The sequence below is a fragment of the Rhinolophus sinicus genome, chromosome 16 (genome assembly GCF_057876585.1).
Source record: "Rhinolophus sinicus isolate RSI-liver-muscle chromosome 16, RSI-T2T, whole genome shotgun sequence".
Taxonomy (NCBI): Eukaryota; Metazoa; Chordata; class Mammalia; order Chiroptera; family Rhinolophidae; genus Rhinolophus; species Rhinolophus sinicus.
Genome location: NC_142516.1, coordinates 131785503 through 132352623, shown reverse-complemented (window position 1 = coordinate 132352623; position 567121 = coordinate 131785503). Strand labels below are relative to the sequence as shown.

Here is a 567121-nt window from a genome sequence, read left to right as displayed (position 1 = left end):
ACTGGGAGTGTGGGTGATGGCCACTTGGAAGACTGTCACACGTTTCCCTTCACAGATTAATTCTTCGTCTGTCTTCAGGAAGTCTTCTAAAATTCAAATACTTCTGGGTCCCACCTTTTTACCTTAAAATCATAGAATTTCAAGGCTAGAAAGGAGTTTAGTAGATAATAATATCTCAGTTATCCTAGCAAAATCTTGAGGGATAGCTGATGGACAACTAGAATGGGACAGGCTCTAAAGGGCACCTGGGTAGTGAGGCCCAGTGACACCTGCAAGCTGTTGACAGGAACGGAAGAAGGTAAGTACGAAGAAATTTCTCCTACCTTGTTAGTTTGTCCTCTAGCCATTATCAGTAGTGCAAGCACTTTTACAAAAGCAGAACTTCTGTTCCAAATACAAGGTATTCTCCACTTCCCCATTCTGTTCTCTAGGCTTCCTTCCACCACACACAGTTGCTCAAACCAAAGACCTAGAAATTATTCTCTGTTTTCTCCACCTCTGACACTCAATCCATCAGTGCATCCCATCATCTTTTCATTCAAATATATCCCCAGTCTGACCACTTCTCACCACCTCCACTGCTGAAATCCAAGTTAAAATCACTGTCATCTTGCCAGAACTAATGCAACAGCCTTCTAATCGGGCCCTTGTCTCTATTCTTGTTCCCCTAGACGTCATTCTCTATATGGCAGCCAGAACCATTTTCTCAAGCTTAACACAGCCCAATGGCCTCCCATTGCTAGTATAGGAAGATCCAAAATGCTTATCATGTCACATGGCCCCTGCCCACCTCTCCAACCTCACCTTCCAGGCTGCAGCACACTGGCCTTTCTGTCTCTTCACATACTAAACATTTTGCTGCTGCAGGGTCTATTTCTTCCCCCCCAGATCTTCATACATAGGCCCACTCCTAACATTAACAGGGCTAAGGAAAAGTGTACAAACGGAGGCCCACATACTACTAAAAACTGTTATATAAAATATGATCTATTCTCTTACCATGACAAATGCCTTCATAATAGCAACATTGAAAAATATGGGTAAATGTATGGTTTTTATGACTTTAAGTTAGCAAAATAAAAAGGATAATTGAATTTAATTATTATTGTGCATATTTGAGTGTTCTGTTGGTTGGTTCTGTTCTAAATGAGTAACAGAGATATACAACATTCATAACATATATGTCTATTTCACAAAAATTTATTTTTGGTTTTTACTTAAGTGAAATTATAATCATTTTCAAATAATTGTGCTCTATTGAGATGAATGATATAAAAGATTTTTAAATATTATTGTGCTCAGTATACAAAATTTAAGTATATTACCATGAAAAATATAACTGAAAGTAAATGTAAAAGATAAAAAACAAAATGTTTTCACATATACTTTCAAAAAATTCATTTTTCTCAATCAAAATTATTTAAAATTAAATAAATGCATATTATAATGAATGGATATGAAAATTTTAACTTAGAATTATTTAAATAAAGCTAAAGAACATTTTTGGAAAATTTAGCTAAATTATATTAAATATTTTTATTTAAAAAATGATTCTCAATATTAGTATCTGATGTCCACGTGGTTGTCAAGATAAAGAATTGGTATTTTTCGGGCATTTTATAGCTAGATCAACATGCATACAGATTTAAGAGAAATATGGATTATTTAACAGTGCAAATGTTCCTCACACACCATGTGCCAATGTTGCAAATACTGCTCTAATCCACGAGCATCTCCAAAACACAAAGAAGAACCAAAAAAAGAAAAGAAAAAAGGTATGCTTAGAACTCTGGGAAACAATTCTTTATGCAATAATCTATAGCGTCGATGCTATCTGAAAAGAAGGACTTAACAAATTAATTTGTTCTTTCTCTTACCTAAGCATTTGTGCCAAGCTCATCCTCTCCATACTAGTTTGCATTTGGATGCAGAGGTGGAAAAGCATTTCTCTGGAGCCCAAACAATATTAAGTAATGAGGATGCTCAGGCTCTTCTTAAACAGGGCCCAGGGCAGGGGCCTCGATGCCTTAATCCAAGGGTAGTTGTGTTTATAAGGTAACTTCCTTCCCTGTCTCACAGACATAAAAAGGCCTTCCCTGACCACCCTGATTAACTGAAGGGTGCTCCCTTCCTCCCCAGTCATTCTTTATCCATTGTCCTACTTGCTTTTCTTCATAGCAATTAACGTTCTCTGGAATTACATCATTATCTTATTTGGTGATTGTTTATTATCTTCCCCACCATCACCACCATCAATTTTGTCATGTCTACTTTATATACTCAGCCCTTACAAGAGAGTGTGACACATGATAGGCCTCAATAACTATTTATTAATAATCAAACATCTCCAATTTCATACTTCTAGAGGTACTATAGCAATGTACATTTATTTACGCGATGCTTCTACCCGTACACAGTGCCCGCTCATCCATGCCCGCAACCGGTGAAGTACCAAGAAGTGACTGGGGCTAAGAGAGAGTAGGAGGTTTGTCAGTGTAAGCAAGTGGTAGAGCTGGGACTTGAAACTATGCTGCTAACCATAAAACTAGGGTTCTTTGCCTCATTCTGCTGGAGTGAAGAAGGGGCCTTGAGGGTTTGTCACACTGTGGTGAAACATACACCCACGGTGAGCAGCCTGGTGCATTTCTTCCCCTAGAGGGCAGTGGCTGCACACACATGGACATCTGACAGCTACTATTATAGAAGGGAGTGATGGGTGCCCACATCTTCACCCAGATTTTAGGAGACCCTCAGGACATTCTGATCACACAAAGACTGTAGTACTAGTTCCCTAGATCTTATTAGCTCAGGGTGCTTCTAAAAAGTTGGGAACCCCCTGCCTTTACACCATCTTTTTCCAAGTAGAAAATTACAATGTAAAGCCAAAACATCTCTGTTCTGCTTTCAGATACCTAATATTATCAGTGTTTCTCAATCTTCACACAACCGACATTTGGGGCTGGAAAACTTTTTGTTTTGGGGGGACTGTCTTGTGCATTTTAGGATGTTTAACAGCATCCCTGGCCTCTAAACACTAGTTGCCAATAGCACTCACTACCCACTCCCCTGCCAACACACACACACACACACACACACACACACACACACACACACACAGTTGTGACAACCAAAATGTCTACAGATGTAGCCAAATGTCCGTAGAAGAGACGGGTGAAATCACCCTATCACCCTGGTTTGAGAACCATTACCTCATTGTTGTAAAAAACAAAAAGCAAACTGCCCATGGAATAGATGTCATAGGAGTCTAGTTGTAATTTGTGCTTCAGGAGACTGCTGAGGAGGAATTCACAAATGCTCTCAAAACAGGATCTCACAATTTCCATGTAAACTTTTCTTCTAGCGACATTTATTTTTTAACATCTCCAAATGGCAATCATTTGCAAATTAAATGGTGTTTATCCTCCTGGCTATGACTCTAAAAGGAGTGCAGGGATTTTTTTTTTTTTTTTTTGGTCTGCACAGTTCTTAGTCCCTGGGAGTCATTTATCTCCCTTTTATTATTGTTCCTCACTTGGCTTCTTCCTCCACCAGACAGGCTTAATAACTGGCAATCATCACATCGCAGGGCAAAGTGGTGGGCAGCCACCCCCGCACGGGGGGGATCAGATGATCCACAGATCCTGAGCTCGCTGGAGCCATTGCTTCTTTTGTTTTCTCGGTCAGACTGCAGTTTTGTCTCTTGGCTCTCCCTGAATGAAGAGAATCTTAAAACATCATATGGCCGCAAATGGCTTCTTATAAGCTGGAAGGAGCAGTAAACAGGAAGTCAACAGCAAAGGAGAAATAAAAGTGATCCGCCAATGAGGAGGTTCAATCCCCCCTCGGCATCTTGGGGAAAAGCGGGGCTGCGTTAATCAGGCCTGGGCACACAGGCCCAGAGCAGAGCCGCAGGGAGCCAGCCAGGGGAGTGAGTGCCAAACCCCTCCGACAGCCAAAGATCTGCCAGGAGAGGCAGAACAATGTGGCCCACATGCGCGCATGGAAATCATCACAGCCAAGTTGCAGAACTTACATGACAATTTTTTCTCCTTTCCTGGACTCGGATGAAAGGCCGCACTGTGAGTGGAGAGTACAATTGCCCTGGCGTTCCCATCCCACATCTGGCTGCTCTTGTTGTACCCTAGACTTTCACATTCAGAGAGAGACAACCCACAATGTTGTCTCTCACGCAGGGCACTCAGATTCCAACTGTGCCTTGGAGTTCACTTCTTGGGGCCCTGACTGCCCTTCTTGGGCCACCACCCAGCAGCTATGGCTTCCTTGCCCAGTATCCTGACCCATAGGTGCCCCTCCACAACAGGAATCACTGCCACACTGGTCCATCCTGCCTACAGTCTTTCCTGAAAGGAGCATCACAAGAATTTGAGGGATGATATGGTGACTTCTTTGATGTCATTCTTAAAGGGGCGGGATGCCTCCCAAAGCTAAGAGAGAAAAAGAGATGGAGAGACACCAGGCTCTTGGTGTCTCATTTCACAAGGAAGGTCAGATTGTACAGACAGGGATTTTTTTTGTTTTCTTAAAAAGAAAAAAAGAAAAGGATGTAGGAGGTGGCAAACTAGTTTGAGTTCAGAAAGATAAGAAACATATCTTTAGGCCAGTGTCTAAGCCTACCTGGAGGAAGCAGGGTTTGCAACCTATAGTACACTATGATTAAAAAATAACCCCCTCTCCAATCAAAATTCCTCTGGTCCATTTATTTTGTCACAGACTGTACTTCAAACATGGAAGTGGCCAGGGTTATGTTCCATACCAGAGGCTCAACCATGGAGAATGGGGACATTTTGAAGGAAGCTCTGGAGAAGACTCAGATTACGTATGATGTAAAACAATAGGATGATGGCGGAGCTCTGACCTCAATGCTCTTGAACTAGAGTCATAAGCAAGTTGTTTTCTAACACTTGACACCCTTGTGAATAGAGGGAAGAGCAGAGATCCCGACCAGGTGTGTGCAGGTGGCTGGTCTCCAGCTTCTGTTTAAGCAAAGGCTCACCTTCCTGGAAACACTCTTGCTGCCTGGCCCTGGGCCGATGTAGCAGAAACACTTGCAGGAAGCAGCCATGGCTGCCCTCCCCGACTCACTGTATAGGGAGGGAGCCCCAAGGAGGAGGTCACAAAACCTCCAGCCCAGGCTCAGACTTCTCAGTTTTATCACCTTCTGCATGATTCTCCATCTTCTCCATAAGCAGTCTTAGCAGGAATTGAGCAATCACAAAGACATGACTTCGGACAACAAGTTGGACGATTCTGTGGTAAGCACAGATACACATCTGCTGAATGGGGAGTGTCTCTCAGTATAACTTCCATTTTCCAAGTAAGCTAAGTGCTAAGACTTGACACAGCTGGTCATAATGGACAGTAAGTGAATCAATGAGCTTCTGCCATGTATCTGGGCTGTGTTTTGTACTGTGAGTCATATTACAGAAGCCAAAACACGGTCCCTCCTTCTGTGAGGTTACATTCTAGTTCAACTCACAAGACTAACAAACATGCAAGGCTGAGAACATGATATAAGGACACATGACCATTTTGGCCCTCAGTGAGCTCAAGCCTGAACATTTATGTAGAGCTTTGGCACTTTGTTCAATAATACCTCCCATTGTTATTTAACTTTTCTTTTATGTCCTATATCACCCATTAAGTTACAAACTCCTCCAGAGTCGGAAACACAAATTACCCTTCTTGGGGGTCACACCGCACACACACACACACACACACACACACACACACACACACATACACAGCTTCTCATGCTATACACACAGTTAGGTACTTGTTATGCTGTTACTGAATGCTTCAGTACATTAATTGCGTGGAACAGAATATAATTGCAGTAGGAGTTTATGTCAGGGAACAATCTGGGTGGGCAGGAGTGATTGGAGCACGGAGACTCAATGGAGATGCAAGAGGCAATTGACAGTAAACAACTGTGGTTCTTTTTTTTTCCTTTGAAAGCAGTGATTAAACATAACATTTAAAAATTGTAAAAATGCACATATTCATTATAGAAAATTTATAAAATAAAGAGAAATGCAAAGAAGAAAATTCAAACCACAGGTAATTTGACTCACAGACATTTGTAAACACACAGAATATATAATTATAAACTGTAGTAAGTGTTATGAAGGAGCAGATAAGTAAGAGAATAAATAATGGAAGACCTGATCTATGAACAAAGGAAGCCTCTCTGAGGGCGAGACATTTAAGCTGGGACCTGAAGGGTGAGCAGAGGAGGTTAGACAGGTAAAGGAAGGGAGAAAGAACATAACAGGAAGGTGTGTGTGTTACAGAACATATTTTTTCAAAGGTAAATCATAACTCTCATACAAATATAAAATGAACATGTGCCAAAAACTTTATTTAACTCAGTAATTAATGAGGAAACCAGTAAGATGTTACAACTGGTTCAAATGAGAATTCAAAGTACCATACTTAACAATCAAAAATGCTGAAATAAAATGTAAATAGATGCCAAATTGGATGGAGGAAAATCAGCTGTCCTTCCCCTGAACACAATTCACTGGCATATGAAAAAAATTATAATTTGCATTACTCAGTTATCCATAGCTTATAGAACTGTAAACTAGCTCGGATAAAATGAAAGATAGAGATAACCAGGATGGGTAAGCTGGTCAGGACACCTATGATTTTTTTTATCCTTATTTCGAAGTATTTCACAGTTTTTCCTGACATGTGCAAATGCCCTGGGGAAGGAAAGAGCTTAATAAAACTGAAAGAAGAGGAATGTTGCTGGAATGTAATGAGCAAGGAGGAGAGTGGGTTGAGATAGGGGTCATGGTGTACCTTCCTGTTTGCAGTCTGCTCTTTTCATTTAACAATATGGGATGAACATTTCCCCATATCATCAAATATCCTTGTGAAGCATGATTCTTTTTAATGGCCGCACCATGTCCCCTTGTAGTGGACTCACTATAATGTATTTATTAACACCCCCTCCCACTTGTCCATTTAAGTTGTTCTCTATATTCTTGTACATGAATTTTTGTTCTCACATATCCCTGATTATTTCCTGGGGATAGATTTTTCTAAGTAGAATCTCTATATCAAAAATTATTTTGAAGGTGTTGATTAACAAAAACTGCTTTCAAATGAAATGTTTTAGGAAAATATTGTATGTGGAGAAATGGAAGCTCTAAGATTACCTAGAAGGCCAATGTACCAAGGAGGTGTGAGGTGGGCAAGGTCTAACCTAGGAGAGAACAGTGGGGTGGAGAGGAGGGTCAAAAGTGAGAGTTTAGTAGCAGCAGCAGTTTGGGGGCTGGGTGTACAGAGTGAAAGGGGGAGGAGGAGATGATTTCAAAGATTTAGATTTGTATTTGCCTTAGACACACTTTGGGAATGGGGATGTTTAGAAAAGAAACTAACTTGAGGGAAGAAGACATTTATTTTTGGATGTGGAAGGTGTGGGAAAATCATAGAGCATCTAGGAGCACAGGGGCAGCGTCTGGTCCGGAGAGGTCAATTTGGGAGTCGTACAGAGATCTGCTGGTTCAAACCAGGAGAGAGGGGATGCCTAAGGGAGAGGAGCCCTGTCAGAAACCCCACACGCACGGGAGCTTGGAGGACCCAGCAAATAACCACGCAGGAGAGAGGAAGGTAGGGAAGTGTGTACACAGGGCAGGTAACTAACAATGTCAAATATTGCCTTGAGGTCAGAAAGGATAAGGACTAAGGGAAAAAGTCATTGTATTTAATTAAAGAAAGTCATGGTGACCTTAATGAGAGAAGTTTCAATAAAATTGTGGAGGTGGAAGTCAGTGGTTAAGGGAATAAGAGATGGAGGCATTGAGTGTCGGCCACAATGTAGAGGATTTTGGCAGCAAAAGGAAGACGAAAGTCTGGAAATTAGCTAGAAAGGAGGAGAGTCCAACAGAAATTAGCTAGAAAGGAGGAGAGTCCAGCATTATTTTGTGAGAGGATGTGTCTTGTTCATATTCCAACCCAGCATCTTCCATCTGCCTTTCCACATCCCCTACCACAGTTTCCTCCTCTTAGTTTTCAATCCCAAGTATGTTTTAACCTCAGAGGATATATGTGGCTTCATATGATGAGCACTTAACACAGGGTTGGGCACACATTAAGTGCTCAATAAGTGTTAGCTATTGTAATTCTTTTTATTACGAGTCCTTAGGAACAAAACATGCAAACAAAAAAGAAGAAAAGTATGCCAGGGAGGGTAGAGGAAGATTGGGGATGAGGTGAAGGAGGAGGCGCTGTCGTTAGAAGGAAAACGTTAGAAACAAAATAGGACATTTTTCTTTTATTGGCCTTAATTCCAGATCTATTGTTGACTTAATTCTAGGTATACTGTTTCTACGTAAGATGTCCCAAGAAGTCTGCATTTTGTTAGTTGGCATGTAGCTTTGAGACTTTCCTCAAGGATTTCTTTCTGCATTCTCCTTCAGTGCTTTAGGGTCAGTCTGAATCTGAGGTCTAGCCCTGCCACCCCCTGGAACTGTGGAAGAGAACAGAGGAGAACTCCCAAAGGGACAGGATTTGGGAAGAGAATGCACAGAGGAGAGATAAGCAAACACCAAACATGTGAGCCACTTTCAGCAATTGTAAGCATGGGACAGAGGAGCCATGCATTCAGGAGTGGAGGGAGTACAATGACAGCCAGTCATCAGCAGGGAGGGCATGGGCAAAAGCAAAAGCCCAGAGGGTTCTGTGTGCAGGTCAAGGTGTAGGAACAGTGTGTATTAAGGAGCAAAGCAATCAGGTCCTACTTTTCCTGACGCAAGATGACAGACTAGCCCATACTATAGTGGAGCTGTGCAAAGAAGATACAATTAGTTTATTGTGTCTATAACTTCGCTGGCCTTCCCCTGAGCCCTCCTCACCCAAAGATTAGAAGACAAAAAGCAACTAACTGTCCAACCTAGTTGAGAGCTTCAGTAATTTAAACAGTCCCTTTAAGTAAAGTTCGATGTCTCGTGGATAAAAATGTTCTTCCTTTGTGTCACCCTAAGATAGCATCTGGGATACAGACGAAAAGCTGTGTGTGGCTTACATGTGAGGGCTGCAGACGCGTCTTCAGCATCCTTGGAGGTCCAGCAAGCTTTCCTGTATCTTCTTGGTTGCTATTTTCCCTGATGGCCTTCTCAGGTGAAGCAGAGGCTGTTTATACGTGATCTGACCTCTCTTGGCTTGACCAGAGCTCAGAGCACTCCCCAATGAATTGAGTTGGGTCTCCTGTGGCTGCATGTCTCTCTGAGGTCGATCTGTGACTGCCATTTAGGTCCCCACTGCCTGGATTCCACTCTGCAGCCCTGGCTACTGAGCCATCTTTCCTAATGATAACTCTTGTCTTCCTCTCAGGGACAGCACTGGTTGCATTTCTTTTCAGTAGCAGAAGCCTTACTATTACAAAAGCTGACTGTCTCATTGCTTGATTTTATAACTGGGTTAAATGTCAACCTGGGGGAGAAAATCTGTTATTAAGGCTACCCATATAATGAGAATGGAGCTGCCTGAATTCCTCTGCATTAACTGATGCTTCAGACCTAATTAGTTGAACTGATCAGTTGTCTTGGCATCTGGTAGAGATGGCTGTTTTTGGCCAGCCCTGAAAACCTGAGAGGTCTTTTATTTCAAACCCTCTAAACGTTGTGCTCAATGAGGATGGAAAGTGTTGCATGTGGAAATCGCCTGGGTGACTGGGATAAATGTTGCCAAAAGAGAAACTTTCCAGTTCTTGCCTTTCAAAGTGTGCACTGTGCCATATGTCATGAGGTAATACAGATTCCTTGAATGGGTGCACCACAGCCAATGAAAGCAGTGACTTGACAGTCAGCAAATACAGTTCTAGTCACTAATCACAGGCAAAAGAAGAATTGGGAAGAAAGAGCAAAAGAAGAATTGGGAAGAAGAAGCGAAAGAACAGGCGACCAAGAATCTCAGCAGCACAAAATGGAGGGAAGCTGCCCTCGGGGCCAGAACTTCATTTTGTTTAGGAGAAGAAAATAAGCTTGAAAGTGTTCCTGAAGCAGCAGTGCTAACGTTAACAGATACCATCTGGAAATCAAGAAAACTCAGATTTTGTTTTTATAGATTTGTACTGAAAACCAGTTCCAACCAGGGAACCTCAAATCTCAGAAATTTCCAACAGGGCACTAAGATATAAACAATCATTTAGCAAAATCCGCAGTCAAAATGACAGATGAAGGCTGTTGTCTTCTCCTCTGTATTTAAATCAAGAGATGAGGTCAGACATGACCAAGTGCCTGGAGATGGGATGGTCTGTGGAGATGCATTTTAAGTAATTTTTCACATATAGAGACCAGCCTCCGAGACAGGCAAAATTTATCTTCAAGACTGCATCCCCCTCCAGTATCTGGTGTCCTCACTTTGGCCCCTACTTAATTGCCCTCTCTGCTCCCACCCTCCCCCACAGATTACAGTTCTTGGAGGATAATGATTTAATGGGTTTGTTAGCCTTTTTCCTCAACTACCCTACCCTCTCCTAATATGTGCATTTTAACAGGTCTTTTTGGAGATAATACCTCTTGAAGAATTGTCTAAGTTGTGGGAATTTTAGGCAGCAACATGGTGGGATTGACTGGAGGGAGGGGATTGCATTTGGGGAGCTGGTACATCTCTCAAACCACCATCTGCAGACAGTGGCCGCATTCCCCGGTTTCAGGCTGGCTGTAACTTCCTTTGGTAGGGCTCTCATCTCCATCCATACCCTGGCAGGTGTGAGCAGGGATACCTGTGAAAGTCGTGCCCTCATGTGTAATGCAGAGCATGAACTCTTCTATGTTGTTGGCTGAGAACAATTAGTATGGATTTCCCTGGGTAAGTGGGCAAGCATGAGGCCTCATGCATAATTCCTTGCCTGCCTGCTTGTGGCTTTTTCCAAAGAAATTTTCCAACCAGAAGACTTCAGCCTCTCAGAAAGCCCCACTGCCTGGCTTCTTTCTTTGGCCCTGTCCTGAGCTAGGATTCAGCAGCAACGCAATTCCGGAGCTGCCCAGGTGCACTTGGGTGCTTCCTGCTACTTCACACTGAACTGTGGGCCATTCCGGTGCTAGGGAAGGTTAGAGGTTTATTAATTAAATGGAAAGCAAAGACAGACAGGATACAAATTTTCCTAGAAAGACACTAGCATGGTGTGACGTCAATACTATTTCCAAATTTTAGTGGTGATTATGGTCACTACCCTTTCCTGCTTCCTGAGGACAACAGTTCAACATGACTTCCAGCACAATAAAAATGAACTACTTTAAACAGAGTCAGTGTTAAGGGGGATGTAGCCCTTAGAGCCACAATGCATTGATTTTTTTCATTTGACTTCTCAAGGGAGTGTTCATGCAAAACTACAATTGGGAATATACAGAATTTACCGGTTTTAGTTTTATTTGTATGCAGCATATATTTACGTGATACAGTGTTTTCGGCAAGCACTTTCAAATTCATAATCTCATTTGAGCCTCACCAGAATCATTTGAGGTAGGTAGGAAGGGGATTAATCTTTCCCTTTGATAAATGAGATATCTCAAACTCAGAGAGCTCCTGCAAGTGCTAGTGAAAAGATAGGACTCACTAACGCCAGGTTTCCTGGCTCCTGCCATGTTTCTATTGTATCAAATCGCATTTCATTAAGACCCAGAGAGAGCTGTGGGTTGGTCAAACCCCATCACATCAGCTCAAGTGGACATGTGCTCTTTCTCTGCTCAGCATCCCTCTTTTGGGTATCACCCAAGCCCCCAATTCTATAATATTCATTTAGTTTGGCTGTAACAGAAACCACCATGTCCCTAACTGAAGAGCTAGACTAACGCCTGGCCAATCAGAGTTTTCTATTATCCTGGCCACAGTGATTGGCTAGGGCACGGGCACATGATCTAAGCTGGCCAATCAGTCTTCTCTGGGCCTTTTTTGTTAAGGCTCTTTGGAAGGATGTACTCTTTCTCTGGGTCCTTGCTGACATAAAGCAAGAGTATGACTGGAAATGAAAGTAAGCAAAGGCAACCAGAGCTGAGAGATGGAGAGAGTTCCGATGTTATTATTTGAACCATTGAGTCCAGCTGTGCCTGAAACTTCACTGAGCCCATAAATTTCTTTTTTGCTTAAGCCAATTGGAGTTCTGTTTATGACACTTGCAAATGAAAGGAGTTATTGACTAGTAAAACTGCCATTTCTCTCTCTTCCAGAATTAAGAAATTACCTCTTTAAAACTGTTTATTTGTAGTATGCTTTATCCTTCCCCACACAAAAAAATCTGAGGCAGTTTATAAAAATAAATAGGAAAAATAGGCAAAAAGCCAAAAATCAAAGGGTAAATTTAATACATAAAATAGTTATCATATGTATAGCACAATCTTTATATTAAATTGACAAAATTACTCTTTAAATTATAATACCAAGTATTATTGAGGGTGCTAGGAAATGAACACTGTTGGAGAAATTATATATTGGTGCAAACTTTCTGGACAGAAACTTGACATTGCTTATTTAAATCCCGTTCTTGTTCGTAACCAACAATTCTAGTTTTAGGAATGCATCTGAAGGAAATATTAAATGAAAAGGGATATATGCAAAGATTTATCTATAAGAATGACTGTTATAATCACCAAAAATTGGGAAACAGCCTGAGTATCCAATGATAAGTTATAGGTCAAAAAAAGATGTCTATCCATTGCACTATTATTTAATTAATTTAATAAATATGCTAATGCATGTATTAAAATAATGATGTGGACCTTTATTTACTCACCTGGAATAATATTCATATTTTGTAGAATGGCTTTGGACTAGCATGTCTAAATTCTCCCTATGCCACAGCAAGATTCAAGTAAATGGTTCACTCTTAACCCCATATTTTTTCTTAAACAAGACAAAACAAGAAAACCTTTTTTAAATTTGTCGGTTGTGGTAATTGAAAATGGAAAACTCTAGAAATGGCAAAAATTGTTATTCTATTCTTATAGTTTGGGTATTCTTGTTTGGGTCAAATTAGGCTCTCCATAGATGTGTGGTTAATTATCTCTTCTTGCATCATGTGCTATCTATACACTCTCCATTTTTAAACACTTGACTAGTATTGCGAGATTATTTATGGACAGTGAATTCCAACTCAAGCATCATGTATTCTAGACCAATGGTTACCAAAGTGTGTGTATGTTCAAAACAAACCACTGGGCTATAAGAAGAAAATTTTAGAATTTCTATTTATAAATAACCCTTTTGTATTTTCTATTTCTGATATGTTTTATAATGTATATAACTGGACAGTATACAACAAGTAAACATACAGAGATTGCTAAAATGTTTTTGATGATAAAGGTGTATTCTGGTTATCTATGGCTGTGTAACAACCCCAAAACCGAGTGGCTTAAAATACCCCTTTGTTTTGTTCACAATCTTGAAGATCAGAAATCTGTGAAGCACTCACCTGTGCAATTTATCTTTGCCCCAAACAGCATCAGTTGGAGCAACTCAACTAGATCTAGCAGATTCACTTCCAAGATGGCTTACTCACGCGTTGGCAAGTTGGTGCTGGTGAGTTGGGACCTCACCCTGGGTTGTTGGATGTCGGGGAAGGGGGAGGTCTCAGTTCTTTTCTGTATCGCTTCTCTGTTGGGGTGCTTGGGCTTCCTCATGAAACGGAGGCTGGCTTCCAAGAGGGAATGTTCCAAAAGATGAAATAGAATTTGTCAGTCTTTTAAGGTCTAGAGCAAGAAAATAGTGTCACTTCCATCATATTGTATTGGTCAAAGCAATCTAAGAGTCCATCCAAGATTCAAGGGGTGGAGGCATAAATCCCATCTCTCATTGAGTGGTCTATCAAAGAATTTGTGGCCATCTTTAATCTGTCACAGTATGAGACCACTAATTTAAATAAACAGAGTGTGTACTAGCAGCTCAACCATGACTGGGGCTCAATTGTCTTACAAGAAATTCTTGGCCATCAAAAGCAGATCTGTTCCCACTGGTGCACATCCCTGAAGCTGTTTCATCAGAAATGAGGCTCAGTTTTTTCTCTTAATGGCTTTTTCACTCCACAGCCATCCGAAGAATATATGCAGGATAATGCAGGGAGAATAGAGTCTAACTCTTATGGGTGCCACTGCTTTATCTTGCTTAACAAAACAGTTTGGTTAATAGTAGAAATAAAACATTTATCTGGTCAGGTCTTGGTGACTTGTACAAAAATTTCTTTTATATATTATACTTTAAAACAAAATATGTTGAATACTAACCTAAATATAATCAGAATGACTCTTATGACTCAAAAGGATATGATTGTAACGACATTCTTACCAGAAATTTCACAGTGCATAGGCTGATACCTGCTTTTCTTTTCTCACCAATCAAGTAAAATAAACACAGAGCTTAAAAACTTTTCCTATATATTAATACCATAATATATTCTTGAGGAAAATAAAGTGGGTTACTGAACAGTATAAACCCATTTTTGTACAAAAATGTGCAAGAGAGACAAGAATAAATTTTTCATTATTTGCTATCCTAACTTCTGCCATTAAGAAAAGAGGATACTGAGAAGAACCTGTTTTCCTGAGCAGAGTGGTGGGTGAGGGTACAAATTAGAAAAATCGAGGTAATGAAAAATTGGTTTACATGAGAAAAGGAAGAGATGGCTCAATAAGGCACAAGCAGAGAGGATGAGTTGTTTAAACAGGTGGGTGGGAGATAATTTTGTTATATCAGCCGCAGGAAATCTCTAGGTTGCCACAAACTGTTCGGTAAAATCTGCATTATTCAGTAATTCTTTCTGGTGTTGGATTGTGTTCTTTCAGAGATGATTCTGAGTGATATTTGTTGATGTGCACTGAAGGCTGACCCAGGCCAAGAACAAGGGTAGCCTAAGGAAGTTCAAGTCACTTGTACGTAATATCTGAATAGAAAAAGTTCAAGATATACATACATCAAATTGTGACAGCAAGTATCTCTGGATAGTGAATTACAAATGGTATTTATTGCATTCCCTCTTCATTTTTGTATTTTTAATTTTTTTCTATCAGTTGTGTTGTTAAAAGGAAATTATTTTAGCAACATATAAAGACTTTGCAATCAGACAGAACTATGTTAAGACCCCAGCTCCACTACTTCTTAAATTTGTGATTTTGGATAATTTCCTTAAATTGTTTAAGGTTCAGTTTCCTCATTTGTATAGGATGGATAATAATAGTACCTTCCTTATAGGTAGGTGTGAGGATTAAATGAAATAATCTGTGTAAAGTTCTTCAAACAGTACCTTAGAGCTAAGTAGGCATACAACAAATGTGCAAGTTATTACTGTTGTTGCTGATAACTAAAGCTTGTTTGTGGTCCTCAGATCCTGAAAATGACCAGCGTTTTCTACTCACTGCCAAGAAGTTAAAGCAGCAACTGGCTATGTTTATATCCTCTAAAGAACCAACAGAGTAAAATTAACCAAGTTTTATCCCTATCACCATAAATCACATAATATACAAGGTCAGACAATTAAGTTTGAGAACTCATCCTAGAAAAAGTGCTACATACCTCATTGCTGAATATCACTATGGTAACCTTCGAAGTACTCCCCTTGGGAAGTTATGCACTGATGTCAGTGCTTAGTCCACCTTCAAAGCAATTTTGGAACTCTTTTCCTGGAATGGCCATCAGAGCTGTCATCGTATTATTCTTGATGTCCTGAATGTCATCAAAATATCTTCCTTTCAATATTTCCTTTATTTTGGGTAAAGAAAGAAGTCATTGGGGGCCAGATCAGACGAGTAGGGATGGTGTTCCAATACAGTGATTTTTTTACTGGCTAAAAACTCCCTCACAGGCAGTGCCGTGTGAGCTGGTGCATTGTCGTGATGCAAGAGCCATGAATTGTTGGCGAAAAGTTCAGGTCATCTAACTTTTTCATGCAGCCTTTTCAGCACTTCCAAATAGTAAACTTGGTTAACTGTTTGTCCAGTTGGTACAAATTCATAATGAATAATCCCTCTGATATCAAAACAGGTTAGCAACGTCGGTGCAACAAGTTCGCGAACTTAATTGTCAGACCTCATAACATTATCATAAAGAAAAATCTTCCTCAGTACCTCTTGTGTGCGGGTCATTTAAGTTCTCTAGAAGTTAGATGCAATAAACATGGTCTCTATCTCACAGCCAGGTCAATTCTGGCCACTAAAGCCCAAGTGTCTCCATTCCTAATTCAAAACACTGTAAGGATAGGCTGTACTTAGGCCTGGGCCCACATGTTCTTAATTCCCAGTGCAGAACACACATTACTTTTTAGGACTTCTACACTAGCCAAAGCGTTCTGATGTGGGGTTTGAGTTCCTTGGCACTGTCATGTGACTGGCTTTTTGATGTGGTTTCTGTTCCAGTAAGTTAAATTCTGGCATCTCAGAGCTGGCGTAGCCTGCCATGCTAAAGATGAATTTTAAGTGCAGACTAAGGCTGAATCTGCATGCCTGCGGGTGGACGGGACCACAAACTGCCATGGGGTCAATTAGCTAGAGGCTGTTTCAATGTGGCATGGCCCCACTATTCAGGGTTCCCTAGTTGCTGCCATGTAGCTTGGCTATCTAAGATAGTGCTACTCGACACATTTTTGGTTTTTGATCTCTTCGGTGAGAGAAAAAGAAAAACTTCTGAACCCCACATGTTCAGAGGACTACAGACTACAGAGGACTGGACTATAGAGGAAAACTTACTGAGATTCATGAAGCATCTCGCCGCTCCAAGTGAGATCTTCCCTGTGGTGCCTGGTGTTTATTCATTCTATGAAATAAATGAATAATCCATGCCTGAAACAAAAGCATAAGCATTACAGTTAATATTACTAGTACTCACCAGTACCTGGTTTTTCTCTTTGCAGGCACCCAGAAGACTAAACTGCCCAGCCCTCTGTGGTTGGGTGGGGCCATATGACGTATAGGCCAATGGGGTGTGAGCTGAAATGACACCTATCACTCCTTGGCTGAAGTGTTGACGCCCTGAAGAGCAGGGGAGACATCCAGTCTCTCTGTTTCCTGCCAAGATAACCAAAGGAGTCATGTGTTCTAGATGTTACAGCTATAGATGGTAGAGCATGCATCAGCCTGGATCCTTGAGTGACTGACAGAGCAGAATTTCCCCCAACACACACACCCCTACCCTTGACTTGCAATGGACACGTAGCGTATGCAGGAAATAAATCTTTCTTGTGATCCCAAATAAATCAACTTTGGGATCTGGGGGTTAATTTGTATCAGAGTCCCACCCAATGTAACTAATAAAATTATCCCATAAATATTAGTAATACCGTGTTTCCCCGAAAATAAGACTTAGCCAGAACATCAGTTCTTATGCGTCTTTTGGAGCAAAAATTAATATAAGACCTGGTATTATATTACATTATATTATATTATATTATATTATATTATATTATATTATATTATATAAGACCCAGTCTTATAGTAAAATAATTATAGTAAAATAAGACTGGGTCTTATATTAATTTTTGCTCCAAAAGACGCATTCGAGCTGATGGTCTGGCTAGGTCTTTTTTTTCGGGGAAACACGTTATAGAGACTGGTCTGCAGGGCCCCTGTAGGACCTGCCACTGGGGTTAAGCCAAGGCTGTCGACAACGAAAGATAGAGGACAAAAGGAATGTTTTCAAGGAGCAGCAGTAGTCCAAATTACTAAGTTCAAGGGGCGTGGAATACTGCGGTCTGCTCTGGGATGGTCGGAGCCAGGAAAGAAGTTCCAGGTGATACTGTCTCTGGAGGTGCTTATCCCAGACACACCACCCTCCAGAAGCAGGTCAGCCACATAGAACAGCCCATCCCTCAAGGAGGGAAAGCATTCCAGGAGACTGTCTACCATGGCCTCATTGGTTAAGAGCCTATCAGTTGGTAGCATGTCTTAAGAAAGTGAACAATGTTTCATAGGTCATTTTAGATGCATAGGGTGTTAGACCATGATGAGAATCTATTAACTGGTCTGTATTTGTTTCCTTTGTATAGACCCTGAGTGCCAATGATCCAAATGGGAGTTAAGATATACTCACAGTCCTCACCTAAGTTTCTCCGAAATGCACCGTAAGGGATAAACTAGCAACCACAACGTAAGGGATGTCAGTGCTGCACTTCCCATTTCTAAACCTGAAATGGCTCAGCTGCCTTATCTAAAATCATGAGTGTTTCAGTGAGCTGGCCAGGAAGGAACCTGGAAAGAAAATGAGGAGAACCTTTTCATCTTGTTATCAGTGACAACAAGTTTATAGTAACGGAAAGTCAGTCTTAGCACTGATCTTCTGCTTGATCAGCCTGAAATAAGGTGATATTCAGTTGATAGCAGCCGCATGAGGCACACACACAAATCAATCATGATGCCAAACTGCCTTCTTACTAAAGCTAGAAGAAAGCAGAAAGGGTGATTGGTTAATCTTCTCATGATTCCTTGGGCTGGAATTGTTGAAGAGTTTATACTTCTGTATAAAATTCTTTGTAGGAATCTACTCTGAATTTGTTGGGAATCAGGCAACATTGAGATGAAAGAGTTTACAGGGACCAAATGCATTTTTGCTACTTAGCAGAACTTTTATGCCAAAATGTCTCAGGGTTTTTAATTTTTACAAGGTAATTATTTCTCAAAGTCAGAAAGGCGCAGTTTCTCTTACTGAAAACCTCCTGCTGCAAGAGAAATGGGACCTTGTTACAGATTACTTAAGACACTCTGCTTCCACTGTCTGAATCCACTTTGCTGGGCAGGCTAGCTGGAAGACTGAAAACCACAGCTTCATTCCCAGGTACACTGCTGCAGAATAATTACATCAGAAGTTAATATAGTGAGTCCATTTAAACAGAGATAAATTCCAAATGCAAATATATCTTTACTTTGAATGTCATGCACTTGAAAAGAAAATGCCTGTGCTTTCATAATAGAAGGCAGATTTCTGACCGCCCCCACCACCCCGATTAAATAAAGGATTCAGAGAGGGTGAATACTTTCAGTTAAAAAATAGTAGCAAGAACCTATCTAGTGGTTCCCTACCTTTTAAATCCACGTCAACAGCACTGAAAGTATATGTGTATTTTAAATACGATTTCCAAGTTACATGTTGATACTCTGTGAAGTGAAAGAAAAATCCCCACCTTCTGTAATATACCATAGGTACATTTCATTTTTCAGGTGCTCCAAAAGTGCCTTATTCCCCAAGGTTGCTGGTATGAGGATTCCTGGGAGCCAGAGTGACAGACAAAGCCCTTGCTCAGAACCCCAAGGCCTGCGCCAGAACTGGAGCCAGTTCCATCTACTGTGATTGTCACAGACCAGGAGGAGTGGGGCCAAGGGCACACCTTGGTTTATGGAGCTATACATTGCACCTTGCAGGTGGAAAACTTACCCCTGACTTCAGACTTGTCCTGTGACTGAGGTATATATAGCACAATGGCTACACCAAGTGGATATTCAGAGCAAAAGTTAGGAGGCTTGTGCCACTTTTCAAGCAACAATTCCAATTTCCAATACCTAAATTGAACTTTTAAGTAAATGAATGTAATCTCCAAAAAATGAAAAGCACACAAATGACCAATGGAAGGAGAGGGAACAGGGTGTGGGGATGCGAGAGCTATCTTTCTGATATGCCAGGTGAAGGTAATGTTGACTTAAAGTCCTTGTTTCACTTGGGTCCAAATAGAACTAAGTTCTGTAAAGGAACACAAAGAGCCTAAAGAAACAGATGTAATGAGCTCACGTAACAGATGGCGCGTCCTTGCAGCCCAACGCAGCACACCTGATTGAAGGGTGCAGCGAACTCTGCTCCCATCTTGCCAGCCCGGGAAGCTGAGACTGACGTGCAGAGTGGGAACAGGAACCCTGGGCTTCAGGAGCAGTTTGAGGTCAAGTTAGAATTTGTTTCTGTCCTGCCTTTCAAAGCTTTGTTTTTTTATGAACCATCCATACGAATGACTGAGATTTGTGGACCGAGGAAGGCTGGGGTGGGCACCTTTGAGGAGATGCAGTCCAAGGGGGACATTTATTAGAAATGAGGAGGGCTGGGGCTTTTCCTTAAAGAATTCATTAGAGCTGGAAATTCGTAGTTTAACCACTGACCTGGCTACTCTACCTCCACCCCTCCAAAGCCCACCGTCACCCAGCCGTTGTCCTAACCAAAATAAATAGTGAATGTGTAAAGCTCCATAGTGATTCCATTCAGTTACTGCCACCCATTTCCAAAGCCCAGGCCAATGTAAAGTAACCCAGGACTTCGCTTCTCTTCAGGGGGCTACTCAGCATCCTCTGAGGCAATTAAATTCTGGAACCTGTGCAAATAAGGTTTTGACGGAATGAATCGAGTATTCATACTGACCAGCACACATAAATGAAGTATGGTTCTTTAATCTACTAATGATAACAACTAATTAATACCTTTCCTTTTTTGTAAAGCATTATACTTTACAAAATAGTTTCACACGAATCATTCCTTTTATTTTCAGAACACTATGATAGGTAACACATGCATTATTAAAGTAAAAGGAAACCAAGACTTCTTGGCGGTTAAGAGGCTTGCTTTGAGTAACAGAACTAATTGGTATTGGATGTAAGAGGGAAACAGAGGCTCCAAGTCCAATACTTTTTCCAATCCACCCTACTGTCTCTACGAAAAAAAAATCTTTCCCATTCTCGAAAGCTTTGAAATTTATAAATTGTTTTAGAACTTATTATTTTATTTGATGAAAATGAAAAATAGTAAACATTTGCTAAGTCATTACTAAATTGAGTCTTTGTAATGAATGTCAAATTCTCAACACAAACTTTCTCATTTATGGGTTGGAATTATTATCCCCATTGTGGTAGATGAGGAATGAGCACAGAGACGTGTTTGTAATTTGCCCAATCCACACAGCTAGTAAGTAGTTGAGCAGAGATTTGAAAACAGTCAGCACAACTCCTTAACTGCAATGCTACGCGACCCCCCCATCCTCACATCTACCTGTGAGGTAGGCTAGCTTGTGACTTCTTTCATGGACAATTGAAGAACCATAGGTCCAGTTGCTAGTAGACAGGACCATTCACATTGCTAAGCTGTTTGGCATCATTTGGGTCCATGTTGGTTGTTCCAGCTGGGAAGCCAAACTGGAACCAATCAAAATGACCAATAACCGAGAATCAATAGAAATAAACCAAATAACCAATAGAAATCAATCACTCTGCTTTTTGATGGGGTTCTTCCCCTGCTCCTTTCCCACCCATGATAGACCTTTCCCATCAGCCAGTTTTTTCTTCACAATGTACCACTATTACTCCTATTTCTGACAGTAAAAACCATTAAGTTTGCTCTCCCTCACTTCCCATATCCAGTCAATTATCAGAAATTCCTATTTCTTTGTTGTGTATGTCTCTAGAACCTGCTTTTACCTTTTCTCTCCTACTACTGCTACCACAGTGCAGTTGAATAACTACTAGACAATAACCTCTCCAGCTCCAGACACTTCCCATTGTATGACCACTCTTGTCCCCATTCATCCAAAAGCACAGCGGTCCTCATCACATTGCATGATATTAATCTAAAAATGGGACCCTATTGTCTCTATCACAAGCCCTGTTTTTTCATATCCTCCATTGTCTGTTCTACTTTTTCTACCAATCCATTCTCTCTTCCTTCTCTTCTGGTCAAATCTGTCTCCTCACAGTCCCCAACGATGTTCATCTCCTCATCTCTGTACCTTCATTGTTATTTTCCCAATCTAGACATCTCGCCACTCTTCTTAGACTAGTCTTTCTTCTTGGTTTCCTATTGTTCCTACAGAAGGTGCCACAGAATTTAGTGTTTAATCTTGCTTTCTAATTGTCTCACTATTAATTTTATGTCCTCTCTAGACTGTAAGTTTGTCATGCGGGGTCTCAGCTCCCGCTCCCCATACAAGAACGCAGGACATGGTGAGGCCAAAAGGAACATCAACGGAGCCATAGATCGGGGAGTCATACCACTATAGTCTCACTGGCGGCTGGGCGTGACACGGGACATAGGATTCACACGATCCGCAAGCCGCCGTCTGCGCTTCTCTGCCTGCCAACCAACCAACCTACCCTCTAGCGTGGCCACGGCAGTTATATTAGTGACTAATGGCTAACTGGTAACAGCTGATGGCCACCCAGCCACAGCGGATAGCCGTCTGATTACAGCTAATGGCGATCTAATAACCGAGCCAGCACCTTTCCACGTGAGGCTGACAGCCTCGAAACTGCTCTCTGGGACTCTGTCCCCATGAAGTTTCCCAGGTCAAGAATATTCTCTGATTTTTTCGTGATCCTCACTGGGCATAACAGAGTACTGAACTCAGAGATGGAACCTATTTGGTTGACCGATTTCACTTGGTGGAGGTAATTTGCATCAGACCAGAAGGCAAACTAGCAAAGGTTGATTTCATAGCTCTGATAAACAACCGAGGGCCTTGCTCTGGGAGGGTTATTTCTCTAATACTTGATACCACCATCAAATTCATTTGAAGGTCAGGAAATTACAAAAAGGCCAATTCACTTTCTGTAGTAGAGTTGTCTGTTTGTCCACCTTCTTGAGCAGCTAAGGAATCCATCTTCTCTGCTTCCTTTCCCAGGTCACAGTAGCTGTTCTCTAAGGAGGCATGGTAATGGAGGGGTGAGGGTAGGGATAAAGTGCGTTATTCAAGTGAAAGACCACAGCAAGTAGAATCTGATTTATAATCTCCAAAGTAATGCATTAGAGAGTGGAAAGTAGCTCAAGGCAGATGTTTTAGAATAATTCATGAAACAGTTTTTACCAGAAGAGAAGTTGTTGGATGCTGCTAAGCATTGTTCAGAATCAGCATGTTAAATGGCCATTCATCAAAGTTTGAAGATGCCCCAGGCAGATTTCTGAGGCTAGCGCTTTGGAAATATAATATTGATAATAATAAAGTTAGTACACATGTACACATTTGAAAAATGTGTCACACTTTCCAAACTGCACTGTCGAGCACCATCTTAGGAATTCTTTTGTGTTGGAAGGAGTTCTGAAGGTTATCTAGGTGAAATAGGGATAATAGTTTTTTAATACTATTAGTATATTTTTATCTTTTGTATTTCACTAATTGACCCTATTCCTTTACCTTCCCATTTTCTCAGAGACAGAGGCCTCCATTTAGATTTGTACAGAATGAATGCAAAAAAAGGAAAGTTAATGTTTAGGTGTTCACAATAAAAAATGAAATGTTGTAGGAATAATAGTTGCAAAAGTAGGCTTTGTGGAGAGAGAAATAGGATTTTCTAAATGTCTTTAGCTGCCATTTAGCATAACAAGAACCAAGACTATAGGTAGAACTCAGATCGTAGAACTGTTTCTGAGCAGGCAAGTACTGGTTCCGTCTGTGATGACTGGGCCATGAGGCTAGGTGCTTTAGGGTAAGATGAGCACGATGAATTGCAGAGGCAGGAAGCCTGCCCTTTCTGGTCCTAAATGACCATGAGAAGGAAAAGGGAGACAGATGCTACGAACACATTGACCTTGATTTTCTGCCTCTGGGCTGCCCAGAGAGGAAGATGTGTTACATAAGGTAAAATCAACACAAGGCCTTTCCCCATTTAAGACTGCAGGGAAACAGACTCCCCACATTGATCAGGAGTGGCCACATCAGAATAAACTCAGCAGTACAACATGGTTAGGCACTGGAAGGGCTAGAGTTTAACTTTCCCAAGCCACCCTCAGTTCCTGTGTGGTGTGGAAGGAACTCAGAATTTCCTGCATGCCCCTGGAATGGGTGGGGCACAGATGCTAGCTGGAGTCTGGCTAGGGGATATACCAGAGAGGGATGACCGTGGTGGGCACTGTGGCCAAGGATGCAAAATGAACTGCCTGGGCCCTGACCTCACAACCAGACCCAGGGGCCCATAGCACCACGGGAGAGTCAAGAAGGGCTAAATCAGGAAAAAGGAAGACTGGGCTCTGATTCAGCCAAGACAGAAAATGAACCACAAGCTACCCGACCCATAGTCTTCAGCCACAAACACCGGCGGCATGCCAAGGAATGGGACAAGCTGCACATCAGCAGTCACCAGTCTGGGGAGCAGCCCAGACCAGCCCCCCTACAGCAGACACAGTGAGCATCCAGAAAACACCGTATGGACTCAGGCTCTTCCCTCTATCTATGAGAATATAGTAAGAGCCGGTCACGAACCCAGATGCCATCTCGGGGAGGGAGGAAAGGAGAGAGACGTCTGAAACTCTGGGCATTTTTCAAAAAAGAAAAGAAAGAAAGAAAAAGAAAGACTGAGTTATCCAAAGAACGTTGTTCCAGAGCATGGGATTGGACTGATAATAGAGGGTTAAAGTAAATTTAGTTTCTTACATCACAGTGCAATGGGGGCTCATTGAAAAAAATCAGAGCGTTTCTACAAGTCCTCTGTACACTAACTCTGAGAGTAGGGTGAGCGCTTTGTGACTCGGCTCCCTGGCCTGACTGTCTCCTTTCTGTGCAGGAAAAGGCTCATACGGACCATGAGACCAGGTAAGGCAGAGATGTTACTATTTCCATTTCACATGTGCAGAAACCAAGGTCCAGCAATGAAATGTCTCATCCATGGTCAAAAGGCAACTGGGTGGCTAAACCACCACAGGAGTTAGACCTCCTGTTCCCAGCCCCACGCTCCTTCTGCAGGGCTGTGACCCTGTAAGAGATGCCCTAGTACATGGGCCCATGGAACAATGGTAGAAGGTGTTTATACTCGGAAGCACACCTTCTGTTTCCTGTGCTCAGGCCCCAGTCATATCTTCTAGACTTCTCTCAGGAGAATCCCATGGCTGAAGATGTTCCTTTGGCATATTTACCCCTGGGGGCGGCATGGGGATGCCTTTCATTACACCAAATGCTCGAAATGGCCCAGAGCTGATAGGACAGTCATTGAACAAAGTGTTTCTTTTTCTTTTCTCCCTAGTATCACCTAAAATTGAAACCTTTATTGGCTGCAGTTTTTATCCATCTGCAAAAACACATGAGAAAGAGAAAGAGGTTGGCAACTGACTTCAGGCTTTTCCCCTAGAGTGTTACTTACCTGACTTTAACCAGATGCTGTGTATCAGCCTGTCTCTCGCCTCGATGCTCAGCATGGAGAAGACAGAAGAAATACAAGGAATGCTTGTTCTGCTATGGACGCTCTCCCCCTCTCTTTCTCTTTCTTTCCTTTTTTTTTTTCCTCTTTTAATTCCAGGACCGGATATACAAGTTCCAGAAGAGGAATATACATCCCCAGAGTCTGAAATCAAATCTGGAATTCATATCCTCTGTAAATGTACTTTATTAAAAGCAGGGATCAAGAAAGGTTTTGGAATTATTATATTGGAGAAGTTGATTGTGTAGAATGGACTTGGAATTAGGGATAATTTTAGACATGTTTTGCAGGCAGCCAACTCCATGGATGAATGGAAAAACTGGGCACTTTGGCATGAGGCCTATCCCCAAGGCTTTGAAAGCCAGCCCTCACCCTGTGTTACCAAGTCGGAAAAGAAAGCAGGAGACTACCATAAGACAAATTCATCTATAATTGTCACAATCAGGTGAATTGAAAACTTTATAGGAACACATACTAGGCATCCAACTGTCGTTTTGGGGTTAATCTGTGTAAAATCCATTTGCTCACACTGAATGATGTGTAGTGCAACCCCAGACCGCTGCCAAGGGTGGGAGATATGAGAGCTGTGTGTGTGCATAGTGCATGCATATGTGTGACGCAGCTGAAAGTGTTGGTTGAAGTCCAGAATTGGAACTGATTGAGGCTGTAAGAGAAGGAAGAGGGGCAAGTCCCAAGAACTGCAGTGGGGAAACGCCTGCAGCCTTACTACTGTCTGTTCTCATTGTGGGGAACGAGGAACCTGTCCATTGTTCCCATTAGGCCCAGATGGCTTTATATTAGTAAACTGACTCTGAACAGTATTTTCCCCTCGATTTGGCAACCTTCTGCATACCACTACATCTCACGGTATTTCTGTGATGAAAACGATCATTTTACAAGGGTCGACCAACTCAACAGTGGGAGCAAAGTGATTATGGGATTCACATTCTGGTGATAAAAGAAGAGCTGAGCCCTTTATGTCGTCAGAGAGAGGTGGGAGCCCCTTGTGACCAAGAAGAAGCACCTGGACCCTGAGTGGTCCCTGAGCAGGGGCATCAGTGTTCCTGAGCTAATTTAAAGGAGAGCAATTTGCTGTGTTTGATAGAAGAATCAGAGGGAAAAGGTTGGAATGCTGAATGTGATGCTTTTCATGGGGCCACCAGCTGGCTTTCCGCTGCTCTCTAATTCAGGCCCCATCACCCACACCTCCCCTACTCTTCATTCACATCTAATGTCTCTCCTGTTGCTTTATTTGGAAAGTTCCCCTTTTCAGAACAGGGGGAGATAATGTAAATATTTAGATGGCTAAGGTCCTTGACTTTTCATGTCAACTGCCTTTCTAAAACTTCTGGGTTATTGTCTTAGTTATAGCAACCATGAGGAGAATTTGAAATTACCCCTATAGTGGCTCCCAGGAAAAATAGCAACAGGATTATTTTCCCATGTTCCTGTCTTGTGGAGGGAGCTGGATTCCCCACCCCTTTTTTTTCTTTCCCCCTCCGCAGGGTTCTGGCCTCCGGAGATGAGCGTGGGCCTGGAGTCTCTGCCCCCAGGGTTCTTTGCAGGAAGGGTGGCTGCTCAGATTCCAAGCTTCCTGCCTGGACCAGTGACGACTCTAACACCCCCTCAGGGAGGTGGTTTGTAATGTTTGTCCTGTAAACTCTTAAGTAACTGTGTTCTGTTCCACCAGCGGAGGTCACATGGCTTAGAGAGAAAAGCTGTGTTTTTCTATGGGTAGTTAAGGACACTGAGATAAGGCCAGGCAGCCACGCTGACAGAATCCATGTGCTGAACAGAGAGCACTGTTCAGGGAGCCAAAGGGAAATGACATCCGTTGTCAAGTGCAAATTACTGTGCTACAAAACAGCCCTGGGCACTAGGCTTATAAACACATCTGCTATAGAAGCGTCTCCTTTTGGAAGGCACAAATCAGTGAACTGATACATGTCTCATGAAGAACAACTTTTCACAATTCTCAGGCCCCTCCGCTAGAGGTTTCCAGGGCATTTGTTCTTCCACTTGTTCACTTATGGCTGCATTTTTCATTAGAACGTTAGCTCTATTTCTGAGTTACCCACCCCCCCGTTTGCCTCTAAAAGCCAAAATCTTTCCCAAAATGCATTGAGACAGCAGGTTCTGAGTGACTAGAAAGAGCTTGGCTGGCTCCTGCTGAGCGATGTAAGAAGGGCTCTGGCCCAGAACTCCTGTGGGCCTCAGGCTTGGCTCTGCCAAGTGGCTTTTCCCTGTGGCCTTGTCTGCTGCCGCGCCAACTACTCTCTACTTAGATGTTTTTGTCTTCCTCTCGGTTTCCTTAAGTGGAGGGATAATTTACATATAGCAAAATGCACCAATCCTAAGCATACAGCTCAATGAATTTTGACAAATAAATATATGAAAATACTCCTCGTTTAACTTCCACCCAAATCAAGAATATAGACCTTTCCCAAGATCCCAGGAAATCTCCTTGTGCCCATCCTGTTCCTGAACGTTTAAAACCACCACACGAATGTCTTACAGTGTTATTGAACTCTCTCCTCACTTGGAGCTTCTTGCCCTCATTGTCACTCTGACTGTCCACCAACTGGAGCGGCAGTCTTTCCCTCCCCTCAGCCACTCTCCGCACAGCCAGATGAGGGAGCTTGGGCAGACTCCATTGCCTTCTTTTTAAAATTTATAAACTTGAAGCTCAGAGAAGTCAAGTGATTCGCTCCTGGCCACACAGTAAGGAATGGTACAATGGCCAGAATCCAGTTCCTCCAGGTTTGCCCTTGGCTTTCTTTCCTCTGCCTGGGCTTGCAGAAGAACACAAAACTATGCCTACTGGACTGAGAAGTGATCAGGATGTAGACTGTACACATGCCACAGGACCAGACTCCTGGAGCCCACTTTTGTCTGGGTTAGACAATGTCCAGCCTCTGTATTGCTGGCTGTGTCTCACCTGGGGGTCACCTCTGCCTAACAAGCTGGTGATGTGTATTCTCTTCTCATTCCTCCTTCCTCCTCCTTTGCACCCCAAGCACAAATAAGTTTTACACTAATCTAATATGCCTGAGAATCATCTACAGAGTGAGTTGTACATGCTGATTCTCAGGCTTGGGGTAGGGGCCCAAGAGTCTGCATTTTTCCCAGGCTTGCTCTCCCCTGCCCCCCACCCACCCTAGGGGATCTGTGGGACGCACTGCACTTTGATAAACCCTGTGTAGATGAGCTCTCCCTATCTCCTCCACTGAAGAAATAACATTCAACAGTTTCTACCCCTATCATACTTGATCCCACCCTTCCTGAAAGATTTCCCCTTCCTTAACTTCCTTCTTTATCTTTGCTATCTGTCTAGTCTCAAGATTATTGGGTTCCTTTCTATTATTCAACCTGTGCATCTAATCTCTAGTCCTTTCCTGAATTGTCCCTTAATCTCTAGATAGCCTTAATGTTTGTAGTGATTTAACATAATCCACACGCACTAAATACACCCTCTGCTGGAAACCCTTCCATAGCTCCACGGAGTAAAGTCCAAACTCCTTAAAGTCATACTCAAGACTCTCCAGTATCTACTGCTTATCTCCAAGTTTCATCATTTGTCCTGCTTCCTTGCAACATACCCTTTCCTCCCACCACTATTTTCCAACTATTTCCATACCTTTGTGCATAGGCAAGCTCTGCTCCCTTGGCCTGGAAAAGTTCTCCCCTTGTGCCCATCTCGTGAATACCTACTCATTTTTCAGGACTCAGAATAAAGGTCCATCCTTCAGGAAACATCTCAGCCTCTCCAAACACCCCCTAACAATGGATTGTTCCTTCTTTCTAGGCTATGTCTTCTCTCCCTCACCAAACCAGGAGCCATATATCCTCAGAACCTGCATGGGGTCTGGGCCCACAAAATAGGGACTGACGGCAGAGCCATAATCCAACATTTTCCTAGACAAAGGGTTGTGGCCATTTTTATATGGCGGTCATGTGCTAAAATAATATACCATAAAAATGTTTATTGAGCGTTTTCTCTGTGCCAGGTACTGTTTTAAGGGAACAGTACCTTTTTTTTTCCTTCCCGTTTAGGCTTATTTGTATGAGATGTGTTTTTCTGTAATGTTGGTTACTTAGAGTGACCTCATGTCTGTATAGTCTTAGGTTTCAGAGGATGCGATGTAACTTTTCATTGTCACAGCTATTAGAGTCAATCAAGGCAATTGTCTCCAATTGATGTAAGGGTTCCACTTCTATGGCAGGCAAGCTGTAAGCTGGACATCTCTGATTCATTCACCTGAGTGGGACTTTTTTCCCTTGTTTTCTTTTTCTAGTAAGCTTTAAAAATGCTAATGGAATAATTTGAAGGGTGATTTTATTAAGTCCATCTCAATATATCTAAACATTTGAATAAAAGTCCATGGGGGAAAAGCAATTCAAAATATACAAAAGATTTAAAATATAGAAAATTATTTTAAAAGTATCATCGCCATACCTGTGTCTTCCTTTCTAGACATTTAAAATGTTACGAGGAAGAGTGCCATTTCTTTAGATAGAGGCTTCGCGCTCCCCTAGATTTATGATGCAGGATAGCGTTGAGGTGTCTCAGTACAGAAAGGAGAAACCAGCAACTGAACCCTCCAGACTCCTAGTGATCACTGGAATGTACTGGCATTTCCCAGGAGACGGGCAGTTTAAAGCCACCAAGATGTACTTCTTGATTCATTAATCTCTTAGTTAGGGTGGGAGTGGAGACAGGGAAATCTGCTCAAGATAAGCATGAAGTACAATATGACTTTGCCTTCTTATAAAGAGCCATCATTCACATAAATTGCATCCTTCAACCTTTCAAGGGATTAAATGCTACAAGACAGACAGCATCTGGTTCAAACAGCAGCAAATCAAAGCGGGTAACAATACACCGCATGGTGAATAACAGGCAGGCTCCTGTATCCATAGGAGGCCAACAGCAGAGGGAAAAAGAAACCTGCGAGAGGCACAGTAAGAAAGGGTACACCTGTAGATGTGTCAGGGAAGATAGTGATGACTGTGGGGATAATAACGCCATTCTTCTGAGGTGACCCAAAGCGGCAGGCAGTGGGTGGAACACAGCTTTCCTTGACCCAGGGACCAGAAAACAGAATAGGGGACAGAGACTCTCCCTTCTGAAAGCCACCAGCCAAGGCCATTCATTAACGTGCAGACTCAAATTGGCTTTGTAAAGCATTTCTTAAGAGAGCAGAGGAAGAAGCTATTTGTCTGGAATTAGATAAAAAGTAGTTGAAGTTTGACTTCTTTGTCTCAGCCGCCTCTTTCTTATCCTTCCCCACCTCAAATCTTCTCCTCCCCTTCATCTTCACCTCAGGCTCTCATTACTTTCAGGACCTCTGCCTTTTGACCCTTCCAGGGAAGGATCAGATGCCTGCCATTCACACCTCCATGTAAAGTTAATCCTCTGGCAGCTCCCAGGTATTCTGTTTTAGCCATAACCCCAAATGAAAGGCTCTCCTCCGTTAATGGAATTGCAGGTTGACCATGAGCTGTGTTTTTGTGGCTGGTAAGAATCAAATTGGGAAGGTTTTGAGTGAGGACTGCCTCAAGCATCTGAGGTCACCCTTTTCTGGAACTTTCCTGACTCCCATGGGAGTATTAATATTTAAGAATAGAGGGCCCAGAACCATCCTATGCATTTATTTATATATAATCTCTTTTAAAGTTAGTTTAATTTCTATCAAAGTTATACATGCAACTTTTATCAGTGGTTCTCAAACGTGGCTGAAATTTAGACTCATCTGGGGAAATGTTTTAAAATCCTGAAGACTTGGTCCGGCCCAGTGGCTCAGGCAGTTAGAGCTCCATGCTCCTAACTCCGGAGGCTGCCGGTTCAATTCCCACATGGGCCAGTGGGCTCTCAACCACAAGGTTTCCAGTTCAATTCCTCACGTCCCCCAAGGGATGGTGGGCTCCGCCCCCTGCAACTAAGATTGAACATGGCACCTTGAGCTGAGCTGCCTCCCGGATGACTCAGTTGGTTGGAGCGCAGGCTCTCAACCACAAGGTTGTCAGTTCAATTCCTCGAGTCCCGCAAGGGATGGTGCGCAGCGCCCCCTGCAACTAAAATTGAACAAGGCACCTTGAGCTGAGCTGCTGCTGAGGCCCTGGATCACTCAGTTGGTTGGAGCGCATCCTCTCAACCACAAGGTTGCCGATTCGACTCCCACAAGGGATGGTGGGCTGTGCCCCCGCAACTAGAAAACGGCTACTGTATCTGGAGCTGAGCTGCGCCCTCCACAACTAAGATCGAAAGGACAACAACTTGACTTGGAAAAAAAGGTCTGGAAGTACACACTGTTCCCCAATAAAGTCCTGTTCCCCTTACCCAATAAAATCTTAAAACAAAAAAAAAAAATCCTGAAGCCTAGACTTCACTCCAGCCCAATTAAATAAAAATCTTGGAAGTATGACCTCGGTTCTGGAGAGTCTGAAGAGCCCCAGGTGCATCAGGGATGTGAGCCAATCACACACATTTGAGGGAGATCATTCTACAAGGCATATTTAAAACCAGGTTAAACCAAACAGCAATATCCAAGCCTTACCCCCCCTTATTTCTCACTTCCAAGAAACAATAAATTTAACTAGCTGAGCTGATTCATATGATATTTACACTCATATTTCTAAATTACATAATTATATTGCTGCTTCTTGATTTTGGGGCTTTAATCATTTATTGACTTCTCATAATGGAAAATTAGATTTAACTCTCTTAAACCGTCCCCACCTGTAATTCAAAATCTCATGCTTCTCAGCCCCCACATCATCTCAACACTGTTATTATTTGGTTAAATCAACATTCATACTATGACTATCTTCTCTGTTTGCTTAGTTTTTCTCTGTACTCATCACTGATTAAACCCCAAATTGTCCTTCTCACAATTAGTTTAAATCTCTTGAGGAAATCACTGTCACTGCCTTGGGACCTCCAATCTGGTCTGGCCCCTCATCAGGCTGCTGCCACGTAAACCCCCTCACCAACACCCTGGGGATTCCCACCTTTCCTTGTGATGGATCCCTTGTCTTCTTTTTTGGTTTTCTTCCTGGTTTTTTGTGGAGTCTATCCTCCAGGAGCTTCTGGGGAAAGAGTACATGGGAGTAAGTTTTTTGAGACCTTGACTGCCTTAAAATTTATTAGTCTCTCCTGGAGTTTGGCTGGAGACAGAATTTTAGGTTGGAAATGCTTTTCCCTCAGAATTTCAAAGCAATTGCTCTATTGTCTTCTAACTTTCTGGGTTGCTATTGAGAAACCCAATGCCATTTCAATAGCTTGATAACCCTATCTTACTTTAAATTTCTAAGGTTTCCTGTTTTCAGAGCATCCCTTGTGTCGAATATTCTGTTGTCCCAAGAGAGCAATATCTTATCTTGAAGACTTTGGAAATCACACAGTGAGGAGGGCAATGTATGGCTCTGCCGCCTACGTGTAAAACCACATCTGGGACTCACACTGTTACGCACCTGGGTAAAATGACTAGAGGATCATTTCCAAGAGACAGAGGAGAGTTTTTACCAGCATAACACATGGACAAAAAGAAATAATACACAAACCCAGAAAGACGTTGTCTCTTTCTAACTATGCAGGAAGCCTCTCATGCATTACTAATTGACCTTGAGCATTGGAGAATAAAAAATAAATCTTTTCTTGATAGTTTTAGAATACTACAGAAACATTTGTTCTAATTTATAATCCATTTGTTAAAGATGAAAATTGTGTAGTGAACAATATAGATCAATAATAATGCCTTGTCTCTATATGCAAAGTCACATTTTTCGAAGCGTGATCACAATCATTGTTCCATTTGGTCCTCATAAAGACTGAGTAAATAAACAGGATTGTTCTTTGATTTAACAAATGAGGAAGATGATCTTTCTTCCATATGTGCTGCCTTGCTAAGATAACTTGTAGCTGTGTAATCACAACTTGACATGTCCATCAATACAGTGAAATGGGAAAACACTGGAGTAGGAATCAAGAGAGTGGGATTTCAGTCTAGACTCTGCCACTAATTAGTTAAGAGAACTTGGGCAGTTTAGTTCCATTTCACTAACATTTTTAAAGTGCCTCTTAAGTACCAGCTATTGTGCTAGGTGCTAGAGGTACTAAGTTGGATAAGACACAGTTCCTGTTTTTAAATTGCTTACAATTTGACTGAGAAGACATACATAAACAAACAATAAACAGAGAGTTTTCTAGAATCATTTATGAAAATAATATATAAACACGCCTTGAAAGACCATCAGAGGGCATAATTAATTCCATCTGGGGAGGACAGGTATTAAAGTTTTCAAAGAGAAGGTGAGAAACTGTTGTTTTTGAAAAGTGTAGCAGTAAGATATTGTTTCAAGAAAATTCAAACAAAATATAATACATAGAAAGTAAAAAATCACCATAACTCACTTCCCATGAAGAGATGAGTGATTTTAATATGATATTTATTAGGAGATATACTTGATGTATGTTTTAAAGGACTAGTGGAGGTTTGCCTGACATGAAAGTAACAGAGGTTGGTGTCGTGCGGGGAGGCCTGCGGGGTCTCTGGTCCCGCTCCCCATACAAGAACGCAGGATATGGTGAGGCCAAAAAGGAACACCCACGGAGCCATAGGTAGGGGAGTCATACCACTACGGTCTCACTGGAGGCTGGGTTCACTGGACGTGCGACCTGCTGTTCGTTTTGTCTGCAACCCACCGACGACTCTCTTTCACTCTCTTCCACTCTCCTCGGCTATCCTTCGTAGCCGCAGCAGTTATATTAGTGGCTAATGGCTCAATGGCTACAGCTGACGGCCAATCAGCCACAGCTGATGGCCATCCACTACCCGAGCCAGCACCCCTCCATGTGAGGCCGAGAGCCTGTAAACTACTTTCTGGGGCTCTGCCCCCACAGTTGGAAAGGCAAAGGAAATACATGAAAGAAGGAAGATAAAAGGGCATGGCAAGTTTGGGGCACAAGCGCTGGTAACTTATTGGGGGAATGGCAAGAAATAAAGCAGGAGAGCAAAGCATCTATCAGAACATGAAGGATTTCCACCATGCTAAGAATTTTGGACTACATGCTAGAGGAATTAGAGATGCATTGAAGTATTTTAAATTGGGAAGTAGATAAAGTCAAGTCTGCATTTTATATACCATTCAGTGTATTGCAGAAGGGGCATTCAGGATGGGATGAGGCAAGACTGAAGTCAGAGATACCAGTAAGGAAATCTAGGTGATATGATGATTCTGAACGAAGGCAGTAGAGTGAAGATAGAAAGGGAAGGACAGATTTGATTGACTTTAATAAGAAACAAATTAACTGGAAGTAAAGATAAAGGAAAAAGGGAGTCTAGGATGGTTCTTTGAATTCTGGCTTGAATAATTGAGTGACTAGTGGTATTGTTAACAAAGACAAAGAATATAGGACAAGAAGAAGGTTCGGAGAAGTGACTAATGCCTAAAAGACTTTGTGGGGAAGCTATTCAGGAAGCGCTGGTTATGTGGGGTTGGTAATGTCCCATTCTTCAACCCCAGTGACTCTCAGGAAGGGTACTGGCCAAGGTAGGGTCAGCTGGACCAGGAGAAATGTTTACCTGTTAGAGCAGAGAACAATAGAGGGAGTGAGCAGTGTTAGTACTAGAGGAATAGTATTAGGCTTCTGGTCCAAGAAGTGAATATGAAACCATAAAAGGAAATAAGCCCAGGGGTCAGGAAATTTGGGGATGAGAAATAGCGTGGGAGGCAGAGTGCAGTATGTGGGCTACAAGAAGGACAACTAGCACAGGTCCCTTTTTCATTATTGGTTCTGACTGAGGAACTGGAAGCCCACCTATTGACTTAGAGTGCCCTCCCTGGGTCCAGGCACGGCAGGGCCATGGGGTGCTCAGCTTTGCCCAATTGAAACTCCAAGCCAGTCTGTGAGAGTGGAGGGTCCTTTGAGTCATCCTCTCTCTGTTTCTTCCCTTCCTCTACATCAAGTTCTAGAGCTAACTTCAGTTTCAGCTTGCAAGGCGAAAGGAATGGGGAAGCTAGAAACAGGAGGTGAAAGGATATGAGTTGGTCAATGGAAAGACCTAAGAAATGAATTGGGGTTTGCCTCAGGGTTATACCTCATTTTCACTGGATGCTGGACCCTCCTTGAGATGGTGTTTCCAGGCTTCAAAGGCAGTCATTTCTCACTTCCAAACCAAGTGGATGGCTTCAATAAGTGCATGGCTAGACCTGAACCTTCACCATAGTCTTTTTTTGGCCAGAGAAATGGCCAGGAGTACTTAAGCTTGGTTGGGGTGGGCTAGGACAGGGGCAGATGTAAAAGGGTCTTGAGCCCTTAAAAGGTAATACATTTCCAAAAGAATTGAAAGCAGAATCTTAAGAAACATCTGCACGTTCATGTTCATAGCAGCATTATTCACAATAGTCAAAAGGCAGAGGGAACTCAAGTGTCCATCAATGGATGAATGGATAAACAAAATCTGGTAGATACATACAACAGAATATTATTCAGCCTTAAATGGAAATTCTAACACATGCTACAATATGGAAATTCTAACACATGCTACAATATGATGAACCTTGAAGAGTTGCATTAAATGAAATAAGCCACTCACAAAAAGACAAATATTATATGATTTCACTTATATGAGGCAAATTCATACAGACAGAAAGTAGAATGGTGGTTGAGGGGAATGGGGGAATGAGGAGCTATATTGTCTAAGGGGAACAGAGTTTCAGTTTTGTAAGACACAGAGTTCTGTGGATTGCTGGCGGTGATGGTTGCATAATAATGTGAGTGTCCTTACTACTACTGAACTGTAGTATGCTTGAAAATGGTTAAGATGCTAAATTTTATGTGACGTGTATTTTACCACAATTTTAAAAATATAAATAAATAAATAAAGTATGGATGAGTTTCAAAGGTAGAAAAGGAAATCTCCCGGTGCTAAAGTGAAGAGAAAGCTGAGTTTGAACAGCAGACAGGAACTTATGCTGTAGTGGTTCTAGGGACCACTGATCCATTAATGGCTAAGGACTTGGATTTTAACACCCATGCAGACACAGGAGATGAGGATTCAAGCCTGGGTGAAATTAGGCGTTGGTATTGAGTCCCCTACATAAAGCCCAATTGCTCTAAGAAAAGCTAAACATCAACCCAGAAGGACACCCAGGAAGTTCATCTCTGCCCTGACTCTAAATGGAAAAAAACAGTCCCCTGTGAAAAATCAAAACCCCAGTCATCTGCCTAGGACAAGTTTAGAGTCCAAATATTTATTACCTGCTTCAGAAGGAAACCCCAAGCCAAAAAATTTAACATAATATTGGTCTTTAGACAGTGATACCCATATGATAACTGTCAGAAACAAATATAAAACCACTCTGAAATTAAACTTCAACACTCTAGGCCACAGAGCATTCCCACAGGAACAATAAAGCCCTGTTTACAATAAAAAATTGTAAATACAGAGAGAAATTTTCTACCATATGTAAGAGTCAGCAGTCAAAATAAACAGCAGGATTAAACTCCTCAGAAATTTAGATAGTAGATAAACTACTAAATAGAGACTATAAAATTAGTATTTTTAAATGATTTTTAAAATAAAAAAGGATATTTCCAAGAATAAAACAAGACACTGTGTTTAAAAGAATAGAAAGATCTAAAATGAGCCAGAGGGAACTTCTAAAAATGAAAAATATAGTCACTGTAATTAAAAGTGCAAGGGATGCGTTAAGCATCAGATTAGACACACAGATGAGAGAATTAGTGAAATGGAGAAGAGACCTGAGGAAATATTCCAGAATGTTACATAGAGAGACAGAGTGATTAAATATGTAAAAGACAGGTTAAAAGACAAGAGTGAATGAAAACAGCCAACATATGTCTCATAGGCGAACCAGAAGAAGACAATAAAAAGAAGAAATAATATTCAAATTTTAATATCTAAGTTAAAAAAAATAGCCTTGCCAATTACTGTCTTACCTTGGGCAAATAATTAAACCTCTCTGTGACCTTGATTTCCTTGATTGTAAAATGGTTATAGGACTCTGTTATGAAAATTAAATGAATTAACATATGTAAAGCACAAAAGAAACATATAATATATGTGGTTATTATTGTTCTTAATGGGAATTATCCCATTTTGGAAAAGATTCAAACCACTATTTAAAGAATCACATGGAAGATAAATAAAAATAAATCCATATACACATTATACTAAGCTGCAGAACATCAAAGACAGAGAGAAAAATCTTAAAGCAACCAGAAAGGAAAGACAGATTTCCTACAAGGGACAATAATTAGCAATAATCCTTCTTAGTAACAACAGAAGAGGGAGAAAAATGTCTTCAATGTGCTGAGGGAGAATAGCTGTCAACCTGAAATTCAACACCCAGATAAATTGCCATTTACCATTGAGGGTGAAATAAAGGTATTTTTCAAAGTGAAACTGACATTTTTGTTTTTTAACTACTCACAAATCCTTACTGAAAGAACTACTAAATGATGTATTTCAAGAAGGAAATTGATTCCAGAAGGAAGATACGGTATGCAAGAAGCAGTAGAGAAAAAGAAAAGGATATAGTTGGGGTGGGGAGAGAGAGGAGGGCCAGGAGAAGAGTGAGGGAAGGGATAGCTGAATTGGGTGGAAACAGACTGGTGGGAGAGAAAAGGCATCCAGAGGAGCTTATGTTATGGGTGAGCATTATGATCCACAGGGAAGACAGAAATAAGGGTTTTGGAATTATGGAGGAGAGATATAAATGGAAGTTTGGAGAGCACATGAGAATTTTGGTGAGGGAGACATAAGGTCAGAGATTTTGAAAGAACTGAGTCACTTTCTGGGCCTGAATTTCTTTGTCTGTGGTATTGGATTTAATGATCTTTAATGGCTCTCCTAGCTCTGACATTCTACAATGTTGGATAACAAAAGGGAGCTGTGAGACCAGAATAGCTGGACTAAGTGTATGGAGGCTTCTGAAACTTTGAAAGATGAGCTCAATCCATTTCTGAAAACAAGGCAACAACTGATATTGGACATCTAAAAGTCCCTCCAATAAGAAACGGATGTAGTGTTGAGGCAACCAGAGCTGAGAATGGCCTGAGCATGGCACAGACATAAATGGAAGAGGCAGAGACCAGGGGAAGTCCTAAAAAGCCACATCCTGGCTTCCAAACTACTTTCCAAAGGCTCTGAGTTTGACAGAAATCCAAACATGTCTTGTCTCAGGCACTTTCCCCTTTAATTTTCAAATTGATGTATATTTTAAGGGAAATTTAATCTATGTGGCTCTGAATCATGTACAACAAACTCCTCAAACAGACACTTGATGCTGGGAGCTTTTCCTGAACTTGGAACAACTTGTTATAAGAGGCTTTTTTATTTTTTTTTAACTGATTCTGTTTCTAGTCTCTCTTTATCTCTCTACCCAAGATCCAAGATTTTGGTCAGATGCTAAAAACCTGCTGGATGAGGACTGCACTTTTCTTCCTCTTCTCCCTTGGCAGTCAAAGGGAACTCATTCAAGCCATGGGAGTGTAGGGCTTGGCTCTGTCAAAGAAACAGTGTGGTCCTTGATGCTAGCATGAACTTGATGCTAGCCTTAATTTGGTCCTCAGCACAATGGCTGCATTTGAGGCAGGGCTGGCAAACAGGACTCCAGTTTCCAAGCCTTGTTTCCTTAGGTTGCAGTAAGCGCTCCACCCAACCTCATTATACAGTGGCAAACCTCACAGCAGCATGTTGGTGGTTCATACTCTTCTGCGAACCAGAGCCCAGGTCCCACAGGGCTCCAGGAGAGGAAGGTATTCAGCCAGGATGGGCTGCACAGTATTTTCCTTCAATCGTTCTGCTGGCCAAGAGCGCATGGTCCCAGCTGGCCCTGTTGTTTCAGCAGTCCTGTGGTGTACCTCACTTCCAGGAATCTTACCCAGCCCAGGGCGGAGAGCCTCGTCACTTATTTACCCACAGACCAGTTCCAAGATGTAGAATCATACCACTTGGAAAGAATTTCCAGTCTGTGACTTTGGGTCCCACAGTTTCTACATTTCCTTTATAGTTGATAATGATATAGGTGCCCCTTTAAAACACATATTCTCTCGTACTCTCACATTCTTATTTGATTTTTTAGCTGACTTTGAGCTGGGCTGCAAACACCAAATGGAAGAGTCAGATCTTGCCACTTAAAAAGCATTATAAGAGCTGAAAACTACTTCAGGACTGGTTTTCTATATTGTTCCTCACCCCCTACTCCCCTACCCCCATTTAGGGTTGGAGTTACTCAAAGAAACTGCTTATGTGGCATAATTTTAGAGGTAACCTTTCCTCAATAATATTCCCCAGTGACATCTGCTATTCCATTACTAACTGTTACTAGCCATCCCATCTGTGTTGAGATTGTTGGGGGAGGAAAAGAGGGGAATTTGGAATACACACGTAAAATACATATACTCTTGGAAATTAGAGCACACCAAGTCCAAAACAGCTTCATGTAAATGAGTTAGTTAGAGGAGGAAGCCCAGCGAGACAATGTGGTTTAGGCAAAAAGAACGTTGGGGTTGGAGTCCAAAAAATAGAGAATGAATTCTGGCTCTACTTTCTTTCTCTGCCTTAATTCCCTCATCTGTAAATTGGTGATAACCATCCCTGTCTCATTATACGCTGTGATCTAGATTTAAATGTGTGTGTGTGTGTGTGTGTGTGTGTGTGTGTGTGTGTGTGTGAGAGAGAGAGAGAGAGAGAGAGAGAGAGAAAGAGAGAGAGAGAGAAAGAGAGAGAGAGAATCCATGAACATGTTCTGTAATGACGCTATGACTGTCAGCACCTCGTGACAGCAGGGACTATGGGAAAGGAAGGAGGAAGCTGGACAGGGTTCGAGGCTGCCACAGGCTGATATAATACAGAGTCCTAGTGAACTCCCAGAGGGCTCGCCTCTGAGAGCGCCAGGCAGCTTTCTGCTGGGTCAGCCTTCCTTATGATGATGATGGGGAATTGAAAAAGGACTGAGCGTTTGTTAGGGCTCCACATCAACACACTCCAGAGTCAGCCCCAGGTTCCCTCCACCTGCAAGTACGGGTCTGCTCTCTACTTTGGCCTGTGGGTGAAAGGCTTGGAGAGTGAGCGGGACACTTGGAAGTTCCCTGGTGGCATTTTAATGAATACTGTTAGACCTCAAGTGTAACTTTTACTGACTCCTAGGGAAGCCTGCTCACCTCTGCTTGAGGCACCTTTACTCTGGCTTCATAAAAAATTGTTTATAAGGCTAGGCTTAAATAAAGTTAAAATAGTCCAACAGGGTGGTGGGATGAGCTACGGACGGCTGTAGCCCATTACACAAGACTCCCTGTAACCCAGAGTCTATAGGCTGGTGGATAACTCCCAAGAGTTGTTTTTCTACTTACTTTTGCAGATTTTTCCCCAAAGCAGGCCGCTGGAGCTGCCTGGCCACGGTTACGGGAGAAACGTGAGCCCCAACCTGCAGTGGCAGGGGGGTTGTTTCACGTTCAGGCTTGGAAATAAATGCAGCCTGACTTTTGGGAGGGAGCCTAACTGATTCTACTGGCGGCAGCACAGTGGTGGAGACCCCTTGAAAGAATGATGTGTGGGGCCAGGGTACCAGTGCCCAAGGCACACACACTTCCTTTAATTAACAGGCGCAAGGTGCCAACAAACACACCGGTGGATGGGAAGTGAGGGCGACTAACAGGCAGGCCTCATGACTTCCTCAGGGAGTGCCCTGCCAGCCAGGATTATTCCCTGTTCCTGTTTCCTCACAAAAAAGCCCCTGTGCTCAGTTGAGAGGCTGGCCCCAGGTGCTGGCAGACCCTCAGCCTGGCGGGACTGCCTGAGCTTGTCTTCCTGCCTCTCTGCCAGGGACGGTTTTGTTTGTTTCTTTCTTTCTTTTCTTTTTCTTTTTTTTTTTAGTAATTTGAAGCATTCAGAAAAGCCAGAGGACCTTTCTGGGTACACCCTGACCTTAAATGGTCATCTTCTGCCTCCCTTTTTTTCTCGTTTGGCATTTCAGGATTTTAGTTATCTCTACTAAAAAACTTCATCTCCTTTTCTCTCCAGGACTCCCACAATCACTACCTACCTTCACCCCCTACAGGGTCTGAAATTGTCTCCAGCACCCTGGAAGCCCATCCAAAAGAGAAGTGGGGCTACACTGTCTGTGGCTTTTCCCACAGACAAGGTCAGTGCCTCTCATTTCTAGAGCAGCCTTTTGTATTCTTTATGACCCTCTTTTGACTATTCACCATTGCAAATATAGCTCGAGAGACAATGATATATTCAATAAGCATATACAAGTATCTGTTACGTGCCAGGCACTGTACTGGGCGTGGAGGATTCCAGGCACCTGAGGTGGGACCCCTTTCCAAGTAAGGAGCCAGAGGTAGAACAGAAGCAACAGGACACGGTGAGGGCTCTAATAGCTACATGCACAGGCTACAGGGACACAGTGGAGGGACTAGTCTGACTGCACAGACCATCTGAATCAGGTCAGACTTATTAATAGCGTAGATTCCCATGCCTCATCCTAGAACTTCCAGATTGTAGTTTCAGGGAGAAAGGCCCAGGAAGATGTATTTAAAGAGTTTCTCAGGTGATTCTTACTCCCACTAAATTTTGATAACCACTATCCAATTTGAGCGCCACTGTCCTAGCATATTAAAATTATGCTTTGAGCACCTCTTGTAATTGCAAAAGTCAAATGCGACTTGTATTCATCTTTTGTTATCGATATATATTGAGTATTACCATTTTAATATAATTTTTTCCTTTCTTAAAATGTGTATATATTTTTTGGCACCCTCTGTAGTTTTAAAAATTGTAATAAAATACACATAACATAAAATTTCCCATATTGACCATTTTTAAGCATACCACAGCTCAGTGGTATTAAGGACATTCATATTCAATATTATGCAACCATCACCACCATCAATCCACAGAACTGTTTTCATCTTGCAAAACTGAAACTCTGTTCCGCTCCTCATTCTCTCCCTCCCCTCAACCCCTGGCAACCACCATTCTATTTTCTGTCTCTATGAATTTGCCTCATGTAAGTGAAATAATACAATATTTGTCCTTCTGTGACTGGCTTATTTCACCCATGCTGTAGTGTGTGTTAGAAAGATAACTCTGATCACCAGGTATAAGGCAACTATAATAACCCAGGCAAAGAAATCACAAAGGCCCTAACGAAGGCAACAGGAGTGGGAATGGAGAATAGGAAAAGAGCTGGAAAAATCTAAGGTCCTCTATAAGTCATGATGACTGGCTAAGTGAATGGAGATTGATGGATGCTCCAATACAGTTTTCACCCGTGACTTTAGAAGACTGAGTGGATGGTCCTGCTACTCATCAAGGCAGAGAACACCAGAAGAAGACAACTGTGACTGCCATGGAGCCAAAGTATCCACAATAATAAGCCATTGCTCCTCTCTCTCCCCATGGGGCACTGGGGTCTCCCAACCTGGGTTTTTACTATCCTCCCAGTGTATGACAAGCCTGACACAGTCCAGCCACTTTGAGGACATCAACTCTCAGCTTTGGCCAAGAGAAAACAGGGAGTTCATCTGTGCTTTGTCATCGGCAGGATTTCACCACAATGTCTGTGGGCAGCTTCATGATTCCTGATTCAGGCCATTCTCTCAACCACAAAAGCCACTGAAAGGTCTCTGGATAAGCATCTCATGCTGTCATGTCCACTACTGTGGGGAAGTAGGGGATGCCATTCCTTTGCAGATGTTTTCCTCAGCTGTGGCTTTCACAAACCACATGGAAGACTGCAAGTCACATAGGACCAGCAGGCTGTAGACCCAAGCTTATACAGTACTCAGTGGAACTGTTTGGTGCACCCACAGCCAGGGCAATGGCTACTCCTGAAAATCCAGAGCAGTAGCAGAGGCCAATTCAATTACTGAGAGGAGTTTTTACAGCATTGAAATGGAAAGATCTGGGACTAATTTGCTTCCAGGAAGAAGAGCGTTGCACTCAGATATGCTGGTTCTACTGAGCTTGGACAAAGCACAGCCTGAGCAGAAAACTGGAGTACAGAGTTGGAGTTGACCTAGAAGGGAATAGTGCGCAATGATAGTGGCTTAAAACAACAAATATGTGCTTCTTCATATAGTTCCTGCGGGTCAGGAATCCAAGAGCAGCTTAGCTGGGTGGTTCTAGTTCAATGTCTTTCAGGAGGTTGCAGCCAAGCTGTCATCTGAAGACTTGAATGGGGTTGGAATATCCACTTCCAAGCTCATTCACATGACTGTAGAAAGTCTCAATGTCTTGCCATGTGAGCTTCTCCATAGGGCTGCTCACGACATGGAAGCTGGCTTTACTCAGGGCATGGGGGGTCCAGGTGGGGGGGGGGGGCGGGAAAGAGAGAGAGAGAGAGAGAGAGAGAGAGAGAGAGAGAGAGAAGCTGCAGTGTCTTTTAAAATCTAATCTCAGAAGAGGCATATTATTATTTCTGCCATATTCTATCGGTCACACAGACCAACTCTGGTACACTGTGAGAGAGAACCACGCAAGACTGTGAACACCAGGAGACAGGGATCGTGGGGCCATCTTGGAGGACGGCCACTACACTGAAAGTCCTGGTGAGCACTCCACCCCACAGTGCACCACTGTTACAGCTAAAAGGAAAGATGATGTGATGCACGATACTTTCTCTTCATTTGTTTTTCTAACATTACACTTTAGGAAACTTTGTGAACTTTATGTTGCCTGCATTTTTTTTTTTTTTTTTTGGAAGATCTAATTGACTTTATTAAGTGATTCATAAATCTCATTAATTGGGCAGCATCCCACCTAGCAACTAGAAAGGTGCTCCCCCACCTGCATTTTGACCTCCAGCTTTTCCATCCCATTGCCACTCATGAACTCTTAACGTACAATCCAGCCCTTTAAACTTCAACTGTGTTTAGACTCAACGCTATACAATTCAGCACTTTTATCATTTTCTTATTGTCTTACACGGTTTCCCCAAGTAAACTGTATGCTTCTTATGAAAAGGAACTGTATGTCTTTTTATTTATAAGGGGCCATAGCAGCAAGCCCGATGCTAGACACATGGTAGTTGTTTAATCAAGCATTACTCACTGACTGATTGATTTAGAGGACCTCTGGGAAGTTGAGGAGTCAGCAAGGAAGAAACTTGGTCAGATGAATCATCAGTCAAGTCCAGAGCAAAACTCCACAGACAGCTGCTTATCCCAGCTGGAGGAAGAAGACTGGCTCTTAGTCTGAGGCTCAGAGGCCGCCCGCTGTATTTAAATTGGGTTAATGATCAAGCATCTCTCACACCGAGCTGCCCAATAACTCATGAGGCTGTTGGAAGCCTCATTTCTGTACATCCTGGGCTGGTTGGATGCAGTCTGCCAGGCAAACACTAATGCTTCAAGAGGAAATGGTTCCTAATAAGCAGGCCTTCCTTTAAAATGTCTCCATGATTTGTGACATGCTCTGAAATGGGAAGCATGTCTGTTCTGCAGAGCTGAAGGGCCATTTGCCTTGCACAATATCATCAGCACACACCAGTGAGCCCTACAGCTCTGACTCCGGCCTGCTCCTTAGCATTGGATTATACCACAGTTGGTGATTTGGGAAGGAAGCTGTATTCAGCCCAATGCTGGGGAAATACAGGCAGTGGTACTAACCAATTGCACTCTGCAGTTGATGTCTATCTAAGTGGCAGCACTAATATCTCAGGTTGAAATCCTAGGGAGGAGATTCCCCCCCCCCATACACACACACACACACACACACACACACACACACACACACACAGCCTTTCACTTGGCTTGGGGTTATCTGGGGTTAATGGGTCCCTACTAAATATTTGATTTTTCAACATGGCTTTTGGAAACCTGTGCCTTTTGTTCTCTCAGTGAATTTACCTTCATTCCTATTCCTGTGTTGTCTGCACCTCAGCTTTTCCTATTAGTGATTTTGCATTTGTGGTAACGGGAGAAAGCCTGTGAAAAATGCTTTGTTATATTACAATGCCCCCTGGCTCCAATGAATTGTCCATAAATCATGTTATTGTTAAAGTGTGCTAGCAAAACTAAACCACTTTCAGGGTCTTAGTAAGCACAAGGATATTAATCAGAGGCAACCATTGCAGAAGGAACATTAAAAAAAAAAAAGTTAAAAAACACCACAGTTTTTAATGTGAGGAGCCTGGAGAACAGCATTGGGATTGGGCCAAACCAGAGTATCTTTCCTCTTTCATAAATACTCTGATATAGAACACGTTATCTCTGAACACTTTAAGCCTATTTAGTTTATAGCAAAACAATATTGAACACCTGCTGCATTTTCATGATCTAGTTCAAGCAGCGCAGGGTGAGAATGGGGGTGGTGGGGTGAGAGCACCATAAATTAGGAAAGACTTTTCATCAGATTCAGCTGGGACCTGCAGTGTTTGCTGAGCGGATGACAGGTACAAGCACCTCACAGATATTCCTGATGGCGTCTGTCTTTGACTATCACACAACAGAGGCAATGAACTTTGCTCCCTGAGTCCTGGGCTCTATGTGCAAACCTTAGGGAGGGGAAGTGGTAACAGAGCACTGGTTTCTCAGATTATTGTTTAGAACTAGTCAGCAGGCCAACAACCTTTATTGAGAGCCTATAAACCACTCTGCACTAGGTATGATAGGAAAACACAAGTAAAAAAAGACCAAATTCTACTATAACAAACTCTAAATTCTGGAAATGTAGTCAACAGAATATTGCTCAAAATAAGAGGTGTTTGTTTGTCTTTTCGTTGCTCAGATTCTTTGTTACAGGGTTTGGTTTCTCTTTTTTCTTTTTCCTGCTATATTGAGATATAAATGACATATAACATTGTGTAAATTTAAGGTGGACGATGTGATCATTTGAAACACATACCTATAAATTGCAAAATGTTTAACGTAATAAGGTTAGCTAGCACATATTTCACCTGACATAATTACCATTTTGTTATTGTTTCTGTGGTGGGGAGAACATTCAAAATCTACTCTCTTAGTAACCTCAAGTATACATGTAGTATGGTACTGTTAACTATAGTCACTGTGCTGTACACAAGAGCCCCAGAACTATTTATTCCTCTTATAATTGGAGGTTTGTGCCCTTGAACAGCATTGCCCCATTTCCCTCACCCCCAGCCCCTGGTAGCCACCATTTTAGTCTCTGATTCTATAAGTTTGGCTTTTTAGATTCTACATATATATAAAATCATACAGTATTTCTCTTTCTCTGTCTTTTTTCATTTAGCATAATGTCCTCAAAGCCCATCCATGTTGTTGCAAATGTTAGGATTTCCTTCTTTTTATGGCTGAATGATATTCGTGTGTGTGTGTGTGTGTGTGGATCACATTTTCTTTATCCATTCATCTGTCCATGGACACTTGTTTCTATGTCTTGGCTGTCGTGAATAATACTGAAATAAACATGGAGAGTACAGATAGCTCTTCAAGATAGCGATTTCATTTCCTTCAGATACAAAATCCTTTGGACTATACCCAGAAGTGGGAGTGCTTGATCATATGGTAGTTCTATTTTGAATTTTCCATAGTGTTTTCCATAGTAGCTGTACCAATTTAATTCCCACCAACAGTACACAGGGTTCTCTTTTCTCCACATCCTCACCAGCACTTATCTCTTGTCTTTTTTAATATTATAATAGCCATCCTAACAGGTGTGAGGTGATATGTTATTGTGGTTTTGAATTGCATTTCAGGGTTTGGTATCTAATGGAATCTGACTTAAAGTAGATGGCTTGTGCCATCAAATGATTTAGCATCTAATTATGTGTGACAAGCTCAAAAAAGTACTATTTCTAAACATATGTTAGATACAAACTGTTTAAGTCCCAGACCTCCAAAACAAAATCTTTCCACTGATTAGTTGCAACAAAAACATTGCAACTAAGATCAACCTTTTCAAATACCTACTTATTTCTTTACCTTCTTCCTCACTTCCCAAAGAAAATAAAGGTCCCTTGAAATGCCACCAAACTTTTAAGAAATTGGTATATAATGATTATGACTAAGCAGACAAACTTTGGGGTCAACAGGCCTACATGTGAATCATGGTTCTATGTGACCCTGGTCAATTATATTATCTCTCTAGACCTCAGCTTCTTCATCTTTAAAATGGAAATAATAATAGCATTAACCTCATGTAATTGTTGTGAGAATGAACTAAGACAATCCACATAAAGGGCTCAGAACATTACCAGGCAAGTACTAAGTGGCCAGCAATGTATTACTATAAGCATTATTATATATACATATACCATTGCTATGTTATTTATGTATACATACATTTACACACATTCTTTTTTTATAAAGGGACCATACATTACATACTGTTTTGGTAATCTTTTTAAAATTTACAATGTATTATGAACAATTTTACACATCATTAATCTCCAACATCACCATTTTTAATGGCTGCTGAGTATGCCATGACATGAATTTATCCTAAAGTATTTAACCAATCACCTATTGTTGGACAATTTGGTTGTTTCTAATATTTGGTATTATAAATACCCTGTGAATAACTGCCTTGTAGAGGTTTCTTGTGCACATTTTTGGTGGTTGCCTTAGGATAAATTCCCAGAACTAGAACCACTCAATCAAAAGAAATACAATTAAAATATTCTAAAACACATGTAAACACATTACAGAAAATAGGGGAAAAATACAATTCCACCACACTAATATAATCACTAATATAATTTGGGTGATTAAGATAGTCTGATGTTTTCATTTTTACTTAGAAGAATAGAAGCTTCAACTAAAAGATGGGCAGATGTTTATGATTTCTGCTCCCTTCTGAAGCTCACTAAAATAACAATAAAAAAACTTTTTTAAAAAAAGGAAAAAAGGAGATCCAAGATGGTGGAGTAAACACTGTGCCTGCTTCCTCCCATGAACACATTAAAATTACAACTAAATAATAGAACAATCAACCTGGAGAACCATCTGAAGTCTGGTTGAACAGAAGTTTTATAACTAAGGATATGAAGAAGAAGCCATGTCAAGGCTGGTAGGAGGGGTGAAGACAGCAAACTGGGCTGGTCCCAAACCTCCGTGTGGTGGCTGAAAATAGGGAGGGATACCTCAGCTGCTGAGGTTTCCCCTGGAGGAGCAAGGTAACCCAGCCTTACTCCAGGCTCCTCTGCCTAGAGTACTGGTGCCAGGAACATCTGGCTGTGAAAAACGGTGCAGATTCCAACCATCCGGGTAGAACAGGAAGCCATGGGAAACTGAAACGTCCTCTTAAACGGCCTGCACATGGACTCTCTCTTTCACAGGCACTCACCTTGGGCTCCAGCAGAGGGACAGTGTCTTGGGGGGCTTCAGAAGTGTACAGGGAACAGATTACAGTGTGTGGCTTCAAGGCCAGAACTGGAGGACAGTCACCATTTTCCCTGTGTGAGGTCTTTCTTCTGGGCAGCCAGCAAGTAAGGGCCATCTTTCCTGTGTTAAACCCACCCCCTACACTTATGGCCAAATCCAAATCTGATTGGTCTGGTGAGCTCCACTGCTATGGTACATCCTGCTGACCCACCCCACCCAACTCCCCCAACATCGGAGGCACTTTCTCAGAGAGCAGTCATCCCCATCCGCATTGCACTCTTTCTTGGAAAACTATCAGAGCTTATAGGCCCCAGGCAGGCAGCGACTGACCTCAGGTGTGCTCTGAGATGTTTGCTGAGTAGCTCCAGGCTCAGCACTGGCACTGGTGACCACAACTCTTCCCACTCTAGTGAGTCCCTGAGACCCTGCCTCTCCCAATTTGCATACTGCGTGAGGCTTTATCAGTGGCTGAACCTTAAGGGAGCTGGCAGGTGGCAGCAGGCCTCAGGGTGTCCTGGATTTTTGTGGAGCTACTCTAGGCCCAGGACTAGTGTCAGCCATCCATGGTTCTCAGCGTGGCCTCTCCCACCCACATCCAGAATTAGCACAGGAAGCGAACAACTGCAGATTGCTTTGTAGCTCCTACCAAGTAGTCCCCAGCTGGTCACAGGAAGTGGGTGACCTGGGCCTGAACCAGAGACCATTGCAAGAGGTCCCAGAATCAACATACTTGAAGACTGGCTTCAGACTACAGCAGAGCACCACCCAATTAGTCCCACAAGAGGCACACACAAAGGGTGGTCTCAACAGGCACCAGAGCCCACTGTAGCAAATCCCATTCTGTGGGGTAAGCCCCCCACATAGCAGCCTGTAAGCTGTGGATGTGGCCAGACCCCACAGCCAATCAGCCTGAGGGGCAGTCCTACCCACAACATGCCAATAGCAATCAAAGCTCAACTATAACAGGAGGGGGCACACACAATCCATACAAGGGACACATCTGGAGTAGCTGGAGCAGGTGATCAGGAAGACTGTGCCAGGGCCCCATAGTGCACCTTACATAAGGACACCCAGACAAGACTGGCAGACATAGTAGATGTACCTAATACATAGAAAGAGAGGGGCAGCAAAAGTGAAGAAACAAAGAAATGTGTCCCAAATGAAACAATAGGAGAAAACTCCAGAAACAGAACTAAACAAAATGGAGGCAAACAACCTACCAGATATACAGTTCAAACAATGGTTATAAGGATACTCAAGGAACTTAGTGAGAACTACAACAAAGAGATAGCAAGCATGAAAGAGGACATAGAAACCATAAAAGAGAGCTAGTCAGAAGTGAAAAATACAATAACTGAAATGAAATGCACTAGGAATCATCAGCAGACTAGATGAAGCAGAGGATCAAATCAATGATTTGGAAAACAAGGTAGCAGAAAACAATCAGAGCAGCAAAAAGAGAGAAGAATCCAAAAATATGAGGATAGTTTAAGAGACCTCTAGGACAACATCAAGCATAATGACACTCACATCATAGGGGTACTAGAAGGAGAAGAGAGAAAGCAAGGGGTTAAAAACCTATTTGAAGAAATAATGACTGAATACTTTCCTAATGTGGCAAAGGAAATAGACATACAAGTCTAGGAAGCACAGAGAGTTCCAAACAAAATAAACCCAAACAGATCCACACCAAGACACATTATAATTAGAATGGCAAAGGTTAAAAACAAAGAGAGAATCTTAAAAGCAGCACAAGAAAGGCAACTAGTAACTTATAAGGGAGCTCCCATAAGATTGTCAGCTGATTTCTCAACGGAAACTTTGCAGGCCAGAAGGGAGCGGCACAAAATATTCAACATGATGTAAAGCAAGGACCTACAACAAAGATGACTCTACCCAGCAAAGCTATCATTTAGAATCAAAGGACAGATAAAGAGCTTCCCAGACAAGAAAAAGCTAAAGGAGTTCATCACCACCAAACCAGTATTACAAGGAATGTTAGAGGGCCTTCTTTAAGATGAAAAAAACAAACAAACAAAAAGATCAAAATTATGAATAATTAAATGGCAATAGCTATATATCTATCAATAATTACTTTCAATATAAATTGATTAAATGCTCCAATCAAAAGATATAGGAAGGCTGAATAGATAAGAAAACAAAACCCTTCATATGCTGCATACAAGAGAATCACTCCAGATTAAAAGACACACAGATGGACAGTAAAGGGATGGAAAAAGATATTTCATGAAAATTAAAAAAAAATTTTAAAAAGCTGGGGTAGCAATACTTATACCAGACAAAATAAACTTTAAAACAAAGACTGTAACAAGAGACAAAGAAGGACCCTATAATCCCACTTCTGGGTATTTATCTGAAGAAACCCAAAATGCTACTTCGAGGGGATGGGTGTATCCATATGTTCATTGCAGCATTTATTACAATGGCCAAAATGTAGAGGCTACCTGGTTGACCATTGATGGATGGATGAATAAAGAGTAGGTGATAGATATATAAAATGAAATAATGCTTGACCATTGAAGGGAATGGGTTCTTGCCATCTGTGGTGGCATGGATGGACCTGGAGGGTACAGTGCTTAATGGACTGTAAGACAAAAAAAGACAGATGCAATGTGATTTCACTTATATGTGGACTCCAAAGAACAAAATAAACAAACAAAACAGAAATAAACTCATATATACAGAGAACAGGTTGATGGTTGCCATATGGGAGGAGGGTTGGGGTGTGAATGAAAAAGGGATAGAGATTAAGAAGTACAAATTGGCCATTACACAGTAATCATGTGGCTGTAGCATAAGGAATATAGTCAATAATATTGTAATAACTATGTGTGGTGTCAGATGGGTACTAGATTTGTTGGGGTGATAGATGGGAGGGGATTTGGGGGACAGGGTTAAAAGGTGAAGGGATAAGAAGTACAAACTGGTAGTTACAAAATAGTCATGGGGATGTGAAGTAAAGCATAGGGAATATAGTCAATAATATGGTAATAACTATGTGTAATGCCAGGTGAGTACTAGGCTAGTCAGAGGTATCATTTCTTAAATTATAGAAATGTCAAACCACTATGCTGTACACCTGCAATTAATATAAAATAATATTGAATGTCAACTGTAATTGAAAACTTTTTAAAGGAGGGGAAAAGGGAAGGGGAATAAGAGGTCCAAATTTCCAGGTATAAAACAAATAAGTCATGGGGATGTAATGTACAACATAGGGAATATAGTCAATAATATTGTGATAGCTTGATATGGTATAAGATAGATGCTGGACTTATCATGGTGATCACTTCTTTAGGTATATAAATGTTGAATACCTATGGTGTACACCTGAAACTAATATATAATATTGTATGTTAGCTATATTTAATTTAAAAATTTTAATGCCATGGAAGAAGAGATAACGAGAGCCAAAAGACGTGATCAAAATTTTGAGAGCTGAAAAGCAGACCAGATGATTGATAACTGACTTAGTGGATCAGAGGAAACTAAAATCCATGCCATGACTTAAAAACCCATGACTGGCTTTAAAAGAAGCCACTAGACCCTCCTGAGCCCCTCCTTGACCTTGGAAAAAGACAGAACGTTTACCCTCTAAAGAGGCTGAACCAGAGAGGTTCTGGATCAGGAACATCAGGCACTGCTGAGGGTAGGATGAGACATCCTAATGAAAAAGCATTTAAGTGAAAATTGACACACCTACTGAAATGTAAGATTCCTAGCTCCTTTCCCTAGCTCACTTCCTAGAATGCTGGCAACCAGGATCACACACACTCCTTTCTCTGCCACCCCCAAGACAGGAAGGAGATTGCAGAATTCTTCCACTACCAACTTATAGATCCAAGAAAAAAGACCAAGAAGTTCCCCCAAGGAAATGTCACTTCTCTGCATAAGCTATGGTGAAGTTCAGTAACTAATAAGCACTCCCTGTCCATGCAGAAAAGGATCACTAGACATTTGAGAAAAGCCCCTAACATGAAACACACCAAAACAAAACAAACTAATCAAAAAGAGGAACTCAGAAAAAATAGGCCAGGAAGTAGAAGAAAATCTCTAAAACTAAGAAGATATTTCACTGATGAAATAAGAATAGAGGCAATAAAAATTTAGAAAGCAAGAAAATGCTCTTAGTAGTTAAAAATACGATTAAAAAATATCAAATTTTATTTTGAAAGATAAAGTTAAGGAAATCTCCCAGAAACTGGAATTAAAAGAAAAAGTTGCAGAAGATGTAAAGGATAGGAAATTTTGAGACAGATGTTCTAGAAAGAGAGAACCAAGAAAAATGATAGGAAGAAATCATTCAGGAATTGATATTGCCTCTAAACTGAAGGAGAGTAATGCACAGTATAGTGAATGAGAAAAGGCATAACCAGGACATATCATTCTGAAATTTCATATCACCAGGAATAAAGATCATAAAAGTTTCTAAAAAGAATTTTTTTAAAAGTCACTTTAAAAAAAACTGGGAATCACAATAGCAACTGAAGACAGTGGAGAAATTCTGAGGGAAATTATTTTAACTCAGAATTCTATACCCAGCCAAACTATAAATCAAATGTACTTATATAAAAAGTTTCAGACATGCAAAGTCTCAAGAAATTTCTTTTCTTTTCTCAGGAAGCTAATGATGGATATGCTTTGCTAAGAAAAGGGAGTAAGAAAAGAAGAAGAAGAAATGGTGAGTGAAAGCTAACTACTGTAATTTAGAGATCCCAAAATAAGTTAGTGGCTTAATGAAGACATAAGCTTTTTTTTTTTTCTCTCACATAACACTCTAAGGTAACTATTGCAGGCCAGCAGGGCAATTCTGCTCCATTTAGTCATTCAAAGAACCATATTCTTTTTATTTTGTTTCTCTGTCACCCCTTAGACCAGTGATTCTCAAAGTGTGGTCTCCACCCGACAACATCAGCGTCACTTGAGAACTTGTTAGAACTGCAAATTCTCAAAGCACCACATCAGATAGAATGAATCAAAATCTCTAGGGGTAGAGTCCAGAAATGTGTGTCTTAGCAAGCCTTCCAGGTAATTCTGATACATGCTAAAGTTTGAGAACAAATATTTTAGGGCAGTATTCTTTTCTGTATGATCAAAGTTTGACTGCAGGCATTTTCATGTTCCAGCTGACCAGAGGAAAAAAGTGTGGAGGTTTCTATGGTAAGGCCAGGATGTGGCTTACATTGCTTCCACTGACATACACTTGGCAAAATCTAGTCTAGTGGTAACCCCTAACTTCAAAGGTGAATTGGGAAATGTAGTCTTCAGCTGGGCAGTCACATGTTAGCTACAATTCTATTACTATAGAAGAAAGAAAGAACAGATTTGAAAGGATAACCAGCAGTTTCCACCACATATATAATCCAGGCAACAGGGGCCCCAATACTGGAGAGCAGCAAAGATGAATCTGAAGGGACATCCCAGAATGCCCCACTCATAAACTGCAGCTGTGAATCAGGCCACAGAGCAACCAGTCCAGATGGGAACAGAAGTGCTGCAAAAGCTCCAGGAGGGTTGTCAAGGAAAATAATGAAACCAAGAGAATACTTGTATCTGAATGTCTTGACAGGATATTTTGTAGATGAATTAATAATAGTTACATAGAAAACTAAACAGAATACAAAAAAAAAAAGAAATGTATTAATTCTAGGGAAAACGAAAGGTTGAATGAGAAAGGATTAGCTGGGAATAATATTTATAGTCATACTGTAAATACTTAATATTGATTTAACTAAAAAATGGTGATATAATATCAACTATAATTTTACATACTGGGGGTGCCAAAAAATGTATACAAGTGGATACTTTGGTCAGTGTTGCTCAAGCAGTAGTTCGCCATAATCAGAAGTGTCTGGACACCGATGGTAACCACTTTGAGCACCTCTTGTAATTGCAGAAGTCAAATGTGACTTGTTTCATCTTTTGTTATCGGTATATATTGAGTATTACAATTTTAATATAGTTATTTCCTTTCTTAAAATGTGTATACATTTTTTGTATATATATATATATATATATATATATATATATATATATATATTCACAGATTGTAAAGTACAGCATACGGAATAGAGTCAATGGTATTGTAATAGCTCTATGTGATGTCAGATGAATAGACTTAGGGAGATTATCATTTTGTGAGGGTTGTAAATGTCTAATCGTTATATTGTTTTGTACACCTGAAACTGAAAAAAAAGAAAATTTAAAAAATGATGATATAACTTTCTGGGGAGAATGAGTGGAGGGAAAGTGTGTGCAGGCCAGTTTCATAATGATAAACAACATTTATATAGTTGTGTATATTACACTGTGTGCCATAAATTATTCTAAGTTTATTATAATCATTCAATTTTTAATCTCCGTAATCACTCTATGAGTTAAATACTATGATCATCTGTCTTACACATAAGAAAACTGAGGAACATAACAGTTAAGCAGCTTGAATATGTCACACAATTAGTAAGTATTGAACCTGGGACCTAAATCCAGGTCATTTCTCTCCAAAGTCTATGCTCTTAGTTACTATGCAACATAGTCTCACTTTATGTGGTAGAAAGTCAGATGACAATACCTAAAAATCAACAAAGCAAGAAATATAGGATGTGTGTTATTTGTAAATAAGGACATACCAAGAAGAAACAGATAAGAGTTTAAAGTGATTGTTCGGGGGTGACTGGGAGTGGTCAAGGAATTGCTTGGGTTTTTTGTTTGACTTTTTAAATCTTTTAAACATCACTTTGATCAACATGAATTTTTTAAAAAGAGAGATGACAGAAGGAATGTGCCTGGCTAAGTTAATGGAGAGACAGTGACCCAGAATAGAAGGTCAAAAAGACCCTAATGCGTAAATTATGCAAGGGAACAACTGGGAAAGTTAAAGAAAAAGAGAAAGAAGTTTCCACAGAAAAGTGGAAACAAAAGGATGGTATTCTCGGAGAAATGACAAGCAGAAAGTAAGAGAGCCAAAGAGAATGAGAAGGGAAGAGATTGAGTAAGATAGGGCAGAAACATTGTCCTGGGCTGTAGATGGAGAAAGGGAGCAATAAACTTCATGGAAATCCTGTGGGTTGAGTCCAGGGCAGCTACTGTGTTAGCACTCCACTGGCTTTAGGCAGAGTGGTTTTCATCTGGGCCTCTGACATGAGACGCCTTCCTCAGCTGAAATAAACAGCTCTGGCCTTAAAACTGAAGGTAGAAAGAAGGACAGATGCAAAGCCATACTGAGGTGACTGATTAAGACCTAATTATGTGTCAACCTAAGCCAATCCAAAGTAAGTAATAAAACTTTACTTGTCTATCTATTATGTGGCCTTGGGGCAAATCACTTCATTTCTCTGAGTCTCAAGTTTTGTCTGTTTAAAAAAAAAAAAAAAAAGATATACAACAAATCCTGCATATGTAAAGTACAGCATACCTCTCAGAGCCACTTTTTATTTTAAATTTCCCCAAGCCAGTTTTTCAGGTAATAAAACTGAGCCTCAGGGAAATTAAGTGAGTGGCATAAAATTACACAGCTAGTTAATGGTGGAACCCAAATTCTAGTCCCACACTTAGTTTACTTTTCTTTGTAAACACTGTCTCAATTAAGAGTCAGAGAAACTCTATTAAGTAAAAAATATATATTTATAGATGAGGCAATGTATAGAGGAGGAACCCAAGATATACTCCACATCACTTGGCTGGTTGACACCATAACCGGGACCTGAATCCAAACCTTTTGGTACTAAATTAAGGACTTTTTCAAATATACAGCATGTTATAAATATATAAGAAGACATGGGTAGAGAGAAACACCGTGTTTCCCCAAAAATAAGACCCAGCCGGACAATCAGCTCTAATGAGTCTTTTGGAGCAAAAATTAATATAAGACCCGGTATTATATTATATTATACACAGTCTTATATAAGACCCGGAGTTATAGTAAAATAAGACCAGGTCTTATATTAATTTTTGCTCCAAAAGACGCATTACACCTGATGGTCCGGCTAGGTCTTATTTTCAGGGAAACACGGCAGTAGCTCTCAAAACTTTAGTGCCAGCTCCTCCTGACTGCTTGTGAACATGAAGTGTATGGTTACCATCTTTTCTAGGAAGTCCAGATTTCAAACTGTCTTCTAACAGAACATCCATTTGACTGATTTTTTATTTTTTTTTTTAGAAAATACTGTCATAGAAATAATAACAGCTAAGATTTACCCATGCGCCATTACTGTGGTGAGTCCAGTTCATTAATTCAGAAGTTGGGGAAAGGGAAGCTACGGGGGACAAAGCTGAGTAGAGCCAGGCCCTGTGGCTGGAGGGTGGAACCTTCGCCTCCTCCTGCGCTGGGGCAGAGCCCTGCCGTGTCTGCCCAGCGAAACACTGAGGCTGGGGCTTGGTGCGAGGGCGCCGGGAGGTGAGCCGGGCCTACGAGGGCGCCGCATCAGGCCCAGTGCGGCTCACTTTGGACGTCTTCAAACTCGCGCGAAGTTTTTCCAAACACCTCCCTGCAGGTCCTCGTCGGGCCTCCCGTCCGAGTCCACAGCAAAGGCTCGAGGAAGCAGTCTCTCGGGGCTGAGGCGGCCGCGAGCCGGGAAGCCTGCGTGGCCTGCCCTGCCCCGCTCCGGCCCAGGAGGCTCGGGAGGCCACGTCGCGGCCACGGCGGGGTAGGCCCCGCGCGAGGCAGCTCCTGGTGCCGCAAGCGGAGAGGCGAGCCGCGCAGCCCACATTCCCGGAGGCCGCCAGCCCGAGACCCTCCTCGAGGGGAGGGAAAGCCACGCGGCCATGGCCCTGTCTTCCGGTGGACGCCGGGGCTCCTCATCCAAGGCCGGCAAGGCTCACACTCGTCCCGGCTGCCCCGAGGCGCGGAGCTCGGCCCGGCCTGCGGCCCGCACCCCCTCCCAGGCCCGGCCTTGCCACGTCGCTCCCCGAGCCCCGTGTGTCCCCGCCCCCACCGCCTTTTAACGGGGAATGCTGACAAGTTGAATACAGCGGGAATAACAGCCATTTGTTCTGGTTATCGCTGCCGGTATTGAAGCCAGATGTGTGTGTTGCTGACACTGACATGGTACATCTGGCTGGGTTTTTGGTTTCCATCGTGGAGTTTACCACATCCACCCTTGTCTGCTAGAAGAGAGGAGGTGAACATCTGGAAGTCATTGCAGCTGTCACGCTTCAAGGGGATCCTGTACCACAGAGAAGAGAATTCAATACGTAACTGAGCAAAATTATCCAGCTCGTCTTGTCAGTCCAGATTTCAAACACATGCAGGAAAATGGCAACCCAGTTATGGCGCCCTCCCTCCCTCCCTCGGTGATGCCCGCGGACACCGAGAGCCCGAGGGTCCTTTACCACCCCAGGCGCCCCAGTTGTCTCTAAAAAGACCCTGGCTGCAAGGTCACATTCATCATTGTGTGCCAGAATCTGTCGTTGATCTGGGGTAGGCTAAGCTAAAAAGGTTTTCTTTTTCCTTTTGATCTCAGTTTGCTGGAAGTTTTAAATTAAACATTGCTTAGTCTTTTCCCCAACTTCCACTCATAACCCCTTCTCGCAGCATTCAATGCTCTAGCCCTACCCTAAATGTTCAATTCTATCTCCATTCTTTCCCCAAGGCTGAAATAAATTATACCTATTCTAACCACAATCTTGTCTTTTGCCTGGAATCCTCTTTCCTTATTCTCTTCATGCCAATCCAAATCTTTTCAACCCTTCAACGTCCACCTCAAGTTTATTTTCATCTGTGAAGTCCTTCCTGACCACTCAAGCCTCCCCTGACCTTTACTTCTGTGTTTTGTAATTAATTATAAGCCCATGGAGAGGAAATACTGGTTTACATTTTTCTTATATTTCATCTACTTCAGCAGGCAGCATTGCGTGCTGAAGTAGAGCAAACCATCTATAAACACTTGTCAAATAAAAGCATGAATTAGTGTTTTCTTATCACCTGTTCTTTCCACATAATTTTCTTTTGTCTTCTACTTTACCTTTCAAGACAATACTCAATGTCTATGTCTAATATGTCTTGAACTTTCTGGAAAGATAGCTGTAAAAATCCAGTAAATGAGTGATGATAATACTTGAAGAATTCTATCAATTGAAGATTCCATTCCTTTGGAATCCTATCTACTGTAGTGCATTGATATGCAATCTTTAAAAAGTGAAGTGCAGTGGAATAAGAACAAGATTACAAGTCAAGGAGTCTAATATTATTCCTAAGACTGCACTTCTTGCTTGACAACCTTGGACAGTCACTTACCTTCTTTATGCCTCTAATCTCCCTCTGTAAAAGGGTAAGTTGTAGCTAGTGTCCTCTTCCTGGTAAAGGACAGAATGGGGTTGCTTTCCTGAGATGAGGTAGATTTTATCAGAACAGCTTTTCTTTACCACTATTCTGGAGTTTAAAGTCAGTAGTCTCCATCCTTCAGTGTGTCACCTGTCCAGCACTGAAACAACATGGATATGTAAATGATATGGAGAAAGAACAGAGTAAGAAAGGAAGCATGAGTAGGAGCAGGATTTAGCCTTTGTGAGTATCCAGTATTTCTGAAATCAAGACAAGCCATTGTAGCAAGTCTTGGGAAAGACTAGGCATCCCAGCCATAGATGGCGTCTCTTGGGTTTTGTCCTTCTTTGTGCACTGATAAGGATGCAAAGTACCCAGCTCTAGCCTTGCTATATGGGATAGATAAGAATGTAGAAGGATAGAATCTAAAAATAAAGGGGAGGAAATGAAAGGAGGGAACTACCAAAAGAGAAAGAAAGTGTGCCTCCTAGGTGGGATTGCCCAGCCAAAAAGGATGTCTAACTTCAATGGGAGGAAGACCGTATTACAAGATAAGAAGGGAATGGGAGTCAGCAGACCCAGAGTTCCAGTGAGTTTCTGCTGCTCTTCTCTGTGGTGGGCAGGTATCTTTCCCTCTCTAACCTTTATCTGTAAAATGAGGTACTTAGATGAATTGATCTCTAAGGTCTGTTAGTTCTTACATTATATAATTCATTTAGAAACCACCTTTGAGCTCAAATAAGCATATAATTTCTGATTAAACCCCAAATTCCAACCCTAGTCTGTCCTGAATTCATGGAGCTCTAAGACATCCTCATAGCAAAGAACTTTGGACAATAAATTCCTAAAATCCCTTTGCTTCACTCATTCAAATGAAAAAGGAAACTTTCTCCCCTTCTCCCAGAGAGGAATCAGTTGCAATAGGAAGATTGCAGATTAATGACCTAGAAAATCTTCTTCAAATGGAAATAATAATTAAGCTCCATTAAATCATAACTCCTGGCTTCTGCTTTTGGCCTCTTGCTTACTGAGACCAGAATTGAGTAATTCCTCCATCCTTGGAGCTGTTGAATTAAAAGTGCATAAGCTCTGGGGAACAATCTGCTCACCTCTACTATATCCACAGCCACCCTCCTTCCTGTGCAAACACTCTAAAAAACAATCATCACTAGACATGCCTGACTCCTTCAGAAGAGAGGATGGTCATTTCTAATTTGTCTTGGTTTATGAGCAACTTGACAATTTGACTAACTACTAAAGAGTCAGGACTATATCATCTTCTCATAAAAAGCTAATTTAAAAAAGGCTCTTCATGTAGCCCATTAGTTGGCTGAAAATGAGAGGTTATGCAATCATTGTCTTAGCTGAGAGGAACTAAGCTCTCCATGAAGATTTCCCTCTAAACCCAGAGAGGCATCTAGGGGGAAGTTCATGTCTCTTCACTACCATTTTCGAGCTTTGATATTTAAGCATCGTGCCTCTTTCTTCCCTCCTTGAATCAATCTTCTGTCTCAAGTGGACCTCTTGCTTTCCCTATAAAATGCCTCTCTCCAAATTCACTCTCCCTCCATGGACTGTGCTCGCCTATGGGTGAAGCTTCCCATGTCATGGAAACAAAGTACTTGAACTGCAGACTAAGTACTCAGGCCGGCCTTACATCATCAAGCAATCTGAGGGGATCCAGGAAGGCCTTCCCTTCTCAAAATAATCTGTTCTCCTCAATTCTGCCATTAGATTCCTTGGGGGTCTTGAAAGACACCTGAATGGGATTGTGGGTGCCATGTCCTCTTATCCTGTGCAAAGAACTCTCTCCCTTCTCTGAAGTCCTAGTATTCTGCATGATTTCTCTAGCATTTTTCATCCAATGACTTGCTCTGTGAGCTTAGGCAGATCACCTTTCTTCTCTGGACCAGAGCTTCCTTCTCGGTAGAATGACTAAGAGAAGAGAAACACTAACTTGCAGCAGGAAAACATGGCTAGGCCCATGGACAAGCTCTGACCGGAAGGACAGTAAAAGAGCAAAGTCTGAACTATCTTTCATTCAATTCCAGCCCTGACCATATAGGGCCAAACCACCTTGAGAGGCAGCTCTCTTCTTTGTGTGCATCTTGTCTCCCTACTTGTGTGTTTTGAAGGGATGATGCACCATGTTTTGTGTATTTTTTGGTGTGTGTGTGTGTGGGGGTCTCAATCACTTGCTTAGCATTGTCCAGAACATGAAATTTAATGTGTAATTGATTTCATCTTGTGCTCAACTTACTTTCAATGTGATTCAAGGTGCCTCTAAAGAAGAATATAGTTCAGGATCAGTTTAAATGGAGTCCATCTGAAGGAATCAGAAGGAATTGATGGTTTCTGCCACCGAGAATGTTCTGTTTCAGATATTTTAGCAACAAATTTGGTCTGTGCTTTTCTGGCAGCCAAGGCATAAGGGAGTCACATGATGGACAGTTCATGCTTGCTGGACAAATAGGGCTCAATAAATGTTTTTCTCATTGCCTCTCAACCACCCCTTAGTTGGGAAGACAAAACATTGATAGAAAAGACCCAGAAGAATGGAAAAAAGGGTAGGTGGCTAGAAAGATATTGGGTGAAGAGAGAAACCTAAAAACAAACTTCGAAATCCCCTGTTGCCAAGGCAGGGCCCTTCAGAGAAATTCCCATGATGCACGCAGGCCAGCAGCATGGCTCCAGGATGCGAAGCATGCCCATGACTCCTCAGGCTACTGGGCACATTACCAGTTGTTCCCCGTAGAGTTTCATTCCTAAAGGGAAGCTCCATCTTGATCTGTAGGCTGGACATGTCTCTGAGGGAAATGTAGCATTTTCTCTTTTATCCAATCACACACATTTGGAAGGAAAAAAAAAAAAGGCAACTCTCTACATGTAGATCTTTAGGCCTGAGCACTAACCAGTTGTAGAGCTGTCCCAGAGAACTGCTCGAAAAGCTTCTGTCACCTCCCCACCAGCAGTCAGTGGTTGCCACTCAGATTCCTAAAGCTTATCGTTGGGATCCATTGTCAGGCCCAAGTTCAGCCCCAATTGCCCTCATGTGAAAGATTACTCAGTATGATCTTTGCAATTCTCTGGGTTTCCCAATGCATGGGGAAGTTCTTTTTATCCTTACCCCTCCTCAGCTTTTTCTCTGCTGCTCCTTTCCCAGATTCAGGCTTTTTCAACAAGGTGTTCAAAGTTATTTCCGCTTGCTTTAATAGGGGTACTAGGCAGGTACATGCCCCAACCCTGTAGCTGTCATCCTTACTGGAACCTCCACCAATTCAGTCCCATTTGGAGACCTAATTTGCCTTGCTCCAGGATGGCCCAAACAAAGGCTCTTAAAAAAACAAAAAGAATGGGAAATTACCTTATGCAGTCATTAGGTCCAGCCTCTTGCTCCTGGACAGGTAAATATCCAGATCTTACTGTGACAATTATTCTACCCTGTCTGTTGATAGTCCTGCTACTATGTAATCACTCTTGTAGGTGAGGAGTGCTTCCTTAGATTAAACCTGACTTTTTCCTGCCCTAATTGAGGCCCCAATTCTCATCTCATCCATTGTATCCGTGACAAATGACTGATGCGCGTTTTCTTTCTGTCCTTAGCCTTTACTTCAGCAGAGAAAGTTTCTTCCGAAATAAAACTCTGATTGTTCTACTGCTTCCTTCCCTCTTGTCTCATCTAAGCACCCTCTAAATCAGACCCAAGGCTCCAGAGGGAGTAATATCCTTTCTCTTGCAGCTGGTCTGAGTTTTGCCTTCTGGGAGACTGGGCTTAGAACAGCTTGAAGTTAGCACAGAGGCGAATGAAGCTTTAAATCTCCAGCACTTAACAGCTTCTCTGCAGCCTCAGAGGTAACCGTATTTTCTTGCTTGCTTCCTCTCAACTCTATATATCTATGTAATCTCTGATCACTGGAGCCTGACTCCAACCCTCTGTCTGCACTGCTCTGGTCGTGCTGAAAGAGGGAAGGTTGGGGAAGAAAAATTAATAGACACAGACCCATAAAAATAACAGGCTCTCTAGAGCCCACATGAAGAAATAATTAAACAGATTAAACTTGGCGGTGGGAAGACAGGGGTAGGGGCTTATCAGGTTGAGACTGATGCCTCTAACCTTCCACTTGCAAAGGGGCACTGGCTCAGCGCGGAGGGATTTGGGTGCTTTTTTCTTCGTTCTGGTGGGTTCAATTTATAACTGAGTATGGTAAAGTCGCTAAGCAATTTAAGGCTGGGACAGTGCCTTATATTTCTTTATATTTCCCCATAGGATGCTCAACAGTGCTGCACCCTAGTGAGAAAAGGAAATTTGGTATTTATTGAGGGTTCTTTGTTTGCCAGGTACAATGTCAGATACTTTGTATGTCCTGGCTGATTATCAATTGAGTGTGTTTCAAACTTCAGAAATGAGTGCAGTGACTTTCCTATGACCGGGATCAATCCCAAATAACTATTACCTCAACAGCTTGTGATTCTGAGGCCAAAAATAGCTTCGCACACCTTACCCTGACTGCCTCCTTTCTTTCCTCCCTTCCATCTGCAGAGGTTTTTGCTATGATGGTGGGGGAAGAAGGGAGACTATTTAGAGATCACTAAATATCTAAAAATGTGTAGGTCTGCCAGCTTCTAGTAATGCCCTAGGATAGTGTGACGACTAAGGGGACGGGGGTTGCTGGCGTAGGCTTCCTCCTTTTCTCACAAGTATGTCCCTCTTCCTGCCTCATTCCTTTGGGCTCAAATGAAAATACCCTGAAGAGAAACAATTCTTAACTGCTATTACTTTTCGTTAGTACGGTGTTATCATTACTTTCTAATTTTCAACAATTTGAGGATAAATATTTGTGATGTTGTGATTTCTAATAAGAAATATATATTTGGTCTTTGTCCCATTTCCTGGCATAGAGTTCTTAGACCCTTGAATTATTTAAGTGGTGAGAGTAGGTAAAGGTGTCTTTTGCTATGTTCATGAGGTGACTGGCGGAATGTCAGTAGGTCACCTAAGGATGGGAGTTGGTCAACAGAAGAAGCAACCAGGTGATTAGAGGCTGGAACTTTAAGTACCCACCACCACCTTCAGGGAGGGGAGGGGGCCTGGAGATTGAGTTCAATCACCAATGGCCATGATTTACTCAATCATGCCTATGTAATGAAGCCTCCATAAAAATCCCAAAAGGACAGGGTTCAGAGAGCTTCTGAGTTGGTGAACACATGGAGATGTGGGGAAAATGAGAGGGCATGGAAGCTCCACGCCCTTTCCTATATACCTTGCTCTATATGTCTCTTATATATGGCTGTTCCTGAGTTATATACTTTTATAATAAACCAGTAATCTAGTAAGTAAAATGTGTCTCTGAGTTCTGTGGGCCACTCTGGTAAATTAATTAAACCCAAGGAGGGGATCATGGGACCCTCTAATGCCGTGTTTCCCTGAAAATAAGACTTAGCCAGACAATTAGCGATAATGCGTCTTTTGGAGCAAAAATTAATATAAGACCCAGTATTATATTATATTATATTATATTATATTATATTATATTATATTATATTATATTATATTATATTATAGACCCGGTCTTATATTATAGTAAAATAAGACTAAGTCTTATATTAATTTTTGCTCCAAAAGACACATTAGAGCTGATTGTCCGGCTAGGTCTTATTTTTGGGAAAACACTGTATGTATATTGGTGGTCTGTCAGAAGCAAAGGTGACAACCTTGACTTGTGATTGGCATCTGAAGTGGGGGTTGGGGGCAGTCTTGTAGGAATTAGCCCATAGCCTGTGGGATCTGACGCTATTTCTAGGAAGTGTCAGAATTAAGTTGAAGTCTTGGACACCCAGCTGGTGTCCAAGAATTGCTCAGTGTGGAGAAAAAACCCACACAATGGAACTGGGTGCAGAATCATCATATTAAAAGAAGGTTCAGGATACAGAGAAGGCAGACCTAAGAGAGCACCCAAAATAGTGACTGGCAGAAAGAACACAGCATGGGAATAAGACAGACTAGATTCACATCCTAATTCTACCTTTTCCTGGGTATCAGTGGAGATTTGAGTATGTTACTTCACTTCTCTGGGCCTCTCTATTTTTGTTTTTGTTTAGTTTTGCTTTTAAGTTAATAAGCTCTATTTATTTTTGAGCTGTTTTAAGTTTATAGAAAAGTTGAGCAGAAAGTGCAGCGTTCCCTTATACCCTTTCATCCACCACCCCAGTTCCCCTGTTATTAATATATTCACTCTTGGTATTGTGCATTCTATGGGTTTTAACGAATGCATATGACATGTATCCACCATTGCAGCTTCATACAGAGTAGTTTCACTGCCCTGAAAATCCTCTGTTTCACCTATTTATCTATTCTCTCACCCCAACTGCTGGCCACAAATGATTTTTTATATCTCTATAGTTTTGCCTTTTCCAAAATGTCATATAATTGGAATCATACAGCATGCAGGCTTGTCAGACTGGCTTCTTCTATTTAGCAATAAGCATTTAAGGTTCTTTTGTGTCTTTTCATGACTTGATAGCTAATTTCTCTTTATCACTGAATCTCTCTAATTGAAGCATAACACATATATATTAAAGCCAAATGAATTTTACAAAGTGAGCACCTAAATAAATTATGAAAATTACCAGCACGCCAGCATCCTAGCTCCCCTAGGGCCCCCTCCCAGTTATTACCACCCTCCCTAAAAGTTACCACTCTGCTGACTCCTAGCATCGTAAATTAATTTAGCCAATCTTTGACGTTTGCATAAACAGAATCATATCATTGGTCCTCTTTTGTGTCTGGCTTCTTGTCTCTGATACTTAGGTTCATCTGATTTCATAGCAATTTGTTCTTTTTTATTACATTGTATAAATATACCACAATTCATTTATCAATTCTACTGTTGATGAGCATTTGTGTTATTTCCATTTGGGAGCTATTGCAAATATTGCTGCTATGAATATTCTTATACAGGTCTTTTAGTGAACATATGCTCACATTTCAGTTGGGTATATACCCAAGAGTGGAATTTCTGAGCCATAGCGTATCTGTATTTTTAACTCTAGTAGATAATGCCAGTTTAACAAAGTACTTGTATCAGTTTACACCTTCACAGCTTCTCATCCTCACCTACACTTTTTATTGTCAATATTTTAATTTTAGCCACATGGTGGTTTGAATTTCCATTTTCCTGATGACCAGTTCAAAAGTTGAGTTCTGTCTCAGGTCAGGTTCCTGAGACTGAAAGAGCCTGAGGTGGAGATTCACACGCAGGGGCTTTATTAGAGAACGCCCCGTGGGAGAGGGAAGGCAGCTGGATTGACCGCCCACCGCCATAGACTTCAGCTGATCCCAAGGGCAGCTCTGGAACCTGCATAAGCCTGCAAAGTTGTCCTGCCTTCAGGCCAAGGGGCCAGCCAGGCCTTCGTACCCAGGACTGGCCAATCACTGGATGTGAGCACTCCCTGGGGAGGAATATGACTTTGGGTAAAAACTCTCTGCCAAAGGCAATTCCCAAAGAGAGACACAGCTGAGAGCAGCACTCCCAGGAGTTAGGGGAATGAGTGCTTTCGTCCTGAAAGGGGATCCGAGCTGCATCCTGTAGCCTCATCGATAAACACCTTATCATTTGCTCTTTGTCTATTCAGAGATCAGCTCTTCTGAAGTACCTGTCCCAGTCATTTGCCAAGTTCTTTTTTTATTGGTGTCTTTCTTTATCTTATTGAGTTGTAGGAATTCTTTGTATGTTATGAAGATGAGTCCTTTGTCAGATGTCTTCTCCATTTCTGACTCATAAAATAGTCCTGGTGGCTAGACCTGATTAAAGATTTTATGAGCCCCTCCCCATGACTAATTTTGAACTTCACCCACAATTTATAATTTCCTTATTTATTGATTCCTTATTTATAAAGCACTTTTATTCATATGATCTCATTAAATCACAACAATCTCTATATAAAGATGAGATACTGAGGTTCAGAAAGGCCAACTGGCCATCCTAAGGTCACACTTCTAGTAAACAGCCAGAACAGGACATCTGATCTAAATGTCGAGTTCTTTATAATGGGAAGGTGGGAAGACGGGCAGATAAACCTGACAGGCGTGTTTGCTAACGGCAAGACTTCTGGCCCCATGAAGATCTCCTTCAGTTATGAATACAGTCATTTTCGAAGGCTTTTATTCTTGTCTGAAGGGACAGGATCTCAACCTCCAGCCAGGGCTCCTCCCCTTTCTATTTCTTCTGCTTTTCCACTGGGTAGTTGGAAGCTAAGAGTGTGAAAACTGGAGGCATTTCAGTGCCGAGGTGCCTGTCGTCCAGATGAATGGCTGTCTACTTCGTCTCCTAGGCTGGTTGAGAAGCCAGCTGCCAAGACAAGCTCATCTGTAGGCATTCCTTCCCAGCTGGCAGCAGAAATCGGGGCACCCTCTGCCCAGGGTGTGAGGCTATCCGTCTACACTGCAGCATCAGGCTTGAGCTAATGAGCTATTGGCGTAGATGGCCTATTATTTTAGCTCTTTAAAAACCTGCCAAACTCTTTTTTTTCTCCATGGCATTCCCTTAATGGCTCAGACCTGAAATTAAATCCTCTGTGTAAAAGGCAGTGGCCCTGCCCTCGGACACTCCCACCCCTTTCACTGCCTCAGTCTATGGGCCTAAGGGTAGAGTAGAATCAGGTTGTTTTCCCCTAGGGCTTAATTTAAACAAGCCTTGGCTACTTCAACTCCCCACACCTCAGAGACCAGAGTGCTAAGGAGGGGCTCACTCAGGAGGCCTGCTCCATTCCAGGAGGCCCCAGAGTATTCCTGGACCAGAACCAAGGCCACGCCCTCTCACCTGAGTCCTGAGTATGCTGACGAAGCTCTTGCCTCTAGAGCAGCCCGAGCTGTCCAAAGGGCCTTGGAGTCTTCAGATTTGGGTGTGTTCTGGAGCTGGGCTGTGGTTCCTGGCACAACTCCTGCTCCTTCTGGCCTCACATTCTGTACTGTTCTCCCACTCCCCCTTACCGCCCCCCCCCACACACACAATTTGGTGCCTTACTGGCTCTTTCCCCAGCTGCAAGGTGCTCTCCAGTGACAGCTTGAGAAGCCCATGTATTAAAGTACTTCTATCAAAACACACCCTCATTGGAGTGTCTGCCAGGGGGGAAAGCGTGTTCCACATGAGCACATTCTCCAAAATGGCATCATTTCACGACTTTTAAAGACGTGATGGCTGTTAAGACTACACTGAGCACATACTGGATGAAGCCGTGTGAAAGCAGGACTGTGTGAGGCAGTGATAACTTTGGCCAAGGCTAGCCCCCTCTGAGGAGCTCGCTCCCCACAGGCCAGATGCATGGGCTCTGCCCCTGCCTGGCTCCATTCAACTTGCTGGCCTGCGCACAGCACGACCTTTGCAGGATGGAGAGGTGCCCTTTCTGCTTGCCAGGAAAAGTCATCATGCCCCTTTTTTTTAGAACAGGACATAGATTTGAGAAATGGAGGCTCTCACTCCTGTAAGAGTGAATGCCTCGTGGAGCAGCCCACGGGCTTGTAAACACAATCACAGCCCACCCAGAGCACACAAGCTGAGGGCCCAAGGAACTGTCTTTCCCCTCCCCCCATTTGCCAGCTCCTTCCACATTCCATACCCCACTTTCCCTTGTTGTCCTCGTCTCCTTTCTCTCCTCCTCCCTTTTTCTTCTTTTTCTCCTTTTTTTTCCTCATTCTCCTCTTCCTTCCTGTAGCCCTCCTCCCCCACCCCTTTTCCTCCTGCTCCCCCTCCTCTTCCTCAGAGAGCGTTTCTCTGGTAGTTTTCTTCTTCATGGGGAGCATTTATTGGTGAACCAGGCGGGGTCCCTGCTTCTCTTCAGCTTTGTGCCTCCCACTCCTTGCGTACAGCGGGGTCCACGGTTTCCACAGCAGGCCAGGCTGTGGTATGTTGTTCTTTCCCTGCTTTAAAGAAAGGGTTCAGCCAACAGGCAGAATAAGTCACAGGTCGGGAGCCATCCATCCTGGCACAGTCTTTATTTATTTCTCACGGTCTATCTGTATATCGAGGGAGGAAGGGTTTGTCACCATCGCTCTGAGCCAGGTCCTGAGCAGCAGAAATGAGTGACGAGTGCAGAGGCAGTATCAGCCACGGTCACACACATCCCCCCTATGAATCACTTCTGTCTCTGTGATTCCGTTATTCCAGGTCTCTGTTTGCTCCTTTGTAAACTTAAACTTCAATCTCGTTAAATGAAACAGGGCACTTAGCCTAGCGCTGCTCTCAATAGCATCAGCAAGATGATGGTGGTGATGAAGCAGCAGGTGTGAATCCCTCCCTTGGGAACTTTCCACCTAGAAAGGGAGATAAGACAGCAATTCGAGGTAGAAAAGGAGACCAGGAAGTCGTGAAGACCTCCCTCTCCTTGGAGTGGTGATGGGAAGCCTTTGAGAAGAAGGTAGCAGTTCGCAGACCTTTTGAGGGCATGAGTTAGATGTGCCACAGTGAGGCAACGATACTCCCAGTGGAGGAAACAATGTAAGCAAAGGTCCAGAAGCTGGTAAGTTGGTGGCTCATTTAGGGAAGCGGACAAAGTGTCTCTCAAATGTGAGTGAAACGAAGCAGTGAGAATGAATCTGGAAAGGCAGTTTAGGATTACGAGAAGCGTTGGAACCACAGGGTAGAGGGGTATTCCTCTCCATCGGTGCCCTAGACTGCATCCCCTCTTGCCTGTTCAACCATCCCTCTAGCAACTTCCCCTTCCCCTCCTGCACCATTAACGTTTCTCCTTTGCTATCTCATTCCCATCACCATACAAACATACTGTTATTTCACCTATCTTACAACAAAACAGAACAAAACAGATAAATCTCTTTGACCCCACCTCTGTGCTCCCCCTTAGAACAAAACTCCTAGAAAGTTAGCTATACTCAGTGTCTGCAATTCTTTTCTCAGTCTCTCTCCAACCATTCATTCCAGCTTTCGTCCCTAGCTCTCCACTGAGACTATTGTTGCCAAGGTCGTCAATGGCCCCCACATTGTTCAATCCAGTGTTTCCCATTCTTGACCCTCAAAAGCATTTAATGTAGTCAGTCACCCCCTTCACCTTAATGTACTTTCTTCACTTGGCGTCCAGACACCACACTCTCCTGGTTTTCCTCCTTCCTCATTCCATGCACCCTGTCATCACCTTTCCTGCTTCCTCCCCAGCTCCCTGCCCTCCGCCCAGTGCAGGTCCCCAGGGCTCTGACTTGGACCTCTTCACTTTTTTTTAAAAAACAGTGTTTGTTTATTTTAACCTAAAAAATATTTCTAGCTGTGGTAAAATATATACCACATAAAATTTACCATCTTAACAATTTTTAAGTGTTCAGTAGTGTTAAGTACATTCACATTGTGGTGTAAGCAATCTCCAAAACACTTTTCATCTTGCAAGACTGAAACTCTATATCCATCAAACAACAACTCCCCATTGCCCCTTCCCCCTGCTCCTGGCAGCTACCATTCTACTTGCTGTTTCTATGACTAAGACTCCTCTAGGTGCCTCATATAAGTGAAATCATACAGTATTTATCTTTTTGTAACTGGCCTATTTCGTTTCACTTAATGCCCTCTAAGTTCATCTGTGTTGTAGTGTGTGACAGGATTTCCTTCCTTTTTAAGGCTGAATAATATTCCATTGTATGGATAGACCACATTTTGTGTATCCATTCATCCATCAATGGACACTTGGGTTGCTTGCACCTTTTGGCAATTGTGAATAATGCTACTATGAACATGGATTTGCAAATATCTCTTTGAGACCCTGCTTTCAATTCTTTTGGGTATGTGGCTGGAAGTAGAATTGCTGGATCATATGGTGAACCTTTTCACTTTTCTGTCTGCACCACTGTGATCTCATCCAGTCTTATGGCTTGAAACATATTTGCTGATGACTTCCAAATTTACATCTCTAGCTCAGACCTTTCTCCTGAACTCTTGACTTGTATATCCACCAGTCCACTTATATCTCCATTCGGATACCAAATAGGCATCTAGAACTTGATATATCCCCAAACTTATCATATAATTTCCCCCCCAAACCTGATCTTCCCACAGTCTTCTCCATCTCATTTAATGGCAACTTCATCCTTCTGTCTCTCCCATCAAAAAACTTGGAGTCATCCTCGGCTTCCTCTTTCTCTCACATCTCACATCCAATACATCAGGAAATCCTGTTGGCTCTACTTCACAATAAATTCAGATTCTGACTACTTCCCATCACCTCTACTGTGACGCCCATGGTCCAAGCCACCATCATCTCTCACCTGGGTTATTGCCATAGCCTGCTAACAGGCCTCCCGCTTCCATACTTGCCCCCTTTTCTAAATCTATTCTGCAGGCAACAGCCAAAACAATCTTTGGGGATGTTTGTCTATTTGTTTTACTGCTATATGCCCAGTACCTAGAACAATATCTGTACACAGCAAGTTTCAATAAATAAATGAATCCTGCAAGCCAGTGATTTTCAACTTTTCAGTGTGTGGCTCTTTCTTCAAAAAGTATTGTAAGAGACTCCAATGCATAAGACAGATAAAAGCGAAGTGTCTCTGCTGGAACTAGAGGGGACACACAGCCCTGCTCCATCTGCACTCCACCCGCCCCCTCCCCCATCACTCCCATCTGGTGGTGTTTGAGGAGGCTCACAGATCCCCAGGCTTCCCTCAGAACCCGGGGAGAAGTTCTGTTCGAAGCTAAGAGGGAAAGAGCTTACTGCGCTAGCCCTTGTGTGCTTACTGGGTCCTGCTGGAAACCATCCTGGTTTTTTGGGGCCAGAGGAAGGAGCCCTGCAGCTCTACTTCCTAGCACGGCCACCAATGAGCTCCATGTGTGGACCTACCTCTCTTCCATTCAAAACTTTGTTCTATTCCTGGCCTCTGACAAGTGAGAAAACATTCAGAGACTCCCATAGTCATTGTTGCAAAAGACCTTAGACATCACTTGACACAACCTGCTGTCCTCTGCTTTTCAATCATTAATTCATTCAACAAACATTGAGTACCTGCTATGTACGTGCCAGGCACTGTGTATAGACATTGAAAAGTAGAGTACCTACCTTCCAGAAGGACATGAGGAAGACACTGAATACGTGAAGCTCCTCTCCAAATTCCCTCTGTATGAACACTTTCAGTGCTGGGGAGCTCACTACCTCCCAAGCCACATATTACACTGCCCAATGACACCATCGGCAATACTTTTCTTCTTTTTATTGAGCTCTAAATCTGTTTTCTTATAACTTCCACCTTTGGTCTTAATTTTCTCCTCTGGCTCCACACCAAATAAATCTCTGTCTTCCAAATGATAGCCTTTTAAGTATTTGAAAACAGTAATCAAGTCCCACAGAGTTCTCCCTAGACTTGTGGCCACTTTGGAGGGGCCTATGTTTTGTGGCTACCCCTAACTGGTTGAGATTTTGGAGCCAGGCAAAGCTGGGTTGCTCCTGGTCACGTAGCTGGGCTACAGCGCTGGGAACTCCCTCTCAGAGTCTGCAGTCCACATACACAGCGCCCCGCCCGAGCGCAAGGGAATTCCAAAATGCTTTCACTGGAGGGGTGAAGGGTTCAAGCAAAAGTCAAGCTCCGGGCTGCAGGTTTTCTCTGCCTCCCTATGCCCCTTCCTAAAGGGGCAGCCTCTCCTCCGGGTGCAGGATTTGGGCTTCTCGGTTGATTTCAAAGCAGCCCCATCATAGTTCTCTGGGGTGAGTGGGACACAGGAAGGAAGAACATCAGCAACTCAGAATGCAAGCTGTGCTGGGCAGGCAGCAACAAGGAATTAAACGACTTTTTTTTTTTTTTTTTGGAGTGTTCTTTGTTTCAACAAAATGTAGTTTTCCAAGTAATTGTTTGCCTGATGCAATAGAGCCCGCTGGGCCTCTGGGTATAAATCTTCCCGACAAGGGGTAGTTTTCTGCATTTTCCTGCAAGGCCAGAGCCCAGCTTTTTCTCTGGGCCAGCCCAGCAGGTCTTGAATTCATTAGTTTGGGCCACTTGACTGAGCTGTCTCTAGTACTTCTGCCAGCGCTGTGGGCTGCTAGGCACAATCCAGTCTGCATTTTAACGCAGAAGACCAGGCTTGCCCAGGAGAGGAGAAGAGAGAGGTGGGGGGAGGGGGTAGAGGAGTGGGGGGGAGTGAGGAGGGGTAGAGAGAAGAGGGAAGGGAAGGGAGGGGAAAGAAAGGAATAGAGGAGGGGAGAGGGGAGTACAGGGGAATAGAAGGGAGGGGAGGGGAGGGGAGGGGAGGGGAGGGGAGGGGAGGGGAGGGGAGGGGAGGGGAGGGGAGGAGAGGAGAGGAGAGGAGAGGAGAGGAGAGGAGAGGAGAGGAGAGGAGAGGAGAGGAGAGGAGAGGAGAGGAGGGGCCTTAACTATTTTCTGGCTAGCTGGGAAGCCTCAGAAAGAAGAAAAAAAAAGTCTCATAAAAGTTTCTCAGTCTCAGAAGCAGGGCCAGGCTATGGGAGTAGCATGTGGGATCTACCCTGCATAGCTGTACAAGGAAGCATGTTCCTGAAAAACATCTTCATTCCTGACTGCAGGGAGAGTAAAGGGAATAAAAGGTCCATTTTACAGTGTCTGAAAAGTCTCTGTATTGCATTGCCCTTGCCTCTCTCCCATTTCCTTCTCTTTTTTCTTCCATGCAAGCATTTCCATTTAAAATGTAAAGAAAGAAATAAAAGCATTCTTGTGCTTCCTTTCCCCCTCCTACTTCCTTCACGCCTCACCCCAATTCCCTACCTGTCTCAAATTCCACCCCAACTCCACTTGTTTGACACACGCAAGTGCCTGAATAAATCCGACTCTTCATTTCCTCCAGACAGCATCTCTCTCTCCTTCAGTGCTGCCTCCTCCTTCCCCATAAGTCTCCTGTGATTAAGTGAAGTAGAGAGCTGGCATCCTCGGGGATATCTGGGCACCTTAAATGAGCAGAGGAAACAAAAGGTCTGTCCTTCAAAGTTCATTAGACTGTCAGCCCGTTGAGGACAGGAATACATCAGGCTCTGTATTAAGTGCCCAACACATGGCATCACCCAGACTCGGCCCATCAATCCACCTCTACCCCTTATTGATTTCCAATAGGCCATTCTGGTCCACACAAGCCTTTTATCCACAACCCTAAGTAAAGGCTTTGAACAGAACTGTTCAATAGGTATGGGCTTCCATTCCCACTCCCATCAGGTTTGTCAAACCTAGTACCCTCACCATCTCTTGCCTGCCTTGCAAAACATGTCCTTAGGAAAAGTCTTTGGGCTCAATCATTTATACTTATGTGTGTTAGGTTCACCTAGAGATATTTTCCTTTCAATCTGTGGAGTTAAAAGATTTAAAATCGCTGCAGGCAACACCTACCAGAGGAAAGTGCTTTTCCATATTCCCCATGGAGACTGTATAGGTAGCCGAATACTCAATTCCCTCTGAGGCCAGCAGCCTACAGTCCAGACCCATGAAGCTGAGTCAATAGACTTCTGGTCTTCACTTCTGGAGTGAAGAAAAAGGGCTATGAAATGTCACCAGTGCGAAACGAGGGCACTTGTGAAATCTTACCCCCACCTCCGAGGGTCTGGAGGGACAGAACTCAATATATTCGTTACAATTGGATAACTTGGACATACTCCTGTCCAGACCCAGAATCCCGGGCTGGTGGTCCTGGGAGCCCTCTGACTGTGGGTTTCTCTGCAGGCCCAGTCCATGGATTCTACCAGTGCTGGAAACAATAGGAAAAAGGCCCACCCCTTCACTCTAGGGCTCAGATCAAACCCACGGCACCGCCTGGTTTGTGGTTAGTACACCAGGAGGACTTCGGTCTTAGACTTTGATTTACATCTCCCCCAAGAGTTCTTCAGGGAGTGAGGTATCCCACCAATATCATCATCAATTGGCATTTCTTTCAAAGCGTCCAGCTGCGTTTGACACTGTGACAGGCCAGTGAAGCTGGGTCCTTCTGCAGTGCCTGAAGCTGTCTCTTCAGCTTTGAGAGCTGTTGCTCTTTAGATACTCATGCAATTGTGTTCTTTGCCCAGCCTCGCTTTGTTGTGTTAGGTCTAAAAGTGGAGAAGCAAACTCATCTTCTCCAAAAAAAGCTGCAGAGGTCTTTGGGGATCTTGCGGAGGCTAAACCAGAACCCTTATTTCATTTGGTTGGTGGTCTCTGCCACAGAGCTAATGAGCTGCAAATACTCCCCTTCAAAAGGAAGGGCTGAGCCTTTGAAGCCTGCAAGGGATCCGCCCAGAATACCACAGCCTCCAGCCACAGGCAGTGCTTCCCGGCAGGGCCTTGGAGAGCAGCTCAGGGTGGGAATGAGAGCGTGCGTCCCACCAGCCACCCCTCTAGGGTACAACCAGCCTGGGCCTCCCCTTTGGAAATGGGGAACAGTATTGCTTTGCCCCCTGCGTTTTGGGCATGACAGGAAGAGCGTAACAAGTACCATTTGTTGAGTAATTGATTATATGCCAGCCCCTGTGCTAAGCACTGTACATGCATCATTTTCGCTGTTTCTCTCACAGACCTTATTTTAAAGATCCAGCAACTGGGGCACAGAGGTTCTGTAATTAGACCAAGGTCACACAGCTAGTAGGTGGCAGATCCAGGACTTGACCCTAAGTCTAGCTTACTTCCAAGACCACACATGTCAACATGTGGCAATTTGGTTTTATTTCTATAATACCCTGGAAATAAGCCTTGATCTACATGTGTCTGGGATCCATGTGCCTACAGCCAAATAGAAAGCAGTTTATATTGAAAAGAAATTACGCTATCAGGCCAATGATTATCTCTGAGAGAACATAGGGAAAAAAAGGCCTCTCGTTTAGATCTCTTTTCCCCATTTTCAGCCAAGCATCTGTTTGGTGGGAAGATTTCTGAGTATACATACTGTCAACTTCTAGTGAAATTTAGGAACAATAAGGACAGTGGGTGGCATTTTGGGCAGCTAAGGAGGATTTCAACTTCCTAGTGATTTCTGAGAACTAGTTGCACATCCCCTGCTACATCCCTGAGCAAGAGCAGCCAGTGTTAGGACAAGGAGGCAGGGGGTGAAGCAGAATTAAAGAAGCAGAACCAGCGTGACAATAATCTAACAAGACTGTATTGAGTGTGTACCTAATGCTCAAAACTCACAGCAGTGTGTACGAAGGGGGTGGGCCGGGAGGCTGAAGAAAGGGAGAACCTGAGAAGTATAAGTCCCTCAAGGTACTTGCAAACTGGTGGAAGAGAAAAGGCCAATATTATATATAAAATAGCCCAAAGTGGTTTGTGTTACACTGTAAGTGCTAAATTATTCAGGACAGACTATAATTGCAATAGGAGACCAGGTCACCGGGACTTAACATAGTAAAAAGGGGCTTCATGGAGTATGAAGAGGACTTTAGCTGGCCCTTGAAGGGTGAATAAGATGCAATCAGGTGCTGAGGCAGAGAGGGGATTCCTGCTGAGGAGCATGCATATGAATGCTATAAATAAAAACTCTAATCAAATCTGCATTATACACAAAAGCACACGCTGTTAGGGCTCAAAGCGTTCTTAGAGACAATGTAGTTCAGCCTTTCGCTTTGCAGACAAGAAAACAGAGACCTAGAGAAATCAAGTTGCAATGGATGAGCCGCTTAGCCTCCTTTGGCTTAGTGGGTATTGGTCTCCATGGAAGTGGGATTGCTTTGTAGACAAGATCTCGGTTAACGCAATCACATCCTTGGGAACTAGCCAGAGATGAGATAGTGACCAGAGCAGCAGTGCTGAGTTGATCCTTGGTATTATGGTGACTTGGAAAAGAACAAGGTTTCCCCAATTCTGCTCTGTCAGACTCCCCAGCTGCAAAGCAATGGAAAGTGGGTGCTGTATGAAAGGTGGGGGATAAGGAGCGGTCTTAGCCTCCCAGCTGACCAACACACCCTCCTGTTTATGTATAACTATACATAGCATACAATAGTAGCTATTGAATTGTATGTTGCCAATTAAGTAACAAATAGCCTAGTAAAAAAATGTTTTAAAAAATAAATAAAATCAAGTAATATAAGTGATCTTAGTTTTTCTTTTTCAAAATTATTCTGGCTAGTCTCTGTATTTTGTCTTTTCATATAAATTTTAGCATCAGCTTGTCAGTTTCTTCAAAATTACCTACTAGAGTTTTTAACAGGATTACATTGAATCTATAGGTCAATTTGGGGAGAATTCTTTTTTTTTTTATATTAAAAAAATTCTTAATCATACTGAATCTTCTAATACATTAACATGGAATCCATTAACTTGAAACCCATTTAATTAAGTCTTCCTATGCAATGTTTTCTAGTTTTCAGTGTACAGATCTTACTCACATACATCTTTTGTTAAATTTATTCCTAAGTATTTTTTGATGCTATTACAAATGAAGATTTTTTAAAATTATTTTCTAAGTGTTCATTGCTAGTATATATAAATAAGATTAATTTCTGTATTGATCTTTCATCCTGATACCTTGCTAAATTCATTCATTAGTTCTAGTAGCTATTTTGCAGAATCTTTGAGATTTCCCTCATACACAACCTTGTCTGCAAATAAAGACAGTTTTATCCTTTCCTGCCCAATACTTATGCATTTGTTTCTTTTTATTGACATGGTTTGCACTATCTAAAACATCTTTAACAATGTTGAGTAGAAGGGGTGAGAGCAGACATCTTTGTCTTGTTCCTAATCTAAGGGAAAAATCATTGGGCTTTTCATCTTAGAGTAAAATGTAGGTTTTTAAAAGATGCCCTTGGGCCGGCCGGGTGGCTCAGGCGGTTAGAGCTCCATGCTCCTAACTCTGAAGGTTGCTGGTTCGATTTACACATGGGCCAGAGGGCTCTCAAACACAAGGTTGCCAGTTCACTTCCTCGAGTCCCACAAGGGATGGTGGGCAGCACCCTCTGCACTAGCAACGGCAACTGGACTTGGAACTGAGCTGTGCCCTTCACAACTAAGACTGAAAAGACAACAACTTGAAGCTGAACAGCACCCTCCACAACTAAGATTGAAAGGACAACTTGACTTGGGGGAAAAAAAAAAAAAAAGAAAAGAACATATTTGAAAAAAAGAAAAAGATGCCCTTAATCAGGTTGAGGAAGTTCCCTTCTATTCCTAGTGTGCTGAGTGTTTTTTTTAATCATAAAAGGGTATCTAATTTTGACAAATGCTTTTCTGCATTTATTGAAATGACCATATTGCTTTCCTTCCTTATTCTATAAATGTGTTGAGTTACACTAGTTGATTTTCAAACATTAAACCAATCTTGCATTTCTGGAATAAGCCCCACATGGTCATGATGTAGTATCTTTTTAATATGTCATTGGATTCTATTTGCTAACAATTTTGTTAAAGATTTTTATGTCTATATTCATGAGGGATATTGTTCTGTAGTTCTCTTTTCGTGTGATATATTTATCTGGTTTTGGAATCAGGGTTATACTAGCCTCATAAAAAAAAAGTTGGGAAGTGTTCCCTCCTCTTTTTCTTAAAACATTTTTGTGGGGTTGGTATTTTTTTTCTTAGATATTTAATAGAATTTACCAGTGAAGCCATTTATAACTGAAATTATCTTTGTGGAAAGAGTTTTAACTATGAATTCAATTTTTTATTTTATATAGGCCTGTTAAAATTTTTTATTTCTTTTTAAATCAGTTTTGGCAATTTGGGTCTTTCATAGAATGTGTCCATTTCATCTAGATAGTCAAATCTATGGGCATAAATTTGTCCACAGTATTCCCTTATTATCCTTTCAGTGTCTGTAGGATCTATAGTGGTGTCTTCTCTTATTGTTAACGTGTGTCTTTTCTTTTTCTGTCTAGACCAGTCTGATGAGAGCCTTACAAATTTTATTGATCATTTCAAAGAACCAGCTATTTCATTTTGATTTGCTTCATTGTTTGTTCATTTGCTCTTTCATTGAGTTCTGGTCTTTATTATTTCCTTCCTTCTATTTACATTGGGTTTAATTTCTTTGTTTCCAATATTTAAAGTTGTAAACCCAGGTCATTGATTTTGTTCTTTTTTTCTTTTCTGATATGAGCATTAAAGCTATAAATTTTCCTCTAAGCACTGCCCATAATTTTTTTAATAAACTTTTTATTTATTTTAGAATATTTTTAGATTTACAAAAAAGTTGGACAGTAGAGTTCCCATGTACCCCTCACCCCATTTCCCCTATTTTGGGCATCTTACATTGCTACATTACATGTCACACCTAAGGTGCCAACATTAGTACGTTACTATTAACTAAACTCCCCATTTTTTAGTTTTTCCCTAATGTCCTTTCTATTTTCCTGAATCCCTTTCAGGATATTCCATTATGTTTAGTCATCATGTCTCCTTAGTGCCCTTTTGGCTGTGATAGTTTCTCAGACTCTGTTTTTTGGTAGCCTTGACTATTTTGAGGAGTACTAGCAAATTATTTTATAGACTAGCTCTTAGTTTGCTTTTCTCATGGTGAGACTTGGGGTTATGGGTTTTGGGGAGGAAAACCAAAAAGGTGAAGTGCCATTCTCATCCCATCGCATCATGTATCAGCATGGCTTATCAATGACAACATTAGTCTTAATCATTTCACTAAGGTTGTGTTTGTCAGGTTTCTCTGCCAAAAAGTTACTCCCTATTCCCCCAACACCTTTCCATATTTTACTTTTTGGAAGAAAATCACTTTTTTCTTGAGAATGTGTTCCATTTTTATGGCTCCTTGTATGTCGGATAAATTTGGGTTGCATCCTGGTCATTATAAATGTTAAATGTGGAAAATCTTGATTCTGCTTTGTTTTTTGTTTTTTTCCTCTGATGAGAACTATAAATTCTGTCTCTGAGAGGAAGTTCCTATGTCCAAATATTTTCTCTTTAACTGAATCACTTCAGTCTGTTCTGTATATGTATGGTTCAGGGGTCACTGAGATATATATATAGTCAGACTCTGGGATCCTGTCTTTGGCTCTTTCCCTTCCATGATTCCTTCACTCCCTTCAGCAGCCACAATTGCTCTAGCTTCAGTTTTCTGTTTTCCCAACCCACAAAGATTCCAGCTTTGCCACCACCAACCTGCCACCTCCAGCATCATGTCACTGCACTTGGCCCCAGGAAAAAAAGCCACAAAAATGAGAGCTCACTTGGGTAAAACTCCCATCCTCTGATGGTATATATCCCTGAAGAGTCTGTCAGCTTCTCTTCACTCGCCAATTTCTCACGTAGCTGCTTTTTCGCTACTTATCCAGATTTTTAGTTTACTTTTACAGGAGAGTCAGTCTTGTCAGATCTTACTCTGTCATTACTAGAAGCAGAAACCCCAGGATATTTTTAAAGGCAAATATTATGTCACTCCCCTGCTAACATCTCATAAACATCTTATCATTGCGCTTAGAATAAAGTCCAAAATTCTTAGTGGGACCTTCAGTTAGACTCCTGAGCACGAAACAAAAGGCACCCTGAACTGAGATTTTGAAGACAGTTCAATAAAGAGACTGTTTATAGAGGTTAATGGAAACGAAAAGGGAGGTGAAGGCACTCTGAGACGAGTAAAGTGGGAAGTCACTGTGACTGCTAGGCCTTAATGGACAGAGGGAGCAACAGGTATTACCAGAAACAAGAAAGCTGGGGTCATGAAAATGGGGCACTCAACAGGAGACAACCACTGCCAGAACCCAAGCACCCAAGCAGGGACAGAGCAGGAGAAACGCCATGCCTTCTCTCCCCTGTGTCCTCTGATATCCTGCTCATGTCTCCATTGCCCAGACGCAACTGGAAGCCAGAGGGCAAAGGAGCCCAGGTGATAGTTTTTAGTTCAGCCTCTTGGGGTGCAGAGCAGACAATGACCTACTCTAGCCCAGTTTTACCCCTATTTTTCTTTCCAACACAGTCATACTAGACATCTTTCAGTTCCTCAAAAACTCTCTTTCTCCCTTTGCCACACGATGTTCCCTCTAGGAATGTTCTTTCCCCATCCTTTTTTTTTTTTTTTGCCAACCTCACCACTCTTCAGCTTCCGGTTGTTAGACTAAATTCCTCTGGGAAGTCCTTTATGATTCCCCACACTAGACAATTACTCCTTTTTAATATATTCCTAAAGGTCCTTGTACTTCTCCTTTACAACATATGCTCACTAGTGACTAACTAATCATGTGTTCAGATTCAGTTATTTCTTTAACATCTGCCTTCTCTAAGAAACTGAGACAAGCAAGGCAAGAGCTATTTCTGATTTGTTCAGCACTCTGCTTGCAGCATTAGCACAGGACCTGGCATCTATAGTGCTCAATCAGCATAGGTTGAGTGCTCACCATGTCTGTCTCTCCTGCGGGAATATGAGTGAGCTGACTGTGCGCTATTAATATCTGAATTCCTCTCGCCTAGCATATAATAGGTCCTTGATAAATGTGATTGGATATATTAATAAATAAAACTATATTTTAAACCTATAAACCTAGACCACACTTGAAAATAATGAGTACTAGTAATTGAATGCCCACTGTGAAAAGCATCCTTTTACTTGTCCTACAATTGCCTCTTTCAAGCTTTGGAGGCTGTCTTCCTGCTCTCCAGTTTTGTGATTTTCAGATTTCATAGCCATGTCTGTGTCCAACTTTTGACCATGTTTTTGCAGCCTTCACTTCTCCTAACTCACATACATTTGACTTTCTAATCCAAAGGGGTATCATCTCTATAGTCTCTTTATACTTGCCAGACTTCAGCCCTAGAATACTTTATTCTTCTCTTCTAGAATTTCTCAAACTCTATCATGTATCATTGATCAGCCAAGATCAGAAATGCCCATAACACTGTATTCAACTGCTAGGTTCCTGCATCAAAGAAGGACAGAACTTTCTCTTTCTTTCCAGGCCTTGTCCTGATGAGCAAGTCAATAAAATCCTTGGAGAGTCCATTTCTTCATCTATAAAATAGCAGCAATATTTGCTATGCCAACTATGTATTGCTGAGTAACACACCACCCCAAAACTTAGTGGTATAAAACAACCATTTTATTTGCTCATGATTCTGTGAATCAGCCATTTGGGTTGAGTTGAGTTGGCAGTTCTTCTGGTCTTGCTTGGGGTCACTCATACTCTTGTAGTCTGCTGGCAGATCAGCTGGAGGCTGGTTAGTTTAGGGGGCCTCAACTGGGACAGTCTGTCTCTGCTCCATGAAGTCTCATCCTCTGTAGGCTAGTCCAGGCTTCTTCACATGATAGCACAAGAGTTCCCAGCAACAAGAGAAGACAAAAGTCCAATATGCAAGCACTTTTCAAGCCTATGCTTGCATGATATTTACTTATATTCCAATGGCCAAAGCAAGTCACAAGGCCAAGCCCAGAATCATTGTCACAAAGGCTACACAAAGACATAGATACAGGAAGAATGATTCATTGGGGACCATTACTGTAACAACCTACCACACCTGTTTGCTTCAGAGAGCTATGGTATCAAATGAGTGCTTATGAGTATATACCAGAGTGTACAATGCAAGTTATTATTTTATCAATGTATGTAATTCTATCATTTTAATTTTATTTATGATGTATCTGGGGTCTTTCAACATCCCCTATAAAATTCAAGTCCCTTTGTGATGGTGTTATGGGTTAAATTGTATTCCCCCAAAAAGACATATCGACGTTCTAACCCCCAGTACCTCAGAATGTGACCTTATTTGGAAATAAGGTCATTGCAGATGTAATTACTTCAGATGAGGCATACTGGAGTATACAACTGATGTCCTTATAAGAAGATGACAATGTAAAACAGAGAAATACACAGGGAGAACAACATGTAAAGATGAAGATGGAGATTGGAGTTATGCTGCCACAAACCAAGGAATATCTGAAATTACCAAAAATTGGAAGACACAAGGAAGGATCCTGCCCCTGGAGGGTTTGGAGGGAGTACAGCTCCATCAACAACTTGACTTTGGACTTAAAGCCTCCACAACCGTAAGACAAAATTTTTTTGTTGTTTTAAGGCACTCAGTTTGTGGTACATAGCTACTGCAGACCTAGGAAACCTACAGAGATGGTAAATTCTTTAATCCCCATTGGTTTCATCTAAAGAGGCATAAGATAGAATGAATCAAGATTCTCTGATTGGAAGTCAAGAGTCCAAGCCACTCACCATTTGTGAAAACTGAGCAAGTCACTGAACCTCTCTCTAGGCCACAGTTTCCATATCTATTCATAAAGAGGGTTGCAGTAGATCCATGTTTCCAAAAGTACAGTATAGCAACACTTTTAATTTTATGGGCAAACACTTTTAATTTTTTAATTTTAATGGTTAATATTAATCACGGTTATCTGAAATACATGGCAAGTAAGGCTGATTTTCCATTTATGTTGGTAATATAAAAACATGCAGGTTTTTGAAAAGTCTCAATTTCAACAAAGCAATGAGTAAATAATAGAACAGTTGGCATGTGTATGTGACAAAAACTGAAAGTGGTGTGCCAAAGACTGACATTTGGGGAAATATTGAATTATTAATAGATATTCTCAAAGAATCCTTCCAGATAAGAAATGTTAGGATTCTGTGGATCCAAAAAGATGTCCAGTGGAATAGAACACAGGCGAAGCTCTAAAGGAAGACAGGTAGGCAGTTAATGGAGAGATGAGAGAGGCTTGGGCAGCTCTGCAAGAACCCAAGAGGGGCAGTGAACCCCTTATCACTCAGGAAGTGCCCTCTGATTCAGTACCTGTTTGCTCCATTCCATCATATATCCTTATCCCCAAAGCTACCATCTCACTAGATCTCTTTGCCAGTCTATGTCTTACACTATTTAAGCTTCCATGACTGGAATTCTCAGGTCCTGAGACATAAACCACCTCCCCACCCAAGGGGTAAATGGTAATAACTATCAAGATGGGAAGCTGGAGAACCTTATGGTAGAACTTGGTTCTGTGCTGTGTTCTGGTTTTCATACTAGGGTATAATGTGGGGTCACATTTGACCAAAGTAGCTAGTGGTGGCTGAAGAAGGTCAAGGAGCATAAAGAGGCATTAATCATAGCCTCATGGAAGACCTTAGTGCCAGAAGAGACCTTGGAAGTCATCTCGCCTCTAGTGCGTGCCCGTTGGATGTTCCCCAGCTCCTGCTGAAACACACCCACTGACAAGATAATCCTTCCATTGTCAAAGGGCACTGAGGCTGAGAAATGTTCTTCTCTTTGATGGGCTGTAGTCTCCCTTTTTGTAGCTCAGATTAGTGGGTCTTTGAGCTGGAAGGACCCTCAAGCAATCATCTGGTTGGCCCCTGCCTTTGAACAGGACAGGTGTTGTCATCCACATTTTTTCACAGCAGACAGCTGAGTCCCGGAGAGATTCATTGGCAGAGAGGAGGCTCCCCACTTCCAGTTCACTAAGTTCTCATTATGCCACAGTGCTTCATGCACATTCTGATTGACCTCTTAGAGTTGACTGGGGCAAAAGGCCACCCGTTCTTCTCTCCTCCCATTGCAGGAATCTCTTCTACAGCATGTTTGGTACGTGACCATGCTTATCACGTTCCCTCCAACTCCTGTGTTGGCTTTCATGATCCTCCTCCAATCCTACGAGAAACTCTAAAGCCTAGTTACAAATATACCTGTCTGGTTTCTGTTGCATTGTTGGCACTGACTAATTGGTTTTGGAATTATCACCCACTGGTCCTTGTTCTGCATTCAGTATCTCCATGCAATAAGCCCTTCTTCTAGCTAGTAACTCTCCACATACTTGAACAGATCCTTCTCAAGCCGTATAAATATTTTCTTCTGTAGACTAAACATTGCCAGTTTCCCCAAATGTTCTCAAGGACACAGTTTCCAAATCTCTTAACACCTTGGTTGCAGTCCTCTGGGGTGCTCTAATAATGTGATGCTAAGAACTAAACACAATAGTCTAGATACAGCAACAGTTGTAGAATCACCGCCCTTATCTAGCCACTATACCTATATTAATGCAACATTAACTTTTTGCGCAGCCACAAGACACTCAGGACGCTTGGCAAACTTGCAGTCAACTAAATCCCTAAATTATGAACTGTTGTTAAACTACAGTTTCCATACCTTTCACTTGTGTAATGACTATTTTTAACTTAATTTTTTTAAATCTCAGATATTCATGTGGGTAACTCACTTCAGGTCTTTGTCTAAATGTCATCTTCTTGGTGAGATCTTCTGAACAAGCCCACCAGGAGCTCAGGCCTTTGCCTAAACATACTTCTCTAGTGTTTCCTATCCTCTGTCTGCTTTATTTTTCTCTATGGCACTTATTGCCAGTTGACATACTACTGTATTTATGGTATTTATGTATCCTTTTTAAATCTGTCTTCCCCCATTACAATGTAAGCTCCATGAGGAGAGGGCTCTTTCTCTATTTTTTCACTACAACCACCGCAGTACAGACAATAGTTCCTGGCACACAGTAAGCACTCAATAAATATTGGTTGTATCAATAAGTGAATAAAATGTAAGTGTATTTGTCAGCATGGGCTGCCATAACAAATACCATAGACCAGGTAGCTTAAGCAACAGAAATTTATATATCACAGTTCTGGAAGCTGGAAAGTCTAAGATCAATGTCCAGAAGCATTCAACTTCTGGCCAGGGCTCTGCAGACAGCTGTCCTCTTGCTGTGTCCTCACATGGCCTTTACATGGTGCATGCATGTGGAGATCTCTCTCTCGCTTTCTCTCCTTTTGGATTATGGCACTTAGGCTTAGAAATATTCTCCTCCATCATGGGCTGCAGACCCCACCCTTATGACCTCAGTTAACCTTAATTCCCTCTCAAAAGCCCTATCTCCAAATACAGTCCACATTGGGGGTTAAGACTTCAATATATGAACGGCGGGGGCAGGGGGCAGAAACAACACACAATTCAGCCATAGCAGTAGAACATTGGAAATGACCTATTCAAACCATCCATACAGATAAGCAAACTGTGACCCTGAAATGCTGAGGCAATATCTTGCCCACTCACCCCTGACAAGCCCTCACATAAGGGCTACCAATGGCACCTTGGGATCAATGTATGCTCCATACAACAAGTACACATTGAGCAGCTCAGTTCTCCTTCCTGTTGGACGCTTATCTCCAAATTTCAGGACCAAAGACCCTCCCTTCAGTTTATGGTGTGGTTTGGTAGGCCCTGGAAGATAGGCACAGTGGCCAATCCTTGAATACTGGAAGAACTTACCATCTTTCCAGGAATCCATCCATCAATCTGCACCTACTGAGCCCATCCCAGTATGCAACTGGGCTGTGTTCTCTAGGTGATGACAACAAACTGGTAAGATAGAGCTAATTTGCATGAAACTATTAGAGAAAAATTAGGTGCTAACAATGTGTGTGGGACAGACTTTGGGATGACAAGGTTGCCAAGAGAGGAAAATCAGAGTGAGTGGGAAAAAGCTTCACAGAAGTCACGGGACTAAATCTGGTCTAGAAGGATGGGTGGGACCTAGATAAGCAGAGGGGAGGAAGGAGGGCATTGCTGACAGTGGTCAGGGTGGGGTGGTGACAGGACATTATGAACAAAGGACTGAGATAGGGTCAACCCCAGGGATGGGTTGGGTCCAGCACTCATGTGGAGAATGGATGAGAAAAGCTGGGAAAGAGAAACTCTTTTACCAAATGGAATGATTTTGTTCTTTCTTCTTTCCTTCTACCCCACCCCCCTCCCCACGGCCCCCAGCCAAGGGACACAGGCCCAGAGCTTCCCTGACAGAGTTTATAGGGAGCTTCCCAGGAAAGTTTATTAACAACAAACCTTTTATTTTTTTCGTTAGAACAGCAGCCTCTGAGATTTGCTTACTGTCCTACAACCCAGGTTTTTCTTCCACCAACAGCCAGTTTTGGGGACTGGGGAGCTCTGACTTACTACCTTGAGCAGAATCCAAGTTCCTTGGATTCTGAGGTGTAGTGGGGTATAACATTTGGCCAGTAGGTCCCTTCCTTCTTGGATTTGACAAGAAGTGGGCAGGTCAGAGGCAGCTGTGCTGAGTATTTATGTTACGCAAAAGGCCGACTCAGCCCTCCTTCCTGCCAAGGTCAGCAGGCTGCATTCCTGGTGGTTTGGGTGTGTGGGTGTCTTCTGGACTAGCAGGAAACTCAGCCAGGAGCCCAAGCCTTAGCCTGTGCAGACCCACAGAGGCTACGGTGCTTCTGTTCTCAAAAGGCAGCATCAGGTACCCCTGGGATCTCTTCTATCACCCCAGACCTTCCACCCTTTCTTCACTGAGCACTTTGTTCACCAATGAACAAGACTTAGGGGAGCACACAGAAATGGGGACCCAGGCCCAGGTTCAGTTGGGGTGGTGGGGGTTGTAAAGTGGACAGGAGGCCTTGGGGAAAGTTGGGGGAAGGCAGAGAGACCAAGGTAATACATTTGCTGACACAACTTCAGGCAAAGCCCTGGGGATATGTCACCTCCCCTCCCCCCCCGCCCCGCCCCATCATGGCCATCATCAGCCACATCTACACATTCTCATTTTACACTGATGACATGAAATCAGACTAAATGGACAGCATTTAAAGGGGGAAGTAAGTAGTAACAGAACAATCCGAATGTCGAATATAGAAGGGGAGCTTGGTTGCCCCAGCTCTTCACTTTAGGAATTAACAAAAACAGATGAATTTGGGAATTAAGGATTTCTAATGTGCAGGTAAACCTCCAATTTTATTTAAAATGTGAAAGGCAGCTATTTCCCTGTCCCTTGGGCTTCCTATCTGCCTACACAACTGCTACCAATCCCTTAGGGTCCAGCTTCTCCAGAAAGCCCTCAGCTCCTCATCCATCTCTCACGAGCCAGGGACTTTGATGCTCACAGTTCATGGTTAGCCTGGTATTCAGCTGGGTACCACTAAATGAAACCTCACCCTGAATTTCCCTGGACTCCTGAATACCTAAACCAACCCAATTCATTGTGAAGAAAAGGGATGCATGTAACAAATACAAAAGAGTGGCACAAATATCAAGAACAGTGCCTGGCAAGAGAAGTACCAGGATGACCCAAGAGGCTATCAAGTGTTTCCTCTAAAGATGTGTTTGAATCAAAGCTCAGGGCCCGCCACAAGACTCAGCATTGGGTCCTGGCCCTCCACAGCCCACGACGGAGGCAAGCAGGGCCTCCCTGAGCTGGGCGTGTCTACAGGTGGCATTCACGAGTCTGACCAGCTGGGTGGGGCCTGGAAGGCAGAGTCTGGTGCTAAGCCCTTTGTAAGTGAGACCCAGGAGCCCCAGCTTAATTAGAATTCCTGCCCAGGATGAAGGCTTACTACGGCTGCCAGCCCGGGCCTTGAACCATTGGTCACGGCCCATAAAGGCCACACACGAGTCATAGAGCCAGGGCGGGACCTGCTTTTTTTTGGTGGGGGAACCTCAGCGATCTCTGTGATCCCTGCCTGCAACTCTTCTCCCACCCCCCTCCAGATTCCATCAAAAGGACCCTGCTCTGCAGGCTCCATGTATAATGACACCTGATGAGGACCTGGACCTCTGTCGTCCACTAAGTGGGGCCTCTGTTCTCTCCCCATGTCTTCCAAGTGGTCATTCTTGTCGCCAGATGCCCCCACCCCTGCCTTTGTTTCCAGCTGCAGGGACTGCCATTCAAAGTTCCCATGTCCAGGATGGCTGCAGGGTTGTACAAAGACCAAAACAACCTGCCCCATGGGGGCGAGTAGTTTGAGAAGATTTACATTGAACATGCACTTTTAAAACTGTGAAATGTGCTGTAAACTTTGTACCAGATCTTCTAACGATGGAGTTGGTGGTGGCTGGTAGCTGTGATGCTCTTGGAAGCCGGTCAATGGCTCAAGCAGAGACCACAAATGTGGGCCTGCAGCCTTAGAGGGGCAAGGCTGAGGCCACCCAGCTCAGGCCCCTCGCCTCTTGGTGGCCTTGTCCCCAAATGAAAAAGCATTTGCCAGCCCACCAGTCTGCAGAGTGTGACCCTGACGCATCCAAATACCCACCCACAACACACATTCCCGAAATTGCTTCAGATTCCACCTTTAAAGCTTCATCCCTTCAGTTTAACATTCTGGATCCTGATAAAATGTTTTCCCAGAAAGGGGTAGCACTAAGAGATTCTCAGCCATTGACACTTTAATGCAAATGAAGGATGTAAGACCAGCTTAATTTAGAAAATTAGGAGGCAGAAGGAGAAGGAAAGTACTGAATTGAACCAAAGACAAACTAAGTCATTTTAAGTCGAGGGGAAGTTCTGCTCCTTCATCAATGACACAGTGGTTGAGGGCAAGTTATTGAGACCAGATGACTGAGATTTGAATCCTAGAGCTGCCACTTCCTAGCCACTAACTAGCTTGGGCAAGTTACTTAACCACTGTGTGCCTCAGTTTCCTCAGCTATAAAAGAAGGAAACTTTTAGCACCATCCTCCATTGTTGTCGTGAGGATTAAATAGTCAGTGTATGTGTAAAGCATTTTTAGAACAGGGCCTGGCACATATGCTGAAAGAAAGCACCGTGTAAGTATTGCTATTATTGTCTACAAAATGAAGGAGGGAGACAGGAGAGTCTCGGCATTCTGTTGATAAAGCATGTCGCACTCCTGAAGGCAGTCTTTGAGAAGGTCTTCTGCTTGGAATGTAGATGTCTCTTTGCTCCCCCAACAAAGGCTCCTGGAGTGGGTGGGCAGGGAAAAGTTCAAAGAAATCCCTGGAGAGGCCACCCCAGTGGCCCTGAACCCTCCATCCCTCTGCCTGCAAAACCCCACTCCAGGTTATTACCAACTTTGTTTTGCATGCAAATGTGGTGCCTTGTTAATAAATCAATTTCCAACCAGTAGGACCCGGTAACAATCCCTTTCACTAGGCTCTCCCAGCCCGTTTTACACAGCACCTAATTAACTAAGAGCTGAGATGTGGGGATGATTCCTCACTGAATCCCTTTCCCCAGGTGCTTCCCCTTGGTTGTCTTGCTGATAGCACCCATCTCACGTGGTGGATAAGCCTGGCCAGGAGCTGGTCAAGCAATTCGACTGTGGGACTGGGGGCCTCTATGCTAATGGAGATGAGGGATAAACAAATACATTTAATTTAATTAACGAAACAATCAATCATTACTCAAACTTAATGTCCTCTGAAAGGTCTAATCTTAATGTTTCTATTAAGAAAGGTCAATAAATCATAACGTTAGTCTAAGAGGGAGGCTCTCAGCTTGCTCCCCCTTCCAACTTACATATTTTCAAAATATTCATATTCTTCACAATGTAGCTCTAATTCATTCGTTAGTCATCTATCCCACAAAATTGTTTATTGAACACCTACTGCACGCCAGGCCCTGAGCTAGGCATAGGGGTAGAAATATGAGGTGAGAGCAGTAGTCTCCAAAATGGGAGGGGCACCAGATGAGTTAGGGGTCAGTAAGAAATTATTGGAAGTTGTATTTCTATTTATTTTTAAGCTTGCCCTCTGTTAATTTCTATTTTTGTGTTTTTTATAATGACTATATTATATGAATACGTACATGGGCATTATTGTTAAATAAATATGCAAATATTGAGGGTACATAGTTTAAAAGTTTTATCCATGGGGTACCTATTCGGTTGGTGCAAAAGTAATTGTGGTCTAAAAGGTTAAAAATAATTGCAAGAAACGGCAACTACTTTTGCACCAACCTAATAAAAGGTTTAGAGACAACAGATATAGAGCAATTGTTCTCCAAGAGAGTTGTGGAAAGTGGGTGAGAGAATTAGAAAGCCCTGGAGAAAATCTTTTCAAAGTACATTTGCCATCCCCCTGACGGACCATCAGAATCTCAAGAGGAGAGACAGAAATTATTGTTAGTTTAAAACTCCAGGCCTTTCTGATACTGATCCTACTCCTCCCAATCCCCAGTGACAAGTACCCATTCACTGACTTCTTCCAGGAAGCTCTCTGTAAGCCCGTTCCCCAGCCTGCACTGTAATGTCCTGGGGTCCACAGAGTAGGATCGATATCAGATCTGGCACTGTAGGATTTTTCTACCTAGCACCTCCTCTCAGAAGGGTGAGAGAAGGGGAAGACCGGAGTGCTGGCATCCATACATCACCTTTGGTACACAGTGTTAAGTTATCCGTGGGGTGTGGGTGGAAGGGGGATTTCTGCGACTTTGTCACCCTTGGAAGTGCCCGAGGTCTCACCCCTCCAGGCAGGACAAAAAGCTAGGTTATCACCACAAGGACCTCGCTGCCCTTCCTGAAGATGTTTGCTCCCAACTTTCAGCAAAACTCCGTCTCCCACCAGCACCTATTGCCCTCCCGTTGCCTCTCTTGTCCCACAGGAATTTACACTGAGGAAAATCACAACCTTAGCCTGTCTAAGGGCTGATTTGGGAAGGGAAGGAGGAGGTAGGGAGGGCCAGATGGATTATTGTGAAGCAAAACCTAAAACTGGAGGTGTCAGTCACAGAGCTGCCAAGTCCCCTTTAGCCTGTTAGCTCTTTCTGCCCCTCCCACAGCCTCGGTTCCCAAGTGGAGCTAAGCTGCTCTTTGCGCAGGGTTGGCCTATAGTTGGACCAGAGTGGGGCACCTGACCCAAGGGCAGCCCACCCATAGGCCAGCTGGCAACCCTTGAGGTGGCCTGAAATTCGTCCCATCTGACTAGCTTCCTCCATGTGTGATATAGACAAAAAGAGAAGATTGGGAAGCTAGTCAGAAATGAGACTCAGTGACAGGGAGACCTTGTAGCCCAAGAGAGCCCTGCAGGGAGAAAAATCCCAAAGCCGCTTTAGCAACTAGCAACTCTCTGGTTCTAGTTCTGAGGCAGCACAAGCCCGTTGTTCTCCAGGTGGCCTGAGAAGCATTGGTTCTTTGCAAACAAGAGAGTCACATAAAGCCAAACCTTACCTTACTTAACTGCTTCCCAGACAGGGCCTCCAGATATGAAATGGGGTGCAGACATGTGGGTAAGGCCACCCACATCCCATCACGTCAAAGCAGCCAAATTGGCCAGCTCTGGCCTCTACAGGAAGTCAGTATCTGGCCCCATGGGCTTCAGGGTAAACCAGACAAGAGAGCTATTTGGGGTTCAGCAAACCATTAGCCTTACTCTATGAAAAACAAGCAGCCCCTCAGCGAGGAATCTAGGGAAGGCATAGGTGGAAATCTGATTCCACTAAGAACATTTCCCTCCCTCTTTCACTAGAACCAAGGCAACGGTCAGGCCTGACTCTCCCTATCTCCACACTGGTCTCCAGCTTCATGCTGAGCAGTGAACCTTTTCACTTTCCGCTCTGCCGTGGATGTTCACAGCAGTGGGATTTCCCCACTAAAAATATTGATTCAGGGAGAGAAATATAATGAGATTCCCATTATCCCTTAAGAATTATCAGAGCCCCAGCCCTCCCTGGAGGCACCCTGAAGCCTAGGAGAGCATCATTCTGAGGCAACCTGTATCTTGGGAACTTGTCTCTCTTCACGCAGTCTCTTCTTACAAGGATATCAGTCAAATTAGATTAGGGGTCCGTCCTACTCCAATATGACCTAGAAGAGGAAGCTGGTTCTGCCTGCCACCCTCTGACATCTGCTCTCTCTCCTTGGAGAATCAGAAAAAGTCTGCCCATTCAGGCTCCTTTGGTGAAGTGGAGGATCTGGTCTAAATAAGGAAATAAGATGTTGAATGGGCTCTTCCAGGATTAGGGCCAGGACCCAAAGTGAGGGCAAGAAAGGCAAACTACAGTTAGGACTTCAGAGTTACCAACTCGGTCACACAGGACAGGCTAAGAGGAGCTGGAACCAGCCTGCCAACCACCAACCCAGCCCATATTAGGAGGACAAGAAACAGGGTCACTGGTCTTAAGAACACTGCCGTGATCATGAGGGTGCTAACTGTGCCCTAAAGACTAGTGAGGGGACCTAAAGAGAAGCACTAGGAAAGGGAGAGATGCCGGAAAAAAGGAAGGACTGAACCCTCTACTAGGTAATGACTGAGCTGCAGAACCCATTAGAGGTGAGGGTGATGAGAAACTTTTCAGCGAAGCTTCTGGAAGCCTACCCGCACGGTTCAATGGCATTTTAGTCTGCCTTCGCCACCTATGGAGACCAAAAAGGGCATGCTTGGCATGTATTCCTGTACATTTGGAAACATTTGTTAGCAGATACAGTACGAGTTTCCTAGGGCTGCCGTAACAAAGAACCACAAACAAGATAGCTTAAAACAACACATGTTTACTGCCTCAGTTCTGGAGATCGGAAGTCTGAAATCAAGGTGTCAGATGGGCCATGCTTCCTCTGAAACCTGTAGCGGATAGTCCTTCCTTACCTCTCTTTAGCTTCTGGTGGTTTGCTAGCAACCCTTGCTGTTCTTTGACGTGTAGCAATATTACTTCAGTTCCTCCCTCTGTCATCATATAGCATTCTCCCTGTGTGTCTGCTTCACCTGGTCATCTTTTTGTAAGGACATCAGTCGTATCAGATTAGGAGTTCACTCTACTCTAGTGTGACCTCATCTTAACTAAGTATGTCTACAATGACCCTATTTCCAAAAAAGGTCACATTCTGAAGCACTGGAGGTTAGGAGTCAACATATCTTTTGGGGGGACACCATTCAACCCATAACAAATATTGTTGTGGACTGTTCAGAACCAGATTTCTGAAGGTGGGAGGCTCACTGGACCGACCAATGTCAGCTGGACTTGAAGGGACTGTAGCATAGAGCGCCTAAAAGGAAGACGGGCAACTCCAATCCATCCCAGTTCCACATGGCTTCTGGAGGATATAAAGAGAATCCAGGGATTCCTGTGGTTGTGCATGAAAACGCGTGTGGTTGGCAGAGGGACAGGAACCAAGAGCTCTGGGGCACCCACAGAGCTGGATGATAGGACATCCAAACCAGAAGTGGGGTGTGCCCCACTGGTGAACCCAAAGGGAGACTCTGCTTCTCCCCTGAAGGATGTTCCTCACCTCAAAGGAGCACAGACAGAGTGAAGCTTCACATTACCCCCCAAGGAAGTCAGGCCTGGAACTCTTCCCCTCACTGACCTGGGGCTGGTGAGGTAAGGAAGTCTCTGCCTCTTCTACCCCTACTTCCTGCCCCCCAATCCCTTCTAGGAGATAGAAAAGGAGGGAGGGTCCCAGGAACAGAGTACACACCTCCTCCTGCTCGCTAAGCAGCTGTGAGTTGGCTCTCTCACCAGCCCAGGAGAACGGAGGAGATAAGCATGGAATTATGCTTAAGACTGAAGTGTTTTAAAGCAGGCAGGGTTGAGTCTTAAATGCTGGCGTGAGACTGTGCAAATGACTCAAAGTGACAGGAAATTCCATAACCAGCCAAGAAGTCATTAAAGAATGCACTAACCAGTGGGACAGAGGGTCTATACTGTATAAACAAAAGCAATTGGGAAAAATTGACAAAAGCCATTTAAAGATCACTCTCCAACAAATTGAGATTCCTCCATCTACCAGCCACAGTGAATTTCTCTGAACCCAAATTGTAAAAGTGTCGCATGCAGGCTGCTCTTCCCACCAGAGAGGCTGGGTCCTTCATCATGCACTTGGGACCTGATCTCAGACAGCTATTTTCCTGCAACAGACATGTGCCCGGGTAAAAGCAGGTCCCAGCCCTCATCACTCCAAGGCCAGACACCAAACAACACTGTGAGCAGCACAAAGAGGTCTTTGTCAGCATCCATCCTCAAAGGCTCTCAGTTCTCCTCCCCTCGCATTGCAAGTGTCAGAAAGCAGGCAAATTTCTCCAAGGAGGTATAGCTAAGTAAGGGCTGTCAAGCTAAGAAGCCAACCCCACCATGTACTTCACAGAACCAAGATTTTTAGAGTGACACAGACCAGAATGAAAAATGCTACGGGCAAACAATTCCTTCTTGAACTTGTTACTCCTTCAGAACAAGGTGTAAAGAAAACATTCTGATAGATTCTGCACTATGAAAATGTATTAGAAAAAGGAGTAAGAGGAGCTTGCTCACTACTAGAAGTCAACAACAGCAAAATAAAAAATTGCAGGAGTATGTGGTCAAACAATTCAATTAGAATTAATTATCAAATACTTATTAGGAACCCAATGGTGTAAGGTACAGTGTGAGGCACACTTGGGAATACAAAGATGGGTAGGACACGGCCCGTGCTCTCAAACTCGAAATCCAGGAGGAAGGACCTAAAAAACATCTACAAGTAACTATAAAACAAGACAGAATATTATATTTGCCCTAAAAGATAAAAATTAATGGCATAGGACTTTCAAGGGAAGGAGAAATCATCTGCTTGAAGTATCAGGCCATGCTTTTGGGAGGAGGTAGTATTTGGACAATGGATAACAAAATGTATTTTTTTAATTGATGATACATGCACAGGATTTTTTTTTATTATTTCAAAAGAATCATACCTAATGATGAGAAACTTAAAATTTTCCCTCTCAGATCAGGTAGAAGGCCAGGATGTCCCCTCTCACCACTCCTTTTCAACATCACACTGGAATTTCTAGCTAATGCAATAAGACAAGAAAAGGAAATAAAAGGCATAATACATTGGAAGGAAGAAATAAAGCTGCCTTTGTTCACATATGACAAGATTATCTATGTAGAAAATCAGAAAGCATCAACAGAAAAGCTCCTGGAACTAAGAAGTAAGTACAGTAAGGTTGCAGGATACAAGGTTATACAAAAGTAAATATACAAAAGTAAATTGCTTGCCTATATACCAGCAATGAACAAGTGGAATTTAAAATTAAAAACAGAATACCATTGACTATGAACATACATAGTCACCCCCAAAATGAAATACTTAAGCATAAATCTAACAAAATTTGTACAGGATCTATATAAGGAAAACTACAAAACTGATGAACAAAATCAAAGAAGAGCTAAATAAATGAATACATATTCCATGTTCATTGAAAGTAAGACTCAATATTGTCAAGATATCAGTTGTTCCCAACTTGACCTATAAATTCACTGCAATCCCAATCAAAATCCAAGCAAGCCATTTTATAGATATTGACAAATTAATTCTAAAGTTGATACAGAGACACGAAAGACCCACACAATTTGGCTGACACAATTTTGAAGGGGAAGAACAAGATTGGAAGACTGACACTACTCGAGTTCAAGACTTACTATAAAGCCACAGTAATCAAGACAGTATGGTATTAGTGAAAGAATAGATAAATAGATCAATGGAACAGAACAGAGAACTCAAAATAGACCCATAAAATATAGTCAATTGATCTTTGAAAAGGCAATACAACAGTCTTTTCAACAAATGGTAGTGGAACAACTGAACACCCACATGCCAAAAAAAAAAAAAAAAAAAGTGAATCTAGACCCAGACGTTAACACCCTTCATGAAATTAATTCAAAATGAATCACCGACCCAAATGTAAAACGTCAAACTATAAAACACCTAGAAAATAATACAGGAGAAAATCTGGATGATATTGGGTGTGCAGGTGACTTTTTGACATAACACCAAAGACATGATCCATGAAAGAAATAATTAATAAACTGGACTTGTTAAAATTAAAATGTTCTGCTCTACAAAAGACACTGTCAAAAGAATAAGACAAGCCACAGACTGGGAGAAAAATTTTGCAAAGGACACATCCGATAAAAGACTGTTATCCAGAATATATGAAGAACTCTTTAAAACTCAACAATAAGACAAACAACCCAATTAAGAAATCAGATGGCAAATAAGCATTTGAAAAAAATGTTCCACATCATATGTTATTAGGGAAATTAAAATGTAAAAACAATGATATACACACCTATAAGAATGCCCTAAATCCAGAACACTGACAACACTAAATGCTGGTGAGGATGTGGAGCAACAGGAACTCTCATAATTGCTGGTGAGAATGCAAAACGGTACAGCCACTTGGGGACACAGTTTGGCAGTTTCTTACAAAACTAAACATATTCTTACCATACGATCCAGTAACAGCACAGCTTGGTATTTTCCAAAAGGAGTTGAAAATGTATATCTACACACAAAACAACTACACACAGATGTTTATAACACCTTTACTTACAATTGTCAAAACTTGGAAGCCACCAAGATGTCCTTCAGTAGGTGAATAAATGAACTGTGGTCCATCTAGACAATGGAATAATATGCAGCACTAAGAAGAAATGAGCTATCATGCCATGAAATGACATGCAGGAGCCTTAAATGCATATTATTAAATAAAAGAAGCTAATCTGTAAAGGCTACATACTATGTGATTCCAACTATATGGAACATTCCAGCATTTTGGGAAAGGCAACACTACGGAGATAGTAAAAAGATGAGTGGTTGCCCAGGGTTTGGGATTGGAGAGATAAATAGGTAGAGCAGAGAATTTTTAGGAAAGTGGAAATGCTATCTGATACTACAAAGGTGGCTACGTATCATTACACGTTTACCCAAACCCATAGAACGTATAACACCAACAGTGAACCTTAATGTAAACTAGAGATTTTGCATGATTGTGATGATGTATCATTTAAGTTTATCAATTGTAACAAATATTCTACTCTGGTGGGTGGTGTGGACAATGAGGGAGCGTATGCACGAGTTGGGGCAGGGAGTATATGGGGAAATCTCCGTTCCTGCCCTTCAATTTTGCTGTGAACCTAAAACTTCTCTTTAAAAAAATAAAATATTGTTTTTTTAATTCCAAAAGAACAAAAATCAAAGTGAAAAGACAAAACCATAGTGACGGAAAACAGATCCGTGGGTGGCAGGCAGCAGTGTTGGAACTAGAGGGGAGAACTGCATGGATCAGATGTCTGGTCAGTACAAGGCCTTAGTCTTTCAACTAATGTGTCTGGGAACTTACTATATGCAAGGTGATCGGTTCTTTGGACAATCCAAAGGAAGGATTTCCAAATGGGAATAATTTCATCCAGCTATAGTGTTGGAGGGTAATCCCTGACCTCTTATCAGGCATACTGCAGAGTTGGCTCCAGCGTTGGAGAAGGGGGCTAGAGTTGGACCTATAAGGCCAGATCTGATGGCAAAATTCTGTTTATTTAATACTATCTTCAAGCCAGGTCAACTCTCATAAAAGCACTGACAAGATGTAATCCTTTTGAATGCAAAAAAGGTGACAGAACACAACTTGTCATCCCAAAGGGATCAAAATGACCTGCAAAAACACCTGCAAATACGTCTCTACCTCACCACTTTGTCTCTGCCCCTTTACGCTAGCCCAACCCACCCACAGGCTGCACCTGCAGAAGATAAAGGCTAGCTGAAAATAGCCACGGGTATTCAGAGTAATTTCCCAGAAACTCCATTCTCTGATTTGGCTCAGAGTCCATCTTACCCTCTTCCAATCTCTTGGCTCTGACTTCACCTCAGTCATTTTAACTTTGGCTTTACTTACCCTATACACCAGAAAGGTTTTCAAACTTTAGCATCAGAGTCACCAAGAGGACTTGTTAAATCACAGATTGCTGGGCTCCATTCCCAGAGCTTCTAATTAAATAGGTCTGGGATGGGCCCAAGAATTTACACTTCTAACAAGTTCCCAGGTGACACCGATGCTGCTGGTCAAAGGACCACGCTTTGAGAACCACGGCTCCAGATTGTGGCACAGCTCTTTCCTCTGCAGGAACTCCCAGTCTACTTCAGCCTCACAAAATCCTACCACTGTCTCCTGAGCTATTGCAGCCCCAGCCATCTCTCTAGCACCAGTGTCATCTTCGATACTAGCAACAGAGGGATGTCTGTTCCCCAGCATTCATTGCTAAAACCCAGGCTTTCTTGACCTGTCAAAATGTAAGTGCCTCAGAAGGTATTTTGCCATGGTTTTATAGAAATAATTAATTACAAGTCTTATGGGAATGGTGTGCTATCCTTGAAAGAGAGCATGGAAAGAAAGGGAGGGAGGGAGGGAGGGAGGGAGGGAGACAGAGAGACAGAGAGACAGAGAGAGAGAGAGAGAGAGAGAGAGAGAGAGAGAGAGAGAGAGAGAGAGAAAAGAGGCGGCCGGATGGCTCAGTTGGTTGGAGCACGAGCCCTTGACAACAGGGTTGCCGGTTCAATTCCCCATGGGATGGTGGGCTGCGCCCCCTGCAACTAAGATTGAAAACAGCGACTGGACTTGGAGCTGAGCTGCGCCCTCCACAATTAGATTGAAGGACAATGACTTGGAGCTGATAGGCCCTGGAGAAATACACTGTTCCCCAATATTCCCCAATAAAAAATAAAATAAAAACAGTCATAAAATGCATGCTTTCAAAAAAAAGAAAGAAAGATGGGCCGGCCCGGTGGCTCAGGTGGTTAGAGCTCCGTGCTCCTAACTCCGAAGGCTGCCGGTTCGATTCCCACATGGGCCAGTGGGCTCTCAACCACAAGATTGCCAGTTCAATTCCTCGACTCCCGTAAGGGATGGTGGAGGCTGTGCCCCCTGCAACTAAAATTGAACATGGCACCTTGAGTTGAGCTGCCGCTGAGCTCCCGGATGGCTCAGTTGGTTGGAGCATGTCCTCTCAACCACAAGGTTGCGGGTTCGACTCCCGCAAGGGATGGTGGGCTGTGCCCCCTGCAACTAGCAACTGGCAACTGGACCTGGAGCTGAGCTGCGCCCTCCACAACTAAGACTGAAAGAACAACAACTTGAAGCTTAACTGAACCCTCCACAACTAAGATTGAAAGGACAACAGCTTGACTTGGAGAAAAGTCCTGGAAGTGCACACTGTTCCCCAATAAAGTCCTGTTCCCCTTCCCCAATAAAATCTTGAAAGAAAGAAAGAAAGAAAGAAAGAAAGAAAGAAAGAAAGAAAGAAAGAAAGAAAGAAAGAAAGAAAGAAAGAAAGAAAGAAAAACAATTCCCCCAAATCTTCCTAAAAAAGGTGAGACCCAGCTGTTAGCCTTGTAACTACAGGACTGGACTGCTTGAACAAACAGGTAAGGTGAACAGTGGAGGCCAAATATTAATAGCTAAGACAACTCTTATTTTGTGGCAGGCTCTTTCACAAGTACTTTGCATATCTTTGTTATTTCATTTCTCATAAAAAAAAAATAGAAAAGATACTATTGTCCTCATTTCACTAAGGAGAGAACTAGAGCACAGAGAGGTCAGGTAATTTGCTTTAGGTCACACAGCTAGAACATGACAGAGCCATGATCAACCCCTGGAGTGGGGCTCTAGAGTCTGCACTCCCTTCTGTACTGCATGTCTGGAGTGACTTATACAGACTCTGAAATCTGTGTTTTGGGTTCAGCCTCCTTCTTCTGCTGAAACTTTTATCCCCATTTGGATGCCATTTTTTAGGTCTTCCACCCTCTCCTCAACACCCCCATTCACCTTGAGACTTGTTCCCTTGTCTAAGAACATAAATTCAAGCATTGGCAAGCAGAGAGATTTGGGGGAGTTGTGGGACAGGCCTAGGACCGGTCCAGGTTCACCCAGTTGGCCATGAACGTAAACCTGACTTTAATGAGTCTTGACTATTTTTCAGTGACTCAGGTGGGAAAGCTGGGAGCACAGGGTTCTCAAAGGCTGTCCCTTAAATGGTAGGACTTCCTGGAAGTCAAGGTAGGCCTGGGCTACTTTCAGGTTTTGAAGATATCTCCAAAAGAGGGGCTTATTTTAAAGGGTTACATTAAGCAAACAGATACATTTAACCAAATAAATATGTCAGTGCAATATAACTGACATTCACAAAATGATTGATTATAGGATTTATTGACACTCCTGTGAATTCAGTGTGCTCCAGCCATGTGGTGGGTTAATGGTCCACCATCTGAGGGATGTGGGAGGAATCTATGTCCATGCCTGTTGGGTAGCTCTGTGCTCATACATGAAACCTGCCCTGCAGAGAACTTCCACCATCTAACGGTGGGGCCCTATCTCTGGCCCAAATGCCCATCTCTCCCACCTGTGACCGGCCTTGCTGGAGGCTCCCAGCTCCCGGGAGATGCTGGCTGAAGCTCCCGCAGCAGAAGACCTTCCTCTCTGGTGTCTCCCAGTGCCGGGACCAGCCTGCCCCAGCACCTTCTGTCCGCTCCCATCTCCTCTCTTCACAGCTTCTCCCTTCCTAAATCTCCCCCGAATTTCTCCCAGCCCCGTTCCCTGCTTCCCTAAAACTTAAAATTCATGCTGTGCTGCCCAGTGACCAATATTTTAATTGGCATCTAATGCTTCTTTTGCTTGTAAAGATTCCTTTGCCTCACATCCAGGAACACATCTCTAAGCCTCCATATTATTTCCACCTCTGGTTGTGAAATTTGACCAAATAAACAGAGTGCTTGGCCTGCCTCTTATGAACAGAAGGGGCACTGTTTTGTTTTGAGTTTGCCTGTCTAGTCTTTCAGAGGGGCTGCACTTCCACGTGGACTCTGTTGTCATATCAGCTTACAAGAAAACTGTGGTAGCCACATTTGGTTCCTTCAGCTCCATTCAACTCCTGGGCCAACTACTCACGTTTTCGCAGGAGTGGGTGCATCTCAGTGCACTGATAGAGTTGGCAGATAAAATATAGGATGCCCGGTTTAAATTTGACTTTCAGATAAGCAATGAATACTTTTGTAGTATAAGTATGTCCCATACAATATTGAGGACATACTTTAAAAGTATTGGTTGTTTATATGAAATTCAAATTTAATTGAGTATGCTATATTTTTACCTGCTAAATGGGGCAACACTAAGAATATATCAAACAATCCAGTTAAATAAGAGTTCTAGGAAAATTTCAAATATATTACCAACAAGTACAAGCATCCAGCTAGCCTAGCAAGGCCCATGTGCCTGTCCCTTGGCCAGGGGAAGGCGGGCATCTCATTAACCATCACAACTGATCCAGTGGAGGAGAGTTAATTCTGCCAAAGGAAATGAAGGGGAGGAAAGGAGAAAAGAGGGGAAAGGAGAGGAGGGGAGAAGAGGGGAGGGGAGGGGAAAGGAGGGGAGTGGAGGGAAGGGAAAAGAAGGGATAGAATGAAACGTACTGCTAAGTCAAAAGTTAACAAGGTCTACCAATTACCAAACATTCATTTAAAAGGATGGTAGGGGGTGGGTGAGAAGAAAAATTTTAGAACAGGGGAGGTGAGACTGATAAAGATAAATCACTCTTCCATCATCATTGTTCCAAAGGCACTTTTCTAAAAAGCAAAGGGAGATTCAAGAGAAGTAGTTCCCTTCCTCTGTGCCAGGACTGACCACAGTATGCTCTGGAACAAAGTACTTTACAGCAACTTCCATCCTCAGTGCCTCAATTTCATCCTAGATGCAAAGCAAGATTCTCCTGGATACGGAAATCATCTTTAGGCCCTCACAAGAAAAAGCGTGGGACATAGTAAAAAAGTTTTCTACCATTTAAATGACCTGCAACAGTAGAGTACCTCTGTCTCTTAGATGAAAAAGGAAGACAACAGCCTCATTAGAAAACATTTTTAATTAAAAAATAAATTCTATCAGAAACATTCACAAAAGGATTTTAGTCGAATGATGTAACAATTTTAGGCAATAATAACCATACTTTTGAAAGCCAGTGCTGATTACCAGGTGTATGAAAAATGGCCTTGGGAGAAATCTCTGTGCAAATATTTCTTTTTTAGCTTAATTTCAAAGACTAAAGGAAAAAGGGAGGACGTCTGAAGTTGTAAAGTAGCAATCATTTGCACCTGGACAGACTATGTTTCATCCCAGAATCTGGAGCATTTTCTGCACAGATGGGAGAGCCCATGTGTGCACAGGATGCTGTGGGGGCCAGGAAGGGGCATGGCAGAGAGACAAGGTGACTCTGCCAAGGTCGCATGGAAACCCAGGTGGACTTGAGAGCACCACTCCCACCTGATAATGATCACGCAGCCTCTCTGCTCTGAAGGGAGCATGAGTCACACTATGGAGGTCCCGCAGAGCTTCAGGCGGCCTCTGCAGCTAAAGGGAAGCCAGCGAGGCTCTGGCTGAGTTTCTAAACACCTGCTACACACACAGCACCTTAGGCTCCAGAGGGGAGAATGAAGATGGACACGCCCCAGATCCCACCAACAAGCATGAGACTAACTCACAAGACAGGGCTCTGCAAAGAGATGGGGTCTGTCAGTGAGGGGGGCTGTGAGGGAGTATATAGGCTTTTTCCTCAGGGATAGTGTCTTATCTCTCTGAGGGTAGGAGGGATTTAGATAGCAACTTGCAGCATTTCATAATGTGTCAGGACGCCCTATGTTCTACCCACTTTCTTTCTCCATCAATTGCCCAACTTCTTTCTCCATCAGAGGACTAGAGAACCCCTGACTTTCCCCCCATGAAATGAATACAAAGTAGGTTTTAATGCTGGCCTCTGGGCTGTTTGCTGAAAACCAGACATTTCCGTCTCCTCCAAGAGGTTCAGAAGGGATTTGGTTAGTGTATTCCCATTCTCTTTGTGTTTTGCTGGTTTCTCGTCCCACCCAGTCCTTTTTTTCCACTCCCTCTTTTCTTCTTTGCCTCCCCACTGAAGAATAACTCATGATTAGACCTCAAGACAAGGAGAGCAGAGAAGCTTTTGGATTCTCACCCATTTTGCTGAACCCTTGGGGCAACAATGGTTTTTGTTTGGGCTGAGCCAGACAGAGCCTGTGCCAGGAGGAAGGTTCTGACTGACCAGGAGGGAACCTCAGGGCAGGCACATTTATTCTCTAACCTTTAAATACTTATGGAATAAAGGATTAGACAAAGGTCAGCAGATGGCGGTTGCCAGTGGGACCCACCATCACTCACTGCTACAATGACGGCCATTGAGCAGCCTAGATTTTCTAGGACAGTTCCAGTTTCAAATGACCCCATAAGCCATCCAAACGGCCTGGAAATGATAACATTTCAGTGTCCAAACTACAATTTCAAAATTGCTTCCTCATATGTGGAATAGGTACAAAAATCTTTCATTGGCTCAAATATCCCAACTGGGTTTCGGAAAGTATGATCATTGCTCACAGCTGACTGGAAAGTAGGTGTATTTGGTCTTCATAACATCCCCACATCCCCTGTCAGCTACTGCTCTCCCCTCACGTAGTGCTGCTCGCTTCCCACCCCACTCCATCCTCCCTCTGCCCCCACTCCCACCCCCTGCCCTGGCAAGCACTCACAGGAGCTAAGTTACTGAAGAGGATGTTAGGCTATTTGCGTCCTCACAAGAGATAGTGTCTTAAGCCCAAGGGGTGAAATGCTAATAAGGAATTAGGGCGTAGAAACAAAGTATAAGAGAATATGGAGGAAAGGAGAGTGGGGGGTCTCTGTGCAGCCCCTTGAAGCTGAGTGACTGCTACCTGCTTGGCCTATTTGTCACACTAAGTCTCCTGCCTCTGAATTGGATGCAGGAAGCTGCAGCTGCCACGGTTGAAGGAAAGAGTAGGTATCAAGAAGGTATGACTAGATATCAAGTAGATATGAGCTCGATACTCTGCCCAGTGGCTGTATGTGCTTCTGAAGGAAGGAGCCACATGGCAGGAATAAACACCTTGATGACCTGGCCCAAAGATCACTGGGCCCTGGCTGCAAGTCTGAAGGTGAATCCTATCTATTTCAGCACTTCTGCACCAGGGAAATCGTGAACCCTGCCTGCCAGCAAACTGCACAGTGGCTGATAGCACAAGAAGTACCCAGTCCCTTAGGACACCGAGCTACCCACTGGTGATGGTCTCCATGTCACAGGAGTCAGAGACTCTGGGCACACAGCTCACATCTCAGCCTGAGACTGTGGAAGCAGAGGTCTGCTGTGACTTGTCTGCAGATTGTGAGCCCCATTCCTGCCCAGAACACAGTCTCGCCCACCGAGCTGAGTCCGGGGCCCACCTACCTAAAAGGCACACCCCAGGCTGCCCAGTGTTAGTGGTCTAGGTCATGACCACCCTTCTTTACACTCTGCACTCTGATGACAATTGTCTTACTTCTGCACTGCCTCCAACACTCTCCCATTGGGATCTGACTGGTGCCTTCCTGTTCTCATGTTTTGATTCTCATTTCATGCCTTTTTCTCTGTTACTTCCATGGACAGATCTAATTGTCATGACCCACACCTTCTGCAAACCCTAGGACACACTGTGTCAATGTAGAATCCCCATAGGGAGGTATGTGGGGTGAGCCAAGAGAGCAACCAAGATTGAAAAATATCTCCTCTCAAAAAACTGAGGGTTGCTGGATGGGAAGGGGATGGGGATGAGGGAGAAGGTGAGGGGATCAGAAAGCACAGTTGGTAACCACAAGATTGCCACAGGGATACGAAAGACGGTTTTGGGAAAGTAATCAATAATGTTGTAAAGATTTTGTAGGGTATCCGATGGACACTTGTCTTATTAGGGAGACCACTTCATGGACCACGTAGATCACTGTGTACAGATCAGGTGATCACTGCGCTGTACACCTGAAGCTGAAGCTGAATAATAATGAGTGTCAACTATAATTTAATATACATATAGTCACAGGATGTGGAGTACAGCATAGGGAATAGAGTCAGTGGAACTATAACAGCTGTATACGATGTCAGAGGGGTAGTAGATTGGGGGAGGGCGATTATCACTTTGTGAGGGGTATAAAGCTCTATTACATTGTTTTGTACACCTGAAACTAATAATAATAATGATAATAATAATAATAATAAAAAGAAAAATATCTCCTCTTCTTTGTTCTTCTTTCTGCCTCCAAAGATGGGTAAACTGCGCCCTCTTCCAATCCATATTCCGATAAAAGAGAATCCATGACAGTCTTTGAAGAAAGTGCCTGTAGAAGGCTATCTCACCCTCAGTTTTTGTCTCTGTCTTCTCCTTCCATGGCCAGATATTTCCACAGTTAGAAATTAATTCTTTCGCCTTATTTTCTGTTAAAATACTAATAAGCAGGAGAAAGGTGACCGCAGTTATTTGTGTTTTAGAGCAATGTACTTATTCTGAAAGCATACTTAGATAGGGAGAGAGAATTTGAGAATGAAGGAGTTGGGAACAGTTAAGAGAAACCTCAAAGAAACGAGAAACAATGACAGAATAGAAAGATGGAAGGGGGCCCAAGCCACACTTTCCCTGTCTCAGAGTTTTGCAGAGGCCATGTGAATCTGAGCCAGGTCTCAAGTCAGCCAGAGGGGAAAGAGGAGGGTTATACTGGAGCAAGTTCAGGCATTGAACACAAAGGCGTCCTTTAGTCCAGGGACCACGCAGTCACCAAAAATGCAAAGAAAAAAAGACACAGCTCCTGCCCCCAAGGAGTTCACCATCTAGTGGGGAGAAACACAAGGACAGAGTGTTCACGATACAGTTGAAAGTGCTTCCCCTGAGTGAAACACACGGAGCAGAGGCGTGGTGAACAGGCATGTGGTATGGCCTGCGGACAGGAGAGGATCAGACTGACTATTAAAAGGCAAGTGAGACAGAGTCTAACAGAAGAGGGAAGGGAATATGGGCAGAAGGAACAGCCAAGCAAAGGCTCATGACAAAGCAAAGGTATATGTGGTTGGAGTGTAGGGTCCTTAAGGTGATGTGATGGGAGATGAGGCAGGGAAGGTGATTGACAATCGGAATACTGAAGGCCACGCCAAGACATTTACGTTTCATTAGGAAAGCAACCAGGAGCTACTGGTGAGGTTTAAGGAGACGACTACATGGGCGGCTTGTATCTGGATTGCTCGCTCAGAAGTCAGGCAGACGATGGAGCAGAAAGGAATGAGATTAGAGACAGGGAGGCCAGTTAAGAGGTGATGGTAATAGATAGGAGATGAAGGACTGACCCAAAGCAGAGCCAGAGGGCATCAAGACAGATTGGGAAGTAGCATCTATGAGACCTGGGGACCCATGCAGGGGCTGCGGGAATGGAAGAGGATGAAGATGATGCCTGAATTTCCAGCCGGGCCACTGGTGCATGGTTAACTACCCACTGCGGGAGGGAATGTAGGGGAGTCATACGGGGTTCAGGTTTGAAAGCCTGGATGTAAGTAAAATCTACTTGATCAACATTCTACTTGAAAATCCCTTAGATTACCATTAAGTCCAGCTGCTGTGGTCTGGTTAGTGAAGTTCCAGCATGGAGACAGCACTCATCGCATGAGAAACACAGAGAACCATGTCTCCCGTGAGAAGAGTCGTGTCCTCACTCTAGGGCTTTCAGTCTTGGGTAGAATGGCTGGCAGAAACTACAAGTGCCATTTAAGTCAGAGAGTCTCAGCCTAGGTTGCATGTTAGAATCACCTGAGGAGTTTTTAAAATACAGATATCTGAGTGCCACCCCCAGAGATTCTGATTTAACCCTCTGGACTGCAGCCTGGGCGTCTGGATTTGTACAAGTTCTTTGGTGATTCTAAGGTGCAGACAAGGTTCAGAATCTCTGATTTAAATTGTTCTCTCCCCTTCCCCATGCGTCATTTGAATTCCTACGAGTTAAGTGGCAATGAGTGATTTCAGATTTGGACTTACAGTGACTGTCGGAGATTCAAACAGAGACATCCTCTGCCCTTGGCTAATAATCCCTCCGGATCTTGTAAATGTTTATCCCGGCAGCTCTGGGCTGGGCAATGCCTCCTGATTGTTGGGTACACTGGCTGGGATGGCGAAGAGGCCCTTCCAGACAGCAGTTCCAGACAGCTTGGCTCTGAAACACAAACAAAGAGAAAATAGTCACTCTGCCTCCCAACCTGTTCAGCACTGGGGAGGTGGTGGGGTGGGGATGAGGAAGATTTCAAACAAGGGCAACATTTACTAGGCTTTTCCAACCTGTGCTAGAATAGTTATTACTGCAAATAGCCGTTTGGGCTGCTACAAGTCTATAATTTGAACTTCTGAAGTACCATCTTCTCAGAGCTCCTGGTATCTCATTTTGTTGATGTAATCAGGAAAATCCAAGGCCGGGATTTAAGGCAACTTCTCACTCCTCAGTTGCTGGTGCCCTAGTGATTTGATTACCAGGCTCTTCAAAATCAGGCTCCAAGATTTTACAAGAAGGATCCCTCAGAGTCCAAGTGAGGGCTTAATTTTTCTTTTTCTTGTCATACTTGTAATCAGCACACCTTCCCCTTAAAATGCTCATTGTCTCTCCAAGCATCTTCCCTGGAGCATCTTTGAAAATCTAACCCTAGTGAAAATTTAACCTAGTGAAAATCTAACCCTCAGACGCCAATGGAGACCAAGTCAGTTTATCTATGATTCCATAGGATGGCCTTCTAGCTTAGCAACCAAAGCAGAAGTGACTCACATGTCCAGAATGGAGGCCTCCAAGCATAGCAGAGACGCCCTCAGCCACTCCATTCTGCCCTGACCCTTTGGATATCAGTAGATCTTCCCCATGATCAAGGGAAGACAAGGCATACAGCAGTCTCAGCATTTGGAGAGAAGAACGGTATATACCAGTCCCAGCTTTTTGGGCATTCAAATCCAATCAGTGTCTTCAAGTCCAGGGTAAAGGAGCCCCCTCCCTCATGCCAAATGGAAACCTGAACCCTGAGGGGAGACCCCAGGTTGACCCCTGACTTCCTAGAGCCTCAGGTTTTCCAGGGCGGCTTTCAAGCCCTTATAAAGGCAGCTATTTTGTGGAAGTCCAGCCCAGCCAGCGCACCAGTGACCAAGGGCAGGAGATTCTGTGAGGAACAGGTCACCCAAGGCACTCAGAGGACCAGCTTCTGTGTTCCTTTGCTGTGTTGCTTGGGTTACCTCCACCTGCGGACAGTCGGTAACCCAGAGACAAGTGTCATCTAACACTTGTTGAAGGATAGAGATTTTCATCCTCGATTTTGGATTTCTCAGGTCTCCAATGGCTTCAGTGAGTGGCTGTGAAATTCTTGAAACAAAAGCAATTTGAATTCATTTTTATTAAAAAAAAAATAATAATTGGAGAGTACTTCGTGGGAACCAAGAGGAAGGAAAGATGTCACAAAACTGACAAAGTCATATCATTCATTCATTCATCCAACAAACACCCATCCCGTGCCAAGTACTGTGAAATGTCCAGGAGCTGTAAACAAGAACCAAACAGGGCCCTGGCTTCAGCAAGGTCTTGGTTTGGTTTAAGAAGTGGAGGATTATCATAGTGTGTGTTAATAATGTGTGTCTGAAAGTCTGTAACAGAGAGGCTATGTCAACCCCAATGGGGTGCCTAACACTGCTTGGGGTGTCAGGAAAAGGTGTGCAAATACTGGTAGGAATTCACCAGACTAAGAACAAGAGGGACGGTGTATGCAAATCTACAGAGCTGTGTGAAAAGGTGGCACCTTCAAGAATAAACTTCCAAAGGCTGGGACCTCAACCTGCATTCCTGGCTAGGGCAAACTACAGAATGCTTCTGCTCTTCCCGGTCCCACAGGAGGCCCCTTTCCTGGTGCTATCCTATTGAAATTTCCTCTTTATGTACACTGGCTCTCTGTGCATATGTCTGATAAGCACCAATATAGGTATGTGACCTTAAAGTCACATACGTCGTCCTATGCAGGATGCTAAAAATAACTTCCCTATCTGCTGCCTGCCATCTCACCTGCCCAGACAGAAGTTAACCAGCTGGGCCTTGTCAAAAGCAGGAGTTGGCAGAGAAGGATTCTGGCAGCTTTGTAGTTTGAATAACTATCCACTTGTTTCCAAGCATATCAGAGAGTTTTTGCCCCATGAAGACACTGGCCTCAGAGGACCTTCAAAAGAGTAGGAGAGAGAGCACTTATTGAGTATCCACTCTCAGTCAAAGCACGACAGGTCAGTTGCTCCATGTATGGTACTGTCATCTCGATTTAAAGAGGAAACCGAGGCTCACAGTCCCACACTTGGAAGGGGTGAGGTCAAGCTCTACACCGCATCCCATACCTGCCTGTGTACACACACACCCTCCCTTCTCCTTCCCGGAGGCAGCCAACCTCCTCCACCCAAACCAAGGGCTCAAGCTGCCCTTTCACCAGCTCCACTACTTCCTCGCTGCTGAGTATAGAAGGGCCTCTTTCCTGTGCTGTGGCCCTCCCTTTCACACAACTGCTCCAGCGGAGTTATCACCCCAGCACACGGAGGCCAGCTTCAGAGCAGGTGTTTGCAACTTTCCTGAACAACCCTTCTTTAATGAAAATAATGTATGGATTCTTGAACAGGCAGCACATTTGTGTATTCTTTTCCTAAAGAGGTCCTCACTTGCATAATATCAGAGAAAACGGCTATGTGACAGAAGACACAGAAGAAAATAAAAGAATCAGTTTGGAAAATTAAATCCTTATAAGTTTAAAAAGTGAAAATAATAAATTCATAACCCCTTATTCCATGCACAAATATCCCCATGTAACACTAGAGTTTGAGATCCCACAATGATAGGGACATGATGTCATTAGACTCTGGCCTTGTCCCCTTACTTCAATGCCTCTGTCCTTCTGTCTATTGACTACGCCCCTTCTCAGCGCATGGTTCTCTCATCTGCATGGTTCTAGGTGCCTGACTTCCGTTCTCTACTTCCGGCTCACCCACTCTCTCTCAAGTCAAGGCAACAGGAAGTTCTCCAGGTTCCTGGCCCATTCAGAAAACATTGCCTTTGGCCCCATTTCTGGGACTGAACATTCAGTCCTAGAAATGCTATTGTTCCTCTGCTTTTTAGAAGTTATTGATTCTGAGTCATCTCTTCATTCTCAGCCTTCTTTTCTGACTCCTCCCAACTCTTCTCTCTAAACTCATAATTTTGTCCCCTTCAAGGACATGAGAATTCAATCTTGTCTTTCACACAAAATATGAAAGAAGGGTGAATGAGACAAGACCATGTATAATTATGTCCAGAGGAAAGAGGAATAGGATTGAAGAAGAGTTCAGGAAGGCTAGAGGTGTCAGGGTAAATGTAATGAGGAGGTTGGGAAGGAGGCTGATAAGGAAGCAAGAGCTTAAGCTTTGGAGCTAGACTTCACTTTTTTTCCTAAGCTTCAGTTTTCTTTTCTGTAAAATGGGTATGAAAATACCTAACTGGAAAAGTTGTTAAAAGAACTAACTTCATGCATACTGCTTTACTTATATGATCTCACACTGTTATTATTCCTTTTTTTTTTTTTCTCAACAAGTGAAGATATTCAAGCTTAGAGATTAATTATCTTGCCCAGAGCCACACAGTTGGTAAAGAGCAGAGCCAGGATCCAAACCCAAGTTGGTCTGCGTCCACCACCCCTGCTTTTAGTCACCACACGACGCTGCCTCACACCTTACCTCAGACATTCTAATTCTCGGAGCACCACATCCTTGCCTCAGAAATTAGAGTTACTGCATCTCAAGCAAGGAGTTTATTCCTCCCAATCTTAATCCCCTCCAGGGTAGATATTCTTGCCCACTCCACCATTCCCTCCCTTTTACCCACTCCCCTTGGTTCCTTAATGTATGTGTTGGTCAAAAACCTGCTAGGAGAATTGTTGCTCTAATATTGCCAGCTATTGATGATGCCCTAGAAGGGGATACAGTCTCCTTGAGAGTGACAACCTTTTTTTCCCTTCAGCTCAATCTCTACATCTCAGTGGAGCATGTACTAAGTGCTTAGTCAAATATTTGTTGATGTATGGCCAAGACCAGGTCTACTAAAGGAGTGAGGTAACCACACTTCACTTGACCCCATTTTGTTCACGGTGGGATCCGGCCCTCTTGAAATTTGTCACTGGCAGACAGGACCACTGACTACCACCTGAGTCCCAGACCCCATTCACCTCTGACTTCTCAGGAGACCCTGGGAGCGTAAGTCAGATAGAGGGAGGAGCAACATACACTATTCTCATAAAATTCATGTGAATTTTAAGTGTTTGGCTTTAATCACAACTTGTTGGTTGACAGAAACAATCTTCGAAAGTAGTTTACAATGAACACAATTATTTTCTTACAACTGATATTGACTTTAATTATGCCAACCATCAAGACATCTTCTCTTTTTCACATTGTTTACTCTCAAATCAACTACTTTGCAAGGCATTGACTGATTTTTTTTCTTTCAAGCCCACAAAAAAGACAGAAGGATTTTCTTTCAAATTAGAGATACATTTTTTTCTTATGAGGAAAGGGATAGATTCTTAAAAATTCATATAATATGAAAATATTATAGTAAACATTGAACATCTACTCGTAAACCCTTTCCCAAAGATTGCCACTATCATAGGTTGGTTTACAGCCTTCCTAACGTTTAATGCATATGTTAATATAAATGTAATTTGCATGAACTTGATCATCCAAATATACTCCTCAAACACTGCTTTTTTCTTTGACCTTCTATTATAAATAGCTTTCAATGACCATACATATAGATATACACCATAATTTTTAATAACTGCTTAATATTCTATTGAATAGATAAATCTCCAAATTTACTAGTGAACTCCATGTTAATGGATATTTAAGCTGTTTTTATGTTTTTACTATTCTAAACAAAACTACAATGGACATTCCTTGAAATAAATTCCCAGAAATGGAAATGCTGGGCCAAAGGAGTTGCATATTTTACATTTTGATGTATATTCTTAGATAACATTCCGGAAAGGAGGTTAATTATGAAGAACTTACATAAAGAAGTTCTTCTTCCTGATTCCTGGAAAAAAAAAAATTCTTTCCCATCTGAGTATCGCAAGCAAGGAGAATGGCGAAGCGCTCCATGTGGCTGTCCATCACTTCCCACCCGGAGGCAGAGGTGGGAACATCATATCTTTTCATGACTCCCAGGCAGAAACCAGGAAAATCCTTGAATTATGACTAATTTTTTAATTCTAAGATTCCAAGGATTTTCTCTTTCAATTTCTAATAACCTCTTTGCTTTTACAGTCCAAAGATTCCACGGTTATTTCCACTTTCAGACAAAATGTATTATGTCTGAAACTAATTGGAAGAAAGAGTCCAACACACACATGGAGTACACAATATGTTAGTACCAACGCCAGAACAACTTGACAGAACTAGTTAGAGCAAAAGAAGTAATTCTCCAAGACCCCCAAAGATCACTTAATTTTTGTTATCTTCTCCAAAAGAGCTTATTTTCTGAACCTGGTATTCAAGACCCTAGAGAATCTAGCCCCATCATAAAAATTTAGAGACTTATATCCCCTAAACAAACCCCATTTTTCTCTAGTGAAACAGAAGTTGTTGCCTCTCACTCAAACATGTTGTGCTTTCCTGCTTTGTGCTTTTGTGGTTAATGATAAAAAGCTGCCACCATTTCCTGAGTATCTGTTATATTCCACGCACCCTGCTAAATGCTTTTGGGGGGATATTTTAGGTACTCCTGACAACAATTCTATGAGGCAGGTACTATTTCTCCCCATAAACATATGAAAACATGAAGCTCAGAAAAGTTAACTGACTTACCCAAAGCCACACAACTGTTCAAAATTGAGCCAGCATTGGAAGCCATGTTGTTCTAATTCCAACACTTCTGTTCTTAATCTCTGCCCTGCATTGCCTGACACCCCCAACAATCTAAATCTTTCAAGATGCAGCTCAAATCCCCACCTCAACCCAAAGGAAGTTGTCGTGGGGGGCGTCCGGCGGGGTCTCTGCTCCCGCTCCCCACAAGAGAACGCACGGTATGGTGAGGCCACAAAGGAACACCCACGGAGCCATAGGTAGGGGAGTCATACCACTATATTCTTGCTGGCGGCATCCACCTCTCTGCAGTCCGCTCTTGTTAGCTCAGCCACCATCTGCTTGCTAGCCCCCATTTTCTTGCTAGCGTAGCCACAGCAGTTATATTAGGGGCCAATGGCTCACTGGTTACAGCTGACGGCCAACTAGCCACAGCTGATGGCCATCCAATCACAGTTGATGGCCATTTACTACCTGAGCCAGCACCCTTCTATGTGAGGCTGAGAGCCTGGAAACTGCTTTCTGGGGCTCTGTCCCCACAGAAGTTATCTTTCATCATTCTGAATTCTTGTTGTGCGAACTTTGAAGAGTTTATTGTCCTAGCTACAGTTCACCACCACTCTTTCTATTTAATTCAGTCAGCCTTTCTTCAGCACCTTCCTCGTGCCAGGCCCTGCCAAACACCCAGCCCACAGCCCCAGCCCCCAAGGAGGTGAGGCCAGTGCTATATCTCCAACTAGGTTATAAACTCATCGAAGGTAGGTAGAATGGATACCCCTTTGTATCCTCCCCAGCACTGGCAGCCCAGTAGACCTGCATCAAATACTTATGGATTAATGGGCTAGTTGAATGGTTGACAATAGGGGCAGGAGTGCTGCTTTTCTCCTCCCAAGGCAGTGCCACTGAGTCTTTACCTGTACTCTGTGACCCACCTAGTCTGTAAATTCACCTTTTCCTGCTTTGGGGCCTTTCTCTTCCCACCAGGAAGGCAGCTCTGGCCAGGTAATTGATCTCTGTGTGCTATCTTCTTGGGAGAGGGACGTGCAGCACAGCAGGTACATGATAAGAAGCCCATTAAACCTCCATGCTGCTCTCAGCACGAGCTCCCAGGCACTCTGCAGTGTTTACCTTCCCTGCTGAGCAGCTAGGTGAATGACAAGGGTCTGCCTCAGCATGGGGAAAGCAGGGAAAAGACTGTACCTGGAGCCTCCAATCACCTGAACAACAGGAACTGCACCCAGGGCCTCATCCCCCCTCCCAAGGAACAAGGTTAGGGCAGAGGTTAATAGAAAACCAAACCCTGATTGTATACTGCATTCCTTCTTCAGATCGCTCCTCTGCCTCCAACGCGCGCGCGCACACACACACACACCCCTACACACACCCCTACACATATCCATATCCCCCCTCCTTCCCTGACCCCAAGACATGAAAATTCAAAAGAGAACACAGGTGAGAGGAAAAGCCAAGGAAACTACCTTTTGGGAGGGAACTGGAGTAGGTGGTCTCTGATCCCCATGGTGCAATTTGAGACTATCAGGCAGGACTAACTCCTCTGCCACCCCTCACCAGGGCCCAAAAGTTCTCATTTAGAGTCATTTTCTGAGGCAGCCCAAAAGTCTGCCTTTGAGAAGCAAATATTGGACAGCTCGCTCTGGCTTCACGGCTCTCAGAAGGGACCCGCACTTGGTTTAATGCTCTGCTGTTGCCATCTTGAGATTCTTAATAACACCTTTAAGGAGACACCCTGCATTGTCATCGTGTGCTAGGCCCTGCAAGATCTGTGGCCAGCACGATTCTTCAGGAACAGGATGCAGGGCAGGACAGGCTCTTGGTAAGGAAGGTATGGGTGAGGGCTGGTCAGGGCCGGCAGGGCCAGCCCACTCAGGCTATGGAACACAGGATGCCACAGCCCACAGCAACTCAGAGAACCTGCCTGAGGCTGGGCCAAACTGTTTCTCGCCCCTCCCCAACTAGCCTTTCCAACTTACCAAAGCCAAGAGAGCACTGAGCTGAGAGTTTCTAGGTCCCTGCGTCCCTGCTCTGGGTGTGCACAGGGAGTGAAATGGTGGTCCGTCCCCACATTTACGAGCTCTGACCATCCACAGGCCCTGGGCTTGGCCTCCAGCTGCAAATCGTTTCACCGGCACTAGAGTCATAACACCATCAACATTGAGAAAACTGCTGCCGTTTCCTGGGTGTCTTCAGCCCCAGCAAACTGGGCCTGTGAGAACCCAGTTCACAAGCGCTTAGCCACCCCAGAGGGAGCCCATTTAAGTCTCTGTGTGATCCAGGGCCCATCTCAGGAGCAGACTTCATTCCCAACCTCATACCCAGCAGAAGCCAGCTCTCTCCTCTGGGAAGACCAGCTCTTAACTATTAAAGCAAGGAGCTGGGCATAAAGTGAGAGAGAGGGCTTCTTTAAGGGAAGAGCAAGGTCTGTATCCCAGTGGCAAGCTCAGGGCCTAAACCAAAGTATGCCCCAGGAGGGAGGGAGGGAGGGAGGAAGGAAGGTAGGAAAGAAGGAAGGAAAGATGGAGGAAGGGAGGGAGGGAGGAAGAGAGGGAAGGAAGAGTGGCAGAAGTGGGAGACTCTTGTCTTTTAATCTCCTCCAAAATAGCCTGTCAGATTCCGCCAATATTACTGCATTTCTTAAAGACCTTCTGGCCTTGAAAAGCCCTAATAAAATTCAAATATCCGTGGAAACAGTAATTCTGTGAGCTTTCTTCCAGGGATATAAAGGGTGGTGCTTGGAGTCTGGTGAAAGCAGAAGGAAGGCAGGGAGGAGGGGGAATGGCAGAGATGACAAACACAATCGCTGTGCAATGCTACGGAGGGTGTGCCCTGGGCGGGATCACACCACAGCCACAGTGGGGAGAGGCCCCACGCGGTCACTTGTGACTACAGAGCAGACTGACACTGCTCCAAGTGGCTTCTGAGCTGCCTCTTGCTGAGTTCTGCTTGTCCTAAGCTCCTTCCTGCCCACCTCCCCACTGTCCTGAGCCCCGAATCCCCCTCACTTCTCCTGCCACCAAAGAGCAGGGCCTCGCTTCCTGGAGGGGACATGCCAGAATCACACACTGGGTGGGAACATGAATGAAGGGTGGTGCTACTGCAGGGTCAGAGCCCTGCTTTCCAGCCTCCTCTCTGCACTTGGCCCGTGTTGATGTCAGTCCTACCAGGGCCCACTGAGCACCCTGCCGAGCTGTGCTAAAGCATGTCTCCTGCTACATCCCACCGCAGAAGGGAGCAAGCGGGGGAGCGGAGGGCCTGCAAATCCCATCCTGCTCCACAGACTGCGACCTCATTCAGAGAGCCTGCTGGAAAGGGGATTAGGCCTCACGGTGAGTTCCCATCATGTGGTTGTTATTATCAGTAGTTTTCATCGTAATTCAGAACGCATCCCTCAGAACTGGTGCCTCCACCAGCTGCAGATGCCCTGGGATCAGCGGATCAGATCAGGCTCCCCCTTAACCACGTTCAATCTTTGAATCCGCAAGCGTATGGATTCATCCAGTGCTCCTGCCTCTAGGCCTGCCTAAAAGTGAAATGGCGCCTCCTTCCCCCAGAAGGGAAGGATCCTGGTCTCGTGACCCAGGAAGGCCGCGTGAGGGAGGCAGGGCTAGAGCTGGGCCTCGCAGAATGGGGGTAGGGACACGGGAAGGTGGGGGTCAGAGACACACGGGGAAGAGCAGCAAAGGCAGCCAAAGTGTCTTTCTACCTTCAGCACAAGTCTCTGCTCCCTGCCTGATATTCCCTAATAGCCTGGAAGTTTCCTTGTTATCTGCCCCCCAAAGCAGCAAAAAGCATTGTCCTGGGAATGCTAGGGATCAAAGTGGTCTTAACTGCCCCCAGACTTCCCCTGTAGACCTGGGCTGAGGAAAATGCAGCTCAGTTCCTCTTCACTCCTGCTGTTGCTATCCATCAGAAGGCCATGGGGGACCATTCGGCCCCCTTAGATATGTCACAATGTCCTCCCCTACAGGAGAAGCTCATCTCGGGGCTGGAAGGGGCTGCTTTTCTCACAAATAAGGAGGGTGCTGCAGATACTGAGCTCCTGAGAATAAGCTCCCAAGTCCCATCATTCACTTGTTCGTCCCTTGGTTTGGCTGGACATCCACTGAGCACTTGCTAAAGGCCAAGGGCTTGTCGGGGACTGAGGATACCAGGCACGTTCATCCTGTCTGAGCTCATAGCCTAAGGCGGGAGACAAGGAGCAGACGCTGGGATTAGGTCCTGCACTGTGTGTAAGGCACTGCGAGAAGGATCGGGGGTTATGTCCTTGCCCTCCAGGAGCTTAGTCTCAAAGTTGACACAATGTGATAAGGTTGAGAGAGGGGTCAGCATGGAAGGCTGCTGGAAGCAGAGGTGAGCAGCTAAGCTGGGGGCGCATCTAAGCATTTGATGAAAGGGGTGTGGAGAGGGTGAATGCTAAACATAGGGGAAGGGGCTTAGGCAAGGGCCTGGATGACCTAGAACCTTCCAGAAGATTGGAAGGCCTAGAACAGCAATAGTTCTGGGAGCTGGAGCTTAGATAGGAAAGGAGAACCCCTCTGCTTTAGGCAGAGTCCAGGTGTGGTCAGATTTCCATTTTAGAAAGTGGCTGGCTAGAGCTGGAAAACACTGTCCTGGAGGACGCTGCCTTTGCCTGGTGTGAGACGATGGACAACTGCACTAAAGCAATGGGGTGAGCACAGGACAGAGGGCCAGATTGGATGGAGTGAAGGAGGGAGAATGGACAGGATGTGGTGACTGACTGGATGTGGGGGTGGTATGCAAGAAGGAAGATGACATCCAGCTTCTGGCTTGATCAGCAGGGATAGTTGTGTTATTAACAAAGGTAGGGAATGTGGACAAGGAACAAGATTGTTGGGAATGATAAAAAGTTCAGGTTTGCGCTGAGTCTGAGGGGTTTGTGAGACAAAGAAGAGATGCTAGAAAGCTGTGAGACAGTCCTTTCTGGACCTCAGATGTTATAGATTTGGAAGGCAATGACAAACTGAAGTTATACAAGTAACTTAGGTCATCCAGTTTGTAAATGACAACAAAGATAAACCTCTGAGGAAGAGTATCATATAATAGAAAGGGAAAGGAAGAGGAACCTGGGCTACAGCTAAAGAGTGATAGAATCAAAAAAGCCAATTCAAACTGGCCTAAATAATAAAAGTAATTTAAAGGTGCATGTAATTGGAAATCCAGGGTAAATATTGGCTTCAGGTTCAGTTTGATCCAGCTGCTCAACAGTGAGATCAAGGATCCAGCTTCTTTCTTTTTGTTTCTTGCCTCTGCCTTGCACAGGATTACCTTTCTTCTTATGACAACAACCAAAACTCCTGGGGTTCATACTGCCCCCTCCAAGTCCAGGGAAGAGATCAACACAGCCAGACATCTCCCAGAGAAGCAGGGAAACTTCTTAGCTGGAAACTACCGACAAAATTTTCCCCAAGTTCAGGGCCAGCCCGATGGCTCAGGTGGTTGGAGCTCCGTGCTCCTAACTCTGAAGGCTGCCAGTTCGATCCCCACATGGGCCAGTGGGCTCTCAACCACAAGGTTGCCAGTTCAATTCCTCAACTCCCGCAAGGGATGGTGGGCTCCGCCCCCTGCAACTAAGATTGAACACGGCACCCTGAGCTGAGCTGCCGCTGAGCTGCCGCTGAGCTGCCGCTGAGCTGCCGCTGAGCTGCCGCTGAGCTGCCGCTGAGCTCCCGGATGGCTCAGTTGGTTGGAGCACATCCTCTCAACCACAAGGTTGCCAGTTCAACTCCCGCAAGGGATGGTGGGCTGTGGCCCCTGCAAAAAAAATTTTCCCCAAGCTTATTGGCTTGACTTGGTCACATCCCCATTCCTGAACCAATTTCTGTGGCTCTGATTAGTTTATGCCAAAACCATTTTCCCCAGACTCAGAGAACAAGATGCCGTTGATTTTCCACAAAGCACATAGACAAAAGAGTAGATTCCTTAAAGAAAAACAGGGTAATTACCATATTACCCAAAATAGAAAGAATGGGTGTTAGGGAAGCTCACAACGGAAACCATCACAGATGAGCGTTCTCAAGGAGGAAACGGTCATCTTCAAGAAAAACAGAGAGCTCAAAGGACACCTAAATCGAATGGGTGTGTTTTGTATGAGGTAGGATGGTAGGGGCTTGGGGGCGGGGGTCTGGAAAGTCTTCCTGGAAACTGTAGTCCCTGAAGGGAATCAGACCATGCATAGGCATTAGATAGCATGCATGCATCCACGTGTGTGCACCACGCACATGGGGAGGAGTGTGCCCGAGGTCTAGCAGCAAGGCTGAGAGCACCCTCTGAACAAGCAGGAATCCAGTGCAAGTGTCAAGAGATGAGGATCTGTGAGCCAAGGCCAAATCCTAGCAGTTTTCACAGGGGCCACGCTGAACCACTTGGATGTCATCGTTAAGGCTGTGGGAACAGCTGGAGGGCTCCAAGCAGGGGATGGCAAGGCCACACTGAAGTTTAGGAAAATCACTCTGGCCTCAATGTGAGGAGGTAGTGAAGGAGCAAGATAGGGGGTCCGGGGAGGCTGCTGTAGGTATCTGGGCAGCCTCAGCCAAGGTCGGGGTGGCAGGGTGGAGAAAAGAGGACAAGATAGCAGGACTGATGGGGGGGCGAGGGCGGTGGAAGTAGGGGGTGGTGGTGAGAAGGGAGGGCACCCTGGCTGTGAGTGCAGGGCTGGCCATCTCAAGAATTAGGGCCCTGCCAGAACTCTCCCCCCCTCCCCAGCCCATTCATCCACTGCTGAGATGCCAGTGAAGTCACACGTGCTGCCACGGTCAGGATGATTAACTATTAATTGTGGAAAGGAAATTGCATATACACATGCGGGAAACGCTTCAGAACACTTCAGGCTCCAGCTGGCTCCACAGGTGCCATGGGAGGAGAGGGAAAGGGTGAGTTCAAGGAGGAAGGAACGAAAGGGGGGAGATGCTCCCAATGAAATGGAGATTTCTGTTTTATAAAAATGCAAGTGCAAGAAAATTTTGCCCCAAGGAGCAGCTGGAGAAAAAGAACAGGATCCTAAGTCTTCATTTTGGAGGCAGCTTCCTGAGTGGCTGGTAATTTTTCTTCTTGAAGGTGAAGTGTTTGCAGTCCCTGCTCTAAGAGTTGGACCCCATGTTCTATTTCTTGTAGACTTTGGCTTTTGTCAAATGGGAGATGCTGGAATCCTTTGCACAGGAGACCAGACCAAGTTGCACTCTTGGCCATACTTCCTAGGCCCTGGTTCCAGTTTGGGGGGAAGAGGAGAGGGTTGGGGGACTGATGGAGGGGAGAACACACAGGGGGCGAGGTAGGAGGAATGAACTGCTCTTCCCAACAGCCCCTGAAAGAGAGGACGGGAAGGGGAATGCTGGCAAAACAGCTAATTCTCCGCCTCTGCTTTCTCACTCAGCATCCCAGGCCTGGAGTTCCTGCTCTTGTCTGACTCCAGGGGAAAAGGAAGAGGAGGAGCTACTGATGCAGCATGTTTCCAAGACCTGCTCAGCCAAAGCAGAGGTCACCAATCTGGAAAACAGAAGTCCTTGGCTGACCACAGCCACACCTGTCTCCGCCCACCCAAGTGGGGCGACTGCATTTGTCTCTCCAGGATACTGTGCACAGTGAACCTGACATCCAAGGAAAGAGGGCCAGGGAGCCGGAGTTAGCTGGAGAATTCCAGGGCTACACACTTTGGCCTTCTCTCTGCCAAAGTGGCAGGAGAATCTGGAAAGAGTCAAACTAGATGTCCTTGTCACTCTTTTCAGAAGATGCTCAAGGAACTCTCTTCTTCAATCTAAAAACCTCTCCACACAATCACCAGGAAGGCCACAAGGTCAAAAGCAGAGTTTTTGCTCACATTCTGCCCCTTCTTCCCCCTTACTGAACACCAAGAATAACTTCCTGCTGGGGGTGAGGGTGAGTAAAAAAAGATTTAATTACAGTTTCTGTTTCTGACCTCACTCCCCCTCCCCCAGGAGCCATCATGTTGCCGTACCTGGCTGTGGTGTCAATGAAAGGGCACAGGCCTGGTTGACACTACCACAGGCCAAGGTGCCACCGAGAAAGCCTTGGGGCTGGAGGGTCCTCTCCACTGCCCAGCTCACTCATTCTCACAGCAATCCCTGAGCAATCTCTGGGACCACCAGAAAATTTGGTCTTGGGATATCTTCTTAAGGCAGGATGGAAGAGGATTCTAAATCTTTGAAAGAGAGGGTAACCCCAGCTATCTCCAGGCCAGCAGTGTCTCCTCCTCCAATTTCCAAATTTCACCCTTTACCTCCCACCCTGCCCCCCATTCTTGCTGCTCCCACCCATTCTTGCTGCTCTGCAGCTGTCCACCAGGATTATTTCATGCTTTGTGCTTTTCCCGTACAATTCTCAACAGCATCAAATAGGGCTTCATATTGTGTGGTCTGTCCTCATTGTTGATAAGTCTTAGGCACACAACTTCTCTGGGTCCTCCATCACTCTGACCCACCCCCCTTACCTCAAGCTTTCAGAGGAAAATTTTTTAAAACCCAGGATTCACCAAGCAAACATTCTGCAAGCCTATCTCTGCTCTCAGCCAGCCCTTAGCTATCCTCTTCAACTCTGATAAGCAGGTGAGGAGGGCCCTTCTCCCCATAAAGCCCCCCAAACTCATCAGAGACCCCTTTCAATCTGGTTATCAGATGCTTCTGAAAACCAGTGCTGAGCCAGGAGGGGCATCTATAGAGCTATGTGAAAACTGTTTTTCTGGTTTGGGACCTCACCCACCAGGATTCCGTTAGCTGCCTTTGTTGTCCAAGAATTTGAGTTAGGAATCCCTCCAGGAGGTAGGAGGGGTGATTAAAACGAAGAAGAGAATAAAAGCTTTTAGACATGGTCCGTCCGTGCCAAAAACCGCTTTGGAGGCTTACAAGTGCTCACAGGACCATCAAAGGGAAGCCGGCGCCGATAACTCTGTTTGTTGACTCGGTGAAATCCTCCATCTCAGGGTTATTGCCATTGAAAACATCTCCTCTATCTGGAATCTTTTCTACACCAAGTACACAATTGCTTCATTCATCTCCTCGGAGGAATCTGTCACCAAATCCACAAGCTGCCTCCGCCAGCAGGCGCGGCAGGATCCCAACGTGCTCGGGCCTCCACCCACTGGATGAGCCAAGGATGCGGTTCCCGTGTTAATAAAGACCCAGATGCCTCACCCGCCTTGTGACAGCATCCTCTGCCTGCCCCCCAACCTGATCCCCGCCCCCCTCACCCTCATAAAGAATCAAGGCAAGAGGAGAGGCCTGGAAGCAAGAATTTCCATCTCAATCAATGTTCAGGGAGATTCACATAAACACACAACAGGCTCCTGCACTGGAGAAAGGAAAACCGACCTGATTGTGTGCCTTCTATGTGCCAGACGTATGTTCTGTCACACATTTGATCTTCAGAACAACCCAGTGAGGTCGGGCTTTTATGGAGTAGGACTCGACAGCAAGTTCCACCGGCTGATGGCGAGAATGTGGGCAAAGGGCTAAGAATCTGAGCTTTGTGTCACCTGTCTCCACTGGGAGTAGTCAAGGTCCAGCCCCGCCTGACCTCCCAGTCCTGTGGAGAGGGAAGCCAAGGGCAGAAGTAAGGCTGAGTGCTTTGTAACCAGAAAGCACTATCCAAATGTTAATGGGCTGTGACGTCCTCAAGGGTAGCAGGATATTCTACTTCGTCATTATGTCCCCGGCACCCAGATGAGTGGCTGGAACACAATCAACTCTCTATTGACGAGGGAGTAGAATGAAGCAGTGCCCACACCCCTCCTCATGCGGGGCAGAGGGGAGAGCTCCCCGTGGTCTAGATGGGGTAGGGGCTGGGAGAGGTGGGGGAAAGCCAGGAATCCTGTGGCAGACCACCCTGAGCAAAGAATAAGCACACAGGGCTGGGAGTGGGAAGCAGATAAGCCCTCCCCGCCTAAGTCTAGTCGGTGAGATCAGCCGAATCCATTGAAGTCTTGCAGGAAGAGCCTTGTGACCCTCTCACAAGAGGTGAGAGTTGAACTGATGCCCAAAGCACTCCTCACTTGAAAGGGAGAGCTGCGCCCATGCATGTCTGGAATGGGGCAGGCAGAGGGCTGATGTCTGCCTGGTGCCAGCCTTGAGAAACCCAGTGGCTCCTGACAGAAGGGAAGACCTTGACACCTGGGTTTGATTAATCTAAGAGTAAAAAGGAGCAGGTGCTCTGGGCAGGCTTTAGTTGAGGGAGGGAGAAAGCAGAAAGGGAAGTTGTAGGGGCTCCCTAGGGAAATCTTCATACACCCACATTGGCCTTGTAAGGAGGGCGTCTGTCTCCCACTCCAGGCACAAACATTACTGTCACCTCCCTGGAAGCCTCCTCTGTCCCTTGCCAAGCAGGATCTTTGAATCCCCAGGGTACCTATCTGTGACCATGTTATGTCACTATCTGCATTCTGCCTTTTGTTGCAGGCATTTGCGTTCCCATCCCCTGTTCCTTATGGAACTAGGCCTTATTATTCTTGTGTCCCTCTTGGCAGCTACCACAGTGCCCAGAGCCTGGCAAGTGTTCCACAGACACACATGAAGAAACAAAGGTGGGTGCAGGTCAGGAAGGGAACAAAAGGAAAAAGGACGATCAGAATAACCAGCTTAGCCAATTACCCCCTGACCTGCTGTCCATCGCTGATCCCAGGCCCCAACATGGTCCCCTGGGGTGCCAGACACACTGGGTGAGGGCAGGCAGTGGGCAGTGGTTCAGATTGGATGGAGGCTCCCCCTCCTCAAGGCTGGCTGTCTGCTGTCCGGGCAGGAAGTGCTCCTGCCGACACTGCATCTGCACAGCCATCATTGAGCCTCCCTCTCTAGAGTGATTTGTGTGTCAAAAATGCGCCAAGACTGTAAATCAGGTGGTAGGAAGTGCTGTCTCCTGTTTTCCTCCTCAACCAGAGGGAGACAGACTGTACTGCCACGGGGCTCCCAAATCTGGAAAACTGCCTCTGATGGAAGAGATTTTCACAGACACTAACATGGACCTATGCTGGGGAGCTGGGCTCCTGGCTCAGCCACCTCAACCCAGGCTGGGGGGCTTAGCTGGCGGGGGACCTGAAAGCCAGGTGCCTAGCAAGCCTTGGTGCTCAATAGCAGCTGCTGGAACAGTTCCTCCCAGGAGGGACCCAGGGGAATTTTCCACCCGCTTAGATTTAGCTCTCCCTGCCGGCACTGCTGCCTTGACTGTTCACAGTGAGAAGAGCAGGAAGGTGGGGGCCCACACAGAGGCCCTCCAAGAGGGCTGCAGCTGGCCTAGAGGCGTCTGGGGGGGGGGGGGGGCGGACAGACAGGCTGGCCGGGCTTGAGAAGTAGGTTTTGTTTGTTTTCACTGTGCCCCAGCTCGACCTCACTATTCCCTGAGCCTGGAATGCTGGGGTGTGCGGAGGCGCTGTGGGTGGAACCAAGGCCTCCTTTGGGGTTGGGAGGAGAGGATCAGGGCACTAGTTACCGGGAGCGGGGACAAAAGCCAATGAGTCGCCTCCCTCCCTGGGTCCCTCCTTTTCTCGGGAGGTCTGAGAGATGCCCAGCGTGGGTGAGTGCTCCCTTCCTCCTTCCCTCCCTGTCTCTGCTCCTCCCTTCCCCGGAACCACCGCCCCCTCAGCCCTGAGCGGCTGATGCCCTCTGGGTTCTGTTTTCATTCCAGGCTGTGGATCCGGTCGTGGGAAGCAGGTAGGAAACCATGATTCTGGGGGTTAAATGAAGAATTATATTTAGTGCTCACAGAAAGCCAAATATTGGGTTAGCCGCCAGGAATTGAGAGGGAAAAAACCCAAAGCAAACAGCAGAGGGAAGAAATTCCTACCAAACAAGGTCCCTATTCATTCTTCCAATCCCAGGTGCAGGGGCCTGCAGGGCTGAGACCGCTGAACATGAGCAGCCTGCCCTGTGTTCATGGCTGTGGAGAAACATGTGGACCCAAGACTTTGACGAGACCCCAAACTGAGAGCTTACACTATCTATCCCCATGGGACCAAGGGGCACGCAGCCCTCCCCACAAAGGTTGTCACTATCTCTACTCAAAATAGTACCCAGGGTTGGCCATAACTCCCCGTGGGAGCCAGCGATGGGCTGCGAGGGAGAGCACAGTGAAATGTGCCTGGTTTGACCTTGAATAAGTGATTTAACTGCCCTGGGCCTCCTATATGGAATGCCAGGGTTGGATTATGATTTCACAGGTCCTAACATCCTATTATTTTGTTTCTGCCTAAAATAAACAACGAGAAAAAGAGTGTGAGCAAGACTATGACAGCAGGACCCATCTGTTTCCGAAAGAGCTTAGGGCGAGGTCTAGAGAGAGAAAGTGATGTTTCAGCTTGTTCCCCATGCTCAGCTTCCTGCGCCTTGGCCATCCACCAAGCTAACTTCTAGGATCTGAGCTGACTCCTCTGGAGACCCCAGACTCCAGTGGTGGGCTTCTGGAATCTGCTCTGGCTGCTACAAAGTCAGATAACAGCCTGGGCGTGGGAAGGGCTGCAACACCCAGCCTGGCTAACGGGGAAGCTGAGGAAACTGGAAGTTCGTGAGGGAGAGCTTGAGAGTAAGTGGAGGGAGAGAACAGAGGGAAGAAACGTGGCTGACCTCCCAAATATCTTCTGCGTGATCGCAGAGAAGACAGAGTTTATCCACCTGACTCCGAGACTCATTTGTATCCAGCCACTGGATTCTCTAATTATCTGCCCTTCCTACAGGGAGATCTATAGTGGGAGGCTGGATCCCAGGGAATAAAGGACCTCTAGAAGCAGAAGTTGCTAGTCACAGGGGTAAAGGGCTGAGATCTGACCAACCAGAAGAAAAGAAAGACTGGAATGCCTTGCTACTGGGTCTGTCTGTCTTTCTCCATGGGTCTCTATTTATTTCTCATACACTTGGCACTCTCTGCTTCCCACCTCCTAGTTTTCTCAAAAAGACCCAAGCTGGTAGAATCTGGGCACCCACACACTCTGTGGACTAGCATTTCCTGCACACTGATGAATGCCCACTCCAAAGAGCCCCAGCCTGAGGTTGACCTGTCTACCAGCTCATTCCCTGCCCATCCCTATCTCCCTAGGCACTAGCCCTCATCAGCAGGGACTCAAAAACATGCCTATGTAAGTGAGTCATGGGACCAGAACCTTGGGAGAGGACATGCAGAGCCAGCCATTTCACAAAAAAATTGTGAAATAAAATGAATTCCCACAAACCTGCTCCTTCCCTTTGATTCCTTAAGCTCAGCAGATTGCACCACCTTCCACCAGTTTTCCAGAAACTGAAAACCATCCTTGACATCCATCCAATCTGCCACTTCCTATTTATCTCCTAAATTTATCCCTATAATCTCACCACCCCCACTATCACTTGCCTTCATGGGCTTTTGGCATATCTCACCTAGATTACTGAAATTTCCTCCCAGCTGGTAATTCTGGCTTTGTATGGCTCTTCTTCATTCCATGCTCTCCAGTTTAGCCAGAGATATATTTCTAAAATGCATATGTGCGAAATCATTTCACTTGCCTGCATGCAGTTTTTCATTATCCATTCACTACCTAGAAGACGAAGTCTGAGTTCATGAGTGAGCATGCAAAGCGCTCTGTAAGGTCAACCCAGCCTGTCTACCACCATTTCCCTGGTCTCCAGCCAGAACTAGTGACAGTTCCCTAAACAGGTCCTGCTGGACTTACAGTCAGGGTGGAGTGGTGAAATTGGTGAAGCCACTATAGAAAAATGTATGGTGGTTCCTCAAAAAATTAAAAATAGACCTACCGTATGACCCAATAATTCCACTTCAGGGTATGTATCTTAAGGAAACAAAATCACTATCTCAAAAAGATAATCTGTGCCCCCATGTTCATTGCAGCATTATTTACAATAGCCAAGATATGGAAACAAGCAAAGTGTCCACCAAAGGATGAATGGATAAAGAAGCTGTGAGATATATACAGAGGGTGCTAAAAAAATGTATACACATTTTAAGAAAGGAAAAAACTGTATTAAAATTGTAACACTCAATATATACCAATAACAAAAGATGAATACAAGTCATAGGTATACACCCGGTATGTATATTTATATTCATTGGAATATTATTCACCCATAAAAAAGAAGGAAATTCAGCCATTTGCAACAACTAAGTATGGAGATATGATTAAATTCTCATTTTTAATTATGAGCAGAACTGGTGTACTACTTTTCCATCACTTGTTGTAATAGTTCCCTAGGGTCCCTGTAACAAACTACCACAAAACTGGGTGACTTAAGCAACAGAAATTTATTCTCTCACAGTTCTGGAGGCTAGAAGTCTGAGATCAAGGTGTCATCAAGATTGGTTCCTTTTGAAGATTATGAGGGAAACTTTGCTCCATCCCTTTCTCCTGGCTTCCGATAGCTGCTGCCAATCTGTGGTATTCCTTGGCTGCTCTCTGTCTTTCTGTTCATGTGGCATTCTCCCTACATATGTCTGTGTCCAAATTTCCCCATTTTATAAGGACAATTGTCACACTGGATTAGGGGCCCACCATATTCCAGTATCACTTCATGTTGACTAATTACATCCACAATGACACTATTTCCAAATAAGGTCACATTCTGAAGTACTGGGGATAGGACTTATATGAATTTGGGGAAAATTATGTTTGCTTAAAAGGTAATTGCTTGCCCTCCACTTTCTGAATTTCCCCCTTCCCATGGGCTGGAACACAGACATAGAGCTGAGCCACCTTTGGCCATGTAGATGAAGATCTTAGGGACACAAAATGGAAAAATCCTGGGTTTCCAAATGACTATGTGGAGGAGATCTGCCCCACCCGCCGGGACCACTCATTTCCAGACTATGTGTGAGAAACACACTTCCATCTTATTCAAGCAACTGTATTGAGGTAGGTTTTTTATTATAGGAGCTTACCTTCTACCCTAACAAACACAGCTACTCAACTCACTTTATAAGAATCTTAACTTTAATACCAAAACCCAAAAGAACAAGAAAAAAAAAACTACAGAACAATACCATTTATGATCATAGATATAGAACTTCTAAATAAAATACTACCAAATTAAATTTAGGAAAATGTATATATAAACTAAAACATGACCTAGTTGGCCCATCAATAGATGCCTGGATAAAAAAAGATGTGTACATATGTGCAATGGAACATTACTCAGCCATAAAAAAGAATGAAATCTTACCATTTGCTACAATATGAATTGACCTAGAGAACATTATTCAAGTGAAATAAGTCAGACAGAGAAAGACAATACCATATGATTTCATTTATATGTGGAATCTAAAGAACAAAATAAATGAACAAACAAAACAGACACAAACTCATAGACACAGAGAACAAACAGATGGTTGCCAGATGGGAGGGGTTTGGGGAGCTGGATGGAAAAGGTGAAGGGATTATGAACTACAAATTGATAGTTACAAAATAGTCATGGGGATGTAAAGTACAGCATAAGGAATATAATCAATAATATTGTAATAACTATATATGGTGCCAGGTGGGGGGAATCACTTTATAAATTATGTAAATGTCTAACCACTATGCTGTACACCTGAAACTAATATAAAATAATATTGAATGTCAATGGTAATTGAAAAATTAAAAAAAATAAAACTTATGTTCTCTGTAAAAAAAAAAACACAACAAAATTATTTTTTTTTTTTAATTGAGGGTTGGGGTAGAGAAAAGAAAACAATCCTTATTTGCAGATAACATGAGAGTATATATACTTTTAAAAACTGGCAAACTATTAAAACTAATAGTAAAGTTCAGCAAGAAAATCTAGTAGGAAAGAAAAACATGATGTTTATAGTCACAACAAAAATAATCCAGTACCCAGGAATAAATCTAATGAAAGATGTGCTTTCTGAAGAAAATTACAAAACATTATTATTAAAGAACCTAGGTGATGACTTGAATAAATGGATAGATATAATATATTTATGGATAAGAATATTCAATCTTGTAAAAACATCAATTGTACCAAAATGAATATATTAATTTAATGCAATTCCAATCAAAATCCCAACTAGTTTTTTCCTTGATACTTGACAAGCTTATGCTAAAATTCACATGAAAGGTCAAGTGTCAAGAAAAGCTAGGACAATTTTGAAGAAAAGGGGACAGAACTTGCCCTACCAGATGTCAAAACTTTTTCTAAATCTTTAATAGTTAATTCAATAAGATAACTGAAGAGGAATAGACAACAGACCAATGAAATAGAATAAAGATCCCAGAAACCCACATATCTTTGGAAATTTGATATATGACAGAGGAGCTATCCCTAAACATCAGTAGAGAAAGAATAAATTATTTTGTAAATTGTACTAGGATATTCACTGGGGGGAAAATCAGATGTTTATTTCACACCATGTAGAAAACATAAATTCCAGGTGTTCAAAAGACATAAATATAAAAATGAAAACTTTAAAACTTTCAGAAGAAAATGTAAAAGGAAAAAATGTATGGAAGATATCTTTATGACCTCAGTATTGAAAAGGAGTACTTAAATAAAACACAAAAGCCTAATCCATAAAGAAAAAGATTGCTAAACTTGAGTATAATAAAATGTAAAACTTCAGTTTAAATAAGATATAACTTCTAAAAATTTAAAGACAAGGACCAGGAGAAAATATGTGGAACATATGTAATAACAAAGCGATTAGTATCCATATTTTATAAGGACTTCTTAAATATCAATTTGAGAGAGTTTTCTGTTCCAGCAAGATGAAGTGAGCATGACTCTTTGTCTCTCCCATGAAATGCACCTATAAATCCCACACAGACTGTACAGAGCAGCTAGCCATCTGAGGACACTGAAAAGTAAATGGTAATCGGTGGACTCGGGAAAGATACCAGAATTCAAAGTTCTATCCAACCAGTGGTGAGGTTACCATTTTTTTCCCTTCAATATTATCTGGCCTGAAGGAAGCCAGAAAACCAGAAGTACATACAAGATGAGGACAGAAAGATCTCCAAGAGAAACATTCTTTTTCTGAGGAAGGGAAAAGGGGACTAATAGGGTCAGAAAGAGGGAAAAGAAGACTAATACGGTCAGAAAGAGTGCCCTATTTTGTGTTTTAGTTTTTTCTCTTTTTTTGCTCTCTCCTGTAGGCAATAACGAATTTGGAGGCATGATATTGGCAGGTGCCAAAACTCAGAAAGACACAGAGGAGCTGTGGTCTCCAGAGTGTGGGGCAAAGTCCCATTGTTTGTAACTCTCTGATTTGAATGACTGCAGACTTCTCATCAGAAACCCTGGAAGCCAGAAGGAGGAGGGACAACATTTTTAAAGTGCTAAAAGGAAAAACCTGTGAACCAGAATCAATGCCTATCTGTATCTAATTAATACAATCAAAACACCAACTGTGTTTTCTGGCAGCAGTGGACAAACTGATCCTGAAATTGATGTAGAATAGCAAGGGACTCCTAATAGCCAAATCAATTTTGAAAAAGAGGAACAAATTTGGAGGACTCACACTTTCTGATTTTAAACTTACTACAAAGCCACAAATCAAAACAGTGTGGTACTGGCATAAGAATAAACATATAGATCAAAGGAATAGAACTGGCAGTCCAGAAATACATCCATATATCTATAATGAATTGATTTTTGACAAGGGTGACAAGACCATTCAATAGGGAAAAACAGTCTTCAACAAGTGGTACTGGAACAACTAGATAACCGGATGCAAAAAAAAAAAAAAAAAAAAAATGAAGTATTGATAGAATTGAAAGGAAAATTAGACAAATCCACAATTATAGTTAGAGACTGCAACACTCCTCTCTCAGTAATTGATAGAACAAAACAACAGAAAATCAACAAATATACAGAAGAATTGAACTATTCCATCTATATTCAATCTAGATACAATTGACATTTATGGAACACTCCACCCAACAAGAACATAATATGCATTCTTCTCAAATATACATAGAACATTCACCGTGATAGATTATACCCAGTCATAAAAAAAAACTTAATAAATTTAATAGACTTGAAGTCATACAAAATATGTTCTCTGACCATAATGGAATTAAACTAGCAATCGATAACTGGAAAACCTCCAAACACTTGGAAATTAAATGAAATAATAATCCATGGGTCAAAGAGGAACTCTCGAGGGAAATTAGAAAATACTTTGACCTGAATAAAAACACAACAATTTGTGGGATGCAGCTAAAGCCGTGTTTAGAGGGAAATATATACTATTCAATGCTTATATCTGAAATTCTAAAGGAAGATCTCAAGTCAGTATTCTAAGCTCCCACCTTAAGCTAGAAAAAAGAAGAGCAAAATACCCAAAACAATCAGAGGGAAGACAAGAATAAAGACAAGAAAGAAACCACTGAAATTTAAAACAATAGTAGAGAACATCAATGATGAAATGAAAAGTTGATTCTTTGAAAATTTCAATAAAATTGATAAATTTCTAGCCAGACAAATTAAAAGGTGAGGGGAATGAGAGAGGGGACACAAATTACCAATATCTGGAGTGAAGGAGAGGATATCACTACAGACCACAGACATTAAAAGAATAATAACAGAACACGATGAACAACTCTATGCAAATAAATTTGACAGTTTAGATAAAATGAATCAATTCCTTGAAAACCACAAATTACCAAAGCTGACCTAAAAAGACATAGATAACCCAAAGAGTCACATATATATTACAGAAATTGAATTCATAGTTTAAAGTATTCAATAGTTTCTTAGGGTCATGAAACTTTTCTGTATCCCACTTGCTATGGAGGTTACATGAATCTACACATGTCTTGAAACTCAAAACTGCACATGACCATCCTCAGAAAAGTCAATTTTACTCTCTTAAATCTTAAAACTTAAAAAAAAAATCAATTTAGGAAAAGCCAAATGAATCAATATCAAAGTAGACAAAAGTAAATAGAAAATACACAGAAGGAAAAACAGAAAACTGTAAAGATGTTCAGCTTCCTTGGTAATCAGATAACACCATTAAAATAACAGTAAGAAGTCATTTGGTACCCAAAGTGTGATCATAGCAAATACTGGGAGGATGCAGATCAACTGGACTCTGACTGCAGATAGGAGTACAGCTGGCTGATCCCCTAAAAGTGGAATTTCACAAGATGAAGCTAAAAATGGGCCTGTCCTTCCCCCCAGCAACGCCGCTTCTAAAATTCTCATAGGAGCACAATAAAGGACATGCTCGAGAAATTTCGTTGCGGCGTTGTCTATAATAACAAAACATTTTTAAAAGCTAAAGAATTAACACAGGGTATATTATTTATACTGAAATATTATACAATATTTTTAATGATATTTCATGATATGCTATTTCAAATAAATGAACTTAGAACTACGTGGATTCAACTTAGATAAAATCTGAATATTAGGTTGGTGCAAAAGTGATTGCGGTGCTGGCAATTATTTTTAACCTTTTAAACCGCAATTACTTTTGCACCAACAATACATTGTTGACTGCAAAAGCAAGTTGTAAAATGATACTGTTTACATAAAGTTTAAAAACATGAAGAACAATTTTATATGTTGTTGATGGTTATACACAAATGCTTTAATAGTATGAAAACATGCTTAGGAAACAAACACGAATTCAGGTTAAGTACTACCTCAGGGAAAGGAGGAATGTGTTCAGGGTAGAATACATAAGGCAACATTAACTGTATCTGTAGAATTCAATGGAGATGGATGGTGGATTCATGGGACTTCATTATGTTATTCTTTGTATTTTTTCTAAATATTTGAAGTAGTTCATAATCAAAATAATAACTACCGCTGCATGTAACAATACATCCGAGTGGTTAGAGGCCTTAGTCGTGAGCACTGCAGCGTGGCTGCCAAGCCTCTTGTCCCATTCCCACTGCTCTCTAGCTATGTGACTTGGAAAAATTACTTGACTTTTCTGAGTCTCAGTCACCTTATCTATAAAATAAGGATAATAACATTACTTCCCTTATAGTATTTTTGGGAAGGTTACATGATTTAAAATATAAGACACTTAGTATAATACTGGGCACATAGCAAATACAATAAGTGTTAACATTTCTTTAAAATTATAATAGTAACAATTATTATTATTACTACTATTATTACTGTTGCTCATCTTTTGAAACTCAACTGTCATCTCTGAAACTTTCCCCAACATTGTTCCCATGTCTAATCCATCTATCAATCCTAGGCCAAGGAGAATTGGACACTCCATCCTGACTTGTCACTTTGCTTAACCGTAACTTAACTATTTCTCTGTCTTCCTGACTATTATTTTCTTATTTATCTTTGTATCCCAAATGTCTGGCAATGGTAGGAATATAAGAATCACTATGAATGACTAAAAGAACAAAAAACAAATGAACAGGTGACTATCCCTCCTGATGCCAACAAACCCACTAGTGTTTTTCTCCCCCTCTTGCCTCCTCTTCCCAGGGGCGCTGGACTTATTAGACTGGCTTAAGGCCCTCTGATGACAGAAGAAATGCTTAACAAAGAGTCATTACTCTGAACATAAACTATTCTTGCTTAAAACAAAGGAAAGAGTCTCTAATGGCAAGATTTCGGACCCTAAGGCCACACACAATTTCTCTCTGTTAGGAGGACAATTTCAACAAGGGAGAAATACTGGAAGATAATGTGGGAACAGAGTCCTCAGAAGAAAGTTGTGAATATTCTCTTGAAAAGCTGTGTGTGAGTCACATGTTTTAGAAACATAAATCATATTCTTAGTGAATAAAAGAATGTTTTTAATTTACTGGAGAAGCTGGCTAGTTAAATCTCATTGTGAATTCTTTATTTAAAGACTGAAGTAAGGAATTCTTTTGTTAAGTAAATATCCAGGCCTTTCCTTGCCAAAAGAGCTTTTGAAATCTTTGCTGTAATTATGCTGATGTTTTCTGTGTTTATATGTTAAATACCTAGAGCTTAATCGTTAATGGGTAAATAAGAGGAGCCCCACGAGTCTTGCCAAAAGAGGCCCTCGGGCTGAGGCCGGGAGGACGATGGCTGCGCAGGACTCCCATGGAGCCGGTTGGAGGCAGTTAGAGAAGAGCAGCAGCTCCAGCTCTATTCTCTCTTGACGCTGCTCCCTCGGAGCCAGGGCGGGGACAGTCCTCCAGCTAAGACAAAGGCGACTCGTCAGGTCGTGGACCTGGGCATAAACAGAGGTGCCTGTGTTTCATTTCTTCTCACCACCAATAGGTCAAGCATTCCAGCTGCCCTCAAGAAAACCAACCAGAGAATTACGAAGCTGTCGGACTGTCAACCAGACAGTGGGCGGAGAGCTGGGGTCACAGGCTGATTTCCCAAGGCGGGTGGCCTGGGCCCACCACTCACGAGCCATGCACGCCATTTAAGCTCAAGCACATTGTTTAGCTTCTTTCCTTGGGGTCCTCATCAACGTAATGTGGATAAGGGTACTTACTACTTCATAAGGGCTTTATGAAAATTAAATGAGTTAATATTGTGGAAAACTGCTTAGAGCTATGTCTGGCACATAGTAAGTGCTATGCAAGTTAAATATTTAACTGAGAGTTAAATAAACATTGTGTTAGGTTTCCATATATCACATTTCCCTGGAACAGAGGCACAAACACCTTATGGTTGTAGATAGTTTGCTGTGTTACAGTGAATTGGCATACGTACATATTTGATTGGTCCTCCTTCACATCAATGCATATTTAAATATCATGTAGTTTTCCGAGTCTCTGTAATACACCCTCTGGAAGATGATATGCAAGGGGATAAGGATTCATAAGGAAACTTCCGTCTACTTCTATTGAAAGCCCAACATGGCGTGTATAGAACAACCCTGTCATCTTCATTTCAGAGCTTCTGTTAGGGACTGGGGTCTTGGCAGAAGCAGGCGGGGACCTGCTGAGCCTGCCAGATAGCTCCGAGATAATCTTAGCTATTCTAACCTTAAATCCCAAGTCAGAAGTTGTAAGAAAGGAGTTAATGGGAAATCTCTCCAAGTATGTTTGCTGAGGAAGCGTCTTCCAATGCTGAAGTGAGGAGGGGAGGGGAGGATACTCAGAGGGTACAGGCTTGAGGCAGAGACTCCACCGGCTAAGGCAAGAGAGTTAGGTCCTTCAGATGAATAGAACGTGGTCAGAGATAAGGTTCTCAGCCAAGTAGCAGGGGGACATGCTCTCAAGGCTTACTGGACTCTTAAAATTTCAGAATTGAACGGAGGCCTCAGTTATAAGAGCTAGTGAAGAGCCAAGGGCTTCCATGTCTCTAGGCACAGAAGGCCCCTTGGGCCTCAGCATCGCTGAACCAGCACCTGCTTAGGTGTGAACTCGGTGGAAGCACAATGTGGAAGAAAATCCAGGCAGAAGGCACCACTGGCCTCTCTATTGGAGAGAGGAATTTGTCAAAACACAGTCACACCTGTAATCTCACTGGATCCCCACAGTCACATCTGACAGCCGAGGAAGCAGACACTTCCAGTGGCTAATGATAAACCCAGGGCCACAGAGCTATTAACAACTTAGACAAGTGCCTAAGCATTGTGACACTGGCCTTCACTCTTCATTGGACTCTATTACATTCGCTTGTCTTTGAGGGACCCCCAAGGGAAAGAGGAAAAACAGTGATCTGCTCCTCCCGTGAGCACCAGGACTTGGTCGCCTACGTCCCCATTAGAACCACGGCCAGCGGCCACATGCAGGGGACGTGGATGCCAAGCACACAGAGACCTTGGCGCTCGGTGCGCCCCTCCTTCCTCTGCAGTCTCCCCCCAGCCCTAACTTGTCCCCACTCTGGGGAAGGTGCCTCAAAAGAGCCAAGGCCCACAACCCATTATCTGCCTTTGGACGTACAGCACCTCCTTTTCTCAGCACCTTCGCAAACAGCTAATCCTGCTCAAATCCCAGAGATGGGTTGTCTAGATGCCCTAACACCTCTATCTCCCCAGAGTGCTGAGAAGAAAAGGCATGCTCCCAGAGACACTGAAGACCACACTCCAGAAGTTGCCAGCACATTCTATCACATGACCATCCCCCGGTGTCCCTCCTTTTGTGAGGGTACAACTACTGGAGACCCTCACACCAAGACCCTCTAAGGAAGCCAGGAAAAGCTACCCGGGTCAGGGAGGGGATGAGAGCTGGGAGGGAAGGGACTCCTCACAGCTATGGAGTTTTTTAGAAACAAAGAGCCTCAGACATGGAAAGGGCCTTGGAGATTGCGGGGTTCAGTCCATGAAACTGGCTGAGGAGCACTGCAGCAAGAGACCAAAACCAGCCAAGTCGGGGACAAGGGAAGGAAAGGGTTGAACAGTGAACAGAAAGACAAAGAGCAGGCAGTTCCAACGAGCCAGGAATGCAAATCGTTTGCAGACGCCGGTACGATCTCAACCAAGGCTCCCGTGGGAAGGCCCGTCACTGTGGGCTCAGGCACGTCTCCACGTCACAGTGAGTGTGAGCCTGTGTGTGTAAATGTCCCAATGAGTCATCCTGCTGTGTGTGTAATGATCCTGTCAGTGTGAGTCATGGAGTGTGTGTCAGAGCTGGGGTGTGTGCGTGTGCATGTGCGTGTGGGTTCTAGTGCACCACCTTCCAGGGCTGCCCAAGCCCAGAGTGACGCTGGAATGTGAATGAAAGCCAGACAGCACAGCGGAGGGCAGAGCACTCCCAGGGTGAAGCTGTGTTTAAAGGGCACCACGCTTCATTCACACCGTACATCACACACCACATTTCTGAACCCATTCCAGAGAAAGCCATCTGTCCCCCCTTCCTGCTGAAACCCCACTATGGAGCAGGAATGTTAAATTCTTCAGGCTTAAGGGGTTGTTTTCAGAATCAAAGATGGCCACAATCTTAGAATTCTAAATTTCAACCCCTTCATTTAAAAAAGACAGGAACTGTGGCCGAGAAATCTGACACCGTTGTCCCAGAGTCACAGAGCTGGCTCTTAGCAAAGCCAGGTATAGACCCAGATGTCCTGACCCCCACCCCTGCTGCCAGGTCCTCAGTCTACCTGCGCAGAATGGGTCCTTTCTCCTTTTTCTTCAGGGATGTGATGAGATCACTTTTTTTTTTTTTTTTTTTTTAAACTAAAATGCACCCAGACCCTCCCATGGAATGAAACACTGATGTCACATTCTAAAGGCTGGAGTCCAGGAATAACCTCAAAGGCAGAGCTGGGACATCTCCGGTCAGATGGCTACAGATAGAGTCATCTCACTTCTTCTCTTAGGGCCTCACTCTCACCCCACCCAGGTCAGGAGGAGCCCCCAAGGAGACCTAGTCTTAGGTCTCTGTGTCCATGTTTTGGCCAGGCCCTCTGGCAGACTCGACATTTTGTGATTCACAAATTGCTTATGAGACATCTACGCCTCAGAACTTCTCATTCTTTCTCTTCCACCTTCCTGGTGGCTCTGTTTCACTGCTCAATTTCACTTGACCCACAAAAATGAAAAAAATAAATACAGTAGGGGATTTATTTTAGCAGTTCTGAGGAAGGATTTAATAGGTAAAAAGACTGAACCTAGAACTATAAAGAGGAGGTTTGGTATTATCTGTGGAATTCACATTCCATTTATTCTTCTCAGATGGCTCAGAGTTGAGCTGAACTTTAAAAGGAGCACTGGAGCAAGAGACCAAACCCAGCCAAGTCGGGGGGATCACTTCAGCCACTGGATTTATTGTTCTTATTTCATATCAATTAAGTATTTACTGTACACACAGCACTGCTGAGGCCTCTCAGTAGCATGGACTCTGCCCTACATCCCTGGAGGGCAGAAACTGATAATCTCCTTTTGTGAATTTCAAAACCCTTTCATACTAATCGTCTTGTCACTGAGTGTGGAGGTTGTCGGGATGCTGAGGGTACAACAGAGCAAGGTGAATAGAAGGGACAGAGAAGTCACTGCTCTAGGTCAGGTCTGGAGGAAGGCTGGTCTTACGTCTGAGACCAGGTTCTGCGTTCACAAAATGATGGTTTTCGAACGGCTCTGCTAAACACCTACCTTGGGAAAGGGAATTAGGATGTCCTCTTGTGTGTTGGACAGACTGACAGACCGAGTAAATGTCGGCATAGTAAGTGTCCTTCATATGTAGCACACGGGCCAAAAGAAAATAACCAAATGTTTCCTTGTAAATAAATAAATACATTTATAAGGGTGTTTATTTCATTATATGTAATAACAAAAAGGTCTAAACAACCTGAAAAATCTTTTAATAGGTTAGTTAAATACATTCATCCATACGATGAAAAACAATGCAGTTGTGAAGAAAAATGAGTTATATCTACATACATTGACTTGAAAAGAGATCAGTGATTATTAGGTTTTATTAAAAAGCAAGTTACAATGGGATGTGGAGTACAGCATAGGGAATAGAGTCAATGGACGTGTAACAGCTATGTACGAGAATAGAAGGGTAGTAGTATAGATTGGGGGAGGGGGTATCACTTTGTGAGGGGTGTAAATGTCTATTACATTGTTTTATACACCTGAAAAACAAAAAAGCAAGTTACAGAATATAATCTTATTTTGTATTAAAAAAGTAAAAGGGGCAGTCTGTAAGTAGATGTATATATGTTTGTATATGTAAAAAACAGTGGGGAAAATGAGTATGTGTAGAAAATTGTGGAAAACTGTATATATAGAAAAATGTGGAAGGATACATATGAATCTAGTTACCTTGTTTACTTCAGAGGGTTGGGGTTGGAATGGTTAAGAAAATTAATTTTTCATAAATTTTGTATTGTTTGACTTGTGAACATGGATTATTTTTATAACTTTAAAAGAAGAATAAAACGTATTATAAAAGTAATGAGAATAAAAATGGGCCTGAAGATGTTCACTGGCCACATATCCCATTGAAATGCTTCACCTATTATGACATTTGGAGAGCTGGCAGCCATCACTTGAGAAAACATGGCACATTTGGCCTCTGCTGCAGCATCATGGAACAAAACAAGGACTTCAGCTGTCAGCTCAAAAGAAAAATACTGATTTGCATAAACATATGTGACATAAATGTATTCAATGACTTTCAGATATCCCACTCTAAACAGATAAAATTAATTAAAACTAGTGCAAGTTTCTGGCAACTATACTCCAATTCCCCATTATTTATCCAGGGCATTGAAAATTGGACCACATCACAGATTCTTAAATACATTCTGAATCAGGAGGACGGAAGGAAAAGGGAAAGAGGGTTTGCTGTATGTGCCAGGCACGGGACTGGACACTGTGCCTCCCTCATTCCATCTGATCTTTATAATAATCCAGCAAGGTAGGAGGAAAGCAGATGGACACACACACAGACTCAAACATGCAATGGAAACTACAGAACAAGGCAAGAGGAGACCAACAGAGGGAGAGCCTCAGGTTCAGGAAAGCTACACCCCTATGGTCTTAGAGTGGGCACCAGCTAGGCTACTCATTAGGTCGAGGTAGTAGGAGTAATTCTGGGGTCCCTTGGACACCTTGGCTAGGGGACTGGCTAGCTTGACACTGCCTGGCTCTACTTCATCCCCCTTGAGGGTCTGAATCCCTGGGGGATGGGGGTCTATGCATGAAAGAAAGCTATAGTAGTCAGGACTCTTTTCACTGCAAGTGACTGAAACCAGCTTAGGCAAAACATTGGATTATTTGACTGTCCTAATTAAAAATGTCCATGAGTAGATAGCTCACTCGGACCAGGATTCACCTTATGTCAATCAGGACTCATTTTGATTCTGTATTTCTTAGCTCTGCTTTCCTCTGTGTTAGCTTCATTTTTCAGGCAAGTCCTTTTGACGTCAGAGCAAAACGGTCCTAGAAATACCATGTTCCTTGTTTCTTTGCAACTTCTTATTCCAATGAAAAGAAAACACTTGTTTCCTAGTAGTTTCAGCAAAAGTACCAAGGATGACTCTTATGGGCCCATCTGGGTTCACATGACCATTCCTCAGTTACCATAGCAATCTGATTGACCAGGCTTAGTCAGCCCAGACTAGGAATGCAGGAGTGGTCTCCAGTCCAAAATTGGAGGAATAGTACCAAAGGAAGAAAGAAGGAATGCTGGGAAAGCAGACTACATAGATAGCCATCACAATGTCACATAAAAACCTACCAGCAAATTGTAAACTGTGTGAAACTGATAAGTGTTGGTTAGTTATGGCCCCTTGGCAACCATAACACCCTTGGAAATTGTTCTATATAATGACAGAAGTTCTGAAGACTCTACAGACCCTCTTCTCCCATTGCCAAGGTTAATGCTTCAGGGAAATGCCTAAGAACCGACTGAGAACTCTTGTCAGTAAACACTGGAACTATCAGTTCCAGACTTGGGGGAATTCCAGTTCCCTAAACAGCTGTCATGACAGAAAGTCCTTGATGACTTGGAGGCTGGAAAGGTCCTGGGAAGAACTCTGGACTAAGAGCCAGGTATCTGCATTCCAGCTCAAGCTCTGCCTCTAACAAGCCACTTGACCTTGAAAAAATGCCCTAAGTTCTCTAGGGACAGACAGAATTCTCACATATAAAAATAAAGGGACCAGGGCAAAGCGTAATGACATCTAAAGTTATCTCCAGCTTTAAAATTTTGATTCTGGGTCAGGAAAAGTTGGAGGTTTACAAGTTAGAAAAGGTTTATGGGTGTCTCTGTGAATAAATAAGTGAGATAATAGTAGGCTGAAAAACCATACCACACCCATTAGTCAAATCTGTGGCAATTTGAACAACAAATAAATGATGGAATATAACCCATGAATAAAATAAGAATCCATAAAATCATACTGATATACTGATATACATACATACATACATGAGAAGGGAAAGGAAAAGCTCTTCTTTACAGTAAAATGTAAACTAGAAGAAATAATGAGGTTAGAAAACCATCAATGGATGCTAAAACTAGTGGGTGAAAATTTGATGAGAAATGGCACATTTATAATTTCCAGGTATGTCCCCATAAATAATTTATTAATTACAAAGGCGAAAACTACTAGCTTTATGATGATGAAACGTGGAGGCCATCATCTTAACCAATGATCAAAGGTAACATCACCCATGTTGGAACAAATCAACCTCATGTTTTTCTGATGTGGTGTATTGAGAAGGGATGCTATTGAGCATCCCTTCAGTGTTTTTCTGCCCATAATACATAACTGAATCCAATCACAAGACTATGTCAGAAAAAAACTGAATTGAAGGAAATTTTCCTTAATAACTGACTTGCACAATTTTTAAATGACAAAGTCTAATTTGAACTTCAATTAAAAAAAAAGTCAAGGTCATGAAACACAAAGAAAGGCTAAGGAATTGTCCTAAAGAGACCATGACAATTAAATGCAGTGTGTGATCCTGGATTGGATCCTGAACCAGGAAAAAAATAGTTACAGACATAGGACCTTATCAGGATAATTGATGAAATTAAACATGGATGATGACGTGTGCATACACAGCAACGGGCTGGAGGAATCACAGGATTATCCTAACGACGCCCACGTTACACCTGAGGAAGCCAAGGCTCAGAGATTTAAAGACTTCTCCATACCTCACACTATTTTTAAAAATAAAATTCAGTGGGTATACAATTCAAATGCATTTTTTAAATGAAGAAATGTAGACTATTTGTATAACCTCAGGACATTGAAGACCTGCACAGATTCCGTACTAGAAGACAAAAAGAAAAGATAGATTTTATTATGTAAAATATGGTAAAAGATAACTTCAATAAAATTAGAAAATGAAACATTGGAAGAAAATTTTTACAACACATATAACAGAAGAATGAATAGCCCGAATATGCAATGATTGCCTACAAATTGATCAGAAAAAGACTATAAGAAAAAGGAGGACGGACATAAAGGCAATTCATCAAAGAGGAAATACAAATAGAAAATTGTATGAAAACACAATCAATCTTCCTTGTTGACTATTGCTAGAGAAATGCAATATGAACCAAAGATGACATATAATTATTTAACACATTAAATTGGCAACATAGCAAAAAGATTGATATTTTCCAGTGCTGGTGAGGGTGTGGGGGAATGGACATTTATATACAAGGCAGGTAGAAATGCGAATGCTAACACATTTTTGGAGTATTATCTGGAAAAATCTATTAAAATTAAAGTTACACATTGACCCAAAAATCACACTTTAAGGAATTTAGTTATAGAAATAAAGTACCAGTACATAACGAAATATGTAAAAATATGCTTATTGTAGCTTTGTTTGAAGTAGCCCCCCAAAAAACAAAAGGAAGCAACTTTAATGTTCATTAACTGAGAAATGACTGAATAATTTCATAGTAAAACTATACTATGGATCATGCAGTTATCAAAAATATTAATAAATGGATCCCTATATATTGGCCTAGACTCAGGAATTCCATGATACACGATATAGTCTTAACTTTAAAAAAAATGTATCTATAGTATGATTTCATTGTTAAAATACTTGTTAAAAATATATATATATACATATATATGTATACATACACACACACACACACACACATGTTTTCTTGTATTTCCCTTAGCATTCATAAAGTAGTGGAAATATGCAAGCAAACTCAACACTAGTTACTCAGCAGTAGACGCAAGCAAATGATAGAGAGGGTGATTGTTCGATTTGCTTTTATACCCTTTTATTTTATAAAAGGGCATGCAACTTTTGTAACTTTCCAAATAAGAAAGAATTGAGGTACTTCTTTAAGTTCAAGGGGCACTATACACAGTTGTTCAGACTGCGCACTGTACAAGGATCTGGTAAGGGGAGGTATTCACGTTGTAGACACGATAGAGTGAAAGGAAGGGAGCAGATACCAGCCCCCAAGTCCTGAAGCTGCAGGGAAGAGTCCTCTCCTACTTGACACCCACACCGGTGCACTGGAGTATCCCATACGTTGCTGGCACACCCTCATAAGCATCTGTCCCAGCCACACTCTAGGGGTCCCCTACGGTTAAATCTCTCGGTTGCCCCACTCTGAGACCCAATTCCCTACCCCACCCTACTTTGAATCTGGTATAACCCCTCTACTTAATCAAAGGATGAAAGTGGAAACAGATGGGCTACCAGGGACGTGTGTCCTGGCGTTAGGGGAAGGGATAGGCAGGGAGTATAAGCAAGTGAGGGTGTGCTGCAGTCAGGACCTCTGTGTGCTGAGGTTCAGGAAAGCTCTCTACTGGGTACAGCCAGAGTAGGGCTGCCTGGTACATTGTTCAAGCTATGACATAATATACTACATTTAACCAAACGTTACTTGAGGAACGGGCACCTTTCTCCAAGCTGCAGAGATGCCATACGGGCAACAGAAGCCCTGCTAATAAGTGACAAAAACAGAATGCGATCCCAGGCCCCATTCCATTATAAGCCATGAGACTTTGGGGATAAAAATATGATTGTGGATGTGACAGCCCTTTTTGAAATGTCATAAATATAAAGTATCATTCTGAATAATTCTCCAGTCCTCCAACTAGCAGAGTGCTGGAGGGTATCTAATCTGTTCCCAGTCTCTAGGAATATAAGCACACAGGGAGAGACTGATGTCTGTGGCTCCCTTAAAGACACCACGCCCACAGTGACCTCGCATTTTTCCATTTCTTTTCCCTTTATGGCTGTATTCGGTATTTAAAAATTAATGTGTTTTATATATGGTGATGGAAAGAGAACTGACTCTGGGTGGTGAACAATGGGAGATACAGATAATGTATTACAGAATTGTACACCTGAAATCTATGTAACTTGACTAACAATTGTCACCCCAATAAACTTTAATTTAAAAAAAGAAAGAAAGAAAACAAGAAATGTGTTTTACAATGTTGACAGTCTTTCTTTGAGAGAATGTGGTTTAGGTGGTGTGCATGTCTGTCTGTCTGTGTGTGTGTCTGTGTCTATGTGGGCATGCACACGTGTGTATGTTTGTGTCCATCCTCAGTAAGATTTGAAACTCCTAGAGAAAAGACAGTCCTTTGCATCTCCCAACAGTCAACTGTATTCCTTTGGTCACTGCATTAAGATTTAAACAAACAAAAACATTTCTAATGGAGATAAAATTAAATAACGTATAAATGATGCCCAGATAGTATTTGGATTATGATAAATACTTATACATATTTCTTTCCCTTCATTCCTCTTCAGAAAGAATAAGAACATTCATTCAATAAGATTAATTTGAGGTCATTTGTTAAATGCCAGGCATTGTGCGGGGTATTTGGAATACAATGATACATAAGAAATAATCTCTTCTCCTCAAGTTCTGTGGTCCATCCAGCCAGAAAAACATCCTTGGCTGTAATCTCTCACATGTTATATGGAGTTGTGAACAGGCACTCTTGGAGGACACTGAAAGGGTAAATTGAGGGTTTTAATGATTTTCTGGGGTTGGAAGGGAACTGGTTGGAGGTGCCAGTTTGCAAGGTGGTGTTTGTATAGGGTCTTGAAGGATGAACAGGAGTTCACAGAGCCAAAAATCAGCAAGAGTGTTATAAGCAGAGGAAATAGAACAAGTTTCAATACTAAAAGTTAGCTTGAAAATAACCACCTTCTTGAAAAGAACTGTGATCTATTGCAACTGCCAGGGAAAGGAATCCAAATCAAAAGCAGTTGATTAGAAGAAAGAAAAGTGCTTCAGAGCTGGCCACTCCATCAATCATCTCACACTTAGGGCTGGCTGTTCAGGGCCTGGCACTAAGCTTTACATACTTTTAGTTTAAGGATGTTTGGAGCTTTTTAAATTATGCATGTTATGATTTTCCATTATCTAGAAAGGAACTGTTTTTGAAGCCAAAGACCAAAAGCTATAACACCCAGGAATTTATTTTAAACCTAGGAATTTCCCCAAGGCCGGGAATTTGGTTTCTGGGTTCCAGATTTGGGGGTAATTGCGGGGCTCTTCTCTCAGACCTGCCTATATTTCTGTCTACGGCCTTCCCCCACCCCCAACTGCACCATCTGTTCAGCAGGGCATAGCTTTCCAAAGCCCTAGGTCAGCCTCTCCTGGTAACTCTACCTAGGGAGAAAAGCGGCTCTGATGACCCACCAGATCAAAGATAAAACCCAAAGTGTTTACAGTATCAACTTTCACTCCCTGGAGAGAAGGGCTGTATCTTTCTCTATGGCTGCAAAACCCAACTGTAGCTTTTTGAATGACTGGCCCCTTTGGCACCTCCAGGCCCAGGAGCCCAGCTGCTGCCCTAGCCCAGCCCAGGGAGGGAGGGAAGAGAGAGGCCTCCGACAGGCCGCCCAACATGAGAACAAAACTATCAGCCCCATCTCTGAAGGGTACCAGCCTCGTCCTCACACCTGCCAGGCGGGGCCTTCTCTTTCTTGGTAAACTTCTTTGTTCACTTAGTTCAGCACTGAGCACATGGGAGACTCTCAAATGGGGCTGTGGTTTATTAGCAGCTCAGTTTTGTGACAAGACCTTGCTGTCTGAAGTCAGGAGATCTAGGTCGATACTCTTCTTCTACCTGTGACCAGGTGCCTCTCTGAGCCTCATTTTCCTCATCTTTAAAATGGAGATGAAATTCATGTCTGACCTAGTTGCTTCTTAAGGTTGTTCATTCATTTATAAGGATGGCAACATGTAGTAGAAGAGGCAGTGTGGGGTGAAGACTAAAGGCTCAGCTCCTGTATTACACTGTCTGTGTCCACATAGCAGTCTGTTATTTCCTAGTTTTGTAACCCTGGGCAAGTTACATGCCTCAGTGTTTCTCATCTGTAAAATGGGATTATAATAGTTCCTACTTCACAGGGTCATTAGGAGGATTAAATAAATTAATACTTACAAAGAGCCTAGTGCAGTATCTGGTACATAATAAATTTTATCCAGTATCTACTCAGTTCTCGGTGCTGCGGAAGGTGCTAAGGTTCTAGCAATCAAAGACGCAGCACTCACAGTGTGGTAACTGTGAAGATAATCAAATAAATGCCAAAGCAAATCAGGTCATTAACTTTCCCCACGCGCACCGCACTTCAAAAATGTTGTGCTCGTGTGCAAACACACACGCGCGTGTATCCTCGTTACATGTTATGGCCCCTGTCTACCAATCCAGTCCCTTCCTCTTTACCCTCCAGCCATGCCAGACTCTTTTCTAATCCTTGAACCCACCAAGCTCTTTCCTGCCTAGTGGCCTTTGCTGTCGGACACTGTTCTGCCTTGAAAAGTGGTTCCTGGACTGGAAGCAACTGTGTCTTCTGAGAACTTGTTGGAAATGAAAATTCTCCAGCTCAATTGTAATAGTCAATATATACCAATAACAAAAGATGAATACAAGTCACGTTTGACTTCTGCAATTACAAGAGATGCTCAAAGTGGTTACCATCAGCGTCCAGACACTTCTGATTGCAGGGAACTACTGCTTGAGCAACACTGACCAAAGTGTCCACTTGTATATATTTATTTGGCACCCCCAGTATTTGTGTGTATATATATATATATATATATATATATATATATATATATATATACAGATAAGTATATTCTTGACATATCTGGGGTCTGCATTACCCAGGCAGACATACCCACACTCAATGACAATTAGCATCCTTCCAGTGAAAGCAGAGAGAGAATCTGGAAGGACCGAAGGCTCCTCAACGTACCATTTTAGTGACGAGAATGTAACAAGGTCATGGAGAGGGAGAGCAGCCCAGGCCGCGGGCACACTGGAGAGCCTAGGCCGCTGACGTGCACAAACAGACCTCATCCGGTGCTCTTCTGAAGAAATAACGCAATTGTGAGGGGCCAGAGACGCTACAAATAGAACAAAGGAAGGAAAGGAAAAATCAATATGCAGTCAAGAGGAGGAAGGGAGCCAGGCATGATGTCTGAATTTTGCTGGCAGGAAAGAAAGGGAAACAGGTGGCAGTCTCAGTCAATGGCCCTTTACCACACATCATGGGGCCTGGGCATGGACAGTGTTCCCAGATCAATTCCTGGGCAATGTGGACAAAACCCCTTCATGACACTAATATCCATCTTCCACACCTGGGGGATTGAGAGTCAGAAAGATTATATAACTTGTTCCAATTCCCATAAAAAATAAAAGCACTGAGATTTGAACCCAGAGTCCCAAACCCTCAGGCCAAGTTCTTTCTCAGCCATCACATCTGTCTGGTCCATGAGGACGCACGGAATATGAGCCACGGCAAGTAGGGAAATAGAGAGGACCACTTTACCTGTGTTTATGGAGTTGGGTCCCCAAGGCCGATTCACCTGGGAAACAGCCTCTGGGGAAACTTGACTCCCTACCTCTCCCTGAGTTGCACAAACTGATGTCTATCTCTGAAAGCTGTCGGTGTGAGACCAGCTAGCGGCTTTCACCATGGCCTCAGAAGAGGCACACCTTGCTCCTTGTGATTCGTTCCTTATCCCCTCAACTTCTTGGAGGCAAGCGAAAAAGAGAGGGACCCTCAGAGACGCAGGACATGGCAGGCATGGGGCTCCCCACACTGAACTCAGCATTCTTTCCTAGTTGGGCTCTGCCCTGGGAGGTCAGGGGGAAGCAGGGACTCCCCTTCATAGATCCACATCCTGAGCCTCTGAGACCCCATATCGCCCATCTCCCCTCCTCCCCCCCACTCTGTAGTGTTTTAGTTAGAGAGTAAGACAGAACTCGCTAAATCAAAGTGGTTTCCCCAGCAACAGTGGGAGAAGCAGGTTTACTTACGCCAGGTAAATAATGCATGAGCTCAGGCTGGGAAATACGGCAACCAAGTTCATGTTACTAACGGGTTCACTGAACCTCGCAGCTCGGCTTCTGAGCCGGAGTCCCAGGGGATAAGGTTGCAATTCCCCGCCCGCCTCTCCCCTCCAAAGGAATCCTTTCTGTATTCAGGTTGCATTTTTGTGTGTGTGTTGTTGTTGTTTTATGGGTGTGTTTTTTTCCTGGCTATTTCCTATTCCCTAAATCAAACTGCCTCTGCCTTCAAGAGCAGGAGCCTAAGCACCCATCCTTCATGTGGCTTTTCCCATCCTTAAACGGTGCTGGGAAAGGCTCTATTTTGCAAAGTCCAAGGCAGCATCGACTGGCACCAGGCTCCCCAGTCTGCCAGACGATGGTTCGTTTCCAAATCCAGTAGGTATACCTGACAGGTTGGCCAGGTCCCCACGCTCTCGGGTGCAGATGGGCTCTGCCAAGAAGAAATGTAAACTGAACCAAATTGTGAAAGAACAACTCGTGATAAAGACCGTGTGCCCCTCCCTCCCCCTGAGAATAACTGATACTGAATCTACATCTCTCTCTACCCTCCCAGAAGATGTTGTGCTTTCTCTGACTGGTACTCTGAAAGTAGGGAGTTCTTTTTTAATTTTATAAATGTGAAATTATAGAATCACATAGAAGAAAAAGCTTTTTCAAATTACACAGCACCTTCCCAATTTGACATCTCCCCCCTACCCCCAATCCAAAGAGAATCACTCAGTTTGATGACTGAAAATTCAATACAAGGAAAAATGTTACACCAGCAATCAAAAATCAACAGGAAGATTTTACTGGGGGAAAAGGGTGAAGATTCAATCCCTTCCCAGAATGACTTGCTACTTTTTTGGGTTCCTTTATGAAGGTAGCTCAGCCTCCAGGGTTGGGTAAGATGAAGTGCTCACAGATGTGTATAGCACCTGATTTGTCTTGTCCATCTGTCCCTGCAGATGTGCAGAGAGTAGCTGGGCCTCTATTTACCTGATATCCCCAGCACTTGGCCCACTACCTTGCACATAGTACATACCATCTAGATTAATAAGGAAGAAAAGCTGATAGTTCCCATGGAAAAAAAAAAAATTAAGAGCTTGCCTCAACACAAGCAATGAGATTTAGGTAACGCTTGCCATTTGCTGTGTCTGTTCGAACGTATTCATGGTATTATAAAATGGTCTGACGCAGACCTTGTATAAAACATCAGAGTGTTAATGAGTAACTTTCTGTGGAAATGCTCCTATTGAAAGCCTCCCCCTTTCTTGGGTGGAAAGGAAGTAATTCACATTGACAATAGATACCGCTCTATGATTACAAAATGAGGCAAGTCTTCAGTGAGTATCATAGCAACCTAGTTGGTCTGTGAAAATTATGGCAGTTTTGCATTAAAACCTGAAAACTGAACAGCCAAATCTGTTAGAAAACTATTTTTTAAAACGATCCAGGAGGAAGGAAACTCTGACACATGCTACAAACATGGATGAACCTTGAGGACATTATGCTAAGTGAAACAAGCCAGCCACAAAAAGACAACCACTTACATAAGGAACTTAGAGCAGTCAAATTAATAGAGACAGAAAGGAGAATGGTGGTTACCAGGGCTGGGGACATAGAAGAGAATGGGGAGTTATTGTTTAATGGGTATAGAGTTTCAGTTTTGCAGGATGAAAAGAGTTATGAAGATGGATGGTGGTGATGGTTGTACAACATTACGAATGTATTTAATACCACTGGGCTGTACACTTAAAAATGAGTAAGATCGTAAATTTTATGTTATGTGTATTTGACCACAGTAAAATATGGGTGGGGGGAAGACCCCATAACAAATGTAAACAGGACAACAACAAAAAACTTGTAGGTACCTAAGAAAGCAGCTTAGGCACAACCATACAGACAAAGCAATGTCTGACTTGTGACTGAAATAAAGTGAGATGTTTAGTTGAAACTGAAAATTTGTTTAGTTGATCCAGGATCATGCATTCACCACTAAACATTGTGACAGGAACATAAGAAGTAAAAAGTTGCTCAGTAACAACCAACTGAGGGGATGATTGAAGGTATAATTGGAGGGCATGCACCCCGTCTGCCACAGATCATGCAACAGGTATATAACGATTACAGAGCAGCAGTCAGCCCTCACATGTGGGCTGATAAGTGAATTGTGCAACACAATAGCACACACTGAAGAACACTTTGGAAAATAACCACCACAAAATGTACTGGAATTGAGCTGTAACAGCACATCAACAAATCCTGTCCAAGTGAGCAAACAGTCTGTCTGTTGGAGAAAATGAATAATTACTGTGGATATTATTGACAGAAGCACAAAAGTCTTGGTAGAAACATCACAAAACCTATTTAGAAAAAGGAAACACAGTGTGTCCCTGGCAGAACCGCTCCAGAGTAACTATGAACCTAAGAAACTTGTTGAGTGAAATCTGCTGTCCCTTTGGAAACTGGAGAGGTACCCAGACACTCACTGCCCATATTTCAGGTATCAGGACCTAACACGCTTTGGCGTCAATTCAAAAAGCAGTACATCTAGATGATGACCATATCAGTACAACATTCCTGTCCCAGCAACAGATTATTCTCACATTCTTGGCTAATACGGCAGAGACTGTTATAAGTTATATAAACACAATAATCTTCTACCTTAACATTTCATTTATATAGTACTTTCGAAGCACTGTTGGAACTTTTATGAAATTTATACTTTTGTTTCTGTGTTTTTTTCCCCTCCTATTTTACTACTCCAAGAAAGCTATGGGACTAGTTGAAGTGGCATTTCAAAGGAGAGAAAACTAAAGCCCAGCTGGGCCTTCCAGGCCTGTCTTTGTGGCCTGCTCCATCACTGTAGCGACACTGGGACATTTATCCCTCATGGTCACGCTCCTACAGGTCAGGATATATTATCCAAATGATGCTCTCCAACACTTTACATGCTTCTCCCTGTTACCGGAATAACTGAGAGGAAAATCAGAAGTTTGGGGGAACTTAAGTTGCTAGACAATTTCCAAATCTCCTTCTCACTTAGTGCCATGTAACCCGAGAGATCTGTATGGCTCTGAGAGTTGGTAGAATGGGCACTCCCTCCTGCCCCATACCCTACCCTGCCACATCACCAGTGGCACACACACACCCCCAGGATGACCTTGTCCTGGGCTGACTCACCTAATCACAGCCCTGTGCGTCTCTGTGAACTACAGGGAGTAATTTAGGAGCGTGAGCCTGTAGAGTGCCAATCAACTGGGCCACAGGGAAGGAAGGCCCCACAGAACCTCTGCGGCCTCGGGTCAGGGCAGCAGTGGGCTGTGCAGAAGAGGAAAGGCCAGGGCTCGGCCAGGCAGACGGCCAAGGAGGAACTGGGTACTGCTCACAGAAGGACTCTATCCTGCCCACAAGCACACCCCTGTCCCAGTTCAAAACCAGGCAGAGATCTCTTTAGAGGGCAACAGGTGAGGCCTGTATCCTGAGCCTCTGATGTGTTCTGAGGGGGGTCCGGGGAGTCCCCAGTTACCATCAGAAAGAATTACCCACTCTGCTGTCCAGCCACAGAGCTTGGGCCTTTCTCTACTGGACCAGATGGCACTCCACCCATCTCCGAGCCTGGCTCCTCTCCAGTTTTTCCAGAATTCTTTTCTGCTCTTAAAATACCGAGAGCTCCAGTTTAACTGCATTGACCCTGCACGTCATGCTCCTGCTCTGCCCCTGAAAGGAAAACCAAACTACAGTCTCAGATTAAGCCCCCACCTTTCAGATCCCCACTGCCATGTGCCTTATCTGCCTGACATTTTCTCCCCCTCCCCACTACCCCTAACCCCCGCCTTCAGAGGAAGTGTGATGGTTGATGGAAGGAGGAGGCATCAGAAAACTGAGGTTTCTGGGCTCCAGAATCAGGAATTATATTCTATTATATTCTATCTCCCCATCGCCATACCTACGCAGTCTCACACGTACCCCTAACACGCAGTCTCACACATACCCCCACCACATTTGGGGTCCGGAGAGCTTCCCCAGTCCTACAGCCCCATAACATCTCTTAAGTGTACTTTCCTACACTCACAAAAGCCCTGAAGGGCAGGTGATATTACCTCTTCCACAGATAAGGAAACTGAGGCTCAGAGGGGTCAAGGGCATAGCATAGGAAGTGGTTGGAGCAGTGCATGGCAGAGCAGGAACTGAGCCCAGCACACAGGTCCCCAGCTCAGAGCTCTCTGCAGTGTCCTCTAACTCTCCACGCTCTTCTCACTGCCCCTACAGCACCTGCCCTTGCCAGGAGGGACCCTGCTCTTCTTCAAGCCTCCTTTACCTCTTTGGAAACTGGGGCACACATTACTTTCCTCTGTATCCTTGACCTACAGCAGGGCAGTAAATATAAATTATAGAAACGCCAGGAAGCCAGGTTCTCCTTTGATCTTGCTCATGAGGACCTTGTGGAGGCACAGAACTTGAGAAACAATGCCTGGAGTCAGGCCCACGACAGCACCAAGGGACAGCATGCAGGAGAGCTCATCCCTCCCGCGGCCCCTCCTGTGACGTCAGGTTCTATTGTTGCAGCTGCCCCTGGCAGGTCGGCCTCTGCTGGCACAGGCATCCTGTGCTCTGGGTTCCTTCTGACGGAAGGCCTGAGAGCCACTACTGGGCCTCTGAGACTTCAGTGGCCTAATGGGATGCAAATTGGAATTTGCTCCCATAAAGATATATTATGCATGGACTTTCTATTAGATTTCACTTGGAAACTCATCATCCATCACCCCAGCAGGGCCTGCACAACCTCGGGCCTGTGTCAGCAGTTTCTTGTCATCTAGCGTTTGATGCCAAATTCATCTCCTTCGCTGGGGGACCTGGGGGACTCCAAAGACTTGGAACGTGGCCTGGGTGCAGCGGGAAACCACTTCCTGGCATCCTCCGAGGTTGTCCTGCCCTTGCTAGAAGAGGGCAGTCCCGGATAGGAAGGAGGGGACTGGCCTGCACAGCTAGGACTGTCTCCAGTGGGGGCAGATGACTTGAGTGAGAGGTTTGGTCTGGGAGGGGAAGAGGCAGTGAAGACTGTCCGAGGGTCCAGACTCCAGTCAAGGAGGCTCAGGACCACACAGTCTTTTACCCGTGGGGGTAAATAAAGGCCTGAATCATCTAATAGGATCAATCTGGCAGGTTTTCCTCCCTTACACACTGTCATGTGGGGCGTCAGGCGGGGTCTCTGGTCCCGCTCCCCACATAAGATCGGAGGATATGGTGAGGCCCAGAAGGAACACCCACGGAGCCATGAATAGGGGAGTCACACCACTATATTCTCGCTGGCGGCTGGGTTGGAGACACAGGAAGCAGGATCCACACGATCCGCAATCTGCCATCTGCTTCTCTGCCAACCGATCCCACTTGCTAACTGCAATCCGCGCTTGCTAGCTCAGCCACAGCAGTTATATCAGTGGCTAATGGCTAACTGGTTACAGGTGACGGCCATCTGATCACAGCTGATGGCCATCTACTACCCGAGCCAGCACCTTTGCACGTGAGGCCGAGAGCCTGGAAACTGCTCTCTGGGACTCTGTCCGCACATATACACAGACTCACACACACACACATACAACCCATATCCCTGTACCACACACATACAACCCATCCACACCCCCACATTCACACATATACCTACAATACATGCAACATACACCCAAATTCAACACATGCGCACTCTCACATACATATAATATACACATATACTGTCATGCACACCATGCTCATACATGTACATGCTCACATATACCCACATGCCCCACACACTTAACAAACACATGCAACCCTGCAACACACATTCACACTCCCATACTCACACAGTACACATGTGCTTGTATACATACACACTCACAGTTACATACATACACACACCAACAATCACATAATACTACATGCAACCCCATACCCTACTACACACACACACACACACACACACACACACACACACATCCAGTATTACCTCTGAGGCCACCGAAGAGAGATTTTCTTCATTCATGAAAGGCTGAGGATACAATTTTCCAGAGTCCCTAGGATATAGACTCCATGAACATCATTGGAGCGATGGCAGATAATTTCCCAGGCTCCTTGGGAGCACTGGTTGGTGAAGTGGGAATCATGTTCCCATCTGCAGTGTCTTCCCACCACTGGAAGGGCAAATGGGCAATGAGGCACAAGAAACCGGACAGGAGGAATCAATTGAGCATTAGAGGTAACTTGCCAGGTGAGAAAGAGAAGATTCAGCCCCTGAAGACTGTAAAACCAATAAACTCGTCAGCCACTGTTGACTAAGCATCTACAGTGTGTCAGGGCTGAGCTAGGGAGCCTATGAGACTCAGAATCTGTTTGCCAGAGGATAAGAGGACAATTCACAAAAGATAACCCACAGTTCAGAGCAGTATATGATATGCCAAACAAGGGCTTTCAAGCTATACGTGCTAGTCCAGGCAGTCAGAGAGGGGCAAAACCACCATGGGCGGGAGTGATCAGGGAAGGAGAAGGTAAGGACATGACAGGTAGAGAGACAGGATGAGCTAAGACTTAAAGGTAGGACTATGGAAGGTGTAGGGTGAGAAGCCAGCCTGGAAGAATTGGGGGTTAAGAGTCTGGTCCCTGGGTTGCACTGAGGTTAAGAGCCTCGTTTTAAACTCACCTTTGCTTCATCTGAGGAAGAAGAAAGGCCTCTGTTTATCCTTCAGCCATGCTTTCAGACTCACCTCCTCCAGGAAGCCACCCAAGATCTCTTCTCCTCAGAGCCCAGCACATTTGTTGCCTCTAAAACTAATTTCTTGTGGTCTCAGATTTAGACCAATTCAGCACATAGTGAGTTTTGATCTATCAGGGGAAGTCATATAAATTAAGAGCTAACTGGCAATCTCAATGAGGCAAGTGCCATTTCTTAACACAGTATTATAAGGGTTCAGAGGAAGGAAAAAAAACATCCGGATAGAACAATCAGAAAAGGTTTCATAGAGCAGCTGGTGTTCAAGGATAGGCCGGATGTGTTCTTTCACTGTTCATCAGCTTACATCTTCTCACCCGCACTAAATTGTGTTTATGTCTTATACCTCTTCATCCTCTAGAACACCTAACACAGAACGAGGCATTAGTAAGTTCTCAATAAATTTATTATCTTGTTCATTCAGTCAACATCGATTTGCTTGCTTACTCACTGGTAGAGCTTCTAGGATGTTTCTTCATCCTCAGAAAAGTGGGAGACCACATCCAGCCTGCTCCCAGCCATGTGAGGGTGGCATTTCTAAGGACGGTTGGCATAGTACCCTGGACAGTCCTGTGGCTGCCACCTCTGTAGGTCCGCGTGTAGTAAGGGAGTGCAATTTAGAATCTTAGAACTAGAAACTCCGAGATGTTCTATGTTTTCCTTTTACAGCCAGAGGCTAGAGGTATAAAGTGGCGATGCAAAGTCCCGAAGATGATTGGATGAGATCAAAGGAAATCATACATTAAAAAGTGTGTTTTGAAGTAACTTTACAGTGCATAATCCTAACAAATACTATCTCAATCAAGTAAGATCAGCATCAACAGTGATAAATCATGCTGATAGTATGTACCCTTGATATGATGCACCGAAAATGGCACTTTACTTCTGTGGTCTTCCTCCCCAAACATAACTCCAGCCTAATCATGAGAAAAACATCAGAACAATCACAACTGAGGGACATTTTATAAAATACCTGACCATATTCCTCAAACTGCCAAGATCATCAAAAACAAGGGAATTCTGAGAAAACTGTCATAGCCAAGAGGAGACTAAGGAGACATGACAACTAAATGTAATGTGAGATCCTAGAACAGAAAAAGAACTTTAAAGAAATCTGAATAAAGTTTGGACTTTAGTTAATAATGATATGTCAACACTGGTTCATTAATTGTCACAAGTATACCATACTAATGTAAGATGTTAATAATAGGAGAAAGTGGGTGTGGGTATATGGGAACTCTCTATATTATCTTTGCTTTTTTTCCTGTAAATCTAAAACTGTTCTAAAAGAAAATTTTTCATTTTAAAAAATTGTGCTTTGAAACAGTGAAATCACTCTGCCATCTTGATTGTTACTAGTGTTATAATAGACTCTCAGTCCAGTGCTCAACCTGTCCTATCACGTGGTTGCTGGACATATTAACGTCTCTTTAAGCTCCCCTCGGTTGTGACAGTTTTTCAGACTTTCCTGGTTTTGATGACTTGGTCAGTTTTGAGGAATACCAGTCAGGTATTTTGTAAAAGGTCGCACAATTGAGGTTTGTCTGATGTTTTTCTCTCAACTTGATTTCAAGTCACTGAGAATCACAGTAGGGCCCATAAAGCTGAAACCATTTCTTTCCCCCTGGCAGGTAAGAGAGGGAGGCACCTCCACTTCCCTCTATTATGAAGACTGTGTCCAGGGTACTTAGGAGCCAGGGAAGCTGGGTAAAGCCATGCTGCCAGGGAGCACGTGGGCTATTCAGAAACCAGCCGTGGCATCCTTGCTCCCGTAGTACTGGGCCTGGTGTTTCTCCTCCCAGCTTCATCATATGTGAGAGGTTCAACCTTCAGCCAGGATGGGTCCAAGAGAGAGAGAGTCTTGGCTTGGGACTGGCTATTCCAGAGGACGCATCTCTGCTCACATCTCTCCAGAGGCGATCTGAGGGCAGACTTCCCCACAGGAAGTCTGGTGGGTCCACAGGAACCGATAAGACTGTGGATACTGGGGCTTATGAGAAGTTGCCTTGACAACCCATCCTTCCAGGTGTGTGGGAGAGAAGGAGAGTGCCTGGGTGAGTTCTGAAAAGGATTCTAGAATGTGGAGCTGCCTATAAGGGTGTTGTCATCTTTATCCTCTCCTTGGTCCCTTCATTTTACAATTTCTTAGCCTCAATCCTCCAGGTCTCAGTCCTGGTGAGGGGGAGGCAACCACTGGGCACTGAACTGCGTGGGTTTGACAGAACTGGCAGGCAAACTCAGCATGCGAAATCCAGTGGACCATTCGAGATGTCTAGACAGGAAGCCAGGCTGAGAGAAAAGCAAGGACACTCCCCTCACACTGGAGCCCAGCGGCTGCCAAGCAGGCTGCTGTCACTGTTTCAGGAGCCCAGACGATCGGTTCTCTGGGGTGCCAGCTCAGAGCACATCCTCATGAAAGCAGAGAAAGTAGAGGGCGTGCTGGCCCCAGACCCAGTGCAGCAGCGGTGTGCCAGGTAGAGCAGACACACGGCCCGTGGGTGGTAGGCAGGTGAAAGTGGCCCAGAATGACCTTGAAGTTAAGGCTGGGAGAGTGGGCCTGCCATCAGGGCTTCAGGCCCCCATTCAGAGCCAGTATTGGACATGCTCTGAAAATCACTCAACATCCAACTGGGGGTAGTGGAGGGAGTGAACTGTGGAGAGCTTTGGGGGTCTAGCTCCACTCAGCCCGTGCCAGCCTTTGTCTAGCACTGGGACCTCGAACAAGTTAGTCTGTGTCTCTGTTTCCCCATTTGTAAAATGGGGCTAATTCTATGCCTACCCTACTTGCCTCATAGAGCATTATGAGGTGCAGGTGAAATGATATATGGAAAGGACCTGTGTAAAGTGCGAGGCAAGCATGACCATTACAAATGATGTTTGTATTGTAAGCTTTGAGGTTGTTGAGATAATTCAGTTCCATTGAACTAGGAGACTTGGTTTCTTCTGGCTGTCAATCCCTGAGTTGCTTAGATTGAAAAGAGTCTTACAGGTCATTTAGCCCAACACACCTATCTTGTCCTTGAGAAAAACTAGACCATGTGCTTCTGTGACCTCTGGAGATTTCAGAACAAGTTTGTATCTGAACCAAGCCTATAACCCAGGGCTGCTGATTCCCACACAGGACTCATGAATCATGCCACAGTGTTCTGTCTCTGCCAGGGCTGATTCTTCTCACACTAGCCATCCACATTTCACCTCCTGCATCCAGACCTGCTCGCAACAGCCTTCATTTGCATTTTAGTGCGCACCCACTCTCCACAGCTTTTCATATAACCAAACACCCATGCCAGATTCTGGGATCTTTAAGAAAATACAAAACAGTGAAAGACACAACAGAAAGATGATAAGCAAGTCTTCCTTTGGAGTTTCGCCAGCATGGATCGACAGTACGCCTGAAGCTCCCGCCCTCAATCTGTTCACCAACCTGTTTCTCTCATTCAAGCTGCTCCTGGAAGCCTCTCCTCTGGGACGTCTTCCCAGATCAACTAAGCTACTGGCAGCTACGGGGGGTTGGCCCTGTCTGAACCTAGTACTTCCTTGGGTGTTCCTCACCCACCTTCCCCCTCAGTGGGCACTTAGCCTCATCCGCCCTCCACTACCAAGGGGGTAGGCTAAGCTTTCGCCTCTTCTCCTGGCTTCTGTGCAAGAACACTTTCCAGCCTCTCCTGCTTACCAGTCTACCCTAATTCCAGTCACGCGCTTGACATATATTTGATTTTGATACTTTATTGTATCTTGATGTATTTGCCTCCTGCTTTTATTTGGTCACGAGCCTGCCCTCTCCTTATTTCCTCACGTCTGTGTTGTTTGTCTGAGACACATATAACTCAGGGGGGTCTCATTATCAAGAAAGGAGAATTACTTGCCTCTGACCTTTTGTTGATTTAATCAGGACTCCATTCTCTATGCTTTAAACAGGTCCAAATTCCATGTCTCATCAGCCTTAGCTACAAAGCTGAATTCCTCCCATTCGGATAGTCCCTTTACTGATAAGTGACAATTCTCTCTTTGATTTTTTTTATCCAAACTACTAGATAGATGGACAAGTCTGTCTTTTTCTTCTCAGACTTTCTATTTACCCTGACCTTTTATGATCTAATCATAGTGTTGTTTAAAAAGAGCCTGCAGAAATGCTACCATTGTGTAAAAAAGGGGAGAGGGAACACACACACACACACATATGTATGCATGTATATTTTTCTGTCGACTATAATTTGTCTCTGAATGATGCACAAAAATCTGAAATATCAGTTGCCTTCCTAGCAAGATTTTCATTGTATACCTTTTTCTACTTTTTAAGACTTTTTTATAATGAATTATTTCATATATACAAAGAATATCTGAAATGGATGTATGCGCTGAGCTAGAATAATAATTAATTCTGCCTTGTCATAAGAAACAGAACATTCCCAATAGTGTTGAAACTCCCTGCATTTCCCCCATGACTCCACAGTGGTAACCACAATTCTCTTATTCTCAATTTTGCTTGCCGTTAGAGTTCTATCACAAATATATATATATATATATATATATATATATATATATATATATATATATATATATATTCCTAAGTAATACATTATTATTTCATTTTACTTGCTTTGAACTTTGTATAAATGGTATCACACTGTTTGTATTTTTCTGTGACAAGCTAATTTCTCTCACCACAGTGCTAAGATTCATTCATGCTGATGCTTGCAAATTTAATTCACGTATTTCTATTTTACCTAACATTTCATTGAATAAATATACCCACTTTATCTATTTTCCTGTTGTCACACATTGGGTTGTTCCCCATTTTTGCTGCTGTGAACTTTCCTATGCCCATCTCTTTGATGCACAAGTTCAAGAATTCTCTAAGTTTTGATCATGGCAGCGGTATGCCTGTGCCAGCGCTGGACCTTCAGCTCAGTGACCACATGCCAAATGGTTTCCAAAATAGCTGTGCCAATTTACATTCCAACCAGCAGCTTGGAGGGGTTTTTGTTCCTCTGCATGCTTACCAATACTTAATATTAACAGACTGTTTTTTGCCACTCTCTAGGTGCAAAATAGTACAGTATTATTACATTACATTAATTTACATTTCTCTGGTTACTAGTGACATTAACATCCTCTTCTTATGTTTATTGTCCATTCATGCTTCTTCCATGACTTTTTGAATTTTGAATCACGTGAAAATATTACCTATTCAAAAATATATATTTATTATTATAAACCTGTAATATCTCAGTTCTCATATGCAAAGGGCTCCATCACTCTCCCCCAAAACACACAAATACCAATCCTGAACAGTGTCACAGTAAATAGAATTGCTAATAATACATTGGAGAGAGTTATGGGCTGAATTGTGCCCCTCCCCACCCCATTCATGTATTGAAACCATAGCTCCCAATACCTCAGGATGTAACTATATTCGGAGATAAGGTCTTTAAAGAAGTAATTAAGTTAAAATGAATTCTATGGGATAGGTACTAATCCAAAATGACTGGTGTCCTTATAAGAAGAGATTAGGACACAACATAGACCAAGAGATAACCAACTGAGGATACAGTGAGAAGGTGACCATCTGCAAGCCAAAGAGAGAGGCCTCAGAGGAAACCAAACTTGCCAACAGCTTGACCTTGGATTTCCAGCCTCCAGAGCTGTGAGAAAATAAATTAGTGTTATTGAAGCCACCCAGCCTGGGTAGTTTTTATGGCAGCCGAAGCAGACTAAAACAGTGAGCACATTACTGTTTACACAGTGTTTCCACGTACTGCTTCATCGACTCATTCATCATCAAATATTAATCAAGCACATCCTGGGTCTAAGGGCACATTTCATTGTTAAATCCTCACTGCAGTCTTTTAAGTCAGGAATATCTACTCCTTTTAAATGAGGGACGCATTTTGGTGAGTTCAGAGGAGGACCGCTGGGGTGGCAACGAAGCTGAAGACAGCATGTGAGGGGCAGAGAAGAGAATTCAGGCAGACACCATCATCATCTTTAAATAGTGTATGACTGTTCTGTGGGAGAGGGAGTCCATTTTTCTTTATAGCCCGAAGGGATAGAATTATGATGAATAGGAAGAAACATCAGGAAGACAAATTTCACTTGAACAGAAAGGAAAACATTTTCACAATCAGAATTGTCTAAAGATGCAGCAAGATGTTTTGAGTTGTCCCTACAGAAGCTGGACAACCACTTTATGAGGGTTGGTGTGTGTGTGTGTGTATGTGTGTGTGTCTGTGTGTTTGTGTGTGTGTTTGTGTAGGGAGTGAGGGTCAAGCTTCAGCTATGTGTTTGGAGGACGTGACATTGAAGTTCCCTCCATATCCAGAGAGTCAATGATGTCTCTGAGACCAGGTGACTAGTAAGCAGTGGGCCAGGAACGAGCCTGTCTTCTGGATTTTGATTCTCTAGTCTTTACACCACGCCAAGTTGTCTCTAAACAGATTAGTAGTAGGACAAATGAGTTTAATGATGATAGCATTCATTCAGCTGCCTGGGGTCAGGACACAGTGAGAGGGACATACATACACCTTTTGAAATGAGAGGATTTATTATTCCCTTTTCCCTTTTCAGAAGGCTGATGATAACCATGTAGGTAGCAAAAAGCAGGAGGGAACAAGCAATTTTGAGATGGTCTTTCATATGCCATAGCATTATTTAATATTTTGCATTCACTCCAGCTATAATGTTATTCCATAGCTCCACTTTACAGATATAGAAGCTGAGTCTCCAAAGAGCCTAGGCTCCTGGCCAAGCTCCTAAGCTAAATCACAGCAATGACCTTGACCAAGCTCCCTAACCTTAGTACTTGAGCCAAAGCTTGATTGATTCCCAAATCCACCTCTTGTCACTTAATGGGCATCAAAATGTAAAAAAATTGGTTTCCAGTTTTGTAAATCCAGACAAACAAGTCATTGGTGAATAGCATTTATACGCCAGGAGGGCCTGGAGGGCAGGAGCACTTCCTTCATATTCCTTGATTAGGAAAATGACACTTCCCCAGCCTCAAGTAAAGTATGAAGCTTCAAGCCCTAGCTTCTTGACCAGATTGCTGCATTTAAACTCCTCCATAATGAAACTCTCTACTAATACATATAACTAACGCTTCCCTCTACGGGGAGTGTTCTCTCCTCCTCCCTCTCTGAACACTTATTCCAGAAGACAGTAGGGCTACTTTTAGCACAGTGTCTCAGCAAAGAAGGGCCTTCCACTGGCCACTGCACAAAAGCCTGAATGGGCCCCATTTCAACTGAATGTAGTCAGTCCTCATTGATCTGCAAACTGGGCTGAGAGCCCTTTAAGCTGGCCGGGAATGAGGCCTCAGAATGGGAAATGCTCTGTGCTCTTCTTTTCTACTTTTTTTGTTGTTGTTGTTGCCCCAAGCCAAAATGTAACTTCTGTTTTAGTCTGAGCCCCACCCTCCTTGGTTAGGACACATAAACATAAAGCAGGCAGCGGTTCCCTCAGACTGTAACAATGCCAAGGGGAGGAACTGGATCGTTGTTTTTGCTTCAAAGCTGGAGGGCTGGATGAATCTATTCCCCAATTCAGTACCCTGCCAGAGAGAGGAAGCTGGGAAGGTTCCACAATAGGAAAGAGGCTTCCCTACTCCCTATCAGCCTTTCTCTGACTTCTGGGGTCTTCACACTCCTCCTCCTTGCTCAGAAGTGTTAGAATCTAGGTCCTTCCCAATGCAATCTTGTCCTGGGACTAAGATTGAGTCTCTTGAAGCTTTGGGGTTTGCTAGGACTAGGCTTTCCTCTCATTTCAAGCTTTGCTTCCAGAATCCTTCCCTCCACCTTCCATTTCTCCTATCCTCCCCCACTTCCCAGTTCCAGTCTGCCATATTACTCAACCCATCCGACCTTTGTGGAACTCATAAGAGAGTGCATTGCATTGTTATAGATAATAGGCCCGAGGGGGTGGAGAGTTACAGAACAAAGAGAAGAAACAGTTTTTGTCCCTCAGGAAGTTTAATTTAGATTAGGTGAGCACAAAGTCGAGCCTGTTAAATACAGAATTTATAAGGCAGTGTGTGGCACAAAGCACATACGGTATCATGCAGGTCGGGCCTGGGAGCACTGCTCAGTTTGCGTTTCGTTCCTGCCTTTTAGGGATGACTGTGGAGGAGGCCAGCTCTGAGGTGACATGAAGGTGAGTGCGGGATGCTATCTGGTTTGTACAGGGAGACGCGAGGTGCACCATGCAAAGGAGCAAATACAGAGAGAGCTGTTTACAAGAGAGAGACTGAGGCCCTAATACCGGCCCCAAAGAGAGAGGAGAGAGATTTAACAGAGGGAAGTCATCTCACTTTCAGGGACTATGCAGTGTTTGTCACACATTCCACAGACCCCATTGCACAAAATCCCCTGAATGGGGAACACAGTGAAAATACGCACAGCAAGGCAGAGTTTGCTTACCCACCATGTGACCTTGGACAAGTCCCTTGACCCTGCTCAGCTTCTATTTTCTCACCCACATTAGGAAGAAGTTGGATTTGATCAATGATTCCTAAATTTTGAACCAGTCTAACTTACTAAAAGTTTACTAAAACTTTTTATATCACCAAATAAGAATATATACTTTTTTTTTCATTTATTTTTTGTAAGATTTTATTGGGGAAGGGGAACAGGCCTTTATTGGGGAACAGTGTGTACTTCCAGGCCTTTTTTCCAAGTCAAGTTGTTGTCCTTTCAATCTTAGTTGTGGAGGGTGCCGTTCAGCTTCAAGTTGTTGTCCTTTCAGTCTTAGTTGTGGAGGGTGCAGCTCAGCTCCAGATCCAGTTGCCATTGCTAGTTGCAGGGGGCACAGCTCACCATCCCTTGTGGGACTCGAGGAATCAAACTGGCAACCTTGTGGTTGAGAGGATGTGCTCCAACCAACTGAGCCATCCGGGAGCTCAGTGGCAGCTCAGCTCAAGGTGCTGTGTTCAATCTTAGTTGCAGGGGGCGGAGCCCACCATCCCTTGCGGGACTTGAGGAGTTGAACTGGCAACCTTGTGGTTGAGAGCCCACTGGCCCATGTGGGAATCAAACTGGCAGCCTTCGGAGTTAGGAGCACGGAGCTCCAACTACCTGAGCCACCGGGCTGACCCAAGAATATATTTTAAATATCACCACCTACTCTCACTATTAGTTTAAAAAGAGAAAGCACATTTTAGTACACTAAAAAAGGAGCAGAGTCGTAATCTTAGAATACTAAGGAGAGTCCTTTAAAGAAATATGGAAAAATTCACTATCTATGATCTTATCTCATTTATTGCAGACTATTGAAAGTTTCATCACAAAGGAAAACCAACTCAAGAATGTGGGAACTATTGATGACTCCAGGGGAGCTTCCTAGTTCTGAGAATTAGGAATCCCTAATGAGTGGAATCCCATATAGGCAATTACCCAACCTGCCTTGACCCACACTTGGTGCTTTCCAAAGCCTGAAGCATAATGATGGTCAATGAACAGTGGCTGCTATGCTCGGTGCGAGTGACCCCTGAGGCCTGGAATGCTTGTTATCATTCCCCTTGCTTATACATCATTTTTCTTTGTCCTCCTGAAGTGCAAAGGATGTTTCTCCCTGAGGTTCTGTCACTGTGACTTGTCCTGGTGGGGAGCCACAAGCAAAAAGTCAAAAGATGCCTCCTTTCTTCTTCTATGTAGGCAGTAAATCAGTCAGAAGAAAGGCTGGGTCTCACTCATCCTGGACACCATTGCAGCACTTGTATGAAAGTCTTTCCATTAATAGATACTGGATTTAATTTCTGTGTTCTGAGGTCCAGAGATTCTAGAGTCTATACAAATGAAAGCTGTTGTTGGTGCAGTTTTAATAGACCGACCCCAGGGAGGCTACAGGCTCTGGAATTCAGCACCAGTTAATCCAGGGGTAAGGGAGGTGCTCTTCCCTGGAACTGTCATTTGGGTCACAGAAACAGCTTGGGGAGCAGCTCCCCACACAGCCCCAGGAACCTGGGCCCAGCTGCCCTGGCTGGACAAACTGCGGTGGGTCTGTCTGGCAGAACTGTTGTCTGGAGACAATGCAGCCCACATGACAGGCACTAATGAGCCCTTTCTGGAATCCCACAATGGCCAAACAGCATAGGCTCCCTGTGAATAGGTCTCTCTCTTCTCAGCAGCGACTGCTCTGTGAGGCAACCTCTATCCTCATTCTCCTACATTTCTCCCCTTCTTTTCCCTTCATTCTTATCATCTTAGTCTTTTAGCGACTTTAATTCTCACGTTCCCTTTTGACCTCCCCCTTCTCCTCCACACCCCCTATTTCTGTTCTGTCTTCTGTCACGCCTTCTTAGACACAAAATCACCCTTCCCTGTGCCATGTGGCCAGCCTACTCCTGGATCTTCTAGCCCGATGGCTATTCTGCATGTGCATACTCCTATCCCAAGGAGGCTGCTTTTAAATCATGCTTTCCCTGCTGCTGGAACTGTGGGGGTGTCAGCAAGTTTTAGTGATTGAAAATAAAAAGGATCTGTAATGTAAGTTAATTGTAAGTGTTGCCATTTCCCCAAGGTATTTTATAGTTCCCAGGAATAAGCAGGACTTTTTTTCCTGCCAAGGTTTGGGGGCAGCCAGTTAACTCAGTTTGGCTAGAGTGCGGTGCTCTTAACAGTAAGGTTGCTGGTTCGATCTCCACATGGGCCACTGTGAGCTGCGCCCTCCACAACTAGATTGAAACAACTACTTGACTTGGAGCTGATGGGTCCTGGAAAAACACTCTCAAATAAATAACAAGTTTAAAAACAAAAGAATTGGAAAGGTTTGATCCAGGAGGTGCACCGTGAGGTACATCTGCCTTCCTGCTCTTACTACTTCGATTTGACGTGAAGGGGGCCACGTGCAATTGTGGCTGACCCCAGCATGAGCACAAGGTCACATTTAGGGCATCTCCTGGCTCCCTTCCCTATAGACTGGCTGGCTGGCTTGGAGCTGCCAATCCATCTGTAAGAAGCCTCACTCCTGGGGAGGGTCAGCTTCTGCCACTGCAGCTTTTCTTCACTATTCATCCTTCAGCCCACACTCCCCACCCCCATAGTACTTCTTAGGAACCAGAGCTGTAAAAAAATCAGCCTTGATGAATGGGGATTATGGGGCTCTGTGTTTTACAAAATGTGGTGAGGAAATACTGAGGGGTCCTCCTTAGTTCACTAGTGGATTCCCTAGAGAAGAATAATGCAATTGAAGAGGGATTGAAAGGGGCAAGAAGGGCAGCAGGTCTGTGCAGAAGAGAAGTAAGGCAGAGGGCAGAAGCCAGGGCCAGGAACATTGTGGACACTCCATAAATCTTTAGCTTTGCATCATTCTTTTAAAACCTGGCTGTGAAGCATGAAGAGAAGGAGAATCTGAGGCCAAGGAGAGAGATGAGAGAGAGAGAGAGAGAGAGAGAGAGAGAGAGAGATTGCCAAGGTGGTTATTGAGAAAAAGGAATTTGAGAATCACCAATCTGTTTCATGCTTCTTGATTGCTTACCATTTTTTCTCTATCTCAATCACCTTTTCTTTGATATGTCTTTATGAAACCAGGGTGCTGTGGTGCGTTTCAGAATAAAACACTGAGTGGGGGTGGGGGCAGATGACACCATTGATGGTGGTAAACCAGAATAAGGAAGGTAAAGGAAGCGGGAAGACCCCTGCCTCTTTAGACCCAAACTGGGATAACTTTGGGTGGTAGAATTGCTCATTGGGTTGGCGAACCTGATACCCATCCCCCCCAAATGTCTGAATTTTAGGCTAGCGCATTGTTCGGGGCTTCCTGCCCTCTCTGATTGTTTACTGCATTTAAAACCTTGGTTTGGAGTCAGAATATTAAGCATAGCTCTAATTTGGGCAATTAGTGTCCCAAGTTATACCAGGTGACTCCTGGTACACTGGACGGTCACTTAGGTAAAGTCAGTCCACATTTAATGAGCACCTACTAAGTGTCAGACATCATGCGCAGGGCTTTAGATAGTTTTTTTACATCCGTATGACCCTATATATCCATTTTACAGTCGAGGAAATTGAGGCGCAGAGAGGCTGATAACTTGCCCAGGTAACAAAAGAAAAAATTCATATGCTGGACAGACCAGTGCTTACCTAGCCCCAGGGGAATATTGGAAAAGCAGTGAAGCAAAAGGCTAAGAAGGGCTGTGGTTATTCTGTATTTTTGATCAAGGCTAGAGAAAGTCTCATTGAGATCCTCCAATGGGCTTTAGAGTTTAAATAAAAGGCCACCTGAAGCAGAAACAGGAAAAGGAGGGCAGGAAGAGGGCATGACTGCTCACCAATCCCAAAACAAAGCACCTTCAAGCAGGGACAGGGCAACACAACCTACCATCTGGAGAAAGTCGGGTATGCACTCATTGTCCGGTGTGTTTCCAGCAATACCTTACCTGTCAGCAATACTCTGCTTTTTTGCTGCCACCAACACACGATCATCTGATCTGGAAGGAAAAAAAGGGAGTGGAGTATCTGTAGAAACAAATATCGTCAAATATCCTGGCTCCCTTCCTGGAGCTTCAGTAAAAATCCAGGAAGAAAGAAGCCACAGAGCTGAGCCCTCATCAGCACTTCCCCATTTAGTAATTAAGAGAGAACTTTGTACCTTCAGTGCTAATTGCAGAGTACTGCTGCGGAGGGTGGCCGTCCTGTTGGAGGGACAGGTTTAGTGACAGACAGGGACACAAAACAAGAGTTGGATACTTGTCTTGCTGGATTGTGTTCCTTCATGCTTATATTCAACTTTTTGCCTTTACAAACTTTTTGATTGTTTACTGCATTTAAAACCTTGGTTTGGAATCACAGTATTAAGCACAACTCTAATTTGGGCAACTAGTGTCCCAAGTTATACTCGTGGGAAGGTGGGAGGTGGGAGCAAGGGGTCTGCTTCTGGGATCTTTCATGGAGGTGAGGAAACACTACAGCCAAACAAGGGTTTTTGGCAAAGCTAAGCTGGCAGTGAAGTAAAAAAACCAAACCTTGTCTCCAATCAGAATACTGCCTCTTGCTTCTCTCCTCGAAACTTTGAAAGACAGAAGGAGATGAAATTATAAGCGAGTGGGGGTAGGAGGTATGGAATAAGATTAAAATGAAAAATAAACTTGAAACATACCTAGCAGAAAGCACATTCGATTTGAAAGATTCTTTCCATCTCAATTCTCTGTGGGCCTATTCATAACAGAGATATGGTTACTTAAAATACAGTTTCTGCACAGGCTGGTTGAGTCTCGGTAAAAATGCCTTCCACATTTTCACTAACTCCTGCTTCAGCATTAACTCGTAATTCCTGAACAACACCTCCAACAGAACCAGTTGAACTTGAGAGGACAGAGTGATTCTAAAACCTACCAACACTACTAAGTGACACTAAGACTTGGGCCCACAGAGGTCAGATTTCAGCTCTTTTTTCCTACAACTGCACGCCTTACCCCCAGCGCGTGCGCACACCACACACACACACACACACACACACACACACACACAGTCACAAAATCCTACAAGACAGCTGTTTCAGAAAAATGGCACCGGTGTTGATTCAAGCAGATTAGTAACAAGTTCTCTTTAAAGCACACACTCAAACTGTTACAATTCTGTTTGGTGTGGTTTCAACTTTTTTTTAAATAATTGAATTTGTAAAGAAAGAGTGGTTTTAAATTCCCTTCTATAGACACTGCTAATCAAGAGCAGCCTTTTTCCCCAAGGTGAAATGGCTGCATGAAGGCTCTGGAGTTAGACTGTCTGGATTTGTAGCCTTCCTTCGTCACCTATCTACTTGTGGGTCTTTTGAGCTTCTCTTAGCCTCAATTTTCTCACCTGTGAATTGGGAGCTAAAATAGTACAGGCATATCTCACTGTATTGTACTTCACGGATGTTGCATTTTTTTTACAAACTGAAGACAAGTCCCTCCACCAGCAAAAAAATTATGACTCGCTTTATTGCAATATTCACTTTATTATGGCGGTCTGGAATTGAACCTGCAATATCTCTGAGGTATGCCTGTATCTATCTCATTGTGAGGTTTAAATGAGTTGACCTAGGTACAAGCGTTTAGCAAGGTGCCTGCTCATAATAAGCATTCATTAAATATTAGCCATTATGGCCTCAAAACAAAACATTTTTTTTAAAGTCTCAAGCAGAGAGATCAAATCTACCACAGTTATTTGTATTTTCTTTGCACTTCTTAAAAAAATAAGCTCACATGCTTGGAAACCTATCAAACAAGTGGCTTTAGGAACACCAAAGTGAATTATTAGCCTCTATCTAGGCTTAGTAAGAAACTTCCTGGAAGATCTAAAAGGACCCAACACCCATCCAGATTGCTTTCTAGACAGGCATCAAAAATCTACTGCAGCTGACTCAGCAAAGAAATGCCTAAAGACACCCCCCGCCCCCTTCAGTTGCTGATCAAAGCCACCTATGGGCAGCAGAGCACTAGGGGAAAGGCAGGCTTCATAGAGGTGCCTTGAGAGGGTTCTGCACTGGTTGGCATGGAGGAAAGCCGGTTTCAGGAAACACTAGTGGTCAGAGGGGTCTCCAGCCATTGCTGAACCCAAAGCATTGTTCAGTCAACTGAGATTCCAGAAGATTAGCTTTCATGTTCTCTCTCTCTTTCTCTTCAGATGAGGGGCCATTTTGCAGGGTGGTCAGGGTTGTGGTCACTATGAGTGAGGGCTTAAGAGTGTCTTGTGAAGGCTTGAGAGTGGCCACTTAAATGTTGTCCAAATGGACTTGCATCTGACAGGACATTTCTTTATGATGTCTCTTCTTGCCTAAAGATGAAATCATATCACTCTGTGTATGTTTGCTTTTTGTAAATATGCAATTAATTATTATGATGATGATGATTATTACTATTTTGTTGATCATAAAAGTAGTACATGGTCGGGCCAGGGTGACTTTGAACAAGTTGGGAAAGGTGCCACTTCCTCTGGGCAGATGTAACTCTGCAGCAGCACACAGAATTTCGGCCCCTGAAACAACCTCCTCAACCATACAGATGACCCTGTAAACACCCTCCTTGCAAAAATTTAAAATGATACATAGGCAGGTAAAAAAGAAAGTGGAAGCCTTTTATAATCACATCCCCCCCAAAAAAAAACCACTATTGTGGTAACAGTTTGGTTAATAGACCTTTGTTTTGTTTAAAACAAAAGAATGAAATTCAATTAAGGGGGCAAAAATGTAGGAACATAGTGAAAATTTTAAATAGTGCCAAAGGGCATAGTCTAAAGTCCCCTTCCCTCCCCCAAACCCCTAGTCATTCAGTTCACCAGTTGTGTATGCGAATTTTCTTCCAGGTAATCTACATATAGATAAGCACCCATGTATTAGGTATTTGAATGTGTGAGTGTGTGCGTGCCCCTGTTTTTTTTTTTCACAAAAGTGATCCCTTATGTAACACTGTACAAAGCTTCTTGCTCTTCCCTCTCCGTATTAGTACATATAGCTTCATCTTATTCCTTTTACCAGATGCACAGATTTGCATTTACACGCATTTACCGTGATTTATTTCACCAAGTCTCCTGTGGACCAGTCAGATGGTGGGCATGTACGTTGTTTTTAGTGTTTTTCAGCCAAAAAGAATGCTGTAATAATTATCATTGTATATAGATTATATATACAGTCTTTGTATACATATACAAGGACATCTGTATATTACATTCCTAGAAGAAGAATTATTGGGTCAAAAAGTATGTAAAATATATACCTAATAAATATTGAGAAATGTTATCAAATGGCCCTCAGTGAGGCTACCCAATCAGCACTCCCACCAACAATGGTTTTGCGTGCTTGTTTTCTCACAACTTCACTAACACTTTTATCTTCCAGTCTCTGAAAATGCCTATCTGTCTTTTTTAACTTATCTGGGAGAACACTGTCTATTTTTAAATTGTCTTCCTCCTTGACCCCGCCCATCCCCATATCACCAAAAGTTCTTAACAACCCAGGAGATGTCATCTGCAACTCTGTTAGCATATCCTTGGTTGGAATCCACTTCAAAGTTGAATCCTCAAGTATCCCAGTCTAACCTGAAACTTTGATCTTTGTCCCTAAGTAGGGCAGAAGCCTAAGGAACAGGGTCCTCGACTCCTGGGGAGTCCTCAGAAATGCAAATTGTCCACTGTTCTGCTACTGCCACCTCTGTCACCTCTCTAGGACCCAGCCCAGTGCTTTGGATGAGCAGCTTTTACTGGGAGAGGGTTTGTAAGTTGGGGTCAGAAAGAAGGGAGAGTTGAAGGAGCCCTGAAAGAAAGCAGAAGACAAAAGGCCAGTTGGTTTGCAGTGAGCATTCTTAGGGGAGTCTGAAACTTACACCAGGCACCATGACTGTAAGGATCGTTGAGATTTATAAAGCTTGTTAGTTTCTCCATATGTGATCTTGTTTCCTTGTTGTTTCACAGGGAAACCTATAACAAAAGGGGCTGCTTATTTAGGGAGATCGGCAAGGAAGGGGGAGGTTAGTGGGAAAAATAAATCCTTTTCTGCGTGGGTCTTGGGGGAAAGAGAATCTCGGGGTGGTGGCAGTTAATGGATTGTAACACCACAAAGATACCTGGAAATTAAGTTCTAAAAGATGTGTCTTGGGCCAAAGGAAAGATCCTGTGCTGACATAGAGCAACAATGGCTACCATTTATTGAGCACTTACTATGTGAGTTCATTCTTTCAGAGCAAAAGACTACAGAAGCTTCAACACTCCCACCCTTTAGTCTTGTCTTCCTCGATTATCCCAGATGAGTGCGTGGATTGTCACATGCTGTTTGTCATCTTTAAAGATTCAGGCATCACTTCCCCTGAGTTGTCTCCTTTCCTGATGTCTCCTCCCCAAACACCCTGCAAGTGCCCCTGGTGTGGCATGATTTGCAATGTTTCATCTCTCCCACAAGACTGTGAGCTCCCCGAGGAAGCGCCCTTGTCTCTTTCATCTTAGGTCCACTATGCCTAGCACAGTGCCTGACACACGAGTGGAATGTGTCACCCTCCTCCCCAATGCGCAGTGAATAAATGTTAGGGCCAGACAAGCTTAGCTGCCACTGCTGCGGAGCTCCCTTTCCCACTTCCAGTTGGTAGGAGAGAGTGAAATGTTATTTACAAAAACACCAAGCCAAACAAGATCCTCCCTTCCCTGATACGCTGAAACTGTGCTGGGAACAGCCAGGGGTCACCAAATGGCAGCCAGATGGTAACTGACTGCCGCTCCTTAACTCCAGGGGCCTGGGGCAAAAGGCTCGGCTGCCCACCTGTTCCTAGGAACCTGTGAACATCCACTTTGTAGGGAAAAACCCAGACGGTTCCCTCCTCCTGAATCCCTTCCTGCAACCAGGCCTCAAAACTGAGCCCCTGCCGGTTCCCACCAGTCTCAGGGACTCCCGAAGCCCGAAGCCAGCCTGAGCAGCTCTATGGCCCAGACTCACCGCAGTGTAGATGTTGCTTGCCTCCTGCCACTTCTGTAACAGGCAGGTGTTAACTGCGCAGTACCAACCCAGTGTAGGGGGTGGGAACCGCTGGGCCCTGAAATAGCTAAACTCGGTTGGAGCAGGGGAACACTAGGAGAGAGGAGGAGCTCCCTTCTCTGTGGAAGAACTCTGAGGACGCAAGTAGCTGAAGGAAAAGGGAAAAGTTTTTGTGCAGTGTTCCCAAACAAAGAGAACTGATCGGGCTTTGGGGAGAGCTCTGTTTACTCTGTTTCATTCAGCACCGGTCCCCTCCTTCCACAGATCTAGGAGGCAACAGGTTCCCAACTGGTTATCAGGTCCTCCAGCGTGAGGGCCTTTGTCTCCCCCTCAGACGTCTAGCTGGCAGGGCAAGGGGCCTACAAATCCTCCCTGACCCTCCCAGCTCTTTGTTATCTCAGAGGGAAGATTACGTTTCTGTGTGCGGAGGCAAGGTGCCAGGAGGCCTCAGAGCAGGACAGAGGCAGGCAGAGAGCAATTGTCTGACCTCCTTTGCCTGGAGCTGGTCAGGGCCACCCTGGGGATACTCTCTCCCCACTGGCCTAGAGCCTATCCCGAAGTGAAGGGTCTGCATTTCAGAAAGAGGAGGGGGAGGAGCAGCATGGAAGGAGAGCAGAGCTGGAAGGATAAAAGCAGGCAGTTCTCAATTATTCAGGAGCCATGTCTGTGGTCTGTGTGAATGGCCCATACGTTCTCGGGGTTTCTCACCTTTTCCATTCCACTGTCTTTGGGTGTTTCCCTGAGAGCTGGGGGAGGGAGAGCTACCAAGCTGGCCACTTGCTTTCATTTCGGTTTCTTGCTAAATCTATAGAGAAATTTGTTCAGCATCGGATCTAGGCCCCTGAACACCAAACAGACAGGCATTTAGATCATTCTCTTTCTGTTTAAATCAAGGGCACATTCTTCAGCCTCCTCTTTTGTCTTCAAGATACTCCTAAAATGCTTCCAAATCAAAAGAAAAAAAGGGCTAGATTAAAAACCCCTGGTTTATGGGGTGGCCAGTTAGCTCAGTTGGTTAGAGCGTGGTGCTGATAACACCAACATTGCCAGTTTGATCCCCGCATGGGCCACTGTGAGCTTCGCCCTCCTTAAAAAACAAAAACAAAAACAAAACCCTGGCTTAGAAGAATCTTAGAGAGGAATGGTGATATAATGTCTTTTAGTAATAAAGTAGGAAAATAGCGGTTGGGTATTAACATAAATGCTGGGTTTTCCATAGCTTGTGTTCCCAACTCACATTCCCTTAAATTGTATTTCCTCCTCTGGTCACCCTCATGAAGTCTGCCAACAACAAAAATATGTAAAACACCTCCTGAGTAGTCCTGAGCTAGGTCACATACGGAGATGGAATCCTTGCCCTGATACAGTTTAGGAGCTAGCTAGAGAGAAAGAGTAAAAAAGACAACTAACAAAGTTAAGTATCATACCAGAGGTCAGTAGGGGTTCCAGGGATGAACAGGGCTGGGATTTACAGGGAAGGCCTCTCCAAAGGAGATGGGCTTGAGTTCTGCTTCGTAAAGGCCTGGAATGAGAATTATTTAAAATGAAGGAGGCTGAATGGGTGGGCAGCTTATATGGGAGGATTTAAAAAGAGCCTGAAAAGGGGTGGCTGGATGGCCCAGTTGGTTAGAACGTGAGCTCTCAACAACAAGGTTGCCTGTTCAATTCCTCCATGGGATGATGGGCTGTGCCCCCTGCAACTAAAGATTGACAAAAACGGTGACTGGACTTGGAGCTGAGCGGCACCCTCCACAACTAGATTGAAGGACAATGACTTGGAGCTGATGCGCCCTGGAGAAACACACTGTTCCCCAATAAAATTTATTTTTTATAAAGAGGCTGATGAGGAGCTGAAGGGTGGAAGGGTGGGGAGATAGCTTCTAGCCTATAAACAATGGCAGAAGTTCATCTAGTCCACAAATATGAGTTCCTGCTTTTTATTTAGTTTTAAATGTATTCACTTTTTCAATAAATATTTACTGAATATTTACTCTTTGGTCAGTCAAAAAATATTTACTGGGCTCCTACTATGTGAATGACACTGTGTTGGTGACAGTAAAGGAGTCCCAACCAACTGGGGATAATATGTAAATAAGTCTTGATGTCTTTGCAGATGCACGACTTGTCCAAAATTAAACAGCCCATAAGTAGGGGACAGAATGAAGGTATCTTTCATACCTAATGTGACATATTTCTCACCCTACCAGTGTTCTCCAATCTGGCACCATGGGATCTGTAGAAAAAATACAAACTCTTTGCTCCTTCCTGGGATGACCTAATTCCTCAAGTCTGAGCAGGTGCAACAATTTGTATTTTTCAAAAGTTCCCCAGAGGACTCAAGTCCATTTGGATTAGGGAACCATTAAATTCTACCACTCTGTGGAAGGATCCAGAGGAAAGGGCATTTTAGCCACTTTCCCTCTGGTTCCATAGAGTACTGGAGTGTACTCTGGGTGGGCTCTGATTAATTTCCAAACCAACACCACCCCTCAACTCCCCCCATTCACTCTTTGCTTCAGAAACATTCATGGCAGCCTGGAGACTTCTGGAGGCCAAGAATGGCGCTGTAAAATTGACAGGACCCAGCTTCCCATGGACCACAAAACCTAAACTATTTGGCTGGGGAAAGTGGGCTGGGAGGAAAGGATCTGAGGTGGGGACCCTTTTATTCTCATGAATAAAAATAGCTTGCATTTATTGAGTATGCCAGGCCCTCGTCTAGTCCATTTAATCCTCAACTCTACAGGGAAAGTACTATTATCCCCCTTTGACAGATGAGAAAACTGAGATGTAGAGCAAGAAAATCATTTCCCTCAGGCATACAGTTAGTCAGACTTCAAAGCTCTCGCCTCCACGTAGAACCTCAGGGCGACAGCGTCTTCTCACCTCACTCCCCAAAACTACTCATCTGCCCAGGGTCTGCATGTGGGCGCCCTCCAGGCGATGCTCAGATGGGGGCGGGGGACACGCACTCAGATGCAGACCAGGCTGCAAGCGAAGAGCAGCAGAGTGCCAGGTAGCTCAGCCCGCTCCCCGCTTCTCGGGGGCCAAGGCTCAGGAACTACAAGGCCCAGCAGGCAGCTGCATGGGGGAGGAGGAGGAGGTGGGACTAGCGCGGGGTGGGAGTGGGAGAGGGAGCCCTCGCGCCTCGCCGGCGCACAGCGCTCGGAGCGCTCCTGCGGGCACTGGTGTGACGGCCTAGCAGCGGGCAGCAACGAGCGGCAGCCCGAACTCCGGTCCAGCCGCAGCGCGCGGAGGAGCCCGGGCTGTGCCCGGAGCTGGGCGGCAACGTCCGGACAGGACCGAGACTCTGCTTAGCGCATTGCGGCGACCTCGCCTTCCCCCGCCGCGATCGCTCGCCACAGCTGGAAAAGCAGAGGAGACCGCGGACTTTTCTCCGGTCCGAGGGGCGCTCCGCAGAGCGCACGGTACCAGGACTGCAGTCGGACACGCCGCGGCGCCGGGGCCGCCGCAGGGCGATGGAGCCCGGGCTGCAAGAAGCGTGAGGCGCCGCCGCCGGATCTGGAGAGGGGGGCCACAGGGTCTGGAGACCCCGGGCGGCGGACGGGAGCCCTCCCCCCCGCCCCGCCTCTGGGGCACCAGCTTCGGCTCCATTGTTCCCGCCCGGACTGAAGGCGCCGGGCGCCGAGCGCCCCCGGGAGTCGAGGGCCGGCCGCGGGGCTCTCGCGGCCCCGCCAGGAGCCCGGCGGCGGGGGGTCGGAGCCGGGAACGCGGGCGCCTGCCCGCACAAGCCACGGCTGACTCTCCACAGGCGGAACCGCAGCGCCCAGTGAGGTAAGAGCCGCGGCGCCCCCAGATCCGGGGCGGACTTGGCGTCCCGAGCGGCCCCCGGCGCTGGAGCCTCCTGGCTGCGCGCTTACCCCGCGGCAGCCGGGTCGGGTCCGGCGCCTCCCTCCGCCCGTTACCCGCCCCCCTCCACCTCCCAACTCCCTCCCCAGCGCTCTGCGCCCCCCTTTTGTCTCCCCTCCCTCCGCTCGCATCGCCTTCTGCGCCCCCTGCCCGCGCTCGTCCCGCCGCTCCTCCTGCCGACCAACTTTTCCGCCAAGTCGCGCTGGGGAGCTGGCGAGGCGGCGGCGACCCCGTGGTGAGTCCGGGGAGGGGGGACATGGCCGGGGCGAAGGCGGCGGCGGCCCTCGGTGTCCTAATACTGGGGAGGAGGGCGGGAGTGGGCAGCGAGCTGGGGTGTGTGTGTGTTGCGTTACACTCCATCTCTTTTTAGTCCACTCGCAGGGATTCACCCCAATTCAGCAGGTAGCTTTGGGTGGAACGCTGAAAATCCGGGGTATTTCTAAGTCTTTTTCCACCTGAGGAAAGTCTGGGGTCGTGTTGGGGGTGGGTCGGGGCATGAAGAGGGAAGGGAGTGGAGGGGTAGGTTAGCTTCTCTCGGAATAGGTTTTAACTCGTATGTCGTCACCAAATGGCTGAATCCGCTTTAGCTGAGAGCGAGAAAGGAATTCCAATTTCCAGAGGGGCTTATCTTCTTAGTTCATCTCCGAAAGGGTCGGAAGTTTGGAGATGGTGAGGGCGCCCAGTGGGTGATGTTAAGGCCCGCGAAGGGGTCGGGGGAGGGGAACGTTCCGTTTCAGTCTTTTTCTAGGAGGTGGGGGAAGGGATGAGGGTTTTGTCCGGTGCGGTGTACTCGGCAGCGATGCATGTTGCTTCTCTGGCCCAGACCCCTCTGCCCCTCGCCCCCTCCTTCCGTCATGTTTGAGGTTGGGAGAAGAGGGGCTAGAACACTCATTTGCGGAGAAATTTATTGACGTTGTAGATGGAGTTCATTTAACACGTAGCCTGTGAAGGCAGCCCAGACACCTTTGGTGGTGGTGGTGGTATATGTGTGTGTGTGTGTGGGGAGGGTGAATCCTGCTTCTTTCTGGGCCCAGAAGCTATTAGCCTATTGAAAAATTTCTGCGGTGTCTTTCTCCCCCAACACGTCCCCCCACCCCCCCATTTTCCACATGTAGCAGCCGCATCTGGTTCCGTTTCACCCCACACGGGTATACCGCAGCCACGTTATTAACATCATTCTTCCTCCCTTCCCCCTTCCCCGAATTAAAACTGGACTTCTTCAACTTGTCCTTTCCATCTCCTTAAAATTTCTGAAGATTTGGAGATGTGGAGTTGGGGTTTGTGGAGAAAAAAGTTACCCTGGATCGCAAGTTATTTAGAATCTGGTGGTGGTGGTGGTGCTTTCTCGATTGTGTGGAAGGTTTTAGGGGGTGGCACTTGGGAACGGTTCATCTGCAGGAGGTGGATTTTTTGGTCAAGGGTCTGACCCAGAACTGGCCCTGACGGAAGTTTCTGGAATCCAAGTATTGCTTCTTGTCTCTTCAGTTGTAGTTGGAGCACTGGAAAAGTCTGACCCTGTCCAGAGCCAGCCGTCGGGTCTCGGGCAATCCGGCGGTGGCGTTGCGCGTCCCTGTTCCACCCTCCCGGGAGCCAGCCCCCGGCGCAGCGGCCCGGGACGGGGCGGGGGCGGGCGGCGAGGGCTGTTGCTGCCAGAGGCGCTCCTTGTGCGTTTTTAAGGAGTTAAATGGGCTGCAGCCCCCGGAAACTAAAGTGAGACATTTTGCCATTTAAATAACGGCGACAGTTTTGAAAGCGGGGGTTGGATTGTTGAGGGTTTTTTGTTTTTGTTTTTTAAGTTGTTTTTTTTTTGTAATGTCCTTTGAGGTAGGAGAGCACCTTGTGGTCCAAAGTCGCGGGAGGGTGGGGAGAGTTGGTCTCTCTCACCCGCTCCTTTCCAGTCTCTTTCAAATTGAAAACACTTCTCTGGTTTCCTCTTTTGGGCGGTAGTTTTGGAGGCTGTAATGAAATCGCACTTTCTCTAGACATGGTAATTAAGGTGACTGTTTCCTCCGCAGATGTGCCCTGCCCTTTGCACCTCCGGACCAGAGCTTTTTTTGGAATACCATCTAAATTGTAGAACCTTAGCCTTGAGACTGTTTAGCAGAAAGTGGCCATTTTCCCCCGTTGGCCCAGGCTCCCTGAGGCTTGTTGAAAAGCTAAGTAGCAGGGCCTCGTGGGACGTGCCTCGGTCTGGCTAATTACCTCGAAGCTTGGGTCATCTCCTTTCCCTTCAGTGACCGAGGGCAAGAGGGAGAGCCCTTGCCGACCGTCTGCCCTGTTGGCCTGCTTCCCTAATGACTTGTTTACATATTTGCCCCCACTTGATTGGGAGAAGCTCCAGGGCTGCCGCTGACCTGGGTGGAGCGCCGTGTGTTTGGGGACAGGGAGGCTGCTCCGGCCTGGCTCCAGCTGGGATGGTTGTGTACTGCATCAGTGACGAGCTTCTTGAAATATCTGTTGCCTTTACTCTTAGTCATAGCTGAGTGTCAGCTTTTTAATAAGGGCCATCCATCCGGATGGATAGCCACCTGGACATGTGTGCTTTCTCTGCCTGCGTTTATCATGCTTGTGGAAATGCCCATCTTGGAGGCATTTTCACAAATGGGATTTGGGCCAGAGGGGGCGCTACTTCCTTTAGTTCTCAAGCAGACAGTCTTGGGTGCTTCTTTATCTTGGCCTTTGGCCATGGAGGATGTTAGAAAGTTCCGTTATGCGCGCCCTTAGAAAGAATAGCACGTGAAGCAAAAGCACTGGTAGAAAGAAGGAACCTCTCAGATGCTATTGTCCCATCCCTCCTGAGGGAGAGGATTAAAGTACCTCCAGGCATGGTAAGCCTTGGCTGGCTTTCTTCCTGGTAGACTCCAGAGGGCAGGAAGATTGAGTTGAGTATTGAGTAGGGAGACTCCAGCAATTGAGACCAAGGAAAGTCCATGGGTTTTTGCTTTGAGTTGTGTGCTTTTTGTTTGTTTTGGGTGTTGGCCTGAAACAAGACTCCTAAAATAGGCAATTTGCTCCTATGAGCTTGGGGTTTTAGCAGGCAGCTCTTCTGAACGCTTTTTCCTTGCCTCCATTTTTAAATCTCTTTCATCAAAATGGCTGTTAGTTAAGATCTTCCTAGGAAAGTTGGAGCCTATTGCTGCTGGAGGAAAAGGAGGTAGAGAGAATTGATTCAGACATCTTGTTCTGAAAAGGCCTCACAGGGCTTGAATTTAATTTCCTCCTGGGAAATTTGTCTTGCATTTGTCTTCCCAAGAGCTTTGTAAAAGGTCTGAATTTGCCAGGGACTGGTGGGAGCCCAGATATAGAGCTTTAGAGAAGATTCTGGTGCTTCCAGAGAGGATTAAATACCAGACTCAGGCTAGGATATTTGCTTTTCCCCCTAAGGTTGCATCTATCTTAAAAAGAAATTCTCTCCTTACCACCACTCCCCCTTGCAATTAAAGAAGCTATGCTTCCTCCCCAAGTAAATAGCCCTCACCTGAGTGAATAACTCCAAGACTGTGATGGTAGTCCACTAGTCCATCCTGTCTGCAATAGCAAGGTTTCCCGGATTTTGCTGGAGCAGATAGTGTATCACTTATTATTTTTTCACTAATTTTGTATATACCTCACTCCCAAGGACATTTGGACACTTTCTTTACAGGGACTCAAAAATTTTAAATTAGCATTTCCCTTGGACCAACTAAAATTCTGCAAACTGAGCTGCATAACTTTTTTCAGATGTTTAGTAAGTACTTGCCGTGCCACTCAACAGTGAGCAGAGAATGCTCACTTTTGGGAAAAGTGACCATTTCTTTTAAATCTTGTTCACCTCTAAAGGAATTAATATGTTGGTGTTACTTCCTCATTTCTGAGGAATTGAGATGTTTAGAAAACGTCTCAATTGGTATGTTCTGAAATAGAGCTTGGCTGGCTAACAAGGAGTACTTTCCTATTGCTTTTCTCTGGCATTCTCCACCTCTTTTCTGCAAGAGTATCTATATCAGTTTCTTTTCAGCCTTTCTTTCATTCATTTATTCATCCAGTTAACAAATGAGTCAGCATCTGCTTTGTACATATTAGGTGCTAAGGGTATTAACAAAGGTTAGTCAGGTACAGACCCTGCTCTTAAGGAGCTTGCTATCCCATGGTGTTTTGGAAATTCAGAGGAATGAGATCCTCAGTTAGAAGGCCCAAGAAAGGTGGCTTTTTAAAGTGGGGCTCAGAGAACAGGAAAGCTTGGTCCGTTGAAGATGGAGGAAGGGCAAAGAAGAAACACTTGGGCAGGGTATGGAGATTGCCTGGAGCTGTGCTCCCCCTTAGAAATATAACACGAGTCTCATGTAATCTTAGATTTTCTAGTAGCCATGTTTGAAATTAAGTAAAAAGAAACAGGCAGAATTTATTTTTATTAATTAATTTGTTTAGATTTTGATAATATATTTGATTTAGCCTAATACACCCAAAACATTATAATTTGAACATGTAATCAATACAAAAAATTATTAATGAGATGCTTTACATTCTTTTTTCATACAAAGTTTTCAAAATTTGTTTTTGTTTTTTCATTTCTAGCACATCCCAATTCACAGTACCCACATTTCACGTGCTCAATAGCCACAAATGGTGGTGGTCATTGTATGGGACAGCTAGGTCTACAGCATAGGGTTTGAAGATGGACAGTGAGAAATACCTTTGTAAGGTAGGAAGTTTATGTCTTCCTGCTGCCAATTACCAAAATCTCCTGAAAGTGCTATCAAGAAGTGACTCAAAGCACAATGTTTATAATTCCTTCCATTCGATTAGGGCCTTAGAAAGGAGAGAGCAGCCACTTTTACCCAAGCTGCCCATTTGAGCCTCATAATCTGTGATGTATGCAGGGCAAATACTTTAGCCTCTGAGAAGTGGGAAACTGAGGCTCAGAGAGGTTCAGTGACTCTCCCAGGGTGGGAGGGTCATAAATGGAAGGGCAAGAATTAATTTGTTACTTTTGCCAGAGAACAAAAAGAAAAAGACTTGGCCCTGAATTCATCAGCTAGTTTTCCTTACGTATTTTTGGACAAGGAGATCTGACAGTCACAGAATCTTTACTCTTAGAATTCAGGAGAAATGCAAGGTCGTATATTCCAGTCCCTGCTTTCTCCCCAGCCACTATCCCATCTTACTTTGAATTACTACTTAGAGAGGAGAGAGCATGTACTTTCACCCATGCTCCAGTTTTGATCTTCATAACCTGTGATGTAGGCAGGGCAAACATAGTTTAGCCCTCTGATAAGTGGGAAAACTGAGATGTGCATGGCCCCTACCCTCACCCCACATTCCCCAGTGAGGACCTCTGCACCCAGGTGGAGTTGGCTGCCAGTCCCAGGAGACCTGATCTGGGAGAGGCTGATGGTGGAGCCAGCTGCAGAGTCTCTGAGGAAGCTTCTGTGTACACCTGCAAGGCTACAGGGTCACATCTGGTCAGAAGTGAAGGAAGGAGACTGTTTCTAAAAATCCTAAGGGATTTTAAGAATTCATTAATTAGTAGAATGAGAAGAAGATGTGGTGAAGGAAGAGGTGGCAATCGCTAGAGTCCCATCGGGTGTGTGGACTAGTGGGTTGCATCACCGACTTTTCTGCAGTAGGGTCTGTGCCCACTTACCTTGTCATTCCAGAAGTTGGTGTTGGGAGGGTGCTGGGAGCCTGGTTTTTTCCTTAACATCCGTTGTTTTATAGACGTGGGACCTGAGGCCCAGAGGGGAAGGAGAGAGGAAGAGGCTTGCAGGGAAGCTGACAGATTAGTTTGAAGTGCATGGATCTCAAAGCTGAAAGAGAACAGTCTGCAGCCAGCCCACACCCGTGAGGAGGCGGGCAGGCTTTTCCAGAGTGTCCAAGTGGGGTGGAAGCTACCTGTCTGCTACATTTGAAAACAAGCTTAATCATCTCAAGAAGATACCACCAATACCACCGTTTCCAACTGGACACTAAAAATTCATTTATTACTCTGGCGGTTCCTGTGGGACTTATGTTCTTAGTTGAATGTACCTTTCTGCGTGACAGGCCTGCGTCAGTTTGGTGTATCTTTGGGATGTAATGAGATGTGGAATGTGGTTTAGAGATGTCCTCTGGTAAGCATCACTTCTATCCCAGGCCAGACATTGTGCCCCTTCCTGTCCTAGATGGCGCATGTGTGAGCTGTTTGCGAGGGTCTTTCAACCAGTGGAATTGAGAATTGAGGCTCTCCCATTTCCAGAGTTACCTCGGATCTGCTCTTGTATACTTGGTTTCTCTATGGCACAGGGATGCCCCTTGGAGAAAATGAGTTTGCATCAAATAGAGCCAGGTTTGATCAACCCCGAATTTGCTTCCTCCCACCCTGTTCTCCAGCGTCTGAAAACCCGGTGAAGAGTCTTACCAGGTGCCTGTTCTAGGACAAAGTACTTAACCTCTTTGGGTCTCAGTTTCCCCGTGGCTTAAACGGGAATATTAATAATTCCTACACCCCCCCCCCCCATTAGTTTATAGTGAGGAAGAAATGAAGTGTTTTACTTAAATATTTTACCTAGTACATGCTTGGCACACAGTGGGTATTCAGTACCCATTTGTTATAGTCTGTCTCTCCAGTCCCTTCCCTAAATTTAGAAAAATAAAAGAGAAGTGTTTACTTCTCCTTTGATTTAAAATCATTAAAACATTTTAGGAAAACCTTGGGAGGGAGCTAGTGGTTGTGTATTCTACTCTCACTGGCAGGCGCATGTGAACGAAGCCAAGAATCTGGGGGTTTCTGCCAGCAAGAATCTGGGGGTTTCTGCCAGCGGGGACTGACTCACTCTCAGGGGCCCTGTCTGGCTCAGGGGAGGCAGGGCTGAAGCACCACATTAGGGCATGTTCCGGTGAAGTGGATTCTCTGAATAACTTGGATGGTTCCCTGGAGTATTTAGGACAAAAGCCACCTGGAAGACGAGATGGTCACCCCCACATCGCCCAAACAGTGCCCAGAAAGTCTTATCACTTGGTAAATGTTTAGCAGCAACAATCCCTTGTTCCTTAAGACCCTAGAGAGTTGTCTTAAATCATCCACTCTGGACTTGAGAAGGGTAAAGGGCTGCAGCCTGTGCTTTTGACCAGGGCTGGCATGAGCCTTCGAGTCAGCCCTTACAAAAGCTCTTTGACTCTTCAGCACAATGTTTCCCCCCACTTCTGGATTCATTTCTGTTGGACATCAGCTGTCACCTTTCAGCACTGGGGAGGAGAACTGGGTACACCGCATGGGTCCACACTCAGGCTCTTTTTAAGGAGTTGGTGAGAGTTGTGTTCTCTCTGAGGGAAGCTGGTAAAACCAGAGATCCCTGTGATGCATACGGTTTTTGAGACAAAAAACAAAAGGACCCTGGAGATCACTCTTATCAGCTTCCTCATCACAGGTCCAAAGAGGGTCAGTATCTTACTTGCCTCCCATCTCCTGGTCTTTGGCTTGTTCCGTAATTCCTCTCTCTTGGTTTGCCTGGAGGGAGTGAACCCCTAGACTAGAGTCATTAGCGGACTGAAGGCTGCCACAGTCGCACCACACGCTGCAAACCCTTGCTCATGAAGTGGCAGAACTATTTGGGACTCTCATAGGGCTGTTTGCTTTCCCAGTACAAATGATCTTGACGTTTTTGCATTGGAGAACTTTATGACGATTTCCCAGCAAGACTCGCACTTAGTCCACGCTCAGTAAATAGTTGCAGCACTGAATTAAAGCACTCCTTTGTCTAATGAAGGCCTATAACATCGAATTCAACAGTGGGGCAGGACCACAGTTCTCTTTGTGCCTTAAGGAGTAAGTTACTGCTTTAAGCATCTTCTGGACAGGGTGACCATGCTTCACCTTCTTTTCTCCTTGCCTCTCCACCCCTCACCCCGACCCCAAGCAGCCCTTCCTAATTGTTTGTTTTTTTCTTTCCCCAGAGTCAGCTTGAAAAGGAGGATTAAGCTGAAGGCCGAGTCTCCATGGAGGTGTGGAGCCTTGTCACCAACCTCTAACTGCAGAACTGGGATGTGGAGCTGGAAGTGCCTCCTCTTCTGGGCTGTGCTGGTCACAGCCACACTCTGCACTGCCAGGCCGGCTCCGACCTTGCCTGAACAAGGTAAGGGACGAGGTGAGGGGCAGCCTGGACATCTGGCCCCCGGAAACAGGGCGGGCTGGGGCGGAGGGGATGTGTTTGAGGTGATGTGGTCCACTGGGAAGGCGCCACCCCAGGGGGAGCAGAGGGCTCCTTTCCTGTAGGGGAGACTCCCAACATACAGCTGGTTAGCACCTGGTTATAAACGTAACTGACTTTATCTGAGACTGGGTCGTGATGGTTGGTGACATCCATTTGCCAGAGGTTACATGCTCAGGGTAGGTTTATGCTTTTCTCTTCTGAAAAAAGAAGTTTTGATTGGTACCCTCGATGATGTATAAAATGGGGTTGGGTGATACAGTGGCATGTGAGTGACCTATGAATTTGGGTTTAGAACTTGGATCAGGCTACAGGGGATGTCGAGGGATATGGGACCTTGATAAAGACCTCTGGCTTCTAAAAAGTTGTTCCAAAGACTTGTCTTCTGTGAGGGCCGGCAGTCATGGCCACATGCCTGCTGTTTTGCCTCCCTTAGCAACATCTCACAGGCCCTGTTTGGAGGCCTGCTGAGCGGTGTGCTTTGGTTATGTGCTGCTGGAGAGATTGAGAACCAGGGAGCATAATGGGACATGGGAGCTCGGAGAGCTGTAGCTTGTTGGAAATGCAGAGAGATTATTAATAACAGGAAGAACTTGCCCTGCTGCTCATGAGATTTGCTGGAGTTGTGAGAACACTTCATGGAGATGACGGGTACAGCATACCTGGTGGCTTCCAAGGGTCTTTAAGAATTAATATTTGGGTTTTTCTGCCCCCAAAGGGTATATGGCTTGTGACTCAGTGGCTGATCACATAAATAGAGAAGGTGAGCAGGTAGTGGCTGAAAGGCTCAGCTGTCCACATGACATGGTGGCTGTCAGTCTCAGCTGTCAGGACCTATTTGAATAATGAATGATGAGTGAGAATATTTGTCCACTTATATGGTAATGAGGAAGGAGGAGAGAAGGATGTGTGAGACTTTTTTAGAAGGAGAACTGGCTGGAGCAGAAAGATTAATGTTGCATGAAGTAACAGAACTGAAGGCAAGGCCTGAGCTGAACATGCTGGAGACCCAAAGTGGGAGAGACCATCTCTGCCCACAAGGAGTTCACCATCTGGTAGGAGGTAGACAAGTACAGAGGTAACTAAAGAGAAGGTAGACCATGTTTAAAGCGCACAGGAGAGTTATGACTAAATGTAGTGGGCATGCAGCTAGGGGAACAGAGCACATCAACATGCGTCTGGATGGAGGGGTAAGGGCTTGGAAAGGGGAAGCGGAGGACATTCCAGGTAGAACAGCATGAGTGACGAAGGTGCTGAGACAGGATGTATAAGGTGTACAGAGAGTGATTTACCTGGGGAGCAGGTAGTTGTGGGAACTAACGCCTGGAAAAAGTAGATTGAGTTATGAGCACCTGGAAGGTCTTAATGCCCCGCTAAGGAAACTATAATTAAATGGGTAGATACTGGGAATCTTGAAAAGTTTTGGGTGGGTAGTGATGCGATTCAGCTTTCAGAAAATCAATCTGATAGCTGAATTTGGATGGATGGGAGGAAGAAGATGGACCTATGTTTGAATTCTGCTCCGCCACTTAATGGCTGCATTACTTGCTTTGACAAATTACTCAAACATGCTAAGTCTTAATTTGCTCTTCTTTGACGTGGAGACAATAATAAAGGAGTAAGAGACCTAATCCAGACAAAACACTTACTATGTAAATGTTAGTAGCTGCCGCCACTTCCACCAGAAAAAGAGTTAGACGTTTGTTTTGAATGTCTAGCTAGAGGAAGTGAAGGTATAAACTAGGGTGGGAGCCCTGAAATTGTAAAAGAAGGAAAAAAAATAGTATAGACACTATAGAAATAGAATCTGGGGGTTTAATTAGGTTGAATGTCAACTCCAAGTGACTAGAGACAGACAAGACGAGATGAGAGTAAGTTGGGGTGGGAGGTTTGGGAGGAGTACAGAAGGTTTGCATCAGCCGTAGTGTAGATGGTGATAAGGGAGTCCAAAAGCAAGGCGGTTTGAGAACATGAATTTATGATGTACTTTTTTTAAAAAATAAGAAAACTTCCTCCAACAAACTCTTTTGCAGCCCAAAAAGGGAAGGTGGAGAAAGTGAATAGTATGGCTCTCAGGTTTGAGAATATGAATTTATGATAGACCCTAAAGTTTTGGTGTTTTTTTTTAAACTTTCTCTGACAAATTCTTGCAGCCCAAAAATGGAGGGTAGAGAAAGTGAAGAGTATGGCTCTCAAGCCTTGTAAACAGGAAAGGGATGTCTGAGAGTACAAGCATTGGAATTTTAGGGTGGTGATAGAAGTGGTGGAGGGGGTATTGGAGCTGCTGGTTGTGGATCCAAACAGGGAAAGGAAGCCAAGGCCGAGGTGGAGGATGGAGCCAGGGCACTGAGGGCCTCGATGAGGACAACGCACAGGCCCCATGAGCAGAAGGGACGGAATACAAGAGGTGGAGGGGGCAGTAGGAGGCTATGTCGCAGCGAAGGCTGAAGTCAGACTGCCATTTTAGAAAAATCAACTTAATTGAAGTATAGTTTACATTCTGTAAAACACACCAATTTTAAGTGTACAGTTCACTGTGTTTTGATAAGTGTTAACTACCAGCCCCAACAAGGTATGGAACATTTTTATATCCCCCAAAACTTGCCTCAGGCCCCTTTGCAGTCAGACCCCTTGGCAGCACTGACCCCAGGCAACCACTGATCCACTTTCTGTCACTACAGATTAGTTTTGCCTATTCTAGAGTTTCATATAATGGAATTCTATGGTGAATGTGTGTCCATTCACCTGTTGACGGCCTCTTTTTTTTTTTCTTTTTTTTTAAAGAGGGCGCAGCTCACAGTGGCCCATGCAGGGATCGAATGTTGATGGCCTTTTGGGTTGGTAACAATTCTGGCTATTACCAAAACTCCTGCGAGTGTTTGTGTACAAGTCTTTGTGTGGGCATAATATTTCCCTGGACTGCCTTGGTTTTGGCTCCACATCTTCCTGTTGGCTCTTGGGAAATTTCCTCTCTGTGCCTCTGTAATGCATCTTGATAATGAATATCTGCTCCTAAGGTCATAGTGAATATCAAATAAGAATGTGTGCAACGCTCCTAGAACAGTGCATGGTACACAGTCAAGGAGCCCTGAATGGCAGTTGTGGGTACTGTTTCCTGGCACCTCACAGGCGACCGCACATGGTAAGGGGCTTGTTTCATGGGTGGACTTTAAAGCCTGAGGACACAGAAGTGAAGTTCACTGGACCTGGAGAAGAAGTCCCCGTTCTCTGGTTGGTTGAGTAAGTCCCTCTCTTAGCGTGGCCCTTTTGCGTAGCTTGTCCTCCTGAGCTTTGTGGTCGTAGCTTGTCCCTCCTGAGCCTTGTGGTCGCAGAACACTGCCCTTCTGTCTTCAGAGAACTGCTGTGTGAAGATACAACGGACATCTATCTCCATGCTTTGCACACTATGTGGTATCTCACAAATGTAAAGTATTGTTTTGTAGTCTTGGCCCTGCGGTTTGTTAAATAATAATGCTGCTGTTCTCCTCAGAAAAGACTATATAACCTGTGTAAAAAAGGTTTGTCCAAAAGTTTAAAGCAAACTACCCAAACCCCGTTCACACTGAGAGTGTTTCCCTTTTAGAAAGGCTTTGCTGTGAGTGTGTGTTGGGAACCCCTCCCCCAGTCTGCAAATGCTCCTGAGGGAGTGGGGAGGGCCTGGAGTTTCTGGCTGTCTTTGGAAAGTTGATTTAATAAGGGTTCCAGGAAAACCTGCCTGCCTCCCTCCCTCCCTCTCCTTTCCCTTCTCTAGTTTGGGATCTTTAAGAGGCTCAGCTTGTTTCAGACCAGGCTTTGAGGGAGGAGGGCACCGTGTTGATAGACTGAAGCTGGGAGAATGTCCCTTTAAAAAGATAAGCACCAACGTGAAAGACATTTTGCGCTTAAGGGAGGGTTGTGGCTATGTATTTTTCTCTTTTTTAGAGTAAGACGGGGAGAAGCAAGTGTGTGAATCCAAAACTGCTGACAAGGCCACTTCTCACAGCTGGGGGTGGGGGTCCTGCCCCCTTTTCGGCATAAGGTGGTTAAATACCCCAGACCCTGTGATTGAGGGGACAGTATGAGACTTGCAGTCACAAAATACTTGCCTACATGCTTGGAAATCTGCAACTAATAAGCAATTTAATGGGCTGGGGTTTTACAGCTCCTCCCACCTACCCAGATTTGAAGGAGTCTGGTGGCCAGTTGAAGGGGGAGAGGTTACACTTAATGGAAAAGCCGCACGTTTCCATTTCTGGCTGCAAGTCCCCTGGATGCCGGCGCCACAAAGCAAGGCTTTGTCTTTGTGTTCCACAGAAACCTGCGCCCATGGGGGAAAGGCTGCAAGTGGTGCCAGAGACATTGCTCCAGCCTCAAGTTATAGGACCCTGGCCACCCCAGGGAAACCTCCCCCCACCACGGGTCCCACAGCTGCCTTTGGCCCAAAGGGATGTGCATTTCAGCCTTGCTGCAGGGAGATCCTCAAATAGGTGCTAGGGTATCCCGCTGCCAGCCTAGGACAGGCTGCGCTCCCACTGGCTGCAGCCCATTGGGGTGGCCAGTGGACCAGTGTCCAGTGGCAGCCCTGGGACACATGCAGGCATGCTCCTCTGCCCTACCCCATCCCCAACCTAATTTCTCCTTGTGAAAAGAACCTGTTTACTTCTAATTCACACTGGATGTTTAAGAGGAGTTTCTTCCCTCTGCTAGAAGGCTAGTGGGGTTACATGGAGCAAAAGGTGATGTTGCATGACCCACTCGAGAACAAGGATGGTGGATTTAGGACTGTCTAAATCAGGGTGCTTCGTTACCAGACTTCCCCGGAGGATCTGCTCTGGCCCACATCATTCTCCCCTGGGACGGGTGGCTACAGTGCCTTTGAAAGGGAGTGTTTGCAAGTGTTTTGCTGAGCTGAGCAGGGTTGGGGGAGGGAGGCCCCAGCGCTCAGCATGTGAGAGAATGTGAGGGAGGAGTGCTTGACCACGCCGGGCAAGTGCAGCAAAGCCACTCCAGAGCTGTGTTCTTGGCTCTGGCTTCTGCATTGCTACACCATTAGCTCCACTGATTTTCCACTCTGCCTTTGCCAGCCAGCTCCCCAAAGTCAGAGAGGAGGAATTTCTCAGGGAAGAACAAATGGCTGTCCAGAGCCCTTGAGGTGGGGGAGGGGAGGAGCCCAAACAAAGAATCAGGCCTGGATTCTGTCACCTGGTTTTTTGACTACCTGGAGTCTGAGGTGGGCAGGAACTGGAGAGAGAGTGTCATTCTTTTGGAGCCTGTGGCCCCAGCACAGAGGTGGGTCAGCCAGGCTGGCCAGGGTGCTTGCTCCTCCTGGTCAGGCAGAAGCAGTGAGTGATAGCTTGTGTCTGGGGTGCTGATGGATGGCCTTGGGAGAAGTGAGTCCTAGGGAGTCATTATCCGGGAGGGCGAGGTCCAGGGTCAGAGAGCCTGACCAGCAGCTGCGCCCTGTTGTTACAGTGCCTCATTCCTATGGGGCTGCTGGGCGCTCCAGCTCACCCTGTAGACACCACCTTTGCCTTTTCCTTCCTTCCCCAAAGCCTGGAAATGAGACAACTGTTTCCCTCCTGACCGGGAAAGTCCAGCTGCTCTGGCGCTGCTGGTCTCCCAAGTCCCCCAAGCTGCCCAGGCCTCCCTGTTCTTTCTGGAGAGGTGGCTCATTCACAGACTCTGGCAAATGTTCTCTTCTCTCTGCCCTCCTACCCTCACCTCAGGCCCCAAATCTTAAGGACCTGGAGTAAATCCCAAACTGTTTCCTCTTAGGAAAAGGCTTAGGCTTCTCCTGAACCTGGGGGTCTGCTCTGACTTCCAGCTGGTGACCGCCAAGTAGTGGGGCAAGTGCCTGAAGCTCCCCAAAGTAGGCTTGTTGCCTCTTAGCAATTCTGCAGTATGGCACCAAAACGTTGCACTCCTGCCTTCAAGAGTTCCCCTCTCCTAATCTTGGTTCACGTGGACTCTCACCTTTCCGCTGGCCAAATGCGAGATGTCCACTGCCTTCATTTAAAGAGTTTGTGGGGCTGGCCCGGTGGCTCAGGTGGTTGGAGCACGCGTACCTTAACTCCGAGGTGGCTGATTAGATTCCCACATGGGCCAGTGAGCTGCGCCCTCTACAGCTAAGATTGTGAACAACGGCTCTCCCTGGAGCTGGGCTGCCGTGAGCAGCCCGAGGTCGGCGTGGGCTGCCGTGGGCTGCCATGAGCGGCTGGCGACCAGCGTGAGCGGCCGGCAGCCATTGTGAGTGGCCGGCAGCCGGTGAGAGCTGCTGTGAGCGGCCGACCAACAACTGGCGACCTACTGCCTCAGCCCCGGGGAGCGCAAGGCTCATAATACCAGCGTGGGTCAGGGAGCTGTGTCCTACACAACTAGACTGAGAAACAATGGCTTGAACCAGAGATGTGGGTGGGGGGAGGCGGAAGAAGGGGAGAAAAAAAGAGTTTGTGGCTTGTAGACTGGAGAATGCTGACGTGAGGGGTCTGTCCAGTGAGATCCAGGCATAGAGAAAGATTGGCTCCTGTGGAGCTTGAAACTCGATGCTCCTTCCTTATCCCACATGTGTCGTCGCTGAGCCTCCTGGGATAGGTTGTGTAAAAGGAGGTGAATGTTGGGGCAAGCGGGCCCTGCCATCTGAGTGAATGTGGCTGTGTTTCCCAGGCCCTGGATGTGTAGGCGCATTGAGCCTCAAGTGGGTGAGAGGGTCAAGGAATCTGGCAAAGAGTGGACCTTAGTGGTTATTAGCTTGGGCCGGGAAAAAGGTTAAAAACCAGCAACACTAAAGTTTCAATTCTTAATCAACAAAGTTGAGTTTAGAGCCTAGCCTTTCCTCAGTTTTCTCCAGAATAGAAACCTAGCCCCTGGCTAATGGTCCCTTCACCATTCATTCACCGGTTTTTCCTTCCTTTCTTCCTTCTTCCCTTTCTCCCTCCCCCCTCTCTCTACCCTCTTCATCCATTCATCCATCTATCCCTCCATGCATCCATTCATCCATCTGGCCAAACAAGACTCTTCCTTTTTCCTTTTTGAATACAACATATGCATTTGTATGTAACGGTTATTTATCCTGGTCCATAGCCAGAAATGTCCTTCTCTGTCCTTTTACCTTTCACTTTTTGTAATTCCTACTCTTAGCTTAGGTTTAACTTGAGTTTAGTTTAAGACACAGCTTAGGACCACCTCCCTCTTGGAAGTCTTCCTTTGTCTCCAAATTAATCATTCCTTTTTTCCTCTTTCTATTTAAGTTTTCGGTCTAGCACTTGCTTCACTCTGCCTTACATTACATGGAGTTTTTACATATGGGTGTTTCCTCCGCTAGAGCAAAGTTCTATGCAATCAGAAAGAATATTTGTATTGCTCTTTTAAAACATGGACATTTTGATATGTAATCTGGGTTCATCGTAGAAATTTTAGAAAATACAGATTTGTAAAGAAAAATAAAGAAAAACTATATTCCCATCATACAAAAATAATCACTGGTAAGCTATAAATCTGTTCCTTTAGGCTGTTTTTCTTGCATTTATATAAATGTGACTTGTCAAAAATGGATTTATACAGTATATACTTGTTTGTAACTTAAGCATGTATTTATTGCAGAGAAAAGTTTTCATCATGCTTAATAACCACATAGTATTCCATTGTATGGGTGTGCAAAGTTTATTTATTTACCCCGTGCTCTACTGTTGGGCATTTGTGTTATTTTCAATAATTTGCATGTAAGTAAACAGACTTTTACAAATAAAATTTGTCCATGTATCCAAGGATATTTATATTCTAAGAGTCTTGATTATATAGTACCAAATTGCCCCAGAACAGTTATACCAGCAAAGATCTTTTACAGTAATAAGTAATAAATACTGTTTATTACACTTTTACATCTTTACACTGATCTCATGGCCACAGGTTTATTCCCATTATCAGAAGAGGAAACTGAGGTTCAAGAAGTTAAGTAACTTGTCTAAGGTCATAAAGTCATATAGTCATTTAGTTGGTGAGAAGGTAGAACGGGGATTCAGACTCAGGTAGGTCTGACTCGAATGGTTTTTTTCCGCTGAATAATACTACATCCCTTTGTCAAGTTGGGTTTCCCCACAAAATTCAGGCAGACCAACGTTTGAATTTAAACATTGCTGGGTTGTTCCCTTTTATATCCCAGGAATCAGGCTTCACCTCTCTTTCTGGGGTGACATGTTTATGTGGTGATTGGGGTAAGGTTGGCTGGAGATGCTTGCCTTATGCCATTTCTCTTTTGATATTCCACTCTTCATTGCAAGGTGATGCATCCGTCATTGGGCTGTGAGCTGCCCTAATTAAAGTGGTTCCCTAGCCTAGAATAAGCAACAGAACAAAACACCCATTGAAGCTGCCTTTTCCACTGTAGCTGAGACCTTCTACCCTCCCTAAGTGTCACATGCCACACCTGAGTTTTCTTGGTAGGTCACAGTTATTCTACAATATAGTGGGGTTGTCAGGACACATAAACCACCTAGATTGCTTCTAAAATGGTTGTGGTCCAACAATGTCTGATGGGTGGAAATAAACATGTTAGACAATTCAGAGAGGCTGCAGTATTACTGTTGTTTTCAGGCTACCAGTATATATTTTTTAAAAACACAAATAAGTTTAAAATAAAGGGGGGGAGGAGGTCCTGAATTTTTTTTCTTACTGTTTACGTTGAACAAATTAATGTTTTAAACAAAAATATATATTATAATGTAGTTGGGCTAGTCACAGAATAATTACAGGATTTAAGAAATATATATTAATTTCTGGGATACTATCTGAAGTATGTCCCAGGAATAGAGCACAGATATACTGAAAGTTTGGTAAATGCCTTCTTCCAGTTCTGTCTGTAACTATCTGTGTAACTTTTTGGAGAAAAAAACATCAAAAGTCTTGGAGGCCCCTCTTGAATGGGAGGCCCTGAACAAATGCCATCCCTATACCTAGTGTCACCGTGGGTTAGGGCCAGCCCTGGCCAGCGTTCCCCTGACTAGACATATGCAAATACAATAAGTGACTCATTTAAGAGGTGCTATCCAAAGACTACATCAAATAAGGACATAAACCCCAGTTATGAGGACATCTGAAACCACAGAAGAGGGCCTCTTCCCTAAAGCGAAAGGACAAATTGACTGTCATTTCTGGCCTAAGATTGTGTGTGTGTGTGTGTGTGTGTGTGTGTGTGTGTGTGCGCGCGCGTGTATGCGCGCGCACATATATCATGCAGGCAGAGGTTTTGTTTTTGTCTTTTGTTCACTCCAGCACCTTAGAATAATTTATTGTCTGATACATATTAGGTGATCAGTTCATGTTTTTTGAATAAAGGAAGGTATGTATGAATGCACAGGTAAGTGATAATTCATTTTCTTTTTTAAAAAAGATACCTAAACTTTCTAGTTTTAAAAAGAAGATAGGAATAAAATCCTTTTCAATAAGAAGGTAAGGAAAATAGGTGAGAACTAGTTATTGCTACCACGCATTGAGCTCCTGTGTCATCTAATGCAGTGGTTCAAAGCTTTTCACAGCATAGACATCACCAGGCGGGCGTGTTAAAGCCCATTGCTGCGTTCCCTCCCAGAGCTCTTGCTTCTGAAGCAGGACCCCGGAGCTTGGTGGTTCTCACAAGTTCCCAGAGGCCTGTTGATGCTGCCCATCCAGGAACCACACTTTGAGAATCTCTCATATCAATTAATTCTAACCCCAAAATGTATAAGGTAGATGTTATTTCCACTTAACAGTTTAGGAAGCTGACTCTGTCATGCAAAAACTTGCCAAGTATAAACAGCACATAAATGGAGTTCAGACTCAGGTCTATCTGATACCAATGCCTTCAGCTCAGACGCCTGTGCTGGGTAAGGGTGAGAGGTGCAGAACGTGGAATATCTGAGAGTCTAGGAAGAGAAAACCAAAACAGGCAGGAAGGGAGGTGGGAAAGGTGGAATCATTTTGCCTGGGGGGTATTGAGGGAGGGAGGAAGGACTGGGAATAGGAAGGTGGTCTAAAAGCTTTCCTGGAAAGGTAGGAGACCCTCCTCTTGGAACGCCCGCCTTCTGCTTTGCTGGGGCTGTAAGTCAATTATCACCGCCTTGCCTTTGGAATGCCAATCAGCTCTCCATCAGCCCTCTAGCCGATTAGAAGAGTCCGTTTGCATTCAGAAATCTCTGCTCATTTATTGTCAAGCTTCAGAGTTTACTTTTGGAATTAAGGTTTATTTTCCTTAGGTTTTAGGAATTAGCTTTTGAACCTTAGAAGAGTCAGGTTCCTTGACTAACTGCAGAGTGAAGTTCTCCCTTTGGCATTCAAAACTTTTATCGATGTTATTTGAGCAACCAAGACTATATTACTGCCTGAAGGGTACATAAGCTGGAAGCGGCATTTATTTTATGTCTGTCCTTCTCCACTACCCTTAGACTCCCAATCCATTTTTTAAATGTATTTGCCTTGCTAACTCTCACAGTGAAATGAATCCTTCTAGAATACCTGGGCCCCCAGCTTTCTGCCAGTCAGCCTCTCGGCGGCTCCATGTCCTCCGTTCTGAGGCTTCCTCCGGCAAGAACAGCATGGGCCGGGGAGAAGAGATGAAGAGAAGCATCTATTGAAGATGCTGGTGGCTGGAGCTCTGCCCCAAACAGAATCCCTTTTTCCTATGGAAAATTAACTTTAGGTCTCTTGCCTTCCCTCACACCAGAGGGAGCTTTGTGCTAGTGGGGGCAGGAGGGAATGGCAGCCATGTATGCTCAACTCAGAAACGCCCAGTTGAAATTTAGAACATTGGTTAGGACTGGCGAGGGCCTCAGGCTTGTCAAGTTAGTCAGCCTTCACATTTCACAGTTGAAGAAACTGAGGCCTGGTTACGGAGGTGCTTGCGCAGGGTCACAGTTAGTGGTAGTGCTAGTCATCTGAGTGATTTCTACTCAGATGTTCTTTCTGCTGCACCCAGCCAGTTACAACCACCTGTGCCACAGACAGACTTAGGGACTAAGTGGCTTTTACAAAGATTTCAGACTAGGCTCTCATTCTCATGTCTTAGGACATCTGGAATGTTGTTGAGAGTAGGATTCTCTCCCCTAAGATTCTAATTATTCACGATCCCCCAGGTTGTCTGAGTAAAGGAGTCCCCAGTGTAGATATTGGCCCTTACCTTCCCCCAAGCCTTTGGTCCTGCTTCTTCCACCTGCTGTCTACCAGACAGACGTATCTCAGGTAGAAAGAGCCCCAAACCATGTTCTTTTCATTTCTTAAAATAGACAGTACTAAATGTTCAACTTTCGTGGTGTGTGTGAAGGAGCGAGAAGAATGAATATGTGGTATATCCATGGGTCCTCTAGCTCCTTGCCATCCTGTAAATCTGTGAAACAGACCAGTGGTCCCACATTTTTAGATTTCATGGGCCAGTCAAATTTTCCCCTAATATTTTGGAACTTACATGGGGTCAACAACTTAATTTGCCAAATAAGAACCTTTTTACAAAGCCAATACTGCCCACTACTACCATTACCATTTTTTTATTGTGGTAAAATATACATAGCATAAAATTGAGCATTTTCACCATTTTTAAGTGTACATTAAGCACATCACATTGTGTGCAACCATCGCTACCATCCATCTCCAGAACTTTTTCACCCTCCTGGCTGAAATTCTGTATACTAACCCCCCCTCCCCCGTTCTTCCCACCACCATTCAACATCATTTCAAAAGGGTCTTTATCACCTTTACTCGCCGAGTGTAAAAATAAGGGTCATTTCTGTAACATTGAAAAGAAAACTGTAACTTTATGCAGAGCCCATTCCATTTCCCCACTTCAGTGGGTGGTGACCCTCCTTATATAGCACTCTGTGACCAGAGTGGGATTGGTCCCATCAATGGGATTGGACAGGGAGGGAAGATGACAGCCGCCTTGGGGTGGTGAGAACCCTGGTGAATTGTGTGCTCAAGCACCCATTTTGGTTCTGGGGGGCCAAAAGGCAGATTCTGAAACAGCTGAGGCCTCCATTTATTCATCAGCAAGTTTAGGGAGCAGCAGCTTTTTCCTGCCCAGCTGTTAGTGGTGTTTCCTTCCCCAAACAAGCTCTGCTGGGTGTGGGGGAGGGGAGGCCCTCCGAGAGGCTCTAGTAGGGGGTGGGGTGGGAGGAGGGCAATACATTCCTTTTCTTTAAGGAACCTGACCGGACTTTAAGGTTAGAGCACAGTGGAGTGGGAGCTGTAGGGTTGATTACCTCTTCGTCATTGATTCATCTCACTCTGCCCCCTCCCCCAAGCTTAATGATCTTTCCATTACAGAACCCAGACCAGGAAGTGCATGACAGGTCGCAGCTGCAGACACATGGCTGGGAGGCCTGGGCTCTGGGCCAGTGGTGGGAGGGTCTGCACTCCTCTTCTAGCAGCGGGACCCCTAGAAGGGCGCGCGCGCGCGCACACACGCTCAGCTAGTTGTCCAGCTTTCCCCCTACAATTTAGTGGAAGATGGAAGATGTTCTTACTTCTGTGTTGTAACAGTTGATGGCCAGTGTACTTTTGCTTTGAGTTAAGGACGTGATTATTAATAAAGGCAGGAGAATTCTCTCCCCACCCCCTGAGCATCTAGATCCCTTAAACTTCAGCCCATAGATGTGGTCCTTACTAGGTTTAGGGTTCTTCTGGGGGAATTTTTCATCGTTGAGTAGAGGCACCCTAGCTCCTTTTCCCAAAACAGGACCCGCCATGGCTTTAGAAGCTTCCTAGGTGCCCTCAGGAGTTGTTGGGCAGAACAGTTTTAATGCCTCCGAAACCATCAGTTTTTCTCTTTATGATTCTACGAGAACGCCAGGTTCAAACATATTTTCGGGGACATCTAGATGCAAGAGCATGGGCGTTCCAAATATAAAGACCTGGGTTCAAATCATACTGAATGCGTAGAGCTGCCTTCATTTTTCTGTTTTGATTGGGGATAGCTCCTTCCACATACAAGTGTGCTTAGGAAATGTTAATTTGCCCCAAACTGTGTCCTAGGGGGGCAGTTGTCACACAGGAGTTTCTGTCTCCACCACCAGCTGTGGTGTTGGCTTTCTTCCCTGAATCTGCCAAGGCTGGATTCCTCTGGTGCCAAATGTGAAATGGTGACACAAACTTCTAGGAACTGTGAGCTTCGACTGCTCTTCCCTGACTGTAGGGTATCCACCTTTTCTGAGTGGGGTCTGCACGTCCTCTATGTCTTAAGTGAACTTTCCTCTTCCCAAAGCAACTCTTTCTTGCTGGTACGGGGAGAAGCAAAGTGTACTGGGAATCCTTCAGGGACATGGGTGTAGAAGAGTTTTCTTTTCGGCTCGCTACATAGTGGAGTGTGTCAGTAAACAGTTGGGGTGAGGGAGTTTGGTGGGGAGAAAGGAAGAAGGGAAATTTCTCTTAAAACAACTCCTGGGCACATTCCTTTGTTAGTCACTTAATTACAGCCTTGTCCCCAGCCTGAGTGCGCTTCCCCGAGGTGGGAGGTAGGGGGAGGTGAGGGACATGACCCCTAGGAGGGAAAAAAGGATGGTATGAAGGTATGAAGAAGGTGGAGGCATCAGGTAGAACCCCAGACTCCATTCTGATGCTGTGCTACCCCCTAGCAACATCTGTTTGAAGGTTTATACAGAACTCTCTGGGCCCTGGATGCTTTCGGCCTGGGTCTCCCGAGTAGGGTTCTGCGTGCCTGGGCCTCCTCCTGCCCAACTACTGGGACCTGTTTTTGGGGGGTCGTGGGGCGGGCGCAGGACCCTGGCTGCAGCTTTGGCGTGCGCAGGCAGCTCTGCACTAAATTACAGTGATGAAGTGGGACACACAAAAGACCGAAATCTTTTTTTAATAAAAAAACAAAACTCCGGCCCCAAGCCCCTGGGCTGCTGAATGGTGATGGCTTCCTGTCAGGATTAGCCGGGCTGCCTGGGCATGTGTGCACTGCCTTTCTCCTCAGGAAATACCTTTAGTAAGCCCCGGTGGGGTCCCCATGGCAACGCGCAAGGGGACCTGCTGACAGAGGCCATTCAGCCCACCATTGTTCCTTGGCCCCTTTGTCGGTAGCTGTATTGCTGCCCCTCTGGCAAACACAGCAGTTTGCACAGTTTTGTCAGGCTGAATGTGGAGTTTTTACATTTTAATGGGCTCTTCTGGCTGTGGCCCATTTGCATGCAAAATGGTCCTTCTTACTTTTTTTCCCTTTTTCTATCAAAAAAAAAACACAAAAAAAACCCTACAGTCCAAATCCCCTGGGTCGGGGGACTGGTGACTGCTTCTGGATCAGGGTGTTAGATCCCACTAATTGATTTGGTGTTCCCAAATCAATTTGGGAATGGAATTTGTTGCCACCCATTCCCGTGCTCCCCATTTCCACAGCTTTCCTTGTATCTTGGGGACATTGTGAGTTTAGGGCATCAGGAAGCTTGAGGGCTTCCTCTCTGTACCCCAAGCCTTGTAGAATGATAGTTTTTCCCCAGGATTTCAGTGAGATTTCCCCCTCTGGCCTGGCCTTGCCAGACTAAAGTAAGTTTTCAGTTCCATTTCAAAGCCAAAGTAACGTAATAAAAAACCTTTGCAGAGGGCTCCCAGAGCCCCGCTGGGCTGTTCTGTGTTCCTTTTAAGTTTGCTTTCAAAGCCACCCCGAGTTCCTCCCCCACCCACAATTGCCCCCTTATTTATCTCTGGGGAGTTTGTGCCAAGACTGTAAACATTCCTGGACCACCAGTTCCCCCACGTTACTGAAGAGGATGGTGTTCTTCCCTAATTTTCTTAACTCCGAAATTCAAAATCCAAAGGATTTCATAGGGATGACAGAACTCCTGGCCCTGAGACATCGTGCCTGGGTTTTGCTGGGGGCTGGTTCTTCGAGCCCTGTACACTCCGGAGTGTAGAGTGTTGATGACACGCCCCTGACTTAGAGGGTAGGTAAGACACACTGTATATGGACCAACCCGCAGCCAAGCAACGTGAATAAGTATGACATAAAGCCATGAAAATTTGTAAGTCACATTAAAAAAGAGATGAAGAACGTAATTGAGGAAGTCTTAGGAAGTGATGGAGTGATAGGAGGAGAAAGGCATTTTAGGAGAAGCACAGTCCTTTTGGTAGGAGAAAGCAAAATAAAAGGGGCAGTGAGGGCATTGGCTTGGCTAAAGAGGCGGAACCTGGAGATTGGACAGCTGAGGTGGGGGAGGGGAGATAGTCGAGAGGCTCCAGATTCTGGAGGAGATTGAAACAGGCTCTCAGGAGTGTGAGGGGATGGGATGCAGAGTGCCCATATAGAGGGGTCAGGGTTTGAGAGTTGGGACAGCCTGAGGATGTGTGATCAGAAGAGCTGGCCCAACAGTACGGCTGATGAGCCCCTTTGCCTAACGTTCTTAATCTTCTCGGTGGAGTAAGGCAGAGGTCATCAGAGGTCATCAGCTCAGCTGTAAGCTGTAATCAAGGGTGAGGGGCTTGGGACATGGTGAGGTATCCGGTGACTGATCCAGGATTGAGCCAGGGACACAGGGTGGGAAGGAGGGGCTGTGCTGTCTACTTGTGGCCGAGGCAGAGCTGTAAGTACCTGAGTGGGTCATCACTCTCCCACGTGCTTTGTGAGAAGGAAGATGCTGTGGAGTGGCCCAGGACCCAGCATCTAGAGCCAATGCTGATCCCTGTTTTGTGACTTTGAGAGGAATCCCTCAGCCTCCATTTTCTCATATTTAAATGGAAATGAACAGGAATAAAATGAACATGAGTTGACATGCCTTGTGGAGTATCAAGTGCCATACCAAATAGGGCATTATTATCAGCCCCAAGTCCGCCCTCCCTCTCCTCCCAATTTCCTCACCTGCCAAATGTGCACACTCACACCTGCTCAACTTTAAAGGGTAGATGAACATGAACAGGAAGGTGCATTTATAAGTTAAAAGCACTAAGTTATAAGGTAGTACTTGTGGGGCTGAGGAAATTGAGGGAATGAGACAGGGAGGATAGGGCCAAAGCAACCAACTTGAGAATCCCATGGGCGAAGGTAGGAGATATTGGTGCCGTTTGACAGGATCAGTGGGCTGAACAGAAAGGGTTTCAGTCACTTTTCTGAAGTCAAGGAGTGCAAAGACACAGTAAAGGTAGAGGCTACCTCTCCAAGCGGTGGACCTGGGATCTGGATGTGTATGAATTCTGGAGAGCCGGGCCACCTGGGTTTAAATGGTGGCCAAGCGAGGTGGGCCATCTTGGGCACACACACAAACTCTTTGTGCCCCAGTGTCCACTCTGTAAAAAATGAGGAAAATAATAGTGTGTACTTCACAGGGTGGTTGTGAGGATTAGATGAGAACTGTGCTTGGCACACAGTAAGCTCCTGTATCCGCAGAGGAGAGATAATAATGGTATCACTGTCATGGGGTTGCTGTGTGTATTAAATGATAGTCTGTGTTAAAAGCCATTGCAGTATGCGGGATATATTGTAGTAAACATGCTGTAAATTATTGGCCAGCATTAGTATTACCATTTTCAGAGTTGTTTAATGATCCCAAGAAAATATATGGGAAGGCACATGGTAAATTGCAAAGTGCTGTGCAAATATGTTGTTTTTCGTCACTGGGTTCATGTTAAGTCATGGGGTTTTGGGGATGGATAACTTCCAGACCGAAGTGGCTGTGATGGGACCAGGGCTGGAGAAGTGGTGTTTCGAAATACATTTTCAGGTATATTTTTGTCTATGTGGCATGAATGGCCTGCATTCATAGTCTCTGCAGAGAAATGTGTTCCTGGGACTTTGTTAGTGGTTCTGTTCTGTTCCCCACCTTACAAGGTGAAATCATTATTTTTCTACTATTTTCGTGAACCTTCTGTTCCACACAGGCCATAGAGTGTGATCTCGTTTCCCAGTCCCCCTCATCCCAAGGCACACTCCTGCTCATAAGCACCTTACCTTTTCTGCTTCTCCCAAAGTTTTCACTTCCAATCTAAATCCTTATTTGTTTCCCCTCTTCCTTCACCCTTACGTCCCGCCTCTGCTGTGAACACTGCTGTCTGCTCTGACCACTGATACTTTTAAGTTCTGTAACTACTCAGAGCCTGTGTCGGGTCTCCTGTACTGGGATCTTACATTCTTCTCCAGTTGTCTCGTGTTGCGATACAAAGTGCTTCATACGTACCAAGGTGTTAGGTAAATCTGATCACCCGCATTAGGACCAGGCCCAGGTTTGCTGTTTCTTTGCTGTTTCTGGTACAGTAGCAAGGGCTCACAGAGGCACCTAATGATAGCTATTTTGAAGAAAGTTCCCCATTTTCTTGAATTTGGGGGAACTGGGGTCTCATCTTCTCATAAGAATAGCAAGGTTTTTATGGGTTTGGGCCTCCTCAGCGCGTCATGCCCCCTCCCCTCATGATGCCCGTGCCTAGCAAGAGACGCAGAGACTTAGAACTTGGATCGACCTGCGAGGTGACTGTGGCAGGGGTCTGGCTAGTCCTGCCATAAGCAAAATGTTGCATCCTGTGGACTTCTGGGGAATGACAAAGCTGTGGTATTTTGGAGGAAAGTAGGAAGGGAGAGGGACTCCGCGGGGCTCCATTAACTCTCCTGTGCCTCGACTTGAGAACACCATGGGAAACACAGCCCCCACCGCTCTGTCTTTCTAGCTGGTCCTTGATTACTAGCTGGTCCCCAGCTACTCCTTGTTTCCCCTGAAGGGATGGAGAGGCTCCATTAGAGAAGAGGCGTAGGACTGGTGATCAGCGTGTGAACCCCTTTCACTCCCACGAAAGGGGTACCCGTCTAGCCTGCGCAGCCTTCCACTTGCCATCTATTCTGTCCCAGGAAACTGCTTCAGTACCAGAGGCTTCCTCAGTCTCCGATTCCGGCTGCTAAACAGAGCCTTTGTTCTATCCTATTTTCTGGAGAGTTCTCTGAGGCATTGATGGCCTTCATCCTCTAAGCATGTTTAAATCAAACCTAACTCTAACCTTCCCTCTCCCGGTGATGATAATAGTAACTCTGTACTGTGGACCTTGAAGCACAATGCACCTTTTTCCCACAATGCACTTGGAACACATTGCATCTAGCGCCTGTGAGAGTGAATGAACATTGTAATTTGACTCATGCCAAACATTTTCAGCCTCCGACTAAGTCACCATGGAATCCGGATACCAAATGTCCTCTGGCCTCCATTCCCCACGTCGTCTCTCAGGAAACAAGACACATAAAGCGAGTGTTGTGGTTGCTGCTTCCCTCACAGCACCCTCATTCCGGTGAATAAGTTCTCCAAGAGTTGGAACGTTGATTTCAAGTGGCTGAGCAATACACTGGCTTTCTTTCCTTTGTCTTTCATGGCCAGTCCAGTAAAGGGATCAGTTAGCTCCTTTCTTGCTAACTGACACCTAACAAGTGTAGCCCTGGCCCACTGGTCTTGACCAGAGAAAGGCCAGCTCAGGAAAGATGGAGCCACAGATGCAGGGGCCTTTCCTTGCTTGAGCACATACATGAGGACACTGGAAAGACCGAAAGAGAATGGAGTGTAGTGACTTGATTGCTGCAGGCTACCAGTGAGCGGTGATTGTCTCCCATCAGCTGCCTTCCATAGGACTCCACAGGTCAGGGCCATTCTTCAGGTTGCTGACACAGATGGTCAGCACCAGTAAAACCAGTAAGTGCTTGGTTATCTTTCCATCACCTCCTGGAAGAAAGTGGCATTATCCCCTCTCTGTAAATGGAGACTTCGGCATACAGGAGCCCTATTAGCCATGAAAAACCCCTGTAACTCAAGAACCAGTGGCTGATTTGGGGTTCCTCTAAAATTAGTCTTTGCCAGGTGCTAAGTTCAATTCATGACCCAATGAGTATTTTCTTTGTTTCTGACATTGTTAGGCACTGTGGGAAAATTATAACAGTCCATCCTGCTCTGAGTTGCTTGCTATTTCTTAGGAGCAGTGAGACATGGACACTTTTGACAGGAAACAATCCACCCAACTGTTCATCAACCAATGAATGGATAAGTAAAATGTGGTATATCCATACAATGGAATATTATTTAGCCATTAAACAGAATGAAGTCCTGAGATATGCTATAGCATGGAAGAACCCTGAGAGTATGCTAAATGAAAGACGCTGGTCACAGAAGACCACATATGATATGATTTCATTGACATGAAATATCCAACATAGGCAAATCTGTAGAGACAGAAAGCAATTCAGTGGTTGCCTAGACAGAGGAGAGGGGGAAGAGATGATAAGTGACTGCTAACACGTACAAGGTTTCTTTTTGGGGTGGTAAAAATGTTCTAAAGTTAATTGTGATGGTTGCATAACTGTGAATATACAAAAAAACATTTAATTATATGCTCTCAATGGGTGAATTTTATGGTATGTGAATTATATTTCAATAAAGGTGTTTTTAAAAAAAGAAACATACAAGATGATGTGTAATTGAATGCAAATTTGTGTGATTCAGACAGTAGCTGTTGTACAGAAAATTAGGGTAGACATACTAGTGCCAACAGGAGGCTTCTGCATATCTCTGATGGTGCACTTTGAGCAGCGTGGGGTCCGGGGACGCTAGAGAGATGGCTGACAGCCATGAGCAGAAGTTAGTTCTGTTGTGAAAGGAGGATGCAGTCAATGCAGAGAACAGCCAGACTTGGAGTGGAAGGTAGGAAGCAGAAGCTGCATGGAGAGGTGGGAACGGATGGTGAGAGGCCGTGGATGCCAGGCAGGGGTTTCGGTTTTATCCTGTACAGTGTAGGGTCTTGATCAGGAGAATAATGGGACACAGCGCATCAAGGCGGAGCATCAGGGTGAGTTTGAACATCAGGGGCAGGGACAAGAAAGCAGGCTTTGAAGCTTTTTACAGATCATGGAGAAGAGTTTTGTTTGCACAACCTGGTTAGGATGAACGGGAAGTTAGGGCTCCAAGCCACAGTTGGCCAGAGCTGGTGTCAGCAGAGCTAGTGTCCCTTTGCTGCTTTGTCCTGGGGAAATGCCCGTGTTCTACTTGCCGCCTTTTGGTCTCTGGGACCTGTCAAAACAGGCTGTGATACCCGAAGCTAAGAATTTGAGTTTACTAACTTTACTGTTTGACCAACGGCTGGTACAGATCACGAGCTACAAAATATTTAATCTGTGAGGTCATTGAAGGGAAATGAGATTGGATCAATAGGAGTGTCTGCTGTTTCCTGAAGGGTTGAGGCTGAACTGCTTTTCTTCTTCTTTTGGCAAAACCACAAGCCATTAAAAATGGAAAGAATACCTTCTTTTTAAGACCCACAAAAGGTTATTTTTAATCAGTTGTGCGGTCTGCTCACCTTTGTGGTCGGAGCTCCTCTTGACCTGATTCACTAAAATAAATGAGCACTAACCTAGTGGTTTCCAAACCCTTTTAAAGCAGCAACCCCCCTTTTTTGATGATTCAGTATTTACCCAATATTTAAGACAGAGCCCTTGGGTTGCAGCCTTAGCCCCTCAGCCTCATTCGGGGCCCCACTGAGGAAAACTCCCTAGTACCATCTGCCGTCCAGGATGCCCACTTCTTCATTTGTAAGGTTTCTAGCTGAAACCCCTTTAGCAATTCTGAATGCGTTCTTTGAAAATGACGGTAATGAAGGAGGAAAGGGAGTTTAGAAAGGAAGACAAGCAAGAACCGTGTGACTGCAGGGGTCATTATTGCATTATCCAGCAGGCATTTATTGGGCAACTCTGGTGTGCCAGGCACCGTAGTAGGCGCTGGGGATTTAAAGGTAAATACAATACATTCCCACCCTCGCAAGTGAATTGAGAAAGGGGACTTTCCTTCAGTGTGACAAGTGTAGTGGGAGTTCACCTGACTTAGAGACTTAGACTGGGAGTGGGCAAAGGCTTCAGGCAGAGTTACTAGCTGGGCTGAGAATCAGAGGGTGAGTGGAGAGAGCCAGGCAGACACAAGTCCTGCAGGGCCACGGGGTGGGGTTGCATGAGGAGGTGAGCCTCTGATGGTGGACCGGTGGTGAGAAATAAGGCTTCCTTTACCTCCTGAAGGGAAATAGAAACTGGATTTTGCCCCTTGTTAGTGAAGAGGGGGATGCTCAGGAGATGGGTAACAGCCCTGCATGGTGGACTCTGAGGTGTGTCTGGCTTCAGCCCTTCTTGTTAGCCTGAGTGTGGAGTTTGCTGATCGTGAGAGGGATGGATGTATGGATGGGGTCTCATCAGACCTTGTGAGCTGTGGACCTCCCTGGCTCTGGGGAAAGAGAGTTAAGGGGAACTGGACATGCATGACAGTGTGTTGGGGGAGAGGAGAGGGAGAGGAAGGTGGGAGGCTTGGGAGAGGGAGCCGTGCAGTGGGATGAGGAGAAAGGAGCTTTGTGTGCACTGGCTTAGGCTGCCAGCACAAGTGTGGGTTTGGTGGCAGCTGCAGGCCTCCGTTCCTAATATAGGCAAAAGCTCTGAATCCTCTGGCCTGACACCTGTTAGCTAGAGGCTCCCCTGAGCTGACCTCTCCTTGGGCTGTCGCTCCCCGAAATGCATCTTATGCATCTGACTCATTGGGGCGCCAGAACCCCCTGCTGAATCACTTGAACCCAGAGCCACCGGTTGAGAAATTGCCTTCTCTCAATTTGGGGTGGGCTGCTGGATTTTTGAGGGGTGGGGTTTCTTTACCTGTTAGTAGGGAAAGAGGTGAGGCTGACGTAGCCAAAAGGAAATGGGGTGTTCCTCTGGGAAGTGGCCATTTTTGGCAAAGAACTAAATGTGTGGGGAGGGGGCACTCTGGATACAGAAGTCCTGGAGAGAGTTGGCCTTGTCCCCTAGGATGGAGGGAAATGAAATGTGAACCGCTTAATGCTGCTGCAGCTGCTTCCTAACTTTGCCTCTTTCTTCCTTTGAACCTCTGGAGGAGGTGGGTAGAGAAGAAGAGATGGGGGTTCCCAGGTAGCCATCCTTTTCCTCACTGACCCATGTTCCAGTCCCCACCTCCCCAGCTTTGTGGCCCCGGGATATGGCAGCTCAGTGCAGCTAGCGTAATTCCCTTTGTCTCTCCCCTCCTTCCCTCTCCCTCTCTTCCTCTCCGGTCCCTTGGTTCCTCTTCCTGGTCCCTGTGGGTGGCTGCAGCCCAGCCCTGGGGAGCCCCTGTGGAAGTGGAGTCCTTCCTGGTCCACCCTGGTGACCTGCTGCAGCTTCGCTGTCGGCTGCGGGACGATGTCCAGAGCATCAACTGGCTGCGGGACGGGGTGCAGCTGGTGGAAAGCAACCGTACCCGCATCACAGGGGAGGAGGTGGAGGTGCGGGATTCTGTGCCCACCGACTCTGGCCTCTACGCTTGCGTGACCAGCAGCCCCTCAGGCAGTGACACCACCTACTTCTCCGTCAATGTCTCAGGTTGGTAGCAAAGCCCTGCCCTCACCCTCTCCTTGGATCCACCCCTCCCACCTTCTTTGCTAGTTTCAGGGGGAGGCGAACCTCCTCCCCTTCCATGATCTGCCCCCACTCTGCTTCAGAAACTGCTGCCCACTAACATTGCTCCCTGCCCGCCGCGCGGCTTAGCTCTCAGGGGGGTGACCAGGTCGTGCTTCCAGATCGACCTTGGAGGTGATTGCTGATACTCTGGGGGCAGTAAGACCCGGATTGTTCCAGCACCACTTGCCCACATCTCCAGGGTGCTATGTGGGGGCTCAGCCAGCTTCTATCTTCTCATTCCCTTGCCATTTGGACTTGGTACTCGGCTTAGTGATTAGAGCCCCCGAATACATTGTGAGGTCCCTACTGTGATGGGGAAGGATCCAGGTGCACCGCCATGTCCACAGGCTTTATGGAAAACATCTGTCCTCCAGCTTCTAGAGCTGTGTTAGGGCAGCCAGGGAACCCTAGAGCTCTGCGACTTTGGGAATCTGCCATTTTTAGAATGCGACTTTCACAAAAGCAGGATGAAATGAAGTAGAACTGAAATTTCCTTTATGCTATTTGTGCACCCGTAGGGTGCGGGCTTGGCACCTCCTCCACTTAGACATCCTTTATAACCTGCCCCTAACGGGGACTTACCTCCTTTATTTCCCTCCCGACCCCCAAAAGCACTAGCCAGGACTGGAGAAGGATCTGGCATGAGCCCTGATTGGTGACCACATATGTGTCAAGCCTCTTAAAAGGAATGGCTACGAGGGGAGAAGTGTTGGCAGCTGCGGACTGTGTAGTGGCCTTCCTCTCTGCTCTGGTTAAGAAGGGCAGCTTCCAAACCTTAGCAGATGCATGCTAGAAAAAGTCTGACTGTAGGTTGTTCAGTCCATGGCTTTGGAAATAGTTTCTGGCCTCAGTGTGCCTGGATCTGTCTGGGTTTCCCAGTGGTTAGCAGGGCAAAGGAGGAGACAGGCTCCCTGGGTGCTAGTCCTGAGACCCAGCACACTGGGTGGCTCCATCAGGGGGGCGAGCCTCTGAATGCAGGGTGCAATTCAATTACAGAGGACCCGCTGCCCCTGCTGGAACTGCCCGGTGTAATGGCTCTGGGCAGAAAGGGGCAGTGCATTGGTTTGGGGGAAGAAAGGGGACAAGCATCAAGCGTTTGGCTCTTAATGAACTGTTTCTATCCCTCTGAGAGACAGTCACTAAGGGAAGTCACTAAGGGCCTGGGAGTCAGTATGGGGAGGGTGTCTGCTCAGCTATAAGTGGGTTGGCCTTTATGTTTAGGGGGTGGCTGTTGATATGGGTGGAAATCTAGAGAGCCCCTCTTCCCTTGGAGGGCCCTCAGTACCCCCTTCTCCTTCCCGTAGATGCTCTCCCCTCCTCGGAGGATGATGATGACGATGATGACTCCTCCTCAGAGGAGAAAGAGACAGATAACACCAAACCAAACCGTATGCGTGAGACACTGTTTCCTACCTTACTGCCCTGCGGGCCTGGCACTTGGGTTTGGGCGGGAAGTGGGAGGCTCGGTTGGCTGTTTGGAGGTCGGGAGGAGAAGCGGGCATGTGGGGTCATCATGCTTGACAGCGGGATCCTCCGGGCATCCCGGGCAGTGTGGGCATGGGTCACAGTTGTTGGGCAGGGGGTGGGGTGCCTCCAGGTCCTGGCCTGGGCCCTTGCTCCTGAGCCTCACCAGCCCCTGCCTATCTCCTGGCTTTCCCTGAGCAGCCGTGGCTCCGTACTGGACGTCCCCAGAAAAGATGGAAAAGAAATTGCATGCAGTGCCAGCCGCCAAGACAGTGAAGTTCAAATGCCCTTCCAGTGGGACTCCTAACCCAACATTGCGCTGGTTGAAAAATGGCAAAGAATTCAAACCTGACCACAGGATTGGAGGCTACAAGGTATGTGTATATATGACAGTTAGAGGAAAAGGAACGGGCAAAGTTGATTTAGAAAATCCTTATCATATGCCTTTAATTATTTCAAATAGGGCTTTGTCACTATAAAAGTAATGCATTTTAGAAAACTTTCAAATACAAACAAGTGAAAATAAAGTTGAAATTTTTTTGGTCTTTTTCCCCATGTATATGGTTTTTAGATAGTTGATTACAGCGTATATGTAACTTCTTATCTTGTCACTTGTTGACATTATAACATGAATCTTTTGCCATGGGTTTGAAGGATAATTTTTCATCACTGAATAATATTCCATTACTAAATTGTCCCATAATTTGATGAATTATTTGTGCTATTAGTTGTTTCCTAGTTTTTCAATATTATAATTAATGTTACCATGAATGTAGTTGCACTTAAATATTTGTCATCATTTTTAAATGTTCTTCCTTAGGACAGATTGTTAGAAGTGAGGTTACTAGATCAATGCACAAGCATTTGTAAGGCCTTGATACATATTACCCGGTTACTTTTTTCCCCTGCTAATTAGGTAATTTTATTTATTCATTCGCTTATTCATTTATTACATGAACACTGCTTGAACACATGTCTTTCCAGAAAGTATACTAGGCAAGAGAGAGTTCAGAGTACGATGGGAAGACATAAAATTTTATTGTGATATTTGCTCTAATGGAGGATGACGCCGATAATGAGTTTGGGTGTGGTTTTATTTTTAAATTTTATTTTATTATGGTAACAATTACTCTCTTAAAAAGGAAAATTAATTCTCCCTCCCATACCAGAGTATAAGAATGATAAGCTCATGATAACTTTCGCCAACAAATTTGATAGATGATAGTGTCCCATTGTTCTCTTGCGCGTTATTTTGCTTACGAACAGACTTAGAATTTTCACTGTTAAGAAACGATTTCCATTTCCTGTTGCATAAATTGCCTGTTCATGTCCTCTGCCCATTTACACTGTAGGAGGAACATGTCCATTGTAATCCCTTTAGAGTCTCTGATCAACCTTGTAGTCCCTGTTTCTCTCCCATCTCATCCAGCTGCTCTTTTCTCAATCTTGTATGAGACAAGCAGAGGAGATGAGAAAAATCGGGAACCACTGTACACTAATTCACCAAACGCTGTGAGCACAGCAGCGTGCTGGGAGTGGTAACAGGGAGCCCTCCTGCCCATACAGAATTTCCAGCCTCGTAGGAGGGCAGATGTCCCTGAGTACTGTCATGAAAAGCAGGCTGTGCTCAGTGCTTCATTAGAGGTACAGTGAGAACAGTTCTGATCACAGATTGGGCTGGAGGAGATGATTTTTGAAATGAGACATTAAGGGCAGACAGGGCCAGACTCGTCGCCGGGAGCCGATCCAGCACAGGCACAGTGTGGATAGAGCGCAGAGTGGGGAAAGTTCCCTGAGTATTTGGGAGCGTGCGGAAGGCACCTTTGTCCAGATCACCATGGCCTTAGCTGCTGGGGTCAGACGTCCAGAGTTCCTCACACTCGGTTTGCCTAAAGTGTTCTTTCAGAGTGTGCATGGGCTGGGGGCGGGCTGGCCATGCCTCGCGGTGCCACACGGGCGGGCCGTGTGCTCTGGACTCAGATTGGAGGGTAAGTGCCACAGGGCACCAACGCTGCCAGGTGGCTTCCGCCTGTGTTGTCCCGCAGACCCTCACTGGAGCCCTTCGGCATGTTTCCCCTCAGGTCCGGTATGCCACCTGGAGTATCATAATGGACTCTGTGGTGCCTTCTGACAAGGGCAACTACACCTGCATTGTGGAGAATGAGTATGGCAGCATTAACCACACCTACCAGCTCGATGTCGTGGGTAAGAATGCAAATGGCGACAGGAGCTTAGAGGGAAGAGAGCAGGGGCGCCGAGACACAGCCATGGGGTCCAGGTTTAGTTCGGGATAAAGTCCGCCTGGCTTTGGCACTGAAGAGCTGTCAGTTTATGCACGTCACTTTCCTCTTTTGTGCCATGCTTTTCTTATCTGTAAATAAGAGCTGAGGGGATCAGATAGTGCTATGACTCATTGTTAAAGTGAAAGGTGCTGCTGTTGATAGTCTCAGGAGGGGATTGCAGTAGTGATGTTAAATTTAGCCTAATAGTAGCTATTGCTTCATGAACGCCAACAGTGTGCTGGGCACTTGAAACACATCAGCTGCGCTTCTCATGGCACCCCTGCAGGGTTGGCACAGAGGAGCCCGCTGAGGCTCAGGGAGTCAGGCTGTTAGTTCATGCAGACTCCAGGCCTGTGCTGACTCCAGGGCACCGCATGAGAAACTGGGTGCTCCAACTGCATCCTGTTCGTTCCTTCTACACGTTCTGAATCTCATTCTCTAGAGCTCTTAAGGTAAAGAGTTATAGCCAGCATTCTGTCTTGGTTTTGAGGAGATGGCCTTAAAAGAAACTTCTGGTCTGTTAGGTGTGGGGCAGGGTCTGCAGTTCGGCATTTCTAACAAGCTCCTAGGTGACGCTGGGCTGTGCTCTCGGAACATGCTTTGAACAGCAGGAGTCTAAGTGACTATAATTTTAGTTAAGGAAATGTCGGTCTGAGGGTGGGATCAGATAGGGTTCTCCATGAAGGCAACGGAGACTTCTTTTGCCTGTAAACGTGGAGTTGTTTGCCTTAGGGAGGAGGTTCCTCATAGCCTAGGGTCTGAGGAGAGGATGTCCCTTCTCCCAACTCAGGTTCGAGGGGCTTAGCAGAGGGGCTGGGCAGTGCACCACCCATCGCAGGGAAAGCTGAGGGGTGGTGACCTTGTCTTTGTGGTCTTTGAGATGCTCTCTGTTGGCCAGGAGGAGACCGTTGTAGGGCCTGACAAGCCTCTCCTCTCCCTTCCTCCGTAGAGCGGTCCCCTCACCGGCCCATCCTGCAGGCAGGGTTGCCTGCCAACAAGACAGTGGCCCTGGGCAGCAATGTGGAGTTCATGTGTAAGGTGTACAGTGACCCCCAGCCACACATCCAGTGGCTAAAGCACATCGAGGTGAATGGGAGTAAGATTGGTCCGGACAACCTGCCTTATGTCCAGATCTTGAAGGTAATCTTGGCCCCAATCTCTGTGGGCTGGGTGCTGGGAAGGAGACCAATATCTCCCGGGGCCCAAGTGCTGTGTTCAGCCACAGTTCCCATGATTGGGACTCATCCTTTACCCTTCAGGCACATGTTCCATCTTAAATAGGGACAAGCCACATTCCCCAGGACTAGAGACAGGTCACAGAGTGGAGGCGCGATGGGAGGTAGGTGGGGCATTACGGGTTTTTAAAGAGCTTTGAGAGTGGCTCAGGCTTTTGGGTCAGCTACTGAAGGAAGGCATTTGGACTCCTGCTTTTTCCATTGCCCAGGACCGAAGCCCTTCCAGCAAGCGTTTCCCTGTTTCCACGCTGTTTCCTAAGTCACATTCTTTCTGGCAAGTGGGGTGAATGATAAGGGCACAGCTTACGTAGAGGTAGAAAAGCAAATGCCATAGGTAAATTCTAAGCAGTATCAGGAGTAATGGCATTTTCTTCCTTTTTCCTCTCACTCCCAGACATTTGATTGTCCCTGGATGCTCCATTAATCCAGGGAAGGTAATTGCCTAATTCTCCAGTGGATCTTGCAACAGGAAATAACCAGAAGCTGGGAAAGTGGTTTACCTCCTGGTCCCAGAGTTAGACCTCATCCTCCCCTGGCTTGGCTGTCCCAAAGATTTACTGGCTATCCCTTCTCTTCACTACTGGTGCTGAAACTGCCGTGTAGGAAATGGGGCCATGGCTTTGGACCTTGGCCACTGTCTCTGGCCATTCGCAATTTCTGCCCAAGTCCTGGAGCCGTGGGTTCAATACAAACAGAATGTTTGATTGGGGGCAGTGACTTTTTTTTTTCTGGTTTATTTTGCTGTCAAATGTTTTGGACTTTTGAACTCAACTTGTCTTCTTACAAAGGGAAAGATGATAAATCACACTTAACGTCTTCCTTGCCTTCACTCCCTGCCTTCACCTCACATGGGAGCAAGGTATAGGCACATCTCAGTTTGCCCCACTGACTGGCATGTCATTGGTTTGTTCCAGCATTCGGGGATTAATAGCTCGGATGCGGAAGTGCTGACCCTGTTCAATGTGACAGAGGCCCAGAGCGGGGAGTATGTGTGTAAGGTTTCCAATTATATTGGTGAAGCTAACCAGTCTGCGTGGCTCACTGTCACCAGACCTGTGGCAAAAGGTAATGGGGAGACGGATGGGGCCCTGTGCTGGGAGTTTGATTTTGGCCCCAAGCTGCTGGGGCAGGTGGGGAAGCCAGCGCCCAACTCTCCCTGTTATCCTGCTGTATTTCTAGTGCCCAGAGCCATGGAAAAATACCCGGCCTGGGAGGCTGGTTTGGTTTGGTACTGTGTTGGTATCTGCCCCCTCTGTGCCTTCTGTGTGTTCCCTGGCTGTATGTGCACTCATGAGGACAGCCTGGCTCTGTTGCGAATGATGTGCAGACTGAAGATTTGAGCAATGGCTCTGAGAAGGGACCAGGCGTTCCCGTGTAAGCCCCCATCCTCATGCCGTGTGTGTGTGTGTGTGTGTGTGTGTGTGTGTGTGTGTGTGTGACAGAGAGAGAGACAGAGAGAGAGAGAGGCGCTGCAGTACCCGTCCATCCCTCCTGTGTGTGCCCTCTGACTCTCTTTACCTGAAACCAAACAGCCCCCCGACTCGCTGGGCCCCATTTCTCCATGCTGCCCACTGCCCGCATGCTTAGATGGGCCAGGGGCTGCCAGCGTCTGGTGAAGGGTCATAACAGCCCCCGTCGTCTCAGGTCTGCCGGAGTTCCTCCCTCAGGGTCTCACGCTCTTTCTCTAACAGGTCTCGCTGCCTGGTGGTTTTTGTTTGTTCATTGTTGCAAAGGAGACGCTGGGGAGCATCTCTTCTCTGGTTTTTTCGCCCCCTTATCTTTCTCCCTCCCTTTCTCTGTGTCTTGTAGAGGTCTCATGTCCTGTGCTTGTCCATTTTGCTTCCATTGTCTCTTCTAGACTGCCGGAGTTAATACCACCGACAAAGAGATGGAAGTGCTCCACTTAAGGAATGTCTCCTTTGAGGACGCGGGGGAGTATACGTGCTTGGCGGGTAACTCTATCGGACTCTCCCATCACTCTGCATGGTTGACCGTTCTGGAAGGTATACACTGGACTTCTCCTCTCGATGTCCTGCCCTTGCCACGGGCACGGGGGGAGCATGCATTGCGGGGCTGGGGGGAGACACAGAGCCGGGAGCCGTAGAGGAGCGGCTCCAGCAATTTCTCCAACCTGGAGGGTTGATTCCTCTCGGCTCACACAGGAGCTTTCCTCGTTTTGCAGGAACACGGAGGCCTCCCACCTATACACCTGCATCTGGCTCTCCCCTTGGCCAATGTAATGCATGCATGGGATCTGGACTTCACTTGCAGCCGGGCTCTCTTCCAGGGCAGGCTCCTTCCATCCTTGGGTCTAGCAGCCATCCCTGATTTGTCTGATCCTTTTTGCCAGCCCCAAAAGTCTCAGAAAGGGCCCCACTCCTCCTTTCACTGAAGGTAGGACTCTGTAAATACAGAGAGGCTTGCTAGCAATGCTAGCCCACCCTGCTGTGCGGCCGACCTCTGATGTCAGAGGATCCATGCTGCCAAGCCCCGTGCACTGGAGTTGCCTCAGGCAGCCGTGGGGCGCGGGAGGGTGCCCGTTCAGCCTCCCTGGCTGCTGACGTTTCTCCTCTTCCGAGAGGGGACGTCTGTGTGTTGGGCTGGGAAGGAAGGAGCCTGCAGCTTGCTCGGGGTGCTGGGCCGGTGACTGCAGGGCCGGAGCTGGTTGTCACTACTTCTTTGAGGTCCTGCATGTGGGTTGGGCACTGCGCTGTTCTTGTTACTGCTGCAGCTTCTCCTCTCTCCTCTTCTGCCCTGCTTGCCCAATAGGGTCTGATAACACCCCTGCTGAGGCAGAGAAGCGTTCTGTTTTTGTCATCGTCACTGTCTTTGTCCCATGTGTACTCCCACTCAGTTGTCTTTGTTTCTCAACACTGGGGAAGGAGAAAAACAAACACTTCTTGTTATCAGCTCTGCTGTCTCCTTGCCAGGCCCCGGAAGTTCTCTTGGGGTTCAGTTGGGGTCATACCCGGTGCCTCTTGGGGGAGGCCCCCCAGGTGCCTGCCTCTGTGACTGGCTGGGGTTTTTTAAAGGGGAGGGTTGGGAGGAGGGCTGTGGAGGGAAGAGGGATGTTCACGCTGGTGGAGGGGGGAGGGTTCCACGCAGCCAGTGCTGTGATGCTGGATGTACACCCTCCCGGTCTTCCGTGGACGGGAATGGTGGTGGATCGAATGGATGGGCTTCTGTGGGAATGGAGTAAATTTAAATTCTAAGTGGAAGATGAGAGAAAAGAGTAAAACACGCCCCCCGACCATTTCCTTCTACTGTTTTAGGAGTCAGGGCCAGTGAGTAGCATTCTTAAGAACTGCAGAAAAGTTTGCATTTTTCATCTCAAGCAGTCTAAGACATGTTTGGAAATTAAGTCAGTTTTGCCTGTGGTTTGGCTAGGTGAAAATGTTTACACATCTGACTTGACAAAGATGACATAGGTGAAAGGTGAGATATTTAAGTCAGGACACAGACACACCCTTCCTTCCTGCCCTCGTTTGTCCTCATTCTGCGAATGCCACTATATGCCAGGTGCTGTGGCCTACAGAAATGAACCAGGTGCCATCCCAACTCTCAGGGACAATCAGAGACAAAAGACTCTCAGAAAGCAGTTCAGCTGTCCCCATGTGATTATGTGTGTGCCCACAGTGCGAAGGCACTGCAGAAAAGGACCGTGTTTCCATGAGGAGGCTGAGAAAGGCATCCAGACGAAGGGACTTCTCAGCTATCCCTTGCAGGGTACCTGGTAGCCCAGCAGTCCAGCTGAGCAAGGAGGGCTCCTGAATTAATGACGATGGGACTCGTGAGCAAGATGGGTCCAGTCCATCCCTCTTGAGGGATTCAAGTCAGGATCAGGAAGCCTCAAAGATCCTAAGATGTCCGATCTGCTTAGTGCCAGAACCCCAGTCCTAGCGAGGACCTCGCTTGATTCTTCTCTGCCCTACAGATTCCCAGAGGAAAGGAGATGGGTGGAGCTAGGAGCTAGGGACCCTAGTGGGCTGGGCCCCCAGAGCCTACTAACACCCTGTTCACACTGACTCAGCCCTGGAGGAAAGACCGGCGGTGATGACCTCGCCCCTATACCTGGAGATCATCATCTACTGCACGGGGGCCTTCCTCATCTCCTGCATGGTGGGCTCTGTCATCATCTACAAGATGAAGAGTGGCACCAAGAAGAGTGACTTCCACAGCCAGATGGCCGTGCACAAGCTGGCCAAGAGCATCCCTTTGCGCAGACAGGTAACAGAAAGTAGATAGGGGATTTGCACGCTCTGCATCACCTTCTCTCCCTGTGCCCCAGGGGCTCCTCCAGGACCCACTAACACCCACCCTGTCCATTGTCCCCAGCCTGCCGCTTTGGGGTTGCTTTCTGGCTTCTGGGCCAGGGGCAGTGGACTGTCCTGACCCACATAGAGTTGGGTTCCCATATGCCCAGCATAATCTGGCACGCGGATTGGGAGAAAGTCCTAGGTGGGCCAAATGTGCAATGGATATTACAAGTTTGAACTGTGCCCGAGGGCTGGTTAGAGATGGAAGACAGAGAGGAGGGCCTAAGTCAGGTCCCAAAAATGCCCTCTCTCTCCTGTGTGCCCTCCCTCCCATTCTCCAAGGCAATGGAACAAAAGGTAAAGGCATGTGAGAGGAGGGAATGTTCATGTAGATCTGGGTTCATTCCGGGAGGTGCTTTGGGAGTTAGGAATCCGTAATCAGAGGCAGGATTTTCACAAAGAATCTGGATGAGATAGGGCTGTTATTGCAGTGATAAGTTATAAAATTCAGCATGGAAGACGTAGCTATGGTCTGTTCATGTTAAAGGTGAGTAAAGTGAAACCAAGAAAGGCTAGTTGGTGGCAAAAACAAGTCCAAAGACCTTCTGTGGTCTTTCTGCCACTTGGTGCTGGAGAAGGAACATCAGGTAACAGATACATTCATCTGTCATTGGTGGAAAGTCCTGACTAGGAATTGCAGGACTCTGCGCCGCCCCCCCCACCTCCCTCGCTAGAAGGGTGACCCCACGCTTCTCTGTAGGTGTCGGCTGACTCCAGTGCGTCCATGAACTCTGGGGTTCTGTTGGTTCGGCCCTCACGTCTCTCCTCCAGTGGAACCCCCATGCTGGCTGGGGTCTCTGAATATGAGCTCCCTGAAGACCCTCGCTGGGAGCTGCCTCGAGACAGGTAATGTTCTAAGTTCACCTTGTGAGGCAGTCCTCTGCTTGTTATTCTCATGGTGGGAGGTGCTGTACTGAGACCTTCTAGGGGCTGGAGGTGCACCAGATGTGTCCGGGAAGCATCATTTCCACTTCCCACTCACAACTGGGTCAAATGGGGCCAGGTGGAAATGGGGTGCCCTTCTAAAATTTGAACTTTACCAGCCTCAACTTACTCCACCCTTTGTTTCCTCAAAAGACTGGTTTTAGGCAAACCCCTGGGAGAGGGCTGCTTTGGGCAGGTGGTGTTGGCGGAGGCCATTGGGCTGGACAAGGACAAACCCAACCGTGTGACCAAGGTGGCTGTGAAGATGTTGAAGTGTAAGTGATGTTTCTGTCCTTGCAGAAATGATCCCTTCCCTTGCCGAGCAGTCTGTGGGCCTCGGGCCAAGTGGAACACCCTCGGTGGTGCACTTTCCTTGCCCACACCTGCTACACGGTCTGCCTAGGGTTGCCGGGGAGTGGAGGAGGCATCCTGCACCCCGAGATTGCCGTGATCTCACTTTGTGCCTTGGGGTCAGCCTGGGTCATGGTTGGGTGTTTATTCTAGATTCCATCGCTAGCTGATTTTCCCCACCATGTCCTCTGCTCCACTCATTACCACATGTTGCAACAACAGCTGTCATGAGAGGGAAGGGAAAATAAATGTGGACATGAAAAGGGGAGGAGACAAGCCACTTCCGGAGAAAAGGGACTCCTCGGGCATACACCTCATCCCCTGCCCCTTAGCTTTTCTCCTATCACCCTCCCTTCCCAAGTAAACAAGTCTCATCCCCTTCTCTGGTTTGTGTGCAAAGCGGATGCAACAGAGAAAGACCTGTCAGACCTGATCTCAGAAATGGAGATGATGAAGATGATTGGGAAGCACAAGAACATCATCAACCTGCTGGGGGCCTGCACGCAGGATGGTAGGTGCTGAGCCAGGCCGGGCTTTCCCACCCCGTTTGGTGTAGGGCCTCAGATGGGAACGTGGGCCTGCCACTCAAAGTACAGTATCTGTCAAGGAAAAGATACTGAGCTGGGCTATCAGTGAGCAGGCATCTCAGCCATGCTACGGAAGTGGAGTAAGGAGAGCGGCAGGGTTAGCAGTAGTTTCAGTATATTTCTTGGGGTCTGGGCTGATGCCCATTGGTGTTCATCTGAGAAGACAGATACCTAGAGTCACAAACACAGTGTGTGGATAGAAACAGATGAGTAATTGTGGTCTAGATTAGGGCTCTTAACCCCCAACTCTGCGTGGGAACTTTCTGGACTATACTGGGAAGAATTATTTCCCTGACTCTCTTTGGGTGGTGGGATGATTTTTCCTAAACGGGGGGTTAGGTTAGGGTGTGCCCTTGATGGTGGGGTTTCCTCGAGGTGAGGTGAAACCTGCTTACCAGCCTGCCTACCCTGATGGCCTCTTCATCCTCACGTTTCAGGTCCTTTGTACGTCATCGTGGAGTATGCCTCCAAGGGCAACCTCCGGGAGTACTTGCAGGCCCGGAGGCCTCCTGGGCTGGAATACTGTTACAACCCCAGCCACAACCCCGAAGAGCAGTTGTCCTCCAAGGACCTGGTATCCTGTGCTTATCAGGTGGCCCGAGGCATGGAGTATCTCGCCTCTAAGAAGGTGCGGCACCTGACAGCTCTCCCGGGTGAAGTTGGGGTGGGAACGGCCCTCCTTGTACCCCAGCTTATGACTTTCTATCCCTTGGCATCGTAGACACATTGAGCACTGACTATATGTGTTGTCTTAGGCTCTCAGGGAATGTCGGCATCAGGAGAGCCAGTGTAGCCTTGTGGCCTTGGGGGTCAGACTAAGTGGGGTTCAGATCTGTACACTGCCACTTTCTGCACAGGCTTGGGCAGCTGTGTAATATTTTGTTTCTTCAAATACAAAATCAGAATGGTTATGGGAGTAAAATGAAGTTGTGTGAGAGTGTTAAGTACAGTTTTTAGTGCTCAGTAAATGCTTCTTTTGTTTGGGCTCTAACCCAGCATGGATATGCTATGGCTGGAGAGACAGCTTGAGAGCACATACCTATACAGACTGGACATAAGCGTGAAGGTTCAGCCTTTGCCAGTACAAATCCAGAGCTAAAAGAGTTGGAAAGACCAGGAAAAGAGGCAGATACAGAGAGTTTGCTAATGACTGAGAGTTCTGGAGCTGTTCAAATGGCTGGGTTTGAAGTGGAAATGAGGAACATTCTACCAGGGAACTAGAATATTCGGGTGAGTGGTGTGGCAGGAGAAGGCCTGCCTGCCAGCTGCAGAGTGAGTGCTGTAGCACACAAGGTCTCAGACAGCTGGACCCCGATACGTGCTGACAGCCGTCGACCCCTAGAGCCTATACCCGCCCTCACCTGCATTCCATCTCTCCCTCCCCTGGCTTCCTCCACAGTGCATACACCGAGACCTGGCCGCCAGGAATGTTCTGGTGACAGAGGACAACGTGATGAAGATCGCAGACTTTGGCCTAGCTCGGGACATTCACCACATCGACTACTATAAGAAGACAACCAATGTAAGTGCTGACATGGCCACTCGGTGCATGTCGTCTGTCCACAGCTCTGCAGCGCTAGGCTCTCTCCCATTTAGATTTCTCTGCTGTAACCCCATGCAGGTTGCGTTGCCTGAAAATCAGTGTGGTGGGATGAGCTGAACATGCCCATTCCTTCCTAAGTCCAATCCCACATGCACCCTCCTTATTCCCTGATCACCCTGCCCTGGGCCACCCCCAACCTCCCCATGCTGCTTGCAGGGGCGACTGCCTGTGAAGTGGATGGCACCTGAGGCATTGTTTGACCGGATCTACACCCACCAGAGTGATGTGTGAGTTTGAAATAGGCCATTGCCAGGGATACTTGGGTTAGAAAATGTCCAGTACAATAGGGTCCTGTCCTCCCCTCTGGATTGATGAGGGTCTCCTTCCATCTCAGAAAACAGAAAAAAACATTGTATATCTATTCACTTTGTTCTTGGGGACTGAAAAACCAATCTATTCTCTGCAATGTCTCCTAGTATTCCCCTTGGAATTCAGGATTTGTGTTGGGGGTAGGGTGGGTTCAGGATGAGTATCTGACACGCTGGTGAAAGAGAGAGGGAAAGGACTCTAGGTACCTAGCTTTGTGCCCGTAACACCCAGAGGCTCTGTGCTTATCCACAGGTGGTCTTTTGGGGTGCTCTTGTGGGAAATCTTCACTCTGGGCGGCTCCCCATATCCTGGCGTGCCTGTGGAGGAGCTTTTCAAGCTGCTGAAGGAGGGTCATCGTATGGACAAGCCCAGTAACTGCACCAATGAGCTGTAAGCATGAGAAGATGCCTGAGGTCCTGAGCTAGGCCCTGGGAGCATAATGGGTTTGATGGGAAGAGGAAGGAAGAGGTGTTAACTAGATACAGCAGCCCTTCCTTCCTGCTCATTCCCACAGTCACTCCCCCGTGAGCTTCTTAATCTCTGCTTCCGCCCTTCCTCCCCTGGCCTTACAATCCGGCCACAGGTACATGATGATGCGGGATTGTTGGCACGCTGTCCCCTCTCAGAGACCGACCTTCAAGCAGCTGGTAGAAGACCTGGACCGCATTGTGGCCTTGACCTCCAACCAGGTGAGGCTGCCCCGTCTTAGACCTCCAGTCATCACCAGTTAGGTACATCTCTGTGAATTAATACTGCCACAGGGAGGTGAGTGCTGGCTCCATTGTTGCTTTCTCTCTCCTATCACAGGAGTATCTGGACCTGTCAATGCCCCTGGACCAATACTCTCCCAGCTTTCCCGACACCCGAAGCTCTACCTGCTCCTCAGGGGAGGATTCCGTCTTCTCACATGAGCCGTTGCCTGAGGAGCCCTGTCTGCCCCGACACCCAGCCCAGCTTGCCAATGGCGGACTCAAACGACGCTGACTAGCACCCCAGCACTGCCCCTCCCCGGACTCCATCCTCAGCTGTAACCCTCAGCCACCACGCTGCGCTGGACTCACTGCCTTCCCCTTTGCCCCTTTCCTGCTGGCAGGAGCCAGCCGCCTACCTGAGGCCTTCATCCCACTGAGCTCACCTCTCTCCTTCCTCCTCCTCTCAACCTGCTTGTGAGAGAGAGGAACAGAGAGGCAGGTACTTGCTGATGGCCACTCTGTTCCCTCCCAAATGTTGGACCAACACCCCTCCCTGCCACCTGGCATTGTCTTGGAGGCCTAGGAGTGGGAGGTGAGCAGACATGCAAGCGAGCTGACGGAGCTTCCTTGTGTTGGTTTTGTCTGCTTCACCGTAACCCGCAAGCCCGTGTTCTGGTGGCAGGTGCCTCGTCCTCAGGGCTACAGTATAGTGAGGGGAGGTCAGTGCTTCGGGCCTCAGTTGACGGTGACCTCTGCTCCAGATAGATGGTGCCAGTGGCTTACTAATTCCGATACTAATTTGCTTTGCTGACCAAATACCTGGTACCAGAGGACAGGGAGGCAGAGGCTGGGAGCAGTGTCGTGGCCCTGGGGCCCAGCCCCGAACTGGGGACTTTGTATATAGCTATGAAGAAAACACAAAGTGTATAAATCTGAGTATATATTTACATGTCTTTTTAAAAGGGTCGTTACCAGAGATTTACCCATTGGGTAAGATGCTCCTGGTGGCTGGGAGGCATCAGTTGCTATATATTAAAAACAAAGAAAAAAGAAAAAAAGGAAAATGTTTTTAAAAAGGTCATATATTTTTTGCTACTTTTGCTGTTTTATTTTTTTAAATTATGTTCTAAACCTATTTTCAGTTTAGGTCCCTCAAATAAAAATTGCTGCTGCTTCATTTTTATATGGGCTGTGTGACAAGGGAGAGAATGTCAGCCGGAAAGGAACAAGACGAATGGGCCCTAGGGCTGTCTGTCCAGAGGGCACTGCGCGTTCCCAGCAGTTTCATCCTAACCTCTTCCTCATAGGTCCTGCGCCGAGACCACGGGACAAACCTCTTACCTCTCCGATGCTTTTGGAAAGGCAGGAGAAGATGTCGTCTGCGTAATGGGCAGGAACCTCGTATCAGTGCACCAGAGCCCCTGGGCCAAGAGCCAAGGCTCTGCAGCCCTCAACCACTGATTGTTTCCTCAGGGGAAACTGGTGGGGTCGGGTAGGTCAGAGGGTCAGAGAGGGAGCTGGGACCTTGCCTCGGAATAGCCAAGGGGAGCTAAAGAGGTGGAGGAAAGCTAAGGATTATTCAACAAGGGCCTGCAGAAACTCAAACCCAGATATGTGTCTACCCCCTCTGTGTGGGTGTGGTTTTGCCTGTGCTTCTATGTGAGGGAAAACTTGTCACCTACGACTAGTTTTACATTCAGGTCCCTTACTTCATGTTTCCCAGCCGGCTCGTGTTCACCATCTCCCCACCACCACCACCAGGCTTCCTGTATCCATGTGACCAGGCTGCATGTGTTGGGATTATCACAGATCTTGGCATCCTATAGTTATTGTACAAACTCCACCCCATCCCTCAGGAAAAGGAAAAAATTTTCTGAATGTTTGTTTTTTGGCTGCTTGGAAATTTACTTCCTCTGCCACCTGCTGGTTATCCCTGCGCTCACCAGGTGTGTCCTGGCTCCTTAGAACTTAGTGCTCAGCTTCTATAAGGAAAGCTTGCTTTTTTTGCTGGATTACTGCTGAACACAAAAAAGAGTTCAATCCACTTTCATTTCTGTAGGGAAAATGGGATTGCTGCTTTTAAGTTTCCTTTCTGAGCTAGCTATTTTTTGGCAGCTGCAATGTTGGCCACTATTGTAAATTAGTTCTCTTATCCTTGTGTCTGTAAATATACAAATGTTAACATATTACAGTTTCTGTTTATTAACAGAGGTATTATTTGGTAAACAGAGCCAGGAAATGAATTTTAGCTCTTGAAACCAGGTCCTTTGTACGTCATCGTGGAGTATGCCTCCAAGGGCAACCTCCGGGAGTACTTGCAGGCCCGGAGGCCTCCTGGGCTGGAATACTGTTACAACCCCAGCCACAAGCCCGAAGAGCAGCTGTCCTCCAAGGACCTGGTATCCTGCGCCTGTCAGGTGGCCCGAGGCATGGAGTATCTCGCCTCTAAGAAGGTGCGGCACCTGACAGCTCTCCCGGGTGAAGTTGGGGTGGGACCTTATTGTGGTGTCTTTCCTTATAAAATAGTAATGATAATTTCCGCCTTGGCCCTTGAATCTATAAAGGGCTTTCTATGCCTTCAGGAGAGGTGCTGGAGAAATATAAGGCACCATTACAACAGTGATGTCTTTGGTGTTACCACTCAAATCACCCACGAATGTCCCCAGAGACTAAGCTGGCTGTCTAATAAAAGATAGTGAAATTGACCTGAGAGAAAATGAAATGACCATTTCACTTAGATGACCATATTGGGTCTCCTGAGGAAAGAAATCCAGTTTATCTAATGAAGATGACGTGCTGTCACGGCACTGAATCTCTGGTTTCCTGAGGGTAAAAGATGAGGGCCTGGGATCACCACAGCATTAATCAATACTGCCTTCCTGCCTTTTCTCATCATGATAGGCTAGGGGTCATCAGCCCCTTGGTACCGTTAATGTAATGTATTGATCTCAGGTAAGTAAGATTGAACCTCAGATGAAACAAGAAATCTATCTCAATGACAGTGAAGTCACTGTGTTTATCAGCGGCCACTGGGAGGAGCCAGCAGGCCAAAATCTCAGTCAACATGAGGTAATGTGCCAGTCGGCTTGGAAGTTCCATTAGCAGGTGTGTACTGTGGTGACTGGCAGCTTTAGCCTGCTTTTGGCATCACAGCATGTATTCAGTATCACCAAAGTGACTCACATTGTAATGAAGCACAGAATTAGACACAGCAGAAGTGCAGGGCCATGAATATCAAGTGCCACCAACACCTCTCTATTGTAGCAGAATTCTCAATGTCTAAGATACAGGCCAAGTCTGACATCACCAGTGAGGTTGCGTTTTAGGAAATGCCTACAATTCTACTCTGAGATTATCAGCAGCTGGCACAGCTGAGGCACATCCATCTGCAGGGATGAGTAGAGAGCAGGGAAAAGAGAAAACTTCATAGCAACCGGGCAGAGTCTTCCATTCCTTCAGATGAGAGCCAGCGAGAGGGAAGGTCAGCAAGAAGCCAAGTGTTCAGGAAGACTCAACCTTGGGCGAGTTCTCGCTAGGTTGGCTGGCACGCAACACGGTTTAGAACTCCTTGTACTGTACTGCCTTCAAGATATTCCTGCTGGTGCATAGAAGTTATACACTTAATGAACCCAACAACTGGAGGTTTAATGGTCTCGTTACTCCAGTAGGGAGTAGGATAGGTGAGCCATGTACACCCTTCCCCAACTCGGTTGAGCATTGATCTTGTCGGTAGCTTGAAGTCAGCCATGTGGGGGTATTTACATCACTGGAATCTGCAAATGCTACAAATCAGCCCCCCTCCCACACCAGAGTTAGTTGTTAATCATTTACCAGAACACCACTAGCTCAGTTTCAACATGGAGCTGGATGTAACAATCATGGAACCCAAAAGCCAAGCACTGTAAGTGATGAGAAGAAAGAAACAACCTTGACTGCTCCGTAAGAATGGGAAGAGAGATGGGTATCAAGTGTCTCTGATGCCTGTTTACGAAGCAAAAACAGGTGAAAGCCAAGTGGGGTCAAAAGTGACCAGGGGCCCCGTGACCTAACCATTCCTACCCGGCTCGCAGGGAAAGCCAGAACTAGCCCAGCAGTACCTGTGAATCATTTGGCTTAAACAGGATTGAACAAGTTAAGTAGCTAATCCCTTTCCCACAGTCAACACCTGAAATGTGAACTAATTAAACACCTATCATTTTAAAAGTGGGGAAGTTTATTGTGAATCACCTTGCTCAGCCAATGGCGAGACCCATGAAATGCTGCATAGGAGGGATTCATCATTCTCAAGGAACTGGAGTTCATTAGCAGGACGTGGTGGGGCTTGTCCTCTGTTGGAGAGGAGGGTTAGGAAGCTCGTAAAAACACATGTCCTTGCTATGAAATGCTGATGACAGTCCTCATTTAGGTGATCCCAGACAAGGAGATTTGAGTTTTACTTGGTTTAATTGATTCCTATTAAAGTGCTTTCAATTTCATAGAAAGTAATCTAATTTTGTCACCCACAGGTGGAGATACCTATTCCCTGCTAAGCACTCCCCAAGGGAAGAAAGCTGGTCAGCTGCATGGCAATTTATTAGGTTGTTTTTTCAGTATGGACGATACTGAAAACACCGAACATAAATATCTGACTGTAATATTTGTTACTGGGTAGCACAGGGATTATATCAGGCTTGAATAATCCCTATGACTAACATATAGTCTTGTTTGTGAAAGACAAACATCCCAGAAAAACACACCCAGCCCAAACAAATGGTTAAGTCTTAAACCCTTAATTATGTTTCCTAGCAAAATGGTGGCTAATGAAAGCCATATGTGCTAGAATTGTGGCCGCCTTCCAGGTTCCTGCAGGCCCAGAGGGGGATGTCTCAAAACAGCCAAGCAGCAGTCAAACCTTTTTGATTGCCAGTCTGTTTAACTCCCCATTTTATTTTCCAAGAAGCTTTTTCTTTATAGCCAGAATGATCTTACTGGGGGAATACACTCATTCCATCTCATAAGGTACTTGGTTTTCAGGGTACTATTCCTCCTGATGGATCGATCACTCTTAAAAAGTTGGTCAGGTTTTTGGAGTTTCCAAGTTCTTACTCAGGTTACCAAGCCATAGGAGGCAGAGGTTTCTAAGGCGCTAAGCTGATTCCATTATGGAAAAAGTTTCCTCCCTTAAAGGACGTGGGCACAAATATGAAGGTGTTAAAAACAGTATGGGGGGGAACTTTACACAAAGTTTAGTGGGATGACATAATGGTATAGAGGAAATGGGCTTTGCAGTTATATTTTTCTAAATGGTCTGAACTTGGTCTCACTGCTGACGTCATCTGGAATGGTTACAAGGCCTCAAAGGACTGCCCCAAGGACTAAATGGTTGATCCTCTACTCAAACCAGACACAGAGTTAACCGGGAGGCCCTGTATGGATGCCATTGCTGAAGGCGGGAAGCTGGAGAGTGAGCATCCTCTTCCAGTAGTCCTTACGCTCCTTTCGAACTAGCCTTGTTGTTCTGGGTTGTCTCTTGTGACTTGGCCTGGAGTGTCTAGATACAAAACATAAGGACTTTAGGTACCAGTCACAATTAGATGTGTAAGTTCTTTAGGAGTCACTTTTTGGCTTCCTTAATCAAAATAATGACAGACCACAAAGTCAAATCAGAATTTGTAATTTACCTTGGTAATAAAAATAAAGACATGCAAACCAGGCCAGGCCCCTGGATGTCTACCCCGCCTATTTGTCCACTGGTGCTCTTTGGTCCTCAGGAGCCAGCTGAGCTGCTCACTCCACAATTCAACTCTCCCATTACCCCCACACTGTTTACTGGTGCCACGCCTTTTGCTCTTGCCCCAAATTCCTTTACCCAAATGGGAAAAATGGATAGATAAGTAATTTCTTATTTACACACATTTCTCTTAAGATTTAAATTGCTTTCCTGCTAGTATTTCCTGACATATGAATCCTGTGTGAAATACACAACATATGGGAACTATTTCCATCTGGCACAAAAGAAAATAAGAATGCCTATATTATAATTAGCTTCTAGACTTAACATATTTAGATCTGATTCACGACTGCATTGGTTGATTTTTATTTTTTTTTTTTGCTTTTGGATAATTGAGTTTTAAAAATGTAGTGGTTATAAGATGACTAAAGTTCAGCCTACAACTTCCTGTTTGGATGACAAGAAGAACTATGCAGTGTTTTACAATAGTTACAATAGTTAACAATAGTTACAAAACAACTAGAGGGAAATGGATTTTCTTTTTCTAGATAATACTTACAGCTTCTTTGGCAGAAGTGATGGCTCCTTTAGGTAATGAAATAGGTGTTGATGGTGGTATGGGTGATGATGTAACTGATGGCAGTTGCATACATTTTTCATCCTTAAACATCAGAACTGAGAATTGGGTACTGATTTAAAACAATGTGCATTGACTACCATGACTACCAGGAAACTGTAACAACTACTTCATATTCTGGCACAGATTCAAAAGGCAAAATATAGGACATAATTATATACAGCCAAATGCTGAACTTTCTTAGAAACAGATCAAACTGCACAAAAAATGTGCTTTATTAAAGAACACCACTGAAGTTCAGTTTAATTAAGGGGGTTAAAAATAGAGAAATTAACTTGTTATTTTCATTTTAATGTAATTAATCATGAAAAGTAATGGTCTAACCTTAGTACCCTTCAGTTGAGGTGCTAAATCCACCATGTTCTCTTTAGATTCAGGGGAAGTTGGTGATTCCATAGGAACATCTGTCTTTGGAGCCTAGGGAAGGAGAAAATATTTTATATAAGCATAAGCTTTCTGCTCTTCCTGAATCTCAGAAGCACTTCTACAGTAGTCAATGCCTTCTAGCACAATTTGCTTTCCACTAAATCCCTAACTTCCTCCAAGTATACCCTTTATGAGTAACATGACATATGTCCCTGAAATAGCAATTTAATATTATTTATCTTTGAGTTTTGAGCACCCAATATACCAAAGTTGCACTTTAATTAGATTCTAGCATTTAAAATCCTCAGTCATTAACAAGCTACTGGGTTGCCAATTCTGGTCCTATTCTTGGTCTCAAAAACCAAAAGGTGCCATTTCTCAATTATTAGTTTCTAATAGCATTGATGTAACTTGGTCAAAATTGACATCTTGATCATTTTTGGTGTCTAATAATAAAGTTGCCTGATTTATTAAAATGGTAGGTGCTGCTTAATAGAAGCTGCAACATGAGGAAAATGGAAGGAAGGGGTGGTATTTCGGAATAGCCACCCTGTCTTTAATAATTATATTAATTAGATTTGAAAACAAATATATTACTGCTCTTTGGAAATAAGTAATTTCTTTATATTCTTTGGAGGGAAAAAGATTACATAGCTCCAAAATTACAGGTATTCAATTTGATGTCTAAATTTTTACAGAATCTAGCATGCTACTTGTTCTCATTTTTTATATATGGAAAATAGAAGTTTAAAACCATGGATTTAAAAAAAAACAACCAATAAAATACCTAGGAGCTTGTCGTTTTGTCCTTAATTCTTAGGTCTTTCTCAACCATTCCAGAAAGCAACATCTGGATAACGAGTTTATGCCCATCTACAATAATTCTGAGAACCCAAATTTAGCTCTGAGACATTGTGCTATTCCAAGATTTCCTTGTTCCTGACAGCAGTCTAAAATGACAAATAACTTTGGTCTGTCTTAAAGACCAAAGATAGAGTAAGAACCCAGTAGCCTACCTTTTAGAATATGGTCTGTGCTCCAAAGTTGTTCCAAGTCTCCCTAGAATCCTTCCTAGACAAAGCTCAAAGCCAGATTACTTTCTGGAACTATGAAAAGGGAAAGCAAGATAGTGTCTCATGAAGCGCATTTTTATGCTGGGCTTCATATAATTTCCCTTGGCTTGTCCAAGGAGTCAACAACATAACCAAAATTAAAAATGGTTGGTCCTCACTCCAGAGTACTAAATCTAATCTACTAAACCACATGTGTAGCATCTTATGTAATGGTCTTTCCTTTCTCATCCACGCAGTTTCTGAGGTAGACATGAAACTACATAGTAGAAAAGTAAGAGGCCCTTTCTGATGGATCCTGAGCAAGATGCTCTAGTGGTTAGGCCAATCCTGGGTTCTTCAGTAAAATACCAGGAGAAAAAATGCTGCTGAGTTAAAGGCAACAAAAAAATGATTAAGAAAATGAGTTAATGAGTTAAAGGAAAACAAAAAGTTTACATTCTAGATTGGCCATTCACTGCTTAAAAATGAATAGGTATCTGGACAAATGAAATAGACATGACGGAATGGAACCAGTCAGTCTCAGAAGAGAAAGAGTGGAGGGAAAAAAATCAAGTCTACTAATGAAGACTAAATAGTGAAGAAGAAAGAATAAACTGGACTCCTGTTAGTAAAACTAAATCAAGCTGGGATTAAAGGACGTAACAGCCCTAATAGCTAGAGGTAGTTTCAGTGATTTGCTTTGATTTTTTTCAGGAATTTAAAAAAGATTTTTAAAGCCATTTGGGCCAAATTCCAACACATATACCAAAAGAAATGCCAAATCTGACTACAGTAGGAAATAAGACATTTGTGGAGAGGCCCTAGTTATGGAAATCCAGATTCTCCATGCTCCCAGTTACTTACCTGCCCACTTAATGGGATCTCGATTGGCTTTGGCTTCATATCTATCAGGTAGAAGGTTCGTGACAGGAGCAAAAGAGAAGGAGGGACATTCTCCTTCAGGTGGAGGTCCTGCCACTGGAGAATGAGACAGAAATAAAACACGATAGAATCACAGAATGTTATAACTGGATGTGACCCGCAATCATTTGCTTCCCTGGTTTTACAGCTTCCACAGGTGCATGCTGATAACTACTGGCATAAAGAGGATAAAGACACTCGCCCCACAGTGTCGGCACCAGTGGTTGTACCCTGCAAGCCCCCTCACTCCAGTGGGATCCCTCTCAGAGTCGGAGAATGTTCAATTAAACTCTCAAACTGATTGTGGATCAAAGAAGCTAAGTATCTTCTCTTACACACAAAGTAGATAATGTTAGAGCATAAATCAGCCTCATTCATAACCAAAGAAATAAACATTAAAGTACAAATGAGATGTAAGTTTTCAAGTACCAAATTGGCCAAGCTTTAAAAAAAGATTTTTTTTAGACCAATAATACATGCAGAAGAGACAAAATCCAAAAGGTAAAATGTAATCAATAAAAATAAGCCTGTTCTACCCCTCTTCGCTAGCTACCTTATTTTCCTCCTTAGGAGCAATCACTGGTACCAGTCCTTTATATGAGCTTCCAGAGAAATCCCATGCATATACAAATATACACATTTGTATGTTTTTTATCTTTACACAAAAAGTGACATATACACACTCTTTTGTCTTTGCTTTTTTTCACTGAAATGAGGTGTGATAAAAAAAAATAGGGTGAATGCTGCTGCCAAGTGCCATCCAATGGAAAGGCAGGAATCTTTAATATGGGAAGTGGCACGTTGAACCTTAGTAACAGTGTGTGACAAGTTTCAACTTACTTGGTGCAGTCAGTCAGGTGTGAGCTACGGTTGAGAAAAAGTGGGGTTTTTTTGTTGTTGTTGTTTGGTTTTTTTAATTGGGGAATATTGGGGAACAGTGTGTTTTTCCAGGGCCCATCAACTCCAAGCTGTTGTCCTTCAGTCTAGTTGTGGAGGGCGCAGCTCAGCTCCAAGTCCAGCTACCCTTTTCAATCTTAGTTGCAGGGGGCGCAGCCCACCATCCCATGCGGGAATTGAACCGGCAAACTTGTTATTAAGAGCTCGCACTCTAACCAACTGAGCCATCTGGCTGCCCAGAGAAGGTGTGTTTTAAAGTATGCCATAAGTCATCCATGGCCACACTTCATGTCACCTTGTATGTCATCTTGCAGATTGAGTTATATCAGTAGATATAGAGCTGCCTCCTTTTTAAACATCTGTAAAGGATTCCACTGTATGAAAATGCGATGATTTATTTGATTATACTCCTATTAATGAACGTTATGCTGTTTGTAATCTTTTGCTATTATAAACAATGCTTCAATGGATAATCTTGTATATATGTCATTTTGCACATGTGCAAGAACATAGACTAAATCCCTAGAAGTGAAATTGCTAGGTCAAAGTAAATGCATTTAAATTTTTTTAAAGATACCTCTATGGAGGTTTTTACCAGTAATACACAAGAGCCCTCTCCCTCCAGCCTCGCCAACATGGTGTGTTATCAAATCTGATCTTTGCCAACATAATAGGTAAATGTGGTATCTCATAGTTTTAATTTATGTTAAGATGTTTCACGTTTACCATTTTTAGATTTTCCCCTTCCATGACATATCTGCCCGTATCCTAACAGAATTTTCTGAATACATACCACTTGCATATCGTATGGTTGGATTAGTATCTTCACACCCTTGTAGTGGGGATTGTAAAGTGGGACACCCTTTCAAGAAAGCAATTTGACAGTATGAACCCACATAATACTCTACATTCAAAAAAATAAATTATTTGAATGCCTCTCTACAATGTTAATCTTCCAACTAGAGCAGGTGCAACAAATAAGAGAAAATAGCTACCTCCATGGTTTCAAAGTCACAACGATGGCTCCTATCCCCAAATAATTCATGTATACTTTATGGCACTTTTTACTGTTATAGGAATGAGAATTTTAATAGGAGTTACTCCTTTAAGGTTTTAAAACATTAACACTCATAGTTAGAATATGTTGCCTGAGGAAACAATATTAAACATTTGTTACCAAAGCTAACACTTTACACTGGTTTGGGACACTAATTGGGAAAGCAATCGGGTGAGCCACCAGGCAAGATTAGAGCTCCAGATGGATCCACACAGATAATAGGCCTTGTATTACAGATTTTGCCCAGGCCCTTACAATACCTGGAGTAGGCAAAATTCTACGGTGTCCTTGAGATTCCCTTATGTACCCATGCCTTCTCCCAATTATTCAATCAAATGCTAAGCTAGGTGTGCTGCTTTTGCAGATGTAATTAGGGTCCCAAGTCAGCTGACCTTAGGGTAGGAGGATTACCCAGATGGGTCTCATGTAATCACATGAGACCTTTAAATCTGGAGCTAGAGATCAAAAACAAGGGAAGTCTGAGATTTGCAGCACGGAGGAGGTGGTCTGGCATGTGAGAAGTTCTCCACTGCTAGCTTTGCAGATGCAGGTGGCCTCCAGGACAGAGAGCAGCCCAGGGCTGACAGCCAGGGAGGAAACAAGGACCACAGTCCTGCAGCTGCAAGGAACTAAATTCAGCCAACAAACTGAACGAGCTTGGAAGTAATCTTTCCTCACAGCCTCCAGAAAGAAACATAGTCTGCAGTTCTGACCTACAGGACCCTGAGCTAATTAATGGGTGTTGTTTTAAGCCAATAAGTTTGTGATCACTTGTTATGCATCAATAGAAAACTAATACAGTACCCAGTCTCAGTCAAAAATAAAACGAGTTCTTCCAGCATCCCACTGCTCAATTTAAATAAGGCAAACTAGGTACGATGTTTCACTTGCCAAGAAGAAATCACAAAATGAGGTCTGCAAATTGTAGGGGCAAGGGTTCAAGTGAAAAGGGCCCAGGAAAGCTGCTACTTGCCTCTCTGAGCTGTTGTCTCAGTTGTTCCTCAGTGAGACCCAGTGATCTCATCCCTCGGGCCCTACAAGCAGCTTGTAGCTCTGATACACTCAAAGCATTCACCCCTTCTTTGGCAATTACCTGAAAGAAATATAAGGAATGGTAGTGGATCTTCTGGTTCTGATTTTACCTAATCCCTAAATTCCAACAAATCGGGGGAGACAGAGGATCTGATGCTTTCACATTTTATCCCCTGCACTGACTACTGCAAAGGCCCAGAGCCTAAAACAACAAGGTGACTTAGGAAGGTGCAGCAGCTGAGATAGAGGGAATCCTGCCAACAGGTATTAATAATATTAGAGCTATTTACATAACCTCTCTCCAACATTCTGTCACCAAAGTAATTATTTCCCCTCTTGATTTGCAGTTCACCTGCTTGTGACATCTCTACTCTTCTCTTTCATGGCAGTGTCAGGATTCATTTAAAAAACATTTCACTTGAAAAGCTTTCAATGCACCATTTGCTGCATGTCCCAGTAGTATTCTTTCCCCACTATCCCCCTACCACCAACCTCAGAATGGCCCTAACTCTCTGGTTCACAAAACTCCATCAATAAACAAAAATTTCTGCTTAGCGTGACCCAAAACAGTGGTACTTCTGGAACCAGCATTGTTTGTTCCAAAGTTCTAAATGGGTCCGATGGGACTATGCTTCCCAGTTCTGGGAATCCTGCTCCCTCAGGCAGAATGCTTGCGAGCAGCTGATTCAGATTCAAGAAAGATTCTTTCCTTTCTTTAAAGAAGTCCAATTAGCAGTTATAGGCCAAACGGAGCCTTTCTTCCATGTCTAGGCTCTGCTTTCCCTCCCTGCATTATGCGTTGCCACCCCTTCTTACCAGGCAAACTCACCCAGCAGCATATTTACTTTGGCAGCAGCTCCATGGGAGGGGAGCAGAGGTGTGGGGGTACAGCACTGTCCTTGCCAGTAGCAGACTCAGGAATCTACTGAGCTGCTGTTCCTTCCCAGGGGGTCCTAACTGCTTTAGATTAGTCCCAGCTAAATCATCCAAATTACTAACTGCTTATGATGGCCTTCTCAAGAAAATGGGTCAGCGTACGACAAACAACTCCTAAAATGAGTAAGCAAGGTTCAGGTTGTCATGGTAACAGTTGTTTAAACGACTCATTTTGCCAGAACGGGTCCATGAGCAGACCTACTAACAGAAGATACTGCACTTCATCTCTGAGCCACCCAAGGCATATCTCCCAATGTCTCGCTAATTCTCTACAGCTATAGTTAAGCTCTTACTTCATCATCTGCTTTTATAGACTTCAGTCTCATCAGGAGCTGAAAGCGGAGCAAATTGTTGGTTCCAAAGGACTGCAATTCCAGCAGTTTGCAAAGGGCAACCAGCTGAGGTCGATCTAAGTGCTCCAGGGTGAGCTGATCCTCAAATAGTTTGGAAAAACGAACTATCTCCTTTGTGCTGGGCTTGTGGCCTGTCTGAACCTAGGCAGTGGGACAAAAAGGCTAATTAAAATGTGTTTCCTACTTCATTTAGCCTTCCCAGTCAGTAGACTATTTGAAAGACACATCAAAGCATTTATGGATTCTATCTTATGTTTGGAAATGGGCCCTGTAGTACAAAGAAGAGGAAAGAAATCTGTTTGAAGTCAGACTGAAGCAATCAGAAGTAGTTCAAAAGTTTAATTTTACTGTTTTTTCCAAGAAATTATCAATGTCTTTAGCACAATGGTTGCTTTAAGATAGATATTTCTGCAAACTACTATCAATGCTTGCAATATTGTATGTATATAACTTAGATTTTCAAATTCAGAGATTGTGAACAATTTGGAAGACCCATGGTGACATGCATTTTTCATGTAACTCCCAGCCCAGAAGTTGTTTGGTATTATATGAAAGACTGACACCTGTTTGACATAGGCTGAGAACTGGGTAGAGGCATCTCCCAGGTTGGCCCTGTTCCTCCTTGCCATTTCTGTGATCGTTTCTTGAAGAAATTTTGCTAGTTCCAACTTTGCAGCCATTTTCATTTTCTGTTTTTCTTCCTTAATAATAGAAGAGGAAAAAGTTAATCAATCCTTCATGATTACAACTTGGTAGACAAAGATGAGAGAAAAATCACTGTCACTTTGTTATTGTTCATCCCTATTTCATATGTTAATATTACTTTCATACTTAGTTGAATGGGTTTTGTGAGAACCAGAGCAAATAAAAAGTGCCTCTATTCGCAACTTGTCTCCTTAATCTTACCTTTTCTCACTAATACAATGACCATAAATATTTGATAGAACCAAAATGTCCCCTGAATGGGAGGCTGTATCATTAATTAGAATGAGATACTAATTTCTTAACCTGATGCAAACCTTCTAGGCTGCTAGTTAAGCCCTGGATTTTGCTTGGGTCACAAATAAGGATAACTAGGAAATTAACTCTATGCAAAGTAGCTACAGTTTAAGTAATGTAAAACAACACAACTTATTACAATACAATGAGTTAAGGGCTACAACATATGAACAAAGTACTACACAGAAGACAATTAAGTGTATACTCTTAAGACACTATGTTGCCCATAATTTCTAAATCCTTGTTCATCATCAGAAATGCAGTACGGAACCATTTTCAAAATAACTACAGTCAGGACTCGGGGATGGAGTGAAACAGTAATAGATATAGATATCTATAGTGATATAGATACATATTTTTTAAGCTGCCCAAAAGACTCTAATGATCACCCAATGATAGCAATCATTAGTTTTTAGAGAGATTTTAAAAGACTCAACCAGGGGCTGGGTAGGTGGCTCAGGGGGTTGTAGCGCCCACAGGGAAGGCTGCTGGTTCGATTTCCACATAGGGGCAGTGAGCTGCGCCCTCTACAGCTAAGATTGTGAACAACAGTTCTCCCTGGAGCTGTGCTGCGGTGAGCAGCTTGGAGGTTGGCATGAGCTGCGGGCTGCTGTGGGCTGCCCGTGGGCTACTGTGTGCATAATACAGGGAGCTGTGTCCTGCACAACTAGACTGAGAAATAACGGCTTCAACTGGAGGGGGTGGGTGAGGTGGAAGAAAGGGGTGGGGGAGACTCAGCCAAAAAAAAAATCGCACAATGGAAATGCCGCGATTAGAACCCATTTAATCATCCATTTCATTCATCTATATCCATATCCATCCATTTACAGAGCATCTACCACGAGCTAGGAGCTGGAGATAAAGTGAGCAAAAACAGATATGAATTCCTGCCCTCATGGAACTTCTAGGCTAACGGGAGAAACAAACATTAGTGACTAATGATAATCCACTGATCCCACAAATTAACGTAAGAGTATAATGGAGGTGCAATGAAAGAGAAATGCATAGTACTGCGATCTGATGTAGACAGAAAGCTAGCACTGTCGTTGGCTTGCTCTCTCTCTTTTCATGGAACAAAGAAACAAGAAAGTATTTTCCAGGCCCATGGCCACGATGTGTGTGTACATATGTATGTTCAGGGAATGAGTAGTGTCGAGGAAAGAGGAATATTTAGATAAAACACCTCCTCTATTCCCCCATCTTCCTGCATTCACTAACACTTTCCTTGGAATGCCATTGTATTAATTCTAGATACTGATTACTGTTAATGTAAGGAAATTAAACCACTGCCAGGCAGTTAAATATTGCAGTTTGATTCTACCCCTTAAGTGTATCTCAAATCTGTATTCAAGTTTTTATTTCTAATGCCATGTTCTTAATTTAGGCTTCGTCATTTCTCTCATGCTAATGCAACAGCATTCGGCTGATTTCCCTCCCTTGTCTCTATCCTCTTCAATCCTTCCTGCCAGCAAAATTATTTTTCTAAAACACAGATCTAATCATGCTACCCACCCTCTGCTGAAATTTACCTTCCATTATTTACCACTGTCAAAGGTAAAGTCTAAATTCTTAGGGTGGTAGATGCTTTCCAACTTGACCCAACACATCAACATAAGATGAGAAGATCTTATCTTCTGCCATTGATGCCCTCGTATCCCAAATATAAAGAACCAATCAGTGGTCCCTGGTTATATCATACTGTTTTATACCATTAAGCCATTCTAAGTGTAATTCTTTCCATCCAGAACACCTTTCAAATACTGTGTCAAAATTCTACCACTCTTTAAATCTCAGTTTCATAGTTACATCTTCTGTGAAACATTTCCCAATCTGATTTAAAAGTTACCCTCTTTGTCCTCTTGTAATATTGTGTTCATATCTTCACACCACTGTCTAGTAGAGCATGGTATGAAGATATAAACAGAATAAAGGCGCTACCTTGGTTTTCTAGCCTGTCACCTCCACAGTAACTATCAAATGAGCACCCCTCTTCGCAGGAACTACTCATAAGCATTAAACAGTCCATCTGGCTGAATAAATCATGCCTAGTGTTCAACTAGGCACTGCAGTAACAGTTGATTTATGTTTGCTTTATTTTTCATCACTTAAAAACGAGTTGAAGTTCAATGGAGAAGAGAGAGTTTTTTTTCAACAAATGGTGATGGAAAAACTGGATATCCACATGCAAAAATAAAAAATTCTTGACACTCATGTTAAACCTTTCTTAAAAGTTAATTCAAAATGGATCATGCTTAAATGTAAAACTCAAAACTCTAAAACACCTAGGAGAAAATCTAGGTGACTTTGAGTTTGACAATGAGTTTTTAGATATAACATCAAAAGCATGATCCAAGAAAGAAAAAAATCAGTAAGTTGTACTTCATTAAAATTAAAAACACTTGCTCTATGAAAGACACAGTTAAGAGAACGAAAAGACAAGCCACAGTCTGGGAGAAAATACAGAGGGTGCCAAAAAAAATGTATACACGTTTTAAGATAACACCTTTAAAAATATGTATACATTTTTTGGCACCCCCAGTATTTGTAAAACACATATCTGATAAAGGATTTGTATCCAAAAATATACAAATAACTCTTAAATCTCAACAGTAAGAAAATGAACCCCATTAAAAAGTGAGCAAAATAAAGCCTCACAATAATAATCAGTAATTAAAATGCACATTGATGCTTGATGACAAAAGGTAAGATATACAAGGTGTTACTGAATGAAAAAGAACTTGAAAAGCAATTGAGAGTTAAGTTACATTATTTGCAAAAACATACATAAAGAGAACACTGGCAGGAGAGATATCAAAATGTTAACTGTGATTGTTGATGTGTGATGGGATTGTGAGTAAATTTTGTTTTCCATTTTGCTTATATGCGTACTCAAATTTATTTTACAATGAATTGTATTGCTTTAAAATGAATAAAATTGTTTTTAAATTTTAAAAAAAGTGAGCAAAAGATTTGAACACACCTCCGCAAAGAATATAGACAGATGACACATAAGCATATGAAAAGGTGCTCAGCGTCCTGTGTCATAACAGAATAAAGAGAGCACTGCATACCTCCTAAAATGGCTCATATTCATAGCACTAACACCACCAAATGCTGATGAAGATGTGGAGCAACAGGCACCCTCATTCATTGCTGGTGGGGATGCAAAATGGTACAGCCACTTTGGAAGACAGTTTACCAATTTCTTACAGAACTAAACATAGTCTTACCATACAAACCCGCAATTGCTCTCTTAGGTATTTACCCAAATGACTTGAAAGGTTATGTCCACACAAAAACCTGCACGTGGATATTTTTAGCAGCTTTATCCATAATTGTCTTCAAATAGGCAAATGGATAAACTGTGGTGCAGCCATACAATGCAATATTATGCAGTGACAGAAAGAAATGAACCAGGAAAAGACACGAAGGAAACTTAAACGCATATTGCTAAGTAAAAGAAGTCAGTCTGAAAAGACTACATACTGTATGATTCCAACTATATGACATTCTGGAAAAGGCAAAACTATAGAGACAGTAAAAAGATCAACAGTTGCCACAGGTTGAGGGAAGAGGGAGGAGGGACAAACAGGTGAAGCTCAGTGAATTTTTAGGGCAGTAGCACACTGTGATGATAGATACATGACATTACACATTTGTCAAGACCCATAAAACTATATAACACAAAGAGTGAACCCTAATGTAAAGTATGAGCTTTACTTAATAATAACATATAGATATTGGTTTTTCAGTTGTAACAAATGAACCACACTAATGCAAGAGGTTAGTAATAGGGGTAATGGGGGGAAGGGATATCTGGAGATTCTCTGTACTTCCTGCTTAATTTTTCTGTAAACGTAAAAAATGCTCTAAAAAAATACGTCGACTAATTTTTATTTTTTTTTAAGTTTTAAAAATCTGGGAGCATTTGAGATCTTGTTCCCTGGCATATTTTGTCAGTTTTTGCTCAAATAAACTCTCATAAACATTCTGAAAAAAAAGTTAAGAAATCCTACATACCTTTTTGGATTCACTTTCAAAAGTTGATGGCAACATCTCTGGGAGGAGTTTCACAAACACTGGTAATAAGAATTCCATGAAGGGTACAATTATGAATACCGCAAATGGAACCAGGCGGAAGAAGTCAGCACAAGTCCTCAATAGCTAAAGAATTAAATGCATATGCAATATTCATTATTTTAGGACACACCCCAAACAAAAAAACTAAAAACCCTACTTTGGTTCTTAAAGTATTAAAAACACAAGTAAGGGGCCGGCCTGGTGGCTCAGGCTGTTAGAGCTCCATGCTCCTAACTCTGAAGGCTGCCAGTTCAATTCCCACATGGGCCAGTGGGCTCTCAACCATAAGGTTGCCGGTTCAACTCCTCGAGTCCCGCAAGGGATGGTGGGCAGCGCCCCCTGCAACTAATATTGAACACAGCACCTTGAGCTGAGCTGCCTCCTGGATGGCTCAGTTGGTTGGAGCACGTCCTCTCAACCACAAGGTTGCCGGTTCAACTCCTCGAGTCCCGCAAGGGATAGTGGGCTGCGCCCCCTGCAACTAGGAACCTGGAGCTGAGCTGCGCCCTCCACAACTAAGACTGAAAGGACAACAACTTGAAGCTGAACGGCAACCTCCACAACTAAGATTGAAAGGACAACAACTTGACTTGGAAAAAAGGCCTGAAAGTACACACTGTCCCCCAATAAAGTTCTGTTTCCCTTCCCCAATAAAATCTTAAAAAAAAACACCACAAGACATTCTCTGCACCTGTTTATAAAATGGAAAGGGGGGGTTTCCTCTTTTTTCCATATTTCTGAAGTAATATTTATGGGATATCCTCAAGGAAATCTACGGCTTTCAAAACATATTACTGGTATCTCTTACCTTTCATGTAACTTAGGGGTCCGTACTTTAACAACTTAGCATCTGTTAAAGTTGGTTTTTAAAATGTATATACTTAATATATTAACAATAGTCTGTACTTCATGTGTACAGATCAAACCTGCAGCCTCCTAACTCCTTGGAGAAATTAGAAAACACTATTATAACCATTCTATAGGCAAATATATACAAATTTTAAGAATTTTGCCTAAAGTGGTACAGCAAGTCAGTTGCAGACAAGTATGAAACTCAGTAAGAAATCCTGGTTCATTATATCAGCTAGTATTCCTACTTTGGGATTTTTAAAATGAATTTTAAGTTGAGTTTAAAATTTCATTTCTAAATAGTTCATTTTAACTTTACATTTCCTTTCTCAAACGTGATTCTTGCCTACCCTTCGTCTCTCTCGTCTGGTCAGCACCTGTCCATGCAACAGCCTCCAAACCATTCTGGCAGCAACTTTGGTGTCAATCCAAAGCAAATAGAATCCATTGTAATAATATTTAAGTTCATCCATAATTTTTTGTGTATAAGATTGCTTTTCTTCCTTAGTCTTCGTGCCCGTTTCTTTTGTGGGCTGAGGGCTTGTCACCTGTGGCTTTTTGGGGGTTTGCTCCAGCGGAGGTTTACCAGGGACCTCTTGTAGCCAGCAAGCTGATGTGTGCAGCTTTTGTATTATCCTAGTTCGTAAGTGAAGTACTTTATTGCCTGACTGACTAGGAAAGCAGTACTTCTTGCTTCCACAGTTCTTCATATATGTTAAGTAGGAATCTGGCAAGTGAAGAAATGCAAGTGATGGGGAATAAGAAGAGCAGGTAGGATGGACAAAATGGCTAGGGAATCTGGAATAAAGAGCAACATCCTCTGAGTTGAGCACAAATTATTACAAACTTAAAAGTTAAAGAAATAGATACTATATCTGGTTAAAATAAAACAATCAGGTGGTATTCATTAGTGAATGAAAGATAACTTTTTACCCCAGTTGAACAGTATGCTTTATGGTTGAATAATATACTCTAGGAGAAATAGTAATAAATTAATTGCTAAGAAGCATTATATTAGAAGTTATAAACTTCTAATATGAGAAGTTAGAAACTCTGCAACTATTCATTTAAAAAAATCTAACAGCAAACATTTTCCTGCCAGGGATTATGTTTGAAAGTTCTGTCTCTATTATCATAAAACAGGTAGAAGACTTGTGTTTTCAGCTACTCAACAGGAATATTGTTTGAAGAAACTTCATGGTCTCTTGGGGGTTAACCAATCACATAATACTGCCTTGTCCATGCTGTGCCCATGGACTCCCTCAAATGAGAGGCACTTACAGCCAAAACGCACCTTTATCTAAGATTCTCAAAGAACATTAGGAATAAGAACTAGAATTGGGAACCCCAGCCAGGGATCTCTACATTCTAGTTTTGCAACAGCTCACAATCTTCAGTTAACTAGCACATCAGATTGTTTGAAAATAAAAATAAGATCACGTAGGCAAAGAAATTCCTGGCAAAGAGCTTTTGGCAAAGAGATGGCCTTGTCCAGTCTTTGTTTTTCAAGCACGACAAGATAAAACACTTTTTGAATGGCCAAAAGGGAAAATGTACAATGTATCTGGCACATAGTAAGTTCTCAGTGAATATTCTTTGGAATAAATGATAATAGACTTTGCAGGTACAGGCCCTAGGACTGACGTGTTTGCCAGCCATTTTACTCCTTGCTATATCTAAGAGCCTCTTGTCACATTCATCAATTACAGAGGTGTCACTCTAACACCATTCTATCTTCTGTCTTACCTGTACTACACATCTACAAAATTACTCAGCCTGAGTTCTAAAGCATACAGAAAATTTGGGATGTTTAAATACATTAAAATGTCAGCTTCCTAAAAACCAACAGAGTTAAAACCAACAAAGCTTTAATTGTGTACTAAGCCTATCCATTTACATATATCTTTTCCATCTAGAAGCATAAGGTTCATACAAATATTGGGAAGAGGGAAGAAATTCCAAGGCTTACCTCGTTCGGGCAATAGCTAAAAATGTAGTATAATTGTAGAAGGCCATATTTATATTTGTCTCAACTAGCCAACATAGGGACCTAGGCAGAAGGAAGAAGTAAACAATTCAGTATTTTAAAAACACATCATTATAAAGATATCAGGATTTAAGTGTTTTTAACAATTGCAAGGGTAAAATATTTGCATATTCTATTCAAGGTGTGAAATCTCTGTCAAGTTCATTTCCAACAATCATGAATAGATTGGATTCATGGATTTGAGAATGGTACTTTGGGATCCCAACAGATAGAAATGACCTATAAATATGATGATGTTCATGATGGTGATATGGTCTTCAAAGACATTTTGATTTCTGGTCAATAGTACCTAGTAATCTACTTGAGTGGTTGCCAAAGTACTCAAGAAGCTGAGCCAGACACACCTATTAGTAACCTAAAAATATAGGTAGAAAATAAATATCCTCGATTTGTTTTCAATTAGCTTTTTTTCCATACTTAGCCAAGTTGCCCTAAACTTTAAAGATTGAAATTACTCACTAATCTCATTACATAGCAGTGAGGATACACGCGGTACCTATTGTCAAGTCGAGGTAAACCGCTTTTGTGCTAGTCATTCTCCAAAACGTCCAAACTCAGCTTTATAACTTCAAGTAATTTACCAAAACCTTTCTCCATCCGGTGGCGCTTTTCAGCCAAGGACAGGAACGAGCTTAGTATCTTAAAGTGTCAACTCTGCTTTCCTGCAGCTGGGAGGGAAGTACCAGGGTCTCTCCTGAACGGAAACCTCAACCACAGAGCTGACATTCTGATCAAGAGTTCAAATAATACTTTGGAACATCTGAACCTAAACTAAGGGCGGGTGGTCTCATGTTGGAGGGAGACCTGACCCCTTCCCGCGGTCAAGCCGTTCTCTTGCCCGCCTGACACTCTAGCCAGGCCCGCGGTCAACCGTTCCCAGGCGGGCGGGGCCGGCGACGTGCTCCGCCTGCGCTTACGCACCGCCCACGCCCACACGTGCGGGGGCTGCAGGCTCCCCGGATACCTTCACTTCCGGCACTTGACGGCACCCGGGGAAAACGCGCCCTCGGCTTCCTCTGCCTGTGGCTTTTGTGCGCGCTGTGTTTATGGACTGTGTTTACCGTGGTCGGGCCTGGGGGTGGGGCGTGGGGCTGTTTCTTTGTATTTCGGTGCGGGGGTGGTGTAGGCACTGGGACGACGCACCTTGTTGGTGATCCGAGTTTATGGAAGGTAGGCCAGAAGCAGGGCGCGGGGTACGGAAGAAAAAGGAGGAAGCAAAGCACGGAAGGAGGGTGAATGGAGGCTGAGCTCCAAAGTTGTTGGGCGGGCGAGGGAACGAGGTCAAGGGCTGAGGAGAGCGCTGTGGGCAACTGGAAGATGTTGGGAAAACTGAGCGCTGATGGGAGGAGCAAGATGCTGAGGAAGCGCGCTCCGCTCCGCAGGAAAACAGGCAGGCACGGTCCCTCCAGGCACAGCCTGAGGATTTGACCCGCCCACCCCTACCTCCTGTGGCCGGCTCCCCGGAACGGCTGCCTTAGTCCTCCGGTTCCTTCCCGATCTCCCCCATCCCCAAGCTAGAAGGGCCCGAGGCCTAGTCTCTATGGCTCCACTTCTTTCCTCACTGGTGACGTCACTCTGAGTGACGACACCACCCACCAATGGGCTGTCAAATGCTGGGGAACGAGGGCAGCCTTCGCGCTGGCGGCCCTGGGGGCAGCAAGGTCCTGGTTCCCACCAGCGAAATGATTTATTTCCCTACTGGGTTTAGTTTAAGGAGAGTCTGTGCTGGAGAGCCCAAGACTGACCTTTTTCTGCTTGTTCAACACTGTATGTAGGTTATGGACTAACCCTCTCCGAAAACCCTTCATTGAAAGCTACATTAAAGAAGCTCTTACCCTACCGATAGCGTAATATGCCAGATAGTAGCTATGGTAACCCTCTAGGAGTCACGAATTACATCACTTTCATGTATTTCCCTCCTCCGCCCCTTCCAACTGCGCAACTGCGTGGGGGGAGCAGTGGGAGAGAGAGTGGCAGAAAGGGCGGGAATGAAAAGGAAAACATTCCTCTCCCTTCTTCAGGGCCCAAGACTGGAATGCTGTGAAATCTTCAGATGGCAATCTGAATTCTACTAAAGAAATGGCTTTATAAATGTTCTCTTAACAGGTATTGTTTATGACCAGTACTTTCTGTAGAAATCTCAACATTTAAAATGTATTATTGTAGCTGTGCGGTGACATAGGCGGTGACACAGGTCTGGGGGACACTTCGATTCCTAGGATGGGGAACTGAGCCATTTTGGGGAAGTGAAAGATCTAGAAATGTTCTCGCTCCCCAGTCATCTCTATCCGTCCATTTTATCTGGCTGGCTCTAGAAGGAAGACAAAATTTTTAGTAGCTCTACTTGAACACCAGATACCAAGGGAATAGCTTTCTCACGGAGAACACTTCTTTTAACATGTGTGCTGCCCGCGGACTTGACCCATCTGGGCCGCACATTTGTAAGAATGAAAGATGGCGGGTATTAAAATTCAAGTTTTTTTTAAATGAAGGCTGCTTTTAATTCGCAAAGTATTTTTCAGCTAATAACTAAATGAATCAACTGTTGTTTAATTTTCAATTTGGCCACTAGAGGGCCCTTTGTGCATGTCTGATGCCCAACTTTGCACAAAAAGGTTTCACTTCACAGTCTACGTTTACTAGAATTAACAAAATCTACAAAGGTTTTGGTCTTTTTACCTTTCCTTCCCTGGAAATTCCTGATGGTCAATTTTGAGCTCTAAAAGGATAGGTAGTATAATTTTTACATTACTATCATAAATTAATCACTGCACTACCATGTACCTGTACTTTTCTGGAAAAGATCATAAAGGATGCAAAAATACTCCTTTCAATTCCCTGGGAGACATTTTATACCGAGAAATATTCTTATTCATGCATTGTATTCACTTACAACCAGGCACAGTTGAAACCATTAAGTATTCATAAACCAGATGAACAATTCCAAGACCAGTATTTGAAAGATGAGCTAGATTTTTCTACCACGGCCATGTCAGCAATCCTATCCTGAAGAGAGAAGGGTTAAGAATCTTTCTTATTGAAATCCGTTTGTTCAAAGCAGTGTCTGCCTTCTGTTATTAGGACGGTGATTTTTTGACTTTCAGGATAAACGATTTATCACGTAAGGAGGTTTTAGATATAATCTACAAAAAGAAACAAAACAAATTTCTTCATAACTCTGGCCCTGAGAATTGTGTTAGATTGCTGTCTTAATGACTTGTTTGCTCATTTTCTGTGAAGAAGAGAAAGCATGTTCTGAACCTCAGAAGATATTAGATGCTAAAAAGGTAAATTATTGTTTTTAATGGCCACTTCTCTAAATATGGCTCCAGATCAAATATTATTAACAATGTATTTTGTAATGTTTTGCAGGAAGAGACAATGCATCTACTTCACATTAGTTTTAAACTCTTGTCAGCATAGTTTTAGAAGCAAATTAAAATAAAATCTCAGGGGACAATTTACCAGATTCTCCTCAAGAGGAAAATCCAGGTGTCAGGTGAAGGCAACAGTTTATCCACAAAACAAGGTAAACATGGGAAGGTTGGAAAAGAAGGATGGAGGTAGAAAGGATCACAGGAGGGAAAAAAGACTAATTTAACCTCTCTTCCCAGGAGATAGAATCAAACTTAAATAAGCTCAAGACCTGCCCTTTGGAGGTCTGTGTTCCAAGAAGACGTATAAAACAAACAAAAACGCGCTTATATTAATTCCTTTACCTTTTGCTATTTCACAAAGCATAGGTACTACACAAACAGATTTAGAAATGTTTAATGAATAGTACTGGGAATGCTAATTCTGAATTATCATCCTTAATATTAACAGGGTTGTGTTTTTAAAAACTAATCATTACAATAATTGATCTGTAAGAATCTTTTATTTGTCTTTAAAGATAAAGATACCAGAAATTTCTTGTAACAGTACCAAATAGATCCAGCACTATAAACGTCCATGGAGAGTATAATGCCTAGTAGTGATACGGCTTTTTATTCCCAGAACAGAGAGCAGAGTTTTGGTTTCCTCATTTGATTGCTGCTTGTTTGTACATTCTCTGTACTGCAACGTTTTAGTTATTAACAATACCCAGGAAATACCACCAAATCTGCACCCTCCTGCAAGACCAATTTACTGTGTCACATCTCCAAGACCTTCTATTGTTTAACATAAATTTCCTTGGATGTGGAGGGTTAGAGGGTTACAGAGAATTTTGACTCCCTTTTCTTCCGCTCGTTCTTGCGTGAACTGTCTAGGACAAATGACCTCACATCCCTCGGAGGGAAAATCTGGCAGCGAGCAGTAGAGGGCCCAGGCACGTGACGGGCACCGAGCCCTCTGGGTCCCTCGGGGTGCAGGGTACAGTCAGCTCTGACGTCCTCGTGGTTACCCACAAGCCTCCGGGCCCGCAGATCGAGCAGGAAGAAGGCATGCGGGGCCGGTGCCCATTAGGGAGGTCAGTGCTTCCTCACAGTGAACGAGATGCCTCCAAGGCCTTCTAATGTTTGCAATGGGGAGCGTGTGTGTTTGGGGGGGGGGGGGCATCATGCTGAAACATATATGTCTGAAAGGGAGACTGCCCCCATGGCTCAAGTCTGAAATTCCTGCCATGGTGTCCAGACGCAGACCCATGTGGAATAGGCAGCTCTTCTCTGACAGCTGGCGGACAGAAGACAGACAAGGAGGCACATAAACTGTTATACTCTTTCCCGGTCGTCTTAACCAAACATTCGTTTGTAGGTTATTTGTAACACTTAGGTATTGTATAGCAATGTCACTGAGGAGTCCCATGTGGTGTTTAATATGTGCTGTTATTTAATAAGTAACACACACGAGCACAATTTTACCTCACAGGCCCTACCTTTAACTTGTTTTCTCTGTTTGCTGGTTTTGTTTCATTTTTTTGCTCTCATCATTCCCTCCTGTCCTTCTGCCTTTATCGCCTGCAGTCTCATTTCTTGTCTAGACTCCTCCGGGCTGCTCACTTTTCTGGTTCTCTTTCCGGCCCCTCCTCCTCGCCCAGCCGACGAGCCTCTTCCTCCTTTTGCCCCTCGTGCCCCAAATCCGGACTGCATTTCCCGGCAGGCGCCGCGGCCAGTAGCCAATAAGGGACTGAAGATTTGGCGGCGGCTGCGCTCAGAGAGTCGGGGTGGGGGTGGGGCTTTGTGTCGGTGGTGGCAGCGGCGGGAGCGGGCGGCGGCGATAGCTAGCTACTGCCAGGACCGCGGCGGAGGCCGAAGGGAACTGTCCACTGGTCGCCGCGGAGAGGCGTGCGAAGGCCGGCTCGAGTCCCGAGGACCCTGCTGCCCCGACCCGGCCGCCAGCCACAGGCCCCTCTCTGATAGCAGCGGCTGCGCGGCGACCCCCCCATCCCTCCACCTTCCCTGCCTACCCCACCTCCCGCAGCCTTCCTCCTCTCCTTTCGTCGCCCGGCCTGGCCCGGCCGTGGCCCTCTTCCGTGCCCGCCGCCATGGCAGAGGCATCCGGTGCCGGGGAAATCTAGCCCGGGGATTTCATGCGGCCTAGTTTGGTTCCGTCTCCTTCCTCCGCGGCCCCGGCGGCTGCCCGCACCCGAGCCCCACTCCGGGCCTCCGTGTCTCTCCTGTGATCGTACTGACACGGCCGGGGGGTTAGAATGGAACAAACTGAAGGTAAAGTGAATGCGTATGCGTGTGTGTGTGTGTGTGTGTGTGTGTGTGTGCGCGTATTGGAAGGAAAGGCCGAGGAGAGAACGAGAAGGCGGCAATCTAGGGATGGGACCCGGGTTGGGAGAGAGACCCTAGCCGGGATGGGAGGGCCAGCGGGTGGCCTGCAAGGGTTCGAGGGTAGTCTAGAAGGAGGAGCAGGTAATAAAGAGGGGATGTGTAGCAGGGGAGGTATGATTGGGGTAAGAGATGGAGTGGCGCTGGGAATTGGGAGTAGAGGTGGGATGGGGGCGGGGATAAAGATGGAACGGGGGAGGGGCAGGGGAAGGGGAGCAGAGTTAGGTTTGGAGACGGTTAGAGAGACCTGGGAGGACTGAGAGATAGGGAGGTTTGGGGGTGGAGGGTGGAACTAGGAGTCTGGAGGAAGGAGATAGAATTGGGTGGAGAAATGGGCATCAAGGGAGAAACGAGGGAATGGAAGTGAAGGAAAAGGTGGATTAGGAAAAGGGATGATAAATGATTGAGACAGGATGCAAAAGGAAGATAGGAAATAGACTCAGGAAACTGGAAGGAAATGAACTGAATGTTGAGAAGGATGAGAACTACCGACCAAGCATTACAGAGTGGGAGGAAGAGAAGGCAAGGGGTTGTTAAAATGTTAGGAAAGGAAAGGAAAGCCTTTTGTTCCTATATTTGTGTGTATTTTGTGCCTTTTCTTTCAAGGCTGGAGAATAGAGAAGCTAGTAGTTATGGTGTTATGATTGTTGTGAAATGGGGAGGTGTGGGTTTTACTGTTTTGAGGGAAGAGATGTATTAGTGTTATGGTAGCAAGACAGGGAGAGACATGGCCATAATTTGATGGTTTTGGTGAGGGAGTGAAGACAATTCAGATTTAAAGGGGGCAGGGGCAGCCATGTTTGCTGCCAGACACTGCAGTGTAAATAAATTCCTTCTTTCCGACATCAGTATGAATCTGAAAGGGGCCAGTTCATATGGTTAACCCTTTCTTTCTATTCATGAACTCTTCCCTTCCATCTTGAGGTCATTTAAAATTATTCATAACCACCAAAGGAGGTAGTGATGTTTTCCATCTTGTGTGTTTTGCTGCTCAACCCCCCTCCCCACACCCCCACACACACCTCTTTTTCCTCTTCCTTCTGGTTGCAAACAAGGCATGCTAATGAACTGCAATGTAAAATTTAACCCTTTTTGTAAAGTTAAGACTATATTTTTACTAGCTGAAGGACTCATCACTCTTTTATTTCAAAAATGACCATCAAAAGTCGTTTAAATATTCGTTTGTTTCAGAGGACTCGGAAGCAGTCAACATGTTTTTTGCAATTCTTTAAGTAAACAAGGAAATTGCATCGGTTATTTTACTTGGGCTTGTGCTCTTGGCAAAGCACTGTGTGGGGGTGAGAAGGGATAGGAAGATATGCTTGCGGTAGATTATCTGTTTGACTGTTAGAAAATTAGAAACGTGTGTAGTATTTTAAAACGGTGTTTATGATAGCTCTTGCTTATAGGCGATGGGTGTGTTAAGAAGTGTTTTATTTTTTTTTTATAAACTCTGTCTCCTCCATCCCTTCCCTTTGCTTTCATGTAGCTAGCTCAATACAATCTCCAGATGCTAATTCAGCACACTGCAATGATCTATGAAGTAGGCATGCAGTTTTTAGAGCCTCATTGAGGTGCCAATTTTTTTTTTTTTGTGTGTGTGTGTGTGTGTGAATTTCAGGTCACTCTCAGGAAAGCTACAGTGACTCTTTAATGTCAAATGTAACTACTTGTGTGATTTGAAATAGTTACTATTCTAAAGTTTTGTGGGGGCAAATGTTTAAATCCTGACAAGTTTACAGTGGATAAATTATGTGGAGCTTCTTTTATTTTCATATTGAAAAGGATTAAATATGTATGTGACCTCTTGTTTTGTCTTATAATTGTAATTGGGGTGATCTAAACTTTAATCCATCATATTGATATTGAAACTTCTCTAATACATGGAAGGCTTGTTAAAATTGTAATACGGACTCAAACCAGTTGTACTAGATATTGATTTAATCTACCTTAATGCAGCATCTTTTCAGTTTGTATATAGAAGTTTAGGATATGTTCATAGTCTTTTGGAAAAAGTAAATAAACTATTGTTAGAGTGGTACTTTGTGAGAGTACTTTTAGTATAAAGGCCAAATTTACAACTTGGAGTATTTTGATTTGATAATGTTCAGCCTGAATTTTTAAAAATTTTGTGAGGAAAAATTCCATTTAAAAAGCCATTCAGTAAGCGTTCTTGGAATTTATTTTCATGGAGATTTCATTTTATGGAGATTTTCATTTTATATCTCCATTCATTTGACCTATTATTTATAATTAAATTGTAAATTATGTGCATAAACTATCAGTGCCATAAATTTTTAGGAAAATGAGAAATTGTATGTTAAAATAAACTGACGTTGGAAGCTTGAATAACTAAAAAAAGTATTTCTGTGTATTCAGTTAGATTGGTGCAAAAGAAATTGTGGTTTTTGCAATTATTTTTAACCTTTTAAACCGCAATTACTTTTGCACCAACCTAATAGGTAGATGATATTTAATTAAAACCCAGACATTGTTCTGATTACCATATCCATAAGCCCACCTGTTACCTGTGATTCGTTTTTTAAAACCTTAATATGTTCTTGTACTGATCTAATTGAATTAGTTTTGGACAAAGGAAATTGGTTTCTTTAGACGTTGGTCATCCTTGAGTGAATTGTCAAATCTGAATTTAAATACACTCGGTTTCGGGAGTTTATAATAACATTAATAATAATCATAGTTGTAGCTGCCTGTAGTTGTCCTCTTACAATGTGTTATGCCGAGTGTCTTGCATGCTTTTATCCTTCCAACGTTTGTATGAGGTTAGTACTATTAAGTCATTTTTACAGATGGAGAAATTGAGGTTAAGTGTTTAATGACAGTGTTTGAACCCGGGTCTTTTCTAATTATAGAACCTGGATCAGCAAAACTTTACTTTTAGGTTTTTTTTAATTCATTAAAATAATATGTATTCATTATTAGTTTTTTTTCAAATATTATAAAAGGCTAAGAGGTTTTAAAAAAAGTTAACACCCCTGATGACCATTGGAAGTTTCTTGTGTGTCCTAGAACATTTCTATACATACCGTGTTTCCCTGAAAATAAGACCCAGCCGGACCATCAGCTCTAATGCATCTTTTGGAGCAAAAATTAGTATAAGACCCGGTCTTATTTTACTATAATGTAAGACCAGGACTTATACAAGACCAGGTCTTTTATTAATTTTTGCTCCAAAAGATGCATTAGAACTGATGGTCCGGCTAGGTCTTATTTTCGGGGAAACACGGTATATGTATTTCTGGGTTTTTTTTCCCCCACTTTCTGCCTCCCCGCACCCTCACTCTGGTTCAGGTTGTTGTTTCTCAGTCTAGTTGTGTAGGACACAGCTCCCTGGCCCATGCTGGTGTTATGAGCCTTGCGCTCCCCCCAGTTGAGGCAGTTGGTCGCCTATAGTCAGTCAGTCGCTCACGGCAGCTCTCACCGGCTGCTCCTGACAGCACAGGGTAGCCCACAGCAAGCGGCCGGTGGCGCCCTCCTGGCTGCTCATGGCAGCCCAGCTCTAGGGAGAGTCGTTGTTCACAATCTTAGCTGCAGGGGATGCAGCTCACTGTCCCATGTGGGAATCGAACCAGTGATCTCGGCGTTAGGAGCACAGTGCTCTAACCACCTGAGCCACTGGGCTGGCCCGTTTATCTCTTTTAAAATGCATATAAATTGGGCCGTACGATCTGCATTTTTGTTTTAACAAGCTATCTGGGACATCCTTTTTAATGGGTATATATGGATCTACAGCATTTTTAAGGGTCATATAGTATTCTACTCTTTGGAATATTGATTCATATTAGGTTGTTAACAGGTTTTTACTATTATAATAATAGAGCACGACCTGAATTAAGTCCCTAAAAGCCTATTTAAATAGAAGAAGTATAGTCCAACTTTTTTACGAGAGAGAAAACTGAGGCCTAGAGAAGTTAAGTTCAAGGCTTTAGTGAGAAACCTGTTACCTGGCTCTTTACACATTGCATTACTTCATTGTTATGAAAGTATTTGAGCTTTCTGTGAAAGCTCAAGGTGAGGGGGAATACTCAAGGTTAGGCACGTTTAGTATAATGACTGCAAGGAAATTTAGCTGCAGTGAAGCAAAGGATTTTCTATTTTTTCATACTTTGTTCAGTATGTACCTATAGCATATGCACAGAATATTTTTGCATGCATAAATGAATCATGTCCAAGTATCTTGAAGTTTCTGTTTTCTATAATAAAGAGGTTTGGAGCAGAATTTTCCTATTTTAATAAAGTTATCAATGAAATAAGATAACAATGAAATGAAAAAATAAGAGGTCTATCATGATCCTGGAAAACAACTTGGAAAAAAAATTGAGACATTGGTAAGTTTTTTAAAATGAGCTAAAAAATACCTAATTGAAAACAAGTTTTAAAAAAATTTTAGCAGGCACTGTTATTTTTGTCTATCAAGAATAAGTTACAATGGATATTTATACATGGTTTCTTTTGAAACAAAAAGATAGTCTGTATTAGACCATTAGAAAGTTAAAATCATTAAAGCTTTAAAAAGGTTTAGAATTTGGTATCTATCCATAAAATCTGCCTCTTGATGCAATCTGCCCTGTTTTTAGTTTTACTTAAAAGTAGAGTCTATTTGAAAGAGCAACTAAGATTATTTATTCCTTTGTTATTAAACATGTCCAGCATTTGAGTTTTCAATGAATGGTGAGCTTCATTTCTGCAAGCTAATCTTTTTATAAATGTTAATAATGGTAAATTTAAGAAATTGATCATACTATGACTACGTAACACGTTTTTTAAAGCTTACAGAGTTTGGGTTTTTATTGTTGACCTTAACTACCGTGTTTCCCTGAAACTAAGATGTAGCCGGCCCATCAGCTCTAATGCGTCATTTGGAGCAAAAATTAATATAAGACCCAGTCTTGTTTTACTCTAACATAATATAAGACTGGGTCTTATATTAATTTTTGCTCCAAAAGACGCATTAGGGCTCATGGTCTGGCTAAGTCTTATTTTCGGGGAAACAGGGTAAGTATTTAATGAGTACTTTTAAACACTTATGTATTATGTTATGCCTCTGCTCTATGTCATGAAAAGGTAAAAGGTGGGCCGGCCCGGTGGCTCAGGTGGTTGGAGCGCCATGGTTGTAATGCCGAGGTTGCCGGTTGGTGCCAGCTGGCCGGCCAGCGGCGAGACCAATGACCGGCAACCGACTGCTTCAGCTGTGGGGAGCGCAAGGCTCATCATAATACCAGCATGGGTCAGGGAGCTGTTGTCCTACACAACTAGACTGAGAAACGATGGCTTGAACTGGAGTGGGTGGGTGGGTGGGATGGGGGAGGCAGAAAAAGGAGAAAAAATAAAGTAATAAGAAAATGTGTCCCAATAAAACTTTGTTTATTAAAAAAAGAGAAAAGAAGGTAAAAGGCATATTTTAAATTTTATGAATTTAGAGAATGTTCAGTTTTTTATTGGATGTGTGTTGTTACTCCTAAAGTACGTCTGTTTATTGACAAGGTTTTGAATTTGAAAAGCTCTTTGAAAAAGGATTCTTGGCTTATTTGAAAATTTTAGATGTATCTGTGTCATTGACTCCTCTACAGTGATAACTTTTCCTACTAGTTCCCTTTTTCATCTAGATTTAAGGCTATATTGAGGAGAAAGTGAACAGGAAAATGACAAATTTTTATATACGTATAGTTTCCATTTTAACCATAGATATGTATGAATATTATTATCTAATAATACCTTGCATTTATATTACACCTTCTGTGATGTTGAATAGAATCCTCACACAATAACTCAACATTTTTCTTTTTTAATGTGAAGTTGAAAAGCACAAGAATTATTTAACGTAATTTAAAGATGGAAAATGAGATTTCAGGAACTCAGGCCAAATAGCCTACCATGTTAAGTAGAATAATATTTTCAGATTTCCGTCTGATTACTTTTTAGAAAACTAAAACTATATGTATGGGTGTGTGTTTCTTGACCTTTTCTTCGTAGCCTACATTACCTTTATTTTAATAGACAATTAAACATTAATTTTTAACGTAACGGTAAAATATTGTTTTACCCATAGGACATGCTTTTTCTTATTTTGGTGTAACTTGTATACAAGCTTCCTGACATATGTAAGTACGGTACCTATTTTAAAATTAGGAAATGTGTGGCTTCACGGGATTTTTGTGGGTAAGACAAAATTTAGTTTTTCAAATTGATTTGGGATTAAGAAGGAAATTAAGAAGTGTCATATAGAGACTTGCCCAGTGGCATTTTGGCCATAGCAAGACAGTATTTTATCTATTGAGTTTTGTGTTTATTAACATCTCTTAGCTGTGGAGTCTTAAGAAAGCCGTACATTCAACAACAACAAGGAAAAAAAAACCAAAACTTAAAAAATAAGCATTTTAAACAACTTTTAAGTTGTGAAACATGACATAAAGAGCATAAAACTTAAATGTACAATATAAACAAATAATTAGAAAATGAGCATCATGTAGTACCCACGTAGGTAATAAGCCCTTTAAGAAAAGCTGCAGAGATAGCACCATTGGTTTAGCTGGTGTTGCCTTGTTGGTATTTGAACTTTAGGGATAAAAGTATGCTGAAAAGTAGCCTGAGAAATTAATAACCACGAAGGGTCAGCAAATGTAAAAATTGAATGACCAATTTTTGTTATCATCAAAAGGGTTATCTAGACAAAAAATAATACCTTCCTAACATTTAGTCATTTAGTGATTTTAAATCTTGGTGCTTTATTAATGAATGTGAAACCAAAAAAAATACCGAATTCTACAAGAATCACGCCATTTTATACAAAATGTTTTTTCAGAGTTCATCTCTCGCACTTTTTGATAGGATTCAGTGACTACTGGTTTTAGATTAATGTGCAGACTCTAAACTTTTAGATTTTTGCTTAGAAAATGTCAAATTTGCCATACTACTAATCTAACGTAAATATCTTATTTTACAAAAACTAGTTGGACTCTCTTGCTTTCACATTAATGTAACCATTCAAAAAGCATTAACTTGAGAAATAATCAGTAATGACAATCTATGTTTGACTCTTCCTTGTCGGTGCCCCTTGATTCTTACTTTTTCTGTATTTTGGCTAGGTTTCAGACTTCCTTTGAAACTGAAGAAACTTACTTACTTGACTGTGCTTCCCTGGCTTTCTAGCCTATTTTCATGTGTGCTTGGAAAGATTTAATGTTGACTTTCGAGAATTTTGATGGCAGAAAAGTTGAATTCCCCCCCCCCATCTGCTGAATAGTTTATTTGCATAAAACTGCAGTGTGGGCTTGAAGACATTTTTATAACATCTCTACATACATAGATTAAATAAAGCCTTTATGTGGTTATTATAATTTTGTAACTTTAAGCTGTCTCCATTGTGATCTCTGTAGGATCCAAATATATTAGTATTTGGATATAGTGTTTATAAATATAGTATTTCATGTTTGATTGTGATGACAAATTTCTTGCTGTGCTTGACTGTATCCTTGAATTCCCATCTGTAATGCAGTAGAATGGTGTTATTTTTTTATTCTGGCTGAAGGTTAAATGTATTCCTTGTTAATTTATCCGCTGCAAGGATGTTGAGTTTTCCAATGTGGAAGCAAACATATTTGATAGAATTAATTTTAAAATCTAAAATCAGTAGTTTGGGTTTGTGTATGGAGTAGTGTTAATATGCTTTTGGTCATCTCATGGTTTCTGTGTTGCTATCACCTGTACAATTAAGCTTTAATCATTAGAATTTATTGTATTGGGTGACTATTAGTAGTTAAGGCACTGAGGTACTGAGGTTAAGGTATTAGTTAAGGTATTGTGTACACACACACACACACACACACAACTCCTAAGAAATGCTGATAGCCCTGTTAGTTTTTACTTTTTAATGGAAAATTTGTGCTTTCCAAAGTGGCCATTAGTTTAAAAATAACATTTATTATGTTTAAATTATGAAAGGATTGTTTATTGTAGGGAAATTGAAAACCAGTAAGATGATAAAGATTAAAAATCACCTGAAAGCCTACCAACTTGAAGTAACTATTATTAACATTTTGTTCTATATCCTTCCAGTGTTTTTTTCTTACGCATATAGGTGTTGTTGTTTTTTCAAATTGGAATTGTACATTAATATTATTTTGTAATGCACTCTATTGTGAAATAATTTGCTTTTTGAGGATGTGATTTTAAAAATTGACATAATTTTCATTGTTAGGGTGTGCTATGTCTCCTTACCATTCTTCTATTGGTGGTATTTTAAGCAGTTTGCAATTTTGGGATATTATAATTTGATTAACATCTTTACACATTAAAACAACTGTGATTATTTTATTACAATAAATTCCTGGAAGTGGAATTTCTTAAAAGATTTGAACATTTCAGAAGCTTGTGACACATATTTCCCATTTGTCCTCCAGAAAGCTTTTTTATAACAGTTTTATTGAGAAATAATTCATATACCTACAAGTCACCCATTTAAAGTGTACAAATGCAGTGGTTTTTAGTATATTCACAGAATTGTGCAACCATCATCACAATCAATTTTAGAATTTTTCCAGAAAGGTTTGAACCAGTTTAAACTCCCAGCAATATCCGAAAGGCTTTGTTTTTAAAGATTGCATTTTACTTGTGGTTTTTAAAGTGTAGTACAAAATGCAAGAACACAACAGCTTGTGTGATATATACGTGTGTGATATCTACTTTTTTATAGTCATTATCATTTTTAAAATTTTATTTTTAGCTTTATTGGGGTGTAATTGACTGAGATATACTTTATATCTATTTGTGAGTGAAATTTTAGAAAGCTATTCCTGAAAAGATGCTCATATTTGTTATGCTAAGAAAACCTGACATTTAAAGTTTAATTTTATGAAACAAAGTATGAAGTGGATTTTTTGAATTACAAAAGCATTTTGTCTAGTCAAGATGCCTTTATTGAGAGAGTATTGTATGTGGTTTAAATTACATTTCTTTTCATCCAAATTTTATTTAGAAATACTTTATTTTAGAAAATAATTATAAATTAGTAATAGAGATTATGCTATACCTATATAATTAACTGTAGCACACTTGTCACCCTATAGAAAGTATGGTTTGAATTTTAAGAGAGGTTTGCTTTGCTCTAACTGACCTTCACCCTGACAGTTGTTCTGTTTGCTTTAAGCCCTTTAACAAAACATCTTTTTTTTTTTAAACTGAGTGGGCAGTGGAATGTAGGGCAAGAGTCTAGTCAGACCTGAGTTCCTATGCCCACTGTCTCTCTTTCCACTGAGGCTCAGTGTTCTCTCTGAAGTGAAGATGAAAATGACTACTCTTTGGAGTTATGGGGATCCAAATTAAAAGTGCTAGAGTGTTTCTAGAACTGTGCCAGGCATTTGGCTGATAATAAATGATTTTTTTTTAATATAAGAAAAATAGCACATGCAAAATGAACTAATCTTAGTTGCATGTATAATAGATGAAGAAATAAACTCAGTTGGCCTAAACTCACTTTCATAGTTAAAAGTTGAATGTTAACTAATGCTTGATCAGAATCTTTGCATGGGTTATTATGTGGCATTTCTCAGTTGGTAAGAGAATTCATGCTGGTACAAGTATGAACACGAAGTTAACTTTCCAGTCCAAATTTACTTCCACTGCTGTTATAACAGCATGATGGCTACAGCTTCACCAACACTTAGTGTTCTGATTAAGCAAATAGGTGATAGTGTAAATTTTGAATATGTGGTATGAAGTTCCTTATGTTCTAACTTTTATTGCTTATTTTGAAAACATAATGTTGAATACAATTGAACCTAAATTATTAGTGTTAAACCTGATGAACCAAAAATACCCTGGTCTTTATAAGAAAGATGAACTTAATAAATTATTTTAAATTGCTTAGTACTTTAAAAACTACTCATACTACTCATTTCTGTAATTCATTCTCTTTATATCATACTATGGGGAATGGAAAATACAAGGGAAAAGAAAGTATTTTCCATTCTTAAAATTTTGCAGTGTTTTAAGAACCAATCTTAGAAACCATTTAAAAGTTTGTTGGGGACAAAGGTAGGAAAATACATGGATAAACTTGTTAGTTTACTAGATTTCATAGTAAATGGAACAAGATGACTGGTAGGTTACTTAGTTTGTAGTAGTTTTCAGTGTGATCCAGTACCCTTGATGTGTAAGGGATTGGAAAATAATGTAAGTTTTCAGGGGCGGCCGGATTGCTCAATTGGTTAGAGTGGGCGCTCTGAACAGCAGGGTTGCGTTTCGATTCCCACGTGGGCCAGTGAGCTGTGCCCTCCACAACTAGCCTGAAGACAACAAGCTGCCGCTGACCTTCCGGAGGGGCGGCCGGATGGTTCAGTTGGTTAGAGCAATTACAATTAAAACAAATAAATAAATAAATATTAAAAAAATAATAATGTTAGTTTTTTTCAAGTGGTAACACTATGTCTGTTACTGATGGGTGTGGTTAAGAACAAAGTGAAGACAGTTGAGGTTAAACCAAATACATAAGGGAAATACCATGTCTTACTAGTAAGTTTTGTATTGATACAAGGCAGTTCAATAGTAATGTGGTTTAGTCAGGAAAAAATAAGAACTACAAAGCAACCAAAAAATGTGTAACTTAATGGAATCATCGTCAAGTAAAAATTGTGTGATTGTATTATGTTTAGTGACAGGGTTTCTGGTTAAATGAAATAAGACATTCCTTTTTTGTATTTCATAATTGTGTTTCATTGCATGCAGATCACTTCCTAACATAGGGTATTTTAATGTCCTTGACCATACCCTTCTCAACACATTTCTAGTAGAAAATTTTTAAGTGAAAGTTTCAGGAAAATATTTGGGGTGACAACACTAGACTTAAACAGATTCTGGAGTAGTACAGGTATGCTTTGAAAAATGGTGTTGTTCTATTAGTATGAACTCGAAAAATTTACAATACAAATTAGAAGACAACATGCCTAATCTTTAATATACCTTGGTTATTTACTTAGAGATTATTTATTTACTTAGAGAATTTTATAGAAAGAAATACGATGGTCATGCTGATTTGATCCCCTAAAATCTTAGTTATGTAAATAGGTCTATTGGCTGTGAATTTCATATAATTGTTTGCTACTGCAAATAGCGAACATCTAAATAATGTTAATATGGTAGGTAAGACATTCAAGTTAATTTTTTTTAATTAAAGTTTATTGGGGTGACAAAAGTTAGTAAAGTTACATAGATTTCAGGTGTACAATTCTGTATTACATCATCTGTAAATCCCACTGTGTGTTCACCACCCAGAGTCAGTTCTTCTTCCATCACCATATATTTGTTAATTTTTTAAACCACATGTATTCTTGTCAGAATGAAAATCCAAGCTATATGAGGTCTGATAATTAAGTTCGCGAACTTGTTGCAGTGCTGTTGCTAACCTTTTTTTATATTGGAGGAATTATTCATTATGAATTTGTACCAACTGGACAAACAGTTAACCAAGTTAACTATTTGGAAGTGCTGAAAAGGCTGCATGAAAAAGTTAGACGATCTGAACTTTTCGCCAACAATTCATGGCTCTTGCATCACGACAATGCACCAGCTCACACAGCACTGTTTGTGAGGGAGTTTTTAGCCAGTAAACAAATAACTGTATTGGAACACCCTTCCTACTCACCTGATCTGGCCCCCAGTGACTTCTTTCTTGATCCAAAAAGAAAGGAAATATTGAAAGGAAGACATTTTGATGACATTCAGGACATCAATGGTAATATGACGACAGCTGTGATGACCATTCCACAAAAAGAGTCCCAGATTGCTTTGAAGGGTGGACTAGGCACTGGCGTCGGTGCATAGCTTCCCAAGGGGAGTACTTCCAAGGTGACCATAGTGATATTCAGCAGTGAGGTATGTAGCACTTTTCCTGGGATGAGTTCGCAAACTTAGTTGTCCCATCTCGTACATTTATAAGAGGAATCACAGCCGATTTTCCTATTGTTTGGGGTCATTTCGGGTTATCTGGATCACCTAATTTAACCTTCATTGTGGACTTTAAAGAAAAGCCCAAAGATGTTGTATCTCTTCAAGATTCATGCAGCTCAGTTAGCGGTAGAATCAGAACTAACTCAAACCTCATTACTGCAAGACCAGTGTCAGAGTACATTTTTATTTGTCTCCAGATTTATCTTATTCTAGCCTATCAAGTCTGTCTTATTGTAGCATGTAGATCTGATTGCTAAACTTCCTCTTATGTGACTTCTTTCTAGCTTCACAGTACTATTCTCCAATTTCTTTAAAAAGTTTTTGATCTTATTTTTATAAGCTTTTTTGGGATGTTTTTGTTTAGGTCTTATCTGAAAAATAATTTATTTTTTCAGATCTGTGGCTTTGAAAATAGAGGAATGAATCTTAAGTCAACAAATGTTGGCGGCTCTTGCAGCTGGAAAAGGCAAGGAAACAGATTTTCCCCGAGGGCCTCCAGAAGGAATGCAGCCCTAACACCTTGATTTTAGCCCAGTGAGACCCATGTTAGACTTCTGACATCCAAAACTGCAAGATAATGAATTTGTGTTGTTTTAAATTTTGCTGTGTTTAAACCACTAAATCTGACATTTGTTAGAGAGGCAACAGAACTAATACAGAGACTTCTCTAAAAGCATTTCCAAACACTCTGTCTTCTTTAGTTTCACTAACATCCCTATAAAGCATATAATGGGGGAGGGCGAGGAGGGTGGGGAAGGAATCTCTTAGATTAGTTAAACTAAGATTTGGGGCATCTGAAATAGAAATACCACTTTAAAAAGTCTTACCCCATCACAACATAAATAGTCCTATCTATGGATATAAACATGCTAGTATGATCTAAAATTTTCCCCTGGACAGCCAGAAAAAGCCATTAGATTTTTGTTGGTAGAATGTTACTGTCACCTTTTACATATGTTCTTGGAAAATGTTAGTACGTAATTTTAGAGGTTAGTATAGCGCAGCGGTTTGATGAGGTTTCAAAGCCAGCAGCATAGCATTTTCAAATCTCTCTCGACTGTTGACTCTTCTCTCTTCCCTTTTCACTTAAAAGGATCTTTGTGATTACATTGGGCCCACCTGGATAATCTAGGCTGCTCTCTCTCATACTCTTAACGATTAAGATCCTTAATCACGCCTGCAAAGTCTCTTGCCACATAAGGTAACATATTCACGAGGTTCTAGGGGTTAGGATGTGGATATTTGGTGGGGGAACATTATTCTGTGTATCACAGCCTCTATACAAGTTGAAGATGTTGGCTTTGTTAATTATAGTAATAGGAATGTTTTCTGAAGCAGTGAGCATTGCCTTTCTAGATTAGTACAGACATGACAGAAAAGTGGTCCAATTGTCAGTGACAATATGTGGTAAAGAATTCAGATCATGAAACAAGATTGCTGGGTTTGACTCCTGGCTGTACCACTTATTATATGTGTGACCTCGGACAGCCACCTAACCTGTCTGTTCTTCAGTTTTCTTATCTGTAAAATAGAGATACTAGTACCCACTTTACCAGTTTTTTTCTGACGATTAAATGAGATAATACTTGTAGAGCACTCGGAATGTCACATAAGTGTGTTCAATAAATAATATTGTTTTACTTGAAGCATCTTTAAAATATTTCTTATTTGAAATTGCAGAGAGATTTGTTATATAGATTAAAATCTGGATCTATTCTGAGTTTTTGTGTGTTTTTTTTAGTTGCTTAATAACTTTATTTATGTCTATATGAAAAATCTTCATAGAAAACTGTTTGGCTTATTAGCTCTCAGCAGCCCGTTCCTGAGCTCTGAGGAAACTTGCCTTTTTCTGTGCTACCCGATCTTTCTTCTGGGCAAGCGACATTTTGGGACAGTTCCACCTCTTCTTTTTAACTTCTTTCTTAGGCTTCTTCTCATAAACCGGATTCTCCCGTATACCAGCCTGAGCTTTCTTATACATCTCCTCCATCGTGTCTGGAGTTACGTTGTTCTTTATGTATTGAGAGAACTGTTTCTTAGAAGCGTCTTCACCTTCTTCCATTAGATAACGCATATAGTCTGCAACGTTCTGGCCCATGATGTGTTTCCGATGTACTCCTGCATTGAATTCCTTGCTTTCTGAATCATAACTAGGGAATCGTTTGGTACTGTGAGGGATAGATAAGCCTCCATCCACAGCTCCCTTCAGGGCCCCAAAAACTTTATTTCCAGTAGTAGTTCTGGCAAGTCCTGCATCCAAATAGCAGGTGAAGGCACCAGGTTGACCATCAATGCTTTCCACATTGTATTCATCTCCAGTCACCTCCACTTGACCTTCATAGATCTTGTCCATGCCAAACCTATTGAGAAGCTTGCGGGCCAGCAGCAGGCCAGTACAATATGCTGCAGCATAATTTGTGAGGCCAACCTTCACACCGTACTTGGGGAGTTCATGAGCATAAATGCTGCCCAAACTATCATATCTCCTTCTATACGGGCATAAGCAATCTGACAAATGATGTCTCTGTTGGTTACCTGTACAATCATCCTATATTTGGGTGTGTGGTATTTATTTTTATCCTGGATTACCAAGCGTTTCTGGGCATACTAATCAGTTTTACCCTCATGGCGTCTTCTAAATGTCACTTGGTATCTCTTGAAGTAGGCCTTACTCTTGACGTCTTTAACAAATCCCATCCTGGTGAACAGAGCCCCGCATCCGCGGCTCACCACGGCCCACCTGCAGACCCAGCTCGGCTCCGGGGAAGAAAAGCCCGTAGACTGTGCTTGTGTTTTTTTTTTTTTAACATTTTGAATACTCAAAAATATTTCATTCAGGAGAACATCTGTGAATATTAGTCATTAAGAACAGGATACAAGCTGGATAAATATGACTATTTCCTTGGCTTATAATTAATGAGTTATATTTTTCTTTTAAAAAATATTAAAAATTTCATATGTTCATAGAATCTACAGAGATGAGAAAGGAAAGGCAAAGCAAAAAGAATAGAACTCATTCATAAATCCATTCAGAGATAGTAAGCATTTACATTTTAGCGAACATCCTTTTATGGCAGTGGTTTTCAACCCTGGGGCAATTTTGCCCTCCAAGGGGATGTTTGGCAATGCCTGGAAACATTTTTCATTGTTACTACTGGCAGGTAGCACCACTGGCATCTAGTGTGCAGAGGCCAGGATGCTGTTAAACACCTAAACAGCACACATGACAGCCCCCCTGCAACACATTATCTGGCCCAAAATGTTAGTAGTTCTGAGGTTGAAAAACCTGTTTTATAGTGTGAACTCATCTATAAATGTATTGCCTTTTGAGTCTAATTCTCAGTCATATGTTTGAATTTTGCATCACTTCTTCATTAGTGGGTTATATAAAGTCTAGGTACTGAAGACCAAATTTGACTTGGTAACTCATATTATGCTCTTGGAAAATGTTAGTAATTTTAGAGGTTAGGATAGCACAGTGGTTTGATGAGGTTTCCAAAAAAAATTAAACACTGAAATTATCTGCATAATTTTAGATTGTGAAGTTGAAGTCCTGTTATGGCAAATACTATGCTGTGATTGGGGGGCGTGCTTTTGCCAGCAGAGTGTATATTTTTCTGTCTTCATTACTTGATTGGAAATGAAAATTTAGTAAAACAGCAGTTAAATTTCCTTTTGTCTTTTCTGCTATCCCTTTGTTCATTTAGCAGCCTTTTTCATTCACTTACTGTACTAGGGGATAGGGATACAGCAATGAGCAAAACATTAAAGTACCCACTACCTTTGCTAGAAATTAACTAGGTTGGTTGGTTGGTTGGTTGGTTTTTCCATGACTGAAGAAGGCATTGCTGTCCTTTGCTTTGGAAATTAAAGATAAATATGAACTTCCGATAGCTGAACATATTTGGGTGTTCTCTGAACTCTGAAGTTACTCAAAAATGCCTTTTACTCGAAGAAGCTTGGCATTCTAATATAAATTGATTTTGTGTTTAGTACAGGTTTTGTATTAATCTATAAATGATTCAAAAAAAGAAATGTCATTTTATTAGAGTTCCAGATTTTCTTTATCATGCGTTATGGTAATGTGACAGTTTCTCTTAATCCCACTAGTAGTGACTGTAGTTTTTATACACTGAAACAGAAGACAAAGCTTCACTTCATAATATACCTACTGCTTTGGAAAATACGAACCTTTGTATATTAATAGTTTATATACATGCCTGTAGAATTATTAGATTCATGGTAATGAACTTCGTATTAAATGTGATTATGTAAATGTTTAAGTTTCCTGGGGAAAACATTCTTTTCAACCAGTAATTTTTTTGTGTGACGGGTTTATACTCTTATTTCCAGCACTTCGTTAAATATCTTAAATTTAGTTCTGATGAAAAGATTACTTGATAAAATATAATAAGATTACATACTAAATTTTGAAGAAGTTTAAAGATAATGGGGCAAATTTTGTTTTGTTGTGTTTTCCTCTGCTAGTTTGGTTTTGTGTTGGACATATAAATAATCATAGTGCAGGTGCTTTCTAGCTTTATTCATGACCTTTCTTAGGAAGGAAAAGGCAAATCTGTACAGTCTGTTCTAAATGCGTGCTGTTAACACACAGCCCGTGGCTTTTCAATAATACTAATTACTTAATGGTTATTAGTTCATATTAAACTATTTCAATTTTTAATCTAATTCTGTAGCCCCTTAACTGTAATACTCCCTTCTGTTTATGATTGATTTGTTTATTGATAATGTACCAGGCACTGTGGTTGGCCTGGGGATTTAGAGATGAAGTAGTCCCATGTCCTTGACATAAATTTCCAGTCTTTCCGTATTCTCTGGCATCTAAGTTGTTTTTACGTTCCTGAATTATGTAGTGTGCTTTCATTAAATGCTTGTAACTTGGTTTTGTAACATATCAAGAAAGGCCCTTCTAATAATCTAGATCATTTGGAAGCTGTGATGTTAAGCCAAGAAAGTTCGTAACTGAAACCCTTTTAGGTTAATGATTAATGTAGCGAAGCAGCTCCTCTCCCTTCGCACAGGTTAGGACTTTTTGTTTCCTAAACCTGGAAATGTCTGAACTCCCGTGCATCCTCTGTCTGTTCTCACATCCCCTTGCTTCTCAACTCGGGTGTTTTCCTTTGTCATCCAGGGCACTTACTTGTTTCTGTCAGCAGGGACTCTGTATTGCTCATCTCTTCTCTCTAGTCCTCATAACACAGGTATTCGATATAAAATGAATAAATTAACCAAAGCAGGAGTAATTTCTGAGCCTCTTCTCTTGCGCTTTTCCTGTATTGTTTTTCTGTCTCCAAAAATAATGTAACTGTATGACTGCAGGAACCATGTCTAAATTTTCATCCCTATAACTAGTGCTTAGCCCAGTGTCTGGTAAATAGTAAGTGCTCAATAAATATTTGTTTTATTAGAGAAGCCTGTACAGGTTGAGGCGGGGACAACCTGGCTGTAACTTTTGGTCTCCTTCCCATTATAGCAGCAGCAGAATGGGAAGGAAGGAGGAGCTGGCATGAACTTCGTCCCAACGTTGTCTCAGCCTACAGAGGGCAATTAACAGCAGCTGGTATCCAGAATTGATGTAATAAAGTATTTTACTATTATTTCTTACACAAATGTTTTGAGATCATGTTCCTTCGCCCCCCCCCCCACCCTTTTAGGTCAAGACAGCCATCTATAATGTATTAAGTACTGTGGTAGAGTATAGGTAGAATGCTATGCCAGCAGCAGAGGGTACATGCATGACCTGGCTTCAAAGGGTGTGTGAGGGGTGGTCTGGAAAAGCTTCTTCACACCTGAATAGAATCTTAAGGATGAGTGGTTGATGAGAGAAAATGCTAGAGTACCATGTTTCCCCGAAAATAAGACCTAGCCGGACCATCAGCTCTAATGCAGTTTTTGGAAAAATTAATATAAGACCCGGTCTTATAGTAAAATAAGACCGGGTCTTATATAATATACTATACTATAATATAATACAATACTGGGAATATAATATATAATATAATACAATATAAATTGGGTCCATAATATAATACCGGGTCTTACATAAGACTGGGTCTTATTTATTTATTTTTTAAAATGTTTATTGGGGAACAGTGTGTTTCTCCAGGACCCATCAGCTCCAAGTCGTTGTCTTCAATTTAGTTGTAGAGGGCCCATGTGGGAATTGAACTGGCAACCCTGTTGTTCAAAGCCCGCGCTCTAACCTGCTGAGCCATACGGCGCCCCAAAACTGCGTTTTATATTAATTTTTGCTCCAAAAAACACATTAGAGCTGATCGTCCGGCTAGGTCTTATTTTCGGGGAAACACGATAGTAGAGGGCAAGTTGGGAAAGCTGAGGCAGCAGGAGAGGCGGCTGAACAAGTAGGCAGCAGCCAAATCAAGAGAGGTCTTCTGGTTTTTGGATTTTATCCTAAGGCCTGGGGAACTGCGGGAGGTTGTTAAATTTAAGGATTTTTTTTTTTTTTTTTTAAGTACTACCAGTGCTCTAGAGAACAGATTAGAGGTGGACAACTTTGGAAGCAGGAAGAACAGTTTGGAAAGAACTGTTGCTCTTACCCAGATGAGAAATGATAAGACAGAACCCAGGAATATAGCAAGAACTGGGAATATTTGGAAGAAAGTTGAAGGCAGGACCAGCTTTGTTTTATGCATTGCATTTATCTTCTCCCAGCCTGGAGGTTTGTGTTTTCACTTGTTTGTGTTGTCTTTTGGCATACCATTTTGAAAATTAATATTGCTGATTTTATTATTTCCTTTATGTGTTGTACTTTTTATGTAATTGTTTTAAGAAGTCCTTCCCCGCTTTGAGTTCATAAAGATTTGCTACTGTTTTATATTTTTGTTTTTTCTTTAAAGTTTTTAAGTTTTGCTTTCTATTTTTGGCCTTTAATCCACCTGGGGTTGGTATATTATATGGTGAGGGTCTAATTTTCTTTTTCTATATGGATAAGCCGTTTTCCCAGTACCGTTCTTTGAATCTTTTTTCCTTCTCTAATCTGCAGTGCTGCTCCTATTATATGTCAAATTCCCATATACACTTGGGTCTGTGTCTAGGATCTTATTCTGTTTCATTGTCTATCCCTTTGCTAGTACCTCATATTTTAATTACTGTAACTTAATAAGTGTAAAAGTTTTTGTTTTAAGCACATTTAATGTGTGTGTACAAACCAGTAATTGTTTGAATGGATATTGTAGACTTTATTATTAAGAAGCATGTGTAAATGCTTTCTTGATTTCTTTTGGAGCATTTTTTAAAGATATAATTCACATGCCATACAATTCTCCCTTTTAAAGTGTACACTTCTGTGTTTTTTAGTGTATACACAAGGCTGTGCAACTGTCACCACTACTTCCAGAACATTTTTATCACCCCAAAGAGATCCCATACCGATTAGCAATCACCCTCCGTTCCTCCCTTTTCCCAGCCCCTGGCAACCTCTAATTATCTTTCTGTCTCTACAGATGTTCAGACCTGAACCTGTCATATAAATGAAATCATATAATATGCAGCATTTTGTAAGAGCATTCTTATTTAAATTTAGTAAAATTGATAGATTAGCAGGGCATTTTGTTGGAATATTACCGTGCACTTAAGGAAGTATGACAAAAATACTGTGCCTTAGCAGAGAGAAAGAAGAGCAGATATCACCAGTATTTATTTCTGTTTTGTTTTTATTGTTTAAGCATCAAATTCACATTTTAGTTCTCCTTCATTTATGAAGAGAGTGGCCAATCTTACCCTTTTGCTTAGTTGCTTAATGAGCAAATGTCATGTAGCAAATCCTGTTCTGGAAGGGTGTCGTCTGTTGATAGATCTTGGGTTTATTATATATAGAGTGAGAACACTTTGATTTGGATAGACATTGTCTGTAATTGTATAAAAATGACATGCTTTTAAAATAATATCAAGTGTCAGTTGTAACTGGAAAATTTTTTTTAAAAAAAAGATATTTGCTTCGTGTCTTAATGGATAAGTGAGTAAAATCATGTGAAAATATAAAGGGAATATGTTCTCTCCTGAATTATTTTTTAAAGCAAGCAGATTTTCCAGTTTAACCTAGAAATTAGTCAGCAGCTTAAGAGTTGTTTTTAAAAGGCTACCTCGGAAAGTACCTTTAAGTCAAGATACCCAGATAAGGTTTACTAATATAGAACATTTATTTAACATGTTAAAATACTGTAAGCCCTTTGTGTCATTTGGAGAATTGATATCTTTTTAGTATAATTGCTTAAAAATAATTTGGAAAAGAAAATGTTTTCCCCTAAGTCATAGCAACCTTTCAAAGAGGTGCCTCAACCAGAATGTAATAGTAAACCTGTTGTCCAGTAGTCTTTTCAAACCTCATAATTTTGACATCCTCAAATTTTCATTTAAAAAGTCAAAAGGAAACTAAAAATTACTTAAGTACCTCAAGAATGAATGTTATTATATAATGGCCTCAAAATCTCAGAAGTCCAAGGATTTACATTACTATGGGAATTTAACAACTTGTTTGGGAGTAAATGCCAAATTTTAGTCAGAAATAATTAGCTTCTCTACCATTGTGGTTAAAATTTTTATGGATAGCTATAACTACCAACTGAATAATACTTGGATGCTGTTAAAAGTACTTGCTTTTGTTTGTGGATAAAATAGTAAATCTTGTAATCTGATATGGTTTTTGTTCCCTCAAAGGATAAGATCATCTAAAGACAAATGGAACAACTGCCTCCATTTGTGATTTTGTTTGTATTTCCTTGACGAAAATTTCCAAGCAGGATCCATTTTGTCTGAAAGGTTGACATCTAGTTGTGTAGTCACTGTACCGAATTCAGTTATTGCTTTCTGTCTGTAACAGAGCTAGATTAGATGCTATCAGCTTTGGCTCTTTTTAGTGAATAAAAGGTAAACATTATTCATTTCCTTTTTAGTGCTATAGTGGTGTGGTCAAATTCTTAGAACCTAGTGGTTGATTTTTTTCCATAACCTCCACCCTCAACCCCCAATTATTTTGTGTGTGTGTGAAGTTAAAATGTAGAGAGGCTGTGATGGAAGAATATTGATTTTTAGTGTAATTTGTGTCCTGTTCATACTTAAAAGAAGTTTGTGTTTGCTGATTTTTAAAGATGTGTGTTTGGGCTCTTTAAAAATACTCGTCTCCTGTGTGTGTGTTACTGCATCGTTGAGTCAGCCCCGACTTCTGGTGACCCAGTGAATGAGTGACGTCCACCACGCCCTGTCCTGAACAGCCCAGCTCAGCTCTTGTAGACTCATGCCTGTGGCTTCTTTTATGAAGTCACTCCATCTCAGAGTTGGTCTTCCTTTTTTCCTGCTGCCTTCTCTTTTTCCCAGCTACTGTCTTTTGCAAGAACCCTACCCTCTCATGATATGCCTGAAATAGGCCTCCAGGGATCTTTCAGGCTTAATCTGCTCTAGGACCCACTTGTTTGTCTTTCTGGTGGTTCGGGGTATCCGTGGAGCTCTCCTCCAACACCGTATTTCAATTTTTTTCCTATCAGCCTTCTTTACTGCCCAGCTTTTGTATTTGTACATAGTAATTGGGAATGCGAGGGTGTGGGTGATCTTAGCCTTGGTCTCTAAAGACATATCATTGCTCTTGGTGATGTTTCCTAATTCTTTCAAAGCTGCCCTTCCGAGTCTCAGCCTTTTCTTGATTTCTTGGGTACTTATTTCCATAAAGGATAAATGTCTTACATTTTTAAAATAGATATAATGAAAGTAGAATAACATATCTCTATTCTTTTTTTAGCAATGCACTGTTGTTATTACATTACTAACAATTAAATAATTTTTAAATTATGAAAGCCAAAATGGGCAATACAGATCACTCTGATCTGTATTGTGAATAGAATTAAAATGTGAATAGAACACAGAACCAAAAAGAAAGGAGTCTCTTTTAAAACCCTGGCATTAGGGCATTTTAGCATTCTTCCTATAAATTAAGCATGTTTTTTTCAAGTTTCTACTTTATAAAGACTCTCTGGTTTCACTTGTCAACCTATGTACTAAAAATAATGGACTATATTTCTTAAAAAATTAACTCTCCTCTCCCGTTTTTTTCTCTGTAGATTTGGGGGCAGGGGGAAAGTAAAACAGAAATCTCTCTTGATGCCGTCATCGAAAAATTTTCATATTCTATCATTAAATGAATCATAGTTGAAGGTTTTTTTGGGGGGTAGCGTATATATATTAGATTGACTTCAATATAAGATCTGATTTTCAAGCATAAAGTGATCATTCAGTTAGATACTAGTGTATATTTGATAGCTTTATCTTGTTACGCTTCAAAGAGTGTATAGTGAAGCTTGCTTTTATATACTGAATTTAGATTGTTTTTTGCTTTAAAACAAAATGACTCTCTAAATTTTCAACATTATGTGTCAATTTTTAAAACAAAATAGTGTTTTGCCACAGAAATCTCCAAACAGTAAAAACGTCAGGTTTTCAAGAACCAGTATAGCTGGTTCATTATTGCAGACTTTGTGCATGTACTCTATTCCTGTTACCATAGAAACGCATAGGCTGTGGATTTATCATAAACCTTGAGAAGTATTCCTTGCAACAGTTCACGTAAACATCTGGATCCCTTTTTTATCCTGGGGTAAAGGAAGACCACCCTCTTCCTCTGTATTGTGGAAATTACATATTCTACCATTTTTCTTCAGCTGTAAAAATTCTCATGTTGATATGTCAAGCATGCTTGGCATTTTAGTATGATAGATCATAATTACTAGAATAGGTTTGGAAAACAAAGATTGATGTTTATGCCAATTCAATGAACAGTGACTATAAAAATTGTATTTTGAGAGCTTTCACATTCTGAATTTGAGATTTATGGTATTAATAACACTACGATTGTAAATAGGTATGCTTATATAGGAGGTTTTTGTTTTTTGTTTTTATATCTTTTCGTCTTTTGTTGGGAAGATTAGCCCAGAACTAAGGAGAATCTCAGTAGTGGCTAGGTAAACAGTTGTCAGTTTTTGCCAAGGCTGTTACCTGAGGAGACTGTAACTGTGTATATTCTCTTGCATTCTCCCTGGAAAGATTCTCAACAACTCTTTAAAGCATTTCATTTGTATGTAATAGCTCCCTTAAGTTTACATATTTCAGTTTAAAAGATTCTTTAAGCCCCTCCGAGCCTTTGCTTTGGTTTCTTGGAGTAAGCACATGGATGAAAAAAATTACTTCCTGCTCTTAAGAAAATCATGTAAACAGATTGTTTCACAATTAATTCTAAGAGTAATGCATAGTGTATCTTCAGAAAAGAGGAAAGTTACTCAGACTGTCCTATAGCTTAAGTCCTACTTCTTGGAGATGACTTTTTGAGCTCACAAGATGGTTAAAATCAAGCTCCCCCCCAAACTATGTAAAAGGACATATGAGGCATAGGAGATCACATTAGTAAAGGCGCAGTGGTGTGAAATCATAGTGTGTACAATAATCCCCAGTAGTGTAACGTTACTAGTGTACAGAAGTGACTTGAGGTTGGAAATGTAGACCTTGCTTGAGGGCCTTAGGTGCTATGTTGGCCAAGATTCTTCGACTTTCTCTAGGAATAATTGAAGGATTTTTAATAAGGAAAGTAATGTGGTTAGCTTTACAAATTAACCTAGGAATGTGGTTAAGAGGTAGATGGGTCTGAAAACAGAAACAGGCAATTTATATCATAGAACCATTTCTGATTCTAAAAAGTTTAAATAATGATAATCAATATGAGGAATTTTGATGTATAATAAAATATAAAGTTTTCTTTTATTGAGAAAAGACTCGTTTAAACATAGAAAAATAATACAGCACAGCATATAATTCTGTAAAATAGAATTCAGCAATATATATGAGGTACCAAAGAATTGTTCATTTTAAGAATTTGTTAGTGACTTAAACTATACATTTAACACATCATGAATACTTAATTGATATTTATAACCTTGAGCTGTTCATCTGAACCACGTGACATACTTCTTTTTTTAAAATTTCGTGTCTAAGATTTGACTTAAGGATTCTATAAACTTTTCTATTATCGTTCCCTTCATGAAAAAGTCAGTAAATAAATAAATAAGAGCCTTAAAACTTAAGTTGATAGTTTTCAGCTTTTTTCCGTTTAAAACTGTTTGTAGACAGCTCCAACAAAATTAAGAAACAAGTATTGATTGATAAATTTTTGTCTTAAAAAAAAGCCTAGAAACATTGATTGATCAGAGGAAGAATTTGTCATAAGTTGTTTGCCTGTGGGGTTTTCATTTACTTGGAAGTATGTATTACAATGGGTGGAAGACTAGTATCCTTATTTAGTCTCCCACCACATTGTTCACTCTGAGGAGTGAGACTGGGGGGAAGTGTGAAGTATAAGTGTGAATGTTTGTTTTTGTTGCTATTTGCATACTTAGGGGTTGTAGGCAGTGAGCTTACTTTTTAAGAGCCAGTGCTATGGAACAGAAAGCGTAACCTGTGTTTGAATCCTCCGTTTACAAGGTGTCTGACTATGGGCAAGTTACTTAATCATTCTGGCTTTCATCTTTCATTTATAAAATGGGGGTCGTAATAGTATTTCCTCAAAGGTGTGTTAGGAGGAGTAAAACAATATAACAAATGTGAAGCATTTAGGATAGTATTGACACATAGTAAGTCCTCAAGTGTTAGTTATTATTATTACTTTAGTAGAAAATTATAATATATCATCTTTATCAGGGATTTATTAAGTACGAAGGTGTGAGAATTTTTGGTGGCCTGTACTGTGTGGTTTTAAAGTCAGTGGGTTAAAAACACCTAACTTCCACATCCTGCCTGTCTTTCGTGGTCTAAATGCCTCCTTGCCTAGTGAATTATTCTTCTCAAATGTCTGTTATAATGGTAACACAGTTTAATTCTGTCACCTTCTGTTTTACAATGTTCACTACTATTCTGTCAATCTTGCCCATAAAATCTTATCTAGTCTAGTACACTACTATAAATGCCGTTAGGTCAGAGATCAAGTTTTTCACAAATTCTGGTGCCCAACATTACACTGAATAATAATAATAGCCAACAAGTAGTTAGTTGAACTCTAACTGTATTCCATACACTGTCCGAAATACTACTTATGGATTAATTTAATTCTTACAACAACACAAGGTAAACAGACAATTATAAATATGTACAGTTTCTTGATAAGGCAATTGAGATTTAGGGAGATTAAGTTGCCTAAAATCGCATAGCTAATAAGCCTTGGATCTGGGTTTTGAACCTAGCAGTTTAATTCTGAGCCTGTGCTTTTAACCACAGTGCTCACTAGAGAGCCTCCTATCTGTAAGGTCTTAACTATTATGTCAATCGGTACGTCTGCTATTTGGAAGCTGGCTGCCAGACTCCAGCACTTACAAGAAATCATTATTAAAGGAATTTAGTTATAGTCCTAAAATATCTTTTAAATTATCAAAACTGCTTTCTTGATTGCATTATTGTATTATTTGGAAAGATAATATGAAAAAGTGTGGCTCTGTTCATGCTTAGACTTTCTAGAAAATGTGTAACAATGTGGACCATTTGGCTTGGTTGGTCAGAATATGCTGTCAAGGTTTAATGCAGGTTTTACCACTTTAAAAAGCTGTAGCTTTTTCTTTTCAAGACTTCTTCTGAAACCTAGCCAAATTATTTATTTCCCAACTTTTTACTTTTAAAGTTTTCAAGCCTTTAGGAAAGTTGAATGAATATTACATGAACACCTGTATTAACCCATTGTTAATATGTTGCCTTTATTTTCACTCTAGATACATGTACTTTTAAAATCCTAAACCATTTGAGAGTTGTGGATCTTGTGATACTTTAAATGTGTCACCATGGCTCTCCTAAGAATAAGGACATTCTCTTACATAAACAGAACACTGTTATCATACCCTTGAAAATTAAATAGCTCCATTGTTTAATAGCCAGTTCACATTTAAAATTCTGTTTTCGCCAAAATGCATATTTTTTTTACCCATGGGTGTATGTTTAAATCCTGAATTTAATAGAAGTTCATGCATTGAATTAGGTTGTCTAAATCTTGTCTTTTAAAATGTCAAATAGTCTTTCCACCTTTGGTTTGTTTAATAACCTTAGCTTTGAAGAGCTCAGGTCAGTGTCTGTGAGAATGTTTCACATTTTGGATTTGCCTGATTGTTTCCTCATTTTGAGATTTACTTTACCTCTGTAGACTATAATTTGAGAGACTAATCTGGAAGCTGATCTTGTATATGACAGGTATGCGAACCAAAAACACAGGTTGCATCTTGTCAAATGTCCGTATTTAACTTGCCTTCAAATTGGAAGTTTGAAGAACTTTTGAATTCCACTTATACTGTGTTTCCCCAAAAATAAGACCTAGCCAGACCATCAGCTCTAATGCGTCTTTTGGAGCAAAAATTAATATAACACCCGGCTTTATATAAGATCGGGTCTTATATAATATAATATAATCTTTTATAAGACCCGGTCTTATATTAATTTTTGCTCCAAAAGTCGCATTAGAGCTGATGATCCAGCTAGGTCTTATTTTCGGGGAAACACGGTATAGGTGCCCCATGTGTATTTACAGGATTTTAGAGCACACCCTTCTTGTGTCTGTGACCTATATACATTTTTGTCAAGAGTTAAATTAGGGTAATGGGTAATGTTTCAATTAAACTATATATAAAGAAATGATTTCTAACATCAGCATTATCGGTGTGGTATGCTGGTTAGGATCACAGATGCTGAAACCTTGATCGAATTCCAGCTGTCAATTAAAGGGCGAGCATTGTGCATTTGAGCAAGTCGTTTAACCTCTCTGTGCCTCTACTTTTCTATCTACAATGGGAACTGAATATCTATGTGAAGGTTGTTGGGAGGATTAAATGTAATAGTGTATGTAAAGTATTTAGAATGGTTCCTGGCATATACTAAGCACGATTTAAATGTTAGTGGTGGTTATTAATAAAACAGTTACTATTTTGGCAGTGACCAAGGCATAAAGTACATGAACAGAAGAAAATGAATCCTCTCAGAACTTGTAACTTAGGGAAGTGGAAGTGGTGTAGTGGTAAAAATCATGGGCTTTAGAGTCAAACATGCTTAGATTCAAATCCTAATTCTGCCCCCTTTGCTTTGTGGCTTAAGCACGCTGCCTAATCCCTCTGAAGCCGTTTCTTTTACCTATGAACCAGGGAGTCACAATACTGATCTTACAAAGTTGTTATGAGTATTAAATGAAATAATGTATAAAGTGCGTGACCTAGAGTAGATGCTAAAAAAATGAGAGCACTCTCTGATACCTCCTACCCGCCACTCCAATGTAGAGCAGTATGAGCAGTTTGATTTCCTGTATGCTCATATGCATTTGTTTGCAATTTTAGAACTTCCAAAATTCTTTCCATTTGCTAAAAGCAGAATAAACAGCAGCTGCTTAATTGGATATACCTTGAAAAGTGTATAGTCAGCATTTTGTCTCTCTCTTCTCTTTGCTGTTTTGTGTTACTTGCCTTATCGTTTTGGTAAATCCTACTAGAACCAAGATGGTAGACATTATTAAACAGTCATAGAATTGAACCAGCTGTAGCTTCAGAATCCTTCTGCACAATATTCCACAAGCTATAATCAGTTCATCAGACCTCATATAGTGTTGAAATCCGCTCTGCCTTAGAGCCTTTTAGAATAAATGTTTCTGGGGTTATCAAAATAGTATCTGGACCGTCCATTAATCCTCTGTCTCGAGATACAGGCTTGTCAAACCTTATGACAAAGCAGAATGGTCTTAGAGCATTTCCTAACAGATGCTTATCTATATTATAACATTCTAACATAGGCATCTTTAATACCTTCTAGAGGAGGTGCAATAATTGTAGGAGTACAGTGCAGTGAGTATAATGCAAAGATTATAATGCAAAGACTCAAATAAGTATGCATCAGAATGAGCTGGATTGTGGTCTTAAAATACTCCTGCTCTAGGCCTTACCCCAAATTTATTGAATCAGATTTATCCGTAAATAGACCTGGACATACGTGTTTTGTAAAAGTACCCCAGATGATTCTGCTGTTTATACCACTGGTTACAAACATCTAGATACTGGCAAGAGTATAGAGAATCACACATCCTTACACACTATTGGTATGAATGTAAATTGCTATAGTACAGCCTATTGAACAGTTTTGCAGTATCTGTCAAAATTTCAAATGTGTTCCATAGGAAAGCATATGTGCACAAAGGTATATAGTTTCAGGAAAGTTTCCTGTAGACTTGTTTATAATATCAAACAATTGTGAACAACTAAATGATTATCAGTACGCAAATGGTTACATACATTATGTTAGATACCACAGTTGTTTACTGTGTAACCATTTAAAGAATGAAATATATATGAAAATTGTCTATGCATGCTGATGTAGAAAGATATCTAGATATGTTAAGTTGAATAAGTAAGACACTGAATAAACTCTATTTTTAAATTTTTATATGTAAATATATAAAGATTTGGAAGAATACCCAGCAAAGTGTTTACATTGGTTACTCATGACACAGAAAAGTGGGAATGATGGAGAGAGAGAACAATAGGCATTTTTACTTTTGTATTTAAAATACTTGCAATAAGATTTTATTTTTGCAATAACAAAAAGAACTGGACAGAACGTGAATGATTTAAAGGAAGCTCTATGGGACCTAATTTACATGTGTCAGGACACTGCTTATATTGCAAATTACCAGGTTTAACCTGAGAATTATAATCTCTAACTTGAGAAACAAAAGAATGTCAAAACTATTTCACATGTTTGCAAAAAGGATAAAATTTGTTACTAAAGTTATTGTGAAAGTAATTGAGAGTTTCAAACGTGAGCATTTAAGATAAAAAGTATTTGCCCTTTGTCAGAATTGGCTGTTTTAAAAATATTTAGTAATCTGTGCATATCTGGACATGAAAATTGGGTTCAGAATATTTTAGCTTAATCCTTTTTCAATTGACTAGCTTCTAGCCAGTGAGGATATTAACACTTTATATCTCCTCTTTTAAAACTAGGCCCGATGAGAGAAAGGGAAAGTTAAGGATGCTGGAGCAGAACAATGGATTTCTCCTTCTCTTTCATGCAAGGGATCATGGGAAACACAATTCAGCAACCACCTCAACTCATTGACTCAGCCAACATTCGTCAGGAGGATGCCTTTGATAACAACAGTGACATTGTTGAAGATGGTGGCCATACACCATATGAAGCTACCTTGCAGCAAGGCTTTCAGTACCCACCTACAACGGAAGATCTTCCTCCACTCACAAATGGCTATCCATCATCAATCAGCATGTATGAAACTCAAACCAAATACCAGTCATATAATCAGTATCCCAATGGGTCTGCCAATGGCTTTGGTGCAGTTAGAAACTTTAGCCCCACTGACTATTACCATTCAGAAATTCCAAACACAAGACCACATGAAATTCTGGAAAAACCGTCTCCTCCACAGCTACCACCTCCTCCTTCGGTACCACAAACTGTGATTCCAAAGAAGACTGGCTCACCTGAAATTAAACTGAAAATAACCAAAACTATCCAGAATGGCAGGGAATTGTTTGAGTCTTCCCTTTGTGGAGACCTTTTAAATGAAGTACAGGCAAGTGAGTACACAAAGTCAAAGCATGAAAGCAGAAAAGAAAAGAGGAAAAAAAGCAACAAGCATGACTCATCTAGATCTGAAGAACGCAAGTCACACAAAATCCCCAAATTAGAACCAGAGGAACAAAGTGTAAGTTGAAACATCTTTTTGAAAAATTTTATAATATTTCACATTTATTGGAAGTCCTAGAGGTATTTTTCAGTTTTTATCTCTTCAAATATAAATGTTTCTGATAACTTCTTTCTTCTAATCCCTAGCAAGGAGCTTAGGATATTCTAATAGATGCTAAATAAATATTTGTTGAATAAATGAATGAACATCATTAGAGTGAAGCAATATTCTAAAAACGTGGCACTAAGAATCTTGCTTCTTACGTTTCTCACTTTTTTTATATATATATCATAGGTTGATACAACCAAATTTGGTTGATGCAACCAAGTTTTTTATTTTTTTTTTAAAGATTTTATTGGGGAAGGGGAACAGGACTTTATTGGGGAACAGTGTGTATTTCCAGGCCTTTTTTCCAAGTCAAGTTGTTGTCCTTTCAGTCTTAGTTGTGGAGGGCACAGCTCAGCTCCAGGTCCAGTTGCCGTTTCTAGTTGCAGGGGGCACAGCCCACCATCCCTTGCCAGAGTCAAACTGGCAACCTTGTGGTTGAGAGCCCACTGGCCCATGTGGGAATCAAGCCAGCAGCCTTCGGAGTTAGGAGCATGGAGCTCTAACCACCTGAGCCACCGGGCCGGCCCCAATGTTTCTCACTTATTTTTATTTGCTTCTAATAAACTTGTTTCTGAAGGTGAAGAGGAAAGGCATAGAGAAGATGGTTAATTATCTTTTTTTTATTATTTTAGACCAACTTTTGCTGATGGAGCTTAAATTTAACACTCACTACTAATATGTTTGCTAAAAAATAACCTGAAGTAATAGAGGAACTCTTGCTATTAAAATCAGAGTCAGTATTCACATAGATTGATTAAAACTTCAGGTGGAGTTTTTATAAAAGTTACCTTTCATAGGTAATTTAAGATATATGCTGTTGAAAACATTTGTTTTTAATTTTGCTTTTCAGTTGATTCGTTTAAATCAGGATCCAGACAAAGACCACATGTTGCATCTGGTAGATATGTTTCTTAGGACTTCTTAAATCTGCAGGTTCACCCTACCCTTTTTTTTCTTGTGATGTATTTATTAAAGAAACTGAGCATTTGTCCTTCAGAGGATCCTATATTCTGGATTTTGTTGATCATGTCCCTGTGGCATCATTTAACAAGTTCTTCTGTCCCCTGCATTTCCTATAAACTGGTAGTTAGGTCTAGAGACTTGTTTAGGTTTAAGTTTTCAGTTCATATTTATTCACTCTTTGTTTTAGTAATGGGTGTCACATGGCAGTGGAAAGAACCAAAGTAACACCTAATCTTAAGCTCCCTCATATGGCTTGGGCACAATTTTTTTTTTTAACATTTTTTTTATCCCCATTCTTCCACCTCCTCCCCTTTGGCAACCATCTGCTTGTTCTCTGTATTTATGGGTCTGTTTTGTTTTGTTTATACATTTATTTTGGTTTTTTAAGATTCTACATGTAAGTGAGATCATATAATATTTGTCTTTGTCTAACTTATCTCACTTAGCCTAATACTCTTTAGGTTCATCCATGTTGTCACAAATGGCAAGATTTCATTTTTTATTGCTGAATAATATTCCTGTGTGTGTGTGTGTGTGTGTGTGTAATCCCATCTTTATCCATTCACCTATTGATGGACATCTAGGTTGCTTCCATATCTTGGCTATTAATAGTAATGCTGCAATAAACATAGGGATGTATGCATCTTTTTAAATTAGTGCCTTTGTTTTCTTAGGATAAATGCCCAGAAGTGGAATTGCTGGATTGCATGGCCATTCCATTTTTAATTTTTGGAGGAATCGCCATACATTTTCCATAATGGCTGCACTGATGCACCAGCAGTGCACAAGGGTTCCTTTTTCTCCACATCCTCATCTCAGCACTTGTTTGTTGATTTATTGATGGTAGCCATTCTGACAGGCGTAAGGTGATATCTCACTGTGGTTTTTATTTGCATTTCTCCGATGATTAGTGACATTGAGAATCTATTCATATGTCTATTGGCCATCTGTATGTCCTCTTTGGAGAAATGTCGATTCAGATCCTCTGCCTGTTTTTTAATTGGATTGATTGGGTTTTTTTTTATGTGTTACGTTATATGAGTTCTTTATATGTTTTGGATATTAACCCCTTATATATCATTTGTAAATATCTTCTCCCATTCAGTAGGTTGTCTTTTCATGTTGTTGATAGTTTCCTTCACTGTGCAAAAACTTTTTAGTTTGTTATAGTCCCATTTGTTTATTTTTTTCTCATTTCCCTTTCTTCAGGAGATATATCCAAAAATGTATTACTAAGAGTGATGTCAAAGAGTTTACTGCCTATGTTTTCTTCTAGGAGTTTTTAATATCTCTGAGGTTTTAGTATGAATTTTCTTAATAAAAATAATATGTATGTAAAAATCTATCCCAGCTTGAATGAAGAGAGTTTAGTTAATATTCTAATGCATGATATGAATTGAAGATGTTTTAATTTGGGAAGAAATGAATATCTGTTTTTTGACAGTTGTCTGCTTGTATATCTGGTATGCCTGCATAAGTTAATTTGTTACCTTCTGTTCAAAGAAATATTTACTTCTTACCAACTCCCTTTTCCTTGGTAGCTGGGTTCCAGTACTTCAGACAACTCAAATTGATCTTTTTCTGGAATAAATGTCACACTGGTTCTACACTCTCACAAGTCCTGGTGTGATATTTCAATGTTTTTCTCATTTTTTATACTTTATTCATTTAACAGATTATTAGTTGAGTACCTACTATATGCTGGACACTTTTCTCAGAATTGAAAGTAGGGCACTGAATGCAATGTAAAGATGCCTGCTTTCAGGCTGCTTCTATTCTAGTAAGTGGAGCCAGAAAATACACATGTACGTACATATGAGCTTACACAGATGTATATGTGTAAGTTCAGACAGTGAACTTGTACTATGAAGAAAAGAAAACTGGGTGATGATAATAAAGAGTAACCGGGGCACTTTAGCTATTACGGTGTCTCAGTTCTGTAAGAACTGTAAAATGAAGGCTTTGGAACCAAACGATTTCTGCAATATTTTTAAATTTCTTACATCATTTATTAAATGCCCCCCGCAGAACTTAGCTCACATAATAACTTACACTGATTGTCTATTAAGTAAATGAATAAATAGGAGAGAAGTTAATTTTTTTCATTCCAGATACATTCACTGTAGCATTTCTTTCCTAGACCTGAAGTGAAGAGATACTGTGTTTCCCCAAAAATAAGACCTAGCTGGACCATCAGGTCTAATGCATCTTTTGGAGCAAAAATTAATATAAGACCCGGTCTTATATTAAAATAAGACCGGGTCTTATATAATATAATATGTTAATGTAATATAATACTGGGTCTTATATTAATTTTTGCTCTAAAAGATGCATTAGAGCTGATGGTCAGGATAGGTCTTATTTTCGGGAAAACACGGTAAATGATGCACTGTGACTCTTGGGAATCACAAAACTGCACAAAACTTGAATATGGTTTTAGCTTATTACCTGAGAACTGCCTTGCTGGTCTGTCTTGCTTTTATGCTAGAGAAATCTGGCAAGTAAGAGAATATCCAGCTTTACTTATTAGGCTAGACTTTTTGCCTTTATTGATAAAATGAGTTAAAAATATATCTCAAAATAGAAATAGGGCTGGAAGCAATTAGAGGCAGGATAAGACAGTCTATTTTTCATATATACTTTGCTTTATGTGAATCTAGGAGAAAATTCAGTGTAATGATATTTCTAGAAGTTACTTTCAATGAGAGTTTAAAGCCAGCTTGTCTTTGTTGGATGTCTCCTGTGCCTGGCTCTTTATATCACTTAAACCTTCAGTTAACTGTTATATCCAGGTATTAGAATGGTTAGATATAATTTAAGAGTTTTAGTTCATTTTTTTCTTTAGTAAATCATGTGAGGCATAATTTAATACTTCATTATTTAGGATCTTACAATATCTTTAGGTAAAAGAATGTCAATTTGACTGAAGGTATAGATGTATAGAGTGACATTGATTGCACTAAATATTACCAAGACCACTCCCTGGTAGTTGAGTTTGGAGGGAAAAATCCAGATTTTTTGTTTGTTTGTTTACCTCTCCCTCTCTCCCTGTGTCCCTCTCTCCCTCTCTTCCTCTTCTTCCTCCCTGCCTCCCTTCCTGCCTTCTTTCTCCCTGCCTTCTTTCTCCTTACCCCCATTCATCTCTCCCTTTCTCTTTCCCTCTCTTTCTCCCTTCCCTCCTCCCTTTTCTATCAAAGAAGTAAAGTGAAGAATTAAGTTCTTGTTAGTTGAATTTTGATTCATTAAAAATTATCATATGGGGAGCAGTTAGAAGCTTGAGAGATGGGTGCCATAAGTGTACTTTATTCTCACAAGAGAACTTGAAAGCTAGAGCTCCCGAGGTTCTTGCTTGTTGTTAATATCATGCTTTTGCTAAGCTGTACAGTGATGTGCACTAATTAATCTGTTATCTTACATATGTAATGTGTAATCTCATTTTTTTATGCATTTCCTTAACCTGAATAACCTATTTTGCTTCTTTCAGGACAGTTTTTTGTTTTTTAATGTTTAAATTTTTGATACCTTTGTGCCTCCTGGGTGTCATTAAGGTCCAAGCCCTTGGTGTGTAGCATTATAGATGGCTTAGAAGTGAAAGAGAAGCCCAAGAGTGACAGTCTGACACCACTGGACAGTTCCCCTCCCCCAGTACCTGCCTAGGGAAGCGTAACAAGAGCTATGTGCTTGGAAGTGTGGAATGATTGTCCTCAAGCTGGGGGTGTGTATGTGTGTTTCCCCACGCATAGGTTTTTTTGAGCAAACAAAATCTCACTTAAAGATTTCACTCATCACTGTTTCTTTTCTTTTTTCTTGGTATTTGATTGACAAGTATTTCCTCCCATTTCTGAACTGTTTGGCCTTCTAAAGAGTGGCTGTTATTTGGAACAACCTAAGTATATCTTCTCAACAATGAAAATGTGTCCAAACATCTAGGCAGCAGGAGACCTGAGATCACTACTGAAATTGTATATTTTTAAAGTTGCTTTAGCTGTTTTTCCTCCCACCAAATTAAAAACATGTGGAAATATTTCTGCATTTCTTCCTCATTGGCAGGTGTAATGCCTCAGGCATGTGAGGCCTGGTTGAAACATTGGTCTTCCACCAGCATCTCTGGGCTTATACACGAAGGCTAGTCTCATTAACTCTTAACTTGCCATTTTCACTTATAAAAGCCACATAGGTGGCTGAATCCCATTAGCACTAAGTCAGAGGTTATATTTGGTTCTCTAGCTTCAGAGTATTGGGTCTTCAAATTCTTAGAAAACTATTCACATGTAATATGTTCTTTTTGTACAGATTTTTTTAGTTTTTAAGATTACAAACTTAAGCAGTTATTCAGAAAGTAAAAGAAAAATGTACAATTTATTGCCTGTAACAATTTCTTTTCACGTTAAATGTTGACATAAGTTTTTGGTCTTTTAGAGAATATGATTTTGCTTAATGTTTTGAAAATTATTAAAGATTTGGAATTCTGCCAGATTTGATGCATATTATTCATCTTAATAAATCTCTTGGGTTTGAAAGAAAGTACTGGACCAAATTTTTTTAAAGGAGTATTTAGGATTATGTAATTTTATTTCAGCTGCTCTCTTAACGTATTTTTCTTCCTGTTTAAGAAACTTCCTGTGTTTCTTTCCTGGAATATAGGTATTTCCATGTGGAGTCAACTAAAAATGTGAAAAAGTGGTATATACCCATAAAATCATAAGTTTAAAGTTAAGATGATGTAAACACTAAGGAGAGCTAACTCACTGTCATCTTTTTCTCTGATGTTTTTTTCTCTTCCTAAAGCAACATTATTAGTACCAAAATAGATGTTTTCTGTCCCTACTTGATTTTAATCTCTTAAGCTTATCTATCCTTTGAACAAGCAAAGGACAATGGATTTTGTATCTAGATGCATTTAATTTATCTAGATGTATTTATATCTAGATGTATTTAATTTAGCATTTTCTGGCTCCTTGTTTTTCTTGACTTCTAAGCATTTGACTTCTGTTCACCATTTCATCTTAAAAGCTCTCCTTCTTAATTGGTGTTTATGATTATGCTATCTCTTGGTTTATCCTCTTACTTTTTTTGAGCTCAAGTCATAGATCTCTAGATGCCTACTAGATACCATATTTTGTTGTATGTAATGCCCACGTGCCACTTTCTTTTTTTTTTTGCTGTGTATAATGCAATCAGTGCCACTTTTTTGCCCAAATTTGTGAAGGAAAAATAAGGATGTGCATTATACATGGGTAGTACTAATTCTGCACCTGTGTTAATGTTTTTAATTATTTTATTTATGCTTATGAGTTAAAAGTATAACTTTAGAAATCAATAATGGTATCTATATGCAAACTAATACCTTGGAATACGAAATCGGTTTTGTTGAACTTATGATGAACTTGCAGAGCGGAAGAGTTCTTAACCTTCTATGTAAATATCATAAATTTGTTACCGATACATAAAATTTCTTGTACCTTGTATCTGTTCTTGTGTTTCGTAATTATTTGTTACATAAAATTTCTTGTACTATGCATAATATGTTAAAAAATAAATGATGACATTCCTTTATAGTACAAAAAACAAGTACCTAAATGTAAATAAAAATTTGAATTAAAAAAATAAAAAGAAAAACTTTTTTCCCTGAAAGTATGGGCCAAAAATGTGGGTGCGCATTATACACGGGAGCACATTATTCTTGGCAAACTACAGTAATTCTACTTTGCTCACGCATTAGCACATTTTATAATGTATATTCCCTTTCTTTCATTGCAGCATCCTTGTTTGACTTCTTTTTTCCCTCCTTTATTTATACAGTCTTGAAAGCTTAAAATAAATTTCTTGGGTCTCTTTTCTCTCCCTTGCCATTTCTATCCTTTTAAAATGACTGAAAAATTTCACTTGTATGAAAGTGATTTTAAGTGTTTCAAGCCAGCCTGAAGGAAACCCGAACAATCTGGAACAAACAAAAATATCAAAAAAAGATAAGACATTTGAATAATAAAAACATTTTAAAGGAAATTCTGTCTGTAATCCAGAAAGGGAAAAATGTTAAAGGGCTTCAGACCAGTTCTTAACAATAGTAGGATTCTGTTGTTTGGCAAAGATTAGTTACTCCTTATCTATCTGCCCTTCGAAAGAGTTAGATCATAGACACAGACAATAGTTTAGTGGTTACCAGAGGGTAAGGGGGGGTGGGGATGGGAGATGAGGGTAAGGGAGATCGAATATATGGTGATGGAAGGAGAACTGACTCTGGGTGTGAACACACAATGGGATTTATAGATGATGTAATACAGAATTGTACACCTGAAATCTATGTAATTTTACTAACAATTGTCACCCCAATAAATTTAAATAAATAAATAGATAGATAGATAAAGAGTTAGATCTCATACACCCAGACATCATGAAGATTAAATGTGCAGAGGATGGCTCACTTTCTTGGTCACATACATACTTTCTCAAGTGGCCCTGTCTTCCTGCTGTAGCTTCAGAGTAAGATGCTGAGGTGAAGATGTAAGCTACATATATAGACTGAAATGAAGCTACTGAAAGGGTCTGTCCAAATGTGAACAGTATTTCTAAATGGCTTCGTTATTACACTAGTGATCAGGGGGGAAAATTTTCCTTTTGAACATTGATTTTTTTTTTTCCTTGCTCAGTGAGTATGTCCTATTAGATTAGATATTTGTGGTACCACCACAGATGCATCTGACAGAGCCAATTTTGTGCCCGTCAACAAGTTGACACTACCTTTTTTCACCTGGGCCATTTCCACTAGGTTTCCTATTAAATATTCTGCTTCCCTTCATTTTTTTTTTAAGACATTTTATTTTTAGTTTTTTAAGAAGGGCGCAGCTCACAGTGGCCCATGCAGGGATCGAACCGGGCAGCTTTTGTGTTATCACCATCCCGCTCTAACCAACTGAGCTAACCGCCCACCCCTCTGTTTCCCTTCTTGTTCCCTTCCAAAATATTCTCCACATAACATGACCTTTTAAAAACAAATGATCAAATATATGGTGATGGAAGGAGAACTGACTCTGGGTGGTGAACACACAATGGGATTTATAGATGATGTAATACAGAATTGTACACCTGAAATCTATGTAATTTTACTAACAATTGTCACCCCAATAAATTTAAAAAAAAAACCAACAAACAAATTGGCGAATGTTACTTCTCTACCTAATCCTCTTCAGTGGTTTTTCATTGCACTTAAGCTACAACACTTGAATGTGGCTTATAAGGCCCCTCATAATGTAGCCTGCCTCTTCATTCTCATCTTGTAACCTCTTTCTTATTTGGAGCTAAGTCAGTTGTAATAGCCTTCTTGAAATTTCAACTTTTTTTTTTTTTTACCTCAAGGACCTCGCACATGCCACTCCTTTCTGGAGTATTCTTTCCTCTACTTTTAGTACACTAACTCCTCTTCCTTTGATTTTCAGATTATAATTTACTTTCCCAGAGAGGCCTTTCCCAAACTCCATATCTAAAGATACACACATACACCATTATTTCTCTTCATACATTTACTTTGTGTTAGTATATGTTTGTGTTTTTATTTGTTTAATGTCTATCTGTCCTATCCAACTCTAATCTCTTTGAGTCAGGGATCACATCTGTTTGTTTCACCATTGTATACTCATTTTCTGGAACAGTGCCTAGAAAGTTATAGGCACTGTTGAATGAATGATTGATGCTTGAGGTTTCGGATATTATATTAATCTGGCTTACCATTTGCTAACAGTTCAAAAAACTTTTTATAGTTTATTTAATAAAACTATGTTTTTACAACGGTGTTTTAAATGTCTTTAATTAAATGAGAATTTTAAGTAGCTTCTAGAATTAGCCATATTTTTTAGTGGAGTTAAGACCTAATTTAATGGACATACCCCACTTTTTAAGCCATCTGAAGTAAATTCTGTTGTTTGACAAGTGAGAGATTTTAAAAGATCTTTTAAATTACAAAAGCAATTTGCTTTTTACAGAAAATGGACGTAACACAAAAGTATAGATCTTACCTCATGGTTTCCCTGATCTTGTTCCCCGAAGATAACTACCCTTATCAATTTTGTGTAGAATGTATCAAATAAAAAGTAAGATGTTGATAGACATGTAGATTTATAACATGAAATAGTGCTGTAGTTATCATCCCTCTGTTTAAATTTCCTCATTTTGTGTATTTTGTACAATAGGTCCCTAAAATATAAATACAAGATTAAAGAGTGTACGTATTTTGAATTTTGATAGGTACTTCCAAATTGCCTCCTTAGAGGGTTGTAGAAATTAATTTTTAAATAACATATTTGTGTATTTTATGATTAGAAAAATAGTGTGTTTATTATAGCCAACTTGACAAATATAGAACAACACACACACATACAAATCACGTATTCCATCCCATTGTGACATCCTTCTCGTCTTTTTTCTATGCACATAAAGAAAATTGTTTTCCAAGATTGGAATCATACTGTACAAAGTGCTTTGCAATTTGCTGTTTTTAAGTAATATTATATTATTATTTTCCCATGTCATTTAAAAATTTATATTATTTAACTATCTAGTTATATTACAATTTAACAAATTCTACATTTTTTAACATCTAGGCGGTTTCTAATACTTGCTCTTACAAATAGTACTGGTGTACATATTTTCGTACTTACATATATATTTTTATACCTCAGTGCTTTTTCAGTGTACATTTTTATATGTGTATTTGCTGGGTCAGAGTCTGAAAATTTAAGACTTTTCATACATTTTGCCAAATTGCTCTCCAGAAAAATTCCAAATTACATCTTACTAGCAATTTCAGAGTGCCCATTTTTCTGTATTCTGAAAGGTTTTTTAAAAAAAAATTAAGAAATTAAGTTTTAAAAGTAATAAAATAAGAAATGGGAAATATGGTGTGGAGTAGAAAATGACTGTTAAGACATAGCGTCATGTACTGCCTAAGTTGTAACATCCTTTATTCTCTTTGCTATTTAGTTTTCTTTGATTCTTTTTGTGTGAGTCATTATTCTTTGGTTTGCCATTTTGTTCTTTTCACCTAGATACCAAATGAGAGGGTTGATCCTGTTTCAGAAAAACCAAGAGAAGATCTAGTACTGAAAGAGGAAACCCCGGTGAGTTGCTTTATTGAATACTGTCTAATCAAATATGTCATAAGAAGGTGAAAGCACAGTGATTAGGTTACAACATATTTAACACATATTATTACAGTTCCATACTTCTTTATTTCAGAAGTTATACTGAAATAAATCTTGGAGCTGGTTTAGGAGGTAGATATTTTCAGTGAATTATTATCCTATTCAAAACTTCAACCACTTTTTAATAGTTATGCGAATTCTCCAGGTACCTTATCAATAATTTGGCAACAGAAACCATCAATTCTATTTTTAGTATTTGGATTGGGGCTTTTTAACTATTTTCCTCCTGTCTTCTACCCTTTTGCTAGTTTTGAGTAGCAGGTATCAGAGAAAAGTGTAACTGAAGATAAAGTTTACATGGGTAGCATGTTTAATATACTTTGTACATATTTTCTTTTAAATTTCTCTGCTGATGACCTTTATGACCTTTTCCTATAGGTTCAGCCAATATTATCTTCTGTTCCAACAATGGAAGTGTCTGCTGGTGTTAAGTTCCATGTTGGCGATCTTGTTTGGTCAAAGGTGGGAACCTATCCTTGGTGGCCTTGTATGGTTTCAAGCGATCCCCAACTCGAGGTTCATACCAAAATTAACACAAGAGGTAAGAGAAGGTATATATAGATACTAAGTTAAAGGTTAGAAAGAAAAAAGTGAAATCTTAAATGTTGTATATGGACACAAGAATACATACATGATATATAATCTAACACCAAAATATGCATATCTATATCAGTTTTTAATAACCAGTGAAATAATCGTGATCATCTTAACTGACGGAGTCTCTTCAACTGATACAGTCCTTGTTTTCCCCTTAAACACCTTGCATTTGTTTTATAAATTCTTTCATACTTCTTTTTTTAAAAGACCTTAATCTGACTGACCTCTCATATGAATTTAAAAGAAAGGAGATGGATAAATAATAAGATGTATTGTATGAGCTTAATAGGCATTTGGGCCAAGTTTTTTTTGAACATCTTAATTTCAGCATTGACTCCTATGGGGAGAAATTTTTTTTAGCCAGACAAGTGCTTTTCTTCCTGAAAAATTTTGCAGGATGCTTGTTTTCCTCCTCCACTCCATTTTTAAATCTGTACATTTACTGGGACAGTCTTATAAATTCAGTATGACATAGAAGTATAGCTTTAATCTAGCTAGATAGCATAGATCCTACCTTAGAAATGTTGGTATTATAAGTATTTTAGAAAGGTGTGTTCTAACTTTTTTCTGGTCTTTTTCCTGGGTTTGACCAAAATATGTAGATTAGATTCTGAGGTTCTGTCATTTAGAATGGACTTGCCTATTAGCCAGAGGAAGGTTTGAATTTGGAATTTATTTCTGGATATTTGCTTTGCAACTCACTCTTGTTACATGTTGAGTCCCTTATTGTCTGTGACAACTTTGCACCTATTTCTTTTTTTCTCACTTTAAACTTTCTATCTTGGTCCCTGTTCACTGTTATGAGAAGAAAAAGTGTCCCTGAGTCTGGCCAGGTAGATGTGTGACAGGATCAGCCATATCTATAACTCTTGTGCTGCATAGCTAGGAATCTGCCCTGGTGCAGAAGGCAGTCATCTTGTCGGTATAACCTGCTGATGAAAGGCAGGGGTAATTGGAAGCAGCAGTGGGGCAGAAGTGAAAGAAAAATCTTTGAATGTTTGCTTTTGAGCAAGGCACTGTATTAAGCAATTCTCTTACGTATTATACAGTCCTCATAGCAGCAACACTATGAAGTAGGTACTATTATTATGTTTCAGGTAAGAAAATAGAGTCTCAAAGAAATCTTTTTTCTTACCTTAAGGAGGGCACAGCTCACAGTGGCCCATGTGGGGATCGAACCAGCAACCTTGGTGCTACTAGCACCATGCTCTAACCAACTGAGCTAACGGGCCACCCCCAAGAAATCTTATTCCATAACCTCTACTCTTAAACACTACTATATATTAAAGGAAAAGTAATTAAATTCACCTAGTCATAATTTGTGTAGGTTTGAGGGAGGCAGTTCTAGTTCTTCCCTTTATATAATAAGAGTGTTGGACGAGTATCTCTGAAGTACCTTGCAGGTTTAATAATCTATGATTCTATGAATGGGAGAAAAAAGGGTCAAGGATTTCCCAAGAGGTCTAAGCCTTCTTAAATAAAACAATTCATGTCTATATCTGTGCCTCTAGAGCACCCTAAGTTATTATATCAGGTGAGAATTGTCACTCTTGAGTTCTCTTCCCTTAGAAAAGCATCCTTTTGAGATGATACAAAGAGTTTCATATTTAATTCCTTTATGAAAACCTGCTAATTTCTGCATTTTAAAAAATGGAATACAAATGAAAGCACATTTATGCCTCATCTGTATTTCAAAGGAAATATTTAAATTTAGTATTCTGAATTAATCTAATCTGGTCTGGTACCCCTTAGTCTCCTACTTTAGTGTAGGAAAAACTGATTTTGTCTGTATTATTGAGGAAACCCAAAATCTAAGAATTTAGGTTTTAATAAAATGTATATTCTGATTATTTTTAAAATTTCTTTTTCTGCAGTAGTTTTTAAAATAATAGTTTTCTTGAGATATGATTTATATACCATAAAATGCACCCCTTTAAATTGTGCAATTCAGTGATTTTTGAGTACATTTACAGTGTTGTGTGGCCATCACTACAATCTAATTTTAGAACATTTTCATCAACCCAAAAAAGAAATTTAATATCTGTTAGTAGTCACTCCTCATTCTTCCCCTGTTCCGCCAGCCCTAAGCAGCCACTAACTACTTTCTGTCTCTATAAACTTGTCTTTTCTGGACATGATAAATGTAATCTTTTCTGAAAGATAAATGTAATCCTACAGTATGTGGCCTTTTGTGTCTGGTTTCTTTCACTTAGCATAGTCTTTTAGAGGTTCATCTGTGTTGCAGCATGTATCAGTAACTTCATCTCTTTTTATTGCCAAATAATATTCCATTGTCTGACTGTGGTGTGATTTTAAATGAAGTAGTTTTCTAACAGTTTTTCTGAAAACCAAAAAACACAACATAAAATTTAATTTTGTTGATTGTTCCACACATGATGCCTGTGAAGTCCTTTGTGTTGCTTATTTAAGCTACTTTAAAATTTATCTTGATTATATAAAGTACTCATGGATTTCCATATTGTTATTAGTAAGATTCTTAGCTTTGGAAAATGTATTTAACAGTTTTCACACATAAAGATATTTGAAAGAGCATGTTGAAAGATGTTTGGATCACATGTCTATTTTAAATTGTATCTCATTGTTTAGGTCTCATTTTACATTTAAAAGGTAAAATTGAAATACTTTTTCTGTTTATAACAATACAAAAATATGTATGGTCAGAAGCGAAAGGTGCCATAGTTTCTTCCTCCAGATATGTAAATACTATTAAGAGTTTGAGAGTAATTCTTTTTCTTTATACATAGTGTGATTAATAGATATGAAAGTAAAGATTTTTACTGAGAGTTTTAAGTGATATCACATACTTACTGTAACCTTTACTCCTAATTTTTTTTTTCATTTTGTGGGGTTTTGTTTGTTTTTTTGTTTTTAAGATTTTATTGGGGAAGGGGAACAGGACTTTATTGGGGAACAGTGTGTACTTCCAGGACTTTTTTCCAAGTCAAGTTGTTGTCCTTTCAATCTTAGTTGTGGAGGGTGCTGTTCAGCTTCAAGTTGTCCTTTCAGTCTTATTTGTCATGGGCGCAGCTCAGCTCCAGGTCCAGTTGCCATTGCTAGTTGCAGGGCGCGCAGCCCACCATCCCTTGCGGGACTCGAGGAATTGAACTGGCAACCTTGTGGTTGAGAGCCCACTGGCCCATGTGGGAATCGAACCGGCAGGCTTCGGAGTTAGGAGCATGGAGCTCCAACTGCCTGAGCCACCGGGCCGGCCCCCTAATATATTTTTTTTAGTTTAAAACTGGATGGTTTTACCTTTATATTATTTTTGTTAATATAAAAACATTTCCTCAACATTTTTCTATTGGAAATATAGCCCATTATTCAAAGACAGATGTGCTTATTTCTCAATCTTTCAGGTCTTTAGGGTTTTCCTCTTATTTTAAGGTTTTCCAGCCAGCAGGAAACAAAGTGCTAGCAAAAAGGCAAGTTGTTTGATTTGTTTTGTCTGTAGCAAATGATTTTAATGGTGGAAGAAGTTGAAAATAAAGATGAAAGTGAGATTATGTTATCTATTAGTTTTAGTTTTTGTGTTTTTAACTGTCAAGTCCTTTGGGATTATCTGTTTACTTCTGAATAAGTAACTCTTGACATTTTGAAACAGATTATATCCTATGTTCTTTCAACCCTGCTATCCACAACCCTATCCTCCAAACTCACCTATTTCTGTTTTTTGTCCCTCAAAATGATTGGACTTCTGATAAACTTCTTTGATTAATTGTAATTGAATTTCTACTTGGGTCTTCTCAGGTTAGATGATATGGAAATCTGAGTTGTGTGTGTGTGTTTCTTATAGGCTATTTTCCATATGAAATTTTAATTAGATTTCCAAATAATCCGTTAGATAATTTCCTGTTAATGTCTAATAAAATTAAAACTTTTCAAATCCAAGATATAATCAATTTCAGATAACTAAATTAATTCAATTTAAGCCTAATATCCACATTTTTCTACTTAGGATCTGCTTATTGTCTTCTTCTCCCTTCATTTAAAACTGCACCGTACAGTCAAATTATCTTGGATTCCCCCAAGAAGACCAGTTTCTACATTGCTCTATGTAGAAATTGACCTGAGACTTTTTCTTGAAGCAGTGTTTTTCAAACTATGTTTGGTAAAGAACTAGTTTTTGTTCTTTTAAAAAAAAGTTTCAGTCCACCATGGATCAATATTTCTGTCAAACACAATAAAATTATCAGAAAAATGAAAGGCCTCCACCTCCGAAAAAATACAGAGTACAGTATCCCTGATCACATGTCTGGTTGTCACGGCAATGTCAAATTATCATAGGTTCTAAATGTTCACTCTTAACTTGTGTGATTATTTTGTCTCAGACTGACTTACACTTTCAGAGTAGCTCTACTCTAGAGCAACTGGTCTCAGATGTTTTGATCCCAGAACCCCTTTTACTCTCAAAAATTGAGGACTCTTAAGAAACTTTTGTTTACATGGGTTATATCTATTACTATTTAATTTAGAAATTAAAGCTGAGAAAATTTTAAAATATTTACTAGTTCGTTTTAAAAGAACCCACTATATATGTTATTAATTCTTCTGAAAAATGACTATTTTCACAAACAGAAAATTTAATGAGAAGAATGATACTGTTTTACGTTTCTGTAAATCTCTTTAATGTCTGGCTTAAGTGAAGACTAGGTTTCTCGTATCTGCTTCTAGATTTCAATCCGTTATGGTTTGTTGTTTTGGTTATAGTATGTTAAATTAATCTGGCCTCACACAAATATGTAGTTGGAAAAGGGAAGAGTATTTTAATAGCCTTTTCAGATAATTGTGGATCTATTTTCTGTTTTTACACCAAAACTCAAGAAGTGGTGGCGTCATTGTATTCTGGAATCTGAAATTATATCAACAAACTTTTTATACTTTGTTACATTAAAATCCATTGGTTCTGTTTTGCACTTTCAATGGATCTTTTACCTTTCATGATTGTTTTTAACATCATACATTGGGCACTTAAAAAATATTGGTTTACCAAGTCATGCATAGCTTTCCAAATGTTGACCCATTTCTTATAGATAATTTTTTTTTTTTTTTTTTTTAAAGATTTTATTGGGGAAGGGGAACAGGACTTTATTGGGGAACAGTGTGTACTTCCAGGATTTTTTCCCAAGTCAAGTGGTTGTCCTTTCAATCTTAGTTGTGGAGGGTGCCGTTCAGCTTCAAGTTGTTGTCCTTTTCAGTCTTAGTTGTGGAGGGTGCAGCTCAGCTCCAGGTCCAGTTGCCGTTTCTAGTTGCAGGGGCAGGACGCGCTCCAACCAACTGAGCCATCCGGGAGCTCAGCGGCAGCTCAGCTCAAGGTGCATGTTCAATTTTAGTTGCAGGGGGCGCTGCCCACCATCCCTTGTGGGACTCGAGGAATTGAACTGGCAACCTTGTGGTTGAGAGCCCACTGGCCCATGTGGGGATCAAACCGGCAGCCTTCGGAATTAGGAGCATGGAGCTCTAACCGCCTGAGCCACCGGGCCGGCCCATAGATAATTTTTTAAATCACATTAGTTAATACCACTTAATTTCATCAGAAAATTCTTTGGTTATTGGGAAGTTAGAAGGCTAATAGGGGCAACCACAAGTTTTTTAAATTCTAATATTTTTGCTTGAAAGATCAAATTTTATTATTGGCAACAAATATTGTCAATTGTTTCTCTTAAAGTGACAAACTTGCTTTATTCGTTTTTTGAGGACATAATCTACCAGATGCTCAGGTTCAAATAACCAGTTTTTTTGTCAGTCATCCTTTGAAGTGAAAAGGGTGTTCCATAAAAGTGTCCAGTTCACTTTGCAGCAATTCAGGCAGTCACACAAGTACTTTTCCTCAAGATAACCATCATACTTCTACATGCAAAAGTCCTGTATGCATAATTCCCATTTTGTCACACAGAATATTAAAAAGACGTCTATTCCAGGGTTGAGATTTAGTAAAATTAATTGTTTTTACTGCTTCATCAAGAACATTAAGTAAAATTGGGTGTTTTGTTTTTTTTTGGTTTGTTTTTTTTAACTGCCAGTGTATCGCTGTGAAGAATACAGCACTAGTTTGGTGTCACTCATTGCTTTTATTTATGCTAAGATGCCAGCACTCTATCCACCATTGCTCTTGCAATATTAAATGCAAATGTCAACATAGTGAAAAAGACAAATAACATCTTAGTATTATTATGAAAACAGTTTTGATCTCACAAGATCCCTGAAAGAGTCTCAGTGGCCTCTCCTCCACCACCCCCGGTCTGTAAAGCACACTTTATGCAGCTGGAAAAGCGTATTTATACCCATAATTGTTTGTAAAAAGGTCTGAGGCATATAAAAATAAGTGTAACCAAGGTAACAAATCTGATAATCAGCAGAATTTCTGATTTTCTTTCTCTTAAAATTTGCTGAACTAATTTTAATCATTTGGGGTGAATTTTTTACTGTAACTATTAGTTGTGTAATTGATAGGTGTTGGATTATATCTTTGGACAATCCAAAACACACAAATTCTAATAGGAGTAATACTAGGGAACCTGGCTTAGGTTTGCATTTTTGGCAAAGTATATGTGGATGTTTATGTTCTGAAATGGTTAATAAGGATTTTTACTTGCAGGTGCCCGAGAATATCACGTCCAGTTTTTCAGCAACCAGCCAGAGAGGGCATGGGTTCATGAAAAGCGGGTCCGAGAGTATAAAGGTCATAAACAGTATGAAGAATTACTCGCTGAGGCAACCAAACAAGCCAGTAATCACTCTGAGAAACAAAAGGTAACTGGCAGTATGTTCACATTATTAATCAAATATGGTTTTTAAAGGACTTCATAATTTAGTAGAATTCAGACTTTATATTTGAATTCAGACCATTGTTAGAATGATTTATTATTTTAACTCCTTTGAGTCTAATGTTTTTCATTTATTGTAAGTATATCAACAAGTTTTATATGTCATAAACAACATAATACTATTAAAAACTGCTTAATACAATGTTGGATTCTGTTATGAATTGAATTAATGTATGTTAAGTCTAGTAGAGGCTAGTGAAATGTGGATTTTTCCCCCCTATTTCAGTGTTCTTTCCATAATTCCCTTTTACTTTTTTTTTTTTTTTTTTAAAGATTTTATTGGGGAAGGGGAACAGGACTTTTATTGGGGAACAGTGTGCACTTTCAGGACTTTTCTCCAAGTCAAGTTGTTGTCCTTTTCAATCTTAGTTGTGGAGGGTTCTGTTCAGCTTCAAGTTGTTCTTTCAGTCTTAGTTGTGGAGGGCGCAGCTCAGCTCCAGGTCCAGTTGCCGTTGCTAGTTGCAGGGGGCACAGCCCACCATCCCTTGCGGGAGTCGAGGAATTGAACTGGCAACCTTGTGGTTGAGAGTCTGCGCTCCAACCAACAACTGAGCCATCGGGAGGCAGCTCAGCTCAAGGTGCCATGTTCAATCTTAGTTGCAGGGGCCAGAGCCCACCATCCCTTGCGGGACTCGAGGAATTGAACTGGCAACCTTGTGGTTGGGAGCCCACTGGCCCATGTGGGAATCGAACCGGCAGCCTTCGGAGTTAGGAGCACGGAGCTCTAACCGCCTGAGCCACCGGGCCGGTCCCCCTTTACTTTTATTTAGCAAAATTTTTTAAAACTTTTACTTATTTAAGTGTGTTTTTGTAGGATGCGTCGACTCCAAGTCAAGTAGTTGTTTCAATATAGTTGTGGAGGGCGCAGCTCACAGTGGCCCATGTGGGGATCGAACCGGCAACCTTGTTGTTAAGAGCTTGTGCTCTAACCAACTGAGCCATCCAGCCGCCCCTATTTAGCAAAATTTTTTATGAAAGTAAAGTTTGAAAAATATTTGGCTAGCACCTACTGTGAGACAGGCACTGTTTTAAGTGTTTTATATATATTACTTCATTTAATCTTCATAACAAATGAGGTAGATACCATTCCTGTTTCTGCAGATGAAGCAATTGAGGCACAGAAAGCTTAACTGGTTCAATCAAGGTCACACAAGTGATGGAACTAAGAAATATGTTTGGTGTGGTGGTGGACATTTTAGAATTTTGCCATGAACTCTTGATACTCTGGTTGAGATTTTTAAATTTAACTAATTTCAGTGAGGGTCTCTTGTGATTCAGAAATTTGTCATATTTTTACACTTTCAAAGTTAAATGTAATCAGGGGATTTTGATTAATTTTGTCAGATTTAACATTTTACAGATTTATACGTCAGAGTTTGATGTATACTATACAATCTCAGAGTTTAATTCCCCAATTTCTGGTTACCTCAGTCTAACCTGGATAATTCCCAATTACTTGGGTCATCTCACATACCTTTATTTAAAGTTTTCTTATCTGCCTTGCCAATCCAAAGTCTTGTGATCAAGCCTGGACACAGAGACCTGTGGAAACTGATTCAGGTTTATTTTTTCTTTCATACGTTCCTACTTTGCTATGTCTTGTCAACTTACATTTGTTCCTCGGGGCGCTGTCCTTCCTCTTCATTCTGTTGTGAGCTCTGTAGCACCCTGGACCCTTAGGGTGTCATTCCTTTCTTTTTTTTAAATTTTATTGGGGAATATTGGGGAACAGTGTGTTTCTCCAGGGCCCTTCAGATCCAAATCTTTATCCCTCAATCTAGTTGTGGAGGGTGCAGCTCAGCCCCAAGTCTAGTCGCCTTTTTCAATCTTTAGTTGCAAGGGGGCGCAGCCCACCATCCCATGCAGGAATCGAACCGGCAACCCTGTTGTTCAGAGCTCGCGCTCTTACCAACTGAGCCATCCAGTCGTCCCTACGGTGTCATTCTTAATGTTAGTGTTTTATTGGCCACTGAAAACAATCATTTCTGTAATCTTTGTTTTCTTTGTCCTTATTACTGCTACTTTTTTATGAATATGATGTGAGAAGGATGACTACTTCTTTGAGGGACTTGTCCAGTAGAGTCAGCAAAGGATATATAAAACCATAGACCTGCATGTCATCTGATAGTAATACCGGTTTATCAGAGTTAAGGAGTTAGCACATTTCATTGATTTGACTGAAGAATCTGAAGATATTTATGAATACCTAGAAAGATGACAGGCTCATATGGGAATACTATTGTTTTAAGTGTACATGATAGATTAAAGTGCGTCCCATAAAGCCTGTATCTCTTTTCAAAGATTCGGAAGCCGCGACCACAGAGAGAACGTGCTCAGTGGGATATTGGCATTGCCCATGCAGAGAAAGCATTGAAAATGACCCGAGAGGAAAGAATAGAACAGTATACTTTTATCTATATTGATAAACAGCCTGAGGAGGCTTTATCCCAAGCAAAAAAGAATGTCACCTGCAAAGCTGAAGTTAAAAAAACCCGGAGACCAAGATCAGTGCTGAATACTCAGCCGGAACAGACCAATGCAGGTGAGGTGGCCTCCTCACTATCAAGTACTGAAATTCGGAGACATAGCCAGAGGCGGCATACAAGTGTGGAAGAGGACGAACCACCCCCTGTTAAAATTGCCTGGAAGACAGCAGCAGCAAGGAAATCCTTACCAGCTTCCATTACAATGCACAAAGGGAGCCTGGATTTGCAGAAGTGTAACATGTCTCCAGTTGTGAAAATTGAACAAGTGTTTGCTCTTCAGAATGCTACAGGAGATGGGAAATTTATCGATCAATTTGTTTATTCAACAAAGGTACCTCCTTTTTTCATGGTTTTTTTGGGAAACAGTATTTAATAAGTGTCAACCTTGGCATTTAAAAGATAACACAGTCATAACTTAAATACCCGTTTTATCCACTGCATTTGAAATGTATGGCCAGTTTGCTCAGGAGGGGGCAAAAAAGACATTGGCAAAAAGGCTGCTTTTCTTCTCCCTCCCCCATTTTGTAATAGCCCCATCTGTACTAGATTAGTCTTGAGCTGTGCAGCCAAAATTGAGGCTAGCTCCCTAAAGTCATGGGGAAAAAATAGGCACTTTGCCTATTTCTAGTTTGTATAGTTTTTCTTAGTAGAAAAGTGTGTTTCTTTTTAAACCATTTTTGTTATTTATCTGAATTAACCATTGTAATAATTGTACCTGCTGATGTGTTTGGTTGCACCAGCAATTTTGTTAGGCTCATGTTGCTTTGGGATATCTAATGCATTTTAGAGAAATACCAGAACGATGTTAGTTATTTAACAATTAACTGTGGTGATAGCTTGGGTCTGAGGTAAATCTGAATGTCTCCATCAGCCAGCCCTGGGCCTCCATTTAGGGCACTTATACTTTAGTTTTAAGACTTTAAAACTCTTCATAAGATTTGTAATATTTATTCACTCATGGACCTCTTCACTACCTGTGCCCCCAACCAATACCACAATTGTGGGCTTGTGAGTTCAATTTAGTGGCACCTCATGCATGTGCACTCTTAAAGAATTCTGTATTTCTGCAATGTTTTGTCATATGCACATTAAAATAATTAAATATAGGCATGCCTTATTAGTGATATATTTTCCGAGAGAAGTGTAATGGTCCTCTCTTAACCTCTTCCTGCCTATAGGTTCAACCGATTGCATTAAGGCTAAGCTGCTCGGAAAAACTTGTTCCAGTCCCCCCTTGGTTCTGCTGATAGCTTTGAATAGCAAATGAATATTCTGCATCTTTTTTGAATACAAATTGGCTCCATTCTTGGAGCTAGTTTTTTTAGATGCACAAATCAAACTTTTGTCATCCCCCTCCAAAGAGTGCTATTTAAATGGAAATTCGAGATAAAACCAACCTTTTATAAATGAAGGTTTTAAAAATGCATATATATTTATAAATAATTCCTTTATTTCATTGAAATACCTAAAATGAGACAGAACTGTAATTGTATCTGCTTTCTGTCTGCTCCAAGTTGCTTATTGGATGCACATTTTGGTCACCATGAGTGACATACTGCTGCGCCTGTGGATGTTTTTGTCTTTCAAGATTTGTTGACGTTTTTATCTGTGCATAGGGTATTTTACCAAATGAAAATGACTAGTGTTCTCTTACTATGATATGGGTAAAGTGAGGGACTATTCAGACCAGGAAATACGTGGTTTTTGACAGAAAATTATGTGATACATATTCATTTTTTCAGTGACATTCATCATCTGGACTTAGACAGAGGTTTTTACCCCCCATAATCTCATTGCACATTTTGGAATAATCCTGATAACTTAATAAAATTGTTCTGATAATGGTAAGATAATAAATTGCTGCAATCAAGACCATATAAAATTCAAGCAAATTTTAGTCTTAAACTATCTTTATAAGCCAATGATGCCATTGCCTGGTAATCACCTAATTTTAAATTTGCCTTATTTTGAAGGGAATTGGTAACAAAACGGAGATAAGTGTCAGGGGACAAGACAGACTTATAATTTCTACACCAAACCAGAGAAATGAAAAGGCAACTCAGAATATATCTGAAGCAACATCTGGTTCTACAGGTAGGTATGAATGAAAAGTAGACAGATGCATTTTGAGGTCATAGTTCTGTTCTGCTATAGCATGATAGGTATGTTCCTAAGAAACCTTTAGGTATCAAAATCAAGTTATATTTTAAAAAATCAAACTATAAAAGCAATTATTTGAATAAGAAAGAGTTGTTTAGGGGCTTGAGAGCCATTCATGGTAATAGTTGTTTTTCCTACAGGAATTTACATAATAGGAGTGTTTTATAATTAAAAGAGTATAGTTATAAAATCTGCACATACCTGAGTAAATGGACCTTTTGGTTATCTCTCTTTGCATGAGAATAACAGCTTTACTTTTCCATTATTAACACATTCTTGCCATTTCCTCCTTTATTCCCTATTAGAAACAACTTGGCAGATGCCCACCTCTTTTCATTAGTCTTAGTTGTGCTTTATGTTAGTAGCTAAGGGGCCTAGGGCGCAACCCTCCTACTATAATCTGTTCTCTGATGAACAGATACCATGCATTGAAAATCAAGCTATATTGCTTATAGTAGAAATGCCTATATTCAGTAAGATTGTGCCTTTGGAATAGTCAAAGTAATTTTTATTAAGAGACTGACTTTCTAAGGACCTTATGGTTTAACTGAGTATCCGGTAGGTTTGGTTTATATAACAGTATTACTGCTTCATACAGCCATCAAGAAAAGAGTTACATATCAAACTAGCTTAGTTTAGGAGAAAGATGTTTGTTTCACTTTGTTCTTTTAAAATTTTTTTGTGATCTAACAAGTGACCAAATACCTCTCTAGAAGGATTAAAGTCTTAAGACCTGAAGTAGTAATCCTGAATCATTAGTAACTCAGGCAAACCTGTGATTGAGTGACACTAAGGAAAGGAGTAAATATTTTTGTAAGGGAAATTTTGAGTTAAGATTCTCATTATAAAATCTAAATAAAAACATCATTGTTCAGGAAACAACTGGGGATAGCTTTCTTTAAAAAAAAAAGGATCAAATATATGGTGATGGAAGGAGAACTGACTCGGTGGTTGAACGCACAATGTAATTTATAGTTGATGTACTACAGAATTGTACACCTGAAATCTATGTAACTTTACTAACAATTGTCACCCCAATAAACTAATTTTTTTTAAAAGAAAGAAAAAAAAAGGAATGAGGCTGCAGGACAAGGAAAGGTGGTGGCAGAGGAGATGGGGCATATATTGGAGGGGGCATATTAAACAGTATGCCTTTATCCAAAATTGAGTTGAGAAAGGAAGCTTAATTAAAGTCAGGGGGGAGTAGCAAAGTCCAGAATCAGACTTGCAACTTTTATCATTTCAAAATATATATAAAAAAGTGACATTGTGAGGGTGTCTAGTACATTATTTTGTACACCTGAAACTAATAATAAAAAAGAAAAAATATTCAAATTAATAAAGCTACATTCATAAAATAATAATATTAAAAAGTGAAATTACAGTGTTGAAGGAGTGAATAAATAGACTTAGGATATTTTGCATTTATTAGTGATAATTGAATATATTTGTTCCCTTCTTTGAATATTGAATGAATCTTTTGGCTTCAGTTCTCCATAGTTAGCTGTATCAGTTTTATTATTTTTCCTTACACTAAACTATTGATAATTTATCTGAATTTAAATGTGATACTTAGAATAGGAGGATCTTTATTTAAACATCTATATTCTCCTAACTAGAGAGAAAGTAAATTCTTCATATAATATGACTGATCTTAAATATTATACTTTTATTTTGAATGGAGTTGGTTATTTCCTTCCCCTCAGCTATTGAACATTTTATTTTCATGTAGTCTTTTCATTGTAAGATTTAAGTTCTATGAATTTTTTTTTACTGTTGTTTTAAGTGGAAGGTTATAATTCTTTATATCTGGAAAAAGCACACAGTTCCTTAAGCAGGCACATGTGATTAGGTTGTAAATTAATGTTGGAATCTTAATATAGGCATGAGTGTTCTAAAGCTTTGACCTTGGTTTAAATTTGGTTACCAGCTGTAGTTGATAAACATATTTTGTCACTTTAAATGACCATTTTGCTTCTTGTGAAAATAACTTTAGTATGGGCATATCTTCATTTTATTGCGCTTCACAGAGGTTTGTGTTTTTTCCAAATTAATGGTAAGACCCCCACCTCCAGCAAAAAGATTACAACTTGCTTTATTGCAGTACTCACTTTATTGCATTGGTCTGGAACTGAACCCACAATATCTCCTAGGTATGTCTGTAGTTGAAAAGTCAGAAAAGAGATTTGATCTCCCTTCAGAAATGAATTACATCGTCATCTCAGTTGGTTTTAACTACTCAGAGAGAATTCTTGAGCCTTTTCGTAGTAAATTTAGGAGCTACATAGACTGTGACACTGCTACATTTCTATGGTTTGCAGAATTGTGTTTGTATTTATACCAGATTTCTAAGCTGTTTTCCAAATCCAGAGATGCTCACTTCCTCCTCTTTTAGACCATAAACAATACTTTTTAGTGGTTTTAGATGTAGTAGCATTTATGTTCTTCAGGTAACTTTCAGAATAATTTTAAGAGGTCATGTTGCCTTATCTTCTGTAAGACAATAGATCAAATATCATCTGTACTTGATGGAACAATTATGTTGTCATCCTCAAAACAAGTAAAGATTTTTTGTTTGTTTTAAGCAGTTCTATCTCTATGTTGTTCTTCCCTGGTAGGTACTTGAATACTGATGATCACACTAAAGTATGGATCTCTGGGATACTCGGGTGCCTCTGAGGGTAGATATCTGTTGTTTTGATAAATATTTTCATCAGTGTAAGAAGAGTGAGAGTAAAGGAAGTAGCTAGCAACTTCATTTGTGACTTCTCTGCTAGAAATCAATTAACCACAATTCAGAAACAATATATTATGAAACTACCTACTCCTTCCCCAGAACAAAAGTAGTTGGAGTCTTCTTTGTTTTGGCCTTGAACTAAGGTGAGGGAAGCCTTTTACATATAGACAAAAACAATAAAACCAAATAATACACAGGTGATCTGAAGGCTTTATTGAAGTAGCTTCTGCCAGATTTTACAGGAGGTCTAATCAGCTTTCTGCTACGGCAAGCAAAAGGTGTTTATTATCTAGGAAGGATTGTTTAGGTGGTCCAAGCACTGAAAAGATGTAGAATAGCTGCACTGAAGGTATTCTTCTCAGGGTTACAGAATGGAATCATTCCTGACTTAGTGTTCTTTCAAGTTGTGGTCTTCAATCTGTTTTATCCTGTGCAAATTGGGGTCCATGTGAGTTTTCTTTAGTTTACCTTCCAAGAATTTTACTGTTTAAAAATCTTAATAGTTTCTTATTTTACCATTTAATATGAAAAAGCGTGATAATTTGTTTCAGCTAGTTTTCCATGACTAATTATTTCTAAAGTATAACAAGTCCCTTGATAGCCAAAGTAATGATTTAGTTTTGGTCAGCATTTTTGTGCCTTTCCTGCTTTTTTCCTTTTCGTTGTTAATAATATAACAGTAGGAAAACTTGTATAAGTGCACTGTTAAGTATTTGATACATAGAATTAATTTAATTCATTTGTTAAAATGCAAAATATGTAGTACTGATTGAATTTTGAACCAAAAATTCCTAATGTGAACTATGAGAATAAAGTCATTTTCCTCCATGCCTTCAGTCCCTTTATCCCTTGAATTATAATTACCTAAATGTGTTTATCTGCCTTAAAACTAAACTATGTCTCTGCTATTTTAGTTTGACTATAATTTTAAAAGCTCTAGTCTCCTAATTTATATAGAGTCTTTTATGAATCCCAGTCTCAGCCTATGAGCCTTTATAATTTGATCTATAAAAATTTTTATGTGCTCCCAAATATTTAATACCTTTTTAGTGATTTACAATTAAAAGACCAAAAGTAATGGATAAGGAAAGTAGGGAATTTGGGCAAATCTTAATTACATGAATGTCGAGGCATCCTTAAATGAGTTTTCAATTTGTTTATTTCTTTAAATCATCTCTTAGGCTCAGTAGAAAAAAAGCAACAGAGAAGATCAATTAGAACTCGTTCTGAATCAGAGAAATCCACTGAGGTTGTGCCAAAGAAGAAGATCAAAAAGGAGCAGGTTGGCTTCCTACATGTAGAGAGTTAAAACATTGTATTTGTAAATGTTGTGGCTTATATTGGTATCTTAAAAGAAAGAAACTTTCCCCACACTGGGTTTCCTTTCTGGACTATCTTATGCTTCTGCCCTGGTGAATTCCAGTACCCAATTCTAATACAACCATCCTGTGATTCTGCTTCAAGCATTTTCACAGAAAACAATCAGGCTTCAGGAGATGGGAAGCCAGTGGTGCAAGACTCTTAAAGAATTCCTCACATTTATTTTGAAGTTTCTGTTATGAGCAAAATGATTTCATGTTTTCATGATTTTTATTTGGAACCATCATTGAGTTCCCTTTTTTTTTTTTTAATTTTGATTTTTGGTTTAAGCTGCTGGTATGTATTGTTTTTATTTTTTAAACAAATCAAATTAATTTAAGTGCTAGAATTATATTTAAGAAACATAATCATAGATGATCTGGTTTTTCTGTTGGTATCACAGATTTTTTGGAATGTTATTTTCCCAGTGGAATGATACTCATCTCTTACTAGGTTATCAGATAAACACTATTTAAGTAAAAAAAAGAAAAAAAAGAGGAGGGGCATTTTGACTAAAGGGTCTTAAACCAATCTAATCAGTGTGTTATATTCATATTAAATTACCTTTTCAAAGAAATTTTTAGAAACCATACTCCCTTTAATTAAACTCACAGTCAGAATTTTTCTTAATTTTTTTAAAGTGAAAGAATATCCATTTTTACAGCCCAGGCAGCTGTTATTAAACAAAAAGGATTCTGAATGGTATTAGTTCCAATAAGTTTTATATTTTTAAAACCAATTAATATGGAAGAGTGTGAACTTCTATTATTTCCTTCATAATTTTAAACTTACAAAACTTAAAAGATGACTTTGTTGGTGCTCTATGGTATCATCAAGCATGTGAAACAATTTTCCCAGAAATATTTAAGTAAAATTTAGATAATATACTAATTTGTCATTCATTTATCATAATTAACTTTCATACTTAGGAAATTATATTCCAAAAAATCTTTCTCAGGTCTTGCAAGTCTACAGTATTCATCACCCAAATTAAGTTGTGATTTTGCCAGCTGATTCCCAAATTCAGTCTGTGACCAGTCAGTTTAAAATTAATAAGCAGAATGAGTACAAAAATGGGACAAATTGTTAATGCCACTGTGTTATAGTTAGTAGTAGAACAATACCAGTGATTGTTTAGAAGATTTTATATTTGTATTACTAATTGTATCTTATAAAAGCGCTTCTGTTGTATGTTTTTTTACCTGTTGTAAAAAAAATAAAATTTTTTTTAAAAAGCTTAGAACAATCCTTAAATATTTACAAAATGTGTTTGAACATGCATATTTCACCACATCTTAAAGAAACATAAAATTCAGTTCATAGCTTAAACAGGAACTCCTCCAAACAGCATCCTTTCTTTAATTCCAATGGTTAATCCTCAAATTACCACGTGTTTTACATATACATTGGCAGAATAACTTCTGATCTCGCTCTCCTAATGTAGGATCAAGACACTGTTCATAAGACACTCAAGAAAGTGCTTTTGCAATATCACAAACTTACTAAGTTTGTACTAGCAGCAAAAGTATTGAGCTTCCAGCTGTATGGAGCCCTGTAGCACTCTCTACAGAGAGGGTCCTGATTCCCAGCAACTTAGCTGTGAGTGCAGGCGCGGAAGGGTCTTAAAGTGGCGTGAGTTACATTAACCTGAGTATCATAGTAAGTAAAAATTTATCCTAACGTCTTTGGGGCGGGAGGGGTTTTATAGCAACATCGGGGCTGGTTGCAGAAACAACCCCTCTCTTGCCTCCCAGACACTGAGGAAAGTAATCTTCATCTACCAAGGGAATGGTGGGAAAAGTTTGCTAGCAAGCATGTGGCTGTGCGTTGTCACCTGGTATTCAGCACAGGCAGCTAGGATTTAAACCTTCCCTGACCTTGAGACAGAGAACTTTACCCAGAAGATGGGACTGAGTTCAGATTCAGATACATTAATTCACTCATCATTACTTAGATTGATGGAAGTATTATTTTTTTCCCTCTATTAATCAAAAGTGGAAAAAAACTCCTTGTTAATGCCATATTTTTCTGTCCAAACAGGTTGAAACAGTTCCTCAGGCTACAGTGAAGACCGGATTACAGAAAGGTGAGTCACTATAATGTTGCTTTGCATTTCCTTGATTAAAACCAATTTTAAAGAATTATTTGTACCTCATGTATTTTTGTTTGTCTCTGTAAATCATTGTTGTTGCTCTTCAGTCAATAATTTGTGTGAAATTTAAGTATTCTCTGAGGGGGGTGTATGTGTGTGGTGTGTGTGTGTGTCTGTGTGACTTTTAGAGTGATCTTATTCTGTACCTCCATGTGAAAAGTCTCATTTGTTTTAGTAAATTGGAGAACACCACATAGACTTGGTACTGTTTCCAACTTTTCTCCATAAATTCTGGGGTTTCACTGGTTTATAAACTAGGGATGTGACGAATCCACTTTTTTTGGTATTCGACTGAATACCGAATAGTAGCTGTTAATGTTTGTCAAACATGGACTATGACAAATCAGACAAGACAACATGATTGAAAAAAATCTTTCCACGTTTATTTTTACAGTGCTGTAAAATCTTTTCGTAAATTAAAGTGATTCATAGCATATTTATGGCCATTATTAGATGACCTTATGCAAGTCTATTTGAGATATGCACAAAGTTTAAGAAACCTTAAACTTATATCTGTATTTTCTGTGTGCAATTTGACTACAGTACAAACTCCATAGCATGATTCGTGCGTTTTTGATGAGATCATTCAGACTGTATTTAATACCTGTAGTTTACTCTGGGCAAATTGCATTATTTATTTAAAAAAAAAAAAACCAAAACACCAGCCTCTCTGCATTCTCGGGGAGAAGTCTGCAGCGATGGTCTCCGTGGAGATCCTCAGCAGAACTGAACAGCCTCTCGGAGGGAACACTGCTTGGCGGAGCTCCAAGAAAAGACATCGCGATCGCTGCGAGATTAGGAGGCCTGATTGCGTTGTGTTTCCACCATTCCACAGGGTCGGCGGACCGGGGAGTGCAGGGCTCTGTCAGATTCAGTGACAGCTCCGTCTCCGCAGCGATTGAGGAAACTGTGGACTGAGATTCCTGTACAATTTCATCCCAGAAACTCCAGACTTGTAGTCTCCATGCAAGATTTCTTTCTCGGCGGCTCGATAAACAGTTTCTTTGTTTTCAATTTTGATTTTGCCAATCATCATTATTGGCATTTTCCTGCCTGGTTTCTTCTTCAAGACTCTGAACAATTGCTTTAACATTCAAATGATTTTTTTTTTTTTTTTTTTTTGGTCTGAGCTGGATGGGTACAGCTTAAATCATGGGTCCAGCCTAAAAACCACCGTTTAACTTACACTGATCAATTTCAACATGGACTGTTTTTGTTTTTTTGTTTTTAAATAAAGCATCATTAATGCACATCTGCAGGGTTTTGCCAAACAGCCCAAACTGTATACATTACAATCATTAAAAGCTCTTATTTTTTTTTAATATTAGTGCCGTTATCATGGAGAACAGCATGGCAGCTGTCTTTGGCAGTCTGTCATTTTTCTAACATTTTCAGAAACTCATCGGAAATGGCGGTACCTGTGTTTCCCTTCGAAAGCCTCTCAGTACAGCACTCCTGTTCCTCTGTTAAAACTCCTTGTTAATCCAGTGATCTTTTAGGCCAAGGAAATATTTTGTGGTGGTGTTCTGGGTCCATACACCAGCAATGAAGGAGCTAGATTTGTGTACTTGTGTTTTTTAATCAGCGTTAACGTGGGCAGGCACCCTCATTTATAGATGTAAGGAAACATTCAGTGAAAAACTTGTAGAATGGGATGTGATAACGAGGTTCCAGTAATCTGAGCAGTCTAAAGAGACCCACATCCTCCACCACAGAACATGGCTATACACCAAGTGCTACTCCCACTCAGCCTGTTGCGGATCTCCATGGCCTCAGGAGACTTGTGTCTCCATGGTCTCTTCTGGACTGCACACTTCCACCATAGCTTGCTGGGCTGGTCTAGATGTCTGTCTGTTGTATGGAAATTTGGGGGGAAAAATCCAAAACACAAACTGTGGGTTGAAATATTAACCGTCTCCTTGGTTCCTTGGTATTCACTGTGCCTGATCTGCACATTTCATCGTGGCTGTTTCTGTATAGCCTATACTGCATTAGCCCAAGAGATTGTTGCTTTGTAACTTTTTGCACTATTGTTTTGGCTGGATTTGTATTACACACAGTTTTAAAAAAAAATTCCACACTATTCTCTGCCTTTTTTTTTTTCTAAATATATATATATATATTTATTCCGCAAATTCCACTTAGAGGCCTCTCATCCAGCTCTTCGTGATTTGGCTGCACTTGAACATTGATTGTCTGTTTACAACCCTCAGCAATGTGCCTCCTAAATGGCATGACATATGTAGATGTGCTGCAGCACTTGTTAATGGTCACAATAAATGACACTTCACCAAGGAAATCTCTGAACAATTAAGAACATCCAAAATTTATTTGGGGGATAATAATCAACTAAATTGCAAAATTCCGGGGAAAATGGCACTATCCGTGTACGAATCGAATACAAATCAAAGATTTGTCACATCCCTAATAAAAACAAGATGGAGATGTCTCTGCAACCATATTTGTAAGCTGCACAGTGTGTTGGGTTTTATGTCTTCCCCTCCAAATCGAGTGTTTCTTTTGGATTGCTCCAAATAAATCAGCTATCCTACAGTTTTGATAGAATTGGTTTTTAGGTTCGAACTTGGGCTCTGTTGACTGAAAATACCTTTAGAGCAGGAGCACTGAATTAAATGCTTTGATAGAGCGGTTGTAAATTAAATCACTATCAGGAAGGTCAGAAGCTTACGAAGTTTTTTGACTCGTGACTTCAGTGTTACAAAGAGAGCTGTGCTTTTTTCACACTACAAATGAGTTTGGGGAAAGAAATATTCTCCCACAAAAATAAAACAAACTTTAAGCACTATTTTAGGATTAATTTCGGTGTATTGTATTAAGGTGCCAGCGAGATTTCAGATTCCTGTAAACCTCTAAAGAAAAGGAGTCGCGCCTCAACTGATGTAGAAATGACTAGTTCAGCATACAGAGACACATCTGACTCCGATTCTAGAGGCCTGAGTGACCTACAGGTAAATATGTTCAGGGGTCTGAGAACAGGGCTCTTTTTTGCTTTGCCAAACCAAGTAACATACATATTGCTTTGCCCGACTTATTTGGGGAGAATGGGCATTTTAAAAAATATCCATAGTAAAGAAATCATTTTGATTATTTTGTAACTATGAGTGTCTTAATTTTGCTGATCTCTTACATAAGAGAAGCATAGTATGTTTTTTAATTTTAACTGGGGTTTCTCTCAAAACACCAGACATATGGTATCCAGGTGGTATAGAAAGAAAGAAAAAAAAATGTGTCAAAGTTTATTTAAACAACTCTTACTAGGGTTTTCATAGCACTTAACTTTGAGGAAGTTTTTGTTTTGTTTTTCTTAAAAATGTGCTATGTTTTCCGTGTAGGTAGGCTTTGGAAAGCAAGTAGATAGCCCTTCAGCTACTGCAGATGCAGACGTTTCTGATGTTCAGTCTGTGGATTCAAGTTTGTCAAGAAGAGGCTTTGGAATGAATAAGAAGGACACTGTGTGTCAGGTAAGCAAATGACCTATAGCTTGAAGCAATTACTATCATATTCTGCCAATAATATACTTACCCCTGGTTGGAGAGGGTAGTATCTTTCTAAATTACAATATTACTTTAAAGTTGCGGATCTAAAATCCATTTCTGGCTCTTCCCTTTTCTGAGTTGGAATACTTATTCACATGTAAATGTCAGTCTTCATTGTGATACTGTATTATGAATTGGAAGTAAATGGCAGATGACTGATTGAAAAAATGTTTTCTTAAAATTAAGTTAGTATTAAGTTTTAATGTATATGTACCCTTTTTTCAAAAAACTCCTTTGCCCTGTGAAGAAAAGTTAGAGTATGCAGATTCCAAAGGAGGACTTGTAAAAGATCAAATATGACTCTTAAACTTTATACCATATGGATATAGAAGTAGTTATCTGATTCAGTGGTTCTCACAGTTCGGGCCAAGGACCAGCAGCAGCAGGATTGGCAGGGTACTTGTTGGAAATGCAAATTCTTGGGCCCCACCCAGACCTACTGAATCAAACTCTAGGAAAGGGACCCCTTAATCTGTGTCTTAACAGACCTCTGGTGATTCTGATGCCTGCTGAAGTTTGAGAACCACTGCTTTTTGCCATTTTCTAGATATGTGAAAGCTCTGGTGATGCGCTGATTCCTTGTGAGGGAGAGTGCTGCAAACACTTTCACCTGGAGTGCCTGGGATTGACATCACTCCCTGATGGAAAGTTCATCTGCATGGAATGTAAAACTGGTACGCTTACTTACTTTGATAGATACCAAAAAATAGATAGAGAGGAATGTGCAATGCCAGCATCTCCTATGATATCTAATTTTTTCACTTCTTTTGCGTAGCTCTTAACTTCCTGTCCCACGGGTATTTCAATAAATTAAGACTATTCGGTGATTAGGCTTCCTAGGATCAAAAGAGTAGTTAGCAATATTGTCAAATTTCGTCCTATCATTGCCTTACTCATAAAAATCTATGAAATCATTGAGATGTATCTAAAGAGCTATACAAAATTTGTAGAGTGAATTATTTTTCAGATGGCTTTGAAATTTATATGCTCAATAAATTGGTTTAAAGTCCTTGACTTTAATAGACGAATGTGTCAATCACAAACTGTAACCATGGTGATGGTATTTTTTTAGTGAAAAGATGGAGCTGCTGGAAATTGTTTTTTAAACCTGCGGGTTTTGGATTCACCATTTATTTCTTATACCCTACCCCAAATAGACTACCACCTATCAAAATAATTTGTAGAGAAAGAAATATGGAAGTTTGTATTTCTTCTCTATGTAACCATGATTCTAGTTAAAGTAATGGAAAGCAGGAAGTAGAATTGTTTAATCTGTAACAAGGCAAGTGAAAAGTCAACTGGAGATAGCATGGTAGTGCTTCTATGAACCATGTTCGTATGCTTTTTGTTTGTTTTTGCTATGAGGAAGGAACTGTGTATGAGTCCACTGGATAGCAAGTATTTATGATATGCTGATCCTACTCTTGATACTTTATTATTTTCCTGCTCCTTTCCCCTCTTTATTTGGATGCTCATATATTGATTTTATCCTTTTTTATTTGATAGTATGCCTCCTAAAATCGTTTAGATACTCTGAAATCCACTGGAATGGTAATTGTTTTCTGAACACTTAATACAAGCCAGGTGCTGTTAGTACTAATCATTTTTTCCTATTATCTTATTTGGTTCTCATAATACAATGAGGAGCATACTATTATTTTTATTTCACAGAGGGTGGAAATGAGGATTAGAGAATTTAGTTTAGTATCTTGCCCAAAGTCACAAAAACAGCATATGTTGAAATGGGATTTAAACCCAGGAGGCAGCTTGAGCCCAGAATCCTTGCCCTTTCCCATTGCCTTCTACCCCTTGACTAGGTAGGATGAAGAACATGTATCATATATTTTAACACACACTCTCTCTCATACATACACATGTAAAAATTAAGCTATAGAAGCTGTTTTGAACATATAACTTACATTTTTCCCTATATAAGATACCGTTTTATTCATCACATTTAGACTCTAGTAAAACTTTTGAACAGTTTGCCAACTGGCAGTCTCAGGGTCAAATTATCTGCACATTGTTTTATTTGGCCCTCAAAATGTGTTTTGAATGTGTGAACATGGGTCAGGCACGTACTCCTGGTTCCTCACATTCTCTAGCATTCCTCTTTTTCTAAAACCGTCGCTCTAGTCATTTATGTGCCCCTTGAAGCACATAAGTTTGCAATCTCTGATTTAGACTACTGATAGAAAGGACCATGTAGCTCAGTATTAAAACACTCTTTTAAGGCTTCTCCTAACTCTAAAATCCAGCAGGATTCTGCCAACATAGGTTAGATATAATCTAATTTGGTACACATCTATTAAGAAATTTAAGAGGGAAATTTGCTTTAAAAACAATTAAGTAGAACAAAGTTGGAGGACTCATACTTCCCTGATTTCAAAAATTAATACAAAGCTACAGTAATTAATTAAAGCTACAGTGCGATACTTGCATAAAGACACATATAAACCAATGGAATAGAATAGGGAGTCCAGAAATAAACATTCACATATATGGTTAAATGATTTCTTGAGAAGGGTGTAAAGACCATTCAGTGGGTAAAGGATAGTCTTTTCAACAAATGGTACTGGGAAAACTGGATATCGACATGCGAAAAAAACCGAAATTGGACCCTTACCTAATACCATACTCAAAAACAATTCAAAATGGATCGGAGATCAAACATAAGAGCTAAAACTGTAAAACTCTTAGAAAAAAACAGGGAAAAGCTTCATGACATTGGATCTGGCAGTGATTTCCTGGGTATGCTAGCAAAGGCAACAAAAGAAAGGCAAATTGAAAACTGTGTACCCTAAATGACGCTATCAACAGAGTGAAAAAGCAGCCCACAAAATGAGAGAAAATATTTGCAAATAGCATATCGTACAAAGGATTAATATTCGAAATATATAAAGAATTCCTACAACTCAACAAAAAATAAACAACTCAATTCAAAATTGGGCAAAGGACTTGAATAGACATTTCTCCAGAGAAGATACACAAATGGCCAATAAGCACATGAAGAGATGTTCAATATCATTAGTAATCAGGCATATGCAAATTAAAACTACAATTAAATGCCACTTCACACCCATTAGAATAGCTATTATGAAAAAAAGAACAAGTATTGGCTAGGATATGGAGAAATTGGAACACTGTGCACTGTTGGTGGGAATGTAAAATGGTATAACTGCTATGAAAAACAGTGTGGCGGTTCCTCAAAAAAATTAAACATAGAATTACTATGTAATCCAGCAGTTCCACTTCTGATAGATACCCAAAAGAATTGAAAGCAGGGACTCAGACAGGTATTTGTACACCCATCTTTACTGCAGCATTATTCACAGTAGTCGAAAGGTTGAAACAACCCAAATGTCCATCAGTGGATGAATGGATACATAAAATGTGGTATGTACATATACAATGGAATATTATTCAGCTTTAAAAAGAAATGAAATAAATACTGATACATGATACAACGTGGATGAGCCTTCAAGATGTTATGCTGAGTGAAATAACCCAGTCACAAGGACAAATATATGATTCCACTTACATGAGTTACCTAGAGGGATGAAACTCATAGAGACAGTAAAGTAGAACAGTTGTTACCAGGGGTTGGGTGAGGAGAGAGGAATGGGAAGTTATTGTTTAATGGGTACAGAGTTTCAATATGGGCTGATGAAAAAATTATGGCAGTGGATAGTGGTGATGGTTGTAAATTAATGTGAATGTACTTAATGTCACTGAACTGTATACTTAAAAATAGTTAAAATGGTAAATTTCATGTATATTTTAACCACAATTTAAAATACAATTATAGTTCACCCTTGAACAACACAGGTTTGAACTGCTTGAGTCCATGGATTTTTTCCAATAAATACTGTATATTGGAAAATTTGGGGGAAATTTCCTTACAACCATGAAGTAAAGCGTATCAATTACCCATGCTAGGCTACCATGAAGCAATCATTGCTGCTGCTTCTATATCAATGCATGAATCATTGCATCTGTAAATAAATACAAATTTATTTTTCACATTATCTTTCCATTTTTGATGTCTAGAGTTAGTAATATAACATCTACAGTGTTTTGTATCATTTAAGGCAATATTGATGTAGGTACTGACAGACAATTCCTCTTGCAAACAGATGACAAACTTACAGTGTCGATCAATACAGTGCAGTACTAGAGGCATATTTTCTTTTATGATTTTCTTAACATTTTATTTTCTCTAGCTTACTTTATTGTAAGGATACAGTAAATAATGCATATAACATACAAAATATGTGTTAACCGACTGTTTATGTTATTGGTAAGACTTCCAGTCAACAGTAGACTATTAGTAGTTAAGTTTTTGGGGGGTCAAAAGTTAGATGCGGATTTTTGACTGCACGGGGTGGGGAGTCAGTACCCCTAACCCCTGTGTTGTTTAAGGGTCAACTATACTTTTTACTTGTTTTTTTAAATTGCTTTTGATTTATTTATTACATGAAAATTAGTTTAATACCAATTTGGTACACTTCCAACATATTAGGAGTGAAAACAAATTCTTTAAACCATTATTAAGGTCAATTAGGAAACTTTGTTTATCAAAAGTTAAGCACTTTACATATAAAAAATATTACAAGATACATGCCTAATAAGTTCTTATACTACCTATTTCTATCATTTAAGACAAATGTGATTTCTGGAAAGAAAGCATTTTCATTTGCCCTTTCGAATAAAGTGTGTAACCTGCCGTTTTACTTATTACGTACTTAATCTAAATGAAGACCATGTCCTAGTGAGAAGAGGGCATTGGAAGCATTCACATGCTAGATCTCTAAGCATAAATCTTAAAGGGGTCTGATAGTTCAGCTCTCTATTAGTATAACAGTATCACTAGTTATAACAATTTTCATTTCTGTTAAACTTATTTTGATCAATTTGCAAATGAAACCTTAACTATTTCATTTTTACATAGAGCAGTCAGTTTATGCATTAGGCAAAGCTGGAAAGTCAAACCTCTTAACCTTTAAAATAATTTTCTTTTAATATTTTAAATTTCTGAAAGTTAATTCAAAAACAATACTATTGCTTTCATGTCTACATGAATATAATTTGAAATTATATATATGCAACAGGACAACAAAAACCCTGCTGTACTGTGTTTTATTTCTACAACAGAACTAGTAAATAAAAAACAAAACCCACAAATACTTGAACGTCACAGTTGTAAGTACTAATTTTAAAGAACTTCTATAATTCAACCAATTTGTACAGGTTAGGTCCTTCCAAAATCAAATCTAATTTTCCATAAAAACATCAAAACAAAAAACTGTTCCTTCCATTTTTTCCTTCAGATTTTTTATAGCATTGTAAGGAAAATGGGCAGAAGACTTGAACACTTCCCAAAAAATGATATCCAAATGGCCAATAAATAATCACTTATAATTTCCATATGTAAAACACAACCCTAATAATAAAGAAAATTAATTACAACTAGACATTCAGACATCAAGGACAAAGAAAATATTAGAATTACCCACAGAAAAGATAATTACTTTCAAAGAATAGCAAAACAATAAAAACATTGTTATAATTTGCAGTTCTTTGATTACAACTAAACATTTTTTTCTGTATCTTTATGGACTCTTGTGAATGATCTGTTCATGTGTCTTGTCCATTTATGTATTGCAGTGTTAAAGGTGTTATTATTTGTTAGTATTTTAAATTTATATATAATTACACAAGTAATGCATAAATACAGTGTTATGAAAATATAATTATAGCTCAAGCTGCAGTCCCCCTAGATCACTACTCTTAATCCTAGGCTCCTACTTAATTCTAACCCTCATCAGAAGTAACCATTGTTATCAGTTTGGTGTGTAGCCCAGTAAACCTCTGTGTGTGTGTGTGTGTGTGTGTGTGTGTGTGTGTGTGTGAAACATTTTTGTGTGTGTTGTAATAAAAATGAATTTTACCATTGTTCTACGACCTGCTTTTTTCACAAGAAGAATTTCTAGGTCACAGAAAGTGAATGTACTTTTTAAAAAATGGATACTGTCTCGTTTATGTCTAAGTCAGTTTCTTCCAATTTAAACTCCTACCAGCAGTATGTAAGAGTTACCTGTTTCCCTATACCTTGATCAATAATTGATATTATCAGACTTTTAATGTTTTTTCCTATTTGATGAGTTTTTTAAATGTTACTTCTGGTTTTAATTAGCATTTATCTGATTACTAGTGAAGTTGAGTATTTTTTCCTGTTTATTGGCTTTCTGCTCTCTGTAAATTGTCTGTCCATACCCTTTGCCCACTTTTTGTTAGGCTGTTTTATTTCTATATTGATTTATAGTTCTTTTTAAGTCTTGTTTAGTTACCTTGGCTATATATGTTGCATATATTTTCTCTATATTTGAACTCCTTATGTTACAAAGCATAATCCTTTGTCATCTTTTTTGCATGTATTTTTCCACACCTGTTTGTCTTTTACTTGTTCCTTCTTTGTTTTCTATTCTAATTGGCACTCTTTCTTCCTTTAAATATTTGGCAGATTGACCAGTGGAGCCATAGGGGCTTAAAGTTTTCTTTGTTCGAAGTTTTTTAATTATAGTTTCAATTTCTTTAATAGTTTATATAACTAATTATATTTTCTATTTTTGTGCCAGTGTTGGTAAATTTTGTGTTTCTAGGAATCCATTCAACTAAATTTTCAAATTTATTGGCAAAAATGTAGTGATCTCCATTTTATTATCTTTTTAACTTTGTAGGATTTGTAGTGATGTATCATTTTTAATTTCTGGTATTGTTAATATGTATTGCTGATTTTTCTCCCTTTCTTAAATTAGTGACTCTTACCAGGGATATCAGTTTTATTAATCTTTTTCAAAGAACCAACTTTTGGTTTTCTTAATCCTCCCCAATGTATATTGATTTCACTTCATTCTTAAAGAGTGCTTTCACTATGTATAGAACTCTGGCTTGGTAACAATTTTCTTTTAGCCCTTTGAAGATAACAATCCATTATTTTCTGGCTTCCATTTTTCTCTTTCAGTCAGCTCTCAGTCTTACTGTTGATTCTTTGAAGGTAATTGTTTTTTCTGTGGGTAATTTTAATATCTTTTCTTTGTCCTTAATTTTCTACAGTTTGAATAAGATGTCTAGCTGTAATTTTCTGCATTTTTATATTAGGATCATGAGTTTTCATCTTAACCCCTGTACATATGGAAATTATAAGTGATTAATGGAATCTATCTTTTCTGTGGTAGTTTTTTTTTTTACATTTGTTCTGTGTCGGGAAGACCTTGACACACTCAGCTCTCAGGTATTAAAAAATTCTGTTCTGGGTTTTTAATGGAAATAATTTTAGTATAGAGTAAGAAGTGGAGTTCTAAATTATTTTTAGTGCTGTATCTCTAAATTTGTTATCAATTATTATAGCAAATCAATTCTAGAAAAATTTGTTAAGTAGTATTTTAATTTAACCATTTATTTTCAATGCCTTTTTTTGTGTATTAAAATCTTACACATAATAGAATCTCTTTTGGGAGGGTAACTCTTAGATGCCAGTAGCTGCTTCTATTTAAAAGGAATATGCTTTAATCAGATTTTATTTAATCTGTGTTCCTTATCAATTTTCCAGGACAACATCCATGTTTTTCATGTAAGGTGTCTGGTACAGATGTGAAGCGTTGCTCTGTCGGTGCTTGTGGTAAATTTTATCATGAAGCCTGTGTCCGCAAGTTCCCCACTGCCATTTTTGAATCAAAAGGATTCCGCTGTCCCCAGCACTGCTGCTCTGCCTGCTCTATGGAGAAAGATATCCACAAAGCAAGTAAAGGTAAAACAGAACTAAGGAGGGGGACAAAGTTTTTTCTAAGCTCAGTCGCAAATAATCAGCATATCATTATAAAGAATATCAAGCATTCTCTCTGTTTATCTGTAGATATAAGAGCTCAGCCACAAGAGATAGCATGATAAGTAAAGATTAGGTTCTTATTCAGACCATGAGAAGAAAATTCCGTATGTTCAAAATTACCCTCGGAAATCTCTTAAACAGGTGCCATATTGGAGACTACCATCTCTCCAGCATTGGAGCAGACAAATTTTTCTTTGTTCTCTAGATGGGCACTGTATTACGGGCCATATAGCATAGGAATAACAGAACCAAACTATGGAGAAAAACATTTTTATCTTACTATAACCAACATTACATGGGAACCCAAAAGAGCTCACCTCCAAAAATCTCATTTTACATATCCAGCTGATATCTTAGTATATAGATTCCCTTTTGACTTGTCTTTAAATAGGTCGCATGATGAGATGTTTGAGATGTCCAGTAGCCTATCACTCTGGAGACGCTTGCATTGCTGCCGGAAGCATATTTGTGTCCTCCTACATTCTCATCTGTAGTAATCATTCCAAACGGAGCAGTAATTCGTCCTCTGCTGTAAATGTGGGCTTTTGTTTCGTTTGTGCAAGAGGTGAGTGTCCATCCTTTTTATGTCTTTCTGAGTTCATTGGCATATTTCCCCATTAAAATAGTTTCAGTAATATCCCTAAGAGAGATTAACATTTCCAGTAACAAGTCTCTTTTATAACATTAGACATTCAAATTGTTAGAATATTAATTCTTCCATAAATTAAGCTAAAGTCTTCATTTTTTAATAACTTCAAATTACAGATAAGTTCTTAATATTCCTACTTGGAGCACCAAAGATTAATCTGTGTCCTTCTGCAAACAATTCTATTTTAAGTAGACTCTTCCCATGTCATTTCTTTAATCCAGAGCTTGCAACTAATTGAGATTTCACTTGGAAGGCAAGACGAACACATTTATCTTTTAATCGTTATGTTGTATTTTATCGTGTTTTGGTCTGGCATTGAGGAACGCCTGATGGGATACAGCCACGGCACCATACGTGGTGGTGTTAGTTCAGAGCCAGCAATGCAGGCTCTCTTACTTGCCAGCTGTTGGTGTCAAGTGTGCCAAGAGATTGGTCAACTAAAAACATTATTGGGTCCCTGAGGGGATCAGTAAACTTGAGTTTGCGATAAATATAAAATAGAACTTCTTTAGTTGAATATGACACAGAGTATCCAACTTTACAGAATATCTCAGCTGTATTATAATAAAATAATTTTCAGTATTTTAGAAACCAACTAATATTCCCAGATGCAGTTTTGTTTGTTTGTTTGTTTGTTTGTTTTAAAATACAAATGCTAAGTTTTCTAAATTTCCCTTAGTATGAAATATGTGAAAGGACTCTGGCATATCAGGCCTATTCGATTACATTTAGAGTAGACGGAAAATGAGGTTTTTGTTTTGTTTGTTTTTTTCTTTAGGAGACAGTTCTTTTAATTTGGTGAAAGTGCTATAAAGTATTTTTTAATAGAATGTAGACAGCATGCTAGATCTGGAGTTATTTTGCTTTTGTATCTCTAGTTAAAAAAATAACTAGAGGAGGTGGGCAATAAAAGATTAAATAAACAGTAGTCCTTTCTGTAGCAGCCAGCTGGGTCCCTTGTATTATTGCTTTGAGTTTGCCAGAGTTTTGTAAGCATGTGGGGCTGTATGCCTTTAGAGGAAAGTATTGTGTCCTTCTTTACTAGAGCAATTATACAACTGTAGTGTGCTGTGAAACATGGCTGATACATGGAAAAGTAGGTCTGAAAGGTTTTATGCCAAATTGTAACAGGTAACCGAAAGGATTCAAATTGTCAAAAGAAATAAAAGATCACCACTAGTGTCTCTTTCGTCTCCCCATCCCTAAGAAAGCAATGATAGGGTGGAAATACTGAATTATCAATTGAATGTCTGTCTTTAGAGACTTTTAAACAGATGAGTGCAAGTGATAACAAAGTTTCTATCGCTTTGTAAGTACTTTTTCTACCATTCTGGGCACTTACTTTTACTGGTGTGTGTGTGTGTGTGTGTCTGTGTGTGTGTGCGTCTCTGTGTGTGTGCGCTCTCACGTGCACACACATATAACTGAGCCAGCATTGTAAATACCAAGTTTATAACTCGCATGTTGCCTTACTTTGGAGTACATTCTGAATCAAGTACCTTTAGTATATTGACCAATATTTTCTTTTGCTCTATTTCATTCAATAATTGGGAGACTTTTAAAACAGGTATTTTTAATTTAGACAGGTAGAAAATGGCCCATTGTTAAGGAACCTATTTTTTAGAAACTCAAGCCATTTTGTTAAGTTTAATTTATATGTATTGAATAAAAGCTTGAGATAATGAAAATGAAGGGAAAACCCATGTTTTAACAACAGAATCTGTATTTGCATCTTATCCATTTGGCAATTATTCTAAAGATGTACTGTATTTAAATGCTTATTTAAGCAAGATTATACAATTCCCAAATAATTTAACTGAAACTCTGTCTAGTAAACAGAAGCTTTCACTTTCCTTTCCAGCATTCTATAGAAACTTATTCTAAATAGATCAGATGTTGGGATTTGGGAAGACTTCAGTTTTTCAGAAGTAAATAATGTGTTCTCTTACCAGTATTTATAGAAGTATCTTTTATTTTTCTTAGAGCCCTAATTGTAATAAATCTGCACATGAGAAGGAATACTTTAATCACTTATGTTTTGGTATTACGAAACTTAAGCTTGTTTTGTTTTGTTTCTTGCCCCATATAGTTTTTCTCTCCTCATAGAGGAATTTGTCTTAGTTCTTGGTTGTTAAAAATCATTAAGCTATTACAATTCCTTTTTTTAAAGATTTTTATTTAAAATATAGCTAACATACAACATTACGTTAGTTTCAGGTATACACCATAGTTATTCAACATTTATATACCTAAAGAAGTGATCACTGTGATAAGTCCAGCAGCCATCTGACACCGTACCAGGTCATTCAGCTAATTCTTAAGGACCAGAAATATTTTTAGAAATATTTCAAGATTTAGGGAAACATTGCTCCTCCCTTGCCCTCCTTGTGGTGCCGTAGGAAATGTTCAGTCATATTTCACTGTAGTATATGTTCTTTAGTATTTCCTTTCATTTGCAGGGTGGTATAAAATAAAAATTACTTAACATTCTATGCCTTTCTTTGTAATGGTAATTTTAAATAGAGAAGTTACATTAGGGTTTTGGGGTTTTTTTTTTTCATTTTAATAATAATAATAGCAATTTATTTTGTATCTGTAAATCAAACTCTCTCTACCAGACACTATCGGAATGAATTGCCACAATTACACTAAGAAGTTATTTTCCCGTTTCATATGATGAGAGCACTGAAGCCCAGATTAAATGATTTATCTGGAGGGTACAAAGTTCTTAAATAAAAGACCAGCATTTGTACCTAATCTTTTCTTATTTCAAAATCCATGTTTTTTACACTATACCGCTTCTATTAAATATATGAAATTCATTCGACATTATATAACTTTTATTTGAAGATTCTTGTGCTATTACCAATTAGCAACTTCAAGTTCCATTCTTTCATCTGGATCAGAGATATTTCTTGAATCTGTCTCAGTAGGGTAGCACCAAATGAAGATAACATTCACAGAAAAAAGTACATGGTTACCCCTTTAAAAATACAGCTCTTCCTCTTTTCAAAATGATCTCTATGAAACTGCTGTCATGATTTGTATTGTAAAATTCTAGATCATTATAAGCTGACCAGTAACCAAATAGAGAAGTTTTCCCTGGTCTCGCAGTTCCCTAGTTTTGGGAGTAGCCTATAGCCTATTATGAATTTAACTAGGGGATGGGGGATGGGAAGGAGAGGAGAAGTAGATGTCACAGGTGAATTATAGCACATCTTAATGTTTTCCTCCAAATAGAATAGCTATATTGGTAGATCCAAAGGACTTTTTATGAACCCTTAAGTTGGTAATCACTTTATATAATGGCAAAGAAATTTAAATGGTTTGCATTGCCTCAGTAAAGTTCAACAAATTGTGGCCCCTTTAAAATCATGTATCATCTTGGTAGAAAAAAGTTTCATTATCTGGCAGAGAAAGAATCTATTTTGAGTATATCAAGATATGAATAGGGAAGAGGAGAGACTAAATTCTGCCTTTAAGCGCTACTTCATACATTGAAGGTAGATCAGGGTCTCTACTATGTTATGTAAATCTTATTTCTAACAATTAAGTGATACATTATTTTGTTTTCTGGGTTGTCATCATAGTACTTCTAAATATTAAAGGATGTAGCCTTGTTTTCCATAGGGCATTTTCAGTATGATGTCAAATGCAGTTTACATCTTCAAATTAATTTAAATTTCCTTCTGGGTATATAGGTTTCTATATAGGGATAAAGCATTGAGTAGCTTAAACTCCCTATAATAACTATATAAAAACTTTTCTGTCAGCTCTTTCTTTTTCTTCATACTCTTCCCCCCACCCCCAACTTTAAGCACAGCTATATAATAGGTGTTGGTTTATTTTTTTTCCTACGGAATCATGGGTAGTTTCATTGCAGCTCATCTCTTTCTGTTTGTTTCGTATAGGGCTGATAGTTCAGGACCATTCAGACCCCATGTTCAGTTCATATGCCTATAAGTCCCACTACCTACTGAATGAATCAAATCGTGCAGAGTTGATGAAATTACCTATGATTCCTTCTTCGTCAGCTTCCAAAAAGAAATGTGAGAAAGGTAATAATCAAAATAGTTTATCTCTTGCTTTTATTTTTGCATTTCCTATTTTTTTCTTTTTAAATGAAGGGGGGAAATGTCTGCCTGTCAAACACCATCTGTTGCTTTTGGTAAATTCTACCTTGGTGGTTGTGACTGTGTCTTCATATGGCTGCAAATTATTAAAAAGGGCTTAAAATAATTCCATTTATTACAAATTTTTACTCTTCTCCTTGAATAAATTTTCACACATACCACATATCTATGGGTTATTAAAATTGAAAGACTAGGATTTTTGCCTAATATAGAGGAATATTCTAAGAGCTCTTTCTCTTTTGCCTGATATAGAACTACCATTCATGTTAGAATAGAATAGACATAATTTGTTACTAACTGTCGAGATAAGTTATTAAATAGAGGGAAACCAAGATACTGATACTTAAAGATTTGATTTTAGAATACATTCTATCATTTTGTTTCTTAAGTGTTTTTGTTAAGATGCTATGGAAACTGGTTGCCCTTCTTTTATGAGAGAGACATTGGTGGGCCCCTGGGGAAGATGCCCCAAATCCTGAATATTGTAAGGCAGCCCATCTGAACTGAAGAATCGCTTATGGATAATTTATCCCCAGAGACCCAAGAGATAAATGTATATTTATATTCTCCCAGTTAACTTAATCTATGGAAGAACATCTTATCTTGTGTTTAGCTTTACATAGCCTACTTGTAATAAAGGGAAAAAGTGGTTTAACAATAATGTATTACTTGGGGAGTAACGTGGCAAATGATGATGGCCTTTTCCTGTATACATTCCCACTATGATCTGGGGGCCAGGTTCAGATTCTTTAAAGAAAATTTAATTCACGCCTAACATACTGGGTATATTTGAAATGGGCTTTCCCCCCTCTCCCCCCATTCTTTGTGTTGCCTGCTTGATGTATCTTTGCTCTTTGTCAGAATTCTGAAGTGGCAACCCATGACTAAAAGAAAGTATAACTAAGCAAGCTGATTAGAACCTATAGAGAAGAACGTTGGAGAGAGTATTGGGTTTTTTGTTTTCACTGAAGCCATAGTATGTCCCCTTACTGGTGACACCACCTACTGCTAAAACAAAGATGGATATAGGTCTAACTCTGTAATTCAATAAAACTAGATTACCTGAGGCATTTTAGGAAATGCCATATTTTCCTGCTGGCGCCTTTATAAAATTAGATTAATTCAATTGTTGCTTACTTTGTTTTCAGTACTCAGTATTGATCTTGACATAAATTGAAATTATTTTGAGCCCTCTGTTTGCTTAGCTTGAACCATATCTTACTTCTTTTGCATCCTAAAGCAGTTTTCTTGCATAGCACCAAGGTGGATTGTTCATATTTTTATTTTTCTATTTCCCTTGTGTATTTTTTGTCCAAAAAATCATGATTTTCATTGATGATTCTTGGTCTGTATTTCCTCTGAAATAAGACTTAAAATTAAGGACTATTCTATAATGTTAAAAACAGCCAGCCTGATTTTGCCATATCAGCTCTAACATACACATGTCCTCTAAAGCTGTTTGCAAAGACTGCTCTCCCTATTGGTCATTTCTTTCTGTTGGAAAAATGAATTCTCATTTTAGTTTAAACTTACAGAACTCCCTACCTAGGCTAAGAGCACTTGGGCAGCTAATTTCTAGGTTGGAGACTTGGAACCATTGATCCATATAGAGATTTGCAGACAAAAGAGAAAAATCCCAGTGATTGAAGTGAAAGCTTTTAAGCAGAGGAAATATAGTAATTTAATTCATCACTGATTGTATATGGATTTTTGTTTTGTTTTTATGTTAATCAGTTAGAAGTTTGAAAGTCTACAGGAAGACAAGATTTTCTGGAAAATTAGCAAACCCTCAAAAGGTTGGAGCATGTGATTTGATAAAGTTGTACAAAGGGCTCCTAACCTTTTGCTTATGAGACTTTAAATCTCAGTACACTTGTGGGTTATAGACCTGATTTTCCAATGGGAAGATGTTTTTGTTTTGTTTTGTTTTGTTGTAGTCTTTATTATATTTCATCTTCAGTGGTTAACATCCTTCTCTGTCACTTGTGGAAATACCTATTAGAAATACCCAATCTCCCCTCAAATCTCTTTTATTTCTTTGCATTTAATAATATTTTGTTTTGTTTGTTGCACCTGTTTTGGTCTTAATTCAGAGGTCATTTTGTGTATTTAAAAGGACAGGATTTTGCTAGGGAAGTTGGAGGGACCTCCTTGTGTGTGGTACCTCATTTTACGCTGATATTTACTTAGTTTTATGCTATAAAGCAGTGGTTCTCAATATGAAGTCAGAAAAGACTTATGTAAACAAAATTTTTTAACTATGCTTAATAGTTTACAAAATCTAACAGAATCACATTTATGCAAACTAAGGCTGCATGAGTTTCTTCATATTTGGCTATGATTTTAACAATTCAGTGTGATAATACTAGTTTTGTTATTAGATTCAGAAGCTCTGATTGGCAGTTCTATATTTCTTTGGTTAATAAAAACAGGAAAAATGTTACTTTTAAAATGCAGTGGTTTGGGTTTTTGTTGTTTGTTGTTGTTGCTGTTGTTGATAAAATATTTGAAAACATGGATCCATGAGGAAGGAAAGGGGATCCTTGGTGATGAAAAACTTGCAAACCACTGCTGTATAGCCTGTTTGACTTTATCTTCACTGAAAAGGTAATGATAATGTAATCACCTACTTGAGCAAATGGGATCCTTTTGCTTTTTTGTATTTTATGGGAAGAAAAAAGTACTGATCAACATATTGGCTATTTTCACTCTTGCTAAATTTTTTATAAGGGGATTTAGTTAACTGTGGCACTGGATTAAAATACAAAGATGACCATTGCTTGCTTTCTTAGCTCTCTTAAGGAGAAAAGAAAGTAAGGTGCTACGTATTTCTTTGAAAATGTGCTCTCAGATCTACTCCGTCTAAAGATTTCTTGCATCTGTTTGTCATATGTTAAAGAGTGTTAGCTGCCTGCTAAACTGATAACTTCAATAGCCCACATTTTAGAGGGGTAAAGAGTACGGTAATGTTTCTCTTACTACTCAAAAGCCCTAAGTTTCTGGCCACCAAAGCCCTGGAAAGCTAAGTAGCTAAATCTGTTCCTTTGCTTTCTATTTTAATCCATCACCATAGATATGACTCAGTCCCTTTGTTATTTTCCCCCAATTTGAATAAAATTTAATGCACTTAAAAGATAACTTTCTGCTTTTTCTTTTTCTCTTTCCTCTTTTCTCAGTTATTAAGACTGTTTATTTGTTTCAAGGTGGAAGATTGCTCTGCTGTGAATCGTGCCCTGCTTCCTTCCACCCCGAATGCCTGAGCATAGAAATGCCAGAAGGCTGCTGGAATTGTAATGACTGTAAAGCTGGCAAGAAACTACATTACAAGCAGATTGTTTGGGTCAAATTGGGAAATTACAGGCAAGTTTTTCCAAGGATAAAGAGGAAGTATTCAATCATTGTTCAGATATAGGTTCATAATCTGTATACAAAGTAGTCAGGAGATAGATAGAACAGCACAGAGCTACTACCTTAAAAAAACAGAAGAAAAGAAATGTATTTTGAGTCTCCTTTTTTTAGAGGATTGGGAAGGTTAGTTGTAGGATTTATTTTTTGGATTGGTTAGTTGACTTTTGTTTTTAAGTTCCAAAAGTTGTCTTATATTAGTGACTGTGTATTCCTAGTTTTTGGAATAAAAGGTCTTATGTGAATAGTGGGAAAGATGTTTTCTTTGTGTCCTGATTAGATTTATGTTGATTTCTGATTTCTAATAAAGTCAAGAGTTTATTTCCTGGCCAAAGTAGCTCTCTTTGCCCCTAAGTCTGGTGCATTTCAGTTCTAGTAGAAGCTCTAAACTGTGTGCAAAAAGAGCTTTTTAGGATTAAAAGAGAGATTATTTCATTAAGAGCTTTTAGTTCTTAAGGGGATGAAGTATGAAATGTGATTGCCACTATTTTAATAAGGCTTTCTCCTTTTAAGAAGCCTGTTTTTAACAAGCCTTCGCTGACCAGGAATAGCGATATGTTTTTTTAAACTCTACGTTCTACATTTTGAGGCATATATTTATCATTTTACTAAGAAAATAGATGCTATTCAAGAGAGTACAGTAGAGTCCTGTTTTTCAGTTAGAATCGTAGGTAAGATATATTTCTATAGAATTTCAAACATTGTAATTTTTTTAACAGGGGCTATGTTATTGTCTCTGTGTTTTAAATAATTCTTTTTGGTTACTTTGTTTTTATCTGAGATAAGTTCCATTGAGGTTGAGAAGCTACCTCCTTACTTTTTTTAAAACATATGATAGGAAATCTCCCAAATCCTAAAAAATATTGACAATTTGAATACATAAACAATTTTATACTGTATTGCAAATAATAGCATAAAGTTTTATTTTTTTTTATCTACTCAAAATTCTTATCTGTTTGATATACTGCATTAGGGTTTTGGAAAGAGTGGATATATTTTGTAGTTTCATAAATTCTTCTGGTTTTATTTGTCAGTAGCATAAACTATTAAAAAGCAAATGTCAAACCAGGGGAAAGTGTTTGCTCTCCTACTTTCAATAAGAAAAGACAAATACCTAGAAAAAGGGATGAAGAAGGGAAAGAGCCAGTTGGCAGAAGAATACCGAATAGAAAATAAACATGTGAAAAACTGCCCAGTCTCACTAAAAATAAATGTACATTAAAAGCAAAGAATTTTTTTTTCAATTAACAGATTGGAAAGATTTAAAAGAGTAATGATTTTGCGACTAGGGAGGGCATAGGGAAACAAGTGCTCCCTGTAAGACAGTCTGGCATCATGTATTAAAATTATAACTCTATGTGCTCCTTGACCCAGCACTTCTCTGTCAAGGAATTTATCTAAGGATAAATTGAACAAGAAGGCAAAACTGTATTTATAGGGGTGTTCGTTGCAGTATTATTTCTAATTGTAAAAATTTGAAATAACCCAAATGCTCAGTCAGGGGATTTGTCAAATTATAGTATACCCATATTGTAGAATACCTTGAAGCCAATAAAAGAATAATGCAGGTCTATATAGTAACATGAGACGATATCCACGATTTACAGTAGAATTTAGAGAGCATGTTAAACAGTATCTTTTATGTGTTTAAATACATAAATACATTATCTTTCCATGTGTTTATGTAATTTTTAAAAATTGTAGATCTAGAATAATACGTTTTCAATACCTGGAAAGAAATACATCTAATGTTAGTAGTCTGAGGCATGAGATACAAGGGGAGGCATTTTCAATTTTTCTGTTACACATTTCTGCATTGTTTTAATTTTTAAAAGAAACACACACACACACACACACACACACACACACACACTGCTTTTATAATTAAAAATATATCTTTTTTGGGGTGGGGACGGGTGTGGGTTTGATAGTTGAAACGACATTCCTGGAAAAGAAATACCTAAAACCGTGTAAGAAGCCTTCAGATCTTCAAATAAAGTTCAGAATATTTCCTTTTTATTTAATCTTTTTGGCTTTTAAAAAAATACGTAGCTGACATAACATGTTAGTTTCACGTGTACAACACGAGTCAATATTATTTGTATATAATGCACAATGATCACAGTAAATCTAGTAAACATCCATCACCTCACATGGTTTCTTATGATGAGAAAAATTCTCTTATGATGAGAATTTTTAAGATCTACTCTCTTAGCAACTTTCAAATATGCAATACAGTACAGTATGATTAACTATAGTCACCATGGTGTACGTGACATATTTCATTTTTTTAAAAAGTTAAGAATATGAAAATATCTTTGCCTTAATTTAATTTTAATGCTCAAGTTTTAATCACATTGCAGTTTAAAGAAACCCAAAGCTGTGCTCCAGTGATTTTATATGCAGGTCAGATTCTTGTAAATTTTGCAAAGACTTTCACCCATGAACTAATTCTTTATTTTTTTTCCAGTCAGCCCAGCTGGGCCACATGAAGCTGTTTCTTTTCAATAACTAGTTACTGTAATGTGGTGCTTCCTGGGGGAAATATGAGGACCTGGAAAAGCCTCTGGCAGAGAGTGTGCCTCTTCCTAATTGACCTAGTGAATGCAATTCTCATGTATATATTAAATACACTAAAATGCTTTAGAAATAACCATTTCCTAGCCTACTTTGAGGGGAAACCAAATACTTACTACACAAAATAGTGTTGTTTTGTTTGACTAATTTGAGCACAGACTCTTACCCACATGTCTAATTAATTCTTAGATAAACAGCAGGGTATCTATTAGATGAAGCATGTTCAAGGTCTACACTGTAACTCTGGGGTGTGACCATGCTATAAGAAACTGAAAATATTTTGTTTTTGTGTTTTTACTGTTCATATTGATGATTTTACATACTACGAAAGCTTCACACTTTAATTCCTGACTTGCCCTATTGCTGGAAACGGTCAAATGTGCCTCACAGATGGTTTCCTTTAGTGATTGCTGTGGTATTCAGTCATTATTGCATGAAACAGTTACATTTCATTCTGTCCTACAGCCCATGTTTATTATGATCTAAGATGAATTAGATTCTGAAACGCACTGATATAAACCTAGTACATTTGACCAAGAAGTATTTACCCTGGTTGATTAGAGAGTCAGAAAATGCTGATTTGAATAGGAGTGGTCATTCTTTACTATAGGAGCGGTTTATTCTCAAATAATTCCCTTGACTACTAGAAATAAACTTTTACACTTTGAAAAACAATGTTGGTTTTAAGAATGCCAAGTTTGGGGAAAAACATGACTTTTCTAGGATTGAAACTGGGTTTGGAATAGTATTGGTAAATTCTAATTCTTAAGTTGGATAGTGGGTTCATTGTTATTTTATTATTACATTCTATAGCATATATTTTCCTGGTATATATTCTTTTGTAAATATCAAATACTAATTTTTTTAAAGAAACAAACTAGATTGGGCATTTAGGGCCTTGTTTGTTTAGTCTGTGTTCATCATTTCATTAATGAATTTGTTAATATATTTTTAAATGATGTGCGGTTTGGACAGGGTTAAACAAAATATTTTTGTGTCCTTAGAGTCTGAATGAAAATTGCAAAGTACAAAACCTTTTTTTCCGCTCCTGTCAGTCATGTAAAGAGTAGTGTGGTTTTCATCCTCTTGTCTAAAACTGCTTTTGTTTTCAGATGGTGGCCAGCAGAGATCTGCAATCCCAGGTCTGTGCCACTGAACATCCAGGGCCTTAAGCATGACGTGGGGGACTTCCCTGTGTTCTTCTTTGGTTCTCATGACTACTATTGGGTGCACCAGGGCAGAGTGTTCCCTTATGTTGAAGGAGACAAAAACTTTGCCGAGGGACAGACTAGTATTAACAAGACCTTCAAAAAAGGTAAGTTGGGTGATGTTTACCGTGGCTCAAAACTAAGACTCTGAGGTTGATGTTTCATCATCTTCTAACTTGCATATGAAACGTTTCTGGTATTAGAGAATTTTCACCAGGCCTTATGATCCAGGGTCCATAAGTCTCTAATCCCGTTAGAACCATATCAGAATCTAATCAAGTAGAAAAATACATTTCAGCATAGTAGGCTCTGCTTTGTATGTGAAAGGAGTTTTTTCAGTGATCTTTCTACAAACAGAGGTTTTCCTGGGAGTAGTCTTCATCAAGTGAAGCTCCTTTAGCTCAAGAGTGGTAAAAGCTTCCCTTGAAGAGCCTTACAACTGTTTTTGCCATGAGTTACCAGGAAGTTTGGTTTTCTGGGTAAGAGTAAAATGAATGTAAATCTAGTTCGAGGTAAAATGGTTCTCTTGGGTTCACTTGGAAACCTCTGATCATTGAAGTAGGACCTCTTTTCCGAGGCAGCAGCTTGCACAGAGCAGTGTTCAGCCGTAAATGAGTCATATCCTATTTCAGAGTTACCCTACCCTGGTGGTAAATGGTTATTTCCAGAATATAATTTTAAAAAGAAAACCTCAGGCTAGATTCAGTGCATTGGAGAAGTGTAAAACTACTCTCATAAGGGTTTTTGTTTGTTTTTTGGTATTTGCATACTTTGTTTGGTCTTTTGGCAGCACTGGAAGAAGCTGCAAAACGTTTCCAGGAATTGAAAGCACAAAGAGAAAGTAAAGAAGCAATAGAGCTTGAAAAAAACTCAAGAAAACCTCCTCCTTACAAACACATCAAAGTGAGTCTTTACCCATGAAAACATTGGTATTTGACAGGCAAGATGAAATGCGGTACTCTCTTAGTAGTTAAGAAGGCCCTTTTGACTTGTGAAAACTTTTGCTGATTACCACCCTGTCTTATGTAAAACAAACTGAGCTTTTGTTGGAAGCATCAAATGGAAGCTGGAGTTGTGTGCTGCAAGGCTGAGGTCTTGGATAAGCCCGCCTGTACCTAGGAGCAATATGTTTGATGGAAAATCCTGTTTCTGCTCTACCAGGTTATCCTATAATCAAACGAGAATTGAGATAGTTAGCTCTTGTCTTCCAGACAGCCCACAGTTGTTTTCAGTTACGAAATTTCGATCAACTAGTAGAAGGAGAAATACACAGGGTAAATAAGTAAGAATTTACATCAGGTCCTGATATTTTTGTCAACTAAGAAGAGGTAGTTATTATTCTTAGCTTATTCTTGGGGAAATTACAATTAAGAGAAAGTACCTTTCTCATAGTCATGCCACAAGACAGTAGCAAAGCCAAGAACAGCATGGACGTTTCTAATGTTCCTGTTCAAATTCTTCCCTCTCATTTGTGATTTTGTTTTCTAGGCTAACAAAGTAATAGGAAAGGTACAGATCCAGGTTGCAGACCTGTCTGAGATTCCCCGCTGTAACTGCAAGCCAGCTGATGAAAACCCTTGCGGCTTGGAATCAGCGTGTCTCAACAGAATGTTGCAGTATGAGTGTCACCCGCAGGTGTGCCCAGCTGGAGACCGTTGCCAGAACCAGTGCTTCACAAAGAGGCTCTACCCTGATGCAGAAATCATCAAAACCGAGCGAAGAGGCTGGGGCCTCAGGACCAAAAGGAGTATTAAGAAGGTAGCATGGGACGGGGGAGGGCAGTGGTGGAGTGGAAAAGACCAGGACCTATGCCTCGTAGAGATGCTTCAGTAGGGATAAAACATAGGGGCTCATGGCAGAATCATGAAACTTCCCAAGTTGAGAATTTGGTACTTCTTAAGCACAGAAGAAACAGTAGGAAGAGGTAATGATAAACTACACATAAACTTTGAGTGTCTTATGATCAGTCATTAAAAAAAAAAAGAGAAAGGGACATTCGTCATTTTCTATTTGAAGTATTTTTTTACTTGCTTAAGCAAAGTAGATTTAAAAGACTTAGTAAAGGCAAAATAGTAAAATTAAGAATGTACTGAGGTAGAAATTAGCAAACCTGAGATCTTGCTCCAACATCATTATCCATTAGCCAGGGACCACACCCAAGACGGTTAACCTCCCAGAGCCTCGGTGTCCTCATCTCTAACATGGACAGGGTAATTCCCGCCCTATATATTTAAGGTTGTTGTTGGTCTCAGATTAGATTATATATACAAAAACAACTGCGAAAAGTTGAGATCTTTAACCCTTTGTCTTCATTCTTATACTTTGAGGCAATTTTTCAAAGTGGTCTCTGTTTAACACAAGAAATGCATATCGATTGCAGGAAAATTTTTAAATGCAAATAACTCAAAGAAAAATAAATAACACCAGTAAATCCTACTATTCAAACAGTGGCTCTCAAACTTCAGAGATCCTGAGAATCTCCCGTGGTCCTTGTTAAAAACAGTGTCTTAGTGAAATATCCGGGACAGAATAATCTGCATTTTAAAACAAGTCCCCTGCCCTGCTCCCACTTCCATGCCCTCCCCCTGCTTGCTTAGTGCCAATATGTAGGACACGGAGAGGTATTCACTGAGAGAAGATGGACCTAGTCAGAATTTTAAATTACTCTTGCCATAGTTCTACATTTTTTAAAATCACCTTTATGATGAAAGAAAATCAAACAATGCAAAAAAGATAATAGAGTGAAATGCCTCCTTCATCCCTTCAATTCTTGGTCTCCTCACCACAGATGACCATTGTTAATAGGTTGCTATATAGCCTTTTAGAACTTTTTCTATGCAGTTATTAACATAAATGCATTTACAAATACATATTCATATATTCCATATTTGTAGGGTTTTTAAAACAAGTATGATCATATATATTATTTTTTTCCCATTTAATATATCATAAGTATATCTTTATAGCAGTACGTACAGATTTCACCTCATTCCTGTTAAGTCTCATTTTATTCCATAGTAAAATGTACCATAATTTAACGTATTTTCCAGTAAATTTATATATATAAATTTATTTATATTTGTACATATATACACACATACACACATACTTAATTCTGTAGTGATTTTTTTTTATTTTTTTTTATTTTTTGCCATGGGCGTGGGCTTTATTTGGGGACTGTTGGACAAAGGTGAGGAGGGAGCTAGGATGGGTGGGTAGATGGGGGAGGGGCTTCTCAATTTGCTGTTTAATTTAGTGCATGTTGCCTAGAGATTAGGATGACTGAGAACAGCTGTAGAAGTGAGAGGAGAGGAAAAGGGAAAGTCATGAAATGGACACTTTCCTTAGGGAAGGAAGCTAGAACCAGGATATGGGACTGGGGGTAGGGAGGGATGGCACCTTTCATATACTGAGATTCAGCCAGTCACTGCTCGCTGCCAGCTTCCCCAACCCCCCGGCCCCATCCTAACTCTGGACCCAGGTTCCTGCCCTGCTAACTCCCTCAGCTTCCTGTAGAGAAGAGGGGAATGAGGATGTGGGGAATGGCGGCACCTCTGCCTCCGGCCCTCTTGCCCAGGAGAACTGCTCACTCAACCTGCCCTGAAGTCCCAGCCAGAGTCGGGAGATCAGGAAGCCCCGGTGCAGGCAGGGGAACAGTTGTACCCTCACCACCCCCCGACCCTGCCCCACCCAGCCCCTCACATGAGGTTGCAGCTCTTGGCTCGATCCTTGTGTATCTTGCCTGGTCTGGCCATCCTGCCAGCTGAGCAGATCGCTGCAGTCCCCGGCGTGAGTCAGTACGGCGAAGCTGCCTATGGCCGCGGCCACTGTGGCCACATGGAAAACATCCCTGACGCTGCGCTCAGAGGACCGGGAAGAGCACTCCACATAGGACACGGCCCCCACCTGCTTGGCCAGCACAGTGCCCTGGAAGGATGGAGTAAGTCAAGGGACCAGGTCAGAGGCCAGGGAAAGGGATGAGCAAAGTAGGGTGTTTTCAAACCAGAGCTTGAGAGGGTCAGAGGTCTAGGGTCAGAGGTCTAGGTTGGGATTAGGTTAGGGGTCAGCAGTCCTACCTGCTCATGTGGAGCAGGGATAAGCCTCTGCTTGGACAGCTCCCTCAGGGTGGCCAGGTGGGTCCGCATGTCCAGTTTACAGCCAACCTTGGCACTGGGCAAAACGTCTGAGTCTCCCCTTGCCACTTCTTGAGGACACTGTCCAGAGTTTCTGGTCAGCTAATGTTCAAAGCAGACAGGCACAGCGTCTGAATCAGGATAAGCCAGGGGCCTGAAGTTATCCTAAAAGAGGAACCTGAAGTGACCCACATGTTGAGCTCAGTGCGTCACTTATCATCTCCAAGCTCCCGGTGCAGTTCTCAGACACGGTGGGGACACAACTCCCGGGCTGGAAGTCCTGGGCGGACACCTGCAGCAGTGCTGTCCTGCCGCACTCCGTGTGCCCCCACGATCTTGCAGCAGCCTCTTTGCCTCCATGGTGCTGCCTACGCCACACACACACACACACACACACACACGTGCAGCCTGCCTCCTGGGCTTGCTGCAGCGCTCGGACCATGGACACTGGCTCTAGTGAACGTTCTCGATCATCTATCTTCATTTACCTGTTTCTATAGGTTGCATGAGGTGAACCCATTCATTCAGCACATGTTTGTTAAGCTTGTGTGTGGCAGGTAGTATTCTAGGCATTTGGAAAACAATAGTGAACAAGACACCTTTGTGGGACTACGACCATGTTTCCCCGAAAATAAGACCTAGCCGGACCATCAGCTCTAATGCGTGTTTTGGAGCAAAAATTAATATAAGACCCGGTATTACATTATATTGTACTAATATTATATTATACTATATTATACTATACTATACTATACCTGGTCTTATAGTAAAATAAGACCAGGTCTTACATTAATTTTTGCTCTAAAAGACGCATTAGAGCTGATAGTCCGACTAGGTCTCAATTTCAGGGAAACATGGTATAGACTGATAATAAACAGATACTAGGTCTGACAATTAAGTTCACGAACTTGTTGCGACAATGTCGCTAACCTTTTTTGCTATCAGAAGGATTATTCATTAGGAATTTGTACCAACTGGACAAACAGTTAACTAAGTTTACTATTTGGAAGTGCTAAAAAGGCTGCATGAAAAAGTTAGATGACCTGAACTTTTCCCCAACAATTCATGGCTCTTGCATCACGACAATGCACCAGCTCACACGACAGTGTCTGTGAGGGAATTTTTAGCCAGTAAACAAATCACTGTATTGCAATACCCTCCCTACTCACCTGATCTGGCCCCCAATGACTTCTTTCTTTACCTAAAGATAAAGGAAATATTGAAAGGAAGACATTTTGATGACATTCAGGACATCAAGGGTAATATGACAACAGCTCTGATGGGCATTCCAGAAAAAAAGTTCCAAAATTGCTTTGAAGGGTGGACTAGGCACTGGCATCAGGGCATAGCTTCCCAAGGGGAGTACTTCGAAGGTGACTGTAGTGATATTCAGCAATGAGGCATGTAGCACTTTTTCTAGGATGAGTTCGCCAACTTAATTGTTCGACTTCATATATAATGTTGAGTACCACTAAAAGCTGCTAAGAAAATTAAAGCTGTCAAAGGGGATATTGGTGACAGGTATTATTATTTTTAATCGATTGGTTAAGGAAGGCCTAAGGAGGTGACATTTTACGTGACTGGGTGAGGGAGAAAGCCATGGTGATACATACCAAGAAAAGAGTAAGTACAAAGGCCTTAGCATGCTCCAGGAGCAGCAAGGAAGCTAGTATACCTGAAAAAGAGTGACAAGGAGAGGAACGGTAGGTGGGAGATGAAGAAAGAAGGGTTGCCAGGGGTTAGGTCATATGGGGCCTTATAGGCCACAGAATGGAAAGTTTCTAGAGGATTTTAGTAGGGAATAGCTTGATCTGAGACTTAATGTGTTCGTTTTCTCTGCATAATAGTATTACCACAAATTTGGTAACTTAAAACATTAACAGACATGTTTTATCTCACCATTTCTATGGGTCAGGAGAGCAGGGGATGCTTTGCTGGGTCCAGGTGCTAACCGGGGCTGGGTTCTCATTCTTGTGCCTCAACCAGGGAAGGATCCACTTCCCTGTTTGCATGGCAGTTGTGGGAATTCTGTTCTTTGTGCCTGTGGGTCTGAGAGCTTCAGGTGTTTGGGGGTTTCATTTGGTGTTTTGCTGCCCTTAGCTTCTAGAGGCTTCCTGCAATTCCTTGCCGAATGGGGCTCCCCAACATGGCTATTTGCTTCCTTACAGCCAAGGGGAGAAAGACACTCTAGCAAGATGGATGCTAAAGACTCAGTGTAGCAAACCCATGTAAACACATATCCCCTGTCGCCTTTGTCATATTCTGTTGATTAGAAGCAAGTCCCAGGTCCTGCCCACTCAGCAGAAGAGGATCACACAAGTGTGTGAACAGCAGGAGGCCAGGGGCTTGGGAGCCGCCTTAAGAGTCTGCCCGCCACACGTGCGTCTCAAAAGAATAACCTTGGCTGTAGTAGGGAGACTTTATGGTCATGGGGGGAAAGAGTGATAAAAAGGAGATCGTTATAATCCAAGAGAGATATGTGGTGGTGTAGACTACTAGGGTTGTAGTTGAGCCGGAGAGAATTGGTTGGATTGCTGACATGTTGAAGGCAGAGCCAGTAGGATTTACTATATTTAATACCATGCATGTCATTCATACAGATTTTTGCCTGTGATTTCAGGGGAGTGTTTGGAGTCATCCTGAAAATTTGCTAACACCTTTTAATAGTAGCTGCATTTATTCTAAAACATATTGTAATTTATTAAATTAAACATATTCTAAATTATTAAAATTAAATTAAAGGTCAGTTGACCTTTGAACCCCACAGAGGGTAGGGACACTGACTCCCCGTACACAGTCAAAAATTCACATAATATTTGACTTCCCCCAAAACTTAAGTTGTTCCTCGGGGGATTGGTTCCAGGACGCACGCGCACGCACACACACACACCAACAGACACCAAAATCCGAGGATAATTCAATTCCTTATATAAAATGATGTACCTCAATACCTACAGTCAGCCTGCCACATCCGTGGACTCCCAGCCACAGATGGAAAATAGTACAGGTATTTATTGGAAAAAGAAAAATCTACGTAAGTGGACCTGCATAATTTAAACCTGTGTTGTTCAAGGGTCAACTATAATTAAGAGAAAAGAAAATATAATCAGGATTATTCTGCCTTTCATTTAGCCCTGGAGTTGCTAATGTAAGACAATTACTTGATCTTTTACAAAATAGCTAGAAATATACAGTTACTAAGAAGCATAATCATAAAGACTTTGTAGAAACATGTTGGCACATTTAGGGGACAGAAGCCAAGTACGAAATTGCGTGTACACAGTCAGTCCCCTTCTTTTCACACATAAGAAATTCTGAAAATATGAGCCAGAGTCAAACATGGCACTATGAAGATTCTTTCTTAGAAATTAAAAAATACATATTAAATACTGAATTATACCCTGTCTTTTTTGCCACAGTCTTTAAGGACAGATTTCTAGCATTTTTAAAGGTTTTTACGTTATTTTTGTTCACAATTGAATTCACAGTTAATGGTTTTAAGTCCAATAAGGCTAAAGATTTGAGGCTAAAGATTTGTCACTTTGGACCATATAAATTATTTCTTTTACAAAATATCTAGAAGTATTTATTCACAATGGTATCAAGTTTATGAAACTTACACTCGTGTTTGATATCAGCACTTTAATTTTTCTATATTTACTCATTTTCATAGAATAGTAAATATAAACCATAATAAATGGTTCTCAAGCTTTTAAAGCCACAGAACCATTTCTTCAAATGAAATCTTTATCTTGAAAATCAATATGTGGAAAAGGTGAAGTATAGCTGATTTGGTTGAAATTCTGCTTTATAGGTTTTCATTAAAGAAAACTTGCCGTGAAATAGTTCAGTAGTCCCCACCTTTTCCGCAATTTCAGTTAACCTGCAGTCAACCACAGTCTAAAAACATTAAATGGAAATTTTCCAGAATTAAACAATTCATAAGTTTTAAATTGAGCACTGTTCTGAGTAACGTGATAAAATCGCACGCCATCCCACTCTGCCCTGCCTGGGACGGGACTCGTTCCTTTGTCCCGCGTCTGCACTGTATGCACTACCTGACCATTAGTCACTTACAGCCGTCTGGGTCATCAGATTGGGAATCAGTGCTGCTGTTCAAGTCACCCTTACTTTACTTAATGTCCCCAAAATACAAGAGTAGGGATGCTGGCAATTTGGACATGCCAAAAATAAGTCATAAAGCGCTTCCTTTAAGTGAAAAGGTGGAAGTTCTCAACCTAATAAGACATTTTATGATTTCACATCATCACAAAAAGGGTAAGTACAGTACAATAAAATATTTTGAGAGAGAGAAACCACATTCACGTAACTTCTATTACAGCATATTATAATTATTCTATTTTATTATTTTTTGTTGTTAATCTCTTCCTGTGGCTAATATATCAATTAAGCTTTATTATAGGTGTGTATGTATAGGAAAAAACATAATGTACATAGGGCTTTATACTATCCTCAGTTTCAGGCATCCACCGGGGCTCTTGGTCCGTATCTCCTGTGGACAAAAGGAGGCTGCTGTATGGTAACACTAGGTGGCATTGCAGCCAAGGTGGCAATGAAATCTTCTACCTGTGTGGCCGGTGATACCATGTGATAGTGCAGAATGTTGTTCATCAGCTGATGTCAGAGTCCTGGTTGGATGTGGTACAAGCCCCTTAAAGCTGACAGTGCATCGTACATGAAGGTGCACGACCATCCTATGTCCTTCATTACAAAGGACTGGAAGAAAAAGTGGAGAAAACAAACAGTTGTATTACGGTATTGCAGTTACAGCTGAAATGTGTTTCTTTTTCTAATTTCATTTTTTGTCATAGCTGTACAGTCAGTGAAAATGGGAGAAAAACCTAGAGGTCAGCTTTTGTGGTGACCACTCCCCAGTTGAAACAACTATGTAGCTCCCTGAAGCAGACTGGTGTTCCTCATTAATCTCACTAACAGCAGACCACCAAGCAAAAAGACTTACGTATGGGAAGTTAGGGTGGTTCCTTCCAATTGATCCCAGTAATTTTTTTAACTCTTATTACAGAAATTGCAGACTCTTATTTTATAAAAAACAGCAAAATGAAACATAGTGACCATACCAAATGCTGGCAAAGTTATGGAGAAACTGGATCTCATGCATTGGCAATGTGTGGTGGGAATGTGAAATGATACCAACCACTCTAGAAAATAGTTTGGTAGTTTCTTTTAAAAATTAAACACATATTCACCGTATTACCCAACAAATTGCACTCCTGGCCATTTACCCTAGAGAAGTAAAAACCTGTGTCTACGTAAAAACTTTTACCCGAATGTCCATAGCAACTTTATTTATAATAGCAAAAATCTGGAAACAATTCAAATGTTCTTCAGGTGAATGGTTAAACAAATCGATACATCCATACTGTGGAATACTATCTGCAGTGAAAAAGAACAAACTGTTGATACTCACAAAAACTTGGAGGGATCTCAAGAGAATTAGGTTGAGGGTTTTTTTTTTTCTTTCTTCGTTAAGCCAGTCTCAAATCGGTCTGATTCCATTTGCAGAACATTCTCAAAGTGACAGAATTATAGAGGTGGAGAACAGGTTAGGGATGGGAAGGGGTGGAGGACGGATGGAGGATGGCTGTGATTATAATGGAGTAGCACAAGGGGTGTCTGTGGCAATGGAACAGTTCTGTATCTTGATTGTGGTGCTTACATGATGTACTACACCTGATAAAATTCCGTAGAACTACACATACACACACATGCATGTAAATGAGTGCGTGTGAAAATTGGTAAAATATGAATAAGTTTTGTAGCTTGTACCAAGATCAGTTTTCTGGTTTAATATTGTACTATAGTTATGTAAGATGTTACCATTGAAGAAAACTGAAGGGTACATGGACCCTTTATGCACTGTTTTTGTAAATTCCTGTGAATGCCTATAATTAGTTCAAAATAAAAAATTAACTAAGAAAAAAAAAGAGCTCATGTGTTTGAGTCAGATCTTTTCCAGGTCTTACCTCCAAAGCTACAAGCTAGTAAAGTCTGTTACGATCCAACTTTCAAGGCTCGAAGTAGGCTTATCCCCAGATCCCAGTGATATACTTGGACTATAGAAATAATACTATCAGGAAAAAAAGACAAGCAGATTATTGCATTTTGAGGCACCGATACAAGAAAAATCGTGCCGCCTGAATGCCCACAAATAACAGCAACTGTTTGTTTCTAGGATTTAAGTTATGTTTCTAGGATTCTTTTTGGTTAATTCTCTTGGATTATACATGTGGTATTAAGGAATGCTTTCTGATATAATACACTGATTTCACATTTACATATTGCATGCTTCTCTGCAGGGTGAATTTGTAAATGAATATGTTGGCGAATTAATTGATGAAGAAGAATGCAGATTGCGAATCAAGCGAGCCCACGAGAACAGTGTAACTAATTTTTATATGTTAACTGTTACCAAGGTAAAATTGCTTTTTTTTTGTAAGAAAAAGGGATTTTTTTTGTTTTCGTTTCATAGTCTTAGGTTGAACTCAGTTTCCTCTAATTAGATTTTTTCAGGCAAAGTATAATGATTGGCAGTAGCCAGAGTGCTTACCCATTATAATGTGCTAATTATACCAGAGTACAAAATAATGATTATTGAAGCCTTGCACATGTCATGTGACACAGCATTGTGAAAAGCTAACCAGGATTAGGGTTAACATAGCTGGATTTTAGTTCCGGCTCTTCTTAGCCACTGAAAGACTTGGCCCTCAGTTTCCTTATCACTGAAGGAGAGAATGAGTTCTGTAATTCTAAGTTATAAACCACCATTAAAGTTCTGATTAAGCAAAAATTCTAACTCTAAAAATTGTTCTGCATGTTTAAACTTTTTTTAATGAGTTAGGGAAAATGAATGCTGTCATAAGAAAAATGACAGTAAAACTGCTAGTTTAATACATGTAATTGTAAGTTCTATTTGATGCACATTACACCAGTTTTCTCACTTAATTTCTCAACAGTCCTCTGATTGACAGAGGACAAAAAACTGAGGTCCAGCCGTGATAAGTGATTTGTTGAATATCTTGTTACCATTTAATGATGAAGAGTCAAGATTAGTACCCATGCTTCCTGCTTTCCAGGCTATCGCTAAAACTGAGTCAGAATATCATTAAAAGGAAAAACTAGAGATCGTTTAAAAGAAGTATTATTTTGACTGATATGCCATTGTTTGAAAGTTTTGCAACTTTCGTGAACATACATTTCATAAACATAAAATGCCACTTATTTATGATTGCTGATTGGCTCCTTAAATCCTATCCTCACTGCCAGTGACACCTGCAGCCATCTTGATGACACCTGGGAGGCTCTGTCCTCTAGAGCTTATCTAGATTATCAGGAGGCCAAATGCTGAGATTTTTATTGTATTTTGAACTTGAGTGTAAGTAAAAATAGAACAAATAGATAACTACTAGAGAGTACATCCCAAACTATAGCCCTTCCATCAGTCAAATCTGAAAGTCTTTATTCAGAGGAGAGGTTTCTCCTTTGCCCTGCTTCCTCTTTATGGCCTGAACTCTCAGCCACCTACCCCCATGCTAGTTTTGCTTCTTGCTCAGAGTAGGAAGGGAGAACCAACAGCAAAACGCCATCACCAGTAGCTATCTGAACGCAGAGCTCTCAAATCAGAAATACTTCCTTAAACTCATGGCCAGCTAATCTTCTAAGTAGCATTATTCTATGATCTGATTGTTTCTAGAAACAAACTTAACAAGAAACTAAATTTCACTCTATCTTGATTGCTTTGATTTGAATGTCATCAAGTACAGTAGAGAACTTGGTAAATTGCACAGAGAGTGCCACGTTTCGGGTTTGTCAGTTGTCAGACATCAGCTGGTAGCAGAATGCTGCTTGCTGCCCTGTGGCTCTTGACTGAGGTGGATGTTTCTGTTATAGGTTTGTATTTAGTTTTATGTCAAAAGGACCTTTCATTTCTTTTCTTTCTGAAGGACCGTATAATTGATGCTGGCCCTAAAGGAAATTATTCTCGCTTCATGAACCACAGTTGTAATCCGAACTGTGAAACACAGAAGTGGACAGTGAATGGAGATGTTCGAGTTGGACTGTTTGCTCTTTGTGATATTCCTGCAGGTAAAACAGTAACTTACTCCCCACGTCCCCCACTTCCCCTGAGGAAGCACATATATTCTTTGAAGGCAGGATATTCTTTAAGGTTTGATGTTCAAATAGTTATTCAAGTAAGATAAAGGGTTATATTTAGAATTGTTATTAGAATTGTTCTCTGCCAGTAATAAGTAAAAATCTGTAACCTGCAAAAGGGAGCTTAGCAAGAGCCTTTATGTAAGAGAGGATATTACAGAATTCTGTGCGTCCATCATCCTACTGAGTTAATTCTCCACAGTGCTGTCTATATAATGTAACCAGATGTAGCCAGATGGTTAAGCTTTTGTTTTTGTTTTTAAAGTATTAAAAGCCTATGTTGACATCCGCTGGTTTCTTGGTTTGTTTGTGAGGGGTTTTGTTGTTGTTTTAGTTTGAAAGATTAATCTGTTTCAAATTAGACATTAAAGGCTTCAGAAGCTAGAGTTATTGCTTTATTTTTCCTTACCCATCCAGCATCTTAACAGCAAAATTTAGTTTCCCCTTTCAGTTTGTAGAAAAATGGGTGAGAAGAGAAATGCTGTAGCTGAAAAAGATTTAAAGACTCATCGTGAATTGTTCAAGCCCAGCTGATAGAACGCCTGGGTCTCCTAGTTTGAATCTTTGTTGTTTTCACAAAACTTTGAACTCTTTTCTGATCATAACATAAGGCACTAATTACAGGAAATAGTGTCATCACAATTCCACAATCATATTGTTCGTTTAGAAAAGAGAGCTAAACTAGAACCCAATTTTCTTAAACACAGATTTCAGATTCTCTGTTACAGTTTTTGCCCACTTCAGTGAAAAGCATATGACGACTTTTGTAGAATATTTGTTTTTGCTGTAATCATTGGTGGATTGAGGGTGTTTTCCTCTACGTTTTTTTTTCTTTCTTTGTTTTTTGTCCATCACTATCTTCAATGTAGAACATGGGGGGGAGCAAAAAGTCTTCATATCAATTGTCTCTTTTTTCATTATGAGAGTGTATCTATGGTAGCTTTTCTCTTCCCCATGACTTGAATATGAATAATTATTTCTCTTATGTTTTAGGGAAGGAATTAACTTTTAATTATAACCTGGATTGTTTGGGCAACGGCAGAACAGAGTGCCACTGTGGGGCAGATAACTGCAGTGGTTTTCTGGGAGTGCGGCCAAAGGTCAGTTGTGCAGGCAGCTCCCCACGCCAACAGGAAATAAGGAAGGAGTGGGGCTGTTGAAGACATTTATTTATGACCATGTCAGGGAAATGCTGGCACATGGGCACCTGGCTTAGTTCACAGATCTTCAGTTGCATTTACCCAAGGTTTAGAGTCTGCCTTTCTAATGAAGCATGTCTTAGTAAGATCTGTTCTGGAAAAGTATTTGTATTTCTGATTGAATTTGAAGTTAGCAAAATCCTTTTTGAAAACTTTAAAAAATTCACAATATCCTAAAACCACTGAATTAGATACACTTTAAGTGGTAACTTTTATGGTATGTGAATTATATCTCTCAGTGTCCTTGCAATTGAGGGAAAAAAGCACCTTATTTAAAAGTCAGTGAAAATGAAGTCTTATTTTTATTATAGGGCTGTTATGGGCTGAGTCCCCTGGTGTTTTTAGTTAATTGAACAACAGATGAATTTAAATGAATGTGTCGTAGGATCGTCCCTTCTGTGTAAAGCTTCCTCCGCTCTGATCACTGAAACCGGTCCTTTCTCCTGCCAGTCGGCGTGTATGGCAACAACTGAGGAAAAGGCAAAAAATGCGAAGTTAAAGCAGAAGAGACGAAAAATCAAAACTGAACCAAAGCAGATGCATGAAGATTACTGTTTTCAGTGTGGAGATGATGGAGAGCTGGTCATGTGTGACAAAAAAGACTGTCCCAAAGCATACCACCTCCTATGCCTTAACCTGACTCAGCCCCCGTATGGTAAGCCAGAACTTTAAGACCCTTTGTCTGACTTGCGTTTTTGCCAGCTGTATGTAACTCAGAATATATTCCACTCTCCTTAGTGGAGCCGTGGGATAGGAAACATTGAATAGAACAAACAACCATAGCAAACAAAAATTAATGCTAGTGAAAATCTCTCTTTGCAAATTTGGGATACCTGTGAGCCAGCAAGGATTGGTTTCTTCTGTATTATTATCATAGGTGAGTACTTTGGATAGTATCTCACGCCCATACTTACATAGTACACCCAGCCAGACGTGTGCGTGCGTGGCTGAAATTTGGGATGCTATTCAGTTGAATTCGGTCTCCAATCAGAGAAGGCGGCACTTGAGTTTTGCACAGCACTAACAAGACAGGCACTAACGTGGGCCCCTCTCGTTCTTCCCGCCCGCTCGTTAGGAAAGTGGGAGTGCCCACGGCATCGGTGCGATGAGTGCGGCAATGCGGCTGTCTCCTTCTGTGAGTTCTGTCCACATTCCTTTTGTAAAGATCATGACAAGGGGGCCCTGGTCCCCTCTGCGCTGGAAGGTCGTCTCTGCTGCGCGGAACATGACCCCCTGTCTCCTGTGTCGTCACAATACTGGAGCAAGATCAAATGTAAATTGGAATCACAAGATCGTGGAGAAGAAGTGAAAGAATAAATGGGTGGTGATTTCCTTTTTATTTAAATGAAGAAAAAGGAAAAGCAAAAAGTAAATAAAGAATGCATTAGTAGGAGAGACTGCTGCAGTGCATACAGCTTGTGCCGTCAGAACTGCCTTATTACAGTGAAAACGGGGAACCCGTACCCGCAGGCAGCAGCAGGGGACGGTAGCTGGGTTTTCTGTTTTGTTCTGTGGGTTCGGGGATTCTTTTGTGAAGGGTTCAATTCCCTTGGTCTTTTCTTGCCTTTTATTGTGCTTCAATGCCTTTGCAGCTGGAAAAAGAGATGTGTTCGCTTTTAAAATACGAACAAACAGAAAGAAAGTTTTGTTAATGAGATAAATTTAAAATCTAGGATGTCTTCCTTGAGTGTAAAAAGCAAAACTAGCCATCATTCCTTTATTTATTTTCATTTTTTTAAATTTTGAGAAGTGTAGTTCAGATAGTCTAATCAGTGTATGTGTGTGTGTGTTTTAAGTAGGAATTGGAGAAAGCCCTCTAGAAAAGGGTCTGACGATCTTTACATACCTCTTTACTGAGCAGTAGGTAGGCTAACTTCTCTTTCCCTTCACAATGTCTTTCATAGTCTTAGAGAAGGTTCTGTGGGAGGATCGAACTTGGCCTCTTGACAGCAAAATGCCTCAGTGGGTTTTACCTCTGTGGTCTTAAACCAGCTGGGCTTTGTGAGATGATAACTTTACCTAGAAAAGTATATGATGTGGTTTTGGGGTTTTTGTTTTGAAGAAAAGTTTTCCATTGCCAGTGGGTATTTTTGATGAAGTGCGTTTATGTGGACGTGAGTGCAGTTAGAATGGTCATTCCTGTTATCTTGACACTCTGGTAAAGGCAGGTAAAGGGAGATGAAAGGCACAAACCAAAAGTTGGCTCGTGTAAGCACCATTTTCTGTCCAATTTAATGTAGACCTTGGTCTGACTTGAAGACAATTATGGGCATTTTACTTTCTGTCTCTGCTTCCCTCTCCTAATCAAGCATTCCCTTTGTCAGCTGACCACTCAGTCATGTTTCCTGGTGAAAAACTACTCAAATTAATTTTAGTTTGTATTTGAATAGCTCTTTTTGGTTTGGTTCCTAATTTGGAGGGCATCCCAAAATTATGTAAACAATTTCTATTAAATATTATCCAGTACTTAAAATTGCCCCCATTGAGGAAGGGTAAGCACTTCTACAGGATACATAAGAGCCACACAAACACACTTCGTCTTAGGAAGTACTTAGGGAAAGCTCCCGAGAAAGCAGTGTTAGCGGAAACGGTGGGCTGCGATGCTTGGATCTCAGATGCAAGTGTACTAAGGTGTCTGCCCACAAAACTCACTTGCTTTTAATGCTTAGGAATATGTATATTCCAGTATTCCTTGTATGAAATAATTAGTAATGTCAGACATTGTTGTAACACTGTACTAAGTAGAACTCTAGAATTAGCTTGAATGAACGTTAACTTTCTTGTGAATTTTGACTGCTTAACAATTGCTGGTACCTGGTAGCATTTATTTTCCCTCAAGAAGTACCTAGTAACCTTACGAAGGTAGGGAGTATAGATGCTCCACCACATTCCTTCAGTTGTGTTATGTGTGTTCCTTTTTCTTATCAATTTAGAGCTCTCCTCTGGAAAAAAGGAAAAAAATCTGTTTTGTGCCTCTCCTTTTTTTTGGTATGTAAATGTGTAATTATACTGGATTTTCTCTTGTAAAAAAAAACAAAACAAAACACTACATTTCCTTTACTTAAGCTCCTAAACTGCCATTTGCCTATTCCAGAAATTAATTCTGAGGTAACTTATTGGGCCTCCAACAGTTCTATTGCTTAGATATGGTCCCAAAAGAAAGAGCAAAATGGAAAATGCTGTACATGTTACCAACCATAATTGCTACAAGTAACATGAATTACAGCTCACGAAACACTGAACTTTGCTCTTGAGCGATTACGTAGTTTGATGTCCTTTTAAAAAATAATTTAAGAAAAATCTACGTTTTATCATACTAAAACTTTATTTTATATATGTATATGATAAATGTTTGCAGTTTTAAACTTACTAACATGAAGGATTTCCTTTAATATTTGAAATGCACCTCTTGTTGAAATAGTATCTAACATAAACTTATCTCCTTGCTTTCTTTTGGACTTAGTGCTATTTAATATCTGATGACTTTTATATGGTAAGCCAGGGTATATCCAAATACTACAGATACCTTAGGTTTAAATGTTTTTATGCAGCTTCTTCATTGTGTCACGTTTTGTTGGTTTATCTATAACAGAGCTCTGTTGAGATTTCCTAATCTTTTGCGGGTGGGGGTGGAAGACTAACAGGATTGTTCTGCCATTCATAAATCAGGGTAGAAAACAATAGCGAACCATACATAGCTCTGGAGTCTTTGTCCATGAATGTTCTTTAAGGGTCTAAAAAGTGGGTTTAGTTACCCAGTGCCAAGGAGCTCTCCTTACACCCCCAGTGTCACTGCTGACTTAGTTTATATATTGTAAAGCTGCAGGTTCTGGGAACAGAAAAAAAGTAAGTTGTGCTTTGTGTGTGCATACTATGTGTGCTTGCCTGTGCTTCATCAATGAAATATTCCAAAAGACATTGCTCACTCATAGTCTGAGGGTGGTATTTATTAACTTTTAAATCTATATGTGGTCAGAGCATAAAAGGTTGATTTTTATTCTTGTCCAAAAATGAAATAAAGCAGCATGGGATAATGGTATTTTTTTTTAACCTCATGTTAATTCTTTGGAGGAAGGAGTGAGTGTAAGATTTTTGATCAGCAGCATAAAGCTTCAGAAATTGGATCAGTAACAACTAAAGATAAAATCCTGGGGAAAACTCCAGGCACTGTGCAGTGGATGGGGGGGGCTGGACCTTGGCCAGGTCTGAGGAATCAGGAGAGCTGCCGGGAGCTGGCCCCAGAGGCGGGATGATGGGCCCTTCTTCCTGGAAGGCTGAAGCAGCCGGAGGACGTGACTGACTTCTTAAGTGTCTAATCAGGACTAGAGTTAAGGGTGAGGTGGTGTTTACTTTCATTTTTGTTTTAACAAGTTCCCACTCTGTCTTAATTCTCAAAAATGGTCTGGCCTAAATTATAGACTAGGCTGACTTCTAGAATCATTGAAACTTGGAGATTTCTGTGTGTTCAAGTCAGCAATATATCTAAAAACTGAAAAAAACAATGGGGCAGGTAAGACTGCTCCCAGTTCCCTTCTGCCATTTCCAAATATTTGGAAACATGCCTGTAAATAGTGTTACGAAACCGAGATAATCACGTACAGGACTCAGACAGGGCAGGCTGTTGGACAAGTTTGTTTCCTGGTTCATGAAGTAGTTTCCTTTTTGAGGAGTTTGTCCTATGGTGTGTGTTCCGATCAGGATCAAACCTAGATCTGCAGTTTGGAAACGGTAGGCCAGGTATACAGAATGTAGTCTCTGGACTACCCGGGATTTGTTGCCTGTCTTTCATTTTTAAATACAAAGCTCTTCCTTTAGCATTTACCTTAAAGTCAAGGTGCTGCCACTTGCCATGTCCCCACGGGATAAGAAGACAGGTTACCATGGAGTCCTTACAGCTTGGGAAGCTTCTGTTGGACGTCCCTGTGTGTGAGGTACGGACACGGGGAAGTTGCTTTACGGGCGGTGCACATTAGACTTGAATTATTTCTTAGGAGGCTGATGCATCCAGCCCCTCCCAAGTTGCTGCAGACATGAAGTGATCATTTGGGACAATTTCCTTTGGCCCACGGCCACGTAGAGTTGGTCTCTGGTTATTTGTAAACAGTAGAATTTGCTTCCATTTTCAGATAGGCTAGGGAATAGCTCTGTCAGGTATTAACAAATATTGAAAAGTTGGAAATTTGTATATACTGAAATCTACCAACTTTTATGTGGGGTGGGACACAGGGAGAAAAGGGGGTAACGGGGGGATGATAATGTTTACCACTCGTATGAAGTAGTCACTTTAACACTGAGACCTCTGCCTCATTGAATTCAGGTTTTTTAAGTACTTGAAATTATTCAGATTCTCCTTAACAGTTATTTTAAAATTTATGAAGTAGAAAGCATTGTTTTATATACTGTTTTGAAAATAAATAGCCTAGTCTCTTATCCTCTTTAACTCGGATTAAAGGTGAGGTTCCGCAAATGGGAGAGCTTATTCACAGTAAATATCTCAGATTTATAATGTACACACTTGAGGTGGAGACGCCTGCATGAGATACCAGCAGCCTTTTTAAGAATATTTCCTATGTATGTTCTTTATTTTGTCATTTTGTCAACCCAACCAAGCACCCCTTCTTTCCTTTTAATATATGCCTGTGTAGGGAAAAAAACAAAAATTTGCACTTACGTTACATTCCTGAAATGCCGGGTATAACCTGTGTATTTCAAAAACCATTTCCGTTCTTTTTTCGTCAGTCCATTGCTTAAGTGACAAGGTCAGGTGCTTGTGGCACACATATGTAAAGGGGGAGGAGAGAATTACCTATCCTTGGGTAGCCTCTGAGAGTCATTAACGTGTCAGGAAAAGGGAAAAGATGAATAGTTGCCAAAGTCATTTATTCAGCCCTGTTTTCTTATGTGACATTGCTGTATTTGCATATTGGCAAGAAAGCACCTTCAAGTTCCAGGACTCCCCTTCCCTACCAGCCACAGACTTCTGATATGTGTGAATGGCTCTCAGTACCCATAAAATTACCTGGATGAGGTATTTATAAGGTATTCCTGTCAGTTTAGAAGTGGACTGGATAAAATTTACTTTGTTGTCATTTATATCGCTCTTTCTTTCATTTGTGCTGTTGCATACCCTATGTTAAAAAAGAAAATCATATTGCCACTGACAACCAAGATGCTGAACGATGATTATTACAACTGGCTGATAAGATTCTTTTTATACACATGGGTGTGTGCATAATTGGAATTGTTATGAGAAGTTCATTTGTATCCACTTGTAATATTGCACAACAGATACCTACAGATTCTGTTTTCATTTCCTTGTGATCTTTTATGATAATGACCTTTGTAGATTGGTTATTTCTGTACTTTGTTTATCTGTAATAAACTTTGTAGATCCTGTGAAATGTTATTTTGCCTAAATCACTTGAGACTTGAGTCTTTAATAACAAAGCATCAATATTCACTAAAGTCAATCTCTTGAGTTTCTGTGACTTCGTTAGAAGCGTGACACTAAGGGGGTTAGTGTTAATTTTCCCTGGGGGTGTTCCACTAGGGCATTACTGTATATTGACTTCATGTTGCCACACAGACTTCAAGATACATGATATTTTGGGGATTTTGTTGATTGGCCTATGTTTTATTGCAGTGTGAAATGTGCAAAGCTTGGTTAACCTGTATATAGGTAGCTTATTGTTGACTAGTTATAGTGTATTTAGGCTTGCCTGTAACATTTAAGCTGCTTACTACTGTTGTGCTGGTAGGAACATATAATTTTTGTATATTATATTTACTGAGATGTTACCTTTTTTGTTTTACAAATACTTTGGAATTCAAATGTGTTTTTTGCTTTTGTGAGGATTAATTTGGAAAGGTTTTTAATGACATTCCACTGATTTCAGATTTTGCTTGAGATTGACTTCAATAAATTGTCCTGTATGTTCCAAATTAAATATGTTGACTTGTTCATTGCCTATAATTTGTTGCTACAATTGCCTGGGCCAGAGGCCATCCAGGGAGGGAGGGCTGAATGACCCAATAATACGTCCACCCCTCAGCCAGTGAGGCCCACAGCCTCTGTCCTGTGTCTCGAGAGCTAAGTATACCTTTATTCAAAATGCTGGTCTGCTGCTAATAAACTTGGATCTGAAAATGTGGGGGGTTTTGTTTTGTGTTTGTGGAGGAAAGGTCCGTGGAGAATGTTGCTCCTTGCTTTGGTTTGGTATGAGAATATCGAGGCACCAGCTGGTTGGTGAAAGAAATGAAGAGGAGATATTCGTCACGTGCATCCCATTGGCTTATCAGACGGCAAGGTAGCCAGCCTGCTGCTTGGCTGGACACCGGGAGATAGGCTGGCTCCTTGCCAAGTGTACCAGAGAACAGCACTGCTTGCTTTTCCTTCCTTTTGCTAGGTGACGCTCTCAGAACACCGCAAAGCTGCCACTACTACTTCCTGGATTGCTTACCTGGGGTGAGAATGTGGCTGATGGCGTTGTCTGCCTGCAGTTCCCCGAGTGCCCGCCAGCGGGTGCTGAGCAGCTGAGATCCCGCCTCCCAGGGGCGGCCTTCGCGTCCCCGCCGCAGCGGCTGCCACGTCAGCGCGGCGCCTTGTCTCTGTGCTGAGCGAGGGGATGGGGAAGGCGGCGGTGGCGGCCTGCGGGGCTGAATTGGGAGTGCGGATCGCACTGTTCGCGGCCTTCCTGTAAGAGGTTTGCGGATCAGACCCCAGGGCACGCAGGACGGACAGGCTGACGACCCGTAACAGGGCAGGCAGGAAGGTGCCTGCCGCCTCGGCCGGGCGCTCCCTGAGCTAGCTGAGGTCGGGGTTCTTCCACGCGAAGCGCGGAGGAAGCAAGCCAGCATGCTCAGCACTTTTTTGTTTCCCCTTTAGGGTAACAGAGCTTCTCCCTCCCTTCCAGAGGCTTATCCAACCAGAGGAGATGTGGCTTTACCGGAATCCGTATGTGGAAGCAGAGTATTTCCCTACCAAGCCAATGTTTGTGCGTTCACTTGCCCTTCCTTCTGCCTGTAATACTTAACTACTGAGCTTAATGCGGAAAGGGGTCCTTCTGGCTCCAAAATGTTCTTCGTAAGGAGCGTAAGCGTAGTGCTCCCTTTGTTGGTGTGCTAAGATTTTGCTTCCGAATGTTGAAGATGCAGATTTAGAGAGCAAGATGTTAGTCTGTTTTGGCTCCAGACATGTTCTGTGAGCGCTGTTCCTTACAATGAATGGTCTGAGCGAATTGGTCGTGTAGAGTAATGGTGTACTGACTGCAGCACTGCCAGTGCCCCGTTAAACCACAGACACCGAGGCGTTACCTTTCCAGGGGCCAGTGGGGTCTGATACGTGAGTGCTCCTGTCCCTTCCATCCCCCTTCCCTGCAGGAGCTACTTTAATAACCAGTTGTGTAGAGTTTTGTGGGGCTTTTTTGTTTGTTTTTTAACCTTTGCCATATTCTGTTTCAGGTCATCGCGTTTCTTTCTCCGCTGTCTCTGATCCTCCTGGCCAAATGTCTCAAGAAGGCAGACACAACAGACAGCAAACAAGCCTGTCTGGGTAAGAACCAGCCCTTTCTACCTGGTGTTGTCTTATCTTACCGCTGGAATGAAAAGGCAGGAGTTGTGGCCTCGGTGTGTGGAGGCCACTGAGTTCTACGTTCCTGAATTGTATCTCCCCTGCGTCCCACGTGGTGCTCTGGCAGACAGCACTAAGAACTTGGTTAACCTCTAGCTGTGCCTAAATGCACGGGGTCATGGGCACCCCGGAAAGGTCTCCAGCCTAGTACACATTCTCCCTGTACTACAGCAGTCGGTCAGCCACGGCCAGTTATTTTCATACTCCGCGCTGGTGGGGGCCGTACCACTCCTGTCGCAGAGGCCCTGGCTGCTGCCTTAATGAGACAGTGACTGCAGTTCCTCCTCGGCAGGTACCACTAACAGTAAGTTTCTTTGCTTTCCAGCTGCCAGCCTTGCCCTGGCTTTGAATGGTGTTTTTACCAACATAATAAAACTGATCGTGGGGAGGTAAGTGACCAAGTTAGCCCCCCTGTATCGCCTCTGCCCTTACTTCAGCGAGAGATGGTTAATGGCACGCCATCACACATCTTTCTCCTTGTCCTTTTCTTCTTTATTCTCAGTCTAATCTTTTCCCATTTAACACTTTCCCCCTTCCCTATTCTCAGTCCTGCGGGTGACCCTTGGGCTCTTTTGTGCCCCGGACAGAGTTGTGTCCCCTAGAGCACCCTCGAAGCTGCGCTGTGACTTGCTCTTAGCCCCTCCAGCACAATTCCTTTTTAGGGCATTTTTGTCTCCTGATTTAAATGTTTACCCTGGAAATAAAGCTTCTCAGGGGTGATTATCCTAAACCAGTTACATTATTTTGTCTGGGACACTATTCGACCAACAGGTAACCAGGATTACTAGGGTCTGATACACCAAAAATGAGTTTCTGGAGTCATAAATGATCTGTGTAGGGACCATACTCATTTCTTCCAGGCCACGGCCCGACTTCTTCTACCGCTGCTTCCCTGACGGGCAGGCCCATTCTGACCTGATGTGCACGGGAGACAGAGATGTGGTGAATGAGGGCCGTAAGAGCTTCCCTAGTGGACATTCTTCCTGTATGAATACCAAGCGGACTCGACTTCTAGGCTTTTTTTTGTGGGGGGGGTGAGGAGGGGTCATTGAATTTAGCCTAGGAATCTTGTAAGGACGGGAATATCTCACTACTCTTGTTCTTCTATCTAGAAATTGGAGAACCCCCCCCTTTTAAGAACCCCAAGATTTCACAAGCCTGAGCCTCGAATATTAGGGTAAATATTCAAAGACAGGGGAGGTAGTTGACCTTCGTGAGATGTGAACATTTTATTATTGTTGTATTATTTGTCTAGATCCTGAAATCTTGTAATAGTCATAAAAATATTAACCTTTATTGAAGTGTTCCTGTGTGTCAGGTGCTTTGAAGCATTTTCGATTCTTACTTCATTTGATATTGTAGTAGCCCAATGAGGTGGGTACTATTATTTTTATGATTCACATTTATACGTGAGGAAACTAAGCATCAAGAAGTTAAGTAACCTGCCCAAAGTCATTTAGCTAGTATTCCAAAAACTATTCTTAGGATAAATATTAAATATTAACTTGGGGACACTAAGTCCTTTATTTTTCCTTTTGTTTCCTTCTCCCTCAAAATCAATGGTCTACTCCAGAAGTATACAAAAAAGGGACAAAACATCTTCCTATCTCCCCGCTTCCTATTTACAGATGAGTGAGGGAGCTTCCTTTAAAAGACATATACTTAACAGGTTTTTCCTCTTCTAGTTGCATTTGCTGGTCTGGCCTTTGCTTCTTTCTACCTGGCAGGGAAGTTACACTGCTTCACACCACAAGGCCGTGGGAAATCTTGGAGGCTTTGTGCCTTTCTGTCACCTCTACTTTTTGCAGCTGTGATTGCACTGTCCCGCACCTGTGATTACAAGCATCACTGGCAAGGTAAGCCAGGTATTCATGCCCTAAAAGCTTCCGTGTATCACTCACCATTTTATCCCTAGCACTTGGTAGAGGAGATGCCCACCAAGTATCTGCTGAATGAATAAATGAGTATGGGATGGTCTGGGTTCTGTACTAAGAGCATTTATAGCTGTATGGGAGATGAGAAAGTACAGTTACCTTTTGAAGAGATTACCAAGGAGGAATGTCCTAATTTTTCCATTATTTTGATTGAAACATCATAAGTTCAGAATAAACGATAAGAAATTTTTTACAACCTAAAATTCGATTTTTACTTACTGTCTTAAAATAAAAATGAAGTTCATTGTCATGAGATTTTGTTCAGGAAAAAAAATAAAATTCAAGAAAACATAAAATTGTAATTAAACCAAAGAAATTTAAGCTGAATGATATAGTAAAAACATTCAAAGTACAGAATATCTTCACAGAAAACCCACAATTCAAAAAAAAAAAAAAAAAATGGTATCATTGCCCAGAGGTCCTTAGGAGACTATTTTAGAGAATAAATTAAATTTTTTTTTTTTTTTACAGAGGCAAATCCTGAAGTTTATTGCGCCCTCTAAACTCTTTAAATGATGAAAAACAATTAAAATTGTTAATAGCATGAAGTGAACCTTTATTCTTCTGAATTTAAAAAAAAAAATCTAAGGGGAGAGAGGAGTGGGAGATGAGGGTAAAGGGGATCAAATATGTGGTGATGGAAGGAGAACTGACTCTGGGTGGTGAACACACAATGGGATTTATAGATGATGTAAGGCAGAATGGTACACCTGAAGTCTATGCAACTTTACTAACAATTGTCACCCCAATAAACTTTAATTTAAAAAAAAAAAATCCAAAACTAAAAATTTAGTTCTACAAAAAAAAAAAATCTAGTGTACTTGGAAAAAGGCTTATTATACTTATTTAACTAAAGATGTGTTTTGATTTGGTATTTAGAGAACAACATGAAAATGATCATCTGTAACTATACGATAAAAGTGAGAAAGCCTAAAGAAACCATGAACCTTGCATTGTGGGGTTTTGCAGCCCAAACAATTAAAATAACCCAGAGGGCCAAGTTCTCTATATACTGTGTGGTGTCTGACATGGTTTAGGAGTCTATTATGATTAAGAGAAGACTTTTTCTCCTCTCTCTTCAGATGTACTGGTTGGATCCATGATTGGCCTGACATGTGCCTATGTCTGCTACAGGCAGTATTACCCTCCGCTGACGGATGCAGAATGCCATAAACCATTTCAGAGCACACTCGCACTCCCCACTGCACCAAAGAAGCCTGGTGACCCTTATCATTTTGATATTTAGAAACTGGAGCTACCTCACTGGAGAAAAGGTGAATCAGCCCCTCCTACCATGACCGTGCCCAAGCCAAGAATTTCTTACCTTTTTACCTCTTAAACGGTACCAGCGAGGACATCAGCACTTCATTCTGCCTCCAAATGATTACGCAGTTTTGCTGACGTGAATGTGTCATGAGGTGCAGCTGCTGCTTCCCTACCGTGTGCCACATGCCCCGGGAACGGGGTCCTGCACTAAGTCCTCCAACAGCTTATGATTCCTCTCCATCAGACTGGCACCCCAAGATCTCCAGTGTTTTTACATTTGAATTTAAATGCCATTCTTGGAAGGATCTTGGCACAAAGAGGCCTTTACATAGCCCCACTTTATCCTAGAAACTAGAGTTAATTATCAAAACTTCATTTCCCATAGCTCAAAATCTTAAAATCTAGGGCATGACCGACTAAATCATTTTGGTTCTGTTTACTTTCTCTGATGACAGTTCCATCAAGCCATAAATAGGAAAATGTACATTTCTGGCTAGTTTACCACTGTTAGGCATATCTTACCCAAGTCCAGCCAGATAATGCTGTCCATTTTTAATACTCGGCATGATTTGTTGAGTTACTAAGTAAACACAGTAGAAAAGAAAATGGTTAGGAGTGTGGTTTCAGTGCTAACACTGACACAGTTTCTACCTCATCTATCCTTACCTGTGCTCGTGAGCCTCTTCCCCTCCCTTCATGACTGAAGATCTGCCCAAATGCCTAAAGCATTAAAGAAAAATTACAGATACCATTATCTGGAGGACGGAGGACAAATGAATCTTTTTCTGTCCCTTCTTCACAATGCGCCATAAGGAACAATTACGGGTTATCATCAGAACTGTTGCTATAGGACCTACAACATTCTCTTTATTGAGATTATACATTAAATATGACCTTGCCGTATAGATTTCCAATGTATCGTTTTCCTTCAGTAAGTGAGATATGGACATAAAATGATGAATGTGGGTTTTTTTTTGTACTGAAGTACCATTCGAAAGCTGGAACATTTCCAAAATAAAACTATTGGACTCCCCATCTGACATAAGTGATTCAACTACCTATAGTTGTGGCTCATGATTATAAATACCAAAGGATAGTCTCAGTATTTACCTTATAACTCATGCTTTAAATTCTGAGTTATACCTGCCTAGACAATGAAAATACCAATCAAGGGAAAATAAAAATTAATTATTTGCCCAAAACTTACTTTTTAAACTTCTTTTAATCCATACAGGAAGAGAAAATCGTTATTATATTGATTTTCTTTATGATGGATAAACGAGGTAAAGGTAGGCAATGGGTCAATATGGTTTTATTTCAGTATTTACTAGAGTTTTAAATACAATCACGTAAAAAAACAGACATTTCAAAAAGTGCAAAATTATTAGAAAGCTAATCAGTGCTATTAATCTTTCCATGCAAACAATCTCTTTTGCTTAGATAAGCAATACCAATTCTGCAGTTGGGAATATGTATAAAATGATACTCTACTAGAGTTAAAAAATAGGCTTGGTCAAGAGATTGTACATGATACGACTGAAATAGTGCAAATAACATACAACTAAATAAAGGATTTAAATCAAGCTTATTACCCTGTGTAATATACAACCATGATAATACCACAGGTGAATAGACAAGATATAAAGCTCTTTTACAGTTACCTGGCCCTCACCACCAGGAAAGAAACATTTCTTAATATAAGCAGTGGTTTATCTAGCTATCCAAAATTATGCTGTTCATCTTTGGTTACAAGGACTCACTCTTGCTTGTCCTTCGGTTTACTCCTAAATAGTACCAAGTCTGCTAATAGGAAGATTGAATTTAAATTTGAAGATGACAACTTAACAAAAGCTTTCCCTTTAATACATATTAAATGCTACTTAATTCTCAGTAACCCTTACTTCAAACACAGAATTTATGTAGTAAAGAAAATAAAGTATCCATGTATCTGAAACATCTTTTCAATAGTCTATAAGCAGCTGCACAAGGAAAGGCCAGGCTCTGACTGATACCCCATCCTTTCCTCTACTATCTCTGGGGTGACAATAAATAACCTTCCCGTTCCTTTTCTCTCCAGAAAGGTATAAAGACCACTGCTGCCGCACGGATAGCATAAGTGAATATTAAATGCCAGTGCTTTGGGTACCATGATACATTTACAAAAAAATTTATAAGAAATAAAACACAGCTGGCCTGCCTCTGCCACTCTATAAACAATGGCCTGTAGGAATCTGAGAGGAGTGTATCACAAAGAGAACTGCAAAGACAATGACCAACTGACCAATGTGCAAGAAAATACCTATAGCACAGCAGTGAGCAGATGCCTTGGAAACAATTAGCCTATATTCACCTGTCTTTGTCAAGGTCCATCTCACTTTGTATGTTGTGACACTGACTGCAATAGCTGTTCCTTGGCCCATATAGGCATAGGGTTTTCTTTCAGAATAAGAAACATGTCCCCTGAGCCAAACCTACCTGCTCAACCAACACTGCCGGTGCCGGGAGCCTTTTAAATAAGCATTCTGGATTATGGGTACCTAAGAAGGCAGTGATATTTACAGAGTGTTGTTAAAGAGGACATACAATACTACTTTCACCCAAGTAGATGTGACAGGTGACTCACACAAATTCTATTTCACCATAAATACACCACTGACAGATTTTATTTATAAGCTAAGCAGTCTGTCAAGGCTGTGTAATTAGGTTTGTCAGCCTTTACAGCTTCCCCCTCAATGTAAGAACAGAAGCTACTATCAAACAAGTCAGACTTCATCCCAAGTCTCCCAATTTGAAGTATGAGATAAAAGGGCGGGTCTAGCATGTATAACATCTTTGTTTTATAAAGATACACCTAATGTGAACTAAACTGTCCATTTTAGACTCTCCAAGGAGCTCAAACAACTGTGAAAACAGTGAACAGCATCAATGATTCCTAGCAATAAATCTGTCCGTCAGATGTCGAAAGTAAACAATACTGTCGTTAAGCTACATTTTCGTTTTTCTTCACATAGGACTTGTAGGAAAGAAAAGATGGCTCAAAAGATTTTGACTGCCCAACAATCTTTTCCATATCCACTTACACCTGGCTTTCAAATGGAAAGAACACTAATGAGAGGGGTGTACCCCAAATGCCTTCTGATCTCAACAGTCCGCTTCCAAACTAGAACACTTATTCTCTAGAAAAGATTTCTACCATCGCAAAACATACCAAACTCAAAACAGACTTTATACCATCTCATGTAATAAGCAATAAAGTGTGATACCTATAATACTATCATCAAAGAATTAAAGGTGCGAAGAAGAAAAAAATGGCAAGTGTTTATATGAAGCCAGTGGTAAAAAGTAATCAGGTGTCTTCCCTTTGCTTTTCCACTCACTTCCAAAATAGATTATCTTCCAAAGACCCCAATGGTAAGTGGCAGGCAACATGCAAGAAATGACGCAGCCGAGGAGAGAACTGCAGCAACAAATAGGTGGATTTTCTGGGGAAGGACCCCTCAATGTCCATCTAGGGGAGAGAGGGGAAAAGTGGTCACCATGCAGTCACAAGTGTAAGGCACACAAGGAGAACGCCAGTCTACAACCTTTCTGGTTACATATTTGAATGTTGAGTAATTTAAATCTCAGGATGGGCTGTTTGTAATTGAAATTGTAACTGGTGCCATGGTAACTCTTAAATATTCAGACCTATTAAGATTCTGAGTTTAGATCCTAAAAATGATAAATGTTATTGGACCAAATCACTAGTAAAACAAATACACACACTACCCTTTCTCTAAGTGGACTATTGTGTTTTTTCCCCCATGGATTTTAACTAGAGTCCCTCTAACAATAAATAATAACCTAGATCTTGGTGACAGGCAACAGGAAAGTATGTAAAGAGCTTAAGGCTCATAGGTCCTTATAACATGTTAATATGTAGAACTATGCTGCATATATGACATTTAAAAACTTACATTAAGCAGCCAAAGCTGATTCATTTTTACTGTAAAGGCTGATCAAGGAAGATACCCTGGGTTTGGTAGATCTCTTTGAGGACCAGCAATACTGTATCTTCAGACTCCCTGTGAAGAGAAAAAGTTAGGTTGTTTAAAAAAAAAAAACTAGATGCAATTGGCAGTAGCTTGAATGGTTACCTTCTAACAGAAGTCGAACATTATGTCTGGTAACATAGAAAAGCTACTAGTAATAAATCTAAGCATCGTTTCCTTTCCACAGAACTCATTCTTGGGACAATATGGAAGAGCCATCCAGTTGCTCACCTTAATTGTTTAAATGTTATTCGCTTTTTTAAAAAAGGTGATATAATCATATGGTTCAAAATTCAAGATACGTAAGGGTATAATAATGAGCTCATCCTCCCACCTGTTTCTTAACTACTAGTTCCCACATTCTGACAAGCATTGTTATTTCTCACGCATTTTCAAGATATTATTCTCTGTGTGTACAAGCAATTACTTATATCCAGTTCATAAAGAAATGTGATTATAAAAAATAAGATTCAGGTTCCAGTCAATATGACAGGAGGTAAATGTTGTGCTCGCTTCCTCCCATGACCCCATCATAATTACAACTAAATTACAGAACAATCAACTTGGAGAACCACCCGAAGACTGGCTTAACGTAACTCCTATAACTGAGGATATAAAGAGGCCACATTGAAACTGAATGTCAATTATAATTGAAAAAAATAATTTAAAAAAAATTTAATTAAAAATAATGTTCATGGGGCCAGCCCGGTGGCTCAGGCGGTTAGAGCTTCATGCTCCTAACTCCGAAGGTTGCCGGTTCGACTCCCACAAGGGATGGTGAGCTACGCCCCCTGCAACTAGCAACCGGACCTGGAGCTGAGCTGCGCCTGCCACAACTAAGAATGAAAGGACAACAACTTGACTTGGAAAAAAAAAGTCCTGGAAGTCCACACTCCTCCCCAATAAAGTCCTGTTCCCCTTCCCCAATAAAAAGGAAATCAAAACGGCCCTTAAATATATGTCAAGATGCATCAACTGTACAATAGGAGGAATGCAATTTTTTCAGTAAAAGGCAAGATTTATTCAATCTGAAGAGAAAAAGCATAGGACGAATGTAATTTAAAACTACAATGTGCACGATACATACACTGAAAACTACAAAACCCTACTGAAATTAAAGACCAAAATATACTGCGAGATAACCATGACTATGGATGAGAAGACTCAGTACTACTAAGATGTCAATTCTCCCCAAATTCATCTATAGATAAAATGCAATCACAAAATACCAGAAAGCTTATCGGTTGAAATTATCAACCTCATTCTAAAAGATATCGCTATAGAAATAGAAAGGACCTACAATAGCTAAAATAACTTTGAATAAGAATAAAGCTGGAGGACTCACAATACCTGTTCTCAAGACTTACTATAAAGCTACAATAATCAAGGCTGTTTTAGTGGCATAAAGATAAATAGTTCATTGGAACAAAACAGCCCAGACAATTCAATGGTTGCTCCATCTCGATAAGCTTTTCAACAAATGTTGCTAGAACAACTGGTAGCCATATGCAAAATAATGAACCTTAGTGCCTACCTCACATACTAAAAAAATTAATTCAATCAAAATGGCTCATAGACCTAAATGTAAAAGCTAAAACAATATAACTTCTAGACCGCAGGAGAAATCTTAATAACTGGATTTGGCAAAGATTTCTTAAATATGTCAAAAAAGGATAAGCATCAATAAATTGGACTTCATCAACATCAAAATGTTTTGCACTTCAAAACATACTGCTAGAAAAATAAAAATCAAACCACATCCTGAGAAAATGCATTTTCTTGAAAAGGACTTGTAACTAGAATACAGAAAAAACTCTTGCTACTTAGTAAGATAATCCAATTTTTTAAATGGGGAAAAGATTTGAACAGACAATTCACCAAAGATGTATGGATGACACATGAAAATATGCTCAATGTCATTAGGGAAATGCAAATTAAAGCCATAATGAAGTGCCATTAAATTCATTTAGAAAGGCTAAGAGATAAATCATAAGATTAATCAGGCCAAGTGTTGTAGAGGATATAGAGAAACTGGAACTCTCAAAAACTGCTGATGGGAATAGAAAATGCTGGCAGAAAAACTGTTTGGCAGTTCCTTTTAAAAATATTCGTACTAGCCATTCTACTCCTAGATTTCCCAAGATAAATTAAAGAATATGTTCATACAAAGTCTTGTACACAAATGTTCATAGCAGTTTTGTAATATCCCTAAAACTGGGAACAACCTAAATGTCCCTTAGCGGGTGAATAGCTAAACAAATTGTGGTACATTCATACAATGGAATATTACTCAGCAATAACAAGGAGCGAATTACTGATACATACCACATGGATGAATGAAAGAAGCCAAACTGTACACCTGAAGCTGAAGCTGAACAATAATGAATGTCAACTACAATTTTATATATATATATATATATATATATATATAAAATCAAATATATATATTAAATATATATATATTTACAAGAAGTGGAGTACAGCATTAGGAATAGAGACAGTGGAAATGTAATGGCTGTATGCGATGTCAGAGGGGTAGTAGATGTGGGGAGGAGGGTTATCACTGTGTGAAGATATAAATGATAAATGTTTAACTATTACATTGTTTTGTACACCTGAAACTAATAAAGAAAAAAATTTTTTTAAAAAGAAGCCAAACAAAAAAAGTGTAGAGTATGATTCCATTTGTATAAGTCATGCGCAAAATAATCTATAGTAACAGATGCCGATCAGAGGTTCCCTGGAGATTGTGCAACAATCTGACTAAAAAAAAACAAAAACAATAAAAACAACATTTACCAGTAGCACAGATGGCTTTGTAAAGCAAATAAATATTCATTGAAACTTTCAATGGGCTTCTCCTGCAGCACGTAATCAATGCGCTGGCCTCCGTTCAGCATTCCCACATTGATGGGGGGTGCTTCTTCCTTCACTGCCACCGAGGTCTCTTCTGTGGTAACATCTGGATATGGAGAGACCATAATTAAGACCCTAAGAGCTTCCGGCCCTCCAAAGTTCTCCTTCTCCTCAGGCTCCAAGTTTACCCCAGGATGAGCTATTCTCTATTCAGGAAACTCCCATCTTCCTGCCCTCAATCCCCTTAAAGCTTCTCCTCAAGTCACAATGATTTTGTCTAATCCTTTTTTTTCCTTTCCTGCACCTTTGATAGCTAACTCATTTGCCTTTGGTGTGTAAACTAAATGCAAGCAGGGATAAAACTCTACAGGCAGTTGAAAACTACATCAAAAGAATGCAATGTCATCTGTGAAATTAAGAGTATCCTAGCTAGTCCCCAACCAGGAAAATAAAACTGACCCATGAATACCCAGACATGCCCCTGGAAAAGCAAGGTGCTTCAGAGCAGGCTCTTAATAACACCCCCCTAGTTACCACGTGGGGGATGTTTTAAAGCCTCATTACCAGCTGCTCAGCTTCTCTTGACACTTTTCCTCACAAATAATGTTTTTCCATAATTTGTGGCTATTAAATGATAGAAAAGGCTACCAGAGCTGAAGGCCCATTAGCACTCACAGTATTGGTCCTATACAATAAAAAGGGCAAAGTAAGAAGTCCCTGGGAGAAGAAGAATTGCACACCACGGAGTCCCTCTTATCCGGCCTGATGTAGGAAATCAATGTGTACAGTGTCACTGACCACTCGGCTCCTCTGAACTTGATTCAGGTTCTGCTTCAGCTTCTTCTGCAGTCTCTGAAGCTTGTAAAGCAGGGTATTGCGCTCTGGTGAAAGACTTCCAGGCCATCCGCAGCGAACCTAGCAAGTTGTTCTTAAGGTCCATACTCATCCTGGTCAAGCCTTCTCTCAGTTCTGAAACACAAGAATAAAGAACATTACATGGTTTACAATGAGTTTAGGGTCCAACACAACTAAATAAAGTGAATGAAGTCCAGTCAGTTTGCACTGACCAGGTCTTGAATTATCAAATTCTGTACTCAGTCTTACCTAAGTGCATCCGCTTCCTGCCTTTATGATGTGGAATCAGCATTGGCTCAAATTCCATTCCTGGGACCACCATTGGTTCAATCCTATAGGCCACAGGATCAAACTATACAGGAAAAACAATAGCTACATATACCTCTGCTGAAGAAAGATACTCTGAGGAACTGTATATCAGGCAATAATAATTATAAGCTCATTAAAATGTACAGTTCTGCCCCATCACTTCCAAATTCATACTAGTATATCTCATTACTACAGAATAATATATAAATAAGTAAATCAACACAACAGACAATCATTTGCTTTTTACCATTAAACCCTAAATTCAGGTAAAACCACAAAAGCCGTCCAATGCTTACAGGATGATAAATATTGAAGAAACCTTTGCATGTTGGAAATTTGTAGTTGGGATCAATTCTTTTTAGGCCTCGGACGGTAAGGAACATTCCAATGGGAGATCCAAAGGCAAAGAATATTTCTGGTTTATAGATGAGCCGGGGGTATTTTACAGACACCTGGGAGGAGAAAATAAAAGCATCTCTTACTAATAACGAGTTGCTTCTGTTCATACCATACGAATGGCAGGCAATCAAACGACCAAAGAGAATCGGTACCGGTACCTGCCCGATGCCAACATCCAGATAGGCGTCACTCCCCGCTCCATCAGCACTACTGCAGAGCTCCGCTTCTTTGGGGATATTACACACATTCGCCCCTGAAGCTGACTGCGGACTTGATCTATCAACACCCTAAAGAATAAACAGTAGTTCTGTGGAGCTCTATGTAGTAAAAATTCCAAAGTTTGAAAATATGCTTGGGAAAGTTCTAAAACGATAGTCAATTTTAGGGAGCGTCTCAGAAAACAAGATAAAGCTGATGAAAACAAAAGTTGCCTTAAATTATGAACTGATATCCCTCTAAAATGCTCTAAATGATGTAAGCTGTACTCAGCTATTTGGGGAGCAGTTGAAATTTTAGGCAACCATCATGAGAGGAAATAGTGGAGCGCTGTGGAAAACAGTGCTGAGGAGTTCATGAAGTGCTGTGCCTTTCTAATTAAAGTAGAACGTTTCTTGTGGGTATAGAAAATGATGCAAATAATGGGCCTTAAATAAGATCTGAGCAACCTGCTAAAGAGCTGAAAAATAATTAACTACTAAGATTTGGAAAGGAATTCAGTGGCAAACAAACTGAATATACAAATAGTGTTACAACATGGACAAACCTTGCGTACCTTATGCTAACTGAAAGAAGCCAGTTGTAATAGGCCACATATCGTTATGATTCCACTTACATGAAACGTCAAAAATAAAAAAATCCATAAAGACAGAAAGCAGATCAGTGGTTCACAGGAGGGAACAATGGGAAGTGAAGGCTAATGGGTATGGCGTTTCTTTATGTGGTGATAGAAATGTTCTGGAATTAGATGGTGGTCATGGTTATACAACTCTGTGACTATATTAACCATTGAACTGTATACTTTTAAAGGGAGAATTTCATGGTATGTGATATAAGTTATATTTCAATAAAGTGTTATAAAACAGAAAAAGGGAAAAAATGAAATGGTAGGAGGAATCCAGGAAAGATAAGACTTCTGAAGCTAGTAACATTTTACAGGTATCAATAAACATGCTTACTTTCTAAAAAGAGCCAAAGACCAATTAACAAAATTGTTTAGTTCCTTAGACCAAACACCTCACAAAGCACAAGAATACAAGGATGTCAAAAATTGTTTAATCCTATAAGCCATATTAAGCACATACCCTTGAATTTTTTCTGGTCCTAAAGTAGTTTAATATCTTCTTTCTTGGTCCTAAGGGAATTCCCATTTCCTGAAGATCTTTGTCTGTACATAAGGCCTAGGCATAGAAAATCAAACATCTTTCTTATTTCTAGGAAGAATAAAATCAATTAAATAACCTGTTCTCTGAAAAGATTAAGATGTAAGCACTCTGTTGTTCTTTATATTACTAGGGCTCCCTAGTGGTATGTCATTAATAACTTAGAGAAGGAAAAAGTATTTTGTTCATAAAAGAGCCTAAAGAAGAATAGAAAGGATCAGTACTACAGTGTCAATGCTATAGTAATATAGGTAACATTGTATTATTGTTATAAAAAAAACCCTATAAAAGTAGGTTTTTCACTTCAGGACTTTCATGCTCCTTTGATTTCCACGCTCACTTGGATGTCACATTCCTGAGAAAGATTATACTCTTACTCCTGGACACAAGTAATAAGACACAGCAAACACAGAGCATGAAACAGACTAACAATCCAGTTGAAGTGCTCCTCACTTGAGTAGGGAATTTTCCTTTCCCCTCCCAGACTGGGTTAGTTAATTCTATTATACATTCTTATATCACTGTACTTTTCCTACTTAGAACTTACCACAATTGTAATTAATTATGTGTTTGAATATTTAATATGTCTGTTCCAGTAAACTATAAACACTATGAGATTAAGGACCATAGTATCTGTCTTACCACTCTATCTTCAGTACGTGGTATTGTATGCCTGATTATAGTAAGCATTTACTAAATACCTGTGGAATGAAATGTATTGCAAACCTAAAAAAAAAAAAGCACCCACCAAAAGTGGCAAAAATATAAAAACAAATAAACAAGCAAATATCAACAGCAGAGCTCTTGAAAGTATAACAGAAAATAAACATTGGAATAGTTAGTGGTCACTTATTCTTGCTCTCATGATTTCTGAGCTGTGCTGTTTTGCACTTTACTCTATTGCTATATGTTTATCAATATGGCTCCTCTGAACTTTGAACTCCTACAAAGTGAAGATCACTTGATATGATAAAAACCACATAAATAATGCTAAAGAACATTACTAACGATAACAAAGTATTTATGACTAAAATGCTTCTAAAGGGCAGGCTCTTAGTAAGCAGTATGATAAAAATAAGCAATAAAAATACTGAAAATGGTGTAAAAGATTTAAAAGATTTTTACCAGAGCTTCCTTATCTACTTTCTCCTTCTCAAAGATACTAAAGAATTCAGAGAGTTGAAGTTTCTTCAGATCTTCTTCTAGCGTTGGTGTGTCTCCTTGATCCATAACAATATTTGGCGAATCCTAAAAATTAAGTTGTAAAGCTCATATTCTCTAAATTCATTTAGATTTTCCTTTATTAATACTATTTTGCAATAAAGAAATGTACTACATAAGATTTCCACATATAGATGTATCTTTAAATAAATTGTAATTTACACAAAATATAAATTAAGATACTGATCTCTAAGTTTTTGCAACTTCAGTTGAAACAATGTTTTTAAGTAAATGAATGAATGAATGAATGATTATCAAAATATTCTTCATTATCATTAACAAAACATTTACTGAGCTCTTATTAGGGACATAGTGTTTAAGATGTAAAAAATCTAAGACAAAGCCCCTGCCCTGGAAGAACTCAGAGTCCAACAGGAGAAATAGGACATTTACATAAAAAAAGAAAAAAATATAAGACACTATACGCTAAGTACTATTTAAGCACTATACATAAGTGTTCATATGACTATGTTTCACTGAAAGATGTTTTAACATCAAGTTCTCCCACTGCTTTCAAACAGAATTTCTATAAATTATATCAATTTGCATCCAATTCATTCTTCATTTCATCATATGCAAACTCCATTTCAGCTCAATGACTTTATAATTCTAATAGACCAGTAGTGCATATTCATAATGGAAAACAAGATGCCTGTAGTTATTTTTAAATGTGGCAAATGTTAGAAGTATATTACTATCTTGCTCCTATCACCCAAGAATGACAGAGATAATTACAAGTCTATTAAAATTAAAATAAATTTAATGTTACGGTATAAGATTAAACAAACTAAGTGAAAAACAAAACATAAGTCTGAAATCTAAAATTCCTTACTAAGAAAAACTACAAGAGAACCTATCTAAACATCTAAATTACCTTTTCACTGTCAATATCCCCCAAAGAATCTTTCTGATTTGTTAGGATATCAAACAATATAAGCGAACCTATAAGTAAAATAGAAGAAAGAACGAACAGTTTCTAAGTATTAACACTAAATAGCTGTCTTTTATATAAAAAAGTAATAAGCCAATTACCCACATAGCAAAATCTATGAAGCAGGGAATCTTTCTTTCCAGTCCACCACCATCCTTCCACCCCTTCCAAATCACAAACCAGTTCTAGACCACTGAATCTGATACTGATTTAAAAAAAAAAAAAACAACAACATTGTACTTCAAAACCAGGTGTTCTACAAATGTGATAGTCCTCTCTGGCTACAGAGAATTCATTTGTTACCTAAACTATGACCAGCAATGGATACACCCCCTTTGAAATCAGGGTTCCTCTGCAGAAAAAGTGTATATATTCTGTTCATTTCAGAAGCAACTGTGTCCACAATAGTCTGACAGTAGGTGGGGCTATTGTAGAAGAAGACATCCAGAATTGTGTCATTGGTGAAGTGCCTTAGGCGGTTAATGCTGGGCAGGGTTATTCGCTGCAGATCTCTGAAAAAAGGAAAAATATTTTAAGCAGAAACCTAAATACATTCCATAACCTCCTCTAAGTTATTATCCAGCTTGGCCTCCAAGCTTAGACTTAGATATTTAAAGATACAAGAAGGAATTATCAATGTATAGGAAATACAGAGGACAGAGAGACATGTTTAATGAAGCCAAATGGATGTGATCAACAAAATCCAGTGTGAAAAGCTCTATAAGACAACTCAGTTTCTTCAATAGATAAATTGCAAGAAAATAAGAGATGGAAAGGTAATCAAGAGATTAAAAGAGACTTAAAGACATACCAACTAATTGTGATTTTATTGGATCCCAATTTAAAATATGTGTGTATGTATGCATTTGTGTTTGTGTGTGTGTGTGTGTGTGTGTGTGTGTGTATAAATGACATTTATTAGACAATTGGAAATCTGAACACTATATTTGCTGATGTTAAGAAATTTTTTACATCCCAGTCAGAATGGCTATCATCAACAAGACAAATAGTAACAAGTGTTGGAGAGGCTGTGGAGAAAAAGGAACCCTCATACACTGTTGGTGGGAATGCAGACTGGTGCAGCTGCTATGGAAGGCAGTATGGAGGTTCCTCAAAAAATTACGAATAGAATTACCATATGACCCAGCAATCCCTCTCCTGGGTATCTATCAAAAAAATCTGAAAACATTTATACATAAAGACACGTGTGCTCCAATGTTCATTGCAGCTTTGTTTATGGTGGTCAAGACATGGAAACAACGAAAATGTCCTTCGATAGATTAATGGATAAAGAAGTTGTGGTATATATACACAATGGAATACTATTCGGCGGTAAGAAAAGATGATATAGGAACATTTGTGACAACATGGATGGATCTTGAGATTATAATGCTAAGCGAAACAAGTCAGACAGAAAAAGCAGAGAACCACATGATTTCACTGATATGTGGTATATAAACCAAAAAAACAAAAGAACAAGACAAACAAATGAGAAAGAAAAACTCGTAGACACAGACAATAGTTTAGTGGTTACCAGAGGGTAAGGTGGGTGAGGGGTGGGAGATGAGGGTAAGGGGGATCAAATATATGGTGATGGAAGGAGAACTGACTCTGGGTGGTGAACACACAATGGGATTTATAGATGATGTAATACAGAATTGTACACCTGAAATATATGTAATTTTACTAACAATTATCACCCCAATAAATTAAAAAAAAAAAAAAAAGAAACTAATAGAAATGGAAAAAAAAAAGAAATTTTTTAGGTGTGCTAAAAGTCCTTTAAGATATATACAAACTGAAATATTTATAGATGAAAGATATGATATCTATGATTTGATTCAAAAATAATACAGTGGAGGGATGGGCAGTAGACAGGGGTACGACAATATGGATGGGGCAGAACTGGACATGTGTGGAGGCTTACTGGAGCTGGGTAATCATAATCAGTACATGAAGAATCATTATATATGCTACTTTTGGGTACAGGATTCTCTATAATAAAAAGTTTTCTAAAAAGAAAAGACACAAGAGGCTTTTCTTAGAATTCTCGGCATTATGGTTTTTTGATCACAAGTCAAATGGTAAAATCAGCTCTCAATGCAGAATTTCTAAAAACTGAAAGAAGGTGAGAGTGCCAGATGCCAAAGGCCAACAGAACTCAGGTATCGCAAAGAAAAACCATGCTGACATTATCTAAATCAAGTTCCAGTTAAAGGTTTCTCCAAATTCCCAGAAAGATTCCTCAAAAATTCAAGTTTCTGTACTTTAGAGAGGGCTATGTGACCTTAAGTCACCTCTGAGCATCAACTCAAATATGAAAAAATGTGAACTCCACACCTAGTAAAAGCAACACCACAATGGAGTATGTGGCACATGGAATATGCTCAAATCATAGGGCATTAAGAACTGAGAGACACAGAATCAGGAAAGCCATTTCCAAGACCAGCATGGAAATAATGCTATTTCCTTTATCTTCCAGAGAAGCATCTCCTAGTTGTATCCTAGAGCTGTATTATGACCACACTTCTTTCTGGAGAGCCCATAGTTGAGTGTACTTTAAAAGACAACCTTCTCTGATATTGCGATAAAATTTACAAACAAAACTATTGGACTTGTAACTTAAGAAAGCCATCACTTAAAAGTTATTGAACCAATTGTAACTAATAATGTAATGTTGGGGGACTTCCTTTTGTTTCCCAAATTTGGACAAATACTATCTAAATATGATCACAAAAGGAACAACAAAATTACTGTGTACATCTTGAGGTAGGTTGGCTTTTGACCTCTGAAGATGGAAATGCTTATACACTATAGGAAGAAAGCAATGTTTGCCTTTAACACTAAAGCAATAATAAAGCTGTAATAGTAAATACTAATGAGCCAGTAAAACATACTAGAATATACACAGCTCTTTATTTCAAACCAGGACTAGTTAAACCAAGGGATTAGTTAGCATTTAACCATGTATCTCTAAGAAGACATAGAAGTACAAAAAAACTTTTTGCTGAACAAAATTTTAACGATACAATCAATCAGCTATAGCAGAAAAGTCCCTAAGCATATCAATGATCAGAAAACATTACAATCACGGCTAACAACTCAAAGGTGTATGGTATTACTCACACATCCACACCAGTAGAATGTAAAGGACTGTGCCAGTTGACTGGAAGAAATTCTACCCTTCCAATCTGCTGATTTTCTTGGGCTCTCTTAAAATGTGTTTGTAGCATGTTCAAGGAAACACTGCGAAAATCATTAACTGGAAAAGAAAATTAACTTATGTATTAACAGTGAAGCAATGAATTTGCAGAATTCAGATGCAATAGATCACAAAATTATACTCTATCTACATTTGCTTAGAAGGTGTTTACTTGAGTCAAAAAGAGCAAAGTGGTATTCAGAAAAATTATCAATACATATAGGAAAAGCTGTTCCTTTAATATAGAACTTGCTTTTACTATACAAAACATGTCATCAAAAAAAAAAAAAGCTAACTTCAAAACTTCTAATGGAAACTATTTCTTTTTTTTTTTAAACTATTTCAATTAAAAAAAAAAATCGGCCTTGCAGTCAGATTCCCATTCTAACTTTCTGGTCCTTATAAATAACTACTACCTAATATTTTAGATTAAGAAAAAAATACACACTGCTGTTTGATGTTCATATTACGTCAATCTTAAGGTATTTATGCTTAGGAGCATTAGCCAGTAAGATAAGACTCCCCAGTTAAGACAGTAAGACTTTGAATACTATCAAATTTTAGAGGATATTATTATCTTTCAAAAACAAGTTATACTAATGACCTAACTATTACAATTAAAATATCAAGAGGTTTATCACAGTATGAATTACAAAAATGACTGAAGCTTCTGTTATTCATTTAAACTGTCATTTTACAGTCCCATTAAACTTGGAATGGTTAGACATAGACTCATCACATCATAAAACAATTTTATAAGGATTAAGTGCTTGTTCACTCAAGAATTATTAGCTAAGAGTATAAACTATTAGCCTAAGGAATTTACTAGTACTTTAGGTCTAAGCTGGAAAGCTTTACTACCTTGCCACCTGTCTTTAGCTCTCCAAATCCTCTTATGCAGCTAAGACAACAAACTAAAGATAACCCTTATCTCAGCTCACAGGAGCACTGACTAATATTCCGCTTAAATGATCTAATCTTATATGCTTTGCAAACCTACCACACTGTACAATGCTTCGAAAGCGGAGATCACAAGCTGGTCCAATCCCATGGACTACAAAAACCAAGTGGTCTATTTGTAAAGGTTCCCCTATAAATGAAGTTAAAAAGAAAAATTATTCTATATAAATAGTCATGTATTCTAAAAATCAAACATTTACAATGAATAGGTTATAAAGATAGTGAAGTGAAAATATAAATACATCGGGGGGGGGGGCTGGATGGTTGTTTGGAGCACGAGCTCTTAACAACAGGGTTGTCAGTTCAATTCCCACATTGGCCAGTGAGCTGCTCCCTCCACAACTAGATTGAAGGACAACGACTTGACTTGGAGCTCATGGGTCCTGGAAAAGCACACTGTTCCCCAATATCCGCCCCCCCAAAAAAAATATATATATGTAGATAAGATAAAGGACACAAAATAGTCCTATATGTAACTACTTAGTTAAAAATACAGTGATTTTATTTTGTTTCTAATTTATCTTAAAATAAGTCAGTGAAAAAATCTTTCAGGTTTTTTTAAACTTTTACTTTCTTTTTTTTTTTTTTTTTTGGTGAGTTTAATTCATTTACATTTATGTATCAAATTTATTTCTATATTTCTTTAACATCTGTTTAACCTGGTCATTGATTTTTTTTTTTTAAAACTAACATTTTTACATTTCTAAGAAATCCTTTTGCTTCTTTTTTTTTTTTTTTTAATTTATTGGGGTGACAATTGTTAGTGAAATTACATAGATTTCAGGTGTACAATTCTGTATTACATCATCTATAAATCCCATTATGTGTTCACCACCCAGAGTCAGTTCTCCTTCCATCGCCATATATTTGATTCCCCTTACCCTCATCTCCCACCCCCCAACCCCCTTACCTTCAATTTTTACTTTCAAATAACTGAAATCTTACAGAAAACTTGAAAGAACAATACAGAAACTCCCATGTACTTTTTACAGATTCAACATTTTAACATTTACCACATTTGCTTTATTATTCTCTCTCTCTCTATGTATGTGTACACACACACATTTAGTTTTCTGAACATTTGGTGCATCACCAGATTGTACACACATCTGTCTTTAACCCTTTAATATTTTAATGTGTATTTTCTAAGAATGTTCTCTTACATAACCATAGTACAGTTATCAAATTCAGGTAATTTAACATTGATAAAATAATGTTATCTAATATTCCACTTTTATCAATCGTATCGGTCATGTCTGATATGTATTTGAAGCCTGAAATTTTAAACCCATCTTTTTAAATTATAAGTCTAAGACCTCGTCCAAGACACAAGCTATCACCTCTGTAAGATACCATGTTTCCCCGAAAATAAGACCTAACCGGAAATAAGCCCTACCATGATTTTTCAGGATGACATCCCCTGAACATAAGCCCTAATGCGTCTTCTGGAGCAAAAATTAATATAAGACCCGGTTTTATTTTCGGGGAAACACTGTTAAAGGAATTTCGTAATCCAGTTAAATATATTATAAAACCAACCAAAAATGACACTATGGATAACCATCAAGGTCCTACTGAAAAATAGTCTTCCCTAGTTGAAAATCTTCAACGACAGAAATTACCAGGACTAAATTTTTAATCAAACAGATAGAATCACACTTTTTAGAATTAGAACTAAATCAATTCATCTGTACTTAGTGAATTCCTGATTAGTACTGTCAATTTTTACTCATCACACCATATATACTTAAAAACTTTAAAAAAGATTTCTATATCTATTAAGATTCTTAGTAAAGTGATGCTAATCTTAACGCAGAATAAATTCATATAACAATCATTTTTTAAGCCTTGAGGTAATCCAAATCCATAGAAAAAGGTCACAATTTAACTCATAAATTAATAAGTATACCACAAGAAAAAAATACATGATTAACATTACCACAATGGATGTCAACAGAGATGTTCTCAACTCCTCTTTTCACTGTTCTGGGTCGACCCTGCTCAGTGGGTGTTGAACCCCACTCATCAGACCCTGCAACTGGCTGGTAATGTACCATAAGCTTAAATAGAAAAGATTAAAGATCAGAGCAATAAAGACAGTCTACATTAAAGACATCTCTATTTATACACTTTGAGGGGCAGGAACATGTCTTTCAAAGCATAATACATAGTCAAATCTCAACCGGAGTTTTGATAATGCAATTCCTACAGCTTGAAATCAGAACTCTGAAAATACATTGGCTAATGTACGCTTTAAAAACCTTATAATTTTATTTGTCAATTATACCTCAATAAAGCTAAAAAAAATGAAAAAAAATATATCAGGCTAAAAGACTTTCAACAGTACCCTACACATGGAAGACATGCTACATAATGTATCAGTGATATTCTTAATCTACAGTGGCATGATGCTCCCTAAGAAAATTCTTGTATAAACTGAACAAGGTAAATAATAGTAATGGTTACAAGTTTTAAGTGTCATAATTGTGAATGTAATATAAAAATTCCCAAAGGTTATCCGAAGTAGAATCCCTAGGAAAAGGAAACCAATTAAATTCTCCTTAGTAATGCTATTAACCTTTAATCCCTACATTAGAGAAAGGCTTTTAATTTGCTTTACCTTTGGATTGTGTAATATAATAATTTCTCTGTTGGGAGACTCCAGTTTCTTTTTCCATTCATCCAGAGTTACAGCAAGCATGTAAGTTTCCTTAAAAGAAAACACATTTCATTAGATTTCTCTTATAGCTTTTCTATTGAAATTAAACTTTTTCACAAAAATACTGTTAGATAAACAATTAAAATAAGAATATCCTACTCAATTTTATTTTAAAATTCTTTTTTATTTTATCAATTTTATTTTAAAATTCTTTTAAAATTACAATAGATAATAGTATAGGACAAAGAAAAAACATCATTTCTATCTAGGCTGGCAGTAAAAGCTGTTCACATTTTGATATTTCTTTCAATAACAATTAATGCAAGTATTTTTCCTCAAAATTAGGACTGTATTACATATATAGCTCTTTACCTTGATTTATCACATTCATTTTTAAATGATTTTAAAATGCAATGGATAATAGCACAGGACAAAAAAAATTGTTCCTCATTCCATCGTCTAGACTGGAGATAATCATTGTTTACATTTTGATATATTTCTTTCAATAACATTAACGTCCTACTCCAATTTAAAGAAAGCAAATTTCAGATTGTCTTCAGAGCAAGAAAAATAAAAGGCAAAAAAAAAAAAAAATCCTGTGGTCATAGTTTAAATATAAACAATGATCACCATTAGGGGAAAACATTTTTAATTTAAATCATAACAATTTCCACAGATTTTAAAATCTGAAAATAAAACTGTTATCTGAAACTAACTTGCAAAAAGAAATGCTATAAACTTTGATGCAGATAGAACCAAACTCTTTCTAGAAATTTCACAAAATAAGCCACAAGAGGAAGAAAAGATTATTAAACAAAGAAAGAAAAAAATTAAGAAAATGTGTAAAAAAAAGTGTCAAAGGAATACCTCTAATACTTGGCTGAAGCTCTCCGCGTAGGGAACATACTTATTATCTTTGTCTCCCTTGTAAAACCAAGTACATCGTCTTACTTCTGATGCTAGCTCATCCCAGTATACAGCATACCGCATCCTCTCCCCCAAATGAACATCATATCGGCCCCCATCAGTGGGAACAACTCTCCCATTACAATCTTTTCCTATCAAGTATTGAAAAGAGGAAAAGAAGCACATATATCAAAATAAACATCCCAAAATACAATTGAGTTATACTCTAAATAATGTTATAAAACACATTAATGAACAGTTTCTACTTGGCTATACATTAAACAAAACGGAATTTAATTACCTTTTTTCACTAAGTACTTTCACAAACTGTCAAAATCATTTTTGGTTTTAGCAAAATATGAAAAAAATAGTACCCAAACACTGTTTTGCTCTTTTACTGAGGAGAGATATTAGTGCCACTTAAAAAAGGTATATAAGAAGGCTTTTCTGAATTTTTGCTTGAAGGATCCAAAAGATAAATCAATGACCATGGCCATTATGATGATAAAGTAGTAACTAGCATCACGTTTCATTACAAAAGTGACAGGTTCGAGAATTCATTCTTTTTGCAATATGAATGTGACACTGCCTCCCCCACTCTTTGTAAATAAAAACTGAAACATAAGCTAGAACATAAGAAACATTATTGAATAACCATGCAGAAATTACAATAGGTACTATTTTCAAAATACAGACAAAATTCTTAAATATTGTAAATTGGCTGGGTAGTAATGCAGAGCTTCTATATAAAAATGCTATTGGTGGAAACCAGAAAGAAAATCTAAATTTTATTTTTAATAGCACTCACTATAAGACCTATTATAGTCTGAGAGAGATGACAGTCTTTGTCTATTACAAGTAATCATTTTCATCCTACCAGAGCCATATGCCTCTTCCAGCTGCTGTGAATCCTCAGAATTGAAAGGAATCCATGTCTCCTTAGAATCTATTATTTTACAATAAAACCAATGAGGAGAAACTGGTTCATACAAACTGCCAGCATCCATGTCTATTAGCTCAAATGAACTACATGAGTTTGGTGATGGGGATGGATCTAACTGGGTGACCTGTTCCTGGTGTGATTCCGCTGATGACATTTCGCTCTCTAAAAGACAAAAGAAAACTATCAGAAAAATTATTTTCCTTCTAGTAACAGTGTAATTGTGTGTGCACGGGCGCGCACACACGCACGCACGCACACACACACACACACACAACTAGTCACTTTAAGGAGTCATTTCTGCAAAAAAAAAACATCTAAGGGGACTCCACATTTTAAAACAGAAATAACTTACAATAAATAGCTAGACTTGGGGGGAGGAAGACAGGGCTTTATACAAAATGCTTCTTGTAGTCAAACCAACTATTTTGTACTGACTGATCCAATTCTCTCAGAAAATTGCACGGTTTTAATTAGACAACAAGTTATAAAACAAACCCAGAAGCACAAGACATATCATGGTCAAACTTGATTGCAACAAAACACTTTAACCAATTTCCAATCTAAGTCTAATGCCAAAAGCAAAAAATTTACTCAGTGTTAATAACACCTAGGTTTTAGGCTCCAAGTCTAAGTCTAATCCTAACATTACACAATTACATGATTCTTGGAATCTTAAAATACTGAAAATAAAACTATTCATTTACGAACCACTTTTTGTTGATCCTTGAAGTGTGCTTAATCAGGACTGTGGTACTAATTCTGAAAACACAACCCTTGCTTGGGGACACTGCGCGCAAGCGCACACCCACTGACACCGTCCACGGCTCAGGTAAAAAGTAACAGGTGACCTCAAAAGCCTCCTTCCCTAAAAGACGACTCTGACCTATGTGTTTCTACCCCTTCAACATTCAGATCATCGGCAAACCTAAGACTGCAGACATCAAAAATGTACTCAAACTCCTCTGAGGAAAGGGAACACAATTACCGGTATCTCAGGCAGCGGGATGGCAAACACCTGGCCTCCTGCTGAGAGAACGCTCCAGGCTTTCCGCCAGTTTACCTTTCTTCCCAGCACAAATTTACCTCAACCACCGTGGCGTGTCCCTTCTCCCACATGACCCCGGGCCTCCTGCAGCCCAGATCTCGGACCTGAGAACTCAAGGACTTGTCTCCTCTCGCCTCCAGCCCCGCCGAAAGGAGCGGGGCCACCAATGGAAACAAGGTAATTGGGGCGCAGTTGTTACAAAGGGGGCCCGGGACGCTTCTCTGGAACCGAAGTCACCCCCAACCCCACCGGGGCTGGTCCTCCCACCACCCTATTTCCTGCCTCCCGCATCACGTCCTCCTCCGTCCCTGGCATCTCCATCCCGCAGTGCCTCCAACCTGCAGCCCGATCGGACCTCCCTCGGTCCAGCCTCTGACCCCAACACGGCGTCGCGGACTCACCTGGCAGCCCCGCTGCCTTTCACGCTCACCTGCCCTCGCTGCAAGGGGCACAACATGTCCCGTGGTGGCCTTTACCCCCGCCTACGCGGGGCGGAGCGGAGCGCCCAATACTGGGCTCCACCACGCTCCCAGCGGGCGAGGAACGGGCCAGACGGCCGCGAGCAAAGGTGAAGTGTCTGGGACCGCGACGCAAACGCGTCGCATGGGGCAAGAACAGCCTTAAGGGAACGGCCAGGAAATGTCGCGAGAGGTGGAGGGACTCACGCGAGATGTGGCTCCTCCTTGCGGGCAGGGCGCCGCAGCGCTGGGCTTGCGGGTCGTGCGTGCGGCCTGCGCTCTGTTCTGAGCTAGGGAGCGAGCTGAGGCCAGAGGTCTTTGGAAGGCAGGGATGCGGAAGAAGACGTCAGCACTGTAAAGCATTTCGAATTTCAGTAAAAGGAAGTGGGAAAGCCCAACCTCCTCACTTAATAGATGGGAAAACGGGCCTCCTGACTCGCTGATCCTCGGGCTAACCCTAACCCTACTAACAGGCCGGGGATCCCAGGGCAGACGCAGGGATGCCACGCCCCTTTGAAAAATAGGCTCATAGGGCGCCGGCAGCAGCTGTGTCTATCCAGACCTCCACTTCTGATGATGAGGGGAATGGATTCAGTTGGCATTTGCAAGGAAAAAAAGTTTATCTCTGGGGCTTTGCTCCCTCCCACTTGAGTTTATTAGGATTTAGAAGCTGCCAAAAACATCTCTCTAAAAAATGTAGAGGTGAGCTTGACAGGATTTAAAAGCTGCAAGGGAAGTTGGAGATATTTTTGTCCAAACAAGATGACATACGGAGGTACAAAATTTAAACGAAATTTCCCAGTCATGAAGCTGAGTAGTAGCCTTGCCCAGCTCTCCTGAGTATTAAGTTTTCTGGAAGATCTCAATTCTTTTGGGGGGAAGAATTGAATAATAAGACACTTTCCTGTTTCCTGACTAGATTATAGGGAAAGGGTTTACGGAATATTTTTCAGTTCTATTTCTTCATAAACCGTAAGAGGGAATTTTTATAACTAATTCTCCTATAAGTTAACAGCCACACACAAATATCCGCAAGTTTATTTAGACCTTCTCCTCAAATTTATAACACCTAAATAACTTTTGTTCTCTACAGAGGATGATGAAAGCTAGGACCGTGTCCCATTCTCTAGGCTTTTGTCAGATGATTATTACCTAATATCACAGACTAATAATAGTAACTAGCATTTGTTGAGCTCTTACTATGTTCTAGGTCCAGGTGTAAGTATTTCACAAGTATAATCCAATTTAGTCTTCCCAGCAACCTGATGAAGCAGCTACTATAATTATCCATATTTGTAGAGGTAAAATAACTCACCCAAAGTCATACTACCAGCAAATAATAGAGGCAAAATTATAAACAGTCCGTCTTCAGAGCCTGCACCTAAGTAACTTACCTAAAATCGGAGTCAGTTAAGTGACAGAACTGGAACTTGAATTTTAGTTTTCTATCTCCAAATGGCAGAACTGCAACTTTACTTTAGGTCCTTGTCATGCGGGGTATCATGCGGGGTCTCTGGTCCCGCTCCCCACATGAGAACGCAGGATATGGTGAGGCCAAACAGGAACACCAACAGAGCCATGGATAGGGGAGTCATACCACTATATTCTCACTGGCAGTCTGGTGAGACACACGAAGTAGAATCCACACGATCCGCAATCCGCCATCCACTTCTCTGCCTGCCAACCAACCAACCAACGTAGTCACGGCAGTTATATCAGTGGCTAATTGGCTAACTGGTTACATCTGATGGCCAACCAGTCACAGCTGATGGCCATCTATTACCCGAGCCAGCATCTTTCCACGTGAGGTCGAGAGCCTGGAAACTGCTCTCTGGGACTCTGTCCCCACACTCTTCTATCCCCAATTGCCATTATATCCTTTATATTAGCTGTTCTCAATAATTTTTGTGTCAGGACCCCTTTACAGTTTATGAGGACCCTAAAGAGTATTGTTTATGTAGGTTGTATCTATCACCATTTCCTATACTAGAAATTAAAACTGAGAATTTTAAATATTCATTTAAAAATAACAGTAAATAAAATTTCATGTAAATATTTTAACAGAAAAATATTTTCCAAAATAATTTTAAAATCAGAGAAAAGAATGGCATTGCTTTACATTTTTGTGAATTTCTTTAATGTCTGGCTTAATAGAAAACCGTTGGATTCTCTTATTTGCTTCTGCATTTAATGTTACCATTTTAGTTTTGGTTGAAGTATATGAAGACAATCCAGCCTCACTCAACTATGTAGTTGGAGAAGGAAAATGTATTTTAATATCCTTTTCGGATAATTGTGGATATTCTTTTTAATACTACACTAAAATTCAACAAATTGTAGCTTCTTAAAAGTTATTTGCAATGTGGAATCTGAAAATATATCAATGACTTTTCCATACTCTGATATATTAAAATCCATTGATCTATCTTGCAGTTTGAATGGATCTTTTACCCATAAATGATTTATAATATCATACGTCGGTCATTTGGAAAACATCAGTTCACTTGAGCTATGCAGTCTTCCAAATGTTAACATATTTCATTATACTATATATATATATGTATATATATATATATATACATATATATATATATTTACACACACATATATATATTTACACACATATATATGTATATATATGTGTGGGGAATGGGACCAGAGACCCCGCGTGTGTGTGTGTGCGTGTGTGTGTGTATGTATGTATATATATATATATATATATATATATATATATATATATATACACACATTTTAATTACCACCAATCTGAGAAAACTCTTCAGATATTGGGAGGCTGTCAAGGTCACAGCAGATCAAAGTTTTCCAAAATTCTACTTACACTTTTTTCTTGAATGGTCAGATTTTATCATTGGCAACAAATACTGTCAGTTGTTTTCCTTGAAGTGACAAGCTCACTTTGTTTTTGTTGGGATTCAGAAGAGCCACCCCAAGGTATGCCTCAGTGGTATGTGGATTATTTTGAGCTAAAGGTAACTGAGATCCTGTGGACTCAACAGAAACTTCTACCCCCACCCAACCCTTAACTATCTAGAGGAATTTGAATGAGGAGCCTTGCCCATAATAAGAAATTATCAGAGATAAACTTTTTAGACCTACCTATATGGCAGGGCAAACTACTAATCATTGTACATGTACTCTCCCTGCAATGACCTTCTTTTTATTATTAGTTTCAGGTGTACAAAACAACATAGTGATTAGATATGTACACACCCTTCACAACGCGATAACCCCAATAAGTCTACTACCCATATACCATACCTAGCTATTACAATACCGTTGACTATATTACCTATACTGTACTTCTGACTATATATATTTTAAATTATAGTTGACATTCAATATTATTTTATATTAGTTTCAGGTGTACAGCATAGTGGTTAGGCATTTATATAATTTATGAAGTGATCCCCCCGATAAGTCTAGTACCCACCTGACACTATAGTTTTTACAATATTATTGGCTATAGTCCCCATACTGTATTTCACATCCCCATGACTGTTTTGTAACTACAAATTTGTACTTCCTAATCCCTTCACCTTCTCACCCGTCCGTCCCCTAAACCTCCATCCCTTTTAGCAGCCATCAGTTTATTCTCTGTATCTGAGTCTGTTTGTTTTGTTTGTTTATTCTGTTCTGTAGATTCCACATATAAGTGAGATCATATGGTATTTGTCTTTCTCAGTTCTGACTTACCTCACTTAGCATAATACCCTCTAGGTCCCTCCATGTTGTTGCAAATGGTAAGATTTCATTCTTTTTTATGGCAGAATAACACTCCATTGTATGTACATAATAGCACTGCAGTAAACAGGGGTGCATATATCTTTTCGAATTAGTGTTTTGGATTTCTTTGGATAAATACCGAGGAATGGAATTGCTGGGTCATAAGGGAGTATCATTTTTAATTTTTTGAGGAACCTCCATACTGTTTTCCATAGTGGCTGTACGAATTTGCAATCCCACCTAACAATGCACAAGGGTTCCCTTTTCTCCACATCCTCACCAACACTTGTTTGTTGATTTATTGATGTTGGCCATTCTGTGAGGTGATATCTCATTTTGGTTTTTATTTGCATTTCTCTGATGATTAGTGACATTGAGCATCTTTTCATATGTCTATTGGCCATCTGTATGTCCCCTTGGGAGAATTATCTATTCAGGTCCTCTGCCCATTTTTTTAATTGTTTGGCTTTTTGGTGTTGTTATGTGAGTTTTTTTATAAATTTTGGATATTAACCGCTTATCAGATGTATCATTGGCAAATGTCTTCTCCCATTCAGTAGCATGTCTTTTCATTTTGTTGATGGTTAAAACTTTTTAGTTTAATGTAGTCCCATTTATTTTTTCTTTTGTTTCCCTTGCCCGAGGACATAGATCAGTGAAAATATTACTAAGGGTAATGTCTCTGCTGGAGAGTTTACTTCCTATATTTTCTTCTAGGATTTTTATGGTTTTGGGATGCAATGACATTCTGAAGTCCCAGTGTGCCCTACCTCATCCCTAGCTCCGAATGTTTTATATACCCATTTTCCCTGTCTTTGAACCTCTTGTGTCTCTGATGCTCATGTATGTTGGGTTCCCAAATACACAAAATTAAATTTGATTTTCTCTTGTCAATCTGTCTCTTGATTTTTCAGCCATCGAAAGAACCAGAGAAAGGGAAATTTTTCCTCTCTCCCACATTTTCAAGAAAAGTTCTACCAAATACCTAGATCTGAATAGCCAGTTTGTCAGTTGTACTTTTCAAATAAAATGATGTTCCATTAAGAGTAGCTAGTTCAGTTATCTATTCAAATAATCAGTCCAATGCTTTTTCCTCAGGAGACCAGCAAAGTTCAGTATGCAGAATTGTTTTATGCATACTAACCATTTTGTCACAGAGAATATGTAAAAGTGTGAACTCAAGGGTTAACAGTTAATAAAATTAAGTTTTACTGTTTCATGGAGAATATTCTTAAGTGAAACTGGTACTATTTTTATTATGACTACGTGGCCGTGGACAGTACAATGTCTGATAGTACAATTTGTTTCCACTGCCTTAATTCCCGCTAAGGCACCAGCAGTTTTACCCACCATTGTTTTTATATCAATAGTCAACAAGGCAAAAAAAGGCAAATCATGTCTCAGTTTTATTAAGTTTTGAGCTTGTAACCACTGAAGAGGTTTCTAAGACCTCTCAGCAACCATGGACCACCCTTTGAGAACTAGAGCAATTAAATGTGCCCACCCAGGGGCTTGTAATACAAAAATAATGAATAATACAATGCATACCCTGAAGGAGTTCACAGGAGAGAGGAGCAGGTAAACAAATAAATGTACCTTGTTGAGCACCAAATACAGTGAAAGTTACTTTTTTTCCATAAAGGGTCAGATATGGGGTGGCCGGTTAGCTCAGTTGGTTAGAGCACGGTGCTAATAACACCAAGGTTGCCGGTTCGATCCCCGCATGGGCCACTGTGAGCTGAGCCCTCCTTAAAAAAAAAACCTAATATATCTATATATATATGGCTCTGTAGGCCATAAGGTTTCTGTCATAACTCACCAGTTCCCCTGTTGTAGTCAAAAGCAGCCAGAGACAATATGTAAACCAATGAGTATGGCTGTGTCCCATTGAAACGTTATTTACAAAAAACAGGTAGGGAGTTAAATTTGGTCTGTGGTAGTTTACTGACTCCATGCAAAAGAGTCATGTCTAGTGCAAAAGTTAATGCTAATGGCCAGTAAGTTGCCTAAAGAGCAAAAGCAAAAGTCTGAGCATCGTGAAATAACTGGATTTTATATCCAAAGTCAGAATAATTTTAGGCATCAATTTTGAATTCCCATCTTTCCAGAATGAACCACATTTCAATATTCAAAGAGTATGTGTTGAGTGCCTGTGGAGGCAGTAGGTGGTACAAGGATACATAGATTTTAGAGGCAGAAGTCTTCAATCCCTGGTGGACACCTCCCCCCCCCCCCCTTCCCCAGGCATCCAAAGTTGAGAAAACTCCACAGTCGTCTCTGATACTCTATTAAATAACAAGACTAGGGCTTTGGGCTGACAGTGATTCTCAAACCCTAATGAATGGAAGAGTATGCTAAATAGATTCTTTCATATGTAGATTTTCAGATCCAACACCCAGATTCTGTTGAGAGGGGTTATGAATCTACATTTTGATCAAGAATATACAGGCTGCTACTGTGAGGCAAGGTGCTAAAATCAGGAAACAAGACCTGACTGTAATTTCAGCTGTACCACTTACTTTGTTTATAAAATAGGAATATTAGAACTAGAAGGAAATTTAAGAGACATCCAGTTTGTTCTCTTTCAGCCCAAAGTTGGTGATTTTGTAAGTCCATAAACCATTCATGAAAATGTATTTTATTACTGTTATAGCCACAACTGAATAGTTCCTGCCCTCAAATTGAATAATCTTATGTTTTGTTTTACTGTGAGGAAAGTGATTTACACTTTCCTTATGATTTCTGTCTTACTTCGTTGAGGGCTGTTTTGAGAGCTGAAAACCTGATAACTTCAGTTTAAGCTGCGCAGCGAAGTGCTCTCCTCTAGCCCATAGAGGTTTCCATCAAGCCAGTTTCCTCTTCACTAGGGTTGTCAGATTGAGTAAATGTAAATGTAGCAAATGCAAATGTAAAATATAACACTTTTAGAGAAAAAAAAGAACAGGAGAAAATCTTCAGGAACTGGGAGTAAACAAGGAGTTCTTAGAGCTAGGACTCCAAAAGTCCAACCCTTAAAAGGACATACAAAGAAATAGGATTTCATCAAAATTTAAAACTTGCTGTGTGAAAGACTGTTAAGCGGATGAAAAGACAAGCTACAGACCAGGATAAAATAGTTACAAACCACATCTCCAACAAAGGACTAGTATCTAGAAAACAAAGAATTCTTAAAATTCAACAATGAAAAGACAAACAACGGAGCCCAAATTTGGTCTCAATACCATTCTTTGTTAAGAGGAACCAGGGCTTCTTAGAGAAATAACTGATTCTAGGACTAGAACAGGAAGTATGCAAGATGAGCCTGGAGATTCTTGTAGTGCCAGAAAGTAAGCGAGAAGAAAGTAAAGCCACACAATGATGGAGGTATGTCAAAAGGACACAACTGAAAGAGCTCCCAATGGCCACAGCAAGACAATTTGAGCAACAAAATAAAGTACTATTAGATCATAACAAAAGTATAAAATAAATATCTGTGAGTCCATACTGATTTGATTGATTAAACAAAAGGGAGAGAATAAACCGTCCCTTGTAAGAAAATTCCAAATAATTTATGTAGATAAAACACCCTCAAGAAGGTAGAGGATAACTCCCCACTCCTTAAGTGTGGAACTACCTATAGTGACTTTCTTCCAGAGTACAATATTGAAAAACGGAAAAAAAGAGCAACTTCGTAGTGGAGAAAGCTGACAAACACAATCTCAGCCAGGCGATTAAGGTTAACATTAACCATAGTAGTAAGTTATGTTGATAGTATATCCATTTAACATATGATGAGAAGGACACTTACCTCTGTGATCTTCCTCCTAAAAACCCATAGTCCCAATGTACTTACGAGAAAAACATCAGACAAATCCCAGTTGAGAGGCATCCTACAAAACATCTGATCAGCACTCCTCAAGGCTGTAAACGTCATCAAAAATAAGAAAAGTCTGAGAGAGTCACAGCCAAGAGGCTCCTAAGGAGATATGACGACTAAATGTAATGTGGTGTCCTGAATGGGATCTTGGAAGAGGAAAAGGATGTTAGGTAAAAACTAAGGAAATCTGAATAAAGCATGGACTTTAGTTAATAAGACCCTATCAGCACTGGCCCATTAATTGTGACAAATGTACAACACTAATTTAAAGTGCTAATAAGAGGGTGTGGGTATATGGGAAGTCTGTAGTCTATCACAATTTTTCTGTAATTCTAAACGATTCTAAAATAAGTTTATTAAAATAAGTCCAGTTAGAGAATGGGCAAACACATGCACAGATATTTCATGGAAGAGAATATACAGATGGCAAATAAGCACATGAAAAGATGTTCAACATCATTAACTATGAAGGAAATGCAAATTAAACCACAATGATATCATTACACATCTATCAGAATGGCTAAAAAAATAAATAAAAAATAGTGACACCAAATACTGGCAAGGATGCAGAGAAACTCCTACATTGCTGGTGGGAATGTAAAATAGTATAGCCACTCTAGAAAAGTTTGGTAGTTTCTCTAAAGATTAAACATGCAAGTACCATATGACCCAGAACTGCACTGGGCATTTATCCCAAAGAAATGAAAATTATGTCCACACCAAAACCTGTAATGAATGTACATAGCAGCTTTATTTACAATAGCCACAAAATGGAAACAACCCAGATGTCCTTCAACAGGTGAATAGTTCAACTGTGGTAAATCCGTATCATAGCTTCCTCCTTGGCAATAAAAAAAGAACTAATAATACTGGAAACAACTTGGCTGAATCTCAGAGAATTATGCTGAGTGAAAAAAAAATAATCTCTAATGGTTACATGCTGTATAATTCTACTTACATAACATTCTTTAAATGACACCATTTATAAATGGAAAACAGATTAGTGGTTGCCAGGGGGTTATTATGGTGGAAAAGGAGAAGCAGGTATGGCTATAAAAGGTCAACAGGAGGAATAACAGTAGTGATAGAATTGTTCTGTATCTTGTCAGTATCCTGGTTGTGACATTGCAGTGAAGTTTTGCAAGATATTACCACTGAGGAAAACTGGGTGAAAGATACTGGGTGAAGAAATCTCTGCATGATTTCTTAAAACTGCATGTGAATGTACAATGATCTCAAATTAAAAGCTTTAATTTAAAAAATATGGTATAGTAGTCCTCCCTTATCTGCAGTTTCAACTTTCCATGGTTTCAGTTACCTGCAATAAACTGCAGTCTGAAAATATTAAATGGAAAATTCTAGAAATAAACAATTCACAAATTTTCAATTGTGTGTTGTTCTGAGTAGCATCATGAAATCTTGCAGAATCCCGCTCCACTATCCAGCATATCCATGCTGTAAATTCATTATAGTAAAATATTTTGAGACCACATTCACATAACTTAGATTACAAAATAGTTATAATTGTTCTATATTAGTTATTGTTGTGCCTCATTTATAAATTAAACTTTATCATAGGTATGTATGTATGTATGTATGTATAGGAAAAAAACATAGTATATGTTTGGTACCATCTGCAGTTTCAGGCATCCTTGGATCATATTCCCCATGAATAAAAGGGACTACTGTACTCCCAGTTAAATCTGATTTCAGAAAAGCAATCATTTTTCATATCAGTATGTCCCATGCAATATTTAGAACTTTGTTATACTAAAAAATTTGCTTATTTGAAAAATTATTTATTTTTTTTAAAGTTTTTTTTTTTTTTTTTTAATTGGGGAAGGGCTACAGGACTTTATTGGGGAACAGTGTGTACTTCCAAGCCTTTTTTCCAAGTCAAGTTGTTGTCCTTTCGATCTTAGTTGTGGAGGGTGCCGTTCAGCTTCAAGTTGTTGTCTTTTCAGTCTTAGTTGTGGAGGGCGCAGCTCAACTCCAGGTCCAGTTGCCATTACTAGTTGCAGGGGGCACAGCCCACCATCCCTTGCGGGAGTCGAACTGGCAACCTTGTGGTTGAGAGGATGGGCTCCAACCGAGCCATCTGGGAGCAGCTCAGCTCAAGGTGCCGTGTTCAATCTTAGTTGCAGGGGGTGCAGCCCACCATCCCTTGCGGGACTTGAGGAATTGAACTGGCAACCTTGTGGTTGAGAGCCCACTGGCCCATGTGGGAATCGAACCAGCAGCCTTCGGAGTTAGGAGCATGGAGCTCCAACCGCCTGAGCCACCGGGCCGGCCCCTATTTGTTTATTCTTATACTAAAAAATTATTTGTTGTTTATTTGTAACTGGGAGTCCTATGTTTTATCTAGCAATACTCCTCTTTTCATTAGCTTACCAAATGAAGTATATATTGCAAAATAAGAGAACATTTAAGGGTTGGCTGAGAAAAAATGTGCCCTGATTCCAGAAACCCCTAAATCCTCACTCTCAGCAACTGGCACATCCTCTGACTCACATTTCATTACAACAAATGTGTTACTGCCCATACTGCTGATGGGAAAAACCACATAGAATATAAAACACTCCTGTTTTCACACAGCAGTGAAAATTATCCAGATAATATTCCCCTCCCAATTTCAGATTTAAAATATCTATGCCCCTCCAAGAAAAATTATGAAAAAATTATAGTTAAACAGAATAATCAGGAAGCATTTTCTAGAAACAAATTTGGGTCTCCAGTGTAACACTGTAAAAAACACAACCAAGACTTAATAGACATCTGCGAAATCTAACATGACAAAGACGGAAATAAAAAAAAGAAAAGAAACTTTGGAGAAAATCCAACATTCAAGAAAACATAAAGAAATTGTCATTAATATCCTCAGAGATGTAAGATGCTACAACCACAAATAAAAGCAGAATCCCATAAAGGAACACAGACAAAAATTCTTCAAAATTAAAAATATGATACAAGAAATGTATCAATTAAGAGTTGGAAGATAAAGGTGAGTAAATCTCCAACAAAGTACAGCAAAAAGGCAAAAAATGTAAAACAGAGAAAACAAGTAAATGAAAGAACCAGTGTAAGAGGTTTATAAAGAAAAGAGCAGGAATTCTAGAAAGAGTTAACAGAGATTAGATGGTGGAGGGGGAAAAAGTTAAACAAAAAAATATCAAGACTATTTCATAGGACTTAAGGGCATTAGTTTCCAGAATGAAATGTGCCCAGCAAAGAGACAAAAACAGACCCACACCGAAGCTATACTGTTAGGAAATTTCAGAACAGTATAGCTTTAGGAATTTCAAAAATATCTTACAAGCTTCCGGAGAGAAAAAATGGGGTTTTTTATACAAAGGATCATGAAACACATTTTCAAATATGTGAAGCGTGAAAAAATTTTGTCCTGAGTATCCTTTCTCGGGAAGCTACTGAAGAACATGCTCTACCAAAATGAGGAAATAAACTAAGTGAGAAAGAGAGGCTACATAAAAGAGAAAAACAAGAGGATGGGTAGAAGATCCCAGAATGAAAGTATGTACCAGGAACACATCATTCTCTAGTCAGAAAGATCTAGGATAGACTTCTTCAGTTTGAAACTGATCAAATACAGATGGTGCCAAAATAATGTAACATCTCTTAAAATGTGTATACATTTTTTGGCACCCCCAGCACCCCTGGCTATGTCTGAACATCTTAAGAGAAAACTTAAGACAGATGATGGACTGTTTGCAGTCAAATCAGTCCTAAGTAGATAAGCAAACAAAATAAGACAGATGATTAATTCTACAGAAAACAACTTGTTCAGTAGAAATGCCCTAAAACTGATAAATCAAGAAGTAATATAATTGTGCTATTGAAAAATATGGAGGTAATTATTTAAAAACTCAAATGAAAGTGGTTGTTTTGCAGAATTAAAAATGGGAGTGGGAACAGGAGCATGCCCTTTTTCATAGAACTGACTTTTTAAATTCATAACTTCCATAGAATTATTTGACTCTTTAAACTCATAATTTTTTAAAAGAAAAAAAGATGAAAAAGAAAAACTCTAGTCATCAACGATCCATCCCCAAAAAACTTTTTTTTAAAAATGCCAGTTTAATAGCATATTTTGAGAAGCCCCTATTACATCCCTTCTCAGAAATAAATTTGTGATGGTGTGCACAGCAAAGGGAAAAAAAGACAATTTAATCTATATTCTTAAACTTAAAAAATCCTGCATACCTTTAACAGTATTACATTAACCAACTAAACAATTGTTTTGAAACCCTATTTTTAAAAGTATTTCAAAGTATTCCACACCAGTAATGCAGAGATAAGCATAATCCATCCTCCAGATATTAGGGCTTATTTGTCTAAGTATTCATACTGGTGTTTATATTTGGAACAATAGTGGCTTATAAAAAAGACATAGTTGTATTTAACATGCCAGGTCTGGGTAACTTTATTCAAGATTTTGACAAAAATTATCCACAAAGTAATATAAATTTAGACACTTTTAAAAGTCCAGATGTGAAATTTCAAGAATATTTTGGATTCAGTCTGGAGTCAATACTAACTCAAAAACTGAACCAAATCCACAAATCATATATACTTCATAAGTTCATAAGTTCATTATACTTGTATTTTCTGAAACAGGTTACCAATTTAGTTTTCCTTTCTTTGACACTGGTATTTGGAATCATTTTAATACAGTTTACAGCATTAAGTTCTATACCTTATTATAATTAAAAATATAAATTCAGAAGCAATAACCCTTCCTTACAGAAAAATTCCAATTAATAAATGTAGAAGGAATGAGAGAAATAGAAAATCACCATTAGAACTCCACAGTAGTAACTGACACAAGCAAGATCTACCAATGGATATGAAAATAAGTGGGCAACAGTTTAAGCAGAAACAGGACATTTGCATAGTCTCAAATTATCTCCAGCAAATATTTAGTCATCACAAAGGAAATATAGTAATTTTCAGTAGAGAATCCTAGCAGACACCACCTTAGGTAGTGAGTAAGGTTAACAACACCAGAAATACATTACAACATCAGGTGTCATAATATACTGTCACAGTTTGGAGGACACTACAGACACATGACAACTAAATGCAAGGTGGGATCCTGGATTGGATCCTGGAACAGTAAGTAAAAGGACATTAGTTAAAAGGCTAAGAAAATCTCTACTTTTTAAAAATCTCTACTTTAGTTAATAGTATTGTATCGAGGCTAATTTCTTAATTTGACAAATGTTCTATGGTTATGTAAGATGTTGACGGAAGGGGAAGTTGCATGAAAAATATACAGAAACTACTTTTTCACAACTCTTCAGGTGGTCTAAAATTATCTCAAAATTAAAAATAACTCTTAAAAAGCATATACACACACATATACATGTATGTTTATGGTGTGTGTGTGTGTGTGTGTGTGTGTGTGTGTGTGTGTTAAGACAATGAGAACTGGTATCCTGGGCACTCAGTAGTAGCGTTCCCTCCTGAATTAGTCATTTTCTCACTGGTTTATGTTAACTTTGCTTTAAGGGTCTCCCTTCCTCTTTAAATCTTAGTATTAAGTACAATTTTCTATTTTTCATAGTAAAGCCTTTTTTAACATTCCTATATTAGGCCAAAATTTAAAATCCTAGAATAAAATTATCACTATATTATCTCATAAACTCACTCATCCTAACCATAAGATGCAGCCAATTATTTTTATTCCATTTCTTCTCATCATAAAATATGTTTGTATTGTGTATTTTTTTAATAAAGAGAGGAGAGGACTGATAGATTTATTATCACTAATAGGCCTGGCAGTCAAAAAAAAAAAAGATATCACTTGGATATCTTATTAAGAAACAGATGTTTTTCAAATAACAGATACTGTATACTAGAACTCACTTCAGGTGTAAAAAGTAAGTTATTTACCTAAGTCTCTTCTATACAATAGCCCAGCTAAGATCCTTAAATTTGGCCCAATGACTGTTCTTAATGGTAATAAACATCTTTTTATAAAACAGGCAATACTTTCTATGCAATTTATTCTAGGGAAATAAACATCAAATCTACCTTTAAAACAAGAAAATAATTTCACACTCTAACTATGGCTGATTCATTCCCTGAGCATGAATTCTCTTTTACCCTCATTGTTTTGACTACAAACTGAGCTGAAGTCTGCTCATAGGGATCTTGTTGGTGAAACTAATATTTTAGATGGAGAACAGCATTTCCAAATAGTAGTGTTTATTACTTTTACAGTTATTATTTCTGTCCACTGTGGCATTTAATTTTTCATTTGTTATCTATCACAATGCTCCATATGGATGCATATAGTGAAAATATAGTTAAAGGGAAAAAAAAAGGTGTTGTTTTTTTTTAAGGAGGGCACAGCTCACAGTGGCCCATACAGGGATCGAACTGGCAACCTTGGTGCTACCAGCACCATGCTCTAACCAACTGAGCTATCTGGCCACCCCAAAGAAAAGAAATTTTAAAGTGGATCTTTATCTAAATACAATAAAATGGCAAAAAAGAAAAATGGCCACAAAGATTTTCATTCCTATGCCCATATCATTTCCAAATTGGCTTTCCACTATTAACATGAAAAACAGAAGTGGTAAAACTCTAAACTAATGACCTATACAAAAAAAGAGACAATTTACCTCAGGAATTCACTACACATTGCAATATATTCAAGTGGTGAAAAGATATAAAATCATTCAGAAATGCCATACTATCTGGCTGTCAATATAGTCTCTTGAATAATTATATTAAACATATTACTACAAAATGTACCAAGAAGTAGAGAATAATACTACATTTGTGAACTGCAAATAACAAAACAAAACAGGTCCAACAAGGCTAAAGTCCAAGCTGTAATTATACATGAAGGGTATGTTGAAAGCAGTCACAATGTACAAAAATGTGACAAGTAACCAGATGTTTTAGAAAACAGAGCCTGTTTGTTTCAGATTATATCCAGTCTCATCTGGTAGGTTTTTAATAAGCCTGTTACATAAAGTGTATTTCCCTCCTGCTGATAAGAAGCAGCTTGTTAAAGAATGAGTCTACTTGGCAATATTGATAATTCCACAGTTTCCTATTACATTCATTGGTCTGAAAACTGAAAACAACTCATAACAAAAATGTTTTTCCAAGACCTTTACCAGTTTTTCAAGTTTTGAATCACAGGAAAGTTGGAATGTATTGCTTCTTGTCATCAACAGGCATTTCAAAAAGAGGGTAATTAACCAAAATCAAGAATGCTTTGGTCAAGTTATTAGCAGGCTTCCCCTTTGTTCTAAATCCATTCACAATCCTTTTTTTTCCAATTTTTCCAGTATGGCTTGGATTTTACACACAGCCTCTTTTCTGGCCTGCCGGACAGAGTCCTGGCCTCCAGTTTCAACGGAATCCAGTTCCAAAAGTTCCTTGGTTAGCATCTCTTCCAGAAGCCAATATGCTTTGTCTGTCTTTTTTCCTACAAACTCTTCTACTTCTTGCTCTAGATATTGGACCTTCTCCAGCACGTGAATGATTTTTTTAATACTTGGGGGAGTTCCTTCATCTGAAGATAAACACTCTTCAGGAAGATTATTACTTTGATCTTGATTGCAGGGATTTTCATTGGTGGCATTACCATACAGCTGCGGCTCAGCACTGTATTGGACTTGGGACTCCAGCATATCTGAATTGTCATTGTTCGTTGTTCCCGAGGACTCATACTGATGGACACTGCAAGGAAAGTTGTGCCGGTTCATGCCTTGATCTGATTGGCTATAGGGATATGAGGAATCCTTGGAGTAGGAGAGCAAGGAGAGAAAAAAAAGCCGTTTTAATGGGAATCCATCAATATCAAATTTGTTAGCCCACTTCTTTCACCTGACAAGGAAGGTACATGAAAAGATTTCCCACCAATAAAACTGGACCTCTTACTTTAATGCTTTGAGAAAAACACAACCCTAAAAAGATAAAAGGGAATGCCTTGTCAAATAAAAGCAGAGAATTCCTGAGGGTAATGGCTGGAATCTACCCTGAGGCAGGTCATCATCATAAACACCTCATAATCTATCCTTACCACCTCACAATCCACCGAGTGACTTAATAAATAGGAATTAGATAGTTTTCTCCGGAGAGTTAAAACCTTCAGACAGATCTGGAAAAGTACCCCAGCCACAAGCAAATGATGTGCGAGTCTTTGGTTTAATTAAACCATACAATTTCACCGTGGTTTTGTCTTCCTTCTGTCTATAGACTGAGATAATAAAATACAACCATCTTTGATTTTAACATTCAGATAGTATTACGACAAACAGGAAATGAGCATTTATTTCTTTTAAAAAGAGGATGTGAACCTAAAACTGCTCTAAAAAATAGTCTTAAAAAAAACCCCACAAAAACTGGGCTAGGTAAAGCTACAGGTTGCACTCACCAACTTCTTGCAATTAGTCCCCATTTAATACAGAGTAATGCAGAAAAGTGTCATGTGGTGCTTTATTCATTACCCAAACATCAAAAGAACAATGTTTAGAAGGTCTCCTACCTTGGACTGCTGGGGTGGTGGTGAAGGAGGTGGCTGAGGAGAGCCACTGCCAGGCCATGGTGAAGTACTTTCACTCATGTAGAGATTCCCAGGTGGTGCTGAGGGCACAGCTGAAGGCCAGGGGTAACGGGCTCCCATTCCATAAGCACCAGGAGAAGCCCAGGAGTCCTCTTGTGGTCGTACAGATGGTCCTGGCTGTGGAACACTACGATTGCCATTCCCATAAGGATAATGGGGCAGGGTCGTTCCGGGGTTCTAGATTGCGAGGAAGGAAATACGGTGGTCATTGCTGAAAAACAAACCCTTGAAGAAGTAATGAAAATATTCTAGTAAAAACAGATTCTGAGATGCTTCCTCTCTGCTAACATAGTATACTTTAGCTACTATTGAGAGAAACTGTAGCATCTCTGATCAGTTACAGTAATTTCTCCAACCATAAAAAAGCTTGGTCCCAAAGATTATCAGGGGGCAGATTTGGTGACAATTAAACTCAGAAAGAATAGGACCTAAAATTCAATGGCTGAAGCACAGCATAAGTCTGCTCCACAGATACTATAAATAAGTGGACCCGTATGCTATAAGGAAGCACAAATAAAGACGTATTAGAAATCCTCTTAAAGTGAACAGAGAAATAAACATGGCATCATTAATAGAATATTGAAAAATATAAATCCAACCAAAAAATGCTCACCTGTGAAGCAGGATACCCTGGCACCTGCCCCCTAAGAGAAGGTGTTTCAGTCTGGCAGTCGGGCTGGGGATACATCCAACGAGAGACTGGTGTTGGGCTGTTGCCAGGTGAACGGTAAGTGCTTGGAACCTCTGTGGGGTAACTGGTCTGAGTATATCCAGGTGTGTAATAAGCCCCAGAATATGAGGCAGTATTTGCCCCAGGGCCAGGGGGGTATGGCGAGCCATATGCTCCATTTGTATAAGAATTCAAACTCTGTAGAAAAGCAAAGTTGAGAGAAAACAAGATGAGTAGAAGAGTTGAAATGTCCTGACTTAATGCCCAACTTTGAAAACTTTGGGAAAAATCAGTAATTAATGACAATATGAACTACTTAGCAATTTTTGAAGCCTTCTTTCTCTATTATAATCACATACTATATATTAAACTCGGATTATCACTGTAGAGTCTGTGTCATAACCTCTCTGAGCTTTAGTTTCTCCATGAGGAAAATGGAGATCATAAGTTTATCTTGCAGGGTTATTGTGAAAATTAAATGAGACGACATACATAAAATGCTCAGCATGTAGTGTCCAGCACGTAGTACAGTCAATAAATGGTAATTATTTATAATATTGTTTGTATAGTTATGTCAAGGTCAAGAAATGAACCCAGAACACCAAAGCTTATGTTCTTTGTATTATCCCTCTCTGCTTCCCAAATAAATAACAGCAGGCAACACAAATTCCTCATACATTGCTTACTGTAGTTTTAAATCACCTATCCAGACTATTACTGACACCAACAATCCTCAGTTTAGTAATCCAAACAAAATTCAATCTAAACTCTAAATTTAAATGATTACCTTAATGTTTTCTATTAATTTCCACTTTACCTTTTAAAATGGTTAACACATAGAATCAAGTTTTCCGGTAGTCATCTTTCTCTCTAAGACTACATAACGTTTCCCACTTTAGATAGAAGAATAAGAATCCTGGGATGTTATCTAGACTTCTTGTGATCATTTTGCAATGTATACAAATATCAAATCATTATTATGTTGTACACTTCTAACTAATGTTTTAGTTATACCTCAATAAAAAAAAATCCTGGGGCAGACGGATGGCTCAGTTGGTTAGAGCACGAGCTCTCAACAACAAGGTTGCGGGTTCAATTCCTGCATGGGATAGTGGGCTGTGCCCCCTGCAACTAAGATTGAAAACGGCGACTGGACTTGGAGCTGAGCTGCGCCCTCTACAACTAGATTGAAGGGCAACGAGTTGGAGCTGATGGGCCCTGGAGAGACACACTGTTCCCCAATGTTCCCCAATAAAATTTATTTAAATTTTTTTTTAAAAATCCTGACATCTTGTACAGCTGTTAATGGATGAAGAAAATGAAATTCAAATTTGATTCCTATCTAACATATCAAAAAGTGGGATAGATCGAAGTGGGAGGTCATAAAACCATGGAAAATAATTTAAATTCTTAGTCATAGTTTTATGCCAGAGGATAAAAGACAGTCTATTATCACCACATAGCCTGGGAGAGGTGCAACTGAAGATCCAGCAAGGCATCCCCAGAGCAGGACAATGAACCACCCCTTTGTTAAAGCCACTAGGAGGCCGTCAGGGTCTTCCACTGATGGGTTGCTGTGACTAAACAAAGAAATCCCTTAATACGACATACAGTTGGAGAATTGATCAAACATCATGTGACTTTCTTTACTGTTATTCAACTTCTAGAAATCCTTACTAAGAAAATGATTCAACTAGAGAAAAAGTGATAGGCATTAATTTGTTCATCATAGCATTATTTATAATCATATAAAATTGTCAACAACCTAAATGTCCTATAATAATGGAATGATTAAGTAGATTATGGACTATTCATTGAGGAAATTTTATTCTGCCTTAAAAATTCACTGTTAGACTGACCAGACATTTGATGATGTTAAGAATTACTTTTAGTTTTAATAATGGCATTATGACAATGTTTTCAAAACTTCCTTATATCATAAAGTACACATTTATTTATAAATGAAATAATGTGATGTCTGCAATTTGCTTCAAAATACTCCAAGTATAAAGATGAAACAAAATGGTCATGTACTGATGCTCACTGAAGCTGAGAGATGAGTACATGGGAGATTAACATGGAAAGTACAGAAGATACATGAAGTCATATAAAAAAGTGTATGTACAATAAGTTTAAAGCTGTGTAAACATGCTAGGAAAAAGGCTGATGACAAATCTACTAAAATATGGATATATTAGTGTGGGAGATGAAAATAACTTTCCTCCACCCTTTTTAAGTTCTTCTGGCCAGACTAATAAATTAACATGAGACAGATTAACAGGAGAAAATGATCGAATTTATTACGTATGTACATTCAGGAGTTCTGTAAGAACATGAGATCCAAGGTCACATTGGACAATTGAGATTTCGATGCCATTCTGGACTGAGGAGAGGGGGGCAGGGGTCTAGTATTTCAAAGGGAGAGCAGGCAATTCACAGGTAGATGAGAAAAAGCAAATACGGTAAATAAATGATTGCTGGGCTACCCAGAAACAATAGGACACAGAGGGGAATCTGACAGACTTGGATCCATCCTGTCTGCCACACTTAATTCATGTATGTTAATGTAAATATGCTAAAGTGAGTAGCTAAAGTGAATAGCTCCCATCCTTTAAACAGGTTTTTCTACTGGAATTCCTTCAGCCAGGTAAAGGGGGAGGGTTTTTTCTGAGTCTTTTGTTTCCTAACCCTAACCAACTTAAAATAATCCATGTCTCAAAAGGCATATTATGGGGTGGCAAACTCTGCCCCCCCCCCATTAGGATGGCAGAATTAAGAGTGTTTTTCCCCTTTTCTTTATTTCCCAAATTTGTAATAATAAATTTTTCATTTCTATGGTAAAAAAAAATTTTATGCTATTAAAAATATCATGAAATCCCAAATGTGCCTAGAATCCAGTGGGCTGCTAGAACCATAATTACTTCATCAGTATTCAAGTAGACTACTTAATGAAGGGAAACTTCTGTGATTTGAAATTTGTCAGCTGATATGACAAGAGATGAAATCTGAAACTGAAGAATAATTAAATAAAATCCTTGACAGTCACTGACTTTCTGTAAAAGTCTCATTCTGGGTTCCAGAAGAAATCAAGAGACTGGAGCTCTGAAAACTCAGAGAAATTCCAACTGTTGCTCTTGTTCTTGATTTGCAAGATCAATATAAATGTAGATATGTAGCATTCAAAGTTAAAATAACGTCACACCATATGGCGTCTCATTACAAGCTCAAGATTATCTAGTATGAAATACTTCTTACAAAAGGTGGTTTCACAGTTGATGGACTGTTCTGTCAATGTAGAATCCAAAGAAAAGAAAAGTGGTCAGGTCCTTCACCCAGAAACCGATACACTGTTTAATGAATTCCCTTGCCATTTACTAAGAATACCAAATAGCAAACAGACATAAGCCTGCAAAAAAAATTTTTTTTTTTCCTCTAGCAACACTACAACTCCTCCTGTTGTGTTTACACTGAAAAACACTGAAGGCTTTACCACAAAATACTCCAAGATTTCACAATTGTCAACATCAACTTGAATTTCTACTAATACTCATTTTTGGAATTGCCAAATCTATTATTATCCATCCACCAGTTGCTTCCTCATGCATTATCTCCACTTACAGAACTATTCCAATTTTTGTCTCACAGGAACTCCTGACAACAGTACTTAATAAGCTGTATTTTACAACCCAGTCCCCCTTTAAAATAAATGATTATAGTTGTACAACCTTGTGAATGTACTAAAAACAACTGAATTGTACACATTACAGGGTGAAGTTTATGATACGTGGCCAAATCACAAGCATGCAGCGCGAAGTAATGACTAAGCAACGTCTGCTTCTCAATTTCAGCCACAGGAATGAGGATGACACAATTACCATGTTTCCCTGAAAATAAGACCTGGCCGGACCGTCAGCTCTAATGCGTCTTTTGGAGCAAAAATTAAATAAGACCCAATATTATTTCACTATAAGACTGGGTCTTATATAATATAATACATTTAATAAAGATGTACATAACCAAGCCCAACAATTCCATACCCTAGGGAAATTCTTATATGTTATACAACAAAAAAATAAAAAACAATGCTGAATAAAAAAGGCAAGCTGCAGGAAAATGCTAATATGAAACCATTCATATCAAGTTTAAAAACATGTTCAATAATACTATATAAATGCATATACAAGTAGTGAAAGCATAAAAACATATATAAGATAATAAATATAACAAGAAAATGGAAAGAAGTATTACATGGGGCTTCAATTGTATTTGGTTTACTTCGTTTTAAAAATCTGAAACAAATGTGGCAAACTTAAAAACTAATAAAACTAGGTGCTAGATAGAAAGATGTATATATTTTCTGTACTTTTTCATTATGCTTGAAATATTTAAAATTAAATATTTGTCAAAAGGAGTCAAATTTTCTTACACCAAAAGCAAAAATAAACAACTGGGGTAACATCAAACTAAAAAGCTTCTACACAGCAACAGAAACCATCAACAAAATGAAAAGGCAACCTAGTGCATGGGAGACAATTTTCGCAAATCGAATTTCTGATAAGGGGTTAATATCCCAAATATATAAAAAATTCATACAACTCAACAGCAAAACAAACAAACAAAAACAATCAGATCAAAAAACGGGCAGAAGATCTGAATAAACATTTTTCCAAAGAAGATATATAGATGGCCAGCAGGTACATGAAACGATGCTTAACATCACTAATCATCAGGGAAATGTAAATCAAAACCACAATGAAATATCACCCCACACCAATTAGAATGGCTGTTATCAAAAAAGACCAGAAATAACAACTGTTGGCAAGGATGTGGAGAAAAGGGAACCCCTGTACACTGCTGGTGGGAATGTACATTGCTGCAGCCACTATGGAAAACAGTACTGAGGTTTCTCAAAAAATTAAAAATAGAACTACCTTATGATCCAGCAATGCTACTTCTGGGAATATATCCAAAGGAAATGAAAACATTAACTCAAAAAGATATCTGCACCTCCATGTTCACTGAAACATTATTACAATAGCCAAGACAGAGAAACAACCTAAGTGTCCATCAATGGATCTACAAAGAAAATGTGGTATCTATATATACAATGGAATATTATTCAGCCATAAAAATAGAAGAAAATCTTGCCATTTGAAACAACATGGATGGACCTTGAGGGCATTATGCTAAGTGAAGTAAGTCAGACAGAAAAAGACAAATATAATACCGTTTTTCTGCAAAAATAAGACCTAGCCGGACCATCAGCTCTAATGCATCTTTGAGAGCAAAAGTTAATATAAGACTCGGTCTTCTTTTACTATAATGTAAGACCCCCGGTCTTATATAACATAAGACCGGGGGTCTTATATTAATTTTTCTCCAAAGGATGCATTAGAGCTGATGGTCCGGCTAGGTCTTATTTTCGGGGAAACAGGGTACTATATGATCTCATTTATATGTGGAATCTAAACAAAAACAACAACAAAAAAACAACCCAACTTACAGATACAGAGAACAGATTGGTGCGGGGCAGGAAGGGGGTTGAGGGAGAAGTGGGGCACAGCAGGAATAGATGGTGGTCGAAAGGTACAAACTTCCAGTTATAAACTAAGTAAGTCCGGGGGATATAATGTACAGCCTGGTGACTATGGAAAACAACACTTTATTGTATACTTAAAAGTTGCTAAGAAAGTAAATTTTAAAAGGTTTCATCACAAGAAAAAAGTTTGTAACTACGTGTTATGATGGATGTCAACTACTGCTTATGGTGATCATTCGCAATACATACAAATATCGAATTATTATATTGTACACCTGAAACCAATATAATGTCAATTACATTTTTAAAAAATCAAATTTTAAAAAACAAGTACATTTTATATTTGTTGTTTCCAGATCCTGAGAAATAAGCTGTTATGCCTCAAACTACCTTTGCTATAGGTATAATACTTGCCTAGATACTTCCTATCTCTGAGCTAAAAACACTAAGATGATTTAAAGATAGAGTTCATTAAATAACAAAAACCCGCACATCATTACTATGAAATCTCCGTAGGTTCTGAAAATAAATCAATTCATTAAGAAAAAAATTCAGGGGCTGGCCCGGTGGCTCAGGCGGTTGGAGCTCTGTGCTCCTAATGCCGAAGGCTGCCAGTTCGATTCACACATGGGCCAGTGGGCTCTCAACCACAAGGTTGCTGGTTCGACTCCTGCAAGGGATGGTGGGCAGCACCCGCTGCAACTAACAACGGCAACTGGACCTGGAGCTGAGCTGCGCCCTCTATAATAAGATTGAAAGGACAACAACTTGACTTGGAAAAAGTCCTGGAAGTACACACTGTTCCCCAATAAAGTCCTGCTCCCTTTCCCAATAAAATCTTTAAAAAAAAAGAAAAAAATTCAGAAAGTCTGTCAATTTTAGACGATACCTGTCCTTGCATTTCCGGTCTTATAGAATATGTACTCGGGTAAGGAGCCCTAGGCCGGGCAGGAGAATTCCAGTAGTTAGAATTGTAGCTAGGATATGGTGGCTGCTCCTGAAAAAGAAAAAGGAAAATAAAAATAAATTCACTTTTACTAATATTCTTACATCATTCTGAAAAGTTAGTAGAAGCAGGTGTAAGTTTCAAAAAAGAAAAAAAGCAATAGAACCCCACTATAAAAGCACTCATTATTAAATTGATGCAGCTATATGGGAAATCACATGCCCTGAAACAAAGTAATTATTGACTGTCTAGTAAAAGCCTGTTCTCATGCGTTGTGCCAATGTTACCAGGTCAAATAATATATAAAGAAACTCTACTACATCAAGATGATTAGCGAAACCAGAGACACTAGATTCCTTTCTCCCTCTCCAATCACTAATCCCATCACTACTAATTTAATTAGTACAGCACAATTATAGTTCTTCGCTATTGTTAACAAAAGTAGTACTTACTTGTTTCAACAACTTTGGAACTTGAAAATGTTACTACTTTACTTCAAATTTACTTCACTAAACTTTTATTTCAAATACATACATCTTCAATACTGAACTTCTTTGCCTGGCCCCACACTACTTTTTCATATTCCTCTTCTCTCTGCTATAGCTAAAATTTCTGCTGGCAGCCTACAACTAACTTCCTATCAGGAATTGATATAGTATAGCTTGGTAATTTTCACCAAGGAAATGACATTAATCTCTACAGCTTTTCACTCCAACTCAAAAGTTAATGCAATTATTTGCAATAAGCCAATAAATTCTGGTAACAGACTAGATCAACTTTTCAGAGTCTGGTTTAATATATATATTTGTTATCATATAAGCTGAGTTATTCTGCTTTGAACTTTGTAGCTTAAGTACAGTTTTAAGCTTAAAACAGGATCTTTGAATTTTTTCCCAAAACTTCGAATATGGTTTCACAAAGAAATTCACTGGCAGTTGTAATCACTGAGAGATTAATTATCACCATCTCAGCTTGACTGCACTACTTATCAGTTTCATAATACTGTTTGCAAAGCATGTAATTATTCCATATGACATTATACAAGTTGGAAAAGTAACAACTCTTTTACATAACATAGAAAGTAAAGAATAGTAAGATTTATAAAAAAAGGTCACATGCAAACTTCAGATCTTATCTACCAAATTTCTCAATCAGGCAATTTGATTAATTCCCTCCCTCCTTTCTCCTGGTTAAGGGGTAGCATTTGACTAATTAATTGATTTCTCTCTACCAAGAATTTGAATCTTGAGCAGAGATGAAAAGACAAGAGTTGAAGCTGACTTCCCCCCAGCGTGTTGAACTAATCCCTTAATTCCCAGAACTATCCTGGTTTCGGTTCTTTCCTACTGATTCTCTGAGGTACCCCACATTTTTACTACCTTTCCACCTTCTCATCCCTCATCCCACCCATGTCTTCCCTTGCTTATTCAGCTTCTCAACATCTAAATCCCTTGCCACTCTTTCCCTCAAATATACTCATCCTACAAAAAACTAACCCAGTTTAAACCTAAAAATTCAGACTCCATATCTGTACTTCATCTATTAGGTTGGTGCAAAAATAATTGTGGTTTTTACAATTATTTTTAACCTTTTAAACCTCAATTACTTTTCCACCAACCTAATAAATATTTGATGGAGAAAAACACAACAAGCTCTCTGGTTTCACTATAAATTCATGACCACAAATCTGAAATAGACACTCTGCACTGCCTGGCAACTATACTATACTGTACTACCCTTCCTGTCCCCTCAAGTCTCCAATATCCTCTCATCCCACCCCTGATTTTTCAACTGACTTTATCTCATATTCCACTTTAAAAAAAAGTAGCAGCAGTAGCAGCAGACAGAAACTCCTTCATCTTCCTACTGACTAAATCTGTCAATGTACCACATCTGTCACTGTCTTCCCAGAAAGCATCAGTGAAGTGTCTTTGGCCTTACTAAAGGCCAGTCCTTCCACAGAGCTCTGGACCACATAACCTCTTACCTCCTAAGACTTTACTCCTGCAGTTACCTCTACTCTTTCACGAATCATCTATTTCTCCGCAGATCTATTAGAATACAAACCAGCCCTCAAGACTAACCTAAACAAATATTGTAACATGTTTTTAAACTACCATAAAACTAACCATGTGGCAAGTGATTGGTGTATAAACAAGATTAACACTAACCTAATAATTGCTGAAGATCGGTGATGAACATCTGGGAGTTTTATTATACTAGTTTTTTAAATCTATTTGAAAGTTTCTATAACAAAAAGTTAAAAAATAAAACTGTGGAGCAAAGATTGAAAGTAGACCACTTAAATATACTGTTTTGTGCATTTGACTTTAGAACAACTGTAAATATTTTACATGATTACAAAAGATAATGGAGGGAGGCCAGTTAGCTCAGTTGGTTAGAGCACGGTGCTCTTAACAAGGTTGCCGGTTCGATCCCCACATGGGCCACTGTGAGCTGCACCTTCCACAACTAGATTGAAACAACTACTTGACTTGGAGCTGATGGGTCCTGGAAAAACACAATTTAAAAAAAAAATAAAAGGTGCTCGCTTCGGCAGCACATACACTAAAAAAAAAAAAAAGATAATTAAATATTTTTAAATCGCGAAAAGAAAAAACACACACTAAGTAATGAATTGAAAGAACAATCTCACAAAGAGAAACTATTTCAAATGAATAGATGAAGCACAGTGATTTGACTGAGATATACATACTTATAGAGTACCAAAAACAACAATAAAAAAAGTGTATTTTTAAAATAATTACCAACATCATTGGTATTGTTATTTTGATATCATTGTGTGGGTATTGTAGTTGCAAATGAACGATTATGCTGGTGTGGTTGGAAATCAGTATTTTCACAGTAGGAGGTAAGAGATGTAAGAATAAAAAAATTTTCTATTTTAAATCCTTACTTTGAATTGGAAATATCACCATGAATTCAAACTGTACTTTATCTTTTAAAAAATACTAAGAAATTGATAACCACACACACACAAAAATAATTAATCCAAGTAACTCTTGAGCAGTTTTCTAAATGGATATCCTTAGTGGTATATATTCTAAAGGCAAAAGAAATACGAAGAAATATTAAACTTTACAGGGAATGTTATTAGTAATATTAGTGTTTTAGTTTTTTAAACCATTTTGTGTATATTGTAGAATAGAGGGAATAAATAGAGCAATTTATTGGGAACCAGTATTTTCACATGGGGAAGAGAAGATATTATACTGAATGGAAAAAGATGAGGAAGAACCACATATGGTGGATTTGAACAGGAGGTACAAGTATAAACTCACATATTTAAAAAATGCAATTTAACCTTTTATGCAAAACAAATATGAGTAAAAGTGTCAGTGTGCTAACTCCAAAGGATTTAGGAGTCAATACAAATCCTAGCAACCTTTTTGCACTCCTGCCCTCCACCAGGAGACCAGCAAATCCCATATAGGAGCTGTGATTTTAGCTTGAGTCAGGACGAGAATATACATGGGCAAACCTGACCGCAACCCGAAACCTGGAGTAGAGCCACTGTAATGGATTCAGAACATGAGCTAGAAATAAATGTTTATTGTTGTAAGCCACAACTCTTAGAGTTGTTTTTTTACTATAGGAAAAGTCAACAAATACAATAATATCAGGTTGGTGACATAACCACACATGGAAAAAAAACTATTTCAAAACTACTTAAATAATATGACTTTTAAATAACATTATTTTGTCTGTACATCTTCAGTGAAAGATATTTGTTTTCTAAGGACAAGCTGAACTGCAAAGAAACCCAAACTGCATCCATTAGTTAACTGTTAGTCATTGTATTGGATTGGCATTATTATTTTTATTAACAGCTTTAGTGAGATAGAGTTCACTACCATACAACTGGCCTATTTAAATTGTATAATTCATGATTTTTAGTATCATCACAGATATGTGTAATCATTACCACAATTTTAGAACATTTTTAAAACCTCAAAAGGAAATACTGTACCCTTTACTTTCGCTATATCCTCTTATCTCCCCATTCCCCCGGAGCTACACCACTGCTTACCTAGTTTCTCTCTCTAGATTGGCCTATTCTGGATATTTCACATAAATGGAATCAGAAAGCATGTGATATCTTGTGACTAGTTTCTTTCACTTAGCATAATGTTCTTGAGGTTCAACTATGTTGTAGCATGTATCAGTACTTCATTCCTTTTTGTGGCCAAATAATATTCCATTGTATATAAATACCACGTTTTGCTTATCCATTCATCAGTTGATGGGCATTTGGATTGTTGCCGCTTTTTGGCTATTTTGAATAATACTGCTACCAACATTCATTAATAATTTTTTATGTGGACATATGTTTTCAGTTCTCTTGGGGTATATACCTAGAAGCGGAATTGCTGGGTCATATGGTGACTCTGTTTAACAATTTGAGGAATTGGAAAACTTTTCCAAAGCAGCTGCACCATTTTACATTCCCATCAGCAACATCTCAGGGTTCTAATTTGTCCACATCCTCACCAATACTCGTTTTTTCTGTGGTTTTGTTTGTTTTTGTAACAATCCTGTTGGGTATGAACTGGCATCTCCTTGTGGTTTGATTTGCAGCTCCCTCATGACCATTTCACGTGCTCCTTGGCCATTTGTATACTTTCTTTAGAGAATTGTCTGGTCTGATATTTTACCCATTTTTAAATTGGGTTAGTTCTATTTTTTATTGTTCAGCTTTAAGACTTCTTGATATATTCTAGACACCAGTGCTTTTTCAAATATATGATTTGCAAACATGTTTTTCCTTTTCACTTTCTTCAGTGTCGTTTGAACTACAAAAATTCTTAATTTAGAAGAATTCCAATTTATCTATTTTTTTTTCTTTTGTTGGTTGTGCTTTTGGTTCTTATTTAAGAAACTATTGTCAAATCCAAAGTAATGAAAATTTACCACTCTGTTTCTTCTAAGGGTTTTATAGTTTTAGGTCTTACATGTAGGTCTATGATCCATTTTTAGTTCACTTTTACATATGGTGTGAGAGTGTCCAACTTTATTCTTTGTATGTGGCTATCCACTTGTCATGGCACTATGTGTTGTGCCATAGACTATGCTTTCCCTCCCCTGAGTGGTCTTGACATCCTTGTCAAAAATCAACTGACTGTAGATAGTCACCTGGATTTCTGGACTCTCAGTTCTATTTCACACAGACATATAGGTTATATATGCCTCTTTATTTCTTTTCCTTGCCCAGTTGCCCTGGCTAGAACCTCCGGCACATGTTGAAAGGAAGTGGCAAGAGCAGATGTACTTGTCTTGTTCCTGATCTTGTAGGAAAGCATCCAGTATTTCATTATAAAGTATAAGGCAGGCTGTGGGTGTTTTACAGAAACCCTTTATCAGGTGAAAAAATTTCCGTGTATTTCTGAAGCATTTTTATCAAGAGTGAGCGCTGGGTTTTGTCAAATGTGCTTTATCTATATGTATTGAGATAATCATAAGGGTTTGTTTTTCATTCAATTGACATGGTGAGTTACACTGATTTTCGGATGTTAAATAAACCTTGCATTCCTAGGATAAATCCCACTTGGTCATGGCATATAATTCTTTTTATATGTTACTATATTCAGTTTGCTGGGGGTTTTTTGAGGATTTTTGCATTCATATTCGTAAGAGATATTGGCTTGTACTTTTTTGTGATATCTTTGTCTGGTTTTGGTAGCAGGGTAATAATGGCTTCATAGAAGGAGTTTAGAGGCATTCTCTCCTATTTTTTAGGAAAGTTTATAAAGAATTGGTATCAGTTCTTTAAATGTTTGGTAGAATTCACTAGTGTACCTGGGCTTGGGCTTTCTTTGTGGGTACTTTTTTTTTTTTTTATTACCAATTCAATCTCCTTACTTGTTATAGGTCTATTAAGATTTTCTATTTCTTCTTTTTATTCCCCCCCCTTTTTTTAAATGTGTTGGGGTGACAATTGTCAGTAAAATTACATAGATTTCAGGTGTACAATTCTGTATTACATCATCTATAAATCCCATTGTGTGTTCACCACCCAGAGTCAGTTCTCCTTCCATCACCATATATTTGATCTTCTATTTCTTCTCGAGTTAGTTTTGGTGGTTTGTATCTTACTAAGAATTTCTCCATTTCCTCTAAGTTACCTAATTTATTGACATACAATTTTTCATAGTATTCCATTATAATCCTTTCTATTTCTGAGATAAGTGGCAATGTCCCCTCTTTCATTTCTGACTCTAGTTATTTAAGTCTTCTCTCTTTTTTTCTGAGTCAATCTATTTTGTTGATCTTTTCAAAGAACCAGCCTTTAGTTGCATTGATTTCCTCTATTGTTTTTCTATCCTCTATTAATTTTCACTCTTATTTTTATTATGACCTACCTTCTGCTTGCTTTAGGTTTAATTTATTCTTTTTCCAGTGTCTTGAGATGGAAGGTTATTAATTTGAGATCATTCTTTCTTTCTTTTTTAGGGGAACAGGACTTTATTGTGTACACTTCCAGGACTTTTTTCCAAGTCAAGTTGTTGTCCTTTCAATCTTAGTTGCAGGGGGCGCAGCCCACCATCCCTTGCAGAAGTCGAACCAGCAACCTTGTGGTTGAGAGCCCATGGCCCATGAGCCACCGGGGCGGCCTGAGATCATTCTTTCTTACTGCAGGCATTTACAGCTATAAATTTCCCTCTTAACTGCATCTCTTAAGTTTTGGTATGTTGTGTCTTCACTTTCATTCTTCTCAAAGTATTTTTTATTTTCCTTTTGCATTCTTCTTCAACCAGTTAGTTATTTAGGAGTGTTTAATTGCCACATATTTGCGAGATTCCCAGTTTTTCCTGCTATTAATTTCTAATTACATTACATTATGGCTGGAGAACATACTTTGTATTATTTCTACCCTTTCATATTTATTAAGATTTGTTTTATGGCTAGCATATGGTTTATGCCAAAGAATGCTTCATGTGCACTTGAAAAGAATGTATATTATGTTGTTGGGTAGAGTGTTCTAAAGATGTCTATTAGGTCTAGTTGGTTTACAGTGTTCAAATCTTCTATTTCTTTGTTGATCTTATGTCTAGTTGTTTATCCATTAATGAAAGTGAGGCACTGAATTCTCTATTATTATTGAACTGTTTATTTCTCACTTTATTTCTGTAAGTTTTTCCTTCATATATTTTGGTATTTTGTTATTAGTTGCATACATATTTATAATTGTTATATCTCCTGATGAACTGACCTTTTTATCAGGTCTTCTAGTTACTGTTTGCGTATTTCTTTTTCCATCCTTTTACTTTCAAGCCATTTTTGTATCTTTAAATCTGAAGTGTGTCTTCTGTAGACAGCTGAGAAGGAAAAACCTGCCACTCCTATGTTTCTCCTTTATCCTCACACATACTACCACACTAACACTTCTGATGCCAGATGTGCGCAGTTTTTTTTCCTATACCAAGCAGTTCTGCAACATCAGCTGGGTATCCTACAATTTAACTCAATTCTGACAATATTTACCTGCAGATAGCATCAGATTCTACAAGTTAGTGGCTCAGTCCCATGAGACAGCCCCCCACTTCAGATGCCAATCACAAGTAGTATGTCCCCAGGTTATCCACAACTTCTGTGCGACTTGGCTACAAATTGGAGCTTCCCATGAACTCCTCCCCCTTGAATTTGATGATTGGCTAGTACAGCTCACAAAACTCAGGAAATACTTACATTTGCCAGTTTATTAAAGGATATGACAAACAATATAGATGAACAGCCAGATGAAGAGATGCATACAGCAAAGTCTGGGAGCATCCCAAGCAGAAGAACTTCTGTTTCTGTGGAGCTGAGGTCTGTCATCCTCCCAGCATGTGGATGTGTTGCCAACCTGGAAGTTCTCTGAACCCCATACTAGTGGGATTTTGATGTGGGCTTTCTCACATAGGCATAATCGATTATTAACTTTACCTCCAGCCTGTCCCGTCTAGAGAATGAGTGGGGATGAAAATTCCAAGCTTCTAATCATGCCTTGGTCTTTGTAGTGATCAGCCGCCATCCAGAAGAACATCCAGAGTCATGTTATTAGAACAAAGACACTCCTATCACTCAGGAAATTCCAAGGGATTTAGGAGTCCTTAGACAGGAACAGGGGTCACTGACCAAATATTAGAACAAAATAATCCTAGTGCTCTTATCACTTAGGAGTACAAAGGTTTCAGCAGCTCTATGCCAGGAACCTGGAGTCAAGACCAGTGTGTGTGTGTGTGTGTGTGTGTGTGTGTGTGTGTATTCTATTATCTTACAATAGCATATAGTTGGATCTTCTCTTTTTTTTATTATGATAATCTCTGTCTTTGACTGGGCTGTTCAATCCAGTCACATTTAATGTTATTATTGATAAAGTTGGATTTATATCTGCCATTTTACTTTTTTTGTTTTCTGTATTTCATGTCTGTTTTTTGTTCCTCTATTCTTATTTTACTGCTTTCTTTTGCATTAAGTGAATATTTTCTAATGTAGCATTTTAATTTCTGTAATGAATTTGTATGTGTGTGTGTCTTTCCTTTGACCACACCTAGCTGTTAAAGGTCCAAATTTCCAGCTGACTTCCCTACTGTTTTCCACAAGAGCCTGGGACATAACTTGCTCTACAAACTGATCCCACCAAATTTGGGCTTCCTGGAAGAGACACTTCCCAAAGTCAGTGCTTGAGATTTGTTCTGACCCTAAAGGGCTCCTCCCAGCTATCTTTTTCCCTGGTTCTCTGCGGCAAACTAGCTGGCCTACAGTTTAGTATGTTTCTCCAAAGAATCTACCAATTTCCTCCCAATTGCCTGGCACAGAAACCTCTACCAGTTTTTGAGAGCACCCTCAGGCTTCAGCTCCCCCACACCTGCTGCGAATAAAGCTAGTTCCTCCGGGAAAAGATTAGGAGCCACCTGGGTCACAGCCTGCTTCTGCCTCCAGATAAAGTATCTGAGCCACACTCTGCAGCTGGGCTGGGGACAATGGTGTGATTCTCTGAGAAACACCCCTACTTTAAGAGCTGAGCACCTGGAAAGAAAGGCAGTAGCCTCGGCCTCCTCAGCTCGCCTTACAATCCCGGGTGAGGGTCAGGAGACCCCCGTATTCCAGCAGCGCCCTGCCTAAGGTAAAGCCTCCATCCCACAAGCACAGCTGGGGCAGAGGAAGGGAACCACCACAACCTGGCCACACTTCCCCGATCTCAACCTCAGCAACAGTAGCTGGAAGCAAGATGAGAAATGTTGGTGTCCGCCCCTTCCAGGACGATAACCCGCTGACTGGGATGTGGGAGCAGAAGCCGTTTCCTCGCTGCACCCATCTGGAATGAAGTTTGTCCCACTGAACTGGGAGGGGGAGGCATGGAGCAGGTCTTGGTTCAAATAGTACAGATTCTCACTGTTGTGACTGAGTTTGAGTAAATTTTCTAAAATAAATGTTTCTTCACTTGCTCTCTCTTCTAGGACCATTTCCACAGACTTAATTGGTTGTTTTTTAAAAATAGTTTTCACCTGTTTCACTGGAGACTGGGTCCACAGAGCTCCTCACACTGTCATGCCCGAACTGGAACCTGGCATTATTTTTATCTTATTTTACATATTATTGTAGGGTTATTATTGCAAGTATTTGTAATTATCTTAACATTGTTAGGAACCAAAATTTTCTATATAATTGAAAACGTAATAAATACAAAGAAGTAAAATAACCTATAATGTTAAATTTAAATTAATGTAAATACGAACTCATTTATTTTCCGTTTAAAAGTATTTATTTTATAACTCTGTTCAATGAAAAGGTCTAGAAGCAATGACAACACAATAGCAATCAGTACACCTAGGACCCAAACGTGACTTCCACACTAGTTATTAAGCTATTATCCCTCAGCTCAAATACAGAATTCTATGATTAGTTTCTGTGATGCAGGATTCAGAGACTGCAAATATTTCTCCTTTGCCACTTGCTTACTATTTGGTTCTGCCAATAGGGAGGCACTAGGTTAGAGGGGAGAATGGATTTGCTCCTTCCTGTTTACTTGCTTGCTTGCAGTTTCTGTCAGCATCAGACCAGCCATGCCCTTTAACCTGGAGATGGCAGTCAGTTAGAAGCAGTCTCCAGATTCCTCTGGTTTCCCTAGAACCCGTTTAGAGGTACCAACCTCAGCTAAACAGTGCCGCCTCCTGGGTTCCAGCTCTCCCAGGCCATTCTTCCAAGTTTCCAGGTTGTTATAACCCAACCTCTTCTCTTTATTCCCCAGTCCTAGGAGTTGTAGCTATTTCCTGCAGGTGCTATCCTCTGTGTTACTTCCATTTTCTCTTTTTGCCTTTTCAGATCTCCAATACACATTTAACTAATTTCCTAAACGAAATTCTCTCTTTAAAAACAACCAACCAACCAACCAAACAAACTAGTGTAGCTTGTGTTTTCCTGTTTGGATCCTGACATATTCAGCTTCTAAATATAATTCCTAGCTAAAATTATACACACACACACACACACACACACACACACACACACACACACAGACACACACACATAAATCAGGACTCCTTAAAGGAATGGCTGATTATGTGTCTGGGACAGAATATACACAAAATGAGCCTGGCACATCTTGTACCAGAAATCAAGGAAGCTGTCACACATCAATGGGTCATGTCAAAAGGACTTAGAAGCCAATGAGGAGCTCCCACTGGCATACTATGGGATAATTTAAGCAATAAAAAGAATGATTGCAAGTGATCAAAACATATTCAAAATACTGAATGTGTTATACATGTTATACAAATAAGCTTATAATGATACTTTTAAAAAAATGAGAAACACAGTTCCTTTTCTGTAATTTTAACAGGTTTAGAGATGAATGAAAATTAAATCTTCCATCTTATGTAGGAGTATTTAAAAAAAAGAAAAAGGTAGATCAATATCTATACCTTGATGGTGGTAATGGTTACATGACTGCATGCATTTGTCAAAACTCACATAATTGTACCTTTAAAAAGGTAAAACTTACAGCCTATAAATATTCCTTACTTTTTTTAATGAAAAAAAGAATGTCCTCAATGGTAAAAATTATTAACTATTTAAGTCTTACTAAAAAAGACTGTCTTTGCTTCTTCAGACAAAATGGAACAAATCTAAAACTATCCCCAGTATCAGTGAAAGTCCGTAGCCCCTGGCCCTCCGAACATGACACTAATTCTATGAAATAGCATTTGGTTTCACAGGAAGCTGGCTGAGGCTGACCTCTGTTCATAAAAAAAGTTGCCAATTTCATCATGTGCCTAACTCTTTCCAAACTTTTTGTTTTCTGAAAGGAGACAAAGGTGATAAAAGATGATGTAAATTAGAGATGATAAAAGGTTTTCACAAGTGATAATAATGTGACTTAAAGTTTTGTGGCAAAAGAAATTTGATTAAAATTATACAAGAAGACAATACATTTATTTCCTTTCTTCTCTTTTGAGAAGAAATACCTAAATCTCAGATGAAGGCTGGAGTCAACTCCTTTCATATTTATCTTAGAAGTAGAACTAACTAGTTTTGTAAAAAGTGGACATACGGTTAAATTTACAAAGTGACTTATCAATATGCTTCCAAAACACAACCCCAGCCCAAACAAATCTGACAGTAGAGGAATCTGAGTACTCCTGCTACTACCTAAGTTCCATTTACAAATTTGTTTATATTTTCACAAGAATTAGACAAAAATTATTAGAAAAGTACATTATAAATGATTTTTATAGCCGCATATTCCAAAAATCACTAAAAAGCACTTTATGCTCCTGTATTGACCATCATCACAAAGTTTTTATTTTCAATCTCATTTAAATGTCTTCCGTGCTTCTCTACAATTTCCCCCTTCCCCCAGCACCTGATTCAAACATTTACCATATCAAGTTCCCAGGTTATCCCATCCCACTTCCTTTACTGTCAGATGATCTAGCCTCCTACTTCACCAAGAAAAGACACCATGAGCTATAAACTCCTCGATGTCCCTCTCCTCCAGCTCCAGACTTATTGTATCCCCCGTTAGCTTGGGAAGAGGTTTCTCAACTCTTCCTCACTTCTTAATCCCAGTCTTCCCATGCCACACTCCATCCTTTTGTTCGCATTTTCTTTTTCTCAATCTACTAAATTACTCTCCTCTGCTTCAACAAACATACTGAAGCCACCTAATCCTAAAAATTCTGGTTCCCAGGCAAGTGACTACTTTCTCATTTACTAACAAACTTTTGGAAGTACAGTCTACACTGTCTTCTCATCCAAACCTCCCATTCATTACTTTAATACTATTTAAAACTCCCACCATGAAAATCAACAATATCTTTTTAACTGCCAAATCAACAGCTTCTTTTCAATTCTCATACCACTTACCTGCAAAATAATTGTGTTCTTGCTTGGTTTGCATCGCATAACTTTCCTGATTTTCCTACTATCATTCTGAGTATTACCTCTCAGTCTTCTTTTGGATCCTCTTTCGCTGTCACCTATTCTAGACTCTCAAAGATCTCCCCTGGCAACATTACCCAGTTGGGTAATTCAGTTATGCTTTTATTTGATGACTCTCAACTCATCATCTCCAGCCCCCACCTTCCTCCAGAGCCCTCCACATCTATTTTGTTCCCATAGACAACAACTGAATGCCACGACGACTCAAAAATTAGACATTAAAAAACAAAACAAAAAAATCACAAATTTCTCTTTAATCATTCACATATATTGCATGCAGAGCTTGGCACATGACTAACTACCGAGACTAACTGGCTTCCAGCAGAAATGAAATAAAGGCAGTACTTAAACCCTTGCCAAGTCTTGGTATTTTATATTTTTTAAGTTCCTCTATTAACCAATCACTAGTTCTTTCGGTACAAAACTAAACCATGAAAACTTGTTCCTCTTCCTTTTTAATCCTGTGAAATACTAAATCCTCAGAATCACCTTCAGTTTCTCCTTCACTTCCAATTGATATATAATTTTGAAAATGTCTTTCAAATCTATGAAAGTTGTTTTGAAATGCATCCAAAAAATAAGAGATGTGATGAAGCAAATTTAATAAATGCTAATTAAAGAATCTAGATGGTGGATATACGGCTATTCACTGTACAATTCTTTCAACTTTTCTGTATGTTTGAAAATGTTTACAATAAAATGTTGAAAGAAACCTGTCTACATTCATACAATGTTCAAACACATGCCCTTTTTATCTCTCTTCTGAACTACTCTGGGAACTAGCTGAGCTCTGTCTCCCCATTCCTTGCCATTGCAAACCTCCTCCAAGATGGCTCCCAATGACCCCTGCCTCCTGGTACTCATAACCCTTGTGAACTTTGTACTCGCCGCTCCCATTGTACCAGTGTTGGTCTCTATGACCAATATGATGGTGTACCACTTCCGAGGTTAGGTTACAATCCAATGGGCGCCTCCGCTTCCATCTCAGATATCTCTCTCGCTCTCTTTCTCCTCTCATTCTGGGAGAACATGTAAGTCATCTACAGATCTTGGTGAAATGCACATTCTGATTTGGTAAGTCTGGGGCAGGGCCTGAGATACAGCATTTCCAACAAGCTCCTAAGTAATGCAGATGCTGCTAGTTCAGGGATCAAACTACAATGCTGCCAAGTACAGCTAACCAAGTAAGAAAAGAAAGAAAACAGGGAAAGGTCGATTTCTGGTTTTTTCTCCTGCCATATTTAAATGTATAGAGTCAAGTCTTTGTAGTGGTTCACTGCAACATCATCTCAATATATTCAATTCTATAGAGCCGTGCTTCTCAAACATGAACATGCATACAAATCACCTGGGGCTTTTATTAAAATGCAGCAGTAAGTCTGGAGCAGGAGATTCTGCATTTCTAACAACCTCCAAGCAACACTGAAGCTTCTGGTCAAAGGACTACACTTCTTGAGTAGTACAGTTTTAAAAGGCTCCTATGCCTTTTGTTTGTTTGTTTGACATATTTGATTATATAAAAAATGTAAAACTTATATATCAAAACCACACTAAAGTTAAAAAACATATTTGGAAAAGAAACATGTGCAACATGCAAATCTTTTGTATTAATTTTCTATTGCTGCATAAATTATAATCCTATACTTTTCAAGTTTCAGAAACATCAATCTGGAAGATAAACTCTTGAAATAGTTTACAAACATCCAGTACACATCCCAGCTTTATTTCCAACTACTGCTGCACCGTCACCCAGCCTATGTACACGCTATGCTCCAACCATACCTTACATCTACACAATACTAACATCTTAACTTCTCTAACCTCACCCCGAAAACACACTTTTGTTTTGATAATACTGCAAGCCCAAGTAGAAGTCATCAGTGGTCCTCTCCTCTCCCTTGGTCTTCGGTCTAATTTGCCTACTTATAGGCTGAACAGTTCATCACTCTACTCTACCATGGGATTCAAATCCCACAGGCTAATTATTCTAGATTTAGACAGAAAATATGGACCGCTCTTCATAATTAACCTCTCACTACTACATGCTTTTTTTCTCATACAACTTTTTAAAGATGAAACTAACATACCATAAAAACCTACCCTTTTAAGTGTACAAATCAATGGTAAAGCATCTTCAAAGTTGTATCATCATCATCATTATCTAATTTCAGAATATTTTCATCATCCCAAAAAGAAACCCCTTACTTTTTATCTATCACTCCCAATGTCCCCAGTCTCCAAGCCCCTGGCAAGCACTAATGTTTGACTCCACAGATTTGTTTATTCTGGGCATTTTATATGAATGAAATCATACAATATGTGGCCTGACTGGCTTTGTTCACGTAGCATGATGTTTTCAAGGTTCGTCCATGTTGTAGAATGTATGTACAGTACTTCATTCCTTTCTATGGCTACATAATTTCATTGAACGAATATTCCATATTTTACCTATTCATCAGTTGATGGACATTTGGGTTATTTCCACTTTTTGGCTATTATGAATAATGTTGCTGTGAATATGCGTATACAAGTTTTTAGTACACATATGTTTCCAATTCTCTTGCATATACAGAGGGTGCCAAAAAAATGTATACACATTTTAAAAGGAAAAAACTGTATTAATTATAATACTCAACATATACCGATAACAAAAGATGAAACAAGTCACGTTTGATTTCTGCAATTACAAGAGGTGTTCAAAGTGGTTACCATCAGCGTCCAGACACTTCTGATTACCACGAACTACTATCTTAAACATATCTTAAATGTGTATACATCTTTTTTGGGCACACCCCCCCCCCCCGGCCCCCGTATATCCATGAGCAGACTTGCTGAGTAATATTCTAACTCTGTGCTTAATATTTTGAGGAACTGCCAAACTATTTTACAAAGCACTGAACCATTTTACATTCCCACCAGCAATGTATGGGAATTTCACTACTACATTTTAAACAATGAGGGTGTTATAATTTCTGAAAGAGAGATGTGACCCCCCCACCACCACACACACACTGTGTAATAATTCTCTACGAAAAATACTACATTAACAAAACAGAAGTATTGTACGTTTCTGACAAGAATGTAAGAAACGTTATAGGTCCAACTATATTGAGCATGTTGAGTTTACCTCTCAGAGCCAACAGTTCTTTAATAGGGTCGCTGTAATGACATTTATGTTGCAGTCGCCGTGAAGATTAAATAAAACAATCCATGTAAAAATACTTCCCAACACTGATTATTCGTTGAGTCAATCCCAGGCAAAGCATTAGGGACAAAGGGCTAAATGCCCACATTCCCCCCCACCTCCTTCCTAAATTCTTTCCCTGCGGAAAAGGTTGCTGAATGACGGCGGGGGCTGCAGCCACCTCCCTTCTTGGGGGGAGCGCAGGCCTGAGGAGCCACGCAGGATAAATTGCTAGAGCTCAAAAAGCAGAGCCGGGTCACTTCAGCCCAACATCGTTCCCAGGCGAGATTCCGCATCCTCTACCTAGCGTAGCAAGTCAGAGCAGGATATTTTTTCCTTTTTTAATGGTAATAGACATTTATTATGGTCGAAGCAGAAAAGGAAGGGCAAAGAGAACACAAGCATATCTCCCCACCCACGATCCCAGTCTTATTTCTACAAACCCCCCAATAAGGAAAACAAATATGAAACCCGATCCAATACGAACTCAGGGGGTATACTAATCCCAATGGCCCTCACACCCAAAGAACCCCCTACCAGAACCTCCTAGGACAGATGGCGCAAAGCTTACCTGGTGGTTTCCTCCAGGTCGACCCGGCTCCGTCCAGGGACCTCCTGAGGGATAGTAGCCATCGCCTCCTCCGCCTTCTCCTGGCCAAGTGGTCTCAGCAGGGCCGCCCCCGCGCACCCGCCAGGAAATGGGAGGCTGAGGAGGTTCAGAGCGAGGAGGATATAAGGGTGGAGGTGGATGCACGGGCATATCTCCACCCCCAGGCCCATAGTAGCGGCCATAAGACGGACCGTCACTGGGGCCGTAGCCCGAGCGCCTTAAGGCCGACATGGGCACCGCTGCCCCGAAGCGCTTCCCGCCCCCCACGGCCGGCTCATTGCGCAGGCCCCTGCCAGCGACAGGGAATGGACAACAATGAAGGGGGTCGGCCGACAACAGCCAATCCCAGGCCTGGTACCGCCCCTTCGGCGGCGGAGGCCTGGGAGTTGAGGGACGAAGGTCCGTGACTCTGGGGGTCTGGAAAGCAGGAGAACGCGGGGCTGCACCGTGCTCCTTGAAAGGGAGACTACGTTTTCCCATCACCTATGCAATGTAGATTCCTCTTTCCCTCTCCTCAGATGGGGAAAGTGTGTCCCCGGACCGCACGACGGTCCCGCCTCTTCCAGACGACGGGCACGTGGTACCGGAAGTAGGTAGGGATATTATGGAGGAGTTTCCGGCAGGCCCCAGCGGCTGAAAGCCGGGGAGACGCGCTGGTCCCGGTCCGGGTTCCTGTCCCGGTTCCGACGAGGCGGCGACTCCGGTAGGAGGAGGGAGGTGTTGCACACGCTGGCCCACCGCAGCTATACATTGCAGACTTATCTCAGTTCAAAATGAACTATATGCCAGGCACCGCCAGCCTCATCGAGGACATCGACAGTGAGTGAAATTAGTCTGGGGTGAGACCCTCCCCGACGGGTGCCTCTTCCGAGGAAGCTCGTAGAATGAGTCTGGGGCGGGAGGCGGTGTGATTTGAGCACAGTTCTGGGTGTTTGGTGTTGACATGCTCCACGGGATGGAGGAGCCACGGGACACACCCTTTCTCTACCTCCTAGCCTGCGACCTCTATTACCTCTGTCCTGCCCCACGCAGCCTGCACCGGCTGGTCAGCCGCAAGCTGTGCAATTCAGTCCTGCTTCCTAGGGACGCTGCTGAAGTACCAGGTTGTTACTGGTGGATGGATGAGAATGCTTAAAGCGTTCATCAAGAAATGAGAATATTAAGACAATAGCATTTGGACTTATTGGCAGTAAACATAGGCTTTATGCTGTGTAGTCACTTGCAATATTCTTTTTCCATAAAGGTCTTTAGTACTTTCAACTTATGGTAGCAGAGACCACTGCCAGACAAGGTATTGACTTTTCTGGAAAGGCAGAGTTGATTCACTTCTTTTTTTTCTGTTCAACAATTTTCTTTTGCTTTTACTTAAGAAGACCTCCCTTATTCCTAATCATTATCCTGAAGAGGAATTCAGTCCTGTATGAAAGAGGAGATATATATATCTTTTTCCTTTTGCTAAACTGTCATCTGTGAATTACTCCTCAAGCAACATTTTTGTAAATGTTTTGTGTGATCCTGTGTCATTAACTTGTAATTGCTGCAAAATGGTTTACACACAGTTCCAAACAAGTTACAACAGTCTCTATAGTTACTGTGTATACAAATTAGAGTGAGTGCCTAATTAAACTTTTTATTGTCTGGGATCATTTTTTAAATCCAAATTAGTGATTTTGCTATTGAAGGGAAATACAGTGTAAATTGGACCAAATTCATACATGTAACTAACCACTGTACAAGCCTATCTCTAATGTGTGATGAAATCTTAAGTTGTCTGAGGATGCCGTTTCGCCCTCACCTCTCTTCTTACGTATCCTAATTATTTGAGGCCCTAACACATCCTGTCATTCTATTAAAAATAAGTTTTGTTCTCAAGCCTTCTAACCTCTTGTTTGTAGATTCCAGGCCCCCTCCTTTACTGAAAAGTTCGAAACCATTTCATATGTACTCTTCACACTTTCCTCCTCTCTCCTTAGTCTTTCTGTATTTTCACTTATCCTCTCATTGAGTAGGAAGTATTCCTTCCTTTCAGTTTGTCTTTTATTACTCTTTCCTCCCACTATTTCTGGAAACTTCTGCCATTAATATCCTTTTTCTCTCACACCTTCTATCTTTCTCTCTCCCCCTGGATCCTTCCTTTCATATGTTTTTGTCTGTCCATCTCAATTTTTTTCAGTTGTGTCTCCTCAAACTCCCATCCCTTTTTTCATATCTTTACCTCCAAACCTTTTGCGTCATCTCCATTTTGACTCTTCCTGACCACCTGCAGTTTGATTTTTGTTGTCCGCACACTAGTGAAGCTGCATTCTTAAAAGGCATCAGTCTAGTGCACTTTTCTGAGTCTTCCCCTCCCCTCTGCAGCACTGCGACTATTACCACTGGATTCTTAATTCTGTACTCTTGATTTCTCCAATACTAGTAGTTGTTGATTTTCTTACCTCTCCACCTCTTACTGTTCCCTAAAATAGATGGTCTCTTAGGTTCCATGTTTGGCCTGCTTCTTTCTTTAAATCTCTAGGAGATCTCCTGGACTTTAATAATTATATCACCTCTTTGTGGCCTCATCCGAAATTGCTCTATTTCAGACCTCTTTGGCATTCCAGCCTTACATTTCCAATTATCTGTTGACATTTCTACCTAAGTGTCCTGATAGCACTTCAGAATTACAAACAGCTAATAATCTTCCACCCTGAGCTTGCTTTATTTACTCCAGACTTTTGGTAAGTGGTCCTCCCTGACGATAACACAAAATTCCTACAGCTTCTTATTTCTTTAGCACCACACTCTCTCACACCTACCCACATATACAAACTCAATTAGTTGACAAATCCCATTACTTTAAACTGCACAGTCTTAGTACTTCCATTCTCGCCCTTCTCATCCCTACCTTGGTTCAGGTCTCTTCATTTTCCACACACTGGAAATAGCCTCAGCTGCTCTCCCTTTTCTGCCAGTTCAGTCTTCAGTGTGTTTTCTTGTTCCTTATACAGTCAAACCCAGACTCAACCTGCTCCCAGTTCTTTTTTCTGACTTCATTCCTGGTATTTCTCCCCATACCCTCAACTTTTCACCAAACATGGATACATAGCCCTTTTTTTCCTCCTGTCTAAATTACAGATTTCCCAAACCATCCCCTTCTCTGTCACTCTTCCCATGACCAAAAATTATCTAACTTTCAAGAACCAACTCAGATACAGCCTCCAGCTCGAGTTTCTCTCAGTCTCATATAATTAAGATGTGCTTTCTTATGGTACTTAATTATAGCCCAAGGAAAATTATAAATTCCTTCTGGGAAGAAGCACCCTGTTCCTCTGTTCTGCATCTATGAAGTACTTTATGGGTGGTCTTAAAGAAACAAATGAACTTTGCTAGTTATTCTAGTGACTGGCTTATTGTCATTTTTCAGAGTCAGCTCCAAGTCACCTTCAGAGAGGTTTTCCCTAGCCACCCTCTCTTCTGTAGCTACTTTCCCTTCATCCTACTAGCCTGCTGTCTTACTTATTCCATTGTAGTGATCACCATAGGTCATTTTTTTATTTGTTTGCCTTCCTCCACCAGGAATATAAATTCATAAGGTTGGTGAATCTCTGAGTTTTATTCAGTACTGTATATAGAGGCTCCAGAACAGCACATAGCTTTCAATAAATATTATTGAATTTTTGCTCTAGCTTATTATCAACATCCTCATTTTACATATCTGAGGTATTGTTTTTAATTTAAAATCTTCCCTGACTCCAAAGTGTGAAACAGAAGCTCTTCTAAGTTGAAGGGAAACAATTCTAGAATTAAGATCATAAAGATCATCCAGACTAAATTTCTCAATTTGCAGATACAGAAACTTGACATGACACTGAGGAGGTTTAACTGTCAACCATCAGCGTCTAGAGCCAGTCAGGCTTCCTGACTACTCAGCCAATCCTGTTTCTACTTTGCCACACTATGATTTTTTCCACCACTTCTAACCTAGGCTACCTTGGTCCTCCCTCTAATTTCCCAATGAACTCCACCTTAAATACATGGGAAGAGGAAGTGGTAGAAGTAAACTGCTGTTAACTTTATTTTTGTTGTTACCCTGTAAACTCACTGATGCTAACAGTTTTCATTTTTTAAAGATCTTTTTTCCTTTTCTCAGAAAAGCACTTGGTCCTTCTTCGAGATGGAAGGACACTTATAGGCTTTTTGAGAAGCATTGATCAGTTTGGTATGTATAAGTTGTGGACTTCTCTTATACTCTAGATAATACGAGTTGCCCATTGTATTTTTGTGTTATTTCATATTGAAATTTATTTATCACCAACTTTTTCACGTGTCTGGCATAATGGAATACTGTTTTGAGTCATTACATCATTGTTTCCTAAATTATGATTAGATCGTTTAAAAGCTTGCATTTACAAGTTTGTAATTCTAAAACTGGTTCTCATGAAAACATACAGTGTTTTGGACTATTTTTTTAATTTCTCCATTAGAGAGACCAAATGATAGAAATAAACTCAGTCCAATGAAAAAGCTGCTCATTTGTACATTGGCTCGGGTGCAACTACTCTGCAGAGCAGTTCCTGCACTGAATGTAACTCCACCCCGTGCAAAGAAAATTGGGTAGAAGGCATTTCCTGAAGCTTTTTAGGGACTCCAACATTAAGCTCAAGATTTTACACTTAGGAATACGTCAGACTCAAGAGTCTTGGTCTTTTGTTTTGCTCCTGCATTTTTCTGAAGACATCTATAGTTGCTTCTGTTTCAAGAAACTTCTAGTTCATCTCACCATGTGGTAAACATCTGTTAGGTCAGTGGATTTAGGCAGGAGGAAAAACAACATAATTGAAACACCTGTAAGAGTTATAGAAGATAAGAGCATAGGTAATCTGCTTTTTTTCAAATAAGACAAATGGGACCAATTAAAAGAAGAAAAATAATTATTCTTAACAGATTGGATTTCTAAATCTTAAGACAAATTCATCAAACTACTTTGAGGTAAATGTAGTAAATACTGGCTTTACTCTCATTACCAGGTGTGCTTATCTGACAAAGTGAAAAAACAGGTTTTTGCAGCAGCATAATTCGTGGACACCTGTATGATATTAAATGAATCCTAAGTACTGAAACAAAGTTAAATCTTCGGTCAATAATCAGATATACATACCCACCCAGCATAGAAAAACTTCTTTAAAAAAAAACAAAACAATTTTAATCTCTGCAGTTGTTTGGGCTACCAAGTACCCTACTCATTTATATTTTCTTATACTCATGTTGATATTAGCAATTAATGATAAGTGAATTTAATTTTCCTTAACTTTTTCCCACCATCATTCATGTGTTAGTGCAATCTAATCCCAAATACTTTTTTTTTTCCAATTGTTTGAAAGTCTCCTAAGTGGTGTGTCTTAATGAAATAGGAGAAGGTTATTTGAAATTTCAGCTTTTCCCAGAATTAGAAAGTTTGGAAATCACGTTTAGTTCAATTTTTTCTACTCAAAATAACTGATTGAGTTATGGACCTTTACCCAATAATTTGAACTAAATATCTTTGTTTCTTCCCTATACACTTATAGCTAATTTAGTGCTACATCAGACTGTGGAACGTATTCATGTGGGCAAAAAATACGGTGATATTCCTCGAGGGATTTTTGTGGTCAGAGGAGAAAATGTGGTCCTACTAGGAGAAATAGTAAGTGAAAACTGTTAAGCTGTTATGGGTCTTGATAATCATGCTAGTTAGGTTTCTTTTTGTCTTTTCAAGAAGAAAAAAATATATTTTCTTCATTTCACCCACCTTTTCACAGGAAACTACCAAGTTAGCTTAGGAAAGCCACAGTTGTAAAAGGAAAGTTACAGAGAATAATTAACTTTGTTTCAGTGCCTCTTGGCATTTTAAAGATTTGATCCTATCCATTAGCAGCAAAATATCATTGATTTTACCTGATACCTTAAAAAATACCATCATACACAAATGTGTTTATTGGTATATTATTTCTGCTATATCTAATAGCAGAAAATTGAAAAACTTGAGAAAAATAATTCAGTAAAGTAAGTCTCATATAGGAATATTCTGTACTCATTTAAACAATTGTTTATCAAGTAGTTTTTCAGGATAAAAAGTTAATTAGCGGTGTTTGAGGGAAAAGACACATTGTGTATGCAGTGTGTGCTCTCTCTGTTTTGAAAGGGGGAAGGGGAGAAAATGGCTATCGGAGAATCCTTTCTGTGAACTATCCTGATGATGGGGTTCAGCTTCACTTGGATCCTTAGCTCACAGCCAAGGAGGGGTCCCTGTGTGTCTGTGCCAGGAAGACCAGCTGTGTTACTGCAGCGGTGAGCGTGTATATGTACATACTACGTACATACACACACACGTATGCATATGTACACATACAAAACTATTAGAAAACGGTTACATATATAAAACTATTAGAAGTACTCAGACATTTTTAAAAGAAGATAAACTTGATTTCATATTTTACATAAAACATTTATTTAAAAAGAAAAACACCTTATTTAAAACCTTTGACTTGATCCTGCTGCTTCTGATTATTGGGTTTGCTAGGAAAATAAGTTTTGACATTTTCTTGATTTTATGTTTTCATGTTTAGTTTTTAAAGTTTTCAATAAAGTTTCCCAATACCTAATCACATCTTAAATCAGGTTTTCAGAAGTCTCTTGATTGGAGTGGTTTGGTCCGTTGCTATTTTTAATAACAAGACATTTGAGAAAGTAAGGAGATAATTCTGCCAGGGTCAGGTTGTTTCAGAGACCTCCTGCTGAAACAGCTAGAAATGGCTAATCAGTACTGCCCCAAGTGCTGCTGTGAAATACATGAAATACCTTTTTCTAGCTTTTAAAATATTTTTGTGGCTGATGTTTTTGGTTCAGTGTATCATTTCATACATGTTTATACAGCAGAAATCATTGTTTTATGTAAAGGTTAAAATAAAGCACTATACTACCCAAGAGTAGTGAGGGAGGGTATAGTAAATGGCTGAACTGGTCTGCTAGTATATCATAGGGGCTAATGCATCTCTGGACAATAGAATTATGTGTTATTATTTTTCCTTTTTTTATACTTTTATGAATTAATTTTTTTAAAGAGAAAACATACTGCTTTGCTTTCAGGGATAAAGATTTTAAGTTAAAATATTTACACATACTCTGCTTCGGTTTTATAGTAGTGAACATTGCAGAAATACCTTCTGTGCCAGTTACATTGGCACAAATGTACCCCTATGTAGATGTGTCTGTGAGAACAAGTGAACTTGTGTTCATTCTTGAAGATTCATTATTTCTTGGGAGCCCTTAGAAAAGTGCTCTTTTTTATATATTATGGTTTGGATGCTGCAGAATTTTTACAGTGGTACTACTAAAGAAATATGGTTCGAGAATGCTTACATAGTTACATGAATCAGTCAGTTTGAAGAAATTAAGTGCCAACCCTAGGGAAACTCAAACCCAGAAACCACCTAGATTCTGTAAACGTCCCCTTGCCTAAGAAGTCCCTGGATTCTGCCCCAAGGATGGTGATGCACACAGCCTTCAGTAACAAAACTGATTGCGGGGTGGTAACATCGTCAGAAGCACGTGAGTAGCTCAATGAGTAATACACTGAGAAGTCCAAGAGGCAGTACACTGAGCTAAGAGCCTGATCTTCCCATCAGCTGCTGCCCAGGGATTGTGAGGGCAGGTTACACTTGATAACAGATTTTGCTGGGTGCAATTAACATTTGACCCAGGGCCGAGTCTGCTTATGTAACTTATGTGGCTTTCATTCTAACCTCTGGTGAGAGTCCTCTATCTGATGTGGCACAGCCTGTGGGTGCTAAGGCCTTGACAGCATATGAAGAAAATTAGAATCCAGTGATAGGTTGGAACATCTGGAGAGTTTGTGTATGTGTTAATGCCTTCCCAGAATTTTATCACTGGAAGTCAGAGAAGAGGATAAGAAATAAGAATACCCTGTTCGTATAGACTCTAGTTACAAAAACTACAGAATAATACCTGTATGATCATTTTAAAGAGAATGAACTAAATCTGTGGATAATGAGATACTTTTATGTCAAAATTCTCCATTACAAGATTGGTTTTCAAATGCTTATAGGTGTTCAAAAATAAAAATATTAAGCATCTTATGCCACATTAAGTGAAAAAAATTAAAGTCAATATTTGCACTGTGGGGTTTTTTGAAAGTTGATATACTCGTATACATGGAAAAATTGGGAGGATATTCACCAAAATGTTATCCTTCCATACTGGAATTATGCATAATTTAAAAAAAAAATTTTTCTAGTAAGCAAAAAATTTTTTAATTAAAAACAAATATATTGGGGCCATCTGGGTTTAGTAATCTAACTGGTCTGCTGAGATTTTCTCTAGAAGTCTTGTTGCCATAGAGGGGAAAGGAGTCTTGTGTTATCATTTAAAGACTCCTAGTTAACGCAACAGCGGGACAGTTTATTGCCTCTGAGGGAGAGGGCTCCTTGTCTGAATCAGTGTTCTATACCTTCTTGCTGAGCAACAATCCCCAGAAATTAAGCTGACTTTGATCACGTAAACATACAAAACTTATCTTCTAAAGCCATCTTGGCCTCAGTAACTTCTCTCCTAGATTCTCTGGAGTTGGAGAGAGAACCATTTATATAAACACAGCTCTTTTTTTTTTTTTTTTTTTTAAAGAAAAGTTATCCTTGACTAATGTAGGACTTCCGACAAACTACAGCTTTGTTATACACACTACTGCAGATCCCTGTTACCATATGTATATAAGTATGTATTCTGTAGTAATGTTGGCAGCCATTTCTTTGTAAAACTTACCTGTCCCTAAGAGAAGGATATTTCAGCCATGTCACAATTATGAAAAGTAACCCAAGCCTGACATAGAAATCAGTTTGCTTTTAGATCTAATGTCTTCTGTTATTGGTCATCAGTTGAAGTTTTTCAAACCTGCTTGTTTTGTAGGACTTGGAAAAGGAGAGTGACACACCCCTTCAACAAGTGTCTATTGAAGAAATTCTAGAAGAACAAAGGGTAGAACAGCAGGCCAAGCTGGAAGCCGAGAAGCTGAAAGTTCAGGCTCTTAAGGATCGAGGTCTCTCCATTCCTCGCGCAGATACTCTTGACGAGTATTAAGTCTTTCTCAGAGGCTGTTGCTCTTGGGGAGCAGGGGCTGTCACTGAATGCAAGAGGCATTCTGGTCACCTCACTCATTTGACAAGTGACTGTAGAATTTTGAAAAGTCATTTTTCTTTTGAATTCTTTCACATGTGCAACGTGAAGAAATCACATGGCTTTTTTTCCCCTTTTTAATAACAAAATAATTGTTTAAAGGAGCAGTGGAGTGGACTCCTTTCACACATCACTGTGGAGCCAGCAATTACTTACATTGCTCTTCTCGTCCCAAATTTTACAGGGGACATTCTTCATTTGCTTGTAAATAAAATTAATGTCAAAACTCATGTTATTTCCCAAGTTTGAGTTGTCTCTAATGAATAGACAAAATTGAGTTTCTGGTCTCAAAGCTATAATATAATCTGGGAAGTCCAGACACTGGGATTTCCCCTTGTGTCGCACTTCCAAGTTGCTAGTTACTTACAAAGGAATATTTTCATACTAAATATCATGTAGGTCCTTCCCTGTCCCCTTTTCATGTTTTTAGCTGAGAAGAAAAACACATTTTCAGGCTTGAGCAAGGAGCTTTCAGTGCAGTTTCAGTTACTGGTTATAACAAAAGCTTCAGGTTTAAGAAACAACATCACTGCTGAACTTGCTGTTCCTGCTTCACCAACAGCTATTCAAACCACGTTCCCATGAGATCCAGCATTTTACTAATGTGCCTTTTCCTCTAAGTCTTCTCTTAATTTCGTTTGGTTTTCTAGTCCTTTGGATTGAGTCTTGAGCCTCTGATGCTATTATCATCAAGAAGGAGCACAAAGAGAAAGGGATGTTACAGTGACCGATCATCTGGGTGTTCTCATGGGTGCTCTTGGCTGACGGCCCATGCTCGTGCCACTTTTCTGGTGTGTTGATTGCACAGTAAGTGCAACAAACTGTACTTGAAGAGCATACTGTAGCTTAGTGGACAATGTACTGAACTGGGAGTTAGGAGACAGGTTAAAAATCTGACTCTAGTGTCTTGGGCTTGAGCAAGTACTCAGTTCTCTCGGATTCTTAGTTTTTTTAAAGGTAGAATTATTCTAGATGCTTCTTTTTTATAGTCTGTTGAGCAAACAGACATCCTTTTTATAGCATTTATATCCTATTCCTATGTCTGAATTATTTTATAGTATTAAATATACTTCACATTTTATGAGCTCCGGTGTTTTTAAAACTGCCCCAAATGCCTATAAACCATTTGATTGCTTAGCTATTCATCATTGGGTTGGTTTAAACTAGATAATTTGTGAAGAAACTGTTGGACTTAATGATGTATTGAGTGTGTTTTGCCTCTAATCTTACTGTTTAATAACTAGAATCTGTTACTAACTTCTCACACAAAGGGAAAACAAACCATCACCAACTTTTGAAAAATGTGAAACTACACGATATTCTTTGGGAATCAGCAGCATTTGTTTTCCGGAGCACCACGGTTTCAGGACATCTGACACCTTCAAGGGATTTGGACTCACTCGTTTCCTTTTTTTCAACCTTCTTCAAACAACTCCAAATACAATAACAAGAGTTATGGTTCATTCTTATGTTATTGATAAAAGAGGAAAAGGGACTGAATTTCCACAAGTCAAGAATATCCCAGCCATAGCAAGGTTTTGATCATTGCTTTTAGACCTTTCTAACACAGGCCAACAGCTAAGAATTAGACCTAAAGGATGAAACCAGACCACTGGGGTGCTTAGCAAAATGGCTTGCCCTCAGCTCTGTCCTGCTCAGGATTTTTGCAGATAAGGAAATCATGCTTTTTCCTGGACCACTGCTAGTACTCTCTTCTATTAGACTTCAAAATCAATATCTGTTCATGCCTTTCTCTTGTCTTTACTAATTTCTTTCAATAGGGGTTCCCATGAGACTGCTTTCAAGGGAGACGAATAGGAAGATCTACCGAAGCCCCTTTCCTGGCCATCTTTATTCTGATACAGTTAAGTACAGCAGCATAGCTCACTCTTCCAGCTGGTCTTTTTCCCTTGACCTTACTTGACGTGCTTTTAGCTAAGTTTTAAATCACAGTATCTGCTCCCCTCCCAGCTCTGATAAACTCCCAACATGCCCTGGATACTTACGACAGCCATACACCCTTATGTGGTCCATTGGGAAGCGTTTTTCAGGGAAGCCATGTCAACCTGAACCCCAGAGGTATTACACAGAGATGAAGAAGGCTGGAAAATGGTCTCATTTTGCTGACATGAGTGTTGGTTGGCAGGCTCATGAGGGCAGTGTGGACAGCAGAGGGGCCGGCAGGCATAGGCTCACCAGGCAGTTACTGTGGGCAGTTCCCAAACTCTAGTCTCACATCCATATATGACATTCATGGAGGCACTGCACACCTCAAGAAGGTATATACCCCAGGAATTGTACCTGGCGAGAAAGTATTCGAGGAGAGGCAGTTAATGAACAGTTCTTCACCCCTTGACTCCCCCCTCCCAGAAGAATTATACCTAGGTATGTATATGTATTTGTGTATGTATGTGTATATATATATGTATATATATACACACACACACACACACACACACACACACACAGAGGGTGCCAAAAAAATGTATGCACATTTTAAGAAAGGGAAACTATTAAAATTATAATACTCTATACTGATAATAAAAGATGAACACAAGTCACATTTGACTTCTGCAATTACAAGAGGTGTTCAAAGTGGTTACCATCACCGTCCAGACACTTTCTGATTACGGCGAACTACTGCTTGAGCAACGACCAGTGTCCACTTGTATATGTATTTTTTGGCACCCCTGATTTATTTATTTATATGTTCCGTCCAACTTCCTTTCCCATCAGGAGTCAGCATTCCAGTGAGGCATGAAGAGGCATTTGGGTTGTAGATGTTGCAGGCTGATGTTCTAATGCTGAACCAACCCTGCTCATGAGTAGCAGGAGAGTCTAGTCTGAGCTGTCTCCTTGAAGTTAATGTGAGCTGAGCAGGAATGTCATCTGTGATACAGCTCATCTGCACGTGTTCTCCCAATGCAAGGACTCCTAAAGATGACAGCCCTTAGGACTATGTTAAATCCGGGAGAGGTAAGATTTTGGCCAATGAGACTAAACATGACCAACCTAGTTTAAACCTAGGTTGCAACCTACCAGGTCTCGATATGAATTTAGTGGATTATAACCAGCATTTTAAAAAATTAGAAAATAGAATGCATTACACATAATAAAATTATGTTGTGTCTAAAACTTGTTATATGCATGTATACAAGTATTAGCAATATAAAATATATTTGTTACTGTAGGTAGTTGCCAGAAACATTTGAAAAACTGCCTTAGTTTGTAGTAAATTTGTATATGCTTATTGCAGTTAGAAAGAAAAGTATATGTCCATTTCCCATCTTTCACCTCAACCCCTGAAAATCACCTGTGCCCTGGGTGGGGCTAGAATTTGCTGTTCTCTGTGCTTAGAACACTTGCCCCAGAGGGCCGCAGAGTCCTCCCTCACAATCTTCAGATCTTTGCTCAGATTTAACCTTCCCTGACTACTTTTAACTGTCACCCTTCTCTTCCCCCCTATTTATTTCCTTTTCAGCTTTATTTTTCACCATAGCAGGTATCACAATCTTACATTAATTTTACTTGTTTATTGCATGCTCCACTCTCCACTAGAACGTAAACCATTAGCATTTTTGTCTGTCGTGTTCACTCCTGTATTCCCACATCTAGAATGATGTCTGGCATGTATTAGGTCTCAAACGATGGATAGTGATGGATAATGATGGATGGATGGATGGATGCATGGATGGCAGCATGCAGTGAATTCAGGCTTCAGATGCTTCAGAGACCAGTAAGGCACCGAAAGATGAGGACAGCTGGACCCACTGAGCAACCAGGAGTTAACTAGTAGAAATCCTTCCACTGAATAAGGAGATGTCCTCCTACTGTCAGGGCAGCCTTCACTGTAGACCATGCCCTGCAGGTGGAAAGAGATTGGAGGTACTTAGTGTCAAAATGTCCAGAAGAGAATCCCAGGGGAACATGGGATTGGGGGGTGAGGGAGGACTTGTCAGGGTTGATACAGGTAAACAGATACTCTAATGCCTGTTTTCCTCTCCACTGTCCTCCAGGCAGAACTGGGCTGCAGTGCCCGCCCCCATCTTGATATCACCCCTTCAAGGGGTGCCCTGGATAAGGGGAGCAAGAGACTACTTCATGTGCACTTGCTTTTACTGGGCTGGTATCCAGATAAGTGTCCCAAGATCTACCCCAAAAGAATTAGAAAACCAACCCTAGGCAATGGAGCATATCTGCTGCTCGCCTGTCTCACTCTGGGTAGATCTGCAGTGGTTAGGACTCGCCTGCCTGTCTACTACTCAGGTTCTGCCAGGGGGACTTGGAAGCAAAGAATAAAATCATGCCCTTCTTTTCTCCTGTTTCACTTCACTGTTTTGCCTCTTTTTTCCCCTCAGTCTATTTTCTATCCATTCTCTTTTTAAAACAAAAGTTGCCCCCCTAACTCCAGCTACTCAGTAGCTGTTGCTGCCACTTGACTAGACCCAGGGGTAAAAAATGGGCTCCAGTGCTGCCGCTCTGGAAATACAGAGAATTGTGTGGTGTTGGGGCACCAGCTAGCCAGTAGCTAGGACTTACAAGAAGGGAGAGCTCAATACTGGGTATCCACCTCAAAGACCCAATTTTATTGACGCATAATTTACAGCCAGTAAAACGCTCTCTTTAAAGTGCGGTTCTGTGAGTTTTAATAACTGCATATAGTTATATATCATCACTCCTCCCCCTTTGTATTTAACTTCTCCCTCCTTCCCCAGCCCCTGGCAACTACTAATCTGTTTTCTGTCCATATAGTTTACATTGGCAACTAATTCAATGTTTTCTTAACATAGTGTGCAGGTCAAATAAAATATATGGAAGGTGAATTTCAGCCCACCTGCCCTCAGGTTGCTCTTTGGGTTTTAGGCTATTACAAAAGACAGGAAACTTTATGTTCCCTGCCAAACTCCCTGGGCAAGGAAACCTAAAGCCTGGCTCACCTGCTGGAAATAGCAGGTGAAGGGTAAACAAGGGAACCGAGTAAAATGGATAGTTGAGTAGTCATTCATCACCCTAAAACATGTTGAGTAATTACTCTATGCCAAGTGTATGCAATGAGAGGCAACTATTGGCTCCATTTTTTCAGAGAGAAATGAGATTTTAAAAGTTAAGTTGTATAACCAAGAGCACAGACTAGACTGCCTGATTCTGCAAACTGGTTTCTTCCTAACTTTCTGAGCTTAGTCAAGCTGCTTACCTTTCGGTGTCTCAAGATCCTTATCTATAAAATAGGGGTAATAATTGCACCAACTCCTGGGGTGGTATTTGTGAGAATTCAGCGAGTTAGTGTGTGTGGAGAGTTTACACATAGAACAGTGCCTGGCACAGGAGGAGTTCTCAGTGTCAACTATTGTAATCTGCTGACTCCCCAATGCTGTGCCAGATTCCCAGGACAGATGCCGTACCCTCGATGAACTGCACTTACAGTCACCTGTGTGCAAATAAGAATGATATCTGTGAAATAATGGGGACCAACTCCCTGGGCCCCTAACACTAGGCAATGACATTGCTGACCAAGCCACACAACCCAGAGCTCACGCCCTTCTGGCTGCCTAGGTAACCCAATCTACTCCCATCACACAGGCCCAACAATCCCATACAACCTATCATCAAAACGCTGCTGCCTTACGGTGCCAGTTTGGAATTTCCAGAGAAGAGGCCCGACAAATTGTAAAAACTTGCTCCACATGTCAGATCCATCTCCCTGTTCCCTGCTGCGGAGTAAATCCTAGAGGCTTACTCCCCAACCAACTTTGGCAGACGGATGTCACTCATGTTCCCTCCTTTCGAAATGTCCCCTATGTTCATGTTATTGTTGACACTTATTCTGGGTTCTTATTCGATACTGAGCGACCCAGAGAAGGGACTACCCACTACATTAGTCATTGTGTCTCCAAGCATTTTCAGTAATGAACCTCCCTCAACAATTAAAAACTGACAACGGCCCCGGATATACCAGTGAAGCTTTTGCTCAGTTCTGCTCTCAGTTTCAGATCACACATACCACAGGAATCCCTTATAACCCCTAAGGACAAGGAATCACAGAACGTGCCCATGGTACACTCAAAACACAAATACAAAAACAAGAAGGGGGAGTTACCGCGGCTACACCCAATAATATCTTAAACCATTCCCTCTTTACCCTCAATTTTTTAAACATGGATGCCTCCGGCCGCACGGCGGTCAAACAGCACTGGACACTAGAGCGCCCTCCGCTGCCCATGGTACGATGGAAAGACCCACTTGATAATACTTGGCATGGGCCCGATCCTGTGCTGGTCTGGGGAAGGGGTCATGTTTTTGTTTTCCCTAGGAACGCAGACAGCCCTCGGTGGTTACCAGAACGACTAGTGAGACATTGTGATGGATCCGAACCCCAATCCCGACTCCCTGACGCAGCCCATAAAATGCCTCAAAGTAATACCACCTGTGGTGATCCTTCAGCCTCAAGGAACCCACTGAGCCCAGCTGCCGAGGTGGGAACAGCTCAAGCACCTGAGGACTGAAGGAGAAAACATGGTTCGGCGACAAAGATTGCCCAAAACTCCTGAGCAGCTCTTTCTTGCCATGTTGACCATCGTAACAATACAGGCAAGTGTAGCTCAGACAGAGACTCAAAGTTTCTGGACCTTTTTTCCTAACCCCCCTGCACTTCACCCTGTCACTTGGGACGGCCCTAGCATCCCCATCTGTGTCAATGACACACGGATCCTTGGTGGGACCTCTGACGGACACATTACACCCCAGTGGGCCCCCTTTAACTATACTGAGACAGCCGTCAGCGCTCCCCTCTGCGTGGGCCCCCGAGACACAACGGGGTGCTAAAAACTCAGCCTGTCATCGAGACTGCTATGGGGGATGCAAATATAGCTCACCTCTCTGGGCCGTGAGATATTTACAAATATCTACAACAACTTGCTGTCTTGGAACTCACTAATCTTTCCACTGTTGTTCCCGTTTCCCATCCCCCCCTTCCATATTGCCCTAATTCCTCCTCTGTGGAACTATCCAGATTTGCTAATTGATTAGAATGTGCTCACCCTCTGGCCGCGGAACACAACATCACTGGAGTAGCCCAGACCATATGGGACTGGTCACATCGTCTCACCGGCGCTCATCAAGATTGGAGGACTCCTGGAGGACATGTGACTCCCATTTTGACCACCCCACAACATACTATCCAGCGTGAGCTTTGGCAAGCTTTCGCGGCCACCGACTTCATAAATATTTCCTCGTCGTCCACTCAGGACCTAAGGCTAAAACATACAGGGGGTTCAGGCCTGCACCCAGCTGCCCTATGTGTTCCTGGTAGGAAGCTTGAATGTCAGTGCCATTGAACAACAATGGCTACACGTTCACTGCTTGGACTGTAATTTAACCAACTGTGTCACAACACACAACAAAGGGTCCTAAGGTATTGTACCAACCATCTTATCTTTTAATACCCACCAATTTGACCAGCCCCATGTATGACGACAAGGGACTCCAAACCTTAAGAGAGATTCAAAACCAACTAACCAGAGAAAAAAGAGTTATTAACATGGTCATAGCTGGCATAGCAGCGATCATCTCCCTAATAGCTACCGCTGTAACCGCCGCCACCGCCCTCGCCCAGGGCATACAAACCGCCCACTTTGTCAATGCTTTGGCCCAAAACACGTCCATTGTGCTAAAAACACAAGAAAAAATAGATTTAAAGATAGGATGTAAGATAAATACATTAGAAACAACCATAATGGCTCTTGGCAACAAGGTAGTAACTTTACGCTTAAGACTAAGGCTACGTTGCCATGCCGATTTCCAAAAGATCTGTGTTATCCCTGCTCCCTACAATGGGACACGATGGCAATAGGACAAAATTTGTAACCACATAAAAGGTATCTGGACCCATAACAATCTGAGCCTTGATCTTAGTGACCTCCATCAAGAAATTCTTGACATTCAACATGCACACAATCCCACTGTCAACCCGGCCAATATAGCTCAACAGTTGCTTACCCAGCTCAAGGGGTTTAACCCATTTAACTTTCTCTGACATTCATTCTGGTTCCTATGTGGTATCTTTGTTCTAGTGTTTACTCTGTTTTGTATATTTTCAGTCGGCTACCGAGTCATCCAACACCGACTCGTAGACCTCCTTCTTAACACCAGCTACGGCTTAAAGCAAAAAGAGAAGGGGAGATGGGGAGAGCGGGTTGTAGGCTGACAGGGGCCTTGCAGTTTGCAAGGTCATTCATAAGAGGTCTCGCTCCAACATCTCATCCCAGAAAAAAATTAGATAACACAAATACAGCCGCAGGGTATAAAACCTTACATACAAATACTCAGTACAGAGAGCCTTGTGCCTAGCCCTCCTAATGAGAAAAAAGAGTCTGTGAGACTGACCCTTTTGGGGACTTCACCTCACCTTTGTGCTTACACCTTGTGTCTCCCTGTTTGGTCCAAAAATATGGCTGGTTAGTCAATGACAGGTGAGATTCCTCAAGGGAGGAATGACCTAAGCCAGACACAGTCACATAGGGGTCATCTAATTGGCTATATTCAATTATTTGAGTTTAACATTAGTTCTCCATCTGTAAGTTTCAACATAAGGTTTTGTCCCTGGAGAGGCACATACAACCATTACTATTACATTCGTGACTCTTTTGTCAGACGAGGGTGATTTGGTTTAATTCTATTTTTCAGGTTTTATATATGAGACTCATAGGCCGCAGCTTAAAGCAAAAAGAGAAGGGGGAGATGTATGCAGCGGGCTGTAAGCTGACAAGGGCCTTGCAGCTGCAAGGTCATTCCCATGGGAGGCCTCGCCTCAACATCTTCCCAGAAAGTACAAGATAACACTAATGCAGCCACAGACATACAAACTTACCAATACACAAAACAAAATTTCTACTGATATCTGCTTGTTCTCCTAATACTTGTTTGTATAGACAACTGTTCTAAGACTATATAAACTGTGTGTGAAATAAAGACTGCGCCACTGCTCTGCCATCCGTGGAAGGTGGACCTCTCAATCCCAGCTTTCCCGTCTGTGTCTTTTCTTAATCTCCTCACCCTTCCCCCTCAGGCCAAGCCCTCCTGGCCACGCGGGCCAGTGCTGGGAATTCAAAAGCTTGGAAAAAATCCAAGTCCTTATGGAGTGTACAGATACATAAAAAAGGGTAAATGCAGGGTGGGAGGTGGGCAGAGAGTATATGGGAAATCTCTATACTTTCCTCTCAATTTTGTTGACCTAAAACTACTCTAAAAAAATAAAATCTTTAAAAAAGTGTGTGTGTTTGTGTGTGTGTGTGTCGGGGGGGCCGGGGGGGAATTGGCAATAGTCTTATTGATACTGTCACAAACATTTATCAAGGGGGCCCAAAGAGGAAAGTGCTGAATTGTAATTAAAGTGCAGGGTGAGTGGGGCCCAAAGGGAAGCCTTTGAGGAACGATAATACTGCGAGCTGCCTTGAACGTGGGGCAGATTGCAGGCAGACACCTCAGGACTATGCTGAGCATTGCTGGAGAAGAAAGCCAGGGTGAGAATTTGGAGGGCCCAGAGATTGAGCTGAGAGTCTGCACTTCATCTTACAGGCTCTAGATGTATTGTTACCTCATTTAAGTCATACAACCACCCTGAAAGGATTACAAAAGAAAAAGGAAATATATCCCTATTTTACAGGTAAGGAAGTTGAGATTGAGGAGGTAGGCGGCTCACAATCAGAAATGAAGTAAGTGGTAAAACCAGGGTTGGAAGTCTCTGAATATAAAACCTACGCTTTCTCCACTTCAGTTCAGTGTCCCCACTACCAGTCGAGTAAACACAAAGGTAGGTGGTGTTGCCCAGTGTGCCTCCTCTGAGCTGGGGCCCAGACAAGTTCGAGGTCCTGCTCAACTCTCAGCCTCTGCCTCCTAGGCATTTGCAGAGCAACCTGCCTACCACAGCCTACAGACATTACATGGCTTAACCAAGTTCTCCAAGGCAGCCAGCTCTCAACCTTAGATCCTGTCTCCATGCTGTTGGCCATTTGCTCCACCTGGAACCACCGGTGCCCCATCATCTCTATCCCAAATCTGGCTAACTCATTGTACTTTCCACCTCAGCTCTAATGTCACTTCCTCCCAGAAGCCTTCCATAACACTCCTCCCTCTCCCTGTGTAATTAGGTTTTCCATTCTCTTGCACTTCCAAAACTCATCTGCTCTCCATACTGGGTCATATGGTTCATTTTCCTCATAACTGTAGATCTACACAGTGGACAATAAAGGATCATTGAATGAATGAATGAATGAATGAATGAATGAATGAATGAATGAGTAGAGTCCTCTTTTCTGCTCCAAAGCCCACCCTGCCTCCTTCCCCTGGCCCTGGGGCCTTCATCTTCAGCACTCTGAATAGCTTGAGCCAGATCTCTGCTTATCTACCCGACTAGCTGTGTCCAACTGATCTCCTTCTTGCGGGGGCTGTGCCCTCATCAAAAAGCAAAGCCAGAAACAGGTGATGTCCAGAACCAGAGGAAATTCCCAGACCTCTCTCCCCACCTTACTGCTTAGAGGGACAGTAAGAGTTAACTAGTCATTCAGCCTGGAAAGGACGAGGAAGAGAAGAAAACCTTGGCCCTGGGGGAGGTCACTAGCACCCCCTCCCTGAGTCAGTGGCAGCCTCTGACATCAGCAATGGCGTATGCCTCAAGCGTAGTCTTCCCACACCACCTCCTCCCCCTCACCATGGCCGTAATTCTCCACAGGATGGCAACAGCAGGGCCTTGAACATTATCTGCATGGCCTGTCCCAAAATAACCCCCTCCCAGTCCCCACCACCTCCACTGGGGCACACGTGCACGAGGACGCACGTGTGTGTACCAAGAAGGGAGGAGAACCGTCCCAGCACACCGCCTGCACCTTCTCCTTCCGAGCCTGTGAACGGCAAAGCCCCCGCCCCACCCCACTGCCTTCCACACAATGAACAGAGGCCAAGCCGCCTCCTTGGGGGCTCTTCGAGGGCTGGAACCAAAGCCAACAGGCAGGTTTCCTAATTCAAAAGCCATACTTGTGCCCCCAGCTGCTTCCCCGATTGGTCACTGAACAGAGAAAGCGAAGAACCTGCTCTGTGCCCTTCCTGAAACTGAGTGCTGGGGTGAGGTGAGGGGCAAGGTATCTACTTCAGGGACAGAATAGACAGACAAGCACATGAAAACCACTACACAAATCAAGACTGGAGAAGTGCCCCCCTAGTACTACTGACAGTAAGAGTGTGAGTCAAAGGAACAAGCCATTCCAGAAGGTTGGGTGGTCAAGGAAGGCTTCATAGATGAGGAGGCCACAGTGGGCCTTGAGGAACGGGCCAGGAGCCTGTAGGCAGCCACGGGTCGGAGAGGAGCCCAGGACGAGGGCCTCTCTGAGCAGCTGGACCCTTCCCACTCCTTCACCAGGCATGGACAGGAGGGTGTGGGACTCACCCTGTGTGTGGGCTCTCGGCACCAGGCCTGGCTCTGAGCAGCTACTGTCCCTTTCATCCATTCTGGGGTAAGGGAGCCAGTGGGGATCTGCTACTGCTCCCCACTTTTTAGGCCTTCCCTCTGCTTCCGGGCAGTGGTGACAGGACACAGAACTTTCACACACGAGTCAGGCCCTGAACCAGGGGCAAATCAGTGTGATTCTCTCAACCCCCAATATTGTTGCCAGGTGAATCTGGCTTAAAAGCAACCTCAAGGTCAACCGTAAAGGGAAAGGATTTCATCAGAGACCAGCATGCAGGCTGGGAGGGGATCTCCCTCGCTAGGATACGGATGGTGTGTGGGAAGAACTGCAGAGGAGACTCGGCTGCCATATGGGTCCCTGTTTAGAGCACAGGGTCCCCAAAGTGCAAAGACTCGGATGAGCACCCAAGTATCCTGTCTCTTCAAACTTTCAGTTCATGCCAAGCGCTATGGTGTAGCCTGCCCGGCTTGGGTACTCGTGGAGAGTGTAAGGAAAGGTGCAGGGCACGGCCAGGCTCAGATCCCCTCTCCTTGTGCGTCTGGCCAGTTCTACCCTCTGCTCCTGAGCTTACAGGACTCAGCCCTGCGGTATCATCCTTGCTCCTAAGGGAACGAACTCTGCATAGGGTTTTGATAAAGTGATTGTGGGGACAGAACCCCAGAAAGTAGTTTACAGGCTCTCAGCCTCACATAGAAAGGTGCTGGCTCAGGTAGTAAATGGCCATCAACTGTGATTAGATGGCCATCAGCTGTGGCTAGTTGGCCGTCAGCTGTACCCAGTGAGCCATTGGCCACTAATATAACTGCTGTGGCTACGCTAGGAGAAAATGGGGGCTAGCAAGAAGATGGTGGCTGAGCTAACAAGAGCGGATTGCAGAGAGGCAGATGCTGCCAGCGAGAATATAGTGATATGACTCCCCTACTTATGGCTCCATGGGTGTTCCTTTTTGACCTCACCATATCCTGCGTTCTTATGAGGGGAGCGGGAGCAGAGACCTCGCAGGCCGCCCTGCATGACAGTGATTTATATAAATAGTTGTTCATATAAAAATGGAACACTGGAACACACAAAGTATCTGGGGGCGGCCAGAGGAACCGTGGAAAGGGGGACTGAAGGCAGAGGACGTGTGCTATTGTCCCAGCCCTGCCACTGACCAGCTGTTTGACCTTGAACAAGTCACTTCCATTCTTTGTACTTCGGGCTCCCCATCCAGGGACTGGACGGCCTCTACCAGCTCTGGCCCACTAAATTCTCTTAGTAGCAGACATCTGGACACTCACAGGCAGAGTTTCCCAAAGCACAGGGGGTTCAGGTAACACCGCATGGCAATCAGCTAGGATTGTTTTTAAATACAGGTTTCAGAGCCTCAATTCTAGACCTAGTAAATCTGGAGTTTCTGAGAATAAGGGATAGAAATCTGTATTTTAAACAGCAGCCTACAAGCTATTTGAGAATCACTGTTGGAATGTGTATGTTTTCTTCTAAACTGCTTTTACCTCAGCTGCTTTTCTTCTATTTCTCTCTACCCACTGAGTCAGACACCAACCTCCCTACTCCTTTCTGTGCCTCCCCCCGCCTCAGCCCCCCCTCCCAAGACACACACGCAAATGGCCAAAGCAGTGGTGTGAGGCAATCCCTCTATCCTTGACCCCTTCCTTTGCACAGTGAGTGATGGCATTTTTATCTCCCGGTGATGAAGCACAGCCTTCAGCTGGAGGCATTTAAGACGCAGAACACACAGTCCCAGCACAGCTGCAGGACCGAGGAAGACCTCGACAGGCCCAGGCAGGACAGAGGCCACCCTTGAGAGCAGAGGCACGAGCAGAGGCTACCAGCTGCCAGGAAACAATGCTCCTAGCAATGTTTAAGCTGTGTGCGGGCAGCTCCTACAGGCACGCACGCAACATGAAGGGTGAGTTCCCTGGGGGAGAGGGTGTTTAGGGGGTGACCAAGAGCTCTCAGGCATGTGGCTTACTGGGGAAAGTGCTGAACTGGGGGCAAGCCACTCAGGTTCTGCCTTTCAGTGGGTGAGTCTGAGCAAGTCTTGTCCCTTCTGGACCTCAATTTTCATACCTGAATAGTTGGGCTGGATACCAAGATGTCTGTGTCTCTTCTGGATTCTGGTCTCCCCACCAGGGCTCCAATCTTCCTTGAACTCTTCTTGACTCAGCGTTCCGCTACGATCAGTACCAAGGGTACCACAAAAGTCCTAGCCACAGTGGTAGAGGGGGGAGCAAGCCTTGATTCCAACAAGCAGTGTTGGAAAGCCTGAGACATGGGCGGGGAAAAGAAAAAGAAAGGAGAGTAAGACAGCAGAAGAGCAAAGACCCTAGTTGCTGGCAGCTACAGCCCTTAGGGGACAGGCGTCTTTAATTCTCCTTTTGAGCAGAATTTTTCGGGTTGTTTGAACAAAACCTCTCTCCTTTTCAAGAAGGAAACTCTGGTGTGGCCCCTGCCTCTAGGCAGTACCAGGCCTGGCCAGCCCAGATGGCAGGCAGATTTCTGGGCCCTGGAGACAGCCTGGCGCAGTGTAACAAGCACTGCACTGTGAGCTGACCTGGCTCTAGTTCAGGTTCCTACTAGTAGGAGTGTGTTCCTGATCAAGTCACTTCCGTCTCCAAGCCAGTTTCATCTGTGACAAGAGGAAGGCGTGCAAGGGGCTTTCCCGCTCCTAGGCAAGTTTCCTCCTCTCCCTGCAGGGCTAAGACACCAAGCTGTGCTGGCTCTTGGCCAGGAGCTGAACCGGAGGGCTCTGGGAGGCCCGACCCCAAGTGCATGGATTAACCAGGTCCGGCGCCGGAGCTCTCTGCTGGGTAAGTGCCGAGGCTTCACGGCTTCTGCCAGTGGCAGGAGGCCCCCAGGGTGCACACATGGTACGTGTGGCTCTGCTCTTCCTCACCCTTCTGGCCTTTCTTAGTCACTGGAGAGGATGGGAATGGAGTTTCTCACTGTCAGATCCCCTCCCTGTCACCTGAAACTGCTATGTCTAACAAGACCTGCAGGCGAATCCTATGGCTTTGGTTTTGGCTCTTCAGAGAAAAGAGCAGACCCAGAGATCAAAGGGATGTAAGCTGGCGGGAGGCTAGGGGACTGGTAGGAAGCTTGGTCTCTCCTTGGCTGTGTACCCAGGTTCTCGGCTGGAGGACACTCTCTACAGCGACCAGGAACTGGCCTATATCCGGCAGGGAGAGGAGGCCATGCAGAAGGCCCTGGGTATCCTCAGCAGCCCGGATGGCTGGAAGAAGGAGAACCAGCAGGTAAGGGGGGAACACAGTTCCTGTCTATTTCATTGCCATCCTCAAGGCCAGCTGGGGGTCTCTGCTCTCCTCAGAATTCCTGCCTTATGCAGTAGTCACTGGGCAACTAGTTTTGAGAAGTCTCCTTTCCCAAAAATATATCCTCAGATACTCCCTTCCCCCATCAAAGACATCCTGGAGACTCACACTTGAGCAACTCACATTGTTCCTGAATCCTTACCTACCTCCAAACACGTTGTACACATGTTCAGCAGGGACCATGCAATGGTCTGTGTGTATTCGAGGCCTCCTCACCTGGGCCAGAAGTTCTCGTACTAATTCAGGTAGAGTGTCTGTGCTGTTCAGGTTATTTTATGGCTCAGCTTGCACAGGTGATCTGGGCTCACCTGCAACAGGGCTGGACTAGAACACAGACGGCCCAAACCTTCTGGGCTCTCTGCTCGAGAGCACTGCACCTTCACTGGGAGCCAGTTAGCAAGGCGCGTATTAACGGCCAGTGGCTCTAGTGAGACTTTGTGGTGTTTTTATCTTCACCAAAAGCTTACATGCTGCCCATTGCCCCCAGTTCAGGTAAAACCTCTCCAAGTAGAGTTAACAGACTACTACTATTAGTTTGGGAGTCAACAAATCTGGGATTTAGGCCCAGCACTGCTCTTAGCTAAAGGTCCCTGGGCATATCACTGACCTGTGGCCCTCTTTCTTTCTTGGGTAAAATGAGGTACTGGACTGAAAAACATCTTTAAGATCCCATCCAACATTCTATGTAGTTGGTTGTAAGCCGGACTTTTCCCACCCTCAGGTTTGTCTCTTTCAGGATTTTTGAGCTTCTGAAGTAATGTTCTTTTCAGTCGGACCTACCCATGCCCACCAAGCAAATAGGGCCCAGGGAGCAGGCAGGTCCCCTCTCAAGTCTTCAGCAGATGTACAAGGCCTGTGGCAGGAAAGATCACCTTCTCCACCTTAGTCAGAAATAGTTCCAGGTTTCTTAATAGAGTTCTTGCTGTTCCGCTTCCTGCCTTGTCTGTCATTGTCTGTGTGCCCTGGGCTAGGAATCATTCTCTCTAACCTTTCTCCTGGGGCTCCTTTCTCCCTGAAAGGTCAATGGGGACAAAGTGCTGAGTAAAGTGGTCCCGGACGTGGGCAAAGTATTCCGGCTGGAGGTGGTGCTGGACCAGCCCATGGAGAGGCTTTATGAAGAGCTTGTGGAACGTATGGAGGCGATGGGAGAGTGGAACCCGAATGTCAGGGAGATCAAGGTGAGGCGAGTCCATGTGCGGGCGGCAGGGACCCATGAGAACCCAGTCTAAAGAGGCCAAACTGTGGGTGGTGCCTTCCCGCCAGCACTAGCTGAGTAGCGATTCTGGTTCCCCGTGACCTGGCAGGTCCTGCAGAAGATTGGAAAAGACACTGTGATCACCCATGAGCTGGCTGCGGAATCCGCAGGAAACCTCGTGGGGCCCCGGGACTTCGTGAGCGTGCGCTGTGCGAAGCGCCGAGGCTCCACCTGTGTGCTGGCTGGCATGGCCACACATTGCGGGGAGATGCCAGAGCAGAAAGGTGTCATCAGGTAATACTGGCAGCGGGCGCAAAAGCTCCCTTTCCTAACACAGGCCTGTGGGCCAAGCGTGTGATAAATCCCCGGCTCCTAGAAACCAATCCTGGGCCCCTCCCCTCAGTTTCCCTCCACAGGGAAGATTCTCATTTTCCATAGTAGGGCAGGAAGACAAGACTGGCCCTACTCATGCAGCCAGTTTGTCCTGATCCTCCCACAAAAGTTGAAGAATCTTAATAATCTTCTAAAGCTAGAGAGAGGGCTGAGGTTTAGCTGATATCGTCAGGTACCGTTGTACTGATGATTAAACTTTAATCCACACCACTTAGAACACAGCCGCTGAGTCCCCCAGGGCCCCCACCCAGCACCCTGGACCCTTTCCCTAACCTGTCATCCAGCAACAAAAAGGCACCACAGGAGGCTTCGAGGTTCCAGCTCCAGCTCATCAGCATTTGTTCTGATGACCTGGTAACCATGCCAACTGTGAAATATCACCCTTGGCAAAAGATACTTCTCTGATGAGATTTGGAAAGACAAGGCACTCAAGCATGTGGCTAGTATGAGTCAGCATAAAGGAGAACTCGGAATTGTCCTTCTGACTTGACTCCTCTTCATCTGCCAGAGCTGAGCATGGTCCCACGTGCATGGTGCTCCATCCTCTGCCTGGAAGTCCTTCCAAGACCAAACTTACCTGGCTGCTCAGCATTGACCTCAAGGTGAGGGGCATGGGAGGTAGCTGTGTGAAGGTGGTGAGAGGAAAACAAGTTCGTACCCGCTCCCACATTATCCCACACAGAACAGGGAAAATCCTCTTCCATTTTGAGAGAATCAGACTGTTGGAGAGGTAAGAGGCCAGGGTAATGGCTTAATTCACATTCCATCATCTCAAAAGCCTGCAATGGCTCCCTCTTACCTCTCATATCAAATTTCACCTAGGTAGTTATTTTAGAAAGAAAACTTAGGTCCAGAAAGGTATGCTCACTAGCTCAGGGTCACACTGCTGGGAAGACAGGGCTGAGATTTGTCCTAACAGTACATCCTGTGCTTCTGACACTGGCGTGACAGGAGGGCAGCAACCTAGCCCTTGACAAGAAGACACGTACAAATAGAAGACCAAGCCCAAGACAGCCCACATTTGTGATAGGGTGCAGCAGTGTCTAGAGTGGACCATCACCCACCAGATCGCCAAATTCTTCTACCTTCTACTCTAGGGATGGCTGCCAAAGACGATCATCAACCAAGTCCTATCCCAGACCCAGGTGGACTTTGCCAATCACCTGCGCAAGCGCCTGGAGTCCAGCCCTGCTCCTGAAGCCAGCTGTTGAAGACCAGCCTGCTGCTCCCAACTGTTCCAGCTGCATCGGCTTGCATGCCCAGCAGGAAAACCCCTCCCAGAAGCCTGCAAGTCTGAGATCCTCATCTGGAAACAGTGGGATGGGTTGGCGGTGTATTCACAGTATAATGCTAGGACTCAGATTGGTCAAATTTTAGTACCAAGACAATAGGGGTGAGGCTCTTAGATAATGGAGAGCCTTCTAACTTCACTCACTGATTAGCTGCAAAATGAAGGTTAAGGGTCTCAAAGTATTTTTAAAACTTCTCTGGGCCCTTACACGTCTACCTAAAAACATCTTAAAATGCTACTAGCTGCAAGAGGGTGCAGAGGGTGCTAAATATAAGGATGGGACCTCACACTGTATGGGCTCTAGCGCGCCATTCCCTGCAGGCAGTGTGTGTGGACACAGCAGGGTCTTACAGGAAGAGGAGCTCCAGCAATGCTCTGCTCAAGCAAGCAGGGAGCTACTCCAAGGTGCAGGCCACTCCCCATAGCAGGTGCCTTCCAAACCTAGTCCAAGTTTTCTTAATGAAAAAATACAAAATTATTAGACCGGTTCCCCTACTTCTCCCATGAGCTCCAGTCAGAAGAATTGTAACTAATACAAAACCTTCAGTCTGTACCTGTTTTAAAATTCTACTCTTAAGAAATCTATTTGAGTAAATTGCAACTTCATACTAAAGGAGTCCTGGACCAAAATTTGAATTAAATTGAATCCCTTAGCTCACTAACAGGAAAAACTTCTGGGAACTTACGTCAATTATTTAGAATGTCACCAGAATCATTCATAAAAATTTCCACGATAAGCACAAGCCTAAATCAGCTCTTAACTCTATAACTGGTAGCTGATTAAAGGGCACTGGAAGATGAAGATTATGACTGAGGATTTTTATTTACCTAATTAAAAGGAGGGATAGTGCCAAACATGAGTGAATGAATAATAGTAAGATAAAGTTGAAAACAAATTTCATATTCCCATTAGTGATTGTTTAGACCTAAAATGGCAATTGAATCTTTAAATCAATTATATCAGCTCTCAGCTTGGCTCAGGGCTGCCAATTTCTCTGCTTTAATAGGTCAACATTTTACTATTGTGAGAGGAGATGGCTGGAAGAAGGGGTAGTGTGGTGACAGTGAATTCCCTTTCCAAGTTTCAGATAATTTATGCTTTTAAACATAAATTAGGATGGCATTATTTTGCTAAAATGTATACGGTAAGATGAAAAACCAACCATTACCACTTGAAGCTTTCCCATTCTAATGCTAATAGTGTTGATGATTTATACCATTTGGAAATAGAGCTCTATCTTATTTATTAAACAAATTAGCAGTAGTGGGAATGCTGGTATTTATTGAGATATTGAAATTTTACAACTGATGGAGGTATTTATTATTATTTATTCAGATTGTTTCTTAGAGTAGTCTATTTTTGGCAAAGATAAAATTATTGCTTATCCATCCAGAAGCTTCAGAGCAAGAAGGGAAAGTTGTAAGAATGTCTCTAGAGCAGGAGTGTCATCTACTCCCAGCTAACAGAAAATGATTACTTGTTTAAAGATGTGTAAAGCAATATATATTCTGGTTTCAAAAGACAACAGGCTTATAGTAAAGAAATGGGCTTTCAACAAACATCATGGTTTTGAGCTTGACTGTAATTTGCCAACTGTGTTTTTGAGATGACTGGGGAGAGTCTCCCACTTGTTTAATTTCATAATGGAATAAAATAAGTTGTGATGATCTGCTTACAGAAACCATTTTATACAGGACTATATGAAGAGTGGGTATTTTGAGCCCTTCAAATGAAACCACACACACACACGGAATATGAAGTATACAGAGGGAAAAACCATTATTTCTGTAACCTCTGATTTATGAAAGCCAAGTGTACAAAAAAGTAATTTTAGCATTTAAATGGAGAGTAATATTTTTATATTTTATATTTGATATAATTATGTATGTGGTAATTTACATTGAAGAATTTACCTGCAGCTTCCCCTAAATTATACCACCCTCAGCTTCTTATAGTTCTCTAAACTCTGATGACCCAGAGCTTTATAAGCAAGTCTGCCCTTTAAGACCAGCACGAATGACTGGTATGCGGAGGTGACAGGCAGGACTCCAGCCTGTGATGATCCCGACTCAGTGTTAGGTTTCCTGTTAAGAGACGTGGAATGGCCAAAACAAAGAGCCTGGGTGATTTGTTAGGAGACAAATATATTAGTCAAAGCTACTGTGTGAAGGTATCAATAGTCACTGGAAATTCAGGAAATTTCTTAAACAGGCATAATATACGGTGATTCTTGGCAACATTATCACCTACCTTGTGGTGAACCACTCCACTTATTAACCTAGGTAGAAAGTCCTATGTAGGAGTCTTTGGGGCCATCCTGGGAGGGCTGCACTGTCACTGATGAGTTAGGGAAAGCACAAAGGGGCCCTAGGGAAAGGCTCATCATTCTTACATGCTAGTTTTCAGTATTCTGAAAACTGCCCTTCAATCACCTGCTATTGCAAAGGAAGATAAGCAAGGCAGGAAAACAACCTGCACTATTACCACACATGTTCAAAGAGAAGAACTAGAGAGAGACTATTAACCCTGCACTCTTGTTCACCTCGAGTCTGATTTTCACAGGATAAAGGGGGTGGTTGAGTTGGCTGGAGAGAAGGGAAGCAACAGAAGAGGGGTTGAGATATGTGCCAGAAACCCGTCTCTTTCCTCCAATGCTGGTTCCCCTTCTTCAGACTGCGCACATTTGTGACACTGTCACCAAGAGGAACCCAACCTGAAAGGGAAGCAAAGTGCCACACACACTTGACCACAAGTTTTATTTGGGAAGAGTTGCTAATTGTTAAAGCTACAAGCAAGATCCTTTCAAAATTATAGTTCTAGAGACCTAGTAGTTTCAGAGATCCCAGTGTTCAAAAGTATATTTCAAAATTAATAACAAAAACAATCCCACACCACAAGGAAAGAGCTCTTCGATTGGTTTGGAATGTACAGCCATCAATTTCAGCTGTTCTCAGAAACAGGCCCACCACTTCCTTGGAAATCAGGTGGGATGGAGTCAATGCCCACAGGAGGAAAAAAGTCTTTAAATAATTTAAAATTAGCTACTTGGACATTATCCAATCCTTAGAAAATACAGGAAGATAACGAGTCCCAGGGGTGGGGTACATGGTACAGCACCAGTTTCACAGGGAGCTTATGGGATCCTAGGGTCAGCAGCTGTTGGCATATGGCATACAAATAAAAGCAGTCACCAGAAGCAGGGAGAGTGCTGAAGGGCAGAGTCTCTCCCAGTCCCACCCAGCCTTTGAACTTGCTGACAGCAAAGGCTGTGTTCTGCGGTATCTTCGGGATAACATTTGCAACAGTTAAAAAACAAAAACAAAATCCTCCAACATTATTCCCCAGAAAGTCCACGTCTGCCAAGAAAGCGGAAACCAGTCAGGGTTCCCATGGGGGACTCCGCCTCCCATCCACTTCTGTCTCCACGTGATATAAGACATCAGCCAGAGTATGTTCTACGACGGCACCCCAGCCCATGTCGCTCATCTGTGGGAGGAACGAGAAACAGAAGTAAGGTGATTAGAATAACTACAGCAAGTAAAGGTGCTGAACATGCATGTGGACATTTTTAACGTTACTCACAGGGTGGTAAGTGAGATCTTTTGGAGGATACTTGAAACATGGTCCAAAGTTAATGGAAACCTAGGATAAATTCAATTTAAGCAGACATGAAAGAACAAAAGAAGAATACAGTGAAAAAATTAATGGAACATGGGAAATTTTTCTCTTTAAAGGTAGCTGTGATATTCAGGGTATTACTGGAACTAATGATATATGTTAATATTGCTAAAAGTGGTAAACATCTTAATGTCCATCAAGAATTAGGTAAATAAAAGATTTGTGTTGATTTCTGTTTATAACCTGAAGATTTCCTTGTTTTACTCCCATGATGCCAATTAACAGACTAAAAATACATGGAAACTTCCAGGCATTACCTTTTCAAAAATCACTTCAAAAAAAAACTAACAGGTTCTAACAATAGTCCCCTTCATGCTGAATCATATTTAAAATAAAATCAATATAAGCAACAGTTACAGACTAATTATGGTAGGTTATCATAACACCAAATTGGCTTATGTACATGTATGCTGTATATCCTTTACACTGAACAATAACATTTACCACAGTACATTCAAAGGAGAAATATGGAGCACACTAATTGCACGACCTTTATCTATACAAGCAAATACTTCCTATAACACCCAACTGTTTTGGAACATACAGTAACAATCAGAAAACATTCCGATCTTACTCGTAGGATATTCAGATTTCTTTTTAGAACTCAATCAATGGCTCCTTCATCAAAATCATTCCCTTAAGTTCTGTTCACAGGATAACAGATGACACATACCGTGCAGCTCTTGTACAGTGAGATGGCTGGAAAGTAGACCCCCTCAAAAATATCTTTGTAAGCCACACCTTGACTGACACCATTTTTATAAAATATTATCTGAAACAAAAACCATGGTTTTACTTTAGAATTTAAAAACAGAACAACTACGAAAGAACTCCCTTGGAGAACCCTTTAGAAGTGCCGCCACCACGCTGGTAATGTATTCCAAGAACAGCATACAGTTTGTGTAATAACATCTTATATAATCAGATTTCTGAGCATATTTACATGCACTATTCTAGTTGGTCTTCAGGTGTATTTGCTTTCTGCATTCCTAAGCTACTTATATCAAACAGTTCTACGTTCCATTCATTATACTGTATTTATAAAAAGTAGTTTGGTCTTCTACTGAATTGGAATCATACCCAGTTAAACTTACTTATTTGTCCCCTTCCCTTGCCTCAGGTTCTCATGTCTGCACTTCTACTTTGAAAATCTCTTAGGATATTCTGTCAGTCTCTCAATCCTCATTTTCTTTGTCCTTTATCTCCCAAAACTATCCTGTATATTCTCTCTTAACCACTATAGATGGACTTCAGGAACCTTTTCTGAAGTAACTTGATCTGTCTCTTCTTCCTAGCAAAAGCCATCTTTTCCCTGGCTATACAGTAAGTCCTCACTTAATGTTGTCAACGGGTTCTTGGAACTGTGGCAAAACGAAATATATCAAAACCAATTTTACCATAGGCTAATTGACATAAACAAAAGTTAAGTTCCTACAGTGTCTCATCAATATTATAACCAAACAATATTCGAGGACCTGCTGTATTATCTGGCTCTACCATCCTTAGATCTATTCATTGCTTCCTTTCACTATTTTTTTCCTAAAACAATTGGAACCCTAGTTTTTGGTGTGTTATATTTTTTCTTAGCTTCTATTTTCATTAGCTTCTATTACTGACCCAGGTGGCTTCACAGCATTTTAGTGGAAAAATGTTTCCAGCTCAGAACTTTCTTCCTTCCCTTCCCCTTCTATTTTTTGCTCTGTGGCTGGCCCAGAAGTGCCAGTCCTTCTCTGATTGTGCTATAACCTTGGGCAGACATGTTTCCAATAATCCTGGGAAAGGGAGGGAGGAAAGGAAAGTTCTAGGGGACACCGAATGAGCCATTACAGTTCTAGCTGCCTCTGGGTCACACGACAAGGTTCCCTCCTCTCTGATTCCAGTGTTTCTCCCTCTGTACCAAGAACAAATATCTCTGACTTGCTTCCTCAATCACTTATAGATTTCCTTATTAGACCACTGATTTTACCTTTTCTCTATAGAGTGTTCCTGAAAGAACCCTGGTCATGCCTCTAATAGCAGCAGCACGGTATCACACAGCACAAACACCGTAGGTAGAGAGTGAGCTCCCTCTGCTGCTCGCTAGCTGCTAGCAGAAAATCCCTTCATTCCCCTTTGAGCCTCATTTTCCTCACTTTTATAATTAGGGGGTTGGTACCCATCTGCAAGGTCTTCTAGTTTTGACGTTTTTGTGTCCATGACTCACCTCACTATGGGGAGTCTGCTTTAGGCTCTTCTCTGCTTTATCCACAAAGTCTTTTTCTTCAAAATACAAGTAACTCTTGAACTTTATCAAAGCCTTGATAGCCAAGAGAGAAAGAGAAAAAAGGCTCATTGAAGCATCAGCTACATCACACAAATAGCACTGAGTCATGTGCTGTGCAACAGAAATGAAAAATCTTTCCAGAGTTAGCTTTGCAAAATTTTGAACTATGTGCTTCTTAAAAAGTACCAGATGGGATATGTTTGTAAAAACATTTTCACAACAGACCTTTATGAAGATTTGTGAGGAAAACACATACATATAAATACATATACACTCTCACCACAACAAAATTGGAGCAACTAAAATTCTCATTGGTGGGAATGGAAAGCCTGGCAATTCCTTATAAAACTAAACATGTAACTAGTCTATGACCCAGTAATTCCACTTGTAGGTGCTGACCCAAAAGAAATGAAAACATGTTTACAAAGAGATTTGTTCAAGAATATGCATAGCAACTTTATTCATAATAGCCCCACACTGGAAACAGCCTAAGTGTCCATCAATGGGAAAATAGATATGTTGTATTAATATTTCAATGAAGCTGGGGAAAAAAATAGGAAGACAGATAAACACACCGTGGTATATTCATACAATGAAATACTATTCTGTAGTAAATAGCAAACTACAGATACATGCAACAACAAACTACAGATATATGCAACAACATGAATTTCAAAGGCATTGTGCCAAATGATAAACGCCAAGTATAAGACTACATATTGCATAGTTCCATTACATAAGATCAAAAACTAGCAAAACCTACAGAATTATGATGTGAAAAAAAAAATTCCAAACTATAGTTGCCTCTGTGGGGGTGGGAGCGGGGATCAACAGGGAAAAGACATGAGGGAACTTTCTGCCATGATGATAGATTTCTATGTCTCCATAGCAGTTTGGGTCAAAATCAAATCTAAGTGTATACATACTTGAAATTTGTAAATTCCATTTTACACAAATTTTATATCAAAATAAAAACTAAACAAAGGTTGAACTCTAGTTAATGATATGCATTCTGAAGAACCTGGAGGTGAGTGTACTGATTGTTGCAATTAAAAAAGACGTGCATTTAAAAAAGACGAGTGGATGGATGGGTGGGTCGAGGAATGAATGGATAACATATTAATGGTAGAATCTAGGTGATAGATATTTGTACACTGACTTTTACTTTTACATTCTTTCAGCTTTGTTATATCTGAAAATTCTCATAATGAAATGTTGGAACATATAAGAATGGTGGGTCAGCATCACAAGCGGCCACAGGCTATGGGAATATCTCAGGAGGACAAACTTACCTTATCTTTATAAGTATCGGGCAGTGACTTGGCTGTCTCTGTATCTTCAGGAAGATTGATATAGAATCCTAGGACATCTCCCTGTCCATAGCCAGAAGAGTAGTGTTTGCCAATGGACTGGTGGAACTTGGTTCCCTTTTTGCTCCGCCAAGAATAGCTAAATTTATCATAACCTAGGGGAGCTTGAAGGTTACCTGTCCCAATAAAAAGATATACAGGAAGTCAGAGGACTGCCATTCAACTCTGGTTTGCTAAAGCAAAATATTCTCCTTTTTTGTGGGGGGAGAGGGGGAGGTCGTCAATTCTGCAAAATTGCTACAAACTATTTTTCACAAGCAAAAAATTATAAAAATATTCTAGGAATTGCAAACCATCTAAATCCTCAGGAACTGAATTTTATGGCCACAATTTGATCAGCTCAAAAGCTGTAAAGCTTAGCCAGATGGTCTATATCTCTCTACTTGCTTTGATGTCCACACTATAGTGCCAGCTTACCTAACGGCTGGGACCAACCCAGTCTAGCAGCAGTGTCTGGCGGCATCTCATCCACTGTGATTTCAAAGTACCAGGCACCTTTCCGTACCCCATGAGAAGCCCGTACCATAGAGTAGCCCTTCTCTCCAACTACAGTCAGACGGTCATCAGAGATCTTTAACTGGGGAGCTGCAGTGATGGAGATAAAAACAAAGGTGGCAACTTATTTGAGGTACTTGGAGACAACTACCACAAACACATGAGTTCCTTACACTTCAGTAAAACAAAATGAAAGATCAGAAATATCAGAGCCTATTCAAGTTTTTCAGGTGGATCCAAAAGATCCAATTGAGAATCATCTGCTGCATTTAGTATCATGTCTCTTAAATTTTCTTCAATCTGGAACAGTCCCATCTTTCTTAGATTTTGATGACCTTGATGCTTTTGAAAATTAGAGGCCATTATTTTATAGGATATCCCTCAATTTGGGTTTGTCTAGTTCCTTATGATTCCATTCAAGTTATGAATCTTTGACAAATATCACAAAGATAATGCTGTGTTCTTCATATTGCATCCTGACAGGTGGTACATGATTTTAATTTGTCCCATTACTGGTGATGTTCACTATGATCATTTGGCTGAGGTGGCATCTGCCCAGTTTATCTCTATAAAGTTACTTTGTTTCCTTGTAATAAGTGTTTTTAATATTCTATTCTATCACAGACACTTGGCCTAGCTCAGCCCCACCTAACGGCTTTAGGACTGAATTGCTCAAGAAGGGGTAAAGGAAGAAGTATTTGTATTTGAGAAGTTAGAATTTGCCAAATACCTAAGAAAGTTCTGTTAATCAACATGCGTTTATTAATTAATAAGTATTTTGCAGGGAGATAAAAAGGTATTTGAGAAAATCAAGGAAATCTGATTATGAACTGATTTCAGACAATAGCAGCAAGGAATTATCTATTTTGTTAAGTGTAATAATAGCATTATGGTTATAAAAGAAAATATCTATACTTTTTGGAAATGCATATTTTTGGAGTATGCAAGGAGGTGAGATTTTCTTAAAAATTCAGAAAAAAAAGAGACAAAGAAATAAACAGATAAAGCAAATATGGCAAAATCTTGACAATTGTTAAATGTGGGTGAAAAGTATTTGGAGATTCACTGTACTTTTGTGTGTGGTTTGAATCTTAATTTACCATGAGGCCATTATGTAAGATAAGGGGACAACTTAAAGTGGGAGAGTACTTCCGGGGTGTGTGGGTTGATTGCTTTTATTAAGGTAGAAACATTGCCAATCCAATTAAGACTTAACTGAGAAAAAAGCATTTGAAATAGTTTTGTTTGTAACACTCTAGAAGTTGTCTGAATTCTATCGGAAGAAACACAAAATTTAGATTAAGTAGCTTTTATAAAGGCCTTTGTGATTTACAAAGCACTTTCATAGGTAGGTAGACAGGCAGGCGGACTCAAACACTCACAACTACCATCTCCATTGTGCTGATGGAGAAGCAGATTACAGGCCTTTTAAGATCCATCTATCTGGAATTTGCATTGATACTCCAGAAAAACAAAAAACAAAAATTCATGAAGTACATTTCTCTAAAAGTAGTAATTTAAATTCACTTTCACATTCTAAAGGATAATGAATGCTATTTGTTAATAACTCAATAAATTATGTCATTAAAAGAACTACTATATACTAAAGAATTTTGCATGACAAAAGAGTCATAAACAAAGACAACTGACACACTGGGCGAAAATGTTCACAGCGCATACCGCAAAGGACTAATATTCCCAATATATAAAGGAACAAAATTCCAATAGAAAAATGGGAAATAAAAAAACACAAACAGATAATTCATGCGATAAGGACTCTTAAACATGAAAAAATGTTCAAACTCAAAGAAATACAAATTAAAACAACACTGAGATACTATTTCTCACCTATCAGACCAGCCAGAATTAAAATATAAAACAACAAATTCTGTTTGCGAGGCTGTGGGAAAACACTCTCTACATTACTGGTGGGAACGCAAACTGGCACAACCTTCTGAAGGGAAATTTGGCAATATCTAACAAAACTACGTATACACTTACCTACTTATCCAGCAATTACAGTTCTAGAATTCTACCTTGAAAATTTACCTCCAACAATACAAAAATACATATACCTGTGGTTATTCACTGCCTCTTTGTTTGTGATTGTAAAATACTGGAAACACTCTAAATTCCCATACATAGAGTGGTTGAATAAACTATGTACATCCACATAATGGAGCATCATGAAGCTAAGAAAAGAAAAAGATAAGAACGATCTCTTTGAACTGGTCTGAAATAACTGCATGAAGCAAGATGCAAGAGTATAGCATGTTGCCCTTCATATATGAAAAAAGGAGATAAAATATACATGTATCTGCTCATTTATGCAGAAGAAATACAGGAAGGACAAAATAGAAACTAAAGAGACTGGTTACCTATACCATGTTTCCCCGAAAATAAGACGTAGTCAGATAATCAGCTCTAATGTGTCTTTTGGAGCAAAAATTAATATAAGATCTGGTGTACTGTATTGTACTGTACTGTACTGTATTGTATTGTATTATATATTATGTTATGATATACTATAAGACCCGGTCTTATATTATAGTAAAGTAAGACTGGGTCTTATATTAATTTTTGCTCCAAAAGATGCATTAGAGTTGATTGTCCGGCTAGGTCTTATTTTGGGGGAAACACGGTAGGAGGGGCGGGAAAATGTGGAAAAAAGCGGGGAAGGAAAAGGGGGTAGGGTAGTGAGGAGGTAGTGACACAATGAGTAAACCTTTTCGTACAACTCTCTCAGAACCATAGTAATGTTTCGCATACTTCGCCCAACACACATACCCACGATGAGGTAGAACCCCAAATCAAACACCAACACATCAACCTAACTGTATCACAAATGAGTATCACAAACTAGTGTGGTTGTCCACACTGAAGGAGGTGAGGAAGAAAAGAACCAACCCAAATTAACAGTATTGTGATGGGAAGGCTAAAGACAAAAAGCTGGACATAAATGCTATAATCTAGTTAGTGAATGTTTCTCATGGAAGTTAGCAATTCTTAAACTGTGCATGTTAGAAATTAAAAAACAAGTAAACGTATGGTAGATATTTAGAGTTAGGTGAGACAGAAGTTACAAATAAAGAAAGGTGGAAGGCTGGAACAACCCTGTGGTGTTTGACTAGAATCCATGGTGTCCAAGGTGTAAACTCAGTATAGCAGTATATATACCAGGAGTGCCAAAAAAATGTATACAAGTGGACACTTTGGTCAGTGTTGCTCAAGCAGCAGTTCGCCATAATCAGAAGTGCCTGGATGCTCATGGTAACCACTTTGAGCACCTCTTGCAATTGCAGAAATCATGTAAATTTATTCATCTTTTGGTATAGGTATATACTGAGTACTACAATTTTAATACAGTTTTCCTTTCTTAAAATGTATATACATGTTTTTGGCACCCTCTGTATATATGTGCGTTAGTATACATATATATATTTCCTACCTCCGTCCACTGAGGGGGTCTAGAAGTGACACTCAGTAACCGTGAGCATACCTAACACAGTCTTAATTTCTAAACACCATTGTCTAATCCAAGGAGCCAGGGCTCCTAGAAGTAGCTCATACTTGGCCTGGAGCATGGAAAATACCAGACGAGCCAGAAGCATCTTGTAATACCAGAAAATAAGGAAGTACTAAAGAAAAAAGAGAGAGAGAGAGGGAAAGAGAGAGGCTTATCAAAAGAACACAGGAACCAGCCTATTCAAGAAGCTCCTAAAGGCCAAAGATGGAATAATTTGAGCAACAAAATAAAGTATATCTCACATAATAAAATAAACATCTATGAGTTCACACTGATATAAATAATTAATAAATGGAGAAGAGAAGGAAGAAATTAAAAAATCATCAGGCAAACACATTAAAAAACACTGCAGACAAGATCCACTGATGGATGCTAAAATTAATGGACAAAACTTCAGAGAAACAAGTTATTTGCATAGCCTCAAAGCATCTTCCCCCAAGATATTTATTAACTACAAAGGGAAAGACAGTCGAGAAAGCCAGCAGAAACCACCTTAACCAAATGATCATGGTCAACATAACCAGTAAGACAGTACAGACATCATAAGCTCCATGAGATGATGTAATGAAGACTCATTTCTGTGGTGTTTTTCAAAAAACTGCATAACCTCCATTTAATCATGAGAAAAAGACAAACTCTTACTGAGAAACATTCAACAAAATAACTGATTAATACACTTAAAAAGTGTCATGGGGCTGGCCCGGTGGCTCAGGCGGTTAGAGCTCCGTGCTCCTAACTCCGAAGGCTGCCGGTTCGATTCCCACATGGGCCAGTGGGCTCTCAACCACAAGTCTGCCAGTTCAACATCTCGAGTCCCGCAAGGGATGGTGGGGCTCCACCCCCTGCAACTAAGATTGAACATGGCACCTTGAGCTGAGCTGCCGCTGAGCTCCCAGATGGCTCAGTTGGTTGGAGTGCATCCTCTCAACCACAAAGTTGCCAGTTTGAGTCCCGCAAGGGATGGTGGGCTTCGCCCCCTGCAACTAGCAACAGCAACTGGACCTGGAGCTGAGCTGCGCCCTCCACAACTAAGATAGAAAGCACAACAACTTGACTTGGAAAAAAAAATCCTGGAAGCACACACTGTTCCCCAGTTAAGTCCTGTTCCCCTTCCCCAATAAAATCTTCAAAAAAAAAAAAAAAAAGTGTCATGATCAAAAAGACAAGCAACGCCTGAAGAACTGTTGAAGACTGCAAGAGACTATGGAGAAATAACCAAACGCAATGTGAGATCCTAGGAAAGAGGCAGTAGTGGAAAAATTGGTGAAATTTAGATAAAGTCTTTAGTTTTATTAATAGCATTTACCAATGTTCATTTCATGGTTTTGATAATTGTACCTGGTTGTGTAAGATGTTACCATTAGGAAAAGCCTGATGAGGGATATATACTATAAACTATTATTTTTGCAACTTTACCAAAAGCTTAAAATTAGTTGAAAATAGAAAGTTTTAATAAACCATATATAAAATGGCTTGCGTTTATAGAAAGAGACAAAAAAGGAAACTCCGGTTAAGTCTGCAGATGCGGGGGTGGAGGAGGGTTACAGACTGACGTGTGCACCTAGATCGGACAAAGCTGATGACAGTTGTTCAGGGTAACGCTGGGTCCAACATGACCATTAACACCTTACGTACCTCGATCATGCAGGGCTAACAAAACCCGTTCATACAAGCAGGCTCTGTAGAGGTCTCCAGGAATAGGTTTTCCTGCCCAGCAATCAAGTTCAAGCTTCTCAGGGTCAGGGGCGTGGGGATCAGGCTCAGCTAGAATATACCGATAGCCATCTTTGTTAAACGGGTGTTCCAATGGGTAGCCATGAGGGGGAAGGCGCTGAGCAGAAAACAAAGGGTCACTGCAGAAAGGAAAGAATAACATCAAGAAACTAAAACCCATTCTAGCTCAATTCTGTAAGAAAGGCTTCTGATTTATTAGATTTCAGCTGGAACACCCCAACTTCACAAATGCTTTTCATTATTCAAACAGGTCATCCTGCCCTCTGCAGGCAAAACAGGGAAATGAAAAGGATTCGCTTTATTTAGCAAAGCAGTTTTGGTTAAATTACTTTACTCTGTAAGGGTATCTATGACAGGGAGCCAGTACCTCATAGGGAAAAATGAGAGAGGAGGAATGAGGGCAATTTCCTTTAATATATTTATTATTATAAACTAATAAACAGAAATTCAGCAATATGAGCACTTACGATCTGTTGTCTAAATAAGAAATGACCTGGATTTCATCACCATTGAACAAAGTGACAGGAAGAGGCATGCGAGGGGAGAGGCAGAAATTGTAAGGAGCCAGCCTTCAATATTGGTTTCACTCCCTCGCCCCAACCTAGCCTTTCTGAAAATGCCTCATTAGAACTTTACTCCCCAGGTAAATCAACAGAGTGCTGCCCCAGGGCTGGTTTATGTAGTGCCAAGTTTGTAAAACAGGGTATCTAGCCTGGAATTGTTTTACCCTTCCAAGTCCTCAAGATTTGAGACAGGCTTTTTAACCTCAGACATTTGAGCTACTGAAGAGTATGGCTCTTTCCCGAGAGGCTTTGCCAGCACCAAAGAATACCCTGACAGTGGTGAATGGGGGTGAGTGTTCTGCCTACCTCCGGGCTTTCTTGGTGGTCCCTGTGGTCCCTCCATCCTGCTGTTTGCGCTTAGCTCCTCTTCCTTTTCCACTGCTTCCTGCTGCAATTCCCCCTTTGAAGAGAAGGCACATCACTTTTAATGAGCTGTGACAGAAGCACCACATAGAAACGTAAATTCCTTGGGGACTAACACTCCCGTTGTGCATTTGTGTAACACCATAGGAGAATTTCCTTCCCGAAAGCATACTGGATTTCACCCTGGTTCTGAATGAATCTGCTGAGTATCTCACAGCATAGAACACTGGGTTCTGACAGTAAGCTCAACCTTCCTTTCTTAGTGAACAGCAACTACTGGTACACTTACTGAGGATGTGACACAAATGCAATTTCACTCATTCAGATTCCAAACACCCACAGCTAAAAACAATTGCATGGATAAAGTTGTTTTCTACCCAAGTCAATAAAAATATCCATAGTGCTCGCTTCAGCAGCACATATACTAAAAATATCCATAAAGAGAGACTATCTTCACTGTAAGTAGATGTTCACTTGACTGAACTACAGGATACATTCCATAAACATAATAAAGGCACAATATCTGCAAAAGCACTTAACTTGAATATCCAACAAGACAAAAGTACATCAGACATGGAAAACAAAAACAGAAGTACTAAAAAGGTGTTTCTCTCCAGCGCTGCTAGGAATCCACTGGTTGCACAAATGAGAAAGAAGGCTTTAAATTTAGTAGGCAGTTATTAGGATTGTCCCAATGCATAAAATTCAGGTTAGGCTAATCTGACTTGTGGAATTAAGAGCAAATATCAACAGGTAATTTACATATTTAATTTGAAAAATCAGCTATATATTAAGGTCACAAGGAATACTACCTTGTGTATTTCTGAAATAGGTATTTGAAATTTTTGTCCACTGCTGTCATTCCTCTCAATTAGTTTTTTTCCCACTTCCAGAAAATGTCCTTGAACTGCAGAAAAACACCTTTATGTAAACAATTGCATAGAGTGTACTGTGTCTTAATTTGGGGCAAGCCTGGAAATTACCAGCAGTTCTGCTGTAATAAAAAGGATCGAGACGTTGAGGGAAGGTCATATTCTGCATACACAGGACCAGATTTACGCAAAACTTCCTTTTATAAACACATCAGGGATTATTCCTACGTCTCATAAAAGGTTTAATGTCAAACTATTGTAGTAACATCAGTATTTCTAGTTTGAGACACCTTAATAAAAAAATTACTAAGTTTTTATTGTCATTTGGATTTTAATTATCTTAAGATAGTTTTTGATCCATGTTGAACAAAATAAACAATACTAAGGGGAGTGCTGGCCGTGTTAGACAGAATATGACAACGTACAGGCTTTTAATTACTAATATTAAACTGGAACTACTGTTTCATATTAAGTGCTATTGCCACCATTTTCACAATGTTTTAAATTTTTAATTTAGGTTTAGCTTCTACCACAACTCAACAAAAAAGCATTTTCCAAACCACAAATACTTAAGTCTGAGAGGCTGAAAGAAGACAGAGGAGGAATTCACCTCCAAAAGAGGCTCCACCTGTAAGAACAGAAGTGGCACCATGTATTTGTCAGATTTTAACAACTAAATACGGTGCAAAAAGATAAACAATACACTTACCTATTTCCAATCTTAGAATATCAATAACCGAGAAAATGATTACATACTTAAGATGCTACCACTCCAAAAGACAAGTTAGTGATGCCATGGGTCAGATGAATATCTAACTACCACCCAGCAACCCCAACTCATTCGATTATCATTAGTAATGAAGGGAATCCTGCATTTAGATGTTACCAACAGAAAAAGCATTCTATAGTGGGTGATCAATACAGAAATGCTGTCATGTGAATAAGCTGAAATTTAAGGGCAAGAAAATTAGAAGATGAACATAGGAAGTTTGTTAATTAACAGCTAAATTTAAGAAAAAGAGTGGAGAGCAACTGCATCTAAATTAAGTGCTAGTTATGAGGATACAGATGGGAAGTCTAATATAAACACAGTAAACCTGGCCTTAAAATTGTACCTTATTTTATGCTACATCTGTTTCACTTAAGACCAAACTTTGGTGTAAAGTGACAAAAAGTTCTCTTCCACTACCACCTGTCAAATCCTTGGCTAGCTCCTAAAAATTAAGTTTGGGACTTTAAAGCATCTTATTAAATGTCCAGTTAAGCGTCAACCCAACCCAAAGAATGCCCAATTCTAGGCACATCTGGATTCAACAGCTTACAAATATTTCCTCAATGAAACATTTAAACACTTACCATTTTGATTCCCACTGGTAGACACAGCACTGCTTTGTTTTTGGTTGTCATAGGCAGGACCAATGTTACTAAGATCCTAGAGGCAAAAATACTCAATTATGAAGGGAGGCTACATAATCAAACCAATCTGGAAATTCTAATAGAGTGGAAATTGAAACTGACAATCCTAAAGAGTCTGAAACTTGCAGGGGTTCAAAACTTGGATGCTGCAGGGATCAGCCAGTAACAAGTAAGGCAGGCCTGAGTGTGCTAAGATCAAAGTGGCTTAAGAATGGTAATGAACGGGAATTGGGGGTGGGGTGGGGGGAATAGAGCTGGTGGTGGGGCAACGGCCAACTGGAGTGCTTAAGCCCTGTTTATTCAGCTCCTTGGAGGAATTCAGGCCCAGCATAGTCAGATCTTTCCATTTTACAAGAAAAGACTGAAACCTGAATTTCTATGTGAAATCTTGAATTTTCAATGCTGGCAAATCAAACATCTTAAGGTACAGCTGAAAGATTTGACCTCTTAAGATGCCAAATGTAACCCCTGCCATTGAGCAAAGAGTGGAAATTTTCTTTTTCCTCATGTTATTCTATATATGCAACATAAATTCTTCACAAATTTTTCTTCACAGTAACGAATATTTTTAAGAGCAAAATTTTGAGATGGAAAGAAAATTAGGAATAACTTGGAAAGGTGTATTTGTATTACAATTGAGGAAACTAAAGTTAAAAAATATAAGAATAATATATGTAAAGCCGTAACATTTTGGGGAAGAGCCAGAGCTAAAATACTTGTCTCCTGGTTTATGGTAAGTGTTATTTCTTTCCACATGTGGCAATAACCGTTTATTTGGAGCCCACCATGTCATGGACATGTAATTGCAGTGTGTTACATGTGGCAAATATACAAATGTAAACAAACCTGATTCCCTGTCCCCAAGTGATCTAAAATCAAAAGGGAAATATAGAGTACATTAATGTACCTGATCCAAAAGTCCAAATTTTGGATAATCTTCTTCTGGGTCCTTACTCCCAGGATCGGGGTGTTCCTTTACTAAGAATACATCTCTTTCTTTACTCTGAAAGGAAACAGTATTTTAGTACCACTGGAAATTTTACACTTAAAAGAAGTACTGAATGGATGATCAACCACCAACTCCAATTCCTAGGTATAATCTCCAAAAAGACCGTACTGGTTTTTCCTTTGATTATAAAATTAATACAGGATCATCAAAAAATTCAAACAACAGAGGCTCTTTAAAAAAATGAGAGCCAAAGTCCTTCATAATCCCTCCCTAGCCCTCACAAAAATAAGTACTGTTAATAGCTTGCTGTTGATTTCTCCCCAGGTGTTCTTTAATTCGAAGGACAATAATGTTTAGAACAGTGTTATTTCTTTTATAAATCAAAGAAATAAATTGTTTCCAATTTCAATAGAAAATTATACTTGCCAAGAAAAAAAAAAAGAAAGAAAATTATACTTGCAAGAGTGCAGTGGACAAAGGTTTTCGATGTCACAGAAAATCACCATTGGGTGATGTTCACATAAGACACAATATGCAACTTACTGGTTTTTTAAGAGCATAAAAACCATTAATATTGACAGGTATATCTCACTCACCAGGATTTAACACTAAGTTGTTCTCATTTTCCTAGTCATCACATTATTTCAGTAAGACTAAAGAAAATTTATTACAAAGAACACTGCTTAAACATCAAGTCCAGTCAATTTTAGTCTACTTACCATCGTTTTAACAATGTTATTTGGCCAAGTCATTTTTCCAGGTCTCTGTCTGGTCGTCATGCACTCCCAGTATTTATCAATAAATGGTATGATATCCTAATTTTATAAACAAAATACATTAAGACTTTTATAGTTGGTTTCAAAGTTACACTCACAAAAAAAGGAAAAAAGGAATAAAAAGGAAAAAAATCCATGTTTAGTCTTAATGATTGAACACTATATAACTGCATGCAAACAACATACAGATTGTGGGGAATTTTGAACAAGAACCATGTTTTCCCGAAAATAAGACCTAGCCGTACCATCAGCTCTCATGCATCTTTTGGAGCAAAAATTAATATAAGACCTAGGCTTATTTTAATATAAGACCCGGTCTTATATAATATTACATAATATAAATTTTAAATGTCATAGCAGACCAAAAAAATCCAAAGTAAAATAAGTACAGAAACTTTTCTAGATTACAGACAAAAGAGACATTACAACTAAATATAATGTGTAATCCTTGATCAGATCCTGTATGGAGAAAAAAACTATGAGGGATATTGAGAAAATGTAAATATATACTGTATATAAAAAAATACAAATTGTATATATCAGTTGTACTGTATCAACATTAAATTATTTTAGTCTAATCAGTGTATTGTGGTTATGAGAGAATACTGGGTAAAGCATAAGATCTGTAATTTAGTTTCATACAGCCTAGAGGAAAAATATTGATGGGGGAGATAAAGCAAATGTAGCAAAATACTAACAAATGGCAAATCTAAGTGAAGAATAAACAGATGTTCATTGCACTATTTGAATTTTTCTGTATGTTTGAAAAATTCAAAGTAATAACTTGGGGAAAAAATAAAGTCAGAGGAAAAAAACAGCACACCTTTTTTTAAAGCACTTGTAATATAGCGGGAAAAAGGAGGTCAGGAGGGAATCCTCTGATAACTACTTAAGCTTACAGGATTAAGTCCTAGTTTCTCTGTTTAGTAGAAAGGACCCTTGCAAAAGTCTGATCCCGATTATATTGATCTCACTACACACCCTATACCAGTGTTTTACAAACTGTAGTCACAAACAATTAACAGGTTATACAATCAATTCTGTAGGTGAAAACTAGCATTGACTAGAATAGAAAATATCAGAGTGCAGAAGGAAAAGATCAGAGGATAAATACTGTTAGGTGAAACTTTTGTTTTAGTTTTAAATGAAAGTGGGTAGGTATGAATGTATACTAGATCAAAAAGTAAAATCCACCATTTTAAAATTTACTTTATTTTCATATTTCTTACCATGAATCACAGTAAGAAGGACTTACGGATGGATTAAATATTTAATTTTGAATCCTGATTTTAGTCATGCGGTTTTTCAGTTTAATAGTAAAAGATAATTCTTTTAAATAAAAAGCATGGATAAACTGACCACCTTTCCCTGACAAAATCTGTGACTGGTAACTGCTTCTATAACACCAACCAAAACTATTTAAGGATTCATTCTACTGATAGCTAAGCCAAGTGACATAAGGTACACACACTGGGAAGTTAGTAAATTACGTGAACCTAAAAACAAAGTAACCACTGAACCTTCAGTCATATTCATAAAAATTGAAGAGGAAAGCAATTATTGTTAAATAGCAAATGTAGACGTTCCACCTGATTCTTTGGCCTAATTGCAATTACATGAATTCCTTTTCTACCTTATCTTTGGAGAACATGGTTTTTGGATGTTCATCCTGTGTTCGGGACTGCCATGTTAGGTTGGCCAAAGCACTAAGGCACATTTCCTTCAAGTCTATCAAAAACAAAAAGGAAGAAAAAGTTATCTATAATACTAGATCCTTAACGAAAGAATATTCAACTATATGGTGTACAAATTAACAACCATAGCAGCAAAAACATTTAATCTGAAATGGACAATAGCAATTATTGAGCTAAACCCCAATGTAACTTCTAGCATATATCAGGCAAAAGTTTCCTGATTCTGCTAAGCCCAAACCTTTTTTCTTTCCCAGGTAACTAGAGAACAATTCTTATGCAGGACTCCAGAGTTTATTCTTACTTGCTTGCTTCCGGAGGAAATAGGTATTCCCACTATGATGGCACACATTGCAGTGAAAACTGTAGTTGGTCATAAAAGGTAGACAAGATCTGTAGAACAAATTATACAAATTAATGTACTTCTGAATACACACTTCTTTATGAGAAGTACAACAACAGTTAACATCAGATAATATTAATATATTAAAAGAACCTTAAACTTAAAAAGGTCATCCAAATCAAAACAGGGCTTGTATGTTTACAAATACCTGGATTTTTCTGTCACAAATATTTTAATAAGACATTATCTACCATAGTGGATAATTCAGCATCTGGAAGGTTCTCACTGGAACCTTGTCCAGGCTAGATTATTATAGTTTTGGAGCACCTAAAAAGAGTATACTAGGCCAGTTGTGGAAGAAGACGAAGTAGTCTCTTTAAATATCTTTATATTTAAATATCTTTCAATATCTCCTTAAAGTGCCAATAACATTGTTGGAAAGGGTGGACAGAATGTATGAAAAGATTAAAAATGTAAATAATTATTCAAGAAGACAACACAGAAGTCCTAAAACATTACTTGCCTCATTACCAAATGAATCCTACAGATGATAATTCGTCTGTAAGAATTTAAAGGACCCAAGTAGTAACTTCAGATTTAAGAGCAAGGGAAGAATTTTTTTTTTTTTTTTTAGTTCACAATTTCTTTATATGAAATGACTTAGATGTGAATGATATTAATTACATAAGCAGGTAAATTAAGACACCAACATGTTAAGTCAACTCTATCATCAGGGTTTAGGAGCCTTCTTCATTTACCTTACAGTCTTGCATTGTTCAACAAGCAAGGTTGGGGCAATTTGGAGGATAATCACTAAATTATATATAAACAAGTATATATATATTTTGTTCTGATTTGTCTTTTGTGTATAGGTACTACAATAAAATGCCCAAGTGCTATCTTAATTCTATCCTAATACTGTATTTGCAAGTCATTAGTTTTTGCTAGTTATTTTATAGCCAATACAAGGAAATGTACCTAGTAACTTACTTCTAATGTATAGTACACAAAAAAAGTGGTAAGTCACTTCCAAGATTATCATATAAAAATGCTCTACCGGGAAGAATTTTTTTGAAGACATAAATTATGAACTAGATTTGGGAAGAGTCACTTTCTTTTCTATAGGTGAACAATGTATAGAAATGAGAAAGTGCAAACTAGATGCCAGAGAGGCAAACTGGTATTAACAAGTTTGTCCAGCAGAGAGGATTTGTCAGGCATATGGTAAAAAATGAGATTTGAAAAAGTAGGAAGTACAAGAAGACCTTACACGTCAGGTGGAACTGGATTTTTTCTGTGGGTAATGGGAATTCCTTAAAGGGAAGCGGCATGGTTAAAATGATGTTTAGTAAGAGGATTGGTTTGAAGGGGGAACAGATTAGAAAAAGTGAATGTATATAAGAAGCTTTTGTAGCAGTTCTAGCAGAAGGTAAATAAGGCCTTACCTAGAGTAATATTAATAAAAAAGGAGGAGTGTGGAGTGGGGGGATGGGCAGGAAGAGAAAGGAGATCTAACCACTAAGATGGCTTGTATCATAAAGAGGAAATCTCCTAAGGAGTTCATGGGCAAGAGAAGAGCTGTCTGTTTGAAGACAGAGGAAGAAGAGGCAGAGATTGAGGAACTGACGCATTAGAGAAGGAAAGAGTGGTGGTGATTGTACTGGATGACTAGAAAAACACAGGGAGAGCTTAATCCTGATAAAGGAGAAACAGAAAAATAAAAGACCGGTTTGAGTTGGAAGAGAAGACATCAAAATAAAGGCAGGTTTTTCTTGGACTGTGTAGCAACTAGCTTAAGGTATCCTCAAAAAGAAGGGTTCCTAAGTATGTGTCCATTGCCACCACTCAAGCAATTAAGAAACATTTTTATGAATGTTAAGATTGAGTTCCCTTACGTTTACTTCTCTCTAGAATCCCTTCTGTTAAACAGCCTGTTGATAAACTCATTTACAGAAGGCAAAGCCTCATACCAGAGGTAGGTAGGTATATAGTTAATTAATTCAAATACAATCAGGTATTCAGAGCAGCCTTTTCCATACCATGCTAGCTCACTTCCTTCCTCTTAGCCGTAAAAGATAATACTGTCCCACTTAGCTGGGCTTTAGGTGTAACTTCTCAAATTCAGGTACAAATTGGTCTGTACCAAAACTCTGAATTGTGGTTTGATGGCAGAAGAAAGGGGGGAAAAAAAAAGATGGACTCTTTCTTCCTGATCCTTCAGTACTTTTCTTTCTTTTGTAAACATTCTATCCTAAATCACGAGTCACATGTTAATTGCAACATCAGCATTTCTAAAACCCACTTTAACTTTTTAACTAAAAAACATACAACAAATTATAAAGGTCAATTTTTTCACAATCCCACCCAAGGGTATTAATTTAATAACGCAGCTTTATTTTGAGGTAGTTTTGTCTAAATTTACTTGTTTAATACAGACTATAAGGAACACCATAGAGAACTAGCAGCACATTTCCATAGATATTGAATCAGTAATTATCACTTGCTAGCTGTTGATAAGGAGGCTTTTATTTTCAATCATAAAACGATTTAAATTCACTAAAAGAGATAAAAGATTAGAAATAGGCTTTGCTGAGGAGAGAACGCAGGGTACCTAAAGGGAGTGAGTTGGAAGCCAAAAGCTAAAAAGGATGGCTCAGGCATGAAGAGACTGGCCATCTCAAATTTTTGACATCAAGCTTTGTGCACCAGCCCTTTCCCCCAAATCTACAACACTAAATAAAAGGTTTAAATGCTACTGTCTCAAACGTGTTTACATGTACCTCTCAGTGGGTAGAAAACATGCTCAGGGTGTTAAAACAATTCCTGATTCAAATCCTCCTACTCATTGAACAAGGTTTAGAAACATAGGAAATACCATGCATTTGTATTTGCCTACAAACTAATTGTTGAACATGCTGAGATCTATTTTACAAAGTGATTCTTACAAAGACAACAAAAAATACTCACGAGGTATCTATACCAAAGGTGTCTGCTGTGAACCATTTTGTACATATCCCACACTGCAGCTCTACTTCTCCCAGCTGCCGGCCATTCTCTTCATCCACCGACCCTGCTTGAGTGTCCATCACCTCTGAAGTATCCCCAGCACCTTCCTGTGTCCAAAGCAATTAGAGAATCAAGTTAAGTGATCTGATTGTATTTTTGACTCGCTTAAAAACTTGAAAAAACAAATCCGATTTTGCATGGCAAATATCCAAAACGAATACGTACTAGTGTATCTTTCCCATTAGAAGATTCTGTCTCCAAACCACCACTTACATCAACAGAGTTTGCATCCCTGTAAGATAATGAAAGCACTCAAGTAAAAAATTTTCAAGAGAAACAAACCTCAAAACTTCTATTCCCAAAGATAATGATCAAAGTACTGCTGAACTTCACACGGCTTTTTCAGCTATGCCCGTTCTGAGTCTCGATGCCCAGGGTTAGGAAGACTGTGGCTCAGACAGATGGAGGCCATGGGCACAGGGACGCCTAACAGGCCCTTACAGACAAAATCTACATGGGATGGAATTGGTCCTGGGGTAAGTTCACAGAGGTGCAGCTCTCCCACCCCGTTTCAGAGGGACCGCCACTTCTTCCAGTCTGGCAACACCAAGTGGTTTCTTCTCTGGGATATTTGAGGGGTTCCAGTTAGAAGACTGAGCTATCAGCCCCCCGCCGGGGTGCAAGGGCGGGACACAGGACAAGAAACTTGACTCTCACAGACCGTGAAAGGTGAGGAAAGGGGCGTAGTCTGAGATACACTTCAGAGGGAACGGACCCAGCGGCGGGCGGGACTACGGTGCTGTAGGGGGGCAGGGCGAGCCGTTGGCTGCAGGGCTTAGGATCGGAAGGGGCGGGCGGGAGGGCTCCCGGGAGCCGCGGGATTCCAAGAGGGGCGGGCCTCTCTCTCCGTGTCCTTCTCTGGCCTCAGGACGTTTTACCCGCTTTCGGCCTCTCCAGAACTGGGCTCCGCTGCTGGAGCAGCAGATGTTCCCTCTCCGGCTGGAGCGGCTGCTACCGCTACCACCGGCTTCGTCTCCACTTCCTCCGTCGCTGTTGCATTTGAGGTCGCTGCCGGGCCGGGTCCTGCACCCACTCCGGGGCCGGGTCCAGTTCCCGCCGCCGCCATCACTGCCGCCTCCCAGACTTCTCGCGAGAATACTATCTGTCTCGCGCGAGTTGCTGACTGATTCTGTAATCTTCAAATAGTAAAGGCTCATGGTAGGTCCACTGCCTGCCTGATTAATGCGCGCTCCTGGCCCACTTTAAGGTCCCGCGGGCAGGCAGAAGTGGGCGGGGTCTTGGCGCTTCGATCGCCGCAGGCCAAGCAAGGAGGAGGCGAAGGCGGCTCGAGTATTAGCTGGATTCCCTGTAGGACTTACTGTGTTCCAGGGGTGGACGCTGTGCGTTTTCGTGGCCAAGACTGGGAATCACCGCGCGGATGAGGCGCCTTGAGAGCACTGGCTGCCTATGGACTTGAGCGCTGTGTGTGCATCGCCGACGTTCCTCACCGTTAAAGGTCCCGAGGGACGAGCACTGACTGCCCCGCCCCAGAAGTAGTTTGTTGTACTGCCTTAGTGATCTGCCACTTTGAGCACGTTTCCAAGGGGCCCCTAGTCATGATGGGAGCCTAGACAGTCTGAATCCACAGCCTCAGCTACGCATTCAAGGGCCGGGAAGGGGATGTGGATGGAGTATCCAGGAGGGAGAAGCAAGAAGCTTTATGTGTTCTAGAAGCTGCAAGCCGCTTAATACTGTAAAAGGAGGAAATTGAGGCGCGAGAGTTAGGGAGCCAGGTGCTGGCGGACTTAAAGAGTTTACAGAAGTTTGGTCCTTGGAGAAAGGAACAGGTAGGGACTAAAGGTAAGAACTTGAGGAATCAACGACAGTGTTGGTAGGTGAAATCACTGGGGTGAGTGGAATCTTCAGAGCCACTGTAGTCAAATTTAAGTAATCCGGCCAGCACAGTTTTCAGGAAATCACTGTTTATAACCTAATTCCTAAAAAGTTTGTCTAAGGATACACCTTTCTCTCACGTTACAAAAGAAAGGCCCACCTCTCTCCAATCCTGAATCTAATCTTTGTATGATGTATTGCCCCAGGGCCATACAGAAGAACAACTGGAAGGAAATATGTCGATGTTTTGATTTCCCAATTGGTTCTCAAGTATTTGTTTTCAACAAAATTGAAGGAGGACTTAATTTTGAGTTACCAGCTGATAGATTATTTTAAAAATTGTTGATGATAAATGCTAAAAGTAGTGGGTAAAACTTTAAGAAAAAGCAGGATACTTGCACAGACTCAAATATCTCCCCCAAATATTTATGGTATAGTGGTGGTTTTAACATATGCCCACAAAATCTTTGACACTCTTTCCTCCAAGAAGTGGAGCTTTAATTCTCCCTCCTCTCTAGTGTGTGGGATGAACTTAGCGACTTGGTGGTGGTCAGTCAACATGTGATTTGGCATAGACCTTTGAAGGGGTTCAAAGAGTTGAGTTCTATTGATTCAATAAAACCTAGATGGGAATCTGCTTATTTATGTAAACAAAGATTGTCAGCTCTTAACATCGATAAAAATAAAAAATAGGAATAGAATTGTTGCTAAACCTATTTCATTCTAGCAATAGTGAGATTCATGCACGGACATATGGATTAACTGGAAAAATAAATTCTTAGTCTCATCAGAGTTTCATCTCCAATAAAATTTTACGTTTAATTATCCAAATGTATAATATATTTATTTGATCAATTGTGTACTAAATTGACAATGCAATCAAGAAATATTTTAACACTAGAGCCTTATGGTCACAGGAAGTTTTTAAAAATTTAATTTCAACTTTTATACATATTTTTATTGCACAGAAATATGGACTGTCTAGTATAAAATAGATATGTACAAATATGTACTGCCTATATATTATGTATATGTACATAACATTTTATCTTATGAGGGAAGAATGGAATTCTGAACTTAAAGAGAAAATGAGAATATGAAATTTAGAATCATGTCATGAATTTTTTTGAATGGCAGGTATCAAATCACTACAGTGGAATATGTTTTTTTTAGTTTTATTTGACAATGCTGATGTTTACAATCTACCTGAAATCCTCTGCAGCTAATTAAACAACAAAATTTTGAAGACCACTAGTTTAGAACAATTTCAAATGTTTTGACCACAATTCACATAAGAAATACATTTTGCAATGTGATTCTGTATACACATTATATTATTTACAATCAAAATAAAAGATTCGTGGAACAATCTGCACTTTGTATTATATCTCTTTTTTTTTAATGCCAGTAGTGACACACTAAATTGATTGGATGACCTCAGCAATTTGAAAAAACAATGATGTAGCATTGTTTTCAAAGGGCAAGGGTCTGGGTATTGAACCCTGGGCAGCATGTACATTTTAAATGAAGGTCATGAATGATTCATTTTAAATATAAGTCGTGAATGGTTTCAGTAGAGTAGTAGAGTGGTGGGGGCAGAGTCCACATTGTGATGGATTGAGGAGTGTAGGAATGGATGTAGAAATAGTTGTGTAGACAAATCTTTCCAGTTTTTTTCCTGAGGTATTTTATTTCTATAAAGAAAAAAAGCTGAATCAATATGGCAAAATGTTGACGTTTGTTAAATTTGCTTGTTTATTGCATGATTCTCTGCACTGTTTCAGTGTGTGACATAGTCCCTAAACAAATGCTTGCTTCTGAAGGAGAGAGAGCAATTGGATGGTAACCGGAAAGGAATGCAGGGTTGGGGAATAGGCTGATGAAATAGTTTTATTCATCAATAGGGAGCCAGAGATTGAAAATATAGGGGAGATGGTGGTTGATGGAGCAGCTTTCTAAATAAAATGGGTAAAGGGCTGAGTCAGCTGGCAGAGATAGAGAAGTTAGACTTGATGGCAAGGAAAGAATTTATTGATCTGAGACTGGAGGAAAGAAGGATGGAATAAGGATGTCGTTTGTAATTTTTAAAGGGAACAGGAGACCAAGGGAAAACATTGGTCAGCAGTGAAGGCCTGGCTGAGCTCTGAGACTGCACATTTGTTGTGTCTCTATATCTTCCATGCTTCCCTCCAACGGCACTAAGCTACATAAGTATAATAGTGATGATGAATGGAAAGATTCATCTGAGATTTTAGTTTTGCCAGGCAGGTAAAAGTCAGCGCCAGGATAAAAGGCAATCAAAGACCATAAGGAGAAAGCAATTCAGATGATTAACCATGGCACATGAAAAAACAGGGACAGGAAAAACTGGAGAATTCAGCATCTAGAAGTTCAGGTGAGAAGGCAGGAACTGAGATGGTAAGAGGTTGAGGTAAGAGAAGAGAATCTTTAAGTTTCAAGGTTTTAGGAGAATTCGCTTCCTCCTTCCCACAGCCAAATTACCTGTGGGTAAAGTGGGTGAGGCTAAGGTGGGTATATTTGAGGATGGGAGGAGAATGGGCTCTGTATTTTCACCCCAGCAAGGCCACTGGCAGCTGTATCTTTTGAGCAGGAAAAAGATGTTCCTTCCACACCCTTAAGGAACTGAGGATTTTCTTTCATTTAAAAGAAAAAGAGAGATATATGATATATCACTGATATATCCCAGACATCTAGAACGAGTGCCTGGCACGTAGAAAGCACCCAAGAAATATTTGTTGAGTGAATGGAGCTGCACTATCTCCTGTGTCTGAGGCGTGTCTCACTATAAGGCCAAAGGGGCTGCCTACCCCACTGGAGAAAGCAGCCCAGAAGCTTTAGCAAGGGGCTTCTCTGGAGTCTGAGGAGTTTGGAAACAAGTTGTCTTCACCTACCCAAGGACATAGGGGCACCGACTGGCCAGTTCTCCACTCTGGCCCCTGTAGTGGATGTAGGCTTGCTCTGCTAGGCTTGGACTAGAAGAGCTGATGTCCTCAAATTACGTAGCTCAGCATTTCTCAAAGTGTGGTTCTAGGACAAGCAGCATCAGAATCATCTGGGAACTTATTAGAAATGCACATTCTCAGGCTCTTCTCCAGACCTACTGACAGAAACTCTGGGGGTCTGGCCCAGCATCTGTGTGTTACCTAGCCTTTCAGGTTATTCTGATGCTTTCTAAAGCTAAGAATCAAAGGTGTAGCAGGATGATGGGCAGGTTGATGAACTAGTGTTGGAAGCTCAGGACCCACTTTGAGTGCTAAGGGGGTATGTGTCCAAGCAAGGAGACGCGCCCTGCCCTCTGGCAGTTCCTCAGGCAGCTCGTGATGAAGCCGGTTTAGAATGCACAGGTTAGGCCATGGTGAATTTCTCTGGTTGACAGCCCCTGTGAAGTGCTGGAGTCTAGAAAGGTGGGCAGGGAAGGAGTGAGGTTAAATTTTTCTCTTCTTCTAGTCATACCAAGTTCTGACTTGGTAGATGGTTGTTCTGTTGGAATTGCAAGGAATGAGGGATAGTGATGGAACTCAGAGCATAAATGAAGCTGTGTAGTACAAGAAACACAAATATCTGGGAAAGGTCAAGAGGATAGCGGTTATCAGAGGAGACTTGACGTAGCGGAAATCTAAGAGTGAGCTTCCTGCTTTGAGGGATAGATGGACTCCTGGGAAGAGATGGTGTTATTGTCTTTCACTTCCTTGACAAAAGGAAGGTTCTGACTGAACCATAAACTTTATGGTTACTCATTCAGATATTTAAGTTTTCATAATATAGACCCGAAGGCCACAGTCCTCTACTACCCTCCCCACACAGGGACCAAATACCCATCTGGTCACATACACTTTGTGTAGCACCTATGTGAGTACCACACATGGCAGACCTGCTGACAGGTCAGGATCAACAGCTCTCCCTTAGGCTGATAATGTCCTTTTGCTTGTGATGGCCCATTCTCAACCCTGGAGGAACAAACAGAAAGCTATGAAGTCTGACAAGGAAAAAAGAACTGGAGTCTCCAGGAGGGAGAGAGGAGGCAGTGGCTGAAGGTTCTGTGGTTGGAGTGCTAAATAGGACAGCTTGTCAACAAAGGTACTTAATTATATCTTGACTATAGCAAAGAGTGGTAGTGCTATCTTGTTCCTTTGTGGTTTGAGATCTCCCAAAACTAGGGCTGGCTAGCTAGAGGTAATGGACCAGAGGGCACGCACACTATAGGGTGTCCCCACACACAAAAATCTCTTTTGCCTCTGGGCAGTGCAAAAGAGCTGACCTGGTTCACATGCCATTACAGGAGAAAGGAGGGATGAAGTCATGCTACTTTTCCCCCAAAATCAGACCAGCACCACTAGCATAGTTCGTCAGTAAATCGACTAAGAACATGGCAAAGTTCATCAGACTTACAGAGTATTTGGGTGTCCATGCCACTATTTAGGACAAAGAGCTTTCTAGTACACTGTACATGTCCCTTGTCTGAGTTAAGAAGCTCAGGAGTTAGGAAACACAGATGTGGATGGACTTCTCGGTGGTTGGTTCTTAAAGGGCTCAGAAGCTGAAACTATCCCAGGAGTTGGGGGATTACAACTGCATTTATGGCCATGATTCCGAAGTAAACCTCAACCTATCCTATAGACTAAGGAAGGAGTTTTTAACAGTTCAGAGTTCTGTCCTTTTGGAAGGCAGTCTTGTTTCTCCCATGTTAGGGTGATTAGGAAAAGGTTTAAATACAACCTAATGGTGGAAGTGTGAGTTGAGAAGAGCCTTGCAAGGATAAACTTTGATGATGCTAGCTGAGTTCCTTGGTGGATAGAGCCACCTGGCTACTGCTGGCAAGTGGTAAGCTGAGGGTCAGAAGGCAGTATGGCTGCAGGCATGGCAGTTTGGCTGGAGGGAGGAGGCAGGGTTCTAACTAGCTTGTCCCAACCAGGGAGCAAGCGCAGGGGTGTTCTCCTTTTCCCGGTTCTGCCCACAATACACCTCTAGTCAGTCCCCTTATCTAGAAAACCTCCGCCTCAGTTTTCTTAGTTGCAGAATCTTGAAATAACGTGGAGAAGTGTGCTTAGGTCTGGAATACGTGCGGCGCCCTTCACCTAACTGAATGGAATGGAGTCCCTTTCTGAGAAGTATGCTTCCTTCCTTGACAAACTCTTCCAGCAGGAGGCAGCACTAGGTTGAGTATTGTAACTGGAAACTAACCTTCATTCCTCTTGAAAACCTATGTATGAGTAAGGAACAAATGGGGACCCAAAGGGCTTCCTTTAAAATTTGGCTTCCTGTGCTTTGGCCTCTGAACGGTTAGGGGAAGGAGGGATTCCTCTCCACTTTGGCCATGGGGCCTTCTTTCCCACTCTCCCTGCAGGATACACTCATTCAAGAAAACTTAATCTTTAGGTGTCCTACTTTTCCCCAATTAATCTGCAGTTTCTTTATCTTCTCATGCTCATTTAATCTGCTGCAGATGAGGAGGGAGGCTTTGTTCTAGTTATTTCTAGAAACCGAGGTGTCTGCTGCCTGTCACTGGGGTGCTGGCTTTTCCACACAGGATTGTCCCACAGCAAGGAGCACGTCCTCTGCTCAGTGGGGCAGGCAGGGCTGGCCATGCTAAATTCTGAACCTTATTTTGAGGAGGCCAGGTTTTCTGTTTTCAGCAATGAAAGCTGAATGCACAAAACAAGACTCACACGTGGCCTCAATCCCTAAAAGTATGTCACATCTGCTAGGTCAGCTCCTGGACGGCTGTTTTGCCCACTCACTGCTGTATATCTTCAGTGCCTAAAACAGTACTTGCACATAGGCACTCAATAAATAGCCCTTCTATAAATGAGAAAATGCTATCAATCTTCTTTCATGCCTTTGTTCCCCCACCCCCACCCCCAATTCTAAGCAACTCACCAAACCTCTGAATGACTTCCTGCTGTAGTTCCCTTCATCTTTACTTAACATCAATCATCTCTTACTGCCTTGTTCTAATACCTCCAACTAACATCCTAGTTGCTTACAGCTCAGAATCTATAAGCCCAGACCTCAGTTCCAACCAATGTGGTATAAAGAGCGTGGGCTTTGGAACTGGACAGATAGAAGCTGGAATCCTAATTCTGACGTGTATTAGCCATGCACATGTGTTAAATAGGAATAAAAACACCTACTTTTAAGTCATGGGGACCATAAATCACATTGTAGTAAAACTGCAGACATACAGAAGGCATTCAATTTTTGTCTGTTTGTTTGAATAACCTAAGCCTATGCTATCTAATTGACCAATACACTGCAGCCTCACATATCCTTACAAACACTGGATTCATTCCAGACCCGCCTTTGCTCAGGCAGTTTCTCCTACAGCCTCCACATCCTTTGTACTCTTCAACTGCTCCTGTCAGCTGACATGTCACTCTCACTCCACTTATTTGCACTTAATCATGCCTCCTTGGATTATTTTTTCTCAGGTATTTGTCTTAAAATTCTTTTGTACTGCCTCAAGATCTAGCATGATGCTGGCATGGCTACGCGGCTTCTCAAAGGCTTGTTAAATCAGAATGAGTTTGGATTTAGCTTGAAGAGACCACTTGCTGGGTCTATTAATGAACCCAGCTTTTCCTGAAGTACTTGTTTTCAGACCATAGGGTTTCTTGGTTGGCCACGTGTGCTTGTGTCTTTCCTTGAGTCATTTCAACGGTGATAAATGTCACACTAAAGGGTGCCAGAAGAAAGGCCTCCATTGGAACCTCAGCCCGGCTACCTGGGAGCTGGAAGGATGCCCACAGCTGCGCCAACAGCAGCGAGGCTGGAAAATTACCGGCAGTTCAGGTCCCTATACTCCACTCATGCTCACTGGAAACATCCCCCAACATTCTGTTTTTGGCCTTCTCACTGTTTACTCTGTGCAACTCCTAAACTGCCATTTCTTTGCCCTCTCTTCTGGGTCACCCAGACCAGAAACCTCCATGATACTTCTCTCCTTTCACCTGACCAAGTGCTGTCAAACCTCCTTTCCCAATGTAGCTTATTCCCATCTCCAGTGCCCTGGTTCAGCCTCTTCGTTCATGTATGGAAAATATAGATGCCATTCCTCCAGCTAAGCTGCTCTCCTGGCTCCTGTACCTTAGGCCATTCTTGACCCAGGAAGGCCCTCCCTAAGTTAAAATCCTGTCGGTCTTATCAAGTCCCTGCTTCTTTGTGAAGGATTGATTCTCTTAACTCATGGCATGGACACAGCCTCCACTCATTGGACAATCACGTCTCGTTTTATGACACTGCTGAGTGTTCTTTTACTACTCATATACCTCCCATCTTCAGATCAGGTTGTAAGCTCCTTAGGAACACACATCATAGCTTAAACTACTTAGTGTTTTCTATCTGTCTGTGACTCTGTCCCAGTTGTCACTGGGTTCCCCAACTGCAAAAACAGTGCTTTTGGTGATGCCAGACAGTGGGCAGGCCAAACTGTGATGGTTTCCTAGAGTATCTTCACAAGAGCTTTAAGACCCAGTATTCTGGGATGTTGAATTGGATCATGGGAGCCTTGTCTCCCTAAAAGGGTTTTAATTTCCCCTGGGAAAAGGACTGTGTCATAGATCTGTGCCACTCCCCAGCACCTGGTCAGAATGATGCTCAAGAAATACCTGGGTTTTCTGGAGGACACTTTTGTTCAGTGGGAAAGGCGTACAACTTGTAAACAATTTTCTTATTGTCAGAGAAGCCAATTTCTAACCCATCTCTTGGACTCTGAGATGTAGGACCAAGAAAGGGAATGATCTGATCATGCAGACTTGTGAGCAAGACCTCTTTCTGGTTGGACGTCAGGAAGGGAGAGAGTAAGATGCTTTCCCTGGAAAGCTAAGGCATTAGGGAGGCTGATGTGACCTCTAACTTGATGCTAGTTGGAGCTTAATTGTTGTCTTTGCTCTGGTGGTGACCCCTCCACAGTCTCACTTCCCATCTGTGTGAAGAGGGTGTGTTGTGTGCCTAGAGTCAACATGCCACCGTGGCTGGGTCTTCCCCACACCAGCAGGCACACTGATTCCAGCTGCCTTCAGTCCTTGGGAGGGGAGGGGACTCCCGCGCAGCTATCGAAAAGTACAGGCAAAGGACTTGAGGACTAAGGTCTGCTACTCCCCAAACAGCAGACTGAAAAGCGCTATGAGCCCAGTGTTTGTACAGTCCACGCCAGCCCCCACCTCTTGGGCAAAGGCCATCCATCCCCCAGTGCGTCTTATGATGAGAAACACCCAGTGTCTCTTAGCAAAGACCTCTGCCTGCCATTCAAGGCCCTTAGAGATCGGGCCGTTTTTGGCTATTTATAAACGCCATCCCCACCCACACAAATTGCCTGGACAAAGCAGGCAATTTGATGCCCTGTCCTTGTGCACTCTGGATCTGCAAGACCTCCTGACCTTGGCATCACTGGGCCCCTGCCCCCCCAGCCCACTCATTCTCAGGACCCAGCGGTAGTGTCACCTCCAAGAAGCCGCCACCTGCATCGACAACTTGCTGGTAACCAATCCTATGTATATATAATCTCTTTAATGCTACCTTTTCTTATGGGAGAATGTTAAGTTTCAATGAAATCATCAAGGCAGACAGCTTGTCTCATGTTTGTAGCCCCTGTGACAGCTCATACAAGGGGATCATTCGACAAACATCAGAGGCACATCAATCAAAGAGACTCTACACTGGCCAAGACTCAGGCTCTTCCCTTTGACTCTCACAGGGAATGGAGCACAGAGCGAAGGTGACCGACTAGTAATTTGACGGGCTTAGGGGGATAAAGCCCAGAAAAGAGCTGGCACCCACCATTGAAAAACAAGAGATGGAGAGTAGCACAGCTCAAACCCAGTACCGTCTCTCAGTTACTAGTGTGTGATTTTAACTTCCGAGCGAGTCTTCCGAGCTGTAAAATGAGGATAACGTTTGCTCTGCTTATTTCACAGGATCAGCATGAGAATCGAATGAGATAAGGTATAGGAAAGTGCTTTACAAGCATCGTACAGACAGTACTTGGTGTTAGTTACCCATATAGACGTTGAAAAGAGCTCAGACAGGGGCTGACTGTTGGCCCTAGAGCGAAGGTGGCTTTTATTTCCTCTTGAGGCAGGAGGAGGAGGGGTGCTTTCACACGCACACCAACCTAAGGAAGGGGTGGGTGCACCCCCAGAAGACGGGGCTGGAAGAGCCAGCTGATCACTCAGAAGGGCTCCTGCGTGTGCACTTCCTGGCCCTGGGCTGCAGGGTGTGTGCTTGAGAGTCACTTCCCTTGGGGTGGCAGCTCCTGCATGAATGGAGGCACATGGAGGTATCTGCTGGTGTTCACGAAGAAGGGGGAGCAGGTGCCCTGAGTGAGGCAGGAGAGGACTGGTGTGGCTGACCCCACACCCAGTGCCTGCCCAGGATGATAACTTTCATAAGGCCGGGCTGGTGTGATTCTTCTCCCGAGAAGGGCCAGAGGTCCCCAGAGGCATTGCTCAATCTGAGGGCTGGTCCTTTAAATGTCCATCTCAAATTGCGATTCTTCACCTGGAGAAGATAGGACAGAAGGCTGGGTGAGCATTGGGCAAATGGTAGGGCTGACATTTTAGAGGCCAGGGAAAGGTGTTTTCAGTCTGTTGTTCCTACCAGAAAAGCAGGGGCCAGGTTTCCATTGCTATGGAGAATGGAAGGAGGGCAGGACTATACTACGTATTCCTGGAAACACAGGCCTGAAGGTGCCGTGTCCAGCTCTGCTCTCTTCCCCAATCCCAAAGGAAGAGCAGAGACCAGGTCTCCCACGGGAGAGGGGACAGGCCTGAATCTTGTAAAATTTTTGGTAAGAGTGGATGGTTACTTGTGAATTGTCAAACTTCACAGAAAAATATTCCTTGAACATAAAACTTTTTTGAGCACGTGCCCCAACTCTTGGTTAAGAAAACGATACCATGACCTACTGGGCATACATCCGATTGCTCATGGAATAGCCTGACATCATGGTAAAGCAGTGATTTGGGTAATGCAGCCACTCACTGCCTTCACCCCACTCTTTCCACTAAAATTCCCAAGTCGTCATGCTGCAGCAGGCTGTTTTTCTTTTTAATGGAACTGCCTCACTCATGATCTCTTGGGCAAGGCTGCCCAATGTTCCATAGAGCAAGATGCCTGCTTTGGCCCCACAGGGAAACAACTGGCCTCTTCTGGTTATATTTATAAAATACGTAGGTTCAAGGCCAGGAGCCTTGGCTTCTTACATCCAGTTAAGCAGAATGAAAAAAGATGTCCCGCCCTCACCACCACACCCCAAATGACTATGCCAAACTATGCCAAATGACTCTCCATCCTGTAACACACAGCAGGTAACCCCGCTGCCTGGAGCCGTCCTTATTGCTCTGTGTGTGCCCGAATTCACTTCCCTCCCTCCAAGTCTGAAAGGCAAGGCAACTGTTGCCTGTCTAGGGTTGTGGGTTCCCAAGGTAATTATGAATCACGTCCTGCAGGCCCCTGACAGATGGATTCTGCTGCTGTCAGCGGAGCCAGCCCAGCCTGAGGTCCCAGCTGCTTCCTGTCTGGCGTGTTGTACTGCTTTCCGGGTGAAGGGTCAGAGGGTTCCAGGCTAATTCAGTTTGTCTGCAAGTGCTTACACTGCCTCCTCCTGTGTGGGAGAGCTCAGACGCTCTGGCAAGCCAGTCACTGTGTCACAAAGAGCGCATTCACACACAACTCTGCCTGGGGTGCTGCTCTGATTACTTGGTAGGGGGGACCAGGAAGGACCTAGCTACCCCATGGCAAACCTGCAGAAACAACTGCCTGCGCTGTTTCTACCTGTCTTTGTCAAGAATCCATTCGTGGGCCAACACCCTGACAGAAGACATCCTGGATACCTTTTTAGGTCTATAGATATGTAATTTCCTAGAGGGCAAGTACACTGTGTCTTTGATAAGTTGTCTCCTGCACAAGAACATCTTGGGTATTTCCCAAGTATTGCAGATATGTAGTAATGCTTCAGGGACTGTTATGTAAAGGGGCACACTGAAAGTTGCTACATGGAGCCGCTCTCATCTCAAACAAAATTCCCCGGTAATTAGATTACCCGATGAGGCCAAATCACCCTTCCTGTGGTTCTTGGGCCCCTTTCATGGCGTCCAAAGTTGGTACTGGTAGAAGTTCTCCTCACCTCTCATCCTGACCTCCCACCCTCAGGACTCTGAGCAGCTCCACAGAGGATGAAGCCCTTACCATCATTCCCTCCCTGGCAATCCCCCTAGTGCATGGGACCTTCAGGCTACAAACATTCCCATCCCAAGGGAGAGGCTGACCAAACCCCGCCACTTACCACCTGCAGGCTTATCTTCCGGGCTGTTGCGCAGGTGGTTCTGGCTGGCTTCTGCGGGGGGCTCACTGCTGGCAGGGCTAGTGACCCCAGGAATGGTGGGCAGGTCCCGAGGGGGTGTTTTGGTCACAGGTGAGTTCCGACACTCCATGAGGAACTTCCGGTCGTAGATGATCCTGGTGCCTGGAAGGGAAGAGGGACATTGGTAAAGCCATTTTGAACCCCATTCCTGCTCATTTTTCCACTTCTTTGAGGCATGGCTGCAGCAGAGGCAGCAGGTTTTCCTATAAAAGCTGGACCAAGGAGGAGTGAGGCTTCTTCAGGTGCCTGGCTGCAGCGCAGCACTCTGCTGCCACCGAACTGCCCTGACTCCCAGTTACAAGGGGTGCTCTGATGGAAGAAGGGGCCCACGGGCCACCAGACTGTGTCCTTTCTCCCCTCAGAGCTCTGCACACCCTGTGCTCTCTCCTTAAAGCCCATCAACTCACTTACCTAATTGGTGCTTAGTGTTATTACTTGTGACAATTATATTCTATAATGGAGAAGGTACATTTTTCACTTCCATCCTTACAGTATCCTCATGGGATATCCAGAATCTTGAACTCCATTCTACAAATGAGCAGACAGAATATGAAGTGATTCCCCAACTAGTAAAAATGAGAACTTTCTTGCCTGGGCTTTGTGGAGAGGGGTGACACACCAGCTCTACCTGCTCCAAAAAGGGTCTCCTGCTAAGTACATCTCCTCTGTGCTGCCCTGCTGTGCCCCTGGCACTGGTTTCCCCACTGCTCTGATGTGTCACTGCACTTCAGGGTTTGTACACTGTCTGCATGCCGCTCATTTTCCACTCTCCTTTCACGAGTGTCACCCTAGGGTGAGGACCATGTCTTCTAGAATTAGTCACTATTCTAAAGACACATCTAAGACCCATCCTACGAGGGCAGGTGCCTGAGTGATACCTTAAAAAGGTATAGTGTCTAAGGTATAGGACTCAGGGTTCTAGTGGGAGATGCAGCTGATTCATCAAATAACAGTGAACAGTGACAAGGTCATTCACGTTTTGTCCTTGTTTAATCCTGATTACTTCTGAAGCACCAGTGTGATACCAGTAATATAACACCTCACTAATATTTGCTGATTGCTCCCTTTTCTTTTCTTTCTTTTTTTTTCTTTTTTTAAAGATTTTATTGGGGAAGGGGAACAGGAATTTATTGGGGAACTGTGTACTTCCAGGCCTTTTTTCCAAGTCAATTTGTTGTCCTTTCAATCTTAGTTGTGGAAGGTGCCGTTCAGCTTCAAGTTGTTATCCTTTCAGTCTTAGTTGTAGAGGGCGCAGCTCAGCTCCAGATCCAGTTGCTGTTGCTAGTTGCAGGGGGCGCAGCCCACCATCCCTTGTGGGAGTCGCACCAGCAACCTTGTGGTTGAGAGGACGCACTCCAACCAACTGAGCCATCTGGGAGCTCAGTGGCAGCTCAGCTCAAGGTGCCATGTTCAATCTTAGTTGCAGGGGGTGCAGCCCACCATCCCTTGCGGGACTCGAGGAATTGAATCGGCAACCTTGCGGTTGAGAGCCCACTGGCCCATGTGGGAATTGAACCGGCAGCCTTCGGAGTTAGGAGTACGGAGCTCCAACCGCCTGAGCCACCGGGCTGGCCCCAATTGCTCCCTTTTCAACAAAGAGCAGGCTTCAGGCTCAAAGCCTTCAGCAGGCAGGGGGATCGAGCTAGAATTTAAAACTATCTTGTTGTCATTATGTTTCTTTTTATAGTTACCTTCTATTTATGGCAAGTGAATCTGGTTTTCCATATATAGTCGTGATATCAAGTAGTTTCCTTTTAATATATAATAGGATATAATTTAACACAATAATAGTATATAAGTTAAATATGTAACCAAATATAATAAAAGTGAAACTAAAAAGGTAAGGTGATACAAAAAATATTAAATATATGTAAAAGTAGAACGCAAGGTACGATAAAAACTGCAGCTGGAATATGAATGACCCAAGTTTAGAAACCATGACTTTAGGACTTCGGGAGTGCCCTTCCTTATCAATAACCCTGCAATTTCTCCCTCACTGAAGGGCTCTGAGGAGTGACTTTCCAACAGCTGGGACTTATTTCTCAGAGTTAAGCACAGGCCTCTCTGTTAACCCCGCAGAGGAACTAGTCTGCATCTCTGAGCTCTGAGTGTGAGTTCATGAGGTTGGGCTCCGGGTGGGACCCAGAATGCTGAAGGGCAGAGCAACGGTGAGGGACACCTGCAGATGAACTTTGCCTCCTCACACCTATTAATCCCAGTCTGACTAGGTGGTCACCCAGTCTCGCTCTCCACATCTGAGAGGCAGTCAGGCTGAAGCCGACAGCCCTGCGCATCATCACCAAGCAGGTTAAAGTTCACCACTCATATTTCTTAGGGGGAGGGGTATAAAGCAAAGAACAGAGAAGCAAGGCTGCTCTTTAGGCTTTGCTACGAGCCAGCAGTGTGAGTGACCCTGTGCTCATGGCCCTCTGAGCCTGCCCCTCCGCCATTTGGGCCTCAGTTTCCTCATTTGTCACATGAAGGGGGGTGTGCCTATGAGCCCAGTAGGTTACAGAGAACAACGGTGCCCTCTCCTTGAGGGAGGATGGCCTGGCTTCAGATGGGACCATTTTTCTCTGTTTCTTAATCCTTAAGGCTTGGCCCCTTCTCTCTTATGTCCTTGCTTCCCCCACCTTTGCTTTTCTGTTGGTTTGTTCACCACAGAGTAGGGAACTGACCCCATCACAGTGGAACCTAAAAGCTGGAGAGTCAATAGTCTCAAAAAAGAACTTGGAGATCAGCAGCTTCTGGAGAGGTTCTTTCAAGGTCACTAGCCCCCAATGATTTTTTTAAAAACTGTGGTAAAATATACATAACATAAAATTTACCAAGTATACAGTTCAGTAGTGTTAAGGACATTCACATTGTTGTGCAACCAATCTGCAGAACTCGACTCATCTTGCAAAACTGAAACTCTGCATCCATGAAACAACTCCTCACTTCCCTCCTCCAATCCCTGGCAATTACCATTCTACTTTCTGTGTCTCTGAATTGGACTCCGCTAGGTACTTCACATAACTGAAATCATACAGTACTTGTCACTTTGTGACTGGTTTATTTCACGTCACAAAAATTCTTCTAGGTTCACCTGTGTTATATCATGTCAGAATTCTCTTCCTTTTTAAGGCTGAATAATATTCCATTTAATGGATATACCACATTTTGTTTATCCATGGACATTTGGGTTGTTTCCACCTTTTGGGCACTTCATAGCTAGGGCACTTAATTAAAAACTTAAATCCTCATTTGTGCTAATAAAATCCATAAACTAAGTGACGGCTGAGGTAGCACGCCAGACACCCAACACCAGAGTATTTCAGCCGCGGGGTAAGCAGTGGTGTTCAGAAAGGCAGTTGACAAGGCATCTAGTGTAGGAGGGCAGGCGGGGAATGGACCACAAAGCCACCTGACTCAATTAGGGCCAGTGAGCAATAGAAGCTGGAGATCAACGTGCTGAAAATGTTTCCTGCGGAAGCTGCTTTGGCTTGTTAAGCCTTTTCTCTTCCATCCCTTCAAGGGACCCACCACTACACAGCTTCAATTAACAGTGAGCTTCTGGAAATTCACTCAGCCTCCCACGGATGAGGCATGCTTAACAAAATTTTGTCCCACATTGTCAAAAATAGGAACTCTTGGCTGAAAATGCTGCTGTGGTGTCCTGGAGCTGGAGACTAGACCTGCATACAGGGACAGGAAATGGAAACCAGAGGGAGATGTCAAGGTCCCTGGAAAACACTTAGCAGCAAGAACTGGATGGTGCTGGTCCAGTGTGGTCTTCTGGGGTGTGTGGCTATCACACCAGGCGATCTCCACACAACACTCTTTAGCTCAGGGCCCACTTCCTCTTTCCATATTACTGAAAAGAACCCAACTCTACTAGGTTTCTACAAACAAGAGCACGAAGAGCTTTTGAGGATCTAAGTGGCTTCAAGATGGCAGAGCCAACATATTTTTTCCTGCTGCTTCTCTCAAAAGTCATGCAAAACACCAAGAACAAGAAATAGAAGCACATACTCCAACGTGGATACAAGAGGGGCTCAAACTGTTTCCCGAATCACAACACATGAGACAGAAAGTAAAAGGAAGGATGGTTCTAACAGAGAGGGAAAAGGTGACACCTAAATGCAGGGGTCGGGGGGGTGGAGGTTATAACAGGAAGCAAGCAGGGTTTCCCAGAGAACCCCAGGAAGGTTCAGGAATTAGAAACATCATAGAAAACGGGAATAGGGACTCAACAGGGATAGGTTCCGTATGTCCCTGTTGTGAGGGATGTCCCCAGTGAAAAAGACGAGCTGGCCACCTGATTGAGCCCACTTGCCTTAGACCTCAAAGGGGGCTCCCAGTTGAGCACCTCACTCAAATATAAACCACTAAATGTCTCCATACATTTCTGAGAAAAGTTTACATCATTTAAGGCGAGATCCAAACCAACCAACAGGAGGAAACATAATAAAGGAAGCAGAAGACTTTAAAGAACAGAAAGACAAAAAAATGAATAGGCAAAAAGATAACAAATGAGAGATCCAATATTGGATAATAGGAAGTCAAGAAAGAGAGAGAGAAGAAACTGGTAAGAGGAATTTACTTAAATATTCATAGAAAAAAAAGATAGAAAAATTTCCTGAATTGAAAGACATGAGTCTTGAAATGCCCCTTTGATTACCCAGTGCAATGAGTTAAAAACACCAATTTAACATTCATTGTGAAATTTCACAATACAAAGGATAAAGAGAAACTCTAAGATCTTCCAGAAAGGGTGAAAAAAAGGACAACTGCACAGAAGGATTGGGAATAGAAATGGCACAAAACTTCTCAATGGCAACGTTGAAAGACTGAAGACAACGGGTCAATCCTGAGGAAAACTCATTTTGCCTTAGTTTTATACCTAGCCAAATACTAATCAAGTCAACATAGGAGAGAGATATTTTCAGAAAGCTATAGGAGGATGTATTCTACCAAAATTAGAGAAAAACAAGAGGTTTCGGGGAATCCCATGTTGACAACTGTGTGGCAGGTTCAGAGCAGCCCAACTGTTAGTTCAGGAAAGAGGAAAACAATGGACTGATAAATCAAGAAGTCTGCTTTATGTGTAAAACCATAGTCAGAGGTGCTGGAGGGTGTGGGAAGACTTGCAATGAAAACTAAGCACATTTTAAAATGAGGCAACTTTTTAAAAAGTTGTAAAAAAAAAAAAAAAAGGAAATGCTATTACTGTAAACTCCTTGGCTCATCAAGAGTCATCGTAATCAAAATAATGAATATGTATTTTTAAAAATTAGTGATATAATTATATTGGGATAATGGGAGAAAAGAGGGTGTACATACATCGGTAAGTGATCTCCTATTGAAAAAGCAAGTCAATAAATAAAATCAAGAAAAAGTTAGAGGTATGGAGGTAAATCCCCAGAGAGAGCTGAAAAATGTTGTTGGTTGCTTCTAATGGGTGAGATGGGGTTAGGAGAAGCAAGCGGTTGCTGTTTTGTTAGAAGCCTTCTAGTACTTTTGAGTTTTAACTATTTATATGTATAAACTATTTACATGCAGTAACTTTAAAATACTTTTATTATGAAAAAAATCAAGCATGTGCAAAAATAGAATAATTATACACACACCCATATATATAAAATTTTGATTGTTTTTTAAATTAAGGGACAAGTTAAATAAATTATGGATCAAAATAAAAACAAACACAAAGAAAATGAATAAATTTTGGATCAGACCTACAAATACAACGCTGTGCAGCTTCCTGGTTGGAATAAGAAAAGTGTACATTGTCCACAATATACTGTAAGGAGAAGTCACAGAACCGTATGTATTTTGTGTTTGGTTACCTCTGCTGGGTGAGATAAGGATTACAGCAAAATAACAGTCTTTTACACTGAGCATTTTTTCCTTTTAATACAAAACTCTAATAAAGATATCATAGGGACATTAGGTCAACAAATAAGGATATAGGATCAGAATCTCCTTTTCTAGTGAGTCAAGTTAAAACTGCCTTAGCTGTAAATAGGTGGACTATCCCCCACCCAAAAGTCCAGGGGGCCTTCTGTTGGCCTGGAGATGTAGGGATGAGCTCACCCCTCCAGTGCCTCTCTGGTCTGGTGTGCACGGGCCCGTCCACATGAGACTTTACCTCCCACTAACTGTATTCAAGGATAGGGACCCTCACCTACACATTTATCAATGTTTGCTCAATTCCACACCCTGAAAGTAGGTGTGCTGATCTCATGTATTCACTCATAGCACCCCTTTGTACCAGCACCAGGCTAGGTGCTAGCGATACAAGCAGCAGGCAGATGTGGTAACAGCTCCCTGATCTCAGACGCAATTTACTTGGAAAAGAAGGACCCATAAACAAAGGATTCGTTAGGTGTGTGAAGTCGAAAAACAAAGGTGTATGTGGGGACCACAGAGGGACAGGGGAGAGACCGCCCCTGTGTGTGCCAGTGAGGATAGAGATACCAAGCTCCGTACCAACCCCGTCTTTCGGCGTCAAGGCAGCCTGATCCTAAACCCCGGAGCTAGAGAAACATCATGTCACTCCGATTCTGCACTGCCCCAAAGTTGGGGGGTCTCTGGGGGAAGTGGACTGGGGATGACCTCGAATGGAGACACTGGAGGTACAGAGCAGGGGAATCCAGAACCGTGTTGGGGACAATAGAGGTGGATCCCCCACGCTTCAAACCTTCTGTGTAGCTGGGACCCTCTTGGGTGCAGGGGATAGAGCTCAAGGCTGAACCACCTGTACAGAAGAACTGAGGCTATTTTCGAACCAAAGCCTTTCTAAATGTGTCGCTACATAAACATATGCGGGCAAGACATAAGTTTGGTGGCTGCAAGGGTTTCCTAAGCTGTGGAGAGGGCGTGGGAACAACAGCTTGAGATGAATGCTTGCTGCTCTTCCTATTGCCCAGTGGCTAGAAACCCAGCTCTCCCATTTGCTAGGTCTAACGACTCTGGGCAAGTTATTACTTAATCTCTCAGTGCCTCAATTTATTCCCCTATAGAATAGGGGTGGCGATGATAGTGCCAACCTTTATAGGGTTACTGCGTGGCTGAGAACAGTGGCTGACACAAAGTGAGCCTTGTGCAAACAAATCCTAACTATCACCATGACCAGTATGGCTTCAGGTGACATATTTCACCATTTATTCGCTCCTATACACACCAACATATGGTCAAAGCTGGGACAAATCAGGGGAGAGGTAAGCAACCCTAAAAAGAGACTTGGGGGGAGGATGGGGAGATGGGAGAGGGTAAGGGCATTACCCATCCTTTTGGGGCCCACAGAAACATGCCCCAAGAACCACCATGAGCTTTGGCATGAGTCATTGGAACTTTAAACAGATGTGCACCGAATACCAGAACGGTATGTTTTCTTCCTCAAGGCGAGCTCTGTGGCGAGGACAGTTTGCTTGAAAGTATAAAGTGACACAGACGGTCCCCTGGGATCTGGTTTCCTCACCTATAAACAAGGGCAGTAGACTAGGCTCATTTGCACTATTTTTAAAGTACTAACCCTGCACCAGGCTTTATAGGTAATCTCTAGGGTCTGTTCCAGCTCCGATACACTACCATTTATTTTTAGGATCTCCGTGTTGGCAGGCGCTTAAAGTGGTACAAACAGCACTGGCCCCAGAGGCAGAAGTTCTGGGCTCAAACCTGGGCGCATCATGTACCAGTCCCTTGACGCCGAGGCACAGCTTCATTCCTCAGCTTTAAGAGGAGGCTACTCATATAACCCATACCTCACGGGAGCATCGTGAAGATTAAGTAACATAACAAATGTCCTGATCCCTTGCACAAGAATAAACCATTCCATCCATATAATTGCTATTAAGTTATTCGCGAGAGCATTCACAATGGAGAAAAAAGTCACAAGCCAGGAACAGGAAGCTCCTTGGAGGCCGAGAAGCATTTATTTATGTCTTTGCAGCCAGTACAGGGCTGGACAGGTGCTCAAGAAACAGGCGTTGCATGAATGAATGCTAAGGTTTTCAGGTAAGGCGGCTACAGCAATCACTATCTGTCATCACTGCCTGCCTGTGGGCCAGACACTGTGCTCACAGCTTGACATGCTGGGTCTCCGTGTGCCCCCACCCCTCCAATGAGGGAGTACATTATGCTCAACTTGTAGACAGGAAACTGAGGCTCAGGAAGGCTGTAATCCCACAGCCGTCCAGAGGCAGGCCTAGCTAGTCTTGCCTCCAATCCTGAACACTAACCTCTGTTTAAAATTAGCAAGGCAGATGGGCTACTGCGCCTGGGCCAGCACTGGCAACTGGAAAAATAACAGGGGTCTTCAGACTTTTATTTCTTCTTCTGTTTGGCCAGAACACGATGTTCCCTGAGAGAGGCCTGCTTTGATTTCTTCTCCATCTCTCCACAGCACCCACACTCAGTTCAAAATGCTGCTGGATGTGACTTCTGTAAGTTGAGACGAGCTCATCCCTCACTTCCCCTTGGGCCTCCCCTGGCAGAAACTTCTTCCCCTGAGCAGGGCGGGATGTGAGGCCTAGCAAGAGTACAAGAATGGAATTCCTAGAACTGCTGTTCCCATTCCAGGGAAAGGGAGAGCATTGCACAACAGGGTCAGGGGTAGGTTTGAATGCCTGTGCTCAGACACCAGCTAGCAGCCTGTGGATAAAACACTCTGGGCAATTTTAAATTCAGCTTTCACTCGATCTGTGTCAACTTGGAGGCAAATACACAGATGTGCCAGGGTCTCCCAGGGGTCTCCCCTCTCCTCCACACACTAGGCAGGAGCTGCATGCATCCAGGGGGCTTTTCTTGCTGGGCTGTGTGTTTAGCAAGCAGAGCTGACTTGTCAGGGAGAAAATCTTGGTGAGAGAAGCAGAGCATGCTCAGTCCAAGATTTTTCTTCACTTCTGGCCCCACCAGCTTTGTAAAGAGAACAAGGATCCGGAGGTTTCTCAGCTTCCAGGAATCTTATGAAGCTCCTAGAATACCAAATGCGGGTGTTCAGGAGTGGCAGACAGACTTCGGGCTAGTCCCTCTCCTCAAAGGAATTCCCTTGAAGGGAACAAGGTCAGTTTATTTGAAAATTAAACAGGAGGAACAAGGCTTTTACAGAGATATTCAGAACAAAATAGCTGAAATAGTTATTCCAAGGCGGCCAAGCTCCTTCCCCTTCCCTCACTGCCCCCAAACACTTCAAAACACCCCCAAACACTCTGCACATGCTCTGCCCATGTGCAGAGCAGGGTGAGGTGACCCCTGAAATTCACTACCAACAGGGAGTGCCCCTCCCTCCAGTCAGAGAGCAACAAATGCTGTCCTTGGAAAGGGGAGGGGCCCTGTTTTTTGTGTGAATTGTGTCCCCCTAAATTCATATGTTAAAATCCCAACCCCCAGGACCTCAATGTATTTGGAGATAAGGTCTTGAAAGAGGCCATCAGGTTAAAATGAAGTCATTGGGGGTGGGGCCCTAATTCAATGAGAGAGAGAGAGAGAGAGAGAGAGAGAGAGAGAGAGAGAGAGAGACCACAGAGGAACAAACCACAACCACAACCACAATCATGAGTAAGAGGGCGACCATCTGCAAGTCAAGAACAGCGGCCTAGGAGAAACCAAACCTGACAGTATCTTGATCTTGGACTTCCAGCCTCCAAAACAGTGAGAAAATAAATTTCTATTGTTTAAGCCACCCAGTCTGTGGTATTTTGTTATGGCAGGTGTAGCAAATTAATATAGGCCTGCTTTCCCGTTTTATCCTGAAGAGCAGATGAGAGGAATCTGTTTTCACACACACACACTCTTTAAGGCAAGAGGCCTAGTTCTTAACCCCCACACTAATGCATCACCAGGAAACCAAAGAGAATTATGAATCCACCTGCAACTCCTGGTTTTCTCACTCCCACCCACTTTTGGACTGCTGGGCTCAAAAACTTGACCCATCCTATTGCCAGTACTCAAGAAAATCAAGGATATTCAAATGGGAGAGCAGGGCAAGCATGAGCTCCTTTGAAGGGTATTCCCAAAGCCCAGCCACTTGAAGGAGAAACAGAAGGTACGCTGGGTAGTGGTCAGTAAGGGGAGGCATGACACAAAGTATAATGTACTATCCAGTGGCCTGGCATCATGGTCATCTCTACAGTTTGCTTTGTGGAGCTGAACGTAAGGCCTTGAAAATGGGGCATGGGATCGATGACTCAATGTTTTCAGGAAAATGTCCACTGTTGTGAAACCAACAGCTGATTCACAGGCTTTTGATTCTGATCTGCTTCTATACCTGGCCTTGGCTCTGCTGGCCAGTTAAGTTCCCTCATAGGACCATCCTTTGAGCCTTGTAGAAAATGGTCTAAAAACATGGCCCCCATAACTCCTCCCATCCCTGTTCATACATATGGCTTCTTATATTCAAAGGCAGCTATTTCTCCCTCTCTTTGAATCTGGGCTAGCCCTGTGTCTTGCTTTGACCAATAGAATACAGTATAAGTAATGTTTTGTGACTTCTGGGCCTGGGCCTTAAGCGGTCTTGAAAACTGCCATATAAATAAGCTCAGGTTAGACTCCTGAATCGTGTGACACCAAGAGGACAGAGAGAGCTCCCAGCCTTCCAGGTGTCCCCAGCAATGCCCCAGATATGTGGGTAAGGCCATGTTGGACCTTCTAGCCCAGGGCAATCCCACTGCCAACTGTATGCAGCCAGGTGAGTGAGCTCAGGCAAGATCATCAAGGAATGCCCAAGCAGCCATAAGAATGGAGAGAAACAATAGATTGTTGTTGTTTTAAGTTACAGTTTTGTGATGGCTTGTTATACAGCAATAGCTAACTGATACAGCCATTCTCATCAAGACAAATATCTCCGGGCAGCTGGTGAGCTTTGATACTCGGGGACTGGTCTCTGTCTCAGCTCTCTCTGTGAAATTTCATGGGCATAGGCACTGGATTACAAGGCACCTTTTTTTAACCCATGTCCTTGAACATCCAAAAGCCATGGGCAGATGTCATCTATTCCTACATAGTCAGTGATGCTGGGTGTAAACAAGTAAATAAGGAGCATCAATCAATCCCACTGTCTGAGACTCTGGCCCCAATACTGACTTGTTTAGTATAAAAAAGTCACTTCCTTCTTTCTGCTCAACAGAGAAAAGTTGTATCAGTAATATTGTTATTGGAATAAGTGGGAAAGTTCAGAGAAAGTTAGTTTCTGCCCCTGAGACATCCCAAGATAAACAATTATGTCCTGCAACTGAAAGGACAGAAAAGACAACTTAAATGCTATCATTAAGCCAGCTTAGACCCAGGCCTGGTGGTAAAAACAAACAAACAAACAAACAAACCAACAAACAAACCAAAACAAAAACTAGATTACTCTGAGAATGTTTCCATCCCAGGATTCTTTTCAACCCTTCACCTTCTAAACACCGGACCTGGCACTTAATCCTGGAGATACAAAGATGAGTAAGACTGCTCTGGAAGAACTTCCTGGCTAACCTAGTGAACACACATATAAACAAATACACGTGATTCATTTGTTATGAATCATAACAGAGGAAGAACACTGGCATGGATCTAGGTAAGACCAGAAAGCAACAGTTTTTTGTTTGTTTGAACACAAGCATTTACGTGTACAAATGAACAATTTTCATTAAAAACGTTCACCTTGGGAAGCAGTCCTTTTCTCAATACTGCTGCCCTTTCCTAGGAATGACATCAAATAAAGTCCCATATAAGAAAATGCCTCACTACCAACAGATAAATACAGTACCACCCTGCCTGCCCTTTCACCAAATTTGGTAATAAAGGACTTTTTTGCTCTTTCAGGAAAAAAAAAAGAATCAAAACTCCCCTTTCAAATCATAAGGCTCTGCCACCTTTGAGATATTGAAAAAAATATGTAAGCTTCTGAATGCAATTAAAATTTAACAGCTATGTCTGCTGTGTTAGAATGTGAGGCCTACCAGGTGACTACTCAGAATGGGGAATTCTCACTAGAGTATCATATAAGTTCTGCTGGTTATGGGGTTGGCTGTCTAATTGCTTCATTCTGTAGATACAACTTTGATGCTTATAATTCTATTTCAGGTGTGTCTTCATCTTCCTCAACCAGCAATCCAACCTCTTGAGGTCAGACTGACTTCCAGTTCTAGATGTGGTGAATGCTTTAAAAATAGGGAGGTTTGTAGGCATTGGAGAGAGTTTGGGGTGCTCTATACCAGGGCCGCCATCAAAGTCTTTATTGAGGGACACAGAGTGGAATGTTCTAAATGCTTTAAGAGGAAGCTCAGGTCAGTATAAAAAGAGGCCCATTATATTTCCCTCAGTGCCTTAATGTCCTAGTCTTTTTAACATGGCCTTAATGAGATGCAGTCTCCCCTACTTGACTAAGGCCTCAGGACACTGGCTGTGTTCTAGCTTCAGTGCCCAGCAACCTCCCCCTCTTCCCGGCACTGTCTGTTCCATAGCCAAACACTTGGGAGCTGCTCCAAGGTAAGCATCCTGGGCATAGACTTTGTTTGTCTAACCAAACAAGGTGCCATTAACACCTGTAGCCCTACCTGCTTACCTCTGATTAACCTTATCCAAGTATAGGGCTAAGGTATGACAACCACCCAAGCAACCCCTGTAGGCTTTGGGGTCAAACATCCAACATGGAGGTTGGTGGGGGTGGGGCGGAGCAGAGGAAGGTTTCTGACACATTCAAAGGTTCTGCTAGTTTATGGTGTCATTAGAGATTTTCAAGACTCTACAGACTCAAATATTCATAAATGGCACTCCCTTCAGCAAATTTCTCTAATGTTCTCCAGACATCTAACTTCAGATCAGCAGCTCAGCCTGTGGGCAGGTTAATGACCATGGAAAGTAAACTGGAGTCATAAATGGAGATGGCTCAAATCGACTGCTGCACCTTTTCCTCCACAGACAAACAGTGCAGTGCCATTCCCAGCAAGAGTGACTGCTGGACACTTACTTCAACAGCTCCTGACACCTCCTGCAAATAAGTGAGTGCGAGCACCCATGCAGACTCTCTCGCCAGACCCTGGTTTACAGATTGATGCCAAACCCAACCTTGAGAGAATCATCATTTTTCTTACCAGACCCCAATGGTCTGAAAAGTGAGGGACGTTACATTCCAAGACCCCCAGTGGATGCCTGAAACCACAGATAGTACCAAACCCTGTGACTAACGGGCATATAGCATAGACGTGGTAGATATGCTGGACAGAGGGATAATTCACTGCCCAGGCAGGACAGAGAAGGGTGAGAGAAGGGTGGCACAAGATTTCATATTGCTAACTCACAATGGTGTACAATTTAAAACTTATGAATTGTTTATATCTGGAATTTTCCATTTACTATTTTTGGACCATGGGCAATAAACCAAGGAACGCGAAACCATGGGTAAAGAGGGACTGCTGTGCTCAGAGTGTGGTATTTAGATCAATCACTGGGACCTAGTCAGACATGCAAAATCTCAGGTCCAACCCCAGAACCTACAGAATCAGAGTCTACATGTAAAAGAGGTCTCCAGGTAATTTGTATGCACACTGAAAACAGAGTAAGAGCCCTCTAGAGTGGACCAAAAGGGCACCAGAATGACCTTTTCTCATTAGGTTAAGCTTCTGTGCCCTGGCAAAGGGTAGGGTAAATGGGTTTTGGAGGAAGATTTCACACCTTGCCTAACTGTGGCAGGCCAGATTTGCTACCTGAGGCAAAAACACATCAGGATTCTCTGGTGAGCTGTACCTTCCCCACTGGACACCCAACAAGAAAGACCTGGCTTTAGGTCACTGCGAGATTTCTTCCAGTTGGCCTCCCAAACTAAGTTACACCACGATGCAGACGCCCCTCTCCCAACTAAAGACCTTCAATGAGAAGAGAATTTGCTGTGGTCTGCCAAAAACCACCCATTTCCCAGTCCAAAGTGAGAAGTGGAGAGAGTTTCCTATAAAGAGTATCACTGGGTATTGCTTCCAATTTGATCTGTCCCCACCCAGCAACAAAAGGTGCAAAAGAGGGCTTCTTGAGCGGTCAGGCCTACCTCAGTACCCACCTGAACAGATCAAGCAGAGATTCACACCCTCACTTGAAAGAATCCCCAAATTGTCAGGAAAGGTCATGGCAGACACATCATGAGGGCAGAAGCAGCAGAACAGCATGGACTACATAAAGCCGTGGAACGAGAATTCTCGGCCAAGAATGAGTCAAGAATGGCAAGAAGAGTAGCTGGGAACTTTTCCTCAGGTCATTTTTAATAGGAGAGAGAGCAGCTCTCTCTACGCTTGGCTGCTATTTTTTTCTTCAGTTTTGGGGAAAACAGTACGACACTGGACAATGGACACGCGCATTTAAGCTTTGGGGCCTCAGTGTCATGTTCTGTAGAATAAGGTTGCACGGCTGGACAAGAAAAATCTAAGATCCCTAATAATTCTAACTTTGTATGTTTTGGATCAAACAGCCTAAGACCCTGGATCTGGCTGTGCTCGTTGGTGGTGGGACAGCTGCCTGAGAAAATAAGCATGTGGCCCCCGACGCTGGCAGACGAGGCTGAGCCCCGCCTGCGTCGGTCCTCACCCTGGTCTCTCTGCGCAGCGCCAGGACCTGCGGCCTTTTTCGGGTGAGTAGTTTGAGAAGGAGCGGTGCAGGCGGGTGTAGGGGAGGGAAGAAGGGCAAAAGGGGTGAGGGCAGTAAGAGGATGGGAGGGAAGTGGTGAGCCGCGAGGAGGATTTCATTATGCAAACAGGCGGGCAGGTTTCATCAGCGCCTGTGCGCCAGGGCTTCGGGGCTGGGAGGGAATGCCTGGCTTCCGAGGGCAGCCCAAGGCTGGCCCCCACCCGTGCCAGCTCAGCTTCCTCTTCCTCATCCACTCAGCCAGGTCACACGGCCCCCCCTCCCCCCGGACAGAAGAACGTGTATTTCTGCACAGCCAGCCGGCCGCCCCAGGTCCTCCCGCGGAGATCCCAGAAGCGTAAATGGGAAATCTGCCACAGGTGCCGGCGAGGTGCTGCTGGAACAGGAGAATACCCTCAGCCCAAAACCTCCGTCAGAGGGTGCATACCCGACACAAAACCGGGGGATAACTCGAGAAGGAAAAAGGACTCTGCAAGAGTCATTTATCCCAACAGAGAACCCCCGTACTATCCTCTAAAAAAAAACCCCAGGCCAAGCCTCTCCTTGATCCGTGGGCCACCCAGACCCCACCGTATTCGGCCTCAGAACTGCCCCCAACACCACGAGGGGCACCACGCCTCGGCATGTGGCAGTCCTGGAAGCGTGTGCATCTGTTTGGGTGGGAGGCACTCAGCTGTCGCTCAGACCAGGAGGAAACTAATGCGGCAGTTTGCAACCCGGCGCTGGAGGACGCACCCAGAGGGCAGGCAACGGGAGGTGGCCACCAGCTCGCTCCCTGTGGCCACCTCCGTGACCCTCGCTGCCTCCCTGATTCCACTTACCCGTTCTTCCCAGTCACCGCGCCCCTGAACCTGGTTGCCCAGCCCAATGGGCGGCTGCCGATTCCCCCGATATGCCCAGTCCGTCCTCCCCACCGCCAGCACCTGGAGCCCCAGAGCCCGCGCCTACCTCCGGGAGTGGTGCTGAAGAGCGTGCCACCGGGGGTGGTACTGTAATCCCCGGGCGGCAGCTGCACGCCGTCACTGAGGACCACCCGGCGAGTGGCGGGGATGGCCCGGCTTGGGGTCTGGCTGCAGCTGCTGCCCCCGGACATGGTGGCCCGCGCGCAGCGCCGGCAGCCGGAGCGTGGTCCTCCTGCCCCTCCTGCCTCGCCCCGCCTCGCTCCCACCGGCCCCGCCTAAGACCGTCCCTTCCGTCTTTTCCGCTCCACGCCCCCTGGGATTTGTAGTTCCAGCGATGCCGCCGCCCACCCGCCTCGGAGCTGCTGCCTCCACGTGGGATCCCCTGTATCCTTGGATGGGAGGCCCCTTTCCGACAGTCTACTGAGCGCCAGTGCCAGCGCCGCCCTACTTGTGCCTGCCCCTTTAGGTCCCGGGTCCCTCCAGGCCACGCCGGCGGGGACGAAGTGGGCGTGGGGAGTGGGGAAGCTTGCCTAGGTTAATGCCTCGCTGGGTCGGGGGCGCTTCTCCCGGTTGTGTGGGGATCCTAGACCACTCGGGTCACTTTAGGAAGGCCCGCATTAGGACATCAGGCCGGATGTTCCCCCAACCCTCCTTGTTCCGTGCTTTAGCTTCTCAGATGAAAAAAGTGGGGATTGACTGTTTATTCTCTCGTTTTTCGGTTTACTGAGCATTCACAATGTGGCGGGCGTTGAAGAAATGGGCAAGAATTCTCCTTCCATGGCTTTGGAGAGAGTGTGCTAGGACACGTGGATAAACCACCCAGCTGGGTGGTAGAGCTAAACCTAGAGTGAGATGGAGGTTGGGGTCGGGGAGAGGTAAGAGTTGATCAAAGAAAGTAGACTTTGGTTTGGGTTCAACGACCCACAGACTGCCTGACATTTAGTAGATACTCCTTGAGTGGATGAAACAATGAATCTTCAAGGAGATCCCTGAGTGGAAAGGAAAAAAATGCAAGGAAGACGGAAAAGCCTGCTGGGTGAGCAAGCAGTTTCTGTCATTGTCGCCACATCTTTGAAAGGGAAAGAACAGTTTAAAAGGAAAATTGGGGTGGGATTGTGAAGGGGCTCTTAAATCATGCCAGCGTGTTCAGACTTTGTCCTACAAGAGCAGGAGATACCGGAGATCTTTTAGCTGAGGAGTGGGATTATTAGTGGGTTTTTTTTTTTTTTTTTTTTTTAAGATTTTATTGGGGAAGAACAGGACTTTATTGGGGAACAGTGTGCACTTCCAGGACTTTTCTCCAAGTCAAGTTGTTGTCCTTTCAATCTTAGTTGTGGAGGGTTCTGTTCAGCTTCAAGTTGTTGTTCTTTCAGTCTTAGTTGTGGAGGGCGCAGCTCAGTTCCAGGTCCAGTTGCCGTTGCTAGTTGCAGGGGGCACAGCCCACCATCCCTTGCGGGAGTCGAACCGACAACCTTGTGGTTGAGAGGACGCACTCCAACCAACTGAGCCATCCGGGAGGCAGCTCAGCTCAAGGTGCCGTGTTCAACCTTAGTTGCAGGGGGCAGAGCCCACCATCCCTTGCAGGACTCGAGGAGTTGAACTGGCAACCTTGTGGTTGAGAGCCCACTGGCCCATGTGGGAATCGAACCGGCAGCCTTCGGAGTTAGGAGCATGGAGCTCTAACCGCCTGAGCCACTGGGCCGACCCCTTGGTTTTTTTTTTAATAAAGATTTTATTGGGGAAGGGGGACTTTATTGGGGAACAGTGTATACTTCCAGGACTTTTTCCAAGTCAAGTTGTTGTCCTTTCAATCTTAATTGTGGAGGGTGCAGCTCAGCTACAGGTCCAGTTGCCGTTGTTAGTTGCAGGGGGAACAGCCCACCACCGACTTGTGGAAGTCGAGGAATTGAACCGGCAGCCTTGTGGTTGAGAGCCCATTGGCCCATGTGAGAATCCAACCGGCAGCCTTTGGAGTTAGGAGCACGGAGCTCCAACCACCTGAGCCATCGGGCCAGCCTTCGTGTTGTTTTTTAGAAAGATAACTAACTGGTGGCCATGGAGTTTGAGAATGGACCACAGGAGGTGGAGGCCTGAGATAGGTCACTCCTGAGTTAAACTCTAGGCCTTCACTGTCTAGCAAGGTAGCCACTGGCCACACATGCCTGTGAAGCACTTGAAATACGGCTAGTCCATATTCATAAGTTTAAAATCACACTAGATTTCAAAGATTCAGTGTGAAAAAGTAATGTAAAATATCTTAATAATTTGTTTTATATTAGTTACATATTGAAATAATATTTTGAATATATTGGATGAAATGAAATCTATTATTAAAATTAATTTCACCTGTTTCTTTTTACTTTTTTAGTGGGACTATAAGAAATATATATATATATATATATATATATATATATATATATATATATATATATATATATATAATTTCTATTGGATAGCGCTGCTGTAAGATGAGGTGGTATGAAAGCAATCTTAAAGTTTTTCTCAGAAACTTCCTCCCAAAAAGCTATGGAATCATCAAATTTTAGATATAGCCAGGTACCTTATAAATCATCCAGAACCATATTCACCTCCATCTTATTGAAAAATAAACAAAAACAAAAAATCCTGAGGATCAGAGTTTTATCCAAGAACACACAGCAGTGAAATGCTCGAGGCAGGACTGGAACCCAGTCTCACTCCCTTCCAGGCCAACCCTTTTCTCATCACACTAGAAAACAAAGCGCCCATTCTCCCCCCTTGGGAGGAACTGTCCTAAAAGGGGGTTTCGTCTGGTGCCTCATTAGACTTGCATGTTTGGTTAGCTGAGAAGGGAAGGGGCTTGCGATGACCTCTGCTCATAGGGCTGTGGAGGGCTGATGAGGGAAGTCTAAGTGCTTTAGAGGAGCCAGAGGGCTGAGGGCTGACTAGACCTGGGGACCCTCGTGGATATAGGAGAAGCACTGGCCTGGGCTGAGGGGTGTGGGTTTAGCCCCAGTGCTGCCACTAAATAGCTGTTCAGCCTTGGACAAGTCCCTTCCCCTTTATAGGTCTGTTTCATTATCTGTCAGAGAGGGGGGATGGGGGGTGGCTTTTAAGATCTCTGAGAACCCTCAGCAGTGACGTTTTTTCTCTTTGACAAACTCACTGCTGAATTCTGTTTCCTGTCCAGCCATTTCACCTTTGATGGTTTCTACCTCTTTATAGAGAAGGGACTCATTCATATCAAGTTTTATAATCAAGTATCAATTTCTATAGGGCATGATGAGAGTTGTCTTTTAAAAAGATAGCTGGTGGCACCAGTGGCATGTATTTACTCATTCTCACTCTTGACAGCCCTTACCTTAGAGAGGCTATTGATAATACATCTGGGTGCTCAGCTGCCCAAAGCCAAGCATGTTTATTTCTGTCTTCCCTTCGAAGGTCTTTTAAATCTATTAGCTTATGACTGTTTTGGCACTTCTAGCTGGAGGTCAAAATAAAGCAGAATGTGGCAAGTGATGTTTTCGAGAAGAAAGATAAGGAGTGGGACACAGTGGAGAACACTTTCCATCCCATCTTGCTCTACTTGACCTCTAGGAAGGGAGGGACAAGGGACTGATTTTAAGTAGAATTTTTCTGGATAGCCAACCAGGCACATAGGCCTTCTGGTATGAAATGCTTTGTGAAGTTAACAAAAAATATCAATGGAAACAAAGAACAGCCCTAAGCAGGCCCTGGCCCTTCCCTAGGGTTTGTCTCAACACAGATCTGTTGAACTGGAGCAGTGGGAAGAAGTGCCAAGAGAGGGTCCCCAGGAGTGGCTGCCTGGGGAGGGAGCAGCAGGAGCTGTAAGAGTGAGAGATGCTTCCGGATTCACTGAGTCATAGTGCAGTAGAGACTGACTTCCAAAGCCCCTTAGGCTAGGGAGGGGTTATTAGGGAGTAGGGGAAGTAGTGCCAGAGAAGGGACCTGGCATGTTTGTTTTACTAATGATCCTTTCCTAACGTTATTTGATGCTGAAAATGTTCCCCCTTCAACATTGGGAGTCCTTCACATTAGCTAGCATGTCCTGTCACCATGCCCCAGGGGACTTTGGAGGTTCCTGTACTTTCTTGTATGGTAAGGGATCCTGGGCTCTTCTTCTATACTTCCCGCCCTGCATACGATTCAGCCTTTCTTCTGGAGCTCTGTTTCCATTGCAGATGGATTTGCAGTATCCCTGCATGCAGTCGTGCTCTCTTTCACTGACAGGCACACAGGCCCGGTCTTTCTGGTAGGAAATGCTTTTTGAGGTTAATCGATATGATTGGAATGAAGACTAGCCCTGAGCAAGCCTGGAGGGGCCTGGTGGGCTTGGTGAGTGGCCTCGTGGGCCTTGTCCATCCTCATCCTGGTTAACATGTTTGTCTTCTCTCTCTCTCCCCCCCACATTTTGTCTTTCTGCTTAGCCCTGCTTGCAAACCCGAGCTGTCGCTGAGGAACACCTCCATGCTGTGCCTTTTGGCTCCCAATATTCAGCCCCTTGGTGCTCACCAGTGGTGACGCCCTGACTCTCAGTTCTGCTTTGCTTCCCATAAACTCAGTGACAAGGCTATTTCTCACAGTAAGAGCTCTTTCTTTTCATCCATAGTGTTATTCTCTAGTCAATGGAGAATCTGCCTATTTTTTTTTAATTTTATTTTAAAATGATTTAATCTTGATCTGGGGCACAAAGTATAGGAAGCCCTTATCATACATAGGAGTCTCTAAAGATGATAGGGCCATAGCGACAGGACACACAAGCTAACATGCAGGATTCCCAATGGTGGATTCAACGTTTTAATATGGTTCCTGGGTTCAAGGGTTTGTAAAAAATTTTAGTGGCTTAGAGCAGTGTCTGCAATATTTACCTAGACCTCAAAAGCATGTTCTTAGGCTTAATTCCTCATGAATCCTCTTCTTCCCATTGTGGGAACAAGACAATGGTGCTGGAGAGTGGATGGAGTGCCCACAAGGTGATTTACCTGGGGTTGCCCTTCCGTGAATGGCCCTGGATGCATCCACCTAAGATGTGGCTGGCCACTCATGCTTAGAAGGTATTGTGTGTTGGCCGGGAGAGTGACACAGCAAAGAGAGCTTTTGGTGGCGATTGAAAAACAGTGGCACTGTGGTCACCAGGGACCAGCAGGAGACCAGCTACTTGGACCTAACCAGCCTTCCTGGATGGTCAGTCAGGGTCATTCAAATTGGATAATTTGAGGAGGTTTGCTAAAGGGATAATTTACAATGATGTGGGAAGGACGTAGGGAAACAGTGGTACCTGGAGCAGAGACCGGCATGAAGAATAAAAGGGGAAGGGTTGTTACTGGACTCCAGAGAGAGAGAGAAAGAGAGAGAGAGAGAGAGAGAGAGAGAGAGAGAGAGAGAGAGAGAGAGAGAGGTGTGGAAACGCACGTACGGAGTTGTCACCTCTAGTCCTGGTCTGCACAGGGAGGAAGCCAGGAAATAGAAACTCACTCCTCGCTGGACTTCTGCCCTCTGCTCTCCCGCCTAGCTCCCTGGTGGTTTAATCCAGCTAGAGGACAAAGGACAAGGCATCCCATTGATGCTGCCCTATAGGCCAACTTCCTGGGGCACAGAGGAGGGCGGAAAAGGGTGGAGAGTGAATCTAAAGGCGCAATAGAAGATTCCAGCACAGTGGCATAGAGGAAAAACAGGATGGGGTGGGGGTGTGAAACAGTCCAGAACAAATCCTGGTCCTGAGCAGATCTGCACACGTTCTCACAACACGTTCTTCTTGCTTTGGGGTGAGGGCTGTGACCCATGTCCACAATTTCTTTATGCACAAGGTGAGGAGTCAAGTCAAGGTCGTCAGTCCCCAAATGTTCTCCCCCCCCCCCCCAAAGTTGATGCCTGAAATTCTCCCATTTCAGTTTTTTTTTTTTTTTTTTTAGCTAAAAGGTTTGGCTAATTGTAAACTGTCCTTGGCATTCATGACCTACAAGTAAGAAAGAAAGAAAATGAGCACTTCCTGAGTCTCTCCTCTGTGCCTGCACCATGTGCAAGAGGTTTGATGGACACAATCACTTAAATCACACCACAACCTTGTAAGACAAGTATTATTAGCTGCATTTCACACACGAGGAAAATGAGGAGTGGGGGTGCAGGGCTAGCTTGCCAATTCTCAAAGCCCCAATTTAAATATTTTTATAACCTGCTTAGTCCAAAGTCCATACATTTCATCACCCCAGTTATTCCCAAACTTCGGGGTGCTTTGCCCAGGAGCTTGTGAAATAGGTGGGATCTTTATCTGAGAGCAGGTTTTAATGAGAAGAGAGGGAGAAAGTCATCCCAAAGAAGAGGAAAGGATACAGTGAAGGCAAGGATGGTATCTTAGTCTGCTTGGTCTGCTGTAACAAAATCCCACAGACTGGTGGCTTATACAACAGACATTGATTTCTCGGTTCTGGAGGCTGGGAAGTCCAAGATCAAATGGTGGTGGATTTGGTTCCTGGTGAGAACCTAGGTTGCAGAGGTTAATTCTCGTGGTGTCCTCACACGGTGAAAAAAGAGGGCTCTGCTCTCTCTTCTTATAAGGACACCAATCCTATCATGGGGCTCTACCCTCATGACTTCATCTAAACCTAATTACCTCCCAAAGGCCCCACCTTCAAATACCATCTTATTGGGGATTACCATCACATGTGAATTTGGGGGCAGATACAAACATTCAGTCCATAGCAGATAGGAACCTTGGAGACTTTTGTCTAGGGTGGGTCCATCCTTCTCTTTTGGGTGGTGACAGTGCCCTCTCCCAAGCCCCCAAGAAGGACTTCGATGTAATTAATTGCCTTCTCTTTCCCTTCCCCTGACTCCAATTGAACCCCAACATTCAGTTTTCTAGCCTCACTGGCTCTCACAGAATGCAATGCTCTCAGTAGTGTCGTATTTGAATTCAAAGCTGATGTATAGTGTTAATTCCATGGGTTTTGTAGATAAAACGTCCTGGGTTCAAAATCCACTTATGATCTATGTGCCAATCACTCTGAAATTCAATTTTGTCACTTGTAAAATGGAGGTAATGCGATTTACTTATGTAAAACTTATAGCACAATGTTTGGGACCATGGTGCATTTATAGTGAATATAAAGTACTGTGTCGAAGCCTGCCTCCTGATTCCCAGAGCTGGGCTTCTGCCTGTGACTCTCCATTTCCTTTAAGACGCAAAATGTTACATTTATTACGTGTTCCAGCGTGCTGGGGACCTTGCACTGCTCATAGATAGACTGCAATACTAACCCCTGGGTCAGAGGGTTGGCTTTTACACATGAGAAAACATACGAACAAATAAAAAGGAAAGAAAGACATGGGGTTGTGTTGGGAGGGGTGGCTGGGGTTTACTCTCTCAAGCCACCCTAGAGCGTGGGAAGTGGTAGGGGAACCCAAAGATTCTCCTATGGTGGGGCAAGAGTGATTTACCCTCGTTGGTGCCCAGCCTGTTAGCTACTGGGCTGGAGCGCCCTCTAGTGGTCTTCCCGCTGAGCCTATAGGTTTTGCCCCGTAAATTTTTGTTTTTAATAAAACCAGTTCTTTTGACAGTCCTTCTGTCCTTTCGTTCACTCAACAAAGTTTTACTGAAAATGTTCCTTGCCAAGGGGATATTCTAGGCACTGGGAAAATAGCAGTGAACAAAACAAACCGAATCCTTGTAATGTTTTTTTCTCTGAACTAACTTGATACCTGGTTATGTAGTAACTTGCATCTGAATCCCTGAAGCATATTACTTGCTCCTTCTTTTGTATTGCCAAAAATGAAAAATTTAAAACTAGTATGCTGACAGCCCAACTAAAACAAAACCAGAGCATTGTGTAATATTGGTAAAAATTTGAGAAGTGAGGTTTTCAATTCAATTTTAAGTGACTTGCCATTGTGTCTTAGTGCTTCTTTCCTCTGTTGTAGATTGTGCTTCTGATTTTCATCTGCTTTTTAGGTTTGTTCATGAGTGCATTTACCACTTCCAGGGGTTCCCCTAGTTCTGTGCTGTCCATTACAGTAGCCACTAAATGCATATCACTATTTACATTTAAATTAATTCAATTAAATAAGATGAAAAATTTAGTTCCTTAGTTGCACTATTCACATTTCCAGGGCTCAGTACCTACATATGACTGGTCGCTATCTTGTTGGACAGCCAGAAGTTTCTACTGGACAAAAATGCAAGCAGTGGTGGGGATCCAGCTGTGGGAATGTTGCATTATATCAGCGTGGAGGGTAATCTACCCACTCCTTTCTTTTGCCTTCTTACCTGCAATTTAGAAAATGGCCTTCAGCTGGGACCATAAGGAAAACAGTGGCTGTGTGAGCTGGAAGACTTAACCACACTGTTTGCTGACTCCATTGGGAGAGGTGCCCACCGTTTCTGTTCCCCTTTGGCACAGATGCTCATCCAAGTGTTTTCAGACCAACAGAGGGCGCTGGTTCCTGTGGTTGGTTGTTTCTTACTTGGGAGATTTTGGTTGCCAAAGAGCTTTTGGTTTGCCATTTTTACTTTGCCTCTCTGCCTCTTCTTCCTGGGTTGCCAACGCTTCTCCCCTTTGCCCCTTCTAGTGCTAACTTTACACTAGAAGAGACTTGGGGGACCTTCTTATTGGTGGCTTATACACAGGGAAGCATTTATTTCCTCCTATGAGAGAGCAAGTGGGCAATGAATGTGAGGGTGTCTGAAAAGTTGAAAGTCTTCACTCCTTGAGCCATTACCATCTTTTTTGCTTCAGCAGCAACGAAAGCTGGACTGAGCATCCTGAACCACAGGCTCTTTCCGTTTCTGCTGCTAACTAGCTCTGTGACTTTGGGAAAGTCATTTCTCTCACCCTGAGGTCTCAGATTCTTCACACGTGGTGATGGATGTAGGACTTGATGATTTCCAATGTCTTCTACGCAATTCTAGATTCAATAACTTGGCCAAAGTCTTTAAAGATTTTGTGACTTCTGTGGACAAAGAGGCTGAGATCAAGATAAAACAGATTCTCTTCCCAAAGAGAAATCGTCAGTTTCAGACAGTTTTGCTGGAGAATTCTTTCAAACACTTAAAGAAGAATGAACACCAATTTATACAACCTCTTCCAGAAAACAGAGAGCACTTCCCAACTCATTTTATAAGGTCATATTATCTTGATACCCAAACCAGACAAAGACAATACTAAAAAAACCAAAACTATATACCAATATCTCTCATGAACTTAGATGCAAAATCCTCAATCAAATATTAGCAAATTAAATCCATAATTCTAAATATAATAGAAAAAGAATTACATACCATGACTAAGTAGGATTTATTCTAGATAGTCTGACTCAATATACAAAAGCCTATTGTATCAAGTGGTCAATAAAGTGTAGATATTTTCAAAAGTTCACCATATCAATGGGCTAAGAATAAAAATCATAAGCTGGTACAGAAAGAGCATTTGGCAAAATCCAACATCCATTTATGATAAAAACTTTTAGCAAGTTTTGCCTTCTGTGAACTCTCATTTTAATAGGAGAAAGGAAAGATATGGAATCTGCTCCAAAATTAGATTAGGAAGCAGGATTAAAATTGGAACTGCCTAGAACAAGTCACGCACAAAGGAGAAATCAAGAATTTTAGTGATTCTTTCTTTCTAGATATTCTGTTGGGCTCTTTTACAAATTTGTCTGTTCCCTTCTAAAACTGTCCTATTTTTTTTCATTCCATGCTCTGTTCTGTTATCTGTTTAGTAATTTTACACTTGCTTGCTTTTTTGTAGTGTCTTTCAGATTATTCTGTTATTTCTAATTCTTTGGATGCTGATTCACCTATGTCAACTTAGCCTTCTTCACATGGTTCATTTCTTCTTGTGATTTCCAAGTTTTTATTATGTCCTCATCTTTAGCTAGGACTGTTTTATTTTCAATGAGAATGTTCTAGAAATAAAGCCATTTTGCATTTCCTTTTGCTGTGGCTCTAGGGTTGAACAAAGCCTGGATAAACTGTTATGTTAATTTCTTGGCCTAGACTTCTTATATCATGGGAGAGGTAGTGGAAATTTAGATCCACACAGCATAGACTTGGGTTGGTAGTTTCTTACAGAAGACTTCGTTTTCCCCCCTATTTCTCTAGACTGGAGGGAAGAAGTTTTTTGAATTTCTTTTGGGCAGCTTTACACAAGGGTCTCAGTTCCGACCTGGACAAGCCCAGCCCTCATCCCCTCCCTGACTGCCACATCAGGCTCATGTGACAGCTTTCTCTGGCTGAGTTCCCTCTTTATTTCTAAAACATGAGGATTTCCCTTCCTTTTTTTTTTTTTAAAACCTTGGTGTGTGTGTGTGTGTGTGTGTGTGTGTGTGTGTGTCTGTGTGTGTGTGTGTGTGTGTGTGTGTAGAGAGAGAGAGAGAGAGAATGTTATGGTTTATCCACATTTATATATTTGTAAGATCAGGGTACTTGTTCCCATTAGCCTAGTCCTACATGTTGTAGGAACCTCCTGTCCTCTGAGGAATTTATTTAACAAAATAACTTCCAGGATATCCATAATATATCTTGGGGCAAATATAAAATTATCCCAGGATTTTTAATGAGCATGATATTGTACTTATTCAAGTAATAAAGAGTTTTTGGTTTTGTCAAACTAGAACATTCTATTATACCACCATGCTGATTAATTATCGTGAGTCTTTCATCACCTCAAACTTGACATTTCTTGTTGCAAAGAGGTAGGGGTATCTTTGGTTTGAAGATTTTTCACTTGTGTTCTTCTTTCTCCAGGTAACATTTTTTTTCTCTCTTCAGGGATGTAACTTATTCCTCTAATCATAAACTTCATATATACACACCTTTGCCTCCTCATCTATCAGCAAATAGTTCAAAACTCAAAACTTCCTTTAAGTTTCCCCGGATTAGCTCCTCTATGTAACTCGCCTCTCTGCATTTACCCTACTTGAATTGCATCAAATTATTTTGCCTTCATTAACATGCGAGCTGGTGAGTATTCTTATTTTTTAGACATGTTTTCAATAATCTATAATAACGTGGGGCTTAGTGAGGGCATTATTATATCTTCTACTTTTTTGCATATCTCAGCAGGCCCAGAAATGTGTTCAGTATCCAGTAGGTATTTCATTATTTTGTATATTGAACAGACTGAGATGAATATCCTTGCCCTACTCTTCTCAGGACCTCCTGGGCCCTCCCAGGCATCCTGTCTCCAGAGAGCATCAGCAACTCAGCATCCCAGTTTGAGACCTCAGGGGCTTTGTCTCTTCCCAGCACCAGCTGCTGAGCCCGTTACCCAGAGCTAGACAGGAAGAGCCCAAGGCTTCTTGAATAGTGATGACATCAGGATAGCCCTCCCTCCCCCAGCCAAGCTCTGCGTTGGAGCCAGTGAGATGACCAGGGCCCCATCCTGCTGGCATTTCCTGTTGCAGTACTCAGTGGCTCATTAAAGTGGGGGGCACAGCTCACAACTCTATCTAACACTCCCTTTCTACTCTCAGGCCTCCTCCTTCACCCTTGGGGGAACTGAGGGAACAGAGAGAAGGGATGGTCCCTGGAGAAAACTTTTCTAGTAGGGCAGAGGCTGGACGCAGTTGTCTGCTAGCATGAAATTTGGGAAGGCGTGAGGAAAGGCAGTGGGGCTGTCAGGAGGGACATTTCTGTTTCTTGCCCTCTTTTTTTTCTTTTTAATGTACTTAAGACAAGCGGGGGAGGGGGGAAGGGTGCAAACAGGATGGAGGGGTTTGGAAGCAAGCCAAAAACCTGCACCTATCCATTAGACTTGCTGAATTCCTCAGGTTGCACTCATTCTAGTCTGTTTGCAATAGCAAAGGGCAGAGGTGGAGCATTGCTGGCTGCCTCAAAGACTCCAGGTGGACTGTTTAGACCCAGACCTTTCAAAGGTTTTGGTTGCAATGGCTCTAAGGAACTTGGGCAAATTTGACTCATTACACAGAACCCAGAGACTCTTCAGGAGGCCCCCAACTGACCTGGATTTCTCTGGAAGGGATGGCCAACCTCAGACAGGTCTCCCACTGGTCTACAATGAGTTTAGCATATAAACACTAACGTAGTTGTAAAAGGTTTAACATTCTGTACACAGCCCTGATTCAATTAGCAGGTTAGTCTCATGGGTTCAGGTCAGTCTTGGGACCTCCAAACCTATGAGGATGTTTGGCCTCCAAGCCTATGAGGATGTTTGGCCACAAGTTCTGCCTCTGCCTCTACAGCTGTGGCGTGAAAGCAGCCCTAAGTTTGAATGTAGCTGTGTTCCAATCAAACTTTATTATGTAGGAACACTTAAATTTAAATTTCATTATTTTCATGTGTCATGAAATACTATCTTTTGATGTTTTTAAATTATTGTGGTAAGAACACATCATGAAATCCATCCTCTTAACAAATTTTAAGTGTATAGTACATTATTGTCAACTGTAGGTCTTTTGATTTAAAATATAAAAACTACGAGGTTGGACAATTAAGTTCATGAACTTGTTGCAATGCTGTTGTTAACCTTTTTTGATATCAGAGAGATTATTCATTAGGAATTTATACCAACTGGACAAACAGTTAACCAAGTTTACTATTTGGAAGTGCTGAAAAGACTGCGTGAAAAAGTTAGTCGACCTGAACTTTTTGCCAACAATTCATGGCTCTTGCATCACGACAATGCACCAGCTCACATGGCACTGTCTGTGAGGGAGTTTTTAGCCAGTAAACAAGTAACTGTATTGGAACACCCTCCCTACTCACCTGATCTGGCCCCCAATGACTTCTTTCTTTACCCAAAGTTAAAGGAAATATTGAAAGGAAGACATTTTGATGACATTCAGGACATCAAGGGTAATATGATGACAGCTCTGATGGCCATTCCAGAGAAAGAGTTCCAAAACTGCTTTGAAGGTTGGACTAGGCACTGGCGTCGGTGCATAGCTTCCCAAGGGGAGTACTGCAAAGGTGACCATAGTGATATTCAGCAATAACATATGTAGCACTTTTTCTAGGATGAATTCACGAACTTAATTGTCTGACCTTGTATACCACTATTTCTTTATCCATTCATCCATCAGTGGACACTTAGTTTGTTTCCATATCTTGACTATTGTAAATAGTGTTGCAATGAACATGAAGGTGCATGTATCTTTCTAGTTAGTGTTTTCATTTTCACTGTATATTATGGACCATTTCAAACACCCACAAAAATAGAGAGACTATTTCCCCTTCAAACTACCCATCACCCATCTTCCAGAATGGTCAATACATGGCCAATCTTGTTTCATTTATAATTTCTTGGATTGTCTCATATTTTTTATTCAGTTTTGTATGATGTTTTTATTGTGGTAAAACATGATAAAATTTACCATTTTAACCACTTTTAGATGTACAACTCAGTGGCATAAATTACATTCACAATGTTGTGCAATCATTACCATTATCTATTTCTAAAATGTTTTCATCACTCCAAATAGAAATTCTGTGTCCACGAAGCAATAACTCTCCCCCCTGCTCCCCTTAGCCCCTGGTAATTTCAAATCTACTTTCTATCTCAATGAATTGACCTATTCTGGGTATTTTATATAAATGGAAACATACCATATTTGTCATTTTGTATCTTGCTTCTTTCCTTAGCATACTGTTTTCAAGTTTCATCCATGTTGTAGCATGTATCAGAACTTTATTTCTTTTCAGGCTGAATAATATTACATTGTCTGTTTATACCACATTTTATTTATCTGTCGATGGACACTTGGGTTGTTTACACCTTTTGAACATTGTGAATAATGTTGCAATGAACATTAGCATACAAGTATCTCTTTGAATCCCTATTTGTCCCTGTTTTCAATTCTTTTTGGGTGCATACCTCGGAGTGGAATTACTGGGTCATATGGTAATTCTATGTTTAACTTTTTGAGGAATGGCCAAATTGTTTACCACAGTGGCTGCACCACTTTACATTTCTACCAGCAATTCACAAGAGCTCCAACTTCTTGACATCCTCTCCAGCACTTGTTTAAAAACTATAACCATCCTCGTAGGTTTGAAGTCATATCTTATTGTGGTTTTGATTTGCATTTCCCTAATGACTTATGATGTTGAGCATCTTTTCATGTTCTTACTGGATGTTTGTATATCTTCTTTGGAGAAATACCTATTCAAATCCTTTGTCCATTTTTAAATTGGGTTGTTTGCCTTTTTGTTGTTGAGTTGCAGGAGTTCTTTATATATTCTAGATCTTAAACCCTTATTAGATATATGATTTGCAAGTATTTTCTCCTATACTGAGGATTGTCATTTCACCCTCTTGATAGTGTTCTTTGATGCACAAAAGTTTTTCATTTTAATGAAGTGAAATGTTTATCTATCCAGTTTATCTATTTTTCCTTTTGATGCTGTGCATTTAGTGTCATATTTTAAAAAACTTGCAAAATCTAAGGTCATGAAGATTTGCCCTTATGTTTTCTTTTAAAAGTTTTGTAGTTTTACTTCTTAAACTTAGGTCCTTGTTCCATTTTCAGTTATTTTTTGTATATGGTGTGTCAAAGTTCAGAAATAGCAGAAGTAAAACCAAGGAATCACCAAAGTAGTAATTAGTAAAAGTTTATTGTGCACACACCAAAAAGACAGTTTTGTGAACTGGGAGCTCTCAAACCAAACATGGAATGAGGCTCAGAGGCACATTGTTACAAAGCAGCTTATATAGTGAGGAGGCAGAGATTGTTTATTCTTCACAGTGATTGGTTATAATATTAGAACTGTCTTAAAGGATAGCAAGTTGGTTAGTAGTTATCTCATATCAGTTTGGGGGAACAGTTTAAATTTCACTTATTATTCTCAGAGGCGTAAGCAAGCAAGAAGTGATACAGGTCAAATCAATTTTGCTTGTTTTGCAAAATCAGCTACATTAAGCTTTGCTGTATGACTAAACTTGTTTGGTCTGCTTAGGAAATTTTCAAGTCTGGTCTCCATTAATGCTTGATTTTAACATGTTAAAGTAGACATACAATTTCATGCTTTTATGTGCAAATATCCATTTTCACCATCATTATTTGTTGAAGACTATTTGTTGAAGAGACTGTTCTTTCTCAAGAATGGTTGTGTCCCCTTCTTCTTCTTCTTTTTTTTTTAAATTTTATTGGGGAACAGTGAGTTTCTCCAGGGCCCATCAACTACAAGTAGTTGTCCTTCAATCTAGTTGTGGAGGGCGCAGCTCACTGGCCCATGTGGAAATCCAACTGGCAACCCTGTTGTTCAGAGCTCACACTCTAACCAACTGAACCATCCGGCCGCCCCAGATTGTTTCCCCTTCTTGACAATCAATGACCACGTGAGGGTTTATTTCTGGGATCTCAATTTTATTATATTAGACTATATATTAATCTTTAATCCAGTACCAGGCTGTTTTGATTATGGTTGCTTTGTAGTAGGTTTTGAAATTGAGAAGTATGAGTTCTCCAACTTTGTTCTTTTTCAAGGTTGTTTTGGCTATTTGTGGTCCCTTGAGATTTCATATAAATTTTAAGATGGGTTTTCGATCTTTTGATATAGATAGCAATGAATCTGTATATTGCTTTGGGTAGTATCATCATCTTAACAATATTGTCTTCCAATCCAGGAATATGGGATATTTTTCCATTTATTTAGGGCTTCCTTCATTTCTTTCAGCAATGTTTTACAGTTCTCACTGTACAAGTCTTCTGTCTCCTTGGTTAAATTTATTCCTAAATATGTTATTCTTTTTGATGCTATTGTAAGTGGAATTATTTTTCTCAATTTCCTTCTTGGATTGTTCAGTGGTGGTATATAAAAATACAACTGATTTTTTAATTTATCCTACAACTTTTCTGAATTTATTAGCTCTAACTTTTTTGGGGTGTGTGGATTCTTTAGGGTTTTCTATATATAAGATCATGCCACCCCGTGAATAGAGATAGTTTTACCTTTCCACTTTGGATGCTATTTATTTATTCACTTACTTACTTACTTATTGGCTAATTGCTCTTGCTAGGACTTCTAACAATATGTTGTATAGAAGTGGCAAAAGTGGGCATCCTTGTCTCATTCCTGAACTTAGGGGAAAAGTTTTCAGTCTTACACCACTGATTATGGCGTTTTTCAAATATGGTCTTTGTCATGCTGAGGACGTTCCCTTCTATTCTAGCTTGAGTGTTTTTATTATGAAAAATTGTTGGATTTTGTCGACATCAAACTTTTTCTACCTATTGTTTCTATGACATCAAACTATTTCTACCTTTTTCTATCTATTGAAATGATCATGTGTTTTTTCCCGCCTTCATTCCATTAATGTCACATATCACATTGATTTCATATGTTGTGTTCCTAGGATAAATCTTACTTAACATGGTGCATAATCCTTTTAACATGCTGCTAAATTCAGTTTGCTAGTATTTTGTTGAGGATTTTTTGCACTAGATATATTCACAAGAAACATTGGTCTATAGTTTTCTTTTCCTGTAGTATTTTTGTCTGGCTTAGAGTAATGCTGGCTTCGTAGGATAAATTAGGAAGTGTTTCTTTCTCTTCAGTTTTTGGAAGAATTTGAGAAAAATTGGGATTAATTCTTCTTTAAATATTTAGTAGAGTTTACCAGTGAAGCCATGTGGTTTTTTTTTTGTTTTTTGTTTTTCTTTGTTGGGAGGTTTTGCTTACTGGTTCAACTGTCTCACCTGTTACAGATCTATCCAGATTTTTCATTTCTTTTTGAGTCAGTTTTGGTACAAATTTGTGTTTCTAGGAATTTGACCATTTCATCTAAATTGTCCATTTTGTTGGCATGCAGTTGTTTATATTATTCTCTTATAATCCTTTTTATTTCTGTAAAGTTGATAGTAATGTCTCTTCTGTTATTTCTCATTTTAGTAATTTGAGTCTTCTGTTCTTTTTTCTTTTTCTTTTTCTTTTTTTTCCCTTTTTCTTAGTCAAGGTACCATGTACTTTTATTGCCTAACATTGGGAGGCATGTAAAATCTGGCTACCTCTCTTTTGATGATATTAATGTTGGTCAGTGGGGCTTGGGTGTTATCTGCCTGATCCATTCATTATAAAACTCTCAGCTTTCACTTAATGGTTTTTGCAGCTTTTGAGGATCATTGAGTACATTCTTTATTTCATAGAGGGATGCTGATGTTTTAAAGAAGAACATATTTCAATGAACTCAGATATACAGAGACAGAATGAAAGATGTATTTTCAATGTTCAGCTTTCTGGTTCTGAAGCTCAGTGTGGCAAAAAGTAAACACATCCAAAAGTCAAGAGCCTGGGAACCAGACACATCCTGTAAGATCTTAGATAAGTCATGTCCCTCTTTAAGCTTCTATCTGCAAAAGTAGGACACTGAAAAAGATGACCTGTCAAAGAACCTCACAGCTCTGACTCTCTAGAGGTCTGTCTATTATTTTAACTTAACATGTAATCACAATTATGACTGGTCAGCCTAGCTTTCAGGACACTTAGCTCTTAGCAGGACACTTAGCTCTTAGTTCTTTCCCCTCATTTAAGCAAAATGTTCCTTGTTTCAAAGTTTCATTCAAGAATCCTGGTCCAATCTATTGCACTTCAGTGGTTATGCTCATCACATGAGACATCACCCCAGACAAGCTGCTCAAAGGGACCATCCCTCCCCTTTATCAAAGGGCTTGTTCCCCCAAACACTGCTCATACTTGGGCAGAGTAGAAAGATATTTCTCTCATTCTTCCCAAGAGCATCTATTGTCCTCACATGCTTTCCCCCTTGGGCAAATTCTTCTCAGGAAAGGGTTCATCCCAAAGTGTAATTGACCAGGACATTCCCTTTCAGAGGCCTTTTCTTTTCTTTTTTCTTTTTTTTCCATTTTTTTTCTTTTAGAAAAAACACAGGACTTTTATTCCCATCTCAGTGCACAGGTCTTCGCAGGACCGGGGAGCGAGTTCTGACGGTGGGAGGCGGCCCCTACTTGCCAGCGATGAGAGGGTCCCCTCACAGGCACATCTTAGACTTGTAGCGGTCCTTGTTGACTGGCTTGGACTTCTTGCCCTTGCACTCTTGGGGACCTCGGTCCACATCTCCTTCACATTCTCCAGCACTATGTTGCAGTGCCGGTCAAAGGCCTTCACACAGCCCAGGAGCTTCTTGTTGTTACGACAGTTGATGAGCACCTGGGTGTTGTTTTGACCGAGTGCGTGAGTACGGAGAGTGGGCCCGCACTAAACTCCTCCTCCGCCCGCTTCTGCAGCTGCTCCGGGGACATCTCACTCTGGGGCTTGTTGAGGAGGCTCATGGTGGTAGCGGCTGCGGTTTCGGTTTAGGATTACCCTGGTTTTGTCCCTGTTTCCTCTGCTTCACGCCTTTTCATTTTAATGAGAGATAAAACCTTGATAAAAAGCTTGCATGTTTAATGATGACGTTTTAAGGATAATTTTTTTTTCTTGGAGGAAGGCATCTTTCCATCTCCCTCAAATCACGTGCTACATCATCTTTACAACGGCACGCCTGACAACAGTTCTAACAGTTCTTGATCCATCGTTCTTGCTGGTGTGCTACAGCCTCTTGGAAGCTGCATGGGGAAAGACCCCCTTCAAATGTCTCCAGAGGGGGCTCCTCATGGTTCTCTTAGGTTGGTGAACCAGGTGAGAAAGTTACCCTTGGAGAAGGTGACTGTATATGAGGGTTCTAGAGGCAAGTGAATTGGGGAAAGAAGGTGTTTGTTGTTCAAGGAAGCTTGTGGTGGGATAGCTGGCCCTGGGAATGAGAAACCTTTTCAGGAGGAAGGTATTATCTTTTGTCAAATTTAAATGAGAAACGAGAACCAAAATGTAATGAGTATCATCAAGTCTGTAAGTCTGAATGTAACTAGCAGTGAATGAACGAAGTTAGGCATCTAAGATTGAGGCTATGAATGGTGAGTAAATATGCCAGTGGGCCCCTATTCCGACGTGCCTGACATATTAAACAAAGTAGGCAAGGAAGCTTAAAGAAGCCATACCAATCTGGAATCTCTACACTTTTGTTTATGCCAGTTCTACCATCTGGGGTGCCATATTTTTTTCCCTAATCATTTGTTAACACTCAACTCCAATTCCCATCTTCATGGAGTTTTTTTCTGATTATTCTCATCTGGAAGTGATTTTTTTTTTTTTTGTCTTCCTCAGAACCCAGCTATTACTGATGCTCATTTCTCTTCTTCTGCCTTTGTCGTTTGGCAGTTATTTTCCTGTGTTTACATCTTACCTTCTAGAGTGGAATTGTTTGAAGGTAACTATCATGCCTGATGCCTCTTGGTGTCTCCCAGAACCTGGCCCGGTACCCAGCACGTGGTTGTGTGCAATAAGTGCTGACTGATGAATGAGTAATTGATGCAATAGGGCAGGCGTTCTTTCTCAGCCATCCTCTTCCAAAAAAAAAAAAAAAAAAAAAAAGAAAGACTCACTGGAGGAATTTCCCTGGGACGCATGACAATGAACATAGAAAACTGGCTGGCTAGTGACTTGTTCCCTTTGAGCAAGCAGGGCTGGTGCTGGGTTTAATTTAGGCTAATCTGACTTTCATGCTTTAAAAGGACTTTCCCACGATGGATTTGGGACCTGAGGTTCTGTGCCATTAGCACCACTACTGAGAGATGAGCAGTGAGAGATGCAGTCAAGTGTGTCGGCCTCTGACCTGGTTCTGCTTCTGCACTGGGGTTGCAGCTTTTTGCAGCCTTGCGGTTTGGTGTTTCATGCTCAGCTCAACACATGGAGCACACTCATGTGGAGGACTAACTGTGGGCTTTGGTGTTGGGGTGTGGGCTTGCATCTCCGAGTGGGCGATCTTAGGCTGGGTGCACATGACAATGCATATGAATGTGATGACCTTCTTGGTGTATCCGAGCATGTGAGTTTCTGTCGATTGTGTATACGCATCTCTGAGTTTATGAGACTGAATGTGGGGTATACTCATGGGGCACATGAGTGTGTCATGTGAGTGTTACACGTGTGCCCATCTGCTTGTGTGCCTGGATGTGGGAGCACTTATTGGGGTTTCTGCCTTGCTTGGTGTGTATATCAGTATGTCTCAGGTGTGAGTGTGTATGGCCATCCAAAATGAATGTAAGTGGCTCTCCAACTGGTTTCCAAGCACAATAGTTCCTTCTTGTCCCCAGCCCCTGACCTTGGCACCATATGAAACAGATTCCAATTGCTTCATTGGCTGCTCCTTTTCCCTCTGAGATGGGGACGAAGGAATGGAGGAGGCCCCCACGGCCCCTTGCCAGGACTCTTTTCCTTCATAACGCCATGTCTTCCTGGTACTCTGTGGTCCTAATAGGACCTGGGAGCCACAGGAGCCCTTGGCCTTGAGTGCCCATGACACCCTTTGATGGGGTTCAGATGCCAAAAAGGGAAGACCCTTTGTAGAAACCCAGGGCTGCCTCCTACTCCCCCACCTCCCAGGGGAGAGCCGACATTCCCAGCACTATTCACATTCTTTTCCTCCTTGTCTCCCTGCTCCCACCCTTTCCAGGACACCCTCACTTGGGACTTGCAGACTATGCAAGACTTGTGCCCCTATAAACAAAGCCATCCTTTCTGCTCCGGGGGAGCCCAGCCTCACGCTGACTTGCCACAGCTCAGAAGTCTACCCTTCCTTCACCCGTTCTTGTGCACCCCCTTCACCCCTGGATTAACCCTTTCATCTCCTTTAAGAAGCAGAAGAAGTCAATATTAACGACTTGCTTTCTGTCTCCAGCCCTCCCTGCACCTCTGTCTTGCGATTCTGCACTCCCAAACCCCTTTCCAGCAGAGACGGAAGAACAAGTTGCCAGTCAAGGTCAGAGGGGAATATCTTCAGGCTGAAGACCCAGGAGAATTGGCTTCTTTTTCCAGCTTCATCACCCCATTTCCTTTGTGACCTTGAACAGTCTCCTCGCTAAATCTTAATAGCATGATTAGTAGGAGACAGGATCATCCCAGCCTCCTCCTGTTGCCAATATGTTGCAGAGGATCTGTGAAGCAACATTTTCACAGGAGCCCAGGACTGCTGGGGACAAACTCAGGCATGTGAGAGGCAGGATGTGTGAGCCAGGATTAGGAAGACAGAGGGTTAGATTATGGGTATTTTACAAATGTCAAAGGGCCTACCTGCTCATGGGAGCTGGGTAAAAGGTATAGCAGGCTCTTCTCAAAGATGTCACCTTGGTGTCCCCAAGAGATGCCCTTCATTGCTTCCTTTCCCATCTCCATCATGGGTTAAAGTTGCCCTACCCAGTGTCTATGTGCAAAACTGCCCTCCACATCACTGGCACGAGTGCTTTGTGGGAAACACAGTGAAACTTGCACCTCCTCTGTGAGGCTGGAGCTCCCTATCTGGGGGGCAGGGCCCGGGTTCTGGTCACCTCTCCATCAGCATGCCAGATATGGGAGCTGGCACAAAGAAAAGTGTACCCAGTAGTGACTGAGAGGCTGGGACTGCACCAGCAAGGTAACCCTCTGGCGACTCAGGCTGAATAGCAGGCCTGAGGACGTCTCCTCCTCCTGTATCTCATTTATCATGAAAGAGGAAGACAGTTCTTCCCTGACTAGAAGCAAATGCCTCATCTCCTCATAAGATAAAAAAGCAAGTGGCATTTTTCTTATTTATGATTTCTTCAAAAACAGGAAACTCTCCCTTCCCTCCCCCCCCACCACAACCTCTCCACTGGCATCTGAACTTGTCCACCCCCTTGTTTCCTGAGGGGCTTTTGACCATCCAAAAGGGTTTCTAGGGCTCGGTTCCTTCCTCTTTCCAGCCCTTGCTCCCATCTTAATTGGAGGTGTCTAATTACAGGAGGCATTGGCTGTGCTGTTGGAGGAGAAAGCATCCTCATTGTTTTGTTCTCTTTCCTTCCAAGCGCCAGGCACCTTTTCCTCAGCACTTGCTTCCCAGGGGGAAATATGCGGGTTGATGTGAGAGAAGGGGCTGGAGCATGTTCAGTGTAAGTACCAGCCTCCTTCTGAGTCAGACGGGCTCCAGGTTTGCTTGAGCTATCCCTTCCAGGGAAGAGTGGGGGAAGAGGCCATGGATCCAAGCAGCCCAGCGGGTCTACCTTTTCCATGCTGCCTCCTTCTCCTGATCAAAGAAATCAGCCACAGCTGCAGTCAGGGATGACATGGAAGGTGATGAGAGAAGCTTATCTGCAGATTGGTGGACACCCTCTCCTGCTCTCTCCCACCTCCACTGCTGTGATCTCTCCCCTTTCTCCAAGGGAGAGGGTGTCTTCCTGAACTCCAAGAAAGTCTTGTCTGGGCTGCAGAGGGGATGTGTGACTTTCCCAAGTCACTGGGAGCAGCTTCTCCAATAGTCAAGAATTTAATGACTTTTCAAAGAGACTAGAACAAGGATTTCTCTTCCTATTTCAGGAGCGAAAGAAACATTTCCTGGTCCCTTCTTCCATTGTGATTGGGAACTAAGAGATAAAGCACTGCTAGAAAACCCTAAAGGGGTGGATACCCCTTTCTCCACCCCTATAAGGCTCTTGTCCCAGGCCAGCCCATAGGCACCAGAAGACCTTTTGTTTCCCAAGAATGGAGACCCTCTCTGCTTCCCCTTCAAGCTCTTTTCCCTAGGAAACAGCAGAGGTGTGGAGAGTTGGCCATACCACATTATAGAAGATGTCTTAGGTTGAGGGGTTTTCAGTTTTGGGGGCGAGGCAGTAGTCCGTTCTGGGGTCTTCTAGAAGACAGACAGGAAGGGGTCACAGGCCACTGCCTGTCTGGGAGTGAAGGGAGGTGCTCTGGAAAAGAAGCCAGCTCCTTGGATAGCTGTGCACCTGCTAAGAATGAACTTTGCCTGTGTGAGAGCAGCCAAGCCGCAGTTTCCTCTCTGGGACTCAGCTTTTTAATTCTGTAAAACGTTAGTGTTGGGTTCAATCTTTAAGACCCCTTTAGCTCTTATTCTATGCCACCAGCATCCTGTCACCCTGGACTAATTGTGATGAAAGGAGAAACAGCAAACACGAAACCAGCTGTTCAGAGGCCACATACACAAACAGCACTTCAAAAACTGAATGGAGGGGCCGGCCCAGTGGTTTAGGCGGTTAGAGCTCCATGCTCCTAACTCCGAAGGCTGCCGGTTCGATTCCCACATGGGCCAGTGGGCTCTCAACCACAAGGTTGCTGGTTCAACTCCTCCAGTCCCGCAAGGGATGGTGGGCTGTGCCCCCTGCAACTAGCAACTTAAAGCTAAATGCTAAGACTGAAAGGACAACAACTTGACTTGGAAAAAAGGCCTGGAAGTACACACTGTTCCCCAATAAAGTCCTGTTCCCCTTCCCCAATAAAATCTTTAAAAAAGAAACCTGAATGGAGGGTCACAGTAGTAGGCTATGGAAAAGAGAGACAGGACAAAGGGGGAAGGGAGGAAAACCCACCTAGTTTTTGCTCCCTTCCAAGAACTTTACGGCCAGAGGGGAAGATTATGAATTGTAGAATATAACACCTTTAACATGCCATCTTGGACAAGGTACAAGGTTGCAGTCACCTGAACTCCCCTGGGCTTCTTCCTACACTGTCACACAGGTGCACACACATAAATGCACTCAGTTGTGAGGTGCATAGAACTAGCCACAAGCTACAGCGCGCCCAGCTATTAGAACTTCTGCCCATCAGGCGGTTGCTGCCTCTTCTGGTTCTGCCAACCACCTATTCTAAATTACAGACCATCACACAACTGCCCCCTGACACAACAGGATAACTTGCATCTTGGGGGCCCCCAACACATAAACAGTAGCCTGGGGCCTGAACTCAGTAGATTCAGAGGCCTGTACTCACTGTCTGCTTCTAAGGGCACAGAACAAAGGTCATCTGGGGGCCCAGGGCCAGGGTAAAGCTCTCTCTGGACAACATATGCTTCTATCCAGAGTTGGACGACCTCTATAGACCAGGCAGCACTATTCCTCTGGGGCCAGTCATTAGGACGACTTCCCAGAGCAGCAGGTCACTTGCCTGCAACTCCCGCTGGCCATCAAAAATGATGGCAAGAATGTAAGTGGGTAAATCGCCTGGGGAGGGTAATTTGACAATATCTTTTAAATTTGCGAAAGTATATACCTTATGACATAGTGATTCTATGTGTAGGAATTTACTAATATACCACACACATGTGAAATGGCATGTGAACAAGTTATTCACTGTAACATCAACTATTAATAAAGATTGGGAGTAAATTACACATCCATTAGTAGCAAATCAGTTTCGTAGATTTTGGTATAGCCATACAATGGAATATTAAAAATGAGAAACTTTTGCATATTGGTATGAAAGGGTCATGGATATAGATTATTATGTTAAAATAAGCAAGGTGCACAACAGTGGGTATGTTTTACGACTATTTGTGTCGGAGGGATGCCCCTGCCCCCCCACTTCCCAGCAGAGGGAGTGCAATAGGTGCTTCAGCATTGCTCTGCTGGCTCATGAAAGCCTCCAGTAGCAGAGGCCTGGAATCCTACTCCTCATAGTCTCTTTTGGTTATCGCCCTAACCATTCCGCAAACTCAGGCACACTCATGTGGTTTGGGAGATCTTGTCTTTTTTGAAAATGTAAACATTTTTATACACTTCCTCAGAATAACAAGGTCACCCCCTAAAGCAGTGACATCCTTTGAAGTTGCTTGACTTCCTGGTATCCCTTTCCCTTCCCCCACCAACTCTGAAGTCCTGGAAAAAAAAATGCTGAATGGCATGTATTTATTTTAGAGATTACTCTTTAAGAATCTTATGACACTCCTTTGAGATAACTGGCAACACTCTGGGCTGTTGCAAAACTGAGTTAGGAGTGATGCCTTGATGACCAGCAAGAGGCTACTGCCAAGACTCAGGCCAAGTGAGGCCTGCACCATAAGGGCATGACCCCAGCAGGGGCTGGGGCTCCGTCTCTCCACCTCCACCCACTAGGCATTTCTGTGGGTCTTGAGGCCTGCTTGGGGTACTGCATTGGCATGGAAGGCATTTGTTTGGGAGCCACTGAAAAACTCTGCTCGTGGGTGAGCTGCTGGGTTCCTGGGAGACGAAACTGGTTCTTTTTCCTCAGGGATAATTTTAGGTCCTCACTTCCCCTCCAATCTTCCTAACTCCCAACCCCTGGCTCAGCCTCCCAGAGGGATTGCATAGACCAGTGACTATACAGCGTTCTTTTAAAACATAGAGCTATTCAAAAGAGATGTGTTAGGGCATGGCCCTGGAGGCATTTTCCATGATAATTTCCCCCCTTTTTGTCTCACTGTTTCAGGGAGGAAGCAAACAGCTCAAGGATCAGGTTCTGATAGGACTGAATAAAGGTATATCTTCCTGCCCCGAACTTGAACACAGGTGCTTATTTTCCAGCCTCACCTCCCCACATCCAGTTTGAGAGGAACCAATTCAGAGATTGGAAGAGCTTAGGTGGCAGAACCAGCTGTAAGTTGGGGAGAGGGGAGAGGAAGGAGGTTCTGGGCTTCTTCAAGTGAAGGGAACCTCTGATGGGACTGTATGAGAGCCTTCCAGAGGCATTAAAGTACCAGTCCTCTTGTTCTACACACTCGAAGAGGCAACATGTGAATTCCTCAATTCAATGTCTTCTAATTTTTAAAAGTTCATGAATACAATCTTCTTGGAAGTAGAGTGAACACATTCCCATTGGGAGGGTGGTAACAGAAGATTTGTAGATAGTTGGAGGTGATGGTGGACAAACCTCAACCTCAAACTCACTCATTCATTTTTAACATGTCCTTATAACAGGAATTTTAAGAGAAGGGGCCCATCTAGAAAATTTCATGGTGGAAAGGTGTGTGGAAGGGGCAACGTAGAATGGGGAAGATGGAGAAATTGAAACTCTCAGCATTCCAGGCTACAATAGGCCCAATCAAAATTCAAATGAGGCAGGCAATGATAACGACTCCTGAAAATGGCAAATTTCCCCAGTAGCTGGGGGGGAAAAAGCCAGAACAGAAAACTGGAGGGGCAGGGAGGGTAAGTAAAACAGAAGGGAAAGGGGACAAATCTCATTTAAGTGAGGTTTTTGGGCGAAGTGAGTATACTGGCTCCCCTCTATTACTTAAAATATCTTAGGGGAGGGCACCCAAGAAGCTGAGGGGCTACTGTGGATGGAAAGGGTTACCGTTTCCTCTGACACGGTAAGCAGGGAGACCAGGAAACTAGTGCCGACCAATGCTGTGCTAGTGTGTGGAGCTGGTGATGGCAGGAATGGGTACATCCGGGCAGAGAAGTCAGGGCCTCCTTACTCCAGATTTGGCTAAAGGAGAAGTTGAGCATCCATCCCGCTTCCCTTTCCACCTTTAATTCCCCTCTTCTCGCGGCGTGTGGAGACTATTGGCTGCTGCCTCTTTAAGGGCCGCCACTCCTCCCCCCCTCCCAAGCGGTGGCACCAAGGGGTGGTGGTGACGGGGAGCTGAGCCTTCTCTCCTAGTCAACTAGGGAAGATGGCCCAGGTCGGGGGAATCGCTTCCACGCCCTGTTACCCCCGCCCCTGAGTCGGCTGAACTGGGGGCACCCTTCCCTTTTTCCCTCCCGCCCATGCGCGACGTGAGAATGGCTCCGTGGCCTGACCGGAACAGCTCTCTGGCCTCGTGGCCAGATGCCCTCACCCTGGCGCCCAATACTGCCAACACGAGTGGGCTGCCAGGGGTGCCGTGGGCGGTGGCTTTGGCGGGGGCGCTGTTGGCGCTGGCGGTACTGGCCACTGTGGGAGGCAACCTGCTGGTCATCGTGGCCATCGCCCGGACCCCGAGACTCCAGACCATGACCAACGTGTTCGTGACTTCTCTGGCCGCAGCTGACCTGGTGGTAGGACTCCTGGTAGTGCCGCCGGGAGCCACTGTGGCGCTGACTGGTCACTGGCCCCTAGGTGCCACTGGTTGCGAGCTGTGGACCTCGGTGGACGTGCTGTGCGTGACCGCCAGCATCGAAACTCTATGCACCCTGGCTGTGGACCGCTACCTGGCGGTGACCAACCCTCTGCGCTACAGCGCGCTGGTCACCAAACGCCGCGCCCGGGCAGCCGTGGTCCTCGTGTGGGTCGTGTCCGCCGCGGTGTCGTTTGCGCCCATCATGAGCAAATGGTGGCGCGTGGGGGCCGATGCCGAGGCGCAGCGTTGCCATTCCAATCCGCGCTGCTGCGCCTTCGCCACCAACATGCCCTACGCGCTGCTCTCCTCTTCGGTCTCCTTTTACCTTCCGCTGCTTGTGATGCTCTTCGTCTACGCGCGAGTTTTCGTCGTGGCTACGCGCCAACTGCGCTTGCTGCGCCGGGAGCTGGGCCGCTTCCCGCCAGAGGAGTCTCCGCCGGCTCTGTCTCGCTCTCTGTCCTCCTCTCCCGCGGGGCAGTGCGCTTCTCCCGCAGGGGTGCCCGCCTACGGCCGGCAGCCGGCGCGCCTTCTGCCTCTCCGGGAACACCGGGCCCTGCGCACTTTGGGTCTCATCATGGGTACCTTCACTCTTTGCTGGTTGCCCTTCTTTGTGGCCAACGTGATGCGTGCCCTCGGGGGCCCCTCTTTGGTTCCAAATCGGGCTTTCCTCGCCCTTAACTGGCTAGGCTATGCTAATTCTGCCTTCAACCCGCTCATCTACTGTCGCAGCCCTGACTTCCGCAGCGCCTTTCGCCGTCTGCTGTGCCGCTGCCGGCCAGAGGAGCACCTCGCCGCGGTCTCCGCGTCCCGCCACCCTTCCGGCACCCCTGCGGCCCTGACCGGCCCCGCGGAGTCCAGGCAGTGCTCACCGCTCGACCGGTAGGTAACCGAGGTGAGAGGGCTGGAAGCTCGGGATCAGGAAGCATTCGGTGTCTCCTCTGGTCAATTTTTTGAGTTTGGGGTTCGGTAGGAGAAGGTGGGGCTAGGGAGGGACTCTTCATTGAGAGAAGGGGGGACGTGGAGTAGAGAACCAAAATGGAACACAGGGCCGTTTGTTTTCCTCGCACCCGATCCATCCTGCCCTAGGATTGAAGCAAAGGAGGGAGGGCGCCCTGGGAGGTGCGCCAGGAAAGTGCTACTGTGCCCCCAGGCCTCTGGCGCGCCAGGTCAACTCAAGGTTTGTTTTTCTAGCTTAGTTCTATGGCTGCCCGGATTTCTTGGGCTGGCATTGACCTGCGGAGAAGACGGGAGGCCCTCCCAAGCCCTTGCCCTCAGCTCTGGTTTCTTTGAGAAGTCCGATAGCTATGAAGATGAGAATCAACTTTGAGTATGCAGGATAGACAGGAGTGAAGAACCAGTGAGTGTGAATTCTTCCACCTGGTAGGAACAGGACTTGGTTGGAGTTGGAGCCCTTTTGTGCAATTGCGTATGTTTTCCAGGGTCTCTGACCTCCAGCCCTTCCCACTAGTGCCCCTATCTCCACCCTGCGCACTCCCCCACCCCAAGATATGGTATCTCCATTTTTTTCCAGGGCTTCCTGGGGAATTTCTTAGGCCTTGAAGGACAAGAAACAACGGCTCCGTTGATCCAGAACCTTTGGAAAGCCCTGGCCTGTTTAGAATGAGTCCTGTGAAGTTTCCCAGCTGGAAAACTCTGCCCTCCAGAACCTGATGACTAGGCCACAGGATGGGGAGGTGGGGACTGACTGGGGAGGGAATCCTTACCAAGCGGGTTTTCACCATCCTCTCTCTCTTTTGGAGAGACGTTTTCTAAACCCCACCCCTGACCCTCACCACTACCTCAGCAGCTGGAGAGTCTGCCGCTTGTACTGCGCTGCCCTAGGAGCAGCTGGGCTAGCTTTGCTGGGCACCCATCACCTTGTTTGCATGTGCTTAGGGCAGAGAGAGCGAGCACCCCTCATTCTATTCCTTCTGCTGCTCAGACCAGTGTTCTCTAGGCTTGGTTCCCCAGCCTGAGAGCAGAAAGCTAGGGAGTTTCCCCCTGGCTTCCTCACTACAGCTCTCTAAGCATCAGCCTCTCTCGCTTTAGACACAAAACAACTCTGATCTACCTCACAGCAGTGTCAGAAGGACTTCTTCAGGGTTTGGGGAGCTCCAGGGTTCATAGGAAGGTGAGCCATTAGAATGGATCCCTTCTTTCCCTTTTAAAATCAGTTTAATAAATATTACTTTAATGCAGTTCATCCATTGCCCTCTTTTCTCTCCATTTGTTTTCTTTTCATGATCCACTTACTCCCTTCTTAGCGCTGGCTTTTGACAGAGGCAATATATTAGAACTAATCCTTGTCCCTTTCTTCCTAATCCTTATGAAACATCTGTTTGGGCAAAGGGGGGCAAGATGGAGCCTTTAACACTCTTGCCTCCCCACCCTTTCCAAAACTCCTAGACTCCAGTTCAAGTGAGTAGCAAAGCCATTCTACCCATAAGACTGGAGCGAAGGGCTCAAAGGATTGGGTTTGCAGGGCTCAGGATCAGGGCACATGTTACATATGTCAGCCCCATGCTATTAGGTTGGTGCAAAAGTAATTACAGCTTTTGCAGTTATGTTTAACCTTTTAAACCGCAGTTACTTTTGCACAAACCTAATATAAGCCAATAATGGCTTCATAAGATCCTGTTGTCAGCAGGAACCAGTTTTGTTCCATGCTGTACGTGTGTGTTTCAAGAAGCACAGAGTATTATTTATGTTGGGCAAATGTCTCAGGTTATAAACATATTCTGACATTTCTCATTCTTTTTATACCCTTTACCTTCCCAGTCCCTTTCCTGGGCTGCAGAAATCTATATGATCCTCTGGAAGTAAAACTGGAGTTATAAGTTTGAGCCAGTTGATAATTTTTTTCTCTTATTCCAATTTTTATGAACCTTATCAGGCAGTTTTCTATGGAAAGAAAATTTCTATGGAAATCAGTGGATCATTTTGTGAGTTCCTATGTAAACTCCATGAGTAGAGCCATTGTCTGGGCTGATTTACAGGAGAGCCTGTGAGCCATTTAAAACTGTAATGTGTTGTATGGCAACAGTATACAATGCCTTGGCTCGGTTCAGGGGCTTCAGAGTTATAGAACTTCAGTCTACCCTGAGGATAAGCTCAGTGGATTTCCACATATGGGTGTTCCCTGTAAATTGGACCTGGCCTAGGCTGCTTTCATCTCTCCAGGAGCCCAGGTTTTATTTCTTAGGATGTTTGCATACCAAAGATGACTTTCTCCTTTTCATCCCAGAGCAGTGTGAGATCTCTGCTGCCTGAGGTGTGGAAGGTTTCTTGGCAAAGACTCAACTTTTGAACCTTTAGTGGAGAAGGAAGTCTGGCTTTAGCCTGGGGATAAGTAAGAGGGCCTCCTCTCCCCATCTCTGAATATTTCCCCAACATCACTGAGGAAAGTGGCCCAGTCAGGCCTAGGCAGGGAAGAAGGATGATTTTGTGGAGGAGAGGGATTCTGGTTTGTAGAATTGTTCTTGAACACTATCCAGGAATTCATACTGCTTGACATGCCCCCATGTGCAGCTGTCAGACTCCTTTGGAGTGTTTAGACTTGCACTGGGGCTGTGGACTCCATCTGTGAATTGTCACCAGTATATCTGACAGATGGAGAGGCAGCCGCTCTGGTCATTTCTCCAGCAACTTGTGGCCAGGTGTCAGGCTGAAGGAGATTTACATCCTTGGATGGGGAACAGGCTGCTTTTGCTAGCACGAGGCCTGAGCACTTGAACTGTGGAAGACAAACAGCCATCCTCTGAACATAGAAATGTGAATACTTACAGACCAATGAGAACAAAAAAGCCCGTGGAATCCCTGGCCTTGCCAGAGTCTGTTAGCAGGAGCTGGGCATGGGGCAGAAATGACAGGGAGAAGGGGACTGAGTTGGAGGAGAGGGAATGAGGAGTGACTGGGTTTTCCAGAGGTGACCTACCTTCCACATCAGGTGGAACTACTAAGGAGCAGGCAGAACTAGGGCAACAGGAAGGTTGATAACAGACTTTCTTCGGACTCTCCCCATGGGAGATTTTTCTGGGGAACAGTGGTAAGTGCAGGCTGTGGTCCTTATAAAGCAGTCACGGGGCTATAATTCCATACCAAGTTCATTCCTCAACCCTGATAGAGCAGGAATAAGTTCCCCCTCTTGTCCTGGGGGCACAGGTGAAGACCATGGAAATACAGGTAGTGCTCCTTTATCTTTCCATCCTAAACGGCAAAGATTCAGGTTCCCTCTTAGGTCTCTTGGTGGAGTATTTCTGTATGTCTATCCAAAGGAGAAGTGGGAGCCTGCAATGGAGAGTACTGCTAATGTTCTCTCCCTCCCCCATGCAGAAAGCCCTGGGTATAGTCTGCCTTAGGCTAATTAGTGAGCAGTTGAGGCATAATGCAGAACTCAGTTTGATTGGCAGAAATTCTAGAAGGCCATCTAATCTTTCACAGCTCACTCTATTATGAGATTAAGGAAAATCAGAATGCTTTCCTCATCTATACAATAAATGGAGAATAAACCTTTCTCTCCTTTCTTGCCTTTGAAAGGGGAATGAGGGTGACTGGGATGGCTGACTCCTAAAGTTCTGTGAAGTCCTAGGCGGAGCTTAGCACCCTCAGCATCCACTCCATCCAGGGCATAAGCGGTGCTAGGCGCCCCCGATGGCCATGAGAGGTACAGCAACTGTGGAGTTGGCAATGCTGGTCTGCTGACTACTCTGGCAGAGAGACGTGCAGTTTTCTTACCGCTATGGACCTTCAGAACTGGAAGAGACCAGAAAAATGGTTTTGTCCAATCCTTTGATAAAATGGATGAAGAAACTAACTTCTAGAGAGGGGAATCGTGAGTAGCCAAGATTACTTTAGTAAGTGAAAGGCAACACTGGTTGGTAGTATGAAGAGCATAAAATTTGGAGCTGGGAAACAAGTAAGAAAGGGAGGAGGGGAATGATCATTTATTGAGCACCAATAAATATGACTGTAAGAAGTGCTCCACAAATGTTATGCTGTAGTGAGACCAAATGAAAAATAGAGCCTTACAGAAATCAAATAACTCTCTTGTGTTGATTCTAATTCAGTCTACCAGGCACCAAAGTTCATTTTCTTTACTCACTGAGGAAAGTTGCCCAGTCAGTCCTAGGCAGAGAAAAAAGATGATTTTGTGGGGGAGGGAGATTCTGGTTTGTAGAATAATCTGCTAATAATCAGTTATGTGACCCCGAGGAAGTTCCTTAGCATCTCTGACATCTTGTTTACCTGCAAATCAAAATGGAGATTTTATTATTTTATTATTGTCCTACTCAGCTCACACAGACTGGGTTTGAAGAACAAATGAGAGACTGTATGTAAAAATGGTTTGGAAACTGAAAGGGCTCCGCCAGTATAAGTGATGTCATTAGAGTATGGAGCTTGGACTATTCCCAAGTTTCCTGGTTTTAATCCTTGTATGGTTCTGCTTCTATCGACAGCCTGGATCTTGGGCCCATTTGTCTTTGGTCACTGTGGGCATGACCTACCTGGTCTTTCTTCTGCAGGTTCCTCCCCACCTCAGACTGATTCTGCTGGTTCCACATCCATGTCCCCGTACATCTCCCCGTCTGGATCTCTTTTCATGTTGTAAGGATAGACAGAAAGTTTAGGAGAGAGGACACTTCCAGATGTCAGTGCTTTATGGGACATTATAGTAGGGGTTTGTGAGAAGGGGGCCCTAAGGAACCAGAGAAGGGAGATGGTGTACTAGTTTACTAGGGCTGCCATAACAAATCACCACAAACAGAAATGTATTCTCTCACAGTTCTAGAATTAGAAGTCCAAAGGCAAGGTGTTGGCAGGATCATGCTCTTTCTGAAGGCTCTAGGGGAAGAATCTCTCTTTGCCTCTTGTGGCTTCTGGTGTTTGCGATCACCCTTGGTTGCTTGGCTTGTAGCTGCATCACTCTAACTTCTGCCTCCATCTTCACATGGCCTTCTTCTCATGTGTGTCTGTGTCAAAATTTACCTCTTCTTCTAAGGACACCAATCATTGGATCAGGGCTTAACTTAACTCAGTATGACTTTATTTTAATTTGATTACATCTACAAAGTCCCTATTTCCAAATAAGATCACATTCACAAGTTCTGGGGTTAGGACTTCAACTTATCTTTGTGGGGGGGGACACAATTCAACCCACACAGGGGGTGTGATGAGGAAGGAGGAAAAATATTATGCCTAGCCTTTTCATGCTCATCATATTCCTGTTGTTTCCCACATTTCCAAGGCTCTATTTCATCCTATAATCAGTCCGAAGGGTGTAGGAGTGCTTCCATTCCTGGATTTCCATTTCTAGGCCTTTCCTCCCATCTCCTTGGACCCTAGATTGGAGAGGCCACTGATAAGTCAGACCTTCTTCCTTTAGTAATAGAACCCCTAAGTGTGAGCTGGACACATGGCCTCACTAAAGACATATTGCAGGCTCACTTAGAGCTAGGAGTGACTATGTGACTATCTTCTAGCTAATTGCAATGTGCAGCTTCCAAGTCTGCCATTAAAGGGGAAGGGCAAACCCCTCACTTCCACTTCTCCCTTCCCCACTGGCTGGAATACTGGTGAGAAGCAGCCACTTTAGGTCATAAGATGGCAACCACAAGTTGCAGGTGGCAGAAGAATCAGCCTGTGTGTCCAACAGGGCAGAGCCATCACCTTAGCCCTGCACTGAAATGAGAGACGTACATATCTATCTTGTGTACACCACAGTTGTTTTAGCCTTTTTTAAAAACAGCAGCTGTATTAAACAAATACATCAATGAGGGGATGATAAAAGAGGTTATAAATAAATGGGCATCTGCCAACATGCTGTAATGAATGTATCTTGGGCTACAAAGCTGCCTTGCTCTGTACCTCTTAGGGTGCTTCTGATCTTTGGGAATTGGCATCTCTGTAGATTCTGAGTTTGTGTTGCACCTGAGACCACCAAGTCCATCTCTTTGACATCGATTCATATGGAGACACTGATCGGTGAATGTATTCGTTTCCCAACACCCCTGCAAAGATTACCACAACCTTGGGGGCTTCAAACAACAGAAATTTATTCTCTCATAGTTCTGGAGGCCAGAAGTCTGAAATGAAGGTGTCAACAAGGCTGGTTCCTTCTGAAGGCTCTGAAGGAGAATCTGTGCCATGTCTCTTTCATAACTTCTGGTGCTCTGGCAATTCTTGTCATTACTTGACTTAATATCATATCACTCCAATCTCTACCTCTATCTCCACTTTCCCCTGTGTTCCTCTGTACCTTCTCCTTTTCTGTCTCTTATAAAGACACATGTCATTGGATTTGGGGCCTATCGTAATCCAGGATGATCTCATCTCAAGATCCTTATCTTAATTATATCTGCAAAGATCCTTATTACAAATAAGGTCACATTCTGAGGGTCCAGGCGGACATATCTTTTTTGGGGCACTATTCAACCCACTATAATGAGAGATACTTGGATCTCTTAACTGAGAGTTCTGGTCTCATAAGATTATTGTCCACACCAGTCACCCTTCAGGGAAGAGTTGTTCTCTCCAGAAGCTCTTGGGCTCTGTAGTAGGCAGAATTCTGAGATGACCCCAACAAACCATCCCCTCCCCTTGAATGGGAGTAGAACCTATAATTTGATCCTAACATATAGGATATGGCGAAGGTGATGGATATTACTTCTGTGATTATATTATGTTTTATGGCACAGGTGAAGGGATTTCAAAGGTGTAATTAAGGTTTCTAATCAGTTGACTTAATAAAAATGGAGATTGTCCTGGGTGGGCCTGGCCTAATCAGGTGAGCCCTTTAAAGGACGGTCAGAGGTCAGAGAGACACTCCTGCTGGCCTTCAGGAAGCTAGCCACCATGAGTTCTACAACTGCAAGGAACGAATTCTGCCAACAACCATGCGAGTGAGAAGACCCCAAACCTCAGACGGGCCTGTGGCCCTGGCTGACGTTTTCATTGCAGCCAGGTGAGACTCTGAGAAGACCCAGCTAACTCATACCCAGACTCCTGACACCTGAAAACTGTGAGATTAATAAATGTGTGTTGTTCTAAGATGCTAAGTTTGTGGTAATTTGTTACACAATAGTAGAAAACAAATACAGACTGACTGCATAACTCTGCCTAAGGTTGTTTTTTCTAACAGTCCTACTCTGGTGTTTTTAAAGGTTTCCCGTCAGAAACCAAAATGCAATGGGACCACGAGCTCAGGAAGATCCCACGATCTGACATGGTCTATTAGTTTCTCCAAAGGCCTGTTGGGGACTTTTGCTTGGGTGTTCCAGGAACAGGGTCTTTTAGTTTCTTTCATTCCCTTCACTTCTAAGGGAATGACCAATCATCCTATGATACCTTGCCCACCACACAACTTTTAAGAAAATTAGGAGCAAAGGTTCAGAACCCACTGACTATAGTTTTCATTTCTGAGTTGCTAGTGAAACAGCACACTTTATAACACAAAGGCATGGCAAACATAGTCCCCCCAATTTTTCAGCAAGAAGCAAGATGAAATATTATTGCTTCTGCCGTTGGTATTTCCAGAGGGAGAAGGGATGGGTCACTTCTTCCCAGAGAAGAGAGAAGTGGGAATGGGAGAGCTTTGCATCAGCTCAGCGCCACCCACAGCATCTCTGGTTTCCTTTCCAGTCACTGGATCATGTGAGCCCTTCCTCTAAGTCTCCCCTTGGGCCCAAGTCTGAATCTAATTAATGTTGGAACACTCCCCCAGAACATCAGGGAGAGGGGCTGGGATGAAGAGGGAAGCATAGGCAGCTGCTTTTCCAATGGAAGCATTCCTACCATTTCTGGCAAAGGAGAAACATATGGGGCCGATGGTGAACTTCTTTACTCCAGCAACCTCAAGACTCAGAGCCTAGCTGTGTGATGAATTCCCCTCGTTTCCTGAGGGAAGAACTAATCTTAAGAGCAAACCAGTTCTTACCCCTAACCCACTCGCATGCCTGTCCTCTTGGTAGGGTCACTGGCTCACTGGTATTGACCTGGGTGGTCTGGTATTGGAGCTTCTGACGTTGCTTTCTTGCAAGTTGTAGTGAAAAGTATGTTTCTTTAAAAAGCAAAATATCTGTTTCTTTTATACAAATGGTACTAAAATAAGAAGTGGAAATTATTATTGATACATGGGATATTGTTTAAATCAAACAGATATTTTTCAGAACCACCCCTGCCTGCCAACGTCTCCCTCCAGGCCTAGTTTGGTGCCTGGCATTTTTATGGAGGACTTTGGGCAAGCCCACCCAATAGCTACTGCCGAGCCCAGGTTTTCATCACTTCTTAACTGAATTAACTAAAATAGTCTCCACTTGGCCTTCCTGCCTAGTTCCTGCTTCCCTCCAATTCATCCTCTGCAAGGCCCTGGGAAGATTTTTCTAAAATATAAGTCTGAAAATGTCATTCCCTTTTGTAAAACTTTCAATGGTTTCCTAAAGCATTTAGGATAAGATTCAGACCTCTTACCATAAAGACCTGGCATTAAGTGGACAGTGCCTATCTTCCTAACCCAATTTCCCATCGCTTTCCTGCCCATCCACGTTTATTTCAACCATTCCTAAATTCACTGAAGAGCTCTTTTGTTGTTGTTGTCTCTGTACCTTCACACGGACTGTGCCATCTGTCATCCATCCAAACACGGATTGTACACTCTGTTCACCCACCCATCCATTCACCCCAGCAGTGAGTTTTTCTCAAGAGAACAGACTCTAGATATGTTGCAAGGTAAAGCTGACAAAGTTTGTCAGTGCCTTGGACGTAGGGAGAAGTCAGGGATAAGACCAAGATTTTTGGCCTGAGCACCTGCCACAATGGACTTGCCACTTACTCCTAAAAATAGGGGAAAATGCAGAGGGGATATGAAACTATGAGTTTGTTTTTGGACGTAGTTAATTTGAAAAGCCTATTAATTATTTCTTGGAATATCAAGTAGACACTTGGCTTTCCAAGTTTGTAGGTTGAAGGGAAGTCAGAAATGGATATATATAAATTCAACGGATGGGTATTTAAGCTCATGGAAGTGGATGAGCTCACCTGCATGGCAACCATAGATAGAGAACTCAGAGTGTGTCAATCATCATGTTGTAGACCTTCAACTTACAAAATGTCATATGTCATTTATATATCAATAAAGCTGGAAAACAATAACTCCAGGCATTAAAAAAAAAAAAAAAAAAAAAAAGAATTCCGAGGACCAGAGCACTGGAACATTCTAATATTTAGAGGTCAGAGATAGAAGGAACCAGGAAAGCCCACTGAGAAGCAATAGCAGTGAGGTGAAAGGAGAACAATAGCAAGTAGCTTCCTAGATGCCATGGGAAGAAAGTGTTTTAAGGATGAAGTGGTCAGTTTTGTCACATGCTGTTAAAATACCAAATAAGATGAGAATTGAGAACACACCACTGGATCTGACAGCACAAAGGTCTGTTATTTGATAAGAGCAGCTTTGATGGTGTGGAGGTGATGAAATGCTAATCAGAGTGAGTTCAACAGAACTTGGGAGGTGAAGAAGTAGAGAAAGAGAATATAAAGTGTTCTTTGAATAGCTATTTCTCTGTAGAAGATCAGAGAAATGTGGTATGATTGATGATCTTGTTGTCATCTTGGTTAATCTGAGCACCCTGTTTCCCAGAATCCTTTTTAGAGTTTGTCAAAAGAGGAACTTGCTCAAGACTTGAGAGGCGGAAGTGAAGCAGCGTCCATTAATACCTGAAGGACTTCTGGGTGAGACATGGAAGCAGAGGTGGTAGGCGGGTTCTGACTTGTCTTCAGACAGCTCTCTGTTCAGCTCTGCTTCCAGACTGTTGACCCTGCCGTCCATGGGAGCACCTGGGCCTCCCACCAGACACTTGGCTGCAGTACTACAGGTGTGGTAGCTGCACAGAAGCCGCGTCTTCCCATAGACCTCTCCACCCATTCCCCTTCTCAGTGCCATTCCTGTAGCTGGGTGTGTCTGGCTTCTCAGATTTCTCAGCAAGCTCCAATTTATCCACCCACAGGTGCTTCAGGCAGCCTGATTAATGATTTTTCTCGGATTCTCCAGCTTCCTCCTCTGGACCTTCACTGCCCCAGGTCCTCCTCCAATAGTGTGAGGTCTGATTCCTGCAATACCCACATCACTCCCAGCAGTTATGTTTCCTTGGCTGAAACCTGACTGACGCATGGGGTAATAGCTGGACACGGGATGTGAGGTCAAGGGAGTGGGATTTGTTTTTGAGATGGGAGTTATGCCACCTGTTTTATGTTCAAAAGAATGTTCTAGTAGAGGAGGGAATTGATGATAGTGGAGAGAAAGAACAATTGCAGGAGTAATGAAGCTGGGATCCAGGGCACAAAGGGAAAGGTTGGATTGAGATAGGGGCATAGGAGAAGTGGGCTCAAGCATTGTATTAAAAGAAAGATAGAGTAGGTGGCAAGTAGGTAGGTAGTAATGATGGGAGCCTGTGAAAATCTCTTCAGATTACTTTTATTGTCTCCATGAAATAAGAAGTACCGGCAGTAATTGAGACCACTGGGAGGAAAGAGGAGAGGTATGATATAATTATGAAATTTTTAACTGTTTTAGCTGCCTAGATTGTGGACATCTAGGAGTTTGGAGAATTCCCTATTTTCTGAGTCTTGGTAGGAGGCAGAGCCCATCTCTTAGAATTGAAGCTGAAATTGACTAGATCCTCACTCCCCCAAACCTTTAGAGCAAGAGGAGGGCCTAACAGGTCACGTGAGTAGGTTCAGCCAATCAGACACAGACTTCCTGTCTGTGTGGCCCGGTGGTGCAGGTGGGAAGGAAGGACACTGTGAAGCAGCATCTGTGGCAGCAAAGGCACATCTATGGGACCTGCAGTGGCAGTGGAGCCAGCAGAGGAACCTGGGGGTGGAGCCAGTCACAGCGTTGTCTCTTTTTCAGCAGTGGGCTTCCTTCTCGGGTCTGATCGTGAAACCAGAGGCCAAACCAGTCCAGGGGCCGGTACTGCCTGCGCCAGTTCAGCCAGCAGATCAACACAGGAGTTGGGTATGCTAAGCGTTTAGTATCAGAGCACCCGTCTGAGAAGGCAGCAGGTTAACACCTCCAAAAACTGCCTTACCATTCTCAGTCTGGCTTAGGGTATTTAAAGGAAAATCTGGCATTCCTCCAGAGGCTACTTGATGGTTCTGGGGGTCTGCATGAAGCTTTCCCTCTAACGATGTGGTTCCGCTTCGTGGTCATCAACCCAGGAGCAGTGATAGGAGTAACCTGGAAAGAACGCTAGACCATGAAGACTGTGACCAGTAGGCATGGGGCATTGTGATCAGTAAGCAAGCGTGTGTTTCAGGGTAATTCTCTAAAGCAGCAAACTGGGATGGGGACTTTCTAAACTCAAACTGGGACGGGACATTCCAAGCTCAAATCACAGGGAGGGGGCTGATCAATTTTTAAGTTCTAGACAGGGAGAGGCGAGGCCAGGGACATTGCAAGGCCTCTTGTGGGGGTCCTAACCCGCCGTGTTTCCATCGTGGTCGTGCTTTTGCTCCAGAATCTGCAGACTCCCTATCAATTATGTGAGCTACAGGATATCCTTTCAATGAATCCCTCTTATGATTAAATCAGCCAGTCATGTTCTATTGCTTACAACTGAGACTCCAAACTGCTACTGACAGCAATTAGGGGCTTGAGTCAGCTAAGCGTCTTCTTTCCAACTTTTCTCTTCATGCAGTTGGTGTCATTTTTCTCAGTTTCCTACATGTCAGGGGCCAGGATCATTTCCTCATAACTCCATGACTCGAAAGTAATGAAAGGCTCTTTTCTGCCAACTCCAACAGGATTCCAGTAGGTCCTATTTGACTCAAGTGCCTCTTCTCAGAGCAAGCACTGTGACTCAGGATTCAGGAACCAAAGTTTCATTCCTAGCTGTGCAGTTCGGAAGGGATTGACACCACCCCCAGCTCTAGGGGTTGGATTAAACTCACTCTCTCCTCCCAGTGGCTTCAGCGAGTCACTGGCCCATACCTGACCTTATGGCTAAGGATAGGCCAGTGACTTACTGAAGCCAAAAGAAAGGAGAAAGGAGGCTGGGGGCTTTAGGGAAGCAAACTTGCTCATTCATCCATGGAACTAAGAGAAAAGGTGCTCTATCTTCCTCTGTATAGTAAGGATACAATGTCTGGAAAGGCTGCAGCTATTTTTAAAAAGCATGAACACTGTTTTTGAATGGGAGATCTCTGCACATGGTTTAACATTTCAAAGGTACAGGGTCGTATACAGTGAAAAGCAAGTCAGCCTTCTTCCCTGTTTTTGTCCACCCACCATCCAAGTTCACTCTCCAGAGACAATCACAGTTACCTTTCCTTCCAGAGATGCTCTGTGCATGTACAAGCATACATGCAAATGTATCTCTTATCCCCGCCCCAGATGTTCCCCCCTTTGCTCTCTATTCTGTACCTGTCTTGTTTTTACTTAAAGATGTACCTTGGAGATTTTCCAGAGCTGTACATATAAGGCTGCCTTTAACAGTAGCACAGAATTCCATTACATGGATAGTCCATTATTAATTTAAATATTCCTTCAGTGTTTGACGTTTAATTTTTTGCATACAAACTTTCAATATAAATTCCTCAAATGCTATCATTGTGCACATGTGCTACATTCCCTGTTGCTCCCATGCCCAGAGTCAGTCTGAGAGCAAAGCTAAAGCTCTAGAAGGGCAGAGCCAAGGGAAGCCCAGAGAATGAAACTGGCGCCACTATAACACTGTGACACTCTGGATTGAACTGTGACTGAAGTCAGATGTACCCTGGCCTGTTCAATTATAGAGCCAATAAATTCTCGAACTTGCCCAAGCCAGTTCTTTTTTTATTTTTTATTACTTGTAGTATAAAAAATTCTCATTTGCACCCATGTTAAAATTCTCACAAGTGAAATGTGAAGTGAAAAAAGTATAATGAAAATTACATGTCAATTTGCTATAAATTATCTTAAAATATAAACATCATAAAAAAAATTGGAAGGCGATACACCAAAATGCTAACTGTGGTTATGGATTGATTGTAGAAAATCTGTTTGTCATTATAGTTTTTTGAAGTTTTAAAGTTTTCTACAATAACAGGGATTACTTTCATAATCATTTGTCTCAAGGCAGTTTCCCTGGAAGTACAGCCTGAGAAGGGGATTTGGGGCACACGATTTGCAAAGGAAGTAACCTGTAGGGGAGGGAGTAAGAGAAGCAGAACTGTGAAGGGAAAGGGGCCATGCCAGGATAGGGTACAAAGTCAAGTCTAGCTTTGGCCTAATTTGGAAGTGGCCATGGAGTACAAATGGAGCCACAGAGATACCCCGAGACAAGGGGCTGGCCTTTTGTATGTCTAGATCAGGCCGTCATTGGCTACCCCTCTTGGTGGGGGTGTAACCTGCCAGGTGGTTTCCAGGTGAAGAGGCTCCTCTTGGACAAGGGCAATTTGCCAGAGAAGGTATATGGAGAAGATAAGCCTTACTATCAGCAGGGCTGCTAAACGGTATCTGGTGGAGACCCCAGTGATGTTACAACAATCATTTACAAAGTTATTTTAAAAAAATAAAAGACAGAAAGAAAGCGAACTATTAGACAGAGAAATTAAGAAAACAATCCATTTACAATTGCATTTAAAAAAACATACCTAGGAATAAATTTAACCAAGGAGGTAAAAGATCTGTACTCAGAAAACTATAAGACAGTGAAGAATAAAACTGAAGAAGATACAAATAAATGGAAGCATATAATGTGCTCATGGATAGAAAGAACTAACATCATTAAAATGTCCATACTAAAAAAAAAAAAAAAAAAAAAAAAAATGTCCATACTACCCAAAGCACTCTATAGATTTAATGCAAGCCCTATCAAAAAACCAAAGGCATATTTTTTCCCCACAGAACTAGAACAAATAATCTTAAAATTTATGGAACCACAAAAGATCCCAAATAGCCACAACAATCTTGAGAAAGAAGAACAAAATTGGAGGTATCACACTATGTGATACCAAATGATACTACAAGTCAATAGTAATCAAAATAGCATGGTACTGGCATAAAAACAGACACATAGATCAATGGAACAGAATAGAAATCCCAGAAATAAACCCACACCTATATGGTCAATTAATCTATGACAAAGGAAGCAAGACTATACAGAGGGGTTAAGACAGTTTATTCAATAAATGGACAGATACATGCAAAAAAATGAAACTAGACCACCTTTTCATACCATATACAAGAATAAACTCAAAATGGATTTAAGACTTAAATGCAAGACCCGAAACCATAAAACTCCTAGACGAAAACATAGGCAGTAAACTCTCTAACATTGCTCTTAGTAGTATTTTGTGTGTGTGTGGTATATCTCCTCAGATAAGGGAAACAAAAGAAAAATAAACAAATGGGACTACACCAACTAAAAAGTTTTTGTGCAGCAAAGGAAACCACCAACAAAACAAAAAGACAGTCTACTAAATGGGAGAAGATATTCGCCAATGATATAATGATGTATCTGATAAGGGGGTAATATCCAAAATTTATAAAAAACTCATAAAACTCAACACACAAAAAGTCCAGTTAAAAATGGGCAGAGGACCTGAACAGACATTTCTCCAAAGAGGACATACAGATGGCCAATAGGCATATGAAAAGATGGTCAACATCAGTAATCATCAGAGAAATGCAAATTAAAAGAACAATGAGATATCACCTCACATGTGTTGGAATGGCTGTCATCAATAAATCACTAAACAACTGTTGGCAAGGATGCGAAGAAAAAGGAACTCTCATGCACTGTTGGTGGGATTTTAAATTGGTGTAGCCACTACTGAAAACAGTATGGAGGTTTCTTTAGAAATTAAAAATAGAACTACCTTATGACCCAGCAATTCCACTTCTGGGTATTTACCCAAAGAAATCCAAAACACTAATTCAAAAAGACATAGGGCTGGCCCGGTGGCTCAGGCAGTTAGAGCTCTGTGTTCCTAACTCCAAAGGCTGCTGGTTTGATTCCCACGTGGGCCAGTGGGCTCTCAACCACAAGGTTGCCAGTTCGATTCCTCGACTCCCGCAAGGGATGGTGGGCTGTGCCCCCTGTAACTAGAAAACGGCAACTGGACCAGGAGCTGAGCTGTGCCCTCTACAACTAAGACTGAAAGGACAACAACTTGAAGCTGAACAGCACCCTCCACAACTAAGATTGAAAGGACAACAACTTGACTTGGAAAAAAAAAAAAAAAAGGCCTGGAAGTACACACTGTTCCCCAATAAAGTCCTGTTCCCCTTCTCCAATAAAATATTTTTAAAAAATCTTTAAAAACAAAAGATATATACACACCTATGTTCACTGCAGTACTATTTGCAACAGCCAAGATATGGAAGCAACCTAAGTGCCCATCAATAGACTGTCAGATAAAGAAGATATGGTATATACAAAGGGTGCCAAAAATATGTACACACATTTTAAGAAAGGAAAACGGTATTAAAATTATAGTGCTCAGTACATACTGATACCAAAAGATGAATACAAGTCATGTTTGACTTCTGCAATTACAAGAGGTGCTCAAAGTGGTTACCATCTGTGTCCAGACATTTCTGATTACGGCAAACTACTGCTTGAGCGATGTTGACCAAAGTGTCCATTTGTGTACATTTTTTTTGGCTCCCCCAGCATATACAATGGAATATTGCTCAGTCATAAAAAAGAATGAAATCTTACCATTTTCAACAACATGGATGGACCTACCGGGTATTATGTAAGTCAGGCTGAGAAAGACAAATACTTTATGATCTCACTTATATGTGGAATCTAAGAACAAAATAAATGAACTGATGGTTGCCAGAGGGGAGGAGGGCTGGAAGGCTGGGTGAAAAAGGTGAAGGGATTAAGAAATACAAATTGGTAGTTACAAAATAGTCATGGGGATGTAAAGTAAAGCATAGGGAATATAGTCAATAATATTGTAATAAATGTATAGTGCCAGGTGGGTCCTAGACTAATCCGGGGAATCACTGCATAAATTACATAAATGTCTCACCACTATACTCTAACACTGAAACTAATATAAAATATTGAATGTCAGCTGTAACTGAAAAAAAATATATATATTTAAAAAGAAATTGGGGAAAAAAAAGAAAAAGAAAGCAAAATGCAAGACTGATCCTACAGAGGCCAACTTTTTCCACCCTTGACTTCTCTGCCTTCTAATTACGTTGCTTGGCCACCCCTGAAACAGTTAACAATGTATAAGTCTTGGCTCTAAATAACAGAGAAATGGGACTGGCTTACCGAATTGCAAATCATACTGTTTCTAAACCTCTTTATTAAAATAACTATGAAAGAAAATGGTGCTTTCTTTCTATTGCTTTTAAAATCTGGAGCTCTTAACAAAATGAAAATAGAAGCTTTTTAAACAAATCCCTTGACCTGTAGGGTCCAGGTACTGCCGGGTCTGAGGTTTTCACTTCTGTAAAAGAAGTCCTCACATGGCTCACTGGCTGTCTGCCTTACTCTGTCTCCTAAGGCGCTGACTTGTTATTTTGGATTGGGTTACTTGGGGCCAGAAAAGAGAAGGCAATGAATTAGGAAGAAGTACCTGGAAATTCCAGGTCCTCTCTATTCTTTCCCCCAGCCCACTCTTCAGGGGATTCACCTCAAGTGTCATGGAATATTCCCCTAGCCCTTGAGGATCACCACCATGGAGACTGGGAGTTGGGTTCTGTTGCTCTGGTGACCAGCTGTCCGGGGCCTCTGCATTGGCGCTGCCAGGGTTCTGGGGAGAGGCAGGTCTGTGTGGCCCATGCTTGGGAGAAGGCTTCCGGCAGAAGCAGGTGGTAGCACAGAAGTGGAGTCCTAGTCTTGGCTCGACTTTCGTCTCCGTGATGCCTACCCTTTCGGTGTTCGTGGATGTACCCCTAGCCCAGAAGCTAGAAGGCAGATTGTTAAAGACCTACAAACAAGACAATTGCCCTCAGAAGATGTTCCTGGCCTATAGAGGTAGATGCCTAGTAGTTTTAGAGAGTAATACTTAGTATATATCATAATTGCCTCTCGGAGGGCAGTATTCCACTGTCACAGAGGAATTGGGAGATAGCTCAGCTTCCTCAAGTGAAGAGGTCTGCTCTTGTTGTTAACAGAATTTCCCAGTAGGGAAAAGAGCAGACAATGCCCCTGGTCATTCTTTGCCCTCTGTCCTTCTTTGGGGACTTCCAGAGATTTGGTGTAAGCTATGTCCTATTCCCCAGATCTATGTAGAGCCTGCATGGGCACTGCACTTTCTTCAGTCTTTCCTCTCTCTTTCTATTCCTGAACTAAGAATGGTTCCTCAAATTAACTCTTCTAATATGCAGCTCTCCCTTTCCACTGTGAAAATCAATGTTACCTTTGTTTAGTCTCAGGTATCTATAATTCCCACATTGTATATCATTTTTGTTCATGAAAATGGCATAGGTTTCAGTTGTCTTCTTTAAAAAGACAAAAAATTATACATATTCACTAACAGGACATCGTTTTTATAAAGGGGAGAAAGAAAGGAAAGTTGTCTTTTCCTAGGCAACGTTCCAAAGCCCCAAGAAAGCCAAGATTGTGGGCTGCCTGCAAAGCCCAGACTTGGAGGCCCCAAGGGCCGGCCTCCAGAGCTCCCTCTGTGGTTCCCCTCACAGCCTGCATGACCAATGAAGGGCAACTGTGGGTTTCTCCCGTGGTGCACAAGATCCGACTACAGATCGTGCAGGATCCCTCCCTGAACCATGAGTACATGCCAGTGATGGGCATGAAATCATTCATCCAGGCCTCCTTGGAACTCCTCTTTGGAAAGCACAGCCGAGTCATTTCGGAGAACAGGGTGAGAAGAAGGGCCACCCAGACACAGGGAATAGAGATCTGGGATTGTACAATCTTAAACCAGATGGGCACTTTGGAGGGCTCCTTGGCATTGACACCTGAGGCTCGGAGAGTCCAAAGCTTTAGTCATCGAAGGGCAGAGCCAGCATCAGAACCCAAAGCCAGTGCCCGTTGCACCAGCCCACTGTGCTGCTGTGCAAGCTCTTTCAAGAAAGGAATGACCTGAATCTGTGGTGGTACTAGTATCACCACTACTCTTTTAAAGTGCTGTTTCTATTTATTTTTTGCTGGCAGGTAGGGGGTGTGCACACTATTGGTGACAGTGGTGCCTTCCGACTTGCGGCCCAGTTCCTCAAAACTTGGCGTGGGGCTTCTCAAATAGTTTACATCATTTCTTCTCAAAATGGTGAGTGTTATGCAAGGTGAGGGTGACGGAAGATCCCTGTCCTCTGTTTCTGATCTTCACCCCATTTACAATCTTCACTGTTGTCCCTCTCACTCTCTGTCATGAGAAAAATGGACAAGCCAAGGTATGTTTGTGCTTTTCCTGCTACTGTCCCGCCTTCAGCCAGTGACCCTCAGGCCCATTCTCTGGTGTGTCTGCCTCCATCTCTCCATTTCCCGTGTACCAGCTGGTGGAGGTCTGTGTTCCCACAGAACTGCATGGACTCGTCTTCCAGGACATGGGCTTTACAGTTTGTGAATACTCCTTCTGGGACTCCAGACAGCTGTGCATGAGCCCCAACATGCTCCTTGATGTGGTGGAGGTAGAAGGGTCCTGCTCAGAAACTTCTCCTTAGACCTGATTTACACTTTTATTTTCCTTTCCTCCCCTCCACCCCTGTAGTCATCTATGGCCTTTTCTAGGCTTGGATTTGCCTAGCCCTTTAGTGGGAACCCACATGGAGGCTCACTTCTCCCAATACCCTGATATTACTACCATTCAGTAGGGGAAGTACCTGATGAGACAGTCTCTACCTGCAGCAGGCCCCACATGGCTGTATCTTTGTGATCGGGAACATTGACAACTTCAAGATGACACAACATCAGTGGGTGAAGTTGATGGCCACCATGAAGGTGAGCCCAATATCCTGCCTGACTTTCCTCCTTCTCACCACCTACCATTGCCTCTATCAGTCCATCCTTTTTTCATTCTCCTTTTTCCTACAGAGCAAGCAGATATTCCCATTTTTTGACATTCCTTATCAAGGTTTATCCACCGGTGACCTGGAAGAAGATACTAAATTTTTACAATACTTTGTATCTGGAGGCTTTGAGTTCTTCTGCAACCAGTCTCTGTCCAATAATTTTGGCATTTATGGTATGGTATGGGCAGAAGAAGAAAGGAGGGCATCTGGTGCTAAAGTGGTGCCAAACCCATGGCACAAATGATGTGTTTGACATCTCCTACCCTGTTGGAGAGAGCTAAGATGTCCAGAGAAAGCAGCATGGAAGCACAGGGAGGAGATAGACCTCAGGTTCTGTGGTGTTGTCTCAGCTCAGCTACTAAAACTGGCTCCAATTAAATGGTTTCATCCCCTTAGGCCTCTGTTTCCTCATCTATACGATGAGGAGGCAGGACTTAGTGAACTTTCAAGTCCCTTTCACCTTTTTTTTTTTTTATTGGGGAAGGGGAACAGGACTTTATTGGGGAACAGTGTGTACTTCCAGGACTTTCTTTTTTTTCCAAGTCAAGTTGTTGTCCTTTCAATCCTAGTTGGGGAGGGTACTGTTCAGCTTCAAGTTGTTGTCCTTTTAGTCTTAGTTGTGGAGGGTGCAGCTCAGCTCCAGGTCCAGTTGCAGTTGCTAGTTGCAGGGGGCGCAGCCCACCATCCCTTGCGGGACTTGAGGAGTTGAACCGGCAACCTTATGGTTGAGAGCCCACTGGCCCATCTGGGAATCAAACTGACAGCCTTCAGAGTTAGGCACACGGAGCTCTAACTGCCTGAGCCACCAGGCCAGCCCCCTTTCACCTTTAAGACTCTTACTTATGACTACTTTTTTCTGGAAGAAGAGCTTCTGGCAACTTTCTGGGGTCTGAATACCTGCTTGGCTGGGTGGGATGAGGGCCCTGTTGGTCATCCCTGTCTTCTGCAAAGTTGGAGGCAGAGTTATAGGGGAAGGCCCTGGTAATGGCGGAGGGGACTGAGACTGAGGCTGTCTGTCTCAATGCTGCAGACGAAGGAGTGGCGATCCTAGTTGTGGTGGCATTCAACAACCAGCTCCTGCTGTGCGCCCTCTCCCAGCTGATGAACTTCGCCCTGGCCCTGTGGCTAAACCCTCCTACCATGGGTGCTCGCATTATCACCACCATCCTCTGTAACCCTGCTCTGCAGGAAGCATGGTAAGGGTGAAGGGTGGGGATAGGAAGGGATGGGCAGAGCCTCTGGATACATACAGACTTGCCAATTCACAGGATTCAGGTGAGTGCATCTTGTCCTGTCCATGTTGCCTCAATTCATTCGTCAACATTTACTGAGGACTCACTGTGTTCCACTGACAGTGGCTATACCAAGCGTTGCCCTGCCTTAGGGGCAACAGGTTGATGATATTATTTGAACTAGTTCCAGATTGAAGGAGGAGATTAGGAAGCACCAAGGGCTTGCTACTCTGGCAAGGTCTGCCTAGGAGCCTGCTTGGCTTGCTTAAATTAATACAGGCTGAAGACCCCCTCCTGTTCATAATCATCCCAGATTCCTGGCTCCACTGGTGTGCCCTCAGGCACTCTGGTTAGGGGCTTTGGAAGGGAAGAAGAGTGGAATGGCAATGAGGAGGTTGGGAGCAGGGGGAGATCTCACACTCCAATTTCATTCCTTCCTTTGGCAGGAAGCAGAATCTGAAAGAGGTTGTAGAGAACATCATGCTGATCAAGGAAAAGGTTAAGGAGAAGCTCCGGCTCCTGGGAACCCCTGGCTCCTGGAATCACATCACTGATCAGAAAGGGACCCATGGCTATCTTGGACTCGACTGTAAGTATCTAGGAGACCGTAGCTCTCCCCTTTCTGACCTTGGCCTTATACTTGAGCATTAAACTCACTGACTAGGTCACCTAGCTTCACACCAGATTGTGATTCTTTCCTGAGGAAAGTGGAGCTGCTTGAAAGACCCCTCTGGACCCCCAGAAATGCTGACATTCCCTATCCACAATAATCCACTGTGGGCTAGAGGGTACGTAGAGGTGGCCACCCTAAGGATCTGAGATCCTGTGATTATCACCAGCCCAACAGGTGGACTACTTGGTCAAGAAGAAGCATATCTACATCCCCAAGAATGGTCGGATTAACTTCACCTGTATCAACGCCTGCAACATAGATTACGTCACTGAGAGCATCAATGAAGCTGTCCTCCTCACAAAGGACTTAGAGAAATAGCTTCAGAAAGTAAATGACTCCCAGTTAGAATAAAAGCTTTAGTCTTTACAAAAATCCTGTGCTGGTTACTCACTGCTACAATTCATTTATCTGCAAATCTCTCTCTCTCTCTCTCTCTCTCTCTCTCTCTCTCTCTCTCTCTCTCTCTCTCTCTCTCTCCTTATAAAGCATTGATCAGGCTTCCAAAGAAGGGGGAAAAAGGCTGAGAGAAAAAGGAGATGTGAGCTTTCATATACCATCTCATATTTACTGAACACCTACTATGTTGAGGCCCTCATATGGTGTCTTAGATTGTTCAGGCTGCTGTAACAAAATACTATAGATTGAGTGGCTTATATACAACAGAAATTTATTTCTCATGTTTCTGAAGGCTGGAAAGGCCAAGATCAAGGTGCCAACAGATTTAATGTCTGGTGAAGTCCCAGCACCTGGTTCATAAACAGCGTCTTCTAAGCTGTAACGTCACATGGCAGAAGGGGTGAAGGAATCCCTCTGGGGCTTCTTTAATAAGAGCTAATCCCCTTCATGAGGGCTCTGCTTCATGACCTAACCACATCCAAATACCATCGCACTGGTGATTAGGTTTCAACATATATATTTATGGGGAACAGAAATATTCAGACCATAGCACCTGGGCATCAAAGGGAATATAAAAAAACAGGTACACTCCAGTCTTTTTTCTCCAGAAGCTAAGTTGGGAGACAACCTTAGTCACATGAAACAGTTAAGTAACACTTCGAGGCTAATGTAATAAAAAGTCACAACAGGTTATATAAATGTGATGATTCCAGTTCCCAACCTCCATTTTATTCCAGCTAAGTGAGTGAAGCAAAGATGAATTGTCCTGTAGAGCTGTTCCCAAATTACGGATTCGTGAGCAAGTTTAATGGTTCTATTTTAAGAAATTAAATTTTGGTGTGATTTATTACACAAATCTAGATACCTGGAACAATTATTTTGTCCGTTATGTCTCTTTTAATCTGTAGTTTCATCCATATGTTTTCTTGCAATTTTTAAAAAATTGAAGTACTGTGTCTTTTTGTCCTGTAAGGTTTCCCACAGACTGAATTTTGCTAATTTCATCCTCACGATATAATTTAATATGTTCCTCTGTATCCCTGTATTTTTTGAAAGTAACAATTTAGATTAGAGGCTTGATCAGATTCAGGTTCAATTTTTTTTTCGTCTTGGTAAGGCCACATCACAGATAGTGGTGTTGTGTTTCCTCAGGAAGCACAGGATGCTAGTTTTTTTTACTGTGATGCTGGCAATCATTGATGATCATTGCCAAGCTCCATTAAGTTATTACCTGGCAGACTGATGATAGCCTAACATCATTTATTCACTTATTAGCTGCAATACTTTTGTAAATAGAAATTTCCCCTCACTGATTTGCTTAACATGAAGTACATTTTATATAGAAAAGGCAGAATTTATATGTGATTTATTTCCCTTAACTTACTAGTCTTTAAAAAAATCTTTATGAATTCATGGATTTAAAACAATCTGATGTTTTATTTTCCTGCAAACATTATCCTTATTGATGTTTAAAATGTCCCATCTCTGACCTGTAGGAGCCAATTCAAATTAGTTTCTGAGATCTTCTGGTACAACCCTAGTACTCTGATAGCTTCTTTACTTTCTGGCATCACAAAAAGTTCCAGGAAAATGTTGACCATTTTCCGTTCCATACCTGGAATTGGTCATTTCTCAAAGGAGCTCTAATCACTTCTAGCAGATAAACACCACATACACAGATATACACCACCATCTGGGCTCTTAAGGTGCCCATTGCTATTGGATTGGTCATTATTTCCAACTCTTTTCAGAAAGATAAAATACACTGAGTTACCTGTCTTCCTTCACAACCCAGCCTAGCACACTGGAAACTTGGGGACTTAGGCTGAGTAAATTGTCAGTAAATGCATCTGGCTCTTCTAGACTGTAATAATGACCGTTACTATGATAGCTAGTGGTTGTTGAGTACTTATTCAGAATTGTACTTTTCTAAGTGCTTTACGTCCATCTCAGTTAGTTCATATAACAATTCAAAGTTAGGTTGTTGTTGTTATTATTATTGTTGTTGTTATCCTCATTTTACAGTCTTGGCGAACATCAGTAACCTGCCCAACCAAGATCCACACGCAAGGTAAATGGTGCGGGGTCCGCGTGCTTGGCGCCCTGACTCCTGCTACGGTACAGCCTTCCTCCACCCAGGGTGCTCCCGTCACCCCTTCAGTCTCGCGTCCTCCAGGGGCTCTTGAACTTGACCCTGAGGAGGTAATAAACCCGCAGAGGAGGCCCAGAGCGAGGCTTCTTGGGCCCAGAGGAGCGTCCTGGATCCGTGCGCTCCTGGAGCTAACTGTGCCACCTGCGCCTTGCGGAGATGAAGAGCTGCAGGACTGCGTCCCCTTGGAGCAGATACTGTCCTATGCGGGGAGGAAAATTTGCTCGCAGTGGGCCTGGTACGTACAAGGAGATGAAGGGACGGGTATGGGGAGGGACTGGTCGACAGCCTCTCTTATGACCGGTAAAGCCCTGTGAAAGGACTTTCGGAGCCACCAGCTGCTCAGGGGTGGTTGCGGGCAGTTTGGGTGTGCGCTCACTGAGCTTTGCCCGCGTTTCTTGGGCTGCCTTCTCCCATTTTCCATCGGCTGTGGGTCCCACAAGACCAGCTGTAAAAGGAAAGGGGAGGGTTGGGGGTAGGTAGGTCTGCCCCAGTCGGCCTACCTGGTGGTCAAGTGGTTGACGACGCACGGTAATCCCCAGCACCGGTTCTGACAGGACACCCTGTTACCTGCTCTCCGCAGACAGAGTTGGCCCCAGGCTTCGCCCCAAATCCGGTGTCGGTAGGGGATCCAAGATGGGGCGACGCCCCAGCTTCGACTGAGGAAAGTCGAGGATGGTGTTCGGTGGCGGGCCAAGGGTGCGGCCTCCTGGACCGAGGGGATCTCGGAGACCCGCGGCGCTCCCCGCCGCCGCGCTTCCGACCCTGAGTACTGGGGTTGTGGGGCTGACGACCCAGCCTGCCTCGTAGTGGGTGCCCCGGGATGGGAGAGAGGCGTTCTCTGCCCAGGCATCGGGCCGGGGCTCCCATCCCCGGGACGAGGACTGCAGGGAGAACCTCGGAGAAGCCCCCTCGCCGCGGACTCGCGATGGGATGCGGTAGGAATGCAGGTGGACGAGGTCTCGGAACTGCTCTTGAGCGCCCCCAGCGGGCCTTCGCCTTTGCTCGCGGTTTTCCTCGCGGTTTTCCATGCTGTCCTGGCTCTAGGGTCTTCCTGGGCAGCCAAATCTTGTGTGCCTGCTTATCTTCTCCCATGGACATGCAGCAGGGACCCTCACCCTACTTATTTTTCCCCCCAAACGATAGCAGTGTATTTTACACATGTATAGCATACAAAATGGATGAAAAAAAGATACAGAATTGGAAACTCAGAAATACTTTTAAAATCAACTTTCTATAGGGGCCTTACACTGAGTTTATATCTGAAAAATTCAACATTTTCCAAAATAAAAAATTAAAATATGTCTCAAGTCAATGTTGACCCCAAACTTAGCTTCATGTGCTCAATGACATTTCCTTCCAATTTCCCCCCATGAAACATCTCAAGCCTCCAAACATTGCGTCAATTTTTTTTTATTAGTTTCAGGTGCACAAAACAAAGTACTACTTAGACGTTCATCTTTTATATCTCTCACACTGTGTCAACCCCCTCCCCACATCCACTATCCCTCTGACATTGCACAGAGCCATTACATTCCCACTGTCTCTATTCCTAATGCTGTACTCCGCTTCTTATAAGTATATACATACATACATAATACATAATATATATATATACACACACATAAACTTGTAGTTGACATTCATTATTGTTCAGCTTCAGCTTCAGGTGTACAGTGCAGTGATCAGGCATCTACATCCTCCCTGAGGTGGTCTCCTAGTGAGACAAGTGTCCATCAGATACACTTCCCCAAGTTAACATTCCCGAAATTACATTCCCCAAATTAACTTTCGTAACCCCATGGCAATCTTGTAGTTACTGACAGTGCTTTCTAATCCCCTCACCTTCCCCCTTAGTCCCACTCCCCCTCCCATCTAGCAACCCTCAGTTTTTCCTCTATGTCTCCAAAACTGTTTCTGATTAATTCATTCACTTATTCTCTTCTTTAGATGCCACATATAAGTGAGATCATATGGTATTTGTCTTTCTCTGTCTGACTTACTTCACTTAACGTAATGTTCTCTAGGTCCATCCATGTTGTTGCAAATGGTAAGATTTCTTTCTTCTTTATGGCTGCGTAATACTCCATTGTATAAATGTACCACAGTTTCTTAATCCAGTCGTCTACCGATGGGCATTTCGGTTGTTTCCATGTCTTGGCTATTGTGTACAGTGCTGCAATAAACATAGCAGTGCATAAATTTTTTTTGAATTAGAGTTTTGGATTTCTCCGGATAGATACCTAGGAGAGGAATTGCTGGATCATAAGGTAATTCCATTTTCAGATTTTTGAGATACCTCCATACTGTTTTCCATAGTGGCTGCACCAATCTGCAATCCCACCAACAGTGCACAAGGGTTCCCTTTTCTCCACATCCTCGCCAGCACTTGTTTTTTGATTTATTGATGATAGCCATTTTGACTGGGGTGAGGTGGTATCTCATTGTGGTTTTTATTTGCATTTCTCTGATGGTTAGTGAGGTTGAGCATTTTTTCATATGTCTGTTTGCCATCTGTATGTCCTTTTTAGAAAAATGTCTCTTCATGTCTTCTGCCCATTTTTAAATTGGGTTGTTTGTTTTTTTGGAGTTAAGTGAGTTTTTTATAAATTTGGGATATTAACCCCTTATTGGATATATCATTGGCAAATATCTTTTCCCATTCAGTAGGATCCCTTTTTGTTTTATTGATGGTTTCCTTTGTTGTGAAAAAACTTTTTAGTTTGATGTAATCCCACATGTTTATTTTTTTCTCTTACTTCCCTTGCGCAAGGGGATGTATCAATAAAAATCTTACTCCGGATAATGTCTGTAAAGTTTCTTCCTATATTTTCTTCTAGGAATTTTATGGTTTCAGATCTTACATTTAAGTCTTTAAGCCATTTTGAATTTATTTTTGTATATGGTGTAAGGAGATGGTCCAGCTTCATTTTTTTGCATGTGTCTGTCCAGGTTTCCCAGCACCATTTATTGAATAGACTGTCTTTACCCCACCGTAAATTCTTGCTTCCATTGTCGTAGATTAAATGGCCATATAGGCATGGATTTATTTCTGGGCTCTCTATTCTGTTCCATTGATCTATGCCTCACCCTACTTATGATTTAAGATTTAAGTGCCATTCTCTCGCTTCCTCACCACACTCTAGCCACACCGGTCTTCTTCCAGTTCTTCCAATATAAGCAGATCTTTCTGTGTCAGGGCCTCTGCACACTCTTTTACCAGTAATACTTTCTCTGCTTTTTGCAGGTTCAGCTCTTTCTCATCATGTGGGTCTCAGCTCTCCTCTTAAATGTCTCTCCCTCAAAATGGCTTTTATTTAACCCTCCTACAAAGTAAGGTCTCTCCTTCCCCATAAACATATTTATTTCCTCTCTTTCTGGTTTCTTTTATATCTCTTGCCACACTTTGTATTTATTCTATTTTACTCTCTGACAATTTAAAGTAAAATAGGACAGGGGACGTTTGCCTTGTCAAGCCTGTGATTGGCATGTAACAGGTAACAAATTTTTGTGATAGCACTTTTATTAATTAATTGACTCCTTGCTGCATAGAACATTAGAGCCAGAAAATGCCTCTGTGGATAGGGCAGCCTACCTAGCTGTGCAGAAATCTGTGCTGTTTGTAGCAGCTCCAGCTCAAGGCATAGGGTTGGCCTGAAACTGTAGTCTTCATTCACCAAATCCTTCCTTAGAGCCCTAAGTCAGCTACCTCTGTGGAGCAGTATTCGTGGGCCCTCACACAGAATCTGGCCCTCAAGACCTCAGTAAAAGTGGGATACTAGGGGTGGGGGGGCTCTCACATGCAGGCTCGGCTCTTGTCCTTTCTCTCTTTGAGGCAAGCTCAGCACATCACCACATTCGTTCAAAACTGATCTCACACCACAAAGGTGAAACTGTCACGGTGCTCTGGAGAAGTGAATTTACCCCATGTAGCTGATCTTCCTGTTCTTACCCCCAAATCCCTGGTGGCTACCACCAGCTGCCTCATTGTCCTCCCCTTCTTCTCGCTGTTTATGACCTCTCAAATCTCTAGTCCTTGAGCAGTTCAGTTCAGACCCCAAGCTTATACCCTCCACTCAGCACAGTCCAGTCTTCAGAAGGCAGTTTCGAGAGCACTTCTTGTTACTGGAGCATGCCCCCTGGAGGTGTCGCCTCCCCCTACACACACCTGAACAGCTTATTTAGTATTTCCCCAGTGAAAATGGATTTCCTTGGATGGGGTGGGAAGGAGGGAGGGTGTATTCTGTACTTACGAAAAATGAGCTTTTCTCCATTTTATTACAATTACAGAAATAAGGGTAACTTAGTGGTTAGGAGGATGTGCTTTGGCGTGAGGCAGACCTGAGTTCAAATCTGTACTCTGCATTTATCTGACTTTGGGAAAAATACCTATTATCCCTAAGGCTCTGGTTTTTCCCCTCTGTAAAATGGGGTTTAAAATACCCACTTTTGCAGGTTGTGGTGAGGATGAATAAGACTATATCTGTAAAGAACATAAGCAGTGCTCAATAAGAGTTATTAGTACAAGTCTCCTGGTAGGTTCTATGCTTACTGAAGTCCCCAGGAAAGAACTCAAAGAGCCACCCACGGCCACGGTGAGTTATGAAAGGGCTCTGTGCAGCCTCCTCATGTCTCTGGCTTCCCAAGAGCATCTATCATCTGCAGATTATAACCCTTCCTCATGATTCCACTTCAATCTTTCTTCCTAGCTCTTTGCTCCAATTCTCCTTCATAATGTCCTTGCCACTCTGTTGTCCTCACTTAGTCCACCACTGTGGTCACACACCAGGGAGGGATACTGTTGGACATCATGTGGTTCACAGCCCTTGATTGTTCAAGAAAGGTTCTGGATAAATGAAAGCCCCAGATGCTAATCTTCAAGGGTGACTACTGGTGCCTCTTAGCCTTTTCTGGATCAGGGACTCCTTTGACAATCTGAGGAAAGATAGAGAATATTTCCTTAGGAAAATATATATTCCCTCATGCCCATGAAATTTGCATACAATTACAGGGACTCAGTGAAGCCCATCCAGCACCCCGTAAGTGTCCTTGGGATCCAGGTAACCCAGATGACAGTTCCTCAATCCATTCATGGTCATTCGCTCACAGAACTGTAGCAGCAGAAAAACAAGCAAACCTCAACTCTTTTCTATGCTCCTGCCTTCCCTGTGTCAGGAGGGGTTAAAATCTGGAAATAATAACTACTTTAAGAAGTGGCGGGAGACAAAAACGAAACAAACCAGTGGTTAAAGACAGCTTGTGGGAAATTGAGAAAGGGCTAAGCTAATGGGTTATATTTTGTGAGCTCCATGAGAATTCATGGTGTCAATGAAAAAAAAAACAAACGTATGGCACTAGAGAAGAACTTGAGAGGGTATGTGGGTAGAAATGGAGGGGAGAATGCTGTTGAAAATGTTACTGGGGTTCAGATGAAAAAAGTTCTAGAGATTGGTTGCACAAGAGTGTGAATTACTTAACACCACTGAACTGTACTCTTAAAAATGTAAGTTCTATGCTATGTGTGTTTTACCGCAATTTTTTTGGAAAAGTTACTGAGCAACATGTCTTCCATGAGAGCTTTTAGGGGTTGACCCTACCAGACCCTGAGCAGATCAGATCCCTTCCTACCAAGTAGTGCAGAAGCTCCAGAATTTGGGTATAGGACCTGTTTAATCAATGGTGAGCTGGTGTTGGAGGGATCATTGATGTGGTGCAGGGTGGAGTTGGCATAAAGCTGGGGGAAATTGGTGGGTTTAATGGAAGAGGGGCTGGCATGGAGTAGGCAGGGGCTGTGGAGTAGAGGGTATAAAGCCGGCCTGCAGGATGTCCTGCCCTCCTCTGACTTTTCTGAGTCTCAGTCATGGTGGGAGGGAAACTTGGTCCACCGTAAATGTGAATCTGTAAAGCTGCCACGTACATGGGCTTTCTCCTGTTTCCTGACTTTTGAGACAGCAGGTGGTGCTGTTTAGCAAACTTGGGAACCTAGAGGAACAAACCTGAAGTTAAACTTGAGACGTCGGGGTCACTTCTACCCTGGTAACTCTCGCCCTTCCATTGGTCAGAGCAGAGTGAGAGATGGGAATCTTTTTCCTCTTCAGACTCTAAACAGCTCCTCAGCTGGTCCCAGGGAGGAGGTAGGGCTGGGATCTATTCTGTGTGGGTTTCCCACATGAGTTGGTATCCCAAGTGTCTTTGGAATGCAACTCAGGTGAAGTCCTGGGTGGTGGCCACTACAGCTTGCCTGGGAGGGGAGGCATTCTCACACACCGCAACACCAGCTCAGCTGACTCACCCTCCACCCAGCTTTGGGGAGGTGGAGGCGGGAACTGCAATGGCTTTGCCTGCTCCTGCTGCTCCTGGGATCCCCCTTTCCTTAGAAAGTTCAAACTGCTTTGAAGCGTCTGGGGCTCCACAGCAAAATGACCAAACACTTGGAAAACATCTCCTTTAAACGTATTTCTAAATTGCAGGCTTTTATCTGGTGAGCTCATGTCCCAGAAAGCATACATGGGGACCTGTTGGTGAGCTGTGGTGCTTTCCTCGTAGGTTAGGGCATTGGATTCGGTAGGAGGTCTCCTTCTAGCTTGTGAATCCGGATTTGATTGTTTTACTGGGCTTTGTCCCCAACAATGATAGGATTCTGGGGAATGAAAACACAACACTGGTTTGACAGCTTCAGCAAGTTTTAAAAAGCCCAACACGCCAAAGCCCAATGTGCCTTTGGAACATTCGCAGCATGCCAGCCAGTTTCACCCTTAGCACACTTTCCTGGCCCTGCCCTTGTTTTTCCTCTGCCTCACCTTTCTCGTGGTGTTCTAATTTATGTCATTTAACTTCATGTATGTGGTTTTGAAAACAGCCTTAAATCATTTTTGAAACAGGGCAGGGTACAAATAAATAGAAAGAAAAACACGACTCTAAAAGGGTAGATATTTTGATACTGGCTGGACCTTGTGCTAATGTTAAGAAAATGACCAGACCGGCCTGGTGGCTCAGGCGGTTAGAGCTCCATGCTCCTAACTCCGAAGGCTGACGGTTCGATTCCCACATGGGCCAGTGGGCTCTCAACCACCAGGTTGCCGGTTCAACTCCTCCAGTCCCACAAGGGATGGTGGGCTCCGCCCCCTGCAACTAAGATTGAGCACCGCACCTTGAGCTGAGCTGCCTCCCGAATGGCTCAGTTGGTTGGAGCACGGGCTCTCAACCACGAGGTTGCCGGTTCGACTCCCGCAAGGGATAGTGGGCTGTGCCCCCTGCAACTAGAAAACATGCCAACTGGACCTGGAGCTGAGCTGCGCCCTCTACAACTAAGACTGAAAAGATAACAACTTGAAGCTGACTGGCACCCTCCACAACTAAGATTGAAAGGACAACAACTTGACTTGGAAAAAAGGCCTGGAAGTACACACTGTTCCCCAATAAAGTCCTGTTCCCCTTCCCCAATAAAATCTTAAAAAAAGAAAGAAAAGAAAATGACCACATCCTTTAATGACTGTAACATCCAGAATCTTCTAAAACTGACGATAGGGAGAGGGTGTCCTCATGGAAAAAGGAGACAGAACCTCATCACCTTGACATTTGACCCTGGCACTCCTGATGCCTCCCCTTGTCATCTTTCTAAGGCTGCTGCTGTTACTACCAAGCTTTAGGATGGAGTGGGGGCTGGGGACACTGTGTCCCTTTAACCATTTTGCCACTGTGGACTCATGACCTTTCCCTTAATAGTCCCTGCAGACATTCTAAAGCTCTAAACTCATGAGGCTGGAACATTTGAAATGACTTCTAAGAAGACTGTGAGATAAGCAAAGTGTAAGCAGAAAATAACATGAAACTAGGTCATCTAAGTGATTGCTTGTGGTTTTTAATTTTATTTTCCACGAGAGGGGTCCCTCTTCTCTAGTCTCTAGCCTGCCTCAAGATGATGCTACTGTCTTAGGATACACCCGTAAACCTCTTCCAAGTCTAGAGCTAAGAGAGCAAGGCCTGGACAGAAATAGGGGACGTTCTTGACTACCGACATTCCCAAGGCCCCTCTCCCAATCTGTTTTCTATCAGGATCTGCTTCTTACCCAGATGATTGAAACCTGGAATGACTTTTCTTTCAGGGTTGTCCATATCAGAATTATACACCACATGGTGACTTCAACTTTCATACAAAAGCTGATGAGGGCAGTGGTCAGTTTCTTAGGCTAGTTACAAACCTAAGCAATTCTCAGACTGTAGGACCTCACATACTCCTCCATCAACAAGCTGGCCCCGGCAACATACCTTCCGAAAGCCACTTTCAAACCAGATAATGTTTCTTAACATCCAGCACCATCCTTGTGGTTTTCAGTTGTAACTCACACATTTCCCCCGCAATCTTAAAAGATGCATATAGCCATACCAAATACTTAGAAGTATTTCTCTGCCATCTCTGCAGTATTTCAACCAAAGGCCTGTGAGCAGAGGCATCTAAGTATTGAACAGTTATTGTTACTATCAAATTGGATTCCAAAGGATTTTAGAGATGTAAGAGACCATAGACATCATTTAATAACATTTTTGCAGAGTACGGAGGCTGGAAGTGATTAAATAACTTGCTGAAGTTTCCAGAACTAGAATCTAAATTAACTAAGGTTTATGTCTTGATTCCCGGACCACTCGTTTTCGCTCTACACTACCCATACTGACCTCTTTCACATTTAAACAGCAGTGTAATCGTGACTGGAACTTTTTTTTACAGAAGTAGATTATATATATATATATATATATATATATATATATATATATATATATATATATATGACACATGCAAGATATAAAAGGCCTGACAATTAGTTCATGAACTCATCCTAGAAAAAGTGCTACATACCTCATTGCTGAATATCACTATGGTCACCTTTGAAGTACTCCCCTTGGGAAGCTATACACCAACACCAGTGCCTAGTCCACCCTTCAAAGCAATTTTGGAACTTTTTTTCTGGAATGGCCATCAGAGCTGTCGTCATATTACCCTTGATGTCCTGAATGCCATCAAAATGTCTTCCTTTCAATATTTCCTTTATCTTCGAGTAAAGAAAGAAGTCATTGGGGGCCAGATTAGGTGAATAGGAAGGGTGTTCCAATACAGTTACTTGTTTACTGGCTAAAAACTCCCTCACAGACAGTGCCGTGGGAGCTGGTGTATTGTCGTGATGTAAGAGCCATGAATTGTTGGTGAAAAGTTCAGGTTGTCTAACTTTTTCACGCAGCCTTTTCAGCACTTCCAAATAGTAAACTTACCTATTTGTCCAGTTGGTATAAATTCATAATGAATAATCCCTCTGATATCAAAAAAGGCTAGCGACATCGTTGCAGCAAGTTTGAGAACTTAATTGTGTGTGTGTGTGTGTGTGTGTGTGTGTGTGTGTATATATTTCTTGAATGGTACAGAAATGAGTAAGTTGACCAAATCTTACATAATATGACTAAAATCACTCATCACTCAGGCAGACTAGATGTTTCAAACAGAAACATCTAATATATGTAAGAATTTATTATATGATAAAGAAGGATCATAAATCCAATAAGGGAAATTAAATTATTCAATAAATTATGTTTTAACATTTATTAAGACTTCATGGAAAAAAGTAAAATTTGTCGTTACACCACATCATATACCAATATAAATTCCAGAGAGATTAATGCATAAAATAGTAAACATTCAAGTGAAAAAAAGGCTATGTGAAAACATAAGTGAATGTTTATCTGATATCCAGAGGGAGGGAGACCTTCTAAGCTTAAGAGCAATGGAAAATGTTGCTCCCTCCCCCCAAAAAGAATATTTCTGGCTATACAAATATGAAAAATTAATGATGAAATTAAAAGGTAAATGACAAAAGGGAGGAAGAAATAGATCACCAGAAACCATACAAAAGGTCAATACCTACATATGGGTATTTATAAATTAGTAAAAAAACACTAAGGCACCAATAGAGAAATTGGGCAAAGGATAATGCAAAAGGACAGTTCACATATAAGATAAAATAATTGACACACATGAAAAAATATTCAACCTTACTAGAAATCAAGGAAATGCAAATTACACTACTTTGCAGTTGCATAAAAGCAGAAATTATCATTTTAATCTATCAAATTAACAGACCTAAAGCTGTGTACAATACTCAATATTGGTGAAAGTTGTGTGAAATAGCTTTTCCAATGCATTGCTGGGGGAGTGATATCTGTCATTATGTGTAATGAGCATTAAGAATGTTCACCACTTTGGCCCATTTTCTAGAATATGTCCTCAGGAAATATGTTAAGGAAATAAATCTGAATATGGACAGTGTTTTATGCACAAAGATTTTCATGTGTTATATGTAGTATTATGTTCAATAATAATTAACAAACTAGTTAACTAGTTAACAAACTAATGTACATTCACATAATGAAATTAAGCAAGCATTGGAAATGAAGTATATGAAATTGTCTAATAAAATGAGAAAATGTGAGGCGGCCAGACGGCTCAGTTGATTAGAGTGCGGGCTCTGAGCAGTGAGGTTGTGGGTTCGATTCCCACATGGGCCAGTGAGCTGCGCCCTCCACCACTAGATTGAAGGACAACGACTTGGAGCTGATGGGCCCTGGAAAATATACACTGTTCCCCAATATTCCCCAATAAAAAAATTAAAAAATAAAATAAAATGAGAAAATGTGGGGAAAATGGGATACAAAATTGTGTATGTTTTGTACACAGTATAATCTCAACTACATTTAAAGTGTACATAGAAAAAAATACTGGAAAATAATACACTTAAACAGTGTTTCTTATTGAAACAGTACGAGTTGTTATTTTTCCAAGGTGGAAAATAAGTGGTTTTTAAAATTTTTTCTGCTTTTCTTATCTTCCAGATTTCCTATGAACCAATCCTTACTCCTAGATGAAAACTGAGGCAATTCTACAAAAACAAAAGAACTACTGTTACATGCTACAATCTGGATGAACCGAAAACATTAGGCTAAGTAAAAGAAGCCAGACACAAAAGGCCACATATAGCATAATTCCATTTACATGAAATGTCCAGAACAGGCAGATCAATAGAAACAGAAAACAGATTAGTTGTTGCCAAGCTATGGGGGAGGATGAGTTGGGGCTGATTGCTAATAGGTATGGAAGTGACAGAAATGTTCTGGAATGAAATAGTGGTAGTTGCACAACAAAGTGAAGATACTAAAAACCACTGAATTGCAGTTTAAAATGGTGAATTTTATGTTATGTGCATTATATCTCAGTAAAATTAAAAAAAAAGAGGCTTGAGATTAAAAGAGCTAGAGAAACTGAGGTGAAAGAGAGCTATAGGTTAAGAATTTAATAGAGTCCATTTTCAAATGCTTATCTCTGTGTTCTCAAGGGAGCTCTCTTTTGTTTTTTATTTTATTTTTAAAATTTTTTTCCATTACAGTTGACATTCAATATTATATTAATTTCAGGTGTACAGGATAGCGGTTAGACATTTATAGAACTTATGAAATGATCCCCCCGATAAGTCTAATACCCACCTGGCACCATCCATAGTTATTACAGTATTATTGACTATATTCCCTATACTGTTCCCTATTGACAGTTACAAAATAGTCACATCCCTGTGACTATTTTGTAACTGTCAATTTGTACTTCTTAATCTCTTCACCTTTTTCACCCAGTCCCCCAAATACCTCCTGTCCAGCAACCATCATTTTGTTCTCTGTATCTATGAGTTTGTTTCTGTTTTATTTGTTCCTCTTGTTTTTTAGATTCCACATATAAGTGAAATCATATGGTATTTGTCTTTCTCTGTCTGACTGATTTCACTTAGCATAATACCCTGTAGGTCCATCCATGTTGTCACAAATGGTAAGGTTTCATTCTTTTTTATGACTGAGTAACAGTCCGTATCTTCTTTATCTGATTATATATATATATGTGTGCGTGTGTGTGTATACATATACACACACACATATGTGTATATATATATATATATATATATATATATATATATATATATATATATAATCTTTATCTGACAGTCTATTGATGGGCACTTAGGTTGCTTCCATATCTTGGCTGTTGCAAATAGTGCTGCAGTGAACATAGGGGTGCATATGAGTCGGACAATTCAGTTCACGAACTTTCCATCATGTGCTTACATCTTTTTGAATTGGTATTTTGGATTTTATATCTGTTTGAATTAGTGTTTTGGAATTCTTCAGGTAAATACTCAGAAGTGGAATTGCTGGGTCATAAGGTAGTTCTATTTTTAATTTTTTAAGAAACTTCCCTACTGTTTTCCATAGTGGCTGCACTAATTTACAACCCCACTAACAGTGCACAAGTGTTCTCTTTCTTCACATCCTCACCAACACTTGTTGATTTATTGATGTTGGCCATTCTAACAGGTGTGAGGTGATGGAGAACTCTTTCTTATTCCTGGCAGGCTTGAAGGACCTCACTGGGTGGTATGTATGTCCAAGAAGAAGAGAGGAAGAGAAAGAATTGGGAGAAGGACCAAACATTGTTCTGTGTTTTGTGATTGATTGGCTCCTCTTAGGAAGGATCAGAGATGTTTTACAAATTATGAATGACTATTAAGAATGAAAATGTGAAATGATACTACTTTCAATGACATAAAAACATCAAATGCCTAGAAAGAAATCTAACAAAAGACATACAAAACCTCTTCATAGAAAACTACATTGAGAGTAATTAAATTTAAAAAGGACATACCTTGGGGCGGCCGGTTGGCTCAGTTGGTTAGAGCACAGTGCTCATAACACCAAGGTCGCTGGTTCAGTTCCCACACAGACCAGTGAGCTGCGCCCTCCACAACTAGAGTGAAAACAATGACTTGACTTGGAGCTGATGTGTCCTAGAAAAACACACTGTTTCCCAATATTCCCTAATTTAAAAAATAAATAAATACATACCTTGTTCATTGTTTGGAAGATTCAATGTTGTAAAGATGTCAAATTTCCATAAATTGTCCTATAAATTCAATCCAATAGCAATCAAAATTTGAGCTGGTTTTTTTTTTTAATTTTATTGGGGAATATTGGGGAACAGTATGTTTCTCCAGGAACCATCAGCTCCAAGTCATCGTCCTTCAATCTTAGTTGCAGGGGACGCAGCCCACCATCCCAGGAATTGAACGAGCAATCATGTTGTTGAGAGGTCGCACTCTAACCAACTGAACCATCCAGCCGCCCCAAGCAGGTATTTTTTTTTAGAAATTGACAAGTTGATTCCAAAATGTATACAAGTCTGAAAATATAAAGGGCCAAGAATAGCCAGGAAATCTAGATGGAGAAAGGACAAAACTGAAGGTTTTACATTACTAGATATCAAGATATATTACAAAACTATGAATTAAGACAGTGTGATATTTGTTCCAGAATAGACTAATAGATTAATGGAACTGAATAGTGTTCATAAACAAACCCACATATAATGGTGACAGAACTTGTGGAGGAAAACTGAGTTTTTCAATAATTTGCACTGGATCTATGAGATATACTTACAAAAAGGAAAAAAAAACAAGACTCTTGATCCCTATCTGATACTATATGGTAGGAAAAATTTCACGCTTCAGTGGAAAACTGCATTTTCTGTAGCACACCCTCTGGGTTATCTGATTTTGATTTTATGGCATCTATTTTATAACTCTGTAACCTGTAGAGAACTGATAGCAACTGATAACTGAATGCAAAAATCATGAAAATAAATTCTGTTTGGTGGAGGGACACCATCCCCCCAATCATGGAAAAACCAGTTTTGCCTCAATTTGCATATCATTTCAATACTCTTGATTTGTAAATGTGTCTGTTCTTTGGATTCACCTTTGAACAGGTTGAAACACCTTGCCAGTTTTCCTTCTTAATAAGTTAAATAAAATTCCAACATGTTCGTTTTCATATCTGTAATGAGAGGCATGATTTTATCTTTTCATTGGAAAATTATGTTTAACACTGTACAAAATTAATTCCAGATGGATTGCTAATCTAAATGTGAAAGATAAAGCAAATAATGCTTCTAGAAGAATATAGAAAAGAATATATTCATGACTTTGGAGCAGCAAAGATTTCTTAAAAATGACACGAGAGCACTAACTACAAAAGAAAAGATTGATAACTAAGATTTCATTAAAAGTAAGAAGTTCTTTTCACCCCAAAACACCACTAAAAGAAATGAAAAGAAAGGCAAGCTATAGAGTGGGAGAAGATATTTGCATTACATTTTTTGGACAACGGTATCATATATATTATATAAATATATATTACAATCAATAAGAAGACAGACAAATGAAAAGAAAAATGGACAAAAGAAATGAATAAGCATATCACAAAAGACCACATTCAAATGGCTAATAAACAAGCACATACCCTATTAGTCATCAGGAAAATACAAATTAAAACCTCCACATATCCCCCCCCAAGGGCAAAATAGAAATGATTGATAATTCTAAGGTTCACAAAGATGTAGAGAAACTGGATCTGTCAAACATTGCTGATGGGAATATAAATTGGTGTAACTACTTTGGAAAATTGTTTGGCAATATATCTTAGTACTAACTATATATCCACCCTATAATCCAGCAATTCCATTCTTAGGTGTGTGTGTGTTTATGTATATGTACCAAAATATATACAAGAATGCATAGCAAATTTATTCCTAGTAGCCCTGTATTAGTTTACGGTGGCTGTCATAACAAATTATCACAAACTTAGGTGCTTAAAACAACATTAATTTATTTTCTCACTATTGATTCTGGAGGCCAGAAGTCTGAAATCAAGTTGTCATCAGGGCTGCACTCCCTCCAGGGGCCCTGGGGCAGATTCTGTTCCTTGTCTCTTCCGGCTTCGAGTTACTGCCAGCATTCCTTGGCTTGTGGCTGATACATCACTCCATCTCCGCCTCCTTCTTCTCATGGTCTTGTCCCTTTCTGTTTGTGTAACCTCCCTCTGCCTCCTTCTTTTAGGGACACTTGTCATTGGATCAGAACCCACTTGGATAATCTAGAATGATCTCAAGATCCTTAATTACATCTGCAAAAATTCATTTTTTTCTTTTATTTTGGTTTATTTTTGTGTATCAGAAATGCATTTTTATTTTTATTTGAAAAGAACTTAAATTTTTAGACAAATGATTTTAGTATATAAATTTGATTTTTGTTTTATACAGAATATAAAGATTTTCCTCAATAATCTCCCAGGTGAAGGGTTTTACAAGTCTGAAGGGAGATATTTTCTGCACACAAGTGTGTATCTTCCACGTCGGGTGCTGGAAACCACTGGTGTAGTGCTCCTACACATAAATTAGGTCAAAACATCACATAGTAAAAAGGGGAGAAGAGAAATATTCTCGTTAATCAGATTCAGGAAGCAAACATGACACAAAAACTGTATAGATAAGACCAAGTCAGCAACTTTAGTTAGTACACTTATACCGGTAACAGGTTTGGGAGGCTACAGTGTGTACCACGTTAAAACAGCCAGGAAGACCTATTATACAGAAAGTCTAGAATAAGGAATTTTCACTAAAGCAAATTAACTTCTTGTCAACTGCCAAAACAAAATAGAACATGAGTGTTAATATACCGAAGGGATGTTGTACCAGTTTCTGTGCAGCATGCTAAAAGTTAGAACATTTTTACTGGTACAGATGAATCAATAATAGTCACGGAAAGTTTTTCTTTTACCCCTTTTCACCAAATTTCAGGCATGTCTTATTTTAGATGGGGTATAGCTTTTATCTATTATTTCGTCCTGTAAAAACATGTGAAGACAACATTCATTCTGTGCCAGAGGCTGACCAGTGAACTTGTTTATAAACTACTCCAGCCCTTGCTTCCTTTCTTCAATAAAATTGTCATCAAATATTCCATCATCTCCTCTAAAAGGAAGTTGACACAAAAATGCTTTACCAGGGAGCAGGGGAACTACAGCCATGCTCTGTCTTTCTAATTCACTTTGTAGCCATTCAAAGTCAGTGTATCTTCTAACAGCAGATTCCTTCAGCTTGAAAACAGGCAGATTTGTGGTTTTGGAGGTCAGAAATAAAAACTGGGTCTCACTGGGCAAAATCAAGGTGTCATCAGGTCGCATTCCTTCTGGAGTTTCGAGGGGAGAATTTGTTTCCTAGTCTTTTCTAGCTTGTAGAGCTGGCTGCATTCTTTGGCTCATGGTCTTTTCCTCCATTTTCAAAGTCAGCAATTGCATCACTCTGACCTCTCCTTCCATTTGTCACATCTTCTTCTATCTCATTTTTTTCTAAACAAAGTAACATTCACAGGTTCCAGGGACTAGGATGTACACATATCTTTTGGGGGACCATCACTTAGCCCACTACAAGTCCCAAACTAGAAACAACCTATCAACTGTAGAAGGAAAAATAAATTGTAGTATACAAGGTCTGAAAATTAAGTTCGTGAACTTGTGGAAATGATGTTGCTAAACTTTTTTGATATCAGAGGGATTATTTATTATGAATTTGTACCAACTGGACAAGCAGGTAACCTGCTTGGAAGGTTACTATTTGGAAGTGCTGAAAAGGCTGCGTGAAAAAGTTAGACGACCTGATCTTTTCGCCAACAATTCATGTCTCTTGCATCACAACAATGCACCTGCTCACACAACATTGTCTGTGAGGGAGTTTTGAGCCAGTAAACAAATACCTGTATTGGAACACCCTCCCTACTCACCTGATCTGGCCCCCAGTGACTTCTCTCTATACCTGAAGATAAAGGAAATATTGAAAGGAAGACATTTGGATGACATTCAGGACATCAAGGGTAATATGATGACAGCTCTGATGGCCATTCCAGAAAAAGAGTTCCAAAATTGCTTTGAAGGGTGGACTAGGCGCTGGCATCAGTGCATAGCTTCCCAAGGGGGGTACTTTGAAGGTGACAATAGTGATCTTCAGCAATGAGGTATGTAGCACTTGTTCTAGGATGAGTTCATGAATTTAATTGTCTGACCTCGTATTCACACCATGGACTACTATAAAACAATAACTAGGTACAAATTACTGCTACACGAACACCATTGGTGATGCTCATGAAGATAATACTGAGAGAATGAGAGAAAGGAGCTAGACCCCAAATAAATATTTAATGTATGATTCATGTATATAACGCTCAAAAACACCAAGACCAATCTATGGGGATAGAAGTTGGGATAGTGGCAACCTTTGGAAAAGAGGGGCCTACTGACTGGGAGGGACTCAAGGCAGATTTTTGCAGGTGCTAATCCCATTGTATTTCTTGATCTAGGTGATGGAAATTCACAAGCTGCACACTTTTGTACACTTTTCCCCATATAATGTTTACACTGCATTTTCATTTCATCGTCTTTCCTTTGTTATAGCTATACTACAATGCTCTAGTACAGTTTGATATTAAAAATTCGGTCCTATGTTGGACAAACATTTTTCTTCTATTTTTGAATATATTAGATTTCAATGCATATGTTCATTAAAAATTATGACAATTTTTTCTTTTTTTATTATTGGTTTAGGTGGTTCCATCTGTCAGGAATGTTTGTTTTTGGGAAATGTGCATATATTTTCAGTTTAACAGGTTTTGAAGAAAACTTGAATTGGAGGACCCAGTTGTGGCATAGAATAGGCTAATTTGTAATTTGTTCCCAAACTGTTCTGTAAGAATTTAGTGTCACTGACCTTCCTTGTTGAAACTTCCAGTGGGTGGTTGGGGTGATGGTTTGGGAAATGTTACTCCAGGGTGAATGATTCAGACTTAGGAAAAGCGTTATGCATTGTAGAATGTGTAGAAGGAACAGGATTTCCCAAAGATGGGCAGAGATTCCTAAGAGGGCTATAGCGACAGGTAAACCTAGTGTTGCCCCCTAGAATTAAAGCGTGTCATTCTGGTGCTCCCTTTTGGATTTTGCAAAATATGTTGGGCTCAGCTTTAAGTCTCCAGGCCTACATTATAATTCCTTAGGGTCAAAAGTCAACATACCAAACAAAACAGAAACAGACTCACAGATACAGAGAACAAATTGATGGTTGCCAGAGGGGAGGGGAGTGGGGGTATGGATGCAAAGAGTGAAGGGGAATAGGAGGTATAAACGTCCAGTTATAAAATAAATAAGTCATGAGGATATAATCTATAGCACAGGGAAAACAGTCAACAATATAGTAATAACTTTGTATGGTGGTAGATGGTTACTGGACTTATTGTGGTGATCACATCGTAAGGTATACAAATGATGAATCCCTATGTAGTACACCGGAAGCTAATATAGGACAGTATGCCAACTATACTTTAAAAAAAATCAACATATCTATTAGCCCTGTGCCATGCACTGTGCCTTCAAAAGGGAAGAGAAATAAAGGAATGGTGGGTCTAGCCACGCCCATCTCTTGGCCAGCTCTGCTATGGTGGGATCTGTGTCCAGAAGTCCCAGCAATTGAGAAAGTGGAGGCTCATGGCATGTATGAGAGAGGCCAGGAAGAGAATAAGACCCTGAGGGGGAGCTTCCAATGGGACAATTCATGGAGGACTAGACAGTCAAAACTTCTGCTTTCCCCCTCTCTGCCATGAAACTGATTCTGGAAAGATGGAGTATGGCTTGCATATATAATAAACACATATTTCTTTTATAATAAGACAAAATAAACCTTATATTTTAAAAAGATGATTATACGGGGTAGTGCTAAAGTAGCAGTAGCAGGGATGAGTGGATTAATGCTGATGACTTAAGTCATTTACGGTATATCCTTTCTACTTAACTTGAGCTACCTTCTATTTGCAGGGAATTGGGAGAACTAGAAATGGTGGGGACCACATTTCCTGCCTTTGAGATGTTTGCAAGTGAATAAAACAATGGCTGAATCAGAGTGCAAGAAATAAGCTAGGAAACAAGAAACAATTCTGAAGGGAGAGTCAGAGGGAAGGCTTTGTGCAGAAAGTGGGAAGGTAAGGGGTACACACTCTCTATAGCCTTTTAGTTGTGGGATTGATTCAGGAGCCTTCTTGAAGGGACTTGACAAGATGGAAAGATAATACCTTTGTGTTACCGATGATGCAAGTTTTGTAAACAAAGCAATACTGTCAACAGGATTGTAGGGTAAACCATTTGCCTGTTGAGACCATCGTCTGTCCATGAGGCAGGAAGCCTTTGCTCCTAGAGCCTACACCTGGAAGGTAGTCTCCTTGGTCAGTGGAGTGGGCCTGGAGAAGCCAAAACCCTGAAGAAGCCAAAAGGCTGTTTATCAAGCACCCCAGTGAATGAGTCATGTGTGTGGACTTTTGTCACCACACCTGAGAGTCTGAGGCAAAGGAGAAAGACAAGCTGCCATTCCTCTCCCCTTTCTGCTCCTCCCTTGGGATAACTCATTAACCCACCCAAAGTCCCCAGAGGTGATTTTTGAGTTAGTGTTCCCACAGTTGGGAGATACTAAGGTGTTGTGGACAGGAGTGATTGGCAGTTAGCAGGGTAGTGAAAGTCCCTCCCTTGGCATGTCCTGCCTCCCTACTCCTAGCACTGGGCTCTAGCTCTGTGCAAAGGGGAATTCTTCCCAGCTGCTCCTAAAAGACAATCTGCACTCACGATCTAACTGCACAGGTGTGAGCTGCCTGCAGAGAGGCCCAAGGCCAGGCCGGTGACTGGGAGTCCGGCACTCTCTGCTCTGCTGCTTTGGGAGAGGACAGGTGGCTAACTTGTCCAGTCTAACCTGCCGGGCGCCTTGTCCACGTGCTCAGGGCAGATTGAAACTCTTTTCCTCTTTCAGTCTGAGCTAGAGGCGGGGTGAGAGACAAGAGCAGTTGTCTGGCCGCACCCTAGCTGTGGGAGGTTTCTACAAACACTCTTGGAATTCTGTGAACCTGTGGGGTCTGTCGCCACAGGACCGGGGACTGTGGGTCTGTAAAATGGGGATAAGACAGACTCTTGCTCCAGGGCGGTCAGTGAGAGAGTCTTGAGGGACAGACAGTATGTTCTGGCTGAAGGAGGGGAGAAAAGGTCCACCCCAGCATGTAGGGAGCAGTAAGCCAGCTCTTAAACACGCCCCATGCTAGAGCTCCTGGTGTCTCTCTTCTCTGACAAATGTCCAATTCCTGCCTTTAGTGAACCCCACTCCTCTGAGTTAACCCCTGCCTGTGTCCAGTGTCTGGAGAGAAGGACCTTGATCTCAATTTCTCTGGGGTGGCCAGGCAGTCTTGCCCTCCCCCAACCTACCACCTCTGCTTTTACCATAGAGCCTATTTGTATCTAACAGAAACCCAAACACATGAGATCACAAGGTGCTCATAATTTTTCCTCCCACCAGCACCGTAAACTCTCCCCACACCAGCCCCTTGTCCTCCAATCCTGTCCAAGGAATGCTTCGTGTCATACTCAGTCTGCGAGCCTGTCCAGCTAGGTTTCATTCCTGGCTCTCTTTATTTTTGAGCGCTGCACTAACAGAGTGAATGTTGAGCAGGAGGGGAGGCCAAAGTTGAAAATCTTTCCTCCCAGGGTCAGTTTTGACCCTAAATCCCTGACTTTGTCCAGCTGGAATGTAATGGAGCAGGACAGGTAGGACAACCAAGAGGGAAGCATATGCCTTATTTAATGCAGTGCCAACATAGAATAGACACCAAGGATGGGCAAGGGCTGGGACAGAATGGGGTTGCAGCAGATGTCCCCAGGGGAAAATGAAGGAAGCTATCTGGCTGTGACCTGCCATTGGCTGCTAGGCTACTTGTGCTCACACCTGCCTTACAACCTGAAGCACAGCCCGATCGAGCCACCGCTCAGAATCCCCTGAAGGCTGGCTCACCTGGTCTAACATTCTGGTATAAACTCCTTAGCCTGGTGGTTGTGATCTGCATGATCTGGGCCCACCTACCTTGGCTGTTTTATCTCCACCACCTGCCCCCCAGTGCCCTCCTAAAATAGTCCACATTCCAGCCCCAATGGGGTATTCATAACCCCTAAACATGCCATTAATTCTCTGGACCCCACACCTTTGCTTAGGCTGGTCTGTTCTCTCCTCCTGGAATGCTCTTCCACCATGTCCCCTTTTCTGTCCATCAAATCTAGTATATCCTTTAGGACCCAGGGCAATACTACTTCCTTTATAAAAATCCATCTACTTAGAGAAATCACTTTGTCCTCAAAACAACCAAAGCAGTTGGTTAATACAGGACTTCCTTTACAGTGTTTGTCATAGTGTGTCTTGGAATTAGATCTCATTCAAAGGTAGCACCTAGCACAAAGTAAGTTTTCAATCAATCTTTATGGTAATGAATGGAGCCATGAGGTTGAATGAGGTTAACAGATCATCATGAAGGGAAAATATCACCAAAACAACAGAGTTCTGTCTGTTAGGCTTTCCTGCCATTTACATGTCTGGTGCCTTCTTTCCTTTCCCCTTCTGATCACCATTAAATGTTTACAACATACTAAACAGGCTTTTCCCATACTGTAAGCTGCCCTCAATTGCAAATCTGAGGCATAAAGTCTGTGTGGTAACTTCCTACATGGTAAAAGAAAACACTGTGTATTCATGGTTAGCTGGAATAATCTGCAAACTCTTCAGTTCCAGAGCAGTTCCCAAGGACCTACTGTGTACCCAGGTTTCTGCTTGGGGTGTGGAAGAGACAAGTTAAATAAGTCATCACCTGGTCCCTGCCCTGAAAGGGGGCTATTGGAAGCCAAACCTTAGAGATACCCGAGTGAAGCCTTGCAGTGGGAAGAACTTGGGTAGGCAGAGGTTGGTAGGGCAGCCACAGGACAGCCAAGTGGTAAAGGCCTGGAGGTGGTTACCTGGGCTACAGTATTTTGGGGAGACAGAGGAGAATGAGTCAGGGTGGGGCCAAAATAGGAATGCCTTGAAATCTCAGTCTGAAGTTAATGGAATTAATGCAGGTGAGGCTGCACTGTAGGATTTCAAGCAGGTTAGT

At 41.8% G+C, this 567121-nt stretch overlaps 14 protein-coding genes, 1 long non-coding RNA gene, 1 other non-coding gene and 1 pseudogene across 56 annotated transcripts; 8 read left to right on the top strand and 9 right to left on the bottom strand.

Annotated features, from left to right (window-relative positions):
• Positions 1–56456: 56456 nt before the first annotated feature.
• On the bottom strand, positions 56457–60919 carry LOC148755110 (uncharacterized). Its single transcript, XM_088793161.1, has 2 exons — positions 58694–60919; positions 56457–57623 (listed from the first exon to the last, which is right to left on the bottom strand). Exon 2 carries the CDS (start codon positions 57443–57445, stop codon positions 56882–56884), a length of 564 nt encoding a protein of 187 aa, XP_088649287.1. The 5' UTR covers positions 57446–57623; positions 58694–60919; the 3' UTR covers positions 56457–56881.
• Positions 60920–174807: 113888 nt separating this feature from the next.
• FGFR1 (fibroblast growth factor receptor 1) lies at positions 174808–220951 on the top strand. Of its 6 annotated transcripts, none has more exons than XM_074329637.2 (18): positions 174808–175396; positions 183383–183561; positions 205661–205927; positions 207310–207393; positions 207671–207843; positions 209551–209674; positions 210701–210891; positions 212845–212989; positions 215017–215213; positions 216003–216148; positions 216380–216501; positions 216978–217088; positions 217602–217792; positions 218564–218686; positions 218924–218994; positions 219329–219466; positions 219660–219765; positions 219884–220951. In XM_074329637.2, the coding sequence occupies exons 2-18, from the start codon at positions 183471–183473 to the stop codon at positions 220058–220060; spliced, it is 2457 nt and encodes an 818-aa protein (XP_074185738.1). In that variant the 5' UTR covers positions 174808–175396; positions 183383–183470; the 3' UTR covers positions 220061–220951. The 6 variants fall into 6 exon arrangements, with proteins under 6 accessions (XP_074185738.1, XP_074185737.1, XP_074185736.1 ...); XM_074329636.2 differs by having other exon boundaries at positions 207310–207399; XM_074329635.2 differs by lacking the exon at positions 212845–212989 and adding an exon at positions 211901–212051 and having other exon boundaries at positions 207310–207399.
• Positions 220952–221427: 476 nt separating this feature from the next.
• Positions 221428–233616, top strand: LOC141571037 (uncharacterized). Its single transcript, XR_012495514.2, has 2 exons — positions 221428–222221; positions 228603–233616. It is a non-coding gene; the product is annotated as an uncharacterized LOC141571037 (long non-coding RNA).
• LETM2 (leucine zipper and EF-hand containing transmembrane protein 2) lies at positions 224675–245710 on the bottom strand. 10 transcript variants are annotated; one of them, XM_019748104.3, is made up of 11 exons: positions 245560–245710; positions 240627–240707; positions 239008–239455; positions 237749–237892; positions 233293–233430; positions 232670–232870; positions 231382–231501; positions 228398–228511; positions 226440–226532; positions 226038–226139; positions 224675–225298 (listed from the first exon to the last, which is right to left on the bottom strand). In XM_019748104.3, the coding sequence occupies exons 2-11, from the start codon at positions 240671–240673 to the stop codon at positions 225236–225238; spliced, it is 1470 nt and encodes a 489-aa protein (XP_019603663.3). In that variant the 5' UTR covers positions 240674–240707; positions 245560–245710; the 3' UTR covers positions 224675–225235. The 10 variants fall into 10 exon arrangements, with proteins under 10 accessions (XP_019603663.3, XP_074185753.2, XP_019603664.3 ...); XM_074329652.2 differs by having other exon boundaries at positions 239008–239384; XM_019748105.3 differs by lacking the exon at positions 245560–245710 and adding an exon at positions 242148–242540.
• Positions 242684–348648, top strand: NSD3 (nuclear receptor binding SET domain protein 3). 11 transcript variants are annotated; one of them, XM_019748079.3, is made up of 25 exons: positions 245869–246349; positions 263919–264020; positions 275455–276173; positions 286268–286339; positions 286802–286964; positions 293637–293791; positions 296167–296682; positions 298325–298445; positions 302430–302530; positions 304648–304693; positions 307598–307728; positions 308113–308241; positions 308864–308990; positions 315929–316126; positions 316596–316769; positions 320765–320911; positions 324163–324346; positions 328081–328283; positions 328967–329079; positions 329665–329934; positions 338648–338764; positions 340292–340433; positions 341496–341602; positions 342152–342356; positions 342777–348648. In XM_019748079.3, exons 3-25 carry the CDS (start codon positions 275499–275501, stop codon positions 343016–343018), a joined length of 4338 nt encoding a protein of 1445 aa, XP_019603638.1. In that variant the 5' UTR covers positions 245869–246349; positions 263919–264020; positions 275455–275498; the 3' UTR covers positions 343019–348648. The 11 variants fall into 11 exon arrangements, with proteins under 11 accessions (XP_074185733.1, XP_074185732.1, XP_019603643.1 ...); XM_074329632.2 differs by lacking the exons at positions 245869–246349; positions 263919–264020 and adding an exon at positions 242684–242810; XM_074329631.2 differs by lacking the exons at positions 245869–246349; positions 263919–264020 and adding an exon at positions 245043–245154.
• LOC109456085 (large ribosomal subunit protein uL18 pseudogene) lies at positions 260146–261121 on the bottom strand (annotated as a pseudogene).
• Positions 288179–288252, bottom strand: TRNAT-AGU (transfer RNA threonine (anticodon AGU)). The gene has a single exon. It is a non-coding gene; the product is annotated as a tRNA-Thr (tRNA).
• Positions 348649–349154: 506 nt separating the features above from the next.
• On the top strand, positions 349155–354563 carry PLPP5 (phospholipid phosphatase 5). Of its 8 annotated transcripts, none has more exons than XM_074329655.2 (7): positions 349155–349397; positions 349587–349695; positions 350162–350252; positions 350656–350719; positions 351191–351285; positions 352016–352186; positions 353347–354563. In XM_074329655.2, exons 1-7 carry the CDS (start codon positions 349327–349329, stop codon positions 353508–353510), a joined length of 765 nt encoding a protein of 254 aa, XP_074185756.1. In that variant the 5' UTR covers positions 349155–349326; the 3' UTR covers positions 353511–354563. The 8 variants fall into 8 exon arrangements, with proteins under 8 accessions (XP_074185756.1, XP_019603671.2, XP_074185757.1 ...); XM_019748112.3 differs by having other exon boundaries at positions 349163–349397; positions 351191–351315; XM_074329656.2 differs by having other exon boundaries at positions 349252–349404; positions 351191–351315.
• A 262-nt stretch (positions 354564–354825) lies between these two features.
• Positions 354826–415553, bottom strand: DDHD2 (DDHD domain containing 2). Of its 4 annotated transcripts, XM_088793555.1 has the most exons (22): positions 415241–415553; positions 398985–399092; positions 392500–392754; positions 391809–392063; positions 390816–391062; positions 374116–374343; positions 373200–373390; positions 372294–372383; positions 371613–371733; positions 369714–369803; positions 368638–368773; positions 365815–366023; positions 365455–365522; positions 364485–364607; positions 363282–363377; positions 362139–362267; positions 361878–362033; positions 361522–361624; positions 361216–361386; positions 360361–360523; positions 357487–357594; positions 354826–357038 (listed from the first exon to the last, which is right to left on the bottom strand). In XM_088793555.1, the coding sequence occupies exons 1-21, from the start codon at positions 415508–415510 to the stop codon at positions 357513–357515; spliced, it is 3291 nt and encodes a 1096-aa protein (XP_088649681.1). In that variant the 5' UTR covers positions 415511–415553; the 3' UTR covers positions 354826–357038; positions 357487–357512. The 4 variants fall into 4 exon arrangements, with proteins under 4 accessions (XP_088649681.1, XP_019603662.1, XP_019603660.1 ...); XM_019748103.3 differs by lacking the exons at positions 390816–391062; positions 391809–392063; positions 392500–392754; positions 398985–399092; positions 415241–415553 and adding an exon at positions 375892–376045; XM_019748101.3 differs by lacking the exons at positions 390816–391062; positions 391809–392063; positions 392500–392754; positions 398985–399092; positions 415241–415553 and adding an exon at positions 375628–375873.
• Positions 415554–415642: 89 nt separating this feature from the next.
• On the top strand, positions 415643–424716 carry LSM1 (LSM1 homolog, mRNA degradation associated). The gene is made up of 4 exons (XM_019748113.3): positions 415643–416098; positions 419409–419477; positions 420826–420941; positions 424220–424716. Exons 1-4 carry the CDS (start codon positions 416053–416055, stop codon positions 424388–424390), a joined length of 402 nt encoding a protein of 133 aa, XP_019603672.1. The 5' UTR covers positions 415643–416052; the 3' UTR covers positions 424391–424716.
• A 12900-nt stretch (positions 424717–437616) lies between these two features.
• STAR (steroidogenic acute regulatory protein) lies at positions 437617–443827 on the top strand. The gene is made up of 7 exons (XM_019748131.3): positions 437617–437857; positions 438645–438758; positions 439075–439202; positions 440300–440458; positions 440585–440769; positions 441377–441470; positions 441966–443827. Exons 1-7 carry the CDS (start codon positions 437794–437796, stop codon positions 442077–442079), a joined length of 858 nt encoding a protein of 285 aa, XP_019603690.3. The 5' UTR covers positions 437617–437793; the 3' UTR covers positions 442080–443827.
• A 1070-nt stretch (positions 443828–444897) lies between these two features.
• Positions 444898–466696, bottom strand: ASH2L (ASH2 like, histone lysine methyltransferase complex subunit). Of its 4 annotated transcripts, none has more exons than XM_019748129.3 (16): positions 466585–466696; positions 465431–465497; positions 465167–465312; positions 462161–462249; positions 461799–461893; positions 460109–460204; positions 459348–459443; positions 458381–458456; positions 456096–456189; positions 455128–455345; positions 449889–450056; positions 449394–449587; positions 448042–448134; positions 446512–446610; positions 445743–445802; positions 444898–445646 (listed from the first exon to the last, which is right to left on the bottom strand). In XM_019748129.3, the coding sequence occupies exons 3-16, from the start codon at positions 465283–465285 to the stop codon at positions 445539–445541; spliced, it is 1605 nt and encodes a 534-aa protein (XP_019603688.1). In that variant the 5' UTR covers positions 465286–465312; positions 465431–465497; positions 466585–466696; the 3' UTR covers positions 444898–445538. The 4 variants fall into 4 exon arrangements, with proteins under 4 accessions (XP_019603688.1, XP_074185762.1, XP_074185763.1 ...); XM_074329661.2 differs by lacking the exon at positions 466585–466696 and adding an exon at positions 466144–466372; XM_074329662.2 differs by lacking the exon at positions 466585–466696 and adding an exon at positions 465927–466338.
• A 9450-nt stretch (positions 466697–476146) lies between these two features.
• On the bottom strand, positions 476147–494238 carry EIF4EBP1 (eukaryotic translation initiation factor 4E binding protein 1). The gene is made up of 3 exons (XM_019748134.3): positions 494025–494238; positions 478401–478580; positions 476147–476614 (listed from the first exon to the last, which is right to left on the bottom strand). The coding sequence occupies exons 1-3, from the start codon at positions 494167–494169 to the stop codon at positions 476583–476585; spliced, it is 357 nt and encodes a 118-aa protein (XP_019603693.1). The 5' UTR covers positions 494170–494238; the 3' UTR covers positions 476147–476582.
• Positions 494239–511017: 16779 nt separating this feature from the next.
• ADRB3 (adrenoceptor beta 3) lies at positions 511018–522997 on the top strand. Of its 4 annotated transcripts, none has more exons than XM_088793551.1 (3): positions 511018–521372; positions 521524–521673; positions 521986–522085. In XM_088793551.1, the coding sequence occupies exons 1-2, from the start codon at positions 520463–520465 to the stop codon at positions 521631–521633; spliced, it is 1020 nt and encodes a 339-aa protein (XP_088649677.1). In that variant the 5' UTR covers positions 511018–520462; the 3' UTR covers positions 521634–521673; positions 521986–522085. The 4 variants fall into 4 exon arrangements, with proteins under 4 accessions (XP_088649677.1, XP_088649676.1, XP_074185766.2 ...); XM_088793550.1 differs by lacking the exon at positions 521986–522085 and adding an exon at positions 522326–522997 and having other exon boundaries at positions 511024–521372; XM_074329665.2 differs by having other exon boundaries at positions 511025–521673; positions 521986–522307.
• Positions 511921–512221, bottom strand: LOC109456096 (small nuclear ribonucleoprotein Sm D2-like). Its single transcript, XM_088793435.1, has 2 exons — positions 512100–512221; positions 511921–512026 (listed from the first exon to the last, which is right to left on the bottom strand). Exons 1-2 carry the CDS (start codon positions 512219–512221, stop codon positions 511921–511923), a joined length of 228 nt encoding a protein of 75 aa, XP_088649561.1.
• A 15657-nt stretch (positions 522998–538654) lies between the features above and the next one.
• GOT1L1 (glutamic-oxaloacetic transaminase 1 like 1) lies at positions 538655–543053 on the top strand. The gene is made up of 9 exons (XM_074329666.2): positions 538655–538769; positions 539435–539616; positions 539910–540021; positions 540273–540382; positions 540600–540692; positions 540786–540936; positions 541794–541959; positions 542442–542584; positions 542835–543053. The coding sequence occupies exons 1-9, from the start codon at positions 538655–538657 to the stop codon at positions 542984–542986; spliced, it is 1224 nt and encodes a 407-aa protein (XP_074185767.2). The 3' UTR covers positions 542987–543053.
• A 2291-nt stretch (positions 543054–545344) lies between these two features.
• On the bottom strand, positions 545345–546066 carry LOC148755108 (uncharacterized). The gene is made up of 2 exons (XM_088793552.1): positions 545784–546066; positions 545345–545661 (listed from the first exon to the last, which is right to left on the bottom strand). The coding sequence occupies exons 1-2, from the start codon at positions 546064–546066 to the stop codon at positions 545345–545347; spliced, it is 600 nt and encodes a 199-aa protein (XP_088649678.1).
• Positions 546067–567121: the final 21055 nt, after the last annotated feature.

Bases quoted from the DNA above. Each gene is read 5' to 3' on its own strand.
- NSD3 (XM_074329632.2), top strand. From the start codon at position 275,499: ATGGATTTCTCCTTCTCTTTCATGCAAGGGATCATGGGAAACACAATT. The intron at 316,127-316,595 runs GTAAAACAGAAC...GTCTTTAAATAG, and splicing joins TATCCACAAAGCAAGTAAAG to GTCGCATGATGAGATGTTTG. The intron at 341,603-342,151 runs GTCAGTTGTGCA...TTCTCCTGCCAG, and splicing joins TTCTGGGAGTGCGGCCAAAG to TCGGCGTGTATGGCAACAAC.
- LSM1 (XM_019748113.3), top strand. From the start codon at position 416,053: ATGAACTATATGCCAGGCACCGCCAGCCTCATCGAGGACATCGACA. The intron at 419,478-420,825 runs GTATGTATAAGT...ATACACTTATAG, and splicing joins GAGAAGCATTGATCAGTTTG to CTAATTTAGTGCTACATCAG. The intron at 420,942-424,219 runs GTAAGTGAAAAC...CTTGTTTTGTAG, and splicing joins TGGTCCTACTAGGAGAAATA to GACTTGGAAAAGGAGAGTGA.
- ASH2L (XM_074329661.2), bottom strand. From the start codon at position 466,331: ATGGCGGCGGCGGGAACTGGACCCGGCCCCGGAGTGGGTGCAGGACCC. The intron at 459,444-460,108 runs GTAAGTAGACTA...GTTTCCTTTCAG, and splicing joins ATAACATTGTTAAAACGATG to AGTAAAGAAAGAGATGTATT. The intron at 458,457-459,347 runs GTACATTAATGT...TTTTGCCTCTAG, and splicing joins AATTTGGACTTTTGGATCAG to GATCTTAGTAACATTGGTCC.
- PLPP5 (XM_019748112.3), top strand. From the start codon at position 349,327: ATGGGGAAGGCGGCGGTGGCGGCCTGCGGGGCTGAATTGGGAGTGCGG. The intron at 350,720-351,190 runs GTAAGTGACCAA...CATTTCTTCCAG, and splicing joins ATAAAACTGATCGTGGGGAG to GCCACGGCCCGACTTCTTCT. The intron at 351,316-352,015 runs GTATGAATACCA...TTCCTCTTCTAG, and splicing joins CCCTAGTGGACATTCTTCCT to TTGCATTTGCTGGTCTGGCC.
- ADRB3 (XM_074329665.2), top strand. From the start codon at position 520,463: ATGCGCGACGTGAGAATGGCTCCGTGGCCTGACCGGAACAGCTCTCTG. The intron at 521,674-521,985 runs GTAGGTAACCGA...TTGTTTTTCTAG, and splicing joins CAGTGCTCACCGCTCGACCG to CTTAGTTCTATGGCTGCCCG.
- DDHD2 (XM_088793555.1), bottom strand. From the start codon at position 415,510: ATGTCGGCCTTAAGGCGCTCGGGCTACGGCCCCAGTGACGGTCCGTCT. The intron at 363,378-364,484 runs GTAAAAATCTTT...TTCTATGCCTAG, and splicing joins AAGTAGATAAGGAAGCTCTG to GCCTTATGTACAGACAAAGA. The intron at 357,595-360,360 runs GTAAATGTTGTT...TTCTCTTCACAG, and splicing joins CAAAGCCATCTGTGCTACTG to GGAGTCTGAAGATACAGTAT.
- LOC109456096 (XM_088793435.1), bottom strand. From the start codon at position 512,221: ATGAGCCTCCTCAACAAGCCCCAGAGTGAGATGTCCCCGGAGCAGCTG. The intron at 512,027-512,099 runs GTGCTCATCAAC...ACTGCAACATAG, and splicing joins TCGGTCAAAACAACACCCAG to TGCTGGAGAATGTGAAGGAG.
- GOT1L1 (XM_074329666.2), top strand. From the start codon at position 538,655: ATGCCTACCCTTTCGGTGTTCGTGGATGTACCCCTAGCCCAGAAGCTA. The intron at 540,022-540,272 runs GTGAGTGTTATG...GTGTTCCCACAG, and splicing joins CATCATTTCTTCTCAAAATG to AACTGCATGGACTCGTCTTC. The intron at 540,693-540,785 runs GTGAGCCCAATA...TTTTTCCTACAG, and splicing joins AGTTGATGGCCACCATGAAG to AGCAAGCAGATATTCCCATT.
- LETM2 (XM_019748104.3), bottom strand. From the start codon at position 240,673: ATGGCCTTCTACAATTATACTACATTTTTAGCTATTGCCCGAACGAG. The intron at 237,893-239,007 runs GTAGGCAAGAAT...TTAATTCTTTAG, and splicing joins CCAGACGAGAGAGACGAAGG to CTATTGAGGACTTGTGCTGA. The intron at 232,871-233,292 runs GTGTCAGTCTTT...CCCACTGCCTAG, and splicing joins TCTCAGCCTATGTCAAACAG to GTTCAGACAGGCCACAAGCC.
- LOC148755110 (XM_088793161.1), bottom strand. From the start codon at position 57,445: ATGGCTGTTATTCCCGCTGTATTCAACTTGTCAGCATTCCCCGTTAAA.
- EIF4EBP1 (XM_019748134.3), bottom strand. From the start codon at position 494,169: ATGTCCGGGGGCAGCAGCTGCAGCCAGACCCCAAGCCGGGCCATCCCC. The intron at 478,581-494,024 runs GTAGGCGCGGGC...CTTCCCTTCCAG, and splicing joins CTTCAGCACCACTCCCGGAG to GCACCAGGATCATCTACGAC. The intron at 476,615-478,400 runs GTAAGTGGCGGG...TATCTTCTCCAG, and splicing joins GGAAGATAAGCCTGCAGGTG to GTGAAGAATCGCAATTTGAG.
- LOC148755108 (XM_088793552.1), bottom strand. From the start codon at position 546,066: ATGCCTGGGCAGAGAACGCCTCTCTCCCATCCCGGGGCACCCACTACG. The intron at 545,662-545,783 runs GTAACAGGGTGT...TTCCTTTTACAG, and splicing joins ACTCTGTCTGCGGAGAGCAG to CTGGTCTTGTGGGACCCACA.
- STAR (XM_019748131.3), top strand. From the start codon at position 437,794: ATGCTCCTAGCAATGTTTAAGCTGTGTGCGGGCAGCTCCTACAGGCAC. The intron at 438,759-439,074 runs GTAAGTGCCGAG...CTGTGTACCCAG, and splicing joins GCGCCGGAGCTCTCTGCTGG to GTTCTCGGCTGGAGGACACT. The intron at 439,203-440,299 runs GTAAGGGGGGAA...TCTCCCTGAAAG, and splicing joins GGAAGAAGGAGAACCAGCAG to GTCAATGGGGACAAAGTGCT.
- FGFR1 (XM_074329635.2), top strand. From the start codon at position 183,471: ATGTGGAGCTGGAAGTGCCTCCTCTTCTGGGCTGTGCTGGTCACAGCC. The intron at 209,675-210,700 runs GTAAGAATGCAA...CTTCCTCCGTAG, and splicing joins CTACCAGCTCGATGTCGTGG to AGCGGTCCCCTCACCGGCCC. The intron at 216,149-216,379 runs GTAATGTTCTAA...TTTCCTCAAAAG, and splicing joins TGGGAGCTGCCTCGAGACAG to ACTGGTTTTAGGCAAACCCC.